Raw genomic sequence first — 444,574 nt, 5'->3', positions numbered from 1 at the left:
TCATCATCAATCCATCTGTACACTTTGACATCAAATATACCTCTACAGCCTTACCTTTCCAAACAGAGTACACCTAATGGTGTGACTTTTGCTCTCCGTTCGTGGTAAGCTATGCATACCCCCGCACCCCCCACCCTTCCACCCACCCTATGTACATACACCTCCTTATGTACTCAACCTCACCCTCACCACACCGCAAAGTGACCCAACCCACAGCCTCACTCACCACCCACACCACCGCCATATGTACGGAGTACCCAACCTAGTAACCCGCCCTCCCCAGCCCTCCCACTCCCTCTCGGCCCAGATCAACAAATCACATGTCCATCCCCTCCAGCCCGGCCTACCTTTTCCCTTCAAAAACTAATGCACCCTAGCCGAACGGACTGGTGCAGGCGCCGCCACCTCTCCCTCGCAAACTTTGTTCTTCTACTCCCTAACCCTCACGGGCGATTGCAGTCCAGTCACACGCCGAATCTACTCACCTACCCATGAAGGTCTCGGTGAGTAGAAGAAGAAACACGAAGGATGATGCCCCTGGCTGTGGAGGGAGAGGGTGTAGGAGGAGCAACCTGCATTCCTCCCTCGTATGGCTCACCATGCATGTATGTAAGTGATCCCCTTGTCGGCTACGTGCATGGGGCGTTGAATAAAGTCCGTCCAGTCAGTGTACCTTGTCTGACTTCTTCTTGCAAATGTCACACTCCATGGCCCATATACGCAACGACTCTGCTCGAGCGTTGTGTGTGTGCCCGGCCATGTCCTCGAGCAGAACAAAAAACCCGAAAACCTTAGGCCTCCTGTCCCTCTTCCGCTCCCTCAAGGTTCCCTTGATCATCCATCCGTGGAGGTCGCTGTAGGGTATGTCAAGGCAAACCTCATGCGACTCCTAGGCTCGGCCTTTTCCTTCAAGGCAGGGGAGATGGAGGACGGGGTTCTTGACTAAAGCCACAGCGGCATCCTACAGGCTAATCACGGTGATGGCCCTAAATCTGGGGCGCCCGGCGGCGGACCGACGACTAGCTCCCTAATGGTGGACGTTACTTGTCCTGTCGCTGTTTGGCAGGCGTCTGTCAAAGTTGAGGGCTGGGCTGGGCGGCCTGAGACTGGCGATCAAGACCCAAGAAACACAGGAAGCATTGCCGTGGGGAGGGATAGAGGGCGGTGATCTGTCACAAACGAGGCTGGATGGCGGTTGTCAGTTCCCCGTGTATCTGAGTTCCAACCTCAATCTTTTGGTATCTTGTCTCGGGTATCCACAGACATAATCCAAGCCAGCTAGGCTGGGTGTCGCGGTATTATCGTTTTCGGTTCATCCCTCATTACGGCAATGTCGATGCCAATCCTCATCATCTTCAGCAAGGAGTAAACACTCCGGTAAGCCTCACATAAAACACTACAAGTTAGATCGAAGTGTGTCAGCTTTCACCCAGTTAAGTAAGGTGAGCTTCATGCCCTGCGGAAAAGCGGCTCGGTCACCATCGCGTCGGCTTGGCTCTTCTGTTTTGTTGCTTTTGAGGCTTTGAAATGCGGGATGTGAAAATGTGATACAGCTGAGGCAAGCTGATGAAAATGTGACAGGGTACCTAGTTCCTCAGCTCACTGGACCCCAGAAATGCTTGACAGCTACCCAGACCCCTGTCCGGTGGGGGTGTTGGTTGATGTGCGCCGTCCGAATCTCGATCCATGGTTCTGGGACTCGGCTGCGGAGATCTGGAGATCATGGAGGGGGTGATCCTAAGCATCGAATGCTTGTTGATACCCTAATGATGTGCCTCCTGGTGGTCCACCTTGGACAACAAAAAGCCACGGGGTAGGCGGAGACTGTATGTAAGACGAACTTTGTAATCTTTCCGCTGTTGGGCAAGCACAGACGCCCTTCGTATGTCTAGCAAGTAAGGTAGTGGTGGTGTGTAGTTTGATCGTAGATAGGTAGGTCGGAGAGTACAGGCCATTTCGTAGCTGATGTATAAGTCGCCGTCTCTACCACGGGTCAGAGACATCTCGCTGCAATCACCCGCAAAAGTTGATGAGCGCCATCGCCTGTGTCTTGGCGTCTCTGTGCTTGTTATCTCGGTCGGCGAGGTCGGCCGTGTGCTGTGCCCAATCAGAGAGGGGATGTTGTAGATGAGGATCAAAGGTGAGTCTGACGCTGACAAGTGTTCCTGCAGGGAAACCAGTGAGCTGCACGGTTTCTGCTGCTGTGGCACTCGATATAATATCAGGGGACGGACGGGAGATGGCTCCCTGGGAAAGGCGATCGGCTGGAGATGTGTGCAGGTGAAATGTGAGTGACAACTGGCGGGTGACTTGCAGTAGCGCGAGGCCCACTCGATTCTGCAGCGCAACCGGGTACCTGATGGGTACTTTGGTGTTGCGAGACACATTGGTCAATCTGGTGTAACTTTGTCTCTGCACAACAAGGCTTCTTGGCGTTGTAACTTCACCTGCCTCTCATGGTGGAGAGATAATGTGTGTGTGCCGACAGCACGACCAGGGGGTGTCAACGGGTAGGGGCCGACGTGGAGGAGAACCGCAGACAAGATGGGGCGATGAGTTGAGAAGACAATCAATCATTCTGCTGCTGGTAGTGCCGACCGACCGCAGTCTCGTTGAGGATGTGGGTGTGATGATCTGGGAAAAGAAAGCCAGGTAGAAATAAGGGATTCGGGATAATAGAGTGAGAAAGTGCTATTGGCCCAAAAGAGCTAGCCGGCCCTGACCCAGCAGTTTGGTTGGCCCCGTCTGGCAAACGTTGCAAACTGATTGGGCCAGTTTCTCTGTCTCACGGGGCCTTGGCGTTTTCAATTGCAGCGCCGCTAGTTTCTGCTTTCAGCGCTGCTCGGAGACTTCGCATGTAACTCGGCCTTTCTTGCCCTGTGTAGCAGTCTAACCACTGGACCCCCCATCCCAATTTCAACTCTCCCCCCCCCTGGGCTTTCCTGACAGATGGACTGATCACTCAACGCCGTGATACATCAGCTGAGGTGATCCATTGAGGCGTTGGCCCCCGTTGTTGAGGGCGATATAACCCTCAGCCCTGTTCTGATTTTGCTTCTCAAGCCTTGTTTATCAGTAATCAGCCTTCATCAGCTTCATTTGGTGACTTGCAAGAGCATGATGAGATAGATAAGGGTGCTTCGAGGTGGACGGTATTCATGTACACTGGTGACAGGTACGAACAACATATCACTGGCCAACTTTTTTAATTACTCTATGTTTTTCTGTTTTATTCACCTGATCCAGACCTGTAATCCATCATTGCCCATGTTCGTCACTCACAGCGTTGCCCCCGGCCAGTTATACTCGTATCTCTGCGCAGCCCTGGCCAAGAGGCATATACGGTCATCATCACAAACATCTTGATAACCTTTTCTCAATTGATCAAAGCGGTACAAGCCGGTTTCCATCTCCTCCTTGTGGGAGGTTCTGCCATGGCAGAGAGCTTCACAACATTCTTGCCCTGTCGGATTCCTGACGAACCCGTTCCTAATAGATGATACACAAGCAAGAAATGCTCTGAAAAGCTCCATAGCCCAATTGGCCAGAATCACCAACCGCCTTTCCATCAAAGAGATCCGAGGCGGCAACCTCCGCTAGAGGAAGCCTTTCCTATTCCGCACGTCGTCACGGACGTTGCGGGCCCTTGCATGTGTTCTCCCCTTTTGCCGTAAGATCCAATCCCAGATTAGGAAAACGCTCCATTCCCAGGAGTGCCGAGCGAGAGCTAGAGAAGAGATGCGTTCATCACAACCCAGATCGTCCAGCTCTCTGTCCTCCACCTCCCAGTACATCCCCACAAAACATAAGAGGTATTAAGGTGACCCGCCCAACTCCTTGCTGGAGCACATGACAACCGATAAACAGGGCAAACAGCCAAGGAAAAGAAAGACACACAAATGATGCATGTGGAGCGCGAGGCAATGTGGTGGTACATGAATGTCTGGGTCCTGACATCGAAGGACTCCAAAAGGGCAAAACTAATCTCCTGATTGGGAAAAGCCAGACATCAATTGACTGCGTCCTCGTTCTTCAGTCTCTTCATCGCCGACGTGAGCTGGAGGATCCCTCGCCTCCGCTGCTGCCAGAAGCGTTGGCCGACTCGTAAAGATCGACGCACTCTCCAAGGACTGGTGCGGTGGTTAGCGATCAAGTAGCTAGATCAAAAAGGGGCCGTTGTGATACGTACTTTCGATAATTTGCTCTTCCCATACTCCGTACTGATAGTCTACCAGACCATGTCGCTCGATGTTGTCGCAATACTTGATCAGCTCCTTGGCCATCTTTTCCAGCTCTTCTTGGGGCACTAGGCTTTGGGAGCGCTGTAATTGCTGTCCGGATTCCATCATTTCTTTCTGGCGCTGGAACATGCCGAGCCAGGCATAGTTGAAGTCGTTCCACAGCTTGATACGTTCACCATGGAGATTCTGATCGTCAGACGTGAGACCTGGAGCAAGAGATCACTGTCAGAAGCAGGTTTCGAGAGACCCAGGGTGGAAAAAGTTTCACCCGACTTACCTAGTTCAACAACGTGTCCCAAAAGCCAAGTCGAGACCTGAAGAAGGGATTCTCCGGCAGTGGCTAGAGCACCATTTCGGATGTCCTTGAAAATTCCCTTGAGCGCTGATTGGTATTGCGCATATGCATCGTCCAGCCCTCCTGTGGAGGGATATTCTTCCTCCATCCTGACTTCCGCAGCAGGAGTGGTCTGCGTAGTGATTCCTCCAATGGTTGCCATGCTGCTGGTGGAATAGCCATGCAAGCCCGGCTGCTGATATACCTGTGGCGTGCTTGACGTCTGCGCCTGGGCTTGGAGGGCGGATGTGGTATTGGTTGGCTCGCTTGAGAAGTAGGGGGCCGTGACATCCGTCATCATTGGAAGACCTGCGGCTTGCCGCGAGGAAAACTGTTGACTCGCATCGTACACGCCGGCACTCTGCCCCCCTGTTGCCTGCTGGACGTTGTACATCATGGATGGATTGTACGTGCCGGCAAAGCTCTGTGTTTGCCGTGAGTCTGGCTGTCCGTAGTCAGCGGCAGAGTGATGATAGCCCAGCGCGCCCTGTGTCATGGCCGTCGCGGGGAACGAGGTCGTTGTTGAGTCCTGGTAGTAAGCGCCGTATCCGGCTGAACCACCCATTCCGCGGGAAGATCCGGCGGGCGAAGAACTCAGTGATGTCGTCTGGAACCTGCTATCCCTCTGTGTACCCGTAAATGACCTCCGATCCTGTCCTGCCTGCGCCTGCAGCGCGGGGTGATGTTGCCGGCTGTAGGTGGGCGGATCATTCTGCCTCCTCTGGCCTCGAGAGTCGTCCATGCCCTTGACGTCGAAATAACTGCCTGCGAAGTCCAAGTGTTGCCGAGTCCACTCCGTGTCCCGCTAGAGAGTGGAGTAGACGCGCGAGGTAAAAAAAGACCCGGCTTCGTTGGCGAGTCGATCGGCCACGGACCACAGGTGTCTCCGGTAGATCTCGATATCGAAAAAATGAGAAAAAAACTTTGGTGGTGCGGTAAGGAGTGATGACCGCACCCGCGTGCAAGCAACACTAACGCAACGGAAATCAACTAACAACCGCTAGGGGGAAACGGACGTGTCAACGCCGTCAGTGAAAACGATTAGAAGACGCCGCGTTTCCAGACCCTTGGAACCCGTGGTGTTACCGACGTGTGAATTCGAAGTATCTAGCCGAGAGCCGTGAAGCGGGAAGCCGTAGGTCGCCGGGTGATATCTGGCGCAGCCGTGATGTGTTTTCTCGATGACGACGATAGGCTCAGAGCCCGCGGATAGATTTTCTTTCTGCCACAGCGGGTGAGGTGAGGCCACAAAGTCCCGTAAGAGCTAAGGAGGGCTCTGCGCGCGAGAGTGGAGATGGAACGGACTTGACCAGTCGAAGGCAGGACGGATCTTGACTTGGATAGTCGCCGATTGCGGTATCAGAAGGGGCAAGGAGGACCTGGTGTTCGGTGTGGGAGAGAAACTTGGCTCCGACCGGAGAGAGACGGCGATAGATCAACGGTGGAGGGGAACCAGCTGGGAAGATCCCGGGTCAAAGACTGACAGGCGTCAAAAGTTGCAAAGCCGAATGCTTTCGAGGTTCAAGTCTCTCCAGGCTTTGGCCTTGTTGAAGGGCTTCGAGAATGCTGCGGAAAGCCTGACTCGCGTTCACCTACAGCTCAGAAACGCAGTGTAGGAGGTCGAGTCTTGCTGAATCAGCGGAGGGGGTCCAGAACTTGTATGGCTGGATGATGTCGTCGCAGCAGATGGTCGAGAAGAAGAGAGAGCAAAGGCAAGGGACCGCCGAGTTTGGTTGTGCGTGGAGACTGCGGGACTAGAGACGAATCGGCTCGGGTCTTATATAGACGACTCCCGAGAATTTGCTTGCTCGCTCGCAGGTGGATTTAGGTATCAGGACTCAGACCGGGCTGCACGGTCAGCAGAACCGCGGCTGCGCAGACAACCACAACGGCGACTACTCCAAACTGCACAGCAGTGTCGGCGATATCGTCGGTTGTTTGGAGAGACTAGCGTGTATACTTCCCAAGACTGGCCGTTGGAGGCGCAGGGAGATGTAGTGTGAATGCCGAGCTAGGTTCCCGCAAGAGAACAAAAAGAAAGTTCAACAACAGGGCAAAGGTAGAAAAGTGCGGCTTGGTGCTGGGCAATGGAGTATACATAGAGGTACTAGCAAGGCAAGGTACCTCTTTAGTCCCTCGTCGATCTGGAGGACTTTGACGCTTCTCCACACCCACCCACAGCCATTTTAGATCCACGGGCGACGTACCTAGACAGAATGGACCTCTTGGCTTAAGACACACATGGGGTGCTATGTGAGGTGTGTATCGAGAAACAATGTTCAGATGGACTGGGGGTTTAAGCAGGGCCGAGAGATCTACGGCGACCCCCCCCCCACGAAGCGAGACGCCTTTCCAGCGCCAGGATCGGATCGCGGGCAGACAGGGGGCTCGGTGGATCTTGGGATCCGGAAGGCTTGCCGGGCTGAATGTGAATTTGTGGCGTACGTAGAACCCGAGCCGCGCTGATGATGATGTGTGACGTCTGAATTGGCGATGGCTTACTTCTTTTGCGGTGGTGTTGACCAGGCGGAGCGTATGGGATATGCCCCCTCCGTAGCATCGACGAATAAAGAGTTGATGCTGAGTCCTCGAGCAGTTCTCTCCGGACACAAGCTCATTCCATAACCCATTATCAGGCAAACCGGTAGGGAGAAAAGAAAGAAGTCACAGAATCCCCTGCCCTCGGTCACAGACTTGGGCAATGGCCGTGCTAATGTCGAGGTCATTGTCAACTGATCAATCATAGCCTCGGAAGCTAAGGTGAGGCCGGGACTGGGGAGATGTCGGGCTAACGGTCTCAATGTTCGAAACATTGGCCGCAGACCAGACCCCTTGAGCGATGCCCCAAGAACCGTTTGTCTGGCAACGAAACCGGTCTGCGTTTTTGTTTCCCCTGTGCAGCAACATCCTCTTGTTTTTGTCCTTTTCATTGGTGATTCAACCATCTGTCTCTTCTGCCTGCTTACTCGGTAGCTTGCAGGTCCGCATGGTCGGCCCGTGCCTCGGCATGGCGTTTTGGTTTTGGCAAACCCGGTCTTCTGAGGTAATGGAAAGAGAAATCTGAGAAATAAAACGGATGGGACCCCGATCTTGATGATGAAAGGTAAGAGGGCCTAATGGGGCGATGGTACTAAACAGCTTGGCTCGCATGGGGACCTGGACAGCACGAACAAGATGCCGAGAACCCTGGATAGCGTTGGAGCCAACATCAAACAACGAGCGACAAGAGCGCCGACCTCTGAATGCTTGGCGCGGAAACCTCTGCCTGTTCGTTGAATCCGTATTATGGCATCCTTGGTCAGTTGTCTGGTACGAGGCGATGGGCGGGAAAAAGGTTGGTGTGTCCAGCGTGATGATCTCCAGAGAAAACAATTCCACTGGTTGCCCTGCCCTCCCGGCCTCACAGCAAGACCCTCTCTCGCTGGACGTGAAAAACGTGCCGTCCCAAAATGGCAGGTTTTTAAAGTGGACCACACCTTCCCTCTACATTCGTCATGCCTGGGTCAACGACCGGATGGAACCAGGGCTCTGGCCCTGGAACTCACTCACTGAGGGTGCGTCAAATCATCGCTCTGTTTGAGACCGTCACGTCGCCCGGTTTGGCAAGGACTTCCTTCCCTGGTCCCAAGGGAAAGGGCAGATGCTTCAAATGTCTCACAAGTGCCAGCCGCTAAGCTGTCGGGCTGCTGCGGACTTGCGGTAGGTACTCTTGTGGGAGGAAAAAAGCAACTGCCGGCGTAAAAAAAGGGGCCCCACGAATCACTGAATGAATCAGTCAGTGTCCAAGTTCTTGGCTGAGAGATTATTTACACCTCGCGGTGGTGGTGAAAGGAGCCGGAGTGCCCGCAGGATGTTCTCTCCACTATCGCGTGTAGCGGCTGCAGCACCTGGGCTACCTCAGCAGCGCAGAACAGGATGGAAGAAGATGAGTGTTTTTCGGTCCCAACCCTTCCCATCTCGAAACTCCCGCCAGAACGCATTGGGCTGGCCCGATATCCATTTGTTTGAAGGAATGGAAAAGGCTGTTGGAATCCACTGTCTGAGCGTTGGATCCTAGATAGCTAAATAGCAAGAGAAGAGATCAATTACAATTACCCTTCCCATTATTGCCCTACTGCTGCTTCCATGTCTCCCACACCTCGTGCGGGGCATGGGTGCCATAGGTGCAACCACCTCCGACAGAGCAGAACTGACATTTTTTTTCTTCCCTTGGGCGGAGATAGAGGTCGGCACTTGGTTGGTTGGGCTACAGGTACTGGTACAGCGGTGCTGTCGTGCATTAGGTTAGTATATCTGTTATAATGAAGGAGGGCTCATGGATCCCGGATCCATGTCGTTGACTTAAAGATGCCAGGGGAAGGGGTGGAATGTCGTCAAACAAAGTCCAGAGATGCGAGGTAGATCCCTGTCTGTGCTCGCATGCACCGCGTCGTATCTGACCGGGGGGTTGGCTCAAAGCCAGCCAAGAAGCCGTTGCCGCCCAATCAGAGGCTGTATTGCGGCAGCTTCTGGAACCCCCTTTGCCGAGGCCGCGATGTACTTCCACTACCTGATGCGCATGACAACACAGCCGCTGGTACTCAACGACGTTCGACAGAGATGCATTGCATGATGAACCAGCTGCGAACCTTTGTTTTTTTTTCTGGTGCGGATATGCCTCACTTCCATCATCCGCTTCGAGAGCGTGAGCCGACGAGGGGCATCCACTCGTCCGTTGTTGACTCGGTTTGAAGGCAGGCGGATTTCGGAGTTGACATGCGATGGGGGCGTCTTCGATTCAGCTCATGATGCTTCACGACTTTGGAAACATTGCGGGACTGCGACATCACCAGGTTTGGATTCAAGTGGTCGCCGATCTCTAACACTAGGAAGCTGAATGTTTTTGTAGATCACCTAAATTGATGCTGTTGGTGAGTCTGAATCACAAACGTCGTACTGGCACTAGATCCTGTAGATGATCCGTTCTAAACATATCCGGCACTCGGCGTCATCTACACTAGCCTTTACCTAGCTCTGGATCAACTAGGCAATTCTGTCCTTTCAGCTGTCATCGCACTGGACTAACTCCGGATCCTCGACATGGTGTAACGGTTTACCTTGTTGAGCATGCGACTTCCTCATTGGGCTTTTGTGTTTGAGTGTGTTTTAAAGATGACAACGGAATATCGAGGTTGGAATCTTAGGTGAGTCGTAAGCCATGTGATTTGCATCAGCTCACATGGAACATCCCAACACTACGAACATCCCATATACACCTCGGGAACCCCCTTCTCGAAGCCTTGTGTGACAACTAGTCAAGCCACAATGTCTGTGCGAGGCGGCAGCCCACCTGTTCTTCCTCAACGGCGGAATGAAACCGCGGATCAGTGGAAAGCAAGCCGTTGCCGGAGGGCAAACAGTCACCAAATCTGGTGACCGCCGAACAACGTAATATAGAACATATCAACACCAAGCCGTTCATATGTTGTTTTCTCTCTACCCCCGGGCTGGCCGTTCGCATCGTCGCACTTTGGTGGGTCGCTGCATGGTCTAGTTTTGACAGTCAGGGGGATCGTGGTCCTATATCTAGCCAAGGCCGTGGACAATTGGAAACACGTTCGTGCGGCTCATATATCCCGTCTCCCAAAATCAAGAAGTCGCCGACATGGTTTGACCGAGATCCAATCGTCAAGCCGGAAACTGGGTTATGAGCAGGGGCAGAAGCCATGCGGACCGAGGACTTGCCACGTTTCTGTCCCATTTCCTTCCGCCCGAGCAGCATCTCCGGTTGGCAAACCGAATTCTCACTGGCTCTCCTCGTCGCCTCATGTTCGGCGGCGTGCCGTGTTGGCTGACCTGCCGAGACCTCTCAGGCATAGTATGGTTCGTTATAGATGCCTTCTCCTTCCCTCCTTGACTGACTGGGCACGTTGTGTTCTATAAACCGGAAGGCCCCGATGGCTTTGTATTGTACAGTTATGGGAGTGCCCGTGCGAACAAGCCCTTGAGTCGCATCTATGGTTGGTAGTTTGGTTGTTACAGAAGTCAGGCTTACATATAGAGAAAAACTGGGGCAGCACCCTGCCCAGGCTCGATCCGTTATGCGAAACCCAAGACAGCTCAATGCTTCCACTAAACCGCTCTATCTCTTGACCCACGCAGGTCTCTTTCTCGCCTTCACGCGGCCATGCTTCTTTCTCTCCACCCTTCTTGGATCGCGTGTGACACAACCAGCTACAGTAAACACCAGTCAGCATATATCCCATAAAACCGGAACCAGTGTGAAGCCACCCATGCCAGCACTTGCCTCTTCTCAATGCAGGTTTCAGAGCAGGCTCATGAACCATGAGAGCTCTTGAAATGGCCAACGTAAGGGCCTCCGCCTGCCCTGTGGTACCGCCTCCTTCCACGCGTGCCCAAACATTGTATTTGTCCATGCGACCAGTGGCATGGAGCGCCCAGACGGCACTCTCGCGATCATGAACCCGTCCGAAATAATCCGCGAGGGTCTTGCCATTGACCAGAACCTCCCCATTGCCCTCCACAAGCCAAGCCCGGGCCGAAGACGATTTCCTCCTGCCGCTGCCCAAAGACCGCCCGTATTTATCAAGCGTTTTCTTGACAGTTTCGTTGCTGAAGGCCTGAACACTGCGCTTGAAATCGTTCAACGCCTGAATAACCGGGGCAGGCTTGATTTTCGGGTGAATCTGATGTAACCGCCTCACGATGGCGAGGCACTTTACATAGTCGGTTGCCTTGACCTGTTCACCGACGGCATGTCTGAAATCGTCCAGGGTCTTCCAAGACACGCGCTCGACGGCGTTGGCGGGAATGGTGGGGAGATTTCCGTAAATCCTGAGCAGCTTGTCGAGGGCGAGATAGCTGTCGTTGAACCGCGATGTGCGCGAGAAGTAGGATGGCGATACTGGTACCGCGCGGGCGTGTCTGGCTCGAATCGTGCCCTCGAGCTTCACGGAATCGATCTCGGGAGCGGCCTGGAAGGACTGGGTGGACAGGCACCTAGAACCCTTGGCGTTTAGTCGCAGTGCCTGAAATTGTTGCTCGAGAGACCGAGGTCTCACGGCTCCCCGCAAGGCGGCGGCGAGCCCTCGTCTTGTTGTTGGTATTGAGGCCATTATCGCGTGGTGCTATCTCCCATCGGAGGGTGTCGGCCTGCCGGGAGCTCGCCACGGAACAACCGCAGGAATTTTTCCAGTCGTTGGCGATTGAGCCGGGAGCTCGGGCCACCTCTTTACATGCCCGTTCACAAAGCGGCGGGTATCGACCTCCCAGCCTCGCGGGTTGGGCAGCGTGGCCTGAGCACCCAGTGTCCCGCACACACGCCCGCATGTATTCACTGCCTACCAAAAATGGCTTAGCAAAGCAGCAGGGACACACCCCACCAGAACAATCTACCCCGCCAGATAAATTTTATTACCCTTCGCACATTGTCGCCTTGACTCCCCTCCAACCCAATTCCCCTCTCCGAACCTTCACATCCAGCCAGACAGCTAGCACCGCAGCAAAGATGGCATTCGGAAAGCTCTTCACATACCCGGTAAGCCCATCTCCCGCTAGAGATGTCCTTTTCTGTGAAGGCTGCTCAATAACTAACATGATGGGGTGACTCAGGGCAACCCCCGCTCCACGGCCATCCGCGCCGTCGCGAAGGCCAACGGCCTCGACCTCCAGGAGGTTGAGACTGACCTCGCCCAGCCTACCGAGGAGTTCACCAAGGCCAATCCCCTCAAGAAGGTCCCCGCCTTCGTTGGCGCTGACGGCTTCACTCTCACCGAGTGCATTGCCATCGCCATCTATGGTACGTGGTATTCAGGCTTCGATGGCGATATTGCCCCGCTTTCCATTCCCAGCTCCCTTTGGCGACATCCTGTCCGGTGTAGCCTCTCCTGCCCTCTACAACCTGATGACCTAGACATTCTTTAACAGTTATCCCTATCTGAATAACCGTGTTGAACTGGTTTCTAACTTCTGATTGCTTTCTTTTTGCACTTCTTTGTCTGCCTTCGCAATATGGGTTTGGATACCTGTAGCTAACAGATGATACAGTCGCCTCCCAGAACGAGAAGACCACTCTCCTCGGCAAGACCAAGCAGGAGTAAGTCAAAACCCAGACTCGGAATACACCGCAAACCAGATTGCTAACATGTCATGTTTGCAGCTATGCTTCCATCCTCAAGTGGATGTCCTTCTTCAACAGCGAGGTCCTCCCCAAGCTCGGCAACTGGTTCCGCCCTCTCCTCGGCAAGACCACCTACAACAAGAAGGCTGTTGACGAGGCTGAGAAGGAGACTCTCGCCGTCATCGCCGTTGTCGATGCTCACCTCGCCAACAACACTTACCTGGTCGGTGAGCGCATCACCCTCGCCGATCTCTTCGCCACTGGCTTGATCGCCCGCGGCTTCGAGTACTTCTTCGGCAAGGAGTTCCAGCAAAAGTACCCCAACGTCACCCGTTGGTACTCTACTGTCTACAACCAGCCCATCTACTCGACTGTTGCCCCCGAGTTCGCTCTTCTTGATGCCCCCAAGTTGACCAACGTCGCTCCCAAGAAGGCCGAGGCTCCCAAGCCCGCTGCCCCCAAGCCTGCCCCCAAGCCTGCTGCTCCTGCTGCCGAGGAGCCCGCTGAGGCCCCCAAGCCCAAGCACCCCCTTGAGGCCCTTCCCAAGGCCACCTTCCCTCTTGATGAGTGGAAGCGTCAGTACTCCAACGTTGACACCCCCGAGGCCCTCAAGTGGTTCTGGGAGAACGTTCCCTTCAACGAGTACTCCATCTGGAAGTGCCGTTACAAGTACAACGATGAGCTTACCCTGACTTTCATGTCCAACAACCTCATTGGTGGCCTTAACACCCGCCTCGAGGCTTCCCGCAAGTACCTCTTCGGCTGTGCCTCCGTCTACGGCACCAACAACGACTCCATCATCGAGGGTGCTTTCGTCATCCGCGGTGACGACTACGTCCCCGTCTTTGACGTCGCTCCCGATTATGAGAGCTACGAGTTCACCAAGCTCGACCCCTCCAAGCCCGAGGACCGCGAGTACGTGGATGCTCAGTGGACCTGGGAGAAGCCCATTGTCGAGAACGGCAAGGAGTACCCCCACGCCTCTGGCAAGGTCTTCAAATAAACAACCAAAAATTTCAAGCGCATTTCGGGCCGGCAGAGGTGGTGGGCTAGACTATGGGACATGACTGATGAATGGGTTGGACGGGGAATTACGGGACGGGTTCTGAGCCCATTTGGTTCATGTGTGATTTGATATCGCCAATAGTCCGGTCGCTGATGAGCGTCGACTAAGCTAGACACTTGCTACTGCGTCCAGAATAAAGTTCTTTGATTCCAGTTTGTTTTGTCGTGTAAAGTAGCAAAATTAGTCAAGAAAAACAAAACAAAAACATTCAGAAATATTGAGATACCGTGGTGACTCGGCAGTGCCTGCGATGCTTTTTAGCATGACAGGGATTTGATAGAGATGTTGGAAGCATTCTTGGTATGGTATGTGACTGTAATGAATGTACAATTTAGGTAATACACTCCCTCCAACCATTCCCCCTCTCCTTTTAAACGCTTGCTTATCACACTACCGCTTTTATCATGATCTTTCTCTATTCCTCTACCTATATCACGCTGCAGACAACATAACTGGCACTGCAAAATCAAGTCATGCATCCCAGCTATCTTTGAGGCCTATCAACTATTTTTCGAGGACTACGTTCTTCTGCAAGTTAACCACAACCGCTATTTTTATCTCTATTGCCCTCTCTTCCCCTACCCGCTGTCTACAGCACTGTCACGTTCCTGTTATTCATAAAGTGATTAAACGGCTTCTGTCTTCTCTGCCGCGGCAAGATGAGGTACAGGCTTTGCACAAGCTCATCCAACTCGCCAACTTCCCCCTCCTCAACCTTCCGAGGTGTACCATCCCCATTGAGGACCTTGCAAGGCAGCTGATGATGGTTCCTCACCTCCGGTATGCAGACCGTCACGTACCTCCCCTACGGCGTGGCCTTGTCCAGCCTCTTGCTCAATTTTGCCACCTTCATGTAGCTCTGCTCTTTCTGCCCCGTCGTCCTCTTACCAGGTCTCCCGTTCCACCTATACACCCCCCTCCAAACTCCTTCCCCCACATTCACCCAAGCCCTCATCTCCTAAAATTCGTCCTCCCCATTCATAGGCTTCTCCTCCCTATTCATAGGCATCTTAAACGGATGAACCCTCATAAGCCTGCTCACATCCTCCGTCTTGGCCAACTCGTTCAAGTAATTATGCACAGCCGGCAACACCTGCCCCTCCCATCTCCCCTCCTTATTCCCCGTAAACTCCGGCAACGTCACCGCATTGTGCGGCTCGCTCCTCGCCTTTTCCTTCGAATCATCAATCAGCACCGTGTTCCCCTGGTGCCACATTCCAGAGGGGTTGATATGCTGATCCCCCCACACCGTCTCCAGCCGTTTATACACCTGTACCTTTCTGTTGTAGTCCTTAGCCGTCAACCCGAATTTATCCCTTCCCCACATGGCCAGAACCCTCTGCTTTTGGTCGTCCGTCAGTAAATCCCTGCACATCTTTTCCACGTTTTCTGGTCGGGCAGAAGACCAGATGACGACGGAAAATGTGTCGATACAGTACGTCACGAATTTCTCCGCATGAGGACGGCGAATGTAGTGGTCTGATCTCCTAGAGTGGGGCCGATGAAGGAGGGTGCCGTTGAGGTCGATGACGAGGAGTAATGAGTGCGGAGAGGGGGAAGGGGCAGGGGGTATGTTGGCGCGGGCGAGGTAGGCTTCCGTAGGAACGGGAACGCCGCCTGACTCTGCGGATGGGGCAAAAGGTAGGAGGTCGGGAAGGGTTGATTGCGCCGGTAGGGGAGCTCTGTCCATGTCTCGGGAGAGGCCGGGAGGGGGTTTGGGGGGAAGGTTGCTGTTTGGGAGTTGATTGGGACCACCACCACCGCCGACTGGGGGCTGGTTTGGGTCTGCTCCTCGGGCAGCTTTTCGTCTTTGACGGGGGATGAGGTACTCGCCTCCGGTGCCGCCACCTTCGCTTTGGCCTTTGCGGTTACGCTTGTTCTTCTTTTTGTTGTGAGAGCGCTGGCTATTTATGGGGCTAGAATCAGGACTGGGCTGAGCGTTGGGGTGGCGATATCTGGGAACGGAATCAGACTGGGCTGGTGGCTGTTGATAAGCCTGACCTTCGGCAGAGTTGAGGTCGAAAGAAGGTGCAGATGGGTTCAGGCCATTGGACCAACCTTCGCTGAACCCTTGATAGCCTGGATTTGGATCCATAGTAGCTGATCCAGATTTGGAGGTCTCAACAGTTGGGTGATTGCTCTCTGTAGCCGGAGCTGGTGGTTCGGTGTACCCTGATCCGGTCAGCAATGAATGAAGTGAGTGCTGGCGTGGTATGACTTACAATTCTGTGATGACAACAAAGACAGTGGTCTTGTTGATAGTTGTGATGTGGGTGATGAAGACAACAGCGATTCCCCTTTGCCAGATAGTGAACCTTTCTGAGAAGTCGATTTGCGATCGGGCCTTTCTCGAGCCGATTTGCTCAAACCTCGACTCTGATGGAAATTGCCAATGAAATATGGCTTTGAGTTAAGTCGGAGTTCTTGAGAAGAATGCAATGATAGCAGTCTGTTACTGTTATCAAAAACTCGGATTGGCGAAAAGAGTTGCTGTGGTTGAGATACTCGGTCGAGAAGGTTGGCAAGCAGAGGGTTTGTTTGCCGTCTTATCATTCTAGAAAAGAAAAACCTGATTCACAGTTCTTAGGCAGGAGCGACCTGATTGAACAATATCGGTTGCAGACCAGATGATCAGTCCTTGGGGCTATCTTTCCTGCTTATCGTCGATAAGCCTCCATCGTCCCTTTTTTTTTTTAGTAGCCTTCATCAAAGCAATAGGCAGGCACCATGTTGGTCTGTTGTAGGCCTCAGGGTCAGTTTTTCCAGACTGGCCAATGAGCGTCAGGCATCTGGAGCAGAAAGGGTTTGCAGGCTCAGCTTACAGGAACACTCACGTGACTTGGATCGTGCTTCTTTCAACATCATTACACCACCGGTAATCAATCAAATTTCTTTCAAAATATATAGGGTCAATATTTCTTAGGCTGGCTCCATCAGATACATAATTGGTACGTTTTGATATGTCTCTTTCTTGTTTGGCGCTCAAAGTCTCTAGTAAACCAATCACCTACTTGATCACTCATAGCGTCTGAATCAACCTCTCACTCACCACCAGCTCATCCACACCTAGTCATCACGTACCTGAGTCTTCTCACTCACACTCGCACCAACTTCACACCCCCAACCCACATCCATTCGCTCCTCTTGAAACCCATATCTCCATCTCATATAGACCCCCCGCCAGTCAACCGACCAGGAACACCTTGTTCCCTGATCGACAGTGCATTATGCACGCGTCTGTCTGTCCCCCTTCCGTGAGCTAAACCAGGTTTAGTCATGATATAACCTTAGCCTTAGCGAATATCACCTCCTTCAGTCATCACAAACTAAGCGATTTCATTCACAATGTCGGCACTACATCTCCAACAAAAAGCGCAAAGGTAGTGTGCCGTTTCACGGTATCACGGCAATGTAGTCCTCCGGCTGGTTAGCTATTGTCCATGCTTGTCAATATTCTTCGAGGATGATTTGTACCAGTACATCTATCATTTTCAGAACCACACAGCATGAATGTCACAGTCAGCGACAAAGAAGCATAGCCGATGATGTGAACGGCTTTCAGCCAGTGGGGGTATTAAACTATTTACTAGTATTCCTGTCTCCTTACTGCCCTTGTCAAGAAAATAAGTAGCTGTTATATCCTCCAACCAAGCTTCTGTAATTTAGTTTGCTCCTGGCAAGCAACTTCCTTCCCTTTCCCCTTTATGTAAGGCCAGAACGAGCGATAATATGCCTTGAAGATCCCCAAAGGCCCCAAAAACATTGGCCAACCGGGCGCCGTGAACGCCCAAAAATGAAGAAGAAAAAAACAAAAAGAAAAGGTATGTGCAATGGAACAAAAGGTCCTCCGATATAAGTACAATCTTCATCATATCATTCCCTCTGGTTGGCTTTTGTTTATGAAGAGGCGTAGAACCAGTATCTATTTCAAAGTTAGTTTACTGATTTAGTGTTTCTTGAGAACCTTGAGGGCTACTCACTGTGTGGAATATTGAATCTCAAACGACGCTGGCATCCCCTTGCAAGTTGCAGGAGCGCTGCCACCGACAGTCTCAAGACGATAGACCTCTTGAAGACCACCAGTGTTGGTACCCTTGGCTGCCAGTCTGAGCCATGGAACAGCAGCCTCTCCCTTCTTGCCCTTGGCGGCAGTCAGCGGCGCGGCAGTGCTGGCGTTCTTGCCGAAGGTGCCCTCGCCCAGGTGCCATTGGGGGGTATCAAGGCCGAAGAAAGGGGTGGTGCCGTCGGTAAAGTAGTGGATGCCGCTTACGGGGAGATCCGCGGGGGCGAGTCTTTGAAGAGCGTCATTGTCGGCAACATCAAAGTGCAGTGACGCGCGGGTAAGCATGGCGCTCACGTCAGGAAAGGCTGATGTGACACATGAGGCGTTGTAAAGGGTGGCAAGGGCGCCGAATGCTTGTGGCACGGCAGTGGAGTTGCTGAGATCGCATGTGTAGTTTTGTGTTCCGCGGCCAATCGCGACATGCTTGAGGTAGAGACCAGGTGTTGGTTGACCAAGGGGTTCAGCTTCTGTTGTTGGGTTAGTATGTCTCACAGAACTGCCGAGTGCGTGATGCTCTTACCGATTGGAAGAGAAAGCTTTGAAAGGTCGCAGATAGGTGCCGACCCTGCTGCCCGGTTTTCTTGGACCTTGGTCGCCAGGATGTTGAAGTAATCTGAGATGGCCTGGACATTGGGAGCAAGAGCGGCGGTGAATTTGGGGAAAGCGGGAGCTGCCCAGGTAGAAGCGCTGAGCGCAGGGACTAGGAGAAGTGGGCAGCGCATGGTGGTTTGTGTGCTGGTGGTGGGAGTAGAAGGTGAGCTCGGTTGGTAGAGTTGTATGGTAAGGTAGATCAACTATTGAATAAGCCGAGTCTGGTCGTCGATGGGTATCACGAAGAAAGAAAGGAAACCCAAAAGAGAAACCCAAACAGAGAGACCAAAGAAAGATATGGAATACTGAAAAGGAAACAAGGTCTGAACTAGACCAGATGTTTCATGCAAGGGGATGTGGTGTAGAGCATATCACGAACGCCATCTTTGGGGAAACAAGATGGGCTATATACAAAAGCCACGAGAAACAACAGGCGCGCACAAAGGCCAGCCAACCGCCTCGATATGCTGGAGGGTAGCACCCGTCCTTCCCACATTTGGCAAGGCGGGAGGCGGGAAGAGACAGACGTGTGCCCCCGGTGCCGTGGCCGAAGACGCACGTAGTCGCTGGTCCCGATGAGCAGCCGCCGAAGACCCAGTTACGACGACGACAAGACATGCTCAGAAGTGGGATGCTGTCTTCTGAATGGTTGATGGAGATCGACACCGACGTTGGAGGGGTTGGATAACCCCTGTCTGTCAGACCCTGGTCGCCCGTCTTGCAAGCGCTGGGACCGTGCGCTTCCGCCAGAGTTAATTCAAACACCCTTGGCAATGAGGGGTGTGGAGCGTGTAAATTGATGTCCATGGCAGACCTCATCCCACCACCGTTTAACAACATGGAGACAGTCCCTTTCTTGGGCATTCCATCGTTGATCATCCGGCTCATCGGAATCTACTATCCACTAATTCCCTTTACCCAAAAGACCAGCGACAACTCTAACAACTTCAACGATGATCTCCCAAACCTTGGGACACATCTCGAAATTCTAGAAGGGCGTGAGGCGTACACCTAATGATCTTCCACCCCCCAAAGGTAATATTGGGAAAATTTGCCCACTATTGCATGCCAATCACTTTTATTAGCCCTCATTCTTACTCACCTCATTGGCTGGCTTACACCGCGGCACAGCTATTTTTACCCAAAATACCTTCCGTGTCTTCCCCTGTCAACACCAGCTTTTAGCCGCCGGTGCACCCTTTCATCGATTTAGCTCTCTTCGGTCGACCCTGCTGTCCAACAGCCTTCTTCCCTCGCCATCAATGTTGCATACGGAAGGTCACCTATCCAGATTACCTTCCCCCTCCTTTAACGACCAAAATCGCGGGTAAATTTCTGGGCAAATCTGCTTCACCAAATCTCTTTCTGCGCGTCCGCGCCTATTTTTGCGCTGCCAACAGTCTCCTTCCTTGTCGACGGAAGGGGTGCTCACGGAAGCTTCAGTATCCGGCGTTCTTTTAGATTTCTGGATGCCAATCATGCCTCCTTGAGGGATTCATTCCAGCGTGAGATAGGAAAATCCGAACAAACTCACGATGCAGTTGCTCTGCAGGTTTTGTTTCGTTTCAACAACCTGCAGAGGACCACAAAATCCAACCAGCGGAATCTTCCGATGGGGAATGATTCCAAGAGCATTCAATTAGTGATGACCTCCCCGCAAGTCCCTAGCCGCGGGAGAGATGCTTGGCTCTCCTGCAACCCGATGGCCAACCGTTTACACCTTCCACACTGACATCTCTACCGAACTCAAGGTAATGGGCCACCTTCCTCGACCTTGAGTCCGCCCGTTCCACGCGCCCACGGGACATGAAAGCCGGGAAAACGCAACCTCACTCGGGATGGAAGTCCAGGCCGCAGAGTTGGCCAGCGTTTAAAATCCAAGCGAGCTACTGTCTGCCGCTTGTACAACAGACGGGCGAATTGTGTAAGTGGAATGCTGGGATTTGATTGGCTGAGTCCCACTATGACTTTGGGCAAGTCGTCCACAGGACCGCACACACAGGCACATACATATTGGACACATCCGCAGATGCCTTGATTCTTGGAAGGTTGAATAGTCCGAGGAGAAAGACAAATTTTCTTGTCCTGGGAAAGACGGGATCTGAACCTGGGAATTCGAGGGTCATTTGCTGCCTGAGCTCAGCTTGGTTCCGAAGATGCAACAGTCCCATGAGCACCAGGGACCAGGACACAGCCCAAACACACAAAACTGTAACACCAGCCTTCAAATCTGGTTTAAATTGTTACCCATACTCAAGAAACTCATTACAACATGGTAACATATCTCTTCTACCTTTCGCCCACCGTCCCATTATCAAACCTCCTTCCCTTTCACAACTTGTTAAGGAAAATGATATGGTATAACAGTACGACGCCACATGAGGCCACCCATCATCTTTTCCAGGCCCACACACATAAACCGCAGTGCAACCAAGAAAGCCTTCCAACACAGCCAATCCCCGGTTCCGAGCATCATCCAGCCGCCCGCCGGAGTCTACCGACCACACCTCTCCCTCCCGCAACCGCCCTCGGCCCAATAGTCCGCAGCCAAGTCCTTGGGCTCCGGACTTGCCAAACCGTGATTTGCATGCCAATTCTCGCTGTTATCAAGGTTTCTAAAGATCAAATCCAAAGATTCGTGACGCGTGTATACTACCACACATACTCGCAGCCTGTCGTTCATTCTCACGGCCAGCAGACTCGCATCCACACCACCAACTCTTGTAAACTGATCACCAAACCTTCCCACCATCACCACCTCACCATCATCAGGTCTGAAACCCCTGTTCCGACAAACTCCCCGTCCCCCCTCCACTCCCCCCTCCTCCTCCATCCCCAACATCCTCCGCCGCACCCCCCAAATTCCTCGCAACCTCCACCGCCGCCGCCGCAACAACCCGCCTATCCACATCCCCCGTCCCCATCCAAAACAAGCTATAAAACACCATCATATGCAAAACAACACAATAAACCGCAAACAAATTCCTGCTCGCCCTCGTGGCCAGCACCATCCTCGTGACCGAATACACCACCCTCTCGGGGAAACTCAACCCCCTATACGCCCTCGCCGACTCCCTCCCCCTAAACGCCGCAAACGGAGAGATATTAGACTCGTACGCCTTGCGGTACCGGTCCAGCGCTATCCCCGGGCTTTGTGCGCCCCCTCCTCCTCCACCGATAGACACCGAACTTGGGTTCGGGTTGGAATAGGCCGATGACGACGACGTCAAAGCCCCCACCGCTGGCCCGGCACGGTTGTAAGTAGATACGTAGCGGGTTTTCTCATAGAGATTCAAATTGTCGCGTTGCAGAGCGGCGATTTCCTGACGGAGCTGCGAGACCGTCTTGTGGGTTTCGTTTAGTTCTTGCTCGAGCTGAGCGTTGCGCTTCTTGAAGCGGTCACGCTGGGCCGTGATCATGGGTAGGATGCCACCACCGCTGCTGCCGCCCGTGGGTCTGTCTTCAAAGCCGCCTCCGCCGGGGTTGAACCCGCTGATGATGGAGGAGGTGGGGGAGGTGCGCCCATTGCCTCCGCCTGGTCTTCGGCCTGGCGCCATTGAAGGTGCGTAACGGCTGACGTAGGTCCCTGCTACGGAGGCGCCTGAAGGAAACGCGTTGGGTGCCTCGGCTTGGATGGTCGAGAGCTCGTTTTCGAGCTTTTCGTTGAGGTTCTGGGACTTCTCCAGCTCAGCATTGGTCCGGGAGAGCTCTTCTTGGAGGTTTTGGAGCCTGGATTGAAGGTCTTGGTGTGACACTCGGAGAATGGTGAGTTCGTCGCCCAGCTTCTTGTTGCGCGCAAGAAGGAGCTGCTCAAGGGTGTCTTTGCCTTGTCCGCCGCTCTGGTCTGTGGACATGTCTCGTACTTCGTCATCATCGCCAGTGGCAAACTCGATGCTCTTCAGCACTTCCAGCTCTTGCTTTACTTCGTCATAATCACTCCATTTTTGCACCTTGACCTTCAAACTGTCCCGCTCTTCTTTGAGTAAGCCAACTTCACGCTCCAAAGCGCGCAGTTTAGTATCGAGACCTCGCTTGAGCCCTTCCTTATCCACGCGCGCCGCCTCCAGCTTTCGAATAAGTGATGAATTCTCTGATCTCATCCTCATATACCCGGGGTCGTCTTCCAATGAAATTGCAGCTTGTGTAGGAACCTGTGACTTGGCTTGAGCCAGCTCCAGCCTCATCTGCTCGTTGCGAGCCTCAACCTCGGCAAGCCGTGCGCTGGTGCGCTCCAAATCCGAGTGCACCATCTCCAGCTCTGCGCTCGTGACATGGCCCCCTTGACCCTCCTCTCCATCGCCCTTGCCCAACCGCTGGTTGACTTCATAGCTGGCCTTGATCTCGTTCAAAAGACGATCCTGGTTCTCGACCTTGTCCTCTAACGCCTTCTCCTTGGCAGCCCAGTTGTCCTGCTTCTCCTCCAGCACCGCAGTCCAGGATGCCTCAACCTCTTTGACCTTGGTCTCCAAGTTCTCTTCCAACCCCTTCCTCAAGTCGCGCTCTGTTTGCAATCTCGTTTCGGTCTCTTCGAGCTGGGTATTCAAGCTTGACACTGTTTTCTGAAGGTGTTCGTTCTCCTGACTAAGCTTTGGTAAGGTGTCTTCAGACACCAGCATAGAATCGACCGAGGCCTCGAGCAATGGATACGGATCGGGAGCTTCGGATAGGGAGGTATAGGCGTGCAAAAAGGCCGAGTTGACAGATTTCGAATGGTTGGTTAGAAGATCAATGAACGTCTGGTAGGCTGAGCAGAGTCCCTGTTAGCCCCCAACTTCCTCCCTTGAACCAGGACCAAAACACCAAAATCCCAACTTACCCTTTAGCAAACCCTTTACTTCAGAAAGCTTGCTCGCATCATCCAGCTTTCGGAATTCTTTGGTCTTTGACGCAAGGTCTTTTCTCTGCACTGTCGAGTCCCGCTGGTAGGCAACGATTTCGGAGGCTGTGTTGTCGAGGGTCGAGACAAGGCTCGTGAAATCGAGACCTGATGGAGCAGCAAGTCAGACACGTGCTGATTCAAACTCGGAATCTAGAAATGAGCCTACTTCTCCATTGCGAGATGGCGTTTTGGAACTTGTTGACTGATTCATTGGTTGACGTTATCGTCGTCGTGGTCGCCGGCGCGGCGGCTGCCACCGCGCCGGGAGCTTCTGATGGGGTGTCTTCTGCCATTACGTGGTGTTTGTAGGCGCGATTACTAGATTAGCTATCGGGGACGGCAGCGGATGCCGTGTTGAGGTGTGGCAAGCATTAATGTTGTTATGGTTTGGAGGTTGATGTTTCGGCCGCTGAACAGCTGGAAAGGTGGCCGCTCAGGGACTGTGTGAGGCGCCAAGACTTTGGCCCGAGCCGTGGGGCCGTTCCATGCAGTTGGGGGAGCTTCGTCACCCCAGCCCCATGTGTGGGACCTGGCAGGTGAGCTACAGGGGTGCAATGGGCGCACTCCAACTTGGAAGCTTCCTGCCACAAGGCACATCGTGAAGTCAGCCTCTCCGTAGCAAGTTTCTCGATATAACGACGATTCGAGGGAGTTGACGACCACCAGTGCCTACTGTATTCGCAGCATCTTCCCAGAAACGGCGACGATGTCGCGCGAGAGGCCATGGCATCTGAACCGCACAGGAACCACAGGGCAACCACAGCGCCGCCTAGTATAGGACCCTTCGATTTGCGCCCGCTGCTCCATGGCGTCCCCCTGTCGGAAAATGGTGACGAGGAGGATATCCAGATCAACTGCGTGGAATACTTGGGTACGCTATTCCAGTACCAGCCTCTGTGTGGATTAGCAGCTGACACTGTCTCCAATCATCAGACGGAAACCTCTATGTTGGTACTACTGCTTCTGAATTGCTTCACTTCTTTGGCATCCCACCAGACCCGGCCGACCCGAACCAAAATCCCACGTTTATCCTCGCCTCACGACTGAAACCAGCATCCTCAGATACCAACGGCGCATCGAATGGCTCACGGCCAGGTGTCCAACAGATTCTCCTGCTGCCCCGCGTCGCCAAGGCATGTGTGTTGTGCAACTCAACCGTATCATTCTATTCACTTCCAGAATTAAGCCCAGTATTTGGAACCACGGTCAGGAATTGCAATTGGATCGGTGGAATTGATCTGAACGAGGACTTGACTGGGCCGGGGCACGACAGATCAGGATCTGTCACGATACTACTGCACTTGAACCGCAAGATCAGAGTAGTGAGGATTGGAGATGATGCTCCACGTGTATACCGAACCATCGACTATGCCGGGAGCACACTATCTGTGCGTAGGGACTCGTTTGCATGTGTGGCGGACTCGAGAAGCTATGCATTGGTGGATATCGATCGGCAGCTGAAGATCCCGCTCATGAGCATATCATCACTTGACGACTCACAGCCAGGAGGTCCCTTCGGGCAGGCCCAAAACATTGCTGGGCCGCCAGATGGAGGTCTTTTCAGGAGTGCATCTACAGCCTCGCCTCGGCCACCTACTGATGCACATGGGCATTCTAGGAGCACAAGCTTGGGCGATTTCATCTCGAGGGGTATACAACGACGGCAAGGGGAAACTGAAGATCCTGTCTTCCAAGATACGGATGCGCCAACACCGACGCGCAGCCCGGCGCCGGGAGAAGATGGCACAAATCGGGCCCAGCAGAACCGATCACCGCAGCCCCAGGCTGTATCAGCAGCACAAGCTGCCGGTGCAAATCCACCTTCCCGAACAATGTCACCAGCAAGGCCTGAGACTGTATCGTTGAAACCTCTCATAGTATCACCAACCACAGAAGAGTTTCTTCTCGTGACGGGCACCGGCCCTCTTGACCCGGGTATTGGCATGTTTGTGAATCTCGACGGTGATCCAACAAGGCCGACGTTGGAATTCGACAGGTATCCACGTGAAATTGTGGTTGATGGTGGACTTATTGACCCGTCATCATCACGCCCATCTCTTGGTGAGGCAGAGGAAGGCTATGTTCTTGCGTCCATGGCTAAAGAGCTCGAGGATGGGTTACATAATGGGCTGGAAATTCAACGCTTTGATGTGAATGTTGGCGAGGACGAGCCAGAAAAATGGTGGTTGGAGGTGGACAACACAGTTTCGAACGAGGCGCCAGGAAATACACCAATAGGCATCCGCTCTCTGCTGCAGAGCGAGGAGATGCACTTTGAGCAGATTGTACAACGGCTGTGCCAGAGACGATTCTCGCCATTCAGGGGACAATCCACCACACCAACGGTATCGCTAAAAAGTAACGACTCCCGCACCGCGCTTTCCCTTCAACGGCTAACACAGGAACAAGAACTCTTCAACCGTGACGAGTCGGATGACGAGGTGCTCCCACCAGAATGGGAGACTAATCGCAATAAAGAAGGCGAGGACTTTGTCCGGAGGCTGGCGAAGACCTCATCCAGACTAGCCGTATGGGCTGGGGCGAATATATGGTGGGCGGTTCGAAATCCTCTGCTTGTGCAATTAGAGGCTGCCTTGGACGCAGCAGCATCACGGGAGCAGCAGTCTCAGCCAACCACTCTTGAAACCAGATTACGGATATTCTCACTTCTAGAGACTATAAAGGGGCGGGAACCGAAGACGGAGCTTGAATTTATGACGCTGGGGTATATCAAGCAGCGGGCTAGCGTCATGCTTCTTGTTGCCTTTCTGACGTCGACAGAGACACCTTTCACCGAAGGTCAGACGACAGCAATGGAAGAGCATCTTATTAATGGCGACTTGGACGCTAGAGTTGTCTTGTCGCTTATACCCGCTCTCCGGAACGAGATCGTTGTCAGCAGACGAGGAATCTGGATATATGGGGGCATCAAAACTGTCGTGGAGGAGTATATATCCCGTGAACAGGATGGATTAGAGAATCAGGGCGTTAGTTCATTAGCGCTCAATGTCCTCCAGTTTCTTCGCCGGTTCCTCACGGCAACCAGGAAAAAGAAGGGGTTTGGGAGCGTATCTGATGAGGTCTTCAGAACTGTTGATGCATCTCTTCTTTTGGTACTTCTAGAGCTGGACAAGGAAACGCCCTTAGGTCAGCTCGGAAGAAGCGGCTCTGTCCGCAAGGAACTTTATGATCTTGTTGATCATGGTGTGGATTGTTTCGACCGCGCGGTGGACTTACTAGAGACCTACCAGAGACTTTTTGTGCTCAGCCGTCTCTACCAACACAAGAAAATGGCAGGCGAAGTTCTCGCAACATGGAGACGTATCATGGAAGGGGAAGAGGACAAGGGCGGCGAGCTTGGGGATGGCGAGCAACGGATCCGGAGCTACCTCTCCAACATCAGCAACCAGGCTCTTGTCCAGGAATATGCCATCTGGCTGGCCAGCCGCAACCCCAAGCTCGGTGTTCAAGTATTCGCAGACGAAAAGGGGAGGTTTCCCAGATTCGAGCATGGCCAAGTCGTCGCTCTCTTGCGAGAAGAAGCCCCTGACGCAGTGGCATACTACCTCGAGCACCTCGTCTTCGGCAAAGGCAATACCGCCTACGTCAACGAGCTCATCACGTACTACCTCGACATTGTCATCACGGATTTGCAGTCCTCCGAAGAAACCCGGGAGATGGTCGCCGCCTCTTATGAAGCCTACCGTGCCCTCCACCCCCCTAAACCAACTTACATCCGCTTCCTATCAGACAACACCCCACCCAACAGCGAGGTCTGGCAGAGCAGGTTACGGTTGCTCCAGTTACTATCCGGTGGACACGACTACAACGCGACAGCCATCCGCGCCAGGATAGACGACTCGCTATCTACCATCCCGCAACCCAACGGTCACGAAGACTCCAACAACAACGGGGTCAACACACTCCGCCATCAGCTCCTCGTACCAGAATCGATCATCCTCGCCGGCCGCGCAAGGCAACATCGCGATGCCTTGCGGTTGCTAGTCCACCGCCTGGGAGACTATGACACTGCAGTCTCGTACTGTATCCGTGGCGGCGCGGCGCTGTCACCTGGTAGTCGGAACAAACGCCGCGATAGCGATAGCTCCCTCCCGCCTACGTACGAGGAGCAGGTACAACTTTTCAAGTCATTGCTCGGCGAGTTTTTGGCGTTGGAGGACCCAGAGGAGAGGGTGGAGCGCACGGGGAATTTGCTGGAGAGATTCGGGGGCTGGTTTGATATTTTGGAGGTGTTGGAGGTGATACCAGATGGTTGGCCTGTGGAGACGATAGCAGAGTTTTTGGTGAGTGGGCTCAGGAGGTTGGTGGCGGAGAGATGTGAGGGGTTGGTTGCGAGGGCGCTGAGCGGGACGGAGAACTTGAGGGTTGGGTTTGAGTTTGTGGAGAGGGTGCGGGAGAAGGGGGCTGTAGTTGAGTATCCTGAGGGAGGAAGGGGAGGGGGGAATGGAGGGGAGGAGGAGGGGGAGGAGATGATTCATGGGGGGGGTGTGCTGGGAGGGGAGAGCTGGGGGGAGTATGTACAGGCTGGGGGAGGTTGGGGGGGTAGAAGGGGTGGTGGGGGTTTGAATAGTGAATGAGATGGTTGTTTTTTTTCTTTTTTTTGATGTGGGTTTGCTTGATGGTGACGCTGTTTTTTGTGTGGTGAAAACGGTTGGGGTGATGTATACCATGACGTGCAGATATTTGGCAACGATGTGCTGTTGTGAACGATGGAGAGCCGGATGAGGAAGGTAAGCGTTGAATCATCCTTAGCAATCTAGGAGCCCTTCTACCGGGGATACAAAGTCAGGGGCGCTACCAATCAGAAGGAACAAAAACGGTGAACCATCTGGTGAGATCTTTGGTTCGGGGGGCTACCAATCAACGCATCTTACGGCTTTTATTTCGTCGAACCCCCTATGATCCATCCTCCCCACAAAATAATTGGCACACCAGAGGAGATGGACTCATATCATACGTATCGTAAACCATGCCTTTAAAGATAGTTAATAGGCCTTTCAAGATAGCTAATAGGCCTTTAGAGATATTTTAGACATAATAACTATCCTTCGTAGCATAATGTTAGAATATGATATGGATTAACCTACTTGTGTGTATCAACTATTTTGTGGTAAAGGTGTTAATGTACAGAACGAACAGGCTTTCACAAGCAGGGCTGAATGGGAAAGTTGTCCACGCGCACCACCAATTCAAGAGGTATAGTTTGGTTGCCCAGGGGAAGCATATCTCGGCCAATATCATCGTGCCAACCCCCCTCGTCTCTTCCAGCTGCTCTCAAGCAACATTGAAGGACGATTGTTTGATTCGCTGGCTGCCATGTCTGTTCTTTCCGGATTTTCGGAGCTCTCTGGGTTTGAGCATCAGAGCTTTCAAAGGTAACACTGGACAGGTTTTCTTCTCCCCATGTATACACCCGCCGACTGCATTCTTGACAACCCAATTTTTTTCGTTGCACCATCACAACAGTCCATAAAACAGGTATAACCGGGGAAAGTCAACTAATGACCCGGTATGACCAAAGAGCGTGTGCTACCCGGCTCAGTTTGCTGGTGAGTATATTCTATCCAAGAACCCCCTCCCTTCGCCCCAAAATTCTAGGACGTTCGTTCTCCATAAGGTAGCTACCCCCCAGACCACAACCGAGAACGGGCGAGCCGGACTGCTGGTGTTGTGGCTGGCTGAGTTAAGAGCGACCCCCCACTCAAACTATTTGGGTGGAAGGGGGGCAAAAACTACACAGAAGAAGGGTTGGGTGGTAATCAATCTATCCCCCGCGGAAGGGAACCTGAAGTGTGTGTTGTTTTACAACATTCGCCCCTCTCTCTTCCTGTGGGATATAGCAGCTGCTGCTGGGCTGGTGAAACGCAAGCAAGCAAGCAAAAGCAAGCAGGGTAATTTGGATGCAAAGGTAAGCTGCCAGATTTGACGCAGGAGAATAGGAGGGATAGGGGGAGGGCAGGTATGGGAAATTCGGAAGCGGACTGGAAAGATGCAAAGTTTATAGTGATGGTGTGGTGTGGTCGTTTAAGGAGGTCGCAGATAGGTTGCCTGATGGTGGTGGTGGTGGTGATGAATTGGGGAAGTGCGACAGTTTTACATCCTCAAAAAACGGTCAGAGAAACGGTGTTGTGGGGTTTTTGGACTGAAGTAACATCGCGGATACCAAGACCCAGAGGAAGAGCTGAGGGACAAAATTACCTGGGAATCGTGATCCGACGATGCCGAGGAGTTTTGTCAACCAAAAAGGCCAAGAGGCATATGAATCTACTTTAAATCAATTCGCCATCTCATCGCCTGCCCCGCGATCAACTCCCAGAGACCAAGTTCGCCGGCGCGGTCAGAATAAAATTATGGATTCTATCCTCCCAAACGGAGCCTTTCCGCAGTGGGTTCTCTGGGGAACGTGACATCGTTATGGGGTCTTTGATGGAGACAACGGCGATTGGAGCCAGATTTCCCCAGACTTTGGTGTGTTGCTTCTTTTCTTGGGTGAGGGTTACAGTGGAATTGGGGAAAGAGAAGGAAGAAGAAATTGCTTGGTTGGAAAGTCCTCCGCAGGACGAAATGGGTGAATGATCTGATGATTATGGTGAGATTGCGCTCTTTTTGTTCGAAGCTGAACATACATACATGTGTAGGATTTGGAGGATTGATGATGTGTCAGAAAATATCAGGCTTTTAACAGTTGCTTCCAGTCCGCGGTTATCGCTTATGGCGGGAAAGAAAAAAGCTTCTGGGATTTCTCGGGATGGTTTCGACGCTGCCGAAGTTGCCAACCTGTCATGAATCACAGGCTTGGGAATTTTTTTGTTCCCGAACGTGTTTGGAGGCTGGGTGGTGAGTGGTGTATGGGTGGAGTTGAGTAAGGTGATGTCTCACTAACAGATCTACAACCTCTTGCAAGGCATATAGCAATAGTAGTTTGTGTATCTTGTCATAGTCAATTATCTCGGCAAGCACAACGCGAGCATCACAAGCAAACACAACACCAACTATTATCCTTTGCAATTTTTTTCTTTATGATCAATTCAATTTGACGACATGAACAAATCTGCAAGTTCTTTTGTGTCTCGGCCGAGAGTCAAAACCACGATCCTATGTCCCCGCGCCTTCCCCGCCCCCAAAAGTGATCGGAACATTTCCTCTGCAGCCTGCCGCCACAAAAAGCACAAACAAGATCGAAGCCGTTTGAAGACACACAAGGAAAAAAAAGAAATCTCAGTGTGGTGGGACATGCGGGTTTGATTCGCATCTCATAAAAGCAAAAAGTAAAGTTCGATCAAGATCTGAGATCGGCACCCAGGCCCTTGTGTGATTTGTGACCAGAATCGTGTTTCAAACATGCCCATCAGTGACATCCGTATGCAGGCAGAAAGAAGCAACGTGGGATGCAAAGAAGAATGGAAGGCCAAGGATGAGACGAGACAAGGCTGTCTCATGAGTGTGATATGGCAAGGCAGGTAGCAGAGGGGTACATACACAATAGGATTTCAATTGATAATTATTGAGTCTTGGTGGTGCTAGTTCGCAGCCGAAAAGACCGATTTCCTGGTCTGTATCATTGCAACTTAATTCCACTGTGTCATGAGGCTCTCGTTTGCTGTTGGGCGGCGCAGCAGGGCCCCGGGTTCCTGGACAGGAGGTGGTCAGCGTCGTGTTGCGTGCGACGCTGTGGTTCATGATGATGCGGCACGGGTTGACTGAGGGATCTGGAACCTGGGATGGCCTCAGAAAGCGGCAGGCAATGATTGCAAATAAGAGATGATCCAACCTCTGCGTGAGAGATTCCAACTAATGCATCCATTGAAACTCCATAGCTATTGCTATGAGGTCAGGACTGCCTGATTTTATCCCAGTTGACTTTTACCAGCCCTCCCGATTACTATGAGACATAAATATCCCAAACCCCTGGAAACTTTTTGAAGGACAAAAATGTCTCAGGTTTAATCCAAAATAAACATAAAGAAAAGTCCGAACTCGATGTCGCATCAAAGCTGTAACTCGAGTTCCCATCATACCTCGTGTGTACATGACAGATATAAAAGTCATAAAGTGATTGTAAAAGAACCATAAAAAAAAAACAAGGAAAAATCCAGGGGTATAATTCTCCGTAGCCCGTTTCCCACCGCTACCCAGAACCACCGCGCAACTGCTGTCTTGCAATAACAGCCAAAAAGTGGCTGTATAGAATACATCTGAATTAGGCCCTGGGCCATATCCAAAATCTCTGTATTTCGAGTCTTAACGCCAAAAAAACAATCAAGGCGATACTATTAAGAAACAAAAAATGATGGCAGCATGTTCAATCTCGACCCAGCGTATTTGAAGGTGGCTCAATGGGAGACCGATCCTCGGCGTGTGATGCCGACCCCGCCAACTCCGTCATGCTTTCTGTCTCGTACGTCTTGTCGCTGTTCTTGAATGCGTTCCGTCCGCTGCTCATCATCTGGAAGGAACCATCGCCGTGGGAATGCTGATCCTTGTGTCCAAACCAGGCCTTGGTATCCTCCCACAGCAGTTGACACGCTCTCCACGATGTGACGACGTAGATGATGGCGTTCCAAAAACCTTGGAGAGGAAGCACAAAGGCGGACATGTATTCAAGTGGAAGCGACGCTTGTTCCCTATGGACGACAGAATACACGCGGTTGGCGCTAGAAGGAATCCATGTAACAAGCATGGCGGTGAAAAATAGGATGGAGCACTTTGTGTAGGACCAGGTCGCATTGTTGGCTTCATAGGCAGCTCGACGGCGGAGCGGGTTAGCCCCAGCGGTGGCGTTGCGTGTCGGAGGATCGATTGTGATGTTGGTTTGTGTGGTCGGCGGTATATCGCCATAAGAGTCCCGCTCGGGAGCTCGCTTGTTAGATGATATGTGAACTGAGTAGGCAGCATTCGGTGCTTTCGGTTGTTCGTTTCCGCTTTGTACGATGCCCAAGGTTGCAAGACTTTTGTCAATGACTTCAGAGGTAACCGAAACCTCGGTGGTCTTGACCGAGCTGAAGGGGTCCTCTGTGATCGGCTCGTGGTCGTGGTGACTGGTGCTAAAGTTACGGAGTTGCTTGTGTTTCTTGTAGATTTCGCGGCCGGCGCGGATGTAAATGAAAAAGGTGATGAGAATAACAATCCTAGAAGACCGAAACGCTTAGTGTTTGGTTCGAGTGGGAGAGATCTTGGGTAACAACTCACCAGATCGGTCCGTAGAACGTCGCAATGCGGAAGATGTCCCACCTAGGGCTCACCCAGCACCACAGCGTTGCGTTCCCATACATCTTGCCTTTTTCCGGGGTCTCAATGAAGATGAAGGTGAGGGCGACGATGAAGGGAATCCCATAGCAGCAAAGAAGATAGGGGATTTCCATCTTTCGTAACCGAGTTCCATCAAACTTGAAATAAAAGGTCAAATACACATTGACCGCCATGGCCAATGTCCAAAATGTATCAGCGGGCATAAACCTGATGAGACAAATCAGCAACTGAATGGTAAGGTCCTTTTCTCCCCCCCAAAAAAACGTACATTTGAATAAGAAATCCCTGGAATTGGCAGCCAGCCGATCTTGGATTCGCGATGAAGGACCGAGCCATCAACGTGGCAGCATTGGTCATGAGATTGCCAAACGAGGCATAGAATACTAGACGGTTGATGGGTTTATGGAACGCTTTGGAGGCGCAAAAGGTGCCAATCACAAGGACTGAGCCGAGGAGGGAAAAGACGGAACAGGTGCGCTCAATGATGCTGAACACATCTACCGGGAGCTCGGCCCGGGGATTGGTTGTTTCGGCCATCTCGATCACTTGCGCACCATGAAGTCGAACTGAAGTGTTTGAAGAACAGCAACGGCGTCGCGATGTAGTTGTGTTCCCGGGCACGACTGGCTTTTAATCAGATCTTCCAAGTGACTGTCTCCCGCCGGTCTCTGGCTTTGTCGTCAGTAAGCGTAGAGTTTGCCTCGGGTTGAGAGTGAAGTGCTGGCGTGAGTGTGATCAAACAAGCTTCGGAGTGTTGGCATCGGCGTAGATGTTGGCGAGGTCAACAAGGCCGTGTGCGATGTTGAACCCAGCTTCCCATCGCGAGACCCAGGACAGTGGAATCGAGGAAGGTGTAGAGGGATAGTGGGGATTCAAGTATTCAACCAGAGCTTGGGAGAGAAACGGAGCCCGGACGAAAAGGAGCACCTACTTGATCCCAGAACGGCTAGCCAGAATGCAAAGCCGTCATGAAGAGGACATGGAGAAATGTCATGCAGGGCCCAACCACGAACCAGGCCAGCTTCGTGGTGGCTTGGCTGTATCCCAGGGGTTGCAACACTAAGCAAAAGACGGTCTAGATGAACGGAAGGGTACACCACTGTACCGTGTCTTCTCCCACGGATCGTTGCCCCTCGATCTGCATATGACGCAGACAAAAGCTGGGCAAAAGGGGGCCATGGGTACTGGCACAAATACTTGCCTGTAGAGAAACGAAGAGATGGCTTATGGACACGGATGTGAAGGCGTAGGATTGGCTGAGAGGTCAAATAAGGTGGGTAGCCCAACGCTGTGTACGGATGATAAACGAGAAGGAAAAGGCAATCTGCGACATGCTCGGTCCGCTCCCGAAAGTACGTGTACGCCCATAATACACCTTACATATACTGGAGGATATCTGCAATTCTGGTCAGTTTTCTTTTGCAACAATTATCAGGTGCTTGACTGAAGACCTCGACACACAGCGACAAGCGGGGTTGTTACCAGTCCAAGATGTGGTTCTTTGGTTCCCATTTTCTTTCTCGCAGGGGTGCCAGAGCTCCCCCAGAAAGATCCACTTCCGATGGTGACATACCCTGCGGGTACCCTGCAAGTCATCTTGGCGTTGAAAACGTCGCTTTCCGTTCAGGCTCACAACTGCCTTATCTGTATCTTCGACATCAGCATGATCAACCATCGGATGGAATAAAAAGAAGGGAAACACCACGTTTTGCCGGTTGTACGGGATTGTATGTATGTCGTGGGATGTGACGGCTTCCTGTTTCCATTGCCAAACATCATCCGTGTTCGATTGACACTTCTGAATTCTAGGCTGTATTGGGATGCTGGGATATCCCGACAGAAACGGACTTGACGGTGTCTTTCCAAAGGCCCTCGCCGCTATCGTTTGCCCAGGCGTTTGCTACGATCTGAGTCGTGAAAGGGGAGCAAGAGGGCTGTGACACACTGGTCATCATTTGCTTTGACGTTTCCCAGCGAAGCGTTGATGTCCAAACTGGCTGTCTGAATGACTCGGGGAAAGAGGGTATTACCCAAGTATTTCGTAGCTACCAGTTCAGATGGTGCTCAACTCGACCCGCCAAACAAGATATCAGATCCATTGTTACCTCCCTCATCAAAATGGCAAAGAGATGGATCGAATTGAGGTTGGGAGAAACACATCAACCACGTGGGAGGACTCCACACTTAACCAGGCACCCCGGCAACCATTACGTGAGCCAAACCCGTTTCGACTGTTGACCGTTTTCAACCCCGGCTAGCGTTCCCCGCTTTGAGATGGCTTCTCCGTTCTTGCAGTGAAGACCCAGGTTTTTCTGTGTCCTCAACCATGGCTCGTCTCCTGCACGCTCAGACTGGCTTCACGACAATCACCATTTCACCAACCACTTTTGGGTTCTACTGTCTCCAACCGTTGCTAGCGTGCGGAGTCTCGCAGTCTTTCATCAATTCTTTGTTGACTCGAGGAAGACAGACGGGCAGTAGTATTCGTATCTACAATTATCCGACTTCGGATGTCTGTAACACCGGTAGATGCTTCATCATATTTTACCCGACATGCCTCTCGCCCAGCTCGACACGGGTAATCGATGTTTTGTACGAAGTAGTCGACAAGGCTGCCAATATTTGTTTCATCAACCACACGGCATGCCCGGTGGCGTCGAGGGCATCGACCACGAGTTCGTAGGGCTCAGGGGTTGGCTCTTCGGCGTTCTTAGCTTGTCACGCATGTCAAGATGCTGCTAAACTTGAGTTTTGAGACCTGGTCCTAGTCATCACACCTCAACCTCAGATTTACAGATCTCGTCCACATACATCGTCACATGGTAAAACCGATGCCAAGTCGACACTCCAAGCATCGCTTGCTTCACGAGATGAGTGCTTCACCACGCCCTTCACCACATCGTCTACAGGCGAGATAGAAAAACCCCCACGCAACCCATCATTCCATCGAGATTCTATCGGAAAGCTCGGCCGGCAGAGAGATTGGAAGTTCAACCCCTCCTACCTCCAAACACTCCAAAGTTTGGGTGTGTGTCTGTGCTGATAGTTTCCTAGGCGAATAGCTCTAGACCAGAGCTCCTGCCCTCCTTTCGGGCAGGCTTCTGTCGACATATCGGCGTTGCAATCTTTTCTGATTGCCTGGTAGCGAGGTATTGCAGCATGGAAACCGACACCCGTGCCACTTCTCGCAGAGACCAACTCTCCCGCAGGCCTGGTTGGAAGGGATACGACACCCAGTTTCTGACTGAGCCTTGGTATGGCAGCTCCGGAAGCTGCGAGCTGGTTGCCAAACCTACATGTCATATGGCGGCCAGCCTTATGCGAGCTTGTAAGTTGTACTGAGCAACCCATCACCACTCATACAGAACACTGCCAGCCTTTCACCGATGGTGGTGCAATCAGTGTCAAGAACACTGCCATTCTGGCGCCCCCGTTGAGCTTAACTCAGCGCAACCTATATCCCCCTCACTTTTGTTGAAGCAATATCAAAGCACGGACTCCCAAGAATCACAACCCAATCAATCCGCCTCGCGAGGTCCCCTAGACCTAACGCTCAGACACGGCCAAGAACCCGCTTCCTTTTAACCATGCTCGACCACGAGGAACTAACATTCTTAGTTCCTCGCGCCGGCTCGTACACAAAAAAAGGAATTTGCTGGAAAATCCCCAGTGCGCAGCAATGAAAAGAGCAAGGTGCCTGGTTCTAGCTGGCAAGCCACCCGCTCAACGGCGTCAACAGTTCTCCGAAGCCATTGAACGCCTCACCCGGAGGACTTTTCCGCTTATGGGTAAAAGAATGGCAACCGTGCGCCGGTTGTTGGCAAACGCCACCGATCAGATGGGTAAAACGGTCATCATAATATCTTGCTTTTGCAGAATGCATTCTGTTTGCGCTCAGGCCTTTTTTCTTCAGTAGAAAAATGTGTGGGAAGGAATGTCCTGTGGCCTGCAGGTGAAGGGGGGGGGGTGCAGGCGTCGAAACTGGCCCATGGAAAGGGGTTGGTTAATTGGATGAAATGGGGGTTGTCGTCCCAAGTTAAGAAGGTTTGTGGTGTCTCTTGTAACCTGGTCGTCGGTCCAGTCCCAAGAATGCGGGAGGGACTCGGACCTCCTTTTTGCCTGTACCCCGCACCGTCACCGGTCGCCAATGTATGTAAGTCTCCCGTTGATGACCCTGCTCCGGAGTCCCGGCCGGGTGAGCCGTTAGTGTTTGCTTCTGGAGGGCATCCTTCTTTGTTACGGTGGGTGGTGGGTGGTAGGTGGCATCCAGTATCCAGCATTCAGTGATGGGGTGGTGTAAGTGACGTTGATGTGATGGTATTTATCACCTTTCATCCTATCATTGCTAGGACGAACTTGGACAATTCACTTAATGGTCACTTTTGTCCCTCAATGGCGATTAGTTTGTATGCGCGGACGCATTGCAATGATATCCAAGCCTTTTTTTTTTTTTTTTTTTTTTTTTAAGATAATTACCCTTGGCTTCAAGTGTTTATTCCATAGCGCTCAGTCAACCACCACTGCCTACTGCACCTCGTTTTCAACAAAGCGACAACCATGCAATCTTTCTGCAAAGTTCGCAGGATAAAAGACACTTTACGCGGGGGTCAGGGGTGGTGTCTAAGCACAGAAACCACCTGAGCAGCCTTGCATATTAAAGGACCGTCACGGATGATTTTGGGGAATGGAAGAGGGACTGCCTACAAGCAACATGGACAGCGCCTACATACATGCCTAGCTAGGCATCCGGAGAGGTGCCAGTTGCAAATAGCATATCACAAAGCAGACAGATAGATATGTGTATGCCCTTTAGTGGTGATAATCACAGCTTTCTTTCGGGCCCGGTGTTGAACACGTCTATGATGCCCCCTCGGAAAGAAGCAGGGTCCATCAGATCTAATCTCACACTTGAGTATAATCTACGAGCAGCAGAGGTTGAAACGGAAGTCGGAGCAGAACGATGATGAGGAAAATTGAACCTATCAACCGCCGTGAGAAAGCGTCGAAGTGCGAAATTATGCTGCCTGTCGTGTGTGGCTATCATACCTAGGGAATTAACCACCCTGAGTTATAACAAGACACAACTAGTTTCACCATCCAAAGCCACCAAACGTACAAGAGAAAAAAGTAGCATTGTTTGTTCGTATAGTAGACTATGAGCATCCGTCCCCTCCCCCCCAACCCGCATATGCAAAGCTTTTCAGCACTCTCATCCTGTTCATACACATACCTCAATCACACCGCATTCACGCCATCCCCCATATGTCCCAAACCCCATCATGAACCCCCCAACCCAACTCCCTTATGATCACGTACTATTCATACAACACATCAAAACAAAAGAAAACCTTCCCCATCCCCATGACAAAACATCAGCCAAAGAGACTCAACCCAGATCATACAAAAGTTCGTTTCCTTGTTGGAAGCTACATAAAATACATGAAAAAAAAAGACCCCCAAAGCTAAGTAAGATCCTCGAGCTTTGTGACGGGGGGGGACAGAAAAGAAAAACAAACGCACTGACCAAACCAGCCTGGTTTCCAACCTTGCCCCCTGACTTCAAGAGAAACTTCCTCTCTTACCCGGTGAAAGAAAAGCCCGATTTGGAAATCTCTATGACAAATATACAGGCTGAATAAAAAGGCTAGCCCCCCATATCGTTTCCCCAGCTTCCGGTTTTTGAGATTATTGTTGGCCCCGTTCATGAGAGTGTTGCACAACTTGTCCAAAGTCAGAGCAGGCGCGGTACCAAAGAAAGAAAAATTCATGCCTGAATGGAGGGAGCCCTTGGTCGGTAAAAAAGCCAACTGTTGTTACAATAACTCGATGGCAAAGCCGTTTCGATGCACAAGGAGACCGGTCGCTCTGTCCTGTAATTCTAGGGGCAATAATTGATGCTGTGGAGGCCTAAAAGGAACAAATAGCAAGAATGTTGTCGAGTTTCGATACAGCTGGTTCCATTGGCAAGTGATCGTCAGAAAGAGCGCCCAGTATCGTTGGGTCCAGCAGGTTAGTACGAACTGTGGTGAGAGTTGCCGCTACAGTCTTCACCATTCTTGGTTGCCTGGATGATGGAGTACTCCCAGTAGGTACCAAGCTGAATGCACTCCTCGACGCATTCTGTAATCTCCCACCACCAGGCCTTTGCGCGCACATTTTTGGACCACATGTCCTGCCACAGCATCCTGCCAACCACGCTCCGGAGGTCTCCCATAATCATGGCCTCCTGGTCGCGAGGATCCATTGCTCTGGCCTTGCCCTTGCCATTGTCGTGGCGCGACTGGGAAGGCGGGATGGCTTGGAACTTGTTCTTGGTGGTGAAACTGTTCAGGCCGTCGAGCTTGGCTGCCTCCAGCCATCTCGGAAACACTCTGCTGGGGGTGATGCATCGAAATTCGGCCTCCAGGCTGGTGGTCAGGTGTTCTTCCAGCCATTCTCTCATGTGTGGTCCTAGAGAGTGGGCTACTGGTGATGGATCTATCACCACAAGATGCAACACTCCTTGAGGGGCGAGACAGTGGTAGATCTTCTGGAGAAGCTGGGGAATCTCTTGGCTTGCCAGCAAAGAGGGCATGGACAAACAATGCACCGAGGTGAATTTGTTCGCTTCCAGGGCAAGTGAAGGTGAGACAGGCCAGGGAAAGGACTGGACATTCGGGTACTGAAGATGAGGAATGGGAGTTGAGTTCATGTGCTTGATACTCATCTCTGGGTGGAGGACTGCGAGATAGGATGTCGTAGCTGTAGACGACGAGTTAGCGGGGATTTCAAGCTATTGAAGAGAGCAGATGGTTCGTACAGTCAGAATCGAACAGCGACAAGACATTTGGACCTTGGACAAATGGCTGCGCTCCGGCCACAGTGACGGCTGTATTGTCACCGCCCCTGATCTGCTGTTCCATCCCGTACAGGGAGGCCAGCATCCATCGCTTCTTTTCCTGCTCAAGCTGCTGGTAGACTATGGGATCTGTAACAGTACCCCAGTTCTCCTTGAGACGTGCGAGGGCTACCTCAGGAGTTGCCTGGGCCATTCTCTTCAACTCCATCTGCAGAGCCTGAACTCTCAAAGTCGCCGCGTAAGCAGCCTCGGTGTCTTTTGGTAGCCGGACTCGCTTTTTTGGCACGACCGAAGGAGCTTCTTGGGCAACTGGAGACGCCTCCGTGGCAGGAATAGGAGCTTCTTCGACACTGCCCGGCTTGGGTTTCCACTGATCAGGGGGCTTCCACCGATCTGGATTGTAGTAACCCTTGGGCTGATATGAGGGTGGGAGAGTGCTTAGCATTCTTGCTCTGGATGGACGAGGCGTAGGTTGAGTCGGAGGTCGGTTCGGGACCTCTGGCAAGGGCCCCCGAGGCAAAGGGGTCATCAGAGGTAGCTTGACAGCACCTTGTGACTGAGGGTGCTGCTCGTTGGGCTGTTTGGGCTCCGGCATGGTGACGGGAATCGGTCTGTCTGACGCGTGAATAACTTCATACCAATTGTCAATGAAGTCTGATACTGACTTCTCAAGTTCTGTTGATAGAGAGGATATTGAGCGTGAATTCTGCGTTGCCAGAGTTTGCGGTATTGTGTTGTTTATGAGAATAGTCGGTTGGTTTCCTAGGCTCGCGACTCTCACGGGACCAACAGCTCTGCTGTGGTCGGTGATTGTGCTTTTCTTCATCGAGTCGCTCATTGGGCGCACGGGCTTTTGTGCCTCTGATGCAAGCACATCTCCCATCGTTCCTTCCCCCTGAAAGTCCAGAGACGGCGTTGTTAGGGCAGTGGACTTGGAGAGCATTGACTCTGGGGGACAAATTAGCACTGCCGGTGTTGGCAATTGGAATGGTGTGGGTTTCCCAGAAACCATACCTTTGGATGATCTATCCGTTGGCGCTCCCCAGCTCCCACTTGTTACCGTGGTGGTGTCTTCTACAATGTCCTTTTCTGTAAGCGTGGTCTGCAGTCTGAGAGACTTGTCAGACACAGTCGACGACCGGTTTGTATTGCCCAGGGCCGAAACCGCAGCAGCCAGCAGAGATGTCCGTCTTGATTTGCCATCGTCCTTTGTCGTTTCTGGCTGCAATGTGTCCTTCCTCTTGTTCTTCATTGACATGCTGTTGCGCTTCAAGCCCATGGATTCAAAGAGGCTCATGGCTGGTCGCTCTTCAGTCGAGGAGGGGCGGCTGCCTGTTGACCCATGTACGCTCTGAACATCCTCCTTCTTTGAGTTTCTTTCGATTCCCTTGCGCGCTCGTCTCTCCCCAACCTTTTCGATAGAAACGTCGGACCAGTCGACGTCCCACATAGTGAACCTGCCACTGATGGCGAAAGCAGAAGGAGAACGAGGCTGTTTACAGGATGCCGGAATAGCCAATACGGTATGCGATGCCGAGTTGAAACTGGTTGTTTGCCGAGACTAATGCTCAATTGCCCAGCCCACCGAAAAGAGAGAGCGAGTGCGAGAAAGAGCAACGACAAGCTACTGAATTACTGTGATTAGGTCCTCTGGGGTTAGATTGGCTGAGGTGGAGAGCAAGTGCCGAGATCAACCCTCTAGCCAATCCTGGCCCTTTTTTTTTTTTTTTGGTGAATCGGCTCAAGTTGGCCTCGAAGGGGATGAAAGACCCGACGTAACCAACCCCTCACAAGAGGGGTAAGACGATAAATAGGTTGACCAGGATTGGCGATTGATTTTTTGTGTATTATTATTATGTCTTGCCACACAGGAGCTGGTGAAGTTGTGGTAGCTGTTGGCCTCTGGACACGCTGAGATGGGAGTATGATCCCCCTGCAATGCAGGGAATCGAGTGAGACACTGTCAGGTTGCGCTCGGTACGTGATTGGGCACTCGTGCATGCAACGAGGGAAGTAGAAGTTGTGCTGTGTGCCAGGTGCCTTTCTCGGGGCCGGAAAGGCAAGTTCGAACCGCGAATGGGAGAGGAAGAAGCGGCGTTCTTCCAGGGCAAGGTTAGATGATGACAGGAGCAGGCATGCCTATCAGGAAGCTGCTCGTCGTCAAATTGACAGCTGAGGTACAGTAGCTTCGACTTCAAGCGGTGGGATGAAGGGGTCCACTGGCGGGCACCGAAATCTGTGCTCCCTGAGAACCTCACAAGAAGTCTCGGCCGTTAGACTGCAGCTCGGCGTTCGCAAAGCCAACCCCTTCCCTGTCCTGCAAAGGTGTGTCCGCCAAACAAATCGCCATTCCAGACACATGGCGTCGTCTGGGGCTGATTTCTTCTGCAGCCAAAGGAACTTCAACGGCCAAACGCCATCTACCTCATCAAGTCAGACCATCTCGCATTTTTGTGAACCTCCACCCATCACGGCCCGCCCCTCGTCTGATCTCGAAGACCATGCCAACAGCCCTGCGGCGTCATCAAGAGCATACTTTTTCCTTATAGATGACAAAAGGCCGCTATTTGACGCTCTTCGACTCGGTCCAAGTTGGACAACAATGAGTTGATAGGGGTCACAAGAGACGTGGTACTACCACTGTCAGCCGTCCGGAGGTGCATTGGAAAGGGTAGGTAAGTGACGTGCAGTAAAATCCCACTTAATCCCGCCGCGCTGCCGTGGAAGGTAGGTAGGGTAAGAAAGACGAGATAGCATCATCACTCGCCTCACTACTAATATTGATTGCTCCAGACGGCCGATATCAGGCTCTCCCAACCACGCTTGGGGTGTTCGCGTCCTTCCTCGCGTCCTTCTTCGATGGAACTTCACCCACGTCTCAGATCTCACAGAGGACGCCAGATGCCATAGGTGTGATGTCCCACACGGACGGGAGCTTGGCTGCTCCTGGTGTAAATGCGACGGGCGGACAGGTGAATGAAGGAATAAACAGATGAAGTTTGCCCAGTTCGCCCCTGCTTATCCCATGCAGTCCGCCTCACCCGCTCGTCGGATATGCTGGCACGCGATGGGTGTAAGAAAGAGAACACGGATAGATGAAAAAGCAAGTTCTGCAAATGGTTACAAGCCCTGGCCGCATATTGACATATTGATCCAGCCATGTTCGAGATAGACCTTCCATGAGGAGGGCCGTTGACAGACGTTGAAAGAAGAAATGTGCTCGAGGTCCCTGACCCACATGTTTGATGCCAAGCCCAAGATCGCCGTTGATCTAGAGATCCACCAACCATCGAGCTGACCCATGTCCCTATCGGGTGGCACCCGGGGAACCAATCCATTCTTTCCTCAACTGCCGACAGGAGATGGAGCCTCAGTGGATCTTGGAGCTTCTCTTTCCAATTTCATTCACCAACGCCCGTATCGTATTGTCCTCTTGGGGTCAAAAGGCGGGTTCGCATCAGCACTTTCAGAACACACCACACTATACCACACCACCCAGGCTTTAGCATGCATACGCTTTGCCGTCGACAGCTTAAAGGGTAAAGCCCGGTTTCCAGAAATTCATATGCTTATAATTATTAGATTCGTCGAAAAATATTTGTATAACATGGTCAGCTGAACTGTTCCAGAACTATTCGTACTTGGAGACACCACCAGTTCAGCTACGGTGATATAGACCGTGTATAAACGCCGCATTGGTCAACTTGGAATGATCAGATTGATTGCCAAAAGATACGCCAGCAGCTGGGACATTCAACCGCGCCCTTATCTACCAATGATGGCATAGTGTCTTGCCTCACGGCGATTGACAAATCTTCCGCTGATTCCCTGCGGCCCGTAGCCGTGTGCCTTCTGGCGGCACTCGGTGTTGATGTCTTGAACTGCTCGGCTATGGTTGTCATACAGCACAGAAGGGGAAAAAAAAAAAGGGGGGGCAAAACGGTTGGTCCTTAGAATACCAGACAAACATTCTGGTGCATCAGAAACCGCATGGACTCGCCCCAAAAGGGCCGTTTAGCAGACACAGCAGCAGCGAACTAAGCAGCTTCAACGCGAGTAAACAAGATTCGACCATGCGCTCATGCAGAAAGTTTCTGCTGCGGCTCCAAGGAGGGGGGCGGGGGGGCGCCAGGAACAAGACACCTGCCGTATAAGGGGCTTGACTGACGCACAGCAAGTCGTGGGTCGTGAGCACGGAAATACGGCTGTATTCTCATGTCGTGTCAGAATTTGTGATCTCCGGCCTGCTTCTTTTGCCGATCCTGGCCTGGCACTGCGGCAGCGTGCTCTTCATGTTACACGCCTGTTCATCCTTTCTGTCAGTATTCCATCACTTACACCTACATGACTGGCTGGAATATCAGGGCTCTGTCAAAAAGGAACAGGGGAGAGGCTCCCACTCGTTGATGCTCCAGCTCGGAACTTGTCGAGGACCCTTTGTTTTAACTGAGCGGTTGCCACTTCCATATCGCCTGCTTACTGGCTGTTGAGTTTCTTAGTCCGATTGGGTGCTGATATGTAGAATTTATAGATACGGTCTTTCAGTGATCCACAAATCAAAATGTTGAAGTTGGTAATTTTTCCGGGGCGACCGTCTACCTAAGTGGCAGCATATCTACATCATAAGTTTGATTATCTTTTTCTGTCTCTTGCTCAGTCAGGGTCTGGCCAGTATGCGTAGGCCACCCTAATAAGAGGTAGCACCCCGTCGAGTGATTGTACCAAGATCAGGCCCGCTCTCTTGACTTGCTCCTCCGGAGTACTGCTTTCCCCATCCCCACATTGCTTGCTCTTGGTGCTTTGGACACATTCTCAACACGTTGTGGACCCTTGGCCATTCTTGACCTTGCTCTCACAATCCAAGCCCGCCCTGACCATCAGAGCGACTTGTACAGGTTTGTCAACAGACCCAGCTCTCCCTCCTCTCTGTTACGCCGTTCTCAAGAGAGACTCGCAGATTCCACCGCCTCAGAATTTCCACCCACTTCGAATGGTTCGACCCCCCGCCCTGACATCATGGACCACTTTAACCACTTCTCATGGGAGAGCCCTGAGCTTGGTCCGAAGAAAAAGCCGTGAGTTTGTCTCCGCCCTGTCAATCTCCTTGAAAAGTCGAATTCCCTTTGCTGCCGCTGTCACCCTGCCGTGCCTCCGGGTCGGTCAGCTGCGGCACTTGTCCCAGGTCTTTTGGTTCACCCCGGACAGGGCCGGTCAGACAGGGCGTCTGGTGCTCTGGACGGCCATTTAAGTTGAAATGCCGTGGAACCGGGCATTGCTTCACCGTCGTGCCTCATTCTTCTGGGAATCTCTGAGTACCCCTCCACTATCCTTGTATGCCCCGAGCTCGATTGTTTCCGAGAAACAAGGCTCTCTTTGCCCACACGCGCGCTCTTAACAAGGGGCTGTCTGGGCTGCGGAGTACACACACAACGACCCCTGGGCGGCGGGGTTGATTGATTCAGTCATTTCCTTCTCGCGCTTCCCCTCGGATTGCCTTGCCCGTTTCTGCTTCCGTTTGTCACTCATGACTCCATGAATTTTCATACTGACATCCGCAGCGCTGGGATTGAGATGGGACCTGTCGGGAGCTGTTCGGCGCCTGAGGCTGATGACCATGCTGATGGGAGTCTGCCCACAAGGCACAGAAGCTGGAAGGCACGGGCACTTGACTCCTTCAAGGACCGCGTTGGGAGGGTTGATGAGCGAATGAACAACTCGGTCGTTGGCCGGGTGTTCAACCTCAAGGGGAGCGGAGTGAGTATGGCTCCAAGTAAGAGAAACAGAACACTGGCGCCTGACATGCTTCTACCACAGCCTAAGAGTATTCCCGATGCCAACTTCTCTACAGAGTTGCGGGCTGGCCTCACTACATTTGCCACCATGTCCTACATCATTGCCGTCAACGTAAGGTGTCGTTACGGCATATTCCTTACACTTGGTATTCTGACACCCTCACAGGCCTCCATTCTCGCAGACACGGGGTTCGATTGCGAATGTAAAAAACCGCTCGACAACGCGGGCAACTGTGTAAACAACAAGGAGTGGACAGCTTGCTACGAAGGTCAGTTGAAAATTCATGAAAGCATATACTTCATATGTCACACATACTGACAAGAATCAGAGGTCAAGCTGGATCTTATCACTGCCACAGCTGCGGTGGCCGCTTTCTCCAGCATTCTGTTTGGTCTTTTCACCAACCTCCCTGTCTGTCTTGGGTAAGTTGCTCCTTATTCGATGATGAAGCGTATTGTCCTGACACTTCCACAGTCCTGGCATGGGCTTGAATGCCTACTTCACTTACCAAGTCGTTGGCGCAAAGGGGACCGGCTCGATTCCCTATAAGACTGCTCTCACCGCTGTCTTCATTGAAGGATGGATTTTCATGTTTCTAGCCCTCACTGGTATGCGACACTGGCTGGTCAAGATTATTCCCGGTACCATCAAAACGGCCAGTGGTGTTGGCATCGGTCTGTTTCTCACACTCATCGGTATGTCATATTCCTCTGGAATTGGCATCATTACGGGAGCTATCAGTACACCCTTGGCTATTGGCGGTTGTCCAGCTAGTTCCTTGGATCAATATGGCGAGTGTACTGGAGAGGTCATGACCAACCCAAAGGTAAATCCCCAAATCAAACCCCGAGTTACTTGGACGCTAACTTAGTACTTCACAGATGTGGATTGGTATTTGTCTCGGTGGTCTGTTCGTGGTGTTTCTGATGGCTTTCAAGGTTCGAGCTTCAATCGTCATTGGCATTGCTTTGGTTTCAATCCTGTCTTGGCCGTAAGAAATCCCTAGGAATTCTTTGTCATTATCTACTGGGATGCTAACTTTCTCCAGACGCAACACAGCCGTCACGTACTTCCCCGATACGGACGATGGCAACCGTCGCTTCGCATACTTCCGCCAAATTGTCGCTTTCCACCCCATCAAACACACCCTCGGCCAGATCCAATGGGACTTGGGTGAAAAATTCGACACCAAAGTGCTTGTCGCTTTGATCACCCTCCTCTATGTGGATATCATCGACTGCACAGCAACACTCTATTCCATGGCTCGGTTTTGCAGACGGACAACAGGTAAAGATAAGGACTTTCCCCGCTCAACCACTGCATTCTGCATAGACTCGATTTGTATCTCGCTCGGGGCGCTCCTCGGATGCTCACCAGTTACGGCTTTCATTGAGAGCGGTGCTGGTATTGCTGAGGGTGGTCGGACGGGGCTGACGGCTGTCATTGCTGGATTTTGTTTCTTCCTGTGTATTTTCTTTGCCCCTATATTTGCGTCAATTCCGCCTTGGGCTACTGGATGTACTCTGATGCTGGTAAGCGAATTTCCTCTCTTCTAGGCTAACCAAGCTAATACGACTGACAGGTCGGCTGCCTCATGATCCGACAAGTGACCAAAATCAACTGGGCCTACATCGGTGACGCAGTCCCTTCATTCATCACCCTGGCCTTTATCCCCTTTACCTACAGTGTAGCCTACGGCCTTCTCGCGTAAGCCCTTCCCCCCTCCTCGCTTTCCCTTCCACCCCCAGCTAACCCCCAGCGGCATCTTCTCCTACGCGGGCATAAACCTCTGCATCTGGGCTATCATCAAACTATCCCGGGGCACCATCATGCCCGAAAACTACGACATGAAAGAATACTGGACCTGGCGACCCCCCGGCGAGCGCCCCTGGCTTTTTCGCAAAATCGGCGAGGCCATCTTTTGGCTGAGGACCAAGCGCCGAGGTAGGAACTCGACTTTTCAGCTGGGGTCGAATGATGGGAGCGGTGGGAGTTCGAGGCATCGGGTGAGTCCGAATAACTCGACGGCGGCGGTGGAGGATAAGAGTACTGCTGCTGCTGCGACGGGGGTGTAGAGGGGGCTGGAGGAGGAGTTGGTTTATTACCCAAGGCCGTAAGAATTCTATAAAGGTGGTGGATGGGGGATCAAAGCTGTGGTAGATGGTAGAGGAATTAGATTCGATTCTGGTTGGGGAATCTGGTTGGATTGGCTGCTGTTTTGCTTGCATTTTGTCTTTCACGTTTGAGGATACTGGGTCGAAGGTACAGGCAGCGAGTCGGACTTAGATTTCCCGTGTTTATATATGTCTGTGTCCTGTTTTTTTCTTTTCTCGTCATTTTATTTCTTTCTTGTATCTATGTTTTGGAAAACGGTCTGTTGGATAAAAGGCACCGAGATAGTTCATCATCTTTAGGGGCTTTCAGGGGCTGCATCGTTGCTCTGGTGACATTATTTGGGAAAAAAGATGCACAAACCTATCAGCCGGCACGCAGCTGTCGTCGCCAAGAAAGCTGGACAGCCCAGGCTCCCAAGCTTGCATCATCCATCATCTTATCTTATCGGACCTGCAACGTTCCAGTTGTTGATGAACCGCATCATTGCAAGAAAAGCCCAAGTGCCGAAAAACATTCTTGAGGCCTGTAGCTCGGTTTACATACAGCTCCCCGAGCCACGCAACCGACCCGTCGGGCTCAACGGCTTTCCCAGTTCGATCAGATACTAATTTTTGGGTCACCCGCCCAACGAAACAATATCCCATCCTCGAGACAGACATCTCCTCGACCGAGTAACCTGTCAACCCCAACCAGCAAAATGAGTGGAAGCTGGAATACCAGTATGTCTCCCTCCCCCTCCCCATCCCCGATAAAACATCCCATACTAACCCTCCCCAGTCGAATCCGACGCCGGCGTCTTCACCTACCTCCTAACCAACCTCGGCGTCCGCAACGTCCAATTCGAAGAACTCCTCACCCTCGACCCCTCCTCCCTGGCCGAGCTCCACCCCGTCTACGGCGTCATCTTCCTCTTCAAATACCCAACCGACGCCCCCTACCGCGCCACCGGCGACAAGCCCCTCGACGGAACATTCGACCACTCCATCGCCGAAAACAAGCTCTTCTTCGCCGCCCAGACAATCCCCAACGCCTGCGGGACCCAAGCCCTCCTCTCCGTCCTCCTCAACAAAACCTCCGGCTCCGACGACGAAGAAACAAAAATCGACATCGGCCCCGTCCTCAAAGACTTCCGCGACTTCACCATCGACCTCCCCCCCGAGTTCCGCGGTGAGGCGCTTTCCAATTCAGATGTCATAAGAGACACGCACAACTCGTTTGCCAAATCGTCTCCCTTTGTGGATGAGACAACCCGCAACCCAAATGACGAGACGGAAGATGCGTTTCATTTCATCGCTTACACGCCCTTTAACGGGACCCTTTACGAACTGGACGGCCTCCAGCCTGCTCCCATCTCCCATGGGCCTTGCACGCAGGAGAGCTTCCCTGAAAAGGTCATGGAGGTGATTCAGCGCCGGATTGCGAGATATGGCGACGCAGAGATTAGGTTTAACCTCTTGGCCATGACGAGAGACTTGAGGATCAGGGCGAGGGAGTTGGGCGATGTGGAGTTGTTGGAGCGGGAGGAGCAAAAGAGGAGGGATTGGCAGTTTGAGAACGCGTTGAGGAAGCACAACTTTGTTGGGTTTGCCGGGGAGGTGCTGAAGGGGGTGGTGGAGTATAGGCTCAAGGAGGGAGGGGAGGAGGGGTACAAGAGTTGGGTTGGGCAAGGGAAGCAGAAGATGGTCAAGAGGATAGAGGAGAGACGGAAGGGGAGAGGTGGGGGTGGGGAGGATGTTGAGATGGAGGGATAGAGCGTACCTGGGAGCAGAATCTGTTCTAGTGAGCGGTATGAGCTGCATGTGTCCATGTAGGCATAAGCATGCGAATGTGGACGGCATTGAGTGTGTTATGTTGGAGAATCATTTATGATATCATCATAGTAAGCACCGGTGTCACAAGACCATAATCATCAATATGCAACAAGACCCAGATATGTTCGACAAGCTCAATGGTTAGGAATCACCCTATGGTATCACTACAGCCCCAAACTGCCCTCCACAGCACCACGGCATGCATAGTCGCTTCACACGGATGAGAGACGCAAGATGACTGAGACGCTGGGTATCTTCAGCTATCAAACGGGCAAGGCAGCCTCGGCCGAGAGTCGAGTCAAGCAAATAAAATTCGGTTTGCGCCTTTCATAACCCCGTTTCCCGCGTTCATGGTTTCTCAATTGTTTTTATTGAGTATTCGTGACCGACTCCTTTTTCCTCTGGAATCGTAGCCCTGACCCGAAAGAATGCCATGCTTGCAGTACACCGTTTCCGGAAAAATCAAGCCCCAGTCAAAAGATACCCCGACGTCCCGAACATCACCACACGGCCAACCGTTTAGGCGGCAGTGAGGGCCTGGCGGACGCGAACGCCACGCTGTCTGCTGTTAAGGTGCTCCTCACGGACAACGGCCTCGGACTTGGCGACGGTCTCCTCAGCCTCGGTGAGGATAAGCTCGATGTGGCAGGGGTTGGACATGTAGGGGTTGATCTGCCATATGTTAGCCTGTGTGTCCCTCCCCTCTCACTCCCCGCTGGAGATGTTCTCGGATTCGAAGATACGTACGCGACCGTGGGCGCGGTATGTGCGGCGGCGCTGCTTGGGGGCCTGGTTGACCTGGATGTGCTTGACAACGAGGTTGCCAGTGTCAAGACCCTTGGAGTCGGCGTTGGACTCGGCGTTCTTGAGGAGACCGAGGAGGAACTCGGCGGACTTGGCGGGCCAGCGGGCACGGGTGACACCGAACTGCTTGCCTACATTTCCATCACAGTCAGCCCAACATTCTCATAGCCATATCCATCCTTCACCAGTCTTGTAGTCGTGGAGCTTTTAATCGTTCCGGGTGTCCAATCCCACCCCAATCCCAAATCTCCATGTCCAAAGCTTCCGATGTGTTTATGTCGGGAAATCGATGATTATTCGTACCTTGAGCAGTACGGCCGATGGAGCCGCAGTAGCGTCTCATAGGGACGGCCTCCTTCTTGTCAATGACATTCTGGAGGAAGGTCTGGGCGCGCTGGAGCTTCCAGCCGTTGATGGCCTGGGCAGTCTCGCGGGTGTTCTTGAAAGAAACACGGAGGTAAGAGCCACGGGAGCGGGCGGACTTCACCGGGGAAATCTCAGTCGCAGCGTACCGAACCTAATGTCGTGATAAATCCATGGTCAGCATGGTTCCTGGCGATTGCTTCAACATTTCCCTCCCCCTCGTCGGTTTCCGCAATAGCTCCATCCTCCATCCCGGACGGAATTCCGCAAAGGTCCAGCAGCAAATTTCGACGGGGGCTTCGAACGGCGCTCGAAAATGACTTCGGGAATTGATTTCGCAAGGGCTACTCACCATCTTGACTGCTTGTCGATTAGAGGCGAGATCGGCCGAATTTGGTGATGTTCAAGGAATGACGGTTACCAAATTTTGGAGCCAAATTCAATTTCGCGATTAGGGCTCGGTGGGTGGTGTTCGATTGGCTTGTGCGGGAGCGGTGTTGGCCTGAGGCAGAAGAAAATCTTGGCGGCTGGCAAGTGCAGAAAACTTTCCCACTTGCAGCCCCACCAAGCCGATAAGACGATAACAATACCGCACGGATCTCTACCAGGTTCACAGCAAGATGCCCAGCCACTCAGAATGTCGGAAGAATCCACCACCGAGGCGACAAAAAGTTGATCGGTGCTCCACTCATTTTTTCTGGGGTGTTAGGAAATTTTGCATCCAGCTCCAACAAGCTCTTTGAGCATCTCGACAGAGCCGCGCAAATCAACCCATTGTGTCCTCAACAACTCTTTGCGCAACACATCTGATTCGGCGTCGACAGACATACCCACGACGATCTTATATTCGATTTACAGACATAACCAACCGTCATAATGGGCTTTGAGCGCGGTGGAAGAGGCGGTGGTCGCGGGGGAGGCAACTTCCGTGGTGGTGACCGTGGTGGACGCGGTGGTGGCCGCGGTGGTGGTAAGTCCTAGATTCTCTTTTCTGGTATCAATTGACGGCATTGGATTGCGATGGCTTTGCTTTTGGATGACACGAGCGCTCAGATTCTGCGCGCCGAGGATTGCGAATGAAGTTTTCGATCTTCGCTTCCCTCCAAAGTTTGCGATCTCCTGCGCCTCTCCTCCGGCCTGCTACTTTGCTGGCTTCTCTCGCCTCAACATTTCCAATGACATTTGCTGACTGAATACATAGCCGGTTTCGGCGGTCGTGGTGGTGGCCGTGGTGGTGCTCGCGGTGGTCCTCGCGGCGGTGGCCGTGGCGGTCCTGCCCGTGGTGGTCGTGGGTACGTTTGAATGTCGATCTACGAGCCACTATGGCAGATGCTAACCAATTCAACAGTGGCCGCGGTGGTGGTCGCGGTGGTGGTGCCGGTGGTGCTGCTGGCGGCAAGAAGGTCGTCGTCGAGCCCCATCGTCACAAGGGCGTCTTCGTTGCCCGCGGTGGAAAGGAGGATTTGCTCGCCACTGCCAACCTTGTACCTGGCGAGTCTGTCTACGGCGAGAAGAGAATCTCTGTTGAGACTGGCAAGAACGACGAGGGCAACGCCACCAAGACCGAGTACCGCGTAAGTTTTTCAGTCGCAGAGTGCTAGTCTTGGCTATCAGCGTTTTCCATGAACATGCGCTAACAACATGGACTTCAGATCTGGAATCCTTTCCGTTCCAAGTTGGCTGCCGGTATCCTCGGTGGTCTCGAGACCATCTACATGAAGCCCGGTTCCAAGGTCCTCTACCTCGGTGCTGCGTCCGGTACCTCCGTTTCCCACGTTGCCGATATCGTCGGCCCTACCGGTTCCGTCTACGCAGTTGAGTTCTCTCACCGCTCTGGCAGAGATCTTATCAACATGGCTGTACGTTGAAGCCCGTCATTCGATTGCAAAACCGCGAAATACTGACGCTTCACTAGACCCGCCGCACAAACGTCATTCCCATCGTTGAGGACGCCCGGAAGCCCATGGCCTACCGCATGCTTTTGCCGATGGTCGATGTCATCTTCGCCGATGTTGCCCAGCCCGATCAGGCCAGAATTGTCGGTATCAACGCCAAGTTGTTCCTGAAGCAGGGTGGTGGTCTTCTCATCTCCATCAAGGCGTCCTGCATTGACAGCACAGCGCCCCCTGAGCAAGTGTTTGCCAGCGAAGTCCAGAAGCTCCGTGAGGACAAGTTTGTTCCCAAGGAGCAACTTACTCTTGGTAAGTCCCACGACAGATGATTTGTCTTGAAATACAATGATCCAGATGCTAACTATCATACTCAGAACCCTATGAGCGTGATCACGCCATGGTATCGTGCGTCTACCTCCAAAAGGAGTACCAGGAATAAGCGTAAAAAGTTGGATCGTGGGATCATTTACTGCTCTGTTCAGGGCGTTCTGACATTGCTCGGTGTTCACCTGGATGGTTGGCTTTCGTGTGTCTGGGGCGGCGCATGGCGTTTATAGGGTATTTTGGTTTTTTGACAGCATGTTTGCGTAAAATAAACGACGGAGTGGGGGGAAAGCGACATCAAGCGTCAGTCCACACTCGCTGGTAATACCCAATGTCTCATATATCGACACGGTCACTCTATCCAGTTCTGGCGATGTGTTTGGGGATGGGCTACAAGCGTCAGTAACTGCGAGGTGCAGATATGCATCTGTTTTGTGTTGGCCGCGGGAAGAGGCTGTGGATGGGGGGTATGCGAGATGTACAGTCGGGGGTTTGATCTGATGACATCGCAGAGCATGAAGGAGATAGAGAGATACCTGATGTGATTTTACAGCATAGATTGATGGTTTAGTCCTTGACCTGTTGGTGTACATATGTATGTCTGCATGCATGGTAGTTCCCTAGGGAATTCATCTCATGTGTCTTGATCTCAACTTTACACTAGGTCTTTTTATCATCCCATAACGCAAGCCGCGTAGGTAGTCAATCCCGCGATGAGTATGTTCATGTGTAGTTAGAGTGTGCATAGATACTTTTGATTCTCGTGATACCGTTCTTGAAACGTCAAATCCTATATTGTCCTTGGCACATCACCAAGATGACGCAGCTACCGCCGGCCAAAGAGGACGTTCACCCAGCAAGATCCAGTACTTCACATTCTCCTCCTTGTGGGGTCTCTAAACTTGAAAGGCGTAGTTGAAATGTCTCGAGCTAGTCTCTGCGAGTATATATCTTTTGTCGTGTCATATAACCCAGGTTCCGGTTGGTGGTTGGAAAGAACATCAGAGTGGAAATAGCCTACTGTAACATTTGGCATCAACGTCAATTCCCAATGTTTACATACTTCTTCTGTTTGAACTGAGTACATTTTTGATGAATATATCAAAGTCTACCTTGAACGGTACATTTCCTCGAATAAATCTTTTTCACCGCGGCAGTTGACTGTAGAACAGCCCGCCTATCCGGAAAATATGCACTTCTCCCTTACCGAAACCACACCCTAAAGACATCAAAATAAAGTTTTCTCCTGCTCACATTAGAGCCTCGAACTGCATTTTTCCCTTGTAGTTCGTTTATGAGCCTCATCTTGCATTTTTGGCATGTTGTTGAGCCCACGACCTGCACTTCTCATGTTGCCCGTTTGGAAAGTAAAGCTCAAATACGGAGTGTACCCGACCGAAAGGGGTAATTGTAAATAGACAGTCTGCCAATTCTTGAAATACACTCAATGAGATGGTATAACGTGAACATGAAGGGATATGACACCAGAATCTAACCTCAGTAGAGAAGTACGTAATACCGATCGAAGAGGAGTATACTAGGTGTATTGTTTGTCTGACCACACCGCAGGTCTACTTTCCATAGCCAACCCGGAGCCGGAGCCAAAACTGCTGTCAAGACTTGGAGATCTCACTTGCATATTTTGGCCCACCTGCAAAAAGTCAAAGAAAGAAAGTGAGGCGGCCCCAGCCGAGTGATCCGACAGCTTGGGACGGGAAGCATGGGAAAACAGGGATACAAGTACATGATAACTCATATCCCCATTTCTGTGCTGACCTTCGGTGGGCTTGTGAGTGGATGTCCTGAATTGGCGATCTGGGCGTCATTCAGGGGTAAATTATATCGTGGCTGAAAAAAGAAAGATGCTGGATACGGGTTGTGGGCGTGTTGCCCGGCTGAGCGGGCGAGGGGTTGACGGAGGTGGTTGATGATCCCACACGACTGAGAATCCTGTCCAAGTGATGAGGATTATCCAAGGCTCTGAGGCTCTGGTTACATGACTATGGCAGAGAGTCTGGTCTGTCAGTCCCGTGCATTTGGGGGCTTGAAGCTTGTATGCCTGGCTATGATATTCACCTGCGAGGCTCGGTAACGTTCGCGCCGATGTCGAGGTTATACAGCGCCTATTAACTGGCCTGGTACTTCAGCAAGCTGTGAAACTCGAGCTCGGATGAGCTTTGATAGCTCTCGCGGGGCAAAGCAATCCGACACCACCCACACCACATTCGTCCCGTGGACTGTGAGACAACCACCACCGCCACTGCCATCGTCATGCACCTACCACTCCTCAATTCATCTCGTACGGGGCAAGCGGGCGCCGCTTTCCTACTTGCGGGCAAAAATCCTTTAGGATTTGAATCACGTCGGACCGCAGCCTTACTCCCCCACCGCTCGACCAACTTGCGGTGTGTGAGGAGCAATATCACTGGCCTATATGATAGGAGAGTGAGATCTCGCTATTGAGTCATACCTGTCTCGAGAGAGTAAAGCAAAAATGGTGTGGGAAAAGGTTAGTTGCATACCACTCTTGAAAGATGGTGTGCCAAAAGTGTGGGATGAAAGAGGCAAGGCTATGAGATTTGAAAATTATTGGTCTCTGTTGTCGGGTGTGTGATTCCCTCCTGCTCGACTCCTAGGTACCCATGGATTACCGTGCCTTGGATTCGACAAGTAAGGCTGTAAGCCAAGACCGTGTGGGATGTCGTTGCCCCGAAGGGCTTCATTTTCTGACCAGCTTCTTTCGGGCAGCTTCCGATAGCATTTAGGTGCCACTCAGTCGAATGATTGACAAATCTCGGGGGGTCAGAGTTGCTTGATAGGGCTGCTGTGCCGAGCTTCGAGCTACATCCCACCTCAAGATCTGAAGCAGTGGTCTGTCCCGGCAGAGCGATGAGTGGTATCGAATGCTATCTGCATACATTAGTGTCGTTCTCTGCAGGTCTGACCTTGCTGCCTTGATGACCACCTACGGTAGCGAAGTTTGGTTACATTGCAGGAAGGGTAACTGTGCGCGTGCCCCAGATATCGTTTCTGTACAACGGCCTGCCGGTCTACTACATAGGTTGTGCAACACAGTTGTCGAAGATGAAGGCCCCGACGACAGAAAGCAGAATCATCATACATTCATATCGTTTGCGAATAAACCGAGGGGTATAGAACAAATCCAAGCCAATACACCCAAAACATGTACCAAGTAATCCCTTTGGTCAAAAGTCACAAACGTAGCCCCCCAACCATCTAACCAAGCCGTGATCACACTACAAAATCATTGCAGTTCCAACATGTTGACCAACAACATGCGTTTTGGTGTGATTATACCCAATATCAACGTGAAAAAAACCGACAAGAACTCATTAGGACAGACTCATCCATCACTCTCACTTCCACTCGATCTCCTTGAGCTGTGTTGACCCCCCTCGTCCGCCTGCTGACTCCTGTGAATGTCAGAGTTGATTCGTGAAAAGTCCTGCTCTCCAAGATATATCTCATCCACCGGTGTTCGAGGTCCTTCAAATTCCAGCGGTGACTTCTTGGCTGCCTCGTCTCTTGGCCAGTAAAACAGCACCTCCTCCTGCCATCTCCGCAAGTTGACAACCTTGCAGCTCGTCTCAAATACAGTAAGCATGAGCTCTATTTCCATAGGACATGTGCGGAGGCGGTGAAGTAGCCATCGATTGATCAGGTCAGGGGTATTCCTGGCGTTCTGAAACAGCTTGGTGATTCCTAACTCCTTCATGCACTCAGCCCTCCGCTGAGCACTCTCCGGGGAGTCTGCTGGAAGTGCCATCGCCTTGTTCAGAGCCGCTTGTTCCGATAATTCGTCCAGGACATGCGATGGATTCGACATGAGAATAGGAAACCGATCATGGGCAAGCTTGCTGTGACCTGTTCGCGGGACGAATTCAATGGGCATATTCCCGTCATCCGGGGGAAGCGGTGGCTGGTCGGTCCCAAGGTAGATTGTTAGTAACTCGTTATAGGAGGCATTTTGACGCATCGCCTTATTGTTGATGCACCATTCTCGCAGCCGGTGAACTTCCTGTTCTGCCCTGTCAAACCTCCTTTGCGCTCGTTGCAGTTGGCGGTCGTAGTCCTCGAGAAAGTTGAGGTCTTCTTCGTTAGCGGAGAGTCCAAATCGAGCCTGAAATTCTCCAGGATTTGTCGGAATGCTTTCGAGCGATGTCTTCATTTCCGCTAGCTCCTCCTCGCTGATCGAGTTGCCCGGGTTCTCTTGCATCCTCTTCCGGTGAAGTTTGATCTCAAGTTCGTAGATGATATCCTCGCGGCGATACCTGATTTCCTCACAATGTTCTCGGGCAAGTTCGCGATCTCCAACTTTGTCCAAAAGATCTTGATACCGAGGGTGTATATCGTCGTAGCGTTCTCCCGATATGCCCAACAAGATCTCTGGCACCTCCTCTTTCGCTTCAATAATGGACTGTTGCATGACTGAATCCATCCCCGGCAGGCCTACGGCATTAGGCCTGGCTGAGAATGGAGCTGGTCGTGCAGCCCTGACCAAATCACTCTCCAAGCTCTGCAACTGAAACTCATCTTCTTCGAAATCACTCCTGATTGCTTTGAATGTCGAGAGGAGTTCCATCTGGGTTTTTTGTAGTTGACGAAACTTTTGAACACCCCCTTGGTCCGGCTTCAAAAGCTTCATGGCCTCATTTTCCAAGGTCGTCAACTTGCGTATGGCGTCAAGCATTTCGTCAAGCTTGGTAGACATCTGCGATCTTAGCTGGCGGAGGTCGCGTTGCTTGCCTTCGACCGCAGCCCCCAGATCCCGGCGCAGCCGATCATGATATCGACTTGTGGATGCCTCGTCCGAATCGCTAAATTCCGACTCCGAACCGTCGATGTCAAGAGGATGTGGTCGGATTGGAGCATGAACAGCCGGTGCTATGGCAGGCGTAGCCTGTGCTGCCCAAATTTGGCCAACGGGCAGCAGGTTGGTTGGTGGAACTGGATGGACAATCTCGGGCTTTAAAGCTCGTGGAGGGGGTGGTGGAGGAGGGGGTGGAGGAGGGGGTGGGGACAAATCGTCATCACCACTGCTTGCTGTACTATCTCCAGTCCAAGAGGTCGAATCATCGTCAGGAGGTGTGTGAACAGAAGCATTGCGTAGGTTAGGCGGTGACCCATTCATCGTGGGCAAGGCATTGAGGGCAGCTGGCCTCTCAACAGACCGTTTGAATGCCGGCGACACAGCATGGTTGAAGCGAGGCGTAGCTGGCGACGAGAGTGGTGTAGGTTTGCGGGTCAAAGGTAGTGTGGTGGTTTGAGCGTTTAAGGAGCCATTTCTCAGTGGAAAATTGTTTTGCGTGTTGGGGTTGGTTGGTGGTAATGTGGTGGAAGTCATGGTGATGAAGACAGCACGTCGGTCTTGAACAGCATCTCCAATGGCTTGGGGCCATCGGATGATGCTGCGCGAGGGCGGACAGACAGACAGATGGTGCGATAGATTTAGCCCGATTCTCCAAGAAAGAGCAGAGGGCTTGTTTGAATGATGCCGTATACACAAGGAACAGACAGAAGACGAAGTGCCATCAAAGGTAAGCCAAGGCAGGAGATGAGTGGGGAAATGCCCAAAGGGAGTCCGTGGGTGAGATGGAACGCGTTTGCTGATAGGATTAGGTATTGTTGCGGCGGCTGGTAAAACAGGGCTTCTTCGTTTGTGCGAGAACCTACTGCCCAGTGCCCCAATCTGTGCCGGGCAGTCATGCCTTCCAAGTTCCGCAGCTTCCTAACATGCCAGCCCCCAGTGTCCAAGTGAATGCCTGCTCTATTATTGGGCATGCAATGGAGCCAGCCTTCGTGGTTGGTTCAAGCGGAATGAAACATCTTCCTTCCCACTGTATCGGTCAACCTTGGAGGGCACGAAGGGTATGCAGTTTGGTTGGGTTCGCAAAGGCGGTTAGAAATAAGGAAAGGGCCTTTAACCCATCTTCTCAGTTGTTCCCAGCCTTGTGGGTCCAACTCATCTCGAATGGGGAAGCTTGGATCAACGGGACGGTCCTGGCCGCACTTCATGGGGGGTTCTGACAGCCTAACGATGTTGAGGAGGAACACCCTGGCGAGTCTATTTAACATGAAGACCTGCCCTTGGATAACCCGTCTGATCTAATATTCTGAGACGTGCGACATGTCACGGCAGAGTTCTTATATTCTCTTGAAGAGAGGTTTTGGAAATTCCATTTCCTGTACCCCGGATCACGCATACATACATTTCCACAGCGGGGCATCTCGACCCTGCGGTGGAGCACCGGCGCTAGCACTCTCGACCCCTCCTTCACCAAATCCGCCGGCATGACTGCGTATGCAGAGAATCCCAAACTGGGAAATGGAAATTCAGCTGTGGAAGGAGCAGATGGAAAATGAAAAGAGGCAACGTATGAGAGCATCGCGCCAAAAGCGCGGTATAGAAAGAACCCACTTGCCATCTCCCAGCTCATGTGTAGCTGCCTAATGTATTCATCCTTTTTGTTTTCAACTCCCTCGTTCTCATCACGAGAATATCGTGATCATTGGGCAACATCTCCAACAGGTCTTCGCGACTGGTCCAAGAACCACATCAAGCTCCGCTCAAGGTGGCTCGGGATTCGTCAACATTGGTCATTCACGGCCTGATAAGAACACCCACACGCAGCCACCTCGCGTCGAGACATTGCAGCAGCCCGCCGTCTTGACTCCTCAGCTTTGAGCTCGTTGCTTCCCCAGTCTTGCGGCTGTTCTCGACTCCAGCCTTTGGGCTCCGTCGTCGTGTCGACCACTGGTCACCGCCTCTCCTCTTGCTGCAACTTTCTTTGGCCTCTTCTGTTCCTCCAACGACCCACACTTATCCTTCCCTCTTTCAAGAGGTCATTCATCCGGCGACAATAGGGTCGGCCTACGCCGCGAATGGGATCCCGGGCCGTGTGTCACGAGCTCTCACCTCCGCCAATTACAATTGCATTTAATCTACGAAGAGGCCCAGAGCACCACTCGACAACTAGAGATTCCACTCCCCAACTCCTAGGCCTCTAGCTACACTTGCGGCTCCGGATTGTGGCAAAGAGAATCTCGGTATAAAGGCAGGACATCATCTTGGAATAGCAACTCCGCTGCGTGCTAGAGGAGGTTCTGGATCTCTTGCCGTTGGCCGTTGGTATATCGTTTTTTGCTCTGGTTTTCATCTTACCCACGAATACGCTCCCTCATAACACCATCCCGTCTATCGGGATTGTTGAGTTCACCAATATTTTGTTACGTTTTCCAAAAATGCATGCACCATGAGTTCCAGTCGACGAAACCAAGGGGCATGGTCCAAGTGGGAACATGATGAGCAGAACAACCGATATTTTAGGGCCAGACGGAACCACAGAGGTACCGATATCTTCCCCAAATATTCTTTTCGGACGATGCGAACGTCATATTGACATGGTGCAGGTGATTGGGAATATGACTACAGCTACCCGCCAAGCAGTGAGCAGCAAGCTCCTCGTGGTGATGGTGTTGATAATCTCGCGAGCTCTATGTCCAATGTGACCATCTCAGATACATCGTACAATCTTGATACGCCGGGTGTCCAAGATGGTTCGGCATATGATGACTCTTATACGTTTAGTGCCCCGACTGGTTCCACGAGCTTCGGGCTGTCGGGTATTCCACCGAGCCCTGGGCAGAACATAGTTTATAGTGACCAAACTCAGGGATATGGAGCGCCACCTGCACAAGGTTACGATGGGTACTCGACCAGGCCAAATGGGAAATCTTACGACCAGTCTTCTGGATACAGACCATCCAAAGGGAAAAGCTCCTCGTCAAGGAGACCTCGGAACAGGGGAAAACCTCAACCTGATGATCTGCAGCCAGCTCAACCCCAGTCATTTGGGCCCGGTGAGCCGTTCTACGAACCAACGAAGCCTACTTCATCCTACGATGAAGCCTCATCTGTTGCATCCGAGTATGGAACTGATCTTGCAGATGGTACGGATGCAAGTGTTGCAAGTGAATTCGACGATCAAGGTACCTCAAGTTCTTCCAAATGATATATCGGGACAATTGCTGATTCTGAACAGGAACCCAAGTTGCGCCCAATCCCGCAGAGTCCACCTATTACTCAGGCAGCACTGTCACTCTTGATCCAAGGGCAGCCGTGTTTTCAGAGCCTGGCCCTATAGAAGGTGAAGTTGAAGAGGACACTGCGACTGTGATTCAACCCCCAGGTATGAAAACATTGACCGATATCCAAAAAGCTTTCGATATAATGCTGCTGTTGCTGACGAGAAATAGAGGAGTACTCTACTATTCCCGAGGCCTATGAGGAAGATGATGGGTACGGAACTGGCATGGTGCCTGGAGCAGCTTCAATGGTTACTGGATATGACCAGTCCGCATATCAATTTCAAGACGATCCGGGGCAGCAGACACCAAGAGCTCTGTCTCCGATGGTGAAGACCCCTTACTCGTATGGGAATACCATCAACCAACGAGTCAGCGAAAGAGGCTATGGTACTTCACATTCATCGCAACAAAATGACATTTGGAGCAGTAATGTACCACCTCCCTGGAATTCCCGATCTGTTGTTAACTGTTGACAGGCTTCGTTGTCGAACACTCGTCAAGATTCCAACCGGGAGAAGTAGGTGACTCTCAATAGAGATTGAATTTTCTTGGCTAACATGACCGGATGTTAAGGTCTTTAAAATCTACTGGTCTGAACCTCTCGGGAGCGGTATGAACGCGACCCTGCGATCCTACATGCAACGAGGCCAGAAGTTTCATGAAAGCTTTCGTCGGTTCATTGTTGTCGCTACCGACGAAGGTCATTCTACTTGCGTGTAAATGATACCCCGAGCTCCGTCCAGAAGTCCTATGAACTGACCGGAGCAACAGGCCTATTCTGACATATGGTCATCAAGCCTGCACCAAAAAGGGCGTGAAGCCCCGCAAGCATGGGATCGTCTATGCCTCTGGTACAAGACCACGCATGATGCCGGGCGAGCCAGACTTGGGTTTCGAACCTGTGCGGCTCGAGCTCACAGAACGAACCGAGAAGCTCGACAAGGAGTCGCGCGTGAATTACGCGAAGCTTGTCACGATCGAGCACAACTACAGAGTGTTCTTCATTGGCCGTATTGCCACCTCCGACTTCCACAACATCGTCACACCCGCTGTTGACTACTGTTGGCAAAACAAGAACCGTTAGCACGGTCGAATCCGGTTTTCTCTTTCCTATTTCTTGGATACTTTAACTAAGCTTTTTTTTTTTTACAGCGGGCAGGGCTACTGATAAGCGTATCTTGCGTGCCCGGGGTTTTCCTGTGGTTTTTTTTCTTTTTTTTCTTCATTTACATTATTTGATACTTTATGACGGTCATCGTCAAGAACTTGGGCAGACATACCTCTAACGTTTTTTTACGATCGCTGCTAGTAGTCAACCAGCCAGCAGCTCCTTATTTTCTCCGTCACCAGTCTCGAGACCAATTTATCTACGTTTTTCACACCTCTTCTCAGTATCCGAATATACGTTTCTTTATTTTCTGGCTGACGCCATCGATGTTCAGCCAGCTGCGGCTATTTCACGATTTATGACCATTTCTTCTTCAAATAACAACTGCAACTTTGGCAACAGCAATGGCAGGATCTTTTTGGGGAAGGCGATGATGAGAATATGATGTTTATGATCTTCGTTTCATGTTACTGATTTATAACATTTTTATTTTTTTGGCTATGACTTCAAGGATTGGGTATCGTGTTGAACAGATTGGAAAATGTTGATCCAGTGGAAAAGGCGGATGGGATTGATGAGCAGGTTTTTGTCTTGGTTATTCTTTCGAAACGGGCAAAACCAAGACAAGAGATCTTGTGCTGCTAGGCAGTGTGTTGTTCAGGACAGGGTTATCACGATTACTTGCTAGCCTGAATGATGATGATACGTTCCCTCCTCAAAGAGTTCTCTAGGCATCTCCGGGTAACTACGAAGTCCAGATCATGTTGAGTCGTTGTCAACGGAACTATGGGGAATCGCATTATTATATACCCATGATACACTAAAACCACAACGAAACCATCACGGAGATAAGCTTCCCTAACCAGGGCGGAGGTCGGATGTCGTTGCCGTTTCGGCTCCGATCCCGATCCCGATCGGATCCCAGGTTGACGCCACGCCGAACGGCGGCCGGTGACCACCCGGCTTCGATCAGATGACATCGACCACACTATATTATGCAAATGGATGACGGTTGAGCTAGTCGAAGCAACCCATGCCTCCTTGATCTGTCATATATGCCAAGATTTCAAAAGAAGAGACCTAGATTGTGCAATTCATCAAGCTGCTTGCACAACTGCCCTACATACAATCCCGAAGAGCGCAAAGGGCGGCGTTGACAAGAGACCCAATCTGATAAATCTAATAATGGCGCGCGGCAGGCACCAGCTAGATAAAAATCCCGCATTTGCATATGATAACCAACTGCGTGGGATTTGAGCCCTTTAGGCGGTACCAACCGAGCTTTGGTTTATTGTCGGGTTGGCTTCTTGGAATCAGGATACATCTCCAAAACTAAACCCCCAAAAAGGCGTGATGTTTCCGCTCACATTTGTGGGGGGTTTTTGGGTCCCAAGCGGGCACCGAAACATTGACCCGAACGGCAGCCGCTGCTTGCCGCCGACTACGCCGGCAGTGAGGGGTGCCCGGCTTTTGAGGGACAAGGTCTGGAACAACAAGAAACCTTTCGCCGCTGTGAGAGGAGGAGAATAGTTGAGGGTGAGCCACCTCACTCCCAATTACCCCCACTGGAAAGGGCTGTTTCTCCGGAGTTTGCATCAACCGTGGTGAATCATCTGTGTGTATTCAAAACGATGACCATGAGTTGCAAAAGTGTTAGTCACCCCACTAGTGTCATTAATCCAGCCCTTTCAGTTTTATCAGATCTCGGGTCGCAGGAGGCAGGCTGATCTAATCTCAACACAAATCATTATCAATCTGCCTGATCAAAAACATCACTCCAAAGATTGGGATTGGCTTTTTTTCGGTCATCACGGCGGCGGCGCGCAAAAGGGGCTCGCCTCGCGCGCTGTGTGCTGCGCACTGAAATCGTAATTTGTGGGGCCGATTGATAATCGTTGATTGATTAGATTATCCTTGCTTGCCGTCATTGGTGGTATCCACACAGTAAGTGGCAACACTGTGCATTCTCCCATCTTTTTGCTGGTGAAGGTCTGGCCGAGTTCGGAGAACGTAGGCACCGGCGGCGAGAGGCATGCTTCATGTGGACGGAAGCTCTGCATCTCGAGAGTTGGTCTCCGCCGTGAGTCCACTCTTGACGCCGGGAAGTGTTGAAACAGTCGAGAGCTTTTTCTGGGGAAAGAGGGATTGGTGGCTTGGCTTTTTTGGAGGGAGGAGATCAGAAAGGGGGGTGGCGATGGAGACAAGTTGCTGCTGTTTCTCCTAGGACATCTCGGATGTCCACGGATGCTGGTTGAATCAGAGATATAAGCCCATGCAGGTACCACTGGTTTTCAACATGGTTGTTGGGAAAACCGGAAGTTTTGTGCTACACGGCGCGGTCAGTGAGTGGGAGGGTGGAATGGTGATGAGACCATGTGAGATTGAGCTGGGCTCATTGCCGTGAGGGCTACCGATCCTCCCCCGGCAGCCCCGGGTGATTCTGACGGATTGGCACTGCTCGGAGACAGACAGGGCTGGCGCTCAGGGGAAAGTGTTGAATTGAGCACGTGCCGAGGGAATAGGAAAATGCCCATTGAGCCGGGAGCATGGGGAGCCTCACCGGGCGCATCAAGAAGGGCGAGGCTCTTGTGTTGCAGATGTGTTATTCAGGCTTGCAGTTCCAGCCGTATGAGTGTCTATTACAGGTATATTAAGAGAGCAAACAACAGATATGTGTTCAGATGCCCTGGTGAATATTTTGATATCAGATGTTGGTTTGTCCGGAGAAACACGGCAAAAGGCCCACACATTGATTTTCTTCGGGACGGGACAGGACAAAAGTCACGCGCACTGTGTCCGGTCCCGCTTGCCCCCCAAAGGCTGGGCTTGGAAGTCAAAGTAGCGTATCTTGGCTGTGAGCTGACCTCAATGACTTGGCCATCTGCTGCACTCGCTGCACAATGACAAGAGGAGGACGGTGATAAAGATCGCCAGCCTCCCAGTGGCCCAGCTGTGTCCTTCCTTTTTTCCCTCCTACAGACCTTTTTGTGCCATACCCATAGCGACCACCAAATTGTTATACGACGAGGCAAGCCTTTGACTCAAGTCATACCATCCATACAGCATTACCGTAACTTGACCTCGGCCCACATCACCTTCGGAATTCCATCTCGATTTTCTGCAAATTTCGGTCATGCGCCTGGGCCTTTGACAGAGACGAATTCACTTCCCCTATCCTCAGCACTTGCTCCGACCTATTCGCTCACCTCCCGTCTACCTATATTATCTATCCATCGCCACAACTCTCCGAGGCAGCTGAGGGCTTCAACCACATCCAAAATGACGGCGCAGACAGACCTTCTTCTTGCCCAGCGTGCGGCTGCGAGCATTCCTGAGGAGCCCCAGCCCGAATCGGCCACACCGTCACTTACATACTCGAGCTCTGACGAACAGGAGATTGAAGAGCCAACAAAACCGATCCCACGTCGCCGGCGGGCGTCCACACGCCTGATCGCCAAGAGCCCGGAAGATGTGCAACGCATAACCGGTGAGACGACAACGCAATTGATCCGGCGATGCTGCGGCGGAGGCTGCTGTCTTGGTGGTGCCCCGAAAAAAGACAACAACGTGGAGTACGAGGTGATCGAGCTTCCCGACAATGACGCATACCGTTCTCTGAACCTCAAGATCGACAAGATTCCTACCACACTCAGCGGAGTGTGCGATGTTCCCGAGCAAACGGCTTTCCTGCAACCCGTTCGCCGGCCCTCCAACATTCCATCGCCATCCGAGCCTGCTGTGCCGTTCGGCACGGAGAGTGACACCACTTCGTCAGTGGCCGGCATCGAAAAGACACTCCAGGACTTGACATTGGAGAGGCTCGACACACAAATACAACCTCCCAAATTTGTGCAACCACACCCGCCGCACCATGTGTTCCCCGCGCGCATTCACAACACTCGCGAGTTGACCAAGCCTGGTGCTGAGAAGCGCACCTTCCACTTCGACCTTGATGTCACCAACTATCCAGAGGGTGAGGATGTTGACTTCAAAGTCGGTGGCGCAATCGGCGTGTCTGCGCCCAACGAGGCTTCTATAGTGCAGGAAATCCTCGACTTGCTCCTGGTCCCCCGATTTCTGCGCGACAAGCCTGTGCTCCTCCGGACGACCAAGGGCCGTTGGCCAACCGTTTGGGGCGCCGACCAGGCTCGTGAGATTGTCACCACCCGCCGCGATCTTCTAACGTGGTGCTCCGATGTCCAGTCATACCCACCAACGAAGCAAATTCTCCGTGTGCTTGCTGAGCACACCACTGACGCAACTGAGCGCAAGATCTTGCGGTACCTCTGCTCCGCCGAGGGTCAGGGCGTCTTCTGCGACTTCCGAACCGGTCCACACATCAGTCTGGTCCAACTACTGCACGCCTTCCCTAACGCCAAGCCACCGCTTGATCTTCTCCTATCCGTCCTGCAGCCACTTATGCCCCGCTTCTACTCGTTGTCGAACGACCCTCATGAGTCGTTCCTGACACGCGATGGGAAGCAGCATCGGTTGATTGAGATTGCCGTCACCGTTCATGAGGCGGAGGACTGGCGCAATGGCAGTCGGACGGGTATTGGCTCGGGTTTCTTTCAGAGACAGGCTTTGAAGTTCATCGAGGCTCAGGAGAAGGGGGAGAAAGACCCAGAGTTTTATATCCCCATGTTCAAGGGTTTGATGGCCAACCCGCTTGCCAAGCAGTTCGTCTCGGACGGACCGATGCTCCTTATTGGGGCTGGCGTCGGTATTGCTCCGTTTAGAGGCTTCGTCCAGCGGCGTCTCAAGACGGCCAACTGTGCGAACAAGGTCTGGGTGCTCCAGGGTGTCCGTGATTCGCTGGTGGACGAGCTTTACAGTGGCGAGTGGGGTGTCCATGAGGATGAAGTCAAGAAGGTTGTCCAGAGCCGCAGGGGCCCAGGAAGATATGTCCAGGAGGAGGTCAAGGCCCAGGCTGACCTTGTCTGGTACATCATCAACGCTGTCGACGGCAGAGTCTTTGTCTGCGGAAGCAGCAGGGGCATGGGCGAGGGTGTTGAGAAGGCGCTTGTCGAGGTTGCCATGGAGAAGGGCAACCTGGAGCATGACGAGGCTCAGCAGTTTTGGAACTTGAAAAAGGAGACGGGCCAGTACATTGCCGAGACTTGGTGAGGTGGTTCAGGATTTGTAGTCTTTTTGACAAAATTTCCTTTGGGTTCACGTTTCTCATCCTCCCTTTCGGTATCGTTTCATGCATTTGACGGGAGTTTTGTATTGCGTTCTTGCTTTTCTCATTGCTTTGGCTGGTGGGCGCATAAAGATGTTTGAGATTTTTATACCAGACTTTTTGGGGCTCGAAGCCATGGTAAAGATTTTCTTTGGGGATTTGCTTTGGTCTGCTAGAGAAAAGATAAACACACAAGCGCACACACAACAACAATAACTATATAAAATGGAGGGTATATGAAGGGTATGGGCGGGTGTTAGGAGGACGACGGGCACATGAAGGATAGGTCTGACTCTTGATGTATATACATGTTTAATCTATCTTTATGGAATCGTTGTTTTGCTCGGCATTTGCCGTTGAGGGATCATCAGGGACTTGGTGGAGGTGTGTAACATTGCACAGCAGAGAGGGGAATGTGATGTTGAGGGGGTGAGAAGAACAGCTTTGAGTTTTGAAATGACGGACACTGGATGTATGGAGGACTGTATATGGTATAATCTAGCAGCAGAGGTTTCTTACCATGACATCGAAATCATTGATCGATGTATCTCTTGGCTATTTGAGGCTGGTTTCTCAAGGCCACGGTGTGACATTAGGTGTGCATGGTCTATTCACCCAAGAGACATCCCAGATGGCGCAACCGTCAGGCCTTGTGACACCATGCCCCTGATACTTTCTCATACGGAGAGCATCTGTATCTTTATAAATACTGAATCAGGCAGTTCAAGGATTCAACCCTCCCCTCCATCAACGGCACGTGGTGGGGTTGGCACCTCGGGGACTGCCGAGCAAGCAATGGATCAGATCCCACCCCCTGTCCGGCTACCCAATAGATAAAGAAGTGGGGGTATGGTCTTAGCGGGATTTTGTCAGCATTTGAAATGCGCTTTCAAAGCCCAGCGGCATGCTGTCGTTGGTGCCGAAGCCACGAACTGGCTTTCAGCAAACTTCCCCAATTCGGCTGTATGATTGTTTGTCATTGGTGAGGGAGCTGGGCGTCATGCAAACTGCAACGGTCGAACGCGTACTAAGCTTATGTATAATCAATGATGTAATTTGTACTTGTATTATATACAGGACAGATCCGGATACCGCGCGCGAGCAAGCGAGAAGACGATATGAATAGTGGATTACAGATTTGGTAGCTGAAATGGATGACAACTCGATGAGTGAGCCGCTTGCAAGCAGAAAACTCCATCCGCACGTACCAAGTGGAGTCTGGCGATGGTTTGAGATGCTCATGGAATCTTTTGAGGTCTCTCGGCGGAAATGCTCCAGGGTTCCTTCCATGATGGGGGTTGGGGGGAAGGTGTCGGTCTCGAATTCTGCCGGGTAGAACCCCGTCTTTTGCTGTTCGTAGGGAAAGAGGACAGACATAGGAAGGTAGATACATATAAGGGGTCCTTCCCACCTTTTTGACATCTATCTATAAGTTCATCTCATCACCAACCAACCCATCATCCCATCTTGTCTTCCGCTCCTATGCAGAGATTCGCCCACCCGCTTCGCACACTCCTCAAAAACACCACCTATAGAGTTGCTACTCCCCGTCCTATTACCACACCAATTACTACCCCCAAGATGTTTTCCTCCAGCAAAACCACCCCCGCCGTCCAGGGCGCTGACGGCTTCCTCTCCCACATCAAAGGCCGCCGCACAATCTACGCCCTCAACAAGACCCTCCCCATCTCTACCGACCGCGTCCAAGAAATCGTAAAGGAATCCCTCCTCCACGTCCCCTCTTCCTTCAACTCCCAATCCAACCGCGTCGTCGTCCTCCTCGGCGCCGAGCACGACAAGTTCTGGGACATCACCACCGCCATCCTCAAGTCCATCGTCCCCGAGGAGAACTTCGCCTCGACGGCCGCCCGCATGGCCGGGTTCAAGGCCGGCGCAGGCACTGTTTTGTTCTTTGAGGACCAGGACGTCGTCAAGGGCATGCAGGAAAAGTTTGCCCTTTATGCTGATCGGTATGTCCCCTTTTCCCATCCAACCCCCCCATATGAAATTTTTGCTAACGTATAAAAACAGTTTCGACCCCTGGGCCGGCCACTCAAGCGCCATGCTCCAGTTCGCAGTCTGGACCGCCCTCGAAGCCGAAGGCCTGGGCGCCAACCTCCAGCACTACAACCCCCTCGTCGACCAGAAGGTCCAGCAGGAGTGGTCCGTCCCATCGACGTGGAAGCTCTCCGCTCAGCTCGTCTTTGGCGGCAAGGCCGGCGAGCCAGGCGAGAAGACCTTTGGGCCTTTGGAGCAAAAGTACAGAGTTTTTGGTTCTGCTTAGAGAGCTGGGAGCAGGTCCAGCAACAACGTGAAATGGACTGCAAAGCACAATATAAGCAGGCATTGAGAGCAAGGCGTGGAAGACATCGTGAGTGGGCGTTGAAACAGTTGTTTTTTTTTTTTTTTTTTTTTTTTTTTCATAAGTTTAAGAGAATACGAAATACCCCCTTTTATTCAATGATGGCGGATACAGACGACTGGAATGAACCCTAGAGAGAAGATGTACATATACCTATAGAGCATCATAGACGATGAATTTTCAAGATCTTAACAACACTTTTAAAACTTCTATCAACTTTTCCAACCACACCCAACATGCTAGAATAGGAACTGACCCCCAAAACTATGAATAAACGAACAAGTTGATTGCCGCATTAAAACACAAATTTCTACCCACGATTAAAGTTGAAAAACAAAATCCCTCTTTGGTATATACAACACCCCTCTTTCCCCCAACGTTTTGGATACCAACTTTTACATATCAACCTGTCCCAAAGACTGCCCAACCTTGACTCTCTGCCCCTTTTCAACATTCCACGACCACCCCCTGGTGTGCTTGCCAGTCTCGGGATCGTGCTCCGAAGCAGGTGCCTCAAAGACGAGAACAATCGTGCTGCCGAGTTGGAAACCGCCCATCTCCTCACCCCTGCGCAGCGCGTGGCCCCTCAGGACTTGGCTGGCAGCCTCGTACGTGGCCTCGGCGTAACCAAGGTACGGCTCACCGCGCTGAGCAGCCTCCTCGGCCGCCCTGTCGGCCTCGGTGTCCGTCGTCAGGCTATTGGTGCGGAGCTCCCTGTCAAAGTTGATCTTGATAGAACCGACGTTGGTGGCACCGACGGGGACGTAGCTGAAGAAACCCCAGCGCCAGCGACCAAGGAGAACGACACGCTCGTTGAGAGTGAACAAACCGGGCATGGTGCGCTGAAGATACGGGGACACGCTGTAGAGTTCTCCGGCAAAGTGGCGTCTCCTCTCAACGACCCAGTTGGTGGGTGAGTGGAAGCGGTGGTAATCCCCGGGGGCAAGGTAGATGACGGCGTAGTAGAGGACGTGACGGCTGCCGGGGGTGAGATAATCGTACCAGGCCTTCTCGCCCTTCTCGAGCTCGGCGCGGACTTCAGAGACGGAGGTGGCCGAGGGAGTGACGGATTCGTCCTTGGGCTGGTCGAAGCTGTCGCTCTTTCTCTTCTTCTTGTTGCCGGACAGGAGATCGGGGAGGGTGTACGAGATACCGTTAACCGAGGCGAATTCTTCGTCCCTCTTGACCAGTTCTTCGTCGCCTTCGAGTTCACGCTGGGCGGCGGGCTTGATGAGCTTTTCGAGAGAGGCTTGGCTGCTAGAGAGACTTGGCGAGGGGCTGTTTTGACCGAGGAGAGCATCGATGGTATATGTCATTCCCTTGACCTGTTCGATATCGCCGCCTTCTATCTGACCGTACTGCAGAACTCGACCATCCGCGGGAGACAAGAGAGCGTTCGGGTTCGGATCCAGGGGTCGGGCACCGGGCTTCAGGGTACGGTAGAAAAAGGCGGCCAGGTTGGGGAAATTGCGAATATCCGGTTCCTCGATCTCGTCCATGTTGACACCAAAGAACCAAGAGTACAGCCGGAAACCAGGAGAACGGAGGTGGTATGGAATGACGAGCTCATTGAACTTGCCCCAAAGCCGAGACATGGCCTTCAATGGCAGAGTCGACATGATTTGCACCTGCCTGGAAACCATGTGTCAGTCCTCTGTCCCCGTGCCTCAAGATCAAGTATGTATCTGGAGTGAAATATCGTACCAAGGTCCATCGGGCCTCACCCGTGGCCTCTTTTTTGGCTTCTTCTCTGGTTCGCCATTTTCTTGAGGTTCCTTCTCCCGCGAGTAGACCTTGTAGAACTGAACCAGACCCAGAAAGCCGACGCCGAGGCCGACGGGAATGGGATACCACCGAATCTTGGAGTCGTTCACTTTGGAGTCGGCCTTGGGCCGGTGGGACTGCTGGGAGAAGGAGCGTTGGCCGAAGAGGCGCTGCTGCTGGCGGCCGTATCGATGTGTCGAGTGTGCCCGACGAGTGGTGGCTTGCGAGAGGTGGTGGTGAGAGAGGCGCTGAGAGCGTCGAAGGAGTGTGGTGCGAGCCAACCCAGCTACAGGTAACCCGACAGAGATCGAAACAGGGCCAATCTGAGGAAACGCCATGTTGCCCCTTTTAATAACTTTTTCTCATCCGTAACCAGGGGAGTAAGGCGGTGTATGTTGACGAACCTGCATCGTTGGCCTGCCTGCAAAAAAAAAAAAAATAGCAGCGGCTCTGGGGGCAGGCGCGGGTAATCTCAGGCCGTTGCTATACCGCAAAGTCGCAAAGTCAGTCACACAAGAAATAAACCGGTCGCAAGGGCGGCACAGCTGCACAATTAGCTCAAGCTGTCACTCTCATGACGCAGCTTGCTTTTCAGACTGAAAGAGAGAGCGAACCAGTGGATGCGACGGTGTTTCCCGCCCAGAGCCGTTATCCCGGGATGGCAAGGCGCCGTTTGGGGGGGCACCATTGGTCGCGTGTGGTGGATACATGTGTCCCCTATTTTTTACAGAATAGTTTGATTAATCACATGTGATTCCGCTGATTTCCTGTGTACAGGGGCCACCCAGCGTGGGGTCGGGTACCGATACCTGGGGGCACCCTCCATCTGGAATGACAGCGTGGAATTTGGAAGCTGACCGAGCAAGAGCAAGGCAGGGAGTGTGGGTGGTGCTCAACAACAGCTCTCTCTCTTCGATGCGAAGAGCGGGCTTTTTTTTATTTCAGACATAACACTTTACCTCTCCGCATCAATAGGATGCGCAACAAGTTCGATTTTGCTCCCCTCTTTTCCAACAACGTGGTCTCTCCTTTTTTCTCCGCGACGTGACCGACTGACTCTCCCTTGTTTGCTTACGCCCACCTCACCCTCACCCACATCAACATCGACGCTCCGAGCGCCCCAGACTGTCCGTGCCTGGCGTGCGTCTTTCGTGACTTCCATGAATAATTGACAGCGCCGCCCACCTTTTCTCTCCAGTCTCATCGCCATTACCCACTCATCATCTTGACCGACAGATATTAGCAGCAAACATGGCGGACGAGCAGGTCGCCGCTCCACAGGAGGATGCGCCCTTGGTCGTTAACCTCAACCTCATCCAGCCAAGCGGCACCTCACTAAGCTTCGCCCGAACACCAGCTGCTACCACTTTGCGCCAGCTCAAGGCCAAAGTTCGAGAGGAACTCCCCTCGCGACCATCCGACGAGCAAATCAGATTCATCTACCGCGGCCATCTGTTGCAGCGCGATACCGACACATTGCTGGATGTCTTTACAGAACAGGTGGTAAGTGTAACGTTACTGTGTCGCTTTCTCTCGACTTGGTGTGCTAATACTGTTGCTATAGATCCGATCAAGCGGCGACCAACAATCTCTTCATATGGTGATCAGAGATGTTGTCAACCAGCCGTCTGGCAACACCCCCCAGCTCGCAACACCGAACCGTGGCCAGAGCCCTGCGCCTGGCAATGCGAATGCCCCTCCCAACAACCATGCGCAACCTCCATTTGGCCGCCAGCCACATATCCAGTTTCACCCTCAGCATGGAATCCGTGTGGCAGCCGCCGGCTTTATCCCGCCTCCACAGCCCATGGTCCATCACCTACAACACCAAGATATGGTTCAGTGGGGTGCTCACCTTCAGCGGGAAGCCTTTCAGCGGCAAGTTGCGCATTTGAATACTCAACGACACTTTGGATATGGTATTCCGCCTCTCGATGGCGTACACCACGGCCCGGTCATGGGGGCTGAGCACCCGGCGCATGCCTTGACGCGGGATATGGTTGGGCCCAACGGACAACAAGTACGCATCACTGTTCAGAACGAGATCGTTGCGCCAGCCGCTGGCTCTGCTCCAGGAGCGGGCGGTCCTACATCCAACCCTGGAAATCATCGCCCATCTTCTGCGAACCAGACTCGTGACTGGATCCATGGTGATGACGCCGCTAGGGCCTCGCAAACTATCACTGATGCGATGCAAAGAAGTGCATCTGGCGCATCCTTAGCAAACATGGCGGCTAATCTTGCGAATTCCAATGGGCCTATTCAGCCAATTCAACCTGGGGTGACTACGCCTCTCTTTCCCGGTGTATCCAGACATGCCAGTCGTTCTGCGACCCCAGATCCCCACACCAGACATGCTGCCTATGGTATTCCGCCGCTGCAGCGGCAGGTAGCACCACAGGGTCAATCTCAATCACAACCCCAGGGCCAACAGGGACAGTCCCAAGCTCGGGCCTTGGATGATCTTGAGGTTCACATTTTGTACGACCAGGCTGGTCCTCGTGCGTTACTGGTAAATAGTCCTCTAGATCTGTACACCTCGCGGCAGCCACATGCTTTACCTGTGAGGCCACCACAGCACGTCTACCAGCCCATGGCTTTCGGCGTACCTCCTATGGCAGGCCCTCTTTTCTACCCACCTCCGTTCTATCCCCCGCCAGCCATGTACCTGCCACCTTTTCAACCGAGCCCCATGCCATTGGCTTTCCAGCAGCCGCAACCCGGACCGGTGCCACCGCCTCTCTGGCCAAACCCAAATGCAGCAGCTCACGGGCCGGTACAACCCCAGCAGGAACAAGCCCAAGCAGGTTTCCAGGCTCATCCTGTCGACGGCCTTCGGCATCGGGTTCAGCAGGCCCAAGTGGCAGCTCCAGCTAACCCTCCTCTTGCCCGGCCTCCACAGTTTGGACATCAGGGCAACCCTGGAGGGTGGGTGGTGGCTGCCTGGCCCACCGTGTGGCTCATCATTCGTCTGGCCGCTTTTGCCTTTTGGTTCTCCTACAGCAACCCCTCATGGGAACGGTGGCTGTCGTTGAGTATAGTGTCCCTGATCCTCCTGGCGTTTCATACAGGGATTTTGAATGCCTTGGTCAACGACGTGTTTCAGCCCATCAGAGAGCATATTGAGAACCTGATCCCCAATCCGGAACATCAGAATCAACAGAGACCAGCACAGAACGCACCAGCAGGGGCTGGTCAGGCTGGCAACCCCGATCCGGCGGAGACTGCGCGGCGGTTGGTAGCACAGAGACGGAATGCTAATGGAAATTGGCTACAAAACCAGGCCAGGTGGCTAGAGAGAGCAGGTATCTTGCTTCTGGCCAGTTTGGCGCCAGGGGTTGCAGAGAGACATATTCAGCAACTGGAGGCGCGGGAAAGGGAGGAGAGGAGAGCTGCTGAAGAGGCTGCCGAACGGGAGAGGGCCGCTGCTCGAGCAGCCCAGGAGGCCCAGACGGAAGGGCAGCAACCAGGACATGAAGATGGAGCGGAACATGGGCAGCAAGAGGAGTCTCCAGGACAGCCCCAGCCTCAGGCTCAAGCTCCTTTGGTGGAGGTATAAAATTCGGAGACTGACCGGCCGTTGGGGCTGCTTTGTGTTGACGTGCTTTTCAGGAAGCCTTGGGCTTTTTTTCCCAAGCGAAATCTGCGGTTGGAAGAGTATCCTCTATAGGCTACGCCAAAATTTGGTAACAGCACCGGTACCTAGGCCACAGCCTTGTTCTTTTATGGTTTCTGATGTTGCGGAATTTCCATCCAGCTAGCTTAGCTACTGTACTTAGTTTTGTGAGCGTATTTTGTACCAATTCGATCCTTGAGACTTTGGGTCTTTCTTTTTATGTTACTGATAGTGTAAGATGATTGGCCAGTGTCAAGACAGCAAGATATCAAAGAGCTTGCCTCTTACCTATGTGCTTATCGCCGAGGTTAGCCTCCCCCTGGGCGAGGCTAAAGCCGGAGTTGTAGCTTTAAAGGGCGGGGTGATGGACCGAGGCCGAGGCATGGCTGGGGTTCCCCGCAGATTCCACGATCTAGTATAAACCCCCTGAGTTAAGCTCCACCACCCCGGGAAAGGGAACCGAACCAGATCGGCGGTAGCGATATAGCGGGTACATACCTCGAGGGCTGGGAATTATAACATCCACCTCCTTTGTCCCAATTCTAGTTGTCTGTCTGTTTCATCTCTCATCTTTTCTCACACCAAGACCGATACAATGGCCGAAGCTCAGCTCGAGGACTTCTCGTCCCTGTTTTCCCTGAAGGGCAAGGTTGCCGTCATCACCGGTGGCTCCCGTGGTTTGGGGTTGAGTGCTGCTTCTGCGTATGTTCATCCTGTCAGTCTGTATCAATCACGTCACTAACACTCCCCATTAGCATCCTCCAATCCGGCGCCTCCCTCGTCTTCATCTCCTCGCGCAAGGCCGCCGCCTGCGAATCCGCCGTCGCCACCCTCAACGCCCTCCCCAACCTCTCCCCCGGCGCCAAGGCCATCTCTGTGCCGGCCGACTGCGCCACCCAAGCCGGCGTCACCCACCTCGTCGAGCAGGTGAAGAAGCACACCGACCACGTCGACATCCTCCTCGCCAACGCCGGCGCCACATGGGGCGAGTACATCGACACTCACTCCGACTCGGCCTTTTCCAAGGTCATGGACCTCAACGTCAAGGGCGTCTTTAACCTCATCCGTGACTTCGTGCCCCTCATGAGCAAAAACGCCAGCGTTGAGACGCCGTCAAAGGTGATTATCACTGCATCGGTGGCTGGGTTGGGGATTGGTACTTTGGGCAAGCAGGGCACATATGGATACAGTGCTAGCAAGGCGGCGGTTATTCACCTGGGGAGGAACTTGGCTGTGGAATTGGGCCCGAGGCATATCAGCGTGAACAGCATCTGCCCTGGGTTTTTCCCTAGCAAGATGAGCAATGGGCTGCTGGAGATGAGCGGTGGGCATGATGCGTTTGCCAAGGCCAACCCGATGAGGAGGTTAGGGAGACCGGAGGATATTGCTGGTGCGATTGTGTATCTGTGCAGTCGGGCGAGTAACCACGTGAACGGTGCTGATTTCGCCATTGATGGTGGTGCTATGTGGGCTAGGGGGCAGTTGGATTCCAAGCTTTGAGAGAGGAGTTGTTCTTTAGCATTTTGAGCATTTTTTGTTTTATTTTTTGAGATAAATATATGCACCCTCTAAGAAGTATCCGCCTTGATGACCGGCTTCCTCGCAACCCACGTACTGGCTCGATACACAGTCTGCAGCATGGACTCGGTATCATGTATATACGGCGCCTCGACCCCCGTCTCCCTCGACTCAACCACGAACCCAACCTTTGTCACCAGCTCCATCACCTCCTCATCCGTCAGCTCAAAGTTCCCTGGCTCCGCAATCCCCGTCATATCATCCCCGCCACTCATATGGGCCCCGTTCTCACTCTTATTCGGCATCACCCCCTCGAAATGCCACAGCAACGGCCCAAAGTTCACCAGCACCCCCCCCGGCTTCAAACACCCATAAATCACATCCAAATACCTAATCAGATTCGGGGCCGTATCGAGGAAAAAAACCGCCGCCACCACATCAAACGCCCCCGCGTTTTCCTCCTTGGCGTACTCGCACAAGAAATCCGCAGCCGTCATGCTCATTTCGCCGACCCTGCCCGTCTCCTCCTGCACCCTCATTGTCTCGCTCATACAGTGCACATCCGGCACCTTGTACCCCCTAAACTGATCCCTTCTTGTCCTATGATTCGAAAACCCATGCACCCAAGGAAAAACCTCGTACTGCCCCGCCCGCTCGCAGCAGTTCAAGATGTAAGAGCTCGCCAGCAGTTGGTGGTAGGAAATCTCATTCCCCTCCGCTATACACCCCCGTAGAAACAGTTCAAACACCAACCTCCCCAACCCCGCGCCCGGCACCAAAACCCGCAGTTTCTCCCCTTCTTTCAACCTCTTCTGCTCTTGTTCAACAACCTTGAAAACATTCCGGAAGCAGACATCCCTCTCCCTTTTTCCTTCTGCCGACCAGTCCCGGTAGAACTGACGAACTGTGCTCCTCGCCTTGTCCACATCCCCATTCTTTGCACAGCCTACCCACTCATCCGGGATTTTAAGGGTGCCAGTAGCAGTCCGTGACTTTTCGTCGGGCACCCCCAGGTTGAAGTTTGAGAGGGCAGCTTTGAAGATGGCCCTGGACAGCTCGGCGTTGGAGTCGATGCAGTTGTCGACTTTGGAAAGCGTTTCGAGGTAGTTAAACGGTGGGGATGACAGGAGCCGGAGGTGGGCTTGGGGGAGGGAGTAGAAGGACTGCCGGCGGAGGTGGGTGGTTTGGTAGTGGGCCAGGCGGGGGTATTGTCTGCCGTCTCATGTCAATATTTTCAATCCAATATGTATGTGATGTGATGGTGAGATGAAAACTTACTGGAAGGAATCAGCAGCGCAATACATGACTCTTAGCTCATCGACATCGATGGCCTCCTCGCCCGTGTGTTCGACGCCGTTCCATGACGTATCTTCCTCCACCTCCATGTTTCAATAAAAAAATTTAAAAGTCGTGTTCACAAGGGAAGTTTGAGTCTCTGAAGTTTATGAAACAAGCATGCAAGGTGAGTTCACCCAGCGACCAAGTGAGTGAGTAGGTTTGGCCGACTTGTTTTAAAGTCTCGGCGCTGCTATCGGCGGCGGCGGCAGCGGCCGTGAGGGACCGCCGATGGTTGTTGCTGACCAAGATACTCCGCTTTTCCCGAGAACGTCAAATATAGTGAGAAGATAGAGCATCAAACATACTGGTACAAACAAGGGAATCTATTCACGAACACACTGATGTGGAAAAAATCAACTGAAATTGCTTTTTGAGAAAACCGAGAGTGAGCGCAGTCAGGATTCGAGTTTGTGGCGGGCCCCTAACCCTGGATTGTCCTCGGCGTCTTCGAGTCTTTTTGAGATTGTGTTCTTTGCCGTCTTACGAGGCTGGATACCAAGCGAATCCAAAAATTTACAAAACATCTTGGGGGAGTTAATTCTCGCTTCTAAAACAAAAATGACTGAATCGCCAGACCAAAATCACCAACGTGGAATGTTATCACTCCCAAGAGTGGGAGTCCCAGGCAAGAAAAAACGATCCGCCCAGGGGTCGAACCTGGAACCTCCTGATTGATTGATATGAAATCGTAGTCAGACGCGCTGCCATTACGCCAGCGGACCATGCAATTGGATGTTTGTTAGGGACAGATCTAGCATACAGGGTGAAATGAAACAGAGGAATCCCCCAAACAGATATTGTGATATTCTCATCACCAACCATCACGGCGTTGATTGCTGAGAGTACGGCGGACCTGACGAACAGATTAGTACGACATTGTACCCTTTGCTAAAGCCCAGGAGATGCTGAGACTCTGTGGAAGGCGGATGATATCTCGGTGGTGAGACTGCCAAGCATTGTTGGGAGAGATATTTATCTTTCCTGCTGGCCAGGCCGGCGGTGATTCACACCATCGGAGTCATCAGTTGTTGAGGATGGGCGTTTACGCCATCTGCTCATATTCTACCTAGCCAGTTGAGCACACTCAGACGACCATGTTTTAATTACGCCTGCATTCAGCCACACCAAAGGTTACCACAACCATGCCAAGCATCACCCAAGACAGTCAGCGATTGCCGAGTCTGGGCAGAGCTCGAGTCTCACCTTATATTGATGTCTGAAAATGAGAAGAACTTCAAGATGGGAACCTGGGAGGATGTGGTGGCTGTCGCACTTTATTGTGAGTGTGGGGTGTTGAAAGAAGAGTTCATGGAGAGTCTCAATCGCCTCACTGGTCTCGGGATTTCTGCCAATCGGTCTGGCTGCTGTTGGCACATTTCCAGTAACTGTTGCTGGAAATGTGTTGACGGCGGTGATATTGATGAGTATAAAGACAAAACCTGTAAACTCGAAGCCGAGGTGTCACAACCTCCTTTGTGCAAGTGCATGGTGGGGCCAACAGTTGCAGAAGGAACGACAAGTCTAGGTGGGGCCAGGAAAGCCAAAAAAAGCCTGCAACGAACATGAAGAGAGGGAGCAACACCTGCCATGCGCTCAAATTCCACAAAAATGGAAGGAACACCTCCTCATGGCAGCAGATGACGCAAAAGAAGCAAAACAGATACCACAAGACCAAAAACAATCATCACCAACACTCCACAGGATTGTTGGTGATGGAATCGACTCCGGTACGGGGAATCGAACCCCGAGCTTCGCGGTGAAAACGCGATATGTTAACCGTTACACTATACCGGATAATTGGTTTGATGTAAGAATGGAAAGAAAATTGGGTATATTAAGATAACTTCCAAAGAGCGGTTTCCGACCTCATTTGCAACGTCAAAGTGAGAGTGTTTGCAATGCACAATTCAGTGAGATATCAGACACAGTTGCCCGTTATTTGGGAAGGCGCTGCTCCGCCCACATTTCTGAGCCGCAACAGTGGGGCACTCGCAATGGAGGAAGAGGAAAGAACTCACTCAACACCAGCACATGCCAATTGGTTACAGATGTCAGAGTCGAGGGGCCCTTGTTGCAAGTTGTTCTTCAAGATATTGAATGGCATTAATTGATATTGAGCATTCTTCCGCGCAACCTACCATATCACTTGCCAGCCCCGCCTCCACTCCGGTACACCTTGGGCCTCACGACATGCCTCGCGGGCATCTATCGCGAGTCCGCGATGAAAACTGCCCGCGGGGTTGCGCACGAACCCACGTGATATCGGATGAGGTTAATGCACATAAACAGCACGAGGCGCAAGGCAGTCCGTGCAACCCCGACCCGGGCAGCACTAGCGGGTTTGGATGAACCCCCGGGCTCCCAAATTTTCTAACTTGTGCAGCTCGAACTCTTCAACATCCAGTTGATCCCACCTCTCCGCTCCTTCGGCATCCCTCTGGTTTTGTGAGCGATTCCCAGATTGTCACCATGCCTGCCCTCCTCAGAACCATTGCCCCCTTCCTGAGGGCGGCCACCCTCAGACAGTCTGCCACTCCTCTGGTCCAGCTCCAGCGCCAGACCCGCACTCCCATCCTCAACTTTGCCCGGTCGTACGCTGTTTTTGAGCGCACCAAGCCCCACGTCAACATTGGTGCGTTAATCCTCAAATTATCTAGAACCTGCCACCGTTACTAACAACTGTTCAAGGCACAATCGGTCACGTCGATCATGGAAAGGTCCGCACATCTCCGGGAATGCGCCCAATTTGCGCCCTCCCCCCCACTAACCGAGCTCCCACAGACTACCCTTTCCGCCGCCATCACCAAGAGGCAAGCCGAGAAGGGCATGGCCAACTTCCTCGAGTATGGCGCTATCGACAAGGCCCCCGAAGAGCGCAAGCGTGGTATCACCATCTCCACTGCCCACATCGAGTACTCGACCGAGGCCCGCCACTACTCCCACGTCGACTGCCCTGGTCACGCTGATTACATTAAGAACATGATTACCGGTGCCGCCTCCATGGATGGTGCCATCATTGTCGTTGCTGCTTCCGATGGACAGATGCCCCAGACCCGTGAGCACTTGCTCCTCGCCCGCCAGATGGGTATCCAGAGAATCGTCGTCTTCGTCAACAAGGTCGATGCCCTCGAGGACCCCGAGATGTTGGAGCTCGTCGAGATGGAGATGCGTGAGCTTCTCACCTCGTACGGCTTCGACGGTGACAACACCCCCGTCGTTCTCGGTTCTGCTCTCTGCGCCATGGAGGGCAAGCGCCCCGAGATTGGCGAGTCCAAGATCGATGAGCTTATGAAGGCTGTCGATGAGTGGATCCCCACCCCCGAGCGTGACACCGACAAGCCTTTCCTCATGCCCATTGAGGACGTCTTCTCCATTGCCGGCCGTGGTACCGTCGTCTCTGGCCGTGTCGAGCGTGGTACTCTCAAGAGAGATGCCGATATCGAGCTCATTGGCAAGTCCAACGAGATCATTAAGACCAAGGTCACCGACATCGAGACCTTCAAGAAGTCCTGCGAGGAGTCCCGCGCCGGTGACAACTCCGGTCTTCTCCTCCGTGGTGTCCGCCGTGAGGACATCAAGCGTGGTATGGTCGTTGCCAAGCCCGGCACCGTCACTGCCCACAAGAAGTTCCTGCTCTCCCTCTACGTCCTGTCCAAGGAGGAAGGTGGCCGTCACTCCGGCTTCGGTGAGAAGTACCGCCCCCAGATGTACATCCGCTCCGCCGACGAGTCCGTCACCCTCTACTTCCCTGAAGGCACCGAGGATGCCTCCAGCAAGATGGTCATGCCCGGTGACAACGTCGAGATGTTGGCCGAGCTCTACAACCCCGTTGCCGTCGAGGCCGGTATGCGCATCACCATCAGAGAAGGTGGCCGCACTGTTGCCACTGGTCTCGTCACCCGCATCCTCGAGTAAACTCTCGATGAGGTAAATAATGAAATAAAATAAAAAAATCAAACAACAACAACTCACGGCCGGGACAAAAATGGAAGGGGCCCCTTGGTTTCGTGTGTGGATAAGGGGGACGGGGGCGCTTTGGCGTTGAAAACGAACTTTGTACACTGTATATCATCATGATGTGTTTAGAAGGAAAGCGCCAGTTTGGAAGCTGCGCCCTGGGGGTTCTTTGTGCATTATTACACTTGGGGCTCGGCTGATCTCCCCTCCTTCTGCTTCGGTTGTTGTTTTAAAATACTGTAATATAGAAGACATACAAAAGGAAATGGGAGAGAATGATGAATCACGAAGATAAAGAAAGACTTGTACAAGAGATGAGATGATGTCACACGCAGTGGGAATGGGATGGTGGAAGCGCTTTTGGAATTTGATCATTGTCCACGAATGTGATGTCCCATTGAGAGTAAACCATGCGCACTCTCCCATCAATCAAAGCAGATGTCGAGATCTATTCGCTGGGCAACCGCGGACAAAACAACAACAGCAAACAACAAGAATGCACCTTGAGTGTGTGTTTGCAACTTGGGTCATTTCAGTTGCTCTTCTCAGAAAAAGCACAAAAAAGGATGCTTTCACAAAAAAAAAAAAAAAAGGTAAAACCCGTGATAACTCCCACTTTGTTGGCCTTGGTTTCCCCCTTATCCCATGCAAATAATGAGTGAAAAGAATCCCAACGCTGGCCGCCTTATTGATCTTTCGGAATATCAGTCCTCGGTTTTCTTCAGCCCGTTTTCTTCCGTAAAGTGGTCGTCAAATCACAAAGTTTGTCCCTTTTTTGTTCTTATTTCCCAGCCGGCGAAAAAGGGTGTTCTAGTTGGTATCCGTCCCCCCCCCTTTGCCCATGGTTTCCCCAAAAGAATTCCGTTTTTGTCACCGTTTCCCTTTCCCATTCTCCCCGTCATGTCATCAAACCACAAAACCCGGAAGCCCCGTGGTTGTCAAACCCTCCAAGTCTCCCGACATTAGAGTGGGTGATTTACCGGTACTGTTGTGTCACATGTTAGTATTCTGTATGTTCGGTTCTGAAGTGGCATCGGCGGGGGTATGGAGGTGTGAATCGCTCGGGGTTCTGTGTATGTGGTGCTCGGATCTCGAAATCGAGGGAGTTGTTATCGTACCTTGACGAAACCAATGTCGGCAGCCTTCTCGCGGAAGCACTGACGGCAGATGTTGAGGCCGTACTTGCGGATCAGACCAGCCTGGTGGGTGCAGACACGGCTATATATCGAAAAATCTATCGTTAGCCACACTTGTTCTTCGAGGTTCTCTCTCTTTCGTGTGAAATCGTGATGGCTTATCCCCCTCCCTTCTCTTTCCATTCCTCCTCTTGTCCAAGAACCCTAGCCCTTCCCCCATCCGATATGCTTTCCTCCTGGTACCCATGTTCGTCGGCGGTATCGTTCGTGATGGATGTTGTGGGGTTTCTTAGTGTTTCCTTACCAAGCGCGAGAGCCCTTGCCGTAAGTGCGGGGGCGGGAGTTCCAGACAGACTCGTGAGACATCTTGAGAGATTGATGCAATTTTTCCTTGCGAAAAAGGGCAAATTTCGGAGAGGGGTGGGTTTGGCGTGAAGATGTCGTCGACGGAGAGCGGTGGTCGGCCGGAAATGTTGCTAGGGAGTTCCGCAATATGGACAGGAGATTTTTCTTGTGCGGGAGGGCTTCGCTGGTGGGTGGCTTGTGCGTTTGTGGCGCTTGGCCTGGAATTATGGGTCTTTTTACTTCACCGCCCGCTGGCTGATAAGCCCCATATCTTATCGCTTATCAGCTGTCTGCAGGGATTTGATGGCTTGTTGGGACAGTGCGCTTGCTGCAGTCGCTGGCACTGTTTCAGATGGCGGGGCGGGAGCTGCAAAACTGGGGAAGCTTTCCAGCCGATGTGCCAGGATTGCGCCGCCAGTTGTCAGCGAGCTCTTCTGCAAAGTGGCATCTTTTCCTGGGATTTCAAAGCATCCCTTGATTTGCATTTGCCTGGAGGCATCCATTCAATAGAGCCGGCTCTCTGAATTTATCCATCTTTACCTTTTTCATCCGCCCTGTTGCATCGAGCTCGATTTCAAAACCCCCATCCCGCAAACCGCCGTGGTACGACATCACCACCATGGTTCTCCTCAAGAGCTTCGTGCTCGCCGGCCTCACGGCTGTTGTCGCGGCCAAGTCTGCCGTCCTCGATCTTATCCCTAGCAACTTCGACGAAGTCGTCCTCAAGTCCGGGAAGCCCACCCTCGTCGAGTTCTTCGCCCCATGGTGTGGCCATTGCAAGAACCTTGCTCCTGTCTATGAGGAGCTCGCCCACGCCTTCGAGTTCACCAAGGATGTCCAGATTGCCAAGGTTGATGCCGATGCCGAAAGGTCGTTGGGCAAGCGTTTTGGTGTCCAGGGTTTCCCTACACTGAAGTGGTTCGATGGCAAGAGTGACAAGCCAACAGAGTACAATGGTGGACGTGACCTCGAGGCTCTGACCGCCTTCATCACCGAGAAGACTGGTATCAAGTCCAAGAAAAAGCTCGCTCCTCCCAGCAGCGTTGCCTACCTGACCGATGCTACCTTCAAGAACACCATTGGCGGTGACAAGCACGTTCTTGTTGCTTTCACTGCTCCCTGGTGCGGACGTAGGTGTCCACCTATTTTGAAATCTCAAAACCAGAATGCTAACTCAGCTCCATAGACTGCAAGAGCCTTGCCCCCACTTGGGAGTCCCTTGCCACCACCTTCGCCAACGAGCCCAACGTCGTCATTGCCAAGGTTGATGCCGAAGCTGAGAACAGCAAGGCCACCGCCAACGATTATGGTGTGACCTCGTATCCCACCATCAAGTTCTTCCCCAAGGGCAGCACCACTCCCGAGGACTACAACGGTGGCCGTTCTGAGGAGGCCTTTGTTGCCTTCCTCAACGAGCAGGCCGGTACCCACCGCGCCGCCGGCGGCGGTGTTGATGCCACCGCTGGCACCTTCGCCGTTCTCGATGAGATTGTCACCAAGTACATTGGTGGCACCCCCCTTACCGATGCCGCTGCCGAGGTCAAGAAGGCTGCTGAGAGCCTCAAGGAGGATGCCCAGTACAAGTACGCCGAATACTACATCCGTGTCTTTGACAAGCTTAGCAAGAGCGACAGTTTTGCTGCTAAAGAGCTCGCCCGTTTGGAGGGTATCCTCAAGAAGGGTGGTCTGGCCCCTACCAAGCTTGATGAGCTTACCACCAAGACCAACATCCTCCGCAAGTTTGTTGAGAAGGTCACTGGCAAGGATGAGCTTTAAACGAGTGTGGATCTGGTGATACAGAAATTAATAAAAGGCAAACGTTCTCCTAAGGTTGAAAAAGGCGTAGGCGTTGGGGGCGAGTGAGTTGGCACGTGTATGATAATATTTTGGGTAGCAACAAAGGCAGTGTATCCCATGAGGTTTAACAAACAAACACGACCCCTGAAAACTCCATGAACTCCTGCTCGTAATTACAGATGCTCTGGCCACGCATGATTTCAGCCGGAGCTTGACTTCTTGTCCTTGTTGGCTGCTAGCTGTGCTTCAAGATTGTCCAGGCGACGCGACATCTCGTCCACTAGTATTATTCCGTGAGTGACCAGGCCACATGTTGGTGGTCACCAGGGGTGATGACTTACTTTTTGCAAAGATTTCACTAGAAACGCCAGCAAATTTGTTCGAGAGGGTGTTCAGAAGGTCTTCGAGTTGGACCGTGAGCTCAGCATGGGCGTTGTCGCCAGAGGCCTAAGGGGTCATGGTTAACTTTGGTAGCTTCGCACACAGGAAGGGGGCAACTTACATTTGTTGGACTCGTGTTGTTGGCGTTGGACTCGTTCTTGGAAGTCATACTTATTTTTGTTTGGTACTTTTGTATGCGGAGAATGAAGCAGTTTCTCGATGATTGTACAGTGCGGAAGAGGTTGCTGTCAATGTGTTTTTGATCATGAGCAGCTGGTTCAACGGGTGGGGGGTTGGCTTTCAGGGCACTATTTGATAGCACGGTGCACAGCCCAGTAACGACACTGTGGTAGTCAGAGGGGCCGCGCGCTGTTCGATGCCAAGCTTGAAGGTACCCTTGCAGCAGCTGCCTCACCCGACGATATCATTACGAAGACATCATCGTCCATTAAAGCATCACTTTGCATGACGAGACTTAAGTTGCTCACGATAATTTGAGTTTTGTTTGTTTACTTCCAGATAAGAATTACATTCGTCGTAACTCTACCCTCTCATACTGATTACGACATCGCCCAACAGTAGCAAGGATCACGAGACCCATACAAATCGTCGCCTCAAGGTGCATCATCCAAATCTCAGGGTTTACATACCGGGAGCTTGTCGACATTGAAATATGATTCCGACACCACCATAGTAGCTTCAACTAGGCTGGTAAGCAAGCTACAACTCCGCCACGATGCCTGAACAAGAACAGGATGAACAACAGCGACGGCAGCAGAGTGACCGGGGGCAGATGCTCCTCTTGGTGCTCATCTTTTATCTCACATTCTTCTCTGAGAGCGATGCACCAGCACTGATGTCAACACCATATCTCACCGCCTCAGAAAGGCTTGGCCGCCAGAGGGCTGCTCACGGCATTCTCAACAGCACCAACTGGGGCGACTTTTCTCCCCACGCACACAAGGAAGGGGCGCCGCCATGGCAAGAGCCCAAGTATCTCAATCTCACCGGGTTTCGGGAAAATGACGGTCTCGCGTGGGAGGATCTTGATTATTTCAAGGATCGGTGTCGTCAGTGGAGCAAACATGCCTACCCACCGCAGGAAGGAGGGAACGAGTGGGCTCATGGTTCGGCAAAGAGGACATGGCAGAATGCGACGGGCACTGTCCAGGGGAAGTGGATCCGTCGTCAAGGGTCGGCTGCGAAGTACAGAGATAACTTCAACCTCACTGCCGTTGCTCCTGGGGTCAATTGGATGGGGGACGATGTCGACTGGGGCTGGAATGTCACTGGGTCTCACGGCACTGTTGTCCTACGCCTTGAGGAGGATGACACACCAGATAGCTGGTATCGGGAGACTCCAAAAGATGAGAAAGAGAGCCATACGGCGGGTGTTGCGAGGGAGATCTCGGCTGTGGCAACTTTTCAGGAGGAAGAGACCTCTGCTGCCAGTTTCGTTATGCAACTTTACGGCGTTCACTGGCCATTGCAAGGGTCGATGATTCTGACTACAACTAGTGAGAAATTCGCGGGCATCTTTGGCTTGCCTCACCTCACGCCTCACGCCAAGTTTTTCGAGACGAGTCAACGTCTGTTGAACCACACTGTCGATGAAACGCTGCGAGAGAGAGAACGTAGCAGGCTTCCAGATATATCCAACCCATGGAATCCGGTCATTGAAGGGGACTTTGGTGGCACACTACCCCGTTGTGAATACATTTTGTATCTGCAACTGCATGCCTTGGACCATCACTATACACATCACAAGGGATTCATGGATTCGTCGCATTCCATTATCGACGATCTGGAGCGGGAGCTTCGCTATCCTACTGGTGCTCGAAACACGAAGCTACCTGAGCTGCAAATGTCCCTCGTCGCCTGGTCGCCTGACTGCTCATATTATCTCGAGTCTAAGGGACCTCCCCTATTCCCACCCGCAGATGGCCAGCATCTTGTTGGTGTCAAGGAGGAGGTGCTTCTTTCTCGGGTGAACTACTCATTGCTAGTTTTCGCGTTTGTATACGCAGTACAAGTCATACTCTTGAAAGGGCAGATCAAAGAATCCCCCACGCCCTCTACGCTCAATCGGTTGAGCTTTTGGAGCATGTCAATGATGTTGCTGGCAGATGGCCTGGTTTTCTCAGCTTCATCTGCTTGGTCTGTCAGTGCCTCTGACGGGTTTCACTCTGCCTTGCTGTTAACATTTGTCTCGTTCATGTCATCGGCTATCGGAGCTGGACTCTTGGCCAGCATCCGTGGCAGTGAACCAGAGAGGAGAGCTCGCGATACTCCTCCAGCCACCAACACGGGTACTACGAACACAACCACTACCACCCCAGCACCACCTCCTGCTCCGGCAGTCCCACAGACCTCAGACACTCTGCCCTCGCCAGTAACAGCTGGACCTCCCAGGGCACCCTCTCTCCCGATCATTGTCCCCTCAGACCAAGACATCGACGCCGAGATTGCAGAAAACGTCGCAGTCGGCGCAGGCGCCGTCCCAGGCCTAGGCACCACCACCACAGCCCCAGCAACGACAACCACACTAACCAACCGCCCCCAAACAGCCCAATTCGCCCCCGTGATCTTCTACTTCTTCCTCCTCATCCTCGCCATCATGGTCCTAACAATCCTCTCCCTCTCCTGGCCCCCCCGCGCCCGCTCAATCTACATCAACACCATCTCCTTCCTCTACTTCTCCCTCTGGCTCCCCCAAATCTGGCGAAACGCCCGCCGCAACAGCCGCCGCAGCTTCTCCTGGAACTTTCTTACAGGCCAATCCCTCTGCCGCCTCGCCCCGTTTGCGTACTTTTATCTCTACGACAAAAATTTCTTGTTCGTCTCGACCGATTATGCAACCTTCTCCATCCTCGTCGCCTGGGTGTGGGCCCAGCTCCTGACGCTGATCCTGCAAAACTTTTGGGAGCCCCGGCTGGGCATCCCGTTTCCGAGAGGTTGGATGCCAGAAGTGTGGGACTACCACCGCATCCTGAGGCAGGATGACATCGAGAGCGGGGTTGTCGTCGGTCTTGAATTTCTCGAGTCTGCTTCGTCGTCGTCGACCGCCGAAGGCCATGGCCACGACCACAGGGGGGAGCTGAGGGAGAGGGCAAAGGAGCTGAGGCAGAGGGGCATGACGCTGAGGAATGTGGACTGCGCCATCTGCAGGGAGGAGATGCTGGTGCCGGTCGTGATGACGGGCAAGCCGGACCCGTCGTGGAGCATGGCTGACATGCTGGAGAGGAAGTCTTACATGATCACGCCCTGCCGGCACATGTTTCACACAAAGTGCTTGGAGCAGTGGTTTAGGAAGCGGCTGGTTTGTCCCATATGCAGGGAGGATTTGCAGCCGCTTTGAGAGATTGTTATACACAGTCTGTAGTATCCTTGGATGATGATGTGTAACAGTTGTTAGGTTGAAAGCGGTGTTTTTATATCACATTATAGGCGATGATTCTGATCGGCTTCATAACTCCGGTAATCATGAAGGCGTTTTAAACATTATATTCCGCTGTATTCCTTCTGGCTAACAATTTCTCAAATACATGCAAAGCGTGTCCTTGGCTGAGAGAGAGTTACCTATCCACACAACCATGGTAGGTATTTAACCATAACTCGTCCATAAACCACAACGAAAGAACGATAAAAACCTCACCAAATCACAAACATCCCTTTCACAATCTGACACCCCCACCTTGTAAAAAACCATCATCCAAAAACCGATCCAGCATCCCCCTTTAAACCCAGGGCCTCACAGACCGACTGAAAATCCCATCCTCACTCTCCTCACTCCTCGTCACACCCCTCTCACCCCGTCCCACATCCTCCTCTTCCTCAACAACCCCCCCTTCCTCCTCCCTCTCCTCCACCACCTCGCTGTTCTCATGGCCCCCACTATGCCCAATAACCCGTCCCATCAACCTCCCAAACCCCCTCGGAATCTCTGGCAACGCCGTCAACGAAAACCTCCTCTTCTTCCTCCCCTGCATCGCAGCAACAGCAGCAGCAGCCCCCGCCTGCGCAGCCTCATTTCTCCTGGCATTTATCATAACCTCCGCATAAGAAAGCGACCTATTATCCCGCCCGCTTGCTCCTCCAACAAAGGTGGTGGTTCTCCTATCACTACCACTACCGCCACCGCCGCCACTCCCAAAGATATCCGGTACCCCCATCCCCCTAGTCCCAACTCCCTCCCCACCCCTCCCAGCAAACCCCCAATCCTCACTACTCATCGCAGCAGCACCCTGACCAACCCTATGCCTCTTCTTCTCCGGTACAGGCGGCGGACCTCTCAAATCCGAAGGCGGTAACCTATCCCTAACCCGCTGCTCGTGTCTCCACCTATCCGCCTCCTCCCGCTCCTTTCTAACCTGCTCCACAATATCCCTCGCCCACTGCGGGCGGTTATTCCAAAGTTCTCGACGCTCTTCTTCATCCTTCTCGGACCTTACGTACCACGAGGTCCCGTCCTCATTATCTGGTGGCGGGTACGGGCACTCCGGGATCTCGAGAGGAGGACGAAGATGGTACATGTCGTGGTAGAGGTAAGGGGGAGCAACGCTCCTGTCTATTCCCTTGCCTTTTTCTCTGCTTTCGGTGCCGAACGGGTCAAAAAAGTAGTCACCTGCTTCGGCTACCATGGAGGCGTAGTCGATGACTTCTTCGGATTGTTCTTGTTCGGCTGTAGTGGTGTCTGTTTGGTTGCTGTTCGAGGCTTCGTTGCTGCTCGGGGCTTCGTCCTTGGTAATGGTCATGCTGGAAGCTAATGTCTGGGCTAGGGTGGTATTGATGTGGTCGTCATCCATACTCGCTGTGACTGGGTTGCTCTCGGCAGTATTATTATCATCATCACTCGTGTCCGCCACACTGGTGTCGCTGGTGTTCGTGTTGGTTTTGAAAATGTCGGAATCGCCATCAGCTGCAGACCATGACCTAGTCTGGGAGGCATCTTCAGTCGATAACCGTGCCTGGTTTTCGTTGTCGGCGGGGCTCCTATCCCCAGGAGACAAAATACTTGTCTTACTCCCCTCAGCGCGGGAGCTGCTACCTCGAGCCGGCGGAATAGGAGGACATGTTGATGACAGTCGGCGGCGTGATTCATCCGGTCTGTTCTCCATATCGGATATCTGATTGCCTTGAGCACCAGAGAGGAAGATTTCGTCGATGACCGGGGAATAAAACCTGCAAAAAATCTCCTCAACCGCTTTCTCTTGTTGCCTTTATTGGAGCTGGTGATGGCCAGGTCTATATCCTGCCCCTGTTGATTTTCACTGCTGCCAAAGAAAAGAGGATAAGAAAACTTTTTGCTCTCTCGCCCGTTTGTGGCAGCAGGGCCCGTGGCAGAAATAACCTCGAAACCTTCTTCTTCCACAACCCCCTTCCCCGCCAAGACTGATAGGCGTTTTGAGACCGAAGCTTCACCATGGCTTGCATCAAGGCGCCCGTCAGTCCGCCCCTCCACACCTTCCTCCGTATCAACCACATGAAGACGTCTCCATTTCCATACCCTCTCCTTACCCCGCCCGTCTCCGACAAGATCCTTGTAGCGATACTTTGAAATCCCCTCCCCTCATGTTCACATCGCACTCCGACGACCTTCCAGACTCAGTCCCGACAAAGCCCTCGACAGAGCTTTCGCCAGAGAGCCCCCCCTCTGTCGTCATGGGCTGCGCCGTCCGCGTCGGATCCCCAGCCGCCAATTTGTTCCCTCTCTCAATCGAACGGCAGATGACATTAACAGCCTCCTGCGCCCTGTCTTTCCGCATTTTCCAATACAAATCGCTCCCTTCCTCCACCCCCTTCATCTCAAACTCCCTAGTCAAATACTCATCAGAACAAAACTCCTCATGGTCCTCTGCTTTATACAGCCCGCCGCTCCAGCTGCCAAACGAATCGACAGACCTGTGGGATCGATGCGAGCCCGCGGCGGTAACCGGCGGGGTTGGATACGACGAGTTGGGCTTAAACCCGCCCGTCGGTTGACCATGAGGGTTGCTCCTCGCAACATACCCTGGCATTTGCTAAAAGCCGTGAACCGGCGCATCTGACCCGTTATTCCGAGTCGCGCCGGCAGCGACATCCATTTGATTGTCATCTCCTCCTGGCAGACCAGCCAGCTCGCCCAGCACCCGGTCCGGCACGGCGCGGTAGTCTTCTGGCTGAGCTGCTTGGTATTCTGGGAGAGATGCCTGTGCCAGAGGTGCTCTGTATCCTGACATAGGAGCGTAGTATCCTGGCATGGGTACTTGTGGCGGAGGTGCTTGGTATCCTGGCATACGAGGGCAGTATCCTGGCATAGGAGCATGGTATCCTGGCACTTGGCCGGGTTGGTGATGATGATACAAGGCAGGATTGTACACCAACGTCCTGTCGTGGGCGAGAAGGGCCCCTTGGTCTGCTCGAGCTAGCTGAAACTGGGACGTTAAGGCCGGTGTCTTGTTCAAACGGGCCATCTCCTTCTGTTCTCTTTGCTCGACCGCAGGTGTTTTTGGTAGATTCCGTGATCCGTCCGCCGTTTCATCGCAAGAAAAGCCCTCCTCGTCGTCGGCTGAAAATGCACAGTTGGCAGCAATTGTATGGGGACAACCACCCCGGAAAATCTGAACATCATCATCGACGGGCCGTATGCTATCCTCGGCACTCTCCTCAGGACTCACGGAATGGTCCCCCATGGGTGTTGGAGAAGAAGAAGGAGCGGAAAAGATGGTTGCTGAGCTGCGTGTATGTAAAGTCCTTGAAGGATGAGCAATGATAGTAGGTAGCACTACAGAGTAGAGTAAACAAATGGATAACGAGACGATCGTCGTCGGATGATGCAAACTCGAGACAAAACCAAAAGAAGAAAAAACCGGCATGTGGTTTCTTAAACAGCCAGACCCACGTATGTGCCTGCCTTGTGTGAGCACCACCCACACACCATGGACAAAATAACGGCAACTTACACCTTCCTTTTTTTAATAAGAAAATAGGCCGATTGACCCTCATTTCAGACCTATTAACTACCGTTTGAGGTTTATTAACATTTCTCGAGGCATGGTTCGGAATAAAACATGTGTCGACTTACAGTGCCAGTTATCTTGTCGATAGGGTGGTACTTTCTTGCGGGCACACAGTCGAAAGAGCAAGAGTAACGGAGAAGGAAGCAGCTGAGATGGAAATGCATTTGGTATTTCTAAGCCCGCTCTTGCGCTGAGTATCAAGTGGACGGGATCGAAACGTCCACAGAAACCGACCAAGTCTGTAGAGAAAATTCCCAACCCGCTAAACGCCCCAAAATGCTGTAACTGCCCTCAAAAGGCCTGCGATGATGTATGTATCTCCTGTACTGGTAACCTGGCTGTCTTTTTATTCATTCATCCTCCTCATTCTCAGCGTCCTCCACCGAAGCCAGCCGGGCGGTGCTCTTGCTATTACTGGTGCTGCCGTTCTGTGCACTTGGCCCGGCAGACCCATTGCTTTTTGAAGCTGCTCTGCTGCTACCTGCCTCAGCCTCGGTTTGCAGAGGGGAGGTAGTTCGACCGCCGAAGAGCTGCGCCGGACCACCCCAATTTGGAGCAGCTGAAGTGGCTGTTGATGCTGTGTGAGATGGAGACACAGTTCGTTGTGTATTTGAGGCAGCATCTGATGGCACAGCACCACGTGCTTCAGCTGTTTGCGATGATTCGGCCTCATACCCAGCGACCGAAGTCGTGTCTCGGCCTAAAGGACTCGTGCCCCTGGACAAGGAAGATCTTGGCCTCTCTGGAGCAAGGTTCTGCAACCTATCCCTAAGAGCGTTCGCAGGCAGCTGGCCCCAGAGCGGACTTGGTTCTACCACCCCGTTCTCCGCGCTTTGAAGAGGGACAAGTGACCAGCCCGCCGGAATCGTCACACCCTCGGGAAGATCTGGGTTTCCAGCAGGAATAGCCGCTCCTGATTCAGCACCCAGCCTACCAATAGTAGGCTGGGCCCTCGGCAAAAATGCATGCACCTGCGCTTGCAATACCCCTGGATGTTGAAACGCAGGATGAGGCTGTCCCTGAATATAAGGTTGGCCTAGCAGCATGACAGGTGACTGGGTAGCAGGTTGGCCTGCCGGTTGAACTCCTGGTTGAACAGCTGCCTGAGCAGGTGCCTGAGCTACATGTTGGATGTTAGCCACAGGCTGAGGAGGCACAACAACTTGACCTGGAACAAGAGGTATTCCTTGTCGCTGACCAGCTTGTTGTGTAGGCGTCTGGCGCAACCGTGTCAGTTCGTTGACCATGTGCTGGAGAAGATACAACTCGTGCGCGGCATGGTTCAGGTTGGCCATCTCTTGCTGGATTCGCGTGCTAAGGTCAGTGAGCTGTCCGCGGATTTGATCCAGCCCCGCACCAGGTGTATTGACGTTGACAGCGGCATTGTCAGCCGGTGCAGGAGCCGCGGGTGCGGGAGGCGCAGGGTGAGCAGCATCTGGCGGCATACCCATTCTCTGAGCCATCTCTCTGATCTCCTCAACGCCGCCCTGGGCAAACCCAAGCCTGAGAGGCCCAAAGTTAAACATCCGGACGTTGCGATTCCTGTTGTTCCCCTGAAGTCCCGCCGCTCCCCCTTGTGGTGGTTGACCTGCAGGAGGCTGACCATTTGGTGGAAACTGTGCTTGCGCCGGCTGATTTGGGCCAGGAGGCAAACCGAGCCCCAACCTGAACACCACGGCATCCCCGTTCCTCGCAGGTTGTTGACCTTCGCGTGCGACAGGACGACGGCAGGTTGGGCATACTTGTTGACGCTCCAACCAACTCTTGAGGCAACCGAAATGCAGGATATGGCCACATGGAAGTTTCTTGGCGCGCGTTCTCTCGATTTGGTTGGTATCGTTGGGATCCCAAGGGCGCATTTCTTCTCTGCAGATGATGCAGGTTTCATCTCTGCCAAGATCCTCCACCGTAGCATCGGGATACTGGTCCATGTGTTTGAGCGCTTGTCGATAGCGGAGGAGGGCTCGTAGACGCTTTAGGAACGACCTCGCGGTCATGAACCAGTCTCTGACGATATGTATGGGGAAGTTGAAAAAGATGACAAGAGCGCAGAAGAAGACGGTATACAGAGTAAGCTTGACAAAGTCTGTAAACTGTTAGCGGTTGAGCAGAGCATTTGGCAGCTGTCGTAAGCACTGACCTGCAAAAAGATCCAGGGACAAAATCCAGTGCCCCTTGGATTCCCAACCTGGCACTTCAATGTCCATCTCGTCGACATCTTCCTCGTTGGGCAGTTCCTCGTCATCATCCTCAGCGGTACCCTCGGCTCTCCGCCTCAGAATTTCGGCCCTCTGCTCTCGAACCTGGCGACGGCGTTCTTCCAAGCGTTGTTGCGTTTGGATCCTGTTGACCTGTTGCTCCACCAGCGAGAGGATATACCGACCAGTCGTGTGCAGGGAGCAGACCGTGAGGACGGCAAACTCGAATAGGAACATGACCATGACAGTACGGCGGGCTTGTTGCCAGACGGTAGTGGCGGCATAGCTGAGCAAGAAGACGTCGTAAAGAATACTGACCAGCAGAGAGATGCTGAGTCTGGTATGGAACAGTCGGGGGTTCGCAGGGGGTTGTTGCTCCAGCACTTCGACGCGACCTTCACTGATCCAACCCCACACCTTCCCAGTGATGAGCGCGGTAAACATGATCACAAAGGAGGGGCCGAGTTCGTCCCGGAATATGGTCATGGCAAGGCAGGTTTCGGTGACGGCGAACCAGCCCCGTTCGTAGAGTTGTTCGATTTCGGTCGGTCGCAGGGGGCCGAAGCAGAGGCGTTGGAAGCCATACACAAGAGATCCATAGACAACGAACACCAGATTTGCGAGAACCTAAATGGGCCTGTCAGACGAGCCCCAAGGCGTGTAAGTGGGCACAAGAGGGACGTACCAGGAGAGACATGCTACTTTGCGCAAGATGGACCATGGCCGAGTAGAAATTGGCACGTTGATAGAAAGCGGATGCGACCACGGCGGCCGCAGAGGCCATGGAGGCCTGTAGTTGGCAGCATCAGTCAGCATGTTGATGATATGCACAGTTCACGAGAGCTCCTTATCCCGTCGTGGAGCTGGAGGTTCAACCTACCGTTGCGTACCACTGGAGCCGCATCTTGTTGGGTTTATTTTGCAACAAGAGCGCAGAAAGCGGGAGATGTCTGTTCGATTAAGTGGTGATTGATAACGAAGATGGCCGCAAGAGTCAAGTCGCCATGGTTGTTTGCGCAAGATGGTGGTGCCGCCGCAGTTGGAGAGCTCTTGAGATTATGGTAATCAATTGGCCACGTTATGGAAAGAGCCAGGATCAGATGTCCGAGCCGAACGACACACCACCACCTGTGACAGTGACGCTGCCAAGCCACCAGCCACACCCGACTTACATTCCATCGAATGAGTGGCGGTGCAGCTGTTTGCTGAAGAGCTGAAGAAAAAGGGGGCTCGGTCCAATCACATCAATTCATTTTTCATTTACAAGTTCAACGCCAACCCATGAGCAACTCTCCCCTCCATCACTCCGGCCTTGCTCGCAGCAATTCGAAGTCGCCCAAATCTTCCAGCTAATACCTGGTACATCATTGCGGTTACAACACTTTCACAAATCAATCGGCCGGATGAAATCCAGAAAGTGTCCTTGCATGCGTTGAGTCAAAAATGGCCAAGTGGCGAAGACACTCTGCCAAGCTTCGATGAGAAACGAGACATCTCACGATGAATGCGTGAGGCCTTGATCAAAACTGCCGCCGTCACAGGTATCACAAAGGTATCCTCCAAGTCTAAGGCAAATTAGATCTGTGGCAACACTCATGATTCACCAGACCATCAACGCCCTTCTAGAGGTCAAGAAAGTAGCACCAGATGACCTTCTCGACGAGCCGCAAGGACCCTCGCCGAAGGAAGACCATCTGATATTCACGACACCCCAGTATCCCCAGATTCTAGAACGCGGACAAGAATTCTTCGAGTGCATCTACGGTAAAATAACCAAGAGAGTCATGGGTCAAATGGACCGATCAGGAACCGAAGACCTCGGCCTCGTCGCTCGCCTGGTATATGGTTACATTCTCAGCAACACCAATGTCCTCGGCCCCATCGAGACTTCCTATGTCATGATTGCTGGATTGATATCACAAGATGTGAGGTTGATGCTGTGTCTCGCTGGCCCCAATCAAAGCTGATGAGTTCACGGGTCAATCCTCAGCTAAAAGGCCATCTCAGAGGAGCTCTCAATGGCAGTGCCACGGTCGATGAGGTAAAACGCTGTCCGCAGCGTCATGGACATCTGTGTAGCGTCCGGGATGAGGATACTGGACAGCGACGTCCCCCCGGGTTTTGGATGGAGGGTTGAGCCTGCTGATTTGTAGCCTCAATCCAACAAGACCCTCCCTCTTATCCAATCCTACGAAAATGAAGCATTTCCAAAGTAACCCTATTTTCTTAGCTTCAAGATCGTCAAGATCCGTCAAGACGATCAGGGTCGCCAAGCAGGGTCGCCAAGAGCCCAGTTTGGTACCTAGAAGTGAAGAACCATGCAATCACATTCAGCTGGTTCGTGATGCGGAATTCATTCCACAAAAGCACAAATCTTCATGAATTTCTCGAGAAGTTGACATGACTGGCATTCGAGGAACAAATCATAACCGGTATTTTATGTAATAGCCCTCCCTGGCGTTGCTCGTTCTCACCCAACTTGGGTATCTTGTCCGTTATATAGTGGAGCCGTTTGTCCAAGCCAAGAAGGGGGATTAAAGCAGGACACGGCCTCAGCCTCTGGGTCTTTTTGACTCGAGACCTCTTGCCTTTCATTTCCCTTTGCATACCATTACAAACTATCTGCAACTTGTGTGCTTTCCCGGCTTGAATTCCGCTCCCATCTTTTCACCGTCAACATATATACTCGGCCTTCGGCATCTTTCAGCTTACACTCAATACTTTTGCAAACTGCCCCGTCGGCAGGAAGTGACAGTTGGCCCGCCGTCGTCAAGAAGTTTTATTCAACTGGCTGGCGGGCGCCACGAATACGACGGTTGGCCAATCACGCTGGGTTTGTTTGGCCCAGCTGAACTTTTACCCCCAGGATCTCACTCGCGCCACTGCTTCGTCAGTGGTCTTGGCTTGGGGAGCTGAAAAGTTGAGGAGCGGATGAATTCCGCGCTGATTCTGGGGGGGGAGGGGAGGGCTGTCTATAAGAACGCTGGTCCCCGTTCCCTTTGTTCTCTGAGATTTGGTCATGCTTGGGGTTGGGAAATTTATGTCAACATCGGAGATTGGTGATGTTTGGATTGTGGACGAGCTGGACAACTGGGATCGCCCACTATGGAAATTTGAGATACCCTTTACTGGATTCGGGACGACTTGGGCTGAAGGATGTGATGACATGAGAAAAGTAGGATGGACGACAAGAGAAAGACCGAGGATCATGAGAAGAGGGTATGAGAGTCAGATGGCGCACGACAAAGATGGAAGACCCAGGAAGGACCGCATAAGAGAGCCAGGAATAACAGGAATGGGGGGAATCAAAGACTCGACCAGCTGCATATGAAGTTATGGCCGGCATCCCACCTCACCTACCGATCGCCTCGAACTCGACGACCCTGACGACCCCTTCACCCGCTCTTCCGTATCCTCCTCAACACCCCAACCGCCAACCACCTCTTCCTAACACTAATATCCTCCACCCCCCGATCCCAAACCCACTCCCTTTCACCCCCATCACAATCCCTCTCCCACAACCTCTCCACCTCCAACCCTACCTCAGCCAATTTCTCCTTGTCAAAAAACCCTCTCATCTTTTCCCTTCCCGTATGGAAACCCGCCACAACCCACGCCCTAGCATCCTCATCCTCCCTCAAAAACCACCCAACCGACCTCCTCAAATTCACATGCTGCCACGGCATCCAAAGACAATCCGCCACAAACACCCTATCAAACTGGTGTTTATTTCCCTCCGCCAATGGCGTCTCCAAGTCACCCCACCCATGTCCCTCAACGACCACCTCTTCAAGACGATACCTCCCATCAACCCCATTCTTTTTTTCCACTCCCCTCAGCACATTCTCTTTGAGTGTCTTGATCACCTCTGGAGCAGGATAATCAGTCACCACCACCCTCTTGCTCCCCATCAAACCCCCCATTATACTTGGCAGTGCCGTCCCCGCCCCTAATTCCACCGTTTCCCGGCCCGTGACATCAAAATCTTTGATCTCGCCACCGAGGCCTGACCAGGGGATGTCCAGCCCCAGAGTGCCGGCTTCGATGAGTTCAGCGAGCATGAGGGATGAATTCCAGAGGTAATGGGAAAAGAGGTGGCGCTCTTTTTCCTCGGTGACATTGGCGAGCGAGAATTGCAGGGGTTGCGGGAGGTGGGGGGAGGTGTAGAGGAGGCCGTGGTCGGCGTCGCCGTGTTGGTTGGTTACGTCGTCGGGGAAGATGATGCCTAGGGAGGAGGAGAGGTAGTCTTCTGGGTCAGTGGTGTCGGGGCCGGTGAGGGCGAGGCGGGAGGTGAGGGCCATTTTTTTCTATTACTTTGGATGTTGGGAGGTGAGATCGAGAGGTGAGAGGAGGGGTGAGAATGGTGAGTATTTCTTGGGAAATGAGGTGAGTGAGATGGAGTTGTGAGACTCTGCAAGTGAAGCTCACAATCAGTGATGATATCAACTCTTGGTGTTGATCACCCCACCAAAGGAAGCTCCCAGAAGCCCACTCAGGCCAACTAACCACCTTAGCTTATCTGTTTATCGCGAGTTTTTGGACGTGGGGTCGCTGTCGTCGCCAGTCAATGGAGGGGTAGCTTGCGCAGACACTCACAACCAGCCGGAACGTCCGTTGGAAGCCCAAAAAACGGCTAAAGAACACTGTTTCTATTGCATTCGAGGTATTTTTCTTGTTGTTCTGGGTGGACAGCCACCCAGTGTCGGCGCGAGCCGTAAGCCGTCGAAACCCGCGTGCAATCGCATAGAGCTTATCGGTGACACGATGAAATTTGATAAGTGTTTAGTGCACAAATCACCCTACATAGCAACAGTTTCAAAGTAGAGCTTCGCACTTTATATCAATAAAACAAGCAGTGTGATTTAGCATGATCTGCTTTTCTCTACGTCTTTGCTTTTTTGCTACTTTCTTTGTGAAATTCCGGTGTGAAGTGTTTCATGCCAGTCCCAATCCAACTCACAGGTCCAACACCATGCTAACCCATCACCCCCCAAATGATTTCGCCTCCTCCCCAGACCATGGGTATTCAACCAACTCAAAAATCAACACCACCCTTTTTTCCGCCCTCACAAACCGAAAGTTGACTATCTGCAAAACAGGCCAAACCGCTCAGTTCCTCACCAGTCCCTTCACATATGTCCCTTCCAACCTCTCCTTGACATCCCAAATACCAAATAAAAGTGAGCTCAAGGGGAGTTACCAGTCCCATAAACCGACATCCTCCCTGTTCTACCCCAGTCATGCTTCCAAAACACCGTCTTTTCAATAACCTGCTGCGCCAGGGACATCTCCAGCCGCGAAAAGAAACGCGGCGGTGGTGCTCTGCGTCAGGACTGGGCGGGTGCAGAGGTTGTGGTGGTCCCATTTTCAACATAGCAAATCGGTTCCTTCCTTCCCCCAAACCTGCTACAAAAACCCACACAAAACAATAATGGATAGATAATGAATCACACCCAGAAAGGATGAGAAAGGTAAAGACACACACAAAACTAGGTAGGTGAGTGATCCAGAAACCTAAATCTTTTTTTGTAGATCATATGCCAATACCGTTGGGAGATTGTGTCACCAATGTCATGAATCACAATCAATATCCCATCATTATTGCCATTATTAAATGGGAAAAAAAAAAAGAAAGAAAAAACTCAAACAAACCACTCTTCCATATCCCACAGCTTAACAAGAGCGACGGCGAGCCTATTAGTAAAAAATAAACCATACCAATAACTACTATATAAGCAACTAACTTTGTTCTTCTACACACAAACATCAAATAGCAAATCGCAAGAAAAAGTGTTGAGAACAATATGGGTATCGTTGTTGTTGTAGTAGTAATACTAAACAAGAGCTAAGAAAATCCCCCCAAGTCCCTGGGTAGGTAGTGTTTGCTCCCCCTTCCTCTTCTTCCCACTCTTACTTAGGTCTCGTAGTAATGATAAGAATAATTTTTTGGAGTTCCTTATAGCCCCATTCCCTTCCCCTTCCCCCAAAAAAAAAAAACCCCATTTGGTATTTCATTGCAGTCATTAAGGCCCTACCATTCCTTATTCTCCCAAATTTCCAGGGCGACAGCATAAAAAAAAACAAAGAAAAAGAAAAAATAATGTCACAGAGTAGAAAAAAAAAGAAGAAAAAAAAGGCCCCATGAATGCCATAATGTTCCCAGCCAAATCCAATCAATCCCATGGGATATAAAACCAGCCCCCCTAGAAAAAACGCCGCGTGTATTTTTACAAACTCTCTGTAGATCCCCCAGAGGTAATATAACCCCTCTATAACCAACAAGCCCAAAAAGTAAATGTGACGATGTGTGATGGTGATGATTAGTTTGGTAGTTGTTGCAGTATAAACATCAAGTGAAAGAAGAGCGAGTGAAACAGTCATGGTATTTACTGAGCGGCGGCGGCAGCAGCGGTGGTTGTTGGTTCCGGGGCGGTGTAGGTAAGCATCTGCTTGAGCTGCTCCTCGGTCGGGTCGTCCGAGACCCAGGGACCCTTCTCCTCCTCGGTCGCGTTGAGGAAGCCGTCGGCACGCTTGAGCGTTTGCATGTCGAGGTCGGTGACGTAGGACTTGCCGTCGGAGAGCTTGATGCGGACTTCTTGCTCGGTCGAGAGCATCATGTCGTCCTTGGCCAGGCGGCGGGGGCCGTCGAATACCGCCATGACGCGCTTCTTCATTGTCATCTGACCCTTGTCGAAGCCCCATGAGGAAGGATAGTCGCGCCTGTTCTTGCGACCCCGGGTCTTGGTGGGGAGCGTGACACCGCCGCGCGAGTGTGTAAGCCCGCGGGACTTTTGCACGCCGTTTTGTGGGTTTCCACCCTTCCTCTTGGTGGGCGAGCCCTTGAGGCCGCGAGCCCTGAGTTCATCATCATCGCCGTCATCCATGTTCTCATCCTCGTCCTCGCCATCTTGAAGTGTCATGGTGGTTGTTGGGAGGTTGTTCTTCTCCAGGGTGTTGTGTACGTCGCGATCGTTTTCCACCTCGGCCAACCGCTGGGCGTTGATGGCCTCTGCTGGGTCCTCTTGCTGGACAATGCGGAGCACACAGTCGTCAAGATGCTCGTAGAAGTCCTGGGCGTTGCTGAAGGTTGACGAGCAAGTGGAGCACTTGCCAGTCGCATCAGGGGCGTAGCCAGTCAACTTCTTGGTCCCGTTGTTTCCAGCGGCAGCCTTCTTCCGGCTGTTGGGCGGTGTTTGCTCGACACCGTGCACAGCAGTCAAGTGGCGCTTGAACACATCGGCACGGTTGAACGACTTCTCGGCCGCGGAGCCAGACCCCGGGCAGAAACCGCAGACCATGGTGCCCTTGTAATGTGTAAGGGTATGTCTGTTCTTGTCGTATCTGAAGAGACCACTTGTTAGTATCCCGCAACTGATTCCAAGTCAAAAGACAACTCACTTTCTCGCAAACCCCTTCACGTGATACTCGCATGTTGTGATGGGGCACTTCTCGGGGCGCTCCTCTTGGTGAGTGAGCATGTGCGCCTTGAGGTCCTTGAACACCTTGCCGCACTCGGGATGTGGGCACCTCTGCTTCTCCTTGAACTCATCGCCGCTGTATTGCTGCTCGCCGGAGTAGTTGGAGTGGAAAGAAACAAGGCTTGGTCTCCTTTGGGCCTCCATTGGTGGCGGGTATGGCGAGTACTGGTAGTTGTTGTGCATGAAGGGCGAAGTGCTGCCGTTTCGCAGTTGTGGGGAGGCAGACAGAGCAGGAGAGGCAGGATATGCGGAGTTGGGCTGGGCCGAATATGGCTGCTGCTCAAAGCCAGACATGGTCATTGGTCTCGCGTCTGGGTGAATCAAGATAGGATCTGCAACGGGCAAACGCTTCGGGTTAGCAAGGCCGCCAAGGGTCAAGAGCTGCGTTTGTGACAGAGGAAACCAACAGGAATTCCGAAGAGGAGGAACGAAATGCCCGCTGGATTGGGCGAAAAAAGGAGATGAAAGGAGACGATTGGTGGGCGTCTTGGGATGAGCCGCAGGGCTGTCCCCTAGAGGGGGACTGCTCCATGCTGAAAGTTGAGGAGAAGAGAATGAAGATGTAGAAGAAGCAGGAGACGCAAAGACGAGCCCGGAGGCCGCCGAGGAAGGACAAGAAGAAGCAGAAGCAGCTGAAAAGGAAGGTGGGACATTGAAGGTTGACGACGTAGTCACCACAGACTGGGCCAGACGCGTATCGACAGCGAGACAGGAAGAAGCCGCTCCCGGGGCCTTGGGAGCGACAATGGTAGATCCAGAATCGCAGGAATCCGAAGAGGAGATGGAGGCACACGAAGCATGGGTCTGGTGTCGCGGACTCCAGTCCCGGCGAGAAGAAAGACAAGATGACCTAGGGATCTGTGATAACTCACCAACAAAGCCTGGTGTTTTCCCGCTGGGATATTCGAAAGCTGTGCTGTACTCATCACCATAGACACCGGGCGCGTATGAATATTCGCTGCCGGGGAGGTGAAAGTCGCTTGCGTCGACGATGCCCGGGGTAACCCCAAGTCCGTGGGGGCCCGTAGCCCACTCAGGGATCGGCGCCATTTGGCCGTGGCTCGAATTTGGGGAGCCCGCGTTGGAGGATGAGGCGCTGGCGATGCTCAGATCCGAAGCTGGTCCTCTCAGATCGCTGTCGTCTGGGTACATGCCAGGTGATGACCTCTCGTGGTTACCGTTATGGTTGTAGAGGTATGGTGTGTCGGCGGTGTAGATGGCTCCGTGCTCATAGCCAATTGTCGTCGGGAACTCGTGTGATGACCTGGAGTAGGCGCTGTAGGGCTCCGGGGAAAGTCCCAGGTCCATGGGCGCGGATGAGAAGTGAGGGGGTTCTGGGTAGCTCATGTTGTAGTCGTCGGCCTCACGGTGGCCAGTTGCCGCCATTTGATGCCTGTGAAGGAAGAAGATGCTGGGCTAGAGAGAGACAAATGGCGTCAGTCCAGCTGCCTCGTGGCAGCGCGTGGGCTTTAAGAGACGGACCTCAGTTGTGCCTGCTCAGGTGTGGGACTGTGCCGTGTTGTTGCTGATCGGGTTGTGTTGATCTTCTCTCTTTCCAAAAACTCTGCTGTTCTGCTGTTCTTTCCAAGCTATTGTAATTATACACCAAAGCCGCAGTGGAACGAGTGTGTAAGTCCTTGTCGGAGACTGCCCGAGGCGGTGGACTTGTTTGGATCCGGGGATATGGATTTGGTGTTTGACACGGGATGAGGTGCGCCAGTGGAAAGGTTTGGGCGGGGGGATGAGGATTCTAAATACCCCCCATTCACATCTTGCAGGCCCAGAGGTGGTGGAGGCATCGATCTCCCAGTAGGGCCCCAGTGCCCAGTCAGAGAGGCTGTGGTCAGTTCACGAATTTGCAGGGGAACAAGGGGAGGGTTGACAGGGGCAGGAGGGCATGGGGCAGGGGGGCAGGGGGCAATGGGGCAGGGGCCCAGCGACTTCACTTCTGGGACGGAGGTACATTGGGATTGGGATGGTGACATGAGGCTGGGTACATGAGGGAGTACAAAAGGTACAAGATACAAGGGAGGGCGGGGGATGGGTTCCCTCCAGTCCTGGTCAGTTCCGAGCCTCTGGTTGGCCACCGACAAAGACAGGGGTTAGCGAGTGTCGGCGGAGACCTCGAGGCTTGGTGCGTGCTTGCAGTTGCAGTTTACTTTTCCCTTTCTGTTTCTCCCCCAGATGGAAGTCAGTCAGAAGTCCCCGGATCAACAAGACAGAGGAGGATCAGGAAGAATGCAAGACAGACAGAAGAGAGATGAAATCACGTCCACGCCTCTGGTTCCCGAAGAATGGACCACGACCATGGCCGACCATCTCCTTCCCGCTCTTTATCACTGAAGCTGTTTCTGCTCCTCGTCCTGATTGGGTACTCTGTCCCCCACGTTCTGGACTCTGGAGCCAGCCCGGACATTGCCATTCGCTGGCTACCTGCCCTTCTCCTTTGTTGCTATCATAGATTCTGCTGTCGGGGCAAGGGGCATCAGTGTCGGAAGCGAGACAGGATGGTGTTTCGATGCCTTCCCTCTTATCACTGAGGATTTGTTTCTTTTCCCCTGATGAGGGACAGGTAACTATAGTAGGCGGCCGGGATGACCGCAGCAACTGACGCCAACCGCCTGTTTCCCTCATCATGAGGTTGATGATCATCTGTTGCTGTCCCTGTGGCTGTTGTACAACGGGCAAGCCCTTCAAAGACTTGTCTCACGGCCCATACGCCGTTTTGGGAGACTAAAGCATGCTTTTCCCCTCACTCCCCTCACCAGAAACAGACTCCTCACCCACCACCCCCTCTCGCAGTCGACGTCGACGGGGCGAGACCCTTCTTTGCAAGCATCACCTCTGGTCAATTTCTCCACTGCAAAGCCGGCCAAGAGATGACCGACCGCCGGCCACGGGGCAACCGGCAAAGAGCGAAAAACGCCATCACTGGTATTGCAGAATTCTGGTGGCTCCGAAGTGGACCTTTGGCTGCGATCACGATTCGCGATCTGACCCACGAGAGGTTATCACCACAAGTGCCGTGATATTGTGGAGGCTCTGGCCGTGCCGCAGGTCCCGGTTTATCGCAGCATGTAGAAAAGACGTCAACTGCTTCGAATCCATCCAACAAGAGAAGAAGAAGAAAGATATTTTTACTCCATCCCTCTTTGTGCTGTGCTGTGCTGCGGTGCGGGTAGCTACTGCGCATTCTTACCCCTCCGGCCGTCCGATGATTAAGCTGCCCTTCAAACATGTACATAGTGGCTTGACCGCCCTGAGCAGCCAATGGGAAGCTCAGACGTGTGTGATGTGCAATGTGCTGTGCACGCTCGAAATAAAGTGCACAGCCTTATCTGCACCCGCATTAGGCAGAGCTGTCCTGCCAAAAAGGAGGGGAGGAGAGTGTACAACTTTTGTGCAGCAAATCGTGGCTTGACGTATGTGATGTCCTGCGTGGGTGTGCACAGTGGCTCTTGGCATCTCATGACTTGACTTGGGCCTTTTCCAACTGGGGACCGTTGAAGCCAACAGTAAACAGTTCTACTAGTTCTTACTAGAAAGATCTTGACCTGCAGGGAATCGGCATGTGTTCCGGTGCCCTCGTGTTGTTGTTGTTGTTGTTTTCGTGCCATGTCATCCTTTTTTCTTGTCCTTTTCTTCCACCTGTTGGCCGCCTGTCAAACCGAAGCCGGAACTTTGGAAAGATGCTACCTTATGACATATAGCTACCATGAACAGTTCCCGTGGGTGAAGCCCGAAGTTGTGTTGTATGATGCAAGCATGTTGCATGTCCCGTCAGGGCGAGAAAAATGAGAGGTCGAACCCATCCGAGGCTCGTGTTCGTTCGGCCGAGGGTGGTCAAGGTGAACGACGTAAGTATCAGGGAAAAACCTGCGGGCTCGTACATAGATCCGGCGCCGGCGCGGAGATGTCACGGTCTTGGTCTCAACCCGCAAGAAATCAGATGGTCCATCAAAAACAAATGAGAGTTCGGATAATGCGGGTGCGACGGCTTGGTCAAAATGGCAGCAGTACGAGCAGCCATGTTGCCGGCTGCGGAACCCATCATTTTCCATCTCCGTATCCCATCCAGTGGATAATTTGTCCGTGCCTGTCTGTCTTGCCGAACACGTGTTGCTGTCCTTCTCTAATGCATTTTTCTGTGTTTCGTTTGATCGGAGAATGCCCGGCGATGAACACTAGAAATACAGACTCGGGAACAGAACAGAGCAAGATCCTGCAGTTTGGTTCTGTGGGCTGGGGGCGACCAATTGACACTGTTTGATCAGCATCACCCGCCATGTTTGTTTAAGCCAAGCTTTTTAGCGTAAAAGTGTAATGTGGTATCAAAGATGACATATCGGTGCCAAGATCACCTTCGCTTTTCCAACGTCAACAGCGACAGCAGTGGCCGTTGATGAAGCGATGCACGATGCGGGAGCGCGAAATTAATAATCTGTATGTATCTCTGGATCGAGTTGCACAACCGGTGATCCGGGGCGACCCACTGGATCTCCTTCTGGTGGACCATCACAATCGGTGCAAAGCCAAGTAACACGGCACTCTATGATGCAAGTCGGGACGAACGAAGGGCCTCAGACATCAGGACCATTCGGGGCCAGCGGAAAGCGGCACAGTGTCTCTGATAAAGAATGTACCGGAAGCTGTTGTGGATCGAGGAGCCGACGCAGGGCAAGAGAGTCGGTTGTCAATGTGAGAAGTGCATAGGACCCTGATGTTTCGCCCTGCTTATTTGGAGATGGCATGTGCTACGTAGTAAACACATGCTCATTAGCTATATTCCTGTCACATTCCATCAACCTTCATATCCACTTGAATGCTGCCGGGTGATTCCCGGTTGTTGGTACTATTGCAGACGTCGACGTTGAAGTGCCAGTCCTGCAAAAGAGATCAAATTGTTGGAGAAACCTCAAAGTTCCAATGATGCCCAAAGAGGTCTTGGCGTGGCTGAGTCGGCATGATCCAGCATTCCGTGGCTTATTGGCTTCTTTACGGCTAACGGGCGGGGCGGGACCTGTGTCTCTCCCGGAATTGTGGGGGAGCTTCAAAAAGGTAAAATCCAAAAAAAGACACGGCTTCGGGGGCGGTGCTACCCTTGGAGTCGGGACCAGTCAAAGCAGAGACAATGCTGTGACACCGGTCGACGTACAGATATTCTACATACGATTGAATTTCATTCCAAGCGATCCATGTAGGAAGGACCTCATCGCGCCCGGTGTGTCGTTCTGTCTATGTTTCTAGATAGATACCGACAGGATGGGTTTGTTCGAGACAAGATCTCCTGCTAAAGTCACCGACTGCGACAGTATTAGCTCATAAATTCCATTTCCTCCCACCGATAGCGGCAAGGCAGTAAGTAGCGGACTCCATTTGTCAAAGTCGTCTGCCTACGTGTATGCAAGCATCCGCAGGCTCGGATTGCCTGGCTCTAGTCGGTGGTGCTCTCGGGCATAGTCTACTGTGTTTTGCTGGTTCGGTGTCTGAAAGAAAATCCGTTCATCCACCATAGTTATCACGGATACGAGTACAGGTGCAGCTCCTATCGAAGCGTGGCGAGATCAGATAACCTGACTGCAAGTGTACAACTTCCTGCCAAGCTTTGGCGCCACCTCGCGTGAGAGCCACCACCAGGTCCCAATCGTGAGGTTCAGTCACAGGCTTGGGTCGAAGCAAGCAGCCCTTCGGAGTGCGTCTACGCTCCAACGTTTTGTGTGGATGGACTCGGCCAATGAGCGATGCGAAGCCGACATGCTCTCGTGTATTCGTGGCCTCGCGATGGCACAGTCGGGGCTCTACCACATGCCCGTCTCAGGCCCTATTCAGTTCGTATCTTTCCAATCTTCTCTTCCATCCGAAACACTGGCAGAAGCATCACCACTCACTTCATGGCATCATCCAGTGCCATGCCGTGCCCAGACTTGTTGGTCTATTTCAGTCAAACGGCTGTTAGCGAACCATGCTTCGCTCCGCCACCCCCGCCGGCAGTGAGCCCGAGTCCCTGCCGCACTACGGCTTTGGGATACGCAGAGGCTGACGTTGGTTCCTGGCAGAGAGGTCAGACATCTCGACGATGATTCAAGACCTCTGGCAGTCCATGACTTGATGCTTGGTTGGTGGTTGCGGTGGTGCCAAACAAGTCCCGTCACTGAATGCGGCACACAGGGTCCATGCCATGCAGTGGTGCATGTTAATGCCAATGTAATCCTGCAATCTGATTGGACCCAACGAATGTCCACGATCTGTAGGAAATAGGGGAGTGGCTTGTTTTCTTTTTCTCGTTTCTCGTCCCTTGGGTCTCGACACATCAGGCCTGGAGCAGTTTGATGTCGGCCAATAAGCGACCAGCTCAAGAGCAGCCAAACGCACTGCAGCAGAGCCGCGAGTACCCTCGAAGTTTCGCTGAATAAAGATTTCTTGGTTCTACAATCAAGTCCATCTGGAGTGCAACATAGGGGTGCATGATGCCTCTTGTTGGCACAGCAAGCCGGGCACGTAGCCATACAACAGTAAGATTCGGATGAATTCACCCGAAGAGACAAGAGTCCCACGCCGCAGGATTCTCAACAACGACTTTTGTTAATAATAAGAGATTTGTTACCTTTGAACATCCCTCGACTCAAGTTTTCAACAGGTGGGTAGGAATAATAGTGATAATAGTCCATGTCAGGGAGCGGTCAGAGCAGTCGTCCATCAGATTTTAATGTGCTCATCCCCCGGGCAGTTGGCAACGATGCCTGTCTAGCGCCAAACTGACGGGGGAACATCCATCCTGCTCGGAAACGTGGCGATAGGCTTGAGCTGCTCACCTTGTTAATCCAAGTTGGAAATGTAGAGCTTCCAACGCGCAGGTGAAGACTGATATCGACGTGTTCGAAAGGTCGGTGCCAACATACCTTACATAGAAACCGATGCGTGGCTGAAATCTTGCAACACCTTTCTCGATCTGAGAACAGTGATAGGGCTGAGCCCAGTGATGCTGCGAGTGGACCACCAGTCGATTTGCTGTGCGCGGTTTTCAGAAGAGAACCCGCCAACTCACACCTTACCTTATGTAATACACTGCCCTGGTTCCACAGGTACTTCGACCAAGCCCTGAGGTACTTCGCACGTCAATCTCCACAGCTGCATCCATGTTCTCAATGTCGTCAGGCACCCTGGCTGAAGAGTTTTGTGTTGATTCCCCAGCGCATCATCGCAACGCAACGCAACCCTACCCGCGGCAGCACCCTCTCACCCTTTCATCCACTCTCGTTCGAACACTGATCTAATGACATCTCGAAGCCATTTTGGGCAACCAGTGCGACAGGCCTGCTGGGCAGTTTCATGTTTACCTCTGTAAGGCTCTGGGGACGGTTTTGGGAGCTTCCCGCTGCAAGAAAGATCACTGGTAAGGCAGACTGTTGATATTCTCCATCTCTCAAGCAGTCGTAACCCATCCCATCATAACGCCGACGACGACAACGTGTTCGCGATGCCGACCTTCGGACATGAAGCAAGCGGAGAAAATCATTTGGCCCGTGCACGCCGCGTTTTCCTCTCTGGGTCCTGCCAAGGCGGCCTCCCCGAGCGGTGTGCATCTCCAGTCAAATCAAGCCATGCGGAGATCGCCCAGACAGCGCCCAGAGCCTGGCCCTCTGCCGGCCACCCCACTTGACTGGGACACACACATCAACCACAAACCGTCACCCCCTCCAAGATGGTGACTGCAGAGGACAGCCCCCAATCATTTACGCCATCTCGACCAACTGGGTATGGACCAAGACTGAACAAAAAGGGCAATTCGCTCCCCAAAATTCGAGAGCAGAATTGCACCTGCAGTGGAATGCATGGTGGCGTTGAGATGGTTGTCCATCCCGGACCGGATCCGAGAACAAGGACAAAACCCTCGCCGGCCCGGCTGACAACGGACCGACTCCGGCCGCTTTCATCCCACCAGGCTCCGGCAACCCACCGCCGATGTCCAGAAAGACAGACCGGCCATTCCAAGCAACCACCGATCAGCGCTCATTCGTCAGTGCTCATTCGTCAGTGCACACGAAGCGAGCAGACTACCTCACGTCATGACTGACAGCTTGCAGGCACCGTCCATCTTGTCCAGTCTTCGGTCAGGAGTCAAGCTCGGGCTTCGTTCCGGTAGTCTTCGAGTTATTACGGTCAACGTCTCAACAACCCCGCTTGAAAGCTCCTTGATACACAACAACGAAGTCCCAAAGAGAGATCTTTTGTGTTGGCCCCTGTCCACTTAGCTGCAGATCTCCAAACTTTCCAGACGACCCCTGTGAGATCGCGGCAATGACCGACCAGCATAAAACAAAAGTAGAAAATGTAAACGAGCTCATTATTGGGCTAGTCCAAATACAGACTAGTAAGTTTGTGTTCCCTCAACCGCTTGGACTGCATGAACACTTTCGACAGGACAACTTCAGTGTCCAGACAGCAACTACTCAGACATAGTTTAGCAAAGTTCCTATGTCTCTCTCCACTAACAACATGATAAATCAGAGTCAAATCTCCTGCGACACTTGTCGTCTGTAGGACGCGAGCCACGTCTCAAGATACATCTGAGGTTGAACCCTCATTTACCAAGATCCGCCATGCTGCAACACAGTGTTCGAAAGAGAGGACCGTGACCTTCCTAGCCGGCAAGTTCCGTTCGCATGAGGCCTGATAAGTTGGGTAATATCACCCCGACCTCATATTCCACGGTCAGAACTGGTGACATGTGTGACCAATCACCGACCATCGGCGTCCAGGAGAGAACAGGAAAACATATCATGTCTTTCCCCGATGGTTTCCCATTCGCTGGTCAAACGCTGTCCAGCAAAGTTCAGAGGACAGTCACAGTGGCTTCATCCTGTGGCAAGCAAAGCGCCACATCGGTCAACAGTCCGGCATATGGCTATGGGATGGCGTAGGGTAGCGGCGTTCTCACAGGCGCAAAGACAGACAGACCGTCGCAGGCGCCGTCTTGCTGCACGTTGAACCCCGCTAAGACGACCTCCCGTCACCAATATCAATTTCCAGAACCCGCCGTCAAAATCAATATTTCGACTCACCTACTACGACCACACGGCGGGCACACCGAGGGTGGTGGGAGCCAATCGAGGGTTGGAAATGGCCATCAAAGACAATAGACATTGGTTGCCGCATTCAACCGAGACTGCGAGGCTCGGGGTGGTGCAGTTTGCATGACACTCGACTGAAAGCACTTGAAGAAAGGCCTTTTTCCGATGCAGAGCCTTTGACGCATGCCCACATCGCTGGAACGCTGCGAAGTAACGAGAAACCGGGCATGTCAAGCGGCCAAGTGTTCAAACATGTCGTGCCACCTGACGGCCGCTACCCCAATACCCCCGCACCGCAGGAAAGAAGGTGGATGATGATGCTCACACCTTGGTCGGAGTTTAAACAGCGGCCCGCACGGTGACGGTGGTGGACAAGGTTGGGGCAGTGAAGGTCTGCTGTCCGATGTAACTGTGGTCCTAAATTTGGCGACAAGATGCAAGGGTCCGTCAATTAATTCCAAGGTTAAGACACTATACGATTTCACACTATTATGGGCGAGCGAGATTTGGTTTCACGGGGACACAGCATTTTACAGACCATGGAGTCCCTAGCAGATGTTGTGTCCACGATGGTGACTGGTTTTTCCTGCGACGACGACATGCTGCTGGGTATCTTTGGAGGAGATGAGGTCCGTGATGGGCCCCAAGAGACGCCTGAAGGCGCCATCCCGCTTGTCGATCTAGCGCCTCGTTCAAAAAGGGAAATGTGGTGAACTAGTCGAGCTAGACAGGGACGGGGGGTCATATTCGCTGGACCTTGCCCCGGAACGCCAAGTTTCCGGTATGCTTATCTCGACGCAGCCTATCAACAGCAGCCATCACTCACCATCATCGCCCACTAGGGTTCTGGGCCCATCGTCCCCTCAGAGGAAGTTCAAGAACTAGCCGATGATAGCGGGGGAAAAGGGTTGAGGCTCGGGCCCGGCGGCGTTCTTGAACAGGGGCGCGCACCACACTTGCTATCTGGCAGCCAGCGAACAAGGTGAATGGAAGATACGAGTTTGGAGAAATGCGATGAGACTCTCCCCCCTCCCGTCCGTGATTGATTGACGAGTCGCTTCCCATGGATATCTCACTCGAAGTGTCACACACATTTTCCATCAGGAGGTGGTATTGGGCGGCACCACCCATACCCCCATCGACATCGACATGGGCGTGGGCATCGCTGTCCTGCGGATCATAACATGCGGTTGATATATAGTACAGTACAGTGCTTGCGGGCAGGACCTCACCACTCGCCCAGTTCTCGCAGCGTGCGGCACAAGCAGCGCCGCCTTGGTTGCAACACGGGACCACTTTCCTCGCTCGCCCACCCTTGACAGATGGATGGATGGGTGGCCTTGATATTTCCCTCAACAAGCGAGCGAAGGGAAAGGTGGTGCTGAAGGTGGGCACTCACTGGGTGATATTATCAAGCGAAGTTTTGTGAGAGGTGTTCCAGACCGCGGGCTCTCAACACCACACCTCCTCTTGGTTTCCCCCGCGCGGATCATGACGATTCATTCCTCCTTGCTTGGCCTGTTTTGCCAGCCATGAGGAAGAATGTCTAGGAAGTTTTCGCTTCGTATTTCTTGCCACATCATGTCTTGCACATTCTGCACACACACAGCACACACATTTCTCGGTACGTTATTATTAGTTTTTCGATGACGAGGTTGCAGACGCTTCTGTGTCTTTTGGGCTCGGGCCAAATAACATGATGAACCAGGGGGCAGCGCTTTTCAAAGTTCCGTGCATTTTGGTTTTGGAACGACAAGATGGAAAACGCATGAACGTGAGTGTGCCAAAAACAAAAACATTAAAACTTCGGTAAAAACAAGCGGGCCCAAGAGAAGGGATAACTGGATGATGGCAGGGGGCCTGGAAACAGTGCCAAGATGCCACGATGTCATCTCTGTGGAGAGCCGCGATTGAGATACAGACCGGGGGCTCATCAGTTAATTGGGATTTGACTTGTTCTCGGGACCCAAGCCAATTAATATAGCAGAAGATGGGATTATCCTGGTGTTTGGGTGTTTAGATACGGAGAGGGACGGGGGGGATATCACACGATTGACTGACGAACCTATATACATGGTTACAACAATTGAGATACCTATATTGTGGTCGCGGACATGCGGTTGTGATCGATTCCCACACAAAGCACTGATGACAGGACCCTGGATTTCACGCGCAGTATGTGCGCGCGCAGAAATAACCCCCATCATTCTTGCCTTATTGTTGTCGTCGTTGAAGGTGAGGTAGCATTTCATTTCGCTCCTCCCATGGGAGCGGGGGGGTTTCGTCATGCTTCACCTCACAACAAAACACAATCTTGGGGGTGGTGTTTTGGGTGGGGGAATCGGAACCAAAGATCTGGCTTTTCCCTACCCCGGCGGCGCGCGCGCGCTTGAGGCGCCATCACCATGGTCCTTGGGTCCCTGATTTGTCCCGATTAGGCAGGTGACAAGAGAACAGACAAGATGAGGGCAGGGGGGAAAAGAAGGGAGAGGCTCTTTTTCTTGTTTTGCGTTGTGTGTCCCGGGAGAGTGGTTCGGGATCTTCCTTTCAGTGCCGCGCGACGCACACACACCATTGGAAGAGGCCAAAAATAAAAGCAGGAATGACTTGGGGGGGGAATATGATGAGTTGGTATGATGTTGACGATTTGACGAGACGGTTGCTGTTCCTCCCAAGGGAACCAGGATTACGGGAAACAAAATCAATTTGACGCGGGTACTGACATGAACCATTTCTCTCTCTTTCTTTGACTTGCACAACAACACCGGGGGAGGGCTGAAAGTGGGAATGTTCCGGGTTGCTGCTTGCAACTCAACTGCACCGGGACGACGGTGTCTTACAGTTGTTGTTGCATATTATGGATTATAGATATTCATGTCAGTTTTGTAACACTATATGATGCCGCACATGACTTGAATTTCCAGACGGGCAAGACCTCCGAGATGCTATTAATCATCTGATTATCTCTCTCTGTTTGTCTGGCGTTTTTTCAGGGTCCTTGCCTTACCGGCAGAAAACAAAACTCGAGACATTTTAGGCGAGGGAGGGAGGGGAACAGAAAGAGGCGTCCAGAGATCTCTCGCTTGCAGCTTTGTTGAAGGTCAACAAGGTGGTGACAAGCAACAAATTCCGGGAATCTGGACCTTTGGATTAGACCCCGCCGCCGCCGTAGCAGCAGCATCACGGCATGGCATTTTGTTTTTTCTTCTCTTTTTTAATCAACCCTTGTTCTCTGCACCACCCGACAGATTGGAATTTGCGATTCGATGGCGTCCTAGTTACCTTATTTAGGAAAGGTACTTGTCGATCCCCCGGCAGTTACCTCTGGTGAGGTTACTCTCCCACCAACCGCTCACGCAAAACTAACCCAACCATTTGCTAGCCGCATGCTCATCAGCTTGCAACAAACCCGGCCGAGTTTCCCGAATGGGAAGTGGGACGGGCCACGAATGGAAGAAAATGGGGTGAGTTTTATCGGTTGCGCGAGCTAGCATTTTCGCAACATGGGGTGCAGAGAGAATTTTGAAAACTTGGCCGTGATTTGATATCTTGCGAACAACCCCAGCCAAACCCCCCCAAGGCTATCTAGGGAACACTTTGATGGCGGGGGGACAACGAACAACGTGGCACCGTGGTTTGCTAGTAGGGATGGCGGTGGTGGTGGTCGAGCCTCATCACTTTTTCCAGAACGTGCATCATCGGTTTTGGGCTTTGGAGGTAATAAGGCTAGAAGAGATGAACAAAGTTTTGAGACTACTGATGTCCACTGCCGATTCTATGCTATGCAAGGCAGGAGTGAAAAGCCATGTGTTTGGAATTGGGATAGGGCATTGTGCATCGTGTACTCACAGACCCGTCTGTTCCAACATCTCGTTGGATAGGTATCCGGAGATGTTTCCGTCTCATCGTGAAAAATAGGGGTACATATGGAGAAATGTCTCTCTCACCGTTTGTTTGTTTCTCCCATCCCTTGCCAACTTTGGCTGCTCACCTTAACCACCATCTCCCCATGTTTCCCGACAAGAAACCATTAGCGGCCGACCCGGCACTTTGGGACTTACAAATCAGGCCATCACCGCCTCTCCGCTAAGACCAGACAGGAATCGTCCCAATGCGCGGGCAGATGTAGGAAAAAAGGTCTAGATTTTGGTGACCGTACTTTTGAGGGGTGGGTGAAGCAACAGACCAATCCGATGAGATCCTTCGTACTGGCGACCCCTGTTTTTGACGTGGAAGGTAGGGCGTTTTCAAAACGCCGCTTTTTGTTTCGTTTTGCTTTTTGATCGCTTCTCTCGGCGTGCGGTTGGGAAGGCTAGACAGGATGGGATACAGGTGCCTACCTACACTACCTCGAGGAAGAGGCGGTAAACTCCGTGGTGAAAAGATGGGCACGATTTGGTTGCCTTGTCTTGATCTGAATCCTACTCTGCCTATCTCCTTCCTCAAGGATCTGAGTAGAGAGGAGAAGAGGGGGACAAGGGAAGTGGGAGGGGAAAAATGGAAAATGGAAATGTGGTGGTGGTGGTGGTGGTGGTGGTGTGTGGGTGGTAACGCATGCTGCAAGCCGCCCGCCTTGTCGATGAGCGGGAAAAAATGCAAAGATTTGCAACTGCAGTGGTCGGCGATCAAAAATTCCATTTCGTCTACCTTCTCGGCTTTGTCCATCAGTTGAAAAATATTGAAGAAAGGGTCTGGATTTCTCATATATCGCGGGTGGGTGGGTAGGTGTGTGGCACAGAGGACGGAAGGGATCGCGGGGAGAGCCGGCAATGAGTGGCTTGCTTTTGAGTGCGACGTCGTAACCCTTGTTGAAGGAGGAGAGGAGCAGTTGGGACATGATCGACGAGATGATGTCGATGTCTATTTGATCTAGGCCTTGGTTTTTTTTTGGTTCGGGAGGGGGAGTTACCAGGTATGGTTGGTTGTAAGGCTTCCTGTGTGGTTGTCACATTTTTTGCATCGTGGATCATTCACATCATTGAGGACATGGCATGATGAACTGCCGGTCACATCACATTGGATGGTGGTCACAATTCTAGGCTTGACCGGTACTTGGAGCAGTTCGGTGTTGATACTCGCAGTGACTTCTCGGTCCCGTCTGTTCAGTACCTAGGTTGGTGGCAGGCAAAAAGAAGGCGTCAAAATTTCACTGCTGTCTTGCTTTTGTTGCTATGTGTGCAAATCTCGCGCAAAATATGCAAGGGGACGCGATTTCTATTTGGTGTTGTTTCCTCTTCATAACTGGCAGTCAGGGGCACTCCTTCCACCCGACCTTTCGCGGCGTTAAACGTCCTGCCCAACTGGTTGGTTGGGAGAAGCCTTGGTCCGCGGGCGTGCGGCCGGGTCATCGGGCGCGCGCGGATAGAGATGACAGATGGAAAGCCACCCCCTTAACTAGTCAGTTGTCAAGTTTTTGGGCTTTGACTGGGCTGTCCAGTCACGATGGGAGGCGAGCCTTAGGGGGCTTGAGACACCACAACGGCGTGCATACCCGCCCTGTTGGAAACGCACCTTGGTTTGGACTAAGGTAATGTGCTTGTAGGCCGTTGAGAGAGCACGTTTGAGCGCCTGTTCAAGGGAGAGAAAGCGGTTGAAAGGTCGATGAAGTTGGGCTCGTGGCGTCAAGTACCTCGAGTACATAGAGCCAGACGCCTGGTTCAATGCAGGAGTCTGCAGGAGCGGTTTGGAAATATAAACAAGGCTGTTGACCCCTTTCTTGGGGCAGCGGGTTCTATCCCAATTTGGCTTCGAAGTCTTGGAATGCTAGATCTGGAGGACTTTTGTCATATGATCTCTCGATGGAGTGCATCTCTTACCGTTTTGGAACCCGCCCAAGGCTCAGTTTGGGGTTAGCACCGATGCATAGGTACGGGCATTTAGAATGCGTGGAATTTGGAGCAAGCGGTCATATGCAGGGAGAGGATGACGGGAAGTTTTGACTTCCAGCCAGCCACTGTTGCTGGGCGTCGATGCCGCTTGGTGGAGTTGCCCGGCTTCCATGACCCCTTTTCTGGTCAACAACAATCATGGAAATTCGGTCATCAAGGAGAACTCTACGTATTATGTGCGTGGACAAGAATGATGTTGCCCACGAGCCTGATATCCACTTGGAACTGATATTTCTATTGGCAAATCAGCACAAGCCTCGAACTTTGAAGTGAAAGGTTACTCTGTTTGAGATTACCTGATGCCACAATAAGAGCCCCAATATGAAGATCTTTCCAAAACCTGGATCCTTAGGTTTAAAATCATCAAATTAAATTGCCGGAATGGCTCTTTGACGCTAACAAATAACAAACAGCCAGGTCTCGACATACATTCAAGAATTGAGAGCCTCGAGCCGAGAAACGAGATATGGCTCCTAATAACACGATAGTTCGTTTCTTTAGTAAGTGAGATTGAGTCCCACGCATGACTGTGATAGTCCAACCTGTGTCAATGGGCACATAAATAATAATGCAGCTTTCACGTCCTTACTAGGTACTTCCCGTTGTCGTCTTCCGAGCTCTTGACTCTGGTATTATAGTTCAAACAGAATGTGAAAGATCAAAGTTCTCGACGCAAGTCTGCGACATGTAACACAATCTTGAGGCCTAGTGATATGCTGTCAAGTATTAACCTGATGACAATAGACCGAATAATCCATCCTGTCATATTCTCAATCCTACAATAATCGTCTCAATCAAGCCCTCTCACACCAAGGCAACATGCCTGCTAACAAAACCCCCCTCCTAGTCATCACAACTCGCCTCCAAGACCTGCTTTTCCCCACCCATCACCTCCCCTCATCTTACCACTAAAAGGAACGTGCTTAAACTTGTGTGCAGTATCATTAATTGTATCCCACAAAAGGCCGTCTCTCATACGCCACCCACCATCTTAGAGACGCCTTCATAAAATATAGACCCCGCCCCCCCCCCATGCACAGAAGAAAAAGACCAAAGACAGCACCACAATGAAACAGAGACGGAAAACGTAGACAGATAAAAAGTAAATGATAGACACCCTCAAGGCATGTCATGTCATTTCAATGGTATATAAAGTAAGAAAAAAAAGAGTACGGTGTCAACCGCGTGGTTGGTATATATAAATAGAGAAAAAAGTCAACCATCCTATGCCCGTCCTGGCAAAGCTCTCTAAAAAGATTAGAATGAATGAGTGGAAAAGAGAAATCACCATCATCATCACTACCTTCGTACACCCCCACCGAACCCATCATGATAGCATGGCACACACCCATCCATCAACACCATCCTATGCTAACCTTCCAACACCCGAAAATGCTTGACAAGATACACACGCGCGCACATTATTTGTTCTTGTAACTGGTCCTATATCCAGGCATTCTTTCCATCCGCCACAGGAGGTGGTGTCGTCTCGCCTGTTCGTCGTGGTGGTGGTACCATGGGGGGACTCCGTGGGTTGGTAGCCGGCTTAGCTGGAGGGACGAGTTTGGCCTTGCTGGGGCTTTGTGGGCTGTAGATACTGGGGCTCAGGGTGATCTCCTGAGATGGTGGTGCCGGTGTTACAGACTGGGTGTCAATCATGGGTCTCGGCACAGGCGGTAGCGTCTTCATCTTCGCATCCTTGACTGGACTTCGGCCCGGACTTGTAGGAGACCCTTCTTTCATCGAGCCGGTTGGTGTCGAGGCTCCCGAGTCCAAGCCCACGGGACGCTTGAGCTGAACATTGATGCCCTTGGCTTGAAGCTCCTTGACCACGTTGGGGCACTCCAAGTTGTACACATGAGGGTCCTGAACTGTGACGACTGTTTGGGCTACTGGTGGGATATCGTCGACAGAGGAGAATCTGAGTCCGATCTGAACCGTCGCTGATGAGATAAGAGACGAGTCTCTGCGGTGGCGGAAGGCGGCAAGGTTACCCATCGAGGGTGGTGGTTTGAGGTGGTCGTTGTTGTTGGGTGAGTATGTGGTGGCAGGAAGGAAGGTAAGTGACGACTTGGCGCCGGAGTTCTTGTTAGGAAATAATGAGTAGTTGGAGCGCTTTCTCATGTGCCCACCGGCTACGTTCGAAACACGGGCTCGTTCTGGCGCTTTCGGCATGAACACGTTGGATGCCGCAGACATCAATCTGTTGGAGCGGAAGGAGCGAATGGACGCAGGGCCTCGTCGACCGTAGATGGTGGAAGGTGGCCTCACGCTGCGCATGCTCTTAGCATCCACCATCTCCTCTTTCTCGTAGGCCGTCAGAGTCTGTTCGCTATCCATCCTGCGAAGATCAGCGGCCGTCTTGTATTTTTTGAAATCCTCATCGAATCCGTATTCTGAGTCTGCGTAGTCCATGGTATAGCGCCGCTCAATCTTGTATCTGGCCCTGCGATTCTCGTACTCGCCGATTTTGTCCCTAGGTCCAATGGTCGAAATGGTATTTGACTTCAAGAACAGATAAAGCCCGCCATTCATGAGTCCGGATATGTTTGCCACCACCGCAGCAACCATTGAAAGATTGAGAGAATTGTTGTTCTGGCCTCGCCGGTTCAGAAAGGTCAAAACGTAGAAATATGGCAACATGAAACACTGATAGAGGTGAGCAGCTGGTTCTGATCAAAATCACATGGATTAACTTACAATCGAGATGGCTCCCAATGCCAGGTAATAAACCATCCTCGAAGCCGCCACGCGAGCTGTCACCTCGATCTGAATGCTGCTGTGTAGCTTGACGAAGATCACCGCAGTACAAATAATAAGTACCGAGGCAATGGCCGTCAGAAGCCCAAAGCATGCCGTTGAGTAGTGAGCAACAAACCAAAAGAGCGAGGTTAAGCAAAAGTTTGGAGACTGGTCAAAGTCGGCAACCAGAAACATGGCAAGTGTAAACAGCCCAACAAGTGCTGAGCAAATCGACACATTCCATTTCCCCCGTGGGGCAAACAACTCCTTTCGAAGTGCCCTCAACGTCAACTCAACACCAAAGACAAGCTGAATAAAAGGCGCCAGGAACACAGCTGGTGAATGTCAGCAAGCGTAATTCCAACCTACTCATCTGAGACCAAGGTTTCTTCTCACCAGGCAACATGACCAATGCCATCATAGTGCATCCCGTGCCAAAAAGTCCGTCGAGGCCAGTCGACTGAGCGCCGGCAAAGACCAAGCTTTGAATGAAAATTCCAATTGATAAAATGAGCGGATAGATCTCGCCTTCGGGCACAAAGTTGAAGCCATTCCGCTTGAACCTGTATGACCTGTTGTTCCGCCTTTCCCTGAAATACGAATCAACCAGGATCCCCACGGCGGTCGCAAAAGAAGCAATAATATTAAAAGAAGCTAAAATGATGGTCGATGTTCGAATGGATCTGGCAGCGGCGAATCGTAGTTCGTTGAAGAACATCTGCTGTGTGGTGGTTTGGTTCCGAGCCGTCTGGAAGGTGTTGGTTCCTGTCCTGTTGAAGTTGTTCTGCGGCATCGTCCCCGTGTCGTCCCGCGACTGCAACCACGAGGCAATCACCTCATCTACCAACGCGAGTGGCGACATTTGGGATCTGTCGGTGTCTGTCTATCCGCGAGGTCGGCGATGGCGAGAATGCCGTAGCAGTGCCCTTGAATCCGTCCGTCGTCAAGTCATCTAATCCACGTCGTCGAGGTCGTAAACACGGCGCCGGCCGATGTGTGGTGAAGAAGCGAAGGGGGAGAAAAAGGAACAAATCAAGACAAACAGATGGATGAAGCAAGAGTGTAATGGTATCCTGCCATCCCGCATTCCACTCTCGTAAGCCCGTCTGTTCGGCAGGGGTGGGCACACCTTGAGCACAACCACGGGCCAGACGAAACAGTCCCTGAGCACCCAGCACTTGCTGCTTGCCCTCGACTGGGAATAGAAACAGGGACCAGGGCTGATGAATGGGCCAATCCAACCAAGGCAAAGAACGGCAGGCAGTCACTTGCAGACCGCGGGTCTCTTCCAGAAGAAGCAGGGTGCTGAAGGGGAGACACCGGTGCATGAAAATGGGGACAGAGCACCATGTGCTCTCCCGGTCAGGTTGTCGAAGAGACGGCAAACGTTGACGAGAGCTTGGGACGGTCCCCTCCCGGACAGGATACAACCGAGCAGGGGTGTAGGCTGGGCATCTTCAAATCCCCAGGAGAGATGGCGACTCAAGTGCGGCCGCTCAGGCAGAAAGCGATCTTGGCCCTTGAAGGTGGCTGATGGCCAGACGGGAGGCCATCCCATTCTGCTTAGGGTGTCATTGTCTTCCCCCAGAGGCCGCAGAGACGGTCGTTTATCGAGATGTTGGGACCAGTCATTGCCTAGAGAACTGTTTCTAGCTATGGTATATTGAGGTAGGGGCAGAAGAACTCAACCTGAACTTGAGCTGCTAGCCAGAGTTTGCCTTCCAGAGCTCGTCGTGATAGCAACCTTGGCGTGGCAAAAGCGAGCACCCTGTGCTGGGATGCAAAGGAAAGCCATTGATTCGGCTCGGGGCCCAAGCTCAACTCTCTCGCTGTGGGCGGGCAAAGAGCTCGAATTGTGCTGTAATGAGTGCAGCGAGGCATTGTCGTGACGTGGGGTTGAGGCAGTTTCGTGACAACCCCCAGTTTCGTCTTCTGCACTAGCGAGGCCCCCTGGTCCATCCGGAGTCGCCGCAAGAGCCGCAAACTGGTCAAAGCTCCACCACCCGCAGCTCTTGAGTGACATGCCAAGACTCCTGAAAAGGCAGGGCCAACCCCTGCTGCGGATCAAACCGAAAGACATGCGATCTGTGCAAGTCAACGACACTCCTTCCACTGCTTGGAGATCTTCACGGCCCATCCAGCCTGTTCTCTGGATAGCCTCCCACCATAAATACAGCCTGTCCAAAGATAGACTGCTTTGCTTTTCATGCCCACAGACCCTAGCATAATACCAATTCAGTCTCAGTTATCACTAGTTTTGTCATTTGCAATGAGCCTTCTTACTGGCCTCGGTCCTCAAGGCCAGTCATGAAAGTGCATCAGTCCACCACAACATCGATCCCGATCGATCATCACCAGCTATCAAGGTTTAACGATGCACTTAGTCCCATCTGTCCTATGTTTCCTCCCCTCAGCACCCACAATAAAAGCTTCTTTCGATTCCATCGGCCATCGTCCGTTGTCACCCACCCCTCGCATCCCCTGAAGCAGAGCATGTATCAGGTTGCGGTCATCCCATCACCCTCGTGTCACCCGACAAGGGACTTCACTTGGCCTCTCCCCCTCCCCCATAACTTCCAAAACTGAGATTAGAAATCCCACGATGGATTCCTTTGAAAGCCAGCCATGCCTTGCGAACATCATTGCGGGGAAGGTAGCAAGCAGATAAGGCGACATGCCTCCTATCGACATCGTCGGAAGATCGTTGAAAATGATGCTCGCTAGTGGCCCCTATGCCAACAGGCGAGCTTTACAACTTGCTCCAGCCCTACCTAGATTGAAATACGGAGCTTGGCAGAAGTCGACAACCAAAGTATTGCTCCTGCTAGCTCCCTCGGACTCGGAGGTTAGGAACTTTATTCGCCTTGCTTTTTGCGGGTCGGTAGCTATCTCGCAGTTCTAGACTCTCTTGAAGGACTATAAGGTACAACAGGAAGCGAGCAGGGTCAGCAGGATGCCGAGCTTGCCCAGGCTGGATGAAGCTTGACACGAGTTCCCAGCGGCTCTAGACTCCACCATTGTCATGGGTTACGGTCTGGTGGGTAGATGAAGCTGGAAGTCTAGAATTCCGAAATGAAAAAGGGGGTATGCTACAGGCTCTGCTTTGCGGAGGGCCACCCAACTTTCCGGTTTAGTCTGTAGCATCAACGCCACACGTCTGTCACCAACGTGGGATCCGCCATCCATGTGGCTGACATGGGACTGGCTGGCTTTGATGCGCTCCAGCTATTCATGCTGGCCAAGGATATCGACTTGTATGATCATGATGTGTTATGATGTGCCTGGCGAACCTGGTTTTGCAGCGAGGTTCTCATGAGATTTCCGGCTGGGTTCAGGGCTCCCTCAACAAAGCCCAAAGCATCAAGTATATGCATTTTGTTCATTCCTACAGCCATGTCGTATCTACAGTTCGCAATTTCATTATACCCATATACCAGCACCCCCTAACTCTTCACAGCATCAAACATCAGTCATTAGATAATGATGTATCAACCCCTCAACGTATGTCATCGTTCTCCACGAACCACCGCCCTTCTCATCGCACGCTTTACTCGTCTTTCTTCTGCTCCTCAACAATAGACCTGACCCAGATAGCGTCGTAAATGTCCGCTCCAGCCACGTAGATGGCATACAGAGGGATAACCACCCAAAGGCCCTATCAAACCGTTAGCAACCTCCCCCCCACGACATCGCCATCAAACAACTTACATTGAAAAAGGCCAAGAAAATCCACTTGTACATAAAGTTGCTCGTATCCAAGTTGGCGCTCCCGCTCAACCATTCCGGCATAAAAGTCATATACCCACCATACAACTCGGCCGTCGCAAGAATGATCACTGTATCTCCCATTAGCAATCCTCCCATCCTCACCTGCACCTCCCCCGAGAATATACTCACTAGCCAAGTTCCCCCTAGCCACATTCTTCCTCGCCAAATCCCAACAAACCAACACCGCCATCACACCCCCAAAAACAACCGTAATAATCTCAATACTCAATGTCGCCAAATCAACCCCCGCCCACCTCCGATCAGCCTTGGCATACACCATCCACAACTGCGCCATAGCACCCAAATACCCCTCCTGCCCTACAGCCGCCTGCGAGCCCCAAACCCGTCCCTTTTGGTCCTGCCCCAAATAATAATACGGCGTCGGGAAGTAATCCCCCTTCACCTCCCTCACCGACGTGCTGCTGAACAGGCAGTGCCACACAAAACTCCCCTCCAGTATGAAGTGGATCAGCGCGTCAAACGCATGCCAGACAAACAGGAACCTCAGCCTCCCCGGAGTGTGCTTGTCCAACACCAGCTTCGAAATCACCAGCGCCGCGAACAGGATCGCGAGTGTCGAGAGCAGCGAGATGATGGTCGTCTGGTCGATCATTTCTATAAAGGTAAGGGACTCGGCGCCCGAGGGCGACGAGTGTGTCGAGAAGTCCATGGTTGTGATTTGGCGCTGTATTGACCGGTCGATTGACTTTCAAAGTGGTGAAGAAGCTGGGGGAAAAATCGCCGCGAGTTTGCACGTCGCGTTCAAGAGTAAAATTAATTTTTGGTGGTGATACCCCATGTCACACCTGCCTGGTGCCAAGCCTGACTACGGCTGTCTCCGACCCCGGATTCTGGGTTGGGATTGGATACTATCGCCAGGGGTCTATCTGTCTAGTGGATATGGGGCAAACTTTCTCCGCTTGACTTCATGCTGAACAGCTCAAGATGTTCTGGAATTGGCTGATATCAACGTTGTGGAAGCAGGAATACTACTCTCTGAATTTTTGATATCATGCGATAGATAGAAGCATTCTCGATTCGAAGAGTGGATTTTACCAGTAACTCTTGCAAATTCACAGCAAAGATGTCGGCAGAAAGGCACAGAACAAGTCACATCACCAAGCACAGCAAAAGGCACAAGTATGGGTAAGAAGCGAGGTTGACTATCAAGCTACCGAGCTAGTAGTCGGGGGTATTAAAATGCTAATCCTCCTTCCCGAAATCCACTGTCCCCTAAAGAAACGGAAATCCATGCACCAAAAGTTCTCCCATCAATCACCCCATGATGTCCAAAACCAACCCATTGTGATCAAGTCTCTCCCAGCCCGAAAGAAGCAGTGGTCGATGTCGTCAATGATGAGCGGTTGAGTGTCAGAAGGCGGTTATTGAGATAGTGAAAGGCACTTAGTGGGTAGCCTTCTGCTTGTTGGTCTCAGCGGAGGCCTCGTGCTTCTTCTCGTCAAACTTGTCGGAGATGGCATTGCCAGCAGCGTCGAGACTGTTGAGGGTGTTAATTGGATGCCAATTAATGAGAGAAGGGAGAGATGCTTACCGAGTGCCGGCGCTAGCATTGGAGTCCTTGGCGACCTCCTTGTTGGTCGTCTTGGAAGCCTCAGAGGTGGCAGCGTTGACCTTGTCAGCGACGTAGTTGCCGGCGTTCTTGATGGTCTCCATTTTGATAGTTGTAGGTGGTGAAAGTTGTTTGTTTGAGTGTGAAAGTTGTTTGTAGAGTGTAGTGATTGATTGTCTGCTAGAGTTGTTTGATGATGGAAGAAAAAGAACAGCTCTGGGAGGTGGAAGATGGGAGATTATATAGACAATCAATGGGGGGTCTGGCCTGCTTGCAAATCTCTGGTTTGACTGACTCCTGGAAGGCATCAGAGGGGTGTGACGGAGGAGAAGCTCCTATGACGTAGCTACTTCCTTCACATGATTCCGCTGTCCCTGCGTTAATTCGGCCCTTGTCTAGCTATTGCAGGCAAGTACGGATCGGATGGCCTTGCGTTTGCAGCCATCAAAGAGGCAAGTACACGCAAGTTCAGACAAACTACCCCACCCCTCCGCGACAACCGCGCGTTCAGGAGGCCATGACGTCAGTTACCAGTTGACCAGCCGTTGTGGCCTCTCCATTTAAGGTAGGTGCACAATTGTGGCTCAGGACTGTGGGGCTTGTGAGGTCCTTTGAAACTGCATTACCCAATTGCTAGCAGAAGCATGAATGGTATAGCACAATTGGGGACTCGTCCTACTGTTGACCAGTTTGTTGTCTACAGGATCATACATCCGTTAATGAACTATGGGTACATTTTGGTAACTGTCAGTTGGAAGATTGTAAATGCTTACGGTCTGAACTGTATCTTGAAGGCCGATATCCTCAAAATCTGTCACTTCAGCCTTCTCAGACAAACTTCACTTCCTTAACTGCTCCTGCCAGTCTGGGTGTTTTGCAGCGGTTGCCCTAAATCTCCAAGTGACGTTCTAGAGCAACCCAAAAGCGGATTAGCGGATTAGCCCCAGTCAGCCCAAAAGCTTCTTTGGGTCCATGTCGGTGACGCAAGAGGGGCTCTTTCGCTGCCAAGATGACCCGCAATTGGCCAACTCCAACCTGACAATGCAAAACTACGTCACCACTTTTGCTGCTTCTTTGCGGGGAGAACAAACAAGTCAACAACAATCGGCCGGCTCCTGCCCCGCGCTGCGGCCTTCGAAACGAACCATTGAGCCGAGGAGCATCAATCAAGTTGAAAGGGCACTAAGATATGCCTATGGAGTCAAGTTCTAAAGCCGACGGTACACGTGTTGGTTGAAGCTCCAATGACAATCCCAAGCGTTGGTCATCCGTGGAGGCAATGTGTTGTTGCCTTGGCCAGTTGGATGTTGACATCAGGGGGATCAGGGGAAGATGCCATCACGATCGTCGATGCTCTGCAGCTTCCAAATCTATCATACGCACCACTACCCTCCTGGACCACTGGCGTTGAAGCATGATCGGGAACAAGCGGAGTTCGGTCTGTCGTGTCACTTGCTTCGGACTTCTCTCTCCGCTGAACACGACGGATATTCGTGAAAGTACCACGGAGATGGGCGTTGGAAGGTTGAGTAAGAAAGGAGATGCTAACCAATTCATGGGCGGCTTATTTGCTCCGCTGTTAATGAGAGCGGAGGCCACCACTGCTCTCCTTCCCTACAACCACATCTCTGACTTTCCGATTCCAGGCTACCTCCCATCTCCCAAGCACTGACACAAGCGCACCAAGCGGGAAACTGCCGCACAAGAGATCGATATCACTGGTTGGATCACATGTGGAAGTTGTCACCAGCGCACGGGGCGGATCCAATCTGCCAGCCTGTCTTGCCTGTCTGTGAGCACCCTACACCATCAAGGCAAGCGTTGGTCACGCGAAACGTTAAGATAGCCGCCAGCCCGGGGGTGGGGTTCGGATCGGAGCCGCACCTGACCAAGCTGCCGGTACCTTTGTTTGACAGTTCCGATCGGCGGTCTATTCTTGCTCAGAATAGTTACAGATCTCCTGCATCGGCAGCTCCCGTTCTTGCAACTTGGCACAGGCTTGAAAGCTGCGATCTGACGAAAACTCCACCGTGACTCAGATCATATCCAACATCAGGCGGGATCTTGTGAAAACATTGTTATCCCCAGCCCCAAGTGAAGCCAACGGGCTTTCTTGTGTGTCAGTGGGCGCTTGACGGGACTCAACCATCGCCATCCCGATTGTGCTGTGATTCATGCAAGATTTGGGATATCAGAGCAAACAAACCAATTCAAATGGCTCGTATAAGGCCATGCATTAGCGGTTGGCACGCAGAATCAGGCTGAGCAAAATACCTGCAGCTGTATGCACGTTCAAGAGGTTACACCAAAGTTCCTTTTCACGCGCATGCCAAACCGAGGAGAGCTCGATGATCAAGGACATTGCAGTTATGTCTGGACCGTGAACCATACATCGATTGGCTCCGGCTGGCACAGTTCTCGCAATATTCTTCCATTCATTTAAAGTCAGTGCACTACCTGACATGGAACCCCGGTGCCGAGGGGCAAAACAAAATCATCCCCAAGACGGCCATGATCAAGCATCCGACCACATGTTCTTTCCATCATGGGGGTTGAGACATATCAAACCTTTCCTTCCTTGAGGTCGCGGAGCCGACGAAGCGTTGAACGAGTCGTTGTTGCAGCAGGTGTCCTTTGAGCAGATTCATCAGCAAAGTCCTGGCTGCCCGTTTCTCTATACCCAAGTGAGAGCTTAACTTACGAGAGAAGGTAGGCGCCTCCAGTCACAGTCTTATTGCACCTATTGCATTTCCAGATACCGGTGGAAACCCGCTTGATTGCGTTTTTGCCACAGGAGGGGCTTTAATATGGTTAGGCAGAAATGTCTGAAGACAGAGGCAGCAAGGGAGGAGTTACCAGAGGTAGCGGGCATGTTGAGAAGTTTCAATGCGCTTGAGCTGCTTTCGGAGTGAGGCGCCGTATCGGGCACCATACTTGCCGGCAATCCCGACTTCTGTGAAGTGTTGGCAAGGCTTATCGGGTGGAAGATGGGTGATACGTACTCTTTGTGCGCTTGGACATCTTGATGATTGGTGGTCGATGATATTCTTCTTTCCTGTCTTTTGCCTGAGTTGCGATGCTTTGGCCCCAAGATGTGAAACAGCCAACCTTCAATCCAATCTCATTGACCACAGGAGAGTTGAGGTGCCCTTGGCTCGCTTTGCTCCTTCCCTACACTCGCACACATCACGCAAGCTGCTTGCTTTGGCAGTCATTGGTTGGCTGGGGAATTCTGGTCAAAGATGGCAACTACAACCCGCACTGGCGCCTGCCATGATCGTAAATTGCTTTATTGCCAGGCAGCAATCGACTGCAGACAAAGGCACGAACGATCATATGTAGCGCAAGTCAGGGAACTGCTAGCTTGTGACTGACTGATTCCTGGCATACTCACATTTGATCAAGTTTGAAAGGGTGTCATGCAAATGAGGGGCTCCAAGAAGAATGCGAGATTATAGAAGCAACCCTTGATACCTGGGTGTAATTTCGACGATGTGTATGGCTCAAGGTGAGATGAGATGGAGAGAAAGCTGGTAAACCATAACGTGTCTATCTTGAACATGATGCATCAACGCTTTCCCCCACAAGTCGGCGGCCAGCCTTCATCAAGCTGGTTCCTTCTTTCCTGATTTTATCGTGAAGAGCATTATTTCACTGCTGCATGCTCGCCATCTTACCGGATAGAGCAAACTTCACACTGTTGATATCCAGTGCTTCGATGTCTCTTGGGTCGGCGGGACTTGTGACATGAAGCAGCAGCTCAATACTCCTGTGGGTTCAGGTTGCCGACGGCGCCGTCACCGCTTGGACGGGCCAAGATCCACCCGACGATGTCAATCCCCTCTTATTTGTGAGGGCGGTTCTGCCGACCCAGACAACACCGCCGAGCAGGAAGTTCTCGAGGACAAGTTCAGGCGTGGCCAATGACCTTACGAAAGTCGTGATGCCATCAAGTGCCTGTCGAGTAACTGCTACATGATAACAATCACTTATTACACACCTCCACCGGCGGCGAAGTATAATTTCGGTTATACCTGGAAGGTCACTTGTCTATCCATCGCTCAAGCAGTCCATTCAGTCTTACTGTGCGAACAAGGTGCTTGCGTGTGAAGACTATGGGTTTGCGGTGTCCAACGTTCGGTTCTCTGGTCAAATCGTTATCAAAGAAGCCCGGAGGCCTCGATCACAGGCCTCACTGAAACTGTGTCTATGGTTGCTGGCTTGAAAATTCGATGGCCTGTGGAGAAGAATGGAGTTACACTTATTCTACGACCGAGCTTGACGAAACATCTTCACGAGGACCAAAAGTACAACCCACCCAAGTGCTTCAATGTAGGTATCCAGCAACCAGCCTTAGCCCACCGATTTGGCTGTTCTTTCGGCCTGTCAGCAATTACAAGTGAACAAACTACCTTACCTATTTGTCCCCCGGGCTCTCGACTGCAACAGTGCCTGGACCAACAACAACAACAACAACAACAACCACAAAGCGTAGCTATCCTGTACAAACCCAGGTCTCCTCTTCCTACCAACAAAGCTCAAGATCAACGGCCCGGCCCACATCAACGATCAGCCGTTTGGTTACCGGGGACTGTCCAACCCTTTTAGTCAACCCATACACTCGGGTTCAGTCTGGCATCTCAGCTGTCCCTGGGCCGCACTGGGGGGATTCGGCGATGGACTCGCGGGTGTGATACCCGTGATGGAATGCTCATCCATGGAACGGGGGTTCAGCTATTACTCTACTTGTGAGGAGTTGGATTGCCCTTGTGTGTGAAATCAGGGGGTGGTATGAACATATAATCTTAAATGTATAGAATCCACACATATAAACTACAATGTATAAACTGGCCATTTCAAAGAGCTACATCTGTTTTTCAATGGGATGTTTGCCGCGAGAACTCTTGACCTGCCATATGGAAAGACGGGACCGTCCACATCGTTGTTCCTGCCTACCTAACAACCGCGAGGCAAGAACCCACCTGCCTCCTGCCTTCTCCCCGCCCCTTCCTTCCTTTCCTAGTTTCTCCCACCCAACGTCACGCGGCATGATGACTCTACCGCCACGTCCCTTCTCAAGACAAGCACTTCTTCCTGCCACACCCGCCTGCCCACCTCACTGCCCAGTACGATACAGTTTTCCGCCAGCAGCTTCCATCAAACAGGCAAGCAATATCAGACCGAAGAGCAGACCTCTGGTGTATCGGTTAACATAGTGGATTCTCATTCCGTTGCGCTGGGTCCTCCTCCCAGGAGGGGTGGTCTTCTTTTGCTTCTTTTTAGGCCATCATGGGCAGAGTTGGCAGTTGGGTCATACTGATATGTATGCTTCATTACAAGGTACATATACATGAGTTGTGCTGTGATATATACACTGTCTCATGTAGACCACCGGCTCAGTGCTGTGGTTCATCAGCACGATCCACCCCGCCCTCATCATAGTACTCGTCCTCTGGATACCCATCTTCGTCATCATCATAGTACCCTTCCTCATCCTCATCATAACCCCCGAACTCTTCGCCATCCCCGTAGCCCTCCTCCTGTTCATCGTAATCAACCTCTTCCTCCATCTCATCATAGTCAAATTCCTCTTGTACCACACCAAGTCCGTCTTCAAAAGTGACAGTCTTTTTGCTGGTGGGTATAGCCATACCGCGGTTCTGATCCACCTGTTGACTGTCGAATTCCTCGACCTCTTCTTCCTCGTCTTCTTCTTCATCCTCTTCCAAGTCTTCCTCCGAGTCAAGACTCTCTTCTTCTTCTTCGCCTTCGTTTTCTTCCTCTTCACTGTCACTGGTGCTACTGCCTTCCTCGTCTTCTTCCATGTCGTCGAGGATGTCTTGGAGTACACCGTCTTCATCATCATCTTCTTCCTCTTCGCCAGCGCCCTCGATGCTCGGCATAACACCGTCTGGTTTCTCTGCAACTTTTTGTATCTCCTTGTCAGCCGTGGAAGCAGAACTCTCCTTACCCCCCACAACCTCGACCCCAACCCCAGCCAAAGCGGGGTCAATAACCCCCCCTTCGTCCTCCGATTTCTTCTCATGCCTAGTCAACAACCAAATCATCTTCCTCGCCTCCTTCTCCTCCACATCCTTCAACGGGATCCTCACCCGATAATGCGTCTTCTTCTTCTTCTCCGCCCACCGATCCCTCTTCGTCCCCTGCTTCACCCCCGGCCTCATCTTGTGCCCCCTCAACTGCTCACACTCCTCCGGGCTCAGGTTCAAATCCGGCAAACTGATCCCAATACTCCTACCCCCACCCCCATCGCCGCCGTTTTCAGGGCCCCTAACCGCCTCCAACGCCGCCGAAAAGTCCTCATCCCTCAACTCCCGGTTGAACCTCACCGCCAACATCTTCGTCTTCATAATCGCCTTCGCCACCGACCACAAAACCCGGTGATAGAAGCCACTAACCTCATTATCACAAACCTGCCTCACCTCGGCCCCCTCAAACAAGCTCTTCAGCAGCGGGTCAGTAATATCAATCACCTGCCACACCTTCCCATCCGTGCTGAAACTCTCCCCGTCAAACACATGCGTCCTCAACAACGCCTCATCCACCCTCCCACCCATCCTCGGAGCCCCATTGCCCACCCCCAACTCCCTCCAGTACCTCCCAAAATTCGTCACCGAAATCTCATTCCTCCTCACCGCCTGCCAGCTCCGTCCCACGCTCCCAATTCTCGTCTTGTGCAGCTTGAATATCAAAGTCTGATACACCCTATACTTGGGGTCAGATCTCGGATCCAAGCCGTACTTCACCAGCGCATCCCTCCACGGGCCCCCCTTGAACTGATACCCCGCAAACTGCAGACAATGCCTCACCAGCCCGCCATTCTTGGGTAGTTCCGCGAATTTGGCACCAAGCCGATTCCACATCGACCTGCGTGTCCAGATTGGTCTCTCCTCCATGGCAGCACACATTTCATTAATAATCGCGGCGATTTGGGGGTCCGTCATATCGGGTTGTTTTTTGGGTGCCGTGGGCACAGGGTATTCATCCTGGGCGATGAAGTAACCCGCTGCTGGGCCGCGGGCTGTGACGTTGACCACACGGGCGTATTCATCGTCCTCGTCAGAGTTGTCGTCTACCCCGTCTGGGACGAGTTTCGAGCCACCAGAGGCGAGTTCCTTTGTGTGGGGGTTTTGGTTGTACCCATAACTAAAAGGCAGCGACATTGGGGTGAAATAAGGGGGTGGGATCAAATCGATGTCTTTGCCTATTTCAATCCCGGGAGCCAAAGAGAAGTTCTTGAGTTTGTTGATGTCACCCGGCAAGACGTTGGAGACGAACTTGTTCATGAACTTAGAGTGAGAGAGGGAGTACTGAAAGTCGGCGAGGCCGCGATAGCGGTGGGTGTTGTTGATTATGCCGACTGGGGTGACGGTGTAGGTCGTGGGATTATCTTGCAGTTTGCGGCGGATGATGGCTGGGTGGTCCAGTCGATCGCGGGAGAGGACCTCTGACGAGTCGGATGGAGGGAGGACTTCACCTTCCCAGGGATCGTCGGTTCCTCTTTTGCGCTTGCGACCTGTTCGCTTAGGGACTGTGACCTTGAGGACGACATTGTGGGTGAGGGCGTTGTGGGAGGTGAGAGGGCGGGCGGTGGGATTATCTGGTCTGAGGTAGAGAGGCACAGAGATTTGGGGACTGGCCGAGTCGAGAATCTGAGAGATTGTAAGTATTAAATTGTGAACTTTCATGTGATGCAACTTACGGCTTGGAAAGCATTGTTCTGACCCAAGGTCTTGATGCCTTTGTCGAGATTTTTTATGATCATTGGGTGCTCAAGAGCACCGAGTCGCCTTGAAGGAATGGTGTATATGGGCGCCTGCTCTTCATCTTTCTGGGTTTCTGGATCCATGATGAATCGCGCGATTATGGTTGAATCTCGATCGTGATGTGAAAGATCGAGGCGCAAAAATGGGTGTAAAAGAGTTCGTGAGTGAGAAGCGAGTGTCAAACAGGGTTCGAGCGGCAGGGTTGGCTGTGGGGAATGGGCTTTGTTTCGGCCTTGTTGAATGCAAGTCAAAGCTAGAGCGAAGCTCAACGGTTAGGCTGGTGGCAACATTACGATGGGGATCAATTCTCCGTCATTGATCGTCGTGTATTCTCTTTGTAGCTCCAAAAGCAATTTTCTCGAGGAAAGTGATTTGTTTGGTTGGTATTGTGATCGAGTGTTGTTTACGAAAAATGACGAGGTAAGGTTGAGCTTCTGTTAGGGTTGGCTACGAGCAGGAATGACAATAGCAGTAGCCCCACTTCTACAACATATGTTACCTAGATCTATGAGTTAGGTGAACATGCTCTTAATTAGAGGAGCTATTGCGTTCAACTTTTTAAAGTTTCAGCCCTGGAGGGCATCATGACCGCAAAGTAGTAGATGGGCATATAGGCAGATAGATAGCCAATCGAGAAGTAGCGTTGCAGTTATGGGAAGATACCTGGACATCGACTGTGAGCCTATGCTCAGCCTCGTGTCACGTTCAGTGCGGGCCTGGTGGTTAATTTCCAGCACGTCCGACTCCCCGTGTCTCCCCCTTGGTCCCATCTCCAGGTGCCAATCCGTTGTCTCAACTTGACCAGCTGGAACTTCGGGATTCCACTATCTCGTAAAGCGTCACCTATGACGGGCCCGAGATCCTAGGAAATCGATTCATCATCTGCGCAAGCCTCATGTATGTAGGTGAATACGTGATACGCCTTACTTAACCCAGACACGCCAAATCCAAAACATCACGTTCAACCCTCCAACAGCCCCGCAAAACCACCTATCACCTGGAACGCCCAGCCCAAGCATCCATTTCCCAAACTACCCCAGCTTCGGATCACATTCAAATCAAACATCACAGGTGCGGGCCTAACTTGGAGCATTCACTAGTCGAGCTTGAGATCGCGACGACATCTCTCCAGCAGCCCATCTTATATCCTTCAACTTGCCGCTGCGATTGTCGCTCTGGCAGCTGTTCCGTCCTCCATCTGTCATCTGCTGCCCTTGGGGTAGGACCCGCTCTCCTCAATCGCCCTGCCTTGTCCGTGCTGGCAAGCACCAAGCACCAAGCACCACCACGCAACGCACGCTGCACCCAGCACCGCACCCGCACCCCGATCCCGACAACTCAGCTTCTTCCTCGACTGCGCCGCTCAAGCCCCGCCATTGGCAGAGCTGTGCCCCGACCCGCCGTCTTGATCATCCGGCAGCAACACGACGAACCCCCGGCGCGCTCTGAAGCGACCACATACCTGTCTGTCGGTGTCGATTGCGTGAATGCACAACCCGGGACTCGTCGGAACATTCGATCACCAGAACAACCGCGTTGCACGGGATAGCCTGACCCTTGCCTTCCTGCCTACCCGAGCATACCGCTGAACGACGTGCTCTGTTCCCAGCAGTAGGGTCGAGTTGGGCGCCTCTAACCGCCCCACAGACGAGAAGCTGTTGTCCACCAAGATGAAGCGTTTCAGCCAGAGAGTCGTAGGTATCCCATCTTCAACATTCATCACATTGTGCATTCTCTGCGCCGTCTGCTTTGGATGAATGCGTCTCGATTCGGCTGCTAATCTTAGTGGGTGTTTAGCTCTCACGAGGTCGGGACAGGGACTCAAGCAAGTCCTCCAAGAAGAATAAGGATTCGAAGGACGGAACGGCTTCGCCGAACTCCAAGGACGCCAACCAGTCGCCAAATCTGACCCCGTCCAGTTCTACATCGACTTTGAACAAGCCTCTGCCGCCCAACAGCGCTGTTCATGATGATCATGGAAATGCCACCCTGAACGCTCAGGTTGGCGCCGGACAGAACGCCGGTGGCCCGGATCGTTTTGGTAGCCTGGGAGGTCAGACAGCGGGGGCAAATGGAGGCAGCACACCCGTTAGACACGGCACTCTCCCGCCTACCGTCATCATCAGCCCAAGTGCTCCGGTGAGAATCGCTGCTCGCGCCAATGCTCTGTGAACCTTGACACTGACGTACATCTTCCTTGTAGCACGTCCCCCCGCCTGGTGCCGCCGAAACCATGCCCCACGACCTCGCCCCTCCGAAAGCCGGCCAAAAGTCCCTGATGTTTGACCGACTGCATCAAACCCCCAAGGATGTCCTCGAGGGCCCCAAGACGCCGAGACGGCAACATTCGTCACGATTTGACATCTCTGCTCATCGCGAGCTCGAGAAGCTCCCCGGCTTTCACGAGGTTCCCCCTGGACGCCGCGAGGATCTGTTCATGAAGAAGATTGATCAATGCAACGTCATCTTCGATTTCAACGATGCCAGTGCCGACATGAAGTCCAAGGAGATCAAGAGGCTGGCGCTTCATGAGCTTTTGGACTATGTGGCCAACAACCGTCAGGTTATCACAGAACCCATGTATCCAGTCGTGGTTGGCATGTTTGCCAAAAACCTGTTCCGCCCCATCCCGCCTCCCATGAACCCTCAGGGCGAGGCCTTCGATCCCGAAGAGGACGAGCCTGTGTTGGAGGTTGCCTGGCCGCATATTCAGGTCGTGTACGAGTTCTTTCTCCGGTTCATTGAGAGCCAGGATTTCAACACAAACATCGCCAAGGCATACATTGATCACAGCTTTGTGCTCCAGCTTCTCGAGTTGTTTGATTCTGAGGACCCTAGGGAGCGCGACTTTTTGAAGACCACCCTCCACCGTATCTACGGCAAATTCCTCAACCTCCGATCCTTTATTCGCCGCTCGATCAACAATGTGTTTTTCCAATTCACCTACGAGACGGAGCGCTTTAACGGCATCGCGGAGTTGTTGGAAATTCTCGGTTCCATCATCAACGGTTTTGCTCTGCCCTTGAAGGAGGAGCACAAGCTGTTCCTTACCAGGGTGCTGATTCCCCTCCACAAAGTCAAGAGCCTGAGCATGTACCACCCTCAACTTGCGTACTGCATTGTTCAGTTCCTCGAGAAGGATGCCTCCCTGACAGAAGAGGTGGTTCTCGGTTTGTTGCGTTACTGGCCCAAAGTCAACAGTACCAAAGAGGTTATGTTCCTCAATGAGGTTGAAGACATTTTCGAGGTCATGGACCCAGCCGAATTCGCCAAGGTTCAGGAGCCTCTCTTCCACCAGCTCGCCAAATCGGTTGCCAGCCCCCACTTCCAGGTCGCTGAAAGGGCTCTTTACTTCTGGAACAACGAGTACTTCTGCAACTTGGTCAGCGACAACGTCGAGATCATTCTCCCTATCATGTTTGCCCCTCTGTATGAGAACTCCAAGGGCCATTGGAATAGGTATGTAACTTGTCTTCCGACCCAGCCGCGTGCATGGGATTAACTTTTGGCAGGACGATCCATGGCATGGTGTACAATGCTATGAAGCTATTTATGGAGATCAACCCCCAGCTGTTTGACGACTGCTCACATGAATACACAGAGCAGCAGAACAGCGCATCCGCGAGGGAAGCTCTTCGCGAGAGAAAGTGGGCTGCCATCGCAGAGCAAGCCAACCGGCGGAAATCTCTCAATGGAACGAGCTCGGCTGCTGGGGGCCCACCAACCCGGACCGCCGTAGCCCAAATGCCCGCTTTGAACGAAGTGGACGCAACTGAGGACAACCAGATGAGGCTGGATTCACTCAACCTCCAGGACGGTGACCGGAGAGACCGTCGGCCCACGCACGAGAGACAGAACTCGGCGGGCTCTGGCAGGGGGCAGCGGTGATCTTTGGATCGATCGGTCTGCATAAAAAATAATTACAGTCTCTTCGGCAACAGGCGGTCATCCTTTCCTGAAAGTCGTCATCTCCGTCCGATCCCAATTCACACGACACTCTTCCCCCTTGGCTCATCCTGCGAGCCCTGCGTTTGGCTTTACCAATACCTCGCAATGTCTGTTGACGAAAATGATACTGGAGCTTATTAGACGGCGGCACCCAGTCAGTTCAACGACCGCTCAGGCGGGGAATGAATGCTGATGATTTTGTTGTTAATAATTCAGATTTCGACGGAGTACATAGCATCGGGGTTACTTCATTTCAGTCTACGCGAGGGAGTATGCTATTATCTTGCTGCTTTTGGTGGTTGGCTTTCAGTGGGCTCAGGGTGGCTGGATGGGTGGTTGGAGTGGTGGGCAAAATTACAACAAAAAGGGCTATTGGCCGTTGCGCCTCGAATCAATAATCGATCCTCAAGAATCATTCAGCCTTTTTCCGCTCCGTTTCTCCGCCTTTCAATGGGCAAGGTACACCGGGATGGAAAGAGTGGCCGGACTGCAGATACAGAAAAGTCTTGTGTGCCGGGTTTACTACTTGGGACACCAGATGAAATCACAGAGGCAAGTGTTTGTTGGCTGGTCAAGGGAGGGGACGACTGCTGGAAGAGGGAGAGAGGGAAAAGCGAAAAAAAAGGGGAGAGCGGAGGGAGGAAGGGGAAATTGGTTTGGGTTGCAATAGAATGGGGGTGTGGTTGCTTTCCGAGAAGCTTCTGGACGAATATTGTTGTTATTTTCCTCTCTTCCCTTTTTTTCTTTCTTTTTCTATTCTTCTCCGGACACTATGTGTCTCACTCTTTTTTTTTTTTTTGCTTCTTCTTCTTCTACTTTATCTATTTTGTTCGGTTACTTTTGTTTGTCGTTTCTTCTATCATTCAAAGACCTGCTCATTCTTCCTTCTATAGCGGGGGCCCCTACTACAATGAATGGATGGTATGGCTTCTTCTTTTTCCAATGGTGACGAGAAACCTGACGACTACCTACGTATGGCCTGCCTGCCCTGATGAAGACCGTTCGCGATTCCCACTCCCCACCCGCTGCTCAGGTGCTGTAAGAAATAAAGAAAAAAAGTAGCTGTATTCGTAGCTGTAGTTGGTAGTGGTAGTGGCAATGAGTTAGATGGTGTACAAGGGAGAAGAAGTCGAAGTAAATGAAATGTCACATGGGCTGCTGAAGAATGTGTATGTGTTTTATGGCGTGAACCACATCAAACCATTAACCCGTCAACTTGGTCAACGCTCCACACTGCCGTATTTTCCACCCACAAGAGCCCACTCACCCACCCCCAAAAACCAGAATTAATATCTCCAGCCAATACAGTGACAGTGACTCACACCGCAAGACATACTCTATATCTTGCCGCCAAAAGGCCGCATAGGTATATCCCTCGCAATCTCCCTCGCAATCAAACAACAAAATACCCTTCCGTTTCCACCATCCAGTTGCGTTTTGAATTATATATAGTCATTCCTTTACTATCAGGCTAGACTTTTCGTCCGGCCGTCATCCATGACGTTGTTTTCTTCACCTTGCCGGCCTTGTGTGTATCCTTCCAAAGAGGTATCCTTCCAAAGAGGAATCCGATCACCAAGACGACAACATACTGGTCAAATAAAAAAACGCTTCAGGTGTGCACCAAAGTCCAAAAAACATGATATATTTTCTCAAACTCTTCCCATTGTGTCAATCAGTGGCTGTACAGATTGGGCACCAAAAGCCGTGTCTAATATCCCACTCCCCTGATCAGACATCTCACCACCTCTTCTGTCCATAGCCCCCCCTATTACCCCCTCCCCTCCCACCACCCCTACCATTATGTCCCCCATTATTTCCCCCACGTCCCTGCTGCCACCCACCCTGATACCCCTCCTGCGGCCCCGTCGGCGGCGAAAGAGGAGGCGGCACTCCATGACCCCCCCTCCCAGCCCAACCCCCCTGAAATCCCATCCCCATTCCCGGAGGAGGAGGAGGAGGAGGAGGAGGAGGCGGCGGAATCCCAGAGAAAAACCCCTGAGGTATACCACCCGGTGGCGGAGGCGCAGGAGGCCAAGGCCCGGTGTAATTCGGCGGTGGCGGGAGCGGCATCGGTAACCCTGCCCCTAGGTAGTTCGGCGGAAGATATCCGCCGGGAAAGTTGCCTGTGGGCGGTACATAAACCGGCTGAGTTTGCAGTGGCGGCGGTGGTTGACTTGGATAAGCTTGATGGCCAGGTTGTGATATCCGATCTCTGGACGGTGGTGGGAAGTAACTTGGGCTTTTGGGGAAGCTTCCTATTGGGCTTCTGCTTCGGCCGCTGTGGCTACGGGATCGGGAGAGGGATCGAGAACGAGAACGAGACCTTGATCTGGACCGGGATCGGGAGTAACTCCGGCTGCGATGTCTTCTTGCACGAACGCCCCGGCTGGAGTGTGATCCTGATCTTGATCGTGACCGTGATTGATCAGTGTAGGATCTAGATCTGTTTCTGCTCCCGCTCCTGCTCCTGCTCCTGCTCGCATCTCTGCGTCGACGTCTAGACCGACTTCTACCGCTGCGTGGTGATTCCGAGACTCGCTGGCGTTTGAAAGCAGGCCGATCTGAGCTCCTGCTCGACACACTGTGGCCGCGGCGGCGTCCACTACGACTGCGAGATCGACTGGGTGACCGGCTGTACGAACGCGATGATCGCGTCTGTCTTCTTCCTCTATTATCATCCCGCTCGTTCTGTCGTCCACCGTTCCGCTTCCGCGCCTTCATGTTATTGCAAAACTGCCGAGACCAACCATAGTAGGTGTCACCTCCAATGATATCGCCCGTGATTTCGTCAATCTCGACCACCTCTCCCATCTGACCAATGTCTCGTGGCGTCTCGCCAAAGTCCGCTTCATTAGAGTAGATCTTGTCGATATCGAGAAGGAGGCTCTTGACTGCTTCCACTAGGTTCGGTTCCGCTGGTCCCTTCACCAACTCCAGCGGCTTGATTACCGACGGGTTTATCGACTTGGTCGAGTTCTTTTGGAGATGTGGAAGCCAAGTGCCTGCAGGAAGGTCGTACCACGGCACCGAAGGGTCTCCGTGCATTGCTGGCATGATGAATGGGGCTGATTTTGCCAGGTTAGCCGCAGAAGCGTTTGAGGCGACAGTCTGCTCGGCGTCCTTAGCTGCGTCCTCCTCGACTGGCGTTTCCACTGCTGTTCGGAGCTCGTGAATGTGTCCCTGGGGAAAGTACTGGTTTTCTTCCCACAGGCTGACCAGGTCTCGTAGTTTTCGAATGTGTTTGGGGCAATTGTTGAAGGCGGCAGCGCTCTTGAACAAAGCAGGCAATGCGGGCTCTAGCTTCTGGGCAAAGCCGTCATCGCGGTTTCGATACTTGACGTGATAGAGCAAGTCGTTGAGAATGTAGAGTATGTGTAGCCGGCGTCGCCTTGCCGAGGGCACGCGATACCTTGCTGATTGTGCGGTGACATCTTTGTCCTGGCCAATCGACTTGGAAAGGGCGACCAAGTATTTGCAAAAGTTGGAGATCCGGTTCGGCGAAGGAATCAGGTTGTTCAGAGCCCATTGTTTGCATCTCTGACGCGGTGCGACTTAGCCATCAGGTCTCTCAACGGGCAAACAAGCTATGGAACAAAGCGTATTATCAAACCTGGACATTGGTTGGCGAGCACTCGGCGATGGTCGAGTTGAGGAGCGCGAGCATAGACTCGATGTCATTGCGCGGACAGGAGACTGGATCAGGGCGAAAGAGAGCTGAGGTGAGCAGCGTCTTTGAGATGGTCAACTCTTTGGACGCCGACTCCATCGTGAAGGCTGGGAGGCGTTGCTGCCACGCTTGGGGTTCTGTTGATACTGAGTGAGCACCCTTGTGGTTTCGGTAGATTCGCAAATAATTATTTGGAGGAGGTTGAACCAAGTCAAGTCGCGCCAAGCCGGCTCACAGCACCCTTGCCCCGGCACAATAACCCCACATCTATGCATGCTTAATTCACCTAGTACAGTGTGCACACGGTGGGTGAGCCTCGGGGACAAAATATTTGCTGCTATGATTTGATACAATCTTCATTTGAACTGAGAAATGACAACTACCTTACCACGTGAGGCTTTTTGTTGCCAATAGGCAAGTATGTCTACCAAAATCTTCAGGTTGGATGAAGAGATGCTAGGTCTCTCATCATCGGAAGGACCAAATCGTGAGGGCTATTAATCAAGGGAGAGGAAGGTTGCTGCTGTCTTATACAATCTCAAATTTGATTCTGGCTTTCCCTCCGGTGTCTTCCGATGTTCGGCTAGTCAATGTCCACGACTCGTGTTCAACCCGTCATCCACCACCTGTCTGTCCACCTAAACCCAGCCAGTCCACCCCCAAACCCCTTATGAGAACCGGTCACCCTTCGGACTGCGGAACGGCACACTGGCTTCGTACTTGCTCTTCTCGACTACCCTCTCGGCCTCGGTAGCAGGCGCATGCCTTGTAGGCGCCGGATCATTGCCCGTCTCTAGGCTTGGTGAGCCGACTGTGTCTGTCCTCGCTGGTGTGCCCTGGCGAGGTGGGACTGAGGCAGAACCACCCATTGCTGAAGAAGAAATTGGCTGGGTCGGGACATTCTGCGAGTACTCGAGCGATTCAACCATGCTCTTTCTCTTGCGCTGCTCCTCGAGGCGAGCACGCCTGTCAGCATCGATGCCTTGCTTGGCGAAGTAGTATGCGCCGCCGCCGGCTATGCAAGGTCAGCAAGTGTGCTCTACGTGTTGAGAACTGGGACTGGTATACCCAAGCACAATGCGCCCCAGCCCGCCCTAGTTCGCCGTGTCAATCAGCAGGTTCGGCATGGAGTCCATATATCGGAGCGTACCAGAAAGATTTAACCTAGAGAGCGCAGGTTGTCAGTCGAAACTGCTACGTCATAATATCTTCTGAGAAATACGTACAGTGTTCATTTTGCTGTCTGTACCAGAACTATATGGTTTGGATGATGGTAGGAAGTCAACTTTGCTGTGAGATCCGTTGCGAGGGAGAGACAGAGAGAGAGAAAAATCCACGCCAATGTATGCAGGTCCCGAGCTATCTTCGTCTAAAAAGACCTTTGTCGACAATACTTCATAATGGGGTGATGTGCAGGATAAGGGCGTAGCTCCCGTCGACTGATCTGAGTGGTCAGTGCGGCACCGTAGAGTTGAGTAGGCCTCGGCCATTAGGGTCCCGCCGCCCGACAGCCTCAACGGCTTTGCCAGCGTGCAGCAAGCTTGGACCACCCCGCCATTTATAGTGGGCTGTGGCGCACCGGAACCTCACCACCATCTTGAAACAAGGATTTGTTGGGGGGTGCTCACCATGCAGGCCTCCATCTTTCTCTGATATAAAACACAGGCTCACCTGTTATTTACACATGGTCATTGTTCATGTACTCGTACCTAGTGCCTCCTTTTTTGTGATTTGACATGGAAAGAGCGTCCTCAGTGGCTTGAAAACGTTCACTGGGCCGCCTGTTGGCGCGGGCTCATTGCTCAATCCAACATTTGCGAACAATTTTCAGGGGAAATGACTCTGGCTGAGAACGCATTACAGCCAAGAGTTTCTGGAAGCAAGCTATGTGCATCGAATGGACAGGCACGACATTACACGGCCAATCCAGACCCAAAATTAGCCTGCCAGCAAAAGTGGCCGAAGTCTTCCATCTAGACTTCCATACGTGTTTCGCTTTCCAGAGTGGCTGCTTGCGGCGGCCAAAAGGGGCTCTTTACAGTCTAAGTGGGGCTGGACAGACGTAGAGTTACTAAAGTATGAGTTGTTCCTGTTCGAAACTTCGGATCAAGTGTGCGTCTCGGACCTCTCCTTGAAGTACCTTTACGGAACATCGTCATTCTATCCCCTAACACGCAGTCCCGGATCGGCCACGGGGCACTCACGTCCCCACTACCCGTATCTAGTATCCAGATCCAGCACCAACACTGCCCTGCCCCAGCCAAAAGAGCTCCCTCCACCCGCCCGCCGCAGCGGTTCGCATAGAACACAACCATCAACCGTCTCCCTTGGAATTTCGGGTATTGGCATTGACGATAAACACGCGACCGCTCTGCTCCTGGTCCGCCTCGCTCTCTCAACCGTTCTGCTACTCATCGCACGCTCCGTTCAGCATCACAACGATACACAAAACACCCACCAATACGGATACGCTCTGGCTGAAGGAGCTTCAAAGAGTGTTATGGGCAGAGCGATCCAGAAACCATAGTTCGCAACGGACCTTGATCACCATGGATCCCCCAGCTGACAACGGGACTGACGGCTCATCGATTGTGAGTGAGGTCAAAGGCGGTGTTGTTCTGGTGTTGCTGGGGTACTATGGTAGATCTCAGAGCTGACCATGTCCGTCTTTCACAGAGACCTGTCTCGTCGCTATTGGCAAAGTTTGAAGGCTTGACCACCAAGCCCGGCGACTCGCAACCCGGTACACCAACCCGAAATGTATCCCCAACCCCGGCGCCGGCGCCGGCCCCGAAGCCTGGTCGACTCCGTGAGCGGGATCCGAGTCCCTCGACCACAACCCCTCGCGAGCCCCCTCCAATACCAGCGATGCGACCCAAAGACAAGTTGACGCTCCAGAGCCTTCACCCTGCATCTGCGAACGCCAGTGCTTCGAGCTCGCCAGTACGAACTGTTCCTCCTCCTGTTAGCCCGAGGGCCAAACCCACGAACGCCCCGGCGCTCACCGTTGAGCCCCCGCATTCACCCCCGAAGAGAGGCGTAGGAGGCATTCCTACCGGTGACCGTCCGGCATTCGTTAGCACCGACTCTCTTGTAAAGTCCTCATCTCCGGCGAAGGCGGGGAACCAGTTCAACTTGCCGAGCAGAACTCAGACGCCATCGGCGGAACCCCGAAAGTCCCCGCGTGTGGCGCCTGCCCGCCCCCCGTCACCTCCTCCACCTAGACGGTCGGTAGAATTGCGGCGGGAACGAGAGATGGGCCATAAGCCAGTACCGCCTCCGATCAACCGGGCAGAGAAACCTAATTCACGTTTCACTCTGTTCGAGCAACCGAGCAGACCCGCTCAGTCGAGTCAGCCTATTGATATTCAGAAGAGGCCGAGTCCCAAGGTGTCACCTTTCAACAGTCCACCTAGCAGCGGAGGATCGCCAGATGAGGAAGATGTTCCCCCAGTCTTGCCTACGAGGCCGCGACAACAGCAACCGCATCACCAACAACAACATAGTCTTCACCAGCAGCACGGAAATCAGCATCAGCCCTCTGTCGGTGTAAAGAGGTCAAATACCTTCCACGTCGGTTTCGACCCGCCACCTCAGCACCATTCATTAGCCGCGAGGAGACGAGGCAAGGACGAGCCTCTAACACCGCAAATCACTGGCGACCGGCCTGCGCTGCCTGCACGACCACAGAGCATCATCGAGTCGGTCCGCGCTGCAAATTCTGTCTCAGCACCACCTCCACGGCCTCCACGGCCAGGAGTCAACACGAGCGTAGCGACAGCAATCCAACAGAAGCGGATATCCTCGACACCAGTAACACAGGCGCCCCCTCCTATTCCACGGCTCAACGGTAGGTCCGTGACGGCGGCGGATCGCATGCCCGGGAGAGTGTCCAACGAATATCACGCTCCACCTCCTCCAACACCCGTCGAAGCTAGGCCCGCTGAAGCTCAAATCGCGGGCTCACACAAGGCCGATTTGGGATATCCAGACGCGTCAAGAACGAACCGAAGCAAGCCATACTTGCATAAAGGGGCTCACGAAATTGCCACAAAATACGACAGCCGCATGTTTGATGTCTGCGGGGCCTTTGTCTGCACAACAGGCGGTTATACAAGGGCGTGGAATGTTATGGACGGGGAGCTGGTTATGAGCCTGGCCATGAGCGAGGGCATGAAGGGCGCATCCGTGGCCTTCAAACCGGGAGAGAGCGTCGACGAGGAGGGCGCGAGGATATGGATCGGAACCAACAATGGCGAGTTGTTGGAAGCCGATGTCTTGTCGCAAAGTATTGTCAACAACAGACCAAACGCGCACGGCCGCTACGAGATTATCAGGATATACAGGCATTTCAACGAGCTGTGGACTTTGGACGACAGTGGGACACTTCACGTTTGGGGGCCGGCCGATGGTAGCAATCTGCCCAGTTTGGCTTACCCTCCTACACAGACCTTTCGCGTGCCTAAGGGTCATGTATTTTCCATGGTGGTTGGTGATGAACTCTGGCACGCCACAGGCAAGGAAATCAGGGTTTTCCTACCAACTCTTGACGGCAGGACACAGTTCCAGGTTCTCATCCGACCTCTAATTCAAGATGGCGCTGGTGAAGTTACGTCGGGTACTCTTCTCGCCTTAGAGCCGGACAAGGTGTTCTTTGGCCACAACGACGGCAAAGTCAGCATTTATTCGAGGAAAAACTACGCTTGCCTTGGCGTGATGAATATCAGCCAATACAAGATCAACTCCCTTACTGGTGCGGGACGATACCTCTGGGCAGGATACAACACTGGCAAAATTTCGGTCTACGACATGGGCCAAACGCCATGGGCCGTTAAGAAGGACTGGCAAGCCCATGATAACCCGGTTGTGAAGCTGATCTCTGACCAGTCGAGCTTTTACAAGCTGGATCGTCACCAGGTGATCTCCCTCGGCGCGGATAATATGTTGCGTGTTTGGGATGGTTTACTTCAAGACGACTGGCTGCAGGCCAAGATGAAGCAGCATGATGCGAGGTACTGCCACTTTGAAAAGATCAAGGCGTTGATTCTGACGTGGAATGCGGGAGCTTCGACGCCGAATAGTCTCAACTATTCGAATGATGACAGGGTGTTCATCGAGAATTTGCTGAGGAGCAGTGACTCGCCAGACATCATTGTCTTTGGGTTCCAAGAGCTGGTTGATTTGGAGGATAAGACTTTGACTGCGAAGAGGTTCCTGAAGCCGAAGAAGAAGGAGGGGACGGATCAGGAACGGATGAGCCATCAGTATCGGAACTGGCTGGCGCATCTGAAGCAGAGCCTGGATCAGCATATGGATGGGGAGTTGTACCACGTGCTGCATTCCGCGCCGCTCGTGGGGCTGTTCACTGCCATTTTTGTCAAGGCCGACCTCCTGGGCCGGATCAGCAATCTTAACAGCGCTGAGGTCAAGAGAGGCATGGGCGGTCTTCATGGAAACAAAGGTGCCATTGTGGTGAGGTTCATGGTGGATGATACCTCGCTCTGTTTTATCAACTGCCACTTGGCAGCTGGACAGTCGGGGGCGAATCAAAGACACAACGACATTGCCGCTATTTTGGAGGCGTCCCTCCTGCCAGGTGAGAGGGACGCCTCGGTGCGGTTCGACAGCTTTGTCGGTGGCGGGGACGGCACAATGATCCTAGACCATGAGCTGTGTCTTCTCAACGGAGATCTCAACTACAGAATCGACACCATGTCGCGAGACACTGTCGTCACAGCTGTCAAGGCGGGCAACCTCGCCAAGCTCCTGGAGCGTGATCAGCTGCTCGTGGCTAGGCGAAGGAACCCCGGGTTCAGACTCAGGGCATTTGAAGAGCTTCCCATCACCTTTGCGCCAACGTACAAGTATGATGTTGGGACGGACAACTATGACACGTCGGAAAAGAGAAGAAGCCCGGCGTGGTGCGATCGGTTGCTCTTCAGGTGCGGGGCTGGCAGGGGAAGGATAGAGCAGTTGGATTACAGACGGCATGAGGTGCGAGTGTCGGATCACAGGCCAGTGAGCGGGAGGTTCAGGTTTGAGGTGAAGAAGGTGAGGGGCAAGGAGAGGGCACAGGTTTGGATGGAGTGTCAGCAGGAGTTTGAGGATCTGAGGGGGAGGGAGGGAAGAGGGGAGAAGTGAGTTTTTGTTCATTTTTTTTATTTCAACTTCTCAAACTTGGAGTAAGGACTAACACCCGCAAACAGATTCTTCTACTTGACGAACGTGATTGGGTACGACGAATCAACGGCAACACAGTTAATCGAGCAGCAGCAGCGGTCGAGCAGGTCTGCTGTTGGTAGGAGGAGAGATCATAGAAGTCCTAATGGACAAAGGGAGTGAAGAAATGAGAGAAAAGGGGGGTAATGGCGACAGCAGCGACGAGATAAACCGAACAGCCATACATACACCAACAACAACAACAACAACAACAAAAACAACTACATATATCGGAAGCATAGACAGGGGAAGCGATGCGTTTGTGGTGTTTTTAGAGAGCCTGTTTTTATGATTGCTGCTGTCTGCAATTGGATTCAAGATGGATGGGTGGTCAAAAAGACAAGATGATAGTTGAAGAGATGAATATCTAATGTGTAGATGGGATGAGATGAATTGAGGATGATATGACTTACATAATATAAAGGATGCTGTGTTCAAAAGGGTCGTTTGTTCCTGCATAATGCTGTGGGGTTGGTGAGTTCGATGATGTCATTGTTACAATGGGTGGCCAGCTGCGAGGATAGAACAAGTAAAAGATGGGAGCTATGGATGGGTGAGGCAAGTGAGAGGGTGATGAGATGGCGTAGATGATTAATTGTCGGTCTTTTCGGCCTCAGGCTTTGGGGTTGATTGCTAAGCATACCTTATAGAGGTATCACGGTCCCCTCTCGGTTCAACGTCAGTACAAGTTCTACTGGTCACTCAATACAACCTTTTCTCTGCAACACCTGCCATCTAATCCTTCTTGCCTTGATGTCAGCTCTCTGTACCTGCCGATAGGTAACTAACTACATGAATGACCTCCCTCCGTCTTCTCGGCTCTGCCCCCAAAGCAAGACACCTCGCCCGTGTATCACTCATCAATATTAGACCATCTCATCACCACCACCAGCTCAGGATGTCCTCTTCCACCCAAACAATGCACCTCTCACCCGACAACACGGGCCTCTGGGGGATAACCCAAACCCCCTCCGCCGCAGCCAAAACCTCGGAGCTATTACAGCAAGACATGGAGGTTTGTTCCCTCTCTCCCCTTTTTACCTAGGTATTTTCCCCATAGCTAACCCCCGAAAAGAACCACCACGTCTTCTTCAACCAGTCCGGCTTCCACAACCACATCCCCCACCACCTCCTCGCCTTGTACGGCACCGGCGCGGGGCCATCACACCTCCAGTCTGCCTATGACACCAACGCTTCGTACCAACGGCCGGTGTTGCCTGTTCATAAGTCAGTGACTCTCACACCGGAGACATTGACAGAATACTACGGTAAAGAAGAGTACTACCCGGACTTTTTAACATTTTTCCAATCTGAGATCGACCGGTTGGGATGGAAGGAGACAGTGACGAGGTATTTATTTGAAGAGGGGGAGGGAAAGGAGGATTTGATAATCAGGTTGTTTGGAGGGTTTTTGCACCCGCTGATTCAGCTCATGTATGGGCTTGAGTGGGGGCTGACTGGGGTGGTGGCGGAGGGGTTGGCGCAGGCGGCTGTTCATAGGGATGATCTCAGGGAGTTTTTGTTGACTGCTGAAGAAAAGGGACGGGGGCGGGAAGAAGGGGAGACGGTGCTGGGGTTGTTACGGGAGGCGGAGAGACTGAAAGGGGCGGCGAGGTCGGAGGATGGGAATAAGATCCGGGATGGGGTTTTGGTGCGGGCAAAGGGGGAGATGGTTGACTTGGCTGGGAGGGTCAAGGTGGGGGAGGGGGAGGTTGAGGGAAGGACGAGGGAGATGTTTAATGGGGCGGTTTATGTCGCGGCTGGGGCGGCGGTGAGCATGATTGACCGAAAAAAGGTGCCGAAGTTTGATTTTTTTCTGATGCACCATGTCAACGCGGCGCCGTTTTTTGTCACGATGAACAAGATGGATTGGGTGCCGGAGAAAACAAAAAGGAGGTTGTTGGAGTGGAAGATTAGGATGGATTTGTTGCAGTATGTGGCTAGGGGGTGTCCTGAGTTGAGGGTGGAAAGGTTGGAGGGGTATGAGCCGAAGCAGTTTGGAAAGGCGAAGATGGTGGAGGAGATTGTGAGTAGGTTGCATGGGTTTGGGGATGATGGGCATGCTATCAAGCTGGGGAGGGCGACGGTGGTTTGTAGGAATATTTGTGGGCAGTATGAAGAGAAAGAAGGGTTCATGATTAAAGGAGGGTTGTGGGAGAAGATATGCCACTTGATTGTTGACTCGGTTGAGGCGCCGGGGGAGCATTGGGTGAGGAGTGCCGGGTTTGAGGAGGCTTGGAAGGTATGTCTCTCATGTTTCCCTTTCCGAAGGCAGGCTAACAAAGAGCAGGACATACCCAACGTCGACGACAGCAAGTTGTAGAGAGAAAAACATAATGTGGTATCAAAATGGTATCAATCATTTTTTTCCGACGCCAGCCTTTTGCCTTTAACCTAGTATAACATAATATTAAACCGAAATCATCCGAATTCCCTTCACTCTATCCCGATCCACTCCCCTTCACTTTCTTCCTCCAGTATATCATCCATCGTGACCTCCTTCTGCGTCGACGGCAGAGCCTTGACCTCCAAATCCCCATTAGCATTCCATTCGATAGTCTTGGGCCCCTTTCCAGCCTGCGCCGCCTTGCTGTTGGCCTGCCCAATCAGGTACTCAACCGTGTAGACGTTATCATCCGCCAGCCGTCTAATCTCGTCCCTCATCTTGGCCACCGCCCTCGACACAATCCTCAACTCGACATCGACCTTGCCCCGGTTGGCCATCAACCACGCGCCGTGCTTGTCCACGAGAGCCTTGATCCACAGCATGCAGAACTCCACGTGAGGGGACTGCTCCGTCTGGGCGGCCACATACCGCAGCAGCCTCGCCACGTAAACAGTAGGGAAGTTTTCCACCACCAAACCAATATCTTTGTAAGGGATGGCCTGGAACACCCTTTGGACCAACCCCGCCTCATTGAGACGGAACGCCATGACCAGCGCCTTGAGGTAATCCTTTTCATTCTGCAAAACACCCAGCGTCGAAGCGGGCGTGATCTCTATGTTGAGATCAAACGGATCAAACTGAACGGTGCTGTCCAGACTGTAAATCAACAGGCCTTCTGTCGAGCAGGCGCAGAAGGATGTCCCGCTCGGCGAGAAAGCCACGCCCGTGACTCTGACCTCTGGGTTCTTCCTCCTCGCACCGGGATCGCCCCTCTTGGCGCCGGGCAGCGACCTGTCGATGCGGTCTTCCAGATCGGAAGCCTCGCCTTGGTCGTCGAGGAGGGCGGCGGGGCCGGCTTCGGTGACGAGCTTGCTGTTGAGGAACTCTTGCGTGCCCGACAGCGCGAGGTTGACGCTGACGGTGAATTTCTTGAGGAGCACCATTGTTGTGGCCGAGTAGAGGCAGATGTACTTGCTGTTGCCGCCCGCGAGGACGCAGGAGCCGTCCATGCTGTAGCGGATGGTGTTGAAGCTCTTGGTGCCCGAGACGTTGGCTGCCGTCCGGCGATCTGTGATTCTGCGGCCGCCTGATACATCGCGGCGTCCGTCGACACCGGAGACTTGGGTGGCTTCTGATACAGACCAAAACGTCAGCTGGCCGTCTAGTGTGGAGATGGCAATCTGTAGGGAGTCTGGTCTGAAGGCAATGTCCAAGACATCCGACATGAGCTGCAGAGGCTCGCTGGTTTGTGTTCGGTTGAAGATGGACCATATCCTGGCCGTCTTGTCCCAACTGCCACTAACCAAGAGACCACCGTTGGGGGCAAAGGCAAGCGAAGAAACCGGCCCCTCGTGCCCGGTAAGTCTATCTAGGAGCTGGCCGGTCTGGACGGACCAAATGTGAATGTCGAAAGAGTCGATAGAACCAGCCGCAACAACTTCGCCGCTTGGATCAACTGCCATGCAAGAGAAGGATAATCTTTCAGGGGCGGTAAACGTCCTGAAGTTTCTGTATCTGATCAAATCCCACGCTCTGATGGACCCGTCCAAACTGGCTGTGAAAAGAACATTGCCCTTCTTGGCGAACTCGCACGCTGTAATGCCGCTTGTGTGCTCGGTAAACGTTACTATGCAGAACCCAGACTCGATATCCCACACCTTGATCTTGCCGTCGTCGGCCGTCGTGACAATTCTTTGGCCATCTGGGGAGTAGACCAGCGCATTCATGGCGTCAAAGTGCCCTTGTTGCTTCAGGATGTATGATTCTGACTGCCACTCCCACACCAAAAGCTGACCCAACTTTGACGCACCGAAAGCGAGCCACTCGCCACTCTTGTTGATTGTTACGAAGTCGATTTCGTTTTGCGAGATATTAAGGGTGTGAATCTGGTTGAAATCGGGCATCTCGTACAATCCAAAGATACCGTTCGAGAAACCAGCGACCAAAAGATTTGATTCGGGGTGAAAGGCTGCGCATCGAAGGGTTGCGCCGTTTTGCATAAAGTAGTGCTTGTCAACGATCCGCCATTGCATATCCTCCTCATCCATGATCTCATCCTCGTCTTGCCCCGGCTTTGCGACATACTGCCAGTCAAAGACGGCTCCGTCCTTGCTGACTGTGTAGATTGTTTCTTGGTCCTTGGAGAACCAGGCAGCGACCACGCCCTGCTTATGTCCCGACAAAACCGTGGGCGTGAACCCTTCTTCTGCGTTCAAGCTCCATATCCTCGCAGTCAGATCCTTGGATGCGCTGAGGAAGAAGCGGGAGTCGTGCGACCACTCAATGTGCCGGACATCGTCAAAGTGTTGTGTGTGTGTGTGGTGGCGCACAAACGGCGCAAACTCGAGATCGCCTTCCTCGTTGGTATCTGGAGTCGATGGGACGTGCCAGACCTCGATTTTCCTCCCCAATCCAACTGCGAAATGGCGACCCGATGGCGCAAACGAGAGGGCGGTTACTTTTGACTTGAAGGAAAAGTGGTATAGTACGACACGACGCGGTATGTTGGTGAGAATGGCATGGCCATCTTCGTCGACAGAGAGGAGAATATTTCCCTGGGGGGTCAGGCCTATCCTCGAGATGTTCTTTCGGTGGGCGAAGGGGAGCGTGTATGACTTGTTGTCGACAAGGTTGAAGACTGTGACTCTGTTGCCGACAGGAGAGAAGAGATGGGTGCCGTCGGGACTGAACAGCAGATTGCCCTGGCAGTAGACTGTCCCCAGCAGATTGGAGAACTTGAAATCCGTCTTCATGGTCGGCGGTGGTGGTGTTTTCTCTACCGGGACGAGACTGATAACGATCAAATCAAAAAAATAACCTTGATAGCTGCTATCGCCAAGCTTGAACATTTTGGCGGGGTCGGCGAATTCTTTCTCCTAACATCCGATGTCTTGAATGCGTTTAGCTCGGCGAGGGACCCTTGGCAGCCCATTGGCGCTTGAGGCACTTCGTAGCTGGGGAAAGTGGAAAGGGGGTGATGGGGACCCACTCAATTTGCTTCCCGTTGCTCAGCCGTGGGTTCTCGTGCTGATCCGTGCACCACCTGCTGCATTGGTCTGGAAATTTGACAGCGAGATTCCCCTGAAGCACAGAGCTCTCCATTCTCTCCCACCGCCCGTAAACAACTGCCCGAGACGCATTTCCCTTTCCTGCGATACCCTCTTGTACTTCTACACGCTGTCCCCGTAGCAGCCGACACCCCAATCCTCACAAATACACGCTACATCCCCATCAACCTGTCGCGTCGACAAGATGGCCCCTTCTAACGCGGAGAGCGCCTCGCCAATTGGCATTGCCAACCTGCCCAACCAGCGCCACAAGATCGTTGCGAAGAGGGGCGCCGCTTTCACCATCATGGTGAGCATAACTGTTATACAGAGCTTGGGGAGGACGTTTGCTTACTATTGTCATTTCAAAATCTAGGTTGCTGGCGAGTCCGGGTTGGGAAAGACAACATTCATTAACACGCTCTTTTCCACCACCATCAAGAACTATGCCGACCACAAGCGCCGCCACCAGAAGCAAGTTGACAAGACCGTCGAGATTGAGATCACCAAGGCTGAGTTGGAGGAGAAGTTCTTCAAGGGTATGATGGCAAACAAAGTCAACGATGTCGGGATCATGGCTGACCTAGGTTCTAGTCCGCCTCACCGTTATTGACACCCCTGGCTTCGGCGACTATGTCAACAACAGAGACTCGTGGATGCCCATTATCGAGTTCCTCGACGACCAGCACGAGTCCTACATGCTTCAGGAGCAGCAACCCCGCCGTCAGGACAAGATCGATCTCCGTGTACACGCCTGCTTGTATTTCATCCGCCCCACCGGCCACACTCTTAAGCCTCTCGATATCGAGGTCATGAAGCGCCTGTGCTCCCGCGTCAACCTTATCCCAGTTATTGCCAAGGCTGACACCCTCAGTCCGGCCGACTTGGCCAAGTTCAAGTCAAGAGTGAGACACCTAATTTGCCCGTGTTTGACGGAGCTCCATGCTGACTCAACCGCTTTCAGATCCGCGCTGTCATCGAGGCCCAAAACATCAAGATCTACCAGCCCCCTATTGAGGAGGACGACGAACCAGCTGCCCAGCACGCCCGCACTCTTATGGCGGCTATGCCTTTCGCTGTTATCGGCTCTGAGAAGGACGTCAAGACTAATGACGGGCGTATTGTCAAGGGCCGGCAATATTCGTGGGGCGTTGCCGAGGTTGAGAATGAGGACCACTGCGACTTCAAGAAGCTTCGGTCCATCCTGATCCGCACCCACATGTTGGACCTCATCCACACGACCGAGGAGTTGCACTACGAGGCGTACCGCGCCCAGCAGATGGAGACGCGCAAGTTTGGCGAGGCCCGCCCCCGGAAGCTGGACAACCCCAAGTTCAAGGAGGAGGAGGAGGCGCTCCGCAAGCGCTTCACCGAGCAGGTCAAGATCGAGGAGCAGCGCTTCAGGCAATGGGAGCAGAAACTCATTGCCGAGCGCGACCGCCTCAACAAGGACCTCGAGCAGACTCATGCTCAGATCAAACAGTTGGAGGGCGATCTGGAGCAGCTGCAAGGCAGCGCTGTCCGCAGCCACGGGCGCCGCTAAACGGCAGTCTCCACCGGAGCTTTGGGATGAGCTTGTGGCGACTCTCAGGGGCTACCCTGCTTCAAACCACTGCCTCCGGACACCACACACATTTTGGCCCGTTTGTTTGTCCAAACAGTGACGACTTTCGGCCTTCATGGATATGCTCACGAATTTGCTATGGGGTGATGCGGCGGTGATTAAGCGGATTTGGTTGGGTTGCCTATAATCTCCGGGGGTTTCACTTTTCTATCGTTGCTGTTGTTTCTTTTTTTGCTCCGCCAATTTATTCGAAAAGGATGCGCAAGGTGTTCGGAGAAAGAAAGACTACACACATTGGGGGGAAAGGGGAGGGAAAAAGATATACTTGATATCTCTTTTTTGTCGTCCTGCCTTCTTCTCTTTTTTTATCAAACTTTTTTTTTTGTTTCTCTCGCAAAAGAAAAAGCAACTCCCCCTTTTTTTACCTCCTTTTTTACACCTTTTTTTGAGACTTAGTCACGATGTAATTTAGTCGTCTTTTAGTCGTCTGTCTAGTCACCCCTTCCCCCTCCCCCTTTCATGATACCAAATAATGAGAAAGGCTGTTACACATTGCGTGGGAGTTTTTGTTTGAAGATGCGGCGGCACTTGTAATTGCATTGCTGGCGACAAAGCGTGAGTAGACAAGCTCTGTCGGTTGAAAAGTATTTCAGCATATCAATCCAACCTGATTCTCTTGGTTAATAAAAACCCCAGGATGATTTCCAACCTTTATTGATTTCATTAGCAACTTGGTGTCTTGTGTATACATAATTCCCCAACCAAAATACCCGGTAAACAAGAGGTTTCAACAACCCTTTCTTCATTACCGGCCCCAGCTTTTTTGTCGTTGGTGGTGTTCAAAAGCGCTTTATATTGCTCGAGACAGGGAAGACCGACTGATACCCACTAAACGGCATCCATCGTCGCCCTCGTAGTCAGCTGCTCATTCTTGTTCCCCAGCTTGCTAATCTGCAAAAACGCATCCACCCCGTACCCCTCCAGGCTGTGTAGCGCCAGCGAGCCGGCCCAATACTCTGCATACACCCTGCTCAGCGGCAAGCCCATCCCCAACCTCAAATTCGGGGGCCTCGACGACAGACTGGCCAAGGAACTATACTTGGCCCTGTCCTCCCTTTCCTTCTCCTCCGCTGATAAAGACTGCACACTCTGATGCCCGTACTTCTGATGCAAAGTCTCAATTTTCTTGTTGCTTTCCGGGTTAATGTCGTCAATCTGGAGCTCCTGCATCGTGGCCGCCATCTTGGGGACTTGCCCCAGGTTGGCAAGGATTTCTTTTGACGCCGGACCCTTGGAGAAGGACCAGAGGTAGGGCATGCTCTCCCTTGGTATCCCCCCTCCTTGGTCAGAAATCCGGATGATGACGTGTTGGTTTGATTCGCAGATTGTGACCTCTATCGGGGGAGGCTGTGCCGATTTGTTCTTTGATTTCTGATGTTTTTCCACCACGGCTTGGACAGAATTCCGGAGGAGCTCCCCGATGATGTACTCGAGGTGGGAGAGGATGTACGGAAAGTTCGCCTCGAGGTGGCCGACGATTTTGATTTCGGGGAGGGCGATGTCAGGGCCGTAGGCGCGGCGGGCGATGGAGGTGACGGCGTCGCCGCAGCGGGAGACGACGTCTTTGGCTACGCATCTCAAAAAGACCTCGCCTATGAAGTCGGATTCGGAGAGTTTTGCCCCCGGGGAGAACCAAGGGGCGTGAAAGGTTTCGGTTAGGGCTAGGTGTTGTTCTGCTATTACTCTTCGGGAGATGCGAGAGCGGAGGATGGTGTTCATGAACTTGTCGAGCTCGGCCGCGTCTTTGAGGCCGTTGCACTCGAGGATACCCATAGCGAGTTTGGGGATGACGGTTAGGTGGGCGTTGAGCATGGTTCGGATGGTGGCACAGAGACGGTCATTGTCGTCCAAGTTTTTGACCTCGCGGACTTTGCGGAAGGTGTCAAAGGCTGTGTAGTATAGGTCGTATACTTCGTTGAAGTGCTTGTTGGTGACTACAACGTAGGGGAGCTTCTGCATGTCCCGGATACGGTGGGCGATTCGTGTTGGTAGCTCGGTCCGAACATAGTTGGCTGAGCTGATGAGTCTTGATTCTGTCAACGACCGGCCAAACACCATGAGCTGGCGCAGGCTGATGGGCCTGGCCTCTTTCGCAACCCATCTGCAAGGAAGAAGGTTAGAAACTGATCACTGGCTGGAGGTTTGGAAACATGGATCTTTGAGGTTGCGCAACATACTCATCCAACACTGACACCGGACGCCACTTTGGACTATGGGCATGACTTTGGCTGCTGCTATGACTGTGTCGCCGATTTGGCAGCTGAATGAGTGCCGCCGCCGCCGCGGCGCCCAAGGTTCTCAGCTCCCCCGCTCTACTACTCAACCGGACGGCGGCCGTGACATGTTGAAGGCGCCGCATACCGTCGGTGCCATGCGATGTGAAGAAAAAGGTGGCGGCCGAGATCGGAATTGGTTCACAAAGCCGTTCAGTATGAAGATGTCTTACATTGGGCGCGAAAGTGGAGAGGAGGAGGTGCTACAACATGGAGCAGGTTTCAAGGAGAGAAGGTGTTATTTCTAAAAGCACACGCACACGTTGCTCCGGCGGCCATGGTGCAGTTGCATGAGCTCTCTTTCAAAGACAATGATGTCTGCCCACAGTAGGTTGCAATGCGGCATGGGAGTCAGATCAGGCCCTCTCCCCCGAGGTAGGTCCTTCCTGACGGGAACCGGCATCTACCTAATTACCCCACATGTTACTTATGATCCGTGCGCCTGGCCTTGTAAGTCTTTTGGACATGTGCTTTCATCTGTTGCCGTTGCTCTGACAAGAAGGCGGTTGAACATGCTGTTGTTCGACTTTGGCTGAGGATGGCTTTCAGGTACTTGTCCTACGTATTGCCACTCGAGTTGTGCAAGAACTCAGCCTGTGCTCTGCGAGAGATGTGTCTTGTGTGGCTGAAAACTATTGCCGTTGGCCCAGACTCAGGCTTGAATATCGCCTCATTCCTAGCTCAGAGATCAGTCTCTCATAGCTTTCATCTTTAGAAAAAGACATATAGAACCTACCATAGAGAATCTAAGCTCATTTCACTGCTTGTAAAGCTGAGTGTCATAGAGCCTTGAAAGCACAGGTGTGTGCAAGTAGGTACACTCACACGGTGCTCTCCACTCAGCTGTCTTTTGAAAGAGCATGGACACAACATACCTCATACCTGTAGTCTTTGGCAAGCATGTCTTGTGGCTATAGAATAAAAAGAAGAATCAAAATGTTAACTTTGCATCCATATTATTGGAGAAGGATTGATAGCGACATTGACAGCGTTTTGTAAGCTGTTGTGGATATTCTCTTCTAGTTCATTGTCCCCACGTCATGGCGGGGCTCAAACTGTGCATGTTAAGGAGCTACATGAACTGGCTCTCTGTACAATAGTGGTGAGCGTGGTGAACGCCACATGCACCGGTTGTGACTTAACAGTCAGGCCAAGCCCAGATGCTGCGCCCGCTTGGCCATTTGGCAGCAGAGAGGTTCAGGTGGGTTTCTTTTTGCCTTCCCCAGATCCCATTCCACCTGGACATATTTCCCCAGTCCACCACGAGTGCCGGGCATCCAACCCTTGATCCCGCCCACCTGAAGCAAAGTCGCGATTCCAGAAAGAGACGTGTTCCGGCCCCCCCAGAATCTTGGTGAATTTGGCCCCGTAACAGCTACTTGCAGTTGCTGTGCCGGATCGCCCGACAGCCGTCAACCACCCAATCCGTGGACCCCTCTCTCCCCACTGGCTCACAAGGAAGCTTGACAGTCGCCAGCAACCTTCGTCACCTGCTCACGACGTCGCCCCTTCCCAAAGAAATCAACGTTGCTCGTCAGTGACTGCCAGAATAGCTTTTGGTCGTAGGATATGGTAAGCCTTTTCCTTGTTTGAAGAGAAGATTCTGCAGGTACAAGCAGGCGCTCGTTGCTTGCTTTTTGACTTTCCCTCTCACTCTTGCACTCTCCGCTTCTGCTTTCTCGACAACCACTCCTCCCCCTCCACCAACAGCCCTTGAGCAGTTCTACACAATACTCTCTGCGACACATTTCCCACCAAATCATTTTGCAACTATTCCCCAAGATTGCCGTCATGACTGGGCCCGATCCCCTCCTCTCGGCCACGCCAATCCCCGGCTTTGCTAACCTGACCCTTCAGGCCGACAACCAGCACAATGGCGACGCTGTGTCGCCGAATGCCATGCTGCTAGACCAACCCGAAGAACATATCGTCGAGCCAAACGGCACCGAGTCCGAAGATGTCGCCATCATCAACCCCGACAGCATGGAGACGGATGTTGTACTCGCCACAGATAGTATGTTTGAACACACCCGACATGCCACTTGTTGTCCCACGCCTGGCAGTGCTGACCCCGTGATAGATGATGCCATGAAGGAAATAGTGCTTCCTCCACTCGCCGAAGAGCCCCGGATTCTCGAAGATGTCGTCCACACCTGGGAAGTGCAAGGATGGCGCACGATGAATAAGAAGGAGCGAGGGCCCATATTCCAGGCTGGAGGTTACCCATGGTGAGCAATGGCTATCTGATTGGTTTTGGTTTTTTTTCTGACACTCGACAGGCGGATCCTACTCTTTCCACACGGCAATAATGTCTTGGACCAGTGCTCTATTTACCTGGAGCATGGTTTCGACACCAACAGTGTTCCCGACAACTGGAGCTGCTGTGTGCAGTTTGCCCTCGTCCTGTGGAATCCCAAAGACCCATCCTTAATGTTTCATCACTCGGCGCATCATCGATTCACCAAGGAGGAGAGTGACTGGGGCTTCACTAGGTTTCTGGAGTGCCGGAAGATGTTCAATGTTGTCTGGGAGACTGCAGACAGGCCTCTGGTGGAAAACGATGCTGCCAACATCACCGCTTTCGTCAGAGTTGTTGAGGACGAAACGGGCGTTTTATGGCACAACTTCAACAACTACGATTCCAAGAAGGAGACTGGCTACGTTGGTCTTAAGAACCAAGGCGCTACCTGTTACCTCAACTCACTCCTCCAGTCATTATACTTTACCAATGCTTTCCGCAAGGCCATTTACAGCATCCCCACAGAGCACGAAGAGGATATGAAAAACAGCGCTTATACACTGCAGAGACTCTTCTATCAACTTCAGACTTCGAACGTCGCTGTTAGCACCAACGAGCTCACCAAGTCTTTTGGCTGGGAAACGCGGCACATTTTTGAGCAGCAAGATGTGCAAGAGCTTTCTAGGAAGCTCATGGAGCGTATGGAGGACAAGATGAAGGGCACCGACCTGGAAAAGGCGCTTCCCATGATGTTCAGCGGCAAGATCAAAACCTACATCTCCTGCATCAACGTCCCCTACGAATCAAGTCGCGTCGAGGACTTTTGGGACGTTCAGCTTAATGTCAGCGGGAATGCGAATCTGCTGGATAGTTTTCAAGACTACATCCAGGTGGAGAAGCTCGACGGAGAAAACCAGTACTTTGCCGGAGACACGTACAAGTTGCAGGACGCCGACAAGGGAGTCATCTTCAACAGCTTCCCAGACGTCCTCCATTTGCAGCTGAAGCGGTTCGAGTACGACATCAACCTCGACACTATGATGAAGATCAATGATCGCTACGAGTTTCCCGAGGAGTTTGATGCCTCGGCCTATCTGTCAAAGGAGGCCGATAGGTCCGAGCCATGGGAATACGAGCTTCACGGTGTTCTGGTACACAGCGGTGATCTCAATGCGGGTCATTACTATGCGTTCCTGAAACCAGAAAAGGATGGCTGGTGGTACAAATATGACGATGATAAGGTCACCAAGGCCACGAAACGCGAGGTCCTGGAGGAGAACTTTGGCGGCTTCTACAAGACAACTGGTGGCCGTCCCCAACTCAATGCCAAGAAACAACCCATCATGCGGCCAAACAGCGCCTACATGCTGGTTTACATCCGGAAGTCGAGGTTGGACAAGATTCTCTGCCCTGTCACGCCAGCCGATGCTCCGGAACACCTCCAGAAAAGGTTCGAGCAAGAACATGCTGCCCGTGAAGCTAAGCGCAAGGAGAGAGAAGAACAACACCTTTACCTCGGGGTCAAAGCCGTTACAGATGAGACATTCAAGGCTCATGGCGGAGTTGACCTGACGGCATTTGATGCCGCCGTGGGTTCGGAGCCGGGCTCCTACAAGCAGTACAAGCTCCTTCGCACGGCGTCAATGGCAGACTTGGTCAACGAGATAGCCGCCGACATTGGAGAGGATCCAAGACGCGTGCGATTATGGATCATGGTGAACCGGCAAAACAAGACAGTCAGACCAGACCAGCCAGTGATGGATCTTCGCCCGACAGTCGAAGAGACGTACAGCAGAGCCACGGCACACCGGGATCAAGCGCTCCGTGTGTGGGTTGAAATTGCTGACGAAGTCGACGCTGATGGGGCTGCTGTCTGGCCGACCTATCCCGGGCTCCCGAATGGTGTGGTTGTCAAAAATGACTTGATTCTACTCTTCCTGAAATGGTTCGACGTCGAGTCGCAGTGCTTGCGGGGTGTTGGCCACATTTATTTCAGCAAGGAAAAGAAGGTTGAGGATCTCATTCCGGTCATTTTGAAAAAGATGAACTGGGGCGAGAAGCTGCCCAGTGACGAAAAGATCATGTTGTGGGAGGAAATCAAGCCTAGCATGATCGAGGGTCTCAAGGTCAAGCTGACGCTGAAAGCTGCCGAGCTTCAAGATGGAGATATTATTTGCTTCCAGCGAACCCGTGATGAGAAGAAGTACAAATTGGGGCTCGGCGCCGAAAGGCAGGGCTCTGAAGAAACGTAAGTTGTTATTCTGATCTTCTTTTCGAACACAGTGGCTTACTTTGTCAGGGTCAGGGCGGTCGATCGCTACGAGGATGTTCGGGATTACTACGACTTTCTCAACAACAAGAAGAATGTGGATTTCCACGCTCACCCCCAGAAGTGCGATCCCAAGCAGTACCCGGAGTTCAGTCTGGTTCTCAACACGAAAATGAACTACGACAAGCTGTGTGAGAAGGTCGGTGAGAAGCTCAACGTTGAGCCAACGCACCTGCGGTTTTACACGGTTAATGCTAGCTCTAACAACCCCCGGACGGCGGTGAAGCGTGGGCATCAGTCGTTGGCCAACATCCTCATCCCGGCCGGTTACGGACAACTTAACATGAATCAGCGTAACGATGCTCTGTATTTTGAGGTGCTCGACATGAGCTTGGCCGAGTTGGATACCAAGAAGAGCATCAAAATCACGTGGCTGAGTGAGGGCATCACCAAGGAGGAGCAGTTCGATGTCTTGGTGCCCAAGAGCGGCCAGGTGGAAGACCTTATCGAGGCTCTGGTCAAGAAGGCCAAAATTCCCAGCGAGGAAGAGGCGGGCAAGATCCGTGTCTATGAAACTAGCAGTCATCACAAGTGGTTCAGAGATCTGGCCAGAGACTATTCGGTGCTCAGCATTAACGATTACACGTCGGTGATAGCTGAGCGGATGCCCACTGAGGATGCTGCGGTTTCGGACCAAGCAAACTTCATTTCCTGCTTCCACTTCCACGGCGAGCCCAGCAGAGCGCATGGAATCCCGTTCCGATTCTTGGTCAAGGAAGGAGAGAAGTTTGCCGACACCAAGAAGCGGCTGGAACAGCGCACTGGTATCAAGGGCAAGAGTTTTGAGAAGATCAAGTTTGCTGTGATCCGGAGATCATCATTCTCACGACCTCAATATTTGGAAGATGGTAAGCTTTATTTCGGACCTCTCTCTCTCTGTCTTTGTTTATGGCGGCTAACATGTCGTTGATGTAGACGATATTCTGTGGGACATTGCAACGAACACGGATGATCTGTTGGGATTAGACCACCCCGATCGGGCACGAACAACACGGAACGGCGCTGGAGACTTGTTCCTCAAGGGCTGAGTTTTGAAAATTTGGAAGTAGTAGACAAGGTGCGGTTATTGTTTTATGTAGATGATGATCGTTGTTGCTGCTCGATGTTGTTAGAGACACAGCGGCAGCGCGTTGTATATGTACATCCCTGTCAGTGTTTTTATCGGGGCGCTCGTTTTGTTAGCTTGGGTTTTTTGTTCTTTCTTTTTTGTTTTTTTGGTTTTCTCAGGCCTATTGATGGAAAGAAAAATGGGGCATTCAATTGTTTTCTGGGATGATGGATGGTGTGTGTGGTTGGGGGTTGTTTTTCATTTTGTTATATTTGTGAAGTCGAGAAGAGTGGAGGAGCGTGAAGGATACGCCCTCGCCTCCTTGACTAAGGAGGTTTTGGTTGTGCAGTATGGGACGACCTGATGGCGAACATGTGTGTGTGAGAGAGAGAGCAAGCAAAGATGGACGGACGATGGATGGATGGGACTTGGTTCATAGGGAGGGGCATGAGTGATAGGAACTTGTATGGATTGTTATTTTTAACCTCGTTTGTTTTGCATGTGACCGCAGTGAAAGAAAGGTTTGCAACAAATACCCGATATATCTGACATTACTTTCATACGGATACTGTGTGTGATTTAGGTGTGAGAAGTTGAGAGAGAGGAAAAATATGTAGGTAGTATCTTTCTCGCCGCGACCCTTTATTGAACACACACCCACACACACTCACACAACACACACACACACACACACACTGACTTGGACAGTACACGGATCCAGCCCATCATTCATCCACTTAACCAACCAACACAGCCAATTCTTTCCCCGTTTCCTGATCACCACCTCCATTCTTCTTCCAAAAGCCAAAAACACAAGAGCAAAAGCTCGGAATCGACTACCGCTTGCGATCCCTATTTTATTCACCCCTGTATTAGTACCAAGATACCCCGTATTAGTTTCTCGCAAAATCAACCAAGCCAAAAAAAAAAAAAAAAAAAAAAAACTCTCATGACTTGGAGGGAAAGGGAAAAAAAAAAGAGAAAAAACTCACGTGCTCAACCTCCTACTCAGCGTCTGCAACTTCTTATCCTGCTCCGCCTCCCTCGTCGCCCGCTCCAGCGCCTGGGCGTGCTCCTCGTCCTTCTGCTTCTGCACCTCGTCATGGCTAGGCGGCAGCCTCTCGTTCTGAATGTCCACCTTCCTGGCGTCCTCAAAGCTCGAAATCGCATTCTTGATCCCCTCGGCGCCGAGCATCAGCGTGCCGGCGGGCAGTCTCCCGCCGCTGACCGTCTTGAGCTCCGACACCTTCTCGGATTCCTCTCTCAAAACCTGGAAGACCCTCGACAGTCGTCCGATGGCCAAAATCTTGTTCTTGATCGCACGTCTCTTGAATTCGATCGATTCCGGATCTTGGCTCCCGACGCTCGAGGCCGAGGGCAAGGGGGGGGATACTGGACCGGGCGAGGAGGCGGATGATTCCTCGCGGAGTTCCTCCTCGGAGCAGGTTGACAGGATGGCAATCAACATGTCTGTGATCTTTTCTCCCACGAAGGGCAGCGACCAGGTGAAGACATCCATGAAGTTGGGGAGCCAGTACGGGTGGGGGGTGCAGTTGAACTGTCTAATGTTCATGACGTTGTTCTCGTACTTTAGAACCGCCGCCTTGTTGTTGTACACGTCCAGATAGTTGGGGGCGGAAAAGATGGTCATGACCGAGGGGAAGCCTGTTGTGCGGGTCTTACGGTACATTCGGTACCCCGCGTCCTGGGCCTCGTGGGCGCGGATGACAGAGAGCAGATTGTTCTTCTCGAGGAAGTGGCAGGCGGCCGGGTAGGAGAAGAAGTAGGAGCAGCCGCGGACGTGGTTGTGGAGGAAGTAGTCAGTGGTTTTTTCTTGGCCAAAGTCCTCGAGGGGGTCGGCCCAGAGGATGTCGCACATTAGGCCTTGGGTGGGCGGTTCGCGGAAGCGGTCGATATTTCTAATGTCATCCAGCGTGTGCAGCTCCGGGCTGAGACCGCCGTGGATGCACAAAAACTGCTTGTTCATGACAGCCGCCAGCGGCAACGAACAGAACGACTCCATGCATGCCTCGTAGATGGCCTCGGAGTACTTGTGCTTGCACTCGAGCTTGAAGGTGAAGTAATCCGTCAGGTGGCGACACTCGTGGTTGCCACGCAGCAGCCACAGAGACTTGGGGTAGTGAATCTTGAGCGCCCACAGGTACAACACGCACTCGATACTGAAGTAGCCACGGTCGACATAGTCGCCCAAGAACAGATACCTCGTCTCCGCCGGGTCGCCGCCAACCTCAAACAGCTTCATCAAGTCGTAGTACTGGCCGTGGACGTCACCGCAGACGGTGATAGGCGCGTCCATCTCGAGTAGGTTGGGCTCGGCGCGGAGGATCTCGGTGCCCTTCTTGAGGATCCATAGCGCCTGCTCCTCAGTCAAGCGGCCCTCGCGGTAGAAGTGCTGCTTTAGGAACTGAATGTTGGGCTTTTGTTGCGACTCGTCCTCGAAGAATTGGTCGTCGGTGGGCTTGTACATGGCGGGAGCTTGCACATCTGGATGGGAGCGGGCGGGGGGGGAACAATGTCAGTACCAGTACTTGAATGGGTCGAGAGGGTTGTTCTCTACCTTTGCAGACTCTCTCCTGGGTGCTGACCTGAGTGCCATCCTCCATCACATGAATGGTAAAGTCAATCTCAGGGAGCGGCTTCTTCTGCTGTATGGCGCGGATGGCGTTGTCGACCTGCTGGGTGCGGGGGTCGAAGCCCTGGGCGCCGGCGTCTTCGGTGTCCATGTTGATCGACGTCGTTGAGAACTGAAGAGGCTGGGGGAGTGGGAGGAGGAAAAGATATTATCGACTATCGATACTCTTACTATCGGCGGCAAAGAGGGAGGATTACGGGGAGTAAGGCTATAAAGGGGGTCGCCGGTTGTACAGTCGGTCGGGCTCCCCTTAAAATGTTGCAGGGTGCGGGGGGTGTGTGCAAGTCGCCAAAGCCGCCGTTTGATTGAAGTTTGAAAGCGGATTTTGGGATTGTCAGATGGGTAAGGCTGAATGCAAGCAGCAGTTGGGCGGTCGGCGGTCGGAGAGAGAGAGAGAGGCGACTTTCCCAGTTGGTCCTCTTGCGAAGGAGCAAGGAGAGTGGGTGCGGGCGAGCTCCAGAAAGTTGCTGGGGCGGCGGGAGGAGGGGAGGGGTACCTTGGTTGTTTCACCGAATTGGCGGGAGGTGAGCTGTGGTTGGGACAAGACTGGCTTTTCCAGAAAGCTGAGAAAGGCGGAATCGGGTCTCGTGGTCCTTTTGCCTCCCTCTGGTGTTTGTTGCTTTCAAAGCAAATCACCAATGATGCAGTTATTCAAAGGTATAATCCACCCAACTTCTAACACTATCACGGTCCCCTGGCTCTATAGTGGGGGGGAGAATAAAAGAGGCCCGCTTCTGCTAAAAATGGGCTCAGGTCTGGCCCATTCAGAAGGCCCAACAGAGAGTCTTTTGTCAAGTAAATACGTCTGGAACACTGGAGGTAGACACGGGGCACAGGCAGCTTGATGTAAATGCTATCGCGTGCCCGAATTGAGAGAACGTTATCGGCAGGTAGCACAAGGCTCCAAATTTTTGGAGCCTCAGCGGTGAGGTTGGGTCGGTCTTGAATCTGGCTTGCCAAGGCATATTAGGGGTTCACCGGCAGCAGCTGACTGCCAGTTGGCACCAGTCCATTGACTTACACCAGATCAAGTCCGAGCATTGAACATCAGAAACCGAACTCTGTTTCTCTATAAAGCCCCTCAAGGAGCGCAATACCCACCATCCACCACCAAATCAATCCCCGTAGTATACGAAGCCGCATCGCTCGCCAGATACAAATACGCCCCCTTCAACTCATTCGGCATCCCCTCCCTCCCCATCGGAATCTTATCCCTCCAAGCCCTCTTCGTCCCCTCATCGCAAAACTTGCTAATCTCCGTAACAATGTACCCCGGGCTCACCGTGTTCGCCCTCGCAAAACCAACCCACTCCACCGCCAGACTCTTGACCAAGTGAATCACGCCCGCCTTGCTCGCATTATACGCCGTCTGCAGCTGGGGGATGTTCACAATGCTCCCGCTCATGCTCGCCGTAGCAATGAAGCTGCCGTAGGTGAACCCCTCGAGCCCCTCTTGCTTCTGCCGGCGGAAGATCTCCCCGGCCACTCTGGCACAGTAGAAGGTGCCGTCGAGGTTGGTGTCGATGATTTGCTTGTAGCGCTTGATGCGGTCCTCGGCCGCGCCGTCGAGCATGGGGCCGTCTTCCCAGGCGATGCCCGAGTTGGCGACGAAGATGTCGAGGCGGGAGTTGAACTCGGGGAGGATGTGGTCGTTGACGGCCGAGGAGACGGCGGGGAAGGAGGCGACGTTTACTTGGTAGGCTTTGCCTGTTTGGGAGGGTTGTGTGTTAGGTTTCCATGGTGGTGAAGGTAGGTGACTGAGAAAGGGGCTTACACTTGACGCCAAATTCCTTCTCGATCTCGGCTGCGGCAGTCTCAGCCTGCTCCTTCTTGGAGTTGTACCATATCGCCACGTTGGCGCCCGCTTCGGCGAACCCCTGAGCAACAGCGTAACCGATACCAGCTGTGGCGCCCGAAACGATGGCGGTCTTTCCAGCGAGGGAAAACAGAGGCAGAACTCTGTTGCTGGCAGGAGGAGCGGTAGAGTCGTGGGCGAAGAGCCCAGCTGGGGAAACGTGGGACATTTTGAAGTTTGGTGAGTTTGTTGATCTCGAACTGGGTAACTAAAAGCAGGAAACGGAGAAAAAAAGAAAAAAAAAAGAAAAAAAAAAGAAAAAAAGGGGGGGACGAAGCAGATCTACAAAGATCGAGGCGGAGCTACCTATCTCGGCCAGGGACACACACACATACACACAGCCAACCCCGCAGATTACCTTCGGAGACCATGTCGGCTCCTATGGTCCCTCGAAACGGATGGATACCTACATACCCTTACCCGGCTACGTTGTACCTATCTTGTCTGTTACTGCTTGTCCAGCTGTCCCTGCTGCCAGCTGTCCAGCCTGCAAGCAAAAAACGGCGGAAACTCGATCAAGAAGTGGAGGGGAAGACGGATCCCCTTGCCAGATTCCGAAGTCCTGTGGAGCTTGGTTACGTGAATACCGCGGATGGTGCCCAAAGATTCGTGGGCAATACCCATATGCACAATGATGCCATTCGTGGCCTTGGATTGTCTTTGTTTCTGGCTCCATGGGTGTGGAGCGTGGGGATCGAGGGGTAAATCCGGGGACTGGAGTTGAGGGGAAAGGGCCGATATCTATGGAATTATCGATTTTACAACTTTAGCCTTTAAACTAAGTACATGGAAAGTGTCTCCAAAAGTTCCCGGGGAAACTCAAGTCGAGAGCGTCAAACGTCTGCCAGATGGCATTGAGAAAACACACAACAGCGGGGTAAATAGGTAGCTGTCAGTCATGCGGATGTGGGGTAAAGGCAAGCTCACATCGAACTGGCTTGTCAATCCTGTCAAGCAATCAAATGTAGTCAAACGTTACAGCGCATCCATACCAGACCCTGGGATTTGTATCTGGTTCGGGCTGGCCCTAAGAAATTGATACCTAACCCCCTCGGCACCACTCTACCCGATTACACTGTCCAACACCTTCTTCCTGTCAAAGTTGGTGTTTCTCCATCTCGAGATCCAATCGTCTCTGTTGACTATTTCCAACCCATCAGCATACCATAAACCAAACAATAGAAACAAGACAACCAAAGAGAACTTACTATAAGCCCCACAAATCCTCCTAATCCCCTCAAACGCACTCCTCCCATGCATAACCCTCCAGTTGTCAAACACTACCCCAGCATCGTTAGCATATCTCTTCCCCCCCCCAGTTAAGAGCATCAAAGACCTCACCAAGCACCCTCCCCGGCGTCAACTGCACCCAATACTCACTCTCCCTCCTCCTCAGCATCTCATCCCACTTCCTCGCCGCCCCATACCACTCCTCGGGAGTATACCCCTCCCCAAACGGCACAACCCCCCTATCATCATTATTCCACCTCACCCTCCCTAGCTCCCCATCCACCACCTCCAACACGGGATACAACCTATCCGGGGTGATCGTAATCCCCGCGTTCCCGCTCGCATGCCAGGGCAGCCGGACTTGGGTCAAAATCTCGTACGCCTTTGGGTCCTCCTTTTTCAACACCTTGGCGGCGTTGAAACCGTCCACCAACAAGGAAGCACCGCCCTGGACGGTCTCGGCAGAAACACCCGGGGGAGGGGTGTGAGAGAGGAGGTGGAACGCTTGGAGGCCGGAGGGATCGGTGAAGTAAGTGTTGTCCGTGTGGGCGGGGAGGGCGAGGTTGGTGTAGGCCGTGTCGGCCATGGCGAGGTCGGGGATGAAGTCGTAGAAGCCGCCGTAGTGGGTCAGGCGGATGAAGGCGATGCGCTCAAGGACCTGGCGGGTTAGGTCCGGGTCGTGGGAAGGGGTGGAGGAGATGAAGGAGAAGCCATATTTTTGCTGAGGGAGGAAGTGTAAGTATCATGTGAGGAAGGGGGAAGGGAAGGGGGGAGGGGAGAACTCACGATCTTTGCTGTGAGGTCGGCCACGCCTTGGTCAGAGTTCATCACTTCGTTGTAGGAGACGGTGGGTGGGTTGGAGGCTATTTCCGCGCCCCAGTAGTGCTGGCTTGGGGAGTGTTAGCTCGATCTTTTTGGGATTTGAGATGAGGACGTACTCCTGGGTGACGCTTCTGTCCCTCTTGTCCTCCTTCACGTAGTGCTGGATGAAGTCCCAGTCATAGTTGCTCTCATGGCCGTCGGACCCTAACATCTCCCCATCAGCATGCCAAACGTGTTCAAGAAGGAAGGGGTAAGAGATCACAAACACTTGACAGCAACCCCCTCCGCTGTCGAGCTAACACTCTCAGGTTTGATATCCGCAGGAATCTACCCACCATTCATTTTCATCAGCAAAAATTTGTCTCCCTCCCAAAAGGCCATCAAGAAGACTCACCGCAAAAGTATTGAAATTCCTCTGCCTCGTATCCTGATTAATGCAGCTCGCGCACCGGCAGTTGTCCCTGCAGGTCGTTCAGTCGTCCTTCTGTGCATTGCAGCCGAAAAGAGGTGCATATACTCACCTCAACCAAAAGTACGGCCTAAATAAGACAAGAACTATCATCAGCATCTCAACCATATCATATTATCCTCGCGACTTACAAACTCTCCCTCTTCTTCCTCCCCCCCTCAACCTCCACCTTGAGCCCACCACCCCCAACACTCACACTCTTCTTCGTACTGTACCCTCTCACACTGAGCTTGACTCTCTTCTGACTGGTGGTGGCAGCGGCAGTGCACAGTGGAAAAGACCTCCCACGGCTGCTGCGCGCATGTGTCGTTAGCGAATGAGCTCCCTCCACCCCCTCCCTCAATCGATCAATGTTTTACTCACCTTGCAGCAACAAGCAGCAGTTCCCTTTTAAACAAAACTGGCCTCAAAGCTAGGAATGACTTCATTTTTGGAGGAATTGTGTTACAAAATAATTCCCCCAAAAAACCAAAAATTTGCGTATCGACAGTTAGTCAGTTACAGTGAGATTTAAAGTATCATATGACTTTGGATGTTTCCACGTCCGCTTGCTTATTATAACAAGAGCGCCGAACTTAACCGCAGGTTTACAAAGTGACGGAGCCGGCTCCGCCAAGAAAATCGCTCGTTCCTGTCCTGTTTCGTAGAACCTCGGCAGATGAGAGTTGGAATGGGGGAGAGAGAGGTTGCTGGCAGTAAGGGTGGTGACACGAAGTGAGGAACCCATGATGAGTTATTTCTTGAGATATTATCAAGACAAAGGGTTTATTCAAGTTGCTCAAACCTGTTGCTTTGTCGGTTAAACGGAGGGCCTATATCTAGGTGGTGTTGCTGAGCGGCATGTCGGGCATGTCGTTGTTCTCCACCAAAGAGGTACATCTCGCGGGTTAGGGTTCGCTGTGCTCTGGAGGCGACAAAGGGTCCCTCTTTTATCCTGCTTCACGACGGTCGGTGTTCCAAGCAGAAAAGCAAGGTTTGACTAGATCTAGATATCTAATCCACCGTAGAAATCACCAAACTCCAGACGTCCTTCTCCTTCCAAAGTCCCATATACCTCCCTCCCTTGTGTGTAGCATCAACAGATAACCTCTTCTGGCGCACCCCCTCTCTCGTGTATAAGATCATCAGATAGCCTCCTCCGCAAATTCCCCTCTCGATCTCCTCCTCGAGATGTTTCGATCATATCGCATGGAAATAATCTCATCTCCACAAGATCATCACCAAACCCCATCCTAAGCACCAATCAACTTACTCCAAAACGACCCCCTCGCCGGAGCCTGGTCCCCCTTCGGCGACAGAAGCACCGTGTTCCACACCTCCTCCCCGTCCACAAACAACCTATACTTCAAGCTGCTCTGATCACCGCCCTCCAAATTCTCAATAGTGATCGCTCCAAACTTGGAGTTTCCCTTATGAATATACCTGCTCACCACCTCACATTAGCCACTCAAACATTCTCATCAAGAAAAAAAAAAAAAAAAGGAAAAACTCACTTGACCATCACATCCTCCCCATCCCTCTCCCTATAAGTCCCAACCGGACTATAAAACTGACTCAACGGACTAGCCGAAAACTCCCACACCGTCGCCTCCTCCGGCCACGCCCTCCCCTCCACATGGACTTCCCCCTCTCCCTCTCCCTCCACCAGCACGGGAACCGGCGGCGGGAACTTGGTCGCAGCAAACTCGTGCCTATCCCCACTAAGCACCACAACCCCCACCCCCCTCCTCGAAACATCCCACATCGCCTCCAGCACCTTCCTCCTCTCCGTCAAAAACCCACCCCACGTATCCTGAGTGTTAACCGGCCAGTTCTTCGTAAACGGCACCGAGCTGGCCACAATCTTCCACTTGACCCCTTTCGGCTCAGGTTTCTTGAGCCACGCCAAAAAGTCCTCCAGCTGCTCAGGGCCAAGCATAGTCTTTTGTTGCTCGGCTCTATCAGGAAGATGATTATCCGACCGGAACGTCCTCGTGTCCAGCAGGAAAAAGCTCGCCGGGCCTTGGGTGAAGGAGTAGTACGTCGCCGATTTGCGAGCGGCGATGCCGCCTGCTCTGCGTGCCGGGGGAGGGTTGGCAGCTGCTTGGTAGTGCTCAAAGGGGTCAAAAGCCGCCTTGTAGACGCCTGTAGAGTTGGCGGACCAGTCGTTGGCGATTTCGTGGTCGTCGAGGGTGTGAATCCAGCTGAGGTTTTGACCGACAGAAGGCCAGTCGGGCGAGGCGTAGACCTGGCGGTATTTTTGCCTGTAGTCAGACTTTGAACTTCCCCAGTAGCGGGGCACGTCGGCGTAGATGAAATCTCCCAGGAAGAGCATGAATTGCGCGTTGAGGGTGGGGAGGACCTTGGCGAGGTAGCGGAAGCCTGGGATGGCCAAGGGGTGGTCAAACGGTGAGTAAGGGAGTCGGGAGACGATGCAGGAGGTGGAGAGGAAGGTGAAGGGGCCGGTGGTGGCCTCTTCAGCGTGGCCGACGGGAGGAGGGGTGGTGAACTCTCCGGTGTGGTTATTCGAGGTGCGCCATTGGTAGGTGCGCATCTTGGAGTTCCGAAGGGGGATGGGAACAACGGCGGTGTAGTCGGTTTCGTTGGTGGTGAACTTGATACCACCAGCGCTCTGCCACAGGGGGTTGTCAAAAGGCGCCACCGGGTCCTTGATGTGTACTTCGACGGTGACGGGCATCTTGGACTGGTCTGGCTCTCTAATGAGAAGCTTGGCCTCATGTTCAGAGACAAAGCCGAGTCTGGCAAAAGAGAGGTCATCGCCAGTGTGATAGCGTTCGGTGAACAGACGGTCAGCGACCATGCCGACGCAGATAGCGTTGATGAGAAGCGTGGTAGCTGACAGAAGCAAACTCCGCGGGTTGGGAGCACCAGAGAGCAGTGTCTTTAAGGGGTTCAGGGGTCTGTCTTCGATCGTGAGGGTCTCCTCAACAACCAGCTGTTCGGCCACCAGCTTTTCGGTCCCGCGGTTTCTCCTGCCATTCTCGGGGACCTCAACCTCGATTGGAATGTCCGTTACTGTGACATCAACTTGATCAACTAGTTCCTGCTTTGGCTCATGCAGATATCCCGACACAAATGACGGCAGGTAGACAGCGAATAACGCAAAGATAAGGGCGGGAAATGGCTATCACCCCTCTGTCAGAAACACGCTCCATCTAATCAGCAATGCATAATCGTTTACTTACAGGAGCAAGAGCCTAGATATCCCAGAGGTAGTTAGTGAATGGTCTTGATTCTCGTAGCTGTGCTTCGCCCCCACTTACCCATCGTAAAAAGAAGTAACTGAGTGCCCTGATAGCGACCGATGTCGCTGTCGAGACTTTCGTTTGTGGTATCGTCATCTTGAGATATGCCCTCTGTAGCGAGGTTCACTCAAATAACGACTTGGTAATTGCGTTTTCTATGAGTTTCTCAGTCTGTGTCGTCCCTATGAAATTTGATGGGTCATGGCGGGTCTCGACAAATATGGCCGGTAGGAATTGAAATTGCAAGGCCGGCCACAACAAACGGTTTCCCAGCAAGAAGACCTCAACAAACAGTCACTTGATCTAGGTAAATATGAGAAGGAAGAATATGTGTAAATTTGGGCTCTGAAGAAACAGGCCTCACCGCGCGTGCACCAGCTTCAGGCTCTTGACGCAACTAATTCCGCTGATGTCACTGGGCGGAACAAAACCCCGGTGGTTGGCCAAGAACCAGGATAGAGCTTGGGCCAGGTGTGCATGGGCCCCCTGCCCCAGCTGACCCCCTGCCCCTAGATGGGAGCGGGCCAGGAACTTGGTTGTTCCGGCCAAAAGTGTCCAGCTCAGCGCTTTGGCAATTGGCTGAGGTGTTGGCTCTGAGTGGCAGGGTCCGGCGCGCGCGATTGAGACTTGTCCTGAAGCCGAGCCGAAGCGTTGCGATACCAGCAGCAGCATCTCGACGACACTTCTTTTCGAAACACACAGCCGGCTCACCATGCAGCTGCCATTACTTTCGTGCGGTCTCTTGGGCCTGCTGGCCAGCCAGGTCGCCGCCACAGCCCTGACCTACAAGGTTCATGCGAACGAGAGGGCGTGCTTCTACACAGCAACACAGAACAAGGACGAGAAGATTGCCTTTTACTTTGCCGTATGCGCACCTGTCGTTGGACTCTGGACTACTTACTCTCTGGCGGTGATACTCACACGGTTCTATAGGTGCAATCCGGTGGTTCCTTCGATATCGATTATGAAGTGACGGGTCCCAATGGGAAATACATCATGGATGGCCAGAAGGAGAGGCAGGGAGACTTTGTCTTCACCGCCAGGGAAGTTGGCGAATACTCGTTCTGTTTCAATAATGAGATGAGCACATACACCGAGAAGTTTGTCGACTTTGAGATTGCTGTAAGCCATACCCTGGCCCTTCACCTGCAAACCGCAGCGCATATACTGACATCTACTCTTTACACTTTAGGTTGAGAACGAAGCGCGCGTTACCATTCCCTCGAAGCAGGGCTCGTCACCGGAACAAACATCAGCCCTCGAGGAGTCCCTGTTCAAGCTCTCGGGCCAGCTGTCCACCATCACCCGCAACCAGAAATACTTCCGCACCCGTGAGAACCGCAACTTCAGCACCGTCCGCAGCACAGAACAAAGAATCGTCAACTTCAGCATCGTCCAGATTCTGATGATCATGGCCATGGGAGCTCTGCAGGTGTTTATTGTCCGCTTCTTCTTCCAGGGTGCGCGGAAGGGCTACGTATGAGGGGTGTTATCTTTTTTTGGAATGCGAAAATAAAAGCGTGTTTGGTCTGGACCGGGCGTATAACTTGACGAATTGGGCATGTCTTGCTATGAGGATTATGTATCATAGGGGTGGCTCATGGGTCTTGTGAAGGGGTGGGTTATTTATATCTGGTGGTCCTTGTTTGTCTCTTTTCGGCGTGATATCGCATGTTCTGGGTTATAGTGTCTGGTAGAATACGGGAAGCGTGTGATGATTGTAATTTCAAGACTCAACCTTTGAACTTGTTTCCTTGATATTGTTACCGAGGTCAGGTTGACCTTGCAGTTCATCTTGAACACTGTGGATGGATTGGAAGCGCGGGCCACTGTTAGTGCCAAGACTCGATAAGAAAAATCCGATAAGCCTCTGCAGCCTGCTGCACTGTACCAGCCACTGTCCTTCTTCTGCGTCCTCTCTGTCCTCACTGCGCCAGCACCTGGAACTTTTCAAGATTTAAGACCAGAATCTCCCCTCCGTCAAACCTCAGTATCGCGACAGCCCGTCACCGCGAACAACTCCAAAATAAACAACGATGGTTTCGATAGCATCTGGCCTCACTCAGGCCCTTCCAAAACCAAAATATACAGGCGAAGATGAAGAGTTACGGGCACAGCAGCGCGGCCCTCGGATCGTCGGTGCCAACGAAATCGACAGCACACAGCTCGTTCTGAAGGTCAGCCAACTCGACATTGCATTGAATGTTGTACCCATTCCGGCTACTAACAGCTGTTCTCCTCCACAGAGAACAGGACCACCCCCATATGGAAACCGAGCAGGTTGGCGTCCTCGCGCGCCCGAGGATTTCGGCGATGGCGGCGCGTTTCCTGAAATCCCTGTTGCGCAATACCCCTGGGGCAAAGGCGATGGCGCGTCAACTTCCAATGCGCTCGTGGTGCAAGTCAACAGCGAGGGCAAGGTCGATTACTCCGCCATCGCGCGCCAAGGGCACAGCAAAGACCGCATCATTCACACTTCGTTCAAGGACCTGATTCCACTACGACAGCGTGCCGAGGCGGGCGAGTTGGACCTCTCGCGACCTAGCCAGGAGACGGTACAGGAGACGGCCGAAAGGACGAAGAATGCCCTCGCCAAGCTGGTCAGCGGTGCGGTTGCGGCGCAAAAGCCCAAGAATGTGAACGTGAATGGGAGGAGGGACCCGACGTTTGTCAAGTACACGCCGTCATCGCAGATGGGGGAGAGTTCCAAGAAGCAGGAGAGGATTATCAAGGTGGTGGAGAGGCAGGCGGATCCGATGGAGCCGCCCAAGTTCAAGCACAAGAAGATCCCGAGGGGACCACCGACGCCGCCGCCGCCAGTTATGCATTCGCCACCGAGGAAACTGACGGCTGAGGACCAGGAGGCGTGGCGTATCCCCCCCCCTGTTTCGCTCTGGAAGAACTCGAAGGGTTTCACTGTTCCTCTTGACAAGAGGTTGGCCGCCGATGGTCGCAACCTCCAGGATGTTCAGATCAACGACAAGTTTGCTCAATTTTCCGAAGCCCTCTTCGTGGCTGATAGACACGCCAGAGAAGAGGTACGGCAGCGCGCCATGATGCAGCAGAGGCTAGCGGAGAAGGAGCGGTTGCAAAAGGAGGAGAATCTTCGTCAGCTGGCACAACAGGCCCGCGCCGACAGGGCTGGGGGTGGCAGCAGGAGACGGTCATCTCGCTCCCGATCTGGGTCTCGGTCTAGGTCCCGGTCTTACAGCGGCTCTGACTATTCCGGCTCGGAAAGCGACAGCTCTGAGCGTGCGAGGAGGGAGGCTCGGAAGGAGAGGCTTAAGCAGGAAGAGCGGAAGCTCAGGCAGTCACGCATGGGTGCCGAGAGGAGGGCTCAAGTCATTGCCCGCGAGATGGACCGCGACATTTCGGAAAAGATTGCTCTCGGTCTGGCCAAGCCGACGCAGTCCAAGGAGGGGATGTACGACTCGCGGCTTTTCAACCAGTCGAGCGGGTTTAGCAGTGGGTTCAATGAGGATAACCCGTATGACAAGCCACTTTTTGCGGCGCAGGATGCGGTTAATTCGATTTACAGACCGAGGGTTAATCAGGATGATGATGATGAGGGGGCTGGGGATAGGGCGATGGAGAGGATAAGCAAGGGGAATAGGTTTGGGGAGGCGCTGGGGAGGGGAAAGTTCAAGGGGACGGAGGACAATGAGCCGAGGGAGGGGCCGGTGCAGTTTGAGAAGGATACTAGTGATCCGTTTAATGTTGACAAGTTTTTGTCGGAGGTGCAGCAGGAGACTGCTGCTGCTGCGGCGGCGGCGGGATCGGGGAAGAGGGGGTATGGATTGCAGCAGGAGGAGGGAGATAGGAGGAGTAAGAGGACTAGGGTTGAGGAGGACAATGATTGAGCGCGTTGAGATTGAATTGATAGGTGGGGCGGGGGTAGGCAGGATGTGAATTGAGCGGATATGATTCTTGTGCGTGGTCATTGTCGTTGTGTTGTGTTACAAGAATGAGGCTCTGGTGAGAGTGTTGAGATTGGGGGTTATCAGAGTCGTGGTCTTGGCTTTGCTGCAAGGGTCTTGACGATGTAACAGCTATAGTCCGGACATATATTTCTAGGGCAGTGTCGTTGGCGAGATATTTACACGTGGTTATACAGCAACATAGATATCATCATTCTATAGGAAAGGTGGGTAGAAGATACGGGCTTTTATCTGCTGTGTAACCCTGATGCTCTCTACAACTATGTCGGTGTCTGGGGTATTTCTCACAACCGTTTTGGTGTAACTGTTTGGGGGTTCCTTATATGTGTGTTGTCATCGGGCCTTTGTGGCAAGGTCCTTGTGGGTGTGGGAGAGGGGATATTAAGCATAAGGTAGGTAAGGTAGGCTTTGTTGTGTGACATTGGGGGAAAACTGACTGCTTGGACTTGATTTGTGTGATTTGATAGCGATTTACTCTGTCGTGTGGTTGGTCATGTGGAGCAGAGGGGCGGGTTTATGTCGCGTACTTAAACCCGATATCTCATACCATCGGAAATAAAATGTAGTGTTCTCCGAAGGCTCGTCACTGTCTAGATGGGTAATCGAAGGCTGGGTAGCAAAAAAGCTTGTTGTTGCTGGTTTGGTGGTTGTGCCGCTCTGCTAATCAGGCAGATTCCTGTCATATACTCGGCCGATCCCACGGATGGAGGCCTATTGCTCTTTCTGCATTGTTGATTAACCGCTACCATATGATAACTTATCGAAAGAACGGATACACGGCAATAACTCACTTTTCTGCAAAGTAAAAAGACCGTTGTGGCGCAGCCAGATGTTGTTGGCAGTCAAGTTTCGTGGTAAAATGGCACCCTAATGCTTCAATGTGAGGATCTTGTGCTTTGCGTTTGCTCACCCACCCAACTTGGGGACTTTTCGTCACTTGGGCGGTTCGGCCGTCTGTGGTTAGCAGTATGAGAGAGCATGGTAGGTGCTTGCCCAAAACTGAATATGGTTCACTAACCTGTTGGGAACGTGTGTCCTTGGTATGGTGTGAGTGGGGACCACGGACGATGGATACGGATTTGGAGGTGATGATGGGAGGGATTCGTTCCTGGCATGATAATTTCTGTGGTTTAATTCATGGGGGGAAGGAGCGGAATACGGAATACGGGGTTTGGGGGGGTGGGTGAGGTAGATACCTTACCTATGGTATAATAACTCGTGTCGTTGCTTTCCCCCTGTCGATCTGTTGACGACGCCTTCTTTCTCGTGTTTTTTTCTCTGTGTGGGGAGTTTCAACATCAGGCGAAGAAGTGAATTGCATCCTCAAACTTCGACAGGTGTTTGTCTTTCTTTTGAACAGAATACCAACACACAAAGACTCCACTTTTGGGTGGTTGGGAGTCATAGCCGGTCTCTTTTGGTTTCGATTGTTTGATGCACTTCGGAGGTATTGAGGAAGACTTGAGAAGATGTCATACGGCGAGAAGGAACCCTCCTTTTGGAGCCCGAGGACGTGGACGAGAAGGGCGTGGCTGATCTTTGCGACGGTGATTATCATCATTGTCATTGTTGTGGTGGCAACTGTGGTGGGAGTGAATGCGACGAGGAATAACAACAACAATGGGAGTGACGAGCTGTCCTTCATTGATGCGCATCCAAATTATACCAAGTTGGACTACCAGTTGGTAGAGACATGTGAGTTGTGCTTAGACTCGGGATTGCCTATTTAGGGCGGGTTACTGACCAAGTAATAGACCTGCCATCAAACTTTTTTGAAAAGTTCACCTATTTCAACACTTACGATCCTTGTAAGTTTTAGCTGCTGAGAGTCTTGTTTGAAGAGCTCTATACTGACAATATCACCAGCCCATGGTTTCGTACACTACGTCTCACCTGGGGATGCCGATCTCTACAACCTCACCACCGCCAACCAAGACACCATCAACATCCGGGTCGACACTTCTCGTGACAATGCCACCACTGGGAGACACTCCGTCCGTCTGGAATCCAACCGCCAGTACGAATCTGGTCTTTTCATCTTTGACGTCAAGCACACCCCCGTGGGATGCGGTACCTGGCCTGCCCTTTGGCTCACCGATCCTTCGCCTGGCGCCTGGCCGGCCAACGGAGAGATTGACATCATGGAGTCGGTAAACCAGGGCACAGACGGCAATCTTGTTGCGCTTCACACCGCAGAGGGCTGCAACGTGAAGCGCGTCCGCAGGGAACTGACCGGCACCATCGGGGCAGAGGACTGCTGGAATGAAACCAACCACAACGAAGGTTGCACAGTCAAAGGCCCCAAGAACACATTTGGGTCCGAGTTCAATGCCGTCGGAGGAGGTGTGGTAGCGTTGGAATGGAGACAGGAGGGGATCAGAAGTTGGATCTGGCCCAGAAGCGACATCCCCGCTGACATCAACCTTGACGTTGCTGCTCTTGGACAAGGCAGTCGGGGCGTGACAGCAAAGCCGGACCCCAGCAGCTGGGGACTGCCTTTGGCGGACTTTCCCAACACGAGGTGCGACATGGAGCAGCACTTTAGGAACCAGAGCTTGATTGTCAATATCAATATCTGCGGTGACTTCATCACGGAGGATATCTGGAACGGGAGCGGCTGCGGTAAGTCAAGAAGAAGCTCTCTTTTTCCAAGACAATGAAGCTCACTAGATGAAACCACAGCTCGTGATGGTATGACCTGCACGGATTTCATCGCCCACAACCCGCAGGCTTTTGCGGATGCATTCTGGGAGTTTGGATCGTGGCAGGTGTGGGAGGCTAGGTAATCTGGCGTCGATTTGAAGGAGGAAATGCGGGAGCAGGTTAGGGAGGAGTAATGATGGAAGCAAGGAAATGATAATATGATACTCATGATGGTTCTGGTATGCTCAAGGACGGGAATTCCGTTAGGTTTATTTACCTAGGATATTTTAGATATTTTTTACGTGCCGTGGTGCGAGATCATTTTGGACGGAATGATAGAGGGCAATTCCCCTGAAGACTGTCATGGATAAGGACCCCTTTTCTGCTGGTAACAAAGGCGTAGTCATAAGTGCCGGTCAGTTCGTAGTCGACATTCTCCACGCCTCATAATTTGCATATATATGCAGACAAAAATGAAAACCAAGTGGAGTGTTTTCGTCCTCCTCCCTAGATTCCTGCTCGAAGTGACCACAGACATGGTATATCGCTTTCCTTCGACCAACCCACGTCCAGCTAGCCCAACATGTCTATACAGCCTCCCGCGCCCCTTTTTTACCCCTTTCTAGATCCAAAAACCAGAGGCCACGACAACAGCCTCCCATGAGAAACAAAGCCAAACCGCCAACGCCAATGCCATGAGACATGAACTATTACAAACACAGACCCCCCTTCCCAACCATATAATACAGCCTCCCTCTTCTTTTTTTTCACCTTCCTCTTCCAGCACACACCTTCCATTATCCACCACAGCCTCTACATACCCAGATAGAACCAATCAGTCCTCATCCTTGGGCATCCTCATCCAAGCATCAATCGCGGCACTGAAAGCCGCAAAACCCGCACACCCAATCGCGGCCGCCTGGGGCCCACCATTCCTGGCAAGAATCCCCCCCGTCAGACAACCCGCCGCTACACCGTTGGCTAAGTCATTCTTTGCTCTTAACCCTTCAATGCCGCACTCGATGCCGCTGAAGAGGGCGCCTACTTGGCCAAAGTTTTTGGCGGTGGACCAGGACCGGGCGCCCATGTCTTTGAAGCCATGGGCGAGCTGCTTGCGGAGGGGGAGGGTGGAGATGTCGACGGGGGGTTTTATGCCTGGGATTGCGGGCTGGCCGGGGGTGCCGGTTTGTGGGGAGTGGTAGGGGGTGTCGTAGGCCATCTATGATGGGAGAATGGTGGATTAGTGAGAGAATTGGGGAGAGTGGGAGACGGGGGTGCGTACGGAGGCCATGAACATGCCGAATACACCCCCAAGGGCGAAACCTGCGCCGCCGGACATGACGGTTTTGGCGTAGCAGGATTCCATGAGATTTTGGAGCTGTGGGAGATGGGGTTAGCTATAAGGTGTGCGGAGAAGAGTCCAGTTATGAGGAGGTGCCTGCCATCTTCACGTTTGGATCACCCTGGGGCATGGGCATTGGTGGTGTCGTTGACGACCCTGATCCTCCCGCCGAGGGGAAACCACCTGCGCCGGGGAACCCGCCCGCACCGCCGCCTGGGAAGTTCATTGATGTGGTTGTGTCTGGGTGGCCTGTTGAGGGAGAGGTGGGATAAAGAGGAAAGAAATCGGTCTCCGGACTCGTCGGTCGTCAGATCGGGCACCGGTAAGAGGGAGCGAGTGTCGTCGGCGTCGTCAAATCGGAGGTGGGTTGGCCTGGCAGGGATCTTGAAGGGTCGTTATCGGGGCAATCGTCAGACCAAAAGTTGCTTATCGGCGAGAAATATTTCTGCAGGCCTTTACCGCTTTCCGGAATTGGATGGGTGAATGCGTATCATTACGCATTGTTACAGGTATCTTACCTTATCACTTACAAGTCTATCAGGGCATTGTCGCTTGAACAACTAGACAGTTTGATTCAACTCCATTGATTTCTATGTATGTTGTTGATGTGTTGCTATTTCATGAGTATCAATCACAATCAACAATGAACTACGTGTTCTGATACCCCCAAAATTAGGTGCCATCCGCTTTCCTCCTCAGAAGATAGCCAGCGCGTTAATCGGACTGCTCACCCACATCAGTTTCGACTCTCGCAAACAGCCAATGGTGCTCAAAACCTATAAACTCACCTAGCCAAAGCGCCGGGCAGGTTGATAACCTCGCTCGTCAAAAAAAAACTCCATCGCTTCTGCCTCTTGGCCTCTGCAGCAAGCGCCTCCAGATCGAACAACTCGCCCATCGGACAGCCCCAACCAGCGAGCAACACCTCATGCATGGTGAAGTTTGCCCTCGCCGGATAAGCTTCCACACCCGGCATATCACCCGCCACAGCAGAAAAGTTGTCCCAGAGGAACTTCATCATGGGAAGACTCTGTTCCAAACCCGAAGCGCTGATCGAACCAGCACGCTGCAGAGCCAGGATCTCCTCGCGGGTCTTGTTGTTGAAGCCGACAGTCCACCCTTTTCTCATGTAAGCAACTGATACATGACTTAGGTAGGATACTCAATTTCAGTCGGGGGAAACATACCAGACCTCACAATCAAAATATCCCCAAACCTAACCTTCGTCCCCTGCCACTTCAACACAGCCCTCACATCCTCCAGCGAAATCCCACTCGTCTCCCCCACAAACGGATCAAACCTCTTGAACCTCTCCTCCGGATTTCTCCCTTCTAACTGCTTCAGCCTCCAACTGTGAAAATCAACCAACACCCCCCGTCCGACGATCCCCCTTTCCGACCAGACATGTATGCTATTCCTAGTTCCGTTCCCCTCCCCCAAAACATCCCCATCCTCAACCCCGTTGTAAAACTTCCTCTCTTGTATATAAGGAAAATGCCTTAAACTATCCCAGTGACTGCTCACCTGGGAGTTATAATCCCACACCTCGTCGTAGTACGGCCCCGCGGGGTAGATCCTGTGTCCGAAATTCCCGCGGTTGATGAAGGATTCGTTGCCTTGGGCGTTCATCGCCCAGTTGAGACTCACTCTCACGCCTGTCTTGATCTCTGTCTTTGAGGCAGCTGCCACGATGGCTGGGGAGAGGCGGTTGAGGGTGCCGAGTTCGTCGTTGGGGCCGTAGAGGCCCCATGCGGAGAGGTAAGGGGCCGGGGGGTTGAGGGGGAGGGAAGAGAAGTGGGGGATGCCGTTGGAGTTTAGTTTTGGTGGTTTGGCGGTGGAAAGGGGGAGGAGGAAAAGGAGGGGGAGGATAAGCATGGTGGTGCGGTGCTGTGTGGTGTCTAAGGGACAGCGGGGGGGAGATAACTTAGTGTAAGTGAGTTGTGAAGGGGTGTGAGTGCATATGAAGAAACGATAGAACACCACCAAGGATAAAAAGTAGAATAGCAGAACATATATATACCCGTCAGTACGTATGCGAAACCCACCGAAACACCATCCAGCCTCGCGATGTACTACCCCGAGAGCAGATCGTAAGCGGGGTGAGCTCTTCAAACTCCAAACAACACGGGCTGTCCTCCACGGCCTATACCGAATGTCTACCCTGTGCGACCGATTGTGTCTTTTCTCATGCATGGCGTAGATGCTCAGATTCATCAGCATGCACCTATCGCCGAATGATTTGTCTTCATAGAACCCATCTCAGGACCTATGGCCTCACGGATGCTCTCCCGCGGATATGCTGACTCAACATCCCACTGCCGGCAACGCCATCATGCACCACGGCTGACAGTCCGATCCATGGTGATAAATACGTGCTCGGTCGTGGCGCTCCTGAGTGCGAGCGTCGCTTTCTCGGCATTTGTAAAATGCCACGATAATATCGGAAGTTTGTGGTACAGATTATGTGCGGGTTACTTGGTAGAGGTTAGTAGCACAAAGCATCCAAGTACCAAGCAAAAGACTGTCGTATGTTGGCATTTGATGACCTGATATGAAGACTCGGTACCGCTCAGTTCAGCCAATGATGGATTCAGTGGGCGGTGGTAATTGTGTGACTGCTGCAAGAGAAAGCGCGGAGTGCCGCTGTATTAAGCAAGACGACGGAATTATCTATCAAGGGTCCAAAACACAAAGGCAGCTAGATGGATCAAAACATGTTCGTAACTCAGCAGGAGATGTCATTGTTCGCACCTCGATACGGAGTAACATGAACGGTCGAGGGACCGAGGGGCCGGAAGATGCAAATCAAACATCCCATTCCCAAAATGCTGCAATATCTGGAGGTGTGTATCTTCATCACCCCAGGAACCAACCAGGACGCCGGGACCTAGCTCGTAGCTGAACGTTTCAACGCCCGATCCGTATGCCATTGGGTTCACTATCCGGTATTTCCCTTGTGACCGAAAATGTCAAATCGCTGCCTTTATTTTCCCAAACCCGTTTCCTATTTAAGCGACGAGCTCGATAACACCACCAGCCTCAACAATCTTGCGCTCAGCCTCGGCGCTGACGTACCGGGCACGGACAACGACGGGGATCTCGGGGAGACGGCCTGGGGACAGAGTTAGCCCACGCATTCCTCCTCAAAAAGAACTTCCAGATCACTCACCCTTGCCGAGGAGCTTGGCGTAGCCGTTGGCGAGGAGGTCGATGACGGGGGCAGAGTCGGTCTTGGCGCCGCTGACGTACTTGTCGCGGGTCTCAAGGGGGACGAGAGACCAGAGCTTCTCGATGTTGATGGTAGGAGCCCACTCGTGGTTGCGGAGAAGGTGGAAGTCTATCCAAACGGTCAATTCCTAATTCTTTCACTTCAAGCCGTTATCGATCGCGGGGGAAACGTACGTCTCATGCCGACCTTTCCGAAGTAACCGGGATGGTCTGATTCCAGTCGTTAGCATTTGTCAAGTGTCGTTGTCGCGGGGCAGCATGGTGCTTGAAGCGTGAAGCCAGAGTCTTCTCCAGTTTTCCCGCCATCAAACCCCATCCAATCCCCAGGGCGATGGTTTCGTACACTTATCAAGGTTGGTGCGGTGGTGGTGCTTTTCGTCGAGTTAGCCCATGTCCTGTCTCCATCCAAACTTCGAGATGATTTCGTCGTACCTGACCACCGGCCATACCACGACCACCCGGGTGCTTTCTGTGCTTGCCGACGCGACTGGAAAATTATTCGTCAATGTAAATTCGTTGCGGTCGGCCGATTGATCGTTACATACCCCTTACCGGCGGACACCTGGAGAGCACACAGTCAGTAATCAATTCAAACAGCATTTCCGGTGGGCGGGGAGAACGTACATGGCCGCGGTGCTTTCTTGTCTTGGAAAACCGGGTAGGCTGCGATAGTCAGCATCTTCTCCTCATGAGACAGCGATTGCGGTGGGCATACCATGGTGGCTGCTGGTTAGTGACGATGTCCGGAATTCGTCGACGGTGATGCTCTTCGCAAAGAGCTATTTCGGGTCCCGCCGTAGATTTTAGGGCTGGGTATTTTTTTTGGTGGGCACAGGACCTGAGAGCCAGCACCGGATTTTTGCCGGTGCGTGCAGCTGTAAAGTGGGCCCGCCAGTCTGCCCTGAAATCTTGGCGCAAGGGCAAAGGTTAGGTTTTGTGGGGCAGTTGGGGCTTCGCTGAGCCGGGTTAGGGTTGCTCTGAGTGAGGTCTTGGCCGAGATCTCGAACTTATCTTGAACATGGTCTGAACCAGAGATACGCTTCACTTGGCCAAGTTGTGTGAATTACGACGCTTCGATTCAATGTCCCCATATCATGTCATTTGGCTCTAGTAATACATCAGCCTAGAGCTCCAGAAGTTCGCTACATGGGGAAAGAACGGCCCTGCAGAAACCCATGACAACACTCTCCATCTTTGGATACCAATTGGGCCCATTCTCTTCGTCCTCAGATAACCTGTAGCACCAACTCGAGAAAGTCAAAAAACGCTTCGCCTCCTCCATCCACCTTCTCCAATCCCAACCCTAACAAGAGGGTTCTCTTCTCATCTGGGTTACGCAGAGCCAAATGGCTTGCGATCTGAGTGGCGTACAGATGGCCCATCGTCTCCCTATCAGAATCACCGCCGCCAAGTAATGTGCTGGGTGTCAGGTGTGCTGAAGGCAGAGTGCTTGAGCCAGGAAGAGCCATATCGATAGACGCTGAGGATGGTGCTGAGAGTGGTACTGACACCTTTTCGAACGTGAGTGATATATTGGAATAAGGGTTTATGTATCATCGGTTGGCTTACCCATTGGGCAAGGCGGCCACCTTGAGACACGGTGAGCATGATCTTGTCTGAGAAGCTGGTTGCTTCCACTTCGGTTGGGACACCGTTGATGATTCCAGTAGCAGTCTTCGAGGGGGCAGGAAAGGGCTCCTGCTGAATATATGTGCCGTCCATGTTGAAGATACTAAGATCAGTTGTTTACTGCCGCCGTTGATGAGCCTTGGACGAAAGCCTTAGTCTTAAAGTCTTCTAACTGGCAAACATCTCCAACGTTCTCATTCACTCTATATGGCTGCATGGTGTCGTACACTGTCAGATGCACTGTGATGCCTGGCCCCACTCTTCCATGTGGGGTGGGCGCTTAGCTCCAGAATTCTGCCGGGCGGACAAGATTTGTCTCGAAATCTCAAAGAAGGATTGAGAATTTCCACTGTGGTCTGAACAGATCCAAGTCGCCAAAACACACATTACGGGAGCTGGTTTCCGGGCGACAAAGATGGCCGTCAAGAAATTTGTCCCACGTCAGCGCAAGCGGAAGCATCTTGAGCGCCAACGCGCCGAGGAGAGAGCTACTCTCGACACAGAGCTCGATGCAGATTCCAATGTTGTTGAGATCACCCCGGCGCAGCAGGCTGAGGCCGAGGAGAAGAGGAAACAGTTGCGCGAGTCACTAAAGCCCGACGGCACCAAGGTCACTGGGAAAAAGGCCAAACGTCTAGAGAAGTACATCGAAAGCAAGTTGAAGAAGGATGAGAACCGAGAGCTCCTCAAGAAACTCGAGGCCAACAAGATCGACACCAGTTTATTCAGCAGTGCCAAGTCAATTGGTCAAGTTAAGGAGACCAAGAAGCAAGCCATCCGCCGCGTTCTCAGGGAGAAGGATGCCGGTCTCGGCGTGGATAAGTCAGACTTGACGCTGCTCTACCAGAAGCGCAATGTTAAGAAGGGGGAGGTCCCACAACATCGGCAACCGGAGGAATCCGACGAGTCTGAGGAGGAAGGACCCAGGACGACACAGCAGGGCACCAGCGCCAAGCAAGATCAACCACAGTCCTCTACAACCGCGGCAGCTCCTACCACATCGGCAGTCGGCTCTGGTCTGAAACGGCCACTCGAGATCGACGACTCTGGCCGCCCAGTGCTTGCAAAGAGACAAAAGAGAGGCGGTGTGAAGTCGAAGTTCTCATTAGCTGCGCCTGTCGTTCACGAAGAATCAGTATCTGATGAATTTGGCGGGTTCAGTTCCGCTGATGAAGAGGAGTCGGGTGAGGAGGATGAGGACGAGTCTGATGTTGGTGGGTCGGAGAAAAGTGAAGAGCAGTCGGATGAGGACATGAGTGATGCTGGCAGTAGAGAGGACGAAGAGGAAGAGGATGACGACGAAGAGAGTTCTGAAGAGGGGTCCGGCTCGGAGGACGAAGAAGACGAGGAGTCTATGAAAGAGCGGCGGAAAGAAAGATCATCTGCTTTCAAGGCTTGGGCACACCAGCAACGAAACGAAGCTCTGGGATACACACCAACAACTTCCACTATACTCGAAATGCCCAGACCAGAAAACTTCCAGCCCCGCCCATTAGAGCAAGAGCCACTACCGATTGAGTTGCAGCCAACAACCAATGTCACCAGAAAGTCGCATGCCGTCACCGTCACAAGGAACCCTGAGATTGAGGAGGCTCGTTTCAAGCTTCCTGTCGTGGCTGAGGAGCAGAAGATTATGGAGGCCATTCACAACAACGACGTAGTCGTCATCTGTGGTGCCACTGGCTCGGGAAAGACAACACAACTGCCACAGTTTTTGTTTGAGGCTGGCTACGGTGACCAGAAGGGTCCCACTCCTGGCATGATTGGCGTCACCCAGCCGAGACGTGTGGCTGCTGTCAGTATGTCGAAACGGGTTGGTCAGGAGATGGGAGACTTTTCCAAGGTCGTCGCCTACCAGATTCGGTTCGAGGGCACCGTCGATCCCAACACAGCCATCAAGTTCATGACTGATGGTGTTCTCCTCCGAGAGGCGGCCCAGGATTTTGCACTTCGCAAGTACTCTTCCATTATCATCGATGAAGCCCACGAGAGAAGTGTCAACACCGATATCCTCATCGCAATGCTCAGCCGAGTGGTCAAGCTGAGAGCTGAGCTGGCCAAGGAAGACCCCACAACAAAGCCTTTGAAGCTGATCATCATGTCTGCCACTTTACGTGTTGAAGAATTTACACAAAATACCGCGCTCTTTGAGACTCCGCCACGAGTTATCGACGTGGAGGGCCGTCAACACGAGGTCACCATCCACTTCGCCAAGAAGACACGGCACGACTATGTCGAGGACGCCTTTCGCAAAATCAGCAGAGGTCATCGAAAGCTGCCACCAGGTGGCATGCTTGTGTTTCTCACTGGCCAAGGCGAGATCATCCAACTCAGCAAGCGTCTGAAGGCTGCTTTTGGCGGTGGCATGAACACTGCATCTGGGCCCAAGGTCAAGATTTCAGCCAAGGAAGCTCCTATCGAGGCTGAGGATATCGAATTTGGTGATATCGATGACAGAGCGGTTCACGATATGGATGAAGGCGAGATTTCCGACGAGGAAGAAGAGGAGAAGGAATTCGACATTGAGGATGAGGAGTCTGGTACAGGACCAAGAAAGATGCATATCTTGCCCTTGTACTCGATGCTTCCGACAAAAGAGCAGATGAAGGTCTTCGAGCCACCCCCGGACGGCTCGCGATTGGTCATCTTGTCGACAAACGTTGCAGAGACCAGTTTGACTATTCCTGGTATTCGGTATGTCTTCGACTGTGGCAGATCCAAGGAGCGCCGGTATGACCCTGTGAGCAACGTCCAGAGCTTCCAGATCGATTGGATCAGCAAGGCAAGTGCGCAACAACGTGCCGGTCGTGCCGGTCGTACTGGCCCTGGCCATTGCTGGAGGCTGTACTCGTCTGCGATTTACGAAAGGGACTTCCCTCTCTTTGCCGACCCAGAGCTGCTCCGCATGCCCATCGAGGGCGTCGTTCTACAACTGAAGGCCATGAACTTGCAACACGTCGTCAACTTTCCATTCCCGACACCCCCAGAGCGAGAAAGCCTGGTAAAGGCTGAGAAGCTTTTGACCTACCTTTCAGCCATCACACCTGAGGGGCAGATCACGCCAACAGGCTCGACCATGTCCATTTTCCCCTTGTCACCTCGCTTCTCACGCATCCTGTTGGTTGGACACCTTCACGGCTGCCTGCCATATACCATTGCTCTGGTTGCCGCCCTGTCTGCTGGTGAGATTTTCATCAACGAACACCAAGCCATTCCAGCATTAGAGGAGAGCACCGAAGACTTTCGTACCAATGAAGAGGTGATCGCCGAGGAAAAGCGAGCGAGAGTTCGTCAAGCATATAATGCTGTCCACAAGAACTTTTGCTACCTCGACGACAAGAGTGACGCCATCAAGCTGCTCCAGGTTGTAGGAGAGTTTGCCCATGAGCCCACAGAAGCCTGGTGCGAAAGCCACTTTGTGCGGTTCAAGATCCTAAAGGAAATTCGGCAGCTGCAATTCCAGATCGCGGATCTCCTGAGGACCAACATTCCACAACACGCCAATTTCAAGCTTGAGGAGAAACTGGACCCTCCTTCTGCTACACAGGTCCAAGCTCTCAAGCAAATGATTGCCGCAGGCTTCATTGATCAAGTCGCTATCAGGGCTGACAAGGCTCCCAACCCGCCTGAGACGTCCAGGAAACCACGTCGTGCGATTGATGTTCCATACATCCCTCTCATCCCGCTTGAGGGTGATCAAAAGGTTGAGGATCCTCTTGACAGGCTGGTATACATACATCCAACTTCTCCTCTTGCTCATCTCAGCACTGCCGAATGCCCCGAGTACATCTGCTATGCCTACCTCCAGAAGGCTGGCAACACAGGCGCAGACGGTGAGAAGAAGGTCAAGACGAGGATGCATGCTTTGACGGACTTGACAGCAGGCCAGATCGCTTCTCTAGCCAAGGGTACGCCACTTCTCACGTATGGCAAGCCCATCAAAGAGGTCAAGGGCTCTGAAAGTGCCGATGGCAAGACGAAGGAGGTTTGGGTGATCCCATATCTTCGGGCTGAGGGCGGCGCTGGAGGGCTGGGATGGCCATTGCCAGCAAGAAGAGTGACACAGCGCAAGGTTCCTGGGAAGGGTTGGATTGTTGAGTAATAATGACTTATGATACACTTATATAGCGATAGGATAACTCTTAATTTGAGATGGTATTTGTTGTCATCCGCGGTCCCCCGCTGGAAGTCGTGTTGTAGGTAAGTTTTGATTCCTTTCTTCTCTCGTTTTTGGCTGGCTGGCTGGCGGCAAGGAGTTCACTTGCGCTGTTGGTCATGCTATTGCTCTATGATGCATTTCTCGAAAGAGGCTGTTTATGAAATCTTTTGATGATTACACTTAACACCATACATTGTTCTATTTCTGAGGCAACTCAAACCCTTTATTCTTTCTTCGTCATTGGCGTTGGGCAGGTTGGCTAACTGGGCGATAGTTGATATGGAGTTTGCAATGGTTTGGGCTGTTTATTAAGGTAAATATTCATACTACAATCTTCCTTCATCCCGTCTGCCATGATGTACTTCTCTCACGAGGCTGTTTATGAAATCTTTTTAATGATTACATTTATCACCTATACATTGTTCTATTTCTGATTACACCATCAACTCCCAACTCATCTGCTTCTGCCTAACCTGGAACACATTGGCTAACCTGGAGTAGTTTGATACCTACGAGTTGAACGTCTCTCGTGTTTCAGCCGCGAGTTCATGTGCTGGTTCTTTGGTACGTAACAATCCTTCTTCGATCTTCACACTGTCACCATGATGCATTTCTCTTACGAGGCTGTTTATGAGATCTTTTTTGATGATTTACATACACCTATACATTGTTCTATTTCTGATCGGACACACTCGAAACACTTTTCTCTTTTCATGCGCTTCACTGCACAGTGACTAACCTGTCAACAGTAACACAGCCCGTCTCTTGACCATGACCACTGAGGTCCACCACCTTCTCGTCCGCCATAGTATGTCACACTCCCCGACACACACTCTTTTTTATTGGTCCACATGATGCATATTCTCTCACGAGGCTGTATATGAGTAATTTACCATGATTACATTCATCACCTATACATTGTTCTATTTCTGATCATGACACTATTTACTTCCTCCTTTTCTACTCTGATTCGAGTCTGGGCCAAGCTAACACGATTCGAGGCACTGCTCATTCGGCCAGGTCATCAACTCAACGATAATCAACTGGGGTATATCCTTAACAATGGTACGTTTCTTTCATCTTCTGCTGCCCCCATCTCCACTATGATGAATTACTCAAAAGAGGCTGTTTATGAGTTATGTCTTACCATGATTATAACCACATCACCTACATTGTTCTATTTCTGACACCCCATCTTCCCCTTGCATTCACCTCATTTCATCACTCTGGTCTGTCTGTGTTCCTAACACTTGCCCAGTATCTCGTCAGATAGACATCGTGTATTCCACACAGTCAACTCAATAGCTCCCCCCCAGCAAAGGTACGTTCCCACCCCCCAGCGGTTTTAACTTCGGTCAAATGATGAATTCTCGCAAGAGAGGCTGTTTATGAGTTATACCTACCATGATTATAACCAATCACCTACATTGTTCTTTTTCTGAATGACCACTCCGCATATTTCCAGCTGTTACTCTGTTTCAAATATCGCAACTTTTGGATAATGGTGCTAACTGCCTAGCGTCAGAATACAATATGAGTATCATTGCGAGGGAAAATAAGTAGATTATATGAGTACCATTGTCTTCAACAGTATTGTTCTTTGCCTATATTTTGTGGTTCTTGTGTCTGTTGTTTTACAATGCTGGTCTCTGCTCTACCTGATAGTTGAAGGGGAAAGATGTGGACTGTTATCTGAAAGATTAGCCCGAGAAGTGTCGACATGTTGCTTTGCTTCGCAGTCTAAAGTTTCTCAAGATAGCAAAAGGTCCTGGCACCGGACCTGGCCAGTCAGGAAAGAATAGAATGCTCCGCCTCAGAAGGTGTAAGTGATCTTCGTCGTCTCCAAGGTGCTCAGTTTTTGTCTTCCTCCAACCTCTCTTCTCCAGCCCCATCTTGGTTTTCTTAATTCCCCCAAACTGGGCAGTGAAGGAGGCACCTATCCAACAAACCTGCAAGCCCTGCGCGGCAATATCAACTTTATATTCGCCTGACGAATAAGGAAAAAAGAACGAAGTCCGTCAAGTGGGATGAGTCTCAAAATATCCCCCTCCCCACACACACGCACACACACACACACAAACCAAATTACCTCCACATCAGCACCATCAAGTCCACCATCATTACACACTTCCCTCGTCTCCCTTGTCGGACATTTTAGATAAAAAAGTAGACACACACTGCAACAAGACATCAAAACCTTGTATAATAGTCATTACGCCTTCAAAGATAATTGAACAAGTATCAAACATATAGTAACAGCCCTTTAAGATAGTTAACAGGTCTTAGACTGATCAAGAGGTGTCTGTGTAGAAAAAGAGAAATCCACAAGAGTTGCCACATAACGCAAAGACCTTGGAAAGAAAATCAACACGCCTCCAAAAATGGTCAACATGTATTATTAATTCGTTTCTATTCCCAATTTGATTCTCCGCTACATACATCCCCTCTTCTACGAAAAAATCCCACTCTCTTCCCCCCCCTCCCCCTTCCATAAATCCAACCGCCATGAAAGCCTCCCTCCGCACCCTCAACTCCTCCCACCTCCTCTCCCTCTCCTTTTTCTCTCCCCTCACCTCCTCCCTCGTCCAAACCTGCGCCTTCCTCTTCTCCTTCGTTTTCGATCCAAATCACAATCCTTTTCGCTCGACCCCCAATCAACCGGTGATGCCACATCCACCGTAAAACAGGCAGCTCCTCTGTGTCCGCATCAGGGTACTCGTCCTTTACATCACGCACGGGCGGCCTCGCAAACACTTTATCCGCCATATCGTCCAGAGGGTTTCCAGATAACTGCAGCAATTTTTCCCTGTCTCTCTCATCTTGTGACCTCTCAAACCAATCACGTGCATACCACCAATTGTCGTGTTCATACTTTGCCCAGTCCTGGTAGTCCAGGTTAGGGGGGAGTAAAAAGCGGTCAAGATGCCTTCCCATCTCTTCCACCAACCTGAAGTTCTAGAACCAGGCTCTTTTGACGCCCCTCTTGTCGCCCTCGGCCGCCAAACCTTCAAAGTGCCAGGTCTTGATGCAATCGTAAGCATACATGTCTTTCTGCATCCTTCCCACTGTGGGCTCGCCCTCTCGGCCCGTGAATTCAAAACAAAGAAACGCATCAGAGAGCACGTAGGTCGTGAATTGGTTACGCCGAGCGTAACTAGCATCATCCGTCATCGGCCACGTCGTCAGCCTTTTCATCCTGTTGTCCATGAGCATAGTAAAAAGTACTTGATGGCTAATAGCTTCAAAACCGGGAGGCCACTTGCACCAGTTGGGCGCGAATCCATGTTCAGGAGGCCCACCAGGTCCTTAGTGACTAGGTTCAGTGGGTCCCTCGCCCATAGAAGATAGATACACACTCGTGCCGCTCTTCGAGCTTGTCTCCAGAATCTGTACCCAGTGTTGTTGTCCGGTTTAGGGTCGTCAAAATACCAATAGGGATGGCCAAGCGCATCCATTCTGTTGCGAGCAAGATTCCAACCGGGATCGAAAGGATTGAAGATTTTGCCAGGAGGCCGAAGAGGCCCGCCTGGAAGATCAAGGTAACCTTCTTCCCAAGGGCAGGCAAGTCTCACTTCACGGTCATCCCGCACCGCCCTGAAAACATGGGCCAGTCTTCCTGGATTGGAGGTTACAGAACCGGAGCCCTCCCTAGAATCGGCGTTTTCCTCGGAAGCGGCATCTTCCTCGTGACCGGAGCCCTCCTCAGAATCAGGGTCCTTCTCAGAGCCGGCATCTTCCTCGTGACCTGAGAACTCCCCGTGGCCTGAGTCCTTCTCAGGGTCAGCGACCTCCTCAGAGCTGACATCCTTTTTCGAATCGGTATCCTCCCCAGAGCTGGCGTCCTTCTCAAAAGCAGGGTCCTTCTCAAAAGCAGGGTCCTTCTCAAAAGCAGGGTCCTTCTCAAAAGCAGGGTCCTTATCAATAAATAGGATCCTTCGCGGAACTGGAGCCCGAAAAGAGAGGTGGGTGGTCATCATCCTCGGGGGTGTAGAGGGGTTCATTTTTCTGGTTCGCTGACTGCGTCTGGTTATTGGGCTGACTGACCTGAGAGCTTGCCCCAGGCTGTGAGCTCATATTGGGAACTTGAAGATTTCCCTGGAAATCCTGATTGCTGGCCGCAAATTGTTGATGGCTGGTTTGGGGGGGGAGGATTCTGAGCAGAGTCTGAATTGTGCCCTGAATCAGTGCCACTCCCATCTCTCAATTGTTCAACACTTTCACCTGGCTTCTCCTCTCGAGAGCCCTTTGAGGAAGGCATAATTCCCATTACTCTATGACGGGGTAACAGCAGCTTTGCTGCTCTTCCTCCTCTTGAGCTTCCCCGGACCGCCCGGAATTTTGGGGCTTTTGGTCTCCTTGCCCGTGGGTTTTGATGTGAGAGGACTGTCGGCCACTTTGGTGTTGATTGTCGGGAGCTTGACTGGTAATGGCTTGGCAGCCGCAGCCGCAGAGAGGTTAACTTTGGCTCTGCCGGTGGAGGAGAGGTGAAATTCGCCCGGCCGTCCGGTGATGGGGTTCTCATCCATGTACTGATCGCCGTATTGCTCATGAAGATAGAGAGCTTTTTCAAAGTCGCGGGTTGTGGGGAGACCGATGTCGCTCTGTTGTCCTGAACCTTGAGATTGTTGCTGAGCAGAGGCCGTGATAGCTTTGACAGAATTGGAGCCTGCCGTGGTAGTGGAGGGTTGGTTGTAGACACGGCCAGTTGCAGGAGACCAGGCTTGGACGGAAGCTGAAGACGGAAGAATATTGCTGAGGAAGTTGGAGATGGTTGCCTGTACATCGCAATCACAATGATTAGCATCGTGTCGAGGCCTAGCAGGCAGCCGAAAGAAGATCAGCAAACTTACGAGTCGAGCGCTCATAATGTCAGCAAAGCTGGGAGCCATGTGAATATGCTCTCCAACAATATAGTATACCGAGTGGACAGCGATCTCATCCTCCTCACCCTCTCTTCTCTTGCGGCGTGTCTGTTTGTTGATTACCCAGACGCCAGTTCCCGCGCCGGGGCCTGTCTCGGCTGGCTCCTGGGCAACGATGAACTCGAGGCCAGACATGGTGCGCAAGCGGCCCTCAAAAGCCTCTCGGGTGGCCAGGAATTGCATCATGTTAGGATTGTTGAGACCCTGCTGGAAGAGAACCTCATTGTTGGAGGTCTTGTCGTAAAAGGGCGAGGTAGCGAAGTAGTAGAGCACACTGTTGTTGTGGATGCCCCCCTCGAACTCGACTGGGCCGGTGAAGCGGATCTCATCCAGAGGATCGCTCCTGGAGGAGGTGGTTGCCATTGTGCACTGCCGCTTAGAATTTTGCTTGTGATGATAGAAGGTAAGCTACTCGTCCAAGTAGGAGAAGAAGGGGGAGATTGTTGTCGGTCACGGGAGGTTGGTCGAGAAGATGGTTATAAAGTTTCGAGTTTCAATCAGCAGAAGAAGAGAGCTCCAGAAAGTGAACAGCGGCGGGCAGCTCCCCTGCAGTCCCGATGCCCCGCAGACCCCTGCCACCTTCCAGAACGTTGGGTAAGTGGGGCAGCCTGCAAGCCCCCAGGATGCACATTCTTGGCACCTTCCCCAGTTCAACGACTTTCTGACGTCGCGACTTCCTTCCTGTCAACATTCACAAACATCCAACCCCGGAAGTTGCGACCTTCTAACCATCTATCTCCCCCACCAACAACCCTGCAACTATCTGCCATGGACCTCCTCTCCACAGTTCGCAAAACCGGCTCCCGCGGCGGCGTCAACTTCTCCTGGGACGAAGTAGCCACCTCGGCCCACAGAGAAAACTACCTAGGCCACTCCCTCAAAGCCCCCGTGGGCCGTTGGGCCAAAGGCAGAGACCTCAACTGGTATGCCAAAGCCGACGCCACCGCCGCCGACTCGAACGAGACAGAGGAAGAGAGAGCAGCCCGCGAGCGCCGCGATGAGATTCGCAAGATCAAGGAGGCCGAGGAGGACGCGATTGCACTGGCTCTAGGGCTACCTCCCCCGGTGAGGAATGCCAGCGGGGCGAATGCGGTGGAGGTACCGGCAGATGGCCCATCGGCGAGGGTAGTCAAGGGGCCTGCGAGGGCACCTATGTATGAGGAGGAGGAGGAGGAGGAGGATAAGAAGGGGTCAGAGGCGCCGCGAGACAAGGGTGACAGGGAACACAGACATCGGCACCGGCATCGCGATAGAGACGAGGACTCGGAAAGACGACACAGGAGGAGACACAGGAGCCGGGATGGTCATCGTGATCGCAGTCGCAGCAGGGAACGAAGACGGGACAGGCCAGACGGGGAAGACAGAGAGCGAAGACACCGCCGGAGGAGTCGCAGCCCAGAACGCGACAATGATCGACACAGCCGTAGCCACAGATCAAGACAAGACGACAATGATGGACCTAGATTCACCCGCGAATCCGGCCAGCGCAGACACCGAAGTAGAAGTCGAAGCCGGAGCAGAGATAGGCACGAAAGGTCCAGGCACCACGATCGCCGGCGCAGCAGAAGTCGGGGCCGGCGCTGAGTATTCACAGCTTATCTTCACAGGAATCGGTCCCATATGTGAATTAACGATATCATATTCTTCATATCTCATAAAAAGCCGCAGTCAGCCACCTGTGTGAGGCTTCCAACTCCCGTGCTTGCTAAAAATCCCATTCGCCGCCCTCAACAGCCACTTTACGCACCAGCGACATCCTTCTTGACAAGCTTGGCCCGCTCACCATAAGCCTTGGTGGCATAATCACCGCCGTGTACAATCAGATCCTCAGGCTTGTAGTCGAACTTGCCCGACAGGTAGCTCTCCAAGATGGACTTGGTGCCGAGAGCGTACCTCTTCTGGGCATCGAGCGAAGTACCAGACATGTGGGGGACCATGGCGTTGCCACCACCAAAGGGGTTCTTGGCCGTCCGCAGTACGTGGTCGGCAGGAGCGGGCTGGGGGAACCAGACATCACCGCCATAGCCGCGGAGGTGGCCAGACTTGAGCGCCTCGGCGACGTCCTCCTTGACGACAATGGCGCCACGGGCAGTGTTGACGAGCCATGAGCCTATCATCTGTTAGCTATCACTTTCTTGGTCCTGACATCAGAAAAACATACCAGGCTTCATCTTGGCAATCAAATCCTTGTTAAACAATCCCTTGGTCTTCTCGTGAAGAGGGCAGTTGATTGTGACAACATCACACTGCGCAAGCATCTCCTCGAGCGAGTCCACCCTGCGGCAGCCAATCTCCTTCTCCTTCTCAGGGCTCAGAGGCTGGTAGTCGTAGTAGAGAAGCTCCTTGCAGTCAAACGCCTTGAGGCGGCGGAGCACACGCTCACCGATGCGGCCAACAGCCACGGTACCGACGACCTTGTCCTCGAGATCAAACTCATTCTTGGCCGCCTCGGCAACATCCCAACGACCTTGCTCAATCATCTCGTGAGCGGGGACGAAATTCCTGACAAGAACAAGGATGGTCATGACGACGTGCTCGGCAACGGAAACAACGTTGGAGCCGGTGACTTCGGCAACCGTGATACCGCCGTTGGTCTTGTTGGCGGCGTTGAGGTCGACATGGTCGGAGCCAATGCCGGCCGTGATGGCGAGCTTGAGCTTCTTTGCCTTGGCGAGGCGCTCGGCGGTGAGGTAGCCGGGATGGAATCTGTTTTTTGTATCAAAGCATCAACATCTTGTGCGGCTCATCAGACCCCCTTTTTTTTGGTGTGTGTGAGAGAGAGAGAGAGAAAGAGAGAGAAACATACGGAGTAGTAATGATAACCTCGGCGTCGACCAACTCCTTGTCAAAAGTAGAGTTCTCCCCCTCCTTGTCAGAAGTCGTCACCAGAGTGTGGCCCTGGTCCTCGAGCCACTTGCGGATTCCGAGCTCGTTCTCGGTGGTGCCTAGGAGGCCAGGGACCTATTTTTGTGTTCCGTCAGCCTTCGACTCCCTTTACACCCCACATGCCACCGGCGCCGAACACACGGCACGGGATGGGGTATCCCGCCATTGCATGTCTGCCCCACTTCCCCGAATGTATGCCGAGACCACTCTAAGGTAGGTGTGGTGTGCTTCCCCAGATTGAACCACCAGACCCCGCATTTGCCATTCCTCCATACTGCGAAAGTTGAGAAGAGGAGAGGAGAGGGTAAGGAAAGGAAGGAAGGAAAGGGGCGGTTTAGTTACCTCCTCAGCGTGCCTCCCACCATCGTACAGAACGGCAAGTACTTTGACCTTTTCACGTTGCGTCGTTAGCAGGCGGGTTTGTTGGAAGAGAAGCCGAGTAGCAGCGGGACGAGGGATCGAAAGGGAGGATCGTAGTAGGGAAGGGAGGAGGGCAGAAGAAGATGAAGAACGAGAGGCCAGACGGGGGAGGAAGAATACCATTTTGACTTGTTACCGTTGAAGAAGAAGTGTGTGGAATAGAAGTTGAATGAACCAAGAGTACCGGCAGGTCGAGGATCAAACGGGAGGGCGGGAGAGGAGTTGATCTCTTTATATAGATTCTGAGATGGTTGGACTCGGCGAGGCGGGAGTTGTAAAGGACGGGACGGGACGTACGATGTATATCTGTTGCGTGTAAGTGGTGGTACTGTTACCTTGACGCAGAACAAGCACCGAGGAGTAATTGAATTGAGATTGAAGAAAGAATGAGCAAGAGAAGGGGGTTGATATTTTGAGAAGAGGAAAGAAGCAGCGAGTATTTATGCATCCAAGTGATTGCCCCCCTTTCTCTAGCCATTAGCAGTTCGATTAGTTAGTTCGTGATCATATGCCATGCCTTTCTCCTCCTCCTCTTCGCTCTCAGCAAAACCGATCGTGTATCACGTTCGATCGACTCCCGAAGCGACCTCTAACGGTCATTCCCCTCATCTTGGAAAGGAAGAAAGGAAGGCGGTTGGTTGGAGGGAAAAAACAAGGGATTCGGGAATGTGGAACAGAACCAGACAACGCCCCCAATTCATACAGTTGATGATGGTATTTGCCAATCGGTTTCCTATTCGTCAATGGACGGGTGGATGAATTGGGGGAATGTCACACGCTTGAAAACTAGGAGGACTGGACTTACTGTGTACACCCGAAGGAAGAACCTCGACTCAACCGTTGAATGTTGAGTATCTCTCATCCAGAGTATGAAATCAGTACCAGAGCAACAGGCAAAGCACTCTGAAAAGGATTCAATGACGATAAGATTGAGAGCCGAGGTCAACCTCTAGGCCATACATCGATCATTGGTGTAGTTCGCCGTTTGACCCTCCGATCCGATGCCCAATTCACACAGACCATCCCGTCACCTCAACCCCTCAAGGTCCTCCCTAACCCCTCACCAAAAAACCTTCCCATCATCAAAGTGACATCTGCAACGCACTGTCTCTCTTCAACCGCTCGGTCAGTTCATTCCCGTGCCTGGTGGTTTCCGGTACTTCAAAACGAACGGCATTCTCGGTCTTCACTCGGCATTTGGCCCCCCCCGAGTACGACTAACGCCCCCCTTACAATCCCATCCCCCCTGCCCCGCTCTTTCCTTTCTTCAATGACGCCCCGAAGCGGGGTAACGTATCGGTATGGCTAACGTCGGACATTCAAACTCCCATCATTCACGTTAGGTACGCCCTACAAAAAAACATGGTAGTAATCGGCCTTTTTGATCACAGAATACTCTCCTAGGAAAGAGTTGTCTCGGTTACAAGTGTGAGCGTGGTGGAAGAGGTGTGTTTTGTGCGGGGATTCATCCCGAAATAGATAAATCATAACAAGTTGTCAATTCAGGGATGGTTGAGCACCTACGTACTTGGATACCTAACTTGTGTGTACTATTGCCGACACCGTGATGCCCACACACTCACTACCTAGTGCCATCAACCTCCTGATGACAACCATTCGCCATCTTGAAATAAGAAACACCCCGAGCAACCACCGAGACTGAATGCACAATAAGCTTCCTGTCAAAGTTCGTCGCATGTCCGAACTGCCATTCCGCCCACAAGGTACATGTCTACCGGACCTGTCGTGCAAGAGTCCGGAAGCTGACACTGGAAGAACTTATCCCGGAACCCACCCCAAAACCACGGAGGTCTTGTGCCTGTCAGGGGCAAAGCAATACCCTAGCGCCACACTCTCTCTCATAACACAAAACATCCTCGCCTCCCGCTCTTATCCAGTGCACAAACAACACACCGAGCACACCCCGACGCCAACATCTGATCTTCATCTAATAATGTTTACATATATTCCTACCTACTGCGGTATGCACTAATCCAGTTCCTATCCGAACCCATCAAGTCTTATCCTATCCCATCCCGAAATTCTCGCAAAAGAATCCAGAAACCATTACTCCGTGCTCATGTATAGCCAGCCAGCCCTCTGTGTCTGAACCAGAACTCCAATGTCCCGCATACTCTATCCCAACAACACCCTCACCTCATCCTCACCAATAACTAGCCCCGTTACTCGGCTGCTGCCCCCCAAAACCGTCCCTCGGTATACGGCGGCGGCGGAGCAGCAGCAGCAGTACTAGCGGTGCTCTGCTGCGTACCAGCCCTAGGAACACCCTGCTGTCTCCCTGAGGATGGCAAAGCCGAACCATCCCCGGAGGCACTCCCAGCATTCCCACCCTCAGCCATCCAACCCACAGCCTTGGCCATCATGCTCGGAAAATACTGCTGAATAAAGCTCTCCCTGTCAACCCCAATGTTAGCCCCCCTTCATCCATCCCCATCCCAACCCCCTAGTGAGAACTTACGTATAATAACTATGCTTCGCATCATGCTCCCTCACAAGATTATGCGCCAGCTCATGCGCCAACACAACCCACCACCAAGTCGTAGCCTCCACCCTCTTCTGCCCCTTCAACTCCCTCCCCACCCCTATCCCATTATCCCCCACAGCACGATGAAGCTGGTTAAAAAACCTCAAATTGCAAAACATACTCCCGTTCGCATTAAAAGCAATCGTCCCACCCGTTTCATCATAAAAGATATGTAGCGACTTCGCCGGCAACCGGTAAATCTCCCCACAGTCACTCAGCAACAGCTCAAACTGCTTGATTTCGGCGATATTGTTCGCCAAAAAGGTTGAGGTGTCAGTGGAGATGTCTTTGGAGATAAAGACTCGCATTCCGCGGGGGGCCTCCGCCGCGAAAGTGATGTTTTGTGCCGGGGTGGTGTCGCAGTAGACAGCCTTTTCTTTGACTTCCCTCTCGGTAGGGGGAGAGAAGAGGCTGGTCGAGTCGTGAGCGCGGGTCGAGTTGATCGCGTTGAGCAGGTTTTGCTGGACGACTGCTGGGGAGGTGACGCGGCCGTCGTCTGCTTTGCGGGTTTTGTTTTCTCCCAAGGAGACAGGGCGTTTGGTGTCTCGCTCAGGTTGGGAGGGAGGTGCGAAGTTTTCGAGTTGCCTTTGTTGCTCGCCGTCATCTCCGGTGTCCAGTCCCAACCGTCTGGTCAAATCAGAAAAGAAGCCCCTTCTGTATTTCTGTTGTTGCGGCGGAGAAGCCAAAGCATGGTCATCTTCGGGTGAATCGTGGAAGGCACCAGGCATCTGATCACGAGTGGGCGTCTTAACCTCTTGACGCGCAGCCTTTGCCGCAAGATTCTGTTCCCACTCCTGTTCCCGCTCCCGAATCTTGCTCTGTTCTGCCTCGAGAGCCTTGCGTCTCGCTTCCTCCGCGATCCTGGCCTCAGCAGCCTTGGCACGCAGGATACGATCGACATTGTACCCACGATCCCGTAACTGAAGCAACCCAAGCTTCAGGAACGGCTCAAAAAAGAAGTAGGCCGACTGATTCGGCCTGTTGAGCAAAAGTTGGCAGATGGCCTGCCCGACCTGGTACATGTCCGGCTTATCATCTTTATGTTCAGCCGCAACATATAAGATCCAGCAGTTGTCGCCCTGGGTGCTAGCCGCAGAGCGCTTCTCCTGATGATACTTGTTGTGTCCCTGAAGCGACCGCCTCAGTCCAACCGAAGACACAGAAATGACCTGAAGATTCGCCTCCAACCACTTCGCATCCCTCTTGACCAGCTCCCGTTTGTCCTTCGCATATTCATGCAAGAAGATCTTGGACCGCTCAATCACATGCTTTCTCAGCCACTCTGCTCCATCCTGTCTCGATCTCTTGGTGCCAACCAGAATATGCTCCTTGACTCGACCCCCCAAGTTCTCGGACCCAAGCGCCTGGTAAAAAGCTTCAAGGGCTTCATCCTCCGGCGCACACAGTAGCGACTCTTTAAAGAGCCTGTAACTGATGTAATCATCCAAAATGACAATATCAGCCGGCGCAGCCAGTACATAATGCTTCACCGGCGCATCCTCCTCCTCATAACTCGTATCATCCGACTCCTTCGGCTTACTAGTCGCCAACTCCATCGACCCCAGCAACCAAGCCGACGACCTCATCTTCCTAATCAACTCCTTATCCTTCCTCAACGTGCTCCAGTCATCAGCCAGCGATCTCAGCAGACTCAGATACCTATCCGGACTCTGCATCACACTCAGCAGCCGGGCCGGCTCACTGCACGCCAGCGTGGCAATCTCATGTTTTGTCGGCTCCGTCCGCGCCCCGCACTTGAACAAGAACGCATTGGCGTTCTGACCAAAGTCAACAAAGTCAAAGATGTCCCCGTAGGTGGTCGAGTTGCCAAGGTAACAGTTCTGGGGCTTGACATAGACAATCGACTCCTCTGCCTTGGTGCCGAATCCAAACGATGTGCCCTTCTTTCTCACCACCGGGACGATGGCAGCATTCTTCAGCTTCGCCAGGGCGCTCATGTCAAGGTCCGCGAGCCGACTGGCAAAGTACTCAAAGAGAGCAATAGCATTACTGCGGTCCTTGGGCGGGTTGGCCAAGAGCCTGTCGACGCAACGCGCCATGTCGGGGTCGCGCCGAACACCAAACTTCGGCGCATGGTCATGAAGCTGTCTCCGCAGGATCTTGTGACCAAGAACAGAAGCCCGCTCGTTGACAAAGCACTGCGATGGGGAAACCAGCGCCTTCTCATCACCCTCAATCGGGAGGATAGCCTTGGGAGTCTTGGAGATGTCAAAGACAGCATACCCATTGACCGAGTGGTTCTGAATAAAGTAGGTCATAGATTTTGTCCGAAGCTCCTCGTCTGTTGAAGCCATCATGTCCACCAACTCAGAGACCGAAGGATAAGGTCGCAGACCAAGCGTGGCGAGGAATCGCCCCTCTTTGCTGGTGGCCCTGAAGCTACCTGGAGGTCCGGGCCATTGGATAATAGGCAACCGCAAAGCCCGGAGCGTATCCTTTGGCTCGAATAGCTCAGAAACCTTGTAGAGACGTGACGTGCCCTTTGCGGGCTCCATGCCACGAGGTCCATCCTCGGCAGGGCAGAGAGCTGACTCTCTCAGCTTCTTCAAGTCAGCAGCAGGGATATCAGCTTCGACCGAAGCAAGGTACCGAATAAGTTCCATATGGCTCCATCGTGGCGCGGCTCCTCCGGCAGAAGTAGGTGTTGGACTCAACAGCCGCGTGAAGATGGTGTCCAGATCAACTGTCTTTCTCACTCCAAGGGTCGTGAGGAATTTCTCCTTTACATTGGCACACCCCTCGAGCGTTGGCAGATCATCAAACAACTTGACAGAGGGAAAGAAAGCTTCGTTTGGCTTCTTCATGCCCATCTTGGTCGGCATAACCGTGATGTTCCGCAACGCCGACTCGACCGAGGACTTTGAACTTGGGCTGAGGTTATCCCAGCTCTTTGAAAGTACCGTCAAGACCTGAACAGCGAACGAAGCATTCTTTATCAGATTCTGCTCATCCTTTTGTCCGGCAGATTCAAGCAAAAACCGAAGCCACGGCACAATCCCCAGAGGCTCCCACCCGAGAGCGCGAAGCTTGACCTCAGGAATACCAGCCGTAAAGGCATGTGGCAAGCAAGTCGGCGGCACTGGGAGCGTCGCAGGAATGTTCTTGTTGTGGTAGAACAAAATCGTGCCCAGTGTGACTATCTCACCCGAGTCACCACCCTCACTAACAGTCGCGACAGCAACATCCAAGAGTCGTCTAAGGTCGGGCTGAGAATAATCTACAGCGGCAGCGGCATTCGAAATCCACTGAATAAAATGTCGAAGCTGGTCCTTGTCCATCGCCTTTGAGCCCAGCTCTTGACAGATATCTTCAACGGTGACATCCTTGATCAGCTCAAACTCGATTAACTTTTTGATGAACGGATCATTCTTCATCGAGTTTAGAATGACCGGAATTCCTCCAACAAACTTGCTGACCTCCTCAGACGAGTTTCGGACCTTGGAGGTGGACAGGACACCCCTCGACGAAAACACCTCAATCGTAGGACGCTTCCAGGCAGTCCAAAAAGCCTCTTCAATGAGCTCGCCCACTTGAGCGCTAGGCGTAGAGTCCAAAAAGGTGTATGTCTTGAGGATATGGAGAGCCTCTGGCGCGAACTTCTCCACATCAGCCAGCGGTGGCCCCTTTTTGTTGCCGGTAGACAGTCGCTTGAGCTTCTCATCCAGGTCCGCCATCTCGTTGATAAAAGCGAGACGGGAAAGAATGCCTGCCACGCGCAACATATCCTGATTCCATGTCCGTACCCATCGAGCATTCAGATCGATAGCCTCGCGCTCGACAGTGGGGATAACCGAGGGCGCAAAAATATGCATACCAGCACCAGTCGTCTGGGCAGTTGGGAAACCAATGAAGACACGACCACCCGGCTTCTTGCTAGGCAAAACTGATGCAAAGATATCGGCCACCTTGGCAGCCTGGCTGGAGGCAGACATCTCCGACGCAACAGTCTCATCAAACGACGAAGTCAAAATCGACAACTTCGTCTCCTTAGGTGGCGGTTTCTTGGTAGCTCGCTCTAGCTCAGCAGAAAAGTTGGCACCAACATTCGTCTCGATCGTAGCCGCAGTAACCCGAAGAAAAATGGTCGATGTTGACAAAGCCGTGAGATCCTCGGCAATGGAATCCTGTACAACCTGCTCCTCCCTAGCAGCCTTTCCTCTCAGTCCCGCCGCCTGGGAAGTAGCCGAAGTAAGCTTCGAGAAGAAACTCCTGAGTGAGGGCATCTCAGAAACATGCTGCTCATTGTTCCCATTGGCCGCAACCGCCTGGGGCTTCCACCCGATAACACTCATAAACGTCCCATCAATCTGTGTGCTTGTGCGGCCGGCCGCCTTGAGCTTCATAAGCCCTCCCTGTGCTCTCGTCTCCAAATCCCTCGGAATGGGAACCCCCAAGCTTGGCGACGACTTCTTCTGAAGTGACAATATTCTCCAGTCATCAATCCAAAACTCCACACTGTCCAACGCAACAAACGTCAAACTCGTAGCAAGGAACTGGCTAACCGACAGCAAATTCGGCAGCGGCGTCGTCGTATTCCTGTAGTCCAGAATAAAAGCCGTGTCCTTGGTCACCTGCCCCTGCGGCAGCAAATACTTCTTCGTAAACAGCGCGTTCCCCTTCCAGTAAAACGCCATCGCCTCGCTCCCCGAGCTGACAAATGGCTCCTCGCAGTCGGCAAAGACACTGTAGAATCCAACCCCAAAAGCGCCAATCTTGGTCTCGTCCGGGTTTCCCTCCGCAATCCTCTTCAGTCTCGCCCAGTCTGTCTTTGTAAACGGCTGGCCATCGTTCTGCACCACCAATCGTCGGAGGGTATGGTTCTGGACGGCATGTTTAAGCAGCTCGGACTGGTTCGTCGTCTGTGGAAGCGGGACGCTGATCGAGGGTATTGTCTCGAACTTGACCTTGACTGTGGTAGCTTGTGCATCGGCGGCATTCTGGATCAGCTCTCGGAGGGTCGTCCACTCGCCAGAGTATCTCGCCAAGACCTTGTCGATTAGGGCGCGGGTATCGACAGTGACCGCTTCTTCATCGTCACCATTGCTCAAGGCTTGCGCACGAAGCCGTGCGTAATCCATGGCTTTTCAAAAGCGGCTGGAATATCGGTATTGGTGTCCTGGGGCCGATGCCGACAAAGTTGTATTACTGGGGTGCTTGGAAGGGAAACAAACTGTATTATAAGAAATCCGATCGTGAAATGTGTTCTCTTCTTCTTCTCTAGCTGTAAAAGTCGAAAGGAAAACAAGGCGAACGCTTAAAGGAAAGAGATCGAAAAAGTCCTAGGAATTCGTTGACCGATAGAGCCCTTGGAGGGTCTTGAGCTTGCTCAGCTGCTGCACCTTGAGGGACCAGAAGACACCAAGGCTGCAGGCTGCAGATGAGGCGGCGAGGCGAGTGACGTTGGGCGTCTCAGCGGCAGGCGATGCGCCTTATCACCCTCTTATCGCCGCCCGCCCTCAGAGCAACGACGCTGGAAGCCCACCAGGTTGCCTGGGCTTTGTAATCAGGTGAAAGCCCACGCGGGTGAAAGAAACCTCCCGAGGAAAGGAAGAAAGCACTGGAACAGCTATCGTACCTCAATTCACTGTTGCCTGAATTTTTTGGACCTCAGAAGATATTCAGAGACAAGATGTTACAGTTGTTGTAGTTGTAGCAGTTGTGTAACCCTAACCCCCATCGTCACCCTACCCCTGAACTTGGAGAGATCGGATTTCTCTCCAACATTGGGAGGAAATGCTGATGCCACCACAAAAGAGGGCGTTTACGCCACTCGCTCATGTTCTTTTAGCACACTCAGACGACCATGTTTCAGTTACGCCATCATTCAGCCACACCGAAGGTTTCCACAACCTCATGCCAGCACCAGCTTCGAATCAAGCAGTCTTAGTGATGATTATTTGTCCAGTATGGTGGTAGTGTCACGTTGCATTTACTCAATCATTCTACTTGGAATCACACAAGCCACTCATATCATCAGCTGGAATGGCAGACACAACAACTAGCAACTTCGATTGTTTCACTCAACACACACTCATTTTTAGTCCCCAACACTAATACGTATCGACTACTCACGGGTATTAACTAATCAATCATTTGCAACAAAATAATACCACCACATGTCTGCCCTCAAACTCAAACAGTTCCCCGGCAGAGCACGCACCCAGAACAACTTTCATGCCTAACCATCCTAACGGTATAGTCTTCCCTTATCTGCCTTGATAGTTTTCCTCGAGAAATGCAGCAACCAATAAAACAAAACAGCCGAGACAAACGACATAAAACTTGATTATTGCGCTCCATTTCCCCTTTGATGCTGCGTAAACTGCGCCTGAACAATAAGAGGCAGAGTATATACTCTTTTGCCCCAATACAATGTTTTCCCCATTATCCCGAAAACTCCCCATCCCAATTACACGAAATGCAAGTTAAACACGCAAATATGTACAGTAAACCAAGCAATCCTTGAGCTTCCACGTTGCCGTTGTGCCATTCGTCCTGTCCGATGACGACTGAAAACTGATGGCCGTATGACAAATAAGCGCAGACTGGTAAATAAGCTTGCCGCAATGGCAAGAGACCGATATGGGGCATCAAACATATATCGTTTACCCTCCTCTTCTAATCGCGAAGGTGTTCGCGAAGGTGATGCCGCCGCCCATTCGCCCCAGCCGGCGCGTAGGCCATACCAGGCACGGCAGGATCCGAACTCGCCGCAGCGGCAGGACTAGTCCCCCTGCTGCCAGCACCACTCCTTCCAGGTCTCGGGCTGGGCATCACCCCTCCCATGGCGCCTATCCGCGGGCTGCGTGGGGTGCTTCCTCCCCTCGTTTCCCTGCGGCCGCTCTTGAGCTGTTGATTCTCCGTCCTCAAAAGATCCAGCTCCCTTTCGCGATCCCGGACCATATCCTGTAGTTCGGCAAGTTGACGCTGATGATAAGCCAGCTCATTGGCTGCGTGAATCTGCTGAATCTTGACGATATTCTCGTTGGCTCGCGTAGTGAGAACTACAATCTCTTCCCTGAGCCTCTTCATCTCGTGGTTCTGCTCCTGTTGATAACTGGAGGCGTTCTGGTAATTCTGACGGACAAAGTCGGCTTCGTTTGACAAGGCAGCAGCCTTCTTCTCAGCCTTTTCTGCCCTGGCTTTGGTTTCGGCGAGTTCCTTCTCGAGCTGGGCAAACCGGGCAATGTCGGGGATGGTTGACTGTTCCATCGCCAGTGTGGCCTCGGCAAGCTTGAATTCAAGCGCCTTGTTATGCTCCTTGAGCGACGCGACCTCGGCCTTGACATTCTCGAGCTTCTCCGTGGCTGCTGCCGCGACCTTGTTGGCCTGCTTGCATTCCTTCTCAAAGTCGGACCGGTCGTTGAGAGCTTCTGTATATCTCACGTGAAGCGTGTTGAGGGTGCCTCTCCATGACTCAAGTTCCTTCTCTAGAGGATCAGTATGTGCACGCAACTTCGCGTTCACGGTGCTGAGATCGTCAACCCGGTTCTCAAGCTTGAATATCTGGAAATACTAGTGAGTTTAGGTCTCCAAAATAGTCTCATGGGGAGTTTCCTTACTTGGTACGCCATACCCTCCAACTGGGCAACCGGCACTTCGGCCATCTCTGCCGACCGCTCGTTATTAACAGGGTGGCGCGCCAAAGTGTCTCTCAGCAGCTCAGACATGGGCACCGAGGACGAAGCTCGCGTGGTCCTTCGACGCTTCGACATCATATCTTGATCATCATCCAAGGGACGCTTCCGACGACCCAACTCACCATTATCAGCTTGAGTTTGGGGTTGTGACTCCCACATCTCGTCCACGCTAATTGGGAGGGGTTGAGACACGTAATCAATATCGTTCTCGGGGTTTTCCAGAAAACTGGCAAATGCGGCGGCAACCTCATGAGGTGGAGGTGCGTATTCGGGGTCCTTGAGATGCCTGACCAGCAATGCGGTCACCTGGCAAAGAGCATTGCTGATCTCCAGAGGTGACATATCGGGATACGAAGGCATTTCACGGAGCTGTAGTAAAATGTGCTCCAAAGAGCAAATGGTGGCGAGGGACAGGAATATTGTCGATTCGCAACTGAGCTTGGGAGGCAGGTCGACCTGCCTGGCTTCATGGTCGAAGAGAATGACGACATCGAGTTGCCCGCCAATCTTGGAAAGATCTTGGCCAGCTTCTGCCACAATCACCCTGGCCGCCTCGCTGACGTGCTCCGGCGACTCGGTACTCAAGACTGCATACGTCTTGTTCAGTTGGGACAAGGGAACCTCTTGTGCGACGATTTCCTCAAGGTATTTCAGGGTCCTTCCTGGGCGTGCCACGATTAAGATGCGGTCGTTGAGCCACCGCAGCGTCTTGAGAAACTCATAGACAAAGGAGAACTTGCTGTTGGAATTGATAGCATGCTTCAGCATGCCTTCAGAGTTGAGTTGATGGAATGTGTCGTCGTCGAATGCTGGGAGGTCAACCAGGTCGTTCAATCGCCTGAAAAAGGCATCAATCTTGGCCGTCAGAGCATCGTCCGGAGCTTGCAAGCCTGGTTCGCAGTAGACATCGCCAAACTCAGTCATCGCCTGCAGGTTTTGAGCAATAACATCGACATAGAGCGACCGGGTGTTGGCCGCCATGGGTAGGGTTACCACGAATTGTCGAAGCTCAATAGGGTTTTCATCGATGTCGTGTGCCGCGTCGTGATCGGAATCCACCTCGGCGGTCCCCAGTGGTTGTACATCGTGAACCGAGAACAGAGGGTTCGACATGGCTGGGCCTTCGCCTACACCGTGTGAGAGATCCACAGAGGTCGTTAGATCCGACGGAGCAACTGTCGTTGGTAAATTCTCATACTCCATCTCGGTGTTGTGCTGATGATTGCTGCCGATAACAGGGAGCTCGGTGGAAGAAAGCGCGAGGACTTCCTCAGGGTAGTGGCTTTGTGGGGCCTCAAATAAACTGCCATCGTGAAGACCGATGGCTTCTCGCAATTCTTCCACTGCGTCACGCCGAGGAAGGCTCCGGCTTGATATTGGTACCGCAATGGAGGGAGAAGAAGGACCTGGACCGGCCTCGGATAAGACTGACGGCTGCGGGTGATGTAAATGAGTCATGTCGGACATTGGAACTCCAGGCTCTGTGTGCTGCAACTGGGCTTCTTCCGAAACGGGAAATGAAGATTGTTGAGGTTGTGGGGGTGGTGGAGGTTGCGACTGAGCCTCTTCCGATACTGGAAATGAAGGCTCTGGGTTATGCGACTGGTGGACTGCCAACTCTGGCTCTGGCTCTGGCTGCGGTTCAGGATCAGGTTCTGGATGCAGCATCCAGTCTGGTAGGGCTGATCTCAGATCTGCGACAGCGTCGGACTGCTTGCCAGATGGCGGCGTTGGCCCCATTTTGATTCGAATGTTGTTGGAGACTGGTCGTAATGTTTCAGTTTCTGATCGTTGAGGGAGAGATTGAGTAGTGGGGAAGGTAGAACTGCGCGGCGGAACAGAACCGGAACTTGCGGCTCTGGCCAAGCGGGTATCACTGACAGGTGGTTTTGTGGTGTTCGCTGTTGGAAACCAGAGTCCTCTCTTTTTGCGCCGTTTCGGGAACGAACTCTTCGACCCTTTGGCTCGACTCCTGGCTTTGAGTTCGAATTTGGTTCAAGTGGCTCGAAAGTGGCACAAATGGATCTACCAACTGCGCTTGCTGCGACTGCCAACTGGAGCTCAAGATCTCTGGTGAGGTGACCTGTGGTGAATCAGCTCGCGGCGCGTTGTTTACACTTGGGATGGAGGAGTTTTCGATGGGTGCAGGCGTGCGGCGTTGTTGGCTAATCGCGACTTGACTATCTCGATTCACTTCACTGCCTTGGTAAGTCTCAGCCACAGCGGACTCCACTCCGCCGAAGGGGTCGTTGCTGAGGTGAGGGTAGTCGGGCTGCGTCAAGAACCCCGACACGGAGCTGCTCTGTGAATGGTTATTCTCGTCTCGAAATGCCTGTGGCGTGTCGTGGTTGACAGGTTGATGTGATGGATCAGGTTGGCGCGATGGTATCAGAGACTCTGATATCGTCCCCTCGTCGTGGTCCAACGTTTTCGATACTTGAGGTTCTTCTTCCCGGCTGGACTTTTGTTGCTCCTTGCGCTGTTGCTCTTCTTGCTGGCTCTGCCCCACCTTCTGCTGGTGCTCTTCGACCTGCTGCTCACACTCTGCCTGCTGCGATTGTTCGCGCGCGACTTGAGAATCCAGCGCTTGTTGCTCCTCACGCTCGAGGGAACCCACTCTCCGTCCTTGCGATTGGCTAGCCAGCACAATCTCCGGGATCGTTGAACTGAGCTCCGACTCGCCAGTGGCTTGGGAATCAGGTATGGTTCGCTGGCTGAGAACCTTTCCAGATGATGCCTCGTTGCTATCGGTATGAGATGTGGAATCGAGCTGACTGCTGTTTTGAGACGAGAGCTGAGATTCTGTAAACAACTGATAGTCTTTAGGATCCACTTGTGACGGCGGATGAATATCCAGTACAAGCTGCCTCCCTGCCTTGTCAGGAATATTATCAACTTCAACCCCAAGCTCTAGCTCTGGAGATGTATAGCCCGAGTCGTCGCCCTTGGCCCTCTTCGCAGGTCTCGCGTCGTCTTCCTCGTTCTCGTCCTCGGCAGCTTCGGGCAGAGAGCTTGCCGACCGCTTTCTGCTCTCCTGACCTTCCCCAGCGAGGAGCTTCTTCTTCTTCTTCTTCTCGGCCTCCCACTCGTTGATGGCTACCTCGTTTACGTGCTTGGCAGGCTCCTAAGAAGAGGAAACACCCCATGGCGGTTAGCGCGTCCCAGGGAATTGAACGAGACAAGCAGCTTTGACAGGCAAGCTAAACAGCACAGGAATCATCAAGTACCCAGGTTGGATCGTAGGTCTGCCCCTCGGGGCTATCCTCCCAGTCTATCAAGTACAGGAGCTTGCCGCGCTCGACCTTCTCGTTGAGGATGCTGCGGACTTGGTACTCCTCTTCAGGAGTGGGATCGCGTGTGGCCTTGCGATGTCTGGCTTTGGGCGGTTTGGACTTGGCCTTTCTTCTGGCAGGCATTGGCAACCTTTTGACAGAATGGGCAAGGCTGCCAGTGGGCTTCCGCGACGGGACGCGAATTCGTACTACAGACCGGCGACCAAGCGCCTTGGTGATTGTCTTGGGTATGTGGGAAGGCTGCGACAGCCGGGCCTTTGGCACCAAGTTAGCCACGCTTTGGCAAGGGTCCTGTCAATTGAGTACACGCGTTGATTGGTCAGCCTTACCTAGCTCGGGAGGTCTCTGGGAGGTCACGTGCTCAGGTGCTTCGCTTGGCTGTGGGCCGTCTAAGCAAGTCTGGTTGCGGGTTTGCAAGTGTTTGTTTTCGCGTCGAAGCGGTTCTTGGTGCTGGGATATCTGGGTTCGCTCACGGCGCTGGTCAGTCTATTTCTTTGTTTGCAATCCCGGCCCCGGCCCCGGCTGGTTTACTTACTTGCTTGTTTTGCTGGCGGAAAATGGTGCTGGCAAAAGAACGGAAATGGAAAAGGTTGTGGGCTGCAAGGTAGATAACATGCAGGTCTCTCCTCGCGGGTCAGGTTAATTCAAGGTCATCTCAAGAATTTCACCTGGCCGCCAGCTTACAGTGGCTCCCTTGCGGCTTGGAAGATTGATGGCCGACTGTCGACATTCGACAATGAAGAGTAGATGACCCGCCTGCTCTGTTGAGCCACGATATCACACGAGTCTACCTATCAGGCCGAATCATATCTTAGCTCTAGACTGCGGAGAAGATTATTCCATGACCTCTTCATCAAGCAGCAGGCAGCAGACAGGCAACATCGGCAAGAAGCTAGTTCTGGCCGTTGAGACTCGGCTGTAACGACAAACGCTCAGAAACCAGCCGTTCACACAAGCCAGGCTACACGAGCACTCACTTGTGCAAAGGGACTTGGGATCACAGATATGTATGTAGTTCGCGTCATACCCCTCACACCCAAAAAGGTTTGATTCATGCTAAAGTTGGAAATGTGGCCAATCACTCATCTCTTTCTTCTCTTGGCCCCCTCCTGGACATCACCTGGCTCGGTTGTTTCAGGGACTACTGGGTCATCTACGCAGAGTATCACTGATGGCGAACCGAGTCTCCTATCTGCGTTCACCGTACCTGCTGCTTTTCCGACTTCGGTGTTTCAGAACTACTATGGTTCGTAGTCACAAAAGTACGCCCTCGGGTGATCCTCGAAAGCTGACCTTGACTGTCTTGATATCAGTCACCCCTGGGCCGACCACGGACAGTCAACCTCAACCCGTGATTATTGACCCGGTGTCAAACGTGACCTTCCCCTTTAACCTCACAAACCCAGACAGAACACCGACTCATGGTCTGGACCCAATTCTGTATCCCCGAGCTCTGGCCAACCTGACATACAAAGATGCCAATACCCTAGTCCACGATGCCATCAACTCAATCTGGGCCATCTTGGAAACCAACACATCAGACAACTGCTCCAAATGCACAGCTTCCCTGTTGGTCGGTCAAACCGTGGCCAGATTTGCGCCTGCGTGGTTGCCTGAGGTTATGATATCCCTTTGCATTGGGACAGGATTTCAAACAGCAGCTGTGTGTGAGCAGACATACCAGGCCGCCACTTACGGCGCTCCATGGACACAGGTGTTGAATTTTGCCAATGTATCGGGACTGGATGGACAGTATATCTGCGCCTGGCTGAGTCCTACTTTCTGCCCTCCACCTACAGTCGTTCCATATAAAGTCCAGTTTCCAAAACCAAGGCCGGGAAAAACCAAAACACCATCCAGGAGCAGGAAAAGAGTCAAGGTCCTGCACCTGTCGGACCTTCACCTGGACACCCGATACAAAACTGGTTCTGAAGCAAACTGTACTGCTGGGATGTGTTGCAGGATCTCCTCAACCCACTTTTCGAACTTGAACTCAACTCAAGCTGTTATCAATCAGCCGGCACCACTTTTTGGTTCTTACAAATGTGATTCTCCCTACTACCTAGCACTTGCCGCGCTCCAATCCATTCAGCCCCTGACTGGTGTTTCAATCGAGAACCCACCAGCGTTTACTTTGTACAGTGGCGACTTGGTTGCCCATGAAATAGAAAGTGCGAGCGGAAGAGAATATGTACACTCCACGGAGGTGTCCGTTTGGCAAATGTTCAAGGCATACATCGGGGGGCCCATCTATGCGGCACTTGGTGTGAGTTTTTATGTTGTCTCCTCCATTTATCTCTAGTGAAGGTGGTCAAGTTACTCATGAAATGCAGAACCACGACTCAGTCCCAACCAACCTCGGAAGTCCTCACTCCATCGACCGCAACGGGCCTCTCGGCCAACAGTTCTCCTGGCACTACGATCATATCTCCAAGCTCTGGGAGCACTATGGTTGGATCGACAATGCTACTCAGACCCAAGCTTCTTTGCATTACGGCGGCTACTCTATTGGCCATCCGCTGGGCTTGAGGATTATTACAATCAACACCGATTTTTGGTACCAAGCCAATAATTTTGCATTTCTACATGCTGAGAACCCAGATTACTCGGGAATTTTCTCCTTTCTCGTCGAAGAGCTTCAGAAAGCTGAGGACGAAGGCCAACGGGTATGGATCATGGGCCATGTGCCCACCGGCTGGCAGGGCCAAAATGCTCTCCCTGAAGGGTCGGATGCTTTCTATCAAATCATTGAGCGATACTCTCCGCATGTAATTGCTAACGTGTTTTTCGGTCACACCCATGAAGGCACGTATTTGATTCTTGATGTTGCTACAAGAGCCTCCAAACTGACTTCAATTTCTGCCAGACCAAGTTTCCATTTTCTACAGTAACAATGGAACTTTACAAACAGCATATGATGCTCTTGTTGCGGCATGGACCGGCCCCTCATTGACCCCGTTAACCAACCTGAACTCGGGTTACCGCCTGTACGAAATCGACACTGGCACATGGGAAATATTCGAAGCCTACACTTACTACGCTGACGTCAACACCTTCACTACTCTCAATTGTACCGGGCCAGTCTTCCAACTCGAATACTCTACACGCAAGGCCTACAGTCCAGCGGCAGACTGGCCCGAGGACGAACCTCTAAACGCCACGTTTTGGCATCGAGTCACAGAAGCCATGGAAAAGGACAAAGGGCTGGTCAGTCTGTTCAACACCTACCAAGGGAAGAGTAGTATCAGGAGTCCAAACTGTACAAGTGATGCTTGCGCAGCAGCGAAGATCTGCTACATAAGGAGTGGCAGCACTGCCTTGGGAAGGGCTTGTCCGCAAGGCTTTGGCAGTGTCCAAAGCCCATACACCGGCGTCAACTTCTGATAAAGACTGTCTTTCATAGAAAAGAATAGATCGTGTGTTGTCTCCTAAACGCCATATGTTGCTGCCAAAGTACATCATAACATCCCAAACCTAACAGAAAGAAACGCCCGTCTCAAAACATCCCCAGTCATCTAGAAGAAAGCCACCAACCCCAAAGCAAGCCCCCACATCAACCCCCTCTTGAGCGTCAAGCTCCCCGCCCCAGCAGTAGCAAAAGCAACCTTCTCCTCCGTCCCAGTAGGCACATTAACCCCCGCCGGGGCAGCAGCAACACCAGCAGCAGACGCACCACCACCCTCGACAACAGGCTCCTCCCCATTCCCATCCCCAGACTCACCCAAGAGACTACCGCTCAACCCAAAGTCAGGCCCCTCCCCAGAAGCAACAAGCTCCCAATCACCATCCCCCTCCCATTCACCCCCCGAAACAGCCGCAACCCGTCCCGGCTCACCATTCACCGCAGCACCAGCCTCAACCTCAGTCTCAGGCGCAACAGTAGCCCAAACACCATTGCCCACCACAACAGCAGCCTCCGTCCCCAAAACATTCGGGCAAGTGATCGTAACAGTCGGCTCGGTGCACCCGGCACACTTGACGGCAGTCCGGACAAAGTTGGGGGGGATCCCGCTCTCGGGGACAGACCAGAGGTTGGCATCGCCAGTGAACTCTTGCATAATCGTATAAGTAGCATCCCAGGAAGAGCTCGCGTCGGCAGCGATAAAGTTGACGGCCCATTCACGGGTAAAAGTAGGCTCGGGGGGGTGGCAGGAGAGGAGAGAGGCGGAGTATAGTCCGTCGGTGCTTGTCCACTCACTTTTACTCTCCATCATTAGACAACCGGTCGATATATCACAGAAAGGGGGGGGAAAAGCTTACGACATGACGACGATGAATTTAAAGAGTCTAAAAAGAGTGTAGTAGTAGAAGAACAAGTCAAAAAGAGTGACTTAAGTCAAAAGAGGGTGTCTGTCAAGAAAAACAAAAAAAACACAGAGAGCGACTACGGTTGAATGATCCAAACCTTGAGGAAAGGAAAAGGAGAACAAGAGCTCGCCATGGTGGTCGTGTCTATCGTGGCTTATATGCCAGAACAGAATCACTCGATCACCTATCTCTGATTTGAAACTGTTACCTCCCACGCCTGAGTGATTTGGACGGCCGTCCCGAGCTATGTTGTGGTGTCTTGGTTCGGGAATGGGGTCATATTGAGAAGCATTCCTACTTCGTCGGTGAGGAAGCGGGAGACGCGACCACATGAGGGACTGAGCTGGGACGATTCTGAGACGTCGAGATGCCAGTGACGAACACAAAAATAAACCAGAGCGTAGGGACCAGATAAGAGTCGCGTTGAAATGCACGTACAGCAGCAAGTGTTTAAGAATCATCAGTGATGGAAGTTGGGCAGCCCGGGCCTGGATCACAGATCACGAATGCCAACGATACCACGAGAAGCCCACATCAACAAACGTTGCAAATCACAGCTTGACGGCAATGACTTGATTGATAGAAGAGCAATCGCAGCACTTGGCAAAATCACAGCAATCAATCGTAATTCTTGATAATCCAGGTCCAGAGAAAGCCCTCAACCAGCCCCTCCATCCCCATCATCAACAACAAACAGAAAAAAATTGTCTCCAATCATTCAGCATTTAACACCCACAGAGGAAAAGGTGCAAAACTTCCTATCAAGGATTTCAATCTCCGGAGCGCGACTCTCAAACAAGGGTCAGGCAACCAGACGCCGTGGGATACTAGCGACGGTCGTGGCAGCTCCGTGAATACTTTTTGATCTAAAGAAGAAAAAGAAGAAACCGTCAAATTCGCACCGCAAAATCTAAAGATATACCCCAAAACTTTTAAGTGGGGTCCGGGTCTGTGCCTTTTTTCTCGGCGCGACACGGCGCCCGCTTTCTCGCCCCACACACATGTCTGTATCTTATCTGAATCTTATCGCATCCTGCCATCTTCCACCGCCTTCTCCAGTCGCCGCAGTTGAACCATCAGCCCATCATCACCACCCTTCTCGTCCTCCCACATCCCCCCATTCCCCTATAACCCCCGCCCACAATGCCCTCAGAAGACTACCGCGCCGCAGTCCCCGGCACCCTCAAACTCAAAGGCGTCTCCAACAACCCTGCCGCCATAAAAAAGAAGAAGAAAAAATCCAAATCCAAACCCTCCGACCTAGAAAAGAACCTCTCTACCGGTCCCCCAGCAGACAAACCAACACCCGAACCCACCCCCGACTCAGAAAAACAACTCCAACGCCGCTCACCATCCCAAGAACCACCACCAGAAAACGGGGAGAACGACGATAATGACCCCCCAAAGACAGAAGCAGAGCGCAGGTTCCTAGAGGCAAAGCGCAAGAGGGTATGCTCCCCCCTCCACCATTTCATCCTTCAATGCTGTTACTGACGGGTGTTGGTATCAATAGTTACAAGAACTCACCTCCTCGGGCAAACTCCGCCCCGAGCTCCTCAAAACCCACAAGCAGCGCGTCGAGGAGCTGAATTCCCACCTCTCCAGGCTGAGCGAGCACCACGATATGCCAAAGATTGGGCCCGGTTAAATCACATCACGCCTGTTTGTTGTTGAATGTCCGGGGAAAAAAGGGGGCACATTCCAACTCGAGACATTCACCAGAGACACCTTGTTTACATTACTTCTCCATGCTATTTTCGATACCCAAAATCACACTCATAGCGGCCATAATAAATAAACCGAGATCATGCGCAATCACTACCTATACTTTTTGAGTTGCCAAAACATTGCAGAGGCTAGGGATTCGAATGATAGAGAGAGATATAATTCGTAGGATCACAATCTCACTCATGTCTCTTTTTGTAATGTCAATAGTATTCCTCTATCATCATGTCAGCATAGCTACAGCAAAAAGCTGCTCCCTACCCATCCATTGATCCCTCTAATTCACCAATTATAATACCCGTATATATGTACATTCCCTCCCTTCTCTCTCTCTGTGCGTGTGTTTGTGTTCCATCTATGCCATATGTTTCCCTTTTGTTACCATGTGTATACCCCTCCCGTAATGAATGTGATGCCTGCGCCGGCCGTGAATGACGCAGTACGGCTCGCCAAGAAAGCAAGAAATGATGAACCCCAAGACCCTGAAAATAAAACCAAGACCCATTGCGATGCAGAACGACAGAAAGAAAAGAACCACCATCAGAAAGAAAAGGGCCGCCACCATGAAGCACCCAGCTCAATGCCCGCCAGGAAACAAACAGGGGGTCCCCATTCCCACCCGGTTTGCGTCCGCACCAATTCCACCCACTAAATCAGAAACATGCCCATCGCAGCAATAACACCCGCCAACAACGACCCCTTTTGTTGCTTCTGCATCCCGAGAGCCCCGTTCTGGAGGCTAGGGGTAACAGTCGGCTCCTCAGCACCCGCTGGCGTCGTCTCTACCGGGATGTCATAGACAAAAGTCGTCGATGTGACAGTGATGACATTGCCATTGGAGGTCTGAGTGAAAGTGGTGACGATAGAGCTAGAGGTACGTCTCGTGTTGCTCGTGTTGGGAGGAGGCGTAGAAGTAGACGTCTCCTCATCAGGCAGGATGGTAGAGGTCGTCAAAGTCGTTTCTATGATGACTATCAGCAATCACTCCAAATTCATATCAACGAGCAAAACGTCGAGCAAAACGTCGGGAAAAAAAAAAGCCGAACGTACCTCCATCAACCGCAGAAGACAACACCTGCGATGAAGAGGACGACGACAACGACGAAGAGGACGACGAAGCCATAGAGGTGGAAGACGCACCAACAGTCGTCCGCGGCACAGAAGAAGAAGGGTCATCCGGGGGAAGAGTGTTCCCTGTGGGACTCGTGAGGGACGTACCAGGTTGTGTAGTAGGAGTAGGCTCGGGAGTGGGCGTGGGAGACGGCTTGCTGCTGGGAGTGATGACCGAGGTGCTGGTTGGGGCGGTAGTGGTGGTGGTGGTGATGGTGGTCTCAACTGGGGGCACAGAACTAGAGGACGTTGAAGCTGTGGGCTCGGGTTCAGGCACGCTAGTGGAGGTTTCGATCGAGGTCGAGTTCGCGTCCCGCTTGGCCAGTTGGACAATGGACGTTGCCAGAGCCGCATTGGCTTGGTGAACGGCCGCAACGGCATCGCGTTCCGATGGCCAGACACCGTCTTGGAACTTCTCGGGGAAGTACCGGTGGAGAAGGTCGTGAAGAGACTTGGGCGATGCCGCGTTCAGTAGAGTTGAGAATGATGAATCCCTTGAGGCATCGGCGACCTCTTGCTGGCCTTCGGCCTGATGGCACGGCATCTTCCACCGCGGGTGAGGGCCGGCCATGGCCACACCGGTCAGCACCAGCCATGTGAGGCCCAAGACCAACATGGCTCTTCGGCAGAAAGTCATGGTTTTGCGTCGAGGTTGTGGTTGGCCGTCCTCGAGATCTTTTGGTGTCTGGATGGCAGCTTTCTCGTCGATGTCGACAGAGGGAACTGGCTCGTAAGAAGGCGGCTTACCACCGACTGGGCTTGAAGGACTCATGGCTGTTTTTGATAATGCAGAAGAGGAGACGATCAGGTGGGGGGGAGTGCCGAATAGCTGCAGGAAGAGTCCACCGTGATGTATGGCGCTGAATCTCCGCGCCTATAAAAAGCTTGCCGCTGATGTATCGCTCGCACTAGTCTAGGAGATGCCCAGTATCAGACTGCTTGTGTGGTTGTGTGCTGGACGAGACATTCAGCGACCAGTGATCCAGTCCATGCAACGTCTGGGGTTTTGGTTTGGTTTGCGGAGTTGAGACAAGCAGAAATCAGGTAAGGCCAAGTCCAAGCAGGGAAACCAGGCAGGCACTACGACAAATGTATAACAGACGGCTCTCGGTCTCGGAAGCTGCTCGACAGTGGACGAAAAGGAAAGGATCAATCTGTGAAAAAGCTTACTCGTATCAAAACCTGAGCCTTCCCAGCTGCCAGCCTTCCACGTTGCCGAATTTCCGCTCACAGCTCCACCTTCACCGATCTCTCAAGCAATACCCCCACCGACAGAAAGCTTGATATGTTCAGCTTGGCTGGGAAGGCGCTGTGGCAGAGTCTGATGTGCGTGGCAGTGGCAACAGGACAAAGACGGCGGAGGGGAGGGGGGTGGTTGGCGGTTATGTTTGGTAATAATCAATTGGGCTGGTTGGGGATATAAATCCGACGGTAGAAGTTCACAAAACCATCGAGGTGTTCGGCTCCTGAAATGCAGAGAGGGAGCTCGCAGAAACCTTGATGACGCCGCACTGGCAGGGGTGTGAATTGTCCCCACCAACATCCACAGGGGCGGGAACAGCCTGGCAGGGAGCTCCTGGAACAGAACCAGAAGAGAACAGAGAGTGACAGAGTCACAGAGCCTTCTCGGCCGCCCGGACAAAAGACACAAACGCTCGACAGCTTCACAGAGGACTGGCTGATCAGGCAATTGGGTCAGTATCTCACCTCGTGTTGGTATTTGAGGCTCGGGATGGATGCCACTCCAGCCTTCGGACTGCAGCCTCCTTCTCTTCTGTCAGCCATTCGTTTTTTTCCTCGTCTTCGGCGGGAGTGGTTGGTGGGGGGCTCACGATCGGGGCTGTCCCACCGAATCGAGGTGCAGCGAGCTGAGCAAGATGTACCGTTCCACCTCTTGGCAGTCTGGACTAGCGCCACCTTGATTGTCGACAATCACCAGTTCGCAAATGGGAGGTGTTGACGCGGCAGGCGAGAGACACTGCCAGAGAGGCTGCAGTTTCACCGCATGCCTTCTTCTCTTCATGAGCCGCTGCCAAGAGCGTACACACGTGTCCCCAAAACAGGTGGGAAATCCGGCCGTCTGTCATCCAGAGTACGACATGTTTCAACTTCGGATACTGGGCTAGCCAAGGCGGTAACGGACACAAAAGTTGGTTAATAACTGCGCTAAATACACTATACCCTAACTGTGGATCTCTGGAAAGTCGTCAACGTCATTGATAAAGACTGTAGTATCCCGACGTGGTGTTCGCCCAGCCGCCATGGACACGAGAATTATTTTATGCGAGCTTTTTCCGGTACCATAGGCCCTCCGCTATCGTCAGAGTCAACATCGATTGTGCTTGGAAACAAATACCAGTAATGATGAGTCTTTTGCCGCCGTGTTGATATTGACGAGATGAGATCAAATGTTGCGATCTTTTTTAGTGTCAGGCTCTCATCTCGTATTCATCTAAAAACAGAGCATTATCCACCATCCAAGCAAAGCCTAGAGGAGAACTTGCCAGTGCTTGAAGAAGCACAGATACCAGCCGAGAGAGAGCCCTGCCTGTGGTTTCAAATGTCTGAAACACAATTTTTTATCTCATCAAACACTGTCTTCAGTCAGAGCGCAATGTCTTGAATCGAATGTCGTTGAAAGCCCTCCACACACAGCCACAAGCCACCCCTGAGCCACATCGCGCGTCAAATTCCCTTGAAGCTATGACCACCTCCGTCCCGTCATCAGTGGCTTGACGGCCCGCCGGGATCCAGGGAGTAATTGCATCGTGCGTTCAAGGGGACGGACAGGACACCTCTTAGCTACTTTCGGGCATGTGATAACCGCCTGACAACGTTCCAGCGTCAACGTCAACGGCGCCAGCAGACTAACCAAGTGGCCAAACATGTCAGCGACAGTTTTTAACACTGTGGACAATATCTAATCCAGCTTCGGAACCTGTCTAGCTCTTGCAAAACCCCCATGTTGCGCCAGATCGCTCTTCGAGATTGGCCATGCCTGAGCAGTTGCAACCCCCACCAAACCAAACCGCCGCTGAAAATGCGGACGACGATCTCGACACCTTGAGGGTCCTCTCTCGGTCCCCTCATCCTTACCACCGTCAGAGCTTCGAGCTATTAGAACCGTCAGATTGCCTGATTCCGAGCCACGAGCCGTTTCCCTCCCTTGGCAAGGACTCAACACCACCGAGCGACAGCGGGACCGAAGCCGACGATGAACATTTCCTCAAGGGTCTGCCCGCACCAAAAGTAAGGCTACATAAAGGCCTTCGCGGAAAGAATGAACCACTTTCCGGAACATCCACGCCCTGGCTCTCGCCGGCAGTTCTGGAGGAGGAGGGCAGGATGACGGCGTTGGGTATAAACCATGGCGAAAAGAGGGTCGCCGCAGAAAGAGTGCGCCGGCGCAAGGAAGTAACACGAAGAATAGCTGAAGTGTTGTTGCTTGGCTTCCAAGGGGGCATCGTGGTTTTGAACCCAGACGCTCAACCTTATGTCAGGATATACGGCAAGAGTATGTACCCTAATAGATTCAGATATTGTAACTCCCGGCTAACAGAGTGGCCGCAGAAGTTCTTGCTGTAATAGCGATGCTGCTTGGATTAGCTGCTTTGTATCCGCTGAGACTGGCCCTATGGGCTTACCGTCGTGGCACGCCGTCCAAGGCTTTGCCGATTCGTGTTCCGGCAGCGTTCGATCCAGCACCACTTCTCTATCCATTCATTACGCCAGTTCTAATATCCTTTTTGGTGGCACAAAATGTGAAGGGTGTCGTATTGCCAAATTTGGTTCTCGGCATAGCAGCATTGCCCAGGGCTCTGTTCCCGGGTTCGCGGTATTGGGAGAGCCTCAGCTCGAGTCACTGGCTGTTCTCGTGCGCTCCGCTGTTTCTGGACAGACTCATGGCAACAACCCCAGGATCCCAGCAGGGAGAGATGTCAGCTGAAGTGTTGGTCCTGCTGTATCCATTACACCAGACTTTGTGTCTTATCTTGCACCATCTTACCACGACCAGTCTTTTGGCAGCCGAGCTCCAACTGCTGTCGGTGGCACTCATAAACCTACTACTGCTAGCAACCTCTCCCCAGGCAGTTATTTTGCAGGCTGTTTTATGGGGAGGCGGTATTGGTCTCATGGTTCTTAGCGGTCAGGTCATTCAATGGGGGATCTCTCTGGCCCGTGTGCCAAAGTGGCGGTTCAAGAGGAGCGAGATACCGTCGAAAGGGGGCTTTGGATTCGGGCAGCTAAAACGGATGCTGTCATCACCAAACGCCCGCCGGCAGCGATCGTCTACAGGGGAGTTCACGAACACGTTCTCCGACTCGGCTCAGTCTACAAATCGAGAGCTTACCACCAAGCCCACCACCCTCCGGGCAGACAGCTTCAGCGAAAACGAAGTCGTGCCCCCCCCAACCCCTGACGCTCCATCCAGTGCTGTTAAGCTCAGCTTTGCCAAGCCATCTGCTAGCCAAAGCGTACCTCGGAGGCACACTCTCCCTTCCACGGGAAAGCCCGGCCCACGCTCAAAAAGCAGCACACCGTCCGGCCGCCGCAAACGTTCTGCGTCCTCGAGCGTGCGCGCCTTCTTTTCTCTCACCCATAAGCAAGCCACCCTACGCAAGTGGATGTACTCGAGCTACGTCCTCACGAGCATCATCCTCATCATCTTCCTCGGCATCCGGACCTACGTCCAGTACTACGCCCTAGACGGCAACGAACCGATAGGCTGGGCGTTGGGTTATCTCTTTGGCGGGCTCTCACAGTTCCGCTTCCAGGTGGTGCAGCACGACCTAGAAAAATGGATCTGCCTCCCTTTTCGTCTCGAGTCTTCTGACGTCCAATGCTCCTCGGGCTGGATCCAACACCTCCGCCAGTTTTCGTTTGGAGAAGCCAACACGAGACTTGTTCTCTCCGGCTACTGGCTGACGATCATTGCGTTTGGCCTCGCCATAGTCTTTAGTCTATCACCAGTCTGCGAGGTGGACACGAGAAGAAAGGTGTTTCACTTTATGATGGTGGCTATGTTCTTGCCTACGATTTACATCGACCCTACGTACATCGCTTTGGCGTTGTCACTCATGCTAGCGATATTTCTACTTCTGGACCTGATCAGAGCGAGTCAGCTGCCGCCTTTGTCGGGACCGATTGCGAAATTCCTCACTCCGTATGTGGATGGGAGGGATTTGAGGGGGCCGGTGGTGATTAGCCATATTTTTTTGCTGATTGGCTGTGCTATTCCGTTGTGGCTGTCGCTTGCTGGTCTTGGGAGGGAGGGGGAGGGGTATGTTAGGGGGTGGGAGGTGAGGGAAAGGGAATTGGCGATGGTGAGCGGCGTTGTGTGTGTTGGGTTGGGAGATGCGGCTGCTAGTTTGATTGGGAGGAGGTGGGGGCATAGGAAGTGGCTTTGGGGAGGGGGGAAGAGTATTGAGGGGAGTGTGGCGTTTGCGGGGGCGGTGTTTTTGGGGTTGGGGGTTGGAGGGGGGTGGTTGAGGTTGGGGGGGTGGGAGACTGTGACGACTGGAGGAAAAGGAGGAGGTGGTGGTGGTGGTGGAGGGCATGAGAGTTTGATGGGGGTGTTGGATGTTGGGAGGTTGTATAGGGAGTGGGGGAGGGAGAAGGCGCCGAGGATGGGGGTTTGTTCGGTACTGGCGAGCTTGACGGAGGCGGTGTTGACGGGGGGGAATGATAATGTTGTTGTGCCGGTTGTGCTTTGGGGGTGTGTGAGGGGGTTGGGGATATGAAAGGTTTTTCTCAATATTATAGCGGGAATAGACAAAACATGGTGATAGAGAGAGAGGGTTGGATGTGAGAGGTAATTAACTGAGTTGTACATGGGTTGGCTTTTTTGCTCGTTTTGTAAATACCCCTTTTTGGTCGTCTGTGTAGCAAAAGAAAGAAACGAAGACAGCTTATTATTGGTCCATGTATTCCAAGAAAAAGCAGGAGATATATTGTTGCCACACTTGCTGTACCTTGCATTAAAAGCCAATCAATCAACTTTCATCAGGCCGCAACCAAAGATGTTGGGCTTTCCGGAATATCTTCCTACTCTCATTATAATTCTAGAACATCAAAATAATTGCCGGCACTCCTAAAACTTTTCCCTCAAACCAAGACCAAAACAGCTGACACACCTCTCACCGTTCGGACGTTTTTATATACCAGAAAGAAACTCACTCGGGCCGGAGTCTGTTAGCCGCGAGTAAGGCTAGGAGAAGGTGACGTCGTGCCCCACAGTTCAACAACAACCCCCACCAACTACCTCATCGGCCAAGATAGGTCCAGCTTTGGTTCATCCGTTTTCCCAACGGCCGGGCAAGCTCTCCCGAACTGGGTTTAATTAAAGGACCCCTACTTTTTATTTTTATTTTTCTCGGCTACTGATCTGATGCCACCTTCCTCCTTGCATCCCAAGGTTTACATCCGATTACTTTACGATATAGTCGTTTTCTTATGCAGGCTTCCGTTCTGGCTGTTACATCACAGTTTGGCTGCTTTACAACGTCGACATCGAGAGATTGAAAGGGAGTATACCGCGAAAAGGGAGGTTCCTCGCTTTCCTCCTCGTCTTGTGACGTTGTCGGCATCTGAAGACGAAACTTCTTACCATAACTCGGCAAGCGACTCCGAGGACGAGCCCCTTGCTTTGATACCGCCTTCCCCGACACATTCAACTGCTCACTCACCCTCGATACCACCACCACCATACCACAGCTTATCTTCACCACCTCAACACGGCCCAGTGTCACCACCTTCACCACTGGTTGCTGACGAAAAGCCAACACCACCACCCATTACACCTGAACCAACAACCCCCACCATGTCCTCCAAACACTTCGACCCCAACCCCCCCCACCTCCTCCTCACCTCCCTCCACTCCCAAACCCTCACCAACCCCTCCCTAGCCCTCGACTCCCAAAACAAAATCCTTTACCTCCGCCCCTCCTCCAAATCCTCCTCCCAACGCGTCCATCTCGTCTCGGGCGGCGGCGCAGGCCATGAACCCTCCTTCTCCGGCTTCGTCGGCACCGGCCTCTTATCCGCCGCCGTATCAGGCACAATCTTTGCCTCCCCCTCCGCAGAGCAAATCCGCACTTGCCTCTTCTCCCGCCTGCCCCCCAGTTCCGAAACCTTGGTAACTGTCATGAATTACACGGGCGATGTCCTCAATTTTGGGCTCGCTGTCGAGAAGGCCAAGGCTGCTGGGAAGAGAGTTGAGATGGTGATTGTGGGGGATGATGCCGCTGTGGGGAGGACAAAGGGTGGGAAGGTTGGGAGACGAGGAGTGGCGGGAACGGTCTTGGTGGTCAAGATTGCGGGTGCGTTGGCGAAGAGGGGATATAAACTTGACGAGGTTGCAAAGGTGGCGAGGTTGGTGGCGGGGAATTTGGTTAGTGTTGGGGCTAGTCTTGGGCGGGTCCATGTACCGGGACGGGCGGTGAATAAGGAGGAGGAGGGGGAGAAGTTGGGGGAGGATGAGGTTGAGATTGGGATGGGGATCCATAATGAGGCCGGGGTGGGGAGGGAGAAAATGGAACTGAAGCGATTGGTGGGAAAGATGCTGCGGATGATGCTGGATAGGAATGACAAGGAGAGGGGTTTTGTGAATGTCAATTCGAATGAGGTGGTTTTGTTGGTGAATAACTTGGGTGGGGTGAGTGTACTGGAATTGGGAGGGATTGTGGCTGAGGTGGTGAAGCAGTTGGGTGAGGACTGGAATATCAAGCCGGTGAGGGTGTTGAGTGGGACATATATGACGAGCTTGAATGGGTTGGGGTTTAGTGTTAGTTTGTTGAATGTGGTGAATACGGATATCGGGGGACCGGGGATGATTGAGTTGTTGGATGATGAGTGTGAGGCTACAGGGTGGCCGGCGCAGATATCGAAGTTGACTTGGGAGGAGAGGAATCAGGCTACGAGGGAGGAGGATGCATCGAATGGGGAGGAGGTAGGCGAGAGTGGGTTGAGGGTCGATGCGAAGGCTGCTCAGGAGGTGCTCACTCGGGGGTTGGAGGCGGTGGTTGCGGCGGAACCTGATGTGACGCGGTATGATACTATTGTTGGTGATGGAGACTGCGGTATTGGTCTCAAGAGGGGTGCTGAAGGTTAGTTTATCGCCATTTCTTGACGTTGAAACATTGCGCTAACAGCAACAGCCATCTTGCGCCACCTCTCGAGCAAGCCCTTGACTGGCGACGTTGTGATAGACCTTGCCAACATCATCCCAGTGGTCGAGATGGAAATGGACGGCACATCTGGAGCCTTGTACGCCATCTTTCTCAACGCTCTTGTTGCTGCTTTGAGAACAACATCACAAAGCGAAAAGGAGGCATCAGCCAAGGTTTGGGCTGCCGCACTTCGCCAAAGCTGTGAAGCTCTCTCAAAATACACACCAGCTCGGCCTGGAGATCGCACACTTGTGGATGCTCTATATCCGTTTGTCAACACTCTTGAGGAGACAGGAGATGTTAAGAAGGCGGCAGAGGCAGCAGTTGCTGGTGCTGAGGGCACCAAGGGGATGAAGGCCAGTCTGGGAAGGACCGTCTACATTGGCGGTTCTGGGTTTGAGGAAGTTCCTGACCCAGGTGCTTGGGGCTTGGCGAGCTTCTTCCAGGGCTTGGCTGGGATCAAAAAGCTGGAGGAGGATTCGAACGGGTGGGAGAAGCTTTGAATTTCCAGGGACATTGAGTGTATGAAATCATCATGAACAATTGATAAGAAGAAACTGTCCAAAAAGAGAAAGTGATGTGCTTGTAAGTGAGGGGCAGCTGGCCACCAGCTGTTAGCGGAAAAATTCATCCGACGTCACCTTTTGACCGGGGCCCCTGGCCCGAAAGAAACACTTGCTTGAGCTTTGCGCGGGCAGCTTCGGGTCATCAATTGGCAAAAAGCTGTGGTTGTTGGAAGAAAGCTTGACGACGACGACCGAAGAACCGAACCGAGGGAGAAAAGGCGTTGGCACAGTTATCACTCTAGATTCCCCCCCGTCATAGTCCACCGCCAGAGGGCAATCGCCTTTACTTAAATTTTAAATGTTTCCCCAGGCGATTCTTGCCAGAGCAGCGGCTCCATGTCGCGCTGCCGCCAGACCAAGCTCCTCCATCTTCAGAGCCGCCGCCGCCATGCCCCTCAGAGCTAAGCTGCTGCCTCAGCAGCAACCACAATCACGAATGGTACATTCTCCTCCCTTCGTCTGAGTGTCGACACCACCACCACCACTACCACTATTCTGGTAAACTAATAACCCACCTCCCAGATGTCCTCCTCCTCCTTCGCCCACTTCATACCCTGCCCCAACGACGACCCCGAAGACGTCCTCTTCCAATCCCTCTATGGCCTCCGCACCATCGAGCTCAACCGCCCCAACAAGCTCAACGCCCTCAACGGGTCCATGATCCGGAAAATCGCCCCCCGCCTCCTCGAGTGGTCCAAATCCGACATGGCCAACGTCATCGTCATCAAAGGTGCCGGCCGAAAGGGCTTTTGCGCGGGTGGTGACGTCCAGCAACTCGTCGAATGGAACCGAGACCCTACCATTGATGGCCCTGCGAAGTCGGCTGCCTACTTTGCCCAAGAGTACAAGCTCAACCATCTGATCGCCACGTACAACAAGCCATACATCGCCTTCATGGACGGGTTCACCATGGGCGGTGGTGTTGGATTGAGCATTCATGCCCCTTTTAGAATCGCCACCGAGAACACGGTGTTTTCTATGCCGGAGACCACAATTGGGTTTTTTCCCGACGTGGGCGCGAGTTTTTTCCTGCCGAGGATGGCGGGGGAGGTGGGGACTTGGTTGGCGCTGACGAGCGGGCAGTTGAAGGGGGTGAATGCTTTTTATGCGGGGGTTGCGACGCATTATCTGCACAGCTCGAGCTTGAACGCGCTGGAGAGCAGGCTGGCCGAGTTGAGGTTTAAGGACTATGACCAGATGAGCAGGAGGTTGGAGGTTGTGAATGATACTATTGAGGAGTTTGTCACGGGACTGCCGTGGGAGGAGCCGATGGCGGTTGCGGGGGAGGTGAGGAGGGCGATTGATAGGTGTTTTGGGTTTGACACGGTGGATGAGATTATGCAGGCTTTGAAGGAGGAGGAGAAAAATGAGGTTACGGGGGAGTGGGCGACGAAGACGCTGAACACGTTGCATTTGAGGAGCCCGACGTCGGTGCATGTTACGTTGAAGCAGATGAGGATTGGGAAGACGTGGAGTATTGCTGAGGCGTTCAAGAGGGAGCATTCGATTGCGACTAAGTTTATGTCTTATCCTGATTTTAACGAAGGGGTTACGGCTAAGTTGGTGGAGAAGCCGAGGAGGGTTCCGATGTGGCAGCCGGCGAGCCTGGAGAGGTTTGCTGAGAAGAAGGATTGGAAGGAGCTGGTGGGTTCCTTCTTTTTGGTGGATGATAAGGGGCCGAAGTTTAAGCTGTTGAGCGAGGAGACGTACGACAAGTATCCTTTCAAGAACTTTGGCGTGCCTACCGAGCAGGAGGTGGAGCAGAAGGTGGCCGAGGGCAAGGTCAAGAACAGAGCGGAGGTGTTGGAGCATTTTGTTAGGGAGAGGAGGCAGAAGCAGGGTGTTGAGGTGGTTGTGAGCGAAATTCTGTTGAGGAAGACAAAGGAGGGCAAGAAGGGTTTGACTTGGGTGTATGGGGAGGAGGCACCTGGGCAGCAAGAGTAGATTTGTATAGTGAGTAGAGTTGTATCATATGAAGACACATGAGAGCTCATTCTAAAGTTCACGTCTTTGCCAGCCACACTCCGAACAGGATAGACCTTGGAGGCATTCGGATCACGGCTGGAAGAAGTCCCACCTGCATTGTATCTGATGATATCTTGAGCGCGTGGTGGTGGAAAGAGTTTGGGTCAACAAAATAGCATCGTCTTGAGCATTTCCATGTCTGTTGGCAGATAGTGCACTGCATCAACCACACTACTGCGTTGCCAAGTATCGTTAGCGAGCGTAAGCTCATGATGCTGTTGGTGAAAGCGCCACTCGATGCGAGTCGTAAATTCTTGTAGTGCCATGTGTGGAATAGGCAGTCCTCAGGGTTCTCGATGAGATATCTCTCCTGGACAATTGTGCTCAGCTATAAGAGACAACGCCGCCAGATGATGTTCTCCGTACTTGCTCTCTGTCTTTGGTCACTACTTACCACCCACCTCCACATTCTATAATTCCCACCATGAAACTATCCACCATACTCGGCTCCGCAGCTGTATTCCTGGCCGAAGCCGATCATGTCACCGCCCAACACTGGTTTAGCAGCTGCTCGGGAACCTTCTTCATTGTCGAGCAGCGCTGGATGGTCGCCCAGTGCCAGACCACGTACAACACCATGAGGTGGTCAACGCTGGATCTGAATCCTTGAATCTCGAATTTCAATGGCAATCTGTTCAAGACGGACGGGGTGTATGTTTACTTTGGTTTTTGCCACATCCACAAGTACTTACCCGGGTACTGACCCCTCATTCACAGTGTTCCGGGCGGGTACGCGGACTCGTGTGTGGAATGTGGGATGCAAGCGCCGTTCTATATGAGCTGCCGTTGCAAAGACCGGGATGGAAATCTCAAGAGTTACTTCTCGACGATCAATCTAAGTAAGTTGTTTCCGTTCTCTGCTGCATAGACAGCACGATGTTTCTGAAGTCCTAATGCGTGGTTTGATGAAAACATTAGATGAATTTGTGTCCAACCAGGACGGATGGCTCGAGTGCTATGGTCATTGGTCTCAGCCGTTTAAGACCCCTAGGTAGACAAAATGAAAAGACAGACATCCAAACCTACCAGATAGGTACCTACCTACAGAAGCTGTCCGAACCGATGGGCTCGAATTTTCTCGGTGACTGCAACCTTGCTGGATGAAGTCCCAAACAGGATGGGCGCATGTAAGTGGGGGACGCTCATTGGCGGAGGCGGATGGGTGCCTGATTTTTGACTATTTCTTTTTGACACAGCCTTCCTATCTTTGTAATCAGTGATTGTCAGCTTTATTGACTTCAAATATCTTCGAATGATACAGGGATCAAATAACCTAGAAAATGTACAGAATGGTGTGGTGAAAAGAGCGCTGCTTAAGACTGGGAGAGCCTCAGTTCTTGATCTGGGCCTCATCGTACCAGCTTATTCCGTTTACAGCATATTATCAGTGCTCAACACCGATATTTGATCCCTGAGTCCGAGGCTCTGCCACTATGGTGTAGATCCGAACGCCTACCTAACCAAACAAGACAAACGATCGCACTCTATGCTCGCTCTTTCAGTGGATGCCTACTTGCCTGGGAGATTTGAGTCTAGTCTTTGTAATCAATGTTTTCTCATCAAATTTAAGCAATATTTAAGGTATCCTGTATGTTTCCAGTCCTCTTGATCATTGAACACCATGAAACATACACACACCTCTCTCTTTCTTCACACTCACAAACACCAGACTGAAGTCTCCCTCTAGCAGCACATTCACGCCACCACGGTTCCATCTTGTGAACCACTGGCCACCTCCTCAAGTTGCTAATGATGGACGGTGACCGTACATCACCCCGACGATCTAGCCGCAAACGATCCATCATCTATGCCGGCCCAGCAAACGCCTCTCGCCCTTCCAAAAAGCCCAAAACACAGCCTCATCAACAAGCAGCCCAAGACGAGGAGCCCGCCAACACCCCATACCTTCGAATCTACTGCCTAGGAAGCAACGACAATGCAGAGCTCGGCCTCGGCCCCAACCACCGCGTCGGAGACGTCAGAGTCCCAACACTCAACCCTTTCCTCTCCTGCCCATCACCATCCGAGAAATCCTTTAAAAAGGGATCATTTCCCACAATCAAAAACAAAGTAGTCCAACTCGCCGTTGGCGGTATGCACTGCGCCGCCCTTACCTCCACAAACGAAATCCTCACCTGGGGCGTCAACGACAACGGTGCCCTGGGAAGAGACACCAGCTCCGCCCGGCTGGAAGAACACCTCAAAAACCTCACCCTCCACGACGACAACTCCTCCACCACCTCTTCGGAACCAGACAACAACCCCCTCGAATCCACCCCCCACCCCGTCCCCTTCCCAAACATCAACCCCCCAAGATGGACCCAAATCACCGCCTGCGACAGCGCCACCTTCCTCCTCTCCACCACCGGCCAAATCTACGGCTGGGGCTGCACCCGCTCCTCCCAAGGCGTCTCCCTCTTCACCCCCCAAACCGCCATCCAACGCACCCCCCTCCCCATCCCCCTGCCTGAACCCATAACCAAAATCTCCGCAAGAGGTAACCACATCCTAGCCCTGACCAAAACCGGCCAAGTCTACACATGGGGCCTAGGCAGCGAGCAAGGCCAACTCGGCCGCCGCCTTCCCCAACGCGGAAATTCTCTTCTCTCCTGCGCAGTCACACCGAGGAAAATAAAACTAAAAAACATCATCGACATCGCCGCCGGACCAGACCACAGTTTTGCCGTTGGTGAAAACGGGGAGGTGTGGGCTTGGGGATTAGACAACTACGCCCAAACAGGAGCCCTCGTCTCCAACCGGGGAGAAGATGGGGGAGGGGTATGCATCTCGACACCAACCCGGGTTACCAACCTAGAGGGGATACTAAACGGCCGAAGAATAAAATATCTAACCGGGGGAAATAGTCATAGCCTTTGCTTGTTGGATGACGGGAGTGTTTACTCCTGGGGAAGGCTTGACTCTTTCGCCACGGGGGTAGATATCGACACGTTGACAGCACAAAAGGGACAAAAATGGGAGGAGGAGTTTGTGGTTAGGGATGGGAGGGGTAGGGCGAGGATTGTGACCTGTCCGGTGAGGATCTTGCCGCTGGGGGAGGGGGAAAACGACAAGATTAGATGGGTCGAGGCGGGGGCGGAGCATGGGGTCGCTGTCACGGTGGATGGGAGGGTGGTTACCTGGGGGTTTAATGCTAGCTGTCAGACGGGACATAGAGGAGAAGAGGAGGAAATCAAGACGCCGAGGGTGGTGGGTGTGAGAAAAGGTTGTTTGGAGGGGGTCAGGTTTGGGTGGACGGGGGCTGGAGGGCATTTTACTGTTTTGGGGGAGGAGGTGGTTGGGTTGTGAAATTTTGGGTAGAGGAAGCCTGGGAATAATAGATTGGAGGGAAGATGTGATGGATATGAGGCAAAGGGAAGAGCGGCTGGCCTGTTATGAAGATGAGGTTAATAGTTCATGTTGGAAAGGAACAATATCAATGTTTCCGATGCAGGTTAAATACTGTATGGTGTTAAATGTCTTTCGAGACTACCTGGTGTTAGTTGGCCCACGATAGAGGACAACGGTTGAAAAATACATACTCGTGGCTACCCTGAAAGCCTGCCATAATTGTGAGCTTGTTACTTCGTATGACCTTAGTCTTTTAGCTGTTCCCTCTACGGTGTAAGTGCATCGTGACTGAACTTGAATTCCCCGACAGTGTCCGAACCCCAAACAGTTGTCCGAGCTTATTGTCTTCGGCGAGGCAAGGACAACCGCAATACCACATGCAAGAAAAACACAGCCGTAACAGAAAATATACACATTGATTTTTATCTATCTCCTTCCTTTCTATCAAGGCAGAGAGATGAGATGTGGTGGACGGGTTTCAGTGGTATCCATAATGATGAACTCTCACACCGAACCGGCAGCAGCCAGCTTTTGCCTTCAAAGTGTCCAAGCCAGCTGTGCAGTCTATGGATGTGTGGTGAAGCGTGTGAGGTTGGCCTTTTAAATTCGTCGTCTAGTGAAAGAACAAGAAAGTATGTCGATGAATAGTCGAGCATTTAGTTAGCCTCCTCGGGGTAGAGGTCCTCCTTGAGCTCGATGCCGAGCTCCTCACGTAGGGGCTTGAGCTCAGCAAGGTACTGCTCGTACTGGCCCTTGTTCTCGACCTTGGCCTTGATGCCTACATCACAATATCAGTATCTTGTCAACCGAGGCAGGAATATCCCGCATGGAAAAAGGGAGAGCAGATCGTACCCTCGAAAACGCGGACGGCAGTGGGGAAGTCGTTGACTCTTCTCGCGGCCCTGAGGGCGGCGGCGAGGACGGCAGGGGAGGGGACGAGATCGTAGGCGAAAGCGTTGTTCAGGTTGCGCTACAAGGTGGGGGAAAGCTTCGGGTTAGCAAGAGCACGCTGGCAAGCTTGCAGATGGCAGGCATACCTGGAGCTCAAAGACATCCTGAACGCTGTCAAACTCCTTCTCGTAGCTGTGTAAAGCTTCATGTTAGTCAATGGGCCGTATTAAGATAGCTGTGGCTGGTGTCTGAGGCCCAGATATGGGGTTCAAGCACAAGGGTCACGTCATGTCGAGGAAGCTAGCTTCAGAGCTTTCCGAAAGCTCTTCCAGGGTGCCCTCGACAGCCAGTCCAGCACTCACCGAGCAGAAAACTCCTCAAAGGTCTCCTCGGCGTGCTCGGAGCGCATGCGCATCGATGTGCTGAAGGTCTTGGGGACGGCGACGGCAGCGCGCACAGCGATAGGCTGGGGCCGGGCAACAACGGTGCGGAAGAAGGCGCTGGAGGGGCCGCGGGCGGCGATGCGAAGGAGGGAGGCCGACATTGTGAATGGTCTGAAGAGAGAGAGGGGATTTCTGTGCAGGATCCGAGACCAGGAGGAGGCAGCGGAAGCTCGACGTCGACGGTGGGCTGGGCCGGGGAAGTGGCTTGGTTACGATTGATTTGATGCAGTCAACTCGGGATCAGAAGCTTGGAGGTGTGCGTGGGTTGCGGTATTCCAGCCAATGACGGCTAACAGAATCGAACCATCTTCGGTTATGCATATCTTTTCTGCTTAATCCACTAGCTTTACCGTTGAAACTCGGCCCCGCCATTCAAAGATATTCAATTGACCGATTTCTCTAGCTTTTCTGGGGAGCCATTGTGTGGCTTGTGCCATGTTTGAGCCGTGGCTGAAGCTCGCCGCCGCCTCGGTTGTAGCATAATCTGCAAGTCAGCATCAAGTCGATGTCATTGATCATGACTTGGTGATTTGTTTATAAGGAAAATTTCCCGAGGTAGTCTCAAGTTGTAACCGCCGCCAACACGCCTCTCTTTATTTTGGAATCACAAAAGTTTGTTTTTACTTGTCCCGCAATGAAAGTACGTCATCGACAGCTCCGAAACACACCCGGAACCGGCGGCACCGGGACCGGGACAGTTGGGTTGCAAACCAAGCCGCCGTCCAATCTCCGTGTGCTTGGCATCCGGCCTTTCCGGCCTTCGAAGCACACGGCACGCCGACCCGCCGATCCTGACTGCGAATTGGCCAATGGCGAGGGATTTGTTGTTGTTGATTTGGCGGCGGCCTGGGCAACAGGACAACGAAGCAGTGTCCACCCTGCTCGTCCTGCGATAGGGCCGAGAGATCAAGAGATGTGGGTTTCAGTCAGGCAACGTCTGCAGTGGAAAGGGGGGCAACGCCGAGACGAAGGCAGCGCGGTGACGGTGAGTATGAAGATGCCGTACGACTCGTGCTGGCACATGAAGCGTCTGGCTCCGTGTCCGAACTGTTTCGTTAGGTGAAGTAACAGGTGGTTTTGGCAGGCTGTCCGCTGCTCTGGTTTTCAACGACAGTCTCGACCGGACACGGACAAGGCCACTCCTCGATTCCGAGGTCCGGGGTCTGTCGAGGTGTCGGTGGGGCGCTGAACGTGAGACGAGAGATGCCAAGCGATGATTGGGCCGGCAGAAAAATTGTCAGCTGGAAAATGAGACTTCACATGCAGGAACTGGAAATGAGCCAAGGTGGTTGAGGCTAGCCTTCTTCGCGGGTTCCCCTTTTGCGCCAGGGCAGTCCAGTCTCTGAAAATATTTGGTTTCCCGTGCCCCAGACTTCCACCATCACCACCTTCCGCAAACCTTCTTTGTCGGCGCATCCCCCCCCAAGGTAATCAGCTTAATCGTTCCTGCTGCTTGGGTGTCGCGACGTTTCTTCTTTTCTCTTCTTCTCTTTGGGTTGTTTGCTGCCGCTGAACCGGCATTTCCCTTCTCTTGTTCCCTTCCGCGTGTTCCGAGCAAAAACGTGACAGGTAAGCACTTAACACCCCGTCCAGTCCACCGTGTTTTTGTACTCCCCCCTTCTCCCGACGCCTCGTGCTGACTGCTCTTCCTCGCCTTCAGGAGAACTTACGATAGATTTAATCGCGTTTTGTCTTCACAATGGCTTCGATTCTCGACCAGCTGCCGGTCCCAACGTTGGACCGGCCATTCGGCATCCACCTCTGGCCCATCTTCAACAAGGCCTTCGAGAAGGTTGTTGGCTACCCTGCCGATGACTTCCGCTTCCAGCCTGGTCAGACTCCCATGTCTACCCTGAAGGAAACGAGCATCTTCATCGTCATATACTATGCCATCATCTTTGGTGGCCGAGAGTACATGCGCAGCCGCGAGCCCTTCAAGCTCCGGACGCTCTTCCTAATCCACAACTTTTACCTGACCGCCATTTCCGGCATCCTCCTCGCTCTCTTCATCGAGCAGATGCTTCCCACTGTTGTTCGCAAGGGTCTCTTCTTTGCCATCTGCGATGCTGATGGCGGCTGGACTCAGCCCATGGTTGTCCTCTACTACGTGAGTTGACCGCTGCTTCTGGCCGAATTGGGCCTTTGTACTGACGGTAACCAGTTGAACTACCTCACCAAGTACCTCGAGCTGTTGGATACCTGTTTCCTGTTCCTCAAGAAGAAGCCTCTCACCTTCCTTCACTGCTACCACCACGGCGCCACAGCTCTCCTCTGCTACACCCAGCTCATCGGTTCCACTGCCGTCTCATGGGTTGTCATCTGCCTCAACCTCCTCGTCCACGTCGTCATGTACTGGTACTACTTCCAGAGCGCGCGTGGCGTCAAGATCTGGTGGAAGGAGTGGATCACCCGTCTCCAGATTATCCAGTTCGTCATTGATCTTGGTAAGTTCGAGTCATGTCCTTCCCGGTCCTCTTTGGTCAAGGTTACTAACTTGGCGTCAAAGGCTTCGTCTACTTCGCGTCGTACACTTACTTCACTTCGGCTTACTGGCCCTGGATGCCCTCCGCCGGCAAGTGCGCGGGTGAGGAGTTTGCTGCCTTCTCCGGTATCGGTATTCTCAGCTCTTACCTCTTTCTCTTCATCTCGTTCTACTTCGCCACCTACAAGAAGGATGGGAAGCGCCCCACTGGCCGCAAGGCTGTCCGCAGAATGTCCCAGGCTCCTCTTCCCGACCCGAGCACCATCATTCACGGCAAGGACGTCAAGGCCACTGGTGTCAAGACCAATGGCACTTCTACTCGCTCCCGCAAGGCCTAAATCAGCTTGGTTGGGGAGGCTGTGTTGGTGTGAACGCATCCTTCCCGATCCATGCTATGGAAGCTTCTGCCGAGTTTCTGAGTCTCAGTTAGTCTCACCAACGACTGAGCATAGACGAAGGAAAAGTGCAGCACTCGAGAGTTCCGGCGCATTCTTTTCCGCGCTTGGGACTCGGGGCATTAATCCCCTCAATAAAACATAATAATGACATCTCGGTATTTATCTACGGAGTTATACGCGGGGAAAAATACACATTGCATCACGAATTCGGGGCTACTCATGATTACTCGCCCTGGGGAGAATACACGGGCAGTGGGCAAAGTGGCTGAATGGGCGGCCATGGCGGCCAAGGGCTGTGTAGCTTTTCTAATGGGCAAGGCGGGTTGGGCGGTATGGTATGTCAAGACGACGGACGCATGGCTTTTATGGGATTGGCATCAATGAGCGACGACGCCGGAGCTGCCAGGTCATCTTGGGATGCGGTTGGGTTTTTTTTTAGAAGGGGGGGCGAGCCGGGGTTTTTTTTTTGCTTGCCACATTCGGAGTTGATAAAAAAACAACAAGCCGGAGTCTGTTTCGGGGGGGGAGGGAGTGCATTCATTGTTTCAGCTTTTTGAAATTTTTCTTTTCGCACGCTGTATATTGTTGCCCTGTACTAAACTTGTGGGCTCGTCGCCGGTTGGGCCGAGTGCCAGCTATACACAGTCTTAATATTACTTGATGAAAAGGCAAACTTTGTTGTGCGAGTCATGATGTGTCTGGTCGGGGTCCGGTTGATGGTCGAGGATCGACCGGTGTTTTTGTTGACTTGGTTGTTGCGGTAAGGGGTCCTACGGATCGATGGTGATATATCAAAGTCTGGGGCCGTGATGTTCAGTGCTGTCGGAGCACGCACACTCACCATTCCCATCATTGGTTGGAGGGGGGGGAAAGGGCATTCAAATGGAAAGAGCTTCGACCATGTTTCGATTGGGAGAGAAGAGGGAAGGCTGTTGGTGATATATGATGGTATACCTAAAGGGATTGTTGATCAAGTAGTACATAACTCGGAACAAAGTCAGGCGATTATTCTTTTCTTATACCGCTTTGTTTGGTAGGTATTCATCACTTTGCGAGCGGTTCGTTGACGAAGGAAATGCAACCCAAGATTTTCATCTCAACCCAGATTTTTATAGTACCACGTGCAGAACTGTACGACGATAAATCAGGGGTTCAATGACAATCGTGTGAAATTCACTCATTGATAATCTATAGCTGGCAGAAGTTAGAGATTTGATACTGGCTAAATTTGCTTGATATGGGTTGACGTTTTTGGGCGAAATGCCACGATAACAATTTTGGGTATTGTTGGTTGGAGCGTTGGGTGTGTTACGTCAGTGTGCAGGTTACAGTCACATTTGCCAACACCCACCGATTGAAGATCATGACGACAGGAATTTGGGTATTGGTTGCTGATTTGGGACGTTCCGTTATGAATAGTTTTTGATGAGATGGGATGTGGTTGTTTATGTGGGATAGCAGGTTTCGGGGTGGTTGTTGCCTTTGCGGGAAAGATTGTGAGGTTGGAAAACTTTCCGAGATGGGAGAGCAGCAGGTGATCACCCATTGGACTGGTTGTGCCTGAGAGTGGAGGATGTCATGATACAGGAACAGGATTTTATCAAGAGGAGAGCTACCTGCGAGATAGATGTGCATGCATATCCCTTAACGGAGCCCATTATCAAGATGTTGTTCTCAACAAACAACTGATCAGACCGTTTTGGCTGGTGGCTAACTACCCATATTCGGACTTGCACACTGCTGACGGTTTTCCCTCTGGTGGCCAGCCTTGCAGATATGAGGCTGTCATATCCAAAGGCTGAATTTGGACTTGATACTACACATGTCCCACCCAAGACTCATCGTCCGAAGCCAACATATTCCCTACCTTCATCCTGGACCGCTCATGGAGAACACATAATTCAAACTCATCCCCGATGTCAGGCCAACACAACACCCCATCTCTCTACAACTCCCCGTCGGAGCATATGCTACCATGCTACCGAGCGGCTGAACAGCTCCACTACCGCTGGGGTATACAAATCCTTGACAATCCAAAGTAAGCACTTAAATCACCCCGGATCGGCAACCCGGGTGGGTTGGCTGACACAGGTCCGACCCGACAGACAAGAAACTGCCAACTACCCAAAAGCGAAAGATAAGAAATCTGAGTAGCAGGCGAGGGAGGTAAGGTAGGTTGGTCCAAAGTTTGAGGGGAAAACTGCGCCTCTCGCCTGTGTGTATCAGGGTCCTTGTTCGGGAGTCAGACCAGCCGTTGAAAAGGCTTGTTGGTCGGGCCGCCTTGGCTACGGGGCTGACTTTGGATATCTGAACTAACATGCTCAAGCATCAGGTTTGGCTTTTGGGAGCCTCGAGAAAAGAGATGTTAGAGATAAGGGCTGGGCTGGTCGGGACAATTGTGTTTTTTCTTTAGATTCCGACCATGAGGTGGGCTGAATTAGCTGACCAGATCGGAGGAACTGATTCCACATCCTGACCTTTCAGGATAGAGTGACCTGGGAGAGAAACCTACGAGGCTGAGAAATCCCCAAAAACGGACCAGGTTTGCTGCTTCCTGTTGTCTTCCCGTCCATTGTGTGCGGCGTGGGACGGGAGAACATGCGGCACCTTCAGCGGCGGGGATGGTAATCACCCGCTAGGTAGCTATTGTCGACACCATGAAATATCTGGAGGAAATATCTGGGGTATAATTCAGCTCGGTAACACCAGAAGAGGAAACAGTCTGGAAGGATGTCATATCGATGACATGTCGGTAGGACTAGATGGGGAAGAGAAGGCCGAGACGAGACATCAAGTCTAGAACAGGTGCTTTTTGACGGCAGAAGACTGCCGAGACTTTGAATGTATGAGACATCGTGTTAGTTTGGTCGTTCACATGCCGTCTTTGTGCTTCGATTAGTAGAGCCAGAATTCCAGTGTGTTTGGGGTGAGGATTGTGGTAATGATGGGGTAGGGAATGGTATCTCTTGCTGAGTGTTGACCAAGCACCCAAAAGGAAACAGCCCGAACAGTCAGAACGGGGCGATGACCGCCGTATCTGACTCCCAACTTTCAACCCTGCGATCCTTCTTTCAAGCTTCTCGGCCTCACCCCACCCAGTCAGTCAGCCGCATCCGCAGTCAGCCTGCCGGTAGGTATCTTTGTTGTTGTTGTTGTTATTATTCTTGGTGGTGGCTCTCATCTTGGTTACACATAAACATCCTGATTGTGTTAGTATCACTGACTCAGCTGTCATTGTTCCCCTCGGTATTACTCGCAGAATCGGTAATTGTTGATGTTTCTGACAGATTGTTGTTGATGTTGAAAGATGCTTACCTTACACAACCCTTGTCCTAGTTCGGGAGCCCGAGATCCAGGGTTCAGGGTCTTTGGTTCACCTGTCGTTTGCCACCCCACAGATGAAACATTTTTAGCAACGCCAACGAAACCCCGATAGCCGTTAGGCTACATCAGGACAGTTCCTGCAGTCTAAATCAGGAAAAGAAACGACTGTGATTGGTTGATGTGTGAGGAGAAGCTTGGGCCCCATGACGCAACGGTTTCGCTCTGGTTGAAGTTGGGAATCTTCACCTTGAAAAATAAAGGATGGATTCATGAAGATAAGCAACGACCTCAAATCAATCCGAGAGATCATCTGTGTGTATGATGCACTCGACTCACATCAAACAACTCAAGATATTACAGTGTTCTCTCTATTGTTTCCCCTGCCGCCGAGGGTGACATTGGTCTCCCGAACATTACTCCAACATCGCTGGTGGCCTTCCGTTTGAGACCGTTAAAAACGGACGACTTACAACGCGCCCAGCCGCCGTCCGGTTCACCATGCAGTGCGCCATGCAGGAGATGATATAGTTGTCGTCGCACACGCGATCTGAATCGTCACAAAATGTCAAAAGCGTTTCGACACAAAGCAATCTTGACTTTAAGATGAAATGGAGACATTCACCGCACTTTTCCAACCGAGGCAACTACCCAAATGAGTGGCTGATGATAATATGGGCAAGAAAGGCTCGCGCGTGGTGAGACGGCTAACCATGGGACAGGGCGGCCATCAGGAGTTCCCACTGTCGCCGAATATACTGGTCCATAGATGAAAGGACGATTGGAAGCTCGTAAAACCACCACCATCCACGCGCTGAGAGGAGTCGGTCGTCCACAAGGTTGACGGGCTTGGGACAAGATTCGAAACAGTCAACCACAGGGCCAAGGCCGGGAGACACCACTGCCGATACAAGACACCCACCACCACCACCACCACTACCGCCAAAACCTCCTCACCTTTGACCCTTCCCCTATCTTCCAGGCCATCAGATAGCCTTGTCCGACCGCTCTCTCATCCCAAATTTCCAATTGAGAAAAGCACGAGAAAGAAATTGACAAAAGGAGCCCTCCAGCTGAAAGCTTGCATGCTGAGGCGTTGGGTAGTACATACTCCTGATTTGCAGGTCACAAAAACGCCACTGGACTCGGGAATGGCAGAAAGCATGTCTCGTCCAGCCATCGTACAGGACCGACCGAATGAGGCGGTGTCACAGCGCTCAGCACCACACTTGCAGCCGCCGATTTGACATTCTTACGCGTTCGCGTTCTTGGTGGCTTACATGTAGAAGAAATTTTTATTGAAGCCATCTTCCAAGGGCCGTTTGTGATATTAAATTTTTGGGGGTTTGCGTAAGGTGATCCTGGGGCACAAAGACATAGGCTTGCCGTTCTCGGGTCCACACATTTAGAGATCTTTACCTACATCGAACTATGATATGCCGGGATATGATCTTGTCGACACATCCATCACCCACAAAAGGGGCCGCTTATAACCTGGACCCAATCCTTTCGTCTAAATTTGTGATGTGTGTGTCGAGCAGCCGAGGTCTTTTCTGACCTCTTACAAAACGAATGCAACGCACAGGTAAGGGGTTCTTGCAGTTGGTCTGTACTTCCATGATCTCGGGATGGATGGATGGACGGATGGATTGCTGTAGTACGCCCGCCACCACAAACGCCCGGTCGGGTCATAGTATTGCACAATGTGTCCTCACAGCAAGAGGCCTAACAATCATGATCGTTCGAGCAAACAAACTGCAAAAAAAAAATTGATTACAAAGGAGCGCCGACCGACGACGCCTTACCCCTTTCTTTCTCGCGGCCGCGAAGGCGGCGGGCTGAAGAGGGCAGATGCTCCGTTATCTGGTAATGTGTAGGTTTATGCCGCGGATGGGGGACAGATTTCAACAAAAAACGGAGGATGATTCTGTGACCGTGAGGTGGTGTTGTCACTCGGTCGGTCGGGAGGTCAGTCCAAACGGCTGCCTCTCTCCAACTGATGATGTCCTCTGAGTAGGCGGCCCAGCCACTGTGTGTCAAACTGCACGATCAAGTTTAACAAGACTGGTTAATTCGCACGTCCCAGGATGTAAGAGCACAAGACATGACTTGCCCGCTCGTCGGGCCAGCTGTCGGGCTTGGGCCTTTGGGCTGTTTAAAAATCGGAGGAGGATAAAAGGCGCGGGTTGGAATGTACCCGGTAATGTGGCAACTGGCTGATTGACCTGAGCGGCGGCCGAGATAACTAACCTCGACGACTAAAGCATAGGAAGATCCGGGGCTGGGAGGCTAAAGGGCATGAATGACCCTTTGGGAATCTTCCCCCCACGAGGGGTCAAAGATGTGTTTGACCGGCGATCATGAACGGCACTGGTAGATCCCGGACTGTCAACTCAATGGAGACAGTTCAAACTTGTCCAGCCGCCGGAGGAGGGAGCCGAGTATGCTCCGTAAAAGAGGTGTGTGTAAGTGTGGTTCGTTTTTCGGTTCGCCTCTTCGTTTAACTTTCGGACTCGAAAGGGAAGGGAAGCGTGTAGCGTGACTTTTTTTGCTGCAAGGAGACGATCAAATTCCCTCCAATCCGGAGGGGTCGTTTGGAGGAAAGCTTCACCGTTGCTTTGGAGCTTGCCGCCCAGCTCCGAGTTGAATGGTGCGGAGATGTCCAATCATTTGTAAAGTTAGGACACAATGGGCCCCCCTTCTTGGGAGTGGCATGAGGGGTTCTCTACCAATGACCGGGCACAGTGGGGGGTAAAACTCTCGAACGATGAAGAGGACAGAAAAATTCTTTGAAGGGGTCGGGATAACTTGGGAAAAAAAGAGGGGGGTTGATGACGATCAAAGATACAAACTCTGGTGGTGGTGGCTGTGACCAAAAACCGGATTGGGCTGCTGTTGATAGTGGTGCAGCTGCAGCTGATGGAGTTGATGGAATGAATGTACACTGTGACTACCTACCTCCCCCAGCCAGCAGCCGGAATTATGAGATGCTCCGTTGGAGGATGCGCCTGACGTGTAAGACAAGAATGAAGTTGTCGTCGGTTCGTGATAATGGAGAAATATTCAGGTCCTACTGCAGATATCGTTGTGTGCACTAATTAAGCGTTGCGTTGGTGTGGTGGGCGCGTGGTTGTTCAGGTGTCGAAGAAAAGGCTTGGCGGTCGTGGAAGAAGACGAGAGAAGGAGCTTTTACCTGAAACACCACTCGAAGGCCAACCAGCGCCCGTCCTTTGCGCTGTCACTCTCATTCGGATCACTGCCACCACTTGATGATTAACTATTTGAGAATTGACACCGAAGGCACATGTTTAGTGTGTGAAAGTATTTTTTTCCCCGTCAAGACAGACCAAGGCAGCGATGGGCAGACTCACACTCATTCGACTCAAACCTCTTCTTCGGCCGCGATCCTTGGCAACCCGATCGGGCAGGGGGGTCTTGACGAAGGCAGGGGTTGGGCAGGGGAATGTGTGTGTGGTCACTGGGCCTGGGAGAGGCTTGCTTGTCATGCAAGTGCAAAAGACAGGGCAGCCCAGACCGTTCATCCGTTCCGTCAGATCAGGGAAAACGGAGAGGAGGGTACGTACCACGCTCTGCTGATGCACCAGCCCTCCACCCATCACCACCCAGCCGACCGACCAGAAACGCCAGGGTTGAGAGTGACGGCGGGCCCGGTTCTTGCAGGCCGTTACACCCACTTCTTGGCTTTGGACCGTCACCTTATCCTGCTGTAGCTCTGCATTAAAATAAACCCTCCCGCCCTCTCGGAACATCCTACCCTTTTTCTGGTCTCCCCAATCTCCATACCATAGTCCACGCCCCATTCCAGTGATCCTCAGCTGCTCGCCCCCCTCCCCCACTACGAGAGCTCGATACTAGGGATCGAGAACACGAAGATCATATATCCCTTGGCCACTTGCTTGAATTACATTATACAGTCTTGCTGGAGGGTCATGTCTTTGGTGGACAGTCACCTCGAGAAGAACAGCCAGCCGGGCATTGCATATACAAACAAGCAAACAGCAACACAATTTGACGAGCCCATCTTTGACGAATATCACGATATGGACGAGGAACACCCCGACACACTGGCTCCGAGTCCCAAGAGGGTTCGCACCAATCCCACCAACGTCGTCCCTGAGCTTCCCAAAAAGAGTTCGAGGAGGGTGTCAAGGATATTGGACAACCACGGACTGAAGCTGGGAGGAGAGGAAGGGCAGGCCACCGCACCGCACGACATCTATCTTTCCTCCGAAGAGGACGCCTCCTCCGACGCCGACGATTTTTCCGAGTATGACTATGACTCGAGCATCGAGGACCCCGACTCTCCCACAGCCGCTACCCGACGAGGCAGCCAGGAGGTCACGGCAAGAGTGGTCTCGGTGGTGTTTGCAGGCAAACCCTCAATCGTCAACCTTTCTCTCAGAAAACAGCGTTCCGTGTCACTGAGCTCGTCTTCTGTGAACACAAGCAGGACAAGGAATAGCACCGAGTCGTCCGAGTCCGAGTCTCTCAAACCATCCACGACAGCACCCATTCACCCTTCCGGTGATCGACCAATCACACCAGCAAGCAGTCTCTCGGCCCGCAGCAGCAACCCCAACAGGCGAAGCAGCAGTAGCTTGCTTTCTGACCTGCTCGCCAACAAGAGGAAGCCTCCCGCGTTTCTGAGCATTGACCCTTACGCCAACGGATCTCACTACTCGCTGGAGGCGGTGCCAAAACCGCTTGACAGTCTGGAGGGGGAGGCTGCTAAAACACCACGGACGCCTACTCAGATCTTGAAGGGTGTCACGAGGTCGTTTAGCTTGGCTCGCAAGAAGAGCCGGCCTACGCTTGACACGTCGGAGTCTAGTGTGTCACACCAGCCGAGACCGTCGACCAGCACCAAGAGGAGCTCGTTGCAGCACTCTGTCTCTGTCTCGGACGACCAACTCGAGGAGCATGACGAGGAAAAGGAGAACATCAGCAGCAGGATTGGCGACAAGACACCCCAGACCCCGATCACATACAACGACATCCTCAGGGCTGTCAAGAAGAACGCCATTGTCATGAGTGGATCGCAGCCAGGTCTTCCGAGTGATATCCTCTCGCCGACATCGCCAAATACGGAGAGGCAAAAGAGGGGGATCTTGAGCGGATTGTCGGCTAGGAGGAGGAGTGTGAAGTTTACTGGGAGGGTTTAAGGCATCGGATCAGATTGCATTTTACGCACACACATTACACCGACAATACTATCAGCATGGCATGGAGTTTATTGGATTTGGGATTACAAAGCGGGAACATATAATGATGGGATGATAAACCACGTCTTGAAGGGCAAGGCGTTTTTGATTTTGCTAGGAGGGTGGGATATGACTTTGGGCTGGATTGAAATGACATATATGATACCACTTGGGAAGGATACAAGCATTTTTTTTTTGCAACCACAATAAGCAAGGCAGGCACAAAGAATATCTGAAATATTTTGAAGCAATTTGCCTACAAACTTTTATCGTGACAGTGAACTTAGTCTCCGTAACCATCCCATTCAAGGATCAATCACCGCCGAGTCGGTCACGATGTTTCACCTCCCCTCCCTTCCCGTCCACCGGGATCACCACCCTCGCGGTTTTACTTATCGCTTGTGTCTTTGACACTGCAACATTGTCATTTTTCTCGTGATGGAAGAAAAGCTTGTCGTATTGTCACCTTTTTTTTTTGGGTTTCTTCAACCCCTGCTTGGCGAGATCATAGGGAGCTCTCCCTTTCAGGTCGAGGTGTGGTGGTGGGGGTGTTAGTTTCAGGAGTTCAGGGGGTGGAAATGTTTCAACTCGCCTCTCTTCTTCAACCAACTTTTCCCGGGAATCAACGGAATGAGAGATTTCATTTCCTGGGAGAGCCACCGTTACAGAGTTGTCGTGATGATCACCGTTGCATTCTTATCATCACATTTTCCATAGAAATGCGCATCATCACCTTTTACCCCACCCGTGAAGCGAGAGCAACGGCAGCAGTAAAACAAAACCATCACGGTACGACAGAAGGATGAAGAAAAAGACGATTGCTCGCTTGCTACCTTGCATGATTTTCGCTCCCCGGCTTTCCCACGTTGGGTTGGCGTTGGCGGATTAAAGCATGTATAGGCATAACGCAAGCGATTATGCAGGCACAGACAAGTCAACGAACAATTTCCTCTCACCGCGTTCCTGCACGATAGTTTTCGTGGGGTAATAATCCCAGTTAGGACGGATTAGGAAGGTTGGTTTTTGGTGTAGTTTTGTCTTGGTGGTGCTTGATTGTGCTGATATAAGACCCATTTCAGAGCTTCTCATTGGAGCAGGAATTATAAGGAGTTTTTTTGTTGCGCGGTAGGTGAGATACCCCGCGGCGTAACAGAGCCAGCCGTCTTCTTCCATCCAGATTTTTTGTTTTTGTTTTTTTTCGTTTTTTTTCTGTTTTTCTGTTGTTGAGGCTTGGGGGGTTGATCCAACCAGTCAGTGGTTTCTGAGTTGAGGCCAACGTGAGGTTGAAAGCTGGGGTGGGTGCAAGGCCACCTACCTGTGCCACCTTGGGAATTCTACCCCTTAAACGGCAGTTTGGGCCTCCTGTTCCTGAATGAGGGGAGGTGGTAGAGCTATGGGATGTTACTGGTTGCCGGGATTCCAAGCTGGCTTGGTGTAGAAGTTGGGATGATTGGATTCGAATTTCTTGAGGAAGACTCATGATCGGCTTTTTCCCTGAAGACACAGCTTCTATTCTCTATGTTGAGGTGATCGCAAAGTTCCTTCCTTACCTACAATCCAGGAGAGCAAGAAAGTGCTCCCGACCGCAGATACCACACACTTTTGAAGGAAAGAACGCCACAGTTTCCAACACCGAAGCCTCGCTCCACAGAAGGCAAGGCAAGTAGCGGTCCCAGCCGCACTTGCAGTAGGAGCTGACGACCAGTCCTTCCTTCCTCCCAAAGTTTCGATTGTTTCGAAGAAAATGTGGAGGATCTGCAAGGCACATCAGGTCAAGCATCAATTCACGCCACGATTGTGCGTTCGGGTCAGCTTCAATCCCTCTGACCGGGGAAGTAGGCAGACGGTTGAAACATGAGGTAAGTCTGGGTCGTGATCGGGCCGGTTGGGAGGATGGTTTGAGACGGGATGAGCATTATTATCATCGACGTGTTCTTCGGACTGAAAGTAAGACAACGGAGTTGATGGTCATCCCACCGTTTCTCATCCATCCCAAGCTAGCACCATTCATCACGATCAGGTGTGTCAACAGCTTCATGCTGATGCCTACCTACCAACCTTCCTCCTCCCCCGCCTACGGGACAAAACTCCATCGTCAGATAGGAAACCCCCTCGCCATCTCCCCCAACCCAACCTTCAAAGTTACAAATAGCTAACAGCTGATATACCGCACCACCCTGTACATCATAACACCCACAACTATGCCCCAGTCCCAAGTTGGCCATAGGTACCGAGCCGTCCAGTTAGTAACAATGGAGACACTACTCACAAGAAACCCCAACCCCAAATCAGTCATCTCTACCGAGCCGTCCTGCCGGTTCAACTTCCCAGCCATGCCAACCCAACAAAATATCAGACTAGGGGCAGTGGATGTAAAGAAAATCCCACAACACCATCCTCAGGGAATCTCAGTGTTCATGCAAGATTGCATGCCCACCAATAGGACCACTTCCCAGTCGCAAGACACTCCCCCATTGCTGACCCATCCCGGAGTTACGTCGTCCGAACTTTTTACATATGTGGGAGGTTCAGGTTCGGTAGGTCCGTAATAGCTAACGCATGAATCTCGGCAGCGGCCGGTGCTACTACTTTCTAGCTTGAATTTTTTTCTTTGATCCAACTGGACGGGCAGCGGGATAAGCGAGGCAAAACGGAGGAGGGCTTTGGGACCTGGGATTTGTTGGTGAGAAAACAAAAAAGAATAGACATTCATTGTGTGATAAGTTTGGACGGGACCGGGTGGGAGGGTTTGGGACCAGAACGCGGGTGGTGGGGACCGCCGAAAGCCGAGACGAGCCGGCCCCGGCCCCGGCCTGGGGACCAACCCGGCAAACGGGACCAAACCAGCTTTTGTGTTCCGGTATGTTTAGGATGAGGAAGCGTGTCGAAGAAGGAGGAGGGATGGGATCTGCAAAGCAAAACATGATGAAAAGTCCACTCGATTAGACCAGGGGGCAAGTTGGAGTACGAGAAAATGGTTGGAGATGAGAGTCGTTTTGCAAGGAACTTCATATACCTCATATTCTCATGTTCTGCATTTCTAAAAGAAGACAAAGCAAAACTTCACAATAGATAGATACCGATCGTCCGTCATGAACAAAAAGGAAAAGGAAACCCCAACGCCCCCCCATCCATCCATCCTCTTTCCATGTCCATATCCAAATCCTTCCTACCTACCTACCTACCTACCTACCCAACCTAACCCCCGAGAAAAAACATCCTATCGTTGCTGAAACCCAATCTTTGCTCACGTGTATGCGTCTGTGCCCCCCGCTCTGCTCAATGAAAGTCCCCGCATGGTGCGGAAAATATGAAGACAACAAACTAGAGAATATTAAGTGTAAAAAAGCAAAAAGAAATCATCCAGGGAAATTGCGCCTTTCTGGTTTTCTGTCGTCAAGTCATTGCACCCTAACGACCTTGGTCTTGCTCTTCTTCTGCTCCAGCGTCCCTTCGACCCAAACACCCACCTCCCTCAGCGCCCTTCTCGGCTCCCTCTTCCTCTTGAGCAGAAACCCTTGCAGTTCAGCAGGCGAGAACTGCCCCTCCGGGATCTTGGAGGCAAAGCCCTGCGCGATCTTGTCGAGTTCTTCCGGGGTGATGGGTTTCAGGTCGTCAATCTCCTCGGCGAGGAGCTTGTTGACTTCCTCCGGGGCAAAAGATATCTTTGTTGGGGAGGCAGAGGAGGGGAGGGAGCAGAGGTCAGAGTCGAGGTCGACTGCTGTTGTGGTGACCGATGTGTCGGTTAGGTTGCCGTCTTTCTCGCCGCTGTTGTCATTGAGGGGAAGCTGACGAACGACCGGGGCGGAGATGGTCCTTGTGATTTTGTTGGAGGGAGAACGGAAGAAGGCGAGGCGGGAGCGGAGACGGGTGGTGGCGGTAGACTGGGGTCTGTCCTCCTTTTGAAAAGGCGTGGTGGCGGTCCGGTCGGCGTCGTACATCCTCTTGAACAACTCACAGGTTTGTTCCCTGGTGGCGTTGGTAAAGGCGATTTGAAGATCGACCCGCCCGGGGCGAATGAGAGCCTCATCGAGTGTCTCCGGTTTGTTAGTTGTCATGATCAAAACCCGGCCCTCGTGAGAGGCGACGCCATCAATAGCATTAAGCAGGCCAGAGAGTGAAATGCCTTTCTTATCTGTAGATTCACTCGATGACTGCTTTTTGAGCTCCCGGGCCAAGTCGGCGACGTTCCATTCCGAAGACTTTTTGTCTTTGGCATCCTTGTCCTTCTTTGGCTTGTCCTTGGACTTCTCGTCACTGTCGTCGCCGTCTTCAGAAGCAGGAGTTGAGTCGCCCGAGCGAGCAAGTCCAGCTGTGTCAATGTCCTCGAGCAGTACCACACAGCGACGCGGAAGGGAGTTGAAGAGCGCACAAAGGTCTTCTTCGGTTAGAGACGGGTCAAGGAGCGAGATAACGTAAATGTCAAGGCCAAACACACCGGCCAGGGCAAAGGACAGCGACGTTTTGCCTGTCCCTGGCGGGCCGTGGAAAAGATAGCCTCGACGGAGGGGAATACCGCGATTTGCATACCTGAAATAGAGAGTTAGAATATTATTCCATATGATGCGGTTCGTGAGAGAAATACTTACCATCGCGGAGTAGAAGGGTGGAGGTACTCGTTCATGTCGTAAAGCACTTGCAACTTTTGCTTCTCATCCAGTACCACCGTCTTCATGGGGCGAACCGGCCGATTTGCCACCATGGACCAGCTGTGCCGGCCACCATAGCTCCTCATGCTCTGTGAAGCCGGACGTTTGACAATGGTCCTGGCGTTGTGTTCGCTGTAGTACTCTTGCTTCGCATGCTCGAGAAGGCGCTTGATAGGCTCAGGCGAACGGCCGTAGCAGGACAGAACAAGTGACTCCCTGTCCCTGTACTGCGAGCCGCCCCAGCTGTTGTCTGTGTGCAGCGTCTCCTGCTGCCGGCTCAGCGCGAAATACTTGCCCCGGAACCAAAAGTTGTGCAGTCCGATTGCGGGCGTAAAACGAGGGGGGCACTTGGACTCTTGGTTGGAGAAATTGAGGTTGACCCCTTCGCCGTCGGGCGAGATTTTGGTCCGGAACAAGTCTGCCTCGTCCGCCTCTTCTGATGTTGGCTTGAACCACGTCTCTGCCGTCAGAGAGCGAGATTCGGTCATGTCCTGCCGGTTGGCGAGGAACTTCATCAGGTGGTCGTAGATGTTATCCCCGCTGTTGACCTGAACCGAGGCGGTAAAATACCTTCCCAGAATTGACATGACGTTTGCGGAGATATGCACCCACGTCTTGTTGAAAGCCCAAGCCAGTCCAAATGAGGTCAGAATATACGCTGGGTTTAAACCCAGTGTGCCGAGGCGACCGCCGGCCAAGTCGTAGAAAATCATGAACAGATTCAAAAATGGGTTGAACTGCAAACCGAGCAGTGGCGTGAGGGTTTCGACGATATTCTGGGTGGCATTGTTGTCTTCTGCGCTCATATTACCAACAAACGGAGGCAGCGCCGTCCGAAGGAGGTGGGAGAAGTCCATATTGTCTGAAGAATCCTGTGTAGAGAAAGAAGAAGAGAGAAGAGAAAACCGACTTCACCAACGAGCCGCTGTTAAATGGGCCGTGAGGAGTTGGCTCTGGAGGTATTGAGGCCTCTGTCAAGCTGTTGGCTGCGGTCGAGAGCCTTCCTGCAAGTACTCAATCCAGAAGAAGAAAGTCTGGAGGAAGCAGAGCCCTTTAATACTCCTAGGCCGAGAAACCAGAGCAGAGACGTGCATGAAGCCTACCTAGGTAGGAAGAAAAGAAGAGGTCGCCTTACCCATTACGCGGGCCATGCTTAACTACCCCCTTGGGCAGCAGCCAAATCCGCAAATCAGCCTTACAGAGAAGAAACCGGGGAAAACACTCGCTCATGCCAGTCTTTGTCCTCTTTTTCCGGTTTTCTGGATCAGCGGGTGCCAAACTCATCGTGCTTGCCTCTCTTGTGGCAATACGTTCACGAGAAATGGTGTGGCCACACAGAGATCAACTTTCTGGGGGAGAGGTGCTCGGGTAGCAGCATGGCTAGTGTTTTGTCTCCCGCAAAGAAGTGGCAGAGATTTCTGTCTTGCGTCTCTGCTGTGTCACATGCTTAACCCACGTTCGTCTTGATATTCTAGTACAAGCCATTCCCCCGGGTCCTCTGGAATCCATAGAGAACCACTTGCGCAGTTACTGGACCGGTTGAGAACAGACCACAACAAACAAACAATTGCAGTGTTGCTTGCCTGTGCAGTGTAAACCCCGCAAAACGCGCTCCGTCGCGGAGGCCGGTGATGAGGAGAAACAACACCAAAGGTCGCTACATAGGCCGGCCTAGTCCGACCCGCAGTGAGGCCACGGTGATATCGCTCCTGTGGGACTTGGGTAGAGTGATACCAGCCCCGGGTGACCCAGGGAAGTGGTAAGTTTAGGGAATGGCTGCCTTTCCCGCTTTATTTTGACTGCTTTTCGACAAGCCCGATAGCCTGCGGCCCAAAGGGCCCTGATGCAGGGGACCGAGAGGTGATTCTGGACGATCGTTGGTGTGGTGGATGAAGGGTCGAACCAACAACAAAGGCCCAACTGCACGCTCTGCTGCAAAGCGTCCCCCACCTCGGACATGCAAGCAGCTTCAAGAGTGGAAAAGCAGCATCGTATGCTGTGGCACTCACCGAGAACCTAGTCACGTCCTGTGGTGAACCCTTCTTTTGCAAGTGAACAGTACCAGGTATGGAAGCAACACCTACCTGACACAGAGAATGATATAGGCTGCCGGTGATCTCGGTCGAACATGGCCTAGGCAACAACAGCAAAGTCGAAAAGGTCAGGCGGCATGTGAGTGAGTTTTTTCTGACCGAATGTTCATTGATATGTGGTGATAGCTTGTTTTCAAAGAAGGTGGTCTCTGCGATAGATGAGGCTCAACCAAGAGGAAGGGGTGTTACTGAAAGAAGTATAACAATGACACTTCTTGATTTAGTCACCGCAATCCCTCACAAAGAGGTTGCCGGTGCCTGTCACTGCCTGCAAGTCATCACCTGGGCCACCATTCGACACCTAGAAGGGAAGGCACTATCTACTCAGTGTGTCATCCTGGGCGGATTCCGTTAGTCAACGTTCCTCGGTTATGCACCACCACACACCATCCCAGCACCCTCAGAATCCCATCATGCAAGGCTATAGGAACCTCAAGCTTAGCATCGGCTCCTCTTATTCCTCATCACCTGAACTTATTTTCCCCGTAGGATTCAAGGCAAAAAAGAAAACTCTCAAGGACTCATACCTACCTAGTCATCCAGGCACACTCCGGGTCAAGAGGCAAAAGGATATGCTTAAGGCATGAGCAACAGCCACAACAACCACGAGCCACTGGAGGCATCCCATTCCCTCCATAAACAAAACCGTCATCTCCAGCCTCAGCGGCCGCTTTGAGCTGAAATAAGGCCATTGCCCTCGATTCAACTAAAGTTCAAACTCTTGAAGATGAATGCACCCTGAAGCACATATGGGCAAAGCCCAGCCTTCCTTTCCCATCCAGTCGTCACTTACATCAACCGGCGGCCACCTCCACAAGGCCACCTATCCAACCGGCCCACTTTCTGATTTTCCAATCCTGATCCTGCAGGCCTTGCAGCTGAACACCCACCTCACAGATGAACACCAAAGCCCGGGTACCTTACTCGTGCCGAAGCTGGGCGAGGCAACCAGCCCCATGGAGGGTGAGCTGCATCTGAGGTGGTGTGGGAAAAGACCTACTCATGAACCAGGCCAGCTCCTCAAGCGAACTACAAGTTTTCGTACTACCCCCCCCTGATCGGCCGCTCGCCCTAGGTATGCATAGGTTTGTAAGCTGCAAGTGAGTGAAAGTGCACATGTATAGACTTGCGTCTGCGTGTGATGAGGCCTTTACATCGGTAGCCTGCCGGTAGTATGGGGTCTTTTAGCCCCCATTGATGGTCTTCAGGCTGCAGCCTCGCGGTTGAAAACTAACGATTGGTTAACATCTACTGACATGTAAAACAAAACAGAGCAGCTCACGAAAAGGCCGCCCCGAACTCTTGAGCATCTGATCTATCTAGATACTACCCGCAAACAAGACCCAAAAAACGGACCCGATCTACCTATCGGTAGATAATTTCTTGCATGTTCAACCAACCAAACGAAACCACATATCATATGGCCAAAAACTTGGGCATAGACGTCTACATGAAGCATGTACGCTGTCTCCAGATTCAGACCCCAAGAAAACATCTCCAACCAAATCACCACGGAGCTCGGGTATACCCCTCAGTTGACGATCTTTCCCGTTGTCGACTCGATATCGTCAGCACCACCCTGCACATTCGGCGTATCCCCAATTTTCAGCAGCCTGGCCCTCTCAACCTCGACCATTGCGAGTTCCTGCCTCAATTTGGCATCCAGCTCCTTGCGTGCTCTTTCAATGACAGAATCCTGCTCCTTGCGAACTCTCTCCATCGCGTTCTTCCACACAGCGTCGTGTTCCTGACGGACCTTCTCCGTTGCACCCCCCCAGAGAAAACTCTCTGGGTCACCAAGGAGAGGAGCCTCCACTTCCAAAGTCAACTTCTCCTCGGCTGGTTTGGCGTTAACTCCATTTCCATTCTCCCTGACACCCACAGACCCCCTCCGGCTATTAGCCATGCTCTCCTCATTCTCCAACCACAGATGGCCCCCCGCCTCCTTCAACAAACCGACACACTCCTCGCTCTTCGGCGTCGTCCCGCTGGCAACCATTTTTTCCGCCAAATAAAGCGGCGTGTTGTTCGCCCGGTTCCTGACGTGTACGCTAGCGCCCCGCTCGAGGACCTCCCTGAGGATCTTTGGCTCGGGCCCGACAGCGGCAAGATGAACGGCCGTGTTGCCAGCGTAGTCCGCTTTTTTGAGGAGCTGGTGGTTGAACTCGTCCCCTTCCAAAAGCTCCCGTACGGTGCGGAGGTCGCCGTTGCTGATTGCGTAGCCTAGGGCTGTAAAGGCTGATTCTGTAGACAGAAAAATAAATCAGTTAGGATTAACCGCTCAAGAGAAATGTGAAAATCAACAATAAAAAAAAACACCTACCCGCAGCCGTAATCTTCCCCACCACATCTTCCTCCACCACCCCAGCCGGGTGAACAAAGCTCGCAACCCTCAACTCCGTCATCTCCCCCCTCAAACTCCGTCCCATCATCTCCTTCACCTCCTCCAACCCAACCGTCCCCCTATCCTTCAACGCCAGCAAATAACTCAGCTTCGTCAACGCCGCCTCCGTTGTCAAATCCCCCCCAAACACCACCCCCGCCCTCCCCAGCGCCGTCCCCGGCGCGTACAACGGGCTCACAAACCCATTAGTACACTGGCTGACATTGACAATGACAATCCCCCTCTCAACCGCCTGTTTGATCGCCTTTGTGAGATGCCCATCCACACCCCCCGGCGCATTACCCATGCCAAACGTCTCGAGAACCAAACCCCTCAGGTCAGGGACACGAAGGACAGAGTCGACCAGCTGAGGCCAGATGCCGGGAAAGATGCGAAGCGAGGCAACGTGAGTCGTGTCGAGGGTTTTGGTGACGTTGAATTCTTTGATGCGGGTTGGGCGCCGGACTAAACCCCAGTTTACATCTACTCCCAAACTTGTCACCTTCGCCAGGGGGTCAGAGTTGGGGGAGTCGAACGCTTCGAAGCTTGAGGCCGAGACTTTTGTTGTGCGGTTCCCTCTGAACAAAGTGTGATGGAAAAAAAGGCAGACTTCCGGGATGGTGAATGTGCCTGCGATGATGAGACTGCCCAGTAAATTGTCGACGGCGTCGGATTGGAGGGCAAAGATTGAGGCCTGGGAGCCGGTGAGGATGACTGGTTTGCCGAGATCAGAGAGCATGAACGACAGGGCCGAAGCGGTGTAAGCTAGCGAGTCGGTGCCGTGGAGGATGACGAAGCCGTCAAAGAGGTGGTAGTTTTGCTGGATGGTGAGGGCGATGTCTGTCCACCCTGCTGATGCGATGCTAGAGGAGTCGAGGAGGGGGGAGAACTCGAGGATGGAGTAGCGGATGTGTTTGCAATAGGCTGAGGTGGGGGTCCGGAGGGAGGATAGGGTGAGTTTGTGGCCTTCTTTTGTGTAAGCTGTTATATTGGCTGTGATGGGGGGTTAGTCAACGTGTAGAACTGAGGGTGATAAAGGTAAGGTATGCTTACTGGACGGAGCCGTGCTGTCGTTGAAGGAAGGTCGGGGAGCCATGGCAAGTTCGAGAAAGCCGCTCATTGGGACGAGGCCATCAACGGAGGGCTGCATACAAATCGTGCCGCCGGTCATGATGATGAGGACCCGGGACTCGGGGAACTTCCGGCCCGGGTTGCCCTCCATGAAAGTGACGCCGCCCATTCTGCCGGCCCTGTTGAATTTCGAACTGAACTAAATCGAGAATTTCGGCAAGTTCGAGGCAGGTTTGTCTACTTGAGTGCCGGTAGGTTGAAATAGGGTTGTTCCTTGGTGGAGAACCTGGGGGCGTTTTATACACCTTCCTATTTCCCAACTGATGGCGAACAAGGCTCAATACTGTGTCTCGGTAGCTTTACCGCCACCGTGAGTCAAAATTTACGAAAATACGTTTCGAGTTCAAAAAACAAAACCCGATTGTTACTTCTCAAAAATGAGCTCCGGTGGCCGGTGAGCATCCCGGAAGCGGGTGAGTTCGGATCGGCTTTTTCGTCGTCACATCAATCCTTCCATCGGCAACCGAACCGCCGCTTTACCCAAACGCTCACTGGTCAGGCAGCAGATGAACTCGGGATGACACCTGAAAACGAGTTATTTGGAAGGTGATGCGGTCACGCGTTGGCAGTTGCTGGCAAGGAGCGCCATCTGTTGACTAAGAGAAAGTCAATTGCGGAGCGTCCGACTGGACAAAGAGCAACCCCCCTCAAACCCCAAGGCCGTTGATAACCTTGGGGCAGAAGTAAAGAACGGTCCCGACTTCGGGGAACAATGACACAATGCATTGTGGCTCTGGCTGCTGGCGAAGGTGCTTGCGAAAAGGAGAGATAAGCTCGTCGAGGAGACGGAAACTGATAAAGCAGCTTGTTCCGACGAAACACAGCCCGATAGCGGAAGGGAAGGGCCTCAGCGTTGCAGACTGGCGGTAAAGAGCTGCTGTTGGTATGCCTGTCTCCACGCGTTCGTGTCTTTGCTTTGTGACAGCTGTGTTTGGCTTCAGGATGAGATGAACAAGTTTACAAAAGGACGGGTTGCTTGAAAAAGGGGCAAGAGGGCTTTTATAGGCCATTTATGTCCACGGAGGTTCCGCGGGGGTTGTTCATGACCTCCACGCTGTCATTGGCGTAGTTTGTGAGAGCTTCTCCTTGCGTAACGGCACTTTATGGTGGGGGTACCCCGCCATGAGCTCCCGACAGCCCTGTGTCAAAGCCGGGGCTGAGGCTAAGGTTAGAAGGAAGAGATAGCTATCGTGTGACTACCTATCTGCCTATATGTTTCGTGATTGGTGATTGTATGATGAGAAGGCACACTCTCAGCAACTGTCAAGCGAACATTCACAACTAGACGGGCCAGAAGGAGCTTTTGACACAATCGCCCACACCTTATAGAAACGCATACAGAAAAGAAGTTTGAGAGGCCAAATGTTAATGAGCGGGAACCTGGCGTGCCTGGAAGAAAGACCCCCGGGATGGATACCCCTCGGGCCGGGCAGGCCGGCAGAGAGAGCTCGCCGTTGAACGCATAACGGCCCCACCTTGCTTGGCAGGGTCCCGGGTCTCCGCCGTTCTTGCTACCCCACTATCTTTTCGCAGTTGTGTGGATGCCAAGCTCCAGTTCACAACTTTTTGGCGGGGCAGATGGAAGGGCAGGACCCCGCGCTGCATTAATGCGACTCTGCTGGTAGGCTGCCTTGCGACGAGGAGGGGCAGAACCTTTTTTTTTTTTTTTTTTTGCGCCTGTCGAGGGTCTATCAGTTACCTGTAGCTTAAAAAGCCAACCAACTCTCTGTCCCACAGCACTTCTTTTCTTACTTCTTCACCGCATATTCTCCTCCTCTCACATCTCACTCTCGACCCGTCTCCCCAGTCTTTTACCAATTCAAATCAGACACAATGGCCATCGTCACCGCTGAAGAGATCTTCGCTACCTACGACCAGCTGGGTGAAATTGAGGCTCAGTTCGACGATGTCGAGACCGAGATTAGTGAGTTCCCACCCCCGCGACCGTTGCTGCGCCCTTGCGACTGCTGAATACTAACGCTTTGAACCTCCCAGTCCGCCACCAGTACAACCTTTCCAAGGACCTCTACGTAAAGCGCGCCGAGATCGTCTCCAAGATCGAGCACTTCTGGCCCCTTGTTATCGAGCAGGCCCCCGAGGACATTGACGCCTTCATCCAACCCACCGATGCTCAGATCCTCCTCGGTTCCATCAAGTCCATTGACGTCAAGCGCTTCGAGATCGACACCCCCGTTGAGGGCGGAGACCCCCGCAGCGTCTCCATCAAGTTCGAGTTCGAGGAGAATGACTACTTTGAGGACAAGGTCCTCGAGAAGAAGTTCTGGTGGCGCCACGGCAAGGACGGCTTCGTCGGCTATGTCAGCGAGCCTGTCGATATCAAGTGGAAGGACGGCAAGGACCTGACCAACGGTCTCTTGTCCCTTGCCAAGGCTGCCTGGGAGGAGGAGAAGGCTGCCCCCAAGAAGGAGGGTAAGGATAAGAAGGAGCTTACCCCCAAGCAGAAGGAGCTGAAGGAGAAAATCGAAGCCGAGGACGCTGGTTCTGTGAGCTTCTTCTGCTTCTTCGGCTTCATTGGCGAACGAGTCTCCGCCGAGGAGAACATCGAGGCCCTCAAGAAGGAGGCCGAGGACCGCAAGAAGCGCCAGGCCGGCGAGAAGGTCGAGGAGGATGAGGAGATGAAGGAGGATGAGGATGATGAGGATTGGGAGGACGAGGAAGAGCTTGACATTTTCCCTGATGGCGATACCGTTGCCATGGCCATTGCTGATGACCTCTGGCCCAACGCCCTCAAGTACTTCCGTAAGTGGCCCCCGTTGACAGAGTTAGCAGTGAACAGAATGTAGAATACTAACAACCAAACAGAGCAGGCCCAGGAGAGCGACGACATCAGCGATGGCGAGGATGATGAGTCTGACGACGATGAGTCTGAGGAGGATGGCGACAAGCCCAGCAAGAAGCACAAGGCCTGCGCCCACGGGTGCAAGCACTAAGTTGCCGTAGGTTGAGGAGTGTTAGGATACCCATTTCGTTGCGTGTTTTTCAGCGCAAATCGTGTTACTGTTATGATGTATATAGAGGATAGACAAAAAGGAGGTTATGAAGGATTTCTCTGGGTCAAGCGAAGTCGTACTTGACAGACATTGGTCTGGAAACATTCGAGCCTTGGCATGCTTAAGTGGTGGTCATTGTGTTGTCATCAATCAGGGGTCGATTTAGCAAAGAGAAACCTTTCTTAACTGGCATGGGCAGTCTCGACGTATTCTCTTCTGGATATCACTAGCTAACAACCGTCTGATATGTAGCATGATTGATCCAAGATCTTTTCATGCCAAGACATCCAGATCTCAACCGATGGCGATTCGCGGCAGTGGGGGGGAGACAGGGGTCGGCCCTCTCCTTGCACAGCCCTCCGGGACAACGTCAACGGGGCACCTGAAACACATCAGGTTTGGGGTCGACATGTCAAGTCAACCGGGCGTCAGCAGCAAGCCAAATTGCAGTTGCACTTGGCTTGGGCTGAGATTCATGTGTTTTGTTTCCCTCTTGTCTTTTTCCATCCAGGTCTAGGCTGGATGGGGGTTTGTGAAACTTTGGCAGCTGGGCAGATCTGTGATCTTCCATCTCATCTTTTTTCTCACTCACTCTCTCTCTCTCTCTCTCTTTTTCACTTCCTCTCCTTCCCCCTTTTACATCACCACCGCCTGTTGTCCATCTGCCATTTGGTTCATGGGCTTAGAGGTGTGACTTTCTTTCTTTTTCTCCTTTCTCTCTCTTCTCCTTCGTTTCAATTTGAAGTAACTACCCCCACCTAGACGGTCGGTGAGCGTTCGTTTTTTTTATACAGATATACACACCTCTGGGTTAGGCTTTTTTTGCGACTTCTATATTTCCCTTTCGACTATACGTTCTTTGAGGCTGTGCCCTTTCTTGGTTTTCGACTCCCACTGTCCCCGCGCTCGGCAATCTTGTTACTGTTTTTGAAGGATCCTTCGACCTACTTGGGACGGGCATTTTGTCTGACGATACGAGGTTACCATTGTGGCTGTTTTCTCACTCAACCAACGGCCGGCCGCGCGCCAGTTTCTAAGCGACAAGTTGGAAGGAAGGCTTGGAATTCGGGGGCCTGAAAAGAAGGGTTGATATCAACCTTATTGCTAGAGGGCTGAGACCAACTGTTGTAGGACAAGAGAAGGGGAGACTGATTCGACGGTTCGGATTTTCTCCGAGGCTGGACAAACGGACAGGACCATACTGGGCACCTACTGATATACCTATTCACGGATGGACTATCAGTTGCTTCGCTGTAGACCTTGAGCTCTCTGACGCTGTTGGTGGTTTGGTGGTTTGTTTCTCTATCATTGCTTGGTAGGGGCTTCTTCGATTCTTTTTTGTTGTATTTTCTTCTTTACACATACACACACACACTCGATATCATGAGGTTATTAGGAGGCATCCTTGGGATGGCGAGTTTGTTGATGCAGACTGTCACAGCCATTGACATGGTAATAAGTGATGAAGGTCAGTCACCCCTCTACCCCTTTCCTCCTTTAACCATCACCAACCTAACCACACCCCCCCTCCTCCAGCTTCCGTGAAAGCCGCCGCCGCCGAAATCGCCTTCGGCCTCACAAAATACTACACCGGCCACCTGCCCGGCGACACCCCCGGCAACCTCCCAGACCCCTACTTCTGGTGGGAAGCAGGCGCCATGTTCGGCACCCTAATCGACTACTGGCAGCTCACCGGCGACGACACCTACAACGACATCACAAAGCAAGCCATCCTCCACCAAGCCGCCCCCACCCGGGACTTCATGCCCCGCAACCAAACCCGCACGCTGGGCAACGACGACCAAGGCTTCTGGGCCATGACAGCCATGACAGCCGCCGAGCTCAAATTCCCCGACCCTGGCCCCGACCAACCCCAATACCTCGCCCTCGCCCAAGCAGTCTTCAACCAATGGGCCCAACGCTGGGAGGAAAATGAGTCCTCCGGCTGCGGCGGCGGCCTCCCCTGGCAAATCTTCCGCTTCAACCGCGGCTTCAACTACCGAAACTCCATCTCCAACGGCTGCTTCTTCAACATCGCCTCCCGACTAGCTCGCTTCACGGGTAACGTCACCTACGCCGAGTGGGCAGCCAAGATCTATACCTGGCAGGAAGAGACCGGCCTTTTTCGGGACGGTGACGTGCTAGACGGCGTGACGGTCAAGCCGGAGGAGGGCAACAGCTGTGACTCCATCGACGAGATCCAGTGGACGTACAACGCGGGCATTTTCATCCACGGGTCGGCGGTGATGTATAATTTTACCGATGGGAACCCGATCTGGAAACGACGCCTCGACAGCCACTTGGCTTCCGCCGAGAGGACGTTCTTCACCAACAGCACCGATGGGGAGAGGGTCATGTTTGAACAGTTTTGTGAACCTCCGGGATTTTGCGATATTGATCAGCGGAGTTTCAAGGGGTATCTCACTCGTTGGCTGGCGAGGACGACACAGCTGGCGCCTTATACGTTCGAGTCCATCTCCCCGCTTCTGACCAATAGCGCTATTGCAGCGGCGAAGGCCTGTTCGGGTTCGCCGACTGAGGCACCACCTGGGGAGCAACCCTTTCGTGGCAGGCCAGGCACGGCTTGTGGGTTCAGCTGGACAAAAGGAGGGTATGACGGGATGAACGGGGTGGGGGAGCAGATGAATGCCTTGAGCGCGGTGGCGTCGACGTTGGTGGATAGGGTTGATGTGCCTGTTACGGGGGACACGGGCGGGACGAGCAAGGGGGATGTAAATGGGGGTGCGGACGGGCCGGGGAGTTGGATGACGGGGAAGGAGTACAAGCCCATCACCACGGGGGAGAGGGTCGCGGCCGGGTTTGTGACGGCGGCGATGGTTTTTGGGGTTATTGGGGGTAGTGCGTTCCTCATACTATAAGTAGGGAGGGCGGTGGTGTAGTTTTATGACTGTTATGGCATTTTTGGATATATCGGTTCATTATTGGGTTCTGGGAATCTGGTTTGGGGATTATTATACTTTACATACCTTCTTTTTTTTTCTTTTTTTTCAAGAAAAATTCTAGGGGGGCATTATTACCCTTTTTCTAGGGGGGGCATTACCCCCCATACCACAACATACCTTTCCCATCACACCCGTTCATTTCCATTATCACCAGCATCGCAGTGCATTTTGTGCCCTACAAATCACAGTGTATTCTTATATTTGGAGGTATTGTAGTAAATATACTGCCGTGGTGTTAATGCTCGATGCCCACGCACCAATGCAAGCCTTCAACTTCACACCATCTCACCCAGGGCTTCAATTGCCAGGGCTTCAATTACTAGGCCTTAAATTACTAGGCCTTCAATTACCAGGCCTTCCTCGAGGGCTTCAATTACCAGGCTTTTGCCGAGTCTTTAATTGCAAGGGTGTGAGCGTTGATGTGGTTGATAATGTGGTTAATAATACACAAGGCAGGTCAGGGACCATATATAACCCTAACCCCATGGGGGGTAATGCCCCCCTAGGAAAAGGGCAAATGCCCCCCTAGAATTTCTCTTTTTTTACGCTTAAACTTATTTGGAACAATGGAAAGGTGTAGACAGGTCATATTGACATGCTACCTCGTTATCCAAAGAAACCTGCCAAAGTCCGCAAAAAGAGTCGAAGAAAAGGTACAGTAGGTTTTCGACCAGTATCTCGCATCTCATCTGATTATGACATGCCAACCAGGTGTGCCCCAATTCCCCATAAGTTTCACCATATGCAACATCGCTCAAATCCCCTTTTTCGTATAAACCAACTACCCCTATAACCATAATAGCTACCAGCTCATCATGCAAGCACCCTCCCCCACCCCCCGATACAACACATCTAGAAAACCAACCATAGGTATATAATAAAAAACAATAGTTCAGACACAAACAAACCCCCTCGTCTAAGCACATTCACGTCCCTCCCCCTCTGCCCAACAACCCCACTCAAATACCCCATCTTTCTCGCCTGCCTCGTCCCCAAGTCTTACTCCTTTTCCTCAGCCGGCAGCGGTAACGATTTCTTCTCCTCAGCACTACTCTTCCCCCCCTCCGACGACCCCTCCTTACTCTCACTAGACTTCTTCCCCTCCTCCACCTCAATCCCCGGACTCGTAGAAATATTCACACTCAACGAGTGCCCCAACTGCGGCGGAGGAGGAAGAGGAGCAGGCGACGCCGCCCTCGACCCCGCCCTTGATGGTATTTTATCCACCACCGCCAACGACGACCCCGAAGCATTACCCACAACCGTCTTGGAGTTAATAACACCAAGAAGAAACTCCCCCGCGTCCCCAAACCCATCAATCCTTCCCAGTCGTGACTGGAAAAATTCCACGTCGCGGAGCATCCTGTCCCATCATTAGCAACCATTCCCCAGCAATCAGGACTCGACAAAAGGCATACCTCTCCCTCCCCCCAACCCCAACCTCCACCTCCCTATACGCCCCCCCAAGCGTTTCCTTGTAATTCCTAAAAACCGGCATCATAATATACCTCACCGTCCCCTCGGGCAAATGCCTCGTCAAGTTCTTGTGCAGCGTCACCGTATCCTTCGCCAACCCCTCCATATACTCACTCACCACCGACCCCCCTTTCCCATCATCATCATCCCACGCCAAAGCCCTCACCTTCCGCCCCGCCAATCCCACTCGCCCAGTCATAATCTCCACCAGCTTGTCATAAATACTATTCTGATGCTCCATCAAGTCCCTCCTCACCTTGTCAAACTCCCCCATCGTAGACGTAACCACCGACCCGGCGCAGTGCCTCCGGACAAACTCCCGAACATGCGGGATGATAGCCGCCATGAAAGCCAGCGCCTGGGACGCGAGAGCGAGGTGCTTGGTCGTGATGTTTCTCAGCCCAGCAGACCGAGTCGCTCCCGCGCCCAGGATGAGCTGCTTGCACCTCGAGTTGAAAAGCTGGAGGTAGGCGATGAGGGACGACGAAATGTCTGTTGTCATGGACGGGATCGAGGTGATGAGCTGCAAGAAATTCTCCATGCCCGTCATGCAGAGGATGGCCGAGTTGGGGAGGAGGTAAGACTCGGATTCGATTACAGCGCTGCGGGTTCTGCTTCTCGTGGCAGCAGGGCTGCCGCTGCTGTTTGCTTGGGCGGATACGACGTCTGGTTCATCTCCTCCGCCGTTGGCCTCGCTCCTTTCCTGCGGCGCGTCCGGATGAGGATGCCAGACCTGCGTGCCCTCCGTCCACGCGGCAGCATCTCTGGTGCTGCACTCGAGAATCCGATTCAGCAGGTCCGTGTCCTTCTCGGTGAAGTCAGCCGCGTTCCACTGGTCTGACTCCATGCCCTGGGCGAGCTTTTGAGTTTGTGCGTCGCCGTGGAGTTTGACAAAGTCTGCGATGTGACCATTGACCAGCGTCTTCAGTGCCGTGCCGCTCCGTCCAGATATGGCCTCGCACTCGTTGGCAAAGTAAAGGTTGAGGGTAAAGTACCGCAGGAAGGAGACAAGATCCAGCCGTTTGCTCTGCTCAGACCGTACCCGAAGCACCTTAACAATCTTTTCCTGAGCTGCGTCAATCGCTTGCCCGAGAAAGTTGGAAATATCCACTGCCGCATGGATCTCCTCCTGGGCCTCGACCGCAGCTCTCGATGGTGGTCTTGCTGGAGGACTCATAGGGGGCGACCTGAGCGGTGGCGACTTCAGCCCGGATGGACCTGCGTCGCCTATCGTGCTTGCAACATCCAACAAGACCTTCATCTGCGTGCTCAATCTCCTGAGAGCCTCCGTAACACCAATGTAGATCTTTACCAGCAAGGTTTCGGCATCCAGAGGGTCCAATGCTCGCAGATTTCTAGCCAACTGTATGGACCGGTCCTGCTGAGTCCGCGGACTGGCGCCTCGGTTCATCGTCGAGCTGGACTGCATCGACATCATCGACGCCGTGTCGTCGTCATCGCTGGAGCTAGGCAGCGGCCGCCGGATGATGGCTTTGATCTCCTTCATCGCTGCCTCGCGATATGCAGTCGCGGCCACAGTGATGAACTTGGCCCGATGCAGCCCCGTCAGACTAGGCAACAGCTCTATCCTCAGAATGTCTGTCGCCGCCATATAAGACGGGAACGCCGATGGTTCACGACTGTGTGCGCCGCGGGCTCGCATCGAAGCACTACTCCAACGCATGAGCACCTCCTGAGCAGACACCTGTTTGACGTGATTTTGAAGATCCGTAAGAAGAGTGTTGAGAAACCTTCCTTCATATGCCTTTCCGATCCGGAATCGCAGAGTAGACAAATCGTTGCTCACGCCCTGGAGAGCTGTGGCACCCCGCAGGTCCACTAGACTCACTCCAGGCTGACTGCCACCCTCGGGCAATTCGCCAGCGATGAGCTTCTCCAAGCCATCGATGTTGTCCAAAGCTTCATCGATGTTTCCAGCATCCACAAGGGACTCGCAGACGGCAACACCGTCTACTATTTTCCGGAGTTGTGTGACGGCGTCGTGTAACTGCTTCAGATTTTCCCTCCTCCGCCGTTGCTGTATGATGTTGAGCCCCCCTGTAGCAATCTCTTCGTCTAGGTTTTCCAGCTCCTTGCGCAGTGCCTTGATCCTCTCTACTGAGTCGGCCGCTTCCGAGTGCAGTTCCCGCAGAGAACCCAGCGCACTGAAAAAAGTCGTTGATGCCGTCGAGATGGACTGAATCAGATGCCATTCAATCGTATCCATATACCACGAGAGCTTCTCCTGTAAGATCGCATTGGTCGCTAGAGCCTTCCGAGGCGCCGCAGCTTGTCCATTCGGACCCCCTTTATCATCCCCCGGCGCGGGCCTTACCACCTCGGATCGCTCGCTGACTACATCAAAAGTCCGTGGATTCTCAAGGTGAAAGTCCTCCTCAAAATATACAGCGGGAACGGTCGACAAAGGTGGTGGTCCCTGCGCCTGTCGGGTTCTGAGACCGGAACTGGGCCGCCGAGGAAGAGTGGGCGAGTCTATCGAGGTGAGGGACGAGATGGATGCAGTCGAAGTTCTCCTCGACGACAAGCCAGGCCGTCTTGCAGGGCGCAAATGACCCTCGTCCACCGGGGTTTCGGGCGCCTCGTCAGCTTTGGTGCTTCGTCGGTTCGAGGCGTTCGCATTCTCGTCTTCCTCGGCTTGGATTCGGCGCAACTGCTCATATAACGCCCCAACCTGGGAGAGGTATGGTCTGAACTCGGAAGCATCGACGTGGGGTACATTCGTAAGTGTCACGGGAGGTATGTCTCGGGCGGTCGGAGGTTTGTGCGCGCTCGAAGCAGGGGCGCTCGTATGTGGAAGCAGGCCTGTCCGGACTATAGGGGGTTGCAGCAGCGTGGAGATGGCATTCTGACCCGATTCGAACACGGCGCTGGTCCAACCGGCGGAGGCGTCCAGCGATCCGCCCACCGAATAGATGGAGCTTGCTGTCGAGTCTCTACGTTGGCGTTGTGGGCTGCTCGGTCCTTTGCTGTCGAGCTGTTAGCTGTGGACCGGCGGCCGCGCAGTGGGAGACAGGGGGTAAGCGCATACCCGTGAAATGGGAACTCCGTTCGATGGCCGGCGGACAATGTCGACGACAAGCTATCGACCGACTTGCGCCCACCCTGGTTTGAGAACATGATGATGGATGCGCAACCCCACTGATGTTCCCCGGCCGCAAGGCGAAGTTATGATCTTGCTGGAGACCATCCAGGGGTTCCAAGGTGCATCCCCTAACTAACAACAGTTGCGAAGCTGACAGATCACCGGGGTATCATGCTGTAGCTGACAGGACAGATACAACAGATGAAAGCGCGGCAATGCTCCAAAAATGGGGTCGTATGTCGTCGCCGAGTGGATGTTCAGGAGGAGGTCAGTAACGAGTGCCTTCTCGAACTTTAGGGCAGGTCGTAGAGCCGTCGTCGTCACAGGAAGGTGCTGAGAGATGGCTAGGAGTAGCCTGCCAAATGCGTTCCCATCACCAATTCACAGGCATACGCTTAAGGTAGCTTGGTACGTGCATAGGCCACATCATCTAACAGCATAACGGGGTCTATTTCTTTATCCGATTGGCCTTGGCAGACCCGACAAGCTGGGTACCCTGCCTTTACCGGGGCAATTAAACCCATCGTTACGAGGATAACGACGCGCTTTGGGCCGCGACGCGACGCGACTTTTCAAACCCCTGATTTCTGTTTGTAGACATCTCAACTTTTGGCCCCTCCATACCTTTAGATACTCTCAACTTCACCGCCCGCCATTACCTCACCACCACCACCACCAACAAGTCTTCATTAACATGGATCGCCAATCCGTTTTTGCCAGCAGGGTGTACAATGATCCATTTGCCGAGAATGAAGACTCAAACAGTGCCATCCGCGCCCTTCTCGAGGCCTTTATTCTCGACTTCAGACTCGATAATGTCTACATTTACAGAGATCAACTGCGCGACCATGCGCTGCTGAAAACATACTTTTGCGATGTCAACATCGGCGACCTGATCAAGTTCAACGAAGAGATTGCCCACAAACTGGTGACGGAGCCAGCAGAAATCATCCCCCTCTTCGAGCTCGCCCTGCAGCGGTGTACCCATCGAATTGTTTTCCCTCACGACCCAAATGTCAAGATCCCGCCTCACCAACTCCTTCTTCACTCGAATGCCGAAGATATTTCCATCCGTAACCTGGACTCCCTCACCATCTCGAGGCTGGTCAGAGTACCAGGTATCGTCATTGGTGCTTCGGTTATGTCCTCAAAGGCGACAGAAGTCCACATCGAATGCCGAACATGCAAGCACGCACAAGATCTTCACGTATCCGGCGGTTTCAGCGGCGTCACTCTCCCCCGAACATGCGGCCGCGCTCGCGTCCCAAATGACCCAACCGAGAAGTGTCCCATGGACCCCTACTTTGTCGTTCACGAAAAGTCCAAATTCGTCGACCAGCAAATCATCAAACTCCAGGAAGCACCCGACCAAGTCCCGGTCGGTGAACTCCCCCGCCATGTCTTGATCTCTGCCGACCGCTACCTCACCAACCGTGTCGTCCCCGGATCCAGATGCACAGTAATGGGCATCTTCTCCATCTACCAATCCAAAGGCTCCAAAAACACCTCTGGCGCCGTGGCCATCCGCACCCCTTACCTCCGCGCAGTGGGCATCCAGACCGACATCGACTCAACCGCCAAGGGCCAGGCCGTCTTTTCCGAAGAGGAGGAGCAAGAGTTTCTTGAACTCTCCCGCCGCCCAGATCTGTACAATGTCATGACTGATTGCATCGCTCCCTCCATCTACGGCAACCGCGATATCAAAAAGGCTATTTTGTGCCTCCTGATGGGCGGCAGCAAGAAGATTCTGCCAGATGGCATGAAGCTCCGTGGTGACATCAACGTCCTCATGCTCGGCGACCCCGGTACAGCCAAGTCGCAGCTCCTGAAATTCGTCCAGCAAGCCGCCCCCATCGCGATTTACACCTCGGGCAAGGGCTCTTCGGCAGCAGGTTTAACCGCTTCCGTCCAGCGTGATCAGTCAACGAGGGAATTCTACCTCGAAGGCGGAGCCATGGTCCTGGCCGACGGCGGTGTGGTGTGCATCGACGAGTTCGACAAGATGAGAGACGAAGACAGAGTAGCCATCCACGAAGCCATGGAGCAACAGACTATTTCCATTGCCAAGGCCGGCATCACCACCATTCTCAACGCCAGGACGTCGGTGTTGGCGGCGGCGAACCCTATTTTTGGGCGGTATGATGATATGAAGACCCCTGGTGAGAATATTGACTTTCAGACGACGATTCTGTCGAGGTTTGACATGATTTTCATCGTCAAGGATGAGCACGAACGGGGCAAGGACGAAAGAATAGCCAAGCATGTAATGGGCATTCACATGGGCGGGAGGGGGATGCAGGATGAGAGGGCGGTGGAGAGCGAGATTCCTGTTGAGAAGATGAGGAGGTATATCAGCTACTGCAAGAGGTATGTCCCCCCCTTTCCCCCTTTTTTGCCCTCGCAATACTAACCCCCCCGTGTAGCCGCTGCGCCCCCCGCCTCTCGGACGCGGCAGCAGAGAAGCTTTCGTCCCACTTTGTCGCCATCCGCAAGCAAGTCCACGCCTCGGAACTCGAAGCCAACGCCCGGTCCTCCATCCCCATCACCGTCCGCCAGCTCGAGGCCATTGTCCGCATCACCGAGTCCCTCGCCAAGCTCTCCCTCTCCCCCGTCGCGACAGAAGAGCACGTTGACGAGGCGATCAGGCTGTTCCTCTGCTCGACCATGGACGCGGTCAACCAGGGTTCTAACCAAGGATCCCGGGAGCTCAACGAGGAGGTCGCCCGTGTGGAGTCGGAGCTGAAGAGGAGATTGGCGATTGGGTGGAGCACTAGTCTAGCGAGCTTGAGGAGGGAGATGGTGGAGAATAAGGGGTATAGCGAGGCGGCGCTGAATAGAGCGTTGATGATGATGCAGAGGAGGGATACGATTATGTTTAGGAACCAGGGGGCGATGGTGTATAGGAACGGGGCTTAATGTGTGTGTTTTTTGGTCATTTATGTTGCGCATAAATATGGGCGCAGGGCGCGAGGATTAGCATTGAAGGATACCACGAGCAAAAAATATCTGATTTATTTCCCATCTATGCTGCTGTCAATGTCTACCTAAAGACTGTTGTTCATTACAAATTGTGCCTGTGCTATGCACGCATGTACAAATCACTTTCTCCAGAATTCAAACCAAAAACCATCACTTACCACACCCCCCCCCCTAAATCAACGCAACAGTATGATCCTCCCTCACCCTCGCCACAACCCCCAACCCAGCTTCTTTTCCAGCAACAGCCGGGCCCTTGACCACAATCTATCATCTTTGTCAGCAAACCATCTTCTCTCGGATTTTTTTTTTTTTTTTTTTTTTTTTCAAAACTCACCTCTCCTTGCGACTCCTCATCACTATTCCTCACCCCCCCTTTATCCCTCAACACAACCTCCACACTTGCCACCGGCGGCCCAAAGTGCTCCCCTCCCCGATAATCATACACATTCGTCTGACACACCGCGCCCGCAACCCTCGCCGCAGTCAACGCGTACACCACCCTCGCACCGGTATACAACCTCAAATCATTCAGCTCCTCCCCGCTCAACCTCACCTTCCCACCCCCGTTAATCCTCTCAGCAGTGTACACCAACCTCAACTTCTTTCCGCCCGAAAACTTGGGACGGAAAGCTTGGTTGTAATAGTTAATCAGAAACCCACTCTCGGGGAAAGCGCCACTTTCGGCCAAGGACCGAGACAAAAGCCAGTGGAGGTCCTTGCCTATGGTTGATGACTTGAGAGCAGACGAGACCTCCTTGTGAGTTTGGGACAGAGCAGAAGGTGTGACAGCTATGACAGTAGGAGAAACGGCCGGAGAACTGAGGATCGCAGACAAAGAGGGCGCTTCGGACGCGGAAGAGTTGAACGCAACCGAGGAATTGGAAAACAGAGCCGTGAGGGTGAGAACCAAAGTGTGCGAGTTTGCAAGCGAGTCCGCAGGGAGGAAAAGGTCCGAGGGGCTGAGACGGCGGGCGGTGGGGATGGCGGTTAGCTGGGCTGCAATGGCGGAGACGATGTTGCCTGTGGTGAACTTGACCATTTCCTCTTCCTGCCCGGGGCCTTGTTGCCAGAAGAGGGTGATGTCTTTTGGTTCGGACTGGTCCTCAAGAGGGGGGAGGGTCTTGCCTGCTTCGACGGGGGAGTCGTTGATGATGTCTTGCCAGGTGGCAACATTGACTTTGCTGCCGGTGCCTTGGGGTACTTCGTTCCAGTCCATGTGTTTGCTTCCTTCGTCGACCACCCACACCAGTTGGCGGAGGGAGGGGTAGTTCTTGGCCACGACGTCAAAAGGGAAAGATCCAGGGGCGGTGATGACCGTGTCCGCGGCGGAACGGCGGAGCATGTCGATGACGGCGGCGTCGGGTTGGTTGAAGGGGAGGATGATAGCGTTCAAGTTGTAGAAGGCACAGGCAAAAAGGGTAACGATCAACTCGACAGAGTTGGGCAGGTAGACGGCCACGCGGTTGCCACCTTGGTCGACAAGATGCTGGCCGATGAGGTTGATTTGCCGAGTAAGAGCGTCGAGATGGTGCTCTTTGACGTTCTCGGTGCCCTCGACGGTGAGGATACGGCCCTTTGCGACCTTGTCGTCACCTTCTTGGACGCCGGCGAGGGTCTGCCGCCAGATATCCCTGAGATCACCATCACGGCCCCACGCCCACTTGTTGGCGCCGGGATCCTTGACGTTTAAGCCGGTGTGAAGAGGCAGACCATGGGGGGCAGCTTGAGGCCGGTAGACGGAGGATTCTTTGGGCTGGCGGACAGGGGAAGCCTGGGACTGACGAGCGAGGAGGAAGGGGTGAATATCGGGATCTTGGCGGGTCGAGACCTGGTAGGTGATGAGGCCGGCGAAGAGGGTGACGATGAGACTGGTCCAGATATTCCACTGCTTGAAGAGGCCTGTGACGCCCTCGTCAAGCTGTAGCAGCAGGTTATCAAAGGTCCCCATGTTGGGCGAGGGGCTTTGATTGTGCTGTGCTGTACTGTGCTGTGTTGGTTTGTGATGCAAAGAAGACAATAGTTGTGGCCCCCCGCGCTGGTGGTGTAAGGGGCCCTGTTCGTTAGTGTCTGGAAGATGCAGCCGGGCCGGGACCTTGGGGTGCGAGCTGGAGGTTTTGGGCCGGACAGGACACGGGGGCGGGGCGGTTGCTTGGAAATGCGCGATGGCGGGTGAGCTCTGTTGTGCCTGCCGGAAACAGACAGCTGCAAATGCCAAGTCTCACAGCTGCCAGGACCCCTGCAACCCGTTTGCATCGACCTGGAGAACTGGGGACCTGGATTCAATGTTTTGACGCGACCGTCACTTTTTGCCCAGAACAGTGAGCGGACCCACGAGAAGTCGAGACGCAAGGAGGGAGCGGCTGTTCGCATCTTACTAACCACCACTATCAACAGGGGTCAACAACTATAGACCGCCGTCGCCACGACAATCGCGACATGAACTTCTAATCAACATAGCTTTGACGATATTTACAGCTCTCAAAACACTGAGCGCATCTTACCGCATCGCCAACCATTGCGAGATAGTTCCTCCGACCGAGTGTCGCCGCCCATTGAGCGCCCATTATGTCCCTAACACCCGTCAGATCGACGCCCACAAAGCAAATCTCGTCCCCATCCGCCTTTACAGACAGCCCCGGCAACTGGAAACACCCTCGCCTGGCCGAGATCACAGCGCGCCAAGCCAGAACCACCTTCTCCCAAAAGAACGTCCTGCAAATCGTCTATAATGTTGTCGCAATTGCCGGCGTTCAAGTCCTGAGAAGATTTCTTCTTCCGCACCTCCCGATAAGACTGTACGTTTTCCCCCTTGAACCCTCCCTTTTTCAACCTACTAACACCCTCTCCCCAGAGAAAAACTCCCCTACGGCTCTTACATCCCCCTAACCCTCCTCCTAATCCCCCTCTTCAACATCCTCCTCGCCCTCCTCCCCTTAGTCCGCCCCAAGGACGACCTCTCCGACATACCCCTCACCCCCGCCCAGCGCGACCTCCTCGGCCTCCCCCCCATCAGAGCACCCCCCACCCCCGCCTCGGACATCTCAACCCCCCCGAAATACTCCCGCACCCCCTCCATAGCCGGCTCCCCCTCCGGTTCTTACACCTCCTCCCCCTTGTCCAACCGCAGCACCCCCTTGGGGAATTACTCACCCTCCCCGACCAAAGCCGCCAATTTGGTCAGCCCTCTCCTGCAAAAGGCAACGCAAAATACCGGGAGGAGGGGAAGCTTCAGCAATAGTCTGAATAGTTCTACCATGAGCTTCGCGAGCAGCACAACGAGCAACAACAGCTTTGCGAGCTCGACGGGGAGTTTTAGGGATAGTGTGAGGGATAGTTATCTGCATACGCCGACGCCGGTGAATGGGAAGAGGAGCAGTGTGGCGTTGAATAGCAAGTGGTTGTATGAGAAGGGGAGGAGGGGGAGTAGTAGCAGTTGGTTGAGGCAGGATGGTTTCTGAGTGGCTGTACGGGAAAGGGACATGTAGGTCGGTGAGTCGGGGAGTTGGGATGAGAAGGAGGGAGGAGAGGAGTTAAGGAATAGGATCAAAACGGAGGGAAGGGGGGTGGTATAGGAGCAAAGGGGAATTGTGTGTTTTGATTGGCATAGCATTTATGAATCGTTTTGTGATTGGGTTTTATTAACTGTTCCCATACAGTGTGTATATATTTTTCATGGTGTGGGCTTGAATTGTGATCAACTTCACACTCTATGAGCGCCTGTGAGGAAATGAGATGTCAAAACCGGCATTGAATTGAAACAAACCCCCAAATGGCTAAATCAATAACTCCATTTTTCGTCCCAACAAAAGCTAGATCCCCTAAGCCCTTGTGGTCTTCTTCTTGGCCTGCTCCTTCACCTTGATAGCTGGGAGCGTAAACTTCTTGCTCAACCCATTCTTCAGCGCCTTCCACTTGCCCCAGTCCTGGGCCTGGTTCCATGACAGGAAACCAACCCAGGGCTGGACGTTGTAGTGAAGCTTGAGCTGGACGTCTTCTGTGTTGGCGAGCCTGCCTGTCGGGTGGGTGAGGGGGTACTTGAGGCGCTGGTTCTTGAGTTGGAGTTTGCCGCTGTTGAGTCGTTAGCAATCCCATTGCTGCTACTTAAAAAAGAGAGATGGCGCCTACCGGCTAGGATCAATCCCCTTCCCATTGGCGCTCTTCCTCAACCTCTTAAGCTTCGAGGGGCTAAAATTCCCCAAATGGTCACTGCTCGGCGCCGTGATAATCGTGTCCCAGATCACGGCCTGGTTGGTCGCATTGTTGTTTTGGGCCGAGGGCCACTCGGCCGTGACGTAGGCAAAGACTTGCTTTGTGTTCCAGGTGAAGAGGGAGGAGAGGTCGGCGTCAAGGGTGAATTTGATGATGGCGTATTCTTCCTTTTTGGACGAGTAGTAATCCGCGCGGCCTTTTACCGTTTGGAGCTGGGTTGTTTTGAGGACGTTGACGGTGGGGGTGCGGGGGGACAGGAAGTCGGAGGCGGAGATTAGGAGGGCGACGACGAAGGCGACGGTGGTGAAGAAGCCGAAGGTGTTTTGGAGGCGGACGAGGGAGGAGTACATTGTGATGTGATGGGCGCGCTCTTGCGCGGTTGGTTGAGAAGGGAATTGAGTCGATTCCCTGGGTGAGAATAAGGGTATCACCTCGGGGGGTTCATTTGCTGGTTGGGGGGGTGGTGGTGTTTGCGCACTGGATGTTGAAACGTGGGGATATCGCAAAGGGAAAGCTTGGTGTTGCGCCGGAGGCTGCTAACAATGGAGGTTCTCTTGAGGCCAGATTGATATGCACTTAGCGGGGATAAGCTCTGCAAATGAAACAGTGTTAGGGTTATGTATGGAAGATCTTATCAACGGGCGGCCCGCTGTGATGTAACCCAGCTTGTCCGCTTGACAGCGGTCACTGTGAAGTACTGAACATGCTGCTATAAACCACCCGATCCAGATCCCGATCCCCGATCCAACTCCCCCCCCGAACGACGGGATGCTATGCACCTAACATAACCGCCAAAATGGGTGCCAGCGACTCCAAACTAGTCTTCAAGAAAGGCATCTTTAGACTGTCGGAGGAACGCCATATTCCTGCTGACGATCCATACTGGGCTCAGGTGCGTTTACAGCCAGCAGCCTGCAAGATAGAGCAATACGTCACGCTAACACACCTGCTGCACGCCAGTTCTGGGAGCTCCCCGAGTCCTCGGACGACATCTTCAGTCTTTTTGCCCCGGCCGATGTCCGACGAACCCGCGATAATGCGCTCGAGAACCTGGAGACGCTGATAACAGCTGTAACCGGGCGCCTGTTTATGCTTCGTCACCACCCGTCCTTTCCCGACCACGAGCTTGCCCCGGATCGAGAGGTGCTGAACTGCGTTCGCGTTCTTACGAGGGTCCTGCCTTACATCTACGAGAAGGAGAGCTTGCAGGACTGGGAGGATAGCTTTTTCTGGGCTCCCCGGCGCAAACGGTCCAGAAAGTCATCGATTGCGAGTGAAGTGCTGTTTGATGGCGCAGACGGTGTACCCAAGACACCGGTGGTGGAGTACGAGGATGCGAAACCTCTGGCTGAGGAGCTGATCGATACCGTCACCGACCTGCTCTTTTTCTCCGATTTGACGGTCACCAAGGTCCCAAATGGCAAGCCCAAGGTCACTTATAGCATCTGGCAGACCGGCGTTGGCTGTACAGTACCTATCGCCACGACTAAAGAGCATGAGAGCAATCGGTGTGAGATACTTCGGTTGCTTTTGACGCTAGCCAGCAAGAGCATGTACTTGTCTTTGGCGACGCTGCCTCAGACGGGGACCAAGGCTCTCACCTATATCTGCACTTGTCCCGACAAGCAGGTGGTTCTCTCGGTGCTCTGTTCGCTGTTGAATACAGTATGTCCAGGCTTGAACTGTGAATAACGACCACAACTAACGAATGTAGACTCTGAAATATAACCCAGCTACCTGGCTAGCACCCTACAACGCCCTGGTACCCAACCATCCCAAGCAGCTCTTGGTTACCTCCACCCTGCAATTCCTCCTAACCACCCTCCTATACACCATCCCAGAAAACCCAGGACTCCCGACACCAAAAAACCACTATCGACACTACCTAGGCCGCTTACACAGGCCTTCAGACTTTCAGTTCATCGTGGACGGCATGACTCGAGTGCTGAACCAACCCCTTCAGGGGTCGTACATTCCAGGCGCTCACGCCGCTGTCCGCTTTGCCCCTGAGATCATAATGTTATTCTGGGAGGTGACCCAATGTAACAAGCGATTCAGGTCTTTCCTGATCGACACAGGAAGGGCCTACGATTTTGTCATTTTGATTTTGTTCTACGCCTTGGAGTACAAGAACGATGCTTCCAAGCAAGGTGTCGTGAGGATGTGTGCCTTCTTGCTGCAGACGCTGAGCGTAGAGAAGAACTTTGGTACGAACTTGAACAAGTCGTTTGATGCCCAGGACACTCTGCCCCCCGCGATTCGGATTGCGGGGTTCAGGGGGACGTATGCTGATTTCCTCATTCAGGTGAGTTGTTTTGCTTGGTCTAAATCCAAGTCCAAGGCACTGAGGTACTGACAACAACAGTCCATTTATGCTCTCATCACAACCAGTCAGGGAAAACTGACAGCGATCTATCCGGCATTGCTGGCCATCATCAACAACATTGCGCCCTATCTGGAAGGGTTAAGCGCCCCTACCTGTTCCAAGATTATGCACCTGTTCAACTCCATGTCTTCGCCGTCGTTTCTCCTAGCCAATGAAACCAACCATTCGTTACTGCGGTCATTGTTGGAGGCGATCAACTCGATCGTTGAACACCAATACATCCGTAAGTATTGTTGCCAAAAAAAAAGAGTCCAAGATTGCATACTGACAGTGTCGTAGAAAACGCGCACTTGGTGTATGCGATACTCAGAAACAAGAAAAGGTTCGAGGCCCTCCGGTCATTTACACTGGAAAGTGGGCATGAAGAAATGGAAAGACGTAACCGACGGAGGAAGGATTCTGGGGCTTCGAATGACCCGCTACAGGCCGACTCAACTAGAAGTTCACTCGAGAGTCTGAGAAGCCCGGTAACACTTTCCTCACGAGCACCCGCACCGGGCGATGTTCCAGAGGAAGATGGGACATTTGCTATTGGCGACGATGATGACGACGACAGTGATGATGAGGAGCGGCCTACACCGGCGGCTTCCAGCCCCAGTGAGAATCCATCACGGGCGTCTTCTGTCGCGTCTCCGGTCGATGATGATGTACCGAGACAGCTGCGCGGCATGTCGGAAAAAGCTAGAGGCAAAATGCCGGCGGGAGCGCAGACCTTCTCGCGTCAGAACAGCACGACCAGCCTGGGCAGCATGTCACAGTCAGTCTCCGGCTTCTTTGAGCCATCAACGCAATGGATCGAGACGTGGCTTCCAGAGTTGCCACTGCACACCATCTTGACGTTGATCCAACAGATTTCAGCTCTGATCCCACGGCAGGCTTTCGCGTCTGATCCGCCACTGCCTGCGACGTTGGACAAGATCAGGGAGATTCAGCTCGTGGGTGTGGACCAGACCCCGGCGAGGGTGCACTCGTTTGAGTGGTCGCCGCTGGCACTGGGGTGGTATGAGAGCCTGCTGTGGGGGTTTATTTTTGCGAGCGAGGTGCAGGTGTCGAAGGGGACGATGGGGATATGGAACGCGACGCAGATTAAGCTCTTCCGGGTGCAGGAGACGGCGCCTCAGGGACCGAGCCTGACGAGCCCGAGGGGGGCGGTGGACGCGGTGGGGAGTAATATTGTCTCGAGGATTGGGCAGATCAATTTGAGAGGAGGAGCCGGGGGGGCGGGAGCGGGAGGTCAAGCGCCTACTGGGGGGACTCCGAGAGGCGGCTAGAACTAGACGCTCACTTCACGCTCTGACAGAGCATGGAGAGGATGGTTGGATGGCGAATGCTATACATGTTCTTCTGCTGAACAGATAGGGGGAGCGCGCGTCTGGTGTGTTATCATGACATGTGGCTGTGCTGCGAAAAAGGGGGAACTTTGTGGTGATCGTCACTCGCCACTCTGTGTGGTCTGGATGGTGTGGCTTGAAGACACACGCTCTCACATCGCACTCGAAAAGGGGCCTAGAACCATTTTATTTTTGGGAACACGGGTGCACAGTTGAGCATCATGATCATCGGAGTTATGATGAAGTTTGCTTGCGTGTGTGTTGAGCAGATCATATGCATTGGGGGGACATGATAGGCATAAGGTACAGAAGCAGAGAGAGCACTACTGCAGTATAGTAACTCAACAAGCACATTTTACATACAACACAGATGCAGAGTACCACATACAACGGCATCTCGGCAATCCGGGGAGAGTGGCAACGGGCCTTGGGAGCACTTGCATAAAGTCTTGGTCCAATGAATCTCGGGGGAGGGTTATGAGATGAGGAACAATAGCCAAGTTTTTTTTTTTTTCACTGAAAGGAAGGGTACTAACGAGCCACATTTTCTGCCACAGTCAGGCTGGGTTTGGTTGATCATCTCCGAAATCTGCACTACGACGTTTCGTCAGCACCGCCACTGTTTCATGTACTTTTTTGATCATAACGGTCCGGTGTGGCGTATTGAAGGTGTGGTGATCCAATAAGAGGCGCTGGGGGAGGATTACTAGCCACAGTTTGGACCCTTGGTGCACACGGGCCAGGACCCTGGAATTAGCGGACATGGGGGGGGAGCATTTGTTCCTGACGAAACTGCGAAACTGTCCTTGTCACTTTCTTTGGCGTGCTCTCTTCCACCCCGGACTCCCGATCAGCCCTGCCTGAACGGTTTTGTTTTGTTGTTGGCGGGAGCCAGCCACCAGCCAGCCGCCGGGTGATGGGGATGGGGATGGGGATGGAGTTGGGGTGCTCCTTTCATTTCATTTTCTTTCCTTGACCGCTTGGTGGAGGAAGGGTCCGGTGTTTAGAGGGAGGGAAGGTGGTTGGAGGGGGAATGTTCGGGGTAGGGTGACGAAACTGGTGTTGACCTGATGGGTTTATTACTTACATAAGGAACTGTATGTACTGTACACATGAAAGTTGAATCAGCTAAGGAAATTCGCGGCAGGTGATTGATGCAGAATGCGCCATGGCATGGATTTTTGTTATAGCGTGTGGGGTGGGATGCATGTATGTAATGTTGTGGTGGTGGTGGTGTGGTTCATGCGCTTATAATTACCGATGACCCTTCTTCCTTTCTTGGAACACACCTCGTTTTTTCTCGTCCCAACTATTTTTTGTTTTGTTTTTGTTCGATCGTTTTGTCGTTCGTTTGACAGTCTATCTTGCGGTGTGAACGAGAGCAGATATATGTTGTTCTTGAGTTTGGAAACATACCTATGCGAATAATAACGTGGTAATTTTGTTGGTGTATAATACTGAAGACATAATATGGCGGACGCTGTGGTGGGATCGCCGGCTGCCGATGAGGTCAGGCCGTACAAGATACATGTAAGTGTCCGTCTTCTTTTCAGAGTGGTTCGTGAGACTAACAGGTTGTACAGGTTCCGACGAGGCATCTCCACCTCGCACGACAGAAGCTTGAGCTCACTAGACTGCCTCATGAGGGGTCTCTGCCAAAGTCGACCGAGTGGTGGGAGCCAAAGCCTGTTATCGAGCCGCTGATTGACTACTGGCTTGAAAAGTACAACTTTCGCGATATCGAGTCCAACCTCAACGCCAACATCCCCCAGTTTCGGACCTCGATTGCCTTGTCGGAATCGGCATCCCCTCTCAGGATTCACTTCATCCATGCCCGGTCCTCTTCCGCCAACGCTCTTCCTCTCTTGGTGCTGCCACCATTCCCACTAACCAACCTCTCCCTCTCCCACCTCATCAACCCCCTCACAACCCCATCCGACCCGACTCATCAAGCTTTTCACGTCGTCATACCCTCTTTGCCAGGATTGGGCTTCTCCGACTCCATTCCCGCGAACCGCTCACCCATAGACGCCACGGTCTCGATATTTAACACATTAATGACCTCCCGATTGGGCTATAGGCACTACCTGACAACTAACACGTCCCCCGGCTCCTCTTCGCCATCTCAAATCGACTTCCACCTCGCCCACGCCATCTCCACGACCTACTCTGACTCCTGCCTGGGAACCCATCTAATCTCCCCTGTCCTCTCTGCTCCAAAACTCACAAGCTCACCCATCGAATTCGCAAAATGGTCTCTAGCCTGGTTCTTCAGGGGTGGTGTGGCTGGCTATGAAGAGCGGGACTTCCTGGGGTACTACTCCCACCCTTCTTCACCACCAATCACAGAGATAAGAGACCCGAATACCCTGGCATACGGACTGTGTGACTCCCCAGTTGGAATGCTGGCTTTTGTGTTGAGGCACCTGCGACAAATCGCCAGCGGTAATGGTGGGGTTGTAGGATCAACAGGGACATTCACAAGAGAGGAATTGATCACACTTACGAACTTGGCCTGGTTACCTGGACCGGAAGGGCTGTTGCGGTTTTGGTCGGGCACTTCGCTGCATCACTCTTCTCATCAGCTGCCGGTGAAAGCACCAACAAAGCCGAAAGTTGCGATTACGGTCTTTGCGAGTTCGTACTCTTCCTCGACAGCGACTGCAGCACCAGCAGCAACGAACGAAAAGGACGATGTGGAGCAGCTTGATTTGTCTGGTATTGGTGGAAACCAGGGAAGAGCACAGTCGACATTCTATCCACCTGCCTGGGCGCACGGCTCGTACTCGGTGCTGCACACTTCCCGCGTTGATTCGCAGCCTCCGTCATCACTACTGCTGTTTGAGCAGCCGGACATAATCTACGATGGGATCCGGGCTTTGGCGAAGGAGGTGCTGAAGATAGACAAGAGGATCATACCAGTGGCCCCCCTGACTGGTGTTGTGGTTGAGCCTGCTTCCACCGCCACGCCTCAGCCAACAACAGCAACACAGCAGCCCAAACCGGAAAAGACGATCAAACCTGTTCTTGCGGAGCCACCAATTCTGCGAACAATAAAGGAAGAGAAGACCGAGGACAAGGGCAAGGGGAAGGATGTCCTCAAGGATGAGGGTTTGCTGTCACCGCCTACCATTCCCGCGGTAAAGAGGGAGTTGAGTGATGGGAGTGGCGGCATCAGCAGCCCGGACACACTAGTTGAGAGTTCCCCCTCACCGTTGGGGAGGTCTTAGATTTCTTTTGTTGATGAGAGATGTCTCGAACTGTTGAAAGAATGTTATGAAAAGGAAGGGAACTTTGATGGGGGTTTGCTTCTCGGTTGGAAAGATTTTACACACAAATTTTGATTCTATGATACCAATCTTCTTTTTTTTGGACGAGGTTTTACATTCGATTCCACGATACCAGAGGCTTAATGGACTAAGCAACAACTTTTTGGGTGCGAGAAGGATTATTTGGATGATATATACAACAGCAATTATACGCATGACTGCTTTGTTTACAGTCCTCGAATTTCATGTCTCTCCACGATGTCTGTGCATGGCCTTTGGACAATCTCGAATGTTGTAGGCTATCTTGGATACCTACTCAAGGCACCGATTTTGTTGAGAACTCGGAGTGACTGTCAGGCCACCATGTAACAAAACAAAGAACCAAAAAGGGGCTATCAAAACAATCGCCCAATCCCATCACCAACCCACCATTTTTGACTTATCACACCATCTAAGATTGACCTCTTAGGCTACAACTCTCGAACAAAGCTATTGTACTGCTCCCCAGATAACTGTTGTTCGTTCAATCTTGCTGTCCTTGCCAACAAACTCTTGCTCAAGGCCCTCTCGTGTATTTAAGCCCTTTCCACCTCTCACCTTCAACTACCATTCTTTTCTCATTATCGCAATCATCAATCATCATTCCAATCAAAGCTCACTTTTGATCACAGACCAACTTGTCTCATCACACACACATACCGCATACACGTTCTAGCTATTGTCTTCAGACTAACTACCACTTGCAACCCAAAACACACACACACACACACACACACACGCACTTTCCCCCAAAGCAAAGCAAGTAAGGTCAACCCTTTCTTAACACCCCATCCCCCAACAAAACGGCATCATGGCTCGCATGACACGTCCCCATTCCCACTTCTGCGGGCCTTGCTGGGCCTCAACCAGAGCAGGAATTGTCTGCTGCAATGACACATACAACCCCGGGTGCTACGACCCATCCTGTGTACACCACCTATCAGAACTTCTGGTCAGGAGGTACACAGCTACTGACCTTGAGGAACACTTTGAAGAAGGGTACGACTACTCTGGCTACTACTACTACGATGAGTACGACGACATCCACTTCTCTTCCAAAGGACGGGTTCAACGCCAGGAGAGGAGCAGGGGCGTTTACACTGACAGGTGCAAGAAAGGGGAGGAGGTTTGGCGCTGGAAGTAACAAACAAGATTGTCAGGAACGAACAGGTGAGCACTCGGAATGTATGATGTGCGAGGTGAGTGGATAACACAAGAATGATCGATTGTTAGGGACAGGACACACAATAATCTATCACCCTGGTGGAGATGAGCATGGTACTATAGTTTTCTTCTCGGGTTGGCAAAACAGTAACTTTTAATTTAACTTTTGGCGAACAACTGTTTCAATAATATATATATATATATTTCCCAAGCCGAAAAGCAAGAGTCTTTAATTTGCAAAGTATATATATATATATATATATGTATGTGGACGTAACTTGGTATGTTCTCTCATTCAACCCAAGCGTCACACGGCCGGCAGGGCAGGACGGACGGACAGCTGCACGATACCAGCGTGCTCACCGTCAAAAACAACAAGAGTGGCTGTCAATACTTGCTTGCCCCAGTGGTATGTATGTATGTATATATATGTATATATATGTGGTGATGCCTGTCCGTCATCACACCCAGGCAACCAGCGTTTAAATATGCCATGATTTATACAATACCACCTAGCTAGCTAGATTGTTTGTATGCAGCTATATATCAACCGTTCTTTCTCCCAAATACTATTATAATCCCAAAAGTCACATCACAATATTAATACAAATTCCATCTTTATTTCGACTCTTTCAAAGGAAAAAGTCAAGATAACAAGTTCACATCATCACAATTATTCTGCGCAATTTCAAGCGATCGATTGGATCCTTGTGTCGCGGACTGAAAAGCTAATTCCGTTAACAATGAAAGGTCACATACATCATCACGATTATTATTATTATTATTATTATCACACAAATTCAAAAGATTAATTAGTTTGGGTTTGCAAAAAAAAAAAAAAAAAAAAACTATCATATTAGCTGATCATCATCCAGGGCATCATCTACACACCCCTCACGTCCTGACTGACTTACCTCTTCCCTCCAACTGTGTATCTTGCAAAAACCCACCTATGGCAAGGGAGGGCAGTCAAATCCATCTTAATCAAACTTCATATACCACACCATCCAAGGCTCTCAATCTTGCCGTCCCTCTTCTTCTTCTTGTTTTCTTCACCCCTCTTCTTCTTCTTCTTCTTCTTCTTTTTATCCTCATCCTCACCCCCCTTCTTCTTCTTTCTCTCCGGCTCAAAAACCGGCATCTTCTTCCACTTAAAGCACTCGTGCTCACACCCCAAGCTGCCGCACCCGAGCCGGGTGTTGCAATAACAGAAGGGGGATGTTCCCACTGCTGAACGGAGGCAGTGGTCGCAGAGGGGGAGGGGTTGTTACGGTGGTGGGGGGAGGCATTTTTTAGGAGTTGGGTTGGTTAGTCGGTGGGGTTGACTTACTTGGCTGTTTTGGCTGGTGGTGAATGGAGATGATGATGGTGATGATGATGATGAGGGAAAGAATTCCAATGGGAGGGGGGGGGGACGGGGGTTTAAATACTTGATGGATGAGGTGGTAAAATTATAGAAAACAATGTATATCGAGACATAGCGATACCATTGAAATACTGAGGAATTGCCCTTTAACACAGTTGTGCAAACAAACCAGCTTTTCTTTCAATCGTAAGGTAGTGAGTGTACGACAGGTTTTCATAATATCATGGTAATATGCTAAATGTCCAAGACTGTAAAACCACCCGTCTTATGCAACCTGTGTTGGCGGTTTTGTCGAGAGGTGTGTGCCATCAGAGAGTGGGCTTCTGATTGAGATTTGGACCACATTTTGAATTTGACACCTCGTTGCACAATGGCTACTCCAATTTCTAATCTCTACAGCGCTGCTCCAACAAGACAATACTCAATCATCAACTACTATACACTTGTTGATATATACCCATACCCCATACCAATTCAACAACAGAAATTCCACGCTGACCCTGATGACAATCCATATCCGCCCTCTAGACATTTTTTTGAACCCAGAACCATATAGCCGGAAACCATTTTCCCAACTTGTCCATTGTTCCCAGTCCAAACCAAACCCAGCCAGGCCTTGATGTATGTCTTCGTCATCGTCATTCATGAGGTGCCCGCCCCAAACCCATTAGATCCGTGGCAACGTTAAGCTCAGGGATACCCCCCCGAGAACATCTAGCTCGCGGAAGGAGGAATCGCCACGCTTTGTTGCTGCTGCTGCTGCTGCTGCTGCTGCTGACCCTGGCTACCTCTAGCGCCACCACGAGGACCACCTCTGCCCCGGCCAGCATAAGGCGCTCCTCTAAAGCCACCTCTCCCGCCACGGCCTCCACGTGAATTTTCCCCATTCTGACCATCAACCTGCTGCTGCTGCTGAGGTACAGGGCGGAAGGCAAGGTTGTTGTGCTGTTGCCCTCCCCTCTGACCACCATTGCCGCGACCACGTCCGCGCGCTCTTCCTCCCCTAGGAGCATCAAGGCTGGAAGGGGGCGGAACAGCCCCATACATCGGCGGAGCAGAAACAGAACCATTGCTGCCGTCCTGGCTGGGCCCACCGTACCCACCTCTGCCACCGCCGCGACCACCCCGACCACCCCGTCCCCAAGCAGCTTGAGAAGGAGCACCGGCATCTTGCAGACGCTTGCCCTGGTGCATGTGATACCCGCCATGAGTAGTCAAGGTGGTAACTGATGGTGTGACGGGCTGGCGAGCGAGCTGGTTCTTGGAACCGGCAACAACTTGCCGTCCGGTAAGGTTGAGAAGGGTAGTAGACGGCACAGTCTGCCCGCGGAACGGCGGACAGCGGCCACCGAGAGTAGTGCCGCTCATGAACGTGACGTCAAAGACGACATCCAACAACTTGGCCGTGGGGGTGCGGCTGATACCAACCACAGTGCCGCGGAAGGCGATGGGGACCTTGCCGGTGCGGGCAACGTACACCACGCGGTCTCCCAAGGCGAAGTGCTGGTTGCCCAGGCGATGTTCGGCATCGTCGGGCCTCAAAAGCGCATTCCTGGGCACGCCATTCATCTTCTTGGGAACAGTAGGAATAGCGCTGAGCTTGAGACTGTCAGCCTCCGCAGCAATCCTCATGACGACCTCAGAGTCCAGCTGCTCGGCATCAAGAGGGACGCGCTCCATCGAGTTGGTCTTGAGCGTCTTGAGCCAGGCACCGATTTCCTTGACCCGGGCTGTGGCCAGATTAGGGTCACTCCAGAGATCAGTTTCCTTCAACTCGGCGCCCGAAGGGTTCCTCTTGACACCGGCGAAAAAGTCGGGGAAGTTGGTCATGTATTGAACAATCAGGTGCACGGCAGCACTACTGAACTCCCAACCGGTCTGAGACTTGCGAGAGTAGCCGAGCACCTTCTGCTTCTTACCCTCAAATTTGAGGTTCAGACCCAAGTTCACGCGAAGATCACCAACCGTCTTGACAAAGTAAGATGAGGTGATCTTGCTGAGTGCCAAGGGGTGCAAATCGAGCTGCTTGGCGACCATGTAGGATGGCATGTAAGAGTTGCCCCGCTCCGACTCGTAAATGATGCGCTTCGCAAAGTCAGGCTCCCGGCTTTCAAGGGTGGCAAGCCAGACCTGAAGCTTTCCGTTGGTGTAGCCAGATACTTCCAATGGCTGACCATAGTTGAAGTCGCCCAAGAAGAAACCTATCGATTTGACGGGGAACTCTTCCTCAAGCGGCAAGGCGGCCTTTTCGATAAAGCGCTCGTCCTCGTTGGCAACCTCGTCGACAATGATCTGAGAAGCATAGTCCGTCTCCATGCCCGGGATGTCGCCGTACTCCTTGATTGTCGCGCCCTCGTCGGTCTTGATCAGACCCTTCAACATTTGGACCCTGACCAGGGACTCGACAGGGCCAATCAAGATACCCATACGCTTGCTGTAAAAGTTCTCAATCTTGTTGGCCTTCTTGCCAAACTCTTCGATTTCACGATGGCCATGGTGAAGGGTGGCCACCTGACCGTTTCCGTCGAGGACATAGTCGAAGAGTTCATCAGACACACCAACAATCTTAGCCTCCTGAAGGAAAGGATAACCAACAAAGCAGCGCTGTCCAAGCTTGACCTTGGCACTCTCGGCCTTGGTTCTCATCTCGGTGCCGATGAGGTTCACCACCATGCTTTCGTTGCGGCTGTCTTGCTTGAACACATTAACTCCATGGAAGCCAAGGCTAGCCGTATAAGGCAGGGTGGCGAGAGATGGGAATCCAGCCAAAGCCTCGGCATTCAACAGAGCGCCATCGGTGAGGCCGGCGCGGTACTCAAGACCTTCGACCGGAGGAAGATCAAAGATGTTTTCGACACAGTGACAGTGAGGGATGTGCGGGAAAACATCCACCAAGGATGAGGCATACTCAAAATCGACATCTGGAGAATACGTAAACTTGAGGGCCACACCGAAGTCGTTGCGTGCCTTCTCCTCGTCGGAAAGAAGATCGTTTTTGGGAGCCATGGCGTCGAGGAGGCGCTTTTCGTCAATGAAGGGGATCTTAACGACGGCCTCCCAGTCCATCTTCTTTCCGTTCATGTCGAGCTCGAAATCCCGGGGATAGAAATCGATGATGGGCGAGTCCTTGTCCGTCATGAGGGGCCAGTATACGGTAGGCACGATGCTTTTACTGCGGTCGGGCAAGACACCCATGAGCTGTTCGTTCGGCCTGAACGGCTGGCCCAGGGTGAAGTTGAGGTCTGCACCCAAACCCTTGACGACATCTGAGACCAGAGGGGAGTAGTGATAGCGGTAGAACCACGGCCACGACGCAATTCCACGATAGTAGTAGAAGAGCACCCACTGAAGACCTTGAACGTAGTTTTCTGCGAGCTTGCGCAACTCATCTTCGTGCTTCCCCTCGGCCCACTCGGGGAACTTGTCCTTGTAGTAGCCGTCCTTCCACTCTTGGAACTTTTGCTTGTACTTGGCCTCCATGGCGGACTGGGCATCGGCACCTGTCAGGTCGAGAACTTGGGCACTGTCGTACTTCTTCACAATGCGAAGAGATGCCGACTGCGCTTCCTCGTCCTCCTCGTCTTCGTCGTCTCTCACAGGGAAGGTCAGGATAAGGTGACGACGTCCATCATCGTCCTCCTTGGTAGCCCACTCAATGTGCGCAGCATCAGCCAGATCCTGGACGAACTTGCGGTCGGCCGCATTTAGGCCGGTGCCGAGATCGAGAGTTTGCGAATTCCGGTTGGTCAGAAACTTTCGAATCTTTGTCTTCCACAGCGTCTTTTGATCTGAGCTAATGATCAGCTTGCCCTTGACACGAGCCCTGGCAATCTCGGCCTCGTCATGTTCAAGCATCTTCTTGCCCCGCAGCCAGCCGGCATCTTCGTTTTCATGCTCAAAGAACCGGTACTCTTCTCTCCCAAGCTCCTCCAAGAGAATGGCTAGCCTCTTGAGATTCACTCTGCCATTTTCATTGATGTATCCATCACACTTTCGAAGTACCTCCTTGTAAATTTTGAACATGGTGGCTAACGCACCCTCGTTGATGTGAAAGCGAGGAAGATTGGGCAAGAAATCGTTGCCCACAAAGAAGGCCATCAAGATGAAGTCATCAATGACCTTTTCCATATCGAACGGCATGGGGATTGCGCCCGGTACTTTGAGCTCTTGGAACTCCAGCTCCAAGTACTCTCGAACTATGCAGAGATGCATCAGGTAAAAGTTTTGATGCTCCAACTCCTTAACCTTGTGCTGGTCCTTGACGCGGCCAAACTGAACCTCTTCTCGGAGGAGGCAGAAGTGTGGGTCATGGCTCAGGAGACCCAACATGATGAGATCGGCATCGAGGCCGTACAAGCAATGGCGGACGTTGGGGTTGTAGTCCGGTTGCGCGCGTGCGTTGCGGATATACTCCATGATCTTGTGCTCACCCTCACCAGGGACCTCGTGCCCTGACAGGACAATCTCGGGACCCTGCCAGTCCTTGTCTTCAGACACCTTCTTGTTGATGAAGTACTTGAGCTGCTGGGTAAGCTTGGCCATGAACTCAGTTCCTGTGTCAAGGTCAGCAGACCGAAAACCAGACGTCTGGTGGCAGCAACATACCTGGCGTGATGCAATTGGAATCGAACGGTGGCTCCTTGGGCAACTCTTTGCCCTCCTGAATGGCCTTATCACGGGCCCTCTCAGCGTCCAAAGCAGTTCTGAAGCGACGAGCACGCTGTTGGTTCATTTTGGCGCGCGGGGCGACACCATCGATGGCCATGAAGAACAGCGTCTTCGGTTTGATCTTACCGAAGAGATGTTCTATATAGTTGAATATAGCGATGAACATTTGTTCTTCGCTAATACGGGCCTGCTGAACATCATCCGAGTCCTTGTGGGTACAATTATGAATGATGCCATTCATATCCAACTGAAAATCACCAACATATTAGCGACTGGCACAACATTGGTATAGTCTCCCGACTCGAGAAGGCTGGCGCACGTAGAGGCAGTCGAACTCGGGAATTCGATTCTCGGCAATGAGTTGCGATATCGCCGGGTAACGCTCAGAGAGCCATCTGAAAAACTTGGGAACACTGGATCATGTCTGTCAGTCGCATGCTGACGCCGAGAGATATACGGATGGAATACTCACCCCATCCTGCCGGCAAGCGCTCAACAAGGAGCAATCTGTTGCAGAAAGCTAGTCGTAGAAGTGGTAGCCGAGGTCGTCGTTGAAGGTGATGCCGACACTAAATAAAAACGGTCGGTCTTCTTTTGGCGGGAGTCGCACGCTTTGTAGTGGTACAAAGTAAGATGCGCAGCGGCGGCGAAAGAAAACAAGAGGAAAGTAGCTGTCTGTCCCAGAGAAGATGCTTTTGTCGTAACTCGTAGCCAAAGGATACTGGGATATTCCTGGAGATGTGCGATAGGCAAGGAGGGCTCGAGTGCCTGATATGCGTATTTGGAAGGGTTAGACGTTGAGGACGGGTTAGTTAAGTTTGGAGAGGTGTAAAACTGACGGTGCTGCTTGCAGTTGTTCTCGGGCTACAGTGAGGCTGTGAAACGACGAATGGCCGGTGACTGACTGGCCGAAGCCACAATGCCCCTCGCCCCCACTGCAAAGTACCCAGGTACCTAGGTACTCTAACTGCGCGAGCACAGACCTTCTGGAGACCCAAGCTCTTTACTCCAAGGCTTTGCGCAAATCAATTAAACGTCGCGTGGTCGCGTCGCGTTAGGAAAGTCGATGGCGGTGGCCTTGCTTCGAATTCCTTCTGTACAGAAAGTTTCATGGCAACTAAACAGAAGCTTCTTTTTCTGACTCCAGATAACAACACCTCTGTTCCAATCGCGACTGGTTTCTTTCAATTCAAAGAACCATCTCGTTCACTGCTTCAGCCTGCCTTTCTGCGATTCAAGACTCCAAATCTCTGATCTGCGGACTGCAGGAGCGCAATTACCACCATGGCTCCCACCGAGGTTGTCAACGACGTGGACGGTATGTCGCTATATATGCCCACCAACTCCGCCGCGAGAGACACTAACAACCTTTGCAGTCAATATGGAGGAAGAGGACGAGGACGAGAAAATGCAGCAAAAACTCATCAACGAGGGTAGGTGTTCTCCTGGTTGAGCCCGCGAGACTTGGCAGCGGCTAACTTTTGCGGCAGAGTACAAGGTCTGGAAGAAGAACAGTCCATTCCTCTACAGCATGATCCTCAGCACAGCGTTGGAGTGGCCGACACTGACCACCCAGTGGTTCCCCGACGTTAAGGACGTACCAGACAAGAATTACACGACCCATCGTCTCCTTCTGGGAACACATACTGCAGAGGGCAAGCCAAACTACCTTCAGATCGCCGACGTCGAGGTGCCAAAGCCGGTCAAGCCTAGCGCTCGCGACTACGATGAGGACCGCGGCGAGATTGGCGGACATGGAAACTTGGGCGGATCTGGCGAGCCGCATGTGATCAAGATGACGATTACGCAAAAGATCGATCACCCGGGCGAAGTCAACAAGGCGCGATACCAACCTCAAAATCCCGACATCATCGCCACGCTCGCTGTCGACGGGAGGGTGCTCATTTTCGATCGGACCAAGCACAGCTTGCAGCCAACGGGAACCCCCAATCCCCAGCTCGAGTGCATTGGTCACACGCAGGAAGGTTTCGGTCTGGACTGGAGCCCAGACAAGCTTGGCTGGTTGGCGACCGGTAGCGAAGACAATACCGTCATGGTATGGGATTTGAACTCGTACAGCGGCACTGACAAGAAGGTGAGGCCTTGGCGCAAGTACACCCACCACAGCCATGTCGTCAACGATGTCCAGTACAACCCAATCACCCCGTCCTGGATCGGCACCGTATCAGACGATGTGACGATGCAAGTCATTGACATCCGCACCGCTGACAGCACCAAGGCGGCTGCCGTTGCCCGCGATGGCCACAGCGATGCCATCAATGCCATCGCCTGGAACCCCAAGGTCAACTACCTCGTCGCCACCGCCTCGGCTGACAAGACGATTGGTATCTGGGATCTCCGAAACCTCAAGGCCGGCAAGATCCACACGCTCGAGGGCCACAACGACGCGGTTACCTCTCTGGCCTGGAACCCAATCGACCACGCCATCCTCGGCAGTGGAAGCTACGACCGCCGGATTATCCTCTGGGATATCAGCCTTATTGGTGACGAGCAAACACCCGAGGAGGCTGAGGATGGACCGCCGGAGCTTCTGTTCATGCACGGCGGCCACACTAACCATCTGGCCGACTTCAGCTGGAACAAAAACATCCCCTGGCTCGTCTGCAGTGCGGCCGAGGACAACTTGCTGCAGATCTGGCAGCCGACCAAGAGCATCATCTCGCCGCCGAACCAGGAGATGGAGATGAACGAAATGGGGAGCGCCGACGGAACATCTATCCCCTAGGAAGGAGGGCTCAAGAAAGGCATCAAGAGAAAACACGGCGAGCCCGGCGGCGTGAAGGTGAAGCAGGAGGAAAGCGAGCAGAGCACTGTCCTCAGGCACAAGAGGAACAACCAGAGTGTATCTCAGCAATTGCCCATGGCGGACTTGGAGATTCGCGACGACACATCGTCTCAAGGCAGTAGCGAGGACAGCGACCGTCCCCGGCCCAAGGCTGTGTACGATGAGTATCTGGAGCTGGTCAGGAACGCGCAGCAATCCGGCGAGGGCAAGCGACAGACTCGGGGTGGTAAAACTTTTTGAAGTGTGAGCGACAGCAGCATGGTTATTCACGGTGGCATTTTCGTCCAACCTCGTACTCTTCCTCTTCCTCTTCCTGGTTGTAGAAAAGGAGTCGGAGGCTATGGCATGTTTCCTGTTTCTTTTGTATGTGTTCACGCCGCAGACGGCAAGCTAGTAGTAGTGTTTTCCTAGAATGTACTTTCTGGGCCCTATTTTTTTCCCCCAGGTTTCTTCTTTGCGGTGTAATTACTTGTGACTTCTGTTTTACCGGATTGAATAGGTCTCTTTAGACAAGAGCTGACCTCTTATTGTAGAGAGAGATAAGAGCTGGAAGTTGGTTGGCTATGAGCCGGGTGCCTGGTGGTGGGTGGGCTCATGACGCATAAGCTGCTCGTATTGTTCTTGAGAGCTCCTATTGTTTGACCATTGACAATAGCTGTGAATAGACACGCATGTTGACCACACCGCCGCCAGCCCGCAGAAATATTCAGTTAAAAACCTACAAGATCATCTCATCTTTTCTGCAATCAATGACCTTGTCTCCATTCACATTTTCTCACTGTTACAACTGCTTTGACAAAGACCCCGAAGGCATTCCAAAAGTTCGCCTACCACGTCCAAAGACCACAGACAAGACGACTGTCCCTCCTCCACCTCGCCATGAGTGCCATCGACCTCGAAGACAATGACTGGGTTGATGACGTGCAGGATTTGGATTTCTTTGACGATGACGATGACGACTGGGATTTGGACGACCTCATCGCCAACCCGCAAAATGAGGCCCAGCGGATCTATTTCGACAACGTTGTCGCTCGCGAAGAGAGAACAGAGGAAGAGATCGAGGCCCTTGGTATCCGGCCCGATGTCCCTTCCATCGTCCTCCACATGACCCGCTGGGAGGAGGAGGCTCGCTCGGTTGTTGCCAACGGGAGAATCATCCCTACCGTGTCTAACCTTTCCGACAGAGTCCGGCTCGTCTACCACGGCCGTCCCAAGGAATTCGCCTCCTCTGAAGAGGAAGAGTCCGAAGATGAGGCAGCCGTCCTTGGCAAGAATGAAGAGGAGTTTGAAGCCACCTGGGAGTCACAGCTGATCGAGCACGGCCTCGAGAATAACAACGCCTTGCTGCAGAGGGAATATCGCGCCATCGCGAGGGAACGTTTCCTCTCCCTGAAGCAATCGATCAAAACCTGGCAAAAGGCACAACGGGCCCCCAGACGTCCCAAACCGACCATCGATCTGCTGTCAACCCTCTGCACGACCCCCGAGCTCCTCATCGAAGTCTGCAAGCACCTCCGCCCCAAAGACCTCGTCAACCTCTACGCCCTCCACCGCGGCTTCCACAATACCCTTAACCACAACATGCGCAAGTTTGTCTTTGCCTGGTCCCGGCACATGGCCCCCGTGGCCTCGAGGATCTACTCGTCCCCCGTCTACGCCCACTGGTTCATCCCCGACCCCCTCGGCCGAAAGTGCACCCGCTCCGACCACGAAATCTCCCTCCCCCGACCGGGCCAGGCCAGTCTGGGGGAAGACGACATGCACGTCAACTGCGACGGGAGCAAAACCCGTCTTGTGCCAGGCCTTCTCTGGCTGCAGCACGTGGTGCAGAGGGAGGCCCGCGTGCGTGACATGCTCGCCGTCCTCGCCAGACACGGTCATCGCACGCTCCCGGAAACGGACGCCACCCTCCAAAAGATCTGGCTGGTGTTAGAGTGCCCTACCAACAGGATGAGACTCACCCTCTTTTGCAACGAGAGCTTCCTCACCGACGATGATCTGTACCGCTTCCAGCTGTTTTTTGTAAAGTTGGTCCTCTTGTTCAACGATCCCGTCTTTGGGCCGGGGTCGACTGTTCTGGCGAGGTTGTTTATGGGGCAGAGGGGGCTGAGTCCGCTGTGGAAGTTTTTGAGGAGGAAGGGGTACACCACCGAGGCGGGGATACATCAGCTGAAGCTGAGGTATGACGTGCCGCCGAAGAATAGGGAGATATGGAGTGGGGAGCCGGTGATGGGGGTGCAGATTTATGACATGGGGGTCGGGCAGTTTGAGGGGTGGGAGAGGGGGGGGACCGAGATTCTCATGAGGCCGGAGGAGCTGGTTGTTATGGAGGGGGGGAGGAGGGGGCTGGGGGCGATGTGCGGGTGGGAGTGTTTGTTTGGGATGATGACGTATGGACATGTCGACTACGAGACTGGGGATAATCTGGTGCCGAGTTTGGAGGAGATGTACATGAGTGATGAGGACGAGGAGGAAAAGACTGGGCTGGAACGAGTGGCGGGGTTGCACGAGAATGAGATTGTCAACGGGGAGTGCGGGAATGTGCCCTTTGAGAGGGGGATGTGGCAGCCCAAGCATGCGAGGAAGGTGAGGTGGAAGGAGTTGACGGACGAGGAGAGGGAGGAGATAATCAAGGAAGAAGAGAGGGAGATGGCGAGGAAGGAGAGGGTGAACAAGGGGATGGATATGTATAGGTTGGCGAGGAGGAAGTTGGAGGATGTGTATAACATTACGGCTATGGGGTTTAAGGGGAAGAAGTTTAAGATCAAGGTGCCGGATCCGAAGGTGGACTGGAAGGAGGAAACGGCTGAGATTCACCGGCAGGTTCTGTTCAGGATGAAGGCTGCTATGGCGGCGGCTACGGTGGTGTCTAGTGATGAGTCAGAGTCTCCGGCTAGGGCCACGAAGCTGCCCAGGCTGGAGGATGTTGGGGTTGTGAACGATCAGGTCGTTGAGGCTGCGCCTGGGAACATGGACGATGATAGGGACACTAAAATGGACCAGGACATGGCCGAGAGCGTGGATAAGGATATGGACGTGGAGATGGAAATCATTGACCCAGACAATAACACGGGCGAAGACGAAGGCTACGACGCTGAGTCGGAAGAATTTGACGACGAAGGCTGGGAGGAGTTCGAGGATGACAAAATGGAAATCGACAGCCCCCCTTTCACTGTTGTTCTCCGTCCAGCACCACCACCACCTCCTCCTTCTCCTCCTCCTCCTCCTCCTCCTCCTCCTCCTCCTCCTCCTCCTCCTCCTCCTCCTCCTCCTCCTCCTCCTTCTCTTCAGTCCCCCCCTCCCCCAGCCCTAGCCGACGTCATCAACCACGACAACCACCTCGACACCATCTGGTCCTCACCCCCCAACCCTGCCCCCCCCAACCCAGCCTCATTCAATGCCCTTCCCATATCAGAGCAGTACCCCATTCTATTCGGCCCTGAGCTCCCTTCCTCACAATACCTATCCCCCTCTCACGGCGCCCACGCCATCAGTCAAGCGACCACTCACCTCCCCCCCGAACAGCACCTCTGGGATCCCTCCAACATGACCCTCCACCAACACTCCCCCCCAGACGCCAACTCCTCCTCCGACCTCGACTTCAACGACTCCGAACTCGAGACCATCCCTATCCCCCCCGAAGAAATTAGTACCTTCATGTCAGGCCAATACATGACACCACCACCCCCGCCCTCAGACTCGGACTCATTCGGCACCCCCTCCCCGCCTTCCCCCTCATCCTCATCCTCCTCAGAACCGCCTCCCTCGCCATCCCCTCCCCCCCAGCCCCAACCCGAACAAACCCCCCCACTCCACTTCCCTGGAATAGCACCACTTGACCCATCCGCCCCCCCTCCCCCCTCCCCCGACTTCCACCTCTCACCCCCGTTCCCCATCCAACCCCCCTCCCCCTCCGACTCGGACCTCACAACGCTCGACTCACACCCTCCCCCACTGCCCCCCTACCTCCAACCTCTAGAATCCATGTCCGTCCCCGAAGCAGAGCAATCCATCGCACAAGTCGAAGACGAAGATCTGATGGCTCTCGCAGACATCCAATACGACTCGGCGACCGAAGCCGACGTCAACGATCCAGACGGGGGTGTCGACTGGGAGCATTACGTCAATAACCTTGATATGTACCGTTCTGGGCCAGGGCAGTCGTGGTGTTTGCAGCGGGTGCCTGTTCATCCTGACTGGGCCGAGGAGCAGCGGAAAGAAGAGGAGTATACAAGAGAGAGGGAGAGGATAAAAAGTAGGTTGGACGAGATCAAACCGGATCTATGGCGGGACTGGACGGAGGGCGCGTTGAGGGAGCATTGTCGGTTGAGAGCTGAATTGGGGAGGCTGGAGGCGGAGAGGCAGGGGAGGGAGCAGCCGCCACGGGACGAGCAGCAGGCGGAGTGGGAGGAGCTGGAGAAGTCCATGATACATGGCCGGATGGAGCGGTTGAGAAGAGAGTTGAGTGGGGAGGATGGGGCGACGGAGGAGCATGAGAGGTTGGTGGGCGAGTTGATGAGGTTGGAGGAGGGGTGGCGTCATCAGTGGGATGGGGAGAGGGAGTTGGGGGGAGACGTTGAGCTGCAGATGCAGCATCAGTCAACAACTACTACCACTCAGGGTCAGCCTTCCACATCCCCGAGTCAACAATCCAGCAAGCAGCAGACCAGCACCCAAGGTCAGCAATCAACCTCCCAATCCCAACCCCCCCCCACCACCACCACCACCCAAGGTCAACAACAACCCAGGATCCAACTGCAACACCCACCACACGGCACCCTCCTCCCAAACATGGAAACAATCCGCCGCCAACGCTGGCCCTCCCCAACTAACGACTTTTGGGAGAGTCCCAGGGTCAGAAAGGCAAGAGACTGGTATTCACCGTGGTGATTCTCTTCTCTCTTTCTTACTACTTATCATTCCTTCTTGTTTTCTTTGCTACGATACTTTTTTTGTTGATTGGCATTTACAGGCTTTACAATTTTTCCACGGATAAGTTTCTTTTCTGTTGTTGTTGTTCTTGTTGTTGTTGTACGACACCGGCAGTTTGGTTGGTGTCTGCTGCTGTACGATACTCGAGGAGATACGGGTGTTCCTGATGGCGTGTATTGTTAGATAGTTGTGTTCTAGCAGATAGAAATGACGAGCGTTGTGTTGGTGAGCTCCACTGTGTTCCTGGGTATTGTGTGATCTGCTCGAGGGCTTGTGATGATGCATGTATAACCTGGTTGGAGAACTCCTCCTGCAATGGTTACCGTTTGATGAATCTGTGAATGACCCTAAACTTCTCACCTTAACCACGAGGTATCCCTCGAGAGAAAGCTTGTGCTCATGACCAGCTATCTGGCACGGGGTCTCTAGTTGCCGCGTACGGGAGGTACATCTCACTTATATTCAGCTCACAGCCCGATGGCAGATGAGATTGCAGATTGTCCTTGGATGCCGGGCTCTCCATAAACACTCGGCCAACGAGCACCTACTGATGTGCAGTTAGACACCGAGTCCGTGTGGTCATCATGCTCCGCATATCGGCACCGGCTTCCGGCAAGACATAGCATCCCCAACTACTACATGTACAAAACCTGCTTCCCGGAAGGCTATTGACTGTAGTTAGTTCCATCCATCTCTTCTTGACATGGACCCTGCAGCAATCAGTAATGCGCGGAATCTTTTGTCTTTTTGCCACCTCGTATTCCCATCTATTCCCATACCCGTCCTCTTGCTTACCTTGTCCATTGGGCTTCCATGATCCCTTTCTCTTACCCATCATACCCAACTGCAAAACTATCCCATCAGGCACACATAAGCATCCAACCAGGCATCATCGTCATATTATACCCCCCTTCACTTATATCCCATTCCCCTCACCCCTCCAACCCCCAACCCAACACCCAAGCAAAAACCTAAGCCAAAAGCAGCATCAATCCAACGTTGTCACAGCTCTCGCATGCAGGACTACTGCAGGTGCCATACCACCCGGAAACATATCTGATTCTCTGCTATGATCAAATAAGGGAATACAGCTTCTTCTGCCCAACGACCAAAAAAAGACTTACCCAGAATCTCTGACAGCTACCAACAATGCCATGCCATGGTTACCGCCCACCCATCCAACCCCCTTTGCTTCCCAAACCTGTGATGATGTTTGTGATAACTTACATAACCAGAACTAATCCCAATGCACACGCCAAAAAGTCCCCATCGGCTACACTACCGAAGGAGATCGCCCCCTTTTTCTTTCTTCAACCACCACCCCGTGTTAGCTCCGATTTCTCTACCGCAACGCTCGGTTAAAAGCAAAACCACCTGAGACTTCGTATCTCGATCCCCAACAACAGCCCACCTCCTTATCGCCAACCCTACACAGAAAAACTTCGAATCAAAACGATGCGACGCAGACACGTGCCCTGCAAACGCAAAGACACCTCGACGTCGACGTCGTAGTCCGTGCCCACACCCTCTGACTGATGGGGTTGTTCAGGAACCGCGCAACAAAACGACACTAGCGTAACGGCCCGGAGCGGAGCTCGGTTCGGTGGTGAAATCCCGCTTCTTCGGTGCGGCGCTCGGGGACAAATCCCAGTCGGAGAATTGGCATATATATTTACTTGCTGCAAGACCATGACTCGTCGGAGGAGGAGGAGGCTGTCTTTTCAGCAACAAATAAGAGGTGCCGTGTATGTCATCGTAGATTCTGGGTCAGTTCATATTTACCAAGTGATGAACCGGTAAGAGCCGTGCGTATTTTAAAATTACAACATGGACAACCTCGGTCGGCGATGGTACTAGCGGAGCCCGACGACTTGGAATTCCGAGAGGACTTTTCGGAAGGAAATCCTGGAAACGGCATGGGCTTGTCTGGAATGATTTTGCTCCACCATTGTGAGGTCCGTGGGAACTTTGACGACATGCTTTCATGACACCAACGACCGCGGCCTGTTCGTACTAGTAAAAGCCGGAACGAACTCGAAGGCCTCGAACACTGTCGTTTTGAATTTGTGCCGAAAGCTGAAGAGGGGTGGTGAACTTCGTTTCTGTGGTTCTGATATCGTCCAAGCGTCCTGCTGGTATTGGAGACGGCGCATGATGGTGTGCTGCATGTGCCCCCAACATACCCATACCGCGGGCAAGGCAGGTAGGTACAGTGGATAGAATGCACCGGTACATGTTCGTGCTGGAGATAAGTCCAGTGACCTGTATCGACCAGGACTCGGGGGTTTCTGGTCGAGACGGGCGTGGGTGGGGAGGAGAGGGGCAGATAGGCGCATCTAGGTTCCAAAGAGGGTTGTCAAATGCGTGCCATCAGCCATTTCGGGCAGAATATTCCAAAGAGCTGCGATGATAGGTCCGAAAGAATGTGAGAGAAGGAGAGACTTTCCAGTTGTCTGAAGGGCGGTCAAGAAAAGATTGAGATGAATGTGGCAATAGCAGGTGGCTCTTGCCGTGGCTGTTGTAGTGGTGACTTGATATGGAAGGTACGGATGTGTGAGGAAGGCAGGTTCATGTCCTGCATCTCATGCAGCTGCAGGTGTTCCTTCCCAGGTCTGATGTCCAAATGAAACGGAAAGATTCCGCCGGCATTGATAGCCACACATCAACTCGATCCTGTCAACACCATTTTTTTTTTTTTTTGTTTTTTTGTTTTGTTTTTGTCACCGTCATGGAAACGATGTTTCAGGTGCAGCTCTTGGATGATCGCCAGTCACCATGACGATACGGCTGCTTCCGGGCCCCCCACAAGAACGTTGTTGTTGATTGACCTCGATCTCGGCTTCTACAGGCCTCAAAGATCGCTGCCGCCGTCGCCGCCTAGGCGCTTTTGCGGCACCTCGTCAAGCTGAACGATTCCCGTCGCTGAAAATAAGCTTATTGTCTCACCGTGACCTGACCTTCACCTTCCACCTCGGGCAACGCGGCATGGAGACGCTCCGTCAAACGGCATGGGCTCAGCTTGACTGACCGTGTCCGACTTGGTGCCATTTCGTGCCCAGACTGTCTGCTGTAGGCACTTCTCGACTGGGAAGATTGTGGGCCTCTTTGAGCCTGGAGAAAAAGCAATACTGACAATTCAGGAGGAAGCGGAATGCAGGTGAGGGCCGGACCGTTCACCGTTCTGTTGACGTTCGAATGGGGGCAAGGGGCAAAGACATGTCCTGCTCACCGCATACTGCACAGCATATATGCGGCAAGACCGCTGCCGCTTCACTGCGGAATCGTGCTGGGAAGACGAGACATGAAAATTGGAGAGGTCAACAACGACGAGATAGCAGAAAGCACCTACCCCTGGTCTTCACCCCTGCCAGATCGGGGGGTTAATTGAGCATAACCCCGCAAATGCACAAACCGTCTCAAGATCGCCAACGCCAACCTCTTCGATTCTTGAGCAGCAGCATCTGAGCCTGAGAACAAAAGGATCAACAGATACAAAACAAGCGGCAACGAGAAACTGATTCGACGAGCTGGAACCACCGGCGGCATGATGCAATGTTGCGGCTCGCTCTCAGCCCCATGCCGCTATCGACACCCAGGCTCCTCACCGCACTCGGCCATCACGACAGTGGACCGGCAGCACGCCACTATGCCTGCTTCTCATGTGGTGTGGTGGTGGCGAGTACCTGTCTCCGTGCCTCCTTTCCATATTACAATTTTTTTCTTATTTTTTTCTCTTGTGCGACCTCCCGGCCGTTTTCCCCGTTTGTTCGGCCGGGATGTGAACATGCGGTCAGCAGCCGGACAGCTCGTCCACCCCGGTCGGTCCTCGTTGCCGCCACCGACAGTGTGGCACAACCTAGATCTGAGTCTTCTCTCCCTCCCACTCTGCCGCCGACGTCTGTCTTCTCCTCGGGGTCAACTCCGGAGCGGGGAGGCAGGGGACAAAAGTGTACGAGAGGCTCCCAAACTGCTCTCGGTCTAGCGGATGTGTATCGACGACGACGAAGAATGCCCCGAATGTGGAATTCAATGACAAGTCGCACTGCAAGCTTCCTTTATGTTTTTTTGCGCAGCCACATAGGCGTTGGCTCGTATGCTAATGCATGTACTGTCCATCCATACATGGTGCATACATACATGATGCAGGACCGTGCCAGCAGCAGCCGAACCACATGGCCTATAACCAGGGACGAGAGGGGCCGTTTTACGGAGCCAACACTTGGACTGAGTGAGTGAGTGAGTGAGTGCAAGATCAAATTCCCCGCTCCGACAGGATCTGAGTGGTGAGAGTCTAGAGTGGTATTGCAGTTGAGGGCACAACATATGTAAGTAATATGTGCGTCTCACCGACGGGAAGAGCGATAAACAACAGACCGACAGGAGCAACTTTATAAGAGAAAGTTGCTGCAGGGTATCTATATGAGCGCCGGCTATTGCAGACAATGTACAGCATCTGTCCCCGTTTATCCCAAGGACCGCCAGGGTCCGAAACCACGACAGCTCTTGACATTCAGGCATATCTGGAAGGGGGCAACCCGGTTGTTTCTCTGCAGAGATCAGCCATCTTACAGCAGATGATGTCCTCAAGGCACAGACTGCAACCCTACCACCCTCCGTGCCCCCTCTCTCTAGAAGCAGAGATCAAAAAAGATGTGGCGACACACAAGTTGTCGATCTTGTTCAATTTGATGGGCCGCTTGGGGATTCCATTTTCACCGAAGCCCGGCGACAGACCACCCTAACCCATTTCTCTCTAGAAGTCCCGCTCTCATTGATCCAGAGGTGGGGCTCCACATTCTCCCACGATTAGCGACTGCACAGGGGGTGCTCGAACGGGAAAAAGAAGGGGCACGAGGCACCTGATGGATGTATACTGCCATTTGTTGATCTGTCACACTCAATTCACTCCCCTCAGCCCTTTGCAGAGGAAAGCTGCCCCGTTTCACTTTGCCCAAGAAAAACATTCCTGTCTCCTGGTCAGAACCGCCGGGTCGGTGCCTCGCTGGATCTGCGGATACTGCAGTGATGCTAACCAAGTGTTGGCAGGCAATTGGAAATTGGTCCAATGGGGTCAAACCGAGGGCATCCTGGTCGACCTGGTGAACCTGGTCAGAGTCGCAGGCTAGCCATCCCAACCCCTGGGTACCTGCTGGCTGCTGCTGCTCCCCTCCCCCTCTCCAGGTTTCGCTCACTGAAAATGCCTCTTGGCACGGTGGGCTCTTTTATTAATCTCGCCTCCAGACACTCCTGGTTTGCACGGTTCGTCCCTTGCTTGACCTCGTCCAACCCTGACCCGACTGGCCTCCTCGGAGGTGATATCGTCTCTTTCTGAAGAACAGATAGAAGTCCTTCCTCTTCTTCTTCTCTTGCCCTTCTGCCTTCTGTTCCCCACCGCTTCTCCTTGTCGTTTGCTGCTGGCTACCAGGCTGTTTGTTTGAGGTGGTGTCGGTTGCTGTTCGTTTGGAATAGACCCCCTTGCAGCGATCGCTTCCAGGTTCGAGCTGGTACCGGGGAGCCAGAAGACGAAGAAAGCGGAACCGTGGACCGCCAGTTCGCCTTTTTTTTTCTTTTCACGATGCGCGCTATCTTTAATGCTTAATACCTTCTCCCGATTGTCACGATCGTCTTTGGTTCTGATACGACAATCGCACCGACAACAACCTCGCCCGTGGCCTTTCTCGACAACTGCGGCAAGATGGAGGGATACTTGAGCGTGCCCCCGGATAGGGGCACGATCATTGGGAGGGCGTTGTGGAAGGTGTGTTGAGAAGGATGCTGTTGAGAAGACGGCAAGCGGACAAGTTGTACTGACGACCTTGTGTCACCAGCCTCGATATCTGGTTGTGGGTGGCCCCCAGCGGGACCGGACGGCCGGTATCATGCGCGCGCCGTCCAACAGGAGCTCGGCTCCCAGGGAGCTGTTCAGAGTGCCATCCGAAGGCATCTATCTGTCGATCTACAAGTCCAAAGTGAGTTGTGCTTTGGGAAAGACGAGGAGAGCCGATTCGAGGGGTGGCGTGACCTAACATGTGGCACCGATAGGACGACCAAGAACCTTCACAGCAGTACTCAATCAACAGCATCACCGACTGTCAGGTGCAGATGATGGCCCATCGTAAACAAGGACCTGTCCTCCCGACTCTGGTCATCAACATTATTCCAGACCCGATTGCGGACAAGCTGCGGAAGCGACGCTCAAGTCGTACGGCTGGCTTCACGTCCAACAAGGACACAGGACCGGCACAGCTGTTGTTCCGTCCCCTGGATGAGCAACAGCAACAGCAGCAGCAGCAGCAGCAGCAGCCCAGACACAATCTCCAGGACTGGTCTCGCTTCATCCAGCAGCTCATTCAGCCCAATATGCCGCCAGGCAGAGCGCCCCTGAGCCCGGTCACGCCCGCTTCGCCAACATTTGTCAACCCTTTTACCCGTCCAAGGGAATTAAGCGACAGCCAGAGGCCAGGCAGCGGGAATGCTGGACCGCGACCCGGATTCACCAGGGGCCACACGACGCACTCTGGGCGCGACCGCCCTGTGACTTTCTCGGATTCACCAAGTCTGCGATCCAAGCGAAGTGATCTTTCGTCGGCCACGAGCTCGATTCAGACGCACCATATGGCTTTCCAGAATTACACCACTATGCTCCCGGCCGACCTCCCGTCCCCGGCCACCACCGTTGGCGAGTACCAGGGCGAGTTTATCGAGGGGTGGACGTCGGCACAAGGGCGGTCCTCGGCTCTCAGCTCACCGGTGAGGGAACGGGGGAGTGTCAGTTCGGGCCCAACACCACTTGCGCCTATTATGGATGCCGGTACATCGCCTCCAGGGCCACGGGAAACTATTCTGGACCGTGCTTTCCAAATGCGGCGCATTCCCGGCTCGGAACGCGAAGTTCCTGGTGAGGAGAAACTGACTTCATTGGCCCGATTTGATGCTCTTATGCGAGACATGGATGACAAAAGGAGGCAGCGAGAAGCTGAGGATGCCAGGCGGAAGGCAGAGACAGCCGCCGCGGCTTCAGCGTCAGTTTCAGCCCTGGACGAACAAACTGGGCTGAAAAGCGCTTGGGACTTGGATGATGATTCCTCGGAATATGACGACGATGATGATGACGATAGCGATGGGGCATTTGATGAGGCGGATTTGGATGGTGACCGGTTTTCATCCCACCACAGTTCGGCTCAGCGAGCCTTGAATTACATTTCTGGACGACCAGACCTACGAGACCGACCTCACCCGCCACCAAGAACTCACTCGATCAAGACCCCGCTTAGTTATAACCATGAGGCTCTGATGGCATTGTCATCAAGTAGCGGTGTTCGACCCCAGACAGGCTACTCTGGCAACCGGACGAGGCCAGGCATGTCTCAAAGAACACACTCCCAACCACAGCTGGCGACCATCATTGCCTCTTCTCCCTCAACGGCGCTGGCCGAGGATTCACTGTCCAACCTCGGCCCCGGCTCGCCGCCTCCTCTGCAACGAAGCCAGACGGAAAAGCGGCAATCCAACTCGAGCGCCAAACGCCTGAGCTTTAGCGAATTCACCAAGAGGCTGAGCAGCACGAGCAGCTTATTGCTGGTCCAGACCAACACAAGCAACACCAGCAGCCGGGGGAGCAACGGCGAAGCGGCCGACCCTCCCATGCCGCAATCACCACCTCAGAGTCTTCACCACCTCCATCCCCGGGCTGCTCCACCAGCACCCCTGCCACCGCAGTCGCCAACTTCGATGAGCGAGCGTGATCGCTGCGGATGGCGCGGCAGCGTCGGTGTCTTCGGTCCTGGCGAGGGGGGTTTTCTCTAACGAGCAACTGCCGATAACTGCCGACCTAAGGGGCATTCTGGAAAATCGAAGGAAAATCGAATGATGCGATGCTGCAATGCTCGGATGAGGACCAGCATCAGACGATGACACGATGTTTGAGGGGGGAGCCCGGCAGAGACGTGATTTTTGTGGGAACGAAAGGATCCAGATGCCTGGTTCCCCCGGGTGCCTGTTGTGGTATCCACTGGTGTACGAACGAGAGGGGCCGTTGCTGGATACCACCCGAGTTGTGGATATGATTCTCATGGTTGTTCTCATTCTGCTGTCGTCACTTGTATCATCTGTGGCTTCTTCATCCTGGATTTCTTGGACTCTTTTTCATGCTTTTAATATCAACGGCGTTTTCTTAAATTTCTTTTTTTTGTAAACTCTACGCATTACACCACCACCAAACACGCCCCCGGCATCATCTTCACATACGACGACCTTACGGACGACGAGTCATGAGGGAATAACAACCACAACAAACATTTTGCTGCACTTTTTGGGCGTTTTGATAGTTTATTTTTACCACGATGGCGTCTTTGACATGGAGTGAGAGACGGGGATTGATGAAGAAAAAGAGGAGGAATGCACAACTTGCATTATTACGTTTTTGGGGTTTTGATTTGACGCCTATTCTCTGTATTACATGATTTCCGCTTTTTTCTTAAACGACTTCCGTTTTTATTTATTTTTTGGTTTCTTGGGAGTCCATTATACCCTTTTTTTTCTTTTTTTTTTTCTTTTCTTTCGAGACGACGAGGAGTTTCTTTGCGAGAGAGACTATGAGAGGGATGGGATGAGATGGGATGAGATAAGGAGATGGTGTATATAAGAGATGGTCAAAAGGGAGAGGAAGGGAAGGTGAGGCGGGGGCGTAGATTAGGATTGAGGCGTTGTAGCTGTAGCATATATTTATTAGCATGGCATGGCCATTTAGCAAGTGGCGTTGAGTATATATTTATACGTATATTTATTTATTCTTTTGCACTGGGAGTGTTTTTGCAGACGTGATTGATGAGGGGGATTTTCCAGTGTGAGATGATTGAGACAGAGAGGTGGTGGTGCAACTCTTTGAAACAAGATAGAGGGAACTAATAATCTAGGCTTTCATTAAAGCTGCACTCACACCCGATAAGAGTGTGAGGCTGTTCCCCAGGCCAATCGCACGCTGAAAAACACAGTGAGGCACCAACTGGCCAGTGGGTGTCCCCACTCGATCACGAGGGACAAGCCACATATGCACCCAGAGCTTTTGATACTTTACAATGACATTCGACAAAGCAAAGGATTGATGATATAAACAATCATTGACTGAGCTTATACACATCGTTCTCTCCTTGCAGCTCCATCTCCTCGCTGTCGTAGCTTCCCGGGTAAGGTAGGTCACAGATGCTCTTACCGCATGTAGGCGGCATTGGATGCTTGTCAGAGTAGGCACATGCCCAGGCATCCCAACGTCCCCCCTTCCAGAGACCCCAGACATTCTTCTCAAGCTCTGGAATTTGCAAATCCAACATCCTCCTTGAAAATAAGTTTTGGTATCACTAGAGGGCATATCGATCAATCGTTATTCTTCTTCCTCTTTCTTCACCATCGGGGTTAAAAAGGCACGGCCTCAACCTCCACGTCCTTCACTAACAATTATCAAGCCCCGGAGCAGCAGTGACGGCACGTCAGCAAGCCACTTGGGGTTGTTGCCCCTCACTCAGCCAGCAAGTCCGCTACCGTATCTTAGCTCCGACGACCCGTCACATCAAAGCAATACGACGACATCCATAGAAAGAAGCTTTCCACGCACGTTTGACCGTGCCATCAACTCAACAATTCCCGCCGCCGATTACATTTGCTTACCTCTTCTCTCCTCTCCTCTTCATATCCTAGCCCCCTTAACCCAACCATTTCCACAGGCATTCCGCGAGGACAGAACCCCAGTCCCGCGGATCCCTACATCCATCGCCGTGGCAGACCAGCAACCCCCAACCCTCAACACTACGTCAGCCACCTCCACCACCACCACTGCGAGTCCTCCCCAAGCCTCGACGATAGCATCGTTGTTGCAGCCCGCTCCGCAGGCCCCCTCGGCTGGAATCACCTCTGCCACCACCGCTGCCGCTTCCAACCCTCCCAACCTGACGACAACACAGCAGATATTAGGAAGGAGGCAGCGGGGCGACGAGTCTGAGGACCTGCCTTCTCAAGGCGAAGACGCCACCGCCGGCATTTTGTTACCTCAACAACAACCAACACGACGGAACAAGAGATTACGAACTGGAGAAGAAGACATGAGAACCGACTACGATTCCCAACCCTCATCATCATCATCATCATCATCCTACAGAGCCGGTTGGGCTTCCAACGGTTCAGCTTTTAGACGCAACAAAAGCAACACCGAAACCGGAAACGGTAACAACAACAACAACAACAACAACAACAACAACAACAACAACAACAATAACGAGGAAATGTACTCGTCCCTCCACCTCCGAGGCGGCGTCCCGCCAGATTACTTCGGTCACGACCGTGAGGAAGTTACGAGGATTCTTATACAAGCTCTGGATGACTTGGGGTATGCCGATGCGGCCCAGATAGTCTCGCAGCAGTCGGGGTACGAGGTCGAGTCACCAAACGTGGCGGCTTTCCGGGCGGCAGTGCTGGAGGGGAGATGGGACAATGCGGAGAGCCTGCTTTGGGGGGCGGGGGGAGGGGGACTGGGAGGGTTGATTCTCGCTCCTGGGGCAGACCGCAACTCGATGAGGTTCAGACTTAGGCAGCAAAAGTTTCTGGAGCTTCTGGAGAAGGGCGAGAGGAACAAGGCGTTGGCGGTCCTGAGGAGAGAGCTGACGCCGCTTTGCAAGGATCAGCCGCATATTATCAGCACCTTGAGTAAGTATCTAATGTGTCAAGACCAGGAGGATCTGAGGCGCAAGGCCGAGTGGGATGGGGCCGGAGGGGATAGCAGACGGAAGTTGTTGAGGAAGCTATCTGGTAGGTTTTTGGTTTCCAAGTTGTTGGATTATGGGTTTTGCTGACTTGGGACGACAGAATCCATATCACCCTCGGTGATGCTCCCCGAACAGAGACTTGCTGTGCTTCTCAACGATCTGAAAAACAACCAGATAGAAAAGTGTCTCTATCACACGACGACAAACCCGCCGTCGCTCTACTCGGATCACCGGTGCGAGCACTCTCAGTTCCCAACCGAGGTCATGGTGGAGCTGGATAAGCAGCAGGGAGAGGTGTGGCAGATAAGGTTCTCGCCCAACGGCGAACGCCTCGCAACCTGCGGCAGTGCCAAGGGTATTTGCATCTGGAACACGCAGACGTTTAACCACGTGCGTGTGATCAACACGCACGACGCTGAGGTGTCCAACATTGCGTGGAGCCCCGACAGCACGATGCTTTTGAGCTGTAGTATGGATGGGCAGGCCAAGGTGTGGAACACGCAGACGGGGGAACTGGTCGTGGCGCTCGAGAAGTTTGGGGAGCCAGTCAGCAGTGCTGGGTGGCTGCCGGATGGGAGGACCTTCATTACTGGGTCTCTTGACAAGGCCAAGTCGCTGTGTGAGTGGGACCTGTCTGGAAGTTTGCTCTACAACTGGACCAGGCGGCATAGGACCGAGGACCTGGTCGTGTCGGCGAATGGGGAGTGGCTGGTGGCCATGGACGACAGGCGCGGCGTGCATATCTACCACATCCCTCGTCGGGAGTACGAGGTCGACCTGATACTGGAGAGCAGGCTCACTAGCGTCAGCCTGAGTCAGGACTCAAAGTGGTTGTTGGTCAACACGGTCGATGACGAGGCGCTGTTGTACGACTTTGGGACGAAGGAGGTGTTTCAAAAGTACAAGGGGCACACGGGGGGCGAGGTGATTATCCGGGCGGGGTTTGGGGGAGCGGGCGAGAACCTTGTGATCAGCGGGAGCGAGGACGGGAACGTGTTTGTCTGGCACAGGACGACGGGGCAGTTGGTGCACAAGAAGATGGCGCATAGCCCGAGGGTGAATTCGGTTTGTTGGAATCCGAGGGATGCGGGGATGTATGCTACTTGTGGGGATGAGGGGAGGGTGAAAATGTGAGTTTTTCTTTTTTTTAGTTTTTCATGTCGAAGGTAAGGGGTGCTGACTACCTGCTGGTAATAGATGGACGAGTCCTGAGCGGGCGAGACAATGGGCTGCTGCGAGGGCGCAGTCGGTCCCGGGGCAGAGGTCGACGACTAATGGGACATCGGGTGAGGGGCCTTCTAGGACAGGTGCGGCGAATGGCTGGGGGTTAAGTGGGAATGGGAGTGGTGGTGCTGGTGGGGGGCCTGGAGGAGAGGGGGGTAATGATGAGGAGGATGGGGAGGAGGAAGAAGGGGAAGAGGGAGAGGAGGAGGAAGTGGGGGCTCATGAGTTGGCTTAGAGGGCTCCGGGTCGGGTTGCGCTGTTACCTGCGAGGGTTGTTATCGCCTCTGTGGAAGCCAAAGTGCGGGAGTTAGTTCAAAACAAGAGGGCAACTGAAGACGCGTATTTTGCGAAAATATTGCGTTTATTCTAGGGTGAGGGTTGGTGATGGAGGTGGTCAAGGAGGCGGTGGCGGTAAATCATAACAACAGCGATGATCACGACTGGGGTGAAGATGGGGGCAGTGACCGCCTCCTTCGCAACTAAGAGCCTGCCAACTTATCCAGGCTACTCTCGGTCCTAATCACCAGACGATCGCCGGCGCCATTCAATCCTTTCGGAGATAAAGGCAAGATGGCGAGCAACTCTACGAGAAGCTGGAATGGACACTTTTGGTTCTTGACCAAGGGTCCTGGCAGGGGTAACGAGGAGGTGGAGGCTGTGGCTGATGATGTGGAGGATCTGATTGGGATTATTGGGGACCAGAGGGAGAATTTGAAGACGGGAGAGGGGTTTTTGTCGTGGATGCTGGCACAGGAGTTGAGTGAGGAGAGGAACAAGCTGGCTAAGAGGGTTGAGAGGAGGAGGGTTAGGTTCGGGAGGGTGAGTAGACGGGTGAAGGGGTAGAGGCCGAGGATGTGGATAGTGGGGGTGGGGGGTTGAGATGGGGGAGGGTGATTTGCTTGTTTAAAGCGTTGTTTCTTTTTGTTCTTGCGTGGACTTTGTGTGGTTCGTCTCTAGAGGCTCTCTGGGTCGTGGCGAAATTTGAATATTTTGAGGTTGTCATTGACTGGTTGGGGGTTGTGCATGCATCATGGGGTTTTCTTTTTGTTTCTTTTGTGTTTTTTATGGTTAGGGTTGGGTTGTGGGGAAAGGGAGGGGGGAGGGAGGTATAGCGAGACAGAACAGAGTTTGATATAGCGAGTAGGGGTTAAGAAACGGAGGGTTCCATTCCAGATGGATGGATGGATTTGTGTTGTGAAGTGTGAAGTGTCTGGTGTGCTGGTTTGACTAGCGAGGACTTGTCTGTGTTGAACTAGTTATTCTGGGTGAGTATGTCGTCTGTGGCTTCCTTTCAACCGCTCTAACGGCATGTTATTGCCCTTGCGAAGCGAGTAAAGTAGGTAGGAAATTGTACAGAAATTCAAGGGGACAATGGCGTTGTTCCCATCTCAAGAGACAACGCTATAGTTATCATCACTCTCTCCATGTCACTCTCCCCCTGGATGTTGTATTTAACAACCCCCTGTCCCTCGCTTCTCTTTTACTCCTCTCTCTCATCACCATCAATCACCATCACCACCAACTAATACCTGCAGACCACAACACTGACCTCGCGAAAATACCCGTCACCGTTTATGTGACGACCTGGACCTGCTGCATTCTGCGGCGGGGAACACGACGCCAGACGGGAGGATCTTGCGTGCAGCAACCCCCAGTGTCAGCAAGTGGTTAGTAGGGTGTTTAGACGAAGGGGGGGTGTGAGATGAGGGATTATTGCTTTACGAAGCCTTATGGGGGGTGAGACAGGGGATGAAACGGGACGGGGCCGGGGGTTGAGGATGCTCGCTAGGTAGGTAGGTGTTATGGAGGTAGGTAGGTAGGTGAGTGAGTGAGGGAGTGAGTGAGGGAGTGAGTGAGGGAGTGAGTGAGGGAGTGAGTGAGGGTCTTTGTTCTCTCTGTTAGGGAGTGGGTAAGCAAGAAAAGGTTGTAATCTCCAGGTAGGTGAGTGAAAATATATTCTTGTTTCTTCCATTTAATTTTTCTTTCTTTCTTGTTTTTCTTGCTTATTTATTTTCTAAACAATGTTTCGTATATGAAGTGTGTTGATTATTTAAACAAGTGATATCTGTTCATGTATGTATGTACCCGTACCTCCTCCGGGTACACGGACGAAAAAGTCCTTGGTGTACCATCCCAGTGAGAGGGGAGACAAGAAGAGACAAAAAAAAAAGAAAAAAAAAAGAAGAAGAATCCAAGTTTCCCGCCCCTGAAAGCAGATATTTGTCTCCCTAACACGGGATTTGCTGTCAAGGGTGTAGTGCAATCCAAAGCAAACAAACCAAGGGGTATCTCGTTCAATGATATAGTTACAACTAAGCAGGACATGATGTGTGTGATATATGTTTCTCCACGGGAGCAACAAGCAAGGTATTGAACAGTGATGTAATTATAATTGCAATCATCATTATGCAAAGAGATTGCCCATCGTAGGTAGGTACGCTGAATCTATGATGTATGTATGAAAGTCGAATAGGTAGGTGAGAGCGAGAGCGCGCGCGAGAGAGAGAAAGAGAATCAACTAACGCGGTTTGTTGTAAGTTAGCTTTTTTTAGAAATGCATTATTGGGATTGTTTTGCTCTGTGCAGAAGGTTGATGATGAAGAGAAAGAGAGAGAGAGTATGTGTGAATGAATGTTGATGGTAAGTGAGAGAAGAAGAAGAAGAAGAAGAAGAAGAAGAAGAAGAAGAAGAAGAAGAAGAAGAAGAAGGAGTTGTGGGTAGTGAGTGAGTGATGAGAATGAGTAGAGTGTCGTTCATGTGTAAATGAGAAATGTGTCAATGGACCGTTGTGTAAAGGGACCAAAACAGTCCAAATAGTTAGTGAGTTAATAAGTTAATTTGCCAAAGGGGTATCCTGTCGCCTAGCCATGCCCAAACCAATGCCAAAAACACCCAAATCCCAAACATCATCATCATACTCACAGTGAAACATCGCTCAACAACTCCATATCCCAGGGTCAGAAGGTTGATTCACCAGCCCTATCAAAAAACCAATATGACACAATCTTGGGTTGAATGAGCCAGCCAGCCACCTTTTTAAAAACCCTCACAAACCCATGCCCGCTCCTCTGTTGAACCACCTCCATCACCCATTTGGTCACCTTGACACAAATCTCCAAAAGTGTCTCATAACACGCAGCTTGGTCTGCAGCCAAACAGCTGAGAAGAAAGAACTGGCGCCACGCTATGCCCCGGCCTAGCATATAGCCATGATGAATAATTTTTATATTTTTTATAAAAAAAAAAAAGGCCGGAGTCCAAGGCAAGAAAAGGGAACAATGGCTTTGCCGACTGTCAAAACGGCAAAAGTTACGCATGTGCTAGTATAGCCATATTCTCCAGTGAGACAATTATGAATCGCATCGACGCCACTCGTTCGGGCGCTATTCTAGGTCTCGTCACATGCGTACATTTTGTCGTCTTGACAGTAGCCTTGCCCACTGTTCGCTTTTCTTGCATTGGGCTCCGGCCCTTTTTCTTTTCTTTTCCTTTTTTTTTATTTTTTTTTATTTTTTTTTTTTAATTTTATAGGGTTTTTTTTTCATAGGATAGTCATCATAAATCGCATCAGAACGTTTTTTTCATCATGCTCCCCACTTCATGCCTCGTTCAGTCAGCAAAGCAATCTATCGTCCAAAAAAAATCGTCCAAAAAAAACCCACAAATTCGAGGGTTGACACAAGCAAACAAACACTGGCATCAAAACGGAAGCAAGTAGTAGGGTACAAGGTATGTATAACAATTGAACAGCAGAAGGTGAGTGACCCGATATATGTGAGGTGTAGTTGGTTGAGTTGACTTGAGGTAGGTTGAGATTCTCGAGGAGCAGGTATGTGGAAATTGTGAGATGCATAAGGTGGGTAGAACAACAAGAACGAACCAGAACAGAGATAACAACAATTCTCAAGTAGTAAATTTAGACACACAACATGGGCACAAACAAGAAGAAAGAAAACACCCCAACCGTACCCCTTTCGCTGTCCGGTTACGCTTCCCATCCCTTCCTACCGACCAACCCAGACCCCAGTCCCAAAGCCAACACCCTTCGCCTCCCCCCGTACCCGTCCCCTTCCCCGTCCAGCCAGCCAGCCATAAAAATGTATTTTGATTCCACCGCAGAAATGAGTGACTTGAAATACGCAGCAGATAAGGCAGAGAAAGAAAGAAACAAACAAAGAAAGAAAGAAAGAAAGCAACTGCGAATCAAACAAAAAACGCAGAAAGCGTTGAAGGGAAAAGCGAGCTTGGAAACACACAGAAAAGGAACAAGTCTCAGGTCCGGTACCACTGACCTTGGAGAAATGTGACCATATACCCTGTCCACGCCTCGCTATGCACGCCCACCTGTCCTGTATAGCCCATCCCGCATGTCCCGAACCTTGAACCATGGTGTATTATCGAGCTTTGAATGAAATTCTTGTCAGGGGCGTATTGATTCCCATGTGTAAACGGGGAATATGGAGAGGTCCCAGCTGCTGTGTGTTTGTCGGTCCTGAAAAACTCCGTCCCGGTGACGCCCTGTGAGCATGGCATTGTTCTTTTGTCTTTCCATCCCATTGCAACTTTTTACCAACCGCCGCCGCCGCCGCCACCCGCACAAACCCAGTAGTAGTAACCCGCCTCCAAACCTCCAAAGTACAGCCTTCCAAAAAAAAGCCCACCACAGACCCCTAAAAAACAAGTGTTGAAATGTTTCCCGGACTCCGGCGCCAATCTCAGTCCCCCTTATCCTTAGGCTGGGGACTTGTTGGGAGGCACCGAGCCGCCATTCTGACGGGCATCCTGGTTGCTGACCGAAAGGTTGTTCATGCCCGAGGAAAGGAAAGCGAAGGGGTCATTTTCGTTTTGTCCGTAGAAGTTGTTGCCAGGACCGGCAGAAGCGGGCCCGTTGCCAGCGGATTGGAAGGCCGTCTCCACAGCACGGCTGTCAAAGGGACCAGCCGAGTGAGACCCAGGGGCGGGTCCAAAGTGAGTGTTCAAAGGAGGATACGGGGCAGCGCCGCCACCAATGCCAGAGGGAAGAGCGTACGTGCTCTGGGGGCCAGCAAAGTGCTGACCGTAGCCTGCGCCGGAGCCAAAACCACCAGGGCCAGCAAACGAACCAGGGCCGGGGGCAGAGCCGATCGAGCCGTGTCCCATGTTGTACGAAGACCCGGCATCCATCGGGGAAGGATATCCAGAGTCAGCTACCACAGCAGCCGTGGCGCGGCCAGCACCACACCGAAGGCAGTTTTGGTTCTTGGCAAAGTTGTGGTAACCGCAAACCTCGTTGCCACACTTCCAGTCGCCGGCCCGGAAAGGAACGACACCAGAGCCGCCCATGCGGCCACCGCCGTGTCCGCCACCGTGTCCGTGATGGCCAATGTGGTGAGGGGGAGGGCCCATCATGGCCGGGGGGCCATATCCATACCCATAGCCCATTTCGCCGGTGGGACCAGTGCTAACGGCAGGGAACGAGCAACGGAAGCACGCCGTGCGTCTTTGGAAGTTGGAGAAGCCGCATGACGGGCAGGTCCAGTCGCCGGGCCGAGGCCTGTTCTTGCTGGGTGGGAATGGCATGAGGATGTTGGCCGCCTTGTCCAGAACGCGACTAGAGCTGGGAGAGACTTCGATGGCCTTTTCATTCAATGCACGGCCGTTCATGCACAGACTTTCGGCAGCCTGTTTTTTTTTTTTTTTTCCCCAGTTAGAGCGAATCAACAAAGACATAGCGCATCATAGTGGGTCACAGGGGGGAATGGGCCACTGGGCGGTGTGGGTGATGTTGGGAGCTCCATAGAAACAAGCGGTGACTTACCTCCTCGTGGGAAGAAAACACGGCGAAGCCGCTGCCAGTGGGCTTGGACTGCTCAGGGGTACGCAGAGTCCAGAAAGCGATGGGACGACCGCCAAATTGAGTAAACCAACTTTCCAGCTCGCTCTGTGTGGTGTCGTGGGGCAGGCCTGACATGTGGAGGATCTTACTCCGTTCCGAAAGGAAAGCCCGGACGTCGGTACGAGCATCCATGGGCTGGCTGAGAACACCAGGGTGCTCGTGGGCTGGCTGGGACTTTTTGATCAGACCCCTCAGCACACGAGTGAGAGTCACAGCCTCGTCCATGGCGCGACGAGGGGAGGCAGGGGCCAGTGCCTGGAGGTGGAAGGGGAGGTTGTGCTTGATCGGGGCACTATTCTGGACAGGCTCGACTTCCAAGGCAGCACAAATGTTGGCCAGAGACGAGGGGCCGAATGGAAGAGACTCGGGATGGTGCTGCTGCCATCTCTGATATTCGGTCCGGAGCTCAAAGGTGCGCGAGTGTTGAAGATAGGGGGGCAGCACAACGGACTTGTCACGGGCCTCACGGGGAAGCTGAACGCGCAGGTCCCAAGCTTCGAGCGTGACGAAAACGAAGTCAAGGTCATTCGAGAGCAGGTGTTCGGAGGCAAAGGCGTCGAAACGGTTGATGGCATCCCGGAAAGTGCCCGCATTCCGGACGTGTTCCCATGTGAGAGTGGTCAGGCTCGCTAGCAGACAGACGGTCAGCAAAGCAAAGTTGATCAAGGCGGCCGAGATAGCAATTGAGCATCGGCGGGACGAGAATGGCGGAAACTCACTGCAAAGGGGGGTGATGGGGGTGTTGACAGGCTTGACAAGGACGCTTTCGCGGTGAAGCTGACGGGCAGGAGCAACGGGTTAGAAACATGGTTTTTTTTTTTTTTTTTCCTCAGGGGCTGTTGGGTTTGGGGAGTTTGGCCCACCTCGTGAAGGTCGATGCTGTTGGCGTCGAGCAGGATCCAGCCGAGCTCGATGACCTCGGCCGAGTCCTTGGTGACATAGACACCATGCTCGTCGCAAGTGGTGGCGACGTGGATCACGACGTATCGGTCGGTTCTGAAAGGGGGGGTTTGTTGGGGAGTAGCCATGTCTCCGAGGACAGGCGTGGTCGAGCTCGTAACTCGAACAGCGCGATGGGGATAATTTAAAGTGGCGGCGGCAGCGAAACCTAATTGCTGATAAGGGTGTTAATTAAGCTGATGATTGGGTTGTGACGACAGTGGCTTCCTCCTGCTGCTGCTGATGAGGTGTCGTGGATGGCAAGCTTCAAAGGGGAGCAGCAAACGAACGGCGGTGGCTTTTTCAATGTCCAAGGTCGCGGACCAGCAGAAGGGAGTTGCCGAGTCCAACGACCCACTCCATGCCCGCACCCACGGTGGACTCCGCAGGGGGGCAGCGCTGGGACGCTGGCTGGCTGCTGGCAGTGCCAACTGACAAACTGCGTGTGCACCATCCATCACCCAGCACATCTCGCCAACTGACCTTTCTTGTATAATTTTTGCACATCTTGTACCTGCCATCGTACAAATTCAGCTGAAAAAAAAAGCAGAGTAGGGTCTGTGGGGGAAGGATGATGGCAGCGGGGAGAGGGCCATAAGATTCAGGGAGGATTCAGGTTCGGTATGGGTGGAAACGATAGGGAGAAATAATAGGATACCCTTTTGGTAAAAAGTGACGGATGCATCCCGGTCAACTCATCACCCAAATCCACTTGTTATAGAGTCTCAACCGTCTCAACAACAGGGCAATGAATGTTGTGGATACTGACCGCTTCCAAGTTGTCGTCTAGTGCTGATTGTCTTGAAGGTTCGTTCCGATTTGTAAGTTTGCGTGAGCGTGAGTGTGAGCGCGAACAAGGGACAGATCGGGGCAGCACCTTGAGAACCTCAGTAACTGCCACCTAGCTAGATATCGGACAGTTGCCTCGTCCCCAAGGTGCTGATGTGATCGCGCCGAGTCGGAGCCCAGTTTAGCTTACGGTTCGTTTCGCGAAAACACCAGACTGTAACAGACTCTGTCGAAGAGGGGTAGAGGGATGGGTTGACACTTCTCTATAAGAAAGCCTGGGCTTTGGCAAGAGAGGGTGGACACTATGGTGATAGGCCCAGTTAAAGCAACGCCTAAATTCCCAACATCAATTGATGCTCTCCACGGGACCTCGTTTTGTGCTTGCTGGTGGAGGAAGCATCACGCTTATCATGCGAGGCTGATGAAGCTTGTTCAGGACCGCGTCTCCTCCCACTCAGAAAGTCCAATGCGTCATTTCTTTGGTGTGCTAACAATATGTTGGTGTCCATTATTTAGAGTTCTCCTTGCGCTTTGTCACTTTGTTGGCGATTTTTGCATCACGTCTTAAAAAGCTCACTCGTATCAGCAATGGAGTTGCGATTGATGCCCGAGTCCGCGATATGCGTCATCGGCAGGCACTGTGTTGGAGTCACGCGGCCTGAGCCTGAGCGATAGCTGCGTGATGGGTAAGTAAAACTGCGGAGTCTCAGTCGAAGCCAATGTGCAGCCAAACGCCATCAATGATTTCAGAGGGGATTTCCAGAGTTTTGAGGTGTTCGTGGCTTCAGCCAGGCACTTACAGCTATTTTTTTCTTTTTTTCTTTTGCCCCCTACTGCCTACGAGATTACAGCAGGAGCATCAGATGACGATGTTGACGGTGATTTGCCCCTGGGTCCTGCAGCATCGGTTCTCCAGGGGTGGAGGGGGGAGCTGTGGAAGGCTCCCCGGCTGCGGCCCCCTTTCAACCTGCCGACGGGGAGTTAGGCGAGCCGTCATTTCATTCCGAGCCCACACCCCGGCACCGGCTTTCTCCACATGGTCGGGTTCGGGATCGGGACTGTACTATACGGATAGCTCCTGCCGAGCCGGGAGTTCACTTGTTCACCCGGGTGGTGTGCTCCTTCCGCCAACACCAACAACAGGCCATTTCAAGTTCAAGGTGGAAGTTACTTCTGCCACTTCAATTCGCTGGCTAACTTGGCATAGGTATTCACCTCAATGCCGCACGGCATGGAAGGCGCTTCCCGCTTGGGAGGTGGAAGGGGATCTTATCTGACCAAAAGGGATCTGGAACTTACCGATGTACCATTTGGATTCTCCCCACCATCCTCAAGCTCAACATCACTATCGTCAGCCTTGTCCTACCACTGCAGCTCCGCCAAGACAATCTCACCATGGCAGGTTTCGACGGTACCGCATTCTTCGCCCTTTTCCTCGGATTTTTCTTCCCTCCTCTCGGTGTGGCGCTCTTAACAGGGTGTGGAACTGATGTGTGTATCAACCTCTGTCTCCTCATTTTTGGGTACGAGATACGCTCCATTTATGGACCAAAACCCGGTCGGTCAACTGATGGTCCACCCACATAGCGTGATCCCCGCCTACTTGCACCTCTGGTACCTCGTATATGTGTATCTGGACAACAAGAAGCTTCTGAAGCCAATCGACGGCGGACGTCCGTTTGTATTTTGCGATAAGCTTCAGCGAATCAGCACTCGAAACCGGAGCACCGCAAGCCTTCCAACCCCCAGGACTTCCACCAAAGAGGTACAACCCCATCGGAGCAATCCGGCCGTGCAGGAGAAGCCAGCCCAAGAGCAGAAGCTTGCTGCCGAACAGACCTCAACACCGTCTGCTATATCAACCCCAGTCTCGACATCTGGTCCTTCGACAAAACCCTCGCAGAAAACAACCACCCAAGCCGCAGCTTCGGAGCCAACCCCGGCAATGTCGCCGCTTCCACTTCTTGACAAGAATGACGGCGCTTCTCCACAGGCGAAGGCCTAGATATTCCCATTGAAGGGATAAAGGGGTGATCAGTGACGAGAGACTGCTTGGAAAGAGTCAAAAGAGGGCATGGTGGAGTAGTGTTGGGCAACCTAAGTATTCTTTTGGGTATCTCTGGTTACAACAGGACATGGCTAATCAAACACATTTTTTGCTATCTGGTTTGATGACTGAACTGGGCTGAAGTGTGCTTTTTTTTTTTTTTTTTTTTTTTTTTTGAGTTGGCTGGTGGCCGCCTCGCACCACAGAAAACACAGGAAAAGCTCAACAATTGAGAGTGCTCAGAATTACTCGAGCACGAGATAGGCGCTCTTAGCGCTATCTCACCCTTGTGTTTGCTATCTGTTCCTGTGCTTGTGTGATGTTCTCCAAGGAGGGTGAGGTTGGGCTGAGTGGACCCTGTTTCCCGAAAGCTTGGGCCACAACCCTCTTGTTCAACCCCGCTTAGATGATGGTGCATGCTCCCACTGCAGTCGACCTTGACCACAGACCTTTGAACGACAGCCACGACTGCTTGCATACAAGGCCGCCTGCTGTCATCCAATGACGGCAGCCAGTGAGCTTCTTTTGCGGTTTCTGATCGATCGAATCAAGTGGACGGGATAGGGCTTTTCCTACTTGCCCCTCCCCATTTTCTCCCTGTGCCGTGCACCCCCCATCCCCGTCAATCTGTTCCGCGTCCACGACACCTTCGGGCCTCCCTACATTCACGACCACGTCTCCTCTATTGCTCCTTGTTTTTTTTCCTTTTCCCTTTGTTTCGTTCGGCGCCTGCGCGCGCGCGCGCTCCCTGATACCACGGCACCTGCATGGTGCAGCTGCAGAGAAGTAAAGCTACCCGTTTCGTTTAAGTAGCAGAAAGAAGTTGCTGCTGGTCTTGGGTGCATAGAGGATGGATGTGTACAATAATAGGGCGGATGGCCCCCCGGGGGGATCTGATTCCTCTGAATTATCACCGCAGTCCTCATCTTCCTCCAACCCTGAGGTGGCAGTCGATCTTAACTCGGCCATAACAACAACAACAACTACTACTGCTACTACTACTACTACCAAATCCAAAAGAAGGAGGTCGTTCCCGTTGGGGTTTGTGACTGGGGTTTTGTTCTCTTCTAGCAGTGACCCGTCGTCTTTTGTTGACGGGGCCAGGGCGGAGGGAAGACCGGTTGGTAGTAGTGGGAAGAACAGCACCACGGCGACTGCGCTGAGGAGGTTGAGCAACAGGTTCCCTTCGGCTGTGGAGAGCGGGGGTAGTGAGCAGGGGAGTTTGAAGACGACGACGACGACGGGGCCGGTGGTGGTTCGGACGTATAGCGGTGGTGGGGGGGATCAGCGACGTCGGAGCCGGCGCGGTCGTGTGTTGAGTTCTGGGGTGGCTACGACTGGTAGTTCGAATCTTGACGTCACTACCACCACTACGCAAGCAACACTGTCATCCGAAGAAACAACAGCAGCAACCATGCCGCCGAAACAACACCAGTCAGGGTCGGCGTCGTCGAAACCGCGATCGGGGTTCTTGCTGGGGGGTTGGACATGGGGGGGGAGGGAACAGCGACGACAAGAAGAACCTAAACTCCCGCCTCTGGAGGCGTTTTCGTTTAGGTCTTTTGTTCAGGATGCGGGCCAGCAGCGGCATGGTGATATCAGTGCTGATTTGGATAGGATAGCGGAGATTTGTGCTAGGAGTCGGTACTCGTTGTCGAATCAGTACGAGGTTCATGTTGCGCCTCATGGGTCGGGGGCGGGGTTTGTGACGGAACAACAACAACAACAACAACAACAACCGAGGAGTAGGAGGGGGAAAAAGAGTTTGGCTGAGGGGAGGTTGGAGACTATTATGAGCTGTAGTCGGAGTTGTTCCTCTGAAGGGGGAGATGGGATGAGACAACAACAGAAGGGGCGAAAGGGCAAGGAGGGTGGGGAGTCAAGTAAGAGGTTGGAGAGGAAACGGTCGGCGAGTTTCGCGAATGCGATTATGGAGGGTGAGGGGGGGCTGGTTAAGGGGGAGGTGTTGGCGCCGAGGGTGAGTGGGAGTGATATTGGGGTTAGGACTTGCTCTAGTACTACCGCTACTGAGGGTGTGTGGCAGCAGCAGCAGCCACGGTATTATGAAGAGCTGCCACATGAGGGGCACCAGAGCCACTACACTTATTACAGCCAAAACCCGAGATCGTCAAGCGGGAATTTGCTTGGGAGCTGGGTGCCGTGGCAGACACCGGCTTCATCATCAACACCACAGGGAAGGAGGAATGCAGAGGGGAGGTTGAGGGAGTTGCTCAAGGTGCCGTCGGAGGGGAGGAGGTGACGTGACTGGCGACAGCAACAACGACGACAACAGCACATGCACATGAGGGATACAATAGTTTACAGAACAAAAAGAACAGAAACACAGCATGTTTACTTGGGGTGTTTTGTGAAATCTATACTCGAGAGCGCCAGGTCTAGGTAGACTACCGATTGGATGGGAAACACACGATTTGATGATGGGATATAATCAAGCCGAGGGATTTTCTTTGGAATAGACTGACATCTGCAATGGCCTTTTGCCAACTCGTTTTGGAAAATGTGATCAAGCGGCCTTTGTAACTCAGAAACTTTTATACATTCTTATTTGGTGTTGGGTTATTCACCATGCATCAGTCAATCCTACTGCACCGCTTGGCTCCTCAACCACAAAAAAAAAAAAAAAAAAAAAAAGGGGGGGGACTCTGATCCAAAAAAAAAAAAAAAAAGGATAGGGGTAAATTCTTGGCACATCTTACCTCTCCTACAAATTGATCCAAACAAACACCATCCATCACCAATCATTGCTTGAATCCATTGTGATTTCTATCAACAAAGATCTCATTTCTCTTTTTCTCATCTCCCCATACCCCATCCTTTCCGCTTGGTCTTGACCACATAAACCCATAACAATAATGCAACTCACATACAAAACCCAACCCGCTACCCCCCATCCCTTCCCAGCCGTGATTGTATATCCCTTTATTTCACCCAATTTTGACTTTTATGTAGTAGTCGTACACCATGACGTCCTCTACGCATTAACCGCTTGCTCATCTCGCTTTTGACCCCGACCCCGACCCCGAACCCCCCTCCACATGCGGCCTCTTCGCCTCCCTCTGCGCAGCATCCCCACCTCCCTCAATCGGCCTCTTCCTCTCCCCCTTTTCCTTTTCCCCCTTGGCCGTGGCAACCCCCTTCTTCTCCCTCTCCTTCCGATCCTTCTCCTCCCGTTCCTTCTTCTCCTTCTCCCTCCTCAACGCCTTGCTCTCGAATTCATGCCAATCACCCTGGACATCTCTCAGCCTGTTTCAAATACTTAGCAACCAACCTCCCATCACAAAAAAAAACGCTGCAAATGGGGGGGACATACTCAACCGCCTGCCTAGCCTCTGGCTCCTCCTCAGTAAAATACCCATGCCTCAACACCTCCCCCGCGCTCGGCCTCTTTTTCGGATCATACCTAAACATGCTCCTCAACAGCTCATACGCCATCGGCGTCACAACCCCCTTATACCTCTCCTCAAACTGGCTCGCCATCCTCACCGTCGGCCTCAGTAGCTCAAACCACGGCATCTCCACAATATCCGGCCACTCCGACCTCGTCGGCGTCCCCAGTACAGAGTGTATCTTGTCCAGCTGATTAATCTCGCTCCCATCCCCAGGAAAAATCGCCCTCTTGGTAAAAATCTCCACCAGCACGCACGCCGCAGACCAGATATCCACCGCGGGACCATACTGCGTCTCCCCCAGCAACAGCTCCGGGGACCGGTACCAAATGGTGATGACACGGTTGGTGTAGTCAAGCTGGTGGTGCTTGGCATAGAACCGCGCCAGTCCAAAGTCGGCCAGCTTCAAGACGCCCTCGTTAGAAACCAAGATGTTCGCCGCTTTGATGTCCCTGTGCAGGACCCCCCTCGTGTGCAGGTAATCCAACCCCTCAAACAGCTGTCTGGCCAGATGCTTCTTGTGAGCCGGCTCCAGGGTGTAGTTGGGGTGGTTCAGCAGACCCGTCAGGTCGTGCGAGAGGTACTCAAACACCATGAAGCACTCGTTCGACTCGACCATGACTTCTTGCAGCTCAACCACATTGGTGTGCTTGAGCGAGCGGAGAAGTTTGATTTCTCGCACTGCCGTGACGGGAAAACCGTCGCGTTCACCCTCCATACGGATCCGCTTGAGCGCCACGAGCTTCTTGGTGTAGACGTTTACCCCTTTAAACACCTTGCCGTATGTGCCCGACCCGACCACCGACTCGTTGCCTGGTCTGCGGAAGAACACCGACTTGGACCGCGCCAGATCTTCTGGGAGCTTTGGCTTCTCCTTGAGACGCTTCATCATCTTCTTCACTTTGCGTGTCTTGGGCGTGGGATCTGGTTGCCTGCTAGGCAGGTCGTGAGGTCTGCGGTGGTCGTTCGGACGAGAGCGGGCCGAGGCAGGCTCAGTGGGAGCATTTCTGGGATATCCGGATCTGTCCCTATCTCTATCCCGATCCCTATCTCGGTCCCTGTCCCTATCTCGGTCCCTATCCCTATCTCGATCTCGATCCCTCTCCCTGTCCCTATCCCTATCTCTATCCCGTTCTCGCTCTCTGTCTCGCTCGGGCTTCGTAGGGGGTGCTCTCTGAAGAGGATTGGAAGCAGCAGTGGGCTCTCGTGGGGCAGCAGGAGCGTTAAACTTGATCGATATCTCGGGCCGTGGAACCGCCACGACCGGCTTTGACGCAGTCTTCATGCTGAAGCTGAACTTGTTGGGTGTCTGGGACTGGGGCCCAGTCGGCGGAGCACGGCTTGTCGGAGGAGCCATCTTGTCATCTTTCGACTTGTCCTCCTTGCTTGCGTCTTCAACCTGCAATTCTTTAGATGGCCTGAAGGGGTTATCAGCATCCTGCATCAACACATCTTTCGCCTCTGACTTGTCATGAGCCTCTGGAGACTGATGATTGCTGGTGTGGGATGGATCCGAGGTCCGTCCATCGGGGTGGGATGAGTTCCATGCACTCTTGAAGCCACCGCGCGGTGCCCCACGGCCACCACCGAATGCACCACTCCGGAACCCCCCAGGTCCGCCTCTGTGCCCACCACGATATGAGCCCGCAGGATACTGAGATGCTGGGCCTGTGGGTGCGTATGGCGGAGTCTGTGTCTGATTGGAATGATAATGATTCTGAGGACCGGTAGGCGGCCCATAATTGTTGTGTGGATATGGCTGGGAATATTGGCTGTTGCCGTGTGAGTTAGCGAGCACTGCATTCTTGGGGCGCCGGACTGACCCTGGCGGTGAAAACTGCTGTGCACCATTCCATCCTCGTCCGCTTCCAGCATACGGTGACTGTGCTGGCGGAGAACCGTGAAAGGATGATGCAGGTGTCCCTTGCCCCGAAGACTGGCCGTAGCCACCGCGGGGAGGATAGTTATGTTGTTGGGGATTGAAACCGCCGCGGTAATTGCCCCTTGTTCCCATGCTGACCTCGATGCTGTTGGAACCAGACGATGGATCAAACTTGCCAGAGGTCTTGTTAGACTCGTCGGTGGGGGCTTCGCTTTTAGTAGGGTTAGCTGCTCTCGAATCACGCGGAGAACCGGGAAGTAAGGCTCCGTGTGGCGTCCGAGTAGAGTTCAGATCGAAGCTGGGCTTGCGGTGCGACCCAGTATCAACAGAAGGGGGCCTCCTAGCACCCCGCGCAGCTGGACTACGAGGGCGCGATCCGGATCCCGACCGACGTCGGTGCTCTGCACGGGGAGATCGCTGACGGGACCTGCTACGTCGACGTGTTGATTGGGACGCAGCAGTTTCCGCTCCACGAGACCGGGATCTCCGCCGGCGAGACGCACTCGGTGACCTTGACCGTCCTGCCCGTTTGCTAGTCTTTGGCCGCCGATGGTCACGGCCTTCCGGAGACCTTGAACGACGGGCACGGGATGCTGGTGACGGATCACGACGTGGGGGCTTTGGTGGCAGAGATTTCGGCGCGTCCTTCTCTGCCCTTCCTGGACTACGGTCCCGCCGAGACTTCTTCGGCTGCGACCCTCCAATGGATGATGGACTGGGGCTGCGCGGACGCTTCACGGATGCTGGGGAACGCGATGCACGCCGGCGAGAGCGAGAACCCTGACGATCGCGAGCGTCTTTCCTAGACCTGGAAGACCTTTCCCGTGAACGGTGGCGGTCCGCCGGTGGATGGCGATCGCGGGAGCGGGCTGGTTCGCGGTCACGGCCACGATCACGGTCACGCTCGCGGGAACGGTCTCGACGACTATGGGGCGAACGCTGAGATGGGCGAGAGGAACGACTGGGGCGGTAATCGGTGCTGCGGCTCCGGTCGCGACGGCGATGGGGATATTCAGACTTTGATGACTGCGGGGAACGGCCTCGGGGAGGGGGAGGTGGCGGCGGCGGTGGTGGTGGTGGAAGGTTCGGATTCGGCAATGGTGAGGGAGGATGGCGGTGCTGGTGCTGGTGTTGCTGGTGTTGCTGTTTCCTGTCTCGCTCTCTTTCTCTATCTCGTTCGCGAGCAGGTGCAGAGGACCGATTCACGGCAGCGGCGGCGGCGGATTCGGACGGTCTGCGTGAAGTAGTCATGCCGAGATCATGCTCAACCCGAGGGTGGATTTGTTGGCGTTCGAGAGGACGGTGGCTGCCATTGGGCGGGGGACCAAAGTTTCGACGCCGACGCTGTGCTGAGGACTGCTGGTGCTTGTGCTGGTGCTGGTGCTGGTGGTCCATCGCAGCACGAGACGGGATTCGATATTTGACTTTGGGTTAGTTGGGGTGACTTCAGTTGGTCAAGGCGGCCTTTCCATAGCCGAGAGACAGGGGTTGTCGCTGTGGGCCGGAGCTGTCAGCCCAGCCAGCGCCTACAGGTCCGCTGTAGACACAGCACCGACAGCGACCTGGGAGAGCAGAGAGAGCAATTGCAAATCTGAAAAACGTCTGTCCCGTCCGTCCTCTGCCTGGCTGTGTGCGCTCCCAGCCAATCCCATCAAAGAAACCACAGCCTCGCCTTGTCCAAACTCGGCGACTCTGGCAGAACAACCTCAGATGCTGATAACCTGGAAGCAAGTCCGTATCTGCCGAGAGCCTGCAGCTGATAAGATGCAGCGTGCCTTTTTGCAAATTGCTGTTAGTTTGGGCTAGGATCGACCTGGGTGGTGGCTGAATGGCGATGCGTTAGAAATTGCAACAACCTCGAGCTCCTGTTCGGTGTTGAATTGAAATGCCCAAGGACTTGTGCGGTTGCGTTCGAGGTTGAGGTGAGGGGCAGCTCTCGCCATGGACCTCCTCCACCATCGTGGAAGTTCTCCAAAACTGAGAGATCAGATCGCTGTCCGTGTCATCGGGCCCGTCCTCCCAGACACCAGGAGTTGGACCCCAAATACTCCCTGCGACTCCTCTTGCCTTCGAAGAGGATCATCGCCAGACCAGGCGAGCTCTTCCTGTCAAGCGTTGTGTTCAGCACCACCAGAATGGGCATTTACAAAGAAGGCATCGAGGCTCTTCTTGAGCCCGCTCAGAACCTGTCATCCCTGCCCACCGACCCTGGCCCCAGCTTGAAAAACAGCCCCAGGCAGCATCTAAATGCTGAGGCTGTTGCTAACACTTGTTCATCAAGCTGCAAGACCACCTAAACTATATACGGCAAGATAGATTTGCTTTACGATTTCCACCGTGCTCCCACACAAGTCGGTTTTCCCCCCTTGACCTCCACCATCATAGTGATGGACCAATTCTGGGCTTCTCTGAAGCTGTTAGTGTATGGGACTCTGTTCCTGGCGTAACTTTTGCAAGTCGGTGCTGTGCCATACGCCAAACGTACGGTAGCAACATCTGCGGAAGGAATGCAAAAGTTGAACATCAGAAAAGTCGGGGTGTCATGGCATCGCGCCCGGGAGTTCCGAGACGACATCCTCCTGTTCATACGGAGTACAACCAAGAGAGTCTCATGTGCCTGGCACAATGCCTGAATAAAAACAGAAAACCCTTGGGATGGATGACGTGGATTGGACCACGAGGCAAACTGCAAATACTCGCAAGACCGTGGGGCAATTGTCAAGCAGATATTCCAGCTCTTCGCAGAAGGTCGTTGGAGTGGCGTGGTGTTGTAGGTAGTTCATGTGCTGTAAAAAGGACGCGGTGCAAGCAGCCACAAATACTGTTGGCCATGAAGTGTATCAACCGTGGGGACCAAAGCAGTGATTGTAGGTCACTTTTGGCGTCATCCAGCCCACTTCAATTTGTGGCCAGGTCATCCCCCTGCTTCGATTGTCACATACAACCACCTTGGACGAAAATGGTGTAGCTGCTCGGCCTACGGCAAGGCGAGGATCCAGGAAGGGCGCTGGCTTGCTGGTGTGTTGTGTAATGATGCAGAAGCTGCTGGTCGGAGGTCGCAGACTGGGTGGGGGATGGAGGGTAGGGTCGAGCGGAATCCGACATGATAAGCGCTTAAACAGAGTTGAATCAAATCGGAGTATCAAATGTCGGCCATTATCATTCTTTCCCAGCCATGTTTCACCATGAGGCAAGTGAATAGGTGCCTGTCCCGCCCGCTATGTCGAATCCGTAGTGCTGGCAAGTTAGGTATTGATGATGTCCAAGCTGCCGGCTGGAAGAGCAAAGCCCCGCACCGAGCTTGAATTGCGGGCTCTCCATGGTTCCGATCTCGCCGTCATGATAGATACGCGTACGGATAGAACAGTGTTTCGAGATGCAAAAAGGCTTCGATAGAAGATGGCGTAGTGTGCTTGAATCCGCGTTGAGAGTCGTCGCGGTTGGTGGTCGGAGAATGAAGTGCTTTGGGGAGTGGAATTGTTTGTGGAAGTTCAGCTCTGGCCAGCGCGCCAGCCAAGTCAGGCCGTTGCAGCGCACGGTCCACGTAACTAAACCCCGTGACCCCCTTCCAGCTGACATGACAGTAACCCTAACCCTATACCCGGAGGTGCACATCACCAAAGACAATGCTAAGATTTCACTTGGGCTTCAGTTCTGGAGAACTGTTGTTCCTTTGTAAGGTCATTGAATAAGATGGCTCCAGCCAAGTGTGGGATGCGGCCTTCTTCATCCTCAATATTTGGGTACAGTAAGGTATCGAGAATTGATCAACGGGTATGGACATCGCATTTTCAAAGTCAAATAAATGAATGAGGTCTTGATGTTTTACTTCGTTCCTATTGAGCAGAGGATCTAGCCTCGCTCCGTCTATGCTTTCGTTTATGCGCTTTTCGTTATACCACCTCCTCCTACAAATACACACCTTACAAAACAAACGACGAGAACCTACATAAAACTATGCCCCGGTACATCCGGGTCAACAATACCAAACCTGACAGTGAGGTAAGGCAGCGGCGCAAATTTGCAAAGCTGGGCGAGGTAAATCGTATGACTGCTCCCGTCGTCAACCATGACAACATCCTCATCAGTGTCATTCCCCTGCGCAACCTCCGCGTTGATGACAGGCTCCCAGGCGTAGGTAGAGAAGCCCCGGATATAAGCGAGAAAGTCCTCCATTCTGAAGCCAGGGTAGTGGGTTAGGTGGTCGTGCAGGATCCATTGCTCGTAAATGAATGCCGCGTGCTGCTCCAGGCACTGTTCGATCTTGTCGGCGAGGGAATGTGGTGTGATGGACGAGTCCTGGAACCGGCCTTGGACGCAAAACAACTCGCAGTCGTGGATTTGGGCTCTGTGCTTGGTGATAAACTCGTCTGTGGACTTGTAGCCTCCGGTTGCGTGACACACGGTTGCGTAGCTTTGTGCTAGCAGACCTATCCGGATGCTATGGCCCAGGAACATGCTGAGAACTTGGCTTTGACCCACGTGCTCTGCTCCGGCAATGAGCTGCCAGTATTGCTGACGCCGTTTCTTCCAGTGCCCGGTCTGGTAGTTGCTGTTATTCCAGTTTCCATTTTGGTTATTGTTGTTATTCCTGTTGCCATTCTGGCTCCCGGTGTTACTGTTGTTACCGTTCTGGTTGTTATTGCCATTGCCATTCTGGTTATTGCCGTGGTTCCTGTTCCACTTGTTGGTCGACTTGCCATTACGCCCGCTGTTGTGGTGATTATTATTAACGTTGTGGTGGTTGTTGCCGCGGTTGGAGTTGTTACCTTGGTGAGAGTTGCTGCCATGGGGGGAGCTGTTACCTTGGTGAGAGTTGTTACCTTGGTGAGGATTGTTACCCCCCTGGTTGTTGCCACCGCCACCGTTCTTTTTTCTGTTGCGGTTCTTCCTCATGGTGATTAGTAGACGAGGCTCTATCAGAGAGACTTACCTGAGATACTTGGAAGAACCTGGCTCTGTTAGTAAACTCAAAAAGCGACGTTGGTAATGAAATGAATGAAAGTTGAAGTTTGATGAATGGAAGATTGAATGGCAGACCAGATTACTTCCCAGAGGCGGGCGGAAGTTTATATACGTTGTGACTCAGACGACGTCTTTGTTCCGTTTGTTCGAGTTGAAAGAGGGCGCAGATACGGGACATGCCAGTTTCCGAGTATACCTCTTTGTCTTCCACGGACACAATGCCTTCTTCCTCTTGGAAGCTGGTCCTCCACGCTTCGACGTGGTGTCGAGGTGAAAATAGACTTTTCCTTCATGACACTAGTCTCTCGATTGGTACATGGGTATGACTGTGAGACACAGCAGATCTCATGTCGAAAATAATCGGACATCGTGATCATTGTCAAATAAATGTGCCCGAGTTGAAGCCCATAGCAAAGCAAGTTTTACCACCACACAGCTCTGACTGCGTATATTGCCGTAACCATCATGACCAGTTTCATGACTTGACGAGCAGTGCATTGTCAGAAGAAGACAACAGGGTTACCGAGTTAGGAGCCGAGCACACAAAGATCTTGTTCACCAAGTCTTTGTGGTTGGTAGTCATCTCAAACTCCCTTGATGTTCTATTTTTAGAAGTCCCGTGAGGCTCAGTGTGTAGATGCCAACAGACCCAACTTTTGCCGCGCCTCTTCATCAGACACAAGAGGCAGTCTTCTGGATAGGATTCATCTTATCGTTGCTCACCATAACGGCATGGCCCGATATCAAGGTGTTGGGAATTGATGAGTGCCCGCATTGAGGGATTTCTAGCAAACCATTCACATGCCGTCTCGTAGCCTGGAACGGACTTGGGCAATTGGCATTGAGTGACTGGATGCCTAACATAATTTGCGATGTTCAGGCATAGATGCCTGAGTGGGAAGAGGTGTTCGCGTCGAGTTGTGTCGCTCGGGTTGAAGGGAGAATATATGTCGTTGATGTTCGTTGATATTCAAACGGCCAGCGAATAGGAGGCCAGGGCAATGACATGCCGTTTCATCGAGCCCCAGTTTCGTGTGGAACCTTGACGTGCTGATGCCCAGTGCGCAACACAGATGAAGGGCCCGTCGTCGTCATGATGACTAAGCCCGGCCGGGGTCCGCGATCAACGGAATGACGCAAGAGATAGAGCTCCTCCAGCTGCTATCCATGTCTCTACCAGATAGAAGTGATAGACAATTGTAAAGACAAACATTTCATGATTTATCCCCGAGCGGACTGGCTTGGCAACGGTGGCGGTTAGCAGAGTCCTGTGCCAATAAGTGGGCGATGGATAGGTGCGCAGTAGGGCTGCCCGGTGGTGGTGTGGTGTTTGGGCTTGGATGGAAGATCGAAGACTCGCATCGGGGGAGGGGCAGCTGAAGAGGAGTGCGAGACGGGTGGAATCGATGAATCATGGCGTTATCTCTAACAGACCAGCAAACGTTGGATATCTTGTGTTGGGAAAAGCTCTCAGTCTCAAAAGATGGTCGAGAAGCGAGGGGGTTGGTCGGCAAAACTGCATATTACCGGCTTGTTCGACGCCAGAAGGTCTGCGATCCATCTCGATGCACCCGCAGCAGTCCAGTAAGGCAGCGAAGCAGCTCCCAAAGGTCCCCACCTGATGTTCATCGCTGCAGGGCATCCACGCATCACCCCATTGGCATCCTGGAAGAGCTGCGTGAGCTGCTGCAGAGGTTCTCTTGGGCTGGTACGGGCACCAAGTGCATCAGACTGCAGTAGCTCCGAGAAGCTCCCCGGTCCCTGCAAGAACCCAAGCGCCGCCGTCTTTCACCTCCATCCCCCTCGGTGCCTTTCCTAACAGCCCGGAGCACCACCAGGGCACTATAAACCAACTCAAACCCCAAGCTACTTGATACAAGCTTCCCCGCCCCTCTCACTCAACAACAAGACACTGCTTGTGCCCTGTGTCATCCAGTTACCATTGTCCAACCAACAGCCCCAGCCTTGCCAGCCCACCAAGCCCAGCGCCATTCTGCGGCAGACGCCTCCCCCTTCCCGTCTCCCCGTGATCCTATTCTCGACTTCTTTCCAATTTCGGGAGATTCCAACGTGCTTTGCCGTTGCCCAGCCGCGCTTCGATTCCTGCGTTTCGCGACATTCGGATCCGACGTCACATTTCTTGTTGCTTGCGGTTCCCCTATAAGACAACTTCTGTGCCCGGCCGCCCTGAGCTGAGCTGACCCCAACCTCTCCCTTGGGTCTCGCGAGAACATTCCTTACTAGCATACATTTCCGGGGTGGGTTTTTCGAACTATATTTCTTCCTCAAATACCCGTTATTCGTTATTTCGTTTTTTTCCTTGATTTTGTTGGGCCCAATAATCCACCGGCCAAACCGCATCTGCAACCCGTTTCCCCTCCCCCGCATCTTGGGTCTGACCTATTTCTTCGACCATTGCATCATCCATCAACGAACCTCTCAGCTCTCTGCCTTGTGCTGACTTGAAACCGCCAAAGTTACTTTCAAAGCCAAACGACACCTCTCAGATTTCCAAAATGGCAGACGACGGACGCGAACCTCGCGAGGTCAGAAACCACCTCCTCTTCGAGATTGCGACAGAAGTGGCGCATCGTGGTATGTTGGATATGTGCTCTCAAGCAATAACATTCTCGAACCTTCGCTGACCGGGTGTTCGTTGCACAGTTGGTGGTATCTACTCTGTGATCAAGTCCAAGGCTCCAGTAACAACTGCTGAATATGGCGACCGTTACACGCTCATCGGACCCCTTAATCACCAGTCTGTGAGTTTCTCCTGCCCTGCATTAGCCCCCATTGGTGACCGTGACCATGCAGCTAACACCCCCCTTCAGGCGGCCGTCGAGGTCGAGGCGATCGAACCCACCAACCCCGAGCTTGCTGCGACGATTCAGTCCATGAGGGATCGTGGCATTGGTATTCTGTATGGTCGCTGGCTGATCGAGGGTGCGCCAAGAGTCCTTCTCTTTGACACGAAAACCGCATATCATTATCTGAACGAGTGGAAGACGGATCTGTGGAACGTGGCCTCTATCCCCTCCCCTGATAATGACGAGGAAACAAACGAGGCTGTTGTGTTTGGTTACCTTGTCGCATGGTTCCTTGGAGAGGTATTGTTCCGGGTCTGACACCCTGCCCAAAGCAACGGTTTCACTGACACCATGTTCTAGTTTGTGTGCCACGAAAAGAAGAAGGCTGTCATTGCCCACTTCCACGAGTGGCTCGCCGGTGTCGCCCTTCCTCTGTGCAAGAGGCGCCGTATTGATGTTACCACCATCTTCACCACCCACGCTACGCTTCTCGGTCGGTACCTCTGCGCCGGCTCGGTCGATTTCTACAACAACCTGCAATACTTTGACGTCGACGCCGAGGCTGGCAAGCGCGGTATCTACCATCGGTACTGCATCGAGCGGGCGTCGGCTCACTCCTGTGATGTCTTCACCACCGTCTCGCACATTACCGCGTACGAGAGCGAGCATCTCTTGAAGCGCAAGCCCGACGGAGTGCTGCCCAATGGTCTCAACGTCACCAAGTTCTCCGCCATGCACGAGTTCCAGAACCTTCACCAACAATCCAAGGAGAAGATCCACGACTTTGTCCGCGGTCACTTCTATGGTCATTACGATTTCGATCCTGAAAACACTCTCTACTTCTTCACGGCTGGTCGCTACGAGTTCCGGAATAAGGGTGTAGACATGTTCATCGAGTCCCTCGCTCGTCTGAACCACCGCCTCAAGAGCTCTGGCAGCAAGACCACCGTCGTTGCCTTTATCATCATGCCCGCCCAGACCACCTCGCTGACTGTGGAGGCCCTCAAGGGCCAGGCCGTTATCAAGTCGCTCAGAGACACCGTGGACACGATTGAGCGCAACATTGGCAGACGCATTTTCGAACGCTCCCTCAAGTGGCACGACGGAGAGCCGATGCCTGATGACAAGGAGATCCTCACCAGCCAGGACCGTGTCTTGCTTCGTCGCCGTCTCTTTGCCATGAAGAGGCACGGACTTCCCCCTATTGTCACGCACAACATGGTCAACGACAGCGAGGATCCTATTTTGAATCAGATCCGTCGGGTACAGCTCTTCAACCACCCATCGGACCGCGTCAAGATCATCTTCCACCCAGAGTTCCTGAACTCTGCGAACCCGGTGCTCCCGCTTGACTACGACGACTTTGTGCGTGGCACACACTTGGGTGTCTTTGCGTCGTACTACGAGCCATGGGGCTACACGCCAGCCGAATGCACCGTGATGGGTGTGCCCAGCATCACAACCAACCTTTCCGGTTTTGGCTGCTACATGGAGGAGTTGATTGAGAACTCGAGCGATTATGGTATCTACATCGTCGACCGCCGTAACAAGGGTGTGGACGACTCGGTCAACCAGCTTACCTCGAGCATGTTTGACTTTACACAAAAGAGCCGTCGCCAGCGCATCAACCAGCGCAACCGGACGGAGCGTCTGAGCGACCTCCTTGACTGGAAGCGTATGGGCATGGAATATGTCAAGGCTCGCCAGCTCGCCCTCAGACGGGCCTACCCAACCTCGTTCAATGGTGACGAGGAGGAGGACTACATTCCTGGCCCCGAGCAAAAGATCTCGCGGCCATTCTCGGTGCCTGGCTCGCCCAGAGACAGGACCGGCATGATGACTCCTGGCGACTTTGCCAGTCTCCAGGAGGGTCGGGAGGGACTCAGCACTGAGGACTACGTCGCGTGGAAGCTTCCGTAAGTTTTACTTTTGGTCCACTGCATTTTTTGCTTTGAAACCGTTGCTGACCTTGATACGACAGTGAGGAAGAGGACCCCGATGAGTACCCGTTCCCTCTCACCCTTCGAACCAAGCAACCCAGCGGAGCGGCGACGCCCCCTCACGTCAACGGCAACTAAGCAAAGCCGGTCTTTTTTCTTTGAGCGTGCCCGGTTAGTATAATTAGCAAGCATTGAGTCTAGCATATTCATCGGACGAAAAATGAGTTTCTGAAAAAATTGGTGTTGGGTGGGTGTATGAGAAGGGAAACGGTTCATGGATTGAATGGATGGGAGGGGGGAGGCTTTTTTGAAATTATTGTATGTACCTAGTTCAGCACATTGTGTAGATTGTATGCGACATGCATATTGAAAGTGCCGGGATGTATTTGGGGTGTAATGTACTATGATTGATGAGATTTTTGTTTATGGTGTCTCAAGAGGCTGTGAGGTTGATGTTGTGTTGTGTGAGGTTGTAGGTCATGTTAAAGCGGCCAAGGCAGTCTGACGTTATTCAGAACATGAGATGATATTTGTATTCTTGAAATGTGAAAATTGAAATGCGGTTATGCTTTCCTGCCTAGGTAGATAGGTTCCTGCCAGTAAACCCCCCCCCCCCTCAAAAAAGAAAAAAAAAAAGGGGGGGTATAGTACACGCAAATTCCTTTTTGCCCACGCTCGTCTACAAAAAAAAAAAAATTCGCTCCCAAAAGGAAAAAAGCTGTATATATCCCATCCCAACCCAACCCACCGTCGTTATATGCCATTCATGTATCCCATTATCAACCCTTTTATTGTCCCAGCCACGCCATTGTATCGTGTATATATCACCTCCACAAATCCAACCTCTCCCTCCTCCCCTCCCCGTCCCGCGTCCTCGGCCTAGGCCACTCTTCTTGTTGCTGTTCCTCCTCTTGTCTCCCCCTCGGCACATTGGTGGGAACAGCCAAAAACCCGCCTCCCTCCCCCCTCCCACCAACAAGCACGCTCCTCCTTGCCCCGGCACCAGAGCTCCAACCGCCTGTGTCACCCAAGATATCAGCACCTAAGCCGTAACTGCTTACTGGTCTCTCCCCCTTGTTTTGTCTCCCACCGCCGCCACCGCCGCCGCCGATGCGGACAAAATTCCAGTTTAGCGCGTCGTCCTCTTCGGATTTTGTAAAAACTTCCAGCTTTGCGGGGAGGTTGAGAAAGGCGTTGTGGGCGGTGGTGAGGCTGGCGAAGGGGTTGTTGCTGCTGAAGCGATTGGTTTGTTGTTGGTTCTGACCAAAGGGGGAGAGGCTGGACAGGCTGCCTTGGGGGCGGTGGCCGGGGGAGAAGGGGTTGGAGTTGGGTAGTGAGGAGCCGGGTTGTAAGGGGGGGAGACCACCGAAATTGGCGGGTCTTGATGGGGATGACGAAAAGGGTGTTATGGAGGAGGAGCTGCCTGGTCGGGCGGGGGAGGAACTAAAGGAGGGTAAAGGGAGAGGCGGTAGGCCGAGGAGGAGGTCGGGGAAGGTGGTGTCCCTTACGTAGGCGGAGCGGAGTTGTGGCAGGCCGCCTGATAGGAGGGAGGTGGCCAGGTAGGTGTAGTAGGATGAGGTTATGCTTGAGGAGTTGTGTGGTGGGGAGCCGTATTTCTTGGTTGGGGTCGCGGAGGTGATTTCGTAGCGGAGGGTTTCGAGGGTGGTGCTCCTGAGGGGTTGGAGGTCTGGAGAGGAAGGCATGGCGACGGTGACCCTTTCGACGATGGAGAGGTGTTTCAATCCGCGAGCGAGGGATATGATCGAGTGTAGCCCCCAAACGCGGACACCAGTGTTGTTAAGGGTCAGCACCCGGAGCCGCTCTCGTGATTCAGGGGAGGTGGATAGCCACGACCTCAGGCCATCCCCAGTGATATTCTTGCAGTCGGTCAAAACCAACTCCTCAATCGTCCCCGGAAAAGGAGGCAGCTGCTCCTCCCACCCACTCGAAAAAACCTCATCCCCGACATCCATCTCCGACATCTTCAGCGCCTTCAAGACCCCCAACCCACCCAACACCAACCTCAACATCCCCCCGTCCATCCCTATCCTATTCAGCTCCAACACCTCCAGCCTCGTCCACACCCTCCCCGTCGCCAGCGCCTGCAAAGAGTTCTCGCTCCCGCGCATGTAGCTCATCTTCCTCAACTCCAAACACCTCGCCTGGACCTCCAGCCGCAACGTCACAAACCCCGGCTCGTCGGTAAACAAGCCCTCTGGTAAATCAACATATCTCAACCCCGGCGTAACCGCAATCGTCCTCGCCAAATCCGGCTGCGCCGCTTCCCTAAGCATGTACGGCATCTTGAGATATCTCACCAACGCCCCCCTCCTAACCGGGTCCTCCCTCAACGTCCGACACAGCAGCTTCAGCCTCATCAAACACGGATCCTCCGGCGAGCCATTCCTGTCAAAAAACGAGCGGCGTTTTCTTCGATCAGAAAGTATCGGTTCCAGAGGGCAGTAATGCACCGGATCGAGTCGTATACTATGATACCTTTTCAACCCCCCCCCCAACCAGAATATCAGCATTGTCCTGTGTTGCAATGAAGGGAGACACATACAAAACCTTGACCCCCTCCCCCCTCCACCGTCTACACACCCCAACGCAATGCGCCAAATCCCTCATGTCACAAAGCATGCACCTCTCCTCTTCCCCCCCAACAATCATCATTGCGCTCCCCTCAAACGTCTCGTAGCTCTCGTCCCTGGCATGGGGGCACACCAGTCCGAAGATACGCCGTAGCACCCCCTCGGGCAGTTGGGCAATCAATCTAGGGGAATTGCCCGTCACCATGGCCCTGAACCCAGAGCCGGATAGTTGGTAGTCTCTCGGGTCATAACTGTTGGATCGTGGTGTTGTCGTTTGGTCATTGCTGAACCTAGGATCGTAATGCGCCGCCCCACCACCACCACCACCACCATCAAGCGACTTGTTCTTTTTTATGCGCGAGAAGAAGCCCATTGTTGCGCGCACCGAGCATCAATCAGTCAATCGCGTGGTGAGTATACAGACCTGGAGCCGTAGTCAGGTTCGAGAGGGAGAGAAACAAAGAAGGTTAAAATAAAGAAAGAAAGAAAAGGAGGGGTGGTGGTGCTAGGTAAGAGAAAGATGTTTCCCCAGGGAGGGCGCAGCACCAGCCGCCGTTGAGCTGTCAACACAAACAGGGGTCCCAACAGTTCAAACCACAGGGCTGGAAAATGGAGATTGAAGAAGGATGCCCGCTGCGGGGGCGCTGGGGGCCGAATGCTGCTAACTATTAGTGGCGGATTAGTGGACGTTTGAAAGAAGTCCTTGAAACACATCTTTTTGCAGATCGGGTGCTGATAGGCTACAGCCGTGCCGCTGAGTCGACCGTAGCTCGGTGATTACGACAAGCAAGGGATGGGACGAAAAGAACGGGTCCTACCAAACGACATCTTTTGAAAGTGACAATCAAGACTTTTGTTGGCTGAATCAAGGGTGGCGTGGAAGAAGCGGTATTTTGGTAATATCATGTTTACCATCTAACAAAAAGCCATCATATATAGAACTTCTTCAAACATCACTCCACACCCCATCATCAAAAACTCCATCCATCGCTTTGCCATTGCCATCAAAATGTATTCATTCCCCACCCCTTTTTATCTTCTTTTGTCTGGTCTCGAGCTCTGTTCCGCTCAACATTACCCCCCAAAGCAATACCAACAAATATGCCCATCAATTGTTTACCTCCAATGCTGCTCCAAACGCCAAACACTTCCCTCAACATACATAATCACCGCCTCCTCTTCTCCCCATGCTGGCCCCCCCTTAAGCCAGATAAGGCGCAAAGAACTGCTGGGCCTCAGGAGCCAGCCTCTCCTGAGCAAACCGCGTGATCTGCCCGTTCGTCTTCGCGTTCGCCTCCTTGACATACTGTCCGACCCACTTCTCAATCTCAGTGATCTCGGGGTAGGCATCCGCGGGGCCGCGCTTGCATGTGTTCAAAGGCGTGAAACCAATGCCGAAGCCAATGTCGTCCACATCGTTCTCAACAAGGAGCTCGTCACCAAGACCAGCAGCAACCCTGGGTGGGTTCTTGAGGAGGTCTAGCAGGTTCGTGCAGGTGAAGCCCCAGCCCTTGGCGTAGCGCGTGGCAAAGGCCTCGGACTCGCACAGCGTCTTGGTATAAGAAACAACAGCCAGCTTGCGGTCCACCGGCTTGGCGAACAAGGCAGTGGTGGGTCGGATAACCTGCAGGTAGAAAGGAGTAAAAACGTTTGCCTGGACGGCGTCGGCGTGCTTGATGAAGAAGTCGGCCCCGAGCCCTGGCTTGGCTGAGACGAGATGGTAGAAACGCGCTACACGAAGCTTGTGCGAATCGCTAGGTTGCTTCTGGACGCTGTCGAAGACAAGGCCGACCACATTGGTGAAGAATGGCTCCAACACCTCACTATAGCAACGAGGTTAGCCTTTTTGAATCATTCGAACTGGAGTTAGGCACTTACGCAGGGAATGTGGTCACGACGGAGTCGATGATGTCAAAGGCATTCTGCGACGTCTTTTTGCTGGCCAAAAGACGCTGGAAGATGAGGAGTACGGCTTCCAGCTTGTTCTCCAGCACAATGGCCTGGGCGGCCTTGGGGATGATGGCCGCAAGGAACCGGGAAAGAGGGGGCGCATTGCCTCTGGTGTCCCATAGAGTCGGGGTAAGCACAAGTTCCAAAAGAGCCTTGAAATCGCCTGGAATCTGCGCGGTTGGGTTGAGCTCCAAAAGAAGCGAGAAGATCTGGAAGACGAAGGGGATGAACTCGGACACATCCTCGGTAAGGATCAATGCAAACGGCTCCCACAGGCGGCTGATAAGGTCGACCTGAGGCAGACTACTGTAATATCTGTTACAAGTTAGCGATTTCAGTCCAGTGCAGTCAAGAAACCAAAAGTCCTACCTGACAAGGGCTCCCATGGCCTCAAAGTGATAGTAGTAAAAGCGCGGGTTGCTGGGGTTCTGCTTGATGATATTGGTGATGCCATTCAGGTGAGTGAGAATATTGTTGATACCACACTCGGCCGCCCCCTCCTTGAGAACGATCAGAACGCGCATGATGCACCTCATCAAGAACTCATTCTCCTGCAACTTTGCTGGCGAGGCGTCCTTTTCAACAAGACTGAAGAGGTGTTCCAAGAGCTCCTTGGCATGGGGCTGGATGTCAGCCCGAGGGAAAATGTGCTGGCCGGAATCGTCCGTCAGGTAAAGCACTCTCTCGACAGCAATGGCCGCATAAGTGTAGACCACATAGTTGTCTGAACCCAGGTTCTGGATGAGTGGCTGCATAGCAGCGGCCCACTGGGCCTTGTCAAGCTGGCTGCGGAAGTTGTAGAGGTACTTGATGGCATCAACCTTGGCAATAGGATGCGAGTCCCCACCAACAAGGTCACCAGCAATATGTTGGGTGAAAAACTCCACCACATTGATATGGCTGTTGACCGTCTTAACACCGTGAGATGCCGTGACGGCACCCTTGGCAGCAATGGCGAGGAAGAGATACACAGCGGTATCCTTGGCCTTCCAGTCACTCTTTCCTTGCTCGAGGAAATGGTTGATGTACTTGAAGACCACTTGTGTCACCAGCATCTCAAAGTTTCCGAGCAGCTTCTGGAGAAAATCGGTCGAAGCCCTTCTTCTCGAGTCGGTATCGGAGCCCTCCAGATCATGTCTGATGAATTCGATCGGCTCGTCCTCGAACATTTCAACATCCGATTCTCTGAGAGACACATTTGGGATAATGACCTTCTCAACAATTGTGCCCAGTGTCGCCTCGTCGCTGAAAATCTGTGCGTGCCTAGACACTGAAGCCACAGCGGTAAGGAATTTAAGCGCTTGGCAAGTGAGGATGTCATATCTCTTCTCGGGCCCAACGCTGGAGAGCACGTTCCACACATCCTGGGTGAACTTTTGGACATATGGGTTGAAGTCATCGTCGTACTTGTTTGTGTACAGCTGAAGAACTTCGCAGATGTCTGACTTGAGGTTCTCGAGTGGCGTGGGATCGTCCTCCTCGCCATCAAAGATTGGGTTGGTGTAACTGAGATACTTGTGGAGGAGCACGGTGATGGACTGTAGGTTCGACTCGATGACTGGTGGTAGGTCCTGGCACGAAAGGTCGTAGAAGATCTTAACAAGGAGACTCATCGTGGTAAGCCAACCCCTGAGCTCGGCTTCGTTGCCCGAGTTGGCCCCAATTTGCTGGTCGGCGATGCCCAGCATCTGGATAAAGGGGTCGCCAAACACACCAACCACATGCAGCACTTCGCGGTTCAAATCGTTGCTCGAGAACAGAGGGCGCCACCGACCGAAAATCGAGTGTGCAACCTCCAAAACGCCATTTGTTTGCTTAAAACTCGTTGAAGAAAGGCGGCTGACAAGATCTTGGGTAAGGGTGTCCCAGCGCTCCCAGAAATCGGAATCGGCAATGGTCGAGATGGCCTCGCCCAGTTGGGCCTGAATTTGGCTGGGGGCTTCAATCATCATGCCGACAATCTCCTTCTTGATGGTCTCGACCTCGTTCGCAGCAAGCTTGTGGGATCCATCCTCGTTTACCCAGTTGTGGCGGATAAAGTTCTTAAAGGCAAGGGCTGCCGCGAGGCGGGTCTGGGTTGGTTTCGTGGCATCGTGGACGAGTGTGAGAAGGGACAGGGAATAGTTGGGCTGTTCTGATAGAATCTTGAGCTCGGCCTCAGCTGAAAAAGAGGAAAAGAGAAACAAAAGTTAGTCTGAGCGGTCACGGAGCGGGAATTTGCTATGTGATTGATGCCTACCTTTGCGGTGCTGCTTCGCATCCAGTGTCAGGTTAAGCAGCTGAGCGATCTGCACCAGGTCGGTCGCCATGTTTGGCAGCTGCTTCGTCGTTCTCGTGGTATTTGTACTACTTGTGATGGTGAGATGTGTGTTGGGAGGTTGCAAGCAATATGACGATGTGTATGTGACAGTGGCTTCAATTTTGGAAGCAAAACAAAAACACCTGAAAAAGTGGTTGACGGTTGCCAGAGTTATGGTGGGGGAGAAGGTCTTCTGGCAGCCTCCGCCTGGGATCCAAAATTATCAGAGCCTTGGCTGGCGCAAGGCCACGGGCCACCTCAGAGGCTCAGGGACCTTGTTAGGTAGCGGGGTGCGTGCGGTACTTGCCATCGGCCCTCCAAATAGTGGGGAAGGAAGCTCTGGGAAAGACGATGACAACGGCTTATCGTCCTCTATCAAACGAACCTCGTCTCTTTCTCATTCATTGTGATGGAACTTGCATAAGACGCAAACTATCTCCATTAGCCTTTCAGTCATCATTCTCTCGATAGCCTGCTCGATCTATTCTTTGACCATGGAGCACCGGACCGTCTCTCCCTGACACAAACAACAGTGCCACAGTGCTCTCTGCAAAACTTGACAGAAAATCTCAGTTTTCCATATCACTTTTTTTGCTTTTTTTTTCATCATCGTCCTGCGAGCCAGGAAGGTGTGATTGGCTCGGGCGGGTCAACACGCAGCCGTCAACCAACCCCCCCTCCCCCCCCCCAGCTCATCGTGGGGTCCATCCAATCGCTGCCAGCAGTGGGTTTCACTGGGCCATGTTCCGTCATCGCTGCCCCAAGAACACCACTGACCGGTAGCTTGATTTTTCAGGAGTCCGCCAGTGATCGCCAGTCCGCCAGTCCGCAAGTTCATCTTCCAACCTTATTCCAATCAAAGAAAGCGAGTAATCACACATCACAAAGGCCAGACCATCCCGCCAGCTGAAACACCATCACACAACTTCCCGACTGCACCCTTCCGGACGTTGGCGCATGTGCCCCCCAGCTGGTGGCGTGAAGAGTGTGGAGGACCAGTCACCAGTTCCGATTCCCGATTGAAAGTGAGGGAGGGTGGGAAGAGATAGACAAGGAGGGGGACAGCTCCCCTCGCTGGCTTGTGTCTCTGTGACCTGCCTCTTCCTGTTGCGATTAGCACGTTACGTGTAAGTCGAACCTATGTCTTGTCTTGTCCTGTCTCGAGAGTTTTCCGGGTTATTTCTAGACGAATATGTCTCGACATCTCTTGCGACTTTCCCCCTTAAGTTAGGCCGCCCCCGACCTGACCACACCCTCCCGTCAGGCCATGGCCATGTCATGTTGAGGGAACCCGACGATTCACAGCTCTCGCTCCCGCCGTGTTTCGATCGCCCTCCCCCGCCCCGGACTTCTGAGCCTGCATGCGGCTCCTGCAAGCTTCCTGCAGGGCTAAACCACTGCCTTGCGAGTTTCTGGTCTTGGCGTCGGACGACAGACACTACAAGTGTTCCTCTTGTCTTTGCTGCTTTTTGATCTTTTCTATCTGTCCTGCTTGTTCTGCGTCGTTGCCGCTACAAAGAATGCCGGTATACTGACATGTTGCGCCGACTAGCGTCTCTAGGCCACTCGGCCTCGGAGGACCAGCTACCCATGTCCCCCTCTCCCGGAGACGATCAGCCCTCGGAGAGGATCACCGGAGGCCTTGCCGGTGTCTTTAAGGGACTGGCCGGCGGCAGCAGGCTTACAAAATCACCACCACCTTCACTTCAGTCCCTGGGTTCCATCGCCGCTGCCCAGGCACAGCCTTCACCGTCGACGAAACATGCCGATGACAACCCACTCCCGACGGCCCTTCGAGGGCTTGCCCCTGAACAGGTTGAGCAATATGTAAAGTTGAAGAATAGGAACGGTCATCTGAATGAGAGGATAGCTGCGGCAACTTCGCTTCGTTACGCAATAAGGGATTTTCCACTGAATCCTGTATGTGTTTCCCATGTGCCTCCTTAAGCCGTCGGGGCCCGGTTGCTGACGTCGTTGACTAGGTACTCGACATATGGTACGCCGGCAAAGACCTGATCAACGAAAACTATCCACAAAACGCCCGACAGATTGGATGGGAGCTTCTTACCGAGTGCGTAAAGTACACAGCTGCCAGCGAGCTGGAGCGCCGCGAGTATTTTGAAACCCTCACAGCACCTGCGAACCGAGCAGACTTTCACCTTCAGCTCGCTGCTCTAGAAGATCTCACTACAAAAGGTCGCAATATCACCGGGTTCCCGTACGACATATTCCCGTTACTTATTTCCTGGCTACACCAGACATACCAAATCGTCAGAAAGGCTCGTAGAAGGGCACTGCGAGGGAATGGGGGGTCTAGCAAAGGGAAATCAGCCTCAGCAGGCGAAGATAAGAACTTCTCCCAGCTGTTTGTGCTTCTGAGGGACGTGATCAAATTCAACTTCAAGTTCGCCAGGGACCCAGTGGTTGGGGATTTGATGAGCGAGCTGCTCAATATTTGTAGAAAAACGGCATCGGAGGATGATTTGATAGCATGCATCAACGTGATCGAAGCGCTCGTCACGTTCGGGACCATTCCAAACGGCAAGCTCAAAGACTGTATCAAAGTCCTCGGAACGATACACCAACAGTTGCCTCACCTGCAGAAACAGTCATGGCACACCATCTCCATTATTTGCAGATCGCATCATGGGCAGTCCACGGTCAGGATATTGCTGGACATTCTGCGAACTTATGCGGCCCTAGACGACAAGGAGAAGGAGCAGGAGTTGAACAGAGAGATTCGAGGCGCCCTTTCGGTACTGAAGAAGCTCCTTCACAAATCGGCCGAAAAGGGGTACCCCCCTGTGTCTCTTGCGCTTCTGGTGGACGGCCTGGCCAATGTTGCTAGGTCCAGCAACACCAAAATAGCCGCTGATACTCTGCAGTTAATCAACTCATTATTCGACGACGCGCGCAACAACATCAGTTCGATGGTCAGAGACGAGCACTGGTCCTCCATCTTCGAGGTTGCTGCCCAGTGTGGGACACAGGCAGTCCCCTTCACGGCCCCAGATTCGGAATCACTCCTTTCGCCGCGGCAAGTACCAGAAGCCGAGGACCCCGTTACCGGGCAGCTGAGACGCCTCATCACCCGCATCGAAAACCTACTCACCCAAACGTCCGACCTGCTGCAACGAGATGAGTGCATGCAATTCCTGACCCAGGTGTACTTGGCCCTTCCAGATTCTGCTGCGGGTCTCGTCATCGCCTACTTCAAGGATCACAGGAGCTGCTTCCCATCAGACGTGGAGTGGAAGAAGAATCTTGACATAATCATGGATGGCTTTTTCCTGGCCCAACACCGGGATCCGCTGACGCGGTTGCACGCTTTGGAAATCATCATCGAAGTCTACGACTTTCTCTCTCTCACACAAGATCTCATGGAAGAGGACGCTCTTGGCGACCTCGTGCGCCGGCTGCTCTCTGGTATGAGCGAAGAAACGAACACACTAGTTCTTCAGGACACGGTTACGTTCCTCGTTAAGGTCTCGCAAACTGCAGATGGCAGTCTTTTTGATGACATCATAGGAGGTCTGAGGGAGGTGGTTGCAAAGGAAATGTCCAGGTCACCCTTGGCTTTGTTGGCGTCGCCAAAGTCCAGTTCCTTCCCTCCAGGTCAGACCGTTTACTTTGCGAACCAGAGCCTCTCCAACGTTGTCACCAGAGGTTACGTTCAGATTTTCATCCGAACACTCAACACCGATGGCTCCAAAGCATCCAAGGCTTTTGCTGCCCTGGTTCACATTGCCCGGTCTAATTCATGTGAGGTTGATGCTCGGCTGACGGCCATGAAGATGCTCTTTCGACTTCGAGCAGATGCGGAATATCAAATATATATCACCACGCAGGTTGAGAATGAAAGCCTTGCAGGCTTGCTTTACAGGACGGAAGCGTCACTTGCAAGAAAGCTGGCCGAGGATGCCGCACATCCATCTAGGCTGCCAAGGGCTGAGCCAGCAACACGGCCGTCTCGTGGTATGTCGTTTACCCAGGGGCAGGCAGGAGAGAAAGGGCTTCCTTCACGGCAAACACATACCCCAAGGCCCGTAGTCCATCAGAATCAAAGATTATGGTCGGTCCCCGATGCAGATGCTCTACCTGAGAGCCTCCCTGAGAGACCGAGCTGGTTACTTATTTCCTACCGAGACGAGAATGATGCTATTGGAGCCGAGTTGGGCTCTACAGGAAGGGCAGTACTGAATATGGGTGCTTGGCTGGAAGCGATGATCAGCCTCTTCCACAACGGTTGTGACTGGGAGGTTTACAGCTTTGTTCTGGCACACCTTCCCGCCCAACTCAGCAATCATCCCATCTTCAGGGGCGCGATCCCTCACATCCACGAGATTCGACGGTTCTTTTGCGAAATGATCAAGACCGGCAACTTTCAAGAGCCCCCCCTTTCGTCAGGCTTGCGGCGAAGTGATGTGAGCAACTGTCTGTTTCACTCGCTGGCCATGATTCTCAGTTATCATGAGCACTTCCAAAAGATGGACGAGGACGATATTGTCAGGACTTTTACGCATGGCATCTCGGACAAGACAGCAAAGACATGCATCCACGCTTTGCAAGTGTGCTGCCACGAGCTACCTCTTTCTGTCAGCAAAGCTCTTGTGACGATTCTGCAAAAGATGTCGCAAGTCATCACACAGCCCCTTGTCGCCATACACATTCTTGAGTTTCTGGCGTGCCTCAGTCGCCTGCCGTCGTTGTATTCCAACTTTCGAGAGGATGAGTATCGCATCATCTTCGGCATCTGCGCCAGATACTTGCAGTCAGTACGCGACAAGAAACAACATGCCGCACGCCCTAGTCATTTGAGCGAGCCGTCAACGCCCAGTATTGTTGTAGCACACCACCCAGAGATGCTCGGCCACCAAGCTGCCAACGATGATCTGCCACAGTACGTGTATGCTCTGGCATACCATGTCATTACTTTCTGGTTCCTTGCGGTCAAGCTGCCCGATCGACCGAGTCACATCAACTGGATTGCCAAGAACCTGTTTGTAGATTCGGATGGCAGGGCCACAAACGAGGAACAGGCACAGGTCACACTTGACTTCATGCAGCGTGTGGCTTTTTCGGATGCTTGCGATTCGGCTCAGGATCCCCTCTTCACCGAGGAGTTCTACGGCGAGATTCAGAAGAGGCGCTGGATCATCGGAAACAGCATCGTCACCATTCGGCAGGCTAAAGAAACGGGCTGGGCTGAGATTACTCGACGATATCCGTCGGGCACATCGTCGTTCGCCATCCGTGTCGAATTCTCCCCCATGCCAAATCAGCCAGCTGCGGACCTATCTGATGCGTCGGCTTGGGAAGGACGCTTCCAGCACGGTATCACCATCTTTCCCAGCCATCTGCTGATGCAGCTGCTCGCACCAATGCCTCAAATGTACGATCCCGCCATTCGACCCATTCCGTTACCGGACGACGACAATGTGAACCGAGCCATCCGTATCTTTGACAGGAATTCCACCGTCGACGGGCACAAAGTCGGTGTTATTTATGTTGGCGAGGGACAGACAAAGGAGACCGAGATCCTCGCCAACACGATAGGCTCGCCAGAATACCTCGAGTTTCTCAAGGGGTTGGGCGTGCTGACGAAGCTGAAGGGGGCCACATTCAACACCCAAGGCTTGGACCGCGAGTACGACACCGACGGCCAGTATACCTACTGCTGGCGCGACCGCGTCACCGAGATTGTCTACCATGTCACCACACAGATGCCCACCAATCTGGAGCGTGACCCGCAGTGCAACCACAAGAAGAAGCACATTGGCAACGACTATGTCAGCATTGTCTGGAACGAATCTGGCTTGCCGTTCAAATTCGACACCTTTCCCTCCCAGTTCAACTACGTCTACATTGTCATCACCCCCGCACCGCGGCGGACGTTTTCATTCATGAGAGAGATGGCACAAAAGCGGCATGACGGAGAAGCTCAGCAGGTTTTCCCCTTCTTCAAGGTTCAAGTCATGAACCGGCCCGGCTTCCCAGAAATCTCCCCAGTCGCCGAGCCAAAGCTTGTCAGCTTGAAGGCACTCCCTCGCTTCGTCAGACTGATAGCCCTCAACGCATCCGTGTTTTCTCTTGTGTGGTCTCAACGCGAAGGTGGCGAGCATGTTTCGTCATGGAGGAACCGTCTTCAGGAGATCAATCGACTACGCGAGCGATACGGTCCTAAGAGTGCGCACTATGGGCACTCTGCCGGGTCGACTGGTTTGGCTACTGCCACCGCTACTGCCGGTGGCTTACCGCTCATCAACAGCAGCGCCCCCGTGTCAGGAACGCAGAGCGGGCTCGGCGGTGCAAGTGCCGGCGCTGTCGGGCCGGGGGGTATGCTGTCGGACTATAGCATTGGCGGCGGCGGCGGTCCCTCTGGTATCAACAGTGCAGGCAGCAGACCGGCGAGCGGGAATATTCGTGACAGCTTTAGCAGCTTGCGTAGGTCGTCGGTTGCGACGTTTTTTACGAGTAACACTGCTGCTACGGGGTTGAGTGGGGGGACTTCTGGGGCTGCGACAGGGACGGGGATGGGGAGCGGGAATGATGGGTCGCATCGGTCGAGCATGTTGAGCACTGCGGCAAGTTCTATTATGATGACGGATCATGGGGTGCATCACCATGGGCAGGGTGGGAATGGGGATACGGAGGCGCTGGTGGATGCGGTGGATTTTTCGAAGTGGACTTGATTTTCTTGGTGGGAGGGTGGGATTGGGACATGGCCGGATAGGAAACAAGGGACCGGATTGGGAGGGGGAGTTTTGTTAAAAATGGTGTTGAGGTAATCAATGGTGTGGTGGTGAGTTGTGAGGGGGTTTGTACTCGAAACTGGGACGTTGAGGGAGAGGGGAAGGGGGGAGGGAGGTCTCTTTTGCTTTTTTGCTCTCTTTAGCGGAGAGGGGGGTCAGTTTGAGGGTAACTCAAATTGCGATTTTTATTGCACTTTGAAGGGGATTGGGTTTTGTGATGAATATAGTGACAGGAGGGGAGGAAAGGAGGAGGTGTATATACCATTTATGTTTAGGCAAAAGTTTGTGTTTTGTTTACTTGGTTGCTTTTACACATATATGCTGAGCACAATGAGTGAGTTTGACAATAAGAAAAAGGTGAGGGCTTTTCAAGAGGTAGTAAGATATCTTCAAAAGGGGGTTTTTGTGTGTGGGGCGACTGAAGACATCTAGAGTCGTTGAAAAGATTGTGGTAGGTAGGCTTTTTGAACCTTTATGGTGGTGCCCATTTTACCGTTCCTTCGAGGCTTATTTTGACAAGCTTTTGGAAGTCTTTTGGCTATTTTTTTAGTACCTTGCCTACCTTGAGAGGTTGAGATTGTTACATGTGTGATCCCCTCTCTCGCGACTATCTCAGCATTTTGAGAAAATTGTCCCTCAAATCAATAGAGTTCACTGTGTGCTTGCGCAGTGGCCAGTTGTTGCCTGCGCAGGTAGGTCAGGTGGTCGTCCTGGATTGGGTGTATGTTGTTTGTCTTTTCAGGGGCATATCTTTCGACCCGTCCGGAGATTCAGTCAAACAACCCCTTTCAATGTCATGCTCAAGATCCGAGATCGAACGGAAGGAAGAAACTTTTTGAAGGTTGGAATGCGAGGGGGGATGGGGTGCTGATTATTCACTTCTATTATGTAGGTAGCACAGCATTTGCTTTCTCGGGCCTGTTGGTTCTGTCTTTGAACTTCATGTTTTGATTTGCTCCGAGATGAGGTGAGGTTAGTTAACAGAACATTACGTGGGGGGGGGGGGGCGCGCTCGGCTCGGTGAGGGTCGGGTTGGTGTGTGCAGATGAATAATTGGGGTGTGTGTGTTGGTTAATATCCCGCCCGCATTTATAACATTTTCAGCTCGGACTCGGAAGGTTTGGGTGGGTGTATTCGGTTCCATCCGATGTTGGTTGCGTGTTGCTGGTTGGTGATCGGGATAGGGCTGAGAGACGGGAGGAGGTTATTGATCAGCGTTTGTTGTCTAACGGTAACCCCTGGGTTTTGAAATCCCGATTCGGAAGATGGGTTTTTATTGGTGAAGTGTTTGGGGTGTAATTAATCAAGTCGGTGGTGTAAAAGAGAGGAGAGTTGTTGGTTCTCGAGGTTCGATGATACATAACTATTTCCTTCAAGTGTTCACGGTCTGTACAACTTGGTCTTCGCATCTGAGCTCGTTGTTTATTACACAGAATATCTCCAGTGGCTGGATTTGCCAAAGGTGGCGTTTTCTTGTGTCCCTTCACATCACAAATCTCGTCCGTCACATGTCCGAACACCCCATCCAACGTGTGTCACAAAAGACTGTCATATTCTTCGGAAGCTTTTCAGTCAGGGCTCGCTCCACACCTACCTGACTGGACAGTTTAAGCGGTGTTACACAACGTACGACCTCGCCCATCCATGTGAGGAGGTGCAACAAAATCCTTTGTGATATCTTTCTTCCCTTATTCATCATGTTGAGATCCGGGCTGGGTAGGTGCATGAACGGCAACTCACCGTTTGAGTTCTCACCTGTTCTTACAACACATCATTCTCATCTTGGCCTGCTTATCCGAGAATAATATAGATCTTTGCCTCAATGGACAGTTTCCTTAGTCACGATGTTGCCGGTTGATGAGTGACACAACACAGATTGTTATCAAGCTTGGCTAATCCATGTGCATATATTGAGTAGTAGCCCCCCCATGTTACCTTTCAAGGTTGGATCTGACATGTGGATATCAGCGTGGTTCATGTAACACAAAGTCTGTTGTTCAACAGGATGTTGCTGGTTCCTTTAGTGTGATCACATCCCGCATTTTGGCAAAGGAAAACACAAGACCCATGCCGAAGCGAGAAACTAGTCTGGCTGAGACAGATGGCCTTGACGGACTTACTGAGAGGAGACAATGGAGGTATCTTGTACCAGGTAGGCGCATGATTTGTCATTGGTGAGGGAAAAGGGGGCGAGCTATATCGTATCTCACTTATTACTCTTGCCAGAAGGGACAGACACATATCCCACGCATGAAATGAGAGCACGTTCCGAGGAGAGGAGGATGATGATCTCTCACATTCAGCCGCACAATGTCACCATCCGTCATCGTTAATTGATGGAACCCATTTCGGTCCTGGTCTTGCCCCAGCCGTGCATGCGGGAGGCCGTTTTGATCCCCTCTGAGGTCGATCTTTTGTAAGTTTGCTGTGATATGAGTGCCGAACGGTTTCCGAAGAGTTCAATACTTCAAGTTTGTATAGTTGGCGAAGAAAGGGGAGAATCAGCCGGATCTTTTGCGGGACCGGTGCCACAGTTCTGTGGCCCCTTTCTTTTAGAATGTCAACAGAGCCTCTTTTCCCCATGACAATCCTTTGCCCACTTGCACCCAAGTACTCGTCGTGTAAACCAACCAGAAACAAACATGTCAAGGCCACAACCCCGGTTACCAACCAACCCAGAGAGGTTACACAAAGTCGGGGAATATGACAGTGCCTCATAACCCGACCGAGAATTGCTGCGGTGACACAAGCTCCTGGTCCCCAAGACGTTTAGCACAAGGGCAAAATTCTTGCGGACTCGCAACAAGCCCTCAAACACCTCCTCGGCACCTCACGGAAGCCCCACAAGCAGTGGCGGCGGCGAGGTCAACAATTAAGCGAAAGCGAAAACTGGTGATGCATGTATGGGACGGGATCGATCAGCAAAGTTACACAAAAGCCACCGCACCTTCAAACTCTTGCCTGTTCCCATGTGCAAGTATGTGTACGACCTCTACGATTGAGTTTCCCCTTCTGGAAACATCTGGATACGAGTAGGATGTGTGGTTTGTTTGTATGCCGTCAAACGTGACTTTTTCACATGAGTGTGTGAGCGCTCAAGACCTTCGGACCGAAGTCGCCAGCTTTCGGCATGATGATGATAGGTAAAATATGAGAAACTTATACCGGGCCGAGATCGGTCAAGAGGATGATGGGATGAACTCAGATGAAGGGGGCTGAAGGGGGTAACACAGTTGAGTAATGCCTACCTACCGGACAGACATTTTGAACGGAGAAGTGACACAGCATACCTCAAGATAACCACCTGTCAACCCCCCCTTCGCTTGTCATTTCCTCTCTTCTTGGTTGCTAAGTGTCGCAAAAGAGCACAAGATAGGGTAAACCACAATGTACAGCAGGCAGGCAGGCAGAAGAGTAGATAGGTAGGTAGGTAGGTAGGTAGGTAAGTTATCAGTGTCATTACACGCACAGTTCTTTTCTCCCAACAACAACCCTTTCCCACAAGGTAGGTACCATCCCATCCATCCTGAGCAGTCACCAGCCCGGTAGTTACCCCCTCCCCTGATCAGTGCCATCTGATTCGAAGAAACTAACTACGTAGGTCGGTCTAGGTATGAGTCCTTAATCCTGTTTCGTTCCAGAATAGCCTCATCGACATGGTCTGCGAGGGAAACCGTGCAGATACAGATTGGTTACACAACCAAAACCCTGTCTGTCTGTCTGTGTGTATGTATGTATGTATGTATGTATGTAGGTGGGTGGGTGTCCAAGCTGTGCCGCCACGCCGCGTCAATCTATCATCCCCAAGATCAACCATGCGGGAGAGCCAGGTTTTGTGTGGTGTTCTGCTGGTCAGGGTTGGAGGGGGAAAGCAGATCAGAGATCATCGCCCACTTACAGCAAGGAGATAGTGACGTTTGTTCGAAGGTTGGCGCCCCTTGTGCTGTCATAAACGCCCCCGCATTTATTCGTGAGAGGAAAAGGGTTCGTGAGACGTTGAATTCAAGTGAGGACGAGGTTTGTAATGTGTCCTTTGAAAAGGTTACACAAACAGCTCGTTCTGAGTATGTCCAAAGCGTAAGAACACAGCCTGTCAGTTTTACATCCCAGGAAGGATAGTTGAGACACAAGCAGATAATGGTAATCAACCGAGACACCGAAAACCTTCCCGTTTACAATCTTCCGAACCCCAAAAACATGTGCTTGATATCTGCGAATTGTGTTGTGTTCTGTCGGGTATTCTTTCCATCTTTGAACTTGTCTTGCAACACCGGGAATCCTTTTCCCAACCTCAGACACCAATAGCGCCGCAGGCTCGTGCGAGACAAGAGTCCTATCCTTATGTGATCCGGACCATGCTGCCCAGTGTTTATATCCACCACCACCACCACCAGTGACCTCAAAGCCCACCTTTAAGCAGAATGTCTGCCTGCCGGGAGGGATCCACGATCCATCCTCGTCCCTACCACCACCGCCTCGCTTACAAGGAAACGGCATAAGCTCGGTGTTGTGTTGACATAATCCTTTGTGTAACCCGAGCCTAGCTGACTGACAGGGGATGGATGATCCTCTCTTCTCTGTCCAGCTGATGACAGCAAAGCTACCTACCTACCTTGTTGGTCAATGTTGCCATTTTTGGGCTCTCTTCCTCGAGAAAGAGATGACAGAAATGTCTTCGCCAATCGCGCCTAATAAGAAGTCGGTGTTACGGACGATAATCCTGAAAGGCCTGCACGGATAAAGATTCTGAATCCTTCGACTGGGGAGGCGGGGACATTTCGGATGGTTGCGTCTGATCCTTCCTGCTGCCAGCAAAGAGCTTTTCTTTTTTCTTTCTTATTTTTTGTTTTTTTTTTTTTGGGGGTTTGGGTTTGGGTTTGGTTCCCCCACAATGCACAACTGATGTAGTAGTAGTAACAGGGGGGGGAAAAAAGCCCAAAAAATGATTCCTGTTCTCACTATGGGATTGCTGCCACCCGTGTACCCCCATCCGACGTGAAGCCTCCGAGCGGCTGCTGGGTTGTACAGGCGGTAAAATGGACGGACTCATCCCACATAATCGTGACCACACCCTGCTTGGTGAAGCACCAGCCCGCAGCCGCCGATGGTTCCGGACCAAGCTGGCGGCCGCACACACGCTGTTGTCGGCATGTTGGAATTCCGTGTAAACATGGTCATTGTTGGTGAAGGGCCGGCCTTTCGGTGACAGTAACCTTAGATATCCCGCCACACATCTCTGTATCTTGCCCATTTGTTGAAGCCTACAATTGGTCAGCCGCCGAAGACAGCTGTAAATTCTTTGCTTTGTTACACTCACCCATAGATGGGAACTCCTCATCGCCACCCTTGACGGCGTCCATAAACAGCTGTGTCATCCCCTGCTCAGCAAGCAGCTGAATGCAGCTGTCTAATAGTCTGACCATCACAGCGCCCCGCCGACCTGAATCTCTGCATAGATCATCTTGCACCGTAACGGTTAGCACATGACGACGTGGTGCTCAGAAGAACACTGACCTGCAATGCAAACGCACGTTACCCCGCCAACATCATCCCCAATCATGTTGGTCCAAGGCAGATCCTCAGCCACCGGACTCCCCGTGTTCTTGACATATGTCAAAGCCGCGGCAACCATCGTGCCGGCTGCGTCCAGTCCGATAACAATGTCGCGGATGTTCATCGAGTTCGCCAGCTTGGCATACTGGTCGTACCAGCCCACATTGTCCCTCCTCCTAGACTCCGACTCTACCAGCGTCAACACCATGTCGAACTCATGAAATTCGCACTGGCGGAACACCGGCCCCGGTGGCAACACGGTTGGAATAGGCCAATCCGCAAACTTCAGCAGCCAGTCGCACGCCTCTTGCCCTGTCCCCGGGCCCGGTAACTGGGTAAGAACAGGCCAGTTGCGTCGCCCAAACCAATCCTCCACCGGTGAGTCCATCGGAAGCCCATACAACAGCCGAGGAAACGTGCTCCCAAGCTGTAACCGGCACACACCACGTGTCTTTGTAAGCTGCCTCAGCGCATGGTTGTGCAAGCTCAACCCGATGCCTCGTTTCCGGTACGCCGGGCGCACAAGCAAGGCAGCCACGGACCCGACCAGGCGTTCCTCCTCAGCCCCGGCATAAGTTGTATACGTCGCACAAAACCCGAGCAGCTGGGAGGTCCCCGGCTCACGAACCACATAATGCATCGCCCACCCATCCCGTCGCAGCAGCGCCTGGAACAAGAAGCGGCTCAGGTGGAAGTTGTCTGGGAAGCACCGGCACCAGAGCTCATACGACGCATCCATGTCCCGGGGCCCGTTCCATACCTCGACCGACCAGGCCTTTGGGGCGAGGACCAGATTCTGCAGGTTAGGACCGGTTGATGGTGGCCGCTTTTTGGTCTCTCCGAATATGACGTCTGCCGCTGCTTCAAGATCGGACGGGTCGAGGCTGGGTACCTGCACTATCGCCGGGAACGACTTTTCGATGGGCCCCAGCTCTCGGGCGTCGCAGCAGGCCACGATGACATGTGGTCGGTTCTCGCAGATACTTCGTGTGATCTCGGCGAGTGCCACTTGCGAGGGCTGACCATGGACAGGTGGACCTGAGAGGACGAAAATGATCGCCGTGGCTAGCCTGATGTGCACAACATGTGTGCCGGTGATACCGTAGCGTGGTAGGTAGGGCACATGCCGAACCCAGGGATGATGCTTCGCCAATGCCTTGCCTAGGGATTCGAAAGGGTCACTGGTAAGTGGTGTCTCTGAATTCATTTTCGAACTCCCAAGATCCGGTATGATTCCAGGTGTGAGTAGCAACAGGAGGTCGCCATCCTTGAGTGGTTTTGATAGTGGCAGATAGGAATGCGAATCTTGCATGACCGTAGTCACCCGGTGCTTGCTGAGGTCCATTGGAACAGGAGAGGTAGGGTCAAGGTCAGTTGCTGAGGGTTCGGGAGGACTCATTATGAATTAACAAATGTGTCTGGGTTCATCGGTCAGTCAATGGTCAGGGGTTGAGGGCGAGGGTGGTCTTGAGCCTCACTTACATCACCTTTTGCACAGCTTCAAAACCTCACACATTTCTGAACGGGAACCCCACCCATGCAAGCCTTTTTCTTGAATTTTCTTGATCTCGTGCCGTGTCAGTCCACGCGTACCGTCCTAAGGACAAGTCGGATACGGGGTGAAAAGGGTTATTAGTTGCAGCCCGAAAGCTGGTGGTGAGCGGTACGGTATAAGTTGCGTAATGAGGATCCCAGGGCCGGGTGAAATGGCCTTCAACCAGGACGTTCCGAGGTAAAATGCAGCGAACTTGGTAGGATTTTTTGGTGCCCTTTTGGGCGGAGAGGAATGAGCCAAGAACAGGGCCAATAGGAGCGGCAGAGGAAAGTTGGGGGCACCACGAGTCGGCAACGGTAGATGGGTGCGTGTGGTTATGTATGTAAGTTGAATTTATTGCAGGAACCTAACAAGTGAAGGTGGGTGTGTGTGTGTGTGTGTGTGTGTGACACCACACCCCCCGAAGCTCGTCAAGCAAGAGATGAGATAGACGCGGGAAGACCAGAAACAGCGCCTCTTTTTGAGGAAAAATTCCATCGAGTTCCCTGTCAGCCCTCCTGTCAGCGGGGTCTCAGAAAACGGCCTAGGTGGCTTTCAGTGCCGCTTCAGGTGTAAGATTGGCCTCTGGATGTACTGTAGGTGGTGACTGGCACAACAGGCGACCGGGTAACACCATAGTGGCAGCCTGTTCAATGCCATTGTGGTTACTGTTTGATATTTGCACTTCGGCTTGGTGTAGGCTGCATGACAAGTGCGGTGGGTGGTAGTGGTGGTGGTGGGTGGTGGTGGTGGTGGAGGGTCAATTGGTGGGTGATGTACGCCTGTAAGAAGCTTGGGTTGTACAGAAAAACGTGCAGATATTGGAGGTCAAGCAAGAAGCATGACGCGCTGATACCGACCTGTGTATCCATAGACTTGTTGTATTCAATGTTGGTGATGTTGGTGTTGGTGTCGGTGTCGCTCGCTGTTGGCTTCACCAGTCGATTATCCGATGGTTCTCTTTGTCGGCATCGGGGCCTGGATGGTCCGCGCCGCTTTGCCCCATGTTTGAATGTGTTGCCTTGCCGGAGCTTTTGATCTCGGAAGCGTAGACGCCGCTATTGCTGACTGACTGGTGTTACACAGAAAAGTCTGGTTACAGCGTGATGACCGACCGTACTCGTACTCGACGACGGTAACACATCTTGTTGAAGATACGGCAAGTGCATCGTCGAGAGGCGGCCGAGCATGGGTAGCACAAGTGTGAAGGTAACCTCCCAAGGAGCAAGGAGCAAGGGGTAGAAAGAGACGCGGAAGCGCAGGCCGTGTGGGGAAGGCCCGACAACAGCTATACTTGTCACCGAGAATGAATGTCGAGAAGGATCGGGCGAGTGAGCAGACGTGGGGGTGCCGGCAAAGTTGGGGATGTGTCTCGTTCAGACAGACGTCAGACGGGCTGTCTTGATTGTTGATTGTTGCGCGGGTGGAAAGTCTGTGTAACAGGCCTCATCTTGACCGTCACCGTCAGGGCAGTCTTGCCTCATTACCCGGCCTTGCCGACAGCAGAACCAAGAACCAGGCATATGATAATGAAGATGCAAAATATGTCCAGATTGGGCAGTTGAAGGTTACACATGTAGACATGCAACCCTGGACTGCTTGGCATTGAAGTCTGGAGGGTTAGGGTTACAATCACCTCTTGAAGATGCCAAGGACAAGGTTCCTGTCGAAACGCGTTCGACGCGTGTTCCAGAGCATAGGTATCACAGGCCAGGTTACCTTTTTGGGGTATGGTGGAGCGGTTTTGGAAGGCCCAATGGACGGAATTCACGGCCAAACAACATCGATTCAGCATTTATCAGCATAAAAAGTCAGAAATCCCAACATGAGTTTGTCCCCTCCACCAGGCGACCGGCTTGGCCAGCTTTTGGACGACTTGGAAACAGGTATGGTGTCTTTCATGATTGCATGCATAACTCGCAATTACATTGTTCGCTCACTAACTCGCAGGCAGCATCCAAAATCCCGGCCAAACGGCGCCAAACAAGCATCAAACCCACAGTCGAAAAGACCACATCACTTCTCTATGACCGAGGCGCTCTTCCAGATGACCTCATCCGTCTGGTCGACTTGTTAACCCAACACAATCACCTTGACCAGGCCAGTCTGTCGGCAATCACCCGCAACCTCTATCCTTTGGGGAAAGTCAGCGATGAAGTCCTTTTACGAATCGTCGGTGCCTTGGGCCACGGCCACCTCAAGCCATCGTTTCCCCTTCAGAGCCTGTTCCTGAAATGGCTGGTGATGGTGTACCACCTGTTGCAGAACCCAACTATCTTGTCACAGACATACGCCGTCTTGTTCAACCTTCTCGATTCTGCTGCCATCAGGTACGTCGAAAAACTCGGTTCAGATGATGTTTGGAATCTCGTCTTACTGACCATGGTCACTTGCCCTCGCACAGACCGCAGCTGTGTCACCTTCTGGCGCTTATCACCAGGCGGAAGCATGTGCGACCATTTAGGATTCAGACCATGTGAGTGAGCGATCGTATACCTCGTATTTGCGACTGACCAGGACTCACGTAATCATGAATTAGACTGGCTCTTTCGCGACAGACTGGCGGTGACCCCAACTTGACTGGTCTGCTCAGGGTGTTCAAGAACTACTACCCAGAGATTATCGTGGGCGACATCACCAAGGGACGTGCAGCTGCTTTTAAACACCCAGATGTCCAGTGGAGGGAGCGGCTCAACGAGATTCAGCAACAGCATTTCGACCGGCATGAAGACGACGGGACCAGAAACGGCTTTGCTGTCAGTCATGCTTTGGGACGCCGGTTGAAGGGGGCGAGAGCTCTTGTTCCCAACGTTCATACGCTACATGCCCACGAAACCTCGGTGACACTCGAGGAGTTTGACAGTGCCGAGGGGTTTGTCAACAGTCTCGAAAAGATCGAAATGCCCTCGCAGCTGGTTGCCGTCCTTGCAGACCCCTTGCTGCAGAAGTTTTTGTTGCTCCGGCCCAGTCAGGAGGCTTCGCAGCGCATAAGCAACTGGCTGATGGCGTGTGTGGGTGATGTGGCGAGCGGTGATACAGACCCGTCATTCCTACTCGATATGGTAGAGGTGATTCGTGATTATGTCTTGAGTACCAAGGTTTGTTGTATCTATTGTTCCACACAACTCCTCAATGCTAACATGCTGCAGGAATTATCTCCCGTTTTGATGGAATTCTTCCAAAGCTTCCTGCAGACATGGAACGGGTTAGACAAACGAGACATAGTCCTCGAGACGTTGAGCTACCTCCCCCTGCTTGACTTTACCGGTATGCCCTCACCTTCATCCCTAATCACCCAACTTGTCACTAACCCATTCAGAATTATCCCCCCTCTTCACCCTCCTCCAATCTAAGCTCCTCAACAACACCCCCCAATCCCAGCTCGCCCTCCTAACCTTTTACACCCTCCTCCTAAACAACTGGACGACCCGCCTCCTCTCCCGACCCACCTCCTCCCTCCCATCACAACCAGTCACCTCCATCCCCTCCCTCCTCACCCACGTCAACCCCCTCTGCCTAACTCTATCCCAATCCTCCCCTTCCATCTCCACCTCCCTCGCCATCCTAGACTTCTACACCGCCACAGGCAGAATCTACTCCTCCCCCATCCTCCTCCTCCACATCCCCATCGCCATCCCCCCACCCTTGCTAGTCTACAACCTAGCCTTCTCCCCCTCCCTAACCGTCCTATCCCGCCTCTGCTCCATCCTAACAGTCTATAAAATAGCCTGGGAGACCGTCATAACCAAGAAGACCTCCCCTCAGCAACAGCAACGAAAACCATCACAGGAAGAATGGTCCCAGATCAACATCTTCAACGGCTTCCTGATGGACATCTGCAACAACCTCTGGAGGGGACGTGCATTCGCCCTCGCACCAACATCCGACTCTGGCTCTCCCGACGCCAACGCCAGGGGTTGCCGCATACCGAAATCGCTTGTCCCTGTTTTGGATTCGTATCTCAGAGATCTAGATGATGATTTAAAGCTCGAGACTGTTTTTGGTCTGAGCTACAACCCGGTGCTTTGTCTGCAGAGTATCAAGTTTGTGAGGGGGCTGGAAGAAAAGGAAATGAAAAAGGGGGGCCTGTTGGTAAGGCATGCTGGGCCGGTGACGCAGCAGAGTTTGGTGAGGCTGGCTGGGAGGGGGGGGGTGAGACTCAGCTGGCAGGAGTACAGGGCGGGAGTGTTGGGGTGGTTGGAGGGGGAGGAGGTGGGGCAGAAGGGGTTGCCGGGGTTGATGTATAACACCATGAAGAATTTGATGGGGACTAGACGGGGGACGGAGGGAGGGGGAGGGAGTTCGTTTTCCTCGCTGGCGTAGGGGGAAAGGGATGTGCTTGTTGATGGATGGGTATCATTCTTGTGTTTGGTTAAAAATAACTGAGGTCTAACCACCGTGCATGGTCGAGACAAAAACAACTTTATCCCCTGCCTTGAGCTCGCATTCTTCTTCCCCTTCGAGTTCCCAGTCTGCCTCGTTGATGAGGACCAGTATGCCGGGTGTTCTGGTTTGTTAGTTGCGCTCGGCCTGTTCAAAGGAAAACAGGAACACTTACAAGTGACCGTCGTCTTGCACGAAAAATTCTGTCCTTGGGTGCTTGAGGTGGTGCTTGACGAGGTATGAGATTAGGAAGCCGACGTTGGCGGGGGAGGAGTCGGAGGGGTTGAGGAGGGGGAGGGAGATGGCGTGGGATGTTTTGTTGGAGAAGAGGGTGTCTAGGCCGCCTCTGTGTGAATGTCAGTATCATGAAAAATGATTAACAACTCTACGATGAGAGATGGTATGTGGTGGTGATATCAAACCAGTAGCCGAAGAAGACTGAGAGGGGCTTACAGGAAATCCACCGAGATGGGCATGGTCTCTGGTTCTGGTGCCATTTTGATGATGTTGCTATGTAGCCTCAGTTGTTGAAATAAAATGGAGAACAAAAACCGTGAAAACCAGTTGTAATATCAACCCTTCAGAAGTTGAATCATATCAAATTGAATCATTCCCCCTCAAGGTTTCACACTCAAAAGAAAGCTACCCCACACTTTCTTGCTCACTGTCCTCCAAAAAACCTTCCCAACCCTGACATTTCGACCAATCACAGTCCTCCATTTCTCACATCTGCCTTCCCTTCTCTCGAAACAGTTCATGTGAAATCACGCCTCTCACTATACGACAGAGACGAAAAATTTATATAAAAAAATGGCCGACACAGAGACGATACGAGCAGACAGCAGCTATCTGGCCGCGGGAGCAAACAGGTACTCTGCCGCCTCTGACTGGAGCGCCGAGGGGGTGGTGGCTTTCGGGTCGGATGCGAATGTTTGTTTGTGGAATCCTCAAGTATGTTTTCTCTTTCCTACCCTAACATAGGGGTTGTGTGAGCAAGAAACTGATGGTGTATACAGAACCCAAGAGGTATCTCAAGCATACTCAGCCAGCACACCGGCCATGTCAAAGCCGTCAAGTTTCTCCCCAGACTCGAGGGTGACGACAAGACTATCTTGATCAGCGGAGGAGACGACAAGGTTGTTCGTGCCTGGAGCGTGAGCCCTCGAGATGCTACAGCTTCGTATTTGCAGGCTGTGGAGGGGCATGCGGAGCCTATCAATTGCATTGCGGCTTTGGGAGTGACGCCTGCTGGGGCTCCGACGAAGAGGATATTCGCTACCGGGGCGGCAGATGCGACTGTCAGAATATGGGCTCACGATTCGGCTGCGAACGAGGAGCCGTTCAAGCTTCTCCAGTCTGTCAAGACGACCAAGAAATTCATACCATTGGCTCTGGCGCTGAGCCCGCTGGATGATGAAGCAAACGGAATTGTGCTGGCTGTGGTGGGGACGACAAATGCGGTTCAGATATTCACAGCTGGTGCTTCAGATTTGGAGTTCACACTGCAGGCTACCCTGCCAGGGCATGGAAACTGGGTGCGGTCTCTGGATTTCATCAAGGAAAAGACAGAGGCGGGGAGTGATCTACTGCTTGCCTCGGCCAGTCAAGACAAGTATGTCCGTCTCTGGAGGCTTCACCAAGGGACGGCTCTCTCAGCCCTCAACAATGCCACCGGACTGGACCTGTCAGTCTCCCTGACACCGGGAAACAAAATCCACCAGATCTCAGCCGGCGGCACGAAATACTGCGTCATGTTCGAAGCCCTGCTGCTCGGACACGAAGACTGGATCTACACGGCCCGCTGGTCCCGAACCGCAGACGGTAAACTCCTCCTCCTCTCCGCCTCGGCCGACAACTCCCTCTCCATCTGGGAATCCGACCCCGAATCCGGCATCTGGATCACGGGCGCCCGCCTGGGAGAAGTCAGCCGCGAAAAGGGCGCCACAACAGCAACAGGCAGCATCGGCGGCTTCTGGACAGGCCTCTGGTCCCCCGCAGGGACAACCGTCATCACCCTCGGCCGCACCGGCAGCTGGCGCCGATGGGATTACAACCCCTCCGACGACGCCTGGCAGCAAACCTACGCCATCTCGGGCCACACCCGCGCCGTGACGGGCCTCTCCTGGTCCCAAGACGGCACCTACCTCTTGTCCACCTCGTCCGACCAAACCACCCGCCTCCACGCCCAGTGGACAGGCAACGGCACCGACTCTTCCTCCTCTGGCTCTTGGCACGAGATGTCCCGCCCGCAAATCCACGGCTACGACCTCAACTGCATCGCCACCCTGGGTCCGACATCCTCCTTCGTCTCGGGGGCAGACGAAAAGCTGATGAGGGTGTTCACCGAGCCAAGGGCGGTGGCTAAGATGCTTTCTTGCCTGACAAACTCCAAAATCGACATGTCCTCCGCCCCTGATGCGGCAGACATGCCAGTGTTGGGTCTGTCCAACAAGGCAATTGACAACACCTCCTCCGAACGGCAACCTGAATCCCAAGAAGAAGAAGAAGGCGTCCTCTCCCAAAGCAACTTCACCATCCCGGCCGCCCTCGAAGCAACAACCACCCACCCCCCCTTCGAAGAAAACCTCTCGCGGCACACCCTCTGGCCAGAAGTGGAAAAGCTTTACGGTCACGGGTATGAGATTTCCTGTCTGTGCTCCTCCCACGACGGGAAAATCATCGCCTCAGCCTGCAAAGCCTCGTCTCTCAACCACGCCGTGATTAGGCTGTTCGAAACAGACAAGTGGACTGAGCTACGCCCGCCGCTGCAGGCTCATTCCCTGACCGTGGCGAGGGTGAGGTTCTCGGGGGATGATGAGCTGCTTTTGAGCGTGGGGAGGGATAGGCAGTGGGTTGTTTGGGGGAGGAGCGGCACGGGGTATGAGCTTGTGCAGCAGATGCAAAAGGGGCATTCGAGGATGATTCTTGACTGTGCCTGGGGGCCTGCTGAGGAGAAAAAAAGGGTTTTTGCGACGGCGGGGAGGGATAAGCTTGTTCGGTTTTGGGTTGGGGAAAACAAAGAGTTTGGGCTGGGGGGGGAGATGAAGGAGGGGGAGCCGGTTACTGCGGTGGATTTCCTGCCCGAGATGACAACAGAGGGCAAGATGGTTTTGGCTGTGGGGACCGAGGCGGGGAGGGTCATGCTTGTTACTTTGGGTGTTGCTAAAGAGGGAAAGGTGGAGGTGGTGAGGAAGGCCGTGTTGGATAAGGGGCTCCGGTTGCCGGGGACGGTGGTGCAGCTTGCTTGGAGGCCGAAGACGGCTGAGCAAGATGAGAAGAAGAGGGAGCTGGCGATTGCGGGTGAGGATGGTTCGTTGAGGATATATGAGGTGGAGGTTTAGACTAGAAGGTAGATGTGAATGAAAAAGTCATGATTAAAGTGTTACTATAGAACACGTTGATATCCGTGGTGTTAAGTTTATTTGTTGGTATGATATGTTTATGTGCACCGCCGTCCAAGGCATCTATCTGTATGCACCTGTTCATCCCCTTCCAAATTACTATATGACCGCCTGCTATGCCTGCCCATAAAACGCCCAATTAATCCAATCATTCTCCCCTTATGTATGTCGTGTGAATTGCGTACACCACCCAACAGCACCACCGATAATTGACCGTTCCGTATTCCCAATCATTACTGTCACATCCCAACCGCATTAGTCGTCCATCCCCAACTTATCATCACCTAGCCCTCCAGGCCTACAGCAACCAGACCCTCCGATCGCTGCTTTTGGCCCACCATACCAGAAACCGCCACCGAAAACCTGTGTCTCGAGCAGGTCCCCGAACCATTCCCGGCCCCTGTCCTCCACCAGCTTAGAGCTCCTTCACAACCCCAGCCGTCACCTCCGCAACCTTCCCCAACGTCGAACTCGTCACCTTCTCTACCGCATCCACCGGCACCTCCCCATGCATATAAAACCACGCCCTCCCCACTATGAAGGCGATGTGATGGGGGAGATACAAGACCGTCGCGATGAGCGTCAGGCTGGTCAGGAGGAACAGGATCGAGTCTAACATTCATTTTCCTTCAATTAGCAAACCACCCAACGGGAGGGAGAGGTGCGTGTGTCCGGACGTACAAAAAATAAACTTCTCCATCGGCGTAAACATGTACACGCTCATCGTCACCTCGAGCTGGTAAATCTTGAGCTCCAGCCACTTGCTCAGCCTGTCGATGGGAGACATGGTGAGTTTTTCCTCTGCCGTGGGGGGGCGGTAGTTGTTCATTGTTGTCATTTTGGCGGTTTTTTTTTTTTTTTTTTTTTTTTTTGTTTTCCTATTCTTCTCTGCTGAACTTTGCGAAATACGGTGAATGGTGGTGTGGTGTGGTGTGTTGTCGCAAAAGTTGCAACTTTTTGGGAATTAATTCCTGGACTGGGCAAGGTTCCAGAAGCGCGACGGTTCAGGGGGTCGCGGCGGGCGGCGGCGGTCAGTTAAAGTCGGGGCGGAAGTATCGGCCATTTAACTGGGTGGGTATGGCTGATTGGCCAATTCTCGATAAGCCACAAGGCAACTCCATAATTCCTTATCTGCGTCGCGACACGGGGATGGATTGGTGACGCCGTCAACAGCCAGCACTTACAGACATGAGTATAGCTTCAACCATCCCTCCAGTTTACAGCCACAATGTTTTCCCTACGAGCTTTCCTCCGCCACCAACCATGCCACCTCCTCACCCGTTGCCATCCCCTCCCACCAACAACAACAGCAGTAGCAATACCCGCACACTTCCACACCACCCCCCCCAACCAAAACAAGAAAACCATATCCCGCAAACAGATGCCTTCAAGACCTAAACCACCCCCCGAATCCGAAATCGAAGAGTCCTTCCTTAAGGGGTCAGGCCCGGGTGGTCAGAAAATCGTGCGTTATATACCCTCCCCCCAAACTCACCCCCCTCTCTCCAAACCCAATCGCACCACCACTAACACAAACCGCAACTGAAAACAGAACAAAACCAACTCGGCCGTCCAGATAAAACACCTCCCAACTAACATCGTAATCAAGTGCCAAGCCACCCGCTCCCGCTCCCAAAACCGCAAGATAGCCCGCGACATCCTCGCCGAGCGCCTCGACGAGCTCTACAACGGTTCCCAGTCCCGGGTCGCCATCGTGGGCAGCGTCAAGAAGAAAAGGGCCGATAGTGCCGCAAAAAAATCCCGAAGAAAACACAGGAAACTGGCTGAGGAAAAGGCCAGGGCTGCCGGGTTGACTTTGCCAGAGACAAAAGAGGTTCAAGAGGGAGAGGAAGTGGACGAGGAGGAGTTCGAGTGGGAGGTTGTAGATGAGGAATATCACGACGAGTCCAACGAAATAGAGACACCTGGCACCAAGTCGGAGACGGTAAAAGTCCACAGCAACGGTCATGATCTAAAAGAACCACCTGTGGACAGACAAGCAGTCATACAAAATAAACAAGACAATCCATACTCAAGGGCAAGCCAACCATAATCAACTTGTTTTATCGTCTTCTTACACAGACAGCCACAGGATAGCGGAAAAAAAACAACTAAATTCACCCAATGGCTAGTGCAATAAAAAAAGTAAAAAAAAGTGCTTCATCAACCTTTACGGTCTACTTGTACCACGCGCTGCCCCCGCACAATCGTACCCGCCCGCCCAGGAAACACAGAGACTGATAATTACCGTGTCGTCCGAGAACAGACGCCCACCGTCCCCTGACCAGCGTCCAAACTTTTTGTAAATAGGAGTCTCGTCCACGAGATACAAGCCCGACGCCATAGTAATGCCTCATGCCGCTGCCGCCGCTGGGGTCTCTAGTAGAGCAAAAGGTCACCGCTGCCTGGCGACGATCCGGGAAGCTGCCACACCCTATGCTATGAGGCGGTCAGTCATCAGCCCGTTAAGAGGGGAATTGAGGAGAAAATACCTTAGAAGCACTTGCGGTGAACGATCGAGGGACCGCTCTCGTCGTACTCCTGCTTTGAGATCCACATCTGCTGGAAGGTGGAGAGAGAGGCCAAAATGGAACCACCGATCCAGACGGAGTACTTGCGCTCGGGAGGAGCAATGATCTTGACCTTCATGGAAGAAGGAGCAAGAGCAGTGATCTCCTTCTGCATACGATCGGAGAGACCAGGGTACATGGTGGTACCACCAGACTAGTCAGGGGTCAGCCTTTGCCACATTGAAGGAATTGGAGGGTCACCCCGGAAATAATCACCATGACGATGTTGCCGTAGAGGTCCTTTCTGACATCGACGTCGCACTTCATGATGGAGTTGAAAGTGGTGACGTGGATACCGCCAGACTCCAGGCCAAGGACGGAAGGCTGGAAGAGGGCCTCGGGGGCGCGGAAACGTTCGTTGCCAATTGTAATGACCTGGCCGTCGGGAAGCTCATACGACTTCTCCAGACTGGAACTCTGAGCAGCAGTCTGGATCTCCTGCTCAAAGTCGAGAGCAACGTAGCAGAGCTTCTCCTTGATGTCACGGACGATTTCACGCTCGGCCGTGGTGGAGAAAGTATAACCACGCTCGGCGAGGATCTTCATCAGGTAGTCGGTCAAATCACGGCCGGCCATGTCGACACGGGCAATAGCGTGGGGAAGGGAGAAACCCTCGTAGATGGGGACGACGTGGGTGACACCATCACCAGAGTCGAGCACGATACCGGTGGTGCGACCGGAGGCGTACAGGGAAAGGACGGCCTGGATGGAGACGTAGAAGGCGGGGGCGTTGAACGTCTCGAAAACGATCTGTGTCATCTTCTCACGGTTGCTCTTGGGGTTGATGGGAGCCTCGGTCAAGAGGACGGGGTGCTCCTCGGGGGCAACGCGGAGCTCGTTGTAGAAGGTGTGATGCCAGATCTTCTCCATATCGTCCCAGTTGGTGACGACACCGTGCTCGATAGGGTAGCGAAGCGTGAGGATACCACGCTTGGACTGGGCCTCATCACCAACGTACGAGTCTTTTTGACCCATACCAATCATAATACCATGGTGACGGGGGCGACCGACAATGGAAGCTAGGGCGGTGAGTTAGCTGAAATGTCCAAAAAGGCAGCCATTGCTGGCATTGCTGGCAGCTTGCCCGCGCGGTGCGGTTGACTAGAGGCGCGACTTACGGAAAACGGCACGAGGAGCATCATCACCGGCGAAACCGGCCTTGCACATGCCGGAGCTAGATGCACGTCAGTTTCCATCCATTTTTGTCCTGTGTGGTTCTCTCATGTTCGCGGGGACGGCGAGTTTGTTGCTGGGCCAGCGGGCTCGATGATGTGTCGAGTTGCGTCGCTGCTCCGCCCCCGCAGCACCGAGTCGGTGAGATTGGGAGAGATTGGGAGATTGCGAGATCGCGGCTTACCCATTGTCGATAACGAGGGCAGCAACTTCTTCTGCACGCGGGACACCGGATCAGCATTTGTTTGATCATCAAGGTATTCCAGGCATTTGGACTGCCAGCTAGCTGCTTGCGAAGGGGGGAGCAGTAGTCGTCATCTTCGCAGCTGGGAAACTGGCAGCCCGAGCTTGGTAGGTTAGGTGTGGTGACTTACCCTCCATTTTGATAGATTATTTGCTTGTAGACGAAAAAGTTTGAAGGTGAAAAGTCAATAATCAGCTTGCGCGATTCCCGGATCGTCAAGAGCAGGAGGTTGATGGATGGTTATGGGTTGTCGGAGACAGATGCAGAGGCGGAGAGTGGAAAAAGATGGGTTCCCGCGGCGCGAGGTTGGAAAGGGGAGGTGAATTTAAGGTCAGTGCTTGGGTCTTGGTTCCTCCCCCCCTCCCCAGTCCCCAGCGCTCCAGGAGAGACTGGTGGGTGGAGCGACACACACACACGCTGACGAAGGAAGGCCCTGTCCCCCCCTGCAACGATGTCACAGCTGCTTCCAACCCACTGCCTGTCTGACTGCCTACATAAAATCAACTGGCACTGGCAAGTCGAGACCGCCTAATTTGGCAGAAACAAGGGATCGACTTGCCGCTTTAACAAATCTGGCCTGGTTGTCTGCTTCGTCACTGATGTGGCTGGGCTGACAGCTTGTGAATATTTGGAGTTGTAACTATCTATTTCTATTCTAACGCTTTGTCTCTCCATCTCTCAATCCCGTCCCGTCGACAGTAGAGGTAACTCTCTCTGTAGGTCCTCGAGGCAGCCAGCCACCTTCACCAACAATTACGCAGCTCTCCCAGTTGTCAACCTGTTGTTGAGCTATGTGAGCACAATACCGTACGTGGCACAACCCATACGGTGCGGCGACCTCATGGACCCAGCTTCGCTTGGCACCTGTTGCCACAACGCGGGGAGGCGGCAAGGTATCTGCACGGTGTGTTTTCCCGAGGCGGTGGCCTTGTCCACCTGTCAATCAATAATGCCACTATCACTGTCATCAAGTAATACCTATGAAGAAAGAAAGATGGGATGAACTGCAAGATCATGATGAAAAAATGAAGTCGGGGAAAAGGCTGACGACGACTCGGCCCCATTATCTTGTTCTCGAGACACCCCGTTCAACACCAACATCACAAAACCACCACCGCCAAGCAGGCACCTCCTTTTACAACTTTCACGGGGCGCTGCGTTCAAAATATCTGAATATGGGGCAGCGGCGGTATACGTATGCCCTTGCAGTTTGATACCGTCAAAAGCTTCGAAACAGCATTCCAGACAACCACCTTCGGAAATAAAAAAGAGAAAAAGGAAAAAAAAAAAAAAGGACAACGTTATGACGTTTCTCCCGGTGGCTGTTCCCGAGCAGGAAGCGTTGCGGCTGTATGGCCATACCGGGTCCACGCTGTGAGATAGCTAATAACGTCCAAGGCGGCGGCGGCGGCGGGCAGCTGCAACTGCAAGCAGCAACTCCACCGCTAGTCCAAGAAAGAATCCGAGAAATGCATCTCGGCCGGTCCGGGGAATCCGTTGGTGGACAAGTCCTACGGGATGTCATTCCAGACTGGATATTTGATTGCGGTTGGTCCCCATCATACACAGTATGTAGATATGTCGGTGAGGCTCCTCCCCCTTTGATAACAAGTTTGAGGTTGTCCGATATAGCGCCGATTGGGGGGTGAGGTATGAAACAAAAGGAGCTAATTGCGTAATCATACGTCTCTATTATTGATTCGAGAAGCAATTGCGTGCAAGTTCAGGGGGTTGATGTTAATGGGAGAGGATTCTCCTAATGATAAAGTGGCTGCCTTCCCCTGTCTCTCTATGGTGTCCTCAACTTCCCCTTTTTTTCATTTTGGCTTAGGCGAAATCGTTAAGAGCGGCGATGAGGGGCAGTGGTGGGGCAGCTTTCCACTTTGTTCTAAAAGTGTGGAGGGGCACGTAAACGCACGAGCCATCGCGGCGACATCGTATCTTCTACGATATGGAGTATCATCAGCGAGCCTCATCTTGAGGTTTTGTTCTGGAAGACTTGGCAGAGATTGGTTTATATTTCTTATGTTCAAGTCCCTCCGGCTTTCATAATCTATTCATATCAAGTGATGTCTCCCCAATGCCTCAGTCGGACACAAATCATGAGCTTCATAGACACTCACGTGCAAGCGCGCTAGTCCCAATCGGGATAGAATTTTCCTGAACGTTCGCGAACGCCAATCGCAGATTACAGATTGGGATTCAACTTTGGGCGTCATATCGCTATCACTTTTTTCCATAAGACTGCGATTCTCGAGTTTTGTCAACCATATTTCTCCAGTCGCATACTCTTCAAGATACCCATTCTCTTCCAGACGTTCTGGTGATATATCAGTCAGTCAAAAAATCACATCTGAACCCGATCACCCCTCCATAACCGTCTGTCGCAAACTACCCCTCCATCAAACATCTCGAAGCCTTCAACCACCACCATCATCACCACCACCCCCTCAAACAAAATGGATAAAAACCTCACCAACCTCCTCAAATGGGGAATCGAGCACTCCACCGTCTCCAACCCCTCCGCCGACCCCTCCGCCCCTTCCCCCCCCCCTTCCCAACCGGCCCCCCGCAGCGACCTCAACCCCGAAATCCTCTCCGCCCTCATGGGCGGCCCCTCAGACGCAGACCTGATGAAAGCAGCAATGGAAGTCCTCCACGACCCGACCACCACCCTCGAAAATAAGCTCATCGCCTTCGACAACTTCGAGCAGCTCATCGAGTCCCTCGACAACGCAAACAACCTCTCCAACCTCTCCCTCTGGACCCCCCTCCTCGCCCTCCTCTCCCACTCGGAGCCCGAAATCAGAAAGTACGCCGCCTGGTGCGTCGGCACTGCTGTCCAAAACAATATCAAGTCACAAGAGAGATTGTTAGCGATGGGGGGGTTGCCGAGGTTGGTGAAGATGATCCTGGCAGAGGACGAGCAGGAAGGGGTGAGGAGGAAGGCTGTTTATGCGTTGAGTTCGGCGGTGAGGAATTACCAGCCTGCGTTGGATGTTTGTCATGAGGAGCTGGTCAAGGGGGGTCATCATGAAGCGGAACAAAAGGTGGGAGATGCAACAGATATGGATGGGGTTGATAGGGTTATGGAGGGGTTGAAGGAGCGGGTCAAGAGGACAAGTAACAAGGCTTAAAGGAAGGGGGATCAACAAAAATAATTTTGCATTACTCGGCGTTTGTGGGAGGGGTTTAAAATGGGTTTTTGGGTGGGAAGGGGTTCGTGTGAATATAGACATAAGACGGGCAGATTCAATGACGTGTGGTTTTCGCTCACTTGACATGAACAAAACTCTTGATTCAGAAACCTTGCCGGTTGTCTATGTGTTGTTACATTTATACACTTTTTTACTGGTATTTGTACAAGTTCTTCCTCTGCCTCTCTGCCCCCTTTAATTCTTCACCTCACCAAAAAACGGCAACCCCATAGCTTGAAGCAGCAACCTAGCCTGCCTATCCGACGTGGCCGTAGTCTTGACGTACACTCTGCAACCAGGCACCATCTATTTTTCTTGTCAGCACAACCCCTTCATCATAAATTGAGACCCGAGTACTCACCTTGGGCGGATACATCCCCAAATTAACCTCCATCTCCGGAAACAGCTTCAGCTCCTCGGGCGTAAACCCCCACGCCAAATTCCCGGAGCTGTCCCCCGTCGTAGCCTCAATCCCCCTCCAGTCCTTAATCCTCGGAAACACCAAATTCACACACCGATCAAAAAACTCATACGCCTCATTCCCCCTAACAGTAACCTTGCACCCAGCAAACTCCCCCGCCCGAATCTTCCACTGCTGGACGTTAGTCCGTGTCTTTGTCATCTCGGGCAGCACCCCCGTAATAGCAAGCAGCGCCGCGCGGGCAACAAGCAGATTGTCCATGTCCTGCAGCGCGGCAGGGACGTACGCCGCGAGGGTAATTTCCTTGATCTCGGGTATATTCGTAAAATTGACATCCCTCTCCAGCAGCGGCAACACCGGCGCGCCGCGGGGGGCGCGGAGGGAGCGGTTGGCGTGGTAGGGGGAGGAATCATCCCATTCACGAAGACGTTGGGGTGTTTCCTTCTTTGGTGTTCCGGGGGGTATGTGGTTGTAGGTTAGCGTCATGATGTCGGAGGCGACGGTGGAGAGGTACGTCTGTCGTAGGCGGGGGAGGTTGAAGGGGCCGGGGACGAAGTCGCGGGCTGTGGGCTCCGAGGAGGGGAGGGGTTGGACCGGGTGGAGGGGGCCGCGGTCGTATTTGGGGGCGTGGTAGTTGTATCTGTCGTGTCAAAAGGTCAATATATTGTTGCCATGTAGAGAGGGGGGGGGGGGAGGAGGGGGGTAAAAACAAACCTCCCACTTGGCAAAGCAAACTTCCTGTCTGCTTGCCTCTTCCAAGGTCTAAACGTCTTCTTCTCCTCCTCGCTCAATGGCGGCGCCCCCAAAGCCGAGTCCTCGAGGTCCTCAAGAGGCGCCTCGGCGGCGGCTGAAGAAGCCCATCGTCTGGAACAGGTCTGCCGGGATATTTGAGACAGGGAAACACCCCGGGTCGGTCGGGACAGGGCTCGGACGCTCGCCATGGCTTCGAAAGGGATCGGGCGGCGGGCGACGGAAATTCGAGATTGATCGGAGTGGTTTGCCCGGAGCTCGCTCGGCCCAAAAGCTCTGAGACGGCTCTCAAGGTTGCAATTGGAAATTTTCTGGAGCCTCGTGGCACAGACCATTTTGAGGGGCGGGTTAGGGTTGGATATGCATTTATTCACATTACGAGCAACTACAAGTACGAAGTGGCATCACGGAAATAATCCATTGAGACTCTTTATAACGCCAAAAGTAATGATTCTAATGATATCAAATCCATTTCCCAAGTTTCAACCAGAGAAAAAAAAACATTCATGGCTCATCATCATCCGCATTGTTGCGTCTGTGCTTGCCTCTCCCCTTCATAGACCCCTTATAATGCTTCTTCCCCGTAGTCATCTGCACATCCTTGGGGTCGATTCCCTTCTCGAGAGCAATCATAGCCCTCAGTTTCCTCCCAGACAAGTTTTTGCCCTCCATAACTTGCTTGCCCTGCTCCGTGTACTTGTACTGGAACGGTCTGGTGAAGTTGCCAGTGTTGTTCGCACCGCTCTTGAAGAAAGCCTTGTCCAGTGTTTGCGATTTTCGCCCCTGAGGAAGGGGGATGAAGTCGGTCAGAACCGAAGCATCATCAGCTGCACTACCATCGATGGTCATCTCGTCCAGTGCTTGTTGCAGGGCAGCTCTTCTCTTCTCGGGCAGATGGGCAATGTCGTAGAGCTCGCGATTGAACTCGGCACCATCGACACTGTCTGGTGGCGGGTTGCAGTAGAGGAGCTTGCCAGCGACATAATCCTTGAGGACATATCTCGCTGCCCTGGAGGCATCGGGTTGACCGAGACCCTGTGTCATGAAACCTCTGTGACGGGCATACGCTCTGAGCAATTCCTCACCAGTAGGAATGCCATTGCCGCCTTCCTCGAGAGGGCGGGTGTAAATCTGGATACCGTAGATGGCCTCCAGAAAAGGCTTGGGGATTCTGGTAGCCACGAGAGTGGAGGGACCAGTGTACTCGCGGAGCTGATCAATCGGCAAGACACCGTTGCAGACAAGCTCTGCCTTGGTGTTCGCAAAGTTGGGGAACACGAGACCGGGACAATCGCACAACAAAACCTTTTCACTCAAATGAATGGTCTGGAAATGCTTCGTTTTACCGGGGGTGGATGAAACTGACACCTTGTTGGCACCAACAAGAGCGTTGATTGTGGACGATTTACCGACGTTGGGGTAACCGACCAAACCAACTGTGAATTTGTGACCAGGGTCTGATGATTATGATTAGCTTCGTGTCGAGGTGTTCAAAATCTAGGTCAGTAGCTTACCTGTATTCGCCGGCTCAAGCTCCAAAAGAATATCCTCCAACTCGTCCACCGTCAGAATTCTGGTATCCTCATCCTCCTGCTCTTCTTGAGTCTCGGCCTCCTCAACCTCCTCCTCCTCCTCCTCCCTAGTCTCCTCCTTCACCTCAGCAACCGGCTTCTTGCTAGAAGAAGCAACGGTGGGCTCCTCCTCAGACTCAGACTCTTCCTCCACAGCCTCGAGCGCCTCCTTGGCCAGATGAGCAGAGAAGAACCTGTAGGCAATCTTTTGACCCTTGAGGTAATCAGCCCACATCTTTCTCTGCCTATACGTCATCATATCGGCCTTGTTGATAAGCAGCAGGTTGTGCTTCTTGGGGTCAACCTCCTTGACATAGTTCTCCAAATCCTCAGAACGGAACATCAACGGGTTTCTGGCATCAACAATCTGAACAACAACATCAGAGCGCTCAATAACTCTCCAGAGCTGCCTCCACACCTCCAAGTTTCTCTCAAACGGTGTCATGAGCAAGTCCTTGGTCTCCTCCAGCTCGGCCAGTCCTCTTCTCCAGTCCAAAAAGGCCTCCTTTTCCAGCCTGTCAAGCTGCTCCCTGGTCGTGGTAGAATCCCACTTTGGCCTTCTGGGAACCGTCAATCTGCCCTTGTTCTGGTTTTGTTTCCCGACAATGACCCTCTCCTCGGCGGCGGACAAGAGATAGGGGTTCTTTTGGTCCGTGTGGATGATCTTGACGCTGCTCATCTTCTCGGCGGTGAAATCGGTGCCGGCCAGTTCGGCGGTGGCGAGGAACTCGTCGAGGGCGCCCTGCTCGGTGATGGAGCGCATCTTGACCCAGGAGGCTTCCTGCCTGTCGTTAGTGATGTATTCCTGGCCGGTGGCATGGTCGATACGGGTGACGGCCGAGGCTCTCTTGCGGTCGGAGCCTTTGCCCTTGCCGAAGCGGTCGTTCATCAGCGAGTTGCCGAGACCGACCGACTTTTTGGATTTGGCGAGGACCATGATTGCGGTTTTCCGCGGGGTGTTGCCTATGTGTGGTTTTTTTCGGTTGGTGTTACTAGCACGCTACGAGCGGGATATCGTAGCTATAGGTGCTGAAATTTGGGGGGATGTGATGTAAGTTGAACAAGCCACAACGTCCGTCGCAAAGTTGGGCGGGGTGGTGGTTTATTGATGGAATTGCTGATAAATGGAGGGGCAAATTTGCGCTGACGGACAGAGATGGTGCTGGGGTACCTAGTGCCTATCCTAGGTATGACTATGTGTGGCGGTCTCTGGCCGGCTTCGGGTTACGTAAAGCTCTCTGGGCACTTTTTGAGGGATGAATTCTTCTCTCAAGTCATTGTTCTATCATTTCCAGCAGTTAATCCAAGCAATTCCAGCTTGGTGTTGCTCTTCAGGCTCGATGCAGTGAATAGTCTCTATGAACAAGTGTTGGCTCAAAAGTACCCCTCCCGCAAAATCTTTGATAAGATAAACGTATTCTACCCCACCAAAATTTTCCTTTTGCTCTGCCGCGTGCATGGTTTGGTGTGGTGGTGGTGCTGCACTCTGATACCAAATTCCACCTTGACAGCTCTTTTGGGCTCTTGATTCGAGAATTCCATTTCCTGCCCTCATCCATCAACTGAACGTCGAGAACTTGCCCCTAACCAAACCAACCTCTGTCCGCCAAGCGCAACTGCTTGACCAAACCAGCCAAAAATGGGCAAAGGAAAGTGGATGTAAGTCTACTCCCCTCAGATAACAACCTCCCCTCACCTCGAAGTCATACTCACATCTGAACAGCGACAAAAAAACAGCCACCCACTTCACCCTCGTCTACCGCCCCCAGAATGACCCCCTCATCCACGATGACACAGCCCCCTCCATGGTCCTCGCCCCCAGCGCGCCCTCCAAAAATTCAAAATCCAAAGGCCTAAGCGACCTCGCCTCGGAACTCGGCTCCGACGCCGCCTCGATCCGCGACAATGAGGGCGAGGCCGCCAACTACGGCGTCTACTACGATGACACCGAGTACGACTACATGCAGCACCTCCGCGACCTCGGCACCGGCGCCGGGGAGGCCGTCTTTGTCGAGGCGCCCTCCTTGCAAAAATCCAAGGGAAAACAAAAGATGAACTTGTCGGAGGCGCTGGCAAAGATGGACTTGGAGCACAAGAGCGAGGGCTTGTTGGATGAGGAGATATTGCCAAGCAAGAATTTGCAGAGGTTGACGTATCAGGCTCAGCAGGATGTTCCTGATTCTATTGCGGGGTTTCAGCCGGATATGGACCCGAGGTTGAGGGAGGTTTTGGAGGCATTGGAGGATGAGGCGTATGTGGATGAGGAAGGGGGGGAGGATGTGCTGAAGGGGCTGGTGGAGGGGGATGCGGAGGAGCTGGATGAGTTGAGGGATGTTTGGGAGGAGGATGAGGATGAGGGGTGGGAGTCTGATTGTACGGTCAAGGCTGGGCCGGCGCAGAAGAAGCAGCAGCGGAGTCAAGAGGAGGATCAGGTGCCGGAGCTGGTTGATACTTCCAGGGAAGGTGATCAAGAAGGACCGTCGGATGACTGGATGCGAGAGTTTAAGAAGTTTAAGGATGATCAGAAGTCTGGTGCCGCGGCCCCGAAAAAGAAGGCGGTTGGGTGGGGGGCTACGCCTTCGGAGATTCAGTCGTCGATTTGGACCACCACTACCAATGGCGGGAGGCAAAAGAAGAGGAAGGGCGCGTTGACGAACCCGTCGACCTACTCGATGACTTCTTCGTCGATATACCGGACAGAGCAGCTCAACATCTTGGATAGAAGGTTTGAGAAGCTCGAGGAGGAGTACAATTATGATGAGGACGACTTGGCGTCTGTGTCGGCCGTGTCCACCATGTCGACTGTCCAGGGGACCACCAGGCAAGACTTTGACAGCATGCTGGACGAGTTTTTGGGTGAGTATGACGTGCGGGGGAAGAACAGAGTCAAGAAGGGCAAGTGGAAGAATGGAGTGGCCGAGTTTGACGAGATCAGGAAGGCGTTGGGGCCGCCGATAATCCCGGCCAAGTATAGGACTGGGGGCAGAGGTGAAGAAAAGAAAGCGGAAGAGAAGAAACCATAAGAGTCTGTCCTATCAGACCAGGAAGTATTTCTTTTACATAAAAATTCGATACCATTGTTACATTGCCTCACAAACATCTATCCCTGGTATCTTTAACACCCCATGAACCCAGCCAGATTCACCAACCCCTCTTGCTCCCCTACCACCTCGTCGTCACTCTTCACCTCCTCCAGCAGCTTCTTGATAACCTCATGATCCCTCACCTCCCAAAACGCCTTCACCCCCTCCACAAACCTCTCGGCAGCCAACTCGACATTCTCCTCCTCCTCGGCAGCAAAACAAAGCCTGAAGTACTCCCACCCTTCCCTCTCCTTGATCTCGTCATTCGCAGCGAAGATTGCCCCTGTCGTGACCAAGACCTTGTAGTCCCCCCCCGTAAGCCAGACCATCAACGCGGTTGACAAGGCAGACTTGAAAACGGGGAACAAAGGATGCGAAAAGAAGTGCATCCTCAACCAGATGAACATGCCCGCTCTCGGCCACGAAAAGTCGTACAACTTTACTTTCTTCACCACGGCCCATGAGTGGGAGCGGGTTGGGGGGGTGGTGATGAGGGCGGAGCCGGAGTCGAGGATGGTGCACATTCTTGCCATGCGGGTCTGGTAGCGGGTGCGGAGGCCGGAGAGCCAGGTTACGAAGCCGGACGGTTGCCAGCCTGATGGTTGGGAAGGGGGGGGGCGGTGGGAGAAGAGGGAGAAGGATGGGGTGGGGGAGGGGTTGGGAGGGGGGGAGATCAACAGTTTGGAGATTAGAGCTTGGACGAAGCCGGAGGGTTGTTGGGTAGTCGCTTCGGTTATTCGTTCGAATCGCTCGATGAGGGCGGGTTGGGCGGTTATCCAGCCCAGACGGCAGCCTGGGGCTACTGTTTTTGAGAAGGTGTCTAGGCGGACGACACGGCCGTCGGTGTCGAGGGGGGTGAAGGATGGGGTTAGGGAGTCGAGGAAGGGGAAGCCGGAGGATGGAGTGGTGACTGTGGAAGGGGAGGAGCGAGGAGGGGGAGGCAGGCCACGGGATTCGGCCTCGAGAGAGCTTGCTTCGGGGAATTGGAGGTACCAGTAGGGCTCATCTTCGATGATTATCACGTCATATTTGCTGCAGATGGTGTAGATTTCCTTCTTGCGCTCGACCGAGAGGAGTATACCGGTTGGGTTGTGGCCTAGGGTGACGGTATACATCAAGTGAGGGCGTTTCCCCTTGCTGCTGTCCCAGTTCGCGAGGACGTCTTCTAACCCCCCCGGGCCAGAGACTGCCATCCCGGATTCGTCGGTTTCGACCGGCACCATTTGGACGCCGAGGGGGGTGGCTTGGTTGGTGATGTTGGTGTAGACGTAGGTTTCGCAGAGAAGGCCGGGACGGGATGAGATGGGATCGGTGGTTCTCCAGGGGGTGACGAAGAGGTTGAGGGCTTTGGCAAACCCGTCAGTTGAGCCGCAGGTGAGGACTACTTCGGGGCCACCTTTGTAAGGGACGCCGGGGTGGAGGTGGTCGCGGGTGAACTGTCTGATCCAGCCGAGGAGGGGGGGGTAGCCTTGGGCCATGCCGTACTGCAGGGCGGTGGCTAGGTCGATCTTTTGGAGGAGGTCCTTCTGAGTGGAATCATCATGGGGGATGGTGATGTGGTTTGGTGCTGAAGGGTTTGATGACCCTGAGGAAGGAGACCATCTCTCAGGTTTGGCTGCCTGTGCCTCCAAGGTGTCGTAGGGGAAGAACTGGGCATTGGGGAGACCTGGCGGTGCAGTTGAGGTTGAGTATCCCGATTATTAACAAGAGGAGACATGATAGAATACATACCACCAGCAATGTTCAGAATGCCAGGTATCTGGAAGAACTTGTAGATTGCCTTGATCTTACTGGCATTCCGGCTTTTAGTGGTGTCAGAGTAGTGGTGGGTGAAATCGAGAGGCATTGGCTTATCATCGTCGTCACTTAGACCGCCAGCACCTTGACGGCTATCGTCACGATAAGACAACGACGACATTGCAACAGTTCAACAAGATCGATGAACAACAACCGGTTCAGTAAGATGAGAAGATGAGAACGGTTATGAGCAAGATGAAATCTTATCAGAGACTGATAATTGGAGAAGGCACGAAGGATTCAACCAAATCTGGTTCAATAATCGATAATATGCTTACAAATATACCATGATTAGCCACATCAGATCAAGCAATGTGATGCGACTTTGTCCCTTTCTCGGGATCGGGAACGACTCTTCCAGCGCCCCAACGCGCTGTTGTAACCCCTGCCGGGCACACCTCCGGGGCTACCACTTCGGCGGAAACTCCCTGTGGGGTTTGGTCGCAGGGATTGGATGAGAGAGGCGGGGAATATCTATGCCAGAGCCCGCCCCCAAATGCTCTTTTTAACTTCCGGCTATTATCTACCGATCATGGTGATGATATTTTGATGGTGTTCTGAATCGCCATCCGGCTTTTTGCGTTGCACTTCGGTGTCTGACCCGGTCCCACTGAATCGGCGACCGGTTAGATTTGAGAAAGGGCGTGCTGAGTGAGACATTCGGGGCGGGGCCGTGTCTCAAAGCAACAACGGCCCCGAGTCATCTTTCTGCTCCGGCTCATAGTCAAAACCGAGCTCTTTGAGAGTCTTCGCCTTGCGACCCTCCAATTCAAACCTTAATTTGGCCTTCATGTGGATGGTTCTCTGCCAGCACTGCTTCTCGTCCCATCGAGGTGGCTCCTTGCCTGGAATGCCGGCTTCAGTGATCCAGTCATAGACCGAGTTGATGTACTCTGAATCCGCGCCCACCGGCCAGACGTGATACTTGGAACCTTTCTTTTCAGCTTCCTCGTCCTCCCAACGTTTCATATTATCCACTGATGGTAAGGGCAGCAGGTTCGCCCACACCCGTGAGAAGGTGGCTGCTTGGCTTTGTGAGACGGGGAATGGTACCACCTTTATAGGCAGTCCTGGGAACACCAATGTTGGGTGTTCAATGTGAAAGAGATGTTTATAGAGCCCCCTGACTCGACGCCCATCCGTCACCAACGGTGGTTGTAGTGAGGTGAGAAAGGGGAAGGAGTAGAGGTAGCCCGTTGCGAAGACGATGGCATCAATGTCCTTCTCAACCCTGCCCTCTTTGAATCGGACAGCTCTGTCTGCCACGAGAAACTCTTCAATTTCTGGGACTTCCTCGGCCCCGGTCCATTCAAGGTTGGCCTCTGGGGTTGGTGTCCGCACCGATAAGAGTAATGGTTGTTGCGAGACTTGGCTGATTTGCGAGGCGATATCCAAGCCCGAGGCAGCGTTGCCCACCACGATGACCTTTTTGTTCCTAAATGGTTCGGGAGTGCGGTAGTATTTGGAGTGAGAAATTATATCGGGGTGTGTGCTGTTGAACTCGGATATCCCCTTCATGTCGGGGATATAAATGATAGAATAATGACCAGATGCGACAACAACAGCATCGTATGTTGCGGTCGTAAGCTCGCCTGTTCGTAGCGATAACACATCCACGTCCCACTGATCCTTTCCCTTGGCATCTGTTCTCAGGCGAACATCTTTGACCTCGGTAGAGAAACTGATGAGGTGCCTTATGTCCTGGGAGTACTGAACCAGATAGTCCTGTACGTCATCGCGAGAGGGGAAGATAAGGAGATCATCTGAGAAAGGAAAGTCCGTAAAAGGCATTAAACCTCGTGGAATGTTTGTGTGTAGTAGTTTGTACATGGGCGAGGGAAAAACTGGTCCCTTATCGTCATTGCCATCTCCAGGCTCCAAAGGGGGGTCTGGCGGGCATTCGGGGTTCACTTGGGGCACACGACGGTTCTCCGCCGGCTTTGCGCTATACTTCCAGACGCCTCCAACCTCTGATTGCTGCTCATAGATATCGATCTTTTCATAGGCTTTTTGGGCCACCAAATACTTGGCCGCAGCAAGACCGCATGGGCCAGCGCCGATGACTGCGATTCTGTGAATACCGAATGGTGCTTGGCCTAATACTGTTTCGACGCCCATGTTGGAGAGGATCTGTGGCTCAGAAGTCGAATAGGATAGATAGATGGAATCTTCGGCGTCAAGAGATTCTTTGAAAACAAAGTATACAAACTTGAGGGAAAAGAGAGGTGGTTGTCAGTCGAATCCATTCATTAACTGATCATCAAGTCGTTACCATTGCATACACCAATTACGTGCTTCGAATACGAAATTACAGGCTGGCCCAAGCTCCCGAAACTGCCAAGGCTCTCAAAATGACACCGCCTTCCGTTTTCAGGCGATGGAGCATGCCTCATCTGCAAGCTCCCAGGCAAGACCCACTGTAAAGCTTCTCCAAGGCTGGAACCTACCAATGGAAACGTCACTGGTTTCCCGCTGCCGTCATTCGCGCGACAGAACCTCAAGAAAGTTGAAGGAGCTCTCCCAAAGAGCAACTCAACCCAAGAGCAGCAGCTTTGTGAGGCTGCACAACTTGCCTCCGTTCATCAACCGTCGCCAAAGCATTGCAACTTCTTTACATGCCTCCCCGTACCTCCTGGCTTACCCGGAAATGACGCGCTCTCAGTAATTTGAACCCGACCGCGTTCACATCATCGACACAACGCTCTATCCAACATGGAGATGGCTGAAGACGGAAACGTCGCTGCGCTTTTGGCGACCAAACTCGCAACACCCATTGCCCAGCTTGGCCCCGATTTGCCAGATCAACCATCGCGAACCGTGCGAGGCGAAGTTGGCATTACCTGGCCCTACAACTCGGTCACCGAGACCTTTGCTTTCTTGCTGGCAGAGCCCGATGTACGACTGCGTCGTGCTCGAGGTCAAGTTCGCATCGAGCTCCATGGTTCCAGCGCAAGGATTCTTTCAAAATGTGGTCTAGGAGCCGGTGATGAGCTACTCTTCTCTCTAGAGGAAGTAACATGGACAAAGGACACATCGCCAGGCGGCATCCCTGGCTCCAGAGTGGAATGGCAATTGCAGTTCGACGAGAAGTTTGTCTTGCAGGTGCGGTCATGACGCTTGCTCGCTGACTCACAATCCATCTAACAGCTTTCTATAGATAAAATCTGGCGAAACAAACCAGCTCAGACACTTGAACATCGACCATCCCGAACTCGAGACCGAGGCCTCGCCTCGACCGCCGGCTCCGCTTGCGACAGCACCTCGACCATCGACACCTGAGCCCGAAGAACCACCCGAACACGTCCCTACAATCCGCAAGTTTTTCGAAGTTGCCGAGAACGAATATGCATCCCCAGCACTCATCAAACGGCAGCGACTGTCGTACGGTGCGCTGTTCGAGGATGGGTTTGACCCTTTCGAGGAAGACGGAGGAGTCAAGGGCAAGGGTCGCAAACGAACTCGGTTTGGCCGCGATAGCAGTGCGTGGCGCTATACCAGCCAGTCACCTAGCCCTGAACCTCAGTCACCAGCTGAGGAGTCTATGGACGAAGATGTGACCGGGAAAACGTCCCCGCAGCCTTCGCCACAAAAAGAAATGCTGGATGAGGGAGTCCAGACAGTCGATATTGAAATGACCGAGCCCACGGACGAGGCGGTGCAAACTGAACCGGTGCAAACAGAGCCAGTACAGCCCGAGTCAACACGGGTCGAGGCAGCGCAAACGGAGCCGATGGAGACGGAGCCGGTACGGACCAAGCCAGTGCAGACACCCCCAGTGCGTACAGAGAGCGCCATGGACGTACTTAGCCAAGCAGCGCTTGCTCATGCGCAGCAGGCACAGAAGTCTCCGGCTTCCGAGGAGCATCCCAGGCTTGCCCAAGCGCAGCAGGAGAAAAGGTCACCTGTTGCTCAGGAGCAGCCAGCTCTCACGATGCCAGAGTTGGCCCCTGCTACCCCCCAACATGACCAGGCTTCTGGAAAGGCTACTGAAAGCCGATCCGGTCCCCCGGCTGCCAATGCCAACACGGACATGCCCAAACTTGATGCCGCCCAAAAGCCTGCCACGGATACGTTTGCTAGTAGCTCACTTTTTGGCACCCCCAAGACTCCTGGTTTCTCCATGTTTGGCACTGGCACGCCCGCCCGGATTCAATCACCTTCAAGCATAGCAGACCAAGTTAGATTCGGGTTTTCTCACATTCCACATACCGCACCCCCTCCGGATGCTCACGATCAACATTTCCATGGGGCCACTGGCTTTGATAAGAACGAGGCATATCCTGATTCGTATCTTGATGACGCGCCGTCTGGTGTGCATATCAACAACTATTTTGCGTCTGCCGACACTCAAGATCTGCCCATTCAACAGCCTCCCATGGCGGAGAACTTTGATAACAATCAGTGGACGGTTACTACAGAGTCCCCGCGCTATAACCAAACCGAGGGCGGCCACTTTGCTGATGACGCTCTGGAGGAGGACACTCGGATGCCTCCTGGCGATGCGGCTCTCCACGCTGCTCATGTTACTCCTAACGCATTGCCGGATGGGTTTGCTAGCTACGGGAATGGCGGGTTGCAAGGCCAGTTTGCGGATGGTGGACTTGCTACTCAGGAAGCTCGTGGCTATGGAGAGGGTGATGACTCACTTGAGGAAGACGCCGTTGGTGTAGACGATGAGGAGGATCAGGATGCCGTCCAAGATGAGTACGCGTATGGTGAGCCCATCGAAGAAGGCGATTACGACCAGCGAAACTACGTTGAGCCCTCGGATGATGATGAGGGTCTATCTGAACAGGAAGAGGAGGTTCATCAGGAGATTGTGGATCGGTATGGTGATGCTGGGGTGTTGGATGAGTCGGAGTTTAAGGGATTCAATGATTTGTCTGAGGACCAGGAGGAGGACGATGAAGAGGAGTATGGTGATGAGGAGGAGGGGGATGAGTATGATGATTATGAGGAGGCTCCGGCGGCTAAGCCAGTTTATACTGGGAGGGTGTTGCCGCGGGCGAATCCGAAGGGGCCGATGGTGATTAGCTTGCTTTCGGACTCAGAGGATGATGACGTGCCTATGCCTGCGCCCAAGGCACCCCCGGCTGCTGAACCGACGCAGGAGACTCGTAAGAGCCCGGGGATTGGTTCTGATCAGGTTGATCCGGGTCTTTCTGAGGAGGTTGAGGAATCTGAGGAAGCTAAGGCATCTGAAGCAGCTAAGGACTCTGAAGAGGACGAGGAGGGATCTGAGGAGGAGGATCGGGAGCTTGAGGAGGATGTCTATGATTCTGAGGAGGAGATGCCGGATGCTGAAGAGGAGGTCTCGGAGGTTGGAGGGGCTGGAGTGGAGCATGAATCAGCATCTGAAGACGAAGTTGGAGATCTCAAGGTGGAGGAAGCTTCTGTTAGAGATGAAAATGAAGATGAAGACGAAGCTGAAGACCACACGGCGGAAGAGGCTTCCGACGAAGATGAAGAGCCTGAAGAGGAAACCTCGGGCCGTGGAGGTGAAGCGCCACAACCAAGGGATGGGGCTTCAGCCAGAGATGAGGCTTCGGATGACGAGCATGAGGCTACAGCGCTCAAGGGTGAGGTTTCGAAGCCCAAGGAAGCAGCCAACGAGGCCGAAGACGAGGCCCCTGCGGTTGCTGGTGGCCAGACCCATGTGGTTGACTTTGCTGTTCACCAAGCTGATGGGCACGACGAGCAAGCACGCGCACCCGCTGATGAGCATGCCGACAAGGAAGATTCCTTTGTCATGTCGGCACCTGAACACACGGATGAGGTGTCTGGTTCCGAGTCTGAACTTGAGATTGAACCGCCCAAGGTTGCTGCTGTTTCAGAGTCGGAGGATAAGGCATCCGAGGCTGAACCGGTGGCCGCCTCTCCCGAGAAGGCTGCCGCTTCAGAGTCGGAAGATAAGGAATCCGAGGCTGAAGAGCCGGCTGCTATTGCTACAAACGAAGCTGAGGAGGTAGAACCAAAAGTCGACCAGTCAGATGTCGCAGCCAAATCGGAACTTGAGCGGCCAGATGTCACTGCTGCCGAGTCGGCCGGCCAATTCGACGTTGATAATGAATCCGAGCATGAACACGATGCTGATTATATCCCTTCGGAAGATGAGAATGACGAAATTGACATGGCTGACGATGTGCCCCCCGGGGACTTCGACAGGGAACTCGAGGATTTCTATGACGACATGGTACTGGAACAACTCGAACAAGAGCAGGCTAACCAGCGTATGGCGTCCGAGTCGGCAGATGACAAAATGTCACTTGCGAGTCAAGTCGAGGCCGATGACGACCAGATGGATGTCGAAGACGACCACGAAAAAGCCAGCACGGCCGAACCCATGTCGGTGGTTGACGATGACGTCGATGTTGATATGCTTGATGCGGGAACGCCGCATTTCGAGTCGCCTATGGAAGCAGAGACGCCACGAGCAGAGGTCGAGTCTAGCATGATCATTACCGAGGTGGTTGAGGAGGTTGTTGAGGAGACTGTTATCATGGAGGTGACAACTGAGATTCTTGTGGAGGATGCTGCTATAGAGCAGGAAGCGACTGAGGAAGCACAGGAAGAGGTGTTGGAGGACACACAGCAGCAAGAGGACACGGATGCTGTCGAGGAAATTTATCTGGAGCCTGTTAAGGAGGCAGATGGAGAAGTCCCGGTGCCTGTTGTCGACGAGGATAAGCCAGCAGTGGTGTCTCTGGAGCCGGTCGAGGGTGCAACTGCACCGGCCAACAATGAACCAATGGGCAAAGAAGTCCCTGCCTCGCCTCCTCTCACCAATTCTTTTGCATCTCAGAAGAAACTGTCGCCATTCGCTCAAGGGTTTCAGGAAGCAATGCGGGAGACAGAGCTGCCCCCAACCCCTCTGCAGAGCATGGTGCAAGCGGAGCCTGAGGATCACGATGCCGAGGAGGAACAAGAAACCCAGCAGGCTGACGCGGGTGTTGTTCTAGAGCAGCCAGGCAACAACAGTGCTGGCTCGCCAGATTTGAGCTTCAACGCGGGCGAGTCTGATGCGGAAGAAGTCGCGTCAGTCCCGCGTGCGCCTGTTCGGAAGGCTGCAGCGACGCGTGCAAGCAAACGGAATAAGAACAAGAAAAAGGCAGTCAGAGGCAAGAGCACACAATTAGAGCTTTCCGAGCCGCCCACGCAAACCAGAGCTGTTAGTAAGAGCGCCGAGGAAGAAATCACGGTCCAGACGCCATCCTCTCAAGAGCACATGTCACCGCAGCCCGAAATGGCAGCGTCATCCTCCTCCTCGCCAGATGTGAGCGTCAAGCTCGCCCAGCAGTCGGTAGCAGCGCGACGGAGCAAGAGAGGGCAGCCACAGCCACAGGAGCCGCAGCCAACACGAATTAGCCCGCGACTTGCGAGGAGGCGGTCGAACAGCTTACAGTCGAGTAACCAGGACGCCGAGGAAGAGCCCAAGGGGTCTTTTAACTTGCCCTCCAACCGGGATCTCAGCGTTTTATTGGCGAGAGGCGCGCTGGCCTCGCCATCCAAGGGAGATGTCAGCGTCGGTCTCGCAAAGGATGCGCTGAATTCTCCGTCCAAAACCAAGTCAGCTTCCCCTCTGGTCGACGACAACAACACCAGCACCGCCGCCTTGAAGGCCGACCTGACCAAGCGCCTCCGCCAGGAATTCCCCGACTGCATCAACTTGACCTCACTGAAATACCACGTGGACGAGCACCCCGTCGTCGCCGCGATTGTCACCTCTGAACCCACCACGCCTGTCCGCGCCAAGAAGGGACCGAGGGAATACGTCATGTCATTTCACATTATCGACCCGTCGATCGCGCCGGGTAGTGTTGTGGAGGTGCAGTTGTACCGACCGCACAAGGAGTCGCTGCCTGTTGTCAGGGCGGGGGATGCGGTTTTGCTGCAGAGGCTGCAGGTCAAGTCGATTAGCAAGAAGGGGTTTGGGCTGAGGTCGGGGGAGGAGTCGAGCTGGGCGGTGTTTGATGCTGATGAGGGGGCGCCGCAAATTAAGGGGGCGCCAGTGGAGGGTTGGGAGGGTTATAGGGGATATATGACTGGTTTGAGGGGGTGGTGGAGGAGTTTGGATTCGGGTGCTAGGGGAAGGGTGGAGAGGGCGGATAGGAAGATGAGGGAGGCTAAGTAGGAGTTCTCGTTGAGTTGAGGGGTTGGGTTTTGGGCAGGTTACGTTTGTGGAGTCTGGATTTATTCTATGGAGGGAGGAAAATATGCATTTGTTTTGTTTTTTTTTAGCGGGGGAGGGCGGGAGTGGTAATGGACATTGAGGAATCATGGTTCACGGGGAGTTATTTTTCATGATTATGGGTACCTTCGAGGAAGACGGAGTGATCAACAGGCAAAAAAACAAAATCAGCAAAGTTTGTATGCATGTATGATAGTGATTGACTGAGGTCGGTAGCCACAGTTTATGTACGGACCTTGAGCAAGACAGCGTTTTTTTTTCTGGTCCCAATCAGACAAAACAAGGCTGGGAAGAGGGTGGGTGGGAGTGAGATTTGATTGGGTGTGTGCAACGCAGGATGTGCAAGCATGGGGGGGGATGCGGCTAGATGCGTGCAAGTGGTCACCTTTTGTCTGCATGTGTCTAGTCGGATGTGAGTAGTTTTCGTGTGAGTAAGGGGGGTTTGAAGCCGGGGAGGTTTCGGCGGGGAGGTGGTTGTGTAGCGAGACATTTGTGGGAGTATAAGACAAGGATGTCTCGAAGTCGAGGGAGGAGTTTGTCACACAACCATATCCTACCAACACATCATCCATCCTTTTCTTCCAGCAGCATATCTCTACATTAACCATCCATCTCACACCACCAGCGTTCGGCGTATCATTAAAAATGACCACCCACCACAGCCACCACAACCATCACCATCACAACAACAACAACAACAACAACCACCACCACCACCCCCCTTCCTCCTCCGATGACAACCCCCCCTCTCTTACGATCGAACCCCCCCTCCTAACCTGGGAACAACTCCTCGCCCACTTCACCCAAGAAGTCCACCGCCTCTCCTCCGACCTTCATTCCTCCCACCGCCGCCTAGAGGCCAGTTTCCAGTCCCAGCTCTCAGTCATAAAACGGGACCTCTCAAGACAGCTGACCCGCGAGATTGGGGGTGTGCACTCCCACCTTTTGCTTTCTACCCAAGCCCCCAAGTTTTCTTACTTTAGGAAACTGCCGGTCGAGGTTAGAATGAAAGTATGGGAGTTTGCCCTTTGGGGTTGTCCGCGTGTTTTGGAGGTCAGGGGCGGGTATTTGCCTAGAGGGGGCCAGGTGGTGGGTAGGGTGAGGGGGTACCATGGTGTTTTCGAAGGGGGGACCCAAGGAGAGGAGGGAAGGGTCGGGAGGGATTGGAGACCACGGGTGGGCGGTGGGCATCAGGGGGTTGGGGGGAACGGGGGGAGTAACCCCTTGCCAGGACCGGTGGTGACTACCAACTTATTACCACCGCCGCCGTTGGCGGGGACATGTCATGAGAGCAGAGTTGTTTGCTTGAGACATGGGGGGTTGGTGAAGACAAAGGTCGTGACGATGGATGGGCAGGCGTACGTGACGGGGCATACCTGGTTTTCCCCCGGGGTGGATTGGCTAAAGGTGCCGAGTGTCGGGCCTGTTTTTGCGGCTACGATTGTCGGTAGTGTAGGACAGGGGGAGCTGCCGCCGCCGCTGGATATACAGCAGCTTGCCGAACAAGTCTTGATACGAAAACCACAAGATCGGGCGGAGTTGGAGAGGCAGGTGAGGAGATTTCAGATTGGGGGTTTGTGGGAACGGTTGAAGACCGTCGGGGTGGTTGTCACGTGTGATGTGGTGAGGGTGAGGATGGGGGGGTGGGAGTGGGGGTTGGGGATGGGGCCGGGGAGGGAGTTGTTTCCTGCCGGGGAAGGGCCGGTGAGGTTTGTTGAGTGAGCTTTTTTTTTTTTTTCTTTATGTACCCCTTAAACTACCCTTCTATGACATCTGCTTACTAACCCCATCACAGCCTCCAATCCCCCTCCTCCACCCTCTCCATCGCCTCTCTCTTCCCCCCAGGTTCTCCCCCACACCAAGTCTGGACCGCCCACCACTACTCCCTCATCTCCAAAAACCCCTTCTGCTCCCCCCTCCTCAACAACACCACCTTCCGGCTCGAAGGCCTCGAGACGCTCTGGCTCATCTACCGCTCCAAACTCTTTCCTCTCACCTTTGCTCTCTCGGAGATCATCGACTCCGAGGACCTGCTGTTCTACGACGGCGAAGTCACCCGGCAGGAAAACGGCTGGGTCAGGGAGGAACTGAAAAGAATGCCCGAGATCAAACTGCTGCATGCTTTCATAATGGATGAGTTTAACGAGGAAGGAGGAGGGGGAGGATACAATGGGGAAAAGGGGGCGGAGGTTAGGAGGCTTTATGGAGGTAATTTTGGGGGGAGGTTGGGGACTTTGGGGGCGGTTTAACCATGGGATGGGATGGTGTTGTGAGAGAGAGAGATTTATGAGAATGTTGACGTGAGAGGGTGGACAGCACTCAGGTGTTGTAAAGGGGTACTGCGGTGATGGTTATAGGTTCACCAATCAGACACACAACAGCAACAACACATCATATGCTAACAACAACTGCACACCAAATCATTCATTCAACCTTCACCTATCCTATCAAGCATCAACAATCTTGACACAAACCGCTCTCTCTCATTTCATTCTCATTCTAACAAGTAGTATATGTATTTGGATTCCTCCCTCTTTTTATCTATTCCGCGCTTGCACGCTCACTTGACACCGCCACAACCAACAACTGTAATTTTGTCTTGTCTTGTCTTGTCTTGCCTCAGAAACCTCCCGTTTTCCATGTACTCTGCCATCCATTGTAGTCCATCCAAAAATCAAATCTTGTGCGTGTGAAACTTGGTCTCCTCAACTCTTCGTTGGGATATCATTCATTAGAAAAAGAGATAACCGCAAAAAAGAGAAGCCCATTATAATCCCCGCAATGCTCATACCAAGGGGCAAGCAAAAGCAAAGAAAACAGAAAAAAAAAAAGAAAAAAAGGCTAAGCTAAGTCCTTCCCTGAAAGTAAACAACGCCAGTAATGCACTCCCCCCTCCCCCCCTCCCTCTCTCCCAACCCAGCTTCATCCAGTCATTATAGACTCCCAATTTCAATACCCGCCCCTCCCCGAAAAACAAACACTTAAAGAGCAGGGTCATAAATATGCTCCTTGATATACTTATCAAGAGCCGGGTCACCCCACTCCTCCCAGGTAAGCCATTGCTCCTCGGGCAGGGCACTCACACCATCCCGACGCGCAGCCTTCATCACCTCGCGGGCAACAATCACGCTGGCATCACGCACGCGCTCAATGCGGGGGTAGATCAGACCCTTGTGCACCTCCTCGGCGTTAAGGGACCCGGCAAGGGCAGCAGCAGAGGTGTAGATCATGTTGTCGGTGACACGGGTGGCCTTGGCGAGGATGGCGCCGAGGCCGATGCCAGGGAAGACATAGACGTTGTTGCCCTGGTTGGGGTAGTAGGTGATGGCCTGGTCGCTGCCGAGCTTGATGGTGAACTGAGAAAAAGGAGAGCCAGAGGCAAAGATGACGGTGCCATCAGTCCAGGTGACGGCCTGCTCGAAAGTGCACTCGGCCTTGGTGAGGGGGTTGCTGAGAGGGAAGAGAATGGGTCTGCGGCCGAGACCACCGGCGTCCACAGAAGCCTTGAGGGCGCGGACGACAGACTCGGTGAAGACACCAAAGGTGGCAGTCAAGCCAACAAGAGCGGTTGGCTTGACGTACTCGATAACCTCCTCAAGAGACTTGAACTGGAGGCCGTTGTTGTCGCCGCGAGCAAAGTACTTCTTGTGCTCGGCGAGCTTGTCACCGCGGTCCTTGGTCACGAGGCCCTTGGTGTCGACAAGCCAGAACTTGTCCTTGGCCGCCTGCTCGGAGAGACCACGCTTGGTGTAGTACTCTACAAGCTGCTTGGCGACACCGACACCGGCAGAGCCAGCGCCCATGAAGACGAGGCGCTGCTCCTCGAGAGGAACGCCGGAAAGATTCACGGCACCAATGTAGCTGCAAAACAGGTTAGCAATAGCAAAAATTGCGGATCTTTCGGCGAGGCCAAAACTCACCCTCCGAGAACAACAGCGCCAGTGCCCTGGATGTCGTCATTGAAGCACTTGTACTTGTTCCGATACCGGTCCAGGTAGTTGAAGGCCTTTTCCGACTCGAAATCCTCAAACTGCACCACCATTTCAGGATAGACCTCGGCAGCGGCAGTCATGAACTCGTCCATAAACTCCTGCTGCTCGGCCACCGAGGGCCGCTTCGAGCGCAGGCCCAGGTACAGCGGATCCTTGAGGTTGGTCTCGTTGGCCGTTCCGCAGTCGAGAACGATGGGGAGCGTCTTATCCGGGTGGATACCCGCCGCCGCCGTGTACAGGGCTAGCTTGCCGATCTGATGCATGTAAATTAGCCAACCAGCCCACCGGGACCCCGCTGCGTCTGTCCACAGCTTTTGCCGACGTGACTTACCGGAATGCCAACGCCATTGACGCCCAGATCGCCCAGGCCTAGGATGCGAGACCCGTCTGTCACGACGCAGATCTCGGGATTTGGATATGGCCAGTTCTTGAGGATCGTCTTTATCGACTTGCGCTGCTTGATGGAGATGTAGAGCGCCTCGGGGCGGGTGTAGAGAGTAGAATACTGAAGACACACGTCACCAATGGTGGGAGTGTACACCAGAGGCATGAGCTCCTTCGCATTGTCGATGAGCAGGCGGTAAAAGAGGTCGGCGTTCTGGTACTTGAGCGACGACAGATAGAGATAGCGGTCAATGTTGGTCTGGCGAGTCCGGATCATCTTGAGCGCACGCTCGCACTGCTTGCCCGAGTCCTCCATGACGTGTGGGATAAGACCGGTGAGGTTCTTGGCAATGCGCTGCTCTGGGGTAAAAGAGAGGCCTTGACGGAGGGACGTGATGTTAGCTGCCATGGTGCGCAACGAAGGGAGGATGCGGGAGGTCATTGATGGAGGCAAAGGCTCATCAAGGTTCAGAAAGAATAGACCGGGAGGAGAGGAGGTAGGGGGATATGATGCTTTAGAGAGAGGGAGGGGGAGAGGGAGGGGAGAAGGGGGGGGAGAGCCGGTATTCGAGTCAGATGGTCCGGACAGGTTCGGGAGCAGGTCTGCTCGGACACGGTGCAAGATTTAAGCTCTGGCACCGCTTCCCTGCTAAACGGAATGACGCGCATAGAGAAGAGAGAAAAGAATGTTGACTCACCCTTATTCCACATGGGCTCGTTGATGACCTGGTAACCAAGAGCCTGGTTCTGGGAGAGGTACTGCGTCTCGGCGAACTGCTTGACCTCGCCGTAGGTCTTTTGCTGGTAACCCCGGAGGGTGTCGAGGTTGGCCATTCTCATGGCTTCTTCAATGGCAGCGATGTCAACAGACGACATTGGGTTGGCGGCGGATATTCTGCGCGAAGACGAGATGGACATGCGCTTAGAGGTAGATATAGATGAGTGCGAGGACCGGGCCGACGCTACTGAGGACGATGAGGGGGATGTTGACCGAGGCGTTGAGATATCGGATGAAGAGGCGCTGGGAGCATACGAAGCCATTGCATGTGCGAGTGACGAGGGGGAAGGATGTGTGGGAGTCGGGAGAACAAAAGAAGTCTTCGAAGAGGAGGAGGAACAGGAACGGGAGGGTCCCCTGCGGCGTGAGTCTAGTGTGTCGAGGGTTGAGCGACCAGCCGGCGTATTATTAGAAGTAGTATTACGGCGACTGAAACTACCGCTAGGGCGTGTAATCGATTGGGCCACCAGAGCCTTTTCGGTCAACAGTAGTGATAGTTGTTGGAGTGTCTTGCCAACAACAGCAACAACAACAATGCTTGTTGGCGACGGCAAGCCTCCTCTTTAAGACCTTTTTGCAAGACCACGGCGGCGCGAAGCAGAAGCCAGCAGCAGCTCCATCGCCTGCTACACCTTACTACTTGATGCGACGGAGGCCTGTCTGGAGGTTTCGTTGGACGTTTCAAGGGCTACGACCTCTCTCTGGGCACGCTCGCACGTTGGGCCTCGATGGGTGGGATACTAGGGAAAAAACAAAGAAGTCACGATCCCCTGTCATCAGGGGTGCCGGTACCGGTACGAGTTCCCGTAGCGGTCAGGGTTTCCACTTACACGGCCGGGCGACACCGAAAGCAGGAGTCACCGACAATCACACCCCAGAGGTTCAACCACTTCAACAAGGACCGGAATGGGCTCCCGACACGGCGCGGAATCCATGGAAACGCATATTGGGCGTTAATCAAAATCGCTCCCGAATATCCCGTTATTTTATTTTTTTTGCAACAATTTGTTGGGCCCTGGGCTTGATTCTCGTTGGGAAGAGAACGAAAAAAAAAATATCAAAAAAGAATTGACCGCCGCACCGTTGCGCGCGACGTCACAGGCTGGTTGCTGAGTGGTTGGTTGGCCAGGGTGTGTCAGACCCAGACCTCTCGATCCGTAAAAATAAAAAAAGGTACCTCCTGCGCTATGTGAGCCAAGCCAAGTACCGCCGTCACATCGAAGGTGGTCACTCCTGCAGCTATGGAATGGCCGGAATCTGAGAACGAACCTCATCAGCCGCCCGCCGAGACGTGCTTGAGAGCGCACAATCACATTTTCATGAGAGTGAAAAAACATGGCGGACACCCGTTGGCGCCGATGAGCAGGACGTTCTGCTTGTGTCTTTCAGCTGGATGTAATCGTGTATTGTAAAACAGGCCTGAAAAATTACGTGTTTTCTGGGGTCAGCAAGGGAGGAAGGTTTTCTCAGCTTCATCTCGACAGGCCACTAACCTCGCAGCACCTGACCAATCAAAGTGTCGATGATGGGTGCCATTGCCTGTTTGGGCTAAGGGGCCTCGTCCCGAACCGTCGGCTGAAGTTGAGATGCTGGCCGGCAGCCAAGTCGGGATCGGTTGTCGGCCTCTCATCTGTAAAATACAGTCTCCCTTGTCTCAGCGACAACCCGTGACCTCTGCCACTCCTTGCAGAATTACCTAATAAGTCCAGCGAGAGGCACGCGCTTGGGGATCAGTTGCTGGTGTTACACACCGGCTCCAGCGGCATTGTGTACAAGAAAACCGGTGCTGCCGGGAAATTCGCTATCGTGGCATATATGTCGGGTTCCGAATTGTCGCAAAATGGCGCCGATATATACAACCACTGCGAGTTCTGCGAGATAGCAGAGATTTCACCGAGAAAGCGGAAAAGGGAAATTTCAATCTCAAACGGTCGAGAGGTACCGCTACTCCGGTTCTGCAGATTCCCACACTGTCACGGCCGTCAATGGGACCCGGTGGAGCTGTGGTGGGGTGTGGGTGGGTCCATCGCAAATCGTCTGAGGGGGGGACCGGCCGGTGGGGCGATGGAGTCTCAGGGGCAGGCCCGGGGAAGGCACGAGCATGCAGTTTGCGGGCTGCATGGATGGTGCAGGTTTTCCCCCCGACTTCTCCCGACGCCATCGCAGGGATGTCCTCTATGTCGTCCAAACGACTTCGAGAAGCCTGCCCTTGGTGAAACAGGGACAGCTTCGCGTCTGATGTCTGATGTGCCGCCGGCCTCCACCGCTCTCAAACAGACGACCCCAACGGCATGCTGCTTTTCGTCTGAACTCTTTTCACGCTTCTGAATGCTGTCACTTTGGTCTAGAATTACATGACAAACTATCGTTGATACGGAACAAGCGGACGAGGTGGGATTGGGCCGTGAGGCTGTCCAAGGTACTCCGTACAAGGCATGCAACCTGCTGACGTCCGCGTGACTTCCTTCTCAAAAATGACCACAAAGAGTGAACAAAGAGGGTTGGGAAATGGATTCGGAAAACCCCAACAGTGTGCCCCTTGGGTTACCTTCTCGATTTGACGAGGATTGTCTGATCTCCGCCCTTCCCGTCTGCGGCCCAGCAACCTCGCCCTGTTCGTTTCCTCGAGTTTTTCAATGCAACGAATGCATCACCAATTCTCAAGCAGATCGGCATCGTCTACAGGAGTCCAAGCGTGGCATTTCCGAGCTAGCCTTGAAAGGTCCTGCTGAGCGACAGCTTTGGGCCCCAAACCTGCAACTTTCGGTCAAGAACACGCTGGAGGTCCGTGAGGTGCCGTGCCGGCAAGCGGCCCCACACCACCACATGTTCCGTCAAAGACCGGTGCTGGTCCGGGTCTTGATCGGGTACCACCCGGAGCACCTCCGATCCCCCCCTCCAAATTCCCAATTTTCGTCCCAAAGTTGGATTTTGCGGGGGATACCGGAAGCACATAAAGGCACCATGCAGGTGACAGACGAACAATCAGAAATGCAAGCAAGCATTCCCGCATCAAAAGTTCCGACAACGGAGCGAGCACCGTTTTTCTAGATCTTCAGACGTGGTGAGGCTCGTGGGCTCTCCGTGACACCCCGCAAAATCAACAAGGTTGATCTCGCCCCCAGTCAAGAGGTAGGGTTCACCACGGTCAGCTGGGGTTCGGACTCCACCACTGCCATGGCCGCCACAGAATCCGGTGAGAAGCTTCGGACGAGCTTCACCGCCTGCTGGCCCCTCTTTCGGATTTGCGCAACGATCCCCACGGTTTGGCTGTGCCCCAGATCTTTTTTTTTTTTTTTTTTTTTTGCTTGGTCAGAAAAATCGGAAAAAGGAACAAGGCGTGGAATGTGGGATGGTGAAGGCATCAACTCCCTTAGCTTTCTCATCGGAACAGAACATGGGATGAGAATGGCCAGCAAGGGTACCATCCCCGTGTTTTGTGATGGTGACTGTCGTCAGCAAGCCACGCGGGGGGGGGGTTGTTGCTTTGCCTGGGGGCACTCCCTCGGCCCGGTGAGTGATTGGGGTCTTCCTCGGTGTGCTCGGCCGGCCAGCCAGCCAACCACCACACACACGCACAAACCCCGAATATCCAGAAACCCGTGGCAAAACTCCGCGTATGCTGAACTCCCCCAAAGCCTCCAATTGGAAAAAAGACACTCCCGAGAATCGAGGCCGAAGAAAAAGCTCGTGACTCAAGCGGGGTGGTGGCTGGGTCTTCCCGGGTCTGGACAAGTTGCGGCTCTGATGGGATATGTGGAGGGGTTCGTGTCATGGATAAACATTCATTCAATTCCCCACGGGAAAAAGATGTGGAGCTTGGCGGGGGAAGTGTGGGTTGAAAAAGTTGGGGTTCATTCAGGGGTGATGGCTGTTGAAGGCCAGACTATCCACCATCCATCTACTCCGGGTACTACTCGGGATGGGGAAAGATGTGGGATGTGTGTGAAATACCATGTACCCGAGGGAGAGGGGGGATATTTACCGGTTTGGTTACCTCGCTCGGTAAAGTCTTACAGATGGGAGGTGCGGAATCCCTTCACATGTAAAGCATGTAAGGCTTCACAGCGGATTACCCTGTAAAGAGTCACATATTTATGACTCAGTAGATATCGGGTAAAGGTGACGAACCACCACTCTCGATGACGAGATCTGAGGGTGGTATTGAACAATCATGAAGAACACAACTGTATAACCGAGAGGAAGAGAATAGTTCGGAAGAAGGGAAGTATCAGAATCGGAGGGAATCATGAACAATTACAGTCGAAGAGCACAAGACTTCAATAGCCGGTGAGGGGCGGGAGAGAGAAAGAGAGAGACAGTAAACAACAGCTGAAGGGTTCGAAACATGTGAATTACACGTGGGATTGGATTACGGAGTAAACGCCCAGCTCCAACATCATCATCATTACATCCTGCTTCGGTCAACCACTCATCATCATACATGTGAAAATGGCATGGTATTTTCTTTTCACGTCCTACATCGGAGCAAACGATCTAGAATCTCGAATCAATGGCCAGCATGTGAAGGTGATGATGGACGTCAAAGCCCCCCTTGTTGACGAGGAGAACAACAACGAGCAACAACATATCCCCCTCCTGTTCAACCCGAGCCCCATCACCAACCCCTCAAAACATGGACAACCTGACCTTGTAGATGACATTCAGACTACACTCAACAAGGTAACGGAATTCAAGAGTAGCAACGTAAAATACACCACCCTCACCGTCACACAACCATGACATTCCTAGAATTAAAACCATCGTATTAATTAATCTATGTACAATACCATGTTATCTTCCACCTTTCCTTCCAAGCCAAAAATAAAAAAAAAATAAAAATAAAAAAAAGAGGTGAACGCCCTCCCTCCCCAGCAGTAGACCCCAGACCTTCCCCAGACCGACGAGAGCGCCGCCCCTCCCGTTCTATCCCTAGACCTGGTCCCCATATCTTTAAACCCGGCCGGGTACGTACCTCGCGGCCCAACTCAACGGTCGATCTACCTCCTCCACGTCCCCGTGGCTGGCGGCCAAGGCAGGGAGTGTGGAAAGGGGAGGATATCGTCGGCTTTGGACAAGATAAGCTTGACCAACTAGTTAGGTGATGAACAAGAATGTACAATAAGCTTAAATCAACTTCATCTCCCTCCTCTTTCCTTGTTTTGTTCGCTCTTGTGAGAAAGCAATCTGCGCTCCATTCCGATTTAACACAACAACCGTAGCTCGAAACGCGATGACCCGATAACCATGGTACCCCCGGAAGGAAGGAAGGAAACCGCCGAATTGAGTATACTAACAAAACACCAGCGAGAATATCATCGAAATCATCGCTGTAAAACGCCCAACATGAACCGAAACCAAACACCCCGAGCTTGACGAAGAGGCCCCGGTATCTGGAGCCAGATGTGGACTCCTTAAAGCTTAACAAAAAGCACGACAAGACTCCAACATCCTGGCCCTCCAAATGATAAACCCGCAAAAACGCCCAACCAACCACCTCAATCCTCACCCTCGATAACCATCCCCCTCGCATTCGGCACCCCAACCAAAATCTTCCCCTTTGGCACCCTCACATCCTTCACCTTCATACACCCAAACACATTCAGCTCTCTCAGATTAGGACAGCTCCGGAAGATACACCCCACCACAAAATCTGTCACCTCCTCGCAAAACGAAATCTCCATCTTGTGCATATTCTCATACGTTTTATCCGCCGTGAACACCTCCTCAAACGCCTTGCTGGAAATGTGACGACAACCATGAACATTCAGATTCTGGAGCATCTTGCCCGAGTGCGCCATCAGGGCCTTGAACCCTTCATCGCAAAGGCCGATACCGTCGGGGTTCTCGCGAGGTTTCGTTGATTCGAGTTGGCGGCATTTCTGGAGGTCGAGGAAGACTAGACCGGGGTTGGACCAGGTTGAGGTGAAGAGGCGAGCAAATCCGGCGTCGGTCATGAGCTCACTGTCAGTGATGCGGAGCTTCTTCAGATTGCGACAGTGCATGTGGAGGGCGTCGAGGACTGTGTTGTCTAGCTCGGGGACTCTAGTCAAGCACAGTGTTTCGAGCTGGGGTCCGATGGCGGTCAAGAGTTTGACGTATACATCCGGGTGGATTGCCTCGCGCAAGTCGAGGGACAGATGGCGGAGAGTGGCAATTTTGGCGATGTGGTTCAGGCCTTCACCGGTGACTGCTTGGTTGTGGCAGACTTTGAGGCGGGTGAGGTTGGGACAGCTAGTGGGAATAACTGCAAGAACAGCATCCGTAAAATGCTTGTCTGTCCAGTATACCCGAAGTGATCGCAGGGGCTGACCCTTCTTTTGAAGATACTCGATCCATTTCCCTTCAGAGATGAGATTGCACCCGTGAAGATACAAATCTTCAAGGACGATATGGCGGTCGACGATATACTCTACCACTTCGTCCTTGAAGTGGATGGCGTTGCGGACTTTGAGTTTCTTGAGTTCCGGGACCGAATGGAAGATGCGGTAGAAGTCGTCCGCACTGAGCTTGGCGCCGTCATATACGAGCACTCCCTGGTTGCTTGGTTTCAAGAACAGGCTGAGTGTCGTGGGGTTGAGAAGACGATGCTTGGAAAGCTTTCGAGCAATCTTGTCTACAATTTTGGGTGGCAAGTCACCCAAATCCTCGGCAAGATCAATGTTCTTCGCCAAAGTCTGAATGCACAAAGACATCAGGCTCTTGCCGCCGACGTGGTATGTTCCATCCAAAATCCTGCTCTGGGTTTGGCGACGTGCGCCCACTGGTCCTCCGCTGGCACGCTTGGTCTTCTTCTTGGGAGCAGGATCATCCTTAGTAAGCTCCTTTCCACAGGGTGAACAGACCAAGCCTCCGTCAGGGGCATTGCGGGAGTACGGTGTTACCGTAAACCGTGTATTGCAGATGGCACAGTTCTCCATCTGGCCCGGTAGAGGCTTCGCACGCTCGTTGAAAAGCGCGCGGACAATGTCGTCGTCGTCGTCATCTGAAGCGTCAGGATCGCGCTTACGTTTCTGGGACTTCTTGCTGGCCTTGATCTTATCAATAGCGTGTTTCTCCTTCTCTTTTTTGCGCCGCTCTACTTCAGAGGTTGCCTGGGCTGCGCTTCTTCCTCTTGTTACTCGACCGGTAGATGCCACAACGGGCTCGTCCTCGTCAGATTCCGGTGACAGGGTGTCGAAATCGCCATTCTCATTCAAGAGTTGTTGTTGAGCAGCATCAGCTTGACCTTCTTGGTTGTCCTGGGCAGCCGCCCTACGACGAGCCTCAGCATCAAGTCTGATTTGGTTTGCCGAAATGTTATGCGACTGTTGGCAGTTAGTTGGTTTGATCTGTCCTGAATTGGGGCTCAAGATGTCAGGGGCGACCACTTACAGCCAAAAAGTCCGTCAAGGCCGATTGTCTGCACCAGATATCTGTCAGCTAACATGACCTTTGCAAGCGCCGTTTACAAGACCAAAAAATACTAACGGGCCCATAATACGGCGCCCAACCGTCCGAGTCTGTCGGGACCTTTCTCTCATGTTAGAATGTGTTGATCTCAAGACGGCGCGAGATAAGATAGGCAATACTCACATATTGGCTATCTCGAAGCTTTGCCTGCGACTGTTTGGGAGTGAAGCTACAACAAGACGGATGAATGTCGACCTGACAGCCTGGAGTTTAGATCGCCCCAGGGTAAAAATTGGGAATAAAGCGACATGCAGCGACAGACGCGAAGAGGGGCAAAATCAATTTAAACTCGCCCCCATTGTTGACGCCAAACACCTGACTTTGATCGCAAGGCTGGAGCTGAACTCCAAAAGGAGAGAGCAGCAAGGGGCGAGTGGACCGTGCGAGACAAAAGTCAAACCAAGAAAGGCAACTTGCTCCTCCCGCTCCTGCCGTTCCTTGCCTGGTTTGCCTCTTGCTGCCTGGACTGCGTGGAGAAAAAGCAAATCTCCAGCAAATCAATCAAGGCCCAGGTCATGTGCTTTCGTGTCAGATGGAAACGCGAGCCTGAACCCCTACCTGGGCACCTGGGCGCTGCTCTCTCAGCTTTTCCCGCCTCCAGCTTGCACAGCGCAGCCCTTTCATCTCCTGAAGGTGGCGACGACAATAAATTTCTTTCTCACTGCCTCCATTGTCCCACGAGGTTTTCATTGACCAATTATCGCCCGTGGACTTTTTGTTGCTTGGTGGCCCTTTCCTCCCTTTCCTCGGCGCAGACTGCGTGCACACCATTTTACTCTGATCCCCAGATCACCGTGGTGGGAGCACTTTCCAAGCTCGCTGATCAGGGGCTTGATTGACAACCCGCTCCCTACCTATTCATCTGCACAACTCAACCGATTTCTTCTGACAAATTTTGAGTATCAAGCCGCTATTGTTTTATGAAATCTCTCTCTTGCGGACATCAAAAATCCTACAACCCACAAAACCGTACCCTCTTTCGTCAGAAATACACCTCCACCTTCGGATCAACATTGGTACTTCAAGATGGTACAGACGAGGAGGTCGCTCGCAGCCAGCGAGATTGTTGGTAAGTAAACAATAATTAACATCCAAGTGACAATTCTATGCCGTAATGGCAAAGATGGCTCCAATCTTGAAGACCCCTAAGCGACCTTGGAATCCTCTACTAACAGTCATATTCAGCGGCGTCCCCTCAGCCCGACTCAGTCCCCTCGGTCAAGCAAAGAGGCAAACCCCCAGCCAAAAAGCTGGCTCTGAGCACAGAATCATCTGCTTCGCCGACCCCCCAAGCCTACTCCTCGGCAAGTGAATATTCGACGCCGCTTACTAGCAATGTTGCGACGCCAGCACCTACCGAGGCCCCCTTGACTCTTCCAGGGAAGAGGATCGAGGTGGTACTTACCACTCGGAGAGCCCGTGCTAGACCTTCAAAGGTCCCCGAAGACGACCCATACTCTGTCGCACCCAAGCGTAAGAGAAATGTCATCGAGGACAGTGAGGAAGAGCTCTCGGATTATTCCCCAGATGCTGAGCTTGCGCGGAGGTTGCAGAAGGAGGAGGACGCTGCTGCTGCCAATTTCGCGATCCCCTCTCTCCAAACAAAGGCTAAACCCCGATCTCGGCGAGCCGGTCTAACTAAGGGCAAGACCGAGGCCATGTTCACTTCTTCACGTGCACGTGCACCCGTTCGCGGTTATGGGAAGAAGAACGAGGAAGTGTCTCTTCCACAAACATCAAAGACGCGAGTAGGTGTTAAGAGACCCGCCATCGTTCCAAATTCAGAGGATGACGACGACGACGAGGATGATGACGACTTTGAAGAGGTCGACAGCGATGACTCTCTTCCGTTGATCAAGACGCGAGCAGCAAGACCACCAACCGGTCCAATCAGGAACCACGATCTCAACGTGGCTGAAGGTGAGAGCGAGATTTCTGAAGACGACTTTGATGGCACCGCCGACGATGTTAGCGACGACGATGGCAGCAACATCGCGTCTGCAGTTGGCAGCACCGCTGGAGCCCCAACTAATAGGAGCAATTCGGCTATTCGCACAGCCATGGCCAATCGACGCGCTTACAGATCTTATGTGAAGTCTCGACGTGTTAGGAATGATCGTCGTCGTCTTGAGAAAAATCACCCCGAGCTCACGACAATGTGGGAGGATCTGAAGAATATGCCCATTTTAAAGGCTGGAAAGGCGGCGCAGCCAACGTCCATTTCTCGCCAGCTGAAGCCTTTCCAGCTTGAGGGATTGGCTTGGATGCAGGCGATGGAAAAGACCGAGTGGAAGGGGGGCCTTCTGGGTGACGAGATGGGCCTTGGTAAAACAATCCAGGCCGTTTCCCTCATCATGTCCGACTTCCCACAGCCAAAGCCGACACTGGTGCTCGTCCCTCCGGTTGCTCTGATGCAATGGATGACTGAGATTGAATCCTATACCGACGGCACACTGAAGACGCTTGTCTATCACGGCACAAACGCCAAGTCCAAGAACATCAAGATGAAAGATATTAAGAAGTATCATGTCATCATCATGTCCTACAACAGCTTGGAGTCGGTCTTCCGCAAGCAAGAAAAGGGATTTAAGCGCCAAGGAGGTCTTGTCAAGGAGAAGTCTGTCATCCACCAGACCGAGTTTCACCGCATCATTCTTGACGAGGCTCACTCCATCAAGACGAGAACCACGATGACAGCCAAGGCATGCTTCGCCCTCAAGGTCACATACCGATGGTGCTTGTCCGGGACTCCTCTGCAAAATCGCATTGGCGAGTTTTTTTCCTTGATTCGTTTCCTCAGTGTCCGTCCATTCGCATGCTATTTATGCAAGCACTGTCCCTGTAAGACAATGGAATGGTCTATGGACGAGGACAGTCGCTGCACCGAGTGCAAGCATGGAGGCATGCAGCATGTTTCGGTCTTCAACCAGGAGCTGCTCAACCCGATCCAAAAGTACGGGAATCGTGGAGAGGGCGCCGAGGCCTTCAAGAAGTTGCGTGTCCTGACGGATCGAATCATGCTCCGTCGGCTCAAAAAGGACCACACCGACTCGATGGAGCTGCCTGTGAAGGAGATCAATGTTGAACGTCAGTTTTTCGGCGAAGCTGAGAACGATTTCGCAAACTCGATCATGACTAACGGTCAACGCAAATTCGATACCTATGTGGCCACCGGTGTTCTCCTCAACAACTACGCCAATATCTTCGGCTTGATCATGCAGATGCGCCAGGTCGCTGATCACCCGGATTTGCTCCTGAAGAAGCACAGCGAGGGCGGCCAAAACGTCATCGTGTGCGCCATATGCGACGAGACTGCGGAGGATGCCATCCGATCTAGGTGCAAGCATGACTTCTGCCGCACATGTGTCAAGAGTTACCTGAATTCGGCAGAGGAGCCCAACTGCCCACAATGCCACATTCCCCTCTCGATTGATCTTGAGCAGCCCGAGATTGAGCAGGACGAGACCATGGTCAAGAAGTCCTCGATCATCAACCGGATCAATATGGAGAATTGGACGTCCTCGTCCAAGATTGAGCTTTTGGTCCACGAGCTCCACAAGCTGCGCTCGGACAATGCCTCTCACAAGTCGATCATATTTTCACAGTTCACAACCATGCTTCAGCTCATCGAGTGGCGTCTCCGCCGTGCGGGTATCACTACTGTGATGCTTGATGGTAGCATGACACCTGCTCAGAGACAGGCTTCGATTCATCATTTCATGACCAATCCGGATGTGGAATGCTTCCTCGTCTCGCTCAAGGCTGGTGGTGTAGCGCTCAACTTGACAGAGGCGTCTCGCGTCTTTATCGTCGATCCCTGGTGGAATCCCGCAGCGTAAGTATTCTGTTTCGTTACCATTGAGCTTGTCACATGGCACCCGCTAATCTGTTGTATCACAGGGAGTGGCAGAGCGCCGATAGATGCCACCGCATCGGGCAGACGCGACCCTGCACGATCACGAGACTGTGCATCGAAGATTCGGTAGAGAGCCGCATGGTGCTCCTGCAAGAGAAGAAGACCAACATGATCAACTCAACTATCAACTCGGACGATGTCGCCATGGACTCGCTGAGTCCGGAGGACCTGCAGTTCTTGTTCCGTGGCAGCTGATTGGATTTTGTGCGAGTATCAGGAACCATCAACCATGATCACATTGGCTACTTTTGTCGGTTTTTTTTTTTTTTTTCTTTTTTTTTTGGTTTTTTTTTTGTTTTTTTTTTTTCTCAATTCCTGTCCTTCTGAGATTGGCTTTGCTATAGTGTCACCTGCCACCGTATATAATGTAACCAAACCAGCGTTGGTTTGGGAAAGGAGTCGTGGGTTAGCGAGCGGAGGAAAACCGAGCGCATTTAGCTCATGTTATCAGGAAATATTGGGAGGGATGCGTTGTGGGTGTTTTTATCATCATACTTGGGAGAATACGCCAGCTGAGACTTACCTTATACATTGCTGGGAAGAGCTGCCTCTGCTGAAATCAGATACAGATAGCCCACTGTCAATAGCACAATCATTGTCTGATCTCATCGTGGACCCGAGAGTTGCAACGGACCCCGCAAATGACACACAACAGCTTCATGCAACAGCGGGAGCTTGCCCCGTCATGGGTCCCGGAGTTTGCGGGGTAATGGGGCAACATCCCTGTGGAAGCCTCATGACCGGTTGCTTAATTGGACGACCGGCTCCCCCCTCCCTGTTCATCTGAAGAGGGGCATCTCGAAACAGGCGTCATCCTACAGGCGTTGGGAGCTTGGATTTAAGGATTCGCTGCCCTGTTTTGCTTTTGGGGTTTTGTTTTATTCTTGCAATGCGTTCTACTCTGTCTGTGTATGGCTGCTATCATTTTGCTGTGTGACCTTGCGGTTTTGTATTTTGATTCCTGGTGGTAGCTCGAGTCGTTACTTCTGCTCTGTTTCTCCCGAGGGCTCGGGCAAAGGCAGGGCTTTATTTCAGTTGGTTTGGGCCGCCGCCCGGTGGTATCATATTGGCGGCACCCGTCTGGTTTCCGCCATTGAAGACTACCCCTATCCTCCTCCTCCGTGATTTTGTATCAACTTTCTTTTTTTTGTCATTTTTAAACCCCCACCTTTCCCCCCTTCGGTAGCCGTACCCGACCAACATTTCCGCCATCAGCAGGGGGCAGACAAAATGCGGTTGTTCGACCTCTTCCTGCTGGCCGCCGGTGGTCTGGCAAGCGCGTCAACACTCACGCCCAACACCGTCCCACTTATCGTCCGGAACCCGTACCTGAGTACATGGTTATACCACGCCCGTGATGCACCATGGGAGAACTGGCCAATGTTTTGGACTGGTGCTCACGTACGTCTTCCCCCCCCCTTTTCCCAACCCCCTCACAAGCTACTAAACCAACGGGTGTGTAGGTCGGCTTCTCGGTCATGGCCTCCGCCTCGGGGAAGGTCTACCCCCTCCTCGGCCGGCCGCAAGACTCTTTGTCGACAAAACGTCACAAGATTGCGTATCCAGAGTATCTCGGCGTAACGTTTGATGCTTCCACCACCAACCTGAGCTATTCCATCCCCGCGGCGGGTGGAGAATCCTCGGTACTAGTTACGCTCTCGTTCCTGTCACCTATCACACCCTCCTCGACGATGAGACAGGCCATTCCGGCGGGGTACATGACTGTTTTTGTTGCGGGGTGCGACGATTTGGATTTGTACACGGATGTGAATGGGGAGTGGGTGACGGGGAACAGGGATAATACTTTGCGGTGGGAGATGTTTGAATCTCCTCCCAGGGAAGAAAAGGGGACAAAAAATGGGACAAAGACAGAAATAAAAACTTGGAAGGTGAGGAGGGAGAGGGAGGAGCTGCTGACCGAGTTTGGGGATCGGGCCGAGTGGGGGACTTTGCACTTTTCTGCCCCGGGAGGGGAGAACGGGGTGAGGTATCAGAGTGGGACTAGTGCTTTGCTGAGAGGATTGTTTGCGGAGAGGGGGGAGCTGAGGGATGAGGTGGATGGGGAGTTCAGGAGGGTGATGGAGGATGAGCCGGTTTTTGCTTTTTCAAAGGGGTTCAAGTTGGCTGATGGGGGGAAGGGGAAGGAAAAGTGTGAGAAAAGGGAGGAGAGCGTGAGGTTTACGTGGGCGCTGGTGCAGGATCCGGTTGTGCAGTTTGCCAGTGCTAGGGGGTTGACGATGATGAGGCCGCTTTGGCAGAGTTTTTTTACCGATGCGGATGAATTAGTGGGTTGGCATTTTGGTGACTTTGAGACTGCAGCAAAACTGGCGGGGGAGTATTCGAATGCGTTGGCACGGGATGCGTATGAGTCTGGGTCGAGGGAGTATCAGGATATTGCTGCGCTGAGCGCGAGGCAGGTGCTGGGGGCGACGCAGTTTTCGGGGACGCCCGAGGACCCGATTTTGTTTTTGAAGGAGATTTCGAGCAATGGGAATTTCCAGACGGTGGATGTGATCTTCCCGGCCTTTCCGTTCTTCCTGTATACCAACCCGAGGTGGTTGGCGTATCTGCTGGAGCCGCTGCTGGAGCACCAGCTGAGCGGGCAGTATCCGAACGACTATTCGATGCATGATCTGGGGGCGCATTTTCCGAACGCGACGGGGCATCCGGATGGGAGGGATGAGTATATGCCTGTGGAGGAGTGTGGGAATATGTTGATTATGGGGTTGGCGTTGGCGAATGCGCTGAGATATGATACTGATCCTGCGTTTGTGAGGCCAAAGGGGGCGGAGGGGATGAGGACGGCTCCGGGGGCGAAGAGATGGTGGGAGAGTGTGGATGAGTATGGGATTGATTTACCCAGAGGGGAGGCTAAGCTTGGCTCTACGCCCAAGGCGGCGGAGAAGTGGTTGTCGCGGTCTTACAAGCTTTGGAAGCAGTGGACGGGTTACTTGGTCAGGGAGTCGCTTATTCCGCATAATCAGCTTTGCACGGATGACTTTGCGGGGTGGTTGGCGAACCAGACGAACTTGGCGCTGAAGGGGATTATTGGGATTAAAGCCATGAGCGAGATTGCGGATATTGTGGGCGAAAAGGAGGATGCAAAGTTTTATCGGGAGACGGCGGGGGAGTATATTGAGAAGTGGCAGGAGTATGGCATCTCGAGAGATGGGACCCATGCCAAGCTGGCGTACACTTGGTATGGATCCTGGACGACTATTTACAACCTGTATGCGGACTCGCTGTTGTGTTTCCATGTTTCGGACAAGAACAAATCTTCGGTGACAGGAGGGAGAAAGAGTGGGAAGCAGCCGAGGATGGAAAGTCAGATACCACTTGGGCAACAGGCTTACGGGTCTAAAAAAGATGGGAACGTCTTTATCCCTGACAAGGTCTACCAGATGCAGAGCGATTGGTATCATGCGGTTCTGCAAAAGTATGGGCTGCCGTTGGATTCGAGGCACTTGTATACGAAGAGTGACTGGGAGTTTTTTGCGGCGGCGGTGACGGGACGGAAGACGAGGACGGAGATTCTGACGAGTGTGGCCAGGTGGGTGAATGAGACTGAGACTGGTAGGTTCTTCTCCTCTTTCCACTGCATGTGATGGTGTATTTGCTAACTTGGTGTTAGATCGTCCTTTTACGGACTTGTATGATACAGAGGGCAATGGAGGGTTCCCGGGGATTTGGTTCATGGCGAGACCGGTGGTTGGGGGGCACTTTGCCTTCTTGGCACTGGAGAGGGCATGCGGAGGCAAGGCTGTGGAGGCATTGAAGTTTTTGGATAAGAGGGAGCCTGGAGAGGTTGATGTTGAGTTGGTGCTGATGAGGGATCTTTCTACTGGTGAGCAGTATGATGATGAGGGCTGGGAGGACCTTTGAGGACCTGGGTTCAGTGTCTATGTGAGGGCATACGAAGACTGAAAAGGGCCATGATAGTATAGCTTCAAGCAGCTGTATGCAACATTCATTTCGGGTACAAAATTTGCGATCAAGGTGCGTGTTGCGGCATCCGCGCACGTGCCGCTGTTGTTTTAAGCTGCAGCTGTTCGAGCTTGCATGATAACACGCAGCCTCACGATGCATGGAGCTCCGTGAGTGGTGATACAAGTTGGAGAGAAGAGTGGGAAAGAGGCGCTTGAGTTTGCTTTGGGTTGTCCAATCATGGAGAGGACAACTCTTTAATTTGCCACCCACTCTGTTGGCTGCTGTTGTTACTCCGACATCCCTCCTCCATGACCACCATCCATCACGAGGAGGCCTCAGCATCCTTATGCAAGTCTCAGGAAAGCACGAGTCATGACACTTGCTATTCACGGTGTTGTTCTTGTCGGGTGAGGTGACTGTGGCCCTTTGCTTTCGAGATTGATAAGATCCGAGATCTAGGGTCGAGTGGAGAAGTTAATTCAAGACAAGCTCGCCCTGATTAGGCCATTCTTAGCTTAGTTCATGTTCACTTGCCCAGGTTAGATATGCAATTAGACCGTAACAACTAGAAGAGGGTGAGAGGCAAACATTGAACCGTTCGTTTGTTTGCAACCGGCCATTGTCGCCTCTTCTATTCACTCAGGATGTCTTAATTGGCACGCATGACCCCCTTCGTTCTTGCTGATTCGCTCTGGACCTTTATCTGTCCTAAAAATCCTTCCCCTCTTTTGTTTGCGGAAAAACTCTGCTATCGATAACGAAGAGCAATTCACTTCCACAAGGCCTAACAAGGCGTAGAGAATACGAAATCCCCCCTTTGCGGCGACTCCAGGTCTTGGCAGTTTTGCACCCCAGGCAGCCAGGCTGCGCATTGATAATTTCCATTTTTTTCAGAGCTCTTCCTGTCCCGTCATCCTTCCCTTCTGCGAGCTCTGGGCCGAACCAAATCTTCCCTCGCTCTCTTTTCTCTTCCCACCCCCCCTCCAAAGCCAAAATCTCTCCGTCGCCGAGAGTGCACCAAACTCCACCAAAAATCTTGCAGCGACCTTCTCTTATTTTCCCTTCGCAAGAACACAACCATATTCACATCCACTACACAAACTAGCACAAAGATGGCGACCACGTCGATGGACTACGAGAACGCCAATGGCGACCGTTTTGATGGTAAGTCGCTGCTGATATCAATCGATGTCGATCGCGTCTCGTGTGGCGCGCGTCGACCCTGGCTTCTTTTCCACTCCATCATCTCCGACTCGGATCGAGAGGAGCATCATCGCTGACGTTTTTCCCTCTCTTAACACAGACGAGGCTCCTCGCTACGAACGAGACCGCAGTGCTTCTCCTCGCCGCGACGATGGCCACGAGTCGCGTCGCCGCTCTATGTCGCCCAACGGTAACGACCGGTATGTTTGTCTCGATTTATTTAGACAAAACATGAGCTTCTCATCATCGTCTGGAGCCAACCCGCTAATTGATTTCATCGTCCAACAGCGCCCCGGTTAAGAGTGATAACAACTCCCAGAAGGGTGAAGATGGTGCCGTCAATCCTGGCTCCAACCTCTTCGTCACCGGCATCCATCCTCGTCTCGAGGAGGCCGAGGTTACCCGTCTGTTCGAGAAGTATGGCGAGGTCGAGAAGTGCCAGATCATGAAGGATCCCCACACTGGCGAGTCCCGTGGCTTTGGCTTCGTCAAGATGGTTACTTCCGAAATGGCTGAGGCTGCGATTGATGGCCTTCGTGGTGAGGTGATTGAGGGTCGCACTCTTTCTATTGAGAAGGCTCGTCGCGCCCGTCCTCGCACTCCCACCCCGGGCAAGTATTTCGGTCCTCCCAAGCGCGGTGAGTATCTAGTTCCTTCCATCATCGTGTATAAGGGTCAAGGCTAACTAGACCAGAAGATGGCCGTGGTCGTTTTGATGACCGTCGTCGTGGTGGTGGCTATGGCGGCGGTTATGGCGGCGGTGGTTACCGTGGTGGAGACGACTCGTACCGTGGCGGCTCTCACCGTGGTTATCGTGGGGATGACCGCGCTTACGACCGTGGGGCCCCTGATCGTGGATACGACCGCGGCTATGGTGGCGGCGGCGGCGGTGGCCGTGACTATCGCGATGACCGTGGCTACGGCCGTGATTACCGTGATGACCGCGGGTATGACCGCCGTGAGCGTGACGACAACTATGGTGGCCGTGGTGGCATTGACCGCTACGCCGGCCGTGATGATCGTGGCTATGGCGGCGGACGTGGTGGCGGTGATGACCGTCGGGGTGGTCCCAGCTACGACCGTGGTGACCGCGCTGACCGTGGCTACGATCGTCCGAGTGAGCGCGACTCCCGTCCTCGTGACGCCGCTCCTCCTGCCGCTGCCGGCTATGGCGACGCTGCTCCCCGCGGCGACAGCCGTGACCCCTACGGTAATGGACCTTGATCGCCCTCCCCTCGACAACTAGTTACTGACTCGTCCTCTCTAGGCGCTCGCTAAGTATCGGGCATCCCTTTTCTCTCTGGCATTTGACGTCTTCACAGCACGGGATTTCTTTCCTTTTTCTTGTTTTTTTCGCGTCTGGCACTGGGGAAAAATCGGATATCCTAAAACGCGATTCGGACAGCAGGAGTTTCGGCAATCTTGGAGGGTTAAACGGCCTCTGTTTATTCGGCACATCGTCTTGGCAGCCTCTGGGGTTCTAGATCTTTTTACTTCTTAGCCTTTCTCTGGGTTGCGACTTTCGACAGTTCCGAGGGTTGAGGGGTTGGGACTGGCACTCTCCGGTTTGCGGCAGCACTGGTCGACACTTGTTTTGGGGTGGGCCTACCCATTCGCCGTCATTCTATCGAGTTTCCACTTGGATGACAGCCTCGCTTGTACTATCACTTTTTTTCCGCCTCTTTGCTACGGCTCATCGGCATCTCAATTTCGTGACGACTTTTGCAGCAGCGGCATAAAAGCACGGCGGCAGTTTTCAGACCGGGGGATTTCATTACGTAGTCGACATGATACGAAACACATCAACTTCAGCCAGCCAGCCAGCCTTGATCCGTGACACACCACAAACTAACAGCCTTTTTTTCCGACATGTAAATGCGTCCTTGCGATTACCATCACCATCTTCCTATCCCTGACACCTTCACACCCACACAGCATAATACGCCCTTGACACACGTGCATTAAGTATCGCCATGGCCCCAGTGGTGCAAACGTGTTGGTTTTTTTTTCTGTTTTTTTTTATAAAAAAAACAGAAAAAAAAACTTTCAAGTCAAGTGGCAACCCAAAGCGTCTTTGTTCGTCCCCGTGGATCCCTCGTTTTTGGCAATACCTCCATACTGCTGACTTGATTCCGTCGCCAAAAGGGCAGAGCAGGTAACCTATCGTGTCTCAAGCTGACGGAGCTAACTAGTTTATGTCTTTCCAGGTACGAAGCCCGTGTGGGCGGAGTTTATGCATAGGCCCGAGACATGTCTGTTGGGTTTGTTACACAGGCAAACGCCACGCTCTGCGGTCCGCCGACGGTTGCCTGTCACAATGTCCTCGCTATCTGCATTCCAGTACCCGGTACACTTTGGCGAGCATGGAGGAAGCATTCGACCAACTGGTCAGCGGTGAGGCCGACGAGGGTTGATGGCGGTAGTTGGCGAGACATGCATGCATTGTTTCTGTGTCTGAGACATGGTAGCATGGGAGAAAAGACAATGGAAGGGCACGACTACATCATGGATGAGTGGAGGGGACTGTGGCTGAAGTTGGCTGGTTAATCCTCCATGCGCTTACCTTTGGTTCCGGACATTGAAGAGGGAAGGCTGTCTGTTTTCGGCGGGGATGGGATGGGGTCAACAACAACCAAGTGGTTTACTGGTAGGGGCATTGTGCATTTTTCTCTCAGCTTCAAAAGTCAACAGTGGACGCAAATCCAAAGTCCACATACATTTGTTTATTCTCTTCTTCTTTGTCTTTTTTTTCTTTTTTTCTTTTTTTCTTTTTATCTCTTTTTCTTTTTTCGTTTTGAGGATTGGTTGGAAGAGCACAAGGTCAACATGGTGCTCCTGTTGTCATTGTCCATTCCGGCGTTAAGCTTTGGGCACTTTAAAATCAGCGCACTTGTGAGCTGGAGCTTTGGTTGTTGAACAAAGGGGTGATGTGAAATAAGCAGTTTTGGAGCATGGCCGCTCGGACCACCAATGGCTTTTTGTCCGGCCGTCTGCGTTCAGGGTATAGTACCTCGAAAAGAATTATTAGAAAACCAATAAAATTGCTACTTGCTTACTATCTGCCTACTTTTTCTCTCAGTTAAACTGTTCGAGGCTTCTGTCTGTCCTGGTCTATCAATCACCTTGCTACTATTACTACTACTTGTCACCATGTCTTTTCTCCAATGGATGCGCCAGGCTCTGCAACAGCAGAACCAACAACAATGTGACCAAAAGGATGATGAGTGCTGCAACGAAGAGTATTATGTCGAGGGGGGATACGACGAGGAACTGGAGCGGGAGGCGGGCAATGTCGGGTATGGGTACAGGGACTTTATCAGCAGCGACGACGACGACTCGGTGATGGCGAAGCCGGCCAGAAGGGCAACCAGGGCTCAGACGAGGGCTCAAGCTGCCGTTGCTGCGGCGGCGAGCGCTACTCAAAACACTGGTACAGCTGGTCAGCAGCAGCAGCAGCAGCAAACCGCTACAGGTCGGCTTCCCACCCCCCGAGTTTGTCGTTGATGACAGTGAGATTGACGATGTAGCAGTCAGCGATGAGGAGTCGGAGGCGGTATACGAACCTCTTTCGTCTTCTCCTTCCTACTCGGGATCAGAAGAGGAGGTTGAGAGCCCTGCCCAGCCGGTTGTTGTTTCGAGCCCGAACACAGACGTTAGTCCTGACAACAGTGGCGGCGGGAGGGGGAAGACGCCTAGTGCTGCTTCGGGGGGGAGGAAGACGCCCACGCCTAGTGTTGTTGGGAGTGTTACCGGTCCCAAGACACCACCACCGCAACCACCACCACCACCGGGGAGGAAGACTCCCGAGCCGCCCAAAACCCCGCCTGGGAGAACACCTGGGGGAAACACACCAAGGCAAAGCACACCTGGTCGTGGTGGCGCGGGGGGGCTGGTGACGCCTGTTACTCTTGGGGGGGCGAGGAAGAAGAATGTGGTTAGTGTTGCTGGGTCTAACCTTGGTCCTGGGGGTGATATTGCTGCTGCTGCTCTTCCTGGTGTTGGTGTCGGAGGGGGGGTTAATGCATTCACCCGAACCGGTGGTGTTGTTGCTGCTGTTGGGGGGGGGAGATCAACGGGGGCTGCTCCCACTGCGGAGTCAGATCTGTATTGGACGGGGTATGTGGCGCATTCTGCGCGGCGGGCGGCGACGGAGCCGGACGGGTTGGACCCGCCTGCTGATGTGATGGAGATGGATACGAGCGATGAATCGGATGCTAGTTTTGATGGTGGTGGTGGTGGTGGTGGTGGTGGTGGGCCGGGTTGGGATGATGGGGCGAGGAAGAAGAAGGTGTGGGCGGAGGAGGGGATGCGAAAGGCGGTTAGGGAGAGTGAGTTGCCTGCGGTGAGGTATGACGAGAATGGGAATGTGATTCCTGATCTGGAGAGAGAGAAGAATAGGAGGAGGTTGGGGTTGGGGGAGGTGTTTAATGATAACAAGGGGTTTTATAAAGCTGTTAAGGAGTTGATGCAGATGGGGGTTTTTGGACAGAAAGAGACTGAGGCGGTGGTGAGGGCGTGGAGGGAGGGGTTGGGGTTGGGAACAGTGGGTAAGGATAGGAAGGAGAGGGAGCAGTGGAAACAAGAGTGGGAGGGGATGAAGAATGTAAAGTGGGATAAGTTGAATGGGAAAGAGTATGGGAGTATGAAGAAGAAGGAGTGGAAGCTAAAGGGGCAGAGGAAGGGGGTGTCGAAGCTGTTCAGGGATAAGGTTGTTTTTGGGGAGTTTGGGACGCAGGTTGAGACGGCTCATACTTGGTGGGGGAGGTATGGGAAGGTGCCGACACGGTTGGTGAGGGAGTTTAGGGGGACGGGGGTGGGGTGTAGATTGCAGGGCTTGACGTGGGAGGGGAGGCTGACCAAGACAGATTTTGAAATCTTCTTGAGAAAGTGGTTGGAGTGGAGGTATGGAAGGTTTATGGAGGATAGGGGGGCTTCGAGAAGAAAGAGGAGGGCACAGGAGAGAGTGGAGAGGAGAGAGAAGAAGAGGCTGAGGGAGGATTGGCAGTTGCCTTTTCTATCTTTTTGACACATCTGAGTCTTTCATGTCTTTGGTTGTGTGACGTTGGGGTTGTCTTGGACTAGAAGAAATGCCAAGTCTTCTAGAACAAATTGTACTGTATGAGTGACATGACATCGCAGTCTTGGTCTCTAACGGGAAAGGTGACACAGGGAACTGTATACTCTAGACATTGCTGGCAGCTCTGTCCTATTTTCCATCTGATAGTGCTCAATGTCCGGGGATAAGTCATCGACTGCCGGTGCCGTCACGGTACCGATGCTACCCACCCGGAAACAGCTCGTCCTCGACTCGTCCAATCACTCCAACCTAAGCCGCTTGCATTATCGAGGCCCGCATGCCGGCGGCCCCATGTGTAGTGACTTATATAGCCTGCTGTGCAACTGAAGCCCTTCCATAAAACTGACATGGCCAATTTATTCAGATAAGAGCTTTCCCAATGCCCGGTGGTCATAACGCGTGTTCTCCTTTGTCTGCTGACGTGATGGAAAAGGCGGAAAAGAATAGGCGGTGGACACAAGAACAAGGGGGATGGAAAAAGCCACCGATATCTCCGATTACAAAATCGTAGGGGATAGTAAAAGGAGACTAATGCGCGGCAAAGCATGGCAAATGGGGAAGTCGGTGCTTGGGACTTGCCGTGTGCCGACTGTCTTCGCAGGTCATCATGTCATATGCGACTTGCCGCTCTTCGCTAGCTCGATCCAACTCTGGTTTGGTCGTTGTCCTCCATCGTAAAGAATCGGGAATCGGGACATGGAACGGACATAAAAAAAAGTAAAAAAAAAAAAAAGAGGGAAAAGACGCTGGGGGAAGGCCAAGAGCAGGGAACTTTAAGCCCCTGTTTTTGCTTTCTAATCAATTTTCTACACTACCTACCCTTTGCACTCGTAACTCTCCGACAACAACGAGGTCGAACCTCTTGCCAGTTTTGGCAACCTATTTCTCTATTCTACCTATTGCTCCTACAATTTCTACTGCCTGGACATTTTTTGCTCACCCTCTCGTATTTATTTTTGAATGAATGCCCTGGGCGTGTTCAATAATTGAGTGGATACACCCCCCTCCCCCTTCCCCGAGCTTCCAAGTGTCATCGTCATATTTTCGACCTCTCCAAACAAACAAACCCTCAAGCTACCTATTTCGGTCGCGACGACTGTTGGATTTCCACAGTAACCCCCCAACTGTCGAAACGCTAGCATCCTGCTAGTGCAGTGGCGTGCTTCTTGACACCGCCGTCACTATCCTATAATAGTTTTAACAGGTCACCTTTTTCGGCTCGCACCGGTGACTTTCTTCAGGGTCCATCCCACTACTCACGGCCGTTGAGTCGTCCCGTTTCTGAGCCCGCCAACGGCAGCCATAACCATGGCAAGCTCACCACCTTCACCCTCCAGGTCACCACCTCCACCAAAAGTCGAAGAAGAACACACCATTCCACCACCAGACCCTCTTGCTCGGATCTACTCACGGTCAAGCTTGGAGTCGTCAGAAAAAATCAAGGAGGAAAAACAAACCGCCGCCCGTCAGCTCAGACGTAGTGATGATGACGATGATAGCATCGAAGCCGTTGGTACCATCGCCGGCGGTACGGGCAACGGCAGCGATGACGACCACGAGAACAACAAGGAACGAAACGAGCTCAACCGCACCAAATCCTACGCCACAAGCGTGAACTCGGCCGCTCTCACCAACCCCCCTTTACCAGTTCAGAAGCCATGGTACAAGCAACCTAACCCCCTCCGCTGGGGCAAGATCCCGCCCATCCCAGAGGAGAGGGTAGTTTCTCCCGAACACAAGGCCGGTTTCTTCAGCAAGCTCGTCTTCCACTGGATGGGTCCCCTCATGACCACGGGTTATAAACGCCCTCTTCAGCCGACAGACATCTACAAAGTCAACCCTGACCGGTCTGTCGAACCGCTCACCGAGCGGATGAAGGAGTCGTTTGAGAAGAGGGTCAAAAGAGGGGATAAATACCCTCTGTTGTGGGCTATGCACGAGACGTTCGCCTGGGAGTTTTGGCTGGGCGGTATGTGCCAGCTGTTGGCGACTATCCTTCAGGTCATGGCGCCGTTCACGCTGAGGTACCTCATCCAGTTTGCGCAGGACGCCTGGCTTGCGGATAGGGTACCGGAGTTTCCGGAGCCAAATTTGGCGGCGGGGATAGGGTTGGTTGTTGGGGTAACGGGGATGCAGGTGTTGTCGAGTTTTTGTATCAACCATTTTATCTACCGGGGCATGGTTATCGGGGGGATGGCCAGGGCGAGCTTGATTAGTCTGATCTATGAGAAGAGCATGGTGGTCAGTGGGAGGGCGAAGGCGGGCGGGGTTGGGTTGCCGGATATTCCTGCTGCGGTGGCGGCGAAGAAGCAGGGGGGGAAGGATAAGAGGGGTGGAAAGGGGGGACAGGATGCTGGGGCTAATGGGGAAGGTTGGGGAAATGGCAGGATCATCAACATCATGAGCGTCGACACGTACAGGGTTGATCAGGCCTGTGGCTTGTTCCACATGATCTGGACTGCTCCCTTGTCATGTCTTATCACGCTTGCGTTGCTTCTCGTCAACATCACCTACAGCGCCCTGGCTGGTTTTGCCTTGCTGGTTGTTGGTATGCCCATCCTCACCAGGGCCATCAGGAGCCTGTTCAGGCGGAGAAAGGACATCAACAAGATTACCGACCAGAGAGTCAGTCTGACGCAGGAAATCCTCCAGTCGGTTCGATTCGTCAAATTCTTCGGCTGGGAGGGCTCGTTTTTGCAGAGACTGGGAGATTTTCGAAACCGCGAGATCTCGGCCATTCAAGTCCTTCTCTCGATTCGCAATGCCATCATGGCTATCAGCATTTCACTGCCCATTTTTGCTTCCATGCTGGCCTTTATCACCTACTCGCTTACCAACCACAACCTGGCGCCTGCTGAAATCTTCTCGTCGTTGGCTCTGTTCAACGGTCTGAGAATGCCACTAAATCTGTTGCCCATGGTTATTGGCCAGGTGACGGATGCTTGGTCGTCGATTTCTCGTATTCAGGAGTTTATGCTGGCCGAGGAGCGGGAAGAGGAGGCCAAGTTTGACCCGGAGATCGAGAACGCGGTTGAGATGCATGATGCTTCTTTCACATGGGAAAGGACACCTACCCAGGATAGCGAGGGGACTGTCGGGACAAACATCAAGAGCAAGTCCAAGCCCACGCCTGGAGATGCTAGCGAGGATGCGAGCACTCTAGTGGAAGAGCGGGAGCCCTTCAAACTTCAAGATCTCAACTTCGAAGTTGGCCGGAATGAGCTCGTCGCTGTTATTGGTACTGTTGGCAGTGGCAAAACATCTCTGCTTGCTGCGTTGGCTGGCGACATGCGTAAGACGAGCGGTGAGGTCGTCTTGGGAGCGTCCAGAGCTTTCTGCCCCCAGTATGCTTGGATTCAAAATACCACGGTCAAGGAGAACATTCTGTTCGGCAAGGAAATGGACAAGGGGTGGTATTCCGATGTCATCAAGGCTTGTGCTCTGCAGCCGGATTTGGATATGCTGCCTAACAACGACTTGACTGAGATTGGCGAGAGAGGCATCACAATCTCGGGCGGGCAAAAGCAACGGTTGAACATTGCTCGCGCCATCTACTTCAACGCTGACATCGTTCTGATGGACGATCCGTTAAGCGCGGTTGATGCTCATGTTGGAAGACACATTTTCGACAATGCCATCTGTGGGCTTCTCAAGGACAAGTGCAGAATCTTGGCCACACATCAACTCTGGGTGTTGAACCGCTGCGACAGAATCATCTGGATGGAGACCGGCAAGATCCAGGCTGTTGACACGTTCAAAAACCTCATGGAAAATTCGGAGGGTTTCCGGACGTTGATGGAGACCACGGCCGTTGAAGAGAAGAAGGAGGATGGTGCTGCTGCAACAGTTCCCGGGGACAGTGGACAGAAGAAAAAGAAGAAGGGCAAGGCGCTCATGCAAGCCGAAGAGCGAGCGGTGGCCAGCGTGCCATGGTCGGTGTACACGTCTTACATCAAGGCTTCCGGCACCATCTTCAACCTCTATATCGTTCTCTTCCTCCTGATCATCTCTCAGGGCGCCAACATTGTCACCAGTCTGTGGCTCTCGTGGTGGACAGCAGACAAGTGGAGTCTCTCAACAGGGCAATACATTGGTGTCTATGCCGGTCTGGGTGCCGTCCAGGCTCTGCTCATGTTCGCCTTCATGGTGTCCCTATCCATCTTTGGAACGACAGCCAGCAAGGTCATGCTCCAGAACGCCATCACCAGGGTCCTGCGCGCGCCCATGTCCTTCTTCGATACTACTCCCCTGGGCCGCATCACGAACCGATTCAGCAGAGACGTTGATGTCATGGACAACAACTTGACTGATGCCATGCGCATGTACTTCTTCAGCATAGGCTCCATCATCTCGGTGTTTTGTCTCATCATCGCCTTCTTTTACTACTTTGTCATCGCCCTTGTTCCGTTGTTTATTCTCTTCCTGTTTGCTACATCTTACTACCGAGCCTCGGCGAGAGAAGTCAAGCGTTTGGAGTCTATCCTTCGGTCCAACGTCTTTGCCAAGTTTGGCGAAGGTCTTTCCGGGGTGGCCAGCATCCGCGCCTACGGTCTCAAGGAGAGGTTCATTGTCGACTTGCGTCAAGCCATTGACGACATGGACTCGGCCTACTTCTTGACCTATTCCAACCAGCGGTGGTTGTCAATCCGGCTCGATCAAATCGGCAACCTTCTCGTCTTCACAACGGGTATCTTGGTCGTCACATCCCGCTTTTCCGTGCCCCCTTCCATCGGCGGTTTGGTCCTGTCCTACATCCTCGGCATTGCAGGCATGATTCAATTCACCGTCCGCCAGCTCGCCGAAGTCGAGAACGGCATGAATGCGGTCGAGCGCCTGTTGTACTACGGTACCGAGCTCGACGAGGAAGCGCCCCTCAAGACCATCGAACTCCCCAAAGAATGGCCCCATCACGGCGAGATCGTCTTTGACGATGTTCACATGCGCTACCGCGAGGGTCTCCCCCTTGTCCTGCAGGGCTTATCAATGCACATCAAAGGCGGCGAGCGCATCGGTATCGTCGGGCGGACAGGGGCAGGCAAATCATCCATCATGTCCACCCTCTTCCGCCTTGTCGAGATCTCGTCTGGAAAAATAACCATTGACGGGGTTGACATTTCCACCGTTGGCCTCCACGACCTCCGCTCCCGGCTGGCAATCATCCCCCAAGACCCGACCCTCTTCCGGGGCACAGTCAGGTCCAACCTCGACCCCTTTGGCGAGCACTCGGACCTTGAACTCTGGGGTGCCTTGCGTCAAGCCGATTTGGTGTCTGACACCCCTTCCCCTTCCTCTTCCCCTTCCCCTTCCTCACCTGAAGCATCCGCCAACCGGGGGGAGAATAATTCCTCGTCTTCCAAAATCCACCTCGACAGCACGGTCGAAGAAGACGGTCTCAACTTTAGTCTTGGGCAACGCCAGTTGATGGCTCTGGCTAGGGCACTGGTCCGTGGTTCGCAGATCATTGTCTGCGACGAGGCCACCTCGTCAGTGGACATGGAAACAGACGACAAAATCCAGGCTACGATGGCAAAGGGGTTCAAGGGGAAGACGTTGTTGTGTATAGCGCACCGGTTGAGGACGATTATGGGGTATGACAGGATTGTGGTGATGGACAAGGGGAGGATAGCGGAGATTGGGACGCCGAGGGGGTTGTGGGAGGTGGAAGGGGGGATTTTCAGGGGAATGTGCGAGCGGAGCGGGATTAGGGGGGAGGATATACTGGGTAGTGGGCAGCAGTAAACAGCGGAAAGGGAAACATGTGGTGGTAATATACGATTGTGGATAGTAGTAATGTGTAAAAATTCAGCGATGCTTCGATATTTGTTTTTTGTTTTGGAGACCTGGGTGGCTTGGATGTTGACGAGTGGCTGTAGCCGGAGTAATATGTCCAGTCTTTGTGTCACGACAACAGAAATACGATCCGAGAAGCTGCTCGGCAAAGTCCGGGGAGTGGAAAAGGACGGTTTGTGTGTACTACGTCCGATCCATGTCCCCATCTGCCTGTCTGCTGCATGTATGCCCGGTACTTGTCCTGTACATATGTAAGAGTCCGGGTTTTTGTGCAAGTGTCACTGCAAGTGTCACTGCAAGTATCCGTCCGGCTTTTAAAAAAAATTGTGTGAGATGGTAAACGAGGCTAGCAGGTCCTGGTGTAAGTTGGGATAGTGGAAGGATGAAGTGTGTCTGGTATGGTCCTGTGATTCAACTATCAGGGGAATATTTACAGCCCTTTTTTCCCCCCACATAAGAACAAAAGATATAAACACCGCTCACTCCAGGACGAATGAAAACACCACACAACAACATACAACAAAAAAAATTCAACCAAGGTCGCAACCATAACCCCCCAATATTCTGGCAACTTCATCGTCCACAACACTAACACAGCACACCACTACACCTCAGCAAAGACACAGAAGAAAGAAAAAAAAGGTTCTCTTCTCTCTGACCCAAATCGCGAAAAACAATAAATTGGATGCTCCAATAGTAATAAACAAAAAACAAAAAATACACCCTCCTCAGGAATCCATCCTCCTACAATTTCCATGAAAGAAGAAGAGAGGAGAAAAAAAAAAAAAAAAAAAAGGCTGCTATGCCACTCGCCCCAAAAAGGTAAACCACCAACCCCCCCGCCATCCCTAAACAATGTAAAAAAAAGTCCATACTACTACTACACAAGAACTCCAGAAATAAACATTTTAAACCACCTCCATCTCCCCAAAGCCAGAATAAAAACCCTACGACAAAAGAACCTAAAACCTCCCCCTCTGCTGCCCCCCATTATACCCACTCCCCTGCTGCCCAGGCTGCCCCCCAGCAGGAGGAAACAACCCCGGCTGATCATCCAACAAGTCATCCAAATACGCACTCGGCGCCCTCGCCCCCGCGCTAGGCGGCCTGTTCAAGTTCAGCGAGCTCGAGCTAAACCCCCCTCCCATTCTCGGATCGATAGACGGGGACTCGGGCGGACTAGGCCCCATCATCTGCCCCCTTCCTCGTGATGCCGGTCGCAGGGTAGACAGACTAATAGAGTTTCCATGCTGATGACCACCACCTACCGCACCCGCACCACCAGGGTTGGGTGATGCTGAGGCATAAAACCCAGAGGGTAAAAACCTCGAGTCGCGGTTTGAGGAGCCCGCTCCGGCACCGCCGCCACCCATTGCCGCTCCGTGGCCGGCCGTAGGCGAAAAAAACAGGTTTGTTTGCGAGGGGGTGGCCGAGGGGGTAGGACCGCGGTGGGTGCGCCGGGTGCCGATCCCGCTGTTGGTTCCCGAGTTGGCGCCAGCAACAGGAAGAGAGGCGTTGGATTCCCGCTCGAGGTACTTGTAGAATTGGGCCGGGGGAGCCGGGAAGGAGGCGGCCGACTTGTCGTTTGCTGCGTGCTGGGCCATGGCCGCGCGTTCTACGCTGCGGTGGAGGAGGCAGACGAGGATGCCGCGCCAGAGGAGGACGGCAAGGCCAAAGGCGGCCAGGATGGCGCCGACGGCGATAAATACGGTGCCATCTGGGAGGGTCGAGTGGTTCATGAAGGGAGCATTGTGGGTGGGCGGGATGGCGGGAGGGGGGTAAGTTGGGATGCTGAGGTCGGGACGGGAGGAGAGGGTCGGGAGATCGGTGAGGGTCAAGTCGGCGGTCGGTTGAGGGAGGGAAGGGAGTGTTTCTTCGGATTGGGTGCTGGAAGACAGCGGGGGAGGAGCGTTGGTGGGAGAAGATGTTTGGCTCGTTTGCGCATTCGCGGAGGAGGTCGATGGCCGGTTGTTTGTGGGCGTTGGCTGTGTGTTTTGTGTTTGCGATGTCTGTGCTTCGTCTTCGTCGTCGTTGTTGTTTTGTTGGGCGTAGACTCCGGCAGCGAAGAAGGACGTCAGCAGAAGCGCGCGCCTCAGCGATAGTGGTGATGATGTCCGCATTACGGCAAATGTGTCGTCGAGGCCCTCGTGAACGGTAACTGTTCGAGTATTCAAGGTCGCAATGAGTATCTGGCGGGGTTCAACCTGGAGAAGAGGACTTTGTTGTCGGACAAGGCCTGCAGCCACCAACGAAGGGATCGACTCCGAGTGGGTGGTTGTGGAGGGACGGGGCTGAGTCTGCGTTGCCCAGGTCTCAGTGGTGACGGAAGCAAGTTCCAGGCAGGCCGAGAGACACACGGCGGAAAATTATCTCAAAACAAATGGGTAACGAGGGGATGCGACGCGCGTGTCAACGGCCGACGGCAAGAATGTAAATTGATGTATGTAGTGTAGTGTAGCGACACGAGCGAGGGCTAGGTAATAGCACAGAGAGATGGAGAGACAAAGGGAGGCCCAGCAATAGGGAAAAAGGAGACCCTCCTTCGTGTTGGTGGCCCCCCGTAAAAACCGTCAGCCCCCCTCCCATGTTCCCCGTTCGTCTCCCCCGGACCACTCTTGGTCTTGGCAAACGCAGGCACGCTGATCCAGCAAATCTCAACGCTGCGGCGTCTCAGCCCATCAGGCTATTATTTCTATGATATTTGTCAGAAAGATACTGTCCTTCACAAACCATCTCATGGTGGAAAGCAGACGGATACCTGCATATTGAGTGCAGACGCACCTAACTACTGCATCGCGAGCGCCCTGCAGTTCTTGCATTTCAGGGCCAAGATGATTTCAGGACGCTCCTCCTGTTCCTGGACGCCGCCAAACCTTAATTAAAGACAGCCTGGGCTTGAGGTGGGCAGTCGGTTGCCAGCTGTCTGGGATTGCCGCAGCGCCCGCTGTGCAACGTGCCGGGGCCACGCCACCATGCTGCAATTGGGACTGGGACGAACTTGGTCCGTGCCAGGCCTCTCAAAAAATTCAAGATCAGCAAACTCATTCACTTACATGAAACGAAGCCGTCACCATCAAACGAACAACCCGATAGTTCAGACTCACCGAGTGGTTTGAAACATCTCACAGATAATACCAATATTATTCAGCGACTTTACCGTCAATATGGGTGGTAAGTTTCTGTCCGCCACTCACCCTTCACATCTCATCAGACACTAACCACATAACAACAGTCGCAAAGAAAGTTCGCGAGTTCCGCATGAAGCGGGTCATCGGCAAGAACGATGACAGGAGGAAAACAGAGGCCGAGAAGAAGAAGTTGGAAATCAAGAAGAAGGAGAAGGAACTAGTTCGCGAGGTCCCTGTATGTCTTGTCCTCTCATAATCTTCACAAACTGAACAGGACAAAACTAACCATCACGCAGCAAGCACCATCGTCCATGTTCTTCGAGTTCAATACCTCGCTTGTTCCACCATACCAGATCATTGTCGATACCAATTTCCTGAGCAGATCCATCCAGGCGAAGCTGCCACTTCTAGAATCTGCCATGGACGCCCTGTATGCCTCGGTCAACATCATCATCACAGACTGCGTCATGGCGGAACTCGAGAAGCTGGGCCCCAAGTACCGCATGGCCTTGATGATTGCTCGTGACGAGAGGTGGACGAGGCTCACCTGCGACCACAAGGGAACCTATGCAGATGATGTAAGAATTCCCAATATTCGTCTTCTCTTCGGTGTCTTGATTTAATTAACTCTGCCTAGTGCATCGTCGACCGCGTCCAGAAGAACCGTATCTACATCGTTGCCAGTAGGTAACCCCCCCCCTTTTTTTTTCTCGTTGAGCCTTTACTGACAGAGAGCAGCCAACGATCGTGATCTCAAGCGAAGACTCCGCAAGATCCCAGGTGTGCCCATTCTGGGCGTCCAAAAGGGCAAATATGCCATCGAAAGACTCCCTGGTGCTCCGGCTACCTGAGCGGGAGGATTCTAAATGGGTCTATCACATACTACGAGATAAGGCGTCGGCCAAGTCGTGGCGCATGGTTGAGGAATATGTGTCTGCTATCTGTTCAACAGCGATACCTCTGAACCAGCGGCTGGGCCTAGTGGCGCTTTTATGGCACAAGCCAAGGCTGCTCAGCAATACCAAGGCAGCCGAGGGATATTGTGAAAATCAAGGGCATGGCTGGAGGGCAGTGGATGGCTACAAGGGATACCCAGACCTCTTCCGACTTGATATCTTCTGTTTTATTGGAGTTTGGGGCCAGGAAAAAGGGAAATGCATATGGGCAGCATGGTAATTATCGGAATGGGGCTGAAGAAAGCGAGGCAAATTTCCAAATACATATGGTTTTTTTTTCCCCTCACGATATGATTGATATGTCCCCTTCCAAACATTGCCAACCCTCGGCCATAGTGCTCGATGATTGGGTAGGTCCAATGCATGTTGGTTGTAAATGCGATCCTACCACACAGTAGGCGCTCGACAAAGGCCCTTGCCGAGAAGAGGGGAATACCAGTGCTGTCGGCAGGGAGACTAAGTTCCTACGGACAGAAAAAGAGCTTTGCACATCAAGATCATAGTCGTGATTGCAGCATCATATTCAGTCAACTACGACTATTCCAAATCGACAACCTGAATCTTATGCTAAGAACAGTATTCCAGCCACCACATCACATCAATCCCACTGCTAAACTCTCCTTGGGCGCATACCGCTGAGTAATCCCTTCTCCAACTCTCACCTACCGAGCTTCCCAAGATCAAGAGCAAAGATCAACCCAAGACAAACCGGAATAAAGCATCACAGCCAAGCCCCTTATCTCCGAGCCTCGCTTATATACAACCTACAACAACGATAAACCCGATCCGAGTCGCCAGATATTGAATCCTCAAGTGCCTCGTCTATACAGCCCGACTCCAGAAACGGACACAAGATCAAAACCGTTACCGACAGGTTGGATCACCACACCTCAAGGAGGCATCATGTCCTCCCGGCCCCCACAAGCTTCCCAGCGCGGGTACAGCACCGGCAGCGGTAGCAGCAACATTCATGTCAACCCGAAGCCGACGAACCCCCCGAGAAACCTTCATCATCTATTACCTAAGGGAGCCGCAGCTTCTAGTCGGCCGCAACTACCTATCAATATTAGCTATCAGCTTCCGCCCACTCAAGCTCAGAAACGGACTAGGGTCCTGCTATCTTGTGGTCCTTGTAGGACCAGTAAGCAAAAATGTATGCATTGTTCACTCATTCATTTCTTTTATTGTATCTAGTTCTTTTCGCTTTCTACTGTGAGATATATCTTCATCATGGCTTGATCTCCAACCCTTGATAGGGTATCTAGCCACACAAGTTTTATATTTCACAACATTTACTGTATTATATCACACCTGCCTACCTCTCCCAAGACACCTACCCTAAATCAGACGTCACGATTTCAACGTTACTTGTTGACCTGTCTACTTCAAACTTTCTTTCCCCACAGCCCGAACAGCAACCTTCCCATGTCAGACGATCAAAGCATGGCTACTGGCGTTACTCTACTGCTCCCCTTTCCCTTACCTGCCCCACTCGATCGATTGCGCCCATTGTCGCTGCTGCAGTTGTCAACCCAAACTGACATCAATCACCCAGGCGACCGCCAACAACCCTGCAAAAACTGCCTCAAAAAAGCCCGCGAAGACCTCTGCATCTACGCCCCAAAACCAGAAAAAGCCCGCCCCGAGCGGTCCATGGCTGCCCGCCTGAAAAGGCTAGAGTCCATGGTCAGGGGCATGATGCACACCAACAACCCCAACATCCGTAGTCCCATCCCGGCGCTTACATCCTCTTCTTCAGCCACTGGCCAGTATCAAACCGACGAGCACGACGATGAAAACGAGGAAAGCCCAGATGAAAGAGCAGCCGCGGTCCCTGTTGGGCAGGTCGTGCTGGGGAAGAGCGGCAAGGGGAGTGCTACGTATGTAGGGGCGACGCATTTCATGGCTATGCTCGAGGATGTGAGTGTTCTCCTACGGTTTGACCCGGAGAAAGGTGTGGGTGGGTTGCTGATAAAAGGGGTGATAAAATAGATCGAGGACCTGAAGAGTTACTTCGACGACGACGATGATGGGGAGGTAGACACCGGGGAAGCAGGCCTCAACCCTGACGCGGCGGCAGGGTTCGGCTCTCCCGACGACGCGCACTCACCTGGCTTGCTGCTGTTGTCTCACACCGTCCCGACCTGCAAGCAGGATCTCGTTGATATGCTCCCCCCTCAACCGGTGGTCGAAAGGCTGACACGGCGTTATTTCGATGCCGCCAGCCCGACCCACCACTGCGTCCACCAGCCGACCTTTGCCAAAGATTGTGCTGTGTTTTGGCAAGATCCAAACAAGGCGTCTCTGCAATGGCTGGCGTTGTTGTTCGTAATCATTGCACAGGGAACGTTGTTCTCCATGTTCACCGCCCCCCGGGAACTGGCGGGCGACTCGGACGTTCCCCCGATGGAGCGATTCCGAGGGTATCGTGCCGCCGCCCTTTGGGCCCTGGTGGCAGGCAAGTTCTCGTCTCCCGGACCGTCAACGATACAACCTTTTCTCTTGTACATCGAGTCTGAATTCCTCATCAACCGAACCTCCCAGATGACCTGTTACCTGTTGATATCAGTCTGCATCAGACTCATGCTGAAAATGGGCCTTCACCGCGACCCCGACAAGCTCCCCAACATCCCCCCTTTTGATGGAGAAATGAGGCGAAGGCTATGGCATGTAGCCTGCCAATTCGACCACCTCGTCTCTTTCCACATGGGCCTCCCAAGCATGGTATACAGCATCGAGAGCGACACAGCCCTGCCGAGAAACCTCTTCGATGACGACCTGGACAAAGACTGCCATCAGCTACCCCCCGCCCGGCCCGACACCGAGTACACCATGCTGACATACCCGATCTGGAAATCCTCCATCTGTCAAGTCTTCGGTCTCGTCGCCCGCCAAGCCAACTCCCTCACCCGACCCACCTACGCCGAGGTCCAGGAGCTCGACATGCGACTCGACGAAATATGGAGCCAGGTGCCCCCTTTCATGAAGAGAATCGTGCCACCACAGGATTATGATGGCGAGCCCATCTCCCCGGTTCTGGTCAACCAGCAGTTCGGTTTGATATCCCTGTACAACAAGAGCCGTTGCGTGCTGCACCGTCGATACCTCATCGAGCCCGTCCCCAAGCCCGAGCATGCTTATTCCCGGAGAATCTGCCTCGAAGCCGCCATCAGCCTCTTGGACCACCAAAACCTCATGCACTTGGCCACGCTGCCCGGCGGCGCACTGAGGGCAACAGGCTGGTACATCAGCGCGCTGGCCATCCACGACTTTCTTCTCGCCGCCATGGTCGTCTACCTCGTCCTTCAGCACAAGCCAGAGTCTGGGAGACACGACCACCAGGAGAGCAGCTGCTGGCAAAGTCTAGACCCGGCCTTGTCAGCCTTCTCGAACGAGGAGCAACTCCAAAAGATGTTGGAGAGGTCCCATCAGATATGGGAAACCATCTCGGAAGCTGACGGCGTCTTCCGGAAGGCGACTGACATGCTCGCCACGATGCTGAAGAAGATTGAACTGAAGAAGCAGCAGAACAAAGGCAAACAGCTCGCACCTGACCACCACCCGGAACATCAGGCGTACGTGCGAGACGAGGAGTCTTGGCTCAACACATCGCAAAGCCATGAGCCCTTGTCCGTCGGCAGCCTCTCTGTGACCGGTATGTTATATATCCGTCCTTCCAATCCCCATTTTACACACATTCTCAGCCAGAAGAGTGAGCGACTGACACGTTTTCGACCGCGTGCGCGCAACGTAGATGAACACTGGGATTCCGAGCTTGGTCCAGAGGAGCAGCAGCACCACATGATGGAGGATGTGCAGCAGCCCCTGACGCGGCAAGATCTCATGCCCGCAACATCAATCGATACTCGATGGCTCGACCTGGGCAGTATGGGGATGGACCAAATGGGCTGGGTATGTGCAATAACAACAAACACACACAGACTCTCTCTCTCTCTCTCTCTCTCCTTTTTTTTTTCTTTTTTTTTTTTTTCGTTCTCTCTTCCCAATCCCTCTTCACTACTCAGCTCCCCAGAGTCTGGCCGTTGTTCCGAGTCAGTGATCCACGACAACTGACGAATCCATACTTTGTGCTAGGACACATTTGATAGCGCCATCCGTGGTGAAAATAACGTGCATCAGCAGACGGTGGAGGACTGGATACCAGAGGGTCCCTTGTTGGACGATGTTCAGTTGATGACCACCATGGGCTTTCATGGCAGCCCGTTTGACTGGAGAGAGCAGGAGGAAGGGTATGAATGTTGATCAGAATGTCTTGACCCAACTCATCCACCGTCCTCAGAGCCATGCTGCTCGCGTGACACAGCGTGTGTTGTAGTACTTTATCGAGTCTGGACTGGACCAGAGAGTTCGACACCCACAAAGCGTTGTGGAGCCATGTTGCTGTGCGTGCCTTGGGGATGTGCCGAATGCGGAGCTCACCGCCAGCTTCCGGAAGCCCTTGGCCCGGTGATGGCCCCTTCGATGCCCAGGCACTTCCAGGGACGCTATCCGCAGAGGTTTTCTGATCTTCCCCGCGATTTCGGTGCCCCTCCTTGCGGGGAAAAAAAGAGGGTTGACAGCTTCCAGTCTCATCACTGCCCAGGCTCGGCAGGGCTCGCTCCCACAAGGGGCCAAAAGACGCCAGTCGTCGGACCGTGTCGCAGTTTCTGGAAGAGGTCAGCCGAACCACGGACCCCTGCGATGATGTAAGTGGTGTGTGAGTGGTGGGTGTAACACCTGTTTGGTAAATGTGAATTGCAATTGCAACAACCATCTGATTTCCGCGGAGATATCAGACTTTACCAGCGGCCCTGTGGCACACAAACCCAACTGTTTATACCTGGACGCAGGTGCACTGGATGGTGCTGTGCTTGTTGCTTGCCCTAGACCGGCCTTAGCGGCGCATATTGTACGTAATTGAAAAGGAAGGCCGCGCCCGGATTCGAGCCTTTTTTGACGTTCAACGAACCGAACATGCTCACAAAACAACACCACCATTCCAACCCATCACACCGCACGGTTTTGGATCACACCCCCAGCTGCTCCATGGGGAGGATGGATATCGAACAAACCCGACACCGAGAGACAAGAGCCAGCATTTCGTGGAACAACAAGCGGACGCCAATGGAATGGAAGACTCTTGGGGGGCGGGGGGGGCCTGCTAGATATTGGATGAATCGAAGTGGATGAGAGAGAGGTCCAATGTGTCCAACCAGCAGTTCGGATGATTGCTCGTGCGGCACGGGCTTTTCCCTTCGTTGATGATGTCGGGATTTTCCAGCCTCCCCATCTCTATCGTTCGCACTTTCGCAGGCGCGCCGACCGCCGGGAGCGCCAAGATGTATTGCTAAGGAAATGCCTTTTTGGGGTCTGAATAGGAAGGTCATCAGGTAACAGTAACCTCTAGCTGCAGCGGAAACTGGAGCCTGCCAGGCCGGCGGATGCCCAGACGGCCGTCGAATCGATGGAGTGAGGCTTTGACGAAAGAAAAAAAAAGTTTTCCAAGGTGTGGAAAATGGAGTCAGCCCAGTGGTGCTCTGCCCAGCCAGGCCGTTATCTCCAGCTGGCAGCACTGTGAGCGAGATTGCACGGATATCAATCAGCAAATGCCGAATGCGGCTGCCTCTTTGAGACAGCGAGGCAGCTTGTGCTTGCCTCGAATTCCACTGGGCAATGCCATTGGAAAGAGGATGAGATTTACTATCAGCCATTACGATTCTGTACGACAGCCTCTCTCGCCGCTGGACAGCAGAGACATAGAAAAGGTACTGCGCTAACAGACCAGTCCGGCTGATATTGGCTTACATGCAACCCTGTGCCTCGTGCCCTGATGCGTTATCTCTCTGCTCCGTACCGGATCCAGGTTGCTCACATCCTTCCCTATACTACGGCCATTTTCTCACTGTCCCGGATCATGGCATGGCCATCATTGTCATCCACACAGCCTGCGTGGGCTGCCGGACCAAACCCTGGAATCTGTGACAAACAGTCTGCAACATCATCAAGTCTCGATCAGTCTGCTTGCCCACCAGGCCCCAGCTCAACCCGCGCTTGCTGCTCCTCCAAAGAGGTAGGCAATATCAATATCGGGCCACTGAGCGAAGCAGACGACGAGGCGTGCGCTGGACTAGGTGGACGAGGTGTACCCGATTGGCCGGCACTCACCGCGTCCATAGCAGCTTTTTTTTTTTTTCTCTCTGGCCGTCCTGCTGAGCTCTTGCTGTGGATACGGTGGGTGTCGACAAGTTGTCTCGCCCCATTTCCCGCATGGAACGATGTCTTTAGCACTGAAAACAAGACTCTGGAGAGTGGGGAGATCGGGTCCCGCAAGCACGGTCAGAGCTGGGTTGCGAGCTTTCGATTTGCTTCCCTTTGTTGGCCTGCTGCGATTGCGCAAGGAGCTCCCTGTCATTGAAACGGCGGCGACAATGTCCAACGATGCCCGCATGGGACATGCCGCCCGTCGTCTTCTCATCACGAAGCTCGTCATGTGGTCAGTCCCAGAGCAACGCTGGAGAGGGTGGACAGAGCTTTGTGATTTGTGTTATCTCCCGAGTCATCCTATCTCCAAGCCCTGGATAAGAAAAAAAAGCATAAGCAGAGACCCATCCATACCTCTCTCTCTCTTCTGATCTACCTCTCGGGTGACACCCTCCGTCTTCGCCTTCCCGCCCTCCATCCTGCTTGTGGTCTGTTGTCCTGCTGCCCTGCCCTGCCTTGCCCTGCCTTGCCTGTCTCTTCTTTTATCTTTTATCAGTGCCCCTGCTTGCCCCGCAATCGGGAAGAACCCCACTAACAGATAACCACTGCCCAGAATAATACGCCATCGACGCCGAGCTCAACCTGTTCCTCGTGTGCGACGCGGCACCAAAGCTATCCTATCCGTCAGGGTTCACAAGCTGTTGTCTCTCTGCAGTCAGAGAGAGAGAGAGTAGAAAAAATCACAACAAAACCACCCTTTCCTGTCTGCGCAACAGTCCTGCTTGTTTCCAGGCACCAGAAGCTTTACCGTTTTCAAGCACCCTCCCTGAAGCGCCGCCTCCCGCCCACATCGCTGCTGCTGGGCCGTTTGGGGCGCATGCCCGTGAAAGTTAGCTGTGTCAATCTGATGTCCTTTATCACTGGCGAGATACCGATAGCACTCCATCCGAAATCACTGCGCCAGAGACGCCCAACCCGCCGTCGTCTTTCTTCCAAGACTCAGAGAAAGAGAAATCGAGGAGCTTGAACAGTTAAAACCGACTTTTCTTTTCTGGAGCCAACGGATTGCTCGAAAAGTTCGCATACATACACCATCCCTATCTACACCCAAGATCATCTTCGCAACAGAAAGGATTCACGATGACGGTCGAGCTACACTCAGACCTTGCCTACAGGCCGGCCCCGGCACCCAGGGAAATCAGAATCAACACCCACCCCCAAACCGAAATCGAGAGACGACACAAACACTCCAGGTCCTCCTACTCAGATGGCTCACCCCTCATGTCGAGGAATAATTCTTTGACCTTCCGCCCGGCCAAAAGGTTTCTGACCGGTCCTGATAAGACAATCGCCGTTATCAATGCTGCCGGCAGACAGGCTGCTTCCTTCATCCGGGTTGCCACAGCAGTCGGCTACCATGTTCGAGCCCAGATGAGGAATCTCGAGGGCGTGATCGCTACCGAAGTGGCTACCAACCCCAACGTGACGGTCCTCCTTGGAGAGCTGTACACAAAGGAGAAGAGCAAACCCGGCGAGCCTGCACAGATTGACGTATCTAAGAATGGTCCTATCTCCGGCATCGGCGTCAATCACAACCTGATCAAGGAGCTCTTCCGGGGTACCCAGCTGGCCTTTATCAACACCACATTTTATGGCGATGAGAACCTCATCGGCGAGGCTCTCGCCGACGCAGCAAAGGCGGCAGGCATTCAGCATTATGTTTATTCATCCATGCCGGATCACAACACTTATAACCCAGACTGGCCATCGCTGCCACTTTGGTCTTCGAAGCACCAGGTCGAGGAATATGTTAGGAAAATCGGGTTGCCAGCAACGTTTGTTTACACGGGTATATATAACAACAACTTCACATCTCTTCCGTACCCTCTGTTTTGCACCGCCCTGCAAAAAGACGGCTCCTTTGTCTGGCAGGCCCCTTTTCACCCCGACGCCAAGCTTCCTTGGCTTGATGCAGAACATGACATGGGGCCAGCCGTCCTTCAGATCTTCAAGGACGGTGTGAAGAAATGGGGCGGCGGTAAGCGCATCGCTCTCGCCTACGAGATGCTCACTCCCAGGGAGGCGTGCCGCCACTTTGCGAAGGGGGTCGGTCGGCCGGTGCGCTATGTCCAGGGCCCGATTGAGGTCACGGTGCCGATTCCCGAGGGTTATCGCTGCCAGCTGGAGGCTCTGGAGACGTTGTTCACCCTTGGAGGTGACGACCCGAAGAAGCAGCCCCCTTACTTTGGCGACCTCGAGCTGGAGAACGACTGCCCCAAGACTGCCCTGGAGCTCTGGGAAGGACCACGAGGGCTGGAGGAGTATGCGCGCGAGGTTTTCCCTCTGGAGGAGCACGCGAATGGTTTGACGTGGATGCTGGAAGAGGAAGACGAAGGCGAGACGGAGCCGGAGAACAATGGCAACGGTAACGATTATGGCGTCAAGAGCGGCAGTAATCACCAGCCAGAAGAGGGACACGCAAACGGGAACCATAACCACCACCAACAACAAAACGGGTCGGTTTCGAGAAATGGGGAGTATCGCCACCACCAACACCAAAATGGAGACAGGCACGACTCTGAAGATGAGGATGATGACGACGAGGATGAGGGTCTGGTGATGCGAGGTCCCAAGCGGGAGGATGAAGGGTGGCTTGCATAGGGGGCGCAAAACGGTTCTGTTCTATTTTTGGGAGGGGGGGGTTGTTTAAGCTTTTCGATGTGGAGCTTTTCCGTATCTTTTTTCTTGGTCGGACGGAGAGATTAGCGACTGCGGTCACAAAAAAAACGGGGGTGTTTTTTTTTTTGGAGGAACTGCTTTCCTATCAGCATTTTCTGTTGTCGTCATGGCGGGCGCGCGAAAGCGAGTCTATGAGCATGGTCTAGAGGGGGGAGGGGGGTGGCGAAGTTTTTTAGCAAAAGCAAAAAGTAAATCGGCGGTTGGGATTTGGTTGGATCCAGATGGGATGTGTGAAGACATCTTGTTTCTCTTTCCCCTTTTGTTATTTCACGGGATGGAAACGACCGGAGTCATGTAACGATGATGGCGGGTTTTCATTTTTGTCTTTTTTTATCCCACATCTCATGTGTGTGTTTATATAGGCGTTTTTTTTTTAACTTTTTCACATCATCATCATCATCATCATCATCATCATTATCATCATCAAATACCAAATGAAGTTGGATTGAGGGGGAGGGATATATGGGATGCTCCTTTTTTTTGGTTTTTTGTCGAGTTCAAAATCATGGGGATGAAAGGATGGGTGAATGGCTTGAAAGGGCAAATGAATGAATGGGCTATCAAAAGTTTGGGATGGGAGGGGGGATGGTTCATCTAAAAGTAAAGCGAGCAAAACTACTCAACACGACATTTTGCTCTTTTCCGTGTATATATATATCTCCTACCACCATTTTCAGACGCGTCATACGATAAATAATTTTAAATAGCTTGAAAATGGGAGTAGGAATAGGAACAGAGTCAAGCCATTTGTATTTTTTTTTGTTTTTAGATCGGTAGAGTGAGTGAGTGAGTGATGGTGTTGAGTTGTTCATTGGGATATCATGGATAAGGGTGCATGCAAGTCGGCAGGTCAATGGGAATGAGAGTCAATTTCATGAAAACTATGCATAAGATGAAAAAGCCCTGTGATGGTATTGGGAAGTTGCAAGTCAAGAACTCGCAACGCAATTCACCGAAGACCAGGATTCGTTATCACACATTCTCATAGAGCAGGGACTTACTTGACCTTTCCATACTCTCTAATCGCTCCCTCCCACGAACCTCAATATTCTTTTTTTTCCAGGTCTTGACCTTTTTGCGGCCGGGCAGCTTAACGCTCTGATGATATATAGTAATAAAGCAATATGATTATTGTCACATGTGAAGAGATGAAAAAAAGCTGAAGCAAGTAAGATAAGCTGAGTTTCTCATGTCAATAAATATCAGACTTTGTTATCAGCACCAATACCAGCACCAAGTCACTCTGACTTTCGATAACTACTTGCTCGATAGGCAAAGTGAACATCTGACTGACTGACCAAAAGAATGTGGAAAGCTTAGATTGTTAAGTTTGAGCAAGTGAGATGTGAATGCCCAACCCTAACCCACCAAAGATATCCAGCGTTCATCACTGGCTGCGGTGGGTGCATTTAAACACTTTTTTTTTTAACTGTCCCAGCATAAGAACTCTTAGATGAATTATTCATATTATTCCATTTTTGAACCCATCGAATTGACCACTGGCATTTATCCCATGCCGCGTTCCAACCCAATCCAATCCATTATGTTCCCAGTCATATAATCCCTCCTCCTTCTTCTGTCTAATATAATATCGTACTAGTACAAGAAAAAAAGATTTTATATACAAAACCCCCCGTCTATCCCTTTCTCACAATCCCCTTAAAACTTGCCCTTGACAAGATTCCCCAACATCTGCTCAGCAGTAAGATACGTCGTCCTCCACAAAGTGGGGAAGTCCAGCGTGCTGGAGAGACCGTCGGCGAAGCCGAAAAAGAGCATGGGGGGGATCCACCCGCGTGCGTACTCGAGGGCGAAGCAGGACTCGGGCATGCGGTACTGCTTGACGTCGCCGCGGCGGAGGTGGTGGATGGTTCCCGGGGGGTAGACCTCGGGCTCGTACTCCCCGGGGACGTAGGCGGTTTGGGTGCCGGTGAGGATGTGGAAGTAGTCGTCGGCGGTGTGGCGGCCCGTGTGGCCTTCTGTGCCGATGGCGGTGCCGAAGATGATGAGGTATTCGGTGAAACCTGGGGGGTTTAATGTTAGGTTATGCAATATTGGGGGGATGGAAAAGCAAATAGACTTACTGGCATGGATGATGTACATGGCTCCCATGGCGCCGCCGGCGTTGTTGAATACCCACTGCTCATCGGTGTTGACGTAGCGGCTGACGGTCACGTCGGCCTTGAGCTCGTCGACGATGTACTTGACCATGGCCTTGGTGTCGCCGGGGTGGGCGTTGATGGCGGCCTTGGTGACGGCATCGAGCTGGGGGAGGTTGAAGACGTAGAACTTGTCGACGTTTTGGTCGAGGACGTAGAAGATGGGAGCCAGGACGGCGAAGAGGATGGCGAACCACTTGAAGAAGGTGGTGAGACTGCTGCAGCAGCTCTTGTGGCTGCAAGCACAGGCGGTGGCCTTCTTGGCAGGGGAAGAGGATTTGGGTGCCATTGTGATGTTTGGAGATACAAAGGCAAGGAGGAGAGGGATGGAGGGGAAAGAGAGAAAGGAAGAAAAAGAGGAATTGAGCCCACTAATTGTATAGGAAATTCAAAAGCGCGAGCTGTCGCGCGCCTCGCACCTCACTTCCCCTTTACCGTTGCGCTGGCTCAGAGTGGGCGGTGAGCGGGCTAGACCGGGGTTTAGCTCGAGCTCCTGTGGAGTTATCAGATGAGCTGGACCAACGGATACGCAAAGATAAAGACCCACAGGACCCTTGCGCTGGCAGAATCGGCTTGGCAAGCAGGATTGCATCTTTTTTTCGGCCTCCAACTCACGCTGACAGAACCCTGTCGAACCATCCGGATATCGCATTCCCGACATATGCCAAGGCTCTCATCTCTTGGTAGCTCTCACTTTTTTTTTTCAAACCAACGGCACTCACATCTGGCATATCGAATTTTCCACACCTCAGGCGGCACTTTCCGATCGAGTTTTCAAAGCAGTTGTTTTGAAAAACCCCTCCATTGCGACAGAAGCGAGTTGAAGGGTGATAAGGACACTCGCTATCATGACAACATCAAACCCCACCTTGGCCATCCCAGGCCAGCTCTTGGGTTCAACATCCAGATACCAGCCCGGGCCAGGGACTCACATTCACAATCACAACGTTCATGCTTCGCTCATGGGCACAGTACACATCGCTCAACCTGCTAAAGCTCCAGGACCAGTGAAGCGGCTCACCAAAATCACACCGGCCCCGGCCCCTGCGGAGCTCCCCACAATCTCGGTGACGGTCCCCACGCGGTCCGCGGGCTCCGACCACGCCGGCCAAAAGAAGCGCGAGGTGCTGCCCGAGGTGGGGAATGTGGTGCTCTGCAGAGTGATTCGCATCACACCGAGGCAGGCTGTTGTTGCGATACTGGTGTGCGGCGACACGGTGCTGGATGCTGAATGGCAGGGCTTGATCCGTGTGCAGGATGTCAGGGCTACAGAGAAGGACAGGGTCAAGATCTATGAGAGCTTCAGACCGGGGGATATCGTCAGGGCTGAAGTGGTATGTGCTTTTGTGTAGTCATTGAAACATCAAACAGTTTGCTAACATTGTAAATAGATCTCACTGGGTGACCAGGCTAACTATTATCTTTCCACTGCTCGTAATGAGCTGGGTGTTATTTTAGCCACGAGTGAAGCCGGCAATGCGATGCATCCTGTCAGTTGGAAGGAGTACCGGGACCCGGAGACCGGCTTGACTGAGTTGAGAAAGGTTGCGAAGCCATATTGAAGAGGAGTGGGACTCACTCTGTCGAGCAAGGATGAGAAACACCTGGAGATCGTATTGACCATTGTGATCGGATGTTTGAAAAGGCTGGCATTCAAGACGAAATGCGAGGCCAAAGACCGGCCGGCCGTATCAACGAGGCTGGGTAAGCCTCGCTCACCACAACCACGGGCAACCTCAGCCATCTGATCAGACATGTTGGGATCTGAATCAAAAGTCACCACATACGAGAGAGCACTAGCGGGTTGGTTCAAGCAAAGACCAGCGAGAGCTAAGCATCTGTTTATCTCAGATTAATGTCTACATAATATGTTACACTTTGATCGTGGAGGACGGCAGCAGACTGCCGAGGGGTTTAAGGGAAACAAAGCGGATGGCGGGCTCACTTTGCATGAGCACACGGACGAAAGCCCATGTCCAAACAACCCGCGGGACGAGATGTTCCATAGCGATTAGAACGGGATGAAGCGGTACCTGCAGCTGCTCAGCGTTAGTGACATAAAATTCCACTCGACGATTTCTCGGATTGGTTGCCGATCTATAATGCGCATGTCCATGACGATGTTGGCCCTGGTGGAGTGGGGAGCGCTGGATCCCTGCAAACCTCGCATGCCAAGCCGAGACGCAGCCACCAACGCTTCCTTCCATTGCCTAGCCGCCCTCTTTTTCATTCCAGCTCATGGCAAACCAACATCGAAGACGACGTCGCCTCTCCTGCCACCTACACCCTTACACTTCGACGAAACAAACTTCCGTGATAGTCTCCCAACTTGCGACGACACACCGACGGCCGCCGCGCGGTGATACACAACCATGACCGCCACCGAGGCCATGACACCCACAACCGCAGAAACAACAGGGACAAGGCCACGAACAGCAACAGGGTCAGCAGACATCGACCGCGATGGCACCGACGACACCACACACAGCACCAGCACCGCCGCGACGACAAGCCGCAGCTGCCCAACCTGCGGCACCCCCCTCTCCCTCCCCTCCCTCCCCGCCTACCAGCAAACCCAAGCCGCCCTCCTCTCCGCTCAGAAGCAAATCACCGAGCTCCAATCCCAGATCAAACTCCTCAACGCAAAGGCCTCAGCAGCGGTCGACCGATGGGCTGACTACGAAGACGAGCTGACGAAGCTCCGTGCTCAGTTGTCATCAGAGTCGAGATCGTCAACGCCTAGCTCCCCGTCGGCGGCTTCTTCCTCATCGCCAACAACATCCTCCTCGTCCCCTTCACCGCAGAAACAACCCCAACAACACCAACAGCAGAAACAAACCTTACTTCAAGAAGGCTCCCCTTTGCCTACCCCTCCTAGTTCGGTAACATCGGCCTTTCCTTCGCCGTCAAGAACATCATTTCTTCCCGCCGCCGCAACGAGGATTTCTGCGCTGTTGTCGTCGAGGAAATCGACGAGTAATTTGAAGCCTTTGCCTTCGATTCCGGTCTCGCCTCGTTCACCTATACCTAGTGTGCCGCCTTCTGCGACGCTTTATAATCTTCCTAGCCTGGCGACTCCTCCGGAGTCGGGGCAAATGACGACGGGGGATTTGCTGACGGCGTTGGGGAGGGAGCAGGCGAGGAGGGTGGAGGTGGAGAAGAGGTTGAATCAGACGAGTAGGGAGGTGGAGGAGCTGAGCGTGAGTTTGTTTGAGCAGGCGAATGAGATGGTTGCGAGCGAGAGGAGGGCGAGGGCGGAGCTGGAGAAGAGGGTTGGGGAGTTGGTGGGACGGGAGGGGGAGAGGAGGAGGCGGTTGGAGGTACTGGAGAGGGGGGTGGAGAGGATTGGACGGGTTAGGGGGGTGCTGGGGGAGGGGGAGGCGTAGGGGGATGGAAGGATAGTGATGGGAGGGTTGGGCGGTGGTTCTAATATGAAAGACGATGAGATGGGAGACTGAAGTTGGAGGAACTCAACGGTTGACTCATGTCGAAGACAGGATGGAAGATTTTCAAGCTGAATGGAAGGGAAACGGGTGTTATTTATCTTTGGGAAAACACATGATACCAAGGTTAACGGAGGTTTGGGGATGATTGGGATGGTCATCTTGGATAACTTGGCATATTGGGGCAGACATCTGGAGTTTTGGGATAGTCAGTAATATAATTCATTTCTGACCTGGCATATCACTGTTGTCTAGAACTGAACCTTCCTCTCGAATGAGAAATTCCAACTCTTGACGTCGACAAAATGACGTGCATGAAAAGGACCCTTGCCAAGCCTCCAAAGCAAGCCATCCCGGCAACCCCAGACTGAAGCTAAGAAATGCGGCTCTTGATCGACAAGGGTAGTTTGTGGGGGGGCTCCCCACTGCATATCAACGTCTGTTTAAATGTACTAGTTGAACGGGGGCAATTCCATCAGCCCGAGTATTGTATTTTGTCTCATCACTTTTTATATCCACCATCAGATTCTTTTTAACCGCTAGCAGCAACCGGCTCCTCCTCCCTCGCCGGCACTGCCTCGGACTCAACCTTGATACCCCCATTTTCAACAGTCGGTTCCTGGATCTCTCCCGGCCGGGCGTTCCACTTGTCAAGCATGCTCTCCACCTGTGGCCCCCAAACCTCCTCCCCTCTAAGCAAATCGTCATACTCGAGACAGTTAGCCCCCCCAAGCGTGAACTGCCCCTGCCTGGTACGGACCAGCTCCGCCATCATGGCCCCGCATCCCAACTTCTCCCCGAGATCATGGCACAAACTCCGGACGTAAAACCCAGACGTGACCGTCATGCGGATCTTGGCTGCCGGCGGGCCCTTGCCTTCCCACGGGGCAGGCATGTCATCTGGTCTGACAGGCACAAGATCTGAGCCCCTTCCCTTGGGGGGTTGGGTCAGCTTCTCCTTTTTGACTTCAAGAGCCCCCGACATGAGGGTGTCTTCTGGGTTTCCTTCCTCGTTCTTTGCCCTCTTGGAGGCTCGCGTCTCGTCGCTGACAAGGCCGTCGACTGCTTCCTCGGCGGCGCGCTTTTTGGAGTTGAACTCCTCGAGGGCTTTGCTCTCTTCCTCTGCGGCCATCTTGGCGGCTGATTCCTCCCCTCCGTCCTCCTGCGCCTTGGCCACGCGCCAGACGGACTGGGCGACGTCCTTTTCTGCCTGGCCGGCTTCCTCGTCGGGCCAGTAGTGCTTGTGCGTGCCGGGTTCGTACCATTCTACCAGCTCGAGTTCGGACACTTCGACTTCTCGAGTTTCAATCTCACGGGGGATCGGCTTGCCTTCGCGGGCGTATTCATAGAGGGGTTTGCCGTTCATTTTGAGGGAGGAGTACAAGGGCGGCATTTGTCTGTATTTCCCCCGGAACGGTTCCAGCGCTTTCTCGACGGCATCGCGGGTGACGTTGGAATAGTCGCCCTTCTTGATGATCTTGCCCAGCCGGTCGTAGGTATCGGTGCTGGCGCCGAAGACGACAACTGTTTCGTAGGTCTTGGTGCAGAGGAGGAATTGCTGAAGGGACTTGGTGCCTTTTCCAACTCCGAGGATCAGGACACCGCCGGCTAGGGGGTCCAGGGTGCCGCCGTGGCCGATTTTGGTCTGGACCTTGTTGGGGAACCGGCGGCGGCGGTTGCGCTGGTACTTGGACTCTTTGTCGCGTTGCTCGCGGACCTGCTCGAGGGCGGGGGCGAAGCGAGCGGAGGGGTCGAAGAAGTTTTGGCAGTCGCGGATTACCTGGGCGGAGGAGATGCCGATGGGTTTGTTGATTCCGAAGACGCCTTCAAGGATCTTGCCTCCTGTGGATGTGGCCATTTTCAGGAGTGGCTTGGGCCGGAAAAGGGGCATGCGAGGGGTTGGTGAGAGAGTAGCGACTCTGCCGGGGCTCAATTGGGGTTATGCAGCTGGTTTTGGGACAAGCGCATTCGGTTTGGGTGGAATTGGCGGCGTCGCGGTCGAGCTTAAAGTTTTTGATGGAGCTGAGGAACCAGGGGAATAGTTGTTATCGTTATCAGATGAGACGGTACAGATAAGTGGGGTAGTGGGGCACCTTCCACTTAACGCGTGTGGCTTGACAACCAACCGCGTCAAGGATACCGCCCGCTACCTGCCTTCCAGACAGCCTTCCTTTCGCGTCTCGACCTCAGTATTCAGCTTCATTTTTATCCTCACACGCACGACCCCTCCAAATTCTGACACCAGTTGGCGATTCTTTTCCAATCAAGCTCTCGATGCCACGCCCAGGACGGCCAGGGCGTTCAAGGCGTTCTGAATCCGTCGATCACGACTCTGTTCATTATGTCAAGGAGAGCGCAGCCCTGACGTCGGTCGAACTCGGCCCCGACGAGGGCGAATGGCCCTGTTTTGTCCTCTCGGACGCTATTATTTATCGGAAAGATGGCAAAACACTCGCCAACCCCCTCATGGTTCATTCAGAAGGACCTTTGGTGATTCGTGGATTGCTTGAAATCGACGAAGAAACCAAGAAATGTGTGCTCACTTCATTCCTTCAGAGACTCTTATGGCTGACCATCAACGTCAGGTGTCAAAATTCCCGTGGTCAAGGGTGTACATCTCGAAATCACAGACTCAACCAAGTACTCCATTAGTGATGAGCCGTTCGCCCTCTGGGTGTCCGGTACTTCTGGTTGGTTCGAAATCCAACCATCCAGGAAGTACCTTCCTATGTACCGGGAAGTGGCCGAGGCAGCAAACCTTTACTATCGTGTCTTTGTTGCCCACGACGATCACCATAAGTTGGTCAAGCTCTGCAAGAAAAGCGGAAGAAAGCAGCCGCCCCCGTTGTCTCTCGACCAGATCTTTCTGCATTATGCTGTCAAGATTGGAAACGGCATTGTGAGGGACGAGGTGGAGGCTCTGTGCGACAAGTGGGCCGAGTTCTTCATCTCGCACTTTAAGAAAGAGAACCAGCTCGACTGGAAGCCAACACAATTTGCGCAGTGGCTCATTTCGAAGCACCCGGCAAGTATAACGTTCTATGTCTGAGGTTTAAACGCTAACGCGAACCAGGAGCTTGAAAAACGGGTTGAGGACGCAGCTAAGGGGCTGCCCATTCCGGTGCCTCCCCCTCCTCAGCTGGAGGACTCCGAAGACGAGGTCCTTCGAATGAGAAGGAAGAGCAAAGCGGTTAGCCAAGGTCAAGATGTTGACATGGTTGAAGTTGCCCCTACCCGCTCGCAGAAATTGCCGAGCAGACCCATTTCGCAGTCTCAGTCAAGGCCAGTAGAAAGTCCGGTACCACTGCCGGAAAAGTACTTGAACATCGGAAAGCCGACGTCAGCCACGCCCCAGCCACTGCCGCAGGCCCCGGCACAGTCGGCCTCTCCTGCTGCCCAGGCAGTTCCCGATTCTCCGGTTGATCGGCTTCTGGGAATCCTTGATGAGGTGGTTCAAGATAGCCCAGATTTACACGCTAGGGCGCCATCAACGATTTTCAATATGGTCTATTTCAAAGCTAAGATCAAGGACTATCATGGATCCCGTGAGATTCTCTCTTATTACGCCAAAGACTTGTTCCCACGGCTGGACCCGAACATCTGGGCCGGGACCCCCTTCCATACGTGGCTCGAGGCAACGTCGCGAAACTGGGACGGGCAGCTTTTGCACGTCAGGGAGGAGGAAATCCCCTCACAGATGTATCGCAGAGGCAGGATAGGACCCAGAGCCCCGAGGGCACCACAGCAGCCTTCCGCCCCAACTACTTCGAATCGTAACGTCGTCTCTGGGAAGCGGTCGACGCTGAGGCCAGGGCCATCGTCGAAGAAGCGGCCAGCTAGCGATTTGTACGAAGACGAGGATGAATACGACAGCCGGGGTGGGAAGCGCAGTTTCACTAAGTCTTTTGCAGGGGACAATTTGGATCACGATGACGAAGATGAAGACAGCGACGATTCTGTCGAAACGGGGGTAAATCCAGAACTGGCAACCCCCGACGACCCTGCATCCCTCCTGCCTCTGCCAGCAGGTGCTTCTCGCATTGTGATCCAAGCCGAACGTCTCCCAACTTTGTCACCATCAGGGCCAAACGGCTCGTGGGTCTGTCCAAACGAGGAATGCGGCTATGTAGTCCGCTCGGCCGACGAGCCCGGCGCACAAGAGATCATCGAGGAGCACTTCCGGGCTCATGAGTACAACACGCAGAAAATTGACCTGGCACTGACGGAGGGGAGGAGGGGCCATTTGCCTATTGAGTACGTAGCTTCTCCTTCGGCTTCTATGCGTGCTTCGTGTATTGTTATGTGAGGGATGGTTTTGCTGATGTGGTTTGTATCTTAGTAATCTGCTAGCAAAGATTCGAGAGAAGGGGAAAGAGTCGTTAAAGAAGAAGAGGGGGGTGTTGGGTGGTAAGGACAACAAGCCGGACGAGAAGACCCAGGTGTTTAGGGATAGGGTGAAGACTAGGTTGCTGGTTTGAGTTGGTTTGGATTCTTGGGTTGTTTTTTTTTTTTTTTTTCTTTTTTTATGTTTTATGGGATGAGTTGGGTGGGATATGGTCTTATGATATTCTGGGAGACATTTTGCAGAGGATTTGAGCTCATTAGAGGATACGGGACATTTGGGCTTGAGTGGTTGGGGGTTAATTTCTTCAGGCTGGCAAATCACCACAATGGCGTTGACGGGGCAGAGCGAATGGACATGGCAGAATGCTTAGGGGGTTGTGAGGTTGGTTTCTGTATCGTTATTGCTCTTTTGACACTGTCGGATTGGTTGGGGGTTACTGGGTGTGTTAAATCGAGTTTGTTTGTTCTTTGGAATTGGTGCAGAAGCCATTGAGCAGCTGCCTGCATTGGCCTACCCTTTGCATCCAGTTCTTGTGACCCAGCCGGTGGAAGCACAGTTGTTGACCCTGGCTGAGGAGGGTTTTGCCATGCTTCGAGGTTGTGGGTTGCCCAGTGTAACATTTCCTTTGTCCAGACCTCCATAGTATATTCACTCACCTGACCTCTCGGCACAATTCATCACACAGTACTATTTACACAAAACCTTCCAATTTGAGCGGTGTGACCAGAGTCGCCAAATCTTGTCACTCGACCTTGTGCAACCTTCTGCCGGTTCCGTGAACCCGGAGTTGGGACGGGGAGTCCGGCTACAGCACCCTTTCAACAAGCTCACATGCCCCCTCTTTCACTTGTTTCCCTGTTGATCCGTGGGCGGTGAAGCTTCTCTTTTGATATTAGATGACCCGGCTCAACAAGGCAAATACGCGCGTGGACCGGACAGGCACACTAGGAGAGTGGGGGTTGACGTTGACAAAAACCCGGACGACGACCGTTCTGGAAGATCCGGTGATGATGGGTCAATAATAAACTCCCACCGCACCTAATCGGGGTGGCTGTCATGTATCCCCGGCATCCGTCCAAGCTCCTCGTCTCCGCACCCTCTGTTCATCACCAGCCAGTCAAATCGGTCGGTCGGCCGGTCGGGCATTACTTGGTATTATCCCAAGTGAGTCTCCCCCCGGGCGAAATGACCCTCTTCACTCCGTAGGGGTCCCTGGACAAGAAGAGGTAATGAAAACAATGGGGTTGGGGGCGTTTTCTGACAGTTGACAGCTGCGGGACACGCCCACCACCACGCGGGTCCGCCCGGGGTGTGGGCTGTGTTCAGAGATAGTCCGGTCTGGGGTATAACCGTCCACCGGCCGGCCTCGTCGCCGATGAGGATTTGGCTGGCTGTCAGCCCTGGACTGGAACCCCTCCCCTGTTTAGTGTCTGACCCGGGAAATGGGGAGCGTGTGGGATGGGAAACCGGGGAAGGGGGGCCTAGGCTAGACTGCAATCCAGTTGCGGCAAGTTTCCCCGCGGACCCTTGTCTTTGAGCTGGGGAGGGGGGGAGGGAGAGGCAAGGAGTCTATGCACACTGTTTGCTGACTTTGTTGACTCTGTTGATCACGAAGGGGGAGGATGGAAGGAAGCTGATCTGGACTAGGCAGCAGTTGGTAATGATGGGTTGGGTTGGTCAGAAGGCGGTTCTGGATTCAACACCGGTAGGGCTGGCTGGGGCTGGCTGGGGCTGGCTGGACGCCTGCTGGATTTGGGATCAGCAGAAAACCCCATAATGTCATTACGGCGTTATTGTGGGCGGGAAGAAACTATTGCGGTCAAATATTGATCACCAGTTTTCGCCGGTAGAGATGTCAGCAGGAATACGAGAGGACAATACATAGTTGGGCAGCAATAAGTTTCACATTTGCTCGAGACAACGAGTTTAGTTTGGTATCGTTGGTTTATGCTGTGGTAAGCAACTATCTGGTTTTTTGACTACCGCTCTTCTCAAGGCAAGGGGGGTGTCAAACTTTTTCAAGCTTCCCATCCACCCATCACCGTACACCACCAACACCATCACACCTCCTTCCAGCTCATTTTACAACCAAGACTCCCACTAGCATAGGGTCGGTTATCCTCCTCAATGGCCAATGCAAAAACAATGCAACTATATGTAATGCAAAAGCCAACAAAACAAAACCACAAATTGTTACACCTCTACCCTGCCGCCCCTTATCCCATCCCATCATTCCCATCCCTTTCCCTTTGCAACCCTTCCTTCCCAATGCAAAAACAAGCCGCTTTGATTTCAAATGACGCCTCCCCTCCCCCTTGGTTACCTAGTCAAGTTCCCTGCCTGGCATACCGTTCGTGTGTTCCCCCCTTGTTCCTCCCATTGTTGTGTACCGTGATCCCGCCAACCCATCTCGGGGGGATTATATATGTGAAAACCCAAAAAAACAAAAAGAAAAGAAAACAAGAAAAAAAAAAAACAAATAGACAAACAAAACAAGGCGAAACATGCAGACATACGTAAAAATCAAAAGAAAAACAACATGTACCACCGACGCTGCAAGCCCCATCAAAAACAAAACAGGATTCTTTCCCTTCTTGGTTTGCCAAACCGCCCACCCGAGTAACGCTTTTTTGAGAACAAAATGCAAATCCTAATAAGACGTCAAGTTTTTGAAAGACAATGACCAACCCTGCAAAGTGAAGAGGAAAAAAAAAAGAAAAAAAGACAAATACAAGGGGAGATATAATGTAACAAGTTGCTCGGTGAGCAAATAAAGAAAGAGAAAACTGAAAAAGGCAAAAAGTGTGTTCAGACAACCCTGGCCAGAGAGGAAACATGAAAACACTTAGTATGGCATCCTGTCATTAAAGGCAAGATCCTTCCCGTGGTTATCCCCATACATGTGCGGGTTTGGCGTGACAGGTCCGCTACTGGAAACGCTGCTCTCGTCGGTGTCGTACATGCCGTATCGGCTGTGTGGTCTTCGCCCCCCCGTGTTGACCATCAGGCTTGCCGGTCGGCTGCTCATGTTGTATGCCGCGGGGCTGCTGACGCCGTGGTACGGGAGGCCGTCGTGTCTTGGCTGGGGCATGCAAAGCTGGAGTTGCGGGAGACCAGTGTGGTGGAGATGCATCGGTGACTGATGGGGGTGGTGATGACGGGTCGAGTTCGTCGGGCTGCCGGGTGTGCTGAGGTGGCCTTGGTGATGCTGGGAAACGACGACAGCAACGTTCCGCCTTTTTCCTCGGCCCTTTATTCCCTTGTTGCTGTTTTTGTAGAGGTTGGATAGGTACTCGAACAGCTCCTTGTCCTCGTAGGAGGCGGTGCTCCAGTCGGTGATGGTAGCGAAACGGGTTGTTAGTCTTTTGATGGTGTCCTCGTGGAACTTGTTTTGGTGAGACTACAGAGCATTAGTTTGTACGACCAGATCTTTGAGGTCGATGCAAGGAGCCTGCCTACCTTGAGATTTCCCCGAACAGAGAAGGCTTTGTTGCAGTTATCGAGCAGGCAGATGAAGGGCCTCGTCTTGTCGTGGCTCTTCATATGAGCCTGAAGGTTTCCGCGCTGGGGGAAGCGCTTATCACACAGAGTGCAAGAGAAAGGCTTCTCTCCCATGTGCCGGCGCCAGTGGGCCTTGAGGTTTCCTGGCTGAGTGAAGTCTTTGCCACACAGGGTGCATTGCTATTTACAAGTTAGAACGGCCATACACACAACACAGGAAAACCAGACAGAACTTACATAAGGTGACTCTCCCGTATGGGCTCGCCGATGAGTGTCGAGGTGTGTTTTCTGGCTAAACATCTTGGAGCACCCAGCGATACCGCAGGCGTAACGCTTGAGTGGACCACCGCTCCCAGCAACGCTTCTTCTCGTTCGTGTGGACGCCTGGCTTTGCGAAGAGGATGGTAGCTATTCATCGCAGACAGGTTAGATTAGGACCATGCCTGACCAGCAATTACGGTCAACTTACCCCTCTGTCTTGAGCCTCTGTCCCTGAGGTTTCGGTCTTGCACTCAGCTGGCTTCTCGGCCTTGGCCTGGACCGCCTTCATTAGAGTATCCAATGGGGTATGGAACTCGTGGGGTTGCTGGCCAGCCACGGTCAAGTTCGCCTCGATCGTCCTGCAGGGCATCGTGACCTCGGCAGGGATGGAGAGTTGACGTTCGGCCTTGACTGATGGACTCTGGTTTTCCTGCACTGGTGAATGGCCGGCATGGGGCGTCACTGACCCTCGGGCAAGACCGGACTCGACTGGCATGACCCTCGTCTGCTGTTCCGGGTAAGTGTTGGCTCTGAAAGGTGAACCCAAGACTGGAGATGGGGTGTATGAGTGATATCCGCTGTAGGTGACGGGTGGTTGGTATTGAGGCGCTGGCACGCCGTTCGTGATGGGGGCGAGACTGAAGGGGGTGCTGCTAAAGTACTGGGAGGCCAAAGGGGGTCGTTGAGGGGGAGCGGCCGTTGCCTGACGAGACTCGTACGGCATCACGTTGTGCTCCATCATGGCGTAGTCTCCGCTTGTGGAATGATGCTGAGGCCACCGAGACCAGCTGGCAGGAGCCGGGAGGTGTTCCGAGAGAGCCATCTTTTGCCCAGTTGATATTATGATCTTTCTTCGTCCTTGGCGTTATGTGAACTGACTGTCAATGTGGTGCGAGATTTCCGTCAGCCGGAAATACAACGGTGGTGTATGAGCGAGAGTGTGTGTGGGAGGGATGATAGCTCTGCAAAGCAAATGTCCGCCGTGATGATTAATAAAGAAAGGACTCTTGTTGTCGTTGGGCACAAGGTCCGTTGACAAGCAAGTGATGATGAGTATACACAGATGGAGAGATAATATGTATGGATGTAGGTATGTATGTCCAAGCAGACTGGATGATGATCGGGCGTGGGGAGAGGGGGAGACATATATCAACACCAGGACCCAAGGAGGAGGAGAGTAAGTAGCTGGGGTACGATCTGACTGAGCCAATCGACTGGGCTGCCATGGCCGTTCGGAGATCTTGTTCAAATAGAGGCTTGTACCATGCTCAATAAACCATACTGCACTTGGCAGGCTGGGTGGGTGTTTGGGCACGGGGCAGCTCCGCAGCAATAAAGAAGAAAAAGAAGAAAAAGGTACAAGGCCAAAAGTACCTCCTACCCCCCCAAGAAACAGACCATCCCTCGACCCCCACCACACGAACGTGAGGTGGATCGTGTCCTGGGATCCAGATGAAGCACGGATACATAGGGAGAGAATCAGCCGGGGGATTTCGTTACCGAGGATTGGGGAGTTCTTTGGAACAGGGGACAAGGGGGAGTGGATGTCTCCTTGGGGTTGATAGCTGGGCGCAAGGCGACCTCCTTGCTCGCCCGCCTTCGTTCCCACCACACCCATCATCCAAGTGGCAGAATGTGGAGACGACAAGACCGATGAGACATGAAAGACGGCCAGACACCAGCAGAAGAGTCCAAGGTCTGGCTCAAGTCAGTAAGTCCGGAACACAGGCTGCTGAGCCCGGCTGCACTCTAGATGCAATGTGAGCCATCCTTCCACTGTGGCCATCACCGGCCAACAACTCGCAGCAGGTACCGCAGTTTTTGGCGTCTTGGTTATGTGCTTACCGCAGCGGGACGGCAGTTGTAGGAGGGGGATGAGAGGGGAATGAGAGTGATGCCCGCTATGGAGTCCAGCCTCGTATAAGAAAAGTATGGAATCCACCGCGCCTGATGAGGCGGCGGGCGGGAAGGCGGAAGGGACGGACGGGGCGACTTCAACAGTTGGCCGGCGAGCGGATGAGGCATTGTCTTCGTCTGCCGTGCTCTCCATCGTCATTAGCGAGAGAGGCTCCGGGAGAGATGACGACTCGTTCGTTGCTCAATGATGCACATCTCGTGGACCAAGTGGTTCAAGTAAGTCCCTTTCTTTTTCGGATCTTCGCGGTACCCCGCGGGGGGGTTAAAGGTCTGACATGGAGGTGATGGGCTTGGGCGTCCCGAGACAGCGCGTCATTGTCTCCGTGTCTTCTTCCCTTTCAAGAAAAAGTGAGGTTGATTTCGCAACTCTTTTTTTTGATGGAGTCGACGGCGAGGTGTGGCAGCTGGCGATGCACACGAACAAGGGTCTCTAGTGGATGCACTATACTGCTCACGGTATAGCCAAGGACCCAGAGAATGGAGCACTGCATGCAGCACCCACCACTCCCAAGAACCGGGAGTGAGGCATCAAGCCCGGATGCTTGGCATGTCACGGTGCAATTATCTTAGCCCAGCTCTTAACATTTCATCAAGCTCAGCGCGGCAATTCCCAACATCAACCCCCACCTGTCCACTGTCCGCTGTCAGTGTTCCCAGGACATCACCAAGTCTCGGGGCGGGACGGCACTCACAGGTCTTGTCCCAGGTCTTGTCCCACCCTTCAATTACCGCATATTCCCGGGGGCGATGTTTTCTTTTCAAAATACATCTGGTGATGATAGGTAGTGTACAGGCAGCTCGGCAGTCGCGTTTCCAATACCACGGTTGGGGTGGGTGTGTGCACTTGTGGCGCCAGATGGACATCTGCGGCGTCGGGTCTCTTGAATTCCAGGGACCAGCTCAGCTTTCCGCCTCGCGTTAGTGTTGGAGAGGCAATTACAGTGGGTGGGCTAACAGCAGAGCGCACACCAGCTAAGCTCAGGGCAGCTGGGACCGTGCGCACAGCTCGGGACGA

The 444,574-nt window shown here is 52.8% G+C and overlaps 135 protein-coding genes and 2 non-coding genes across 137 annotated transcripts; 63 read left to right on the top strand and 74 right to left on the bottom strand.

The window, feature by feature from the left end:
- Window positions 1-3,195: 3,195 nt before the first annotated feature.
- QC761_212220 (uncharacterized protein) lies at window positions 3,196-9,474 on the bottom strand. Its single transcript, XM_062876955.1, has 4 exons — window positions 9,204-9,474; window positions 4,519-8,844; window positions 4,190-4,447; window positions 3,196-4,130 (listed from the first exon to the last, which is right to left on the bottom strand). Exons 2-4 carry the CDS (start codon window positions 5,315-5,317, stop codon window positions 4,042-4,044), a joined length of 1,146 nt encoding a protein of 381 aa, XP_062735602.1. The 5' UTR covers window positions 5,318-8,844; window positions 9,204-9,474; the 3' UTR covers window positions 3,196-4,041.
- A 968-nt stretch (window positions 9,475-10,442) lies between these two features.
- On the bottom strand, window positions 10,443-11,690 carry MRPS9 (37S ribosomal protein S9, mitochondrial; the record flags this gene model as incomplete). Its single annotated transcript, XM_062876954.1, has 2 exons — window positions 10,443-10,788; window positions 10,858-11,690. 2 exons carry the CDS (start codon window positions 11,688-11,690, stop codon window positions 10,443-10,445), a joined length of 1,179 nt encoding a protein of 392 aa, XP_062735601.1.
- On the top strand, window positions 10,466-13,993 carry TEF4_2 (elongation factor EF-1 gamma subunit). The gene is made up of 4 exons (XM_062876953.1): window positions 10,466-12,112; window positions 12,187-12,373; window positions 12,622-12,670; window positions 12,734-13,993. The coding sequence occupies exons 1-4, from the start codon at window positions 11,903-11,905 to the stop codon at window positions 13,695-13,697; spliced, it is 1,410 nt and encodes a 469-aa protein (XP_062735600.1). The 5' UTR covers window positions 10,466-11,902; the 3' UTR covers window positions 13,698-13,993.
- A 286-nt stretch (window positions 13,994-14,279) lies between these two features.
- QC761_212190 (uncharacterized protein) lies at window positions 14,280-16,636 on the bottom strand. The gene is made up of 3 exons (XM_062876952.1): window positions 16,583-16,636; window positions 15,983-16,527; window positions 14,280-15,932 (listed from the first exon to the last, which is right to left on the bottom strand). The coding sequence occupies exons 2-3, from the start codon at window positions 16,311-16,313 to the stop codon at window positions 14,719-14,721; spliced, it is 1,545 nt and encodes a 514-aa protein (XP_062735599.1). The 5' UTR covers window positions 16,314-16,527; window positions 16,583-16,636; the 3' UTR covers window positions 14,280-14,718.
- A 609-nt stretch (window positions 16,637-17,245) lies between these two features.
- QC761_212180 (uncharacterized protein) lies at window positions 17,246-19,060 on the bottom strand. Its single transcript, XM_062876951.1, has 3 exons — window positions 18,344-19,060; window positions 17,741-18,290; window positions 17,246-17,682 (listed from the first exon to the last, which is right to left on the bottom strand). Exons 1-3 carry the CDS (start codon window positions 18,543-18,545, stop codon window positions 17,658-17,660), a joined length of 777 nt encoding a protein of 258 aa, XP_062735598.1. The 5' UTR covers window positions 18,546-19,060; the 3' UTR covers window positions 17,246-17,657.
- A 1,569-nt stretch (window positions 19,061-20,629) lies between these two features.
- Window positions 20,630-23,763, bottom strand: QC761_212170 (uncharacterized protein). The gene is made up of 3 exons (XM_062876950.1): window positions 23,460-23,763; window positions 23,231-23,398; window positions 20,630-23,158 (listed from the first exon to the last, which is right to left on the bottom strand). Exons 1-3 carry the CDS (start codon window positions 23,584-23,586, stop codon window positions 21,183-21,185), a joined length of 2,271 nt encoding a protein of 756 aa, XP_062735597.1. The 5' UTR covers window positions 23,587-23,763; the 3' UTR covers window positions 20,630-21,182.
- Window positions 23,708-27,891, top strand: QC761_212160 (uncharacterized protein; the record flags this gene model as incomplete). The annotated part of the gene is made up of 2 exons (XM_062876949.1): window positions 23,708-24,164; window positions 24,227-27,891. Exons 1-2 carry the CDS (start codon window positions 24,017-24,019, stop codon window positions 27,889-27,891), a joined length of 3,813 nt encoding a protein of 1,270 aa, XP_062735596.1. The 5' UTR covers window positions 23,708-24,016.
- Window positions 27,892-28,271: 380 nt separating this feature from the next.
- On the bottom strand, window positions 28,272-34,009 carry QC761_212150 (uncharacterized protein). The gene is made up of 6 exons (XM_062876948.1): window positions 33,495-34,009; window positions 32,832-33,231; window positions 32,504-32,770; window positions 29,945-32,442; window positions 28,443-29,891; window positions 28,272-28,360 (listed from the first exon to the last, which is right to left on the bottom strand). The coding sequence occupies exons 2-4, from the start codon at window positions 33,098-33,100 to the stop codon at window positions 31,617-31,619; spliced, it is 1,362 nt and encodes a 453-aa protein (XP_062735595.1). The 5' UTR covers window positions 33,101-33,231; window positions 33,495-34,009; the 3' UTR covers window positions 28,272-28,360; window positions 28,443-29,891; window positions 29,945-31,616.
- A 3,853-nt stretch (window positions 34,010-37,862) lies between these two features.
- QC761_212140 (uncharacterized protein) lies at window positions 37,863-42,593 on the bottom strand. The gene is made up of 3 exons (XM_062876947.1): window positions 40,416-42,593; window positions 39,363-40,349; window positions 37,863-39,304 (listed from the first exon to the last, which is right to left on the bottom strand). Exons 1-3 carry the CDS (start codon window positions 40,849-40,851, stop codon window positions 38,574-38,576), a joined length of 2,154 nt encoding a protein of 717 aa, XP_062735594.1. The 5' UTR covers window positions 40,852-42,593; the 3' UTR covers window positions 37,863-38,573.
- An 880-nt stretch (window positions 42,594-43,473) lies between these two features.
- QC761_212130 (uncharacterized protein) lies at window positions 43,474-47,269 on the top strand (the record flags this gene model as incomplete). Its single annotated transcript, XM_062876946.1, has 10 exons — window positions 43,474-44,476; window positions 44,960-45,155; window positions 45,216-45,305; window positions 45,360-45,462; window positions 45,523-45,616; window positions 45,669-46,020; window positions 46,076-46,185; window positions 46,243-46,726; window positions 46,777-46,901; window positions 46,954-47,269. The coding sequence occupies exons 1-10, from the start codon at window positions 44,418-44,420 to the stop codon at window positions 47,267-47,269; spliced, it is 1,929 nt and encodes a 642-aa protein (XP_062735593.1). The 5' UTR covers window positions 43,474-44,417.
- A 737-nt stretch (window positions 47,270-48,006) lies between these two features.
- On the top strand, window positions 48,007-49,060 carry QC761_212120 (uncharacterized protein; the record flags this gene model as incomplete). Its single annotated transcript, XM_062876945.1, has 2 exons — window positions 48,007-48,028; window positions 48,087-49,060. The coding sequence occupies 2 exons, from the start codon at window positions 48,007-48,009 to the stop codon at window positions 49,058-49,060; spliced, it is 996 nt and encodes a 331-aa protein (XP_062735592.1).
- A 174-nt stretch (window positions 49,061-49,234) lies between these two features.
- RPL17B (60S ribosomal protein L17B) lies at window positions 49,235-51,278 on the bottom strand. Its single transcript, XM_062876944.1, has 4 exons — window positions 50,640-51,278; window positions 50,228-50,441; window positions 49,868-50,055; window positions 49,235-49,792 (listed from the first exon to the last, which is right to left on the bottom strand). The coding sequence occupies exons 1-4, from the start codon at window positions 50,640-50,642 to the stop codon at window positions 49,640-49,642; spliced, it is 558 nt and encodes a 185-aa protein (XP_062735591.1). The 5' UTR covers window positions 50,643-51,278; the 3' UTR covers window positions 49,235-49,639.
- Window positions 50,233-53,069, top strand: NOP1_1 (Small subunit processome complex component). Its single transcript, XM_062876943.1, has 6 exons — window positions 50,233-51,257; window positions 51,489-51,579; window positions 51,636-51,861; window positions 51,940-52,146; window positions 52,203-52,488; window positions 52,554-53,069. Exons 1-6 carry the CDS (start codon window positions 51,164-51,166, stop codon window positions 52,616-52,618), a joined length of 969 nt encoding a protein of 322 aa, XP_062735590.1. The 5' UTR covers window positions 50,233-51,163; the 3' UTR covers window positions 52,619-53,069.
- A 2,798-nt stretch (window positions 53,070-55,867) lies between these two features.
- QC761_212090 (uncharacterized protein) lies at window positions 55,868-57,868 on the bottom strand (the record flags this gene model as incomplete). Its single annotated transcript, XM_062876942.1, has 1 exon — window positions 55,868-57,868. One exon carries the CDS (start codon window positions 57,866-57,868, stop codon window positions 55,868-55,870), a length of 2,001 nt encoding a protein of 666 aa, XP_062735589.1.
- Window positions 57,869-58,499: 631 nt separating this feature from the next.
- QC761_212080 (uncharacterized protein) lies at window positions 58,500-62,358 on the top strand. The gene is made up of 6 exons (XM_062876941.1): window positions 58,500-59,871; window positions 59,935-60,513; window positions 60,567-60,713; window positions 60,781-61,038; window positions 61,089-61,328; window positions 61,384-62,358. Exons 5-6 carry the CDS (start codon window positions 61,225-61,227, stop codon window positions 61,694-61,696), a joined length of 417 nt encoding a protein of 138 aa, XP_062735588.1. The 5' UTR covers window positions 58,500-59,871; window positions 59,935-60,513; window positions 60,567-60,713; window positions 60,781-61,038; window positions 61,089-61,224; the 3' UTR covers window positions 61,697-62,358.
- A 2,641-nt stretch (window positions 62,359-64,999) lies between these two features.
- Window positions 65,000-66,847, top strand: QC761_212070 (uncharacterized protein; the record flags this gene model as incomplete). Its single annotated transcript, XM_062876940.1, has 1 exon — window positions 65,000-66,847. One exon carries the CDS (start codon window positions 65,000-65,002, stop codon window positions 66,845-66,847), a length of 1,848 nt encoding a protein of 615 aa, XP_062735587.1.
- A 1,537-nt stretch (window positions 66,848-68,384) lies between these two features.
- On the top strand, window positions 68,385-69,186 carry FRM2 (type II nitroreductase; the record flags this gene model as incomplete). Its single annotated transcript, XM_062876939.1, has 2 exons — window positions 68,385-68,872; window positions 68,934-69,186. 2 exons carry the CDS (start codon window positions 68,385-68,387, stop codon window positions 69,184-69,186), a joined length of 741 nt encoding a protein of 246 aa, XP_062735586.1.
- Window positions 69,187-69,443: 257 nt separating this feature from the next.
- On the bottom strand, window positions 69,444-71,903 carry PSD1 (phosphatidylserine decarboxylase 1). Its single transcript, XM_062876938.1, has 2 exons — window positions 70,969-71,903; window positions 69,444-70,896 (listed from the first exon to the last, which is right to left on the bottom strand). The coding sequence occupies exons 1-2, from the start codon at window positions 71,364-71,366 to the stop codon at window positions 69,660-69,662; spliced, it is 1,635 nt and encodes a 544-aa protein (XP_062735585.1). The 5' UTR covers window positions 71,367-71,903; the 3' UTR covers window positions 69,444-69,659.
- QC761_212040 (uncharacterized protein) lies at window positions 71,597-74,587 on the top strand (the record flags this gene model as incomplete). Its single annotated transcript, XM_062876937.1, has 2 exons — window positions 71,597-72,531; window positions 72,593-74,587. Exons 1-2 carry the CDS (start codon window positions 72,280-72,282, stop codon window positions 74,585-74,587), a joined length of 2,247 nt encoding a protein of 748 aa, XP_062735584.1. The 5' UTR covers window positions 71,597-72,279.
- Window positions 74,588-75,239: 652 nt separating this feature from the next.
- On the top strand, window positions 75,240-76,228 carry QC761_212030 (uncharacterized protein; the record flags this gene model as incomplete). Its single annotated transcript, XM_062876936.1, has 2 exons — window positions 75,240-75,346; window positions 75,400-76,228. The coding sequence occupies 2 exons, from the start codon at window positions 75,240-75,242 to the stop codon at window positions 76,142-76,144; spliced, it is 852 nt and encodes a 283-aa protein (XP_062735583.1). The 3' UTR covers window positions 76,145-76,228.
- QC761_212020 (uncharacterized protein) lies at window positions 76,152-77,547 on the bottom strand (the record flags this gene model as incomplete). The annotated part of the gene is made up of 2 exons (XM_062876935.1): window positions 76,152-77,374; window positions 77,441-77,547. 2 exons carry the CDS (start codon window positions 77,545-77,547, stop codon window positions 76,213-76,215), a joined length of 1,269 nt encoding a protein of 422 aa, XP_062735582.1. The 3' UTR covers window positions 76,152-76,212.
- A 589-nt stretch (window positions 77,548-78,136) lies between these two features.
- Window positions 78,137-78,222, bottom strand: QC761_0044500. Its single transcript has one exon. It is a non-coding gene; the product is annotated as a tRNA-Arg (tRNA).
- A 552-nt stretch (window positions 78,223-78,774) lies between these two features.
- QC761_0044490 (uncharacterized protein) lies at window positions 78,775-78,885 on the bottom strand (the record flags this gene model as incomplete). Its single annotated transcript, XM_062872394.1, has 1 exon — window positions 78,775-78,885. The coding sequence occupies exon 1, from the start codon at window positions 78,874-78,876 to the stop codon at window positions 78,775-78,777; it is 102 nt and encodes a 33-aa protein (XP_062735581.1). The 5' UTR covers window positions 78,877-78,885.
- A 337-nt stretch (window positions 78,886-79,222) lies between these two features.
- QC761_0044480 lies at window positions 79,223-79,294 on the bottom strand. The gene has a single exon. It is a non-coding gene; the product is annotated as a tRNA-Glu (tRNA).
- Window positions 79,295-79,680: 386 nt separating this feature from the next.
- On the top strand, window positions 79,681-81,721 carry TUF1 (translation elongation factor Tu). The gene is made up of 3 exons (XM_062876934.1): window positions 79,681-80,132; window positions 80,189-80,217; window positions 80,282-81,721. The coding sequence occupies exons 1-3, from the start codon at window positions 79,970-79,972 to the stop codon at window positions 81,413-81,415; spliced, it is 1,326 nt and encodes a 441-aa protein (XP_062735580.1). The 5' UTR covers window positions 79,681-79,969; the 3' UTR covers window positions 81,416-81,721.
- A 148-nt stretch (window positions 81,722-81,869) lies between these two features.
- On the bottom strand, window positions 81,870-83,234 carry RPS29 (40S ribosomal protein S29). Its single transcript, XM_062876933.1, has 3 exons — window positions 82,898-83,234; window positions 82,576-82,675; window positions 81,870-82,442 (listed from the first exon to the last, which is right to left on the bottom strand). The coding sequence occupies exons 1-3, from the start codon at window positions 82,957-82,959 to the stop codon at window positions 82,434-82,436; spliced, it is 171 nt and encodes a 56-aa protein (XP_062735579.1). The 5' UTR covers window positions 82,960-83,234; the 3' UTR covers window positions 81,870-82,433.
- ERP38 (Protein disulfide-isomerase erp38) lies at window positions 83,234-84,861 on the top strand. The gene is made up of 2 exons (XM_062876932.1): window positions 83,234-84,068; window positions 84,125-84,861. The coding sequence occupies exons 1-2, from the start codon at window positions 83,558-83,560 to the stop codon at window positions 84,712-84,714; spliced, it is 1,101 nt and encodes a 366-aa protein (XP_062735578.1). The 5' UTR covers window positions 83,234-83,557; the 3' UTR covers window positions 84,715-84,861.
- On the bottom strand, window positions 84,856-85,583 carry QC761_211980 (uncharacterized protein; the record flags this gene model as incomplete). Its single annotated transcript, XM_062876931.1, has 4 exons — window positions 84,856-85,015; window positions 85,077-85,182; window positions 85,238-85,485; window positions 85,532-85,583. 4 exons carry the CDS (start codon window positions 85,581-85,583, stop codon window positions 84,936-84,938), a joined length of 486 nt encoding a protein of 161 aa, XP_062735577.1. The 3' UTR covers window positions 84,856-84,935.
- Window positions 85,584-85,852: 269 nt separating this feature from the next.
- Window positions 85,853-88,474, top strand: QC761_211970 (uncharacterized protein; the record flags this gene model as incomplete). The annotated part of the gene is made up of 1 exon (XM_062876930.1): window positions 85,853-88,474. One exon carries the CDS (start codon window positions 85,853-85,855, stop codon window positions 88,472-88,474), a length of 2,622 nt encoding a protein of 873 aa, XP_062735576.1.
- Window positions 88,475-88,853: 379 nt separating this feature from the next.
- Window positions 88,854-90,233, bottom strand: QC761_211960 (uncharacterized protein; the record flags this gene model as incomplete). Its single annotated transcript, XM_062876929.1, has 1 exon — window positions 88,854-90,233. The coding sequence occupies one exon, from the start codon at window positions 90,231-90,233 to the stop codon at window positions 88,854-88,856; it is 1,380 nt and encodes a 459-aa protein (XP_062735575.1).
- Window positions 90,234-91,761: 1,528 nt separating this feature from the next.
- Window positions 91,762-92,278, bottom strand: QC761_0044410 (uncharacterized protein; the record flags this gene model as incomplete). Its single annotated transcript, XM_062872393.1, has 2 exons — window positions 91,762-91,848; window positions 92,180-92,278. 2 exons carry the CDS (start codon window positions 92,276-92,278, stop codon window positions 91,762-91,764), a joined length of 186 nt encoding a protein of 61 aa, XP_062735574.1.
- Window positions 92,279-92,464: 186 nt separating this feature from the next.
- HRD1 (E3 ubiquitin-protein ligase hrd1) lies at window positions 92,465-95,384 on the bottom strand (the record flags this gene model as incomplete). Its single annotated transcript, XM_062876928.1, has 4 exons — window positions 95,193-95,384; window positions 94,998-95,102; window positions 94,255-94,939; window positions 92,465-94,200 (listed from the first exon to the last, which is right to left on the bottom strand). Exons 1-4 carry the CDS (start codon window positions 95,214-95,216, stop codon window positions 92,465-92,467), a joined length of 2,550 nt encoding a protein of 849 aa, XP_062735573.1. The 5' UTR covers window positions 95,217-95,384.
- A 523-nt stretch (window positions 95,385-95,907) lies between these two features.
- QC761_0044390 (uncharacterized protein) lies at window positions 95,908-96,279 on the top strand (the record flags this gene model as incomplete). The annotated part of the gene is made up of 1 exon (XM_062872392.1): window positions 95,908-96,279. The coding sequence occupies one exon, from the start codon at window positions 95,908-95,910 to the stop codon at window positions 96,277-96,279; it is 372 nt and encodes a 123-aa protein (XP_062735572.1).
- A 934-nt stretch (window positions 96,280-97,213) lies between these two features.
- On the bottom strand, window positions 97,214-98,975 carry QC761_211940 (uncharacterized protein). The gene is made up of 2 exons (XM_062876927.1): window positions 98,114-98,975; window positions 97,214-97,885 (listed from the first exon to the last, which is right to left on the bottom strand). Exons 1-2 carry the CDS (start codon window positions 98,611-98,613, stop codon window positions 97,708-97,710), a joined length of 678 nt encoding a protein of 225 aa, XP_062735571.1. The 5' UTR covers window positions 98,614-98,975; the 3' UTR covers window positions 97,214-97,707.
- Window positions 98,976-99,958: 983 nt separating this feature from the next.
- Window positions 99,959-106,193, bottom strand: QC761_211930 (uncharacterized protein). Its single transcript, XM_062876926.1, has 6 exons — window positions 104,042-106,193; window positions 103,717-103,959; window positions 103,273-103,693; window positions 102,663-103,206; window positions 101,711-102,122; window positions 99,959-101,653 (listed from the first exon to the last, which is right to left on the bottom strand). Exons 4-6 carry the CDS (start codon window positions 103,174-103,176, stop codon window positions 100,699-100,701), a joined length of 1,881 nt encoding a protein of 626 aa, XP_062735570.1. The 5' UTR covers window positions 103,177-103,206; window positions 103,273-103,693; window positions 103,717-103,959; window positions 104,042-106,193; the 3' UTR covers window positions 99,959-100,698.
- Window positions 106,194-117,381: 11,188 nt separating this feature from the next.
- QC761_211920 (uncharacterized protein) lies at window positions 117,382-121,403 on the bottom strand. Its single transcript, XM_062876925.1, has 3 exons — window positions 119,888-121,403; window positions 119,450-119,826; window positions 117,382-119,398 (listed from the first exon to the last, which is right to left on the bottom strand). The coding sequence occupies exons 1-3, from the start codon at window positions 120,351-120,353 to the stop codon at window positions 118,193-118,195; spliced, it is 2,049 nt and encodes a 682-aa protein (XP_062735569.1). The 5' UTR covers window positions 120,354-121,403; the 3' UTR covers window positions 117,382-118,192.
- Window positions 121,404-122,785: 1,382 nt separating this feature from the next.
- Window positions 122,786-124,176, bottom strand: QC761_211910 (uncharacterized protein). The gene is made up of 3 exons (XM_062876924.1): window positions 123,389-124,176; window positions 123,200-123,327; window positions 122,786-123,146 (listed from the first exon to the last, which is right to left on the bottom strand). Exons 1-3 carry the CDS (start codon window positions 123,927-123,929, stop codon window positions 123,039-123,041), a joined length of 777 nt encoding a protein of 258 aa, XP_062735568.1. The 5' UTR covers window positions 123,930-124,176; the 3' UTR covers window positions 122,786-123,038.
- A 114-nt stretch (window positions 124,177-124,290) lies between these two features.
- On the bottom strand, window positions 124,291-125,723 carry QC761_211900 (uncharacterized protein). The gene is made up of 2 exons (XM_062876923.1): window positions 124,812-125,723; window positions 124,291-124,757 (listed from the first exon to the last, which is right to left on the bottom strand). The coding sequence occupies exons 1-2, from the start codon at window positions 125,135-125,137 to the stop codon at window positions 124,664-124,666; spliced, it is 420 nt and encodes a 139-aa protein (XP_062735567.1). The 5' UTR covers window positions 125,138-125,723; the 3' UTR covers window positions 124,291-124,663.
- Window positions 125,724-127,173: 1,450 nt separating this feature from the next.
- RPL43_1 (60S ribosomal protein L43) lies at window positions 127,174-128,248 on the bottom strand. Its single transcript, XM_062876922.1, has 4 exons — window positions 127,832-128,248; window positions 127,686-127,782; window positions 127,531-127,629; window positions 127,174-127,461 (listed from the first exon to the last, which is right to left on the bottom strand). The coding sequence occupies exons 1-4, from the start codon at window positions 127,848-127,850 to the stop codon at window positions 127,392-127,394; spliced, it is 285 nt and encodes a 94-aa protein (XP_062735566.1). The 5' UTR covers window positions 127,851-128,248; the 3' UTR covers window positions 127,174-127,391.
- Window positions 128,249-130,097: 1,849 nt separating this feature from the next.
- Window positions 130,098-133,185, bottom strand: TFC1 (tau 95 subunit of transcription factor TFIIIC). Its single transcript, XM_062876921.1, has 2 exons — window positions 132,553-133,185; window positions 130,098-132,502 (listed from the first exon to the last, which is right to left on the bottom strand). The coding sequence occupies exons 1-2, from the start codon at window positions 132,697-132,699 to the stop codon at window positions 130,226-130,228; spliced, it is 2,424 nt and encodes an 807-aa protein (XP_062735565.1). The 5' UTR covers window positions 132,700-133,185; the 3' UTR covers window positions 130,098-130,225.
- Window positions 133,186-133,375: 190 nt separating this feature from the next.
- On the top strand, window positions 133,376-137,685 carry RTS1 (serine/threonine-protein phosphatase 2A 56 kDa regulatory subunit delta isoform). The gene is made up of 4 exons (XM_062876920.1): window positions 133,376-134,310; window positions 134,414-134,755; window positions 134,820-136,075; window positions 136,129-137,685. Exons 1-4 carry the CDS (start codon window positions 134,287-134,289, stop codon window positions 136,502-136,504), a joined length of 1,998 nt encoding a protein of 665 aa, XP_062735564.1. The 5' UTR covers window positions 133,376-134,286; the 3' UTR covers window positions 136,505-137,685.
- Window positions 137,686-138,304: 619 nt separating this feature from the next.
- Window positions 138,305-140,423, bottom strand: QC761_211860 (uncharacterized protein; the record flags this gene model as incomplete). Its single annotated transcript, XM_062876919.1, has 2 exons — window positions 140,178-140,423; window positions 138,305-140,104 (listed from the first exon to the last, which is right to left on the bottom strand). The coding sequence occupies exons 1-2, from the start codon at window positions 140,331-140,333 to the stop codon at window positions 138,305-138,307; spliced, it is 1,956 nt and encodes a 651-aa protein (XP_062735563.1). The 5' UTR covers window positions 140,334-140,423.
- A 129-nt stretch (window positions 140,424-140,552) lies between these two features.
- QC761_211850 (uncharacterized protein) lies at window positions 140,553-141,710 on the bottom strand. Its single transcript, XM_062876918.1, has 4 exons — window positions 141,461-141,710; window positions 141,385-141,398; window positions 141,303-141,328; window positions 140,553-141,249 (listed from the first exon to the last, which is right to left on the bottom strand). The coding sequence occupies exons 1-4, from the start codon at window positions 141,467-141,469 to the stop codon at window positions 140,903-140,905; spliced, it is 396 nt and encodes a 131-aa protein (XP_062735562.1). The 5' UTR covers window positions 141,470-141,710; the 3' UTR covers window positions 140,553-140,902.
- A 138-nt stretch (window positions 141,711-141,848) lies between these two features.
- QC761_211840 (uncharacterized protein) lies at window positions 141,849-146,576 on the top strand (the record flags this gene model as incomplete). The annotated part of the gene is made up of 3 exons (XM_062876917.1): window positions 141,849-142,825; window positions 142,911-146,371; window positions 146,441-146,576. The coding sequence occupies exons 1-3, from the start codon at window positions 142,784-142,786 to the stop codon at window positions 146,574-146,576; spliced, it is 3,639 nt and encodes a 1,212-aa protein (XP_062735561.1). The 5' UTR covers window positions 141,849-142,783.
- Window positions 146,577-147,249: 673 nt separating this feature from the next.
- On the top strand, window positions 147,250-148,896 carry QC761_211830 (uncharacterized protein; the record flags this gene model as incomplete). Its single annotated transcript, XM_062876916.1, has 3 exons — window positions 147,250-147,468; window positions 147,529-148,695; window positions 148,744-148,896. The coding sequence occupies 3 exons, from the start codon at window positions 147,250-147,252 to the stop codon at window positions 148,774-148,776; spliced, it is 1,419 nt and encodes a 472-aa protein (XP_062735560.1). The 3' UTR covers window positions 148,777-148,896.
- On the bottom strand, window positions 148,890-151,688 carry PWP2 (U3 snoRNP protein; the record flags this gene model as incomplete). The annotated part of the gene is made up of 1 exon (XM_062876915.1): window positions 148,890-151,688. The coding sequence occupies one exon, from the start codon at window positions 151,686-151,688 to the stop codon at window positions 148,890-148,892; it is 2,799 nt and encodes a 932-aa protein (XP_062735559.1).
- A 189-nt stretch (window positions 151,689-151,877) lies between these two features.
- spn4 (Septin spn4) lies at window positions 151,878-153,992 on the top strand. Its single transcript, XM_062876914.1, has 4 exons — window positions 151,878-152,196; window positions 152,263-152,425; window positions 152,481-152,791; window positions 152,851-153,992. The coding sequence occupies exons 1-4, from the start codon at window positions 152,092-152,094 to the stop codon at window positions 153,427-153,429; spliced, it is 1,158 nt and encodes a 385-aa protein (XP_062735558.1). The 5' UTR covers window positions 151,878-152,091; the 3' UTR covers window positions 153,430-153,992.
- Window positions 153,917-156,774, bottom strand: PKP2 (putative protein kinase). The gene is made up of 3 exons (XM_062876913.1): window positions 156,520-156,774; window positions 155,688-156,459; window positions 153,917-155,611 (listed from the first exon to the last, which is right to left on the bottom strand). Exons 2-3 carry the CDS (start codon window positions 155,867-155,869, stop codon window positions 154,339-154,341), a joined length of 1,455 nt encoding a protein of 484 aa, XP_062735557.1. The 5' UTR covers window positions 155,870-156,459; window positions 156,520-156,774; the 3' UTR covers window positions 153,917-154,338.
- Window positions 156,775-156,960: 186 nt separating this feature from the next.
- On the top strand, window positions 156,961-162,036 carry UBP15 (ubiquitin-specific protease ubp15). Its single transcript, XM_062876912.1, has 6 exons — window positions 156,961-157,355; window positions 157,641-157,797; window positions 157,864-158,011; window positions 158,063-160,270; window positions 160,328-161,199; window positions 161,267-162,036. Exons 1-6 carry the CDS (start codon window positions 157,353-157,355, stop codon window positions 161,377-161,379), a joined length of 3,501 nt encoding a protein of 1,166 aa, XP_062735556.1. The 5' UTR covers window positions 156,961-157,352; the 3' UTR covers window positions 161,380-162,036.
- Window positions 161,921-164,882, bottom strand: CNA1 (3',5'-cyclic-nucleotide phosphodiesterase (PDEase) (3':5'-CNP)). Its single transcript, XM_062876911.1, has 3 exons — window positions 163,978-164,882; window positions 162,392-163,904; window positions 161,921-162,251 (listed from the first exon to the last, which is right to left on the bottom strand). The coding sequence occupies exons 1-3, from the start codon at window positions 164,141-164,143 to the stop codon at window positions 162,236-162,238; spliced, it is 1,695 nt and encodes a 564-aa protein (XP_062735555.1). The 5' UTR covers window positions 164,144-164,882; the 3' UTR covers window positions 161,921-162,235.
- A 251-nt stretch (window positions 164,883-165,133) lies between these two features.
- On the bottom strand, window positions 165,134-166,076 carry SOU1 (Sorbose reductase sou1; the record flags this gene model as incomplete). The annotated part of the gene is made up of 2 exons (XM_062876910.1): window positions 165,134-165,759; window positions 165,827-166,076. 2 exons carry the CDS (start codon window positions 166,074-166,076, stop codon window positions 165,134-165,136), a joined length of 876 nt encoding a protein of 291 aa, XP_062735554.1.
- An 893-nt stretch (window positions 166,077-166,969) lies between these two features.
- On the bottom strand, window positions 166,970-168,170 carry CBS1 (Cytochrome B translational activator protein cbs1, mitochondrial; the record flags this gene model as incomplete). The annotated part of the gene is made up of 5 exons (XM_062876909.1): window positions 166,970-167,049; window positions 167,116-167,187; window positions 167,249-167,858; window positions 167,924-168,026; window positions 168,076-168,170. The coding sequence occupies 5 exons, from the start codon at window positions 168,168-168,170 to the stop codon at window positions 166,970-166,972; spliced, it is 960 nt and encodes a 319-aa protein (XP_062735553.1).
- Window positions 168,171-169,660: 1,490 nt separating this feature from the next.
- Window positions 169,661-172,081, bottom strand: QC761_211750 (uncharacterized protein; the record flags this gene model as incomplete). The annotated part of the gene is made up of 4 exons (XM_062876908.1): window positions 171,692-172,081; window positions 171,614-171,625; window positions 169,922-171,552; window positions 169,661-169,850 (listed from the first exon to the last, which is right to left on the bottom strand). The coding sequence occupies exons 1-4, from the start codon at window positions 171,767-171,769 to the stop codon at window positions 169,661-169,663; spliced, it is 1,911 nt and encodes a 636-aa protein (XP_062735552.1). The 5' UTR covers window positions 171,770-172,081.
- Window positions 172,082-172,123: 42 nt separating this feature from the next.
- QC761_211740 (uncharacterized protein) lies at window positions 172,124-173,156 on the top strand (the record flags this gene model as incomplete). Its single annotated transcript, XM_062876907.1, has 3 exons — window positions 172,124-172,538; window positions 172,607-172,795; window positions 172,866-173,156. Exons 1-3 carry the CDS (start codon window positions 172,386-172,388, stop codon window positions 173,154-173,156), a joined length of 633 nt encoding a protein of 210 aa, XP_062735551.1. The 5' UTR covers window positions 172,124-172,385.
- Window positions 173,157-173,709: 553 nt separating this feature from the next.
- Window positions 173,710-175,860, top strand: PRP45 (mRNA splicing protein; the record flags this gene model as incomplete). Its single annotated transcript, XM_062876906.1, has 2 exons — window positions 173,710-173,850; window positions 173,920-175,860. The coding sequence occupies 2 exons, from the start codon at window positions 173,710-173,712 to the stop codon at window positions 175,531-175,533; spliced, it is 1,755 nt and encodes a 584-aa protein (XP_062735550.1). The 3' UTR covers window positions 175,534-175,860.
- Window positions 175,861-176,016: 156 nt separating this feature from the next.
- On the top strand, window positions 176,017-178,697 carry QC761_211720 (uncharacterized protein). The gene is made up of 4 exons (XM_062876905.1): window positions 176,017-177,306; window positions 177,366-177,419; window positions 177,478-178,233; window positions 178,294-178,697. The coding sequence occupies exons 1-4, from the start codon at window positions 177,081-177,083 to the stop codon at window positions 178,395-178,397; spliced, it is 1,140 nt and encodes a 379-aa protein (XP_062735549.1). The 5' UTR covers window positions 176,017-177,080; the 3' UTR covers window positions 178,398-178,697.
- A 392-nt stretch (window positions 178,698-179,089) lies between these two features.
- TIM22 (Mitochondrial import inner membrane translocase subunit tim22) lies at window positions 179,090-179,822 on the bottom strand (the record flags this gene model as incomplete). Its single annotated transcript, XM_062876904.1, has 3 exons — window positions 179,090-179,473; window positions 179,537-179,632; window positions 179,697-179,822. The coding sequence occupies 3 exons, from the start codon at window positions 179,820-179,822 to the stop codon at window positions 179,090-179,092; spliced, it is 606 nt and encodes a 201-aa protein (XP_062735548.1).
- Window positions 179,823-180,181: 359 nt separating this feature from the next.
- Window positions 180,182-181,676, bottom strand: QC761_211700 (uncharacterized protein). Its single transcript, XM_062876903.1, has 3 exons — window positions 180,784-181,676; window positions 180,385-180,715; window positions 180,182-180,319 (listed from the first exon to the last, which is right to left on the bottom strand). Exons 1-3 carry the CDS (start codon window positions 181,469-181,471, stop codon window positions 180,292-180,294), a joined length of 1,047 nt encoding a protein of 348 aa, XP_062735547.1. The 5' UTR covers window positions 181,472-181,676; the 3' UTR covers window positions 180,182-180,291.
- Window positions 181,677-182,191: 515 nt separating this feature from the next.
- QC761_0044130 (uncharacterized protein) lies at window positions 182,192-182,526 on the bottom strand (the record flags this gene model as incomplete). The annotated part of the gene is made up of 2 exons (XM_062872391.1): window positions 182,192-182,294; window positions 182,348-182,526. 2 exons carry the CDS (start codon window positions 182,524-182,526, stop codon window positions 182,270-182,272), a joined length of 204 nt encoding a protein of 67 aa, XP_062735546.1. The 3' UTR covers window positions 182,192-182,269.
- A 78-nt stretch (window positions 182,527-182,604) lies between these two features.
- RPL28 (60S ribosomal protein L28) lies at window positions 182,605-183,542 on the bottom strand (the record flags this gene model as incomplete). Its single annotated transcript, XM_062876902.1, has 8 exons — window positions 182,605-182,708; window positions 182,766-182,933; window positions 182,999-183,034; window positions 183,168-183,195; window positions 183,257-183,311; window positions 183,370-183,386; window positions 183,449-183,487; window positions 183,540-183,542. 8 exons carry the CDS (start codon window positions 183,540-183,542, stop codon window positions 182,605-182,607), a joined length of 450 nt encoding a protein of 149 aa, XP_062735545.1.
- Window positions 183,543-184,050: 508 nt separating this feature from the next.
- Window positions 184,051-184,641, bottom strand: QC761_211680 (uncharacterized protein; the record flags this gene model as incomplete). Its single annotated transcript, XM_062876901.1, has 2 exons — window positions 184,394-184,641; window positions 184,051-184,335 (listed from the first exon to the last, which is right to left on the bottom strand). Exons 1-2 carry the CDS (start codon window positions 184,544-184,546, stop codon window positions 184,051-184,053), a joined length of 438 nt encoding a protein of 145 aa, XP_062735544.1. The 5' UTR covers window positions 184,547-184,641.
- A 227-nt stretch (window positions 184,642-184,868) lies between these two features.
- On the top strand, window positions 184,869-188,555 carry ECM16 (putative ATP-dependent RNA helicase DHR1; the record flags this gene model as incomplete). The annotated part of the gene is made up of 1 exon (XM_062876900.1): window positions 184,869-188,555. One exon carries the CDS (start codon window positions 184,869-184,871, stop codon window positions 188,553-188,555), a length of 3,687 nt encoding a protein of 1,228 aa, XP_062735543.1.
- Window positions 188,556-191,190: 2,635 nt separating this feature from the next.
- Window positions 191,191-192,686, bottom strand: QC761_211652 (uncharacterized protein; the record flags this gene model as incomplete). Its single annotated transcript, XM_062876899.1, has 2 exons — window positions 191,191-192,295; window positions 192,657-192,686. 2 exons carry the CDS (start codon window positions 192,684-192,686, stop codon window positions 191,804-191,806), a joined length of 522 nt encoding a protein of 173 aa, XP_062735542.1. The 3' UTR covers window positions 191,191-191,803.
- Window positions 192,687-192,883: 197 nt separating this feature from the next.
- On the bottom strand, window positions 192,884-193,897 carry MED6 (Mediator of RNA polymerase II transcription subunit 6; the record flags this gene model as incomplete). Its single annotated transcript, XM_062876898.1, has 2 exons — window positions 192,884-193,387; window positions 193,463-193,897. The coding sequence occupies 2 exons, from the start codon at window positions 193,895-193,897 to the stop codon at window positions 192,884-192,886; spliced, it is 939 nt and encodes a 312-aa protein (XP_062735541.1).
- Window positions 193,898-194,302: 405 nt separating this feature from the next.
- QC761_211640 (uncharacterized protein) lies at window positions 194,303-195,118 on the top strand (the record flags this gene model as incomplete). The annotated part of the gene is made up of 1 exon (XM_062876897.1): window positions 194,303-195,118. The coding sequence occupies one exon, from the start codon at window positions 194,303-194,305 to the stop codon at window positions 195,116-195,118; it is 816 nt and encodes a 271-aa protein (XP_062735540.1).
- Window positions 195,119-195,273: 155 nt separating this feature from the next.
- FDH1_2 (formate dehydrogenase (NAD+)) lies at window positions 195,274-197,800 on the bottom strand (the record flags this gene model as incomplete). Its single annotated transcript, XM_062876896.1, has 6 exons — window positions 197,646-197,800; window positions 196,961-197,573; window positions 196,763-196,810; window positions 196,341-196,495; window positions 195,696-196,240; window positions 195,274-195,644 (listed from the first exon to the last, which is right to left on the bottom strand). The coding sequence occupies exons 2-6, from the start codon at window positions 196,961-196,963 to the stop codon at window positions 195,274-195,276; spliced, it is 1,122 nt and encodes a 373-aa protein (XP_062735539.1). The 5' UTR covers window positions 196,964-197,573; window positions 197,646-197,800.
- A 597-nt stretch (window positions 197,801-198,397) lies between these two features.
- QC761_211620 (uncharacterized protein) lies at window positions 198,398-204,963 on the bottom strand. Its single transcript, XM_062876895.1, has 2 exons — window positions 199,320-204,963; window positions 198,398-199,255 (listed from the first exon to the last, which is right to left on the bottom strand). The coding sequence occupies exons 1-2, from the start codon at window positions 204,482-204,484 to the stop codon at window positions 199,024-199,026; spliced, it is 5,397 nt and encodes a 1,798-aa protein (XP_062735538.1). The 5' UTR covers window positions 204,485-204,963; the 3' UTR covers window positions 198,398-199,023.
- A 427-nt stretch (window positions 204,964-205,390) lies between these two features.
- QC761_0044040 (uncharacterized protein) lies at window positions 205,391-208,786 on the bottom strand (the record flags this gene model as incomplete). The annotated part of the gene is made up of 2 exons (XM_062872390.1): window positions 205,391-206,912; window positions 206,969-208,786. The coding sequence occupies 2 exons, from the start codon at window positions 208,784-208,786 to the stop codon at window positions 206,025-206,027; spliced, it is 2,706 nt and encodes a 901-aa protein (XP_062735537.1). The 3' UTR covers window positions 205,391-206,024.
- Window positions 208,787-208,919: 133 nt separating this feature from the next.
- QC761_0044030 (uncharacterized protein) lies at window positions 208,920-211,164 on the bottom strand (the record flags this gene model as incomplete). Its single annotated transcript, XM_062872389.1, has 3 exons — window positions 210,875-211,164; window positions 210,274-210,798; window positions 208,920-210,170 (listed from the first exon to the last, which is right to left on the bottom strand). The coding sequence occupies exons 2-3, from the start codon at window positions 210,460-210,462 to the stop codon at window positions 208,920-208,922; spliced, it is 1,440 nt and encodes a 479-aa protein (XP_062735536.1). The 5' UTR covers window positions 210,463-210,798; window positions 210,875-211,164.
- Window positions 211,165-212,560: 1,396 nt separating this feature from the next.
- QC761_211600 (uncharacterized protein) lies at window positions 212,561-213,723 on the top strand (the record flags this gene model as incomplete). Its single annotated transcript, XM_062876894.1, has 3 exons — window positions 212,561-212,605; window positions 212,673-213,148; window positions 213,228-213,723. The coding sequence occupies 3 exons, from the start codon at window positions 212,561-212,563 to the stop codon at window positions 213,721-213,723; spliced, it is 1,017 nt and encodes a 338-aa protein (XP_062735535.1).
- Window positions 213,724-213,854: 131 nt separating this feature from the next.
- QC761_211595 (uncharacterized protein) lies at window positions 213,855-215,581 on the bottom strand (the record flags this gene model as incomplete). Its single annotated transcript, XM_062876893.1, has 2 exons — window positions 214,600-215,581; window positions 213,855-214,536 (listed from the first exon to the last, which is right to left on the bottom strand). The coding sequence occupies exons 1-2, from the start codon at window positions 214,602-214,604 to the stop codon at window positions 213,855-213,857; spliced, it is 687 nt and encodes a 228-aa protein (XP_062735534.1). The 5' UTR covers window positions 214,605-215,581.
- QC761_211590 (uncharacterized protein) lies at window positions 215,166-217,250 on the top strand. Its single transcript, XM_062876892.1, has 3 exons — window positions 215,166-216,096; window positions 216,161-216,977; window positions 217,111-217,250. Exons 1-2 carry the CDS (start codon window positions 215,791-215,793, stop codon window positions 216,293-216,295), a joined length of 441 nt encoding a protein of 146 aa, XP_062735533.1. The 5' UTR covers window positions 215,166-215,790; the 3' UTR covers window positions 216,296-216,977; window positions 217,111-217,250.
- Window positions 217,021-218,254, bottom strand: QC761_211585 (uncharacterized protein; the record flags this gene model as incomplete). Its single annotated transcript, XM_062876891.1, has 2 exons — window positions 217,021-217,334; window positions 217,423-218,254. 2 exons carry the CDS (start codon window positions 218,252-218,254, stop codon window positions 217,021-217,023), a joined length of 1,146 nt encoding a protein of 381 aa, XP_062735532.1.
- A 788-nt stretch (window positions 218,255-219,042) lies between these two features.
- SEC59 (dolichol kinase) lies at window positions 219,043-223,223 on the top strand (the record flags this gene model as incomplete). Its single annotated transcript, XM_062876890.1, has 2 exons — window positions 219,043-220,996; window positions 221,053-223,223. The coding sequence occupies exons 1-2, from the start codon at window positions 220,477-220,479 to the stop codon at window positions 223,221-223,223; spliced, it is 2,691 nt and encodes an 896-aa protein (XP_062735530.1). The 5' UTR covers window positions 219,043-220,476.
- QC761_0043980 (uncharacterized protein) lies at window positions 219,178-220,090 on the bottom strand (the record flags this gene model as incomplete). Its single annotated transcript, XM_062872388.1, has 3 exons — window positions 219,957-220,090; window positions 219,315-219,900; window positions 219,178-219,238 (listed from the first exon to the last, which is right to left on the bottom strand). Exons 2-3 carry the CDS (start codon window positions 219,503-219,505, stop codon window positions 219,178-219,180), a joined length of 252 nt encoding a protein of 83 aa, XP_062735531.1. The 5' UTR covers window positions 219,506-219,900; window positions 219,957-220,090.
- Window positions 223,224-223,870: 647 nt separating the features above from the next.
- Window positions 223,871-226,213, top strand: dak1 (dihydroxyacetone kinase Dak1; the record flags this gene model as incomplete). Its single annotated transcript, XM_062876889.1, has 2 exons — window positions 223,871-225,587; window positions 225,639-226,213. 2 exons carry the CDS (start codon window positions 223,871-223,873, stop codon window positions 226,151-226,153), a joined length of 2,232 nt encoding a protein of 743 aa, XP_062735529.1. The 3' UTR covers window positions 226,154-226,213.
- Window positions 226,214-226,331: 118 nt separating this feature from the next.
- On the top strand, window positions 226,332-228,206 carry EHD3 (3-hydroxyisobutyryl-CoA hydrolase). Its single transcript, XM_062876888.1, has 2 exons — window positions 226,332-226,655; window positions 226,739-228,206. The coding sequence occupies exons 1-2, from the start codon at window positions 226,515-226,517 to the stop codon at window positions 228,158-228,160; spliced, it is 1,563 nt and encodes a 520-aa protein (XP_062735528.1). The 5' UTR covers window positions 226,332-226,514; the 3' UTR covers window positions 228,161-228,206.
- Window positions 228,207-229,990: 1,784 nt separating this feature from the next.
- On the top strand, window positions 229,991-231,547 carry QC761_211550 (uncharacterized protein; the record flags this gene model as incomplete). Its single annotated transcript, XM_062876887.1, has 1 exon — window positions 229,991-231,547. The coding sequence occupies one exon, from the start codon at window positions 229,991-229,993 to the stop codon at window positions 231,545-231,547; it is 1,557 nt and encodes a 518-aa protein (XP_062735527.1).
- Window positions 231,548-231,679: 132 nt separating this feature from the next.
- Window positions 231,680-234,064, bottom strand: COX6 (Cytochrome c oxidase subunit 6). Its single transcript, XM_062876886.1, has 5 exons — window positions 232,843-234,064; window positions 232,627-232,672; window positions 232,442-232,559; window positions 231,781-232,367; window positions 231,680-231,727 (listed from the first exon to the last, which is right to left on the bottom strand). Exons 1-4 carry the CDS (start codon window positions 233,022-233,024, stop codon window positions 232,246-232,248), a joined length of 468 nt encoding a protein of 155 aa, XP_062735526.1. The 5' UTR covers window positions 233,025-234,064; the 3' UTR covers window positions 231,680-231,727; window positions 231,781-232,245.
- Window positions 233,346-236,476, top strand: ELO2 (Fatty acyl-CoA elongase/Polyunsaturated fatty acid specific elongation enzyme). The gene is made up of 4 exons (XM_062876885.1): window positions 233,346-234,492; window positions 234,584-235,030; window positions 235,085-235,367; window positions 235,430-236,476. Exons 2-4 carry the CDS (start codon window positions 234,623-234,625, stop codon window positions 235,741-235,743), a joined length of 1,005 nt encoding a protein of 334 aa, XP_062735525.1. The 5' UTR covers window positions 233,346-234,492; window positions 234,584-234,622; the 3' UTR covers window positions 235,744-236,476.
- A 6,598-nt stretch (window positions 236,477-243,074) lies between these two features.
- On the top strand, window positions 243,075-244,307 carry QC761_211520 (uncharacterized protein; the record flags this gene model as incomplete). The annotated part of the gene is made up of 1 exon (XM_062876884.1): window positions 243,075-244,307. The coding sequence occupies one exon, from the start codon at window positions 243,075-243,077 to the stop codon at window positions 244,305-244,307; it is 1,233 nt and encodes a 410-aa protein (XP_062735524.1).
- A 3,016-nt stretch (window positions 244,308-247,323) lies between these two features.
- Window positions 247,324-251,305, bottom strand: QC761_211510 (uncharacterized protein). Its single transcript, XM_062876883.1, has 2 exons — window positions 248,936-251,305; window positions 247,324-248,876 (listed from the first exon to the last, which is right to left on the bottom strand). The coding sequence occupies exons 1-2, from the start codon at window positions 249,850-249,852 to the stop codon at window positions 247,748-247,750; spliced, it is 2,046 nt and encodes a 681-aa protein (XP_062735523.1). The 5' UTR covers window positions 249,853-251,305; the 3' UTR covers window positions 247,324-247,747.
- Window positions 251,306-252,295: 990 nt separating this feature from the next.
- Window positions 252,296-255,910, bottom strand: QC761_211500 (uncharacterized protein). The gene is made up of 4 exons (XM_062876882.1): window positions 255,882-255,910; window positions 254,525-255,810; window positions 253,412-254,464; window positions 252,296-253,332 (listed from the first exon to the last, which is right to left on the bottom strand). The coding sequence occupies exons 2-4, from the start codon at window positions 254,709-254,711 to the stop codon at window positions 252,620-252,622; spliced, it is 1,953 nt and encodes a 650-aa protein (XP_062735522.1). The 5' UTR covers window positions 254,712-255,810; window positions 255,882-255,910; the 3' UTR covers window positions 252,296-252,619.
- Window positions 255,911-256,101: 191 nt separating this feature from the next.
- Window positions 256,102-257,682, top strand: QC761_211490 (uncharacterized protein). The gene is made up of 3 exons (XM_062876881.1): window positions 256,102-256,526; window positions 256,598-257,362; window positions 257,426-257,682. The coding sequence occupies exons 1-3, from the start codon at window positions 256,436-256,438 to the stop codon at window positions 257,551-257,553; spliced, it is 984 nt and encodes a 327-aa protein (XP_062735521.1). The 5' UTR covers window positions 256,102-256,435; the 3' UTR covers window positions 257,554-257,682.
- Window positions 257,683-258,996: 1,314 nt separating this feature from the next.
- Window positions 258,997-260,492, top strand: QC761_211480 (uncharacterized protein; the record flags this gene model as incomplete). Its single annotated transcript, XM_062876880.1, has 2 exons — window positions 258,997-259,072; window positions 259,150-260,492. 2 exons carry the CDS (start codon window positions 258,997-258,999, stop codon window positions 260,490-260,492), a joined length of 1,419 nt encoding a protein of 472 aa, XP_062735520.1.
- Window positions 260,493-261,145: 653 nt separating this feature from the next.
- QC761_211470 (uncharacterized protein) lies at window positions 261,146-265,767 on the bottom strand. Its single transcript, XM_062876879.1, has 3 exons — window positions 265,102-265,767; window positions 261,995-265,039; window positions 261,146-261,939 (listed from the first exon to the last, which is right to left on the bottom strand). Exons 1-3 carry the CDS (start codon window positions 265,188-265,190, stop codon window positions 261,576-261,578), a joined length of 3,498 nt encoding a protein of 1,165 aa, XP_062735519.1. The 5' UTR covers window positions 265,191-265,767; the 3' UTR covers window positions 261,146-261,575.
- MCM5 (minichromosome maintenance protein 5) lies at window positions 265,756-268,179 on the top strand. The gene is made up of 2 exons (XM_062872387.1): window positions 265,756-267,522; window positions 267,579-268,179. Exons 1-2 carry the CDS (start codon window positions 265,850-265,852, stop codon window positions 268,069-268,071), a joined length of 2,166 nt encoding a protein of 721 aa, XP_062735518.1. The 5' UTR covers window positions 265,756-265,849; the 3' UTR covers window positions 268,072-268,179.
- QC761_211450 (uncharacterized protein) lies at window positions 268,164-270,504 on the bottom strand (the record flags this gene model as incomplete). The annotated part of the gene is given in 3 exon segments (XM_062876878.1): window positions 268,164-268,398; window positions 268,469-270,106; window positions 270,118-270,504. 3 exon segments carry the CDS (start codon window positions 270,502-270,504, stop codon window positions 268,306-268,308), a joined length of 2,118 nt encoding a protein of 705 aa, XP_062735517.1. The 3' UTR covers window positions 268,164-268,305.
- On the top strand, window positions 270,344-271,598 carry QC761_211440 (uncharacterized protein). The gene is made up of 2 exons (XM_062876877.1): window positions 270,344-270,929; window positions 270,986-271,598. The coding sequence occupies exons 1-2, from the start codon at window positions 270,700-270,702 to the stop codon at window positions 271,590-271,592; spliced, it is 837 nt and encodes a 278-aa protein (XP_062735516.1). The 5' UTR covers window positions 270,344-270,699; the 3' UTR covers window positions 271,593-271,598.
- Window positions 271,599-271,717: 119 nt separating this feature from the next.
- SPC3 (Signal peptidase complex subunit) lies at window positions 271,718-272,985 on the bottom strand. Its single transcript, XM_062876876.1, has 2 exons — window positions 272,260-272,985; window positions 271,718-272,202 (listed from the first exon to the last, which is right to left on the bottom strand). The coding sequence occupies exons 1-2, from the start codon at window positions 272,691-272,693 to the stop codon at window positions 271,953-271,955; spliced, it is 684 nt and encodes a 227-aa protein (XP_062735515.1). The 5' UTR covers window positions 272,694-272,985; the 3' UTR covers window positions 271,718-271,952.
- A 19-nt stretch (window positions 272,986-273,004) lies between these two features.
- On the top strand, window positions 273,005-277,006 carry QC761_211420 (uncharacterized protein). Its single transcript, XM_062876875.1, has 5 exons — window positions 273,005-273,235; window positions 273,304-274,008; window positions 274,058-274,648; window positions 274,709-274,952; window positions 275,009-277,006. The coding sequence occupies exons 1-5, from the start codon at window positions 273,140-273,142 to the stop codon at window positions 275,998-276,000; spliced, it is 2,628 nt and encodes an 875-aa protein (XP_062735514.1). The 5' UTR covers window positions 273,005-273,139; the 3' UTR covers window positions 276,001-277,006.
- Window positions 277,007-277,053: 47 nt separating this feature from the next.
- On the top strand, window positions 277,054-279,599 carry QC761_211410 (uncharacterized protein). Its single transcript, XM_062876874.1, has 2 exons — window positions 277,054-277,590; window positions 277,635-279,599. The coding sequence occupies exons 1-2, from the start codon at window positions 277,531-277,533 to the stop codon at window positions 279,288-279,290; spliced, it is 1,716 nt and encodes a 571-aa protein (XP_062735513.1). The 5' UTR covers window positions 277,054-277,530; the 3' UTR covers window positions 279,291-279,599.
- A 2,575-nt stretch (window positions 279,600-282,174) lies between these two features.
- On the bottom strand, window positions 282,175-287,447 carry exo2 (exonuclease II Exo2). Its single transcript, XM_062876873.1, has 4 exons — window positions 287,039-287,447; window positions 286,886-286,979; window positions 286,504-286,813; window positions 282,175-286,451 (listed from the first exon to the last, which is right to left on the bottom strand). Exons 1-4 carry the CDS (start codon window positions 287,041-287,043, stop codon window positions 282,613-282,615), a joined length of 4,248 nt encoding a protein of 1,415 aa, XP_062735512.1. The 5' UTR covers window positions 287,044-287,447; the 3' UTR covers window positions 282,175-282,612.
- A 147-nt stretch (window positions 287,448-287,594) lies between these two features.
- HAT2 (Histone acetyltransferase type B subunit 2) lies at window positions 287,595-289,799 on the top strand. Its single transcript, XM_062876872.1, has 3 exons — window positions 287,595-287,884; window positions 287,943-287,999; window positions 288,057-289,799. Exons 1-3 carry the CDS (start codon window positions 287,851-287,853, stop codon window positions 289,310-289,312), a joined length of 1,347 nt encoding a protein of 448 aa, XP_062735511.1. The 5' UTR covers window positions 287,595-287,850; the 3' UTR covers window positions 289,313-289,799.
- Window positions 289,800-290,251: 452 nt separating this feature from the next.
- On the top strand, window positions 290,252-294,262 carry QC761_211380 (uncharacterized protein; the record flags this gene model as incomplete). Its single annotated transcript, XM_062876871.1, has 2 exons — window positions 290,252-292,574; window positions 292,635-294,262. 2 exons carry the CDS (start codon window positions 290,252-290,254, stop codon window positions 294,260-294,262), a joined length of 3,951 nt encoding a protein of 1,316 aa, XP_062735510.1.
- A 4,344-nt stretch (window positions 294,263-298,606) lies between these two features.
- On the top strand, window positions 298,607-306,517 carry QC761_0043760 (uncharacterized protein; the record flags this gene model as incomplete). The annotated part of the gene is made up of 8 exons (XM_062872386.1): window positions 298,607-299,294; window positions 299,351-299,485; window positions 299,546-300,062; window positions 300,133-300,273; window positions 300,347-302,071; window positions 304,024-305,101; window positions 305,159-306,188; window positions 306,256-306,517. Exons 3-8 carry the CDS (start codon window positions 300,000-300,002, stop codon window positions 306,515-306,517), a joined length of 4,299 nt encoding a protein of 1,432 aa, XP_062735509.1. The 5' UTR covers window positions 298,607-299,294; window positions 299,351-299,485; window positions 299,546-299,999.
- Window positions 306,518-308,662: 2,145 nt separating this feature from the next.
- Window positions 308,663-313,496, bottom strand: NRP1 (Asparagine-rich protein (ARP protein)). The gene is made up of 4 exons (XM_062876870.1): window positions 313,021-313,496; window positions 312,080-312,934; window positions 309,205-311,943; window positions 308,663-308,800 (listed from the first exon to the last, which is right to left on the bottom strand). The coding sequence occupies exons 1-3, from the start codon at window positions 313,183-313,185 to the stop codon at window positions 311,014-311,016; spliced, it is 1,950 nt and encodes a 649-aa protein (XP_062735508.1). The 5' UTR covers window positions 313,186-313,496; the 3' UTR covers window positions 308,663-308,800; window positions 309,205-311,013.
- A 165-nt stretch (window positions 313,497-313,661) lies between these two features.
- Window positions 313,662-316,079, top strand: QC761_211340 (uncharacterized protein). Its single transcript, XM_062876869.1, has 2 exons — window positions 313,662-315,408; window positions 315,473-316,079. The coding sequence occupies exons 1-2, from the start codon at window positions 315,281-315,283 to the stop codon at window positions 315,888-315,890; spliced, it is 546 nt and encodes a 181-aa protein (XP_062735507.1). The 5' UTR covers window positions 313,662-315,280; the 3' UTR covers window positions 315,891-316,079.
- A 703-nt stretch (window positions 316,080-316,782) lies between these two features.
- Window positions 316,783-318,192, top strand: QC761_211330 (uncharacterized protein; the record flags this gene model as incomplete). The annotated part of the gene is made up of 1 exon (XM_062876868.1): window positions 316,783-318,192. The coding sequence occupies one exon, from the start codon at window positions 316,783-316,785 to the stop codon at window positions 318,190-318,192; it is 1,410 nt and encodes a 469-aa protein (XP_062735506.1).
- A 489-nt stretch (window positions 318,193-318,681) lies between these two features.
- LSK1 (serine/threonine protein kinase, CMGC, CDC2/CDK subfamily) lies at window positions 318,682-324,695 on the bottom strand. The gene is made up of 2 exons (XM_062876867.1): window positions 319,264-324,695; window positions 318,682-319,196 (listed from the first exon to the last, which is right to left on the bottom strand). Exons 1-2 carry the CDS (start codon window positions 322,614-322,616, stop codon window positions 318,944-318,946), a joined length of 3,606 nt encoding a protein of 1,201 aa, XP_062735505.1. The 5' UTR covers window positions 322,617-324,695; the 3' UTR covers window positions 318,682-318,943.
- A 471-nt stretch (window positions 324,696-325,166) lies between these two features.
- On the bottom strand, window positions 325,167-326,117 carry QC761_211310 (uncharacterized protein; the record flags this gene model as incomplete). Its single annotated transcript, XM_062876866.1, has 1 exon — window positions 325,167-326,117. The coding sequence occupies one exon, from the start codon at window positions 326,115-326,117 to the stop codon at window positions 325,167-325,169; it is 951 nt and encodes a 316-aa protein (XP_062735504.1).
- Window positions 326,118-327,668: 1,551 nt separating this feature from the next.
- GSY1 (glycogen synthase) lies at window positions 327,669-332,415 on the top strand. Its single transcript, XM_062876865.1, has 6 exons — window positions 327,669-328,781; window positions 328,851-328,948; window positions 329,018-329,293; window positions 329,354-330,909; window positions 330,975-331,308; window positions 331,621-332,415. The coding sequence occupies exons 1-5, from the start codon at window positions 328,703-328,705 to the stop codon at window positions 331,069-331,071; spliced, it is 2,106 nt and encodes a 701-aa protein (XP_062735503.1). The 5' UTR covers window positions 327,669-328,702; the 3' UTR covers window positions 331,072-331,308; window positions 331,621-332,415.
- Window positions 331,758-334,198, bottom strand: QC761_211290 (uncharacterized protein; the record flags this gene model as incomplete). Its single annotated transcript, XM_062876864.1, has 2 exons — window positions 333,497-334,198; window positions 331,758-333,429 (listed from the first exon to the last, which is right to left on the bottom strand). The coding sequence occupies exons 1-2, from the start codon at window positions 333,895-333,897 to the stop codon at window positions 331,758-331,760; spliced, it is 2,073 nt and encodes a 690-aa protein (XP_062735502.1). The 5' UTR covers window positions 333,898-334,198.
- A 236-nt stretch (window positions 334,199-334,434) lies between these two features.
- CSE1 (importin-alpha export receptor) lies at window positions 334,435-338,321 on the bottom strand. Its single transcript, XM_062876863.1, has 4 exons — window positions 337,714-338,321; window positions 335,844-337,635; window positions 335,403-335,789; window positions 334,435-335,347 (listed from the first exon to the last, which is right to left on the bottom strand). Exons 1-4 carry the CDS (start codon window positions 337,781-337,783, stop codon window positions 334,726-334,728), a joined length of 2,871 nt encoding a protein of 956 aa, XP_062735501.1. The 5' UTR covers window positions 337,784-338,321; the 3' UTR covers window positions 334,435-334,725.
- A 243-nt stretch (window positions 338,322-338,564) lies between these two features.
- Window positions 338,565-344,829, top strand: TSC2 (Tuberous sclerosis 2-like protein). Its single transcript, XM_062876862.1, has 2 exons — window positions 338,565-339,693; window positions 339,756-344,829. Exons 1-2 carry the CDS (start codon window positions 339,310-339,312, stop codon window positions 344,463-344,465), a joined length of 5,094 nt encoding a protein of 1,697 aa, XP_062735500.1. The 5' UTR covers window positions 338,565-339,309; the 3' UTR covers window positions 344,466-344,829.
- Window positions 344,830-347,973: 3,144 nt separating this feature from the next.
- On the bottom strand, window positions 347,974-353,188 carry QC761_211260 (uncharacterized protein). Its single transcript, XM_062876861.1, has 6 exons — window positions 351,561-353,188; window positions 350,040-351,496; window positions 349,843-349,971; window positions 348,825-349,786; window positions 348,424-348,682; window positions 347,974-348,373 (listed from the first exon to the last, which is right to left on the bottom strand). The coding sequence occupies exons 2-4, from the start codon at window positions 351,475-351,477 to the stop codon at window positions 349,740-349,742; spliced, it is 1,614 nt and encodes a 537-aa protein (XP_062735499.1). The 5' UTR covers window positions 351,478-351,496; window positions 351,561-353,188; the 3' UTR covers window positions 347,974-348,373; window positions 348,424-348,682; window positions 348,825-349,739.
- On the top strand, window positions 353,136-355,935 carry QC761_211250 (uncharacterized protein; the record flags this gene model as incomplete). Its single annotated transcript, XM_062876860.1, has 6 exons — window positions 353,136-353,498; window positions 353,567-353,942; window positions 354,017-354,088; window positions 354,152-354,710; window positions 354,762-354,879; window positions 354,932-355,935. Exons 1-6 carry the CDS (start codon window positions 353,438-353,440, stop codon window positions 355,933-355,935), a joined length of 2,190 nt encoding a protein of 729 aa, XP_062735498.1. The 5' UTR covers window positions 353,136-353,437.
- Window positions 354,052-356,656, bottom strand: URM1 (Ubiquitin-related modifier 1). The gene is made up of 3 exons (XM_062876859.1): window positions 356,449-356,656; window positions 356,171-356,341; window positions 354,052-356,119 (listed from the first exon to the last, which is right to left on the bottom strand). The coding sequence occupies exons 1-3, from the start codon at window positions 356,490-356,492 to the stop codon at window positions 356,002-356,004; spliced, it is 333 nt and encodes a 110-aa protein (XP_062735497.1). The 5' UTR covers window positions 356,493-356,656; the 3' UTR covers window positions 354,052-356,001.
- Window positions 356,657-356,691: 35 nt separating this feature from the next.
- Window positions 356,692-359,872, top strand: ELP2 (Elongator subunit elp2). The gene is made up of 3 exons (XM_062876858.1): window positions 356,692-356,946; window positions 357,012-359,465; window positions 359,693-359,872. The coding sequence occupies exons 1-2, from the start codon at window positions 356,806-356,808 to the stop codon at window positions 359,334-359,336; spliced, it is 2,466 nt and encodes an 821-aa protein (XP_062735496.1). The 5' UTR covers window positions 356,692-356,805; the 3' UTR covers window positions 359,337-359,465; window positions 359,693-359,872.
- QC761_211220 (uncharacterized protein) lies at window positions 359,353-360,631 on the bottom strand. The gene is made up of 3 exons (XM_062876857.1): window positions 360,581-360,631; window positions 360,078-360,477; window positions 359,353-360,008 (listed from the first exon to the last, which is right to left on the bottom strand). The coding sequence occupies exons 2-3, from the start codon at window positions 360,232-360,234 to the stop codon at window positions 359,812-359,814; spliced, it is 354 nt and encodes a 117-aa protein (XP_062735495.1). The 5' UTR covers window positions 360,235-360,477; window positions 360,581-360,631; the 3' UTR covers window positions 359,353-359,811.
- Window positions 360,221-361,480, top strand: QC761_211210 (uncharacterized protein). The gene is made up of 2 exons (XM_062876856.1): window positions 360,221-360,861; window positions 360,949-361,480. The coding sequence occupies exons 1-2, from the start codon at window positions 360,625-360,627 to the stop codon at window positions 361,447-361,449; spliced, it is 738 nt and encodes a 245-aa protein (XP_062735494.1). The 5' UTR covers window positions 360,221-360,624; the 3' UTR covers window positions 361,450-361,480.
- Window positions 361,464-363,776, bottom strand: ACT1 (actin). The gene is made up of 5 exons (XM_062876855.1): window positions 363,514-363,776; window positions 363,324-363,354; window positions 363,085-363,140; window positions 362,183-362,985; window positions 361,464-362,120 (listed from the first exon to the last, which is right to left on the bottom strand). The coding sequence occupies exons 1-5, from the start codon at window positions 363,518-363,520 to the stop codon at window positions 361,890-361,892; spliced, it is 1,128 nt and encodes a 375-aa protein (XP_062735493.1). The 5' UTR covers window positions 363,521-363,776; the 3' UTR covers window positions 361,464-361,889.
- Window positions 363,777-365,842: 2,066 nt separating this feature from the next.
- On the top strand, window positions 365,843-366,520 carry FES1 (hsp70 nucleotide exchange factor fes1; the record flags this gene model as incomplete). Its single annotated transcript, XM_062876854.1, has 1 exon — window positions 365,843-366,520. One exon carries the CDS (start codon window positions 365,843-365,845, stop codon window positions 366,518-366,520), a length of 678 nt encoding a protein of 225 aa, XP_062735492.1.
- A 126-nt stretch (window positions 366,521-366,646) lies between these two features.
- Window positions 366,647-368,086, bottom strand: mrpl7 (54S ribosomal protein L7, mitochondrial; the record flags this gene model as incomplete). The annotated part of the gene is made up of 3 exons (XM_062876853.1): window positions 366,647-366,887; window positions 366,942-367,641; window positions 367,716-368,086. 3 exons carry the CDS (start codon window positions 368,084-368,086, stop codon window positions 366,837-366,839), a joined length of 1,122 nt encoding a protein of 373 aa, XP_062735491.1. The 3' UTR covers window positions 366,647-366,836.
- A 59-nt stretch (window positions 368,087-368,145) lies between these two features.
- QC761_211170 (uncharacterized protein) lies at window positions 368,146-370,493 on the bottom strand. Its single transcript, XM_062876852.1, has 2 exons — window positions 369,266-370,493; window positions 368,146-369,208 (listed from the first exon to the last, which is right to left on the bottom strand). Exons 1-2 carry the CDS (start codon window positions 370,257-370,259, stop codon window positions 368,256-368,258), a joined length of 1,947 nt encoding a protein of 648 aa, XP_062735490.1. The 5' UTR covers window positions 370,260-370,493; the 3' UTR covers window positions 368,146-368,255.
- Window positions 370,494-370,674: 181 nt separating this feature from the next.
- On the top strand, window positions 370,675-374,245 carry LTV1. Its single transcript, XM_062876851.1, has 2 exons — window positions 370,675-370,981; window positions 371,046-374,245. Exons 1-2 carry the CDS (start codon window positions 370,962-370,964, stop codon window positions 372,343-372,345), a joined length of 1,320 nt encoding a protein of 439 aa, XP_062735489.1. The 5' UTR covers window positions 370,675-370,961; the 3' UTR covers window positions 372,346-374,245.
- On the bottom strand, window positions 372,438-374,323 carry QC761_211150 (uncharacterized protein; the record flags this gene model as incomplete). The annotated part of the gene is made up of 2 exons (XM_062876850.1): window positions 372,438-374,071; window positions 374,137-374,323. 2 exons carry the CDS (start codon window positions 374,321-374,323, stop codon window positions 372,438-372,440), a joined length of 1,821 nt encoding a protein of 606 aa, XP_062735488.1.
- Window positions 374,324-374,880: 557 nt separating this feature from the next.
- On the bottom strand, window positions 374,881-376,320 carry FMO1 (monooxygenase; the record flags this gene model as incomplete). Its single annotated transcript, XM_062876849.1, has 1 exon — window positions 374,881-376,320. One exon carries the CDS (start codon window positions 376,318-376,320, stop codon window positions 374,881-374,883), a length of 1,440 nt encoding a protein of 479 aa, XP_062735487.1.
- A 330-nt stretch (window positions 376,321-376,650) lies between these two features.
- QC761_211130 (uncharacterized protein) lies at window positions 376,651-382,333 on the top strand (the record flags this gene model as incomplete). Its single annotated transcript, XM_062876848.1, has 2 exons — window positions 376,651-377,304; window positions 377,360-382,333. The coding sequence occupies exons 1-2, from the start codon at window positions 376,915-376,917 to the stop codon at window positions 382,331-382,333; spliced, it is 5,364 nt and encodes a 1,787-aa protein (XP_062735486.1). The 5' UTR covers window positions 376,651-376,914.
- Window positions 382,334-382,369: 36 nt separating this feature from the next.
- QC761_0043520 (uncharacterized protein) lies at window positions 382,370-384,639 on the top strand (the record flags this gene model as incomplete). Its single annotated transcript, XM_062872385.1, has 2 exons — window positions 382,370-384,108; window positions 384,186-384,639. Exons 1-2 carry the CDS (start codon window positions 383,036-383,038, stop codon window positions 384,637-384,639), a joined length of 1,527 nt encoding a protein of 508 aa, XP_062735485.1. The 5' UTR covers window positions 382,370-383,035.
- On the bottom strand, window positions 384,192-389,690 carry QC761_211120 (uncharacterized protein). Its single transcript, XM_062876847.1, has 6 exons — window positions 389,038-389,690; window positions 388,814-388,916; window positions 387,465-388,724; window positions 386,714-387,144; window positions 386,311-386,636; window positions 384,192-386,251 (listed from the first exon to the last, which is right to left on the bottom strand). The coding sequence occupies exons 3-6, from the start codon at window positions 387,805-387,807 to the stop codon at window positions 385,372-385,374; spliced, it is 1,980 nt and encodes a 659-aa protein (XP_062735484.1). The 5' UTR covers window positions 387,808-388,724; window positions 388,814-388,916; window positions 389,038-389,690; the 3' UTR covers window positions 384,192-385,371.
- A 2,776-nt stretch (window positions 389,691-392,466) lies between these two features.
- RAD7 (UV-damaged DNA-binding protein rad7) lies at window positions 392,467-395,443 on the bottom strand. The gene is made up of 4 exons (XM_062876846.1): window positions 395,120-395,443; window positions 395,015-395,056; window positions 394,919-394,946; window positions 392,467-394,851 (listed from the first exon to the last, which is right to left on the bottom strand). Coding segments are annotated over exons 1-4 (1,881 nt in total). The 5' UTR covers window positions 395,122-395,443; the 3' UTR covers window positions 392,467-393,042.
- Window positions 392,734-399,107, top strand: RAD16 (DNA repair protein rad16; the record flags this gene model as incomplete). The annotated part of the gene is made up of 3 exons (XM_062876845.1): window positions 392,734-396,065; window positions 396,182-398,831; window positions 398,897-399,107. Exons 1-3 carry the CDS (start codon window positions 396,023-396,025, stop codon window positions 399,105-399,107), a joined length of 2,904 nt encoding a protein of 967 aa, XP_062735482.1. The 5' UTR covers window positions 392,734-396,022.
- A 620-nt stretch (window positions 399,108-399,727) lies between these two features.
- On the top strand, window positions 399,728-402,794 carry QC761_211090 (uncharacterized protein; the record flags this gene model as incomplete). Its single annotated transcript, XM_062876844.1, has 3 exons — window positions 399,728-400,313; window positions 400,376-402,485; window positions 402,544-402,794. Exons 1-3 carry the CDS (start codon window positions 400,143-400,145, stop codon window positions 402,792-402,794), a joined length of 2,532 nt encoding a protein of 843 aa, XP_062735481.1. The 5' UTR covers window positions 399,728-400,142.
- A 1,157-nt stretch (window positions 402,795-403,951) lies between these two features.
- On the top strand, window positions 403,952-405,320 carry QC761_211080 (uncharacterized protein; the record flags this gene model as incomplete). Its single annotated transcript, XM_062876843.1, has 5 exons — window positions 403,952-404,003; window positions 404,143-404,242; window positions 404,331-404,680; window positions 404,737-405,252; window positions 405,310-405,320. The coding sequence occupies 5 exons, from the start codon at window positions 403,952-403,954 to the stop codon at window positions 405,318-405,320; spliced, it is 1,029 nt and encodes a 342-aa protein (XP_062735480.1).
- Window positions 405,321-407,192: 1,872 nt separating this feature from the next.
- QC761_211070 (uncharacterized protein) lies at window positions 407,193-409,350 on the top strand (the record flags this gene model as incomplete). Its single annotated transcript, XM_062876842.1, has 2 exons — window positions 407,193-407,514; window positions 407,570-409,350. 2 exons carry the CDS (start codon window positions 407,193-407,195, stop codon window positions 409,066-409,068), a joined length of 1,821 nt encoding a protein of 606 aa, XP_062735479.1. The 3' UTR covers window positions 409,069-409,350.
- Window positions 409,351-410,427: 1,077 nt separating this feature from the next.
- Window positions 410,428-414,858, top strand: YOR1 (ATP-binding cassette transporter yor1; the record flags this gene model as incomplete). The annotated part of the gene is made up of 1 exon (XM_062876841.1): window positions 410,428-414,858. The coding sequence occupies one exon, from the start codon at window positions 410,428-410,430 to the stop codon at window positions 414,856-414,858; it is 4,431 nt and encodes a 1,476-aa protein (XP_062735478.1).
- A 1,013-nt stretch (window positions 414,859-415,871) lies between these two features.
- Window positions 415,872-417,029, bottom strand: QC761_211050 (uncharacterized protein; the record flags this gene model as incomplete). The annotated part of the gene is made up of 1 exon (XM_062876840.1): window positions 415,872-417,029. One exon carries the CDS (start codon window positions 417,027-417,029, stop codon window positions 415,872-415,874), a length of 1,158 nt encoding a protein of 385 aa, XP_062735477.1.
- A 505-nt stretch (window positions 417,030-417,534) lies between these two features.
- On the top strand, window positions 417,535-419,368 carry FCF1 (rRNA-processing protein fcf1). Its single transcript, XM_062876839.1, has 5 exons — window positions 417,535-418,080; window positions 418,142-418,272; window positions 418,334-418,615; window positions 418,675-418,720; window positions 418,776-419,368. Exons 1-5 carry the CDS (start codon window positions 418,074-418,076, stop codon window positions 418,886-418,888), a joined length of 579 nt encoding a protein of 192 aa, XP_062735476.1. The 5' UTR covers window positions 417,535-418,073; the 3' UTR covers window positions 418,889-419,368.
- Window positions 419,369-420,436: 1,068 nt separating this feature from the next.
- QC761_211030 (uncharacterized protein) lies at window positions 420,437-423,256 on the top strand (the record flags this gene model as incomplete). The annotated part of the gene is made up of 4 exons (XM_062876838.1): window positions 420,437-420,913; window positions 420,986-422,648; window positions 422,748-422,905; window positions 423,089-423,256. 4 exons carry the CDS (start codon window positions 420,437-420,439, stop codon window positions 423,254-423,256), a joined length of 2,466 nt encoding a protein of 821 aa, XP_062735475.1.
- A 3,078-nt stretch (window positions 423,257-426,334) lies between these two features.
- On the top strand, window positions 426,335-427,855 carry QC761_211020 (uncharacterized protein; the record flags this gene model as incomplete). The annotated part of the gene is made up of 1 exon (XM_062876837.1): window positions 426,335-427,855. One exon carries the CDS (start codon window positions 426,335-426,337, stop codon window positions 427,853-427,855), a length of 1,521 nt encoding a protein of 506 aa, XP_062735474.1.
- Window positions 427,856-429,329: 1,474 nt separating this feature from the next.
- Window positions 429,330-430,912, bottom strand: ERG2 (C-8 sterol isomerase). The gene is made up of 3 exons (XM_062876836.1): window positions 430,815-430,912; window positions 430,018-430,585; window positions 429,330-429,957 (listed from the first exon to the last, which is right to left on the bottom strand). The coding sequence occupies exons 2-3, from the start codon at window positions 430,379-430,381 to the stop codon at window positions 429,593-429,595; spliced, it is 729 nt and encodes a 242-aa protein (XP_062735473.1). The 5' UTR covers window positions 430,382-430,585; window positions 430,815-430,912; the 3' UTR covers window positions 429,330-429,592.
- On the top strand, window positions 430,114-431,654 carry CSL4 (exosome 3'->5 exonuclease subunit ski4 (Csl4); the record flags this gene model as incomplete). Its single annotated transcript, XM_062876835.1, has 2 exons — window positions 430,114-431,426; window positions 431,484-431,654. The coding sequence occupies exons 1-2, from the start codon at window positions 430,941-430,943 to the stop codon at window positions 431,652-431,654; spliced, it is 657 nt and encodes a 218-aa protein (XP_062735472.1). The 5' UTR covers window positions 430,114-430,940.
- Window positions 431,655-432,464: 810 nt separating this feature from the next.
- Window positions 432,465-433,478, top strand: QC761_210990 (uncharacterized protein; the record flags this gene model as incomplete). The annotated part of the gene is made up of 1 exon (XM_062876834.1): window positions 432,465-433,478. One exon carries the CDS (start codon window positions 432,465-432,467, stop codon window positions 433,476-433,478), a length of 1,014 nt encoding a protein of 337 aa, XP_062735471.1.
- A 589-nt stretch (window positions 433,479-434,067) lies between these two features.
- On the bottom strand, window positions 434,068-435,426 carry PUS4 (pseudouridine synthase pus4; the record flags this gene model as incomplete). The annotated part of the gene is made up of 1 exon (XM_062876833.1): window positions 434,068-435,426. The coding sequence occupies one exon, from the start codon at window positions 435,424-435,426 to the stop codon at window positions 434,068-434,070; it is 1,359 nt and encodes a 452-aa protein (XP_062735470.1).
- Window positions 435,427-435,707: 281 nt separating this feature from the next.
- Window positions 435,708-438,335, top strand: QC761_210970 (uncharacterized protein). The gene is made up of 4 exons (XM_062876832.1): window positions 435,708-436,068; window positions 436,121-436,578; window positions 436,609-437,789; window positions 437,875-438,335. Exons 1-4 carry the CDS (start codon window positions 435,810-435,812, stop codon window positions 438,011-438,013), a joined length of 2,037 nt encoding a protein of 678 aa, XP_062735469.1. The 5' UTR covers window positions 435,708-435,809; the 3' UTR covers window positions 438,014-438,335.
- A 1,433-nt stretch (window positions 438,336-439,768) lies between these two features.
- On the bottom strand, window positions 439,769-444,368 carry AZF1 (DNA-binding transcription factor). The gene is made up of 6 exons (XM_062876831.1): window positions 444,252-444,368; window positions 441,851-444,193; window positions 441,619-441,789; window positions 441,340-441,561; window positions 440,346-441,280; window positions 439,769-440,315 (listed from the first exon to the last, which is right to left on the bottom strand). The coding sequence occupies exons 2-5, from the start codon at window positions 442,463-442,465 to the stop codon at window positions 440,726-440,728; spliced, it is 1,563 nt and encodes a 520-aa protein (XP_062735468.1). The 5' UTR covers window positions 442,466-444,193; window positions 444,252-444,368; the 3' UTR covers window positions 439,769-440,315; window positions 440,346-440,725.
- Window positions 444,369-444,574: the final 206 nt, after the last annotated feature.

This window comes from Podospora bellae-mahoneyi, chromosome 2, assembly GCF_035222275.1.
Source record: "Podospora bellae-mahoneyi strain CBS 112042 chromosome 2, whole genome shotgun sequence".
NCBI lineage: Eukaryota > Fungi > Ascomycota > Sordariomycetes > Sordariales > Podosporaceae > Podospora > Podospora bellae-mahoneyi.
This window is presented reverse-complemented; position numbering and strand designations above follow the sequence as displayed.

What these genes read in the sequence shown, in the direction of transcription:
- QC761_212220 (XM_062876955.1), bottom strand. Translation starts at nt 5,317, where the DNA reads ATGGACGACTCTCGAGGCCAGAGGAGGCAGAATGATCCGCCCACCTAC. An exon ending in GGGACACGTTGTTGAACTAG is followed by an intron (nt 4,448 to 4,518) that starts GTAAGTCGGGTG and finishes CTCTTGCTCCAG; the next exon opens with GTCTCACGTCTGACGATCAG. An exon ending in GGAAGAGCAAATTATCGAAA is followed by an intron (nt 4,131 to 4,189) that starts GTACGTATCACA and finishes CCACCGCACCAG; the next exon opens with TCCTTGGAGAGTGCGTCGAT.
- TEF4_2 (XM_062876953.1), top strand. Translation starts at nt 11,903, where the DNA reads ATGTATTCACTGCCTACCAAAAATGGCTTAGCAAAGCAGCAGGGACAC. An exon ending in CATTGCCATCGCCATCTATG is followed by an intron (nt 12,374 to 12,621) that starts GTACGTGGTATT and finishes CAGATGATACAG; the next exon opens with TCGCCTCCCAGAACGAGAAG. An exon ending in CTCGGCAAGACCAAGCAGGA is followed by an intron (nt 12,671 to 12,733) that starts GTAAGTCAAAAC and finishes TCATGTTTGCAG; the next exon opens with CTATGCTTCCATCCTCAAGT.
- QC761_212190 (XM_062876952.1), bottom strand. Translation starts at nt 16,313, where the DNA reads ATGATAAGACGGCAAACAAACCCTCTGCTTGCCAACCTTCTCGACCGA. An exon ending in TTTGTTGTCATCACAGAATT is followed by an intron (nt 15,933 to 15,982) that starts GTAAGTCATACC and finishes TGACCGGATCAG; the next exon opens with GGTACACCGAACCACCAGCT.
- QC761_212180 (XM_062876951.1), bottom strand. Translation starts at nt 18,545, where the DNA reads ATGCGCTGCCCACTTCTCCTAGTCCCTGCGCTCAGCGCTTCTACCTGG. An exon ending in AAAGCTTTCTCTTCCAATCG is followed by an intron (nt 18,291 to 18,343) that starts GTAAGAGCATCA and finishes ACCCAACAACAG; the next exon opens with AAGCTGAACCCCTTGGTCAA. An exon ending in GAGATTCAATATTCCACACA is followed by an intron (nt 17,683 to 17,740) that starts GTGAGTAGCCCT and finishes ACTTTGAAATAG; the next exon opens with ATACTGGTTCTACGCCTCTT.
- QC761_212170 (XM_062876950.1), bottom strand. Translation starts at nt 23,586, where the DNA reads ATGGCAGAAGACACCCCATCAGAAGCTCCCGGCGCGGTGGCAGCCGCC. An exon ending in CGCCATCTCGCAATGGAGAA is followed by an intron (nt 23,399 to 23,459) that starts GTAGGCTCATTT and finishes CTGCTCCATCAG; the next exon opens with GTCTCGATTTCACGAGCCTT. An exon ending in AGTAAAGGGTTTGCTAAAGG is followed by an intron (nt 23,159 to 23,230) that starts GTAAGTTGGGAT and finishes GACTCTGCTCAG; the next exon opens with CCTACCAGACGTTCATTGAT.
- QC761_212150 (XM_062876948.1), bottom strand. Translation starts at nt 33,100, where the DNA reads ATGGCCGAAACAACCAATCCCCGGGCCGAGCTCCCGGTAGATGTGTTC. An exon ending in CAGGGATTTCTTATTCAAAT is followed by an intron (nt 32,771 to 32,831) that starts GTACGTTTTTTT and finishes TTGTCTCATCAG; the next exon opens with GTTTATGCCCGCTGATACAT. An exon ending in ACGTTCTACGGACCGATCTG is followed by an intron (nt 32,443 to 32,503) that starts GTGAGTTGTTAC and finishes TCGGTCTTCTAG; the next exon opens with GATTGTTATTCTCATCACCT.
- QC761_212140 (XM_062876947.1), bottom strand. Translation starts at nt 40,851, where the DNA reads ATGTGGGACGTCGACTGGTCCGACGTTTCTATCGAAAAGGTTGGGGAG. An exon ending in AACGGATAGATCATCCAAAG is followed by an intron (nt 40,350 to 40,415) that starts GTATGGTTTCTG and finishes TTTGTCCCCCAG; the next exon opens with AGTCAATGCTCTCCAAGTCC. An exon ending in GTCGCTGTTCGATTCTGACT is followed by an intron (nt 39,305 to 39,362) that starts GTACGAACCATC and finishes CGTCGTCTACAG; the next exon opens with CTACGACATCCTATCTCGCA.
- RPL17B (XM_062876944.1), bottom strand. An exon ending in CATCGGCCGTACTGCTCAAG is followed by an intron (nt 50,056 to 50,227) that starts GTACGAATAATC and finishes ATGGAAATGTAG; the next exon opens with GCAAGCAGTTCGGTGTCACC. An exon ending in CATACCGCGCCCACGGTCGC is followed by an intron (nt 49,793 to 49,867) that starts GTACGTATCTTC and finishes AACATATGGCAG; the next exon opens with ATCAACCCCTACATGTCCAA.
- NOP1_1 (XM_062876943.1), top strand. Translation starts at nt 51,164, where the DNA reads ATGGGCTTTGAGCGCGGTGGAAGAGGCGGTGGTCGCGGGGGAGGCAAC. An exon ending in CCACCAAGACCGAGTACCGC is followed by an intron (nt 51,862 to 51,939) that starts GTAAGTTTTTCA and finishes CATGGACTTCAG; the next exon opens with ATCTGGAATCCTTTCCGTTC. An exon ending in GAGATCTTATCAACATGGCT is followed by an intron (nt 52,147 to 52,202) that starts GTACGTTGAAGC and finishes ACGCTTCACTAG; the next exon opens with ACCCGCCGCACAAACGTCAT.
- QC761_212080 (XM_062876941.1), top strand. Translation starts at nt 61,225, where the DNA reads ATGAACGCGACCCTGCGATCCTACATGCAACGAGGCCAGAAGTTTCAT. An exon ending in GAAGGTCATTCTACTTGCGT is followed by an intron (nt 61,329 to 61,383) that starts GTAAATGATACC and finishes CCGGAGCAACAG; the next exon opens with GCCTATTCTGACATATGGTC.
- PSD1 (XM_062876938.1), bottom strand. Translation starts at nt 71,366, where the DNA reads ATGGCGTTTCCTCAGATTGGCCCTGTTTCGATCTCTGTCGGGTTACCT. An exon ending in GTGAGGCCCGATGGACCTTG is followed by an intron (nt 70,897 to 70,968) that starts GTACGATATTTC and finishes CATGGTTTCCAG; the next exon opens with GCAGGTGCAAATCATGTCGA.
- TUF1 (XM_062876934.1), top strand. Translation starts at nt 79,970, where the DNA reads ATGCCTGCCCTCCTCAGAACCATTGCCCCCTTCCTGAGGGCGGCCACC. An exon ending in CAAGCCCCACGTCAACATTG is followed by an intron (nt 80,133 to 80,188) that starts GTGCGTTAATCC and finishes CAACTGTTCAAG; the next exon opens with GCACAATCGGTCACGTCGAT. An exon ending in GTCACGTCGATCATGGAAAG is followed by an intron (nt 80,218 to 80,281) that starts GTCCGCACATCT and finishes GAGCTCCCACAG; the next exon opens with ACTACCCTTTCCGCCGCCAT.
- RPS29 (XM_062876933.1), bottom strand. Translation starts at nt 82,959, where the DNA reads ATGTCTCACGAGTCTGTCTGGAACTCCCGCCCCCGCACTTACGGCAAG. An exon ending in GGCAAGGGCTCTCGCGCTTG is followed by an intron (nt 82,676 to 82,897) that starts GTAAGGAAACAC and finishes TTCGATATATAG; the next exon opens with CCGTGTCTGCACCCACCAGG.
- ERP38 (XM_062876932.1), top strand. Translation starts at nt 83,558, where the DNA reads ATGGTTCTCCTCAAGAGCTTCGTGCTCGCCGGCCTCACGGCTGTTGTC. An exon ending in CACTGCTCCCTGGTGCGGAC is followed by an intron (nt 84,069 to 84,124) that starts GTAGGTGTCCAC and finishes TCAGCTCCATAG; the next exon opens with ACTGCAAGAGCCTTGCCCCC.
- QC761_211940 (XM_062876927.1), bottom strand. Translation starts at nt 98,613, where the DNA reads ATGGCCCTCACCTCCCGCCTCGCCCTCACCGGCCCCGACACCACTGAC. An exon ending in AAGAATGGGGTTGATGGGAG is followed by an intron (nt 97,886 to 98,113) that starts GTATCGTCTTGA and finishes GGAAAAGATGAG; the next exon opens with AGGGTTTTTTGACAAGGAGA.
- QC761_211930 (XM_062876926.1), bottom strand. Translation starts at nt 103,176, where the DNA reads ATGGCGGCAACTGGCCACCGTGAGGCCGACGACTACAACATGAGCTAC. An exon ending in GAAAACACCAGGCTTTGTTG is followed by an intron (nt 102,123 to 102,662) that starts GTGAGTTATCAC and finishes TGCCCGTTGCAG; the next exon opens with ATCCTATCTTGATTCACCCA. An exon ending in GTGAAGGGGTTTGCGAGAAA is followed by an intron (nt 101,654 to 101,710) that starts GTGAGTTGTCTT and finishes TGGTCTCTTCAG; the next exon opens with ATACGACAAGAACAGACATA.
- QC761_211920 (XM_062876925.1), bottom strand. Translation starts at nt 120,353, where the DNA reads ATGTCGCCACTCGCGTTGGTAGATGAGGTGATTGCCTCGTGGTTGCAG. An exon ending in GGCATTGGTCATGTTGCCTG is followed by an intron (nt 119,827 to 119,887) that starts GTGAGAAGAAAC and finishes GACATTCACCAG; the next exon opens with CTGTGTTCCTGGCGCCTTTT. An exon ending in CATTGGGAGCCATCTCGATT is followed by an intron (nt 119,399 to 119,449) that starts GTAAGTTAATCC and finishes CACCTCTATCAG; the next exon opens with TGTTTCATGTTGCCATATTT.
- QC761_211910 (XM_062876924.1), bottom strand. Translation starts at nt 123,929, where the DNA reads ATGGACTTCTCGACACACTCGTCGCCCTCGGGCGCCGAGTCCCTTACC. An exon ending in GGCTAGGGGGAACTTGGCTA is followed by an intron (nt 123,328 to 123,388) that starts GTGAGTATATTC and finishes TGGGAGATACAG; the next exon opens with TGATCATTCTTGCGACGGCC. An exon ending in TTTTCTTGGCCTTTTTCAAT is followed by an intron (nt 123,147 to 123,199) that starts GTAAGTTGTTTG and finishes ACGGTTTGATAG; the next exon opens with GGCCTTTGGGTGGTTATCCC.
- QC761_211900 (XM_062876923.1), bottom strand. Translation starts at nt 125,137, where the DNA reads ATGCCTTCCAGGAGTCAGTCAAACCAGAGATTTGCAAGCAGGCCAGAC. An exon ending in AATGCTAGCGCCGGCACTCG is followed by an intron (nt 124,758 to 124,811) that starts GTAAGCATCTCT and finishes CACCCTCAACAG; the next exon opens with TCTCGACGCTGCTGGCAATG.
- RPL43_1 (XM_062876922.1), bottom strand. An exon ending in CAACATGCCCGCTACCTCTG is followed by an intron (nt 127,630 to 127,685) that starts GTAACTCCTCCC and finishes ACCATATTAAAG; the next exon opens with CCCCTCCTGTGGCAAAAACG. An exon ending in GGAGGCGCCTACCTTCTCTC is followed by an intron (nt 127,462 to 127,530) that starts GTAAGTTAAGCT and finishes ATCTGCTCAAAG; the next exon opens with GACACCTGCTGCAACAACGA.
- TFC1 (XM_062876921.1), bottom strand. Translation starts at nt 132,699, where the DNA reads ATGGATCCAGAAACCCAGAAAGATGAAGAGCAGGCGCCCATATACACC. An exon ending in AGAACAATGCTTTCCAAGCC is followed by an intron (nt 132,503 to 132,552) that starts GTAAGTTGCATC and finishes ACAATCTCTCAG; the next exon opens with ATTCTCGACTCGGCCAGTCC.
- RTS1 (XM_062876920.1), top strand. Translation starts at nt 134,287, where the DNA reads ATGAAGCGTTTCAGCCAGAGAGTC. An exon ending in AGCGTTTCAGCCAGAGAGTC is followed by an intron (nt 134,311 to 134,413) that starts GTAGGTATCCCA and finishes GTGGGTGTTTAG; the next exon opens with CTCTCACGAGGTCGGGACAG. An exon ending in TCCAAGGGCCATTGGAATAG is followed by an intron (nt 136,076 to 136,128) that starts GTATGTAACTTG and finishes AACTTTTGGCAG; the next exon opens with GACGATCCATGGCATGGTGT.
- QC761_211850 (XM_062876918.1), bottom strand. An exon ending in CTGGGGCGCATTGTGCTTGG is followed by an intron (nt 141,250 to 141,302) that starts GTATACCAGTCC and finishes GACCTTGCATAG; the next exon opens with CCGGCGGCGGCGCATACTAC.
- spn4 (XM_062876914.1), top strand. Translation starts at nt 152,092, where the DNA reads ATGGCCCCTTCTAACGCGGAGAGCGCCTCGCCAATTGGCATTGCCAAC. An exon ending in GGAGGAGAAGTTCTTCAAGG is followed by an intron (nt 152,426 to 152,480) that starts GTATGATGGCAA and finishes CCTAGGTTCTAG; the next exon opens with TCCGCCTCACCGTTATTGAC. An exon ending in TGGCCAAGTTCAAGTCAAGA is followed by an intron (nt 152,792 to 152,850) that starts GTGAGACACCTA and finishes AACCGCTTTCAG; the next exon opens with ATCCGCGCTGTCATCGAGGC.
- PKP2 (XM_062876913.1), bottom strand. Translation starts at nt 155,869, where the DNA reads ATGCGGCGCCTTCAACATGTCACGGCCGCCGTCCGGTTGAGTAGTAGA. An exon ending in CCGGTGTCAGTGTTGGATGA is followed by an intron (nt 155,612 to 155,687) that starts GTATGTTGCGCA and finishes TCTTCCTTGCAG; the next exon opens with ATGGGTTGCGAAAGAGGCCA.
- UBP15 (XM_062876912.1), top strand. An exon ending in CAGGCTGGAGGTTACCCATG is followed by an intron (nt 158,012 to 158,062) that starts GTGAGCAATGGC and finishes GACACTCGACAG; the next exon opens with GCGGATCCTACTCTTTCCAC. An exon ending in AGGCAGGGCTCTGAAGAAAC is followed by an intron (nt 160,271 to 160,327) that starts GTAAGTTGTTAT and finishes TGTCAGGGTCAG; the next exon opens with GGCGGTCGATCGCTACGAGG.
- CNA1 (XM_062876911.1), bottom strand. Translation starts at nt 164,143, where the DNA reads ATGGACACCGAAGACGCCGGCGCCCAGGGCTTCGACCCCCGCACCCAG. An exon ending in CCAGGAGAGAGTCTGCAAAG is followed by an intron (nt 163,905 to 163,977) that starts GTAGAGAACAAC and finishes GCTCCCATCCAG; the next exon opens with ATGTGCAAGCTCCCGCCATG.
- QC761_211720 (XM_062876905.1), top strand. Translation starts at nt 177,081, where the DNA reads ATGTCATACGGCGAGAAGGAACCCTCCTTTTGGAGCCCGAGGACGTGG. An exon ending in CTACCAGTTGGTAGAGACAT is followed by an intron (nt 177,307 to 177,365) that starts GTGAGTTGTGCT and finishes ACCAAGTAATAG; the next exon opens with ACCTGCCATCAAACTTTTTT. An exon ending in TTTCAACACTTACGATCCTT is followed by an intron (nt 177,420 to 177,477) that starts GTAAGTTTTAGC and finishes CAATATCACCAG; the next exon opens with CCCATGGTTTCGTACACTAC.
- QC761_211700 (XM_062876903.1), bottom strand. Translation starts at nt 181,471, where the DNA reads ATGCTTATCCTCCCCCTCCTTTTCCTCCTCCCCCTTTCCACCGCCAAA. An exon ending in TATTTTGATTGTGAGGTCTG is followed by an intron (nt 180,716 to 180,783) that starts GTATGTTTCCCC and finishes ACATGAGAAAAG; the next exon opens with GGTGGACTGTCGGCTTCAAC. An exon ending in CTGCCCGGCGCTTTGGCTAG is followed by an intron (nt 180,320 to 180,384) that starts GTGAGTTTATAG and finishes GTGGGTGAGCAG; the next exon opens with TCCGATTAACGCGCTGGCTA.
- QC761_211620 (XM_062876895.1), bottom strand. Translation starts at nt 204,484, where the DNA reads ATGGATTACGCACGGCTTCGTGCGCAAGCCTTGAGCAATGGTGACGAT. An exon ending in GCGAAGCATAGTTATTATAC is followed by an intron (nt 199,256 to 199,319) that starts GTAAGTTCTCAC and finishes TGGGGTTGACAG; the next exon opens with GGAGAGCTTTATTCAGCAGT.
- QC761_211590 (XM_062876892.1), top strand. Translation starts at nt 215,791, where the DNA reads ATGCCCTCAGAAGACTACCGCGCCGCAGTCCCCGGCACCCTCAAACTC. An exon ending in TAGAGGCAAAGCGCAAGAGG is followed by an intron (nt 216,097 to 216,160) that starts GTATGCTCCCCC and finishes TGGTATCAATAG; the next exon opens with TTACAAGAACTCACCTCCTC.
- EHD3 (XM_062876888.1), top strand. Translation starts at nt 226,515, where the DNA reads ATGTTTCCCCAGGCGATTCTTGCCAGAGCAGCGGCTCCATGTCGCGCT. An exon ending in AGCAACCACAATCACGAATG is followed by an intron (nt 226,656 to 226,738) that starts GTACATTCTCCT and finishes CCCACCTCCCAG; the next exon opens with ATGTCCTCCTCCTCCTTCGC.
- COX6 (XM_062876886.1), bottom strand. Translation starts at nt 233,024, where the DNA reads ATGTCGGCCTCCCTCCTTCGCATCGCCGCCCGCGGCCCCTCCAGCGCC. An exon ending in AGGATGTCTTTGAGCTCCAG is followed by an intron (nt 232,560 to 232,626) that starts GTATGCCTGCCA and finishes CCCACCTTGTAG; the next exon opens with CGCAACCTGAACAACGCTTT. An exon ending in TGCCGTCCGCGTTTTCGAGG is followed by an intron (nt 232,368 to 232,441) that starts GTACGATCTGCT and finishes ATTGTGATGTAG; the next exon opens with GCATCAAGGCCAAGGTCGAG.
- ELO2 (XM_062876885.1), top strand. Translation starts at nt 234,623, where the DNA reads ATGGCTTCGATTCTCGACCAGCTGCCGGTCCCAACGTTGGACCGGCCA. An exon ending in CCATGGTTGTCCTCTACTAC is followed by an intron (nt 235,031 to 235,084) that starts GTGAGTTGACCG and finishes GACGGTAACCAG; the next exon opens with TTGAACTACCTCACCAAGTA. An exon ending in CCAGTTCGTCATTGATCTTG is followed by an intron (nt 235,368 to 235,429) that starts GTAAGTTCGAGT and finishes TTGGCGTCAAAG; the next exon opens with GCTTCGTCTACTTCGCGTCG.
- QC761_211510 (XM_062876883.1), bottom strand. Translation starts at nt 249,852, where the DNA reads ATGGACTTCTCCCACCTCCTTCGGACGGCGCTGCCTCCGTTTGTTGGT. An exon ending in CACCCTTCTACTCCGCGATG is followed by an intron (nt 248,877 to 248,935) that starts GTAAGTATTTCT and finishes TCTCTATTTCAG; the next exon opens with GTATGCAAATCGCGGTATTC.
- QC761_211500 (XM_062876882.1), bottom strand. Translation starts at nt 254,711, where the DNA reads ATGGGCGGCGTCACTTTCATGGAGGGCAACCCGGGCCGGAAGTTCCCC. An exon ending in CGACAGCACGGCTCCGTCCA is followed by an intron (nt 254,465 to 254,524) that starts GTAAGCATACCT and finishes CCCCCATCACAG; the next exon opens with CCAATATAACAGCTTACACA. An exon ending in GGGGAAGATTACGGCTGCGG is followed by an intron (nt 253,333 to 253,411) that starts GTAGGTGTTTTT and finishes TTCTGTCTACAG; the next exon opens with AATCAGCCTTTACAGCCCTA.
- QC761_211490 (XM_062876881.1), top strand. Translation starts at nt 256,436, where the DNA reads ATGGCCATCGTCACCGCTGAAGAGATCTTCGCTACCTACGACCAGCTG. An exon ending in CGATGTCGAGACCGAGATTA is followed by an intron (nt 256,527 to 256,597) that starts GTGAGTTCCCAC and finishes TGAACCTCCCAG; the next exon opens with TCCGCCACCAGTACAACCTT. An exon ending in CAACGCCCTCAAGTACTTCC is followed by an intron (nt 257,363 to 257,425) that starts GTAAGTGGCCCC and finishes ACAACCAAACAG; the next exon opens with AGCAGGCCCAGGAGAGCGAC.
- QC761_211470 (XM_062876879.1), bottom strand. Translation starts at nt 265,190, where the DNA reads ATGTTCTCAAACCAGGGTGGGCGCAAGTCGGTCGATAGCTTGTCGTCG. An exon ending in ACGGAGTTCCCATTTCACGG is followed by an intron (nt 265,040 to 265,101) that starts GTATGCGCTTAC and finishes ACAGCTCGACAG; the next exon opens with CAAAGGACCGAGCAGCCCAC. An exon ending in GGGGTTGGGGGGAGGGAGAG is followed by an intron (nt 261,940 to 261,994) that starts GTATGCCTTTTG and finishes ATGATGGGACAG; the next exon opens with GATGCTCCGCGACGTGGAAT.
- MCM5 (XM_062872387.1), top strand. Translation starts at nt 265,850, where the DNA reads ATGGATCGCCAATCCGTTTTTGCCAGCAGGGTGTACAATGATCCATTT. An exon ending in TATATCAGCTACTGCAAGAG is followed by an intron (nt 267,523 to 267,578) that starts GTATGTCCCCCC and finishes CCCCCCGTGTAG; the next exon opens with CCGCTGCGCCCCCCGCCTCT.
- QC761_211440 (XM_062876877.1), top strand. Translation starts at nt 270,700, where the DNA reads ATGTCCCTAACACCCGTCAGATCGACGCCCACAAAGCAAATCTCGTCC. An exon ending in CCGCACCTCCCGATAAGACT is followed by an intron (nt 270,930 to 270,985) that starts GTACGTTTTCCC and finishes CCCTCTCCCCAG; the next exon opens with AGAAAAACTCCCCTACGGCT.
- SPC3 (XM_062876876.1), bottom strand. Translation starts at nt 272,693, where the DNA reads ATGTACTCCTCCCTCGTCCGCCTCCAAAACACCTTCGGCTTCTTCACC. An exon ending in AAGGGGATTGATCCTAGCCG is followed by an intron (nt 272,203 to 272,259) that starts GTAGGCGCCATC and finishes ACGACTCAACAG; the next exon opens with CGGCAAACTCCAACTCAAGA.
- QC761_211420 (XM_062876875.1), top strand. Translation starts at nt 273,140, where the DNA reads ATGGGTGCCAGCGACTCCAAACTAGTCTTCAAGAAAGGCATCTTTAGA. An exon ending in ACGATCCATACTGGGCTCAG is followed by an intron (nt 273,236 to 273,303) that starts GTGCGTTTACAG and finishes GCTGCACGCCAG; the next exon opens with TTCTGGGAGCTCCCCGAGTC. An exon ending in TCTGTTCGCTGTTGAATACA is followed by an intron (nt 274,009 to 274,057) that starts GTATGTCCAGGC and finishes TAACGAATGTAG; the next exon opens with ACTCTGAAATATAACCCAGC.
- QC761_211410 (XM_062876874.1), top strand. Translation starts at nt 277,531, where the DNA reads ATGGCGGACGCTGTGGTGGGATCGCCGGCTGCCGATGAGGTCAGGCCG. An exon ending in TCAGGCCGTACAAGATACAT is followed by an intron (nt 277,591 to 277,634) that starts GTAAGTGTCCGT and finishes TGAGACTAACAG; the next exon opens with GTTGTACAGGTTCCGACGAG.
- exo2 (XM_062876873.1), bottom strand. An exon ending in CCGAGTTCGACTGCCTCTAC is followed by an intron (nt 286,814 to 286,885) that starts GTGCGCCAGCCT and finishes GGTGATTTTCAG; the next exon opens with TTGGATATGAATGGCATCAT. An exon ending in TTCCAATTGCATCACGCCAG is followed by an intron (nt 286,452 to 286,503) that starts GTATGTTGCTGC and finishes ACCTTGACACAG; the next exon opens with GAACTGAGTTCATGGCCAAG.
- HAT2 (XM_062876872.1), top strand. Translation starts at nt 287,851, where the DNA reads ATGGCTCCCACCGAGGTTGTCAACGACGTGGACG. An exon ending in GGTTGTCAACGACGTGGACG is followed by an intron (nt 287,885 to 287,942) that starts GTATGTCGCTAT and finishes CAACCTTTGCAG; the next exon opens with TCAATATGGAGGAAGAGGAC. An exon ending in GCAAAAACTCATCAACGAGG is followed by an intron (nt 288,000 to 288,056) that starts GTAGGTGTTCTC and finishes CTTTTGCGGCAG; the next exon opens with AGTACAAGGTCTGGAAGAAG.
- NRP1 (XM_062876870.1), bottom strand. Translation starts at nt 313,185, where the DNA reads ATGGCTACTCCCCAACAAACCCCCCCTTTCAGAACCGACCGATACGTC. An exon ending in ACAGCATCGACCTTCACGAG is followed by an intron (nt 312,935 to 313,020) that starts GTGGGCCAAACT and finishes CCTGCCCGTCAG; the next exon opens with CTTCACCGCGAAAGCGTCCT. An exon ending in TGTTTTCTTCCCACGAGGAG is followed by an intron (nt 311,944 to 312,079) that starts GTAAGTCACCGC and finishes AAAAAAAAACAG; the next exon opens with GCTGCCGAAAGTCTGTGCAT.
- QC761_211340 (XM_062876869.1), top strand. Translation starts at nt 315,281, where the DNA reads ATGGCAGGTTTCGACGGTACCGCATTCTTCGCCCTTTTCCTCGGATTT. An exon ending in CTCTGTCTCCTCATTTTTGG is followed by an intron (nt 315,409 to 315,472) that starts GTACGAGATACG and finishes CCACCCACATAG; the next exon opens with CGTGATCCCCGCCTACTTGC.
- LSK1 (XM_062876867.1), bottom strand. Translation starts at nt 322,616, where the DNA reads ATGGACCACCAGCACCAGCACCAGCACAAGCACCAGCAGTCCTCAGCA. An exon ending in GAGGCTAGGCAGGCGGTTGA is followed by an intron (nt 319,197 to 319,263) that starts GTATGTCCCCCC and finishes TATTTGAAACAG; the next exon opens with GCTGAGAGATGTCCAGGGTG.
- GSY1 (XM_062876865.1), top strand. Translation starts at nt 328,703, where the DNA reads ATGGCAGACGACGGACGCGAACCTCGCGAGGTCAGAAACCACCTCCTC. An exon ending in GACCCCTTAATCACCAGTCT is followed by an intron (nt 328,949 to 329,017) that starts GTGAGTTTCTCC and finishes ACCCCCCTTCAG; the next exon opens with GCGGCCGTCGAGGTCGAGGC. An exon ending in TACGTCGCGTGGAAGCTTCC is followed by an intron (nt 330,910 to 330,974) that starts GTAAGTTTTACT and finishes TTGATACGACAG; the next exon opens with TGAGGAAGAGGACCCCGATG.
- CSE1 (XM_062876863.1), bottom strand. Translation starts at nt 337,783, where the DNA reads ATGGCGACCGACCTGGTGCAGATCGCTCAGCTGCTTAACCTGACACTG. An exon ending in TGCGAAGCAGCACCGCAAAG is followed by an intron (nt 337,636 to 337,713) that starts GTAGGCATCAAT and finishes CCTCTTTTTCAG; the next exon opens with CTGAGGCCGAGCTCAAGATT. An exon ending in GTCGTGACCACATTCCCTGC is followed by an intron (nt 335,348 to 335,402) that starts GTAAGTGCCTAA and finishes TCGTTGCTATAG; the next exon opens with TGAGGTGTTGGAGCCATTCT.
- TSC2 (XM_062876862.1), top strand. Translation starts at nt 339,310, where the DNA reads ATGTTGCGCCGACTAGCGTCTCTAGGCCACTCGGCCTCGGAGGACCAG. An exon ending in GGGATTTTCCACTGAATCCT is followed by an intron (nt 339,694 to 339,755) that starts GTATGTGTTTCC and finishes GTCGTTGACTAG; the next exon opens with GTACTCGACATATGGTACGC.
- QC761_211260 (XM_062876861.1), bottom strand. Translation starts at nt 351,477, where the DNA reads ATGAGTCCTCCCGAACCCTCAGCAACTGACCTTGACCCTACCTCTCCT. An exon ending in AACGTGCGTTTGCATTGCAG is followed by an intron (nt 349,972 to 350,039) that starts GTCAGTGTTCTT and finishes ATCTATGCAGAG; the next exon opens with ATTCAGGTCGGCGGGGCGCT. An exon ending in TGAGGAGTTCCCATCTATGG is followed by an intron (nt 349,787 to 349,842) that starts GTGAGTGTAACA and finishes GACCAATTGTAG; the next exon opens with GCTTCAACAAATGGGCAAGA.
- URM1 (XM_062876859.1), bottom strand. Translation starts at nt 356,492, where the DNA reads ATGGCACCAGAACCAGAGACCATGCCCATCTCGGTGGATTTCCT. An exon ending in CCCATCTCGGTGGATTTCCT is followed by an intron (nt 356,342 to 356,448) that starts GTAAGCCCCTCT and finishes ACATTCACACAG; the next exon opens with AGGCGGCCTAGACACCCTCT. An exon ending in GTGCAAGACGACGGTCACTT is followed by an intron (nt 356,120 to 356,170) that starts GTAAGTGTTCCT and finishes CTAACAAACCAG; the next exon opens with AACACCCGGCATACTGGTCC.
- ELP2 (XM_062876858.1), top strand. Translation starts at nt 356,806, where the DNA reads ATGGCCGACACAGAGACGATACGAGCAGACAGCAGCTATCTGGCCGCG. An exon ending in TTTGTTTGTGGAATCCTCAA is followed by an intron (nt 356,947 to 357,011) that starts GTATGTTTTCTC and finishes TGGTGTATACAG; the next exon opens with AACCCAAGAGGTATCTCAAG.
- QC761_211220 (XM_062876857.1), bottom strand. Translation starts at nt 360,234, where the DNA reads ATGACAACAATGAACAACTACCGCCCCCCCACGGCAGAGGAAAAACTC. An exon ending in GATGGAGAAGTTTATTTTTT is followed by an intron (nt 360,009 to 360,077) that starts GTACGTCCGGAC and finishes AATGAATGTTAG; the next exon opens with ACTCGATCCTGTTCCTCCTG.
- QC761_211210 (XM_062876856.1), top strand. Translation starts at nt 360,625, where the DNA reads ATGTTTTCCCTACGAGCTTTCCTCCGCCACCAACCATGCCACCTCCTC. An exon ending in GCCCGGGTGGTCAGAAAATC is followed by an intron (nt 360,862 to 360,948) that starts GTGCGTTATATA and finishes AACTGAAAACAG; the next exon opens with AACAAAACCAACTCGGCCGT.
- ACT1 (XM_062876855.1), bottom strand. An exon ending in GCCCTCGTTATCGACAATGG is followed by an intron (nt 363,141 to 363,323) that starts GTAAGCCGCGAT and finishes ACGTGCATCTAG; the next exon opens with CTCCGGCATGTGCAAGGCCG. An exon ending in TGCTCCTCGTGCCGTTTTCC is followed by an intron (nt 362,986 to 363,084) that starts GTAAGTCGCGCC and finishes TCACCGCCCTAG; the next exon opens with CTTCCATTGTCGGTCGCCCC.
- QC761_211170 (XM_062876852.1), bottom strand. Translation starts at nt 370,259, where the DNA reads ATGGTCCTCGCCAAATCCAAAAAGTCGGTCGGTCTCGGCAACTCGCTG. An exon ending in GCTTGAGCCGGCGAATACAG is followed by an intron (nt 369,209 to 369,265) that starts GTAAGCTACTGA and finishes CATAATCATCAG; the next exon opens with ACCCTGGTCACAAATTCACA.
- LTV1 (XM_062876851.1), top strand. Translation starts at nt 370,962, where the DNA reads ATGGGCAAAGGAAAGTGGAT. An exon ending in ATGGGCAAAGGAAAGTGGAT is followed by an intron (nt 370,982 to 371,045) that starts GTAAGTCTACTC and finishes ACATCTGAACAG; the next exon opens with CGACAAAAAAACAGCCACCC.
- QC761_211120 (XM_062876847.1), bottom strand. Translation starts at nt 387,807, where the DNA reads ATGGCTTCGTATGCTCCCAGCGCCTCTTCATCCGATATCTCAACGCCT. An exon ending in CGAGCCCATGTGGAATAAGG is followed by an intron (nt 387,145 to 387,464) that starts GTGAGTCAACAT and finishes CCCTCCGTCAAG; the next exon opens with GCCTCTCTTTTACCCCAGAG. An exon ending in TCAATGGCGTTGGCATTCCG is followed by an intron (nt 386,637 to 386,713) that starts GTAAGTCACGTC and finishes TACATGCATCAG; the next exon opens with ATCGGCAAGCTAGCCCTGTA.
- RAD7 (XM_062876846.1), bottom strand. An exon ending in GGGCGCCGTATTATGGGCCC is followed by an intron (nt 394,947 to 395,014) that starts GTTAGTATTTTT and finishes TATCTGGTGCAG; the next exon opens with ACAATCGGCCTTGACGGACT. An exon ending in CCTTGACGGACTTTTTGGCT is followed by an intron (nt 394,852 to 394,918) that starts GTAAGTGGTCGC and finishes AACTGCCAACAG; the next exon opens with TCGCATAACATTTCGGCAAA.
- FCF1 (XM_062876839.1), top strand. An exon ending in AGGGAACCTATGCAGATGAT is followed by an intron (nt 418,616 to 418,674) that starts GTAAGAATTCCC and finishes AACTCTGCCTAG; the next exon opens with TGCATCGTCGACCGCGTCCA. An exon ending in CCGTATCTACATCGTTGCCA is followed by an intron (nt 418,721 to 418,775) that starts GTAGGTAACCCC and finishes GACAGAGAGCAG; the next exon opens with CCAACGATCGTGATCTCAAG.
- ERG2 (XM_062876836.1), bottom strand. Translation starts at nt 430,381, where the DNA reads ATGGCACCCAAATCCTCTTCCCCTGCCAAGAAGGCCACCGCCTGTGCT. An exon ending in CATGTACATCATCCATGCCA is followed by an intron (nt 429,958 to 430,017) that starts GTAAGTCTATTT and finishes TAAACCCCCCAG; the next exon opens with GTTTCACCGAATACCTCATC.
- QC761_210970 (XM_062876832.1), top strand. Translation starts at nt 435,810, where the DNA reads ATGCCACGCCCAGGACGGCCAGGGCGTTCAAGGCGTTCTGAATCCGTC. An exon ending in CGACGAAGAAACCAAGAAAT is followed by an intron (nt 436,069 to 436,120) that starts GTGTGCTCACTT and finishes CATCAACGTCAG; the next exon opens with GTGTCAAAATTCCCGTGGTC. An exon ending in CGGCAAGTATAACGTTCTAT is followed by an intron (nt 436,579 to 436,608) that starts GTCTGAGGTTTA and finishes AACGCGAACCAG; the next exon opens with GAGCTTGAAAAACGGGTTGA.
- AZF1 (XM_062876831.1), bottom strand. Translation starts at nt 442,465, where the DNA reads ATGGCTCTCTCGGAACACCTCCCGGCTCCTGCCAGCTGGTCTCGGTGG. An exon ending in CAGAGGCTCAAGACAGAGGG is followed by an intron (nt 441,790 to 441,850) that starts GTAAGTTGACCG and finishes TGCGATGAATAG; the next exon opens with CTACCATCCTCTTCGCAAAG. An exon ending in ATACGGGAGAGTCACCTTAT is followed by an intron (nt 441,562 to 441,618) that starts GTAAGTTCTGTC and finishes ACTTGTAAATAG; the next exon opens with CAATGCACCCTGTGTGGCAA.